This window comes from Trichosurus vulpecula, chromosome 8 (assembly GCF_011100635.1).
Source record: "Trichosurus vulpecula isolate mTriVul1 chromosome 8, mTriVul1.pri, whole genome shotgun sequence".
In the NCBI taxonomy this organism is placed as follows: Eukaryota; Metazoa; Chordata; class Mammalia; order Diprotodontia; family Phalangeridae; genus Trichosurus; species Trichosurus vulpecula.
The window spans coordinates 3,373,121-3,949,836 of record NC_050580.1 but is presented as its reverse complement, the minus strand read 5'-3'; the positions used below and the strand labels follow the sequence as shown (position 1 = coordinate 3,949,836).

Sequence of the window (576,716 nt, the reverse complement as noted above, 5' to 3'; positions counted from 1 at the left end):
CCTACTCCCTCCACCCCCACAAGGCATAGGATTCACAGATCCCTCCCCAGACAGTATTGCTTTGCCCATGACACAACAGGCCTCCTCCACTCTCTCCCCCATAATCTGGGTGTTGACAGAATGGATCCTTCTGATCTATCCAGGGCCATCCAGGAGAAGGGAAGTGATGATCTCCCCCTCACATCACTTCCGCCACTAGCCTAGGATATTCCCCTTCCACTCAGGCCACTGGGAGCCACAGAAGAGTAGAATTCAATATGAGACAAAATTAATTGAGCCAGGGCCTTCCGTATGGTGAGGCCAAGCTGGTGGGAAGTGAGTTGGCATGCTTCTCACCCCCAAAGAGATTGCTATCAAAGAGAGGCATAAAAAGGAGAAGCCCAGAAAACTTGGAGAAGCAACATTTCATTAAGACACCTGAGGTGGAGCCACATCCAATGGAAGTCTGAGGAAGAAGATCAGGTAGGGGAGGCTGAGAAAGTTGGAGGATGGTCACCCAGTGCTTCTACCCCACCTTTGTCTTGCTTGTGGCTCTGGCTGGGGGAGGGGTCTGATCCCATCATGGATCAGGGTCACCCTATGCTTCTCCATAACCAGCTTGTCTACCCAGGGCTAATCCTTTTTTTCAGTTGAGAGACTTCTCCCTCCAAAATCACTTCCATGTCTCCAAAGGACCTAAGGGCTGAAAGATCCCCTACCATGGGTTGTAATTCACTCTCATGAAATACTAGGGCAAATTATTCAAGTTGGGTACATTCAAAGGAAAGAGATAGCTTTTACTCATTACCCAATGAAAAGCAAGAAAAGTCTTGAACTGAACCAACTCAGAAGATGAAATTCTTTTCATTTCTGGTGAAGGTCCCTCTGGGGAGAAGCACAGTTCTGAAAGCTGGAGGGCCTGGATTCCAATCCTAATTCTGATACTTTTTGCCTGTATGACCTTATCACCTTAACTTCTCCAGGCTTCATTTTCCTACCCTGAAACTGGGAGAAGGCAATTCCTGAGGCCCCTTCTAGACATTTAGTTTTAAATATGTGGAACCCAAGCTGTTCATCTTGATGTCTCCTTTAAGTTTCTAGATCAGAGACTGCACAAGAAGCTGTGTCCCACGGGCTACGGGGAGGGAGTGGGGAAGGTTTAAGACAAGGCTGACCTGCTGATCCTGTGGCAGGGCTTGAGACTGGAGGAAAAACAGAAGGCTCAGTCATGTGTCCTGAGCACCTCTCCAATACTGGCCGACAGAATGAGCTCTGAATCTGCATCTGAGAGAATGGGGCGTGATCCCAGCTCTGCTGAGGCTTAACCACATGGCCTTGGCCAAGTGCCCTCTCCACCCACAGCCTCAGCTTCTTTCTCTGCACAATAAGCATCCAGACTCAAAGCTCCTTAAGGTCTACCTTCAGGCCAAATTCAGTGACCTGAATCAGGTGACTAAGATTCCTAAAGAAACTGACCAAAATCTCCCCAATTGTGATGATGTGTTGGGCAGGTCCGTTGCATTAACATGAGCAGGAGCTCCTCTGACGTCCATGGGAGTCTGTCCCCTAAGGGTCTATCTCCCCCCTTCCAGCTCCCTGACTGCTCCATCCCACCCAAACTCCCAGTTTTCCTTGAAAAGAAGCCTCCTCTTGCTCAAGGTCTTCTCTGAGTCTAACTGCCCAAACCTCCAACCCCTTCAAACTCTGTTCAGAATAGGGAAAGGTTCTTTCTGCTCCAACTGCAAGTTCCTTAAAGAGGCAGGCAAGGGCATCACTCCGCACACCCCCCACACACACTTTGGACGTGAATCTGGGAGTTCGAATGGAAAAGCTGTGTTCCTTCTAAACAAATGCCAAATACCTTCCCAGGCATGAGAGAAGTTCGCTTCCTAGGAAGGATGGAAATTGAATTAGGAGAGGGGGAGATGTCACTCCACCAGGTCATTTTGGGAACTGGATGAATTGAAACCATTGGGTACATGGGGGTTTGGAGTTGATCATTCCAGGCACATGCAATTGAACAGAAGACTCAGGGGCACAGGGAGGGTACACAGCAGAGCAGACTTTGAATCCTTTGATTGTTAGCCCAGAGCAAAAAGGCTGGGAGGATGCAGGAAGGGGAGAAATGAACATCTGTGATACAATAAAGGAAAAACCAGACTGAAGACCATCAAGTCTATAGATGCTCCAATCTATCCCCCACAGCACCTGCTCCAGGACTAGCGTGGAGCAGGGGCATGATTTACTCTGCTGCTACTAGCACCTGGCTCTGGCTGGCCAACCTTGAAATTGGAGGCTGTGGCCAAGCCCAGGCCACACATGGAATCTGGAGCTCAGTGTCTGGGGCTGAAGCAGCCCGGAGTAACTCTAAATCAGCATCACCACTTTATAGATGAGCTAAGTGAAGTCCAGAGAGGGAAGAATTACAAGTGGGTGGAGCAGGGACTCGGAAAAAGGGCCTCAAATGGAGGCCAGAAGCTCCCAACATGTTTGGCTTTGCACAGCCTGGTTGAGAGCAGCCAATAGATTCAGAACGTCATTTAATAAAATGTGATTCAATAACATCGAAGTGTTTGTGACATATTAGAAAGCAAATCAGCTTTACTTTAAATTACTTTACTTCTGGGAGAAAGTAAAGGGTTGTGTGTGTCCATTTGCCTTTCTGTGGCTGGTACCTGGTCATATTAGATTAGTTGTTAATAAGCATGGAAGTGGTCCCTATGTGCCAGATACCTAATAGAGATAACATACAACTGCGTGTGTGTGTATATGTATGTGTGTGTGTGTGTGTGTGTGTGTGTGTACACACACATATTTGTTCAGTTGAAAGAACTAAGGTAACATCACTGGGTGAATCCTTCAGAGTTCAAAACTTCCCCCAGGGAAGAGCAAAAAAAAGAAGCATTGCACAGGACAGTGCTGAAAGGGACTGGAGAAGACATGGCCTATCTTCTCTACAGCTAAAGCACCTCACGCACAGGAGGAGAAGGGATTCCCTGAGATCAGACAGGTCACACTGGAGCAGGGATTCTGGGTCTCTGGCTCCAACACAGGAAGACAGCAGCCCCCAGGGAGACTCATCTTTGAAATGAAAGGGAACCATGAACAGACATTGTCGAGAGCAAAGTATCATGGGAAGAGACCTCACTGAGGAACTCTGCCCCATCCATTATCAATGCCAGGTCACCGACTCTTCATTAGGCTCTCTGCCAGCCACTGCACCAAGCCCTGAGATTCCAGGCAAAGCAAAGCCATCACGCCCTCAACTGGCCACCATTCTAATGGATCTTTTAGCTTGCCCAAGCACAGCAGTGAGTGCAGTGAAACGCTCTACCATTGACACCTCTGCTTCATCTTGTATAAAAAGGGCACTTTTATGCCTTTTTAGAGTGTTGTTGTGAGGGCAGAAGAAGGCAATGGGCAGGGAAAAAGTTTGAACAGTATGAATTCTTGTGCAAGAAAGAAGCTTCCTGTCAGGGTCTTTAGCGGCAGTTCAGCCAGACACTGCTCTTCAGGACTGCGTATGTGAAACACTCATCTACAACAACAGCAAGCTCACCCCAAGCACCAGTGTCCCAGTGAAACAGAGACCCCTGGCCCCCACCTTGTGCCTAGAGGTCACTGCCTCTCCTCAGCTCCTCTACCCCACAGCCAGGATTGTGCTGTGTGAAGAACTGCCCCCAAACTATAAGTGTTCATGGAACCTGTGAAGGGCATTGGCAGGTGGCCCACAGCCCATCATGGCACAGAGCTGTCATGTTCATGGCACTGTGTTTGCTTAGACCTATGAACCACCCCCTTTCCAGAGTTGGAGAATCAAACATAGGAAATGGTTAACTGACAGAAAAATAATTCTTTCCTAATGTTAGAGAATTAATAAGGTGGTTATTTTTATTTAAACAAAAAAAAAAAAAACAAAAAACATTGGGGCAGCTAGGTGGATCACAGGTCCTGGAATCAGGAAGCCCTGAGTTCAAATCCTGTGTCAGACACTTATTAGCTATGTGACCCTGGCCAGTCACTTAACCACATTGCCTAGCCCCCCTAAAAATCATAGCAGGTCAGGGCACTTTTTTTCTGGGAGAGATATGCTTTAGAAGGAAATGAAATTGGGATAAACACCAAGAACATTTTTTGACTCTGTGAAATGGGTGATAGAAGGGACAAGGGAGCAATAGAAATCACACAGCTAGAAGTCTCTCCTCCCCCCAGCCCCAACACCAGCCACCCCAGAAGGGGAGAAAAGCACACCCATGAATCCTGTAGCACCAGAGCTATGATGTGGTAAAGACCATCCTCGATGACTCAGATGTAGGAGAGATCCCTTCCAGCTTGGGGTTGGGGTATGCCATGCATGCTCTGCACAGACTAGGGTGGTCAGGCCTATGGTGAGCAGGAAGCCAAGCTTGGTGTGTGCTGGAATCCAGCTCAAGCAGATGAGAGAGATTTCTCCTCTGCCGTCTAGCAAATGCTGACGGCATCAAGCAGCCCTAATTCTGCAGCCTCAGCACTGGGAACAGTGGGGTTTCTGCCCAAAAATATAAGTTAATTCAACAGTCAGATTCTGCAGGACCTGGCAAAGCACATTAAACCTCATATCATTGGAACAAATACAATTTATACTAGAGATGGAATCGAGGCAGTGTGGCCTGGAGTGTAGACAGAGCCCATAAACTGAAGCAGGATACAGTTAGCCCTGGTTCGCCTGTACATATGCTGTGACTCTGATGCCCCCACTGTTTGTGAGTGGCCTGGGCAGATCAATAGAGAGGACCAGATCCCCAACTACTACCCCCTGGAAGGAACAGCTGCATTATAGGTGTGCTAGGACAGCCCACATCCCCCCACCTTCCTTTGTCACTTCAAAAGGCGAGTGGTTAGAAGGGACCTGGGCTGCATCTTTCCAGTTAGCAAAGAGAAGGGAAGGAAGAGGTCCTGGGGAATGGGAACCACAGATAAGTTCAAGAACAACAGGCCAGACAACATGGTGCCTCGCTTTCCCTCATTCCCCTGGTTATAAAGGCAAAAGTCAAGGCTACAACCTAATGCTTCCTAAAAAGTAAAGCTCTCCAAGCACAGAAGGGGCTGTCTCCAAGGCAGTAGCCCTCCCCTCCTTGGGGTCCTCAGGCAAATGGTCTGTGATCCCTGGGCTGCTGCTATAAAGGTGATCCCTTCCATGTATCAGTCTGAACTGGATTAGTCAATCAACGCTCATTTATTAAAGGCTCATAATGTGCCAGTCCCTGGGCTAAGCATTGGGGATACAAAGGAAGGTTAATATCTTCCCTGCCTTCAAGAAGCTCACAGTCTAATGGGGGAGATGACATCTGAGATGTGCCAGTTGGCACATACAAGATACAAAGAGAGTAGGGGGAAGGTAACCTTAGAGTTTTGTTTTGTTTTTCCATGAAAAGATGAGCTCATAGGTTGACCTGCCTCACCTGGAAAAAAGGGGAGCAGCTAAATGGCTCAGTAGATATCGCTGTGAGCCTAAAGTCAGGAAGACTGGCTCAAATCCTGAGCTCAGATCCAGCCTGATACTTGGTAGCTGTGTGACCCTGGGCAAGTCACATAACTTCTGTTTGCATTAATCCTCTGTAAAAGAGAAAAACTTTGACAAGAAAACTCCATTGCTGGTATAGTGCACAAGGTCATGAAGAGGTAGACAGAACTGAACAGCTGAACGACCTGAGAGAGGAAGGTTCTAGTAGCTGAGGGCACCAAGGAAGATGGGAGGATGTGAAGTGAGTCTTGAAAGCAACCAAGGATCCAAGAGGAAGAGGGATGAGGGAGAGGATTTGGGTACCAGGGATGAGCCACGGCTGCCGAGGACACTTCCAGCTCACAAATTCTGTGATTATATGAGGCAAGACCTGGTTATCAGAGACATGGTTCTACATTCAAGAGACTGGAGCTGAAATCTAAGCTTGGAAAGCCATGCACCACTCTGGAACAGCTCATGTTCCTTAAAGGAAAGGTACAAAGTGATGTCTGAGGTCTCTCCTTGCTCTAAATCCCATCCTAAATTAATAATAATAATAATAATAATAATGATATGCACACACACATAGTACCTTGTATATACATGTGTATGTCAATAAATATATACACACACAAAGACACCCATGGGGTTTTCTTGGCAAATACACTCCAGTGATTTACCATTTTCTTCTCCAGTATATTAAGGCAAACAGAGGTTAAATGACTTGCCCAGGCTCACACAGCTGGTAAGTGTCTGAGGCTTAATTTGAACTGAGGTCTTACTGACTCCAGGCCCATACCCTATCTACTCAGGCTACCTAGTTACCTCCTATAATCTCTCTGTCTGTTTCTTTCCATCTCTGTCTCTCTTGCTCTCTCTCAAACACATGCACACGTGCGCGCGCGCGCACACACACACACACACGCACACACACATCTCAGCTCACCCTCCTAGGTCTTCCAGACTCCCACCAGTTCAGTCCATTTCCCATTACACCAAGGTGATCATACCTCATTTCAACTGGGATGACCTTTCTTTATCATAACAGGGTAAGTGGAAACAGGTCATGAGGACCAAACAGCGCCATAACAGTACCTGTCCATAAGTTCGAATGGACAGCTCTAGACCAGAGGCCCACCTACATGTCTGGATTGACCCTTATCTGCCCCTCTACTTGAAGACTCAATAAAATATAGGAACACTTCTGGAGAGCTATTTGGAATTATGTGACATGGTCATTAGACTGTTCATACCCTTAATTCCACCTACTAGGCCTATATGCAAAAGAGTTCGAAGACAGAAATTCTCCATATATTAACACATTCGTAGCCATATTTTTGAATTTTAAAATAATGAAATAAAATGGGTGATCATCTTTTGTATTTAAACATAATATATTGTTATTGTGTGATGAAAAATGACAATTCAAGGGAAGAAAAAACACAGGAAGACTTGTATAAATGGATGCTGAATATAGTAAGTAGAACAAGAGGAACGACAAGCACGATGACTACAATAAGCATTTTCAATAGGTCCAATAAAAGGCATTAGCTCTGAGGAGTCACAGTGACCACTCTTTGTCCCAGAGAAGAGATGATGGACCCTACCCCTGCTCATTCAGAAAAGGTGGAGAACTACACTTGTGGTTTGTTGAAAGTAGAGGGAATGCCTGGTTCCTGTGTCCATTGATTTTGCTTCACAGTTATTCTTTGTTATATGGGAGGTTTGTAGTTATCGCTGGTTGTAGGGTGTGAGGGGAGGATGGCTATAACCCAGAAGTCCTATAATGTAAAAACAAAGGGCACAGGAAAAAATTATTTAAAAGTAAAGCAAAACAAAACAAAACAAAAACCAATGGAAGCTAAAGGGCAGAGGAGGTGGGGCTCAAAATGGTATTCTTTTCTTCTTTGTTGATCTCTGACCCCAGCTGCTGCCAGTATTGCTCGATGGAGCATTCTTGGACTATCCACCCAAGTCGGATGCCCAAGATGACCAGGAATAGAGAATCATCTCTTCCTGCTAATGAAGGAATCATGCTTTGATAACATACAGATGTTTCTATCTATAGGTTCTAAATGATAAAAGGGGTTATACCAAGACAGAATTTAACATGTAGATTCATAGAATCATACTGAGCCTTAAGGTTTTTTTGACAGAGAAATGATCAAGGGAAAAATGAAATCTGTCTCTGTCTCTGTCTCTCTGTCTCTCTCTCTCTCTCTCTCTCTCTCTCTCTCTCTCTCTCTCTCTCTCTGCCAAGACAAAATTAGAAGAGTCCAAACACCTGCTCCAGAGAAGGCTATGAGCACCTGCGTATTTGGAAGGAATTAGACTAACCCATTTGCTGACTCAAACATGGACAGAGGCATTGAAACTAAGAAGCGTCACTGGAAGGTTGCCTTAAACAAACTAGAACATTGCCATAACATCTCTGCAGAAATGATCAAGTCTCTCCCAGGAAGCCAGGCCCACTGGGCACTACCATGTCATCAGCTGTGGGCAGGGGGGCGATCTTGTTGTTGGACTGCGTTGGCCTCATTAAAGTGCTTGTGACTCCACCAAAGAAAGTGTTGCGTATGATACAATAGCACAGAGAGAATTTCTTATTGGGTTTGTTTTTGGTCCAGGTTGATGATTTCATCCACAGTCTTAGAAAGGCATTTCCAGCCTTGAGAGGTTCCATGGCTTGAGTCAGGTCCAATGTAGGTAAAAGGAGGGGCATGAGCTCAGGGGCCGTGCTTCCCATGCTGGCTCTCTCTCCACATGGCCAAGCTACCCCTCAGCAGATCCTCTGGGTTTCTGGGCTTCACTGCCTTATGTTGACTGGGTGCTCACAAGGCATGATAGGAACAGTGTATTTTAAACAAACCATTGTGAATTATCTGGAGTTTGTCTTCTTGAGCTCAATGTCCCATTTCTTGCATATTGTCCAGATGGAAATCACCAGGATTTTACTTCAATTTAATTCAGCAAACAGTCAGGAAGAACCTGCTGTGTTTAACCTAGCATTCTGCTAGATTCTGGAATAATAATGTAACACCTGGGGCAATTCCACTCCAACTGACATCTCTGGAAGACTCATTCCTATTTCAAAGCTTTCTTTGCTTTCGTATCCACTTAAGGATCATAGCTTTCGAGCCCCCAGCAATGTACTGCTTTACTAGTCAGCCAGAGGATTCAGTTATGGTAGGGTTAAAATATAATAGCAACAGAATATTGGACCCCTAAACCTGAGGGAACTCTGACACATATGAGAACCTCATCACACAGGGATCAGGAGTGTTCTCTACTATCCAGCTTCTTCAAAAAGTCCTCTCAGGCCATAATAGCAAGGCCCTTCACCATCATGATTACCTTCCACTGTCTATTCTTCTCACTTCTAGCTAGTGTTCTTTCTAAAATAGTTTGGCCATAACTGAAACCAAAAAACAAACTGTGGTCTGACCCAAGCTTAGCACAGAAGGGACTCTCACTACCTATCCAAGAAGCCATGTTTCTCTTGATGCAACCTAAGATCACTTTTTGTTTAAAAAAATTACCTGTTGTACAATAATATTTGGCCATATTGAGTTTACAATCCTTCCCAATACAGATTTTTTTAAACCATGACAAACTGCCCTATATCCAGACTTTTTCCATCGCATTTTTATAAAGATTACATAAAGGGAAACAACCCCAGTGAGGAGTAATGGAGGGTATCATCTAAAGAGTCCATGTGGCTGTGTGAGGAGCTCACTGATTGACTTAGTGTAATGGCAACCACACTGACATAGCCAGGATGGCTGTCAGCACAGGTTCTTAGATCTGCTTTACTAGGAAAGATAGATGTTTCAAGGGTCAACAATCTTCTTTAATTACATAAAATACAAATATAGAAAATATAGAGAAGAGAAATAAAGACCAACAGACAGGACTCTGCTGCCTGAATCAAAACAGTGCTGCTCTATCTACTTTACATTCATCATTGAATCAAGAAAGCCTTTACCTCTGAGCAGTGGGGGAGCTCTGAACAGACAGTCGCTCAGAGTCTCGACCAGGGAATCACAAAATCTTTCTTGTAAGCAAGCCCCCAAAACAAAAGCTCACCTCCCAGAATATATACTCTTTCAGCTAATAGGATCAGAGATAGAAGGCATCAAACTCTTCACTCAGTGCCTAATTAGAAATCAGCAAAAGGTGTGTAAGCCTCCCTAAAAGCAAGCTAGCTTCCCTAAATGGACTACACATGAGGCCTATTGATGAGCAGGGAAGATCTTATTCCCCATTAACCTTACACTTAGATTTTGCAAATGCAAGAGTAAAATATGGAAACAAGGACTGGGAAGATGGCGGCTGGAAAGCAGGGACTTGCGTGAGCTCCCCACCACGTCCCTCTAAAAACCTATAAAAATGGCTTGGAAAAATTCTAGAACTGCAGAACCCACAAAATAGCATTGGGAACCAGGGATCCAGCCCAGGACAGCCTGGATGGTCAATGGATGAGGTCTATCACACACGGAGTGGAGGGGAGCAGAGCTCAGCGTGGGAGGCAGCAGGACCAACCAGACCAGGAGCCAGGCAGGATAGGCCCTAGCACCCTGAATCAGTGAGCTGTGGCAGTTACCAGACTTCTCAACCCACAAACACCAAAGACAACAGAGAAGGATAGTGGGAAAAGCTGCAGGGGACAGAGTTCGAGGTTCAGCCACTGCCCCAGGGGCAGCGGGGGAAGGTGCAGCTACAGAACTACAGCTGCAGTTACTTCCGGCCCCAGGCCCACATGGTGGGAAGAATTAAGTGGCAGATCAGACCAGGAGTGCAGAGCCTACTGAAGATTTGTGAAAGGTCTAGGTTGGTGGTTCTTGAGGAAGGAGGAGTGCTGGGGTGTCAGAGCTGGCTGTATAGAAATAGCTCTGAAATCAACAACGCATCCCCTCAAGCTTGGAACAAAGTACTCTTTGCTCTACAAGCAGTCATAACCCAACAAAAAACTCAAGGGTCAAGTAAGTTGGCTGGGAACATGGCCAGGCAGCGAAAACACACCCAGATTCAGTCTCAGACTTTGTAATCCTTCTTTGGTGAAAAAGAAGACCAAAACAAACAGCCTAAAGAAGTCAACAAAGTGCAAGAGCCTACACCAAAAGCCTCCAAGAAAAACATGAACTGGTCTCAGGCCATGGAAGAGCTCAAAAAGGAGTTGGAAAAGCAAGTTAGAGAAGTAGAGGAAAAATTGAGACGAGAAATGAGAATGATGCGAGAAAACCATGAAAAACAAGTCAATGACTTGCTAAAGGAGACCCAAAAAAATACTGAAAAAAATATTGAAGAAAACAACACTTTAAAAAATAGACTAACTCAAATGGCAAAAGAGCTCCAAAAAGCCAATGAGGAGAAGAATGCCTCGAAAGGCAGAATTAGCCAAATGGAAAAGGAGGTCCAAAAGACCACTGAAGAAAATACTACCTTAAAAATGAGACTGGAGCAAGTAGAAGCTAGTGACATTATGAGAAATCAAGATATTATAAAACAGAACCAAAGGAATGAAAAAATGGAAGACAATGTGAAATATCTCATTGAAAAAACCACTGACCTGGAAAACAGATCCAGGAGAGATAATTTAAAAATTATTGGACTACCTGAAAGCCATGATCAAAAAAAGAGCCTAGATATCATCTTTCAAGAAATTATCAAGGAGAATTGCCCTGATATTCTAGAGCCAGAGGGTAAAATCGAAATTGAAGGAATCCACAGATCGCCTCCTCAAATAGATCCCAAAAAGAAAACTCCAAGGAACATTATCGCCAAATTCCAGAGCTCCCAGGTCAAGGAGAAAATACTGCAAGCAGCCAGAAAGAAACAATTTGAATATTGTGGAAAAGCAATCAGGATAACACAGGATCTGGCAGCTTCCACATTAAGGGACTGAAGGGTTTGGAATATGATATTCCGGAGGTCAATGGAGCTAGGATTAAAGCCAAGAATCACCTACCCAGCAAAACTGAGTATCATGCTCCAAGGCAAAATATGGATTTTCAGTAAAATAGAGGACTTTCAAGCTTTCTCAGTGAAAAGACCAGAGCTGAATAGAAAATTTGACTTACAAACACAACAATCAAGAGAAGCATGAAAAGGTAAACAAGAAAGAGAAATCATAAGGGACTTACTAAAGTTGAACTGTTTTGTTTACATTCCTACATAGAAAAATGATGTGTATGATTCATGAGACCTCAATATCATAGTAGCTGAAAGGAATATGCATATATACATATATATGTATGTGTAAACATATATACACATATGTGTGTGTCTATGTGTGTATATATGTAGGTATATATACATATATGTATATATATATGTGTATATATATACATATATATATACACACACACACAAAGGGCACAGGGTGAGTTGAATATGAAGGGATGATATCTAAAAAAATAAAATCAATTTAAGGGATAAGAGAGGAAAATATTGAGAAAGGAAGAAAGGGAGAGATGGAATGGGGTAAATATCTCACATAAAAGTGGCAAGAAAAAGTGGTTCTGTAAGAAGGGAAGAGGGGGCAGGTGAGGGGGAATGAGTAAATCTTGCTCTCATCAGATTTGACCTGGGGAAGGAATACCATACATACTCAATTGGGTATCTTACCCCACAGGAAAGAAGGAGGAAGAAGATAAAAAGGGGGGGGGGCGATAGAAGGGAGGGCAGACAGGGGGAGGAGGTAATAAAAAAACAAACATTTTCAAAAAGGGACAGGGTCAAGGGAGAAAATTCAATAAAGGGGGATAGGTTAGGAAGGAGCAAAATGTAGTTAATCTTTCACAACATGATTATTGTGGAAGAGTTTTACAGAATGATACGCATGTGGCCTATGTTGAGTTGCTTGCCTTCTTAGGGAGGGTGGGTGGGGAGGGAAGAGGGGATAGAATTTGGAACTCAAAGTTTTAAAAACAGAAATTCAAAAACAACAACAACAAAAAATTTTTTTTTCATGCAACTAGGAAATAAGATACACAGGCAATGGGGCATAGAAATTTATCTTGCCCTACAAGAGAAGAAGGGAAAGGGGGATGGGAGGGGAGTGGGGTGACAGATGGGAGATCTGACTGGGGAAGGGGGCAACCAGAATGTACACCATCTTGGAGTGGGGGGAGGGTAGAAATGGGGAAAAAATTTGTAATTCAAACTTTTGTGAAAATCAATGCTGAAAACTAAATATATTAAATAAATTAAAAAATATCTGCAAAATAAAAAAAAAAAGAAACAAGGACTCGTAAACGAGAAAAGATATAAAAGAGTCATGGCCAAGGCTGATTACTGCCAGGAGTGCCAGCTGTCACTCACATTAAATGAGAAAGTTTCCAGAGAAAAGTTTAATCATGCCATGTGAGCATTAGTTGAAGCAACTAACTTGAGGAAATTGGAGAAGATTAGTTTGGAGAAAAGAAAAGTTAGGTGAGGGATATATTGTCTGATGCTATGGAGAACAAAGCACAAGCCATGAGCAAACCTGCAGAAGGACAGGTAGTTTTATGGCAAGCATAACACTCTACCAAAGTAATTAGTCAGTTTTAAGCCAAAAGGCCACATAAGAGCTGCCAACATCCATGAGTTTTCCTCACCTGCTCCTTTATAGAATTCGTATTATATGGGATGCACATAGCTCTGAGCTCCTATTTTGGAGAACTTCCAAACATTTGGGCAGAGGTTCAGCTCTCTGTCTTAATTTATATTCGTAACTAATCTAGTTATCTGCTTTTGTAGTTTGTACAAATCTGCTATTTGTAGTTGAGGCAAAATTAGATTTTAATAAACCTTTGTGTAAAGAGACCATAAAATTTTCCCTTTGATAGGCACTAGACAGAAAGGTTGGGAAAAGGAGAAGACTTCCACTCGGACCTTCCTTCATTCCTTGTAGGGGTGGTTACTACTGGTGCCATTACCCCTTAAATTAATTTTACTGGGCTAACAATGTGCCCTTTAAAATAATACTTTATTTTTCCTAGTTTCTTACTTTCTACTTTTCTCTAGTTTTTCACACTTGTGATAATCAGACAACTCACTGTATATTCTGTAAGAGATCATTCATATTTCTCACCATTATAATAACTTTGTATATTTTTCTAGTGTGAAAAACTAACTCTTTACATTTCTATCTTTGTGAGTTTATTTCTATGTTCTTCAAGCCATAAAATATGGTTGGATTGTTTTTTTTAAACATCCATGTATATTTAAGTAATCAATAAATGCCAAGATTTTAGAAATATAATTCTGGCCAAATATCTAAGAAATTCATGTTGTGTTTGTTTCTTTCTTGGGATTCTATGAGTTGGCATTTCTTTCTCATTTATATTTTCTTTTGCATATTTTTGGAGGGAGGGGAAGTCTATCACTATCCTATTTTCTCTATCTTTTTTTTCAATTATATATTTTTGTTTAAATATTTACTTTCAATGTATATAGGTTCATGTCAATCTAATATTGTTTTCCTTCCCTTGTCAATCTTTTCTTCAACCTCTCTCATCCTCAGTTTCTCACCTGTAAAATGGAGATAGTGTTAATACCTACCTCTCATGATTTTTGTGAGGACCCAATGAGATAACATACATAAAGTGTTTTGTAAATTTAAAAATATTACACAAATTCTAATTATTATTAATAGCTTAGTGCCCATTTTTATCTCTCCTAATATTTTCCCATTTAGATTTAGTTTTGTCTGGTATGATGTCTCTTGCTAATTATCTGGAATTAGCTGTATCATAGTACATTTTCTCCTTTCCTTCTCTCTCTTTTACTTCTTAGCAGCTGCTCATCGAAATGATTCATATTCAAGTGATTCCAAGCCCCTGTTCTTCGGTAAACAAACCCGTTCTCTATCACCCACTTCCCATTGCTCTGCCCTATGACCCTCAACCCAACTCACCCACTTCCTATTGCCTCTTTACAGGGAGATGGTATAATGAATAGAACGCTGGGCTTAGAGTCAAGAAGACTTGAGTTCAAATCCAATCTCAGACACCTAGTATCTATGTATACCTGGACAAGTCACTTAGCTTCTGCCTGCTGAGGGGTCCTCATCTCTACAAGGGGCATAATCGTGGTACCTACCTCACAAAGTTGTTTTGAGGATAAAATGAGATATTTTTATTTTGAAAATCTTAAATTACTGTATAAATGTTAGCTACTTCTGCTACTCCCACTATACTGCTGCTGCTACTACTACTACTACTACTACTACTACTACTACTACTACTACCCACCCTCCCACTATTCCCTCTGTAATAATGCTTCATAGGCAATAAACAAACAAGAGAGAAAGACTCTTGCTTTCTTACTTCTACCTTCCAGTTCTCAGTTAGATATGGCTACTTTGCGATGCCAGAGCCTCCCTAGACACCTTTTTCAGCATTGAGTGCACATTTTCTCAATTCCCTTAAATCACTGACTCAGTGAGAGGTGGGGGAGCTAGATTACATTTGATCCTCTCTGCCACTTTCAACATCACCCCCGACCACCATCTCTCAGTAACCTTTCCTGCATTAATGTTCACTCAATCCACATCTGCCAATCAATCACAATTTTGGTGCCAATTGTCTCCTGACCCCTGGGATATTACCTGTCTTTCCTCAATGAATTCAGTGCCTGACTCTCAGTCTTTCTCTCCTCCATGACTCTCAACCACATGCAAAAGCACTTCGAGAAACGTATTGATATTCATTCAAACATCAAAACCATTCTTTTCCTTGATTTACTAATTCCTCATCACTTACTCCTCCTGTCCTCCTCAGATACACACAGAGATGATTATACTATTTCTCTGATCTATCACCTGTGTTCATGAACTCAGGAATTACCCTATTGGATCACAATTGATTGCCTTTCCACCTCCCCCTGTTCTTCTTTCTTACTATGACGTCCCTTACCTTGACCAGTCAGTTGGTTCATCATCCTTGCATCAGCTACACTTCCCCATCTTTAGCCCATCATAGGGGGCAGCTAGGTGGCACTGAGGGTACAGCACCGGCCCTGATGTCAGGAGGACCTGAGTTCAAATCCAGCTTCAGACACTTGACACACGTACTAGCTGTGTGACCTTGGGCAAGTCACTTATCCCCAATTGCCCTGACCCCTCCCAAAACAAACATCTTTAGCCCATCATTAATCAGTTCAGCTCTATACTGCACTCTCCCCTTGACCTCTGCAACTATGTCTGATGTTGATTTTACTTCCACCATCCACTGCCTTTGCTCATCCTCATTACTGTTTACTAAAGTTGAAGGGGTCTGTGGGGTGCTCAGGGAGGACTTACACCTCCACTGAGAGGGCTGGCGAGTCCTTTTCAGAGCTGCTCACCCACCTTTGGTGCCAATCTCTCACCTAACTCTCACTTGTGGCTCCAAGAAGTTGTAGCATGTGCAGCAGCCACACATCTTGGCCAATGGGCTAACCCAGGTCAAGAGTAATCCACAGGCCTGAAATCCACCCTTGAGTTAGAGAGATGTCTAATCCAAGCATGTGAAGGCTTTCCTCAGCAGAACGAGTGAATGAGAACACTTTGTTCCAGTGGCAGCTGGAGCAGGCGCTTTGAAGTACTTAGAGCTTGGTCAGACAAGGAAGATGCCAAGGTCATCCAAAGCATCCAGTCCATTTCCTGTCACCTTGACTTTTGTCTTGCTACTGGACTTTAATAACCCTGGAAGGGAGAGTGAGGCTGACGACTTTGTGCAACTCTGCCTCACTTAAATCTATACATGATGTCCATCACCCCATGACGTCTTCGATCCTCTTTGAAAATGAAAGATGAACAACTGAAACTGAGGACAATCATGACATTTTGCTAACTCATTCTGCTACACATTTATGTTACAGAATCTCAATTGTATCCTCACTGCAGCAATCTAATCCTTTCATACTGCCCTCACTGACTCATTATCTCACTCTCCACACTAGCTCTTCGAAAGTTTTTCATCCCTCCTTGAACCTCTCATAGATCCTCCTTCCTGACAATGTCTCAGCTGAAAACCTGCCTTCATATCTCACTGAAAAATTGAAATCATTTGACAAGATATCTCTTTTCTCCTCTTCTTCAACTCATATCACTCAGGTACCTTCTGTAACTATGGACTTCTTTGTGCCTGACTCACTTACAGAGTTTATCCTTCTCCTGGGCAAACCCATCCAGCTGAACAAATGATCCCAGCCCAGCCCAGCCCATTTTCTCCAGTACATTGCCCAGTCTTCACTTTCACTCACCTTTAATTTCACTGGCTGCTGGCTGCTGAAGCGTGACCATACTTCTCCCATTCTCAGAAGAAATCTCTTGATAAATCCATCTGTGGTAGCTACCACCCTATAAGTCTATCATAGTACATGTGGCTAAAATTATTATTGTGGCTTTTTGTGGCTAAAGTTCTTGAGAAAACAGTCCACAACTGATGACTCCACTTCCTTTCTTATCACGCCTTACTCTTGCTTTTGACCTTATCATTTTACTGAAAATGCACTCTCCAAAGTCAGCAATGATCTCTAAATAACCAAGGGGAATGGCTCTTTTCAACACTCCTTCTTCTTGGCTGCTCTGCAACCTTCAGTCTTTTGATCACTCTCTTCTCGATACAGTCTTCCCTAGGTTTTCATGATAGTGCTGTATTCTGTTTCTCCTTATGGCAATCTCACCAGGCTTTCACAGCCTCCTTTGCTGAATGCCTGATTATGCCTTGATAACCTTGGGCATCTCCCAAAGTTATGTCCTGACCATCTTCTCTTCTCCCTTCATACTATTTTGCTTGCTGATCTCATTGGCTGCCATGGAATCAGTTATGAATTCTATGTAGATGATTCTCAGGTATATTTATCAAGCACTAACCTCATTCCTGAACTCTAGTTTCCCTTCTCCAAGTCCCTATTGGATGTATTGAACTAGATGCCCCTAAGACGTCTTAAACTGCACATATCTTGTAATGAACGTGATAAATTTCCCCTAAAATCCTTCTCTCCTTTGATTTTTTTTTCCTTTTACTGTTGGTGATACTTCCCTCCTCCCAGTAACCTGGGCTCTCAACACTGCTGTCATCCTCATCTCCTCACCTTGCTAATATCCCATATGCAATATGTTCCTAAACCCTATCAATTTTTACTTCAATGCATCTCTCAAGTCTGGCCACTTCTCTCCTCTGACAATGCTGCCATGCTGGTTCAAGTCCATCACCTTAACCTGGACTACGGCAGTAAGAGTATTGATTGATGTTTGTACACTTCATGATCATGAATGACCCTTCCTACCTTACCCCTCAGTTCAAGCACCCTTCAAACCATAGCTACCAGACTCTCTGTTGCTCCTTAAACAAGATACTCCACATTCTGATCCCAAAACTTTTCTCTAAATGCCCCCTATACTTGGACTTCTCTGGATCTTCATCTTCCCTTCCTGGCTTCCTTCAGGTCTCGGCGAGAATCACATCTTCTCTAAGCAGCTTGTCCCCACACCCTGTTAAATCTAATGGTTTCTTTTGCTTCAATTTCTCCTTCATATAGTTTTTTGCAATACATGTTTGGAGGTGTTATTTCTCCTGTTACACTGTGAGTTTCCTGAGAACAGGTGCCATATAGTCCCCACCTCGGCCTTATTTTTAGCTCCCTGTGGACCTATCACTTTGCAACATTCCTCTTTCTGCTGTTCTTTATATACATTTTTTGCATGGCATTAGCATTTCATTGAGGTCTAATACCCATTTTGATCTTATTTGGTTTGTGGTGGAAGGAAGCTGTTGGTGTCACTGTGATTTCTGGTTTTTATGCGGTCCTCAGATAGGGAGTTGCCTGCCCCTTCAGATTTCACGTTTTATCAGACACTTGTCCCTGGTTTCCATTGCTTCAGATTACTACCTAGCTAGCCTCTTGCAATGCTTTCTGCCCCTGCTGCTACTGCTGTGGGGGTGGCAGTGCTGGCGGTGGTCCCCAGCTCCAAGGCGTTCGGACAACCAGTGCTTAATCAGAGAGTTGGAAGTCTGGTGCTTCATTTATGTATTTGCCTCATATTCCTCACTTTTAAAATGAGCCAGAAACAGAAATGTTATGCCACTGGAGTCTGTTTGCCAAGAAAACCTCAAATAAGGTCACGAAGAGTCAAACACAACAGAACAACAGCAATATACACACATGCATATGCATACATACATATAATACACACACGTGTATCTACCACATACATATCAAAACTGTGCACACATATATAATTTTTATAGATGATATGTATATATTTATCAGTGTGGGGGTGGGTGTACATGTGTTTGAAGCTAATGTTTCTCATCCCATTTTTGTTAATACTGTTAGAAATCCTAATGATATTTTGGCGTCTCACAATATCTTTATTAAAGCAATGAATCTCCTCACTTTCTTTCTTAAACTGCTCTAACCATTTTTGATTGCTTCTCTGATCAATAATCATGTCCCCCAGCTTTCCATAGTCACAGCTTTACCGTTATCTCAAGTCTTGGGACCTGTCTGATTCATAGGCATCTAACTTTGAAGGGAATGGGGTCTCCCTTGTAACACCATTAAGAGGTTTATTGCCAAGGTCGATGCCTAAATCTGCTGCTGCTCTCAGGATTGTAAAGTCAGTGTGACCCTTCTCACTGGGGAAGGCAAAGAAAGAAGAAAGACATGAGAGGGAAAGGGGAGGTGCCAGGAACAAAGGCTCATGCCGGGCTCTTTAGCTGTTTTTGTTTCCAGAAGAATCTCTTTATCCTTCATTTGAGTAGCTCTCACTGTCTTTTGAAAACTTCAGTATTTGCTGAATTTCCTGATGTTTTTCTGGGTGTTCTGGGTGGGGAAGGCTGAGAGCTGTGCCCAGGGTCCACTCTGCCAGTGCCCTCTTCTCAGGATTCCTCCCTCAAGGATGATTATGAATTGTTCTTCAAGTCCATCCGTTCTCCCTGGACCTACCTCCTCACAGTTAGGACTCCTTTGTGCCAGAGGACTTGGACTCCTAAAGGGAACGTCAGCTGTGCTCTCATCGCCACTCAATTCATCTTATGCCACTTTTGTTCTGTCCTGTCCAATGCCAGAATCATTCTCCTTAGCCAGAAAACCAGAAGCAAAATAGAGGTGAAGTAGACTGGCTCTTGTTCATAGTTTGTTATATTATCAACCCATCTCCCACAAGCCATCTTTACCATCTGAGAGACTCATTGATTCTCTTGTCCCATCAAGACACAATACTTTTAAGATAGTTGTTGCTTTTCTTTTAGCTTTTGTGGAAGAGGGTACAAGCTATAAGTTGTAGTTATTCTGTAAGTCTCCTGGGTGAGCCTGTCATATACCCACTCTCCTTGGCACTGGATTTGTGTATCTAGGCATTCCAAGAAGCTTCCTAGCATGACCCCAGTTCAAACAATGTATGTATATATGTATATATATGTGTGTGGACACACATATGTGTATATACACAGTGGAAATGGATAGTTATGACAATTGCATCTACACATTTATACTTGACTTGGGGAGGAATAATGTAAACTGTCCTAAAGATCCCTGGATCTTCATCCCCAGCAGGTCACCAGTAGTATCCCCACCTTTGTGACTATGCCTAATGTCAGTCATTCCATGGGTGTCCAGTCAGTGTACACATCCTAAAACACTGAAGACCTCAGAAGCTTCCCATCCACCAGCCGCAGAGAGGCTACTTCAAGACCTATGAGTGTGATTGACTGGATTGCATAGATTTTATGGAATACATTATAGCTCTTGAAAATAAAATAGGTCTGCTTCACTTATTTATCTTCTTATCTGTTTATCTATGTACCAATCTATCCATCTATCTACCTACCAATCATCTAGCTATCTTCTATTTATTTTTTGCATTCCATAAGCATCTTGCCCTGTTTTTCTTGGTGACTCCATCTCTTCTTCCTAAGCTTTAACATTACTATCTTCCCAGGGCTCTTCTGCCTTTCTATAACCCTCTGTTACTGGGTATTTGTTTCCATTTTCTGTCCTTGTCTTTTTAAAATCAGTGTTGGCTGGTGAGCTCACTGTGCATCCACATTGATATCTTCAGATACATTCCTCTTTGTCTGCTCCTAGGAACTCTTTTTTCCTTAATATAATCAATTTCATTCTTCAAAGTTTTCCTTCCCTTTATGGATAGAGTTGTACACCATGAAACAATAGATATTTTTCTTTGAAAAAAATAATTGGATAAAGGCAGCATCTCTAAAGCTCTTGAAGAGTCTAACACATTTGTCCTTGCAAAAGGAGAATTACTCATTTGGATTCCAGAAATATAGTAATTTTTTGCTGCAAAGGAAAAGAAATCAGAGAGTTTCTTGCCTTATAAAATGCAAAATTTTACACCTGTGAATCAAATACATAGATAATAACTTAAGTTTTGTTAAATGCACCTGCAATCAATTTATTTTGTCTAGGATTTTTCTGATGCAAATTGAATGATTGAAAAGGGGAGAAAAGTATTTAAAATACTAATGTGTCAATTATCTTGATTACTCTTGAGTTTTATTTTAAATATAAGCCTTTTAGGCAGAATTCATTTTATGAATGATGAGTGATATTGCTTGAAAATATTTCCTCTCACTTTATATTAAAATTATTTTATTATAATTGGAACTCACTACCTATAATTTATGCAAAGAGTATTTAAATGGAAAGGGAAGGCAGGAAGATGTGTTGGACTACATATATATATATATATACATATATAAACACACACAACATACATACACACACACACACACACACACACACACACACACACACACACACACATATATATATATATATATATATATATATATATATATATATATATATATATATGTATGTATTATGCAGAGATGAGATTTCCAAAGTCAGGAGTGAACCTTTGTGAGCCAGTCTTTAGCAAAGATGTCCTTCCAACATAAACATCACTTGTTTGCAGCACTATAGAATTATACATAAAATCATCAATAACATATTCAGGCAAAGGAAGGCATAGATAATAGTGAGCTGTGTTCAAAATTGAATACTTTCTAATCATTTTTTAATTTGATTTTACAATAAAATATTTTCTTTTTCTTAATTTCTTTCTTTTTCATTTTATAACACTCAGTTCTACAAGTTTGGGGGATCCAAAGTTTCTCTCCCTCCTTTCCCCTCCAAGATGGCATGCAATCCAATGTAGTTTCTACATATACCTTCACACTGAACTTATTTACGTAATAGTCTATTCATAAAAAAGAATTATAAACAAAGGAACGGATCACGAGAAAGGAGAAACAAAACCAAAATAAAAACGAAAAAAAAGAAAAAGAAAAAAAAGAGAGAGAAAAGAAAAAGTGTGCCTCAATCTGCATTCAGACTCCTTATTTTTTTCCTCTGGACATGCACAGCTTTTCCCATCATGAGTCTTTTGGAGTTGTCTTTGAACTTTGCATTGATGAGAGGAGTCAAGTCTATCAAAGTTAGTCCTTACAGGTACCGTGTGTCTGTAATCATGTATAAGGATCTCCTGGTTCTGCTCCCCTCACTAAGCATCAGTTCCTATGAGTCGTTCCAGGTTGTAATGAAGTCCCTCTGCTCCTCATTTCTTTTAGCACAATAGTATTCCTTTACATTCATATACCACAATTTGTTTAGCCATTCCCCATTTGATGAGCATAAACAACATCAATGTAACAAAGATTAGGAGGGAAGCAGAAAATTGGGAGAAAATCTTTACCACCAGTGTCTCTGATAAAGGCCTCATATCTAAAACATACAGGGAACTGAGCCAAGTTTATAGGAATACAAGTCATTCCCCAATTGAGAAATCGTCAAATGATATGAACAGGCAGTTTTCAGAGGAAGAAATTAAAGGTATCTATAAACATATGAAAAAAATGCTCTTAATGACTCTTGATTAGATAAATGTAAATCAAAACCTTAGGTACCGCATCTCTCCTGTCAGGTTGTCCAACATGACAAAACAGGAAAATGATAAATCCTGGAGAGGATGTAGAAAAATTGGAAAATTGTTACATTGCTGGTGAAGTTGTGAACTGATACAGACATTCCGGAGAGCAATTTGGAACTATGCCCAAAGGGCTATAAAAATGTTCATACCCTTTGATCCAGCAATACACTTCTAGGGCTGTATCCCAAAGAGATTACACAAGTGGGAAAGGGACCCCTATGTACAAAAATATTTATAGCAGCTTTTTTGTGGTGACAATAAAATATTTTCAAAGTGCTATAGTTCTCAGAGAAGATGTCAGAGTAAAAGGCCACCAAACAGTCTGACTATTCAGTTTTCCTTATAATGATTAAGATAGAAGAACTCTCAAAATTAAGTTAATGAACAAATATGTACATGTATATGTGAGAATGGGGAAGAGTATATTAAATCAATCACACACACACACACACACACACACAAAGACACATACCACCACTACTTAGAGTAGCTAAGAAGATTCTCTAAGGATGCTACATTTAACAGGTAAAGACTCTTCCATTGGTGAGAGAGAGACAGAGCTAAAGAGAGAGAGAGAGAGAGAGAGAGAGAGAGAGAGAGAGAGAGAGAGAGAGATCATCCTGAACTGGGTGTCGAGTCTTCCATCAATTTGGAAAGTGGAAAAGGTGCTGAAAAAATCCATTGTGCCCTCCAGTTAGTATAGTGAGTTTGAGTGAGAACACCTAGTCACACCCTTTGAGGTCTGCAAAAGAGCAAGCTAGTTTGCAAGTGAGCGTTTGAGCAGTGGGCAGACAAGAGGAGAGGGCCCCACATCAAAGTCCCTGGGGGGGTCCCTCTAGGACTGGAGGCATTCTGTGTCCTTCTTCCTTCCTTTCTACTTTGATGAGAGGATGAGCTTGTGAAGTTTAGGGGTGATTGACTTTCTACCTTCCATGTCATCCCGATGGAGCCCCTGGACCACGATTGATAATGGCAACATCTGTGTGAGAAACCATGGGAAAATTGGACACAGCACAAAAGACACCTTCAGGAATTTTCAAAGATGATGGCTGAAATCAACCAACAAACTTTATTAAGCATGTAATACGTGCCAGGCACTGTACAATGATGGGGATAGAAAAAAGAGAAATAAAATGGAGATATAAAAATACAGACTATGCCCTCAGGGAGTTTACAATGGAATGGGGAAGATAAACATACCTCACATATTTTCAAAGCCAGCTTTGTGCAGGATAAACAGGAAGTAACGAACAGGGCAAAGGCACAAGAGTGAAGAGAGGTTAGGGAAGGCTTTCTATAAAAGGTGGCATTTTGATTGAGACTTAAGGAAGCCAAAGAAATTGGTATAAGGAGCAGAGGAAAGGGAATATTCTTGAGACTGGGGACAGCCAGAGACTAGAGATGAAGGGTGTTATTCATGGAACAGCAGAAAGTGTGTGTTACTGGACTGAAGAGTATGTGGGGGGAGTAAGGTATAAGAAAACTGGGAAGGAGAGGGCAGTGTTCTGAAGGACTTTCAGTGCCAAGAAAAACATTTTGTATTTGTTCCTAGAGGCAACAGGGAGACACTGGAGTTTATTGAGTATAACGGCTATATTGTTGGACCTACATTTAAGGCATATCACTTTGATGGCTGAATATAGAATGGCCTGACTTGGGGAGATACTTGAGGCAGGTAAATTCCAATCAGCTACTGCAGCAATCCACAGGTGAGATGATTAGGGCCTGTACCAGGGTGGGGGCAGGGTCAGAGGAAAGAAGGGGGTGTAGTTGAGTGATTTTGCAAAGGTGAAGTCTACAAGTCTTTATAACAGCTTGGATATGGTAAAGGAGAGGTGAGAGATGGTGAAAGTCTAGGTCAGATGACTCCTGGGTTTTGAGACTTAGGAATAGGAAGGATGGTTTTTCCTACAGTAATAAGAAAAGCAGGAGGTGGGAGGGCTTAGAGGGGAAATATAATGAGTTCAGTTTTGGACATGTTGAATTTAAGATGTCTACCGGGCATCTAGTTTGAGATGTCTAAAAGGCAGTTGGAGATGGGAGACTGGCGGTAAGCAGAGAGGTTGGGCAAGAAAAGTAGATTTGAGAATCATCAACATAGAGATGGCCATTAAATCCCTGGGTGCTGATGAGATCACTAAGAGAAATAGTATAGAGGGAGAAGCACAGAGGGCCCTTAGGGACACCTATGGTTAGAGGGCTGGATCTGTAGGAAGATCCAGCAAGGAGACAGAGAAGGAGTGGTCAGAGAAGGAGGAGGAGAATGAGAATGGGGAGGTGAAGGCTGAAAACCTAGAAAGTAAAGAGTATTAAGGGAGAGAGCATGATCAACAGTGTCCAAAGCTGCAGAGAGAGAAGTCAAGGAGAACGAGGACTGAGAAAAGGCCATTGGTCTTGGCAGCTAAGAGATCGTTGATAACTTTGGAGAGAACAGTTTCAGTGGAATAATGAGGTCAAAAGCCAGACTACGAGTAAGGGGTTAAGAAGAAAGTGAGTAGAGAAAGTGGAGGTACCAAGTGTAGACGGTCTTTTGGGTTTTGCTACAAAGAGCAGAAGAGACATAGAACCATAGTTACCTGGATGGAACAATAGAGTTCTCTTACTTTGGGAATCCTTAGGCAAACTCCATGAAGAATGACAGGACCTCCCTCTAACCAGGACCTCAGAGACCTTTTGGCTACATGTGTTCTCTGACGTTGAGCCCACCTTTCTCCAGACGCCATACATACTGATGAGACACTGGGTCTCAGAGGGATGTTTTGTACCAACTGTTCTTATTGAGCTACATTAGGTGCACCCGTTTCTATCATGAAGCTAATTAGGTATGTCTGGCTAATTGCTAATCGATGGGAGAAGCAAGCCAATGAGGGATTTCGAGCAATAACATTAAAGACATCCTCAAACACATGGGTTTTCCTCTCGAACCATTAAGGGAGAAGATCACCACTCTGCCAGGGTGACTGTGGATTTGGGATGATAGCCACAGAGCCTGAACTAGGCAAGAAGTGGAGAAAAGGAGTGAGAAGCATGTGCATAGGACTTCAAGGTTTCCACAAGGTTTTATGTTCACTGAATCTCAGAACAACTCCGGGAGGAAGGTGCCATGATTATCCCTGTTTTACAGTTGAGGAAACTGAGCCAGACAGACATGAAGGGACCTGCCCAGGGTCACACTTCTAAGTGTCTGGGGCCAGATGGTCTTCCTGAGTCCTGACCTAGCACTCTCTCTACTGCACCAACTAGCTTTATTACCATCAGGAGTAGAGAAACAAGAATGACTCAAAAGAGAATAACCTGTCAAGGAAATGAATAAACAAGCAAGAATAAGAAAAAATTAACCCAGTGAACAAATATTATAAATGACAATGTCTCCAGGAGTCATTAGAAGGATAAAAGGGATGGGGGGACAACACAGAACTGAAAACAAAGCTGTCCAGAGCCCAAGAGAGCGAGTCAGAATAAAACCCTTTAATGGGGAAAACAGCTAATCGGGCAGTCTAGGGACAGAGGGCTAGAGCCAGCTGATCTGGGCTCATGTTGCACCTGGCATCACTGACCCTGGACCATGGACAAGTCCTTTGAGTTTCTTTCCCCATTATTCTGAGGTTGTCCAAGATGGTCCCTTAAGGTCCAGATTGGAGGGTCCTGAAGTCTTTTCCCTGCCTTCATTCTCTCTTCTCCAAACTGTCCTCCACAGAGCCACCAGCCCACTATTACAAATATGTATCAGTACAAGTTGACGTTCTCCCCTCTTAATATTTAATGGCTCCCTAATGCCTCTAAGGTAAACTAGAAAATGGCATCCCTGAAACATAGACCCTGCTTGACTTGGCTCCCTTTTCCATTACAGTCATGCCCTGGTAGGCAGGTATGTACTCCCATTTCCAATGCCCAATTACCTGCACTGGAGGACCCACTCTACCTCCAACATTCATGCCTAGCTGCCAGGGGCTCCCTCTTCCCCACAATCTTTTCAAAGCCATAGGTTTCTGGAAAGCACAATCAAGGTACTACCTTGGCACTTATAAGAAAGTCAGAACTCTGCCAGGTCATAGTGTTCTCTCCCCTGGAAATGGCTTCATAAAGGGAGTGGGGCAGCGTTGCACTGGGTACAGAAAGGAAAGCCAGGAAGACCTGCATTCAAATCCTGCCTCTGACACAGGCCAGCAGGGTGACCCTGAAGAAGTCTCTTAATCTCTCAGGGATCCAGATGTTCTCTAAGATCATGCTGTAGAGAATGTGACAATCTGCACTGATGGAGGAACTTTCCTCACCAAGGTGTTTCTTTTGCCAATGAAATCAAAGGCACGTCCTATGCCCTTTGTGAACATTTGTTGGGATGAATGAAATTTATTCTGATGTCTATAGAAAGCTATTACAGATCAAGAATCAGAAAAAAAACAAAATGTGAAGGAAAATGATAAAACTTGGCCACATCCCCGGTTCTCATCCTCCCGTTCAATAAACTCCAGTGGCTTCCTATTCCACCCAGAGTCAAATATAAAGACCTCTGTTTGGCTTTTACAGCTGTTCACAGCCTGCTCTTTTTCCTCCCCTTCCAGGTTTCTTATATCTTAGGGCTGTGTATTATCCAGGGCTGTTAACCTTCTTGACATTCTTGGCACAAGACATTACATTTACCACTGCCAGGTGTTTCCACCTGCTGTGCCCCATGCTTGGAATGCTCTCCATCCTCATATTTGCCTCCTATGTTTTTTGACTTCTTTTAAGTCTCAGCTAAATTCTCATATTCTGCAAGAAGCTCTTCTCCATCTCCCTTAGTGCTTTTTCTCTGAATAATTTCTAAATAATATCTGAAAGGTTTATCAAGAATAGATCCCATTTCTATATTTGTTTATCATGAATAGATCCTATCTGTCTCTCTATATGAGATCATATATATATATATATATATATATATATGTGTGTGTGTGTGTGTGTGTGTGTGTGTGTGTGTGTGTATAGATACATACATATATAGATAGATAGATCCTATCTCTCTATGTAGTAGATTCTATCTATATTTAAGTATGTATGGCTATTTACACACAGTTAGATTGTAAACTCCATGAGGGCAGGAATTGTTTTTACCCTCCACTTTTTTGAATTCTTCAGTATTGAGCACAGTGCCAGGCATGTAGGAGCTTCTTAATAAACGTGTGGTGACTTAATCGATTTTTAACATATGAACAATGAGGACAAATGTCACCCTGGAAGGAGATTTGGAAGAAGTAAAAGAAGAACGCAATCAGAAGTTCAAAGGACAGCTGGATGAGCTGAAAGCAGGATAGTCTATGAGCAAAGGTGATTGAACTAGAGGATAGAGCTCAGAGATAATTCGAGTCACTGAACACTCAACACAAATAGATAAAGAAAAACCAAAGCCCACCCCCAACCAAGAAGCAAAGAGCCTCCCCATCTTTTGGAGTGGGGGCAGTGTGATGGAACGGACCTTTAAAGAAGGAGCATTGTGAAGGGCTAAACTAAAGCCAGATGAAGCTCTACAGAAAAAAAAAAACACATGAAATGAAGATCAAAATATGGAAGCCCTTAGTATGGACCTAGAGCCATGCAATCAATAGAGAAACATCTGTGGCTGCTGACCTAGACACATGGTGATAAAACTCAAAAACTCCAGGCTTTGAACTCAGATAAGAAGGGGGGAAATACCACCTATTAAGGAGCTCTGAACGGAATTAGAGCAGTATTCACCAAACTAGAGAAAATATGGAAATGGCTGGAATGTAACTTTCCATAGGCAAAGCAAACAATGCTTCATCACCGTCTGCAACCAGAAAACTAGGACTAATATTTTAAGATAGAACACACTTTAAAAAAATTCACAATATTTTCCTGAAGCATTAAAATTATCAATCAGCTAGCATTTATTAAGCATTTATTATAAGAACTGTGCTGAGGATGCAAAGAAAAAGCAAAATAAATAGACAGATGAATGAAGAAATTAAGAAACAAACAGATGATAATGGGGGCAAGGAGATAATTCCCAATTGACACAATTGAAGAAAGTGTGGCTGAAGGAGGAAAAAGATAGGAAAAGCCCACAGAGATAAAAGAGGTCATTTAAGGGCTGGGATTCATGTTTTGTTTTTGCTTTAGGACGAGAACCTATCTGGATTCCTAATGAGAGTGATTAGAATTATGTTTAAGGTTTTATTTCTCAGGGTCATTTTCTATTGAGTATTTAAAAACTGGGAATAAAATTGTGTCTAAGATATGGATCCCCATGTAAGAGATTGTGCCAGCAGAAGAGTGGCATTCTATTTCTGTATAGTGAGAACAAGAGCTAAGAACATGAACTATGGCATCACAGTTATTATAAACAGTAAGACAGCTCCCATGGGAAAACTGACATGTATCCACCATCTGATGGCCATCTCCTTGCACTAAACCTCCTTGGTTCTGTGTCTACATGTTATCTGGCCTGGCCTAAGTGTGGCAGGAGATCTGCCCCAGGCCGGCCACTGCCCAGGCCTGGCCTCATGAGTAAGCTCATCCAACAAAAGCTAATGACTTTCATGCTGTTGTGGATGGTGCCTCTTTCTTCAGAATCTCAGTATTGTCTAGGAGGTGGAATGGTCCCTCAGGAAAGTCTACCACTTTACAACTATCTAAAAGAAAGTGAGGTCACATATATTTAACTGAGAAAATGATATGACTGAGACAGAGGAAAAATTCCAACTTAACCATTATAGCTTGCGTGTTCACAGATTTCCATGAACAAAAGAGAATAGGTTATAGACATTTTTAAACATAAGAAAGAATTATGTTGAACCCAGGAAACACAGCCAAGACAGAAAGACTCTTAGAGCCTTAAAATAATAGCTGCAAATATTTCTGTATCAGTTTATTCTAGATGATCAGCAGTAACCCTCATGTCTTCAGATAAATATGAATTTAAGTTAGAAAGAATTTGGAGTGGTAAACATGATAAGTTTATTCTGATTTAAGGGAGTAACAAAGGTGTAACTATACATAAAATAACATGGAAGGTAGTATTAATATAATATACGACATGACATATTTAATGTGTGTGTATCTAAAAGCATAGCAGCTTTAACTTAAGAGAAAAAATAAAGTGTAAAAGGACATAGTTTAAAACATTGATAAAGATTTCAATAACATATTTTATAATGAGTTGGACAAAAAAGAAATAAGTAAGAAATTCTGAAATTGAATAGAATGCTGGCAAAATAGATTTGTTCACTATGTGAAGAAAACTGGCTGGATTTATTGGGAAGTGAACCTTTTATTCAAATGTTCAATAGGCATTTAAAACAGTAACCACAAGATTATGAAAGTTCCCCCAGTTGAAATAAACTTAAGTGACCAATTAGTTCAATCTATTTAATAGGACCACTGCTACTGCTACAGATAACTTCATCTGGCAAGTGGTCTTCTTGCCTTTGGTGAGGACCTCTAGGAGGAAGAGCCCATTGCCTTCCAAGACACCCTAGCCCTTAGTGTGGACCTAGAACTGTTCATTTAATAGAGAACCATCTATAGCTGATGACCTAGACATATGGTGATAAAACTCAAGAACTCCATGAATAGAGGGCTTTGAAATCAGATAAGAAGGGGGAAAGACCATCCATTAAGAAACTATTAACTATTTTTTATTTATTTTATTTTTTATCATTAATGTTCTTTTTTATTTAATATTTTTAGTTTTCAGAATTAATTTCCACAGGATTCTGAATTACAAATTTTCTCCCCATTTCTACCCTCTCCCTCACTCCAAGACAGCATATATTCTCATTGCCCCAATCCCCAGTCAGCGCTCCCTTCTGTCACCCCACTTCCCCCCATGCCCTTCTCCCTTACTTTCTTGTAGGGCAAGATAGATTTCTATGCCCCATTGCCTGTACATTTTATTTCACAGTTGCATATAAAAACAACTTTTTCGAACATCTGCTTTTAAAACTTTGAGTTCCAAATTCTGTCCCCTCTTCCCTCCCCACCCACCCTCCCTAAGAAGGCAAGCAATTCAACGTAGGCCACACATGTATCATTATGCAAAACTCATGTTGTGAAAGACTAACTATATTTTGCTCTGTCTTATCCTGCCCCCCTTTATTGACCCTGTCCCTTTTTGAAAGTGTTTGATTTTGATTACCTCCTCCCCTATCTGCCCTCCCTTCTATCGTCCCCCCTTTTCATCTCCTTCCTCTTTCTTTCCTGTGGGATAAGGTGCCCATTTGAGTGTGTATGTTGTTCCCTCCTCAAGTTGAATACGATGAGAGCAAGATTCACTCATTCTCCCTCACCTGCCCCCTCTTCCCTTCCAACGAACTGCTTTTTCTTGCCACTTTCATGCGAGATAATTTACTCCATTCTGTCTCTCCTTTTCTCCCTCTCTCAATATATTCCTCTCTCATCCCTTAATTTGATTTTATATTTTTAGATATCATCCCTGCATATTCAACTCACCCTGTGCCCTCTGTCTCTCTCTGTCTCTGTCTCTGTCTCTCTCCATATATATATGTATGTATGTATGTATGTGCATGTGTATGTGTGTATTCCCTTTAGCTACCCTAATACTGGGGTCTCATGGATTATATACATCATCTTTCCATGTAGGAATGTAAACAAAACAGTTCAACTTTAGTAAGTGCCTTATGATTTCTCTTTCTTGTTTACCTTTTCATGCTTCTCTTGATTCTTGTGTTTGAAAGTCAAATTTTCTATTCAGCTCTGGTCTTTTCACTGAAAAAGCTTGAAAGTTCTCTATTTTATTGAAAATCCACATTTTTCCTTGGAGCATTATACTCAGTTTTGCTGGGTAGGTGATTCTTGGTTTTAATCCTAGATCCATTGACCTCCAGAATATCGTATTCCAAGCCCTTCGATGCTTTAATGTAGAAGCTGCTAGATCTTGAGTTGTCCTGATTGTGTTTCCACAATGCTCAAACTGTTTCTTTCTGTGTGTTTGCAGTATTTTCTCTTTGATCTGGGAGCTCTGAAATTTGGCAACAATATTCCTAGGAGTTTTCTTTTGGGGATTTTTTTCAGGAGGAATCGATGGATTCTTTCAATTTCTATTTTACCCTCTGGCTCTAGAATATCAGGGCAGTTTTCTTTGATACCTTCTTGAAAGATGATATCTAGGCTTTTTTTTGATCATGACTTTCAGGTAGTCCAATAATTTTTAAATTATCTCTCCTGGATCTATTTTCCAGGTCAGGGGTTTTTCCAATGGAATATTTCACATTGTCTTCCATTTTTCATTCCTTTGATTCTGTTTGATAATATCTTGATTTCAAATAAAGTCACTAGCTTCCACTTGCTCCAATCTAATTTTTAAGGTAGTATTTTCTTCAGTGGTCTTTTGGACCTCCTTTTCCATTCGGGTAATTCTGCCTTTCAAGGCATTCTTCTCCTCATTGGCTTTTTGGAGCTCTTTTGCCATTTGAGTTAGTCTATTTTTAAGGTGTTATTTTCTTCAGTATTTTGGGGGGTTTCCTTTAGCAAGCCATTGAATTGTTTTTCATGGTTTTCTTGCAGCAATCTCTTTTCTCTTCCCAATTTCTCCTCTACTTCTCTTACTTACTTTTCCAAATTTTTTTGAGCTCCATGATCTTGGAGGCTTTTGATGTAGGCACTTTGACTTTGTTGACTTCTTCTTGCTGTATGTTTTGGTCTTTTTTGTCACCAAAGAAAGATTTCAAAGTCTGAGTCTGAATCTGAGACCATTTTCACTGCCTGTTCATGTTCCCAGCTAACTTACTTGACCCTTGAGTTTTTCAGCAGGGTATGACTGCTTGTAGGGTATAGAGTACTTTGTCCCAAGCTTGAGGGACTGCACTGTTGTTTTCAGAGCTATTTCTACACAGCAAGCTGTGCCACACCAGCACTACTCCTCCTCCAAGAACCACCAAGCCAGATTGCAGCTCAGATCCAAGCAAGTTTTGCACTCACGCTCTAATCTGCCACTCAATTTCTCCCACCAGGTGGGCCTGGGGCCAGAACCAACTGCCCTGTAGCCCTGGAAGCAGCCTCAGAGCTGCATCACCTCCGATGGCCAACCGTGAACTCCTTTCACTCTGTCCCAGCAGCTTTTCCCACTAACCTTCTCTGTTGTCTTTGGAGTTTATGGGTTAGAAATCTGGTAACTGCCACAACTCACTGATTCAGGGCTCTAATGCCTTTTTGGCCCAGTTCCTGGTCTGGTTGGTCTGGGCACAGCCCACACTGGGCTCTGCTCTGCTCCTCTCCCAGCTCTGTGTGATAGACCTTACCCAGGGACCATCCAGGCTGTCCTGGGATGGAACCCTGCTTCATTCTGCTATTTTGAGGGTTCTGCAGTTCTCGAACTTGTTCAGAGCCATTTTTTTAGTTGTTTGGAGGGACCTGGAGGAGAGCTTTAGGCAAGTCCCTGCTTTCCAGCCGCCATCTTGGCTCTGCCCCCAGAACTATTAACTATTAAGGTAGAAAGTAGTACTTAATACAGAGTTGAATTTATTATTTTTCGGCCACTCTTACCAGTTGCTCTTCATCCTTCCCTCAGTGGTCAAAAGAAACAAGTCTGATCCCTTTTAATAGAAGACAGACCTTCCAATGTACTCATAGACCTCTTGTCCCATCTAAGAAAAGCATGACCACGGTCCTTCAGGAATTGTTTTTACCATGATAACACCTTAAATTCCCAAGAGTGATTAAAGATAAAAACATTAATGAGACATAGGTAAAACATTTCCTAATGGTAAATTAATGTCCCTGATTGCTTATATCAAAAAGAGAAAAAACGGTGGAATTTACTATTAAAATTAGAAAATCAGTAAGTTTATCTGCCCCAGATAGGCTCCCAAATTAGAGGCCACTAAAATTGGGGGGAGTGGAGTAGAAGTTGAAACCTGAAAATAATGCAGTTTAATAGAAAAAAAAAACAATTTGAAGGTCAAAAAAATAGGGGAAATATTGTTGGCTCATTAGAAAAAAAAGAAAAACAAATTTTGTTCATTAAAATGAGTAGAATAAGGGAACACAGAATTAATGGTGAAAATAGTTATTAGAAAATGCTGCACACATTCCACAAAAATCCATTTATTTGAAAATTATAAATTGATGAAAAGCTACAAATATATGGAATGTTCAAATTAAACAAAATGAAATTAATAAATAAACCTATTTCAGAAAGAGAAACTAAACATGTCATCCATGAAGTACTGTGTTATAAAACCAGCTAGGTGGAGCTGTGGATAGCCTTGACTTACAAAACCTGAGTTCAGGTCTATCCTAACAATACGTACCAGCTTTCAGACACTCAGTAAGTCACTAAATCACTTTCTCCATCAACTTTCTCATCTGTAGAATGGGGATAATTGAAGGAGAAAGCTCCCAGGGTTGTTGTAAGTACATAAAAAAGAAATAAAATTTGTGAAGCCCTAAGCACAGTGCCTGGCATATGGCATGTAAATGGCAGAGCAGTTAAGCCTATGAACCTTTGCTTAGAATTCCTGTTGTTCAGTAGTTTCAGTGATGGCCAACTCTATTTGAGGTTTTCTTGGCAGAGATACTGGAGTGGTTTGCATTTCCTTCTCCAGCTCACTCTACAGGAGGAAATTGAGGTACACAAGGTTAATTGACTTACCCAGGTTCACACAGTCAGCAAGTATCTGAGGCCAGATTGGAACTCAGGTCTTCCTGATTCTAGGCCCAGCACTCTACTCACTTTGCCACCTCCCTGCCCCTGTCTTGGAATAGTGGTTTTGTTTGTTTGTTTGTTTTGCACAGGATTACAAAGGAAATCTAATGCTAACAAAGACAAACATGTATTTTTGTTTTAACCATCCAAGTTAAAGATTCTGAGTCTATCCACAACCCCCTTGGAGGTGCTGGGGAAGATGGGGAGAGGTCCACACAAATATCACCTTTAATATCCCTGGAGAAAATTCAAGCAAACTCTTAAAGAACAATCATCCATAAAAATGTATCCAAACTCTAGCTCGGACTCCACCCAACTCTTTTCAGAGACAAATGTGGTCACTGTCTCCAAGGCAGGGAAGGATAAAGAAAGTAAAGAAAATGAGGTTGGGCAAAAATGCCGAATACCAGCAGTAATACTGATGCCAAAGTAGTGAATATGATGCTGCAACCTGCACCTGCCTGAGTGTCCTTGGGCCATCACCAGGCACCGAGGGCACCCAGGCCTGATTGAGGAGCCAGGGAGAACAAGGGCTGAGTCTCATCTTGGGCCCTTAGAAACATGTCAGTGAACATCTCTGGGCCAGCACTTTTGTCTTCTCTAAAGTGAGGGGTTGGAATTCTGCAGCCTACAACTTCCAACGCAGAATCTTTGGGTGTCCACTAGGTTCATGTCTCTCTGAGTGCCGGTTTCTTCATGTTTAAAATGAGGGTGGAACTAGATGACCCAGCAGGACCAAGAGAAGGTCAGACTGAGAAACTAGCACCTGTCTTGAATGAATGCTACAACTTGGAAAATATAAGTGAATGAAGAAGGAAGGCTCACTAGATAGTCCATAGAGTTTGGGCCTACCCTCGAAGGAGACCATCTATATATTTATACATACCTAGGTATGTATGTGTGTTGGTAACCAAAAATGGGCTCCTTAGCACTTAGTTCAACAAGTGCCCTGGAAGAGTTTGGCCTTTGTTTCCTTTGATTAATTCAGTGTCTTTCATTGAGCCTTACTAGGTGCTAAGCCCCAGGCCCAAACCCCTATTAGGTGTAAAACCTTAGTGGGTGTGGATTGGCAACTAAGGTGGGGCCCAAGGTGGAGCTAACTCCAGGGAGGGCCTAGTTTATGTGTCTGGGAGAGCAGAGGCTCTTAGACCACCGTGGGTTTAATTCGCCTCTTTGTGAGGATTCTCAGTCACGTAAGCTAGTCGCATGTGTGACTCACCCCTGATGCTAAAAAAGATATGAAAACCAGGGGTTGGCTGTCTGTTCTTTGGAGCTCTTTGCACCAGCTGTGGCCCGCATGACTCTGGGCCAGCCCTTGTTCTGAGCTCCCGGGATGAATCTAGATGTTGGTAACTATGTATCTGCATTTGGTCTGTCTGTTGATGTTTGTAATTTGTTTGTAATTTGCTCTGAAGTTCAGGGTGCTGGTCTCTTCCCCTGAACTAAGTGAATGATATTTGTATGCTGAATTAAAGTAAGCTTGTCAACCCCTTCACCTTGCTTTCCTTAGTTAAGAACATCAAAAGAACCTGTGCTGTTGGCAGCTTTCTGGGTGCTGGCTGTGGGTGGATCTTACACCCCACAGAAGCTGCTAGCCGGATTGTTGAAACAGCATGTACGCACATGTTGTATATGTGTGTATGTCAGCCCACATATAAAGAATGTGAACATACCAAGGCAATCAAGGAAGACTTCATGTAAGAAGCAGGCCCTGAATAGGGCCCCAAAAGCACAAGGGATTCTTTAAGGTGGCACTGAAAAAGGGTGACTCTAGGCCAGAAAACAGCCAGGTTAAGGCACTCCCAGGAGCAGTGGATATCATCATCCACAGCAAAAAAAGGAGGTCCCTTTAATAGCAAGGTGAAGTGCAAGGTCTGACAGAGAAGGGTGAACATGAAATCATACTGGTAAGATCGTAAAAGTCCTTCAGTGTCAGATGGAAGAATTTATCTTTGATCCTAGAGAAAATGGGGAGCTGAATCCATTTGAGGAATGGGGATGGAGATTGACAGCATGAGGCACAGAGGCAAATTAGGAGGCCATAATTCAAGCTAGAGGTGATGAGGTTCAGTGCTAAGGTGATGGACATGGGTGTAGAGAGGAGAAAACAGGCTCAAGGGATGTAGGGAAGTATGGAGAGGATTTAGTACCTGATTGGACTGGGGGAAGGGCAGAGCAGAGCAGGGCAGGGCAGGGCAGGGCAGGGCAGGGAGGCTCCATAGTGATGAACCAGAGTGACTGTAGGATGACTGTGCCATTGACAGAAAGAGGGAAGGCCAGAAAAAAATTGTTAGGGGAAACCATAATTTGAATTGGTTTTGAACAAATTCACTCAGTGATGCCTGTAGAATAGACATATAGAGAAGTCCTACAGGCAGTAAAAAATGGGTCACTGGAGCTCAGGAGATGAATAAGAAGGATTGGATCTTTGGGTTTTGAATTTTTTAGCATGGAAAGAATAGTTAATCCCATGGGTGATAATGAAATCACTGAGATGAAGAGTATGGGAGGAAAAGAGAGAGACAGAGAAAGACAGAGAGAGAGAAAGGGAGGGAAGGAGAGAGAGAAGGAGAGAGCAGAAGAGACAGAGATGGAGAGAGGGAGAGAGAAAAAGAAATAAAGAGAGACACAGAGAGGGAGGAAATAAGGGAGAGAGAGAGAGAGAGAGAGAGAGAGAGAGAGAGAGAGACAGAGAGACAGAGAGACAGAGACAGAGAGACAGAGACAGAGACAGAGAAAGGGAGGGAAAGAGAGAGAGGAAGAGACAGAGATGGAGAGAGGGAGAGAGAAAAAGAAATAAAAAGAGACAGAGAGAGTGATGGAGGGACGGAGAGAGAGACAGAGAGAGAGAGACAGAGGCAGATAGACAGAGAGAGACAGAGACAGTGACAGAGAAAGAGAGAGAGACACAAAGAAACACAGAGAGAGAGATCCCAGGATCGGAGTCTTGGCTGACACTCACAAATAGGGGAACAAACATGGATACAGTTCATTCAAATGAGAATAAGAATAGTCAGATGGTGGTGGTGAGACAGGTTGGGACAGAGATTCTCAGAAATTTATGTGGGAATCAATGCTGAAAGATAGAAACAAATATTTGCATTGGATTTACATTACATAAAATACATAAAATTATGTTTCAAGGTACTGGATACCAATCTTTGAGATTATGGCTTATTATCACTACCAGTTTAATGATTAATACATTGGTGCTAGATTACTTTGGAGCCCTTTGAGTGTAATACCATGAGGCATGACATTATGTGATATCAGTTCATAAAGTAAAACAAAGTCAACAAAGAAACACCATTCTAGTCAAGCAATTGTTCTGTTTCTTAAAATAAGATTACATGAACTATTGTTTTCTATTTTTCTATTTTTTTTGGCTTTTAATGTAATACACATTGGGACTATTTAAAAATTAATCTTGGTCAGTGTTGAACAATGATAAATAATAATAAACTTGTTTTTAAAATAAAGATAGCTAATCTGATTATCAAATTGTTCTTATAAAAAACAAGAATTCACAATAATTGAAGGTGAAATAAAGGATATTATCAGACATATTTTGCTCAATGATTTGTTAATAAATGACGACTTAGAGGAAAGGGTTGAATACTTACACAAACATAAAATACCCAGATTAACAGAGGAGAAATATGATTAAAATAACTCAGAAATTGGAAAACAAAAACACTCTAAGACTACAGAGATTTTTTTTAATTCTATCAATATTCAGAAACTCAATTTCAGTATTGTATAAATCGTTTGCAAAAATAGGAAAAGAAAGGACTCTTGCCATCTATTTCTATAATAGAATTATGATCTTGATACCCAAATCAAGAGGAGATAAAGTAGAGAAAGAAACTAGAAAACATTATCTCTAAAGGAACATTCTTGAACACACACATAAAAACAGAAAAAACACAAAAATAAACAAGTAGATAAATAAATGAGATCTTGGAAAATAGGCTACAATAACATATTTGCCATATTACCTAATATAGACAGGATAAATTTATATAAGTATTAATAAGCTGGTTCACTAAAAGTCACATAGTCAATAAGCATAATGAACCATATTAATGACAATAATACAAACACAATTTCATTACTAGGTGATGAAAAGACTTTTGAAAAAAATACACCACTTTTTCTGTTAAAAACACTAAAGATCATAAGAATAAAGAAATTTAATGTCTAAAATCAAGAGCAAATTATATAGTAATGGAAAACACTTTGAAGCTTTGCTAACAAGATTAGATATAAAACAAAGCCATCGTCACCATGATTATAAAATGTCATTCTAGGAATGCTCACTACAGAAATAGAGGGAATAAGCACAAGCAAAGAGAAACCAAAATTCTCATTATTTTTCCTTTTTTAAGGTATAGGATGATTTCCTTAGTCATCTAAAACTAATTGAAACAATGAATAACAAGAATAGTTGCAATATATAACATAAACCCACCTAAATCACCAACATGCCTATATATACAAACACACCTCACCAGCGAGAGAAAGACAAATTCCATTCAAAATAAATAGATCGCATAAAATACTTTGAGTGTCTATCTACAAAGAAACAAATGTAATAAGTGAATCCAATCATCAAACACGACTTATAAAAATAACGACAGTCTTAAATAATTGGGGAGATATTAATTGTTCATAGGTAGGCTGAGCTAATATAATAAAAATGGCAACACGACTTAAATTAACTTACTTATTCAGTGCCATACCAATTAAGCCACCAAAGGATTATTTTATAGAGCTATAAAAAGTAATGCAATTCATAAGTAGGAACAAAAGGGCAAGAATTTCAAGAGAAGTAATGAGGAAAAGTGGGAAGTGATACGTAGGGGGATAGTGGTACCAGATCTTAAACCATACCATAAAGAAATGGCTACTGAAACCTTTGGTACTGATTAAAAGAGAGAGAGAGAGAGAGAGAGAGAGAGAGAGAGAGAGAGGGGGGGGGGAGGGAGGGGGGAGAGGAGACAGAGAGAGAGAGAGAGAGAGAGAGAGAGGGGAGGGAGATACAGAGAGAGAGAGAGAAAGAGAGAGACAGAGAGAGACAGAGAGAGACAGAGAGAGAGAGAGAGAGAGAGAGAGAGAGAGAGAGAGAGAGAAAGACAGAGAGAGAGAGAAGGAGACAGAGAGAGAGAGAGAGAGAGAGAGAGAGAGAGAGAGAGAGAGAGAAAGAGAAGGAGAGAGAGAGAGAGGGAGAGAGAGAGAGAGAATGTCAATCGATTAACAGATTTGCAACATAGCAAAGCAAAAAAAAAATAATCTGTTATCGGCTCTAGGTAATTCAAAGGGAAAACCTATTCCTTAAAAAGACTGTGAAAATGTGAGCCTGAGCCAGACTTTTCTGAGGGGAAGGTTGAGGATTTCTTAGGGGACTTTCAGTTCATTTCATAGACAAATGGGAAATTTCACGTTTTCTTCAGGTTGGCAGTGAAACTTGAGGTCACCTGGTGTAAGCCTCTAACCCAACCTCCATCCCCAACAAGTCAAAGGGTCTTTTCTCTAGCCTCTAGTCAAATGTTAACAAGTCACTGCATGGACACTTCAAGTGGTGAGAACTTCGTTGGTGAACGAAGCAGTCATCCCGCTATGGAGTGTCCAATCATTGTTAGACACGTTTAAGAAACGTAGCAGTAATGATAATTATTGTTTGAAAGACCGCGTAGAGCAGGGAAGAGACTGGGCCTTGGCACCCGGAGACTCGTTTCAAGCCATTTCTTTGACAGCAGCCCGCTGTGTGGCTCTCAGTTCATCACTTGGGCTCTCAGTGTGCTGGGGCATAGGAGCCTGGGACTGGGAAGAACTCATTGACGGAGGCTAGTTACTCTCTTCCTCCCTCACCTAACTGGGCTCACAATCAGCTCCTTCTAAATTCATGGAATCCCTGAGGTTTGGAACCAAAAGGAACCTTCGAGTACATCTGGGACTCACCTTTTGTTTTGCACCTGATGAAAGCAAGACCACTTCTCTCCACTTATTCCCTGCAAGATCTTCCTTGGCCTCGTGAATATATGAAAGAGGGATTTCCATGCAAGGTTTTGCTTCAGCTAATCACGCAACTCATTAGCATTCCTTAAACACTTAATACCTTTAGATTATCTTTGACTCCCCACTTAACGGGCTTGTATGAAGAGTTCCGATTCATGCCAGACTATTGCATTGTTCAATGCTGGTGCAATTACCATTATCTGCAGTTGTACAATTTTATGGGCAGTATAATTTTCCCCAGGACAAAAAGCAATTTTTAACATGAGTTTTAATTCCCCAAACTCCCTTTTGCCCAGAATGGATACAAAGTATGTTTTTTAATTGTCTTTTTAGAGAGTATACAAATCAACCAATCAGAGAAAGATCGATACGTTTACCACTTTTTCCTGTGTGGGTCCTTAAGCAATAAAGAGCAAGGGACTTCATTGCCTCCCCTGGGGATCTGCCAGCTCTGCCTCCCCCTGGATCCCCACAACCCGCTGAGCTGGATTTGCAGGCTCATCTGTTTCTTCCTGACTTCAGACTATTTCTTGCCAACTTTCCCAAAGCATTAGAGTGGCAGTGGGGGGAGAAAGGCGAAGCTCCAACTTTGGCACTAATAGGGGAACTGGTGAGGGTGCCGGGAAGGCAGCCATGAAAAAGCTTGGAACTTCCAAGAGAAGTTAGGAGGAAGTTCCAAAGGTGCTGTGTCAGAGGAATTAAAGATGGAAAACATGAGGGCAGCAAAAAAAAAAAAAGCTGCAGGGAATTCATTTCAGTCTAATAAGCTAAAGAGAATAAATAGCATTTTCTTCCCCAAGTTATCAAGGGGGAGAAAAGATCATGCAAATTAGGGAGTGGACTAATGAAGAAGAGGCATGTGAGGTTAACAAGGAAGCTGGACACTGGGCTGCTTTATTTCAAAAACTATCAATTTCAAAATGAAGAAAGACTCTGGAGCAATTAGGAAGTAGTGATTACTACCTAAAAATAGCCACTAGTGAACCAATGAAAACACTGAATATTTCTTAGAGGAGCAGCCCCAGACAAGTTGCATTATGGAATAAAAATGTGAGAGAAAACCAAGTCAAAGATCATGTACCATCTACTGTCTAGGTCCCAATCTGCATCTATGGATACACCCAGAAGCCTCGATCGCCCATTGGCTATGCCACTGAGGGTGATCTTGGCCAGTTCTGGGTTCTACGAGATGCCTCCAAGGTCTCTGCCAAGCTTTCATCCCATGATATTCTGCTTCTCTAACCTTGGTCCATTTATATGGTAAAAGTTGCGTTAATAATAACAGTGTTAGTAATATTAGTAATAGGCAGAGCTTTTATTTGACAAAGATGGACAGCAGTTAAGTAAATAAAACATGAAGCTTACAAGGGCGCAAGGATTGGCCACCAAAGGAGGTCATCTCGCCAGCTCCTTTCTCACTCTTCACCCCACCCCAGAGTGTGGCCAACCATTGCCAGTCATCATTAGTATCATCACTGCTGCCACTCATACAGTACTTTTATGAAACCAGGTCCTTTACATTTTCCCCCTTTTATCTCCAGAACAGCCCTAAGGAGCAGGCCACACAAAGTATGTGTAAGCTTATTCGCTTGGTGAGGAAAGGGAGGCTCAGATAGCTCTGCATCAATTCTATTTAACAAACATTTATTTATTAAGGACTTCCAGTGTTTCAGATATGAGAATACAAAAACAAACAAAAAAGATTATGTCCTCTAATATGAAAGACCTCATGGGGTGTTGATAAATTAATAGAAAATTAAATGTAAATAAACCACAAGTCTAACATGAAGGGGACTTTGCTAATAGAACATGGACTTGTTGTAGAAGGGTAGGGTAGAAGAAACAGCACACAGGAGAGATGGGATAGTGAGGGTGGGAAGGAGGATGCAGGAATATGGATGCCAGCCTAGGCAACCTGAGACTCAGAGTCACTGGGCTTCTGAAGATGGCTATGGGGTGGTAAACTGCCCCTGGCTTCACAGAACAATGAGGATATTGATTTGATTTCCAATGTCTGAGCAAGAGGATGAATCAGAAGGGTCTTTGTTTTGATGGCATGCAGGGAGCAACATGTGGAATGGGACCTGGCTGATTATAAAGTCATGTCAACCTGCATTGATTAAGCACCTACTATGAAGCAAGCACCTTGCTAAGCTCTAGGGTTACAAAGAAAGGTAAAACCTGGAAGGTTTTAGCATTAAGGTGATGAGGAAAAAGCTCCTTTTGGAAGGGTAGAACTTTAGCCAGAATTTGAAGGAAGCTAGAGAAGTCAAGCTGGAGAAAAGGAGAGAGAGAATTCCAGACATGGGAGACAAGTAGTGAAAATGCCCAGAGTCGGGAGATTTGGTCCTCTTTCTTGGAACAGCAGTAAGGCCAGCCTCACTCGGCAAGAGCCTCACGAGGTGAAAATCATCTGGAAAGGTAGGGAGAGTCCGGGCGTGAAGGGCTTCAAAGCCAGACAAAGGATTCCATGTAGGATTATGGAGGGAATAGGGAGCCACTGGAATGTATTGAATAAGAAAGAAGGAAGAAAAGACCATGTTTAAGCCCCTGTTATGCGCTGGGCCCTGAGCTAAGTGCTTTGCAAATATCAGCTCATTTCATAATATTCCTTGGAGGGAAGCGCTGTTATTGTCCGCACTTTACAGGTGAGGAAATCGAAGCAGGCAGAGATCAAGTGAGTTGCCCAAGGTCACACAGCTAGTCAGTATCTGAAGTTGGATTAGAACTCAGGCCTTCATAGATTTCCTTTCCCCATTGGAATGTAAAGTCCCTGAGACTCAGAACGATCTTTTTTTCATATCTCCCGCACAGTTTCTGGAATGTAGAGAGGGTTTAAATTATCTAGCTATCCATCCATCCATCCATCCATCCATCCATCTCACTATCTACCCATCTCTCTCTCTTGGTCTCTCTGTCTCTCTGTCTCTGTCTATCTCTGTCTCTCTCTCATATATATATATATGTATGTATATATATATATATATATATATATGTGTGTGTGTGTGTGTGTGTGTGTGTGTGTGTGTGTGTGTGTGTATGTATCCATATACATATATGTATATGTGTATATATATATATATATATATATATATGTATATCTGTATATCTATTTATCAGTCTGTCTCTAGGCCAAGGGAAAGGCTGCAGGGTGGAAAAGGAATCCCTGGTCCTTCTGTCTTCACAGCTATAATCTGCAGAGCTCTGAAAAGTGGTGTTCCAAGTCCCATAGTCCATCAATTGCAGAGGTAGAAGTCAAGGGAAGCTGCCATGGACGGGCCGAACCTCCCGGGGAATTCCCTCACTTACCGTATGGCCAAGGATCTTTGGTCAGTTACAGTGGAAGCAAGATTAGACACGAAAAGAAAAAGAAAGGAAAAACAAATGATTGTTTTCCTCCTATGAAAGTAGCCCTTGGTAAAATTTGGCAAGCGAGCTGCCAGGGATGGGCCGACCTCATCCATCCTCTTCTAGAAGGAAGGATGAACAGCAAACGTTGACTTCCATTGAAAGGAGTGGCTGAGAAAGGCTTGGGGCAGGCACCAGGAGCCTAACAGACCAATGGTGCAGGCTGTCAGTGTTGCGTTGGGTTTGGAGGTGGGCTGGTGCTAGAAGGTTGGCCTGTTTTTCCTGCCCTGTGTACAAAAGGTCCTGGCTCTAAGCAGAGGCCTCCAAAGAGTCTCCAGAGCCATGAGTGCCAAGAACAATGGGGAATAATCAGCTTACATTCATAATCTTGCCTTTATATCACCTGATTTCTTGAAATCCTTCCTTATTTCTCTTGGGCCTTTTCTGTGGAAGACAAAATAATGGTCACCATCCAGCCCTTCACACGCAACACCAGCAAAGTGCCAGCTAAAGAAACACTGACGGCGCCCTTTGGCCTCCGGATAAAACACACATTCTATGTAAAGCCCGTTGTGAAGACCCTTCCGTCTAACTTCGCAGGATCATTGCACATCGCTTCTCCCCAGGCACTGAAGAATTCAGTCTGTTTTTCTCCATACCCAGAATTCCATTTTCTGCCTCCATATATTTGCACAGGTTTCCCTTTTTACTTAGAATGTGCCCCACCCTCACCCTGCAATGTGTGTTCGGCCAAGGTTTAACAAAATTCTTTAAAAAAAGAAAAAGAACAGCAGACACATTTTGGAGTTTAATCTTCATTACTAACACTTTATCACTTTATTAAGTCAGAAATCAACAAAACAATAAATCAAGAAAGTGTTAATTTGTAGATTACTGGTTTCTCATGGTGTAAATGCCCACAATGAAAATTTAACTCTCAGGTCTCATGAGCAATAACAGCCAGAGCCCGCACTTGCCTCCAACTCCACTCTCCCTGACAGATTCCCTCCTTTCAGTTGAGGCCTAGGTGGTGCCTGGCCTCCTTCCAAGCTGTCTTCCTGTCCTCAGATGTTTACCAGGCCTTCAAAACTAATTGCATTTGCCTTTGTTGTGTATATTTTATGTTGAATTATCTGAGCATTTGTATGTTCCTAGTAAGGTATAAGGAACAACCTGTTGGTGCAGTGGATAGAGTGTCAGGCCTGGAGTCAGGAAGACTCCTCTTCCTGAGTTCAAATCCAGCCTTAAATACTCCCCAGCTGCATGACCTTGGGCAACTCACTTCACCCTGGTTGCCTCAGTTTCCTCATCTGTAAAATAAGCTGGAGGAGGAAATGTTAAAGTATTAGTATTAGCATTAGCAAAGCATTCCGGAATCTCTGCCAAGGAATCCCCAAATGTGGTCATGAAGAGTCAAACATGACTGATCAGGACTTTATACCCCCAATCCTCTCACACTACCTTGTATTTTTAATGAATGATTATTTAATGAACTAATGAAAACAATTGTCTATTCTTTGAAGGGCTAGTCTCTCAGGCTCAGGGAAAGCCTCAATGGCACACACTTGTACATGTTAGAACCAGGACTGCCTCACAATTCTCCTCTCTCCAAGACCAGTCATCTCTCAACTCCATCTTTGTGAAGAAGCCTCCTCCTCCCCTCTGCCTGTAAGAATCTGAGCCTCCTCCAGCCACGTGCCACCCCTCGCATGAGGACTTTCCTAAGCCCCCATCGGTTGTCGCTCTCTCCCTCTTCAAATGGTTGTTTGTAGCCCTAGCTTGGCATTGACTTTATTTCCTCCAGTTCAAGTTGCTTGCACAAGGGAATGCCTTGCTTTCTCTTTGTTCCCCTAAAGCCTGGACAATGCCTCATGCATAGTGGATGTGATCACCCCCACCATTGCCATCACTATCATCTTGCTGGTAGTTATAGCATTGCTTGGTTTTATATGAGCTTATGGAAGGTGCACTGAAGAGTGTCTCTGCATCATCCCAGCAGATGTAAGACAATCGTCAGCAGTGGCAGCTGTTACTCTGCTTGAATGCTATTTACAGTACCACCCCCTAGTCCTCCCCAGCATAGAAATTGCTGAGAAGGATCATCTATGGATTAGACACGGCTGATGGGCCCTCCATAGTTTGGATGAGAATGAGTTAGGTAGGTGAGACCACCTTACTCTGTCCTGTGGGAGACAGCTGAGACTAAGAAATTCTGCCAGCTGCACTGTGTGCTATTGGAGACACTGTTCTCTAGAACAGACTGACCCCATTCCTTGTGGTGATGGAGGACTTATGGGAGCTGGAGAAAAACTATATAACAGTCCATTATTTGGAAGTGATAACTCCACCTAGTTCTTGCTCTGCTCAATGAAATGGCCCTGAAATGGTGGAGGGGTCATTTTACAAAGATCAGCAGTTTGTCTTCATCTTACAAGCCTTAACGTGTCCTCACTGTGATCCTTCTAAGAGATCATTGCCAAAACAATGGGTTTAGGGTTTTGGAGAATATATTTCATTTCCACGTGAAGTGTTATTTGAGGAACTGTATCTTTCTAATGAGAGTCTTACATGTGCCCCCTTACAGAGAGGTAAGAAGTGGTATGTGCTGGGGAGTCAAACTACTACCACCAGCCCCCCTCAGAGCCCTTGAGGTGGGAGCCCAAGGCCGAGTGACCAAGAGCTACAGAAATGGCCCAACACTGGACTAGTGGGTTTTCATAAAGGGAAATGGCATGGCAAGCTGCTTTGCCACTGAACATGTAGGATTACTGATCCTTTCCCTATGGTTTTGAGCTTAAACTTCCCTTACATGTTATTCTCCCTACCTCTACTTCATTAGAGTGTGAGCTCGTTGAAGGCAGGGCCTATCTTGGCTTTTTGTTTTTATCCCCATGGTTGCACTTAGTCGTCTCTTAATGAATAATTTTCCATTAATTAATGCATTCATAGATGCCTTTGGTGAGCTCCCCAAACCACACATACACACACACACACACACACACACACACACACACACACACACCCATTACAGTAGAAAGAGGCCATGGACTCCATCCCAGGTTGTTCCTCATTTAAGACCTCTGTCACCTTGGGTAATTCACTCAGACTGTCCTAACCTTTAACAGCAGCCAGATAGACCAGACGAGCATTAAGGCCCCTTCCATCTCCAAAGCCTGGGTCACTCTGAACTTCAGGACCCATGAGCTGCTTGGAGAGAGGCATCGATGTCAGGGATGAGGAAGTGAGGCATCCCTTGTCCTCTAGCCTGGTCAGACAACAGCTGGGGGAGGGGTATCACATTTCTGTGAAAGGATCTGGTGTTCTGGGGAGCATCCAGAGAAGAACAAGTAGGATGCCGAAGGGACTTGAGATGATGCCACAAGAATGCCTAGCACAGGCAGGGCATGGTAAAAGCCACCCACCATTCCGTATAGTATGTGAAAGAGAGGTTTGCTTTACTTTGTTTGACCTCAGAGGGTTCAGTATAAGAGAGATTATAAAGAAAATGGAGAATATGAATAAAAACATGAACGATACAGATACATAGGGCATTTGTTTAGCACTTACTGTATACCTACTCTGCTAAGTGCTGGAGATACAAATGCAATCCAGTAAGCAAAAGAAGACAAAGAATGATAATAATATGACATTCCCAAAAACATTGACATGGTGCCCATTATGAACCAGGAATGATCTTTTTTTCATATCTCCTGTTCAGTTCCTAGAATGTAGTGAGGGTTTAAATTATCTATCTATCCATCCATCCATCTCTCTATCTACCCATCTCTCTCTCTCTCGGTCTCTCCAGGCCCAGCATTCTATCCACTAGGTTTCCCTCAGTTGAGGAATGTTTGAATAAATTATGATATATGAATGCAACTGAATATTAAGAACTGTTAAAAGAGATGGATTCAGAGAAACCTGGGGATCTCTGCAGAACTGAGGAAACGATTCATGTAATGACAATAGGATTGCAATATCTCTGCATCTGAGAAACTGTAACAGCTTCTTAGAATAATCATATTCTTCTAAACCCGGGGGGCTCCTAATGGCTCCTCAGCTCCCACAGTTCTCTCCTCTTGGGCTTTAGGGAATTGAATTTAGGTGGAAAGTGCTGAGTTCAATCTATATTACCCTACGCTCTCAATTCAGAAAATTCCTCACATTCAGGCAGAGGTTGGGATCTCTGCCTAACATTACATTTAAATTTATCTCTAGTCTTTTTTTGTCATTGAGCCAAATTCGATATGCTGGAAACATTTGCTTAACAAAATAGATTACATTACAGTACCTCTGGATAGATGGGTACCCCTACTAGGAAGGAAAGATGGGGCAAGAGCCAATCTTTCCTTGGGACTTCACTTCTTCTGAGCTTCCTGCTCTGTTATGTGCACAGAGCCAACAACTCCCTTCCACATCACTCTCTTCTGCCATGGTTCGGTCTTCCCTTTGCTTCTCAGAGGTATGCTGTAAATGTCAAGCTTGCCCCAACTTCTCAAATTTAGATCCTCAGAATAGCTCCCTCTATGTAGTTCTCCCATGTCATCTTAGTGCCTTCCTTTTGCTAATGAGTTCCTGTTTGTCCTGTATCAATCTTGTTCATACAGAGTTCTTTGCTTCTTCTCTTCCCCATTAGATTGTGAGCTCATAGGGAACAGGGATTGTCTTTTACATTTCTTTGTACCTCCAGCATTTGGCACAATGCTTGGCACACAGTAGGCATCTAATAAATGTTTGTTGACTGACTGAGATAGTCGTTTATATTTATATGAATTCCTTTGGGGATGACGTGGCCCCTCATACAATGGCTTTGATTCAAGGAGGTGTACAGGCCCTGTTCATATTAAGATATAATTGCTTACCTTAATGAAGAAAAAAGTATTCCCACCTAACAACACACATATTTTTAAGTGTATTAGATGATCAATGGATCCCCTACCTTATAATTAGCTGTCTCCAAAGCCCACAGCATACAAACCATCTGAGGCCTATCTGAAGTCTTTCATAGCCCTATAGCTACTTTTATCACTCCATCCTCACTGAAATGACCTTTATTGGTGTATATTTTGAATTTGATATTTTCTCAGATATACACTATGGTCTTCCTATTTATCTCCTTTGTGGCTTATAACTTTCAGAAAAGGCAATGAGTGGGAGGCAAGTCACTTTGCCTGTGACATGGGACTAGTCACATACCTGCCTTACATGGGAAAATAATTTGCTCCTTGTAGATATGAAAGTGTTACACAAATACGAGAGATCAGCAATCTATTTTCATCAGTCACCACTTGGTCATATCTCCACATTTCAAACCATGGCTTACAAGGATCATAAACTGGCACACAAATTGTTCCTCTGTCCATCACCTGGTTGTTTGTTTCACAAAAATGCATTTACACAGAATTTGCAATTCATTTCCTGATACTTCCTTCACAACGTTCTCCCCAGAGCAAATGCTTAGGGATGCTTTGAACAGAGCACAGGAAACATGCCAATGTGTGGGTAAGGAAATAGCAACGTCCACTGGAATAGAGGCATAATCAAGGCTGTTTAAGTCTTTCAGGTGTGAAGTGCCACAATGTTAATAGGAAAAGAAAGTTGTATGAGATGAATCCAATTTGTTTTTAATTGCATGGCTACAAAATTCCCCTGCATTACACAAGCACATTGCTCTCTCCTACCCTTTAGAAAGTTCTAGGGGAGAGTGGGAAGGGGGGGGTGGGGTTTAGGATATTCTTCATTTGCATTAGTGGGGAAAAGGGAGGAAAATCTCAATAATTACTACATTTAGTGGAATTCCCGTATCTGCACATATAGAATGGACTGGAGCCATTCTATACAATGAAATATTTGGGTACCTCTTCTCGGCAGGCAAGAGATGCTGGGTTCACAAATTCTATTGTTGTGGTGCACGACTCCTAACATCTAGAAAGACTTCAAATAGACATCAGCTTCCAAGGGCTAGTACTGGTTAAGTATGTTGAGGTGTGCCACCAAGGTGTGGGCTACTCACTCTGGAATTCTTCTGCCACAACAGGGCTTGAGGTAAAGAAAGCTACTAAATGCCCATCAATGTGGGGTATCCTTGCTCTGCTTCTCCCATGTCAGTGAAAGCCTTACAGAAAAGGCCAGGGTTGGGGTTGCTAAGAATCAGGTTTTAGACCATCTACAAACATAAACTTAGCTGCTGAGACCCTAAATATGGGACCCTTGTCCAGGAGTCCAGTTCACTCAACTTGTATTATCTTTATACTCAAGAGGTATAGAACAATGAATGGAAGGATAACTTTAAATCGTCCTTTGGAAGATAAATAAAGGAGTTGACAGAAAGCTTTTGAATCATGAGTCCAGAGGCAAGAGGAAATCACTTCAGGGGGCACTGGGCTGTTGTCTATTACCACCCTCACGATAAGAACTTTTCGTTCTTACTCTGTTGAGTAATCAGTTTTCAAAATCTCTGAAAGAAGGGTGGAACAATTCCAAAAGCTTGGGGAAAAATCATTATTACTTGGAAAAATGGCAACTGGAAAAACATCCCCCAACTATATACTTACTATCTTCTATGAGTCAGTGAATAAGCATTAATTAAGCATCTCCCAAGTGCCAAGCATGTTGCTTACTGCTGGGAATACAAAGAAAAACCACAGACAGTCTGTGCTCTCAAAGAGCTCATAGTCCAATGGGGAGGGGCAACTTAACAACAACTAAATATAAAATAAAAGATACATTCAAAATAAATTAGAGATAATCAGCAGAGGGAAATGGCTAAAATTAAGGGGAATCAGGAAGAGGCTCCTAGAAGAAGATGTAATTTTATCTGTGACTCAAAAGAAACCAAGGAGCCAGAAGGTGGAGATAAAGAGGGAGAGCACCCTAAGCATGAAGGACAGTCAATGAAAACCAGATCCAAGAGATAGAGCATTTGAACTATAAAAGAGAGGTGGGGCATCATTGCTATAAAATAATCTAAAACCTCGCCAAGGAAGAAGTAAGCAGGAAAAGTGGTACAAAGTAGAAGATAAATGTGTGAAATGAAATGCTGATTCAGCCATGTAGAGGCAAAGAAGACCAACTGATGTATGAACCACAGTCACCACTGGTTGCTATGAAATGTCCAAAGATCTAGGGAAACAGACCCAGCTTATTTTCTGTAATGTTTGTGAAGGATCAATGAGAGATACCTCGGACGAAAACACAAGAATGAGTCAGTATCTGCACCATCAAGGCATCACCTGCATGAATAAGAATACAGATGCGAGCATTGAAGTATTGTATCATTGAAGTATGGAGTTCTGCTAAGAGTCTAGGTAGGAGTACTTTCTCAAGGAATGTTGTTCAGATCTGAAGAAAGCTGATAATAGAAATAAGATGCTCATGGGAAACCATTTGATATGAACAGAGAAATTTCATTTACCAGAAGACATCATTGCCCCATTAGTGCTATCCCAGGATGCAAATGAGCTTCATCACTGAATTCCGTTCAGATAGATCAATATTGAAAAAAAAATCCTACCAGTTACCCTCATTGCTTTTGATCTTGTCTGGTCCCTTCCATCATGCCTTCCTTCAATAGGAAATTCACCATTTGTAAATCTCATTATCTTGCAAGGTTCAAACAGTGTGGTCCTCAGATCTTACTCATATTTTCTGCCCCTTTTATTGGACCCTCTGTCTGGAAGGCAAGGCCATGGAGATCAGGGTAGGCAAGGTAGAATTGAGAATCACTAGCAGAGAGATGATGATTCAATCTATGGGAGATCTCCAAGGGAGGTGGGAGAAGAGAAAAATATACAGAGTTGTTGTGAGAATAAAATGAGCTATTGTTAAGCACTTTGCAAACCTTAATGTACTATGTAAATATTGGCTATCATTGTTAATACCAGCATTCACTGCCACAGGAAATAAAAATGTCACACTAATGTAGTTGAGTCTCTGTAAAGACCATAGCCTCAAAGTGTCTCTAGAGGAATGTAGAGTCATGTTATATTTCTAAGAAAATGTCAATTTAATGAGAATAAAAAAAAATATGTAATGAAAACTGACACCTTAATGTCTCCTGAATTGCTTCCAGTTTTCTCAGAAGCTAGGTGGTGCAGTGGCTAGATCTTCAGTTTCATAATCTGTAAAATGGGTTTAAGAAGAGCACCTGTTTCAGAAGACCAAAGATCATATTTCTTAAGTGCTTATTACAGTGCCTGGTATACAGTAGGCGCTGTAAAATGTTAGCTATTAGCTAGTAGTTATTAACTTGTCATGACAGGAAGTGTGACCTGTCTTCTGCAACTGTCTCAGAGAATTCTTAACTAAACAAGAAATTAAGGGGAACACAGAAGACAAAATGGATACTTTCAATTACCAAAATTTGAAAAGAGTAAACAAAACTAATGCATATATACGTGTGTGTATGTGTATATATACATGTATGTACATGTACATATATGTATGTGTGTATATATATTTATAGGCAATAAGGTAGAGTTTTACTTCAATTATTTTTATTTCATTCATTAAGAGCTTGCTATGTGAAGTGAATTGTGTTGATAAAGCTTTGATATAAAATAAAAGAAATAGATAAAATATGACAAAGGCAGCCACTAATTAATAACTGACTAAACATATAAGCAGGAAGTTTTCAGAAAAAGAAATACATGTGATCGGCTGAATGAGCAAAGATTCCAAAGGATTCAGAAGAGAAAAGTGAATTAAAACAGCCCTTCAATGATGAGTACTTTTTACCTATCAAATTAGCAAAGATGAAAGAAGAGAAAAGGAAAATAAAACATTAAACACAAGTATCAGTAGCGTGCCCTTGGCAGAGATGTCAATTGTCCCAAACCAAAAGGAAAGCAATTTGGAAGCATACCACACAAGTTCCTCTGTCTTACCTGGCCTCTAACCTAGTGAAAATGCAATCAATAAGTGTCTACACTGAAGATGTGTATATACTCAGTACATGCTCATACATATGTGCGTGCATATAGCATTCATGCATGGATAAACATATGTGAAAATAAATTTGTTCACTTATTTGTACTTGCTGTACTCTCTCCTGTATGTATGTATGTATGTATGTATACACACAGATGATGTCCCAAAACCCTTAGTGAAGCGTTAAACTGCTCTAACGCTAACTCTCAGTATCCATCCATCCATCCATCATCTACCTACCTGCCTACCCATCTATCTACAGGGTGTCCCAAAAGTACATAAATATACAGATAGAGAATGGGATGAACATACAAAATAATGAATATGTATATATCTATACTCATATATGCACCTACACAAGTGTAAGCACAAACACAGTGTTTTCAGAGCAAAGAACTAGAAAAACAGGTGCTCATCTCTTGGGGAAAGGATGACCAGGTAATCTTCTCTTGTGTGTGTGTGTGTGTGTGTGTGTGTGTGTGTGTCTGTGTGTACACATATATATACACATATATATGTTATTTTATTTTTCGTTTACAACACTCGGTTTTACCTAATTTTGAGTTCCAGATTTTCTTCCCCCCTCCCCCCCCTACCTCCCCAAGACAACATTGAATCCGATATATCTTCTACCTATAACCTCGCTTTGAACTTATTGACACACTAGTCATGTTGTAAAGAAGAATTATGACCAATGGAATGAATCATGAGAAGGAAGAAATAGAAACAAAAAAAACCCCAAAAATAAAAACAAAAGAGAAGAAAAAACAAAGGGAAAAAAGGCAAGCATAAAGTGTGCCTCAATCTGCATTCAGACTCCATACATAGTTCTTTCTCAGGATGTAGATAGCATTCTCCATCGTGAGTCCTTTGGAGTTGTCTTGAACCTTGTATTGCTGAGAAGAGCCAAGTCTATCAGGGTTAGTCATCACAGAATCCACATATCTGTGGTTGTGTATTATGTTCTCCTGGTTCTGCTCCACTCACTCAGCATTATATCGTGTAGGTTTTTCCAGGTTGTTATGAAATCTGTATCATCCTAATTTTTTACATCACAATACTATCCCATTACCTGCATACACCACAACTTGCTCAGCCATTCCCCAGTTGATGGGCATCCCCTCGATTTCCAATTCTTTGCTCTACAAAAAGAACCGCTATAAATATTTTTGTACATATGGGTCTTTTTTCCCACTTGTGTGATCTCTTTGGGATACAACCCTAGCACTGGTATTGCTGGGTCAAAGGGTATGAACATTTTTAGCCCTTTGGGCATAGTTCCAAATTGCTCTCCAGAATGGCTGGATCAGTTCACAACTCCACCAGCAATGTAACAATGTTCCAATTCTCCCACATCCTCTCCAGCATTTCTCATTTTCCTGTTTTGTCATGTTAGCCAATCTGACAGGAGAGATGTGGTACCTAAGAGTTGTTTTGATTTGCATTTCTTTAATCAGTAGTAATTTTGAGCATTTTTTCATATGCCTATAGATATCTTTAATTTCTTCCTCTGAAAACTGTCTTCATATCCTGTGACCTTTTCCCAATTGGGGAATGACTTGTATTCCTATAAATTTGGCTTAGTTCCCCGTATATTTTAGAGATGAGCCCTTTATCAGAGAAACTGGTTGTAAAGATTTTCTCCCAGTTTTCTGCTTCCCTCCTAATTTTTGTTGCATTGGCTTTTTTATACAAAAGCATTTCAATTTAACATAATCAAAATTATCTATTTCGCATTTTGTAATGCTTTTTATCTCTTGTTGTGTCATGAATTCTTTGTTTTTCCATAAATCTGACAGGTAAACTATTCCTTGCTCTCCCAAATTGCTTATAGTATCAGCCTTTATTCCTAAATCATGAACCCATTTTGACTGTATTTTGGTATATGGTGTAAGATATTGGTCTATGCCCAGTTTCTGCCCTACCATTTTCCAATTTTCCCAGCAGTTTTTGTGAAATAGTGAATTCTTAGCCCAGAAGCTGAATTCTTTGGGTTTATCACAGAGTAGATTACTATAGTCATTGAATTCTCCATCTTGTGTACCTATCCTATTCCACTGATCCACAACTCTGTTTCCTAGCCAGTACCAGGTAGTTTTGATGACTGCTGCTTTATAGTACAGTTTAATATCTGGTATGGCTAGGCCACCTTCCCTAGCACTTCTTTTCATTAATACCCTAGATATTCTAGACCAAGTAATGTTCAAGGCACTATTGAAATATAACTTCACTTTACCAAAATTAATAAAAAATGAAAGATTCAGAGAAAGTTTATAAGCTGAACAAGAACAGATGCAAAGCAAAATTACCAAATAAAATCTGGAGACAAGTGTATTTCCTTGTTAATCATGACCCTAAAAATGTAAAAGCAAATGTTCTTGATCCATATAATGGACAGCCGTGCCTTCAAAGGAACCAAACAGACCTGTGGCCTCCTGGTTCTCAGTAGAAATTGAGCAGGCAGTGGGTGTAAAGGGAGGAGTGACTTTTTAGATGTGGCCAATAATTCTGTATGTCCTTAGCTCTGCTTCAGGAGTGTGGTTGTTGGCATTTAGATGGAGACATCACAAGCTAATTAACAAGTATTTATTGAGCACCTCCTCTGTTCTGGGCATGGTACAATATGTCAGGAATTAATGCAGAAAAAAATGAAAAAGTGTTAATGAAATATTTTAAGGGAAAAGAAAAGTAAGCCTACATTTCAGATGATTTCTCAACTTTCTTGGTGAATACCCATCAGAAGACAGAAGTCTGTACAGTAACATGGAAACATCTCCAAAGTTAATATCCCCCACATGCTGGGGAGGGCAAGTTTTTTTACATTAAAACTGAATTTACCAAAAATCAAATTTCAGGGCATCCTTTGTTGCCTCCTTTAACCACCCTCCTACATGTCATGTACCCTATGCAGATTTTAATCCCACTCATCCCTACGCCCAGCACTGGCAAAGGAAAAAAGTACCCCAGAGAGCATAGAATGCCTTCTAACATATGCAACAGCAGACAATAGGAAACTGCGGGTGGGCGTGGGGCAGGGGGAATACTGAAATCTCATTACCATTCCCGGTTTACTGAAGGGTAGTTACAAAGATTGTAGACACATTTGTGAAAAATGACCCCCTCAGTTAGCAAGTCTCAAGTGTAGCTTTTTGGTGGTTAAATTTAAAACTTTCCATGGACAAAATTGAAACGAAAATTTTCCCAACTGGTATTGCACGTTTTAAAAGATATAAAATGAGACTCAGTTTAAAATAAATTTGACTACATTTTAACAAAAGCCACTTTGGGGAAGCTATTCAAGCCTAGAGTAATAGAGAAGGCTTTTTACCTTTATAGAAAAAATAGATACTAAAAGAGAGGATCAGTTCCAAGTGAAATCTTAATTGAGCATGGTTGATTGGTAACTATGGGGTCTACCTTTCACATTGAACAGATGATCCGGTTGGCACAAGTTTGTACTTCAATTATATTTATTTAGTTGACAGGTCAGAAAAAATATGCAGGAACTCTTGGGAGCTATGATAATGCTGCCCTCCTACTCTCATTAATGTCTATAAATTGATCAGCTGAATCGGAATCTTCAATTCAACGTGCAATGACTGTTCTCTTGGCTACCTGATGAATATCTAAAAAAAATGCTATTCAATAAATTGAAAATTCAATTCACCAAATATTTAGCTTAAAATTTACTGCATATGATGCACTATCCTAGATATACAGATGAAACATTAAGTAATTCATAGCCTCAGTTATTAGACATCAGATTTCTCAGTGTCTGTGACCCCATTAAAATATATAAAATCTCCATTCTCACATCTATAAGGCAAGCCAGCTCAAGTAAGACACATTTTTGGGGGGCTCTCCTTTTATTTTTTGTTTCATAAATGGACTTGAGAAGCCTAATGATATTAGCCAGAGAATGTGAAGAAATTATTTACTACAGTGCTTCTTGAGCAAAAGGAGTTTTTGGCCCCTTAAGAAAGAGGATTTGTGTAAAATCCCTCTTACAAGTCAAAAAACTGTAAGAAATTTTTAAGTACTTAGAAAAGTACCCAATCACATAAAGATTTCATATCAAATTTACCAAGACAGCTTGGAAAAATATGCATAATATATGTTCATTGAATTGAGTCCAATATGAATTCTGTACTTCAAAGGACAAAGAAATGGTGGAGAAGCCAAGGAAGGGTGTCAGTACTCATTACACAATTATTATGACATGAGATATTTCTTTTCTTTTGGGAGGGAGGACTTTTCCTAGTGCATCTGTACACCTGAGTCTATGTGTTGGTGTGTTAGTAAGCGAAATGGGCTCTTAGCACTCAGTTCAACCAAGTGCCCTTGGAGAGTTTGGCTTTTGTTTCCTTTGATTAATTCAGTGTGTTTCATTGAGTCTTACTAGGTGCTAAGCCCCAGGCCCAAACCCTTATTTGGTGCTAAGCCTATTTGGGTGTGAAGCTCCCAGGGTACTAAGGGGAGGTGCTAACTCAAGAGTCAATCATAGGAGCCTAAGTTCTGGGCATTGAGATGACATTTGAAATCTGAAATGGTATAAGAAGAGAAGACAGAGCTATTTGTGCAGGGCTCTCACTCTTGATGGTATGGAGACTCTGGGCAGCTGTAGCTAAGAGCGCTCCAGCTCGTAACCCAGATGTTGGGACTTTGCTGAACTCTGGTAACTATGTATTGGGATTTGAATCAGAGAAGGTCTGTCTATGTTTGTAATTTGTTTGTATTTTGCCCCGAAGTTCAGGGTGCTGGCTTTTTCCCCTGAATTAAGTGAATGGTATTTGTATGGTGTATTAAAGTAAGCTTGTCAACCCCTTAACCTTGCTTTCCTTACTAAAGCAGATCAAAAGAAACTGGGCTTTCCCAGCATGCTGGCAATGCGCTTGTTGTTGGGCTTATGTTGGTCTTTCACTCCCACAACAGCTGCTAGCTGGATTGTTGCAATGGTTGGTTTGTGCCTTTCTCTGTCAGAGGTACTGCTGGTTGATTTTGTTTTTAAATAGTATCCCTTTTAGTTACTTATTTTATGTTGTATGTATACATAAACAACAAGTAAAAAAAATATAATCTGAGACTTACAAGCAGGAGTAATTTACCCAGAAAATCTGAATACGCTCCTAGTGGGGAAGGAGGTACACCCTGGGTGATAGGGAGATGAGCTTTGAATGGAAACATGACTTGGGATCATTTCTGATTAAAATACTAGAAATGTGTGTAGAAGATTGAAATGTGAGGACTGGAAACAAGAGAAAACTAGCAAGGTAAATATATTTGAGTACTTGGAAAGGTTTATAGGATGATGAAAGAAAAATTTATATTCTAATGGGGGGGGAGAGAAGTACCCTTTCAAAAATCTAATAACTTCATGGGTCACAAAGGAAGAAAAATAAAACAAATAGATGGCTACATTAGAGCTGGTTCATATATGATGCACTTAAGAAAAATAAAATTGAAGAAAATGGAACAAGACTAGGAGAAAAAGGTTGGAGGGGGGATAACAACTTCTTACGTTTCATAACTAGTGTGCACAGTTAAAAAAGCATATTCATTTGAATGAAAGGTTAGGAAGAATAGCACAACTTGTACATCACTTTCATCTGAACTAGAAAAAAAAGGATAATTACACACGCACATACATACATATATACACACAGAGAAAGAACTTCATGTATAAAGAGATTCCATTCAGGAGGAAAATAGTCACAAACAGGGAGAAGAGAAAAAAAAACGTGGTCAAGGAGTAAGGAAGTAAGGTTGAATAGTAAGAGAAAAGTCATAAGCAAAAACAAACTCTAATGGTGGAGGGTGAATCATAAGAAAAAGATGAAAAAGGGGGTGGAGCCAAGATGGCGGCTGGAAAGCAGGGACTAGTGTGAGCTCCTAGCCAAGTCCCTCCAAAAACCTGTAAAAAATGGCTCAGGACCAATTCTAGAACTGCAGAACCCACAAAATAGCAGAGGGAAGCAGGGCTGCAGCCCCGGACAGCCTGGATGGTCTCTGGGTGAAGTATATCCTGCGCGGAGCTGGGAGCAGAGAACAGCAGAACCCAGCATGGGCTCCGCAGACCAACCAAACCAGGAGCTGGGCAGAGTGTGCTCTAGTGCCCTGAATCAGTGAGCTGCAGAAGTTACCAGACTTCTCAACTCACAAACACCAAAGACAACAGAGAAGGTTAGTGGGAAAAGCTGCTGGGGACAGAATGATAGAGTTCATGGTTCAGCCACCACCCCAGGGTCAGCAGAGGTGGGGCAGCTACAGAACTACAGCTGTATTTGCTTCTGGCCCCAGGCCCACCTGGTGGGAGGAATTAAGTGGCAGATCAGAGCAGGATTGCAGAGCCTGCTGAAGATCTGAGTCCAGTCCGGGTTGAGGGTTCTTGGGGAAGGAGGGGTGCTGGTGTGGCAGAGTTGGTTGTAATAACTCTGAAATCAACAGCACGTCCCCTCAAGCTTGGAACAAAGTACTCTTTACTCTACAAGTAGTCATACCCCGCTGAAAATCTCAAGGGTCAAGTACGTTGGCTGGGAACATGGCCAGGCAGTGAAAACGCACCCAGATTCAGTCTCAGACTTCGGAATCTTTCTTTGGTGACAAAGAAAACCACAATATACAGCCAGAAGAAGTCAACAAAGTCAAAGAGCCTACAACAAAAGCCTCCAAGAAAAACATGAACTGGTCTCAGGCCATGGAAGAGCTCAAAAAGGATTTGGAAAAGCAAGTTAGAGAAGTAGAGGAAAAATTGGGAAGAGAAATGAAAAGGATGCGAAAAAACCATGAAAAAACAAGTCAATGACTTGCTAAACAAGACCCCCAAAAATACTGAAAAATGTACTGAAGAAAACAATACCTTAAAAATAGACTAACTCAAATGGCAAAAGAGTTCCAAAAAGCCAATGAGGAGAAGAATGCCTTGAAAGGCAGAATTACCCAAATGGAAAAGAAGGTCCAAAAGACCACTGAAGAAAATACTACCTTAAAAATGAGACTGGAGCAAGTGGAAGCTAGGGACTTTATGAGAAATCAAGATATTATAAAACAGAACCAAAGGAATGAAAAAGTGGAAGACAATGTCAAATATCTTATTAGAAAAACCACTGACCTGCAAAATAGATCCAGGAGAGAGAATTTAAAAATTATTGGACTACCTGAGAGCCACAATTGAAAAAAGATCCTAGATATCATCTTTCAAGAAATTATCAAGGAGAACTGCCCTGATATTCTAGAGCCACAGGGCAAAATAGAAATTGAAGGAATCCACAGATTGCCTCCTCAAATAGATCTCAAAAATAAATTTCCTAGGAATATTGTCATCAAATTCCAGAGCTCCCAGATCAAGGAGAAATTACTGCAAGCAGCCAGAAAGAAACATTTTGAGTATTGTGGAAACCCAATCAGAATAATCCAAGATCTAGCAGCTTCTACATTAAGAGATCGAAGGGTTTGGAATACGATATTCTGGAAATCAGTGGAGCTAGGATTAAAACCAAGAATCACCTACCCAGCAAAACTGAGTATCATGCTCCAAGGCAAAATATGGATTTTCAATTAAATAGAGGACTTTCAAGTTTTCTCAGTGAAAAGACCAGAGCTGAATAGAAAATTTGACTTTCAAACACAAGAATCAAGAGAAGCATGAAAAGGTAATCAAGAAAAAGAACAAGAAAAAGAAATAGCAAGGGACTTACTAAAGTTGAACTGTTTTGTTTACATTCCTACACGGAAAGATGATGCGTATGATTCATGAGACCTCAGTATTAGGGTAGCTGAAGGGAATATGCATATATACATACATACATACATACATACATATATATATATATATATATGTGTGTGTGTGTGTGTGTGTGTGTGTGTTTATGTATGTATATATAATGTATATATATATACATATATATATATATAGAAAGAGAGAGAGAGAGAGAGAGAGAGAGAGAGAGAGAGAGAGAGAGAGAGGGCACATAGGGAGTTGAAGATGAAGGGATGATATCTAAAAGAAATAAAATCAAATTAAAGGATGAAAGAAGAATATATTGAGAGAGGGAGAAAGGGAGAGATAGAATGGGGTAAATTATCTCGCATAAAAGTGGCAAGAAAAAGCAATTCGGTAGGAAGGGAAGAGGGGGCAGGTGAGGGGGAATGAGTGAATCTTGCTCTCATCAGATTTGACCTGAGGAGGGAATACCATAGGCACTCAATTGGGTATCTTACTCCACAGGAAGGAAGGAGGAAGGAGATAAAAAAGGGGGGATGACAGAAGGGAGGCCAGATGGGGGAAGAGGTAATCAAAAATAAACACTTTCGAAAAGGGACAGGGTCAAGGGAGAAAATTCAGTAAAGGGGGATAGGTTAGGAAGGAGGAAAATAAGTACTGTGGAAGGGTTTTACATAATGATACGCATGTGGTCTATGATGAATTGCTTGACTTCTTAGGGAGGGTGGGTGTGAAGGGAAGAAGGGAAAGAATTTGAAACTCAAAGTTTTAAAAACAGACGTTCAAAAACAACAGAAAAAAGTTTTTGCATGCAACTAGAAAATAAGATACACAGGCAATGGGGCATAGAAATTTATCTTGCCCTACAGGAAAGAAAGAGAAAAGGGGATGGGAGGGGAGTAGGGTGAGAGAAGGGAGGGCTGACTGGGGAACAAGGCAACCAGAATATATGCCATCTTGGAGTGGGAGGGAGGGTAAAAATGGGGAGAAAATTTGTAATTCAAACTCTTGTGAAAATCAATGCTGAAAACTAAATATATTAAATAAATTAAATGATTAAAAAAAAAGAAAAAGATGAAAAAGAAAGAATGAAAATGTAGTAAGTTATTGTTGTAGGCTGTATATGGGGAAGAGAAGAATAGAAACAGATAATTATAGTTCAAAATTATATTTAGGAAGAGTTATGAAGGCATAAGAGAATAGAGTAGAAAGAAATCTACAGCTATTGTAGCCACGAACATAAATGAAATTAATTCACTCAAAAGATGAAAGAGGGTAAGAACTCTATTAGAAAACAGAATCTAACAATAATATTGTTTAAAAGAAACTCATTTGAAGGAAAGATTACTATAGAGATACATACTATAAGAGTTCAGAGGTTAATCTATTATGTTTCAGATGAACTGAAAAAGCAGAAGCAGTAATCATGAACACAGACAAAACAAGAAGAAAAATACAGATGGATACAGTGGATTGAGTGCTACACTTGAAGTCAGAAAGACCTGAGTTCAGATATGGCATGAAACACTTATTAGCTCTGTGTTTCCCTGAGAAAATCATTTAATCTCTGTTGCCTTAGTCTCCTCAAAACTGTAAAATATAAATAATGATAGTACCCACCTCTCACTGTTGTTGTGAGGATCAAATGTGATCATTTTAAAGGACATGACATAGTGTCTGAAACATAGTAAGTGCTACATTATTGGAGATTAAAAGAAATAAACTGGGAAACTACATTATGACTCAAGGCACCATGTATATTGATTAAACATAAATAATTAATATGCAGGCATTGAATGGCTTGGCATCTAAATATTTAATGGGTAAAGAGCTAATCAAATTATAGGCAGAAAGCAAAATTATAATATTAGAAATGAGAAGATATATGCACACACAGACATTGAGACAGAGAACATAAAACTATTATGTTTGCATATGATAGGAGAACCCTAAGTCAACCAAAATTCATTGAAAAAAAATTCAAAAAGGTTGGAGGCTATAAAAGTTTCATATAAATCATCAGCATTTCTATATATTACAAACATACCCTAAGAATAACAGATTTTTAAAAAAGACATTCTATTTTTTAAAACTACATAATGTATAACAAATTAGTTTTTTTTTTTTTACATATGGAGTCTCACATCCAGGAACAACACAAATAAAACTAGAAAAATAATTTATGGAAATCTTTAAAAAAGATATAAATCATTGGGTAAACAGATGCTTATCTTAGTGAGAATCAGGAGAATAGTTTTATCTTCAAAAAATTGTAAAGAAACCAAAAAAAAATCTTCAGGAAAGTAAACAGCTGAGATCAATGTAATACTGACCACTATCTCAAAGGTCCCATGATAAACCATGCCTACCAAATTCCTCTTGGCCGAGGAAGAATGTATCTGAGGCGCTAAACAGAACGAGACACATTTGCAGACATGGAGGAATTGGTTTGGTTTGACTATTTATATTTCTTCTGAATATTTTATTTGTTTTTGAGTCAGAAGTTAGAAAGCAGGGGTCCAAATGATAGGAAAGAAAGAAAGAAGGAAAGAAAGAAAGAAGGGAGGGAGGGAGAAAGGAAGGGAGGGAGGGAGGGAGGGAAGGGAGGAAGGAAAGAAGAAGGAAAGAAAGAAAGAAAGAAAGAAAGAGAAAGAAAGAAAGAAAGAAAGAAAGAGAGAAGGGAGGGAGGGAGAAAGGAAGGGAGGGAGGGAGGGAGGGAAGGGAGGAAGGAAAGAAGAAGGAAGAAAGAAAGAAATCAAAAAAGCAACGAAAGAAGAAAGAGGAAAGAAAGAAAGAAAGAAAGAAAGAGAAAGAAAGAAAGAAAGAAGGGAGGGAGGGAGGGAGGGAAGGGAGGAAGGAAAGAAGAAGGAAGAAAGAAAGAAAGGAAGAAAGAAAGAGAAAGAAAGAAAGAAAGAAAGAAAGAAAGAAAGAAAGAAAGAAAGAAGGGAGGGAGGGAGGGAGGGAAGGGAGGAAGGAAAGAAGAAGGAAGAAAGAAAGAAAGGAAGAAAGAAAGAAAGAAAGAGAAAGAAAGAAAGAGAAAGAAAGAAAGAAAGAAAGAAAGAAAGAAAGAAAGAAAGAAAGAAAGAAAGAAAGAAAGAAAGAAAGAAAGAAAGAAAGAAAGGAAATAGGAAGGAAGGAAAAGAAAAGAAAAGAATCATCACAGAAAACAATGGAAAGTCAGAATGATGCTTCACTAAAAGATATGTAATGAAGTGCAGATGATATTTTATCTGGTTTATGCATTTATATAGCTCTACAGAAATCCACACACACGTATGTGGGTATAGGCATGCCCACACATCATCCCAAAAGTCTTAGTGCAGTTTAAAACTCTAACAACCTTACAAACTTGCAAAATGTCACTTGAAACTTCAGCTATTTTTCTTTTACACTTACTTAAGTTTTTGAATTTTGGTTGATACGTATTTAATACTGACAAGCCAGGGCACTCATTCATTATACATTGCATGTAAGCCAGCTCCTTTTGCTTGGCCACCTCAGTCACCTGCTCTAACCCTGATCTCTCTCCATTAGGCTTCTTTGTGGCCTCATATTAAAACTGTCCTGTATTCATCAAAACCTCATTCTTTGGATGATATCAAAGCTGGGATTATAAGTGCAACACTTTTGGCCTTTAATTAGCAACTGATAAAGTGTTTTTCTTTTACAACATCCAAAATTAACTATTGAGAAGTGTATATAAACAGTGGTCAAGCCATAATTTGATAGGAGATATAATAATATTTTAATAATGTAAGTAATTAATCTATTAATTGTTTTGTCTAAGTATATAGTGCGCATCTGTCTGAAGCTAAAACCTGCATTAAGACTTTTGGACAAACTATATATTAATGCGAACTTTATGCAATGGAGTTTTATGCTTAATCCACAGTTTCTGTCCTGCTTTATGTAAGGAAATGCTCCTATTATATTATCTGGTGATTAAAGGGCAGAATAAAAGAAAATAAAATTTAAAAGCCGTCAGTTCATCATATCAGGGAAAAGAGTTGGAAATAGCTAAAAGGTACATCCTTAAACAATTTACAAGTGAATGTTCCTTGTGACAAATGGAAGCTTCCCTTCCTCTGAGGCCATGAGCCTGGCTCATGGAATTCAAGTTCAAAGGCATACATCAGCCGTACCCAAATTATCTCTGACTTTCACCCAGGCTCTAATATACTTGAGTGAGTCTTATCCCCATGAACCTAAGAAAGATCAGGCTTTACCTTTCCCATCCCAGACCAACAGACATCACAGCAAGCCCCACCACCACCCCCTTATAGTAAAATCTGCTGACTGATGAGGGACAATAAATTCAATTCCTCTGCACACCCCTGAATGCCCAGTGATGAGAGGGAGAGAGACAAGCCTGGACTCATTTTCTTGCAAACACCCTAGAGGTAGTCTTGGCTGAGCTTGAAGAAACTTAAGCCCTGAGAAGGACTACTCACTGAAAGGTGCAGCATCCCCTCCTACACCACAGGACATGTTTTCATTTCCCCTTCCTCAGGGCCAAGGTACCTTTATCCTTAATTGTCCTTTATGATGAAGATCAGACTCTAGAAACTGAGGAAATACACACACACACACACACACACACACACACACACACACACACACACACACACATAAAACCCACAAAAAACTTTAGTGCCAGGTAAGGAACCATTGCTGCTCTAAACCTCTGTAGGGCACAGCTGTATCTCTACTGCATGACTTATGTGCATCAAAGCATGGCCACACATGATTAAGGGTGGGGTTTGTGTGTGATTAGAACACTTAGAAACATTGTTTTGCTCCAAATTTTCCCTTGTGACCTCAGAATACCAATTAAGTTGGCCTATTCATCAAGCCAATAACATAAGAAATACTGAAGACTGAAAAAAACGTGCCCTCCCATCACGGGGACCTTTTATAAATATTGAGGTAGCAGATGATACAGTGGATACAGCATCTGGCCTGCAGATAAGAAATCCTAAATAGTGGCCTCAGAACACTCTTCAAATGTGCAGTCGCCCATCCGTACATGAAAGCTGGGTTCTGCTATGATCCACAAAAGACAATTAGATAGATAGAGGCATCCCTCTATCTATCTACAGAGAGAGCTCTCCCAGACTAACTGTAACCAAACAAAAGATAGTGAGCATTACAGGATGTAAAGTGGATAATTTGGATCATATTAAATTTAAAAAAAAATTTGCACAAACAAAACCAACCAAAGTTATAAAGAGAGCCAGAAATGGGGAAAATAATTGCTACAGCAAATTTCCTTGATAAAGGCCTCATTTCTCAAACATATAGAGAATTGAGTCAAATTTATAAAAATACAAGTCATTCCCCAATCTAGAAATGGTCAAAGAATAAGAATAGACAGTTTTCAGAAGACATCAAAGCTATTTATAGTCATGAAAAGTGCTTTATGTCACTATCTGATTAGAAAAAAGCAAATTAAAACAATTCTGAGGTACTACCGCTACCATATTGGCTAATATGATAGAAAAAGAAAACAACAAATGTTGGTGGGGATGGGGAAAAATTGGGACACTACTGTGCTCTTGGTGGAGTTGTGAACTGATCCAACCATTTTGAAGAGCAATTTGGAACTACGCCCAAAGGGCTGTAAAACTGTGTCTGCCCTTTGATACAGCGATACCACCACGAGATCTGTATACCAAGGAAATCAAAGGACAACTGTATGCGTACAAAATATTGCACAAAAATATTTATAGCGACCATTATTATGGTGGCAATTAGAAATTGAGCAGATGCCCATCAACTGGGAAAGGGCTGAATGAGTTTTAGCATATGATTGTGATGAAATAGTGTTGTGCCACATGAAATACTATCGTTTTTACTTACTTTTTTTCTTGGTCTCTCTTCCCTTTCACAATATGGCTAATGTAGAAATATGTTTTGCATGACTGCCCATGTATAATCTATATCCAAGTGCTTGCCTTCTCAGTGAAAGGGGAGAGAGAATTTGGAACTTAAAAATTACAAAAAAAATATTAAAGTTGTTTAAATGTAATTGAGAAAAACAAAATTGAAAAAAAATCATTCTTTAAAAAAACAAAGACTAGCTGTAAACAATCTGCAAGAAAATGCTGGAGCAGGGACATTATCCTTGTGGCCATGACTCTGATGGTGCATTTCAGGCCCCGGCTGATAACCAAAAAGAATTTAAATAAGATAGCTAAGATCGGTGCTGAAACCGAGCTTGCATGGCTCATGGCTTTACTGATAATGTCTATCAGAAAAAAGAAAGCCTGATTTGTTCCACATCAAAGTAAAATGGTCCATCGGCTCCCTGACGTGCAAGGGGTTGGTCACACTTTCTTGACTTTATGTAAAGCCCTAAGGGAAGGTTTCAAAGAAGTGAGGTGGCCCAGTAGACCTCTGAGCCTAGAGTCCGGAAGATCCTATTTCACAACCGACCTCAGACCATTTCTAGTTATCTGTGTCACCCTGGGCGAGTACCATAACTTCAGCCTTCCTCAGTTTCCTCAGCTGTAAAGTGGGGATGATAATAGAATCTACCTCTCAGAGTTGTTGTTAGGATCAAGTGAGGTATTTGTAAAGCTTAGCACATAGTAGGAGCTTAATTAAGTACTTGTTCCTTCCTCCCTGCATAAAACTCTCTTTCATCTCTCCACTTCATCTGGCCCCGGTTTATTGTTTCCTCAATCCCCTCCTAAGATGATAAATCGATCAGCCCACTCCACCATGTGATTCACAACGATGCCCCTTCACAGTCTGGCACATGGCTTATTGACAGAATTAAGGCATAGTGCCAGTTACTAAAGCCATTCATTTGCCTCAGTCAAGGATACAAAGGTGTTTCTTTAGAACAAGTCTCACAATGCTAAACAGACGAAATAAAATGTGAAGCAACTGGAAAATTGACCCAGAAATCTCCCTGAAGACACTGACCTATAGCACCCTCGAATACAATGTGATTCACCTCGTTCTACAGAAGGGTGTTTCCAGGTGAGCCTTCGAAAGTGGTGGAGCTGCAGACAGACGGGTCAGACAGACAAAAGAGATAGTGGGATGGGCACAATTCATTTCATACCGACACACGGGTTAGTGACAAATGAACTCACAAAACAAATCAATTCTCATTTACTCTGAAACCCCTTGGACTGGCCTGGATGTTTTTCTCATGAGGACATTTTAGATAACGTTGAGCTTGAAACCATGGGTGCTTCAGATGGACGAAAAACCAGGAAACACTCCTTTGGACAAAGAACCATGTTGTTTATTACCTCTGTACTGCCAAAGGCACCAAGCTCAGTGACTTTAAACATCGTCAGTGTTTAATGAATTACTATTGAAGTGAGTTAATTAGGACAATTCAGCCAAAATAAAATTCAATCCATCGCAAGAATCCATTCTGTTCTGTCCCTGAGGAGGGAGAAGATGAACAGGTGGGAATGGGGATGGCTGCTCTTCTTCCCTTCACACACTTGAGGGCAAAGAGGAAGAGCTATGGCCTACAGAGAAGATGTCAGTCCAAAGAGTTGGCCAACTTGGGGGTGTCCAGTGAACTCTCGCATTTCCAGGACTGAAAGCAATTGATCTAGATAGCAAATTTAATTCTTATGCATGTGTGTATGTATGCATGCATGTGTGTATGCATATATACACGTACATATCTGTATAAAGGTATGTTGTATAAATATATGACACACATAGGTATATATGTATGTGTGTAGGTGCATATACACATGATACATTTACACGATTAAGTTTTCAGAATAGAATGTAAAGGGGCATAGACACTCCACCTGTTTGTGATACATACGCACATATGTGTGTATACACATATGTACATTTGTAAGTATATACAATTACATTTTTCTTAAATAGGAAATATATATGCATATGCATAATATTTCATGCATATATAATATCTCCTATTTAAGAAAAGAGTGATTTTTATTGGTTGAGTTCCTATTCATGAGAAAACAAATACTCATCTTCACAGAACCACGTTTCACTATGATCATTGACACTTTACTATGTTTCTGGGATATGTAATTGCATTAATGAGGAACCCTCCCTCCCTTCACTAATGCATAGTGCCGTTCACCTATTCTTTCTAATGCCGGGGGACTCTTATCTTGGCTTTTCCCCAAATCCCTTCTGCTGAGTCCATCCAATGTGTTGTGGGCCTTCTTTTGGTTTCCTGCCATTGTATTGTTTCTAGTGGAGCACACAGACTTCACCTCGCTCTCTCCCTCCTCTTCCTCCTCCTCTTCCTCTCTCTCTTGTAATATGTGTCTGTTCTTTGTACAAACTCTTATTGAATAGAAAGCCATTGATTAATGTCGAGAGAAAATAGGAAGGATTCCCAAACCAATGAGAGAGAGGAGGAAAGAGCAGACAGGCAGGGAGAGGGAGAGGGGAGGGAGAGGGAGAGAGGGAGGGAGGGAAAGAGAGAGAGAGAGAGGCAAGATAATGGGGAAGGCAAAGGGGAGAGAGAAGGGCATAGCAGATTATAAGGAGTGAATAAATCAGGTCTAAGTCCTTTTCTTGCTCACACCCCTGTTTAGGCTGGCAAACTGTGGTCATTCCCCTTAAGTGTCCTTATCTTCATTGAATGTGACCCCAATTGAAATACAATCAACAATCTGACCTTAGTCCACTTCTTGTGTTCTAAGAAAGAAACTCATCTCCACTTCTCGTCTGATGGAATCTGTAAATGGTCAGAAGCAATTCTCTTGCTCTGTTGCCATAAGAGGTCAGCTCCCTTGCTTCAGGCCAAATTGGATAGTTTCTGAACTAGTGTATCTTGCTTATGATAAAGAAAAATGAAAGCACAATTGATTCATTGGTTCCCTCATTCCTGAGCAGCTGAACTCTACCTTACAAAGTGTCCTTTGGTCAGGGTTCGCTTTTTTTTTTTTCTGGGGAGGGGGTTACATGATATAAGAAAGCAGTCTGGAAGTCATCGAGGGATAGAATGACCCTTGTGGTGAGTGAGGAATAGCAGGCAGCCACCCAGAGAGCTCCCCTGATAATCTCCAAGTGAGGAGGGCTGGCAGCATTTTGGATGGATTCTAATGGGAAAACAGACCAGAGGGATGCAAGAAAGGCAGATGATGATGTATCTGGATTTTCATCAATGGAAGATATTTCCAAACCAATGAGACCACAGATCTGTTTAAGCATTGAGTATTATGTCATTGGGAAATTAGGCATGACCTCTCTCTCCTTTGTGCAGAGATGGGGTCCTATGTATTTATCATCTCACCCCAGACTCATTTTTCCTTCTTCCATGTCCTCCCATGTCAGGGTCAGCTCACCCCACTTAGACACATACTACATGGACACACATAGAGGCTGGCAATAATAATACCAACATTGTAAATATCCAGTACCCAATTCTCTACCTATTCTTCAAAAAGCATTTGTTATGTGCCACATTGCTGTGCCACCCACCGCATTATTCCCCTGCTTTCATGTGCTAGATAGAGATGTCCCCCAAATGTTTGTGAGGGCAATCTACCCTTCTTTTGTAATGATAGACTTTATTGATGTCTTGTGATTTTATATTACTTTGATTTTTCCCTCTGTCACCTTCTGTGAAACCCTCAGAGTTCTGGTGTCCCAGGCATAGGTTTCTACCATGTATGTTTGCTCGGGTCAAAATACAAACCACCCCTCCACCTGCATAAATCCAGATGACTTGAGATATCTAGAATAAAAGAGGCCAAATTCTTTCTTAAATTCACATTCTCATTCCTCAATCAATAAGGAGGGAAGGTTGAGAGTGGGTGGGGAGGGAGGAAGGGAGAGAATGTGGAACTCAAGGTTTTAAAAATGAATGTTAAAAATTGTTTTTACACGCAACTTTGAAATAAGTTAGTATTTATTACATATTTATTATTATTATAAGTTATTATTATATGTAATACAAGCAATGGGGTATCTTGTCCTATTGGAAAATAGAAGAGAAGGGGATAAGAGAAGGGCGTGGGCGTAATAGAAGGGAGGACAGATTGGAGGAAGGAGTAATCAAAATGCACCCTGTCCTGGGGTGGGGTAAGGGGAGAGATGGGGAGAAAATTTGGGATTCAGAATCTTGTGGGAGTGAATGTTGAAAACCGAAAATAAATAAATTTATATTAAAAGAAGGAAGGAAAGAAAAGAAAAAAAAGGAAAAAACCAAGAAAAGAAAGAGAAAGAGAGAAGAAAGTGAAAGAAGGAAGGAAGGAAGGAAGGAAGGAAGGAAGAAAGAAAGAAAGAAAGAAAGAAAGAAAGAAAGAAAGAGAAAGAAAGAGAGAGAGATGGAGGGAGGAAGGAAGGAAAGAAGGAAGGAAGGAAGGAAGGAAGGAAGGAAGGAAGGAAGGAAGGAAGGAAGGAAGGAAGAAAAGAAGGAAGGAAGGAAGGAAGGAAGGAAGGAAGGAAGGAAGGAAGGAAGGAAGGAAGGAAGGAAGGAAGGAAGGAAGGAAGGGAGTTCTTCCCTTTTCTGGAACGCTACTTCTTTCTCATCAGTCTATCATCCCTTGGGAAAAAAATAGCCCTGACGGCTTTTCCTATTCCATACAACAGCTGTTCTCTGGTTCACTAGGAATTAAAGGCATTCTGCACACGAGCACACGTTCCACCTTCATTACTCCAAATTTGGGGGCTGGTCCGGATACAGGCAATAGGCAGTCTCTAGCCTCAAATAATACTGGGAATACTGGATACAGCAAACTCACTATCAGCTGACTTTTTCATTTGAGCCAAATCTTTGCCAATAGAGCAGAATTATCGCCTCTCCTGTCTTTTAAAACTGACGGGTGTATTTCACATTCAGAAGGCTTCGTGATCAGGCCTCCTGGGGGCCCTAAAATAGTGACTTGAGAAATAAAGTGTCCAGCTTGTCTTGGAGCTGACCTAGTTTGAACTCCACAAAGACAAAGAGAAGGCTGGGCCTGCAAATGAAGAAGTGTATGCCTGTATGTTGGGGAATCTCCCGGTGACTAGTGTTTGACTGACAGCTAGATCTCTTAGCTGGAGGCAGCCTGGTCTTTCAGGATACTTCTATCATCTCCTTCCCAGAAATATGAAGCTATTTTCTAGTTGCTGTTTTTAATAGACACTTTCGATTTCAGCTCCTGTCAGAAGGAAAGTAAAGAACATAGTGATTCCGGAGGAAGCAAAGTGTCATTGGGCCATGTCTGCTGCATTTCATTGAACCACCCTACTGGGCGTCTTCAGGCCTTCCAAGCTCTGGCCTTGTGGCACGTCCTAGTCATTAAGAGAGAATCCCTCAAAGCACTGGGGAGGGCCCAGGGCAGAGGCCACATAAGGAGGACATGAGCATTTACTCCTCAGCGCAGGGAGGGCTCCTAACTGGCCACTGCCGGGTTGTCTTTGTCCAGGAGCAACATGGTGTCCCGGAGTACGCTGCTCTTTTCTCTGAATTCTCTTTCATATCTGTAAAATGGGGATAATTTTTATAGCTACTGATCTGGTGAGGGAACACGGGCTACAAATGAAATAATGCATGCCAAGTGCTTTGCAAACTTTACAAAGCCGTAGAAAAACCAGTCAATGTGCCTCTGAAAAGCTCTGTCTGATTAAGCTGATTTTGCTATTGAGGAAAAAAGAAAATGCATCATCCAACTTTGGTATTTCATTAAAAAAGGTGCCAGCTGGAATTCACTATGTGGTTAATCGAGGCTAATCAGAACGAGGTGGACACATGCCAAGGTTCATGCAAATAGTGAGGCAGTGAGGGAACAGGCCCTGGGGGAATCCATCTCCCTGCCGAGCCTTCCAAAGATGATAGGCCTAGCAATTTCACAGGGCAATTTAGATTACTTTGCAGATTGAAGAGAAATACATTTTGAATATGAATGCTAATCGTGTCAAAGGCTGCTTTTTGGATCCTGTGTAGCTAATTGTAGGGCCAGGATGGTGGCTGTATTTAAGAAAAAATTAGGTATTTATTGAGTCCTGACATCGCTGGAGCTTGAGAACTCAGTTGCTAGGTAAAGTCGTGATTTTTCTTTGGGACAAGAAGTACCTGGTATCTTGTCCCAATGGGAGGACAAGACGAGTATCAGAGACCATGACTGACCTTCTCGGACATCCAAAGGTGCCACTGCAGCTTGGCTGCATCGTTCCCTCCCAGCTTTTCCCCTCTAGCCTCTTGAGGTGACTGAGGCATCGCTCTCTGGTGCATTTCTGCTCTCCGTTCTTCCAAAGGTCTCCTGCTCCTCCCATAGCACGTCACCTCTGCTGTTCCAAGCTTTGACTGACTAACCTCACCTTGATTTGATCCTTGGTGTGGAACATGCTCCTCGTTATATATTGGGATACATATAGCATGAGGTAAGGGCCTTTGTCTACCGTGTAAAATCATTTTCCTTTAAATTCCCCTCACAGCAGTTTGAGTGAGTGTCATGAACTCAGTAACCGGTGGCTAGGCTGATACCTTAGTACAATAATAAAATGAACAGAGTCTGTAAAGCACAGTATAATCCTGGGACTGGGGCCAAATTTCATTCATTCAACCACTAAGTACCTACTGCATACTGAGAGCATTGAGTATGCAGCTAGAACTGTGAGGAAAGATCAAGGTCCTCTCTTCCTAAAGCTCACCGTCAAAGTGGGAGACAGGATTCAATTGCAGAGAGGACATATATTGTGAGATTCCAACAATAACATAACATGACTTTGGGCATGCCACTTTCCATCTTAAAGTCTCTCTCTTCATCTGCAAAATTAGGGACTGGATGTTCTTGGGAAAATTGAATTACCCTACAACAATAGCTTCTCCAGTTGACTATTTTCATCTTTGAGTTGCTAATGTCAAGCATAGTGTATCTGGCAAATTAAATGCTTGGTCATGTCAATTTGGGTGTGTATTAGACAGCCTTACCTGCCTCCCTAAAACAAATAAGTAATGAACAATTGTATTCTTGAGGTTTGAAGGGGAAAGTCGTCACTGTCAGGGGAGCTTGAGGAGGGGCTTTGGAAGAATATGACATTGGTGTCGAAATTCAGTGGCTAGGTAGGATGTCAAAAGGCAAAGAGAAAACTAGAACTTCACCACCCCACCACCACCAGATCCAGACCCAGTCCCGGACCCAGTATACAGATTGGCACCAGCAAGAGAAAAGAGAAAGGAGGGACTAGGCCATTGATCTAGGAAGAAGGTGAAGACAGCTCCCATCACAGGGGAACACTGGTCCTCTTTCCCTCTCTCCCTTAAGAGCAGCCCAACATTGCACCATCCTATACTCTTAGACTCTTGAACAAGTTAACACTGTCAGCTTCTAAAGGCAGCTTTTCCTTTCTCAATCGTTTTTTTTTCTCTTCCAAAGGATGACCCTCAACTTGAAGAAAGGATAAAACCAGCTGTTGTATCCCAGAGTCTTTCATATACCCACCTGGGATTTCACAGTTTCCCCAAGAAAGTGCCTGCTTAGTAAATAGTCATTGACTGACTGACCAGGCGGTTTCCTGGGGGCAGGGGGGCAGGAAGGCAGACGCAGCTACTGAGAGCCCTAACCAATGCCCCCTCCTGCCTGCCTGCCTTTGGAAGGCTGCTTTTAGACAGTATATCACAAGAGCACATTCTGGATCCCCAGGGCTGATGCCAAGCCAGCTGTGTGTGCTGGAAGAGGGCAATATGAGGCAGGGGAGTGTTGTTCCAGAGGGCTTTCTATTTTTCCCAGGTGACTTTCTTTGGGTCTGAATTTCCTTGTGTTGAATGATTTCTTCTAGAAGTTCCTGCATCCCTTCAAGACTCCCTCAGATCCAGTTTTTGCAGGTGGCCTTTCCCAGTCCCCAGAGCTGCAATGTCCTCTCTGATAAAAGCTCATGTTTGCTTTGGGTCCATCTTGTGTGTACCTAGGTTTTATATGGTGTCCTTCCCATCACAGTGCGAGTTACTTAAGGAAGGGAAGAAACATTTTTTGCTTTTAATCCCTAGTCTTTAGCTCAGTGTACTGAATAGGGTAAGTACATAATCTCTTTTTGCTACTGAATGATTAGATTAGACTCTTCCACAAACTGTTTGATTTAGCAGAGAACGACTCCAACAACACAATAATAACAACAAAACACCAAGACATTAGTGGCTAGAGTTCTTGGTACAAGCACACATAGACACACACCACACTGGGTGGTATCTTTTGGAGGCCTCAGGATCTCAAGCAATGCAAATCAGACCAGCAGTGTGAGGCTTAGCTCATTAGAGGATGGCTGCTCATCTTTGGCTGTGGAGGAGGCCAGCCTCCCTCCTGCTCTCCCATTACTCCCTCCATTGTCCTTCAGATCAACCTTCTCTCCGAAATTCAATATTATTCAGCCCAAGATCACTGCCCCAGCTCCCCCATCAGTCACCTTATTGACAGAAGAAGACAGAGCGTGAAGTAATAACAGAAGTTGCAAAGAGGCTGATTCTGCCTGGTGCTAAGAAAAGCTCATAATTAGAGCTGTCCAAAGCCGATCGACTGTCTCGGTTCTAGTGTGCTTTCCTCCTTCAAAGTGTCTTTGAGCAAACCCTAGATGCCATTCTCTTAGGAATGTTACATTTGTGTATGGGATTGATAGATTGGAAGAGACACAGAGATATTGAAAGACAGACAGAGACACACAGAGAGAGGGAGAGAGACAGAAACAGAGACAGGCCATTTATGTTTATTAGACATTTATTATGTGACAGGAACTGAGCCAAGTGTGAAGGACACAAATAAAAGCAGTTCAATCCCTGCCCTCAGGGGTTTACATTCCAATGAATGAAAACAACAAACAAATGAACAGAAGCTAAAGAGATGGGGGACACAAACAGCAGCCTGGTGTCTAAATAGTTGGGAATGTGCCTGGTTGCTGGGCAGGGGATATGAAATCTCCCCGATAGAAACCTGTCTCCACGGTTCCCGGTGCAGTGGTGTTGGTGTTGGTAGGGTGATGCTATATAGAAGAAGATGGCCACATTCCATGTGTTGTTCCACATGCCCACCTTCTGTGGGGATGCCTCCAAGCAGAGCCCCTTACCTGTACACTGATCATAGGCAGCTAGCTAGTAAATAGAGCACTGGACTTGGAGTCAAGAAGACCTGAGCTCAGACACTTAGTAGCAGTCTGCCTGCCTCAGTTGCCTGATCTGTAAAATTGGATAAATAGCTTCTGCCTCCCAGAGCGGTACTGAGGATGAAATATTTTTAAATGTAGTTTTCAAACCTTAACACACTATATAACTAGTAGCTATTGTGCTTATCATGTTGGCTGGAAGAACTAATCAATAGATCAGGGATGCCGTGTAACCAGCTCCTAACAAAAGGAAAGAGAAGCTCATTGGAGGTGGAGAGAAACTTGGGAAAGGAAGGAGATTGAGGCAGGCTTCCCAAAGGACTCATCAACACAGGTGAGACATGAAGGAAGCTGGGGATGCTACATAATAGGAGCTGAGGGGCAGCACAGGCAGCTCGATATGTAAGGGGGATAACTCTGGCATCCAGACAAGGGATTGTTTCAAGAGGAGATTGGCAGATAAATAGCAAGAGTTCCTGCCTGTTACTGCTCCTCTCGCTTGTGTCCTCATAAGAACTGTCCTTTTGGGGGACGTGTCTCAGGTGAATGGAGGCAGGGAGTTTTGCATCAGAATCAACTTACTTCAATTCTGCAGTCATGGATTGGTTATTTAACAGGTGGATGTTGCTTGCGTCTCCGCATGGGTAGTTACAGCTGCTGTTGTTCCCTGATGCTCAGAATCCCAAGTCCACATTTAGCACCAGAGACATCAAAGAGGGCAGCAGTTCAATAGATCAATGGGCCTAACCAGGCTGGGAAACAGAACACCTCCTTCTGTCCTTGGAGTGAGCTGACATGGTCAGAGAAGGAGGACTCGATGCCATCCAGGTGCCATGCTTTTTGCTTTTCATTGGAGGTCTTGGACTTGAGCTGGGGTCTATTATCCCCTTTCTCTTTCTTAAATGATGAGAACAATGCATCCTCAGTCTTGAGAATGTCTTTGTTCTAAGGCTCCATCTCTACCCACATCCTTGGAATGCCCTCACTGTGCCCAGATCATTTGTTTCTGGCCAATTTCATCACATAGTAAGTGATGTTAACTAGCCTCAGGGTAAGATTCCAACCAACACCCCCCCTACATGGACAGTTTGAAGGTGTCCATGATTGTGGGGGAGCTAGTAAATGTCTCCTCATGGGAAACATTTTCTGGGTAATGAGGTTTCTGACCAAGTCTGGGGAGAGTCAGGGCACAGAGAGGGAGCAAAGTTTCCACTTGGAAGGGCCAAAAGCATGATTTTCAGTTTCCGTTAGCATCCTTCTTCAGTTCTATTACTTTGAAGAGACTTTACCCAGAGGCATATTGATGGCAGCTGGAGTTTCTTCTTCTGTGAGCTTTTGGTGCACAGCTGAGCTCATTTTCCTTCTATGTCCAGCCTTCCACAGAGAGACTTGGATATTTTTAAACATTAATATCTTAAAGAATCTGCTAATATGTGCAAGATTCTTGTCCTGTGGCAGACAAAGGAGGACCTGCCCCCCACCAAGAGGAGATGCTCAACTGCATTCTTTCTGCCAAGCCGGACATAGTGGGCAGAGAGTGTATCTGAGGCTCACCTGTACTCCTCACAAGAGCCCTGGAATTTCACAAATATGACATAAAGTCACAGCCAGAAATTTGGCAGCTGCTGAAAATGCAGGAAAACCATTCCTGTCCATGGCCTTCTTCTAGCACCAAATTAGAATTAACATTTTAATTAATTACAATTTTAAAATTACTCTGGCAATATTTTTTCCATCTCCTTCTGCTACCTATCCATCGTTTGCTGCGTGGTGATGGGATTTTTCTCTATACCAGTGGCCCCAGGAATGCGGCTGAGGTCCAATGTGGAGAGCTGAGTGTGGACACTTGCACCTTAAGTCATTTTCTACAGGCTTCATTAATTATGAATTGCTGAAATTATGTACGGCTAACTGGGAATATTGTGGGTGGGGGATGCTACGGAAGTAGGGGTTCCAACGAGGGAATACTTTTCAATTATGGAACCTCTAATTCTAAGGATGTTAAGCCTAGATTAATCTCATTTCACCTCCTACTTCTAGAGGCGAACAGTACAAATCAAATGCGTCTTTCATGGGACAATCCTTCACCAGAGCTATCAGAGCCCCTCACATGTTCTCTTCTCCAGGTGAAACATCTTCGCTGTCTTTATATGGCATGGACTCGAGATGCTTCACTGCAAGGGTTTCCCTCCTCCAAGACGTCCCCAGCTCTTTAGCCTTCTTATCATCTTGGACCATAACAGAGCACACTATGCCAGATGGAGTCTGGCCAAGGGTCTAGTACCTCCTTATCTCTGGAGACCGCACACTCTTCATGTAGTCCACAAGCACATTAGCCTTCTAAGCTGCTGTGTCCCAATGCTGTCTTGTACCGGGCTTACGGTCTGCTAAGATACCTCAGTCTCTTGCAGAACAATTGCTATCTTTGCCTTTTCTCTCTTGTAGCTGTGAAATTGATTGTTTAACCTAAGCATAAAACTTCTAATTTATTCCTGATTGCATTTCATCTTATTAGATGAAGCCTAGTAGCTTAGCCTAGAAAGATCTTTTTGCACCCTGACTCTTCCAGAGCATTAGCTCTTTTTCCCAACTTTGTGTCATATGAAATCAAGAAGCCTAACATCACGCCTTTGCCTGAGCTATGAACAAAAACGTTAAACTGTTTAACATTAACCAGCATTGACAAAGATGTTAAATGGGCTCAAGCAGCCAACTCTGAGGATCCTTCACTGGAGACCCCTGGCCTTGGTGCCATGGCATCTTTAATGACTGTGCTTGGAAAGTGGTCATTGGATCACTCGGCATGCTTCTGCTGTGCTATCGTCCAGTCTTCCTCAGCCTCCGAAGGAACAGGATGTGCAGAATGAAAGTAATCCCCTTGTTCTCAAAATCCTCTCTTCTTATTAACTGCCTTTTTACTGTCCAGGGCTCCACCAGCCTCCATGTCACACAGCCCTATAACCAGGGTACGAGCCTCATTTGCATGTCAGATTCCAATCTGTTGCCAAATCTGTTGATTTTTACCACTTTCACACACCTCCTATAGACCCCCTTCTCTCCTCTGACCCAGTTACCACCCCTCTGAAGGCTCTTATCACCTCACACCTGGACTGTGGCAATAGCTGCTGGGGGCTTCCTGCCTTCTCTCCTCCCACTTTACCCCACCTCCATTCAGCTGCCCAACTGCCCATGTCATCCCCACCTCCCTCCATCCTACCCTACTCCCACCTACTTAATAAAGGACCTTTCCCCATCCCCCTCTTGGCCTATGCCTTTTCTCTCTTGATTTTCTCCAATTCTTCCCGTATACATCTTCTCTTTACATAGTTTGCATACTGTCTTTTCCTCCTTGGGATCCAGGGTCGTTTTTAGCTGAGTTTTGTCCATAGTGTTTAACACAGTGCCTAATGTATCCCAGGCACTCAGTGAATGCTTGTTGATTAACTGAATCACACACATGCACACACACACACACACACACACACATACATACACATACACTCATTAGCATATCACTTTCCCCAGTCACTGGAGTCCAAAGAGCTAAGGAAGCCCCAAAGTGAGAACTTCGGAAAAGGGGGTGGGGCCTTTCTTCCTGCTCCTCTTGAAGGTGGTGGAGTGGTTGGCTGGCTCCTCCTGGCTGGAGGCCTGATCATCTTCATACAACTCTCCAGTTGTGGGAGCCAGACATCCGTGACAGTTTATGCATGAAGCGCTTCTTGTGGTGAGGGTGCAAAGACAGTCTCACTGAAAGGGCTCAGAGCTATGGCCCTTTTCCACTCCACCCTCAATCCAAGCACATGTTCATGAGGCACTGTGATATAAGGAAAGAAAGCTAGTCAAGGATGGAAAGAATTGGATTCAATTGCCACCTTCGACATTCTGGCTGTGTTCTCAGGGCTTAGTGCAGAGTCTGACACTTAGTAGGTATGTAACATATGGCTATTGACTATTATTGATTGTACGACTCTGTCTGAGTCACTTTGCTTCAGTGTTCTAGGTGGCTCCCTACAACACTGAGTCGCAAAGAAAGTACCAACCTGCCCTGGGAGAGAGGGAATTTCTTCACTCAGAATTCACAGGTACAATGCCTATCCCAATCTCCTCTATATGCAATTATGTATTTACTTACCTATCTGTCATCTACCTGTCTGTCTGTCTAGGCTACCACTGAGCCCTTTGTAGAAAAGCTGAGACAAAAATGTTTGTCAAAACATTTTCTTAAAATACCTTGAGAGAATATATCAGCACGACTTCATTCTATTTCCACAGATGACATAGAAGCTAACTTCCCAACAGGTTCATGGTCAAGCTCTGAGCAAATTGTCTCTGTCTGCCCAGGATGGTCCTCCCTGTTCCCACATCTGGCTCCCAGCTCCTGATTCTTGCTTTCCTATCTAAATTAAGCATTTGTGTAAAAGAAAGGGAAGGGAAAGGAAGGGAAGGGAAGGGGAGGGAAGAAAAAAGAAAAAAATACCAACCTCGAGATTGTATGTCTTTAAAATTATGTTTGTAATATTGCTCAATGCTAATGTACGTACTCATGTTTGTTTTTATACAAGAACTTTTTGACATTAGAGGTTTATATGCTCATTAAAGGAAATTTTATTCTAAATAATCTTAATGTTTCACAGAGAAATTATGCATTTAATAACATCCACGGCCTCTTTCATCTAAACAGTTATATTTCTCGGAAAGTAGCAGAGAAAAAGAGTTCATTATGTCATTGAAGGAACCAATCAAAAGTCTGGGATCATTCTTCCCACTGGAAGGTTATCACCATGGTTCTTTGTGATCCAGGAAGTGAACCAGTGGCCTCTCCTGAGAGGAGCTCCTGGCAGTTGCAAGGACATAGCTGTTCTCTGGCACCTCCCATGTCTGATTCCTTCTAGCATAGAGGCTTTTTCCCTCTCTCCTTCTTGGCACTGACTGTGATGTGGTAAAAAGAGGAAACATTTGGAGTCGGAAGATCTGGGTTAAGGGCAGATACCCCATTTATTAGCTGTGTTGGCTAGTTAGTTCACAAAAAACTATAAACGTTTTTCAAGCCTCAGTGTCCTCAGCTGTAGAAAGGGGATGTGGCAAGCACAGGTTAGGTGAGAGTCTGTCCTGGATGCCAGGGATGTAAACTTCCCTTCTGTGCCATCGAATTTTTCTACATACAGGGTCATCAAAACCCACCCCACACGCATTGTTAGTACGCTGACCTATTGTCTATGACTCTAGGATTATACTCTCATGGGCTAATCCCCATGATAATAAAAATGAAGACCATGAGAACATGAACCAGGATGGTGGCCATGTAAGTAGAGAAAAGGAGGGCAAATGGGGAAGGTCTTTTGAAGATAGCAGCAACAAGACTTGGCAAATGATTAGTAATGAATGGAGATAGGTGGCGGGGTGAGAGCCAGAGGGAGAAGTCAGAGAGCCTTGAGCTAGATTATATCAGAGAACAGAATCTTCAACAGACACAGAAATGTCATCGAGTTCAGGCTCAGGATGCAGACACTGTCATTTCAGACATGTTGAACATGCACTAGGGCATCTAGTTATTCCATGGTAGGTTGCTGGAGCTCCGGGGAGAGTTCAGGGCTGAAATCACTTAGGATTATACTGAATTGATGGGAACTCTAATGAAATAACAAGAGGAATTTAGAGGGGGGAGTTGGAAGAGGAGAGGATGCTGGGTGGAAAGAGGAGAGGAAGCAGTTAGAATAGCAGCGAGAGGCAAGGAGCAAGGTAACTCTTTTTCCCACCCCATGTGTCAGGGGCCAGAGAGCCATCGCAATGCCTGCACTCTCTGCCTTGCAGTGCTTTGGGAAGGGTCACATGTTGATAACAGACATAACATGCTCTGCTTGTATATTGGGTGGGTGATCTCCAAGGTCTCTCAACTCTTATATCCTGCAAACCAACATAAGTTACAGTTATATTACTGTGGAAAATGTTTCATCTAGATCTTCTGCTGGAGCAGAAGAAAGGAAGGAGCAAGGAGGAAGAGGGTGACAAAGATTTCTTGATGGGAATAATGGGCAGAGGATGGACTTGGTGGGAACAAGGCCCAGCCATCTCCCTTATATGCATCCACGAATGAATCAATGCTATTATCCTAGGCATGAAAATCTTTGAAACGGGACTCATGAGACATATCAGTAGAAAAATCACTCCTGTGGTAGAGCCAAGAAGATGGAGAAAAGACAGGGACTCTCCTGAGCCCTCCCCGAAACCCCTCCAACAACTTTAAATAATACCCCCCACAAACTCTGCAGTGGCACAATAAAAAGGACGGAGTGAAACATTCCCAAGGCCAAAACAACTTAGCAGTTCAGTGGGAAAGACCTGTTGTCCTCAATGGGGAGGGAGCACAACCCAACCGAGCAGCAGTGGGGCTTGGGGGCGGGTGAATCAGCAGAAGCAGCGGCGTTTGCAGACCTCTCAGACCACAGATAGGAGGGAGGTCAGACAGTGGTCAGAAGGAGACTAAGAGGTCCTTTGCTGGCCCGGCCCCGGGGGCAGGACACGTGCATTGCCCATACTTGGTTCTGGGTGACTGTCCTGGTTCTCAGCCTCAGAGTGAGGAAGAGCACGAGGAGACTAGAACTTGGGGCCCCAGAAGCTAAACACTTTTGAGAATGGACAGGGTGAAAGGAGAGCGTATGACAAACAGAGAGAAAATAGGATGGAAGAAAATACATAGTAATAACTGTGAAAAAATTGACAGCAAATTTCTCAGATAAATACCACAATTCTCAAATATATGGAGAACTGAATCAAATGTATACAAATAAGAGCCATTCCTCAATTGATAAGTGGTGAGAGGTAGTTTTCAGATGCAGTAATCAAAGCTATCTATAGTCATATAAAAAGGCTCTAAATCACTATTGATTGGAGAAATGCAAATTAAAACAACTCTGAGCTACCACCCTACACCTGTCAGATTGACTAATGTAACAGAAAAAAGAAAATTACAAATATTGGAGGGGATGTGGGAAAAAAATGAGATATAAAGGCATTGTTAGTGGAGTTGTGAACTGATTTATTCTATATAGCAATTAGGAACTATGCCTAAAGGTTAGAAAACCATGCACAGCCTTTGACCAAGCAATGTCACTACTGGGGCTATATCCAAAAAGAAGAGAAAAAAAGGACAGGAACCTATATGTAGAGAAAGATTTATAGCAAGTCTTTTTAATGGTGCCAAAGAATTAGAAATTGATGAGACGTTCATTAATCGGGGAATGGTTGCATAAGTTATTGCATACGATTGTGATGGAACAATACTATGGTGGTATAAGAAGTGATGAGCAGTGAGACTTCAGAAAAACCTGGAAAGACTTACATGAACTGATGCAGAGTGAAATGAGAAGAACTAGGAGAATGTTGTACACAGTAACAGCCACACTGTGCGGTGATCAACTGTGAATGACTTACTTTTCTTAGCAATACAATGATCCAAGACATTTATGAAGGACCTATGATGAAAAATGTTCTCCATCTCCAGAGAAAGGACTGATGGAGTCTTGATGCAGATTAAAGCATATTTTTTTTCTTTATTTTCTCTTTTTTGTCTGCGTTTTCTTTCACAACATGACTAACATGGAAATATGTTTTGCATGACCTGCACATGTAGAACGTATCAAATTGCTTGCCTTCTCAATGGCGGGGAGGGGATAGAGAATTTGAAATTCAATTCTTTAAATGGATGTTAAAAGTTGGCATGTAATTGGGAGAAAATAAAATATTAGATTTTAAAAAGAAAGCAAGAAAAATTGCTCCCACACCTCAGGATTCTGAGGAGTCCCCTTTTGGGAACCTGATCTGTCAGTGAAAATGGAAATGGGAGAGAAAGTTGAGAGCATATGCTAGGCATGACAACAGTGTGATGTGCTCCACCTCCAGCATCCTTTTCTCCAGCCAAGCTGGACCATTCATCTAAAATCTTACAATGCCATCTAGATTTGGACCTCACACCTCTTTTATGTGTCCTTGAGTATCTCTAAACTGGCAAAGCCACATCCATCTCAGATTTGTTTTCCCTTCTCATTCCTCTCTTCCAACACAAAAACAAAGAACTTTAACCCTAACTCATTTCATGGTTGGAATACCATGACAGCCTCCTACTGGGCTTTCTTGCTTCAAAACTCATCCTCCTTTAAGCCAGCTGGATTCTCCTGCTAGATTCATCTTCCTAAAATTCCACATCCTTAAGTTATTGGTTGTTTTTTTTTTAACTCAAGCAACTGAAAATGAGGCAGCTAGTTTTGAGAGCAGAATTCATTTGCCTTAATCCAAGCATTTTGTTTGTTAATGTTTTACTCAATTTCATTTATATTGTTGCCCTGTAGCAACTATGCATGATCAAACTTCCCCTGTCCCAAAGAGGTAGAGGTGCACAAACAAACTAACCCAGGGTCCACACCTGAGCGCATGCCTGACTTCACAACTGTAGTCTGCTGCCTACTCTCTGGGAGGAAGGAAAAACAGGCATTTCTGTCCTCGGATTCCAATGCTGTCAAGTGCATTGATCTGACTTTTGGGATCTTATTGTGTGGTCTTAGTAGGGGCCCCTTCTTGTTCAACACCATCCGCATGTGTGTTTCTAAGATTTTCTGAATTCTTCATTTATATTGTTTTCTTATGATGCACTGTCTTACTTTTATGAACCTAGCTTGTTCAGCCAGTCCCCAGTTAAAGAATGCCTGTTTGACTGCTTTTTGTCTACTACAAAAGGAACAGCTACAAATACCTCAGCATCTCTGGGACCTTTCAATAAATAAATCTGTATATATACATACGTACACACATATATACACAGATATACATGTTTATGCATACACATACAAATACAAAAACATGCATGTATATATATATGCATAAACTTTTTTTTCTACAAAATAATGCGTTTGTCTATACAGAGGACATGAAATTAATAGCCCAAGGCTGCCTTAAAATCAAAACAAGCAGCCCATAAGAAAACAGCCAAGCCAGAATTTGATGAAAATTAGAGAATATTTTTGTAGACTTTCCACTTTGCTGCTAACTAGGATGGGGGTGTGTAGACGAGCTGTTTAGTGTGATATGCCTTCTTCATTAAAAGAAATCATTCCAGATATTGAATTAAACTATTTTGCCAAAAACAGTGAAGGCAAATAAATTGGACATAGCCATGAGCAGGGACAGGCATATCCAGGGCTGCTGACTGCCCACTCCTCCTCCCTTCCCGCACCCTTTCTACGTTGGCATCCACAATATGCTCCTACATCCCCTCCCTCTACTCTAAGAAAACTACCAGGGATTGTGCAATACTGAGATATGATCAAGTGTTAAAATATTTAATGATTCTTAATTAGTTGAAATGTGTGCAAATTGGACCTGACAAAAATATTATCTGTGGACTATAAGTGTCAGCCTTAATTCTGCGCCCGCCAAAGCGCCGATCACCACTTCAGGGCTCTGCCACTCCTGCCTCCCCTAAATGTCAGATCTACATTAATGATCAGTTCAGCTTTTCTTAGCCCTTTTACTGCACATCAACAGGACTAATTTATTACCCAACCAATGAAGAGAAGGGCTTTTCTGAGGCAGAATTAACTTCTTATTTACACAACAGAACAGCCATCAGAGGAGGGAGGCTGGGGGTACACATACGTGGATGCAGGTTCCTTCAGAAGCTGAGGAGCCGGGGATCACATACTGGCCCCGAGGGCCACTCGCTGAAGACTCTGCTTAAGATCTAGCTGCGCATGGCACAGTGTAAGAAGCAGTTCGAGTGAATCAGTCTCGGCAGCCTAGGTCTGTCCAGCGCCCCCGGTGACGGACCTGCCCACCCTTTAGACATCTTTCCAGACTCAACAACCAGTACTTCAAGGTCTGCAAAACGCTTTAGAGATGCTGTTTCGCTGAGGTTTCCCAGCAGCCCCGTGAGTAGAGCTCACCCCTAATTTAGAAATGAGGACCCTGAGGCTCATCCACCTGGGCCTGGAAAGAGAACCAGGGAAGGAGGACAGGCCGCTCTGACTCCTACCCAACACCTGGCATCGTCGCTTCTCAATGTCATCTTTGTTGAGGCGGTAACCAACAATGGGCACCCTAGCATGCCTCTTTTGACATTGATCTGCCTTTTGGGGAGGTGTTGTCTGTGCCTGAACCCTGAGGATTGTCTCAAGGGGTGGAAGTTTAGTCATTGATTTAGACCCCTGGGAAGTGTGTTTTGGAAAAGGGAGACCTTGTTGTGACCTTCCAACAAGATAAGTGGCTCTGCCCATTCCCCAGACTGCCTCCTGACTGAAGGCAGAGAAGATGCCAGGACAAGCAAGAGTCTCCTTGAGGATGTTGTCCAATTAGCCCATTTTACAGAGCAGAAAACTGAGGTGCACAGGGAGGAGAGAAAAGGTGAAAATACAGACGTCCTGCTCTCATAGCCAGCGTTCACCAGACTGTCCAACATTGCTGCTCCTCTTTAGTTGTTAAAGCAGGCCGGTGACCATTAGTTTTCTTTATATTGGATAGCTGCGGCAGGCATAACACATACACACACACACACACGTACACATACATACATAAACACACACAAACACACACATACACACATGTACACACACATACATATACACATAAACATACACACATAAACACAAACATACACACACGTACACATACATACATAAACACACACGCACACACATGTACACATACATACATATACACATAAACATACACACACGTACACATAAACACACATACACATGTACACATACATAAATAAACACAAACACGCACATATACACACATACACATACATACATAAACATACACACAAACACATGCATACATACATACACATATATACATATACACATAAACATACACACACAAACACACACATACACGCACGTACACATACATGCATACACACATAAACATATACACACATACACATAAACACACACATACACACGTACACATACATACATAAACACACAAACACATGCATACACACACGTACACATACATATATAAACATACACACAAACACACACATACACACACGTACACATACATACATATGCACATAAACATACACACACACACACACACACCCCTGAATGGTTCTCTGGGGACAATGGCCCTGTAGTGAATGCAAAGGAATGGAAAACACCGATCTTCAATGTAGTGAATATGTGCTTAAGAAACTACGGGGGATTTTTCTGCAGAAAATAAGTATCTGATAAGAATTCAAAATAATTTAAAAGACTTCGGTACACACTTTGTACAAAGTGTTTACTTTTTAAGTGTATGGGCCCTGATGTAAGGCAGTGTGTAATAATATTAGGGGCAGCTAGGAGGCACAGTGGACAGATTATTGGGCCTGGAGTTAGCAAGACAAGTTCAAATCTAGTCTTAGACACTTGCTAGCTGTTTGACCCTGGTCAAGTCACTTAATCCTGTTTGCCTCAGTTTCCTCATCTGTAAAATGAGCTGGAGAAGGAAATGGCAGACCACTCCTGTATCTCTGCCAAGAAAACCCCAAATGGGGTCAGAAAAAGTTGGATACAATTGAAACAACTAAAAAAAGGTAAAAATGTATATTTCGGATAGATGATAGGAGATATAGAGGCAGATATATAGACAATATAGTGTATGTAGTTACCTAGATGGATATTGATATATTCCATCCACATTTCAAAATAAGAAGGATGGAATTGTTTTTAAAGGAAGACTGAAAGCTGAAAGATCAGAGATCATCTGATTTTGTGTTCGTAGGAAGAGGGAAACTAAGGCCCAGTGAAGTCATTGCTTTGCTCTAGGCCATTTGGGTAATCTGTGGAAGAGTCAGGAGTGAACTCAGTATCTCTGACTTCAGTCAGTACTCTTCCCCCAGAGCAAGGCTGTAAATTTATTCCAAACTAGGCAACAATTTGATGAAGTAACCTACCACGAGGGCCTTTCATGGAGTCCCACATTGGGGAGGGGTCATGCTTTGCAATAGGAAAAGACCCTGACTTAGAAGATGGAATTATTTGTTTTATTTTTTTATCAAGATTTTTTATTCCTAGTCCACAACATTCAGCTCCACACGATTTTGACTTCCAGATTTTCTTCCTCCCTCCCCCGCTCCCTCACCAAGACGGCATGGAATCTCATGTATCTTCTACATATAACTTCACATTGAAATTATTTACACGATAGTCCAGTTGTAAAGAAGATCCAGGGCCAATGGAATGAATCATGAGAAAGAAGAAACAAAATGAAAAAAAAGAGGAAAAAAAAAGTAAATATAAAGAAGAGCAAACAGTTTGCCTCAATCTGCAATCAGTCTGCACAGTTCTTTCTCTGGATGTTGATAGCTCTCTCCCTCATGAGTACCCTGGAGTTGTCCCCGAACCCTGTATTGCTGAGAAGGGCAAGGTCCGTCAAGGTTAGTCCTCACAGAATCCATATATCTGTGGTTGTGTACAGTGTTCTCCTGGCTCTGCTCCGCTCACTCAGCATTATGTCGTGTAGGTTTTTCCAGGTTGTTATGAAGTCTGTATTTTCCCCATTTCTCATAGCACAATAGTATTCCATCACCTTCATATACCACAGCTTGTTCAGCCATTCCCCAATTGATGGGCATCCCTTTGATTTCCAATTATTTGCCACCACAAAAAGAGTCACTATAAATACGGTTGTACATATGGGTCCTTTCCCCACTTGTGTGATCTCTTTGGGACACAACCCTAGTAGTGGTATTGCTGGGTCAAACGGCATGAACACTTTTATAGCCCCTTGGGCATAGTTCCAAATTGCTCTCCAGAATGGCTGGATCAGTCCACAACTCCACCAGCAGCATAACAGTGTTCCCATTTCCCCACATGCTCTCCGGCATTTATCGTTTTCCTGTTTTGTCATTTTAGCCAATCTGACAGGAGAGATGTGGCACCTAAGAGCTGCTTTGAGAAGCCAGAATTGTTGTGTTCTAACATACTGTCCATAGCTCATCATAAATAGAGCATATATTTATCAATTATATCCAATATTTCTTCCAATGTGCATGAGGTCTGCCTTCTGGAGTTAGCACCGCTTGCTTTCTTTGACTTATTTTCAGTAAATGGGAGCAAACAATAACCATTTTCCTTCCCTAAGACCTAGTGTGACGTGACCTAAAGGAGTCCAGACACATTCCCTGGAAAACAGTCCAAGGGCCGGGAAATTATGCCAAGCCTTGGTTTCACAGACTCTCATAAAGTGAGAGTAGAAGGCGACCTCAGTGGCTCTCTCATCCAAACCATATCAGAAAAGGAGTCACCGCATGGGTAACCCACCTGGCCCGCCATCATGCGGCCTCTGCCTGAAGACCCTCACAGAAGGAAGGTCACCGCGCTTCATCTCCTTCCAGACACCAAACCAAACCAGGACTTTCTGCCATATCCCCCCATTCCCACATGGCTCACAGTTCTGCCCTTTGGTATCGAAGGAACAAATCTAATTGTCCATCCCAGGGAAGCCCTTGAGATCCTTGAAGACAGTGAGTTTGTTCCCTCTGAATTTGATCTTTTCCAGGCCGATCATGCTGGCTCTTCCCCACATTCCCCCTGGGATATGCATTTGACCTCCTTGTCATGCTTGGAGCCCACTCCCCAGAGGATGTACTGTGCTCAGCTCTCACAGTGACCCGGAGCACATTGACACATTGAAGTCTGTGGGAGATTTCTACCTGGAGGAGGTCGAGATGGTGAAAGCACGTGAGGCTTGCTTGCCTCAGTGACTCTCTGCTCCAGAGGGGATCTGCAGGACTGTTCCTTTCTCTGAAATTGGATCTTTTCCAAAACTCATGGTTCATAATTTCTCCACAAATTTTCCCATAACCTGAGGTGGTCTAGTTCTCAAAAAGGCAGCTAAAAACGTTAAATTTCCTGTGCCTTGCAAAAGCCAAGAAAACGAGCAACCCTCTGGCCATATCCTGGAATGGATATCGTGAATGGTTCTGTGAGCTTGGTTGGGGGGGGGGGCGGGGATTGGGGAAAATAAATTGGGAGATTGTTTCCTCTACCACTCATCATGAAGTCTTCAGTGATTTGGGTGATGAGTTAACTTCGGAGCTGGCAAATAGACCTGGGCATTCGGGGATTGAAACGTGCTGTTCACCACCAATGGAAAGAACATTTTCCCTCGAATCACTTAATCAGTATTTTTTCTTCCTCCTCCTGGAGTAAACAGTGAGCAGGGGATTATGTAAATGCCCACAGAACTGAGGACGTGAAGAAGCAACAACCAGGCTTAAAGTGGGAACATTTTTCAGCTCATTATCTGTGACACAGCGTGCTGTATTTAATTCTGAAGTGAGGCTGATCTGGAAAAGAGCAGAGAGACTGCTACTGTCTCCCTGCAAAGCCAAACGCCTGCTTTCACAGAAGGGAAGGGGGAAGAAGGAAGGTGAGGAAAGATAACCTGCCTTAACTCATCCTAAGGACTTGGGAGAATAATTCCAGGGGAGTCCCTTGCATAATCCCCTCCTAGCCTCTGAGATCCCAGTGGCACGCCTATGGAAACTGTTTGGACTGGCTCAGCTCAGGCAAACATATGTGCCATGTACAGTTAACCCAAAGGAACATGGACAGAGTTGGTACTAAAAACCATCCCAGGAACAGGAAAAGGTCATAGGGGAGAAGTAGAGTGAAGGGTTTGAGAAGGCAATGCTAAGCAAGGGGACCCCGAAAAAGAAGGAGGCATGAGCAGAGGATAGTGGCACTGATGCCAGATGTGTTTCCCCCACCACCACTACCATCAGCAGTTCTTCCCAAAACAGACTGCACCATTCCTACCAAGGTTCAGCCAAAATGCATCATGAGAAAGTGCAAAGAGCCTCGTTTTGGAAGTCTATGCAAAGAGAGGGGGCCTTGGTGCTAGCTCGGCTCCTGAGCTGTGTGATCTTGGGAAAGGCACAGACAAACTGTGCTCAATGGTTTCAGGTGAAAACCAAACCAAAGCAAACCCCTTCAAAAGCACAAAGTGGGGTGGGCAAGTATGACATTGGTTCACCTAAAGACATGGAGGTTTTAGTGTACTGTGAACTAAATGTGCCAACAGTATGGTGTGGAAGCATGAACAAAAGAAACTGCAAATCCCAAACCAAGGATATTGTGGGCTGCCCAAAGAATGGCCAAGAATAAGCAGGTGAGAATCCCATGGCTTTCTCTGCCTGTCAGCAGCATCAGCCGGGTTGTGTTCAATTCTGTGTACCCCATTGTAGGAAGGGCAGAGAGAAGGTGGGCAGTTTCCAGAAGAGAACCACAGGAATTGAGAAAAGATTGGAAAGATGTGATGCAGGATCATTGGAAAAACCCAGGCATGTTTAGCCAGTAAAGAGAAGAGCTAGGAGGGAACCTGACAGTTGTCTTCTAGTATTTGAAAGGCTGTCATTGAGAAAAGAGGTGAGATTGTTCCTGCCTAACTCCAGAGTGCAGAGCAAAGAAAGATGAGTGGGAGCTGGCAAGAAGCAAATTCAGCTTATGGAAATTTAAAAAAAAAATTACTTTCCTTCTGTCCAAGAGTGGAGCTGGCTGACTTGGCACCTCATGGGCTCTCCTTTGGAAATATTAAGAAGGAGGATGGTCAGCTATTTGTTGTTCACCATTTCAGTGGTGCCACACAAGGCCCTTTCCTGGGCCCTCTCCTCTCCAGTTACTCACATCTGGAGACTTCCTCAGGTCCCATGGGTTTGACTGGCATCTCATGCGTACGACACCTACACCTGGGTATCTAATCTCATCTCAACAGCTGCATGTGGGACATTACAAACCAAATGTACTTGAGGAATCTCAAACTCAACATGCCCCAGCGGCCCCCAATATATTTCCTCTCAAACTCCTTTTTCATCACTCGATTTTTATATCGAGAGTACCATCATCCTTCCTGTCTCTCAGGCTCACAATACTGCTGTTATCCTTGACTCTTCAGTTATCTTCACCCAACAAAACTAATCAATTTGTAAGTACTGTCATTTTCTCACACCAGCATCTCCCATGTCTGACCTTCTTTCTCTACTTGCATGACCCTCATCATTCCATGAGTGGATTCTTTCCTTGCCTCAGGTCTCTCCACTCCAATCCATCCTTCCCAGATTGTCAAAGGGATTTCCTAAAGCTTCACAGCTGACCATGACCTTCCCTCACTCAGTAAGCTCCAGTGGCTCCCCGTTTCTTCTAAGAAAAAGACCAAACTCTGTTTACAATTCACAATCCCTTCACAAGCTGGCTCAAGGCTCTCTTTCCAGTCTGATTATAGATGACTCAGAGAGATTAAATTCTCATTCTACTGGAAATCTCCTCTGATCTCTTAGCTAATAAAAACCTCTCACACTCTGTGCTGCAGTTTGTGAATCAAGCTGACTTCCTTTACCTCCCCTCTACATTGTGTTAGGGATGGGGTGGGGAAAGGAGGGAAAGGAGGGAGGACAATTCTCTCCCTTTCCTGAAATGGGCAATGCACCATTTTGCTATGAAGGTTCAAAGGGACCCTGGAAATCATCTATTCCAACCCCCTCATTTTAAAGTTAAGGAAACTTGAGGCTCCTATGTATAAAATACTGAGTTTAAGTTCACACATATTATTAACTCATTCAAGACATGCTTCCCAGTCCTAGTGGAGAAAGACTGCAGAAGATCATGTAGAGGTTAAGTATATATATGTGTGTGTGTGTGTGTGTGTGTGTGTGTGTGTGTGTGTGTGTGTGTGTGTGTGTGTGTGTGCGTGCGTATACAGTTAGGTGGTGCTGAGCTTGTCATAAGGAAGACTCATCATCTTCCTTAGTTCAAATCTGGATTCAGACTTTTACTGGACCCTGGCCAAGTCACTTAACCCTATTTGCCTGTAAAAGGAGCTGGAGAAGGAAATGGCAAATTGCTCCAGTACCTTTGCCAAGGAAACCCCAAATGGGTTCACGAAGAGTTGGACATGACTGAAAAAAAAGAACAACAAAAACACACAAAATATCCTATTAAGTACATGTATGTTGTTGTTTGTCCATTTTTAAAGAGGATCAGTGACATCACAGTTGATGTCTTGCCTTGCATGTGAGTCAGAGTAATTCAAGTCCAATGGCGAGACAAAAGTCAGGACGACTGGCAATGGCCCGGGACACAGTAGGTGACTTTGGAGTCTTCAATGTGACCAAGTACTAAGCCCTCCATGGCAGCTGCTTCAGCTGCCTTCATGGCCATTGGGGGAAAAATAATTCTCACCAACCTATTCTACTGGGGAAATCTTCACATGCTTGGCGTAGACACTCCACTACTGCACTGCAGGCTAACCCTCAATCTTGTTTAACCTGTCTGCTGAGATGGCCTACTGGGGTGTGGCCACTGCACATGCTGTAACTTCTAGGTGAGAGTTAAATGCCAGGTAGACCCCAAAGATCAAAGAGTGGCTCTAAAAAAGGCTTGACGAGCCTCACACTAGAGGTGATAGTTTGCCATGCACACCAAGTATGTATATATACATAATTTGTATATGTGTGTATATGTCTATATGAAACAAGTATGTGTAATATGTATACATATATAATATATACACATATATGTATCTGTATATATCTATATTCATATTTATATGTGCACATATTGGCACTTAACTTGTGTGTATATTTGAAAAATTGAGAGAAAGATCCTCAGATAAGTAGTCTTGGTGAAAAATCTAATGGAGTTTCTCCCTCAGGGACTGCTGACCTTAGATTTAGGGGAAAGTTGATGCAGCCCAGGTCCCTACGTGATGAAGACGTGTTAGCCTAATGTAGGAGCCATATGAACGATGAAATGCATGGGCTGTAAATGCCACAAGATCCCCAGGAAGGAGTGGAGCACCGTAATTCTCCAGGTCCACAGGCATCTCGTGATCTTGATTCATTCACACTAAAATATCCAGGGTCTTTATGTGCTCGTTTCTACTTCTGAAATACGGGGAAAGGTTTAAAATGATCATGCATATGGTAAGGAATATTTATTGTGTGTGGAGCCATCATAAAGATTCCTTTTATATCCCAAATAAAACCTAAAATCCAATGTGGCTGCTGGAGATCTTTTTATATATCTCTGGATTATGGCCTGGGCTACATGACTTAGTGGAAATTTAGTGGCCATGAAAGTGAGCTACAGTGGCAGAAATCCCCCACTCATCATCAGGGCCTATTGCTATGTATCATTCCACATGATTTCACAAAGGTAAATATCCATTAGAATTGAAACAGCATAGTTGTCCAGAACCAAGCCTTGGAAAAAGATAGACAGCTGTGAGCTGGAGAAGAGCACATCAGCTTCCCAACATAAATCAGTTAATAAAACAGGCCAATAATTACATGGAAAAGCCAATGCTGAATGAGAATTCCTATCTCCAGAAGTCCATTTAAAGATTGGATGTAGCAGCTAAAACAGCAATCGTCTGTGTAGAAAGAGATCGTTTCAACTCTGTTCGGAAGGGGCTGCATTCTGAGCAACCAATATGAGATTGTGGATCCCTAAATTTGTTATTAAGTGTAAGTATTGGAGAAGCAGAAGAAGTTGGAATGGCACTAAACATGATTCATATCTGCACAAACTTGCCAGAAGGTTATTTATTGCCCAAAGCATATGGGGAGCCAACATTTCTTGGCTTCACAGGTAGTGCTAAAGGAGTAAAATGTATAGATCCATCTTAGATGGTTGCAAAGATGAATCAAGGTAAATTACCCACAGAAGAAAACCATGAGCATCTCCCTGCAAGGATAGAAAAATAATTTCTTCTCTCTTGGGAGCTGGCCCTTCATTTGTTTTCATTTCCCTGACTTCTTAGAACTTCATCTAGAGATATTACCTCTCCAAGTAATGTTCAAAGCAAGACCATGATCCCCAAGGAACTCTGCACAAACAGGAAATTTACAGAAAACAGCCATCAAAGTGAGACTCAAACTAAAAGTAGGGGATGCAAATTCTCTCCAAAATGATGCGGCTCCAACCATTGGGATGCATGCAACATCTCATCATTCTCAGGGGAAAACTGCCTACACTTCATGTCATGTGCACATCCCCATTTTTGACATAAATCTGAACCTTAGGTTGGGATGGGGTGGCCTTGAAAGCCTACAGAAATCAATGAGACAGCAGGATCCAATCAGAGTTAATACACAGTAGAGGCTAGATTTTGTCTTCTGAACAATTTGGGGAAAAGCTGCCCAGAAGGTTTGCTTATAGCCTAAAAAGTGTCTTACATCCTTACTTCCAATTCGCCTCTCAGACTTCTCTCCACATCCTCCATTTGTCCCTGGTTAGTAAGTCAGCATTCATGGGTCCAGGTGAGGATGCGACAGAGTTAGTTGTGGAGAAGGGAATATCAAATTTGGGAGGTCAACTTGAGGTTTCCTGCTGCCCCATACTAATATGCCTAGGAATAGTGTTTCCACAGTGAAACTCCCTGGTAGCAACCAGGGCTAAGAAAATTATTTTTAAAAGAAATGTACATCATTTTAAATTAACCATTGCAATGAATGAGAACATTCCAGCCTGGTCTCCTCAGAAAGCAGCAGAGGCAGGTAACTGTATGGTGTGACTGGGGGTCCAGAAGAATTTCCCTTATTATGAATCCCCAAGCTCCATCTGCTTGACCGAGTGAAGGGGTGGGGCACCTGTGGCCTTCTAGATCCTTGGGTACAGCCCCTTGACTGAGCCCAAGTTTTACAGAACCAATCCTCTAATGAAGCGGATTTGTTCTCTAAAGTTGGATTCAGCCAAAGGGCTGCACGTGAGCACCTAGAAGGCCACCTGTGGCCTTAAGGCTGCACGTTCCCCACCCCTGGTCTAATCCATGGATCCCTCTGACACAGTGCTTCATGGTGGGGAGGGAGATACTAACCAGCTGGGTAGACCCAGCCGGTGGCCACCCTTGTGCTGTGGCTTTTGGAGAAAGGCAGGCATGTGGCTGCCTCCTGGGCCCTCTCTAGGGCACCAAGGTAACACAGGGGATAGAGTGTTAAGTCTGAGTCACGAGCACCTGAGTTCAGATCTGAACTCAGGCACTTATTAGCTGGGTGACTCCAGGTAAATCACTTGACTCTAGCTTGCCTCAGTTTCCCCTGAGGCATTGTAAAAATCAGGTTGTGCTATAGAATGGAGATAGTAAGGGCACTTACCTTCCAAAGTTGTTGTGATGATCAAATGGATGATATTTGGGCAGTGCTTAGCGCAATGCCTGGCAGATAGCGGTTGATTAACAAATGGTCCTTTACTTGTTTCCTTCTCTTTTGGGGACTATTTGCAATGTCACTGGAGGAGGGGAGGATAGGAAGTATCCCTGGCTCCTGCCACCTTTCCTGGTAAACAGTAACCATTAGCATCAGGTGAGTCAGCACCTGGCTACAGGCTCAGGTTCTATTTGATTACAACTACCACAGCCAGGAGTGTCGGTGGGAGGAGGAAGGAGAAGGCACTGACTCTTCCAACTCATTTTTATATTTTTTTTCAAATATTTTGGGGGTTTCCTCCATATAAACCCCTGCATGTGCTCTATTCCTGAAGAATATTATTATTATTGATAAAGCACCATCATCCCCATCACCATCACCATCATTCAATAACTTAGCCAGGGACTTCCTTCCTTAACTACCACGTATCAAACGCTCTTACATTTATTCAGCATACGTTGCTAAATGCCCACAGTGCCAACCCCAACAGAATGCAAACTCCTAGAGACTAGGAGCTATTTCATGTTTCTCTTTCTATCCTTGGTGCCTAGCAGAGGGCATGGCATGGCGGCTTAATTAATGCTTCTTAGTTGATTATGTAAACAAGCATTTATTAAATACCCACTAAGTGCCCAAATCTGTGATAGCTACTGGAGAGATCAAGACACAAAGCAAATGAAAGAGTTCCGTACAATGGCTAACATTTAAATATTTCCTACGGTGCGCCAGGCATTGTGCTTGACAATACTGGACAATTATTAGCTAATCTCATGCTCACAGCAACCTTGGTGTTGTTGTTCGCTTGTTCTAGGTGTACTCTGCTATGACCCCATTTGGGGTTTTCTTGGCAGAGATACAGGAGTGGTTTGCCATTTCCTTCTCCAGCTCATTTTACAGATGAGGAAACTGAGGTAAACAGGGTTCAGTGAGTTGCCCAGGTTGACACAGCTAATAAGTGTCTGAGGCCTGATTTGAACTCGGGAAGATGTGTCTTCCTGACCCCAATACTAATGCTCCATCCACAGTAGCACCTAGCTGCCCTAGTAGATAGCTGCTATTATGATCCCAATTTTACAGGTAAGGAGACTGAGGCAACCCCCTCCCATAAGTATCTGAGGTTGGATTTGAACTCAGATAGTCCTAACTCCAGGGCTGAGACTCTTTCCACTATGAGCTGGGCTCAAGGAACTGAGAGTCTGTTGGAGGAAAGGACGCATACCGTGTGAGCATATTCAAAAGTAAATCAAAGATGATTCAAAGCAACTGAATCCAGGCAGATTTCCTAGCAGCTCCACCAAGGACTGCAAGCTTTAGCTCAGCTTCGAGATCCCAGCTCACTTTGTCAGAGGCTGCTCCTTACAGTGTCAAAGCTGGGTGTGCCAGAGTCTTGGCGGGGGCACATGCAGTCCTCATTTCAACTCCTGAGCTCTACCCCTATGTCTTGGGATGCCCACCGGCCCTTCTCAATTGGGTTTTCCCCCTAGTATCGCCAAATGGATATGTTCAAACAGATCTTGTTTAATCTTTCTCCTATACTCGTTTCTTCTAACTTCCTTATTTCCATCTAGAATGTTACCATTCCTCCAGCTGCCCAGGGTTCCAATGGAGGAGGCAAGTCAGAGACAGTTAAGTGGCAAAGTAGCTACATTACTGAGATTTATTTGGAATTTATAATATGCTGAGCTGAGTAAATGGTAGAAGTCTTTATCTCCATTACAACAGAAGTGCGCACGTTGAGGGCAGGGGCTGTCTCATTCATGTATGTGTCCCCCCAGTACCTAGGCTAGGGCCCGGCACATCGTAAATCCCTAATCAATACTTGTTCACTTGAATTGAATTGACCTGAATTAAATGGAGCACATCTTCTGTTGATGGAAGTGTGTGCACAGCTACTGTGGCAAGTTGTTATAAAATGTGTATCCAGCTGACTTACCTGGGACTGGGGTTCGGATCACCCCTTGGATGGTGAGTGGTTACTCCAATGTTTCTGAATTCAATCAAAGGAATGATAGCTGAAAAGGACCACAGAGAGGATCTTACACACCTCTCTCTTACTGATGGGGAAACTGAGGCTCTGAGAAGGAGAAAGCATACGTGCGATGTCATCTAGCCATTAAGCAGCAGAGTTGTAGTGTCCACTGCTTCCCATTACAGTTGTTTGAGTTGCAGTTATAGATTGTGGAACCAAGAGGCCTTGAACTCTCACTGCGCTGAAGAAGTGGTATCTGGCTTAGCTCCTACTGGAAGTGGAGCAGGACAGCCCATGGCACAGCCGCAGAATCCTCAGATCTCAGGGTTCTCAGCATCCTTCAAGGGCTCAAAAGCCAGATCATATCAGCCTGTGGTGTCTCAGTGTCAAACACTAACCAATATGGAAACAATCACAAGACCTGAGCAAGCAGGGTTTTGTTTTCCCTACAAAAAGATAGCATCCCGATCTTCCATTTTTTACATGTAAAAGTGTTTAGAACTCAATTAGAAAAGGCTCAGCATGAGCTAGTGCCCTGCTCTAATATTGAATAGCCAAAGAAAAGGCAGGAGTGGGGAGGAGGAGGAATGACCTGAATCTCACTGCTTTCTGTGGAGACGGCAATTGCCAGCTAGGTGGTGCAGTGGATACAGCACCAGGCCTGGAAGCAGGTTCAAATCTGGCCTCAGACTAGCTGTTTGACCCTGGGCAAGTCACTTCACCCTGTTTGCCTCAGGTTCTTTATCTGTAAAATGAGATGAAGAAATAAATGAGAGTGTCTTTGCCAAGAAAACCCCAAATAGGGTCAAGAAGAGTCAGACATGACTGAAATGACTGGCCAACAAGAGGTGACCAGGGCCCCTTGCTTGGAGCAAGCTGCTGTGACTCTGGTGGAGAAAGAAGATGAAGCTATTTCTGAGCTCCTTGTTTGAGGAAAGGATTGCATTTTGGCACCATTTTTTAAAAATTTTAGGCTGTGAATTCTTTCTCTCCTAGGAGAGAAGGTGATGCCCTGGGATCTAAAAAAATGCCTTCTGCAATGCCAGATACTGATTTCTGCTGATTACTTGTGAAAACAGGGGCCACTGGGGGCATGACAACGACTCTTGCCTAGATGGCTTCAGATGATGTCTGACCTCCCAGGAGTGAGGGTGACCCCGGCATTTACTTCCCATTCCCAGACACACAGATGACAGACAATTGTTTATGTTTGTGGTTTTAAGCAGGGCCCTATGTGGCCTGGCAGCTGCTGGGATGATGGGCATCTTGTTGGTTCTCCATTATCCACCCGACTGAGCCGCTCCTCTCTAGTTTAGTGAAGTAACACTCAAGAAGGTGTTCACCCTGGGGCTGCTCTTGCTCACAGTGGAAAATCTCAAACGTATCCATAGGTGCAGAGGTGCTCTTTGCACCAAAGGTCACCAGTCCAGCAATTACATCATGTGGGCAGAGCTCCCTAAACCACCTGCCTCTAGGAAGAGAGGACGAGGCAGAGCCAGGGGCTGAAAGGAAGTTGTGGGGCATATGTGCTGGACTTCACACGTGTCATTAGTTCAAAATAACTGAGCATAAACAGAAATCCTAGCAATGTCCCATCCATTCCTTGTCCTCTTGATCATGAGAGAAGCTTGACCCAGTGGGACACAGCACAGCAATACTGCTGGCACATTTTAACTCGATGATACTGGTCGAGTCAAATGCAATCTCTGAGCCTTGGGGTCCTCACTTGTAAAATGGTGATGCTAACATTTGTACAACCTGCTTACAGGTAAGACACGGACTATCTGTGTAACCTTGATTTGTTCCTTACTCCTCATGGGATTCTCTCAAAGTCGGTTTTCCATATATAAAATGGAGGTAAGAGTCATTCCCTCACTAGGTTGTTTTGGATAAAGCACATGATACACATGTGAGTTATTAAGAAAATGGAATATCATAACGGCCCAGTTCAGGCCTGGAGGAGAGATAAGAGAATCCTTCTCCCACCCTTTGTTTTCAGTTGAGGGAATATGGAGGCGGAGGTGCTCACATGCCATTGGATCATTGGACACACTGCCTGGTCTTACTTAACTTCTTTGTTTGCCTCTGTCTCTCTCTTATTCTTTGTTACAGGGGATGATTCTCTGGACAGTGCCACCCATTTGAGCAAGTCTTCATGAAAGTTGATTCATTTTTTTATCCCTGTTACCCAGCACAATGCCTGGCCTAGAGGAAGTATTCAATAAATATCTGTTGGCTGATTGAGGTGAGGGGAGCAGGTTAAATTTGGAAATGGAGAGAGTAAACACAAAAGTTATATGTACATATATATATATATACACATACCTATATGCATATATATGTACATATATGTGTATGTATAAAGTGTGTGTATATATGTATGTATGTATATATGTTCGTATGTATATTGATATATTTGTGCACAAGTGTGTATATAGACATGTACATTATACATGAATACATATGTGCTAAAGGGAGATCTACCTCAAGATCTCCGGTAGGGAACTGGAACCATAGGTTTGGGATTCTGGGAAGAAGATGATGATGGAGAAATGCATGTCACTTATCTACACAGAAGATGCTCCTTGAAGCCTTAAGAGTAAATGAGATTTCAAAGGAACAGAGGGTAGAAAGAGGTCTAAGAGGCAGCCACCCTCAGATAGCAAAATGTGGACAATGAATCAATTAAAAGAAAAGGCTGGGGAGCAGTATTCAGAGACATTATATGAAAAACAGAAAAGAAGGTTGAAAAGCCCAGGAAAAGGATCAAGAAAGAGGGGCTGGCCCATTCTTTCCAACACTGTAGAGAGGTAAAGGGAGGGCAGTCTAGCAGAGAGGCACGGACTTTGGCAAAGATGAGGTGACATGGAGAGAACAAAGGGGTTAGGTCAGTCTAGCAGTGGGATCACTGTCATTGTCCTCTGTTTCCCTAATGGAATGCTCTGAATAGTGCCAGGACATGTTACTCCCTGTTCAGAGGACGCTAGAGATGGGTCAGCACAAAGATATCCCACTGAAAAGCTGGCACTTCTATTGCTGTGGATTTTAACAGTCTCTTAATAGTCAGCTCTCTAATTCCATCAGTTCTTCCAAATAATTAGAGTCTTTTAAGTAGGTTCGAACTTCTGAGAGTTAGGACTCTCAACAAAAGAGAGCTTTAACAAGATCAACACAAAGGGATGGCTGCACCCGGGACCTCCTGTTGGGGCAGGTGTTTCCTGCCTGGGAGCTGAGGGAACAGCATAAACAAATCCACAATGCTAAGTGAATGGGAGCCCTCCCTACTCCCAACCAGCCCACGCTTATCCTGTGCCTAAGGACCACTGAAGACCCTGCAACTGCCCAAATGCCTTCTGGAGCCCGAGTCAGTCACCTCCACAGAAGAGAAGTCACCACTGCCAACTTGGGTATGTGTTTGTGAAGTGATCTCTGCTCAGAAACCGCCTCAGGTAGGGAGGTCTGGATCTAAATCTGGATGAGAAAGAGCTGACTTAAGACTTTTGTTACACAAAGACCACCAGACAGTGCACGATACCGAGCCAACCAAGTAGCCCTCATTTTGTGTCCAGATACTGACTGGAGTGTGAACAGTAGGGCAGTCCCACGCTTATCTAAAGAGGTCTAGACAGAAAATGGTTACTGACTTGTTTATGGTCAAATATACTGTATGTGTCTTAGGCCACACTTGAACCCAGACCTTCCTGCCTCCAAGGCTGTACCGCCCTGAGGATCCAGGACATATCTTCTGTATCTGCCCCATGCCTCCTACTGAATATCTCCCATCAAGCCCCGAATGACCTGTCAAACAGATTTTTGGGCATTCTATGGGTCCTCAGTCAGCAGTCATGGAATGGGATGAGATAAGGAGAATCCACATTCCACCCCACTGCCCAGCCAGTAAGGCCTCTGGCTCTACTGCAAATCCTATCTTCTTAGCAAGGCACCAATAGATCGCCACTGTACTTGTCTCCCTCTTCTCCACTCCCCCCTCCACGTAATCTTGCTCTGATCACATCACTCCTCAATTCAAAACTCTTCAGTTATTGCAGTGCATTTACTAAGACTCCTGCTCACAGTTTTTAAAGTCGTCCATAGGTGATGCTAATCTACCTCATCCTGCTCCCCACTGTGCAGTGTGCATTCTAACTGAGCACAACTGCTCCCTTCCCTCCCCTCTCCCTTCTCTTTCCATCAGATGTCCCCGGATCTCCCTGCCCCAAATACAGGACACGGAGCCCCTCTGCCCCCAATCCTGTCTCCATCTGCTGAAGTCCTTTTTTTCCTTTTCCCAGCTAAGTTGCCACCTGCTTCCTGGAGCAGTTCTGGGCCCTCCCAACTGAAAGAAGCCCCTCGCTCATCAAAGGCCTGCGTGGTATTGCCTGTGCTTCTCCTGGACTTGTTTGTTTCAGAGTCATCCCCTATTTCTCCTTAGCCCGCCTCTCTCACAAGCAGGACAGATCGATCCATCATTTCTCTCTAGGGCTGAATATAGAGTCCTACAGGCTGCAGGGGCTTAATATGTCTCCTTTGAATTAAATTATACTGATTGAGCAGACCTTTAGAAAGAATTATCTGTTGAAGGCAGGAAACAGAATTTCCTCATTTCTTCTAAAGCCTAGCATGGACTGGGGAAACCCGATATGTACATATCTTCTTCCACATGAGAATCCCCCCAAACTTTAAAGACAGTTAGAAGCCTCCCCACCTTGTGGTCTCCGCTAAGCAGCCCCGAGTCTCCCTGTAACACCCATATTGTATGTCCTGGTTGCCCTTCCCCGGACACTTCCCCACTCATCAGTGCCCTTAAATGGCAGCTTCCAGAGTTTCAAACAATTCCTCTGAAGCGGGAGGGTGGGGCACCAGAGGGGGTCTCCCTCCACTGAGCAGTACCTCCTGCCTCTCTTAATGAAGCCCAGGATCTCAACTGCTTTTCTGGGATGCCACAGGACACTGGAGTCACGTGGAAGTTCCTGTTTACCAAAACAAGCCCCTGTCTAACCACACTTCCCCTAGCTCTGGGATCTTGGAATCATCCATCTTTCTACTACTGCTGAGCTTTTCTGATTCTCAACTGGACTGATTTGTTTTGAAATGACAAGAAAATGTTAGAGAACTGGCAAAGTGAAATGTGTGTGTGTGTGTGTGTGTGTGTGTACTGAGCAATCCCCAGTTAGGCACAAGAAATACATGCGGGAACAAGACAGCTGAGACCCTCTTGGCCCGCACCTCTCTCCTCTCTCAGTTCAGGAGGAGTGGAAAGGAAAATTCCACTGCAGTTCTGGCACATCTTCATTTCATTTTATTTTTCTCAATCTTCCCAATTCTTGGGGCCTGGGAAAAATCTCACAGCATAATTTTATGAAGCAGAAGCTGAAATATAGAAATGAAACCTGCAATTGCTTAGTATTTAAAATCACAATTAAGTCAAATTCATATTTTGAAATTCAGTTTAAAGCTAAGTGAGGTTTCTTCTGTAATATGGATGATTATTCTATTCCTCTGTGCAAATAACATCATTTTCATTTAAATTTTGAGAAAAGGTGCCAGAGAATGCAGGGGGGACAACTCTGGTTTAAAATATTTATTAATTAAAAAAAAGTTAAAATATTTATTTATACAAAGATGATGAGAAAAATCTCATGCAAACTCTTGGCATACAATAAAAATAACTGAAATATTCACATGATGATTTTTTTTATTTTTTTTTTACAAAATAACCTATTTCATTAAAATTATTTTGAACAATAAATCCAAAAGATGGTTTTGTTTCCCTCTCTGGGCTTGAAAGCACCTTTTCAAATAATGGGACAGCCATCGTTCTCCAAGGTGCATGTGTCAAGACTGGCACGCTCATCACTGTGATTAACGACTAAGACGCTAAGACGACTACTCAGAAAATGAGACATCGACCTATGAACGCTGGAGTACCGGAGGCCCCGAGAGCACGGCCGCCCTTCCCAAGAACGCATGTGGATGCGAAGCACTCTGCCAACAAAGGTTAAGAGAGTCTGGAGAATGGCAGAGACGGCATCTGTTTCTGCTCAATTACAAATCTGCATTGGATTTATAATTTGTGTATATTACAAGATATTTGCATAATTAAAACAATTAAGGGATTGACATATCATGGCAATTAGAAATACATCAGACGCTGAATGTTGTACAAAAGAGAGCTTCAATATGAAACAGCGATCCTTTGAGATGGGAAGTCCCCATGGGCCTTGGAGAGAAGGTCCCTGGCAGGCTTGAGGCTCAAAGGTTTTCCTCCACAAGTCCTGGGCTCTGTTCCAGGCTGAAATCTCTACCCAGGAGCTCACTCTCCCTCAGCTCCCAGGAAGCCACAGGACTGACCTGGGGGCGAAGGCAGCTCCTTCCTGCAGACTCTTATCTCATTTTGCGGAGCCTGATTCTGTTTTCTTTGTCTCTCTTTTTAAGGAGCATTATAAACTGGTTGAAAAAATGTTCTTGGTCCTTCTTCTTCTGCACAAGTCTGAACCTCTGATCTCGACCATATTTTTCAGCAAACTCTTTGAATGTTGTTCTGAAAAATGTAAAAACAAGTCCCAAAGTAATTCAGATTTTTCAGTAGCTATCAGGAGAGTCAAGGGTTTCCTAGAGAGAAGGTTACACTGGAGGAAAATCCGAGCCTGAAGCTATGGAGCCCTGAATCTGAGTCCTGTGTTGGATATTGGCTCCCTCTGTAGCATGGGCAAATTACTTTGGTTCTCTGAGACTCTACTTTCCTGTCTTTCAAATGGGGCTAGTCATGCCTCTAGTGTTTGCCAGCATGGGTTAATGCAAGGAAAGCACCAGGAAACCTGATGTTCCTTAGCAGGAATTCTTATCTTGGGGTCTATTCATTTGCTTTTATTTTCCCTCTATTAATAGTTTAACTATATTTCACTATGCTTGGTTTCCTTTGTAATCTTTTGCATTTTTCTTCTGCATTTAAAACATGTGATTCTAGAGGGTTCTGTGGGCTTTCCCAGATTGATGACCAAGAAGGTCCCTGACTCCCCCAAAAAAAGGCGAGGCAGAAAACCAAGCCCTCTTCTAGAGCTTTCTTCTGATTTACTAACAGAACCATCCAAGTCATCCCCAGAGTCAGCCGGGGCCTCTTCTAGATGGTCAGACTTCATGTCCCCACAGAGAGGAGCTGAGGCAACTCAAACTGACGGGAAGATTTCATTTTAGTGGCTCAGAAACAGTTCTGGTCCATGGTAAAGAAAGAAAACAGCAATTACAAATGTCATCATTTAAATCCACCTTTTGGGACTCAGAATAGGTAGGTCTCCTACAGTCTCAGAGCTGGAGGACATGTAGGCCTCTAATCCAGTATGGATCTTACCACAAATCTGTAACATAGGATGCATGTTAACCTTTGTCCCAAACCTTTGGCCTCAAGGCCCTTTGACTGAATCCAAACTTCACAGAATTCGAGGACCTAGAGGGCGAAGGTTCCCCACCCCTGGCCTAGAGTAAAGGAGGACCCATTGCCTTCCATTCTGAGGACAGTTTTCTTAGTCCAAATGCTTTCCCCAATTTTGAGCTTTAGTCTTTCTCAACTTCTATCCACCATTTCTGATTTTGCTCTTGGGCAGGTAGAATAGATCTAATGCTTCTCAATCAAACAAGTGACAAGCACTTTTTTTTAAATACTCACTTTATGTCAGCCATGGACCTAAGCAATATGAATACAAAGACAAGAGTGATTTGCTTTTTGTTATCAAGAAACTTCTATCCTTTGAGGGAAGAAGGGGAGACATCAGCCATTAGTCAATGAACATTCATTAAATGTTTACTATGTGCCTGGAATTGTGCTATATTACGTGACACATACATATATAAGTTAATGCAAGTACGGCCTGAGGTCTGAGATGCATGATTTTGTTGATATAAGGAACTCCCTGTAACAATTCTGGAAGATTTACATTCCATATAGCATCAACTTCTCTCTCTCTCTCTCTCTCTCTCTCTCTCTGCCTCTCTATCTCTGTCTCTCTCTGTCTCTCTGTCTCTGTCTCTCTCTCTCTCTCTCTCTCTCTCTCTCTCTCTCTCTTTCTCCCTCTCCCTTTGTCTTCCTGTCTCTACCTGTCTCTGTCTCTCCCTTTCTCTGCCTCTCTATCTCTGTCTCTCTGTCTCTGTCTCTCTGTCCCTGTCTCTGTCTCTCTGTTTCTGTCTCTGTCTCTCTGGCTGTCTGTCTTTCTCTCTCCATTAACTTAGCTTCTAAGAGTTAAATTATAATGTTATAATATCTATGTCGATGACTCCCAAATCTCTCTATCTAGCTCCAGTCTCACCGATGAACTTCAATCTTGGATCATGGGCTGCCTATTGGACATTTCAGATTGGATGTTCTAGAAACCTCACGAAGTCAACATGTTCAAAACACAAACCTCATTCTCTTTCCCCTCCAATCCACCTATCTTCTGAACTTCCCTGTTTCTGCCCAGGCACCACTTTGTTTTAAGATCCCAGATTTATAATCTTATGTTTCAACAGTCCGGCTAGCAGCTGTTGTGGGGGTGAAAGACCAACACAAGCCCAACAAGAAGAACGCTGCCAGCATGCTGCAAAAGCCCAGATTCTTTTGATCTGCATTACTAAGGAAAGCAAGGTTAAGGGGTTAACAAGCTTATTTTAATCTAACATACAAATATCATTCACTTAGTTCAGGTGAAAAATCCAGCACCCTGAACTTCAGAGCAAAATGCAAACAAAGTACAAACATTGACAGACAGACCTTGTCTGATTCAAATCCCAATACGTAGTTACCAGAGTTTAACAAAGTCCCAACATCCGGGTTTACGATCTGGAGGGCTCTTAGCTACAGCTGCCCAGAGTCTCCACGCCTCCAAAAGTGACAGCCTAGCGCAAATGGCTCTGTCTTCTCTTCTTATACCATTTCAGACGTCATCAAACGTCATTTGAATGACGAGAACTTAGGCTCCTATGATTGGCTCTCGAGTTAGCACCTCCCCTTAATACCCTGGGAGCTTCACACCCACATAGGCTCAGCACCTAATAGGGGTTTGGGCCTGGGGCTTAGCACCTGGTAAGACTCAATGAAACACACTGAATTAATCAAAGGAAACAAAAGCCAGACTCTTCAAGGGCACTTGGTTGAACTGAGGGCTAAGAGCCCATTTTGCTTACCAACACACCTTAGCATTATCTCCAACTCCTTCCCTGTGCCACCCCTCCCCAACCACAGTGCAATCAAATATCCAATCTTGCACTTTCTACAACCCTACCTCTGACCCACTCTCTCCTCTCACACCTACTAACGTGAAGACTCTCATCAGCTCTCACCTGACTTACTGCAGAACCCCACCCAATCAGTGTCCCTTTCTCCAGTCTCTCCACACTCCAGTCCATTCTCTGCATAGCTACCAGGGACTGTGTTTAGGTGCAGAACTCTCCTAATCAATGAACTCCAATGGCTTCCCATTGCCACTGGTTCAGGTATAGACTCTCCTGGTTACCTGTACTCCCCTTCAGAAACTTCCACAGCTCATCCTCTTGCTGCCTTAGGCATTAATCCTCATCCCACAGTCTGTGATCCAGCCCAATAACCCTTGTTTGTCCCTCACAAGGGACGCTGCTGGGCTGCACCTCTGCAACGCCGTGTCCCTCATGCCTGGATCGTCCAGCTTCTGCACATCTGCCTTACGGCATCTTTCTCTTACCCCAGACACACCTTCCAGCACCACCTTCCCCATGAGTCCTCTCCTGAACCCTTTGCCTTCCAGTGTCCTCCCTCCTTTATTTCATGTTTTTCCTGCTTATGCTCTCTATTTCTAATATAGAGTCTGCTCTGCTAGGATCTAACTTCCTTGTAATTAGGGATAAATTCCTTCATTGTACTTGGATCCTGAGTGCCTAGCTTAGTGCCTGGACTGGACAAAGGGTTTCGTAAATGTTTACTGATTGAGGGAGTCTTGCCTCGGAGGCCAGCTTCCCATCTGCAACGTCAGGCCACAAATTAAATATAGAATAAGTCCGAAGTGGTGGGGAGGGAGTGGCTCTAGGGACTGGGTGGGGGGGCGGGCGGGGATCAGGAAAGGCCTCATGTCAGAGTGGACCTTTTAAGTGAGCAAGGAATCATGAAGCAGAGGTGAAGAGGGATTGCTTTCCAGGAGTTGAAGGTGACTTGTACGTAGGTGCAGAGATAGGAAATCAAAAGCCCAGCATGAGGAGCCATAAGGGGAGTCTGGCTACATTTTAGACACCATGGAGATGAGAAAGGATGTCTGAACCCCCAGTGTATCTTTCTGTCAATACCTGAAGAGAACCATCCTGTCTACCCTAAATCCTCTTTCCTAAGTGACACATTATGGTTCCTTTATTCAGTCCCCACAGGAGGCAATCTCAAGGTCCCCCACCATCATAAGCACCATCCATTGGACACTCTCCACTATTGCACAGGAGGGATGATGTGAGATTTCAGATAAAGACATGACCCTTAGGCCAAGGTCCCATCTACCTGGGTAGGCTTCAGTTCTTTTCTCCCCTTCTCTTTCACCAGGATTAGCCCTCTTCTCTCTTTCCAAGGCTGGGTGTGCCTCACTATAGGAAAACGCAACCTCTGAAAATCTGAGCCTCCAGAATCAATTATTGGGCAGGACCATCATTCATCCTATCACTATATTCCATCCCTCCCTGATAGATCTGCCATAGGGCTTCTCTAAGAAATGATCCCCCAAGGGATTAAGAATCATTTGCAGATAACTAATTCTCACCCAAGACAGAGGGGCTGGGCACAACCAGCAGACAGCTGGAAAGAATCCACTGGAAATGAGGAATAAACCATTCCTAAAATGGCCCTGTACATCATTTGCAAAAATTCAGTTTGTTCACTTTGCAGGTAGATGTCATCTATGCCTTGGGGTAAGAGCTATAGTTCTCTGGAGTCGGAAGAAATGATGGAACCCAAAGAGTCTGACTACCAGGGCACTTGAGAATGATAGAGGGATGGCAACGTCAGTGGAAACAGGCTGGAGAGGGCTCTGAAGAGTCACGTTCTTTTTGATGGGAGAGGCTAAGTACCTGGGGTTGGGAGGACTCTGTGATAAAAGAATCATTCTTTCCTGAATCTCACTACAATAGTAGATCACACTTACTTAAAGTCTGCAAAATGTGTGAAAATACATTATATTCTCTGGTTCCTCTAACCATCGTGGTGAAGTATGCTAGCCATGATCATCCCCGTTTTACAGATGAGGAAATGAAGACACAGAGAGGTTAGGTGATTTGCCCAAGGTCACCCCATGAGTGAAGCCCCCAGAAGGTGGCTATGCATCCAGATAATAATTCTAATCCTTTTTTTTTTTGCTTTTTGGCAGGGCAATCGGGGTTAAGTGACTTGCCCAAGGTCACACAGCTAGTACAAGTGTCAAGTGTCTGAGACCGCATTTGAACTCAGGTCCTCCTGACTCCAGGGCCAGTGCTCTACTCACTGCGCCACCTAGCTGCCACGATAATCCTAATTCTAAGTACAGTTTGCTCTCCAATGTACCATGCTGCCTCTTTCTCTGGCAAGATTAGGCCCTAGTACCTGGAGGAAAGGCTCCAGGTCATGGCGTTAGGGTCATTTACTCCACAAACTTATGTTTTTGTTTCTGTTGCTAACTTAGACCTCCTCTCACCCTTCTATTTCTCTCCCAGATGAATTTAATGTGTCACCTGCCAGACTTAGCTTAACTATCGCACTTATCCCTCCAAGGTGGCCCCAAATGACAAGCTGGGTCCTCCTACTACAAGGAGGCAAAGATGGCAGTTCATGGAATCCCGCCTTGTTTTGCAGCAAGGCTTGCTCTGAGTTTGTAGGGGATAGGCTCCTGCATCCTACCTGCTATCACCCAATCGATTTTACTCAAAGACAATTACTGTGGTTTGTTATAGTAAATCATTAAATTGCAAAGAGGAGAAATAGCCAGGAAAAAGTGGTTTTTGTAATAATAATAACAAAACCAGAGGGTCCCAGATTCATTAGAAAACTTTTCCTGATGCAGGATTTGAAGTTGGCCCAGAGAGCCAAGAAGTGCCCTCAGCAGTCCCCAGGAAGGCCTTCATCTCTTCAGACTGACTGCCTCTGGCTGTCCCCTGGAAGGTCCTGGCCTCCTCACTGACCCTGCCTGACCATACGCTCAGGGTCTCGTCTTTGGGCTTCCTCATTACTCATGGGGGGTGTGGTTTCCTACTGAAAAACTATACTCTCCCCGAAGCCAAGCACTGTTTCTATTTGCTTTTGCATCTCCAGACCAATTCCTGTCATATCACCTGTGCTTAATAAATTTTGGTTGAAATGAACTGAATCTGAAAAAGAAAATGGATGGCAGAAAAATAGAGACTCTGTTTCTGAACTCCAAACTAAGGGATATTATTTATTCAAAGCCATATTGAAGGTGTATTTTCTTTTCTTGAACCCAGAAATTTTCTGGAAAGTCTGGTTACTGTAGTTTTAGTGGGAAGAACAGGGGGTCAGAGGCTAGAAACTGGACCCAGTAAGGAATGGGTCACTCCTCAGAGCTCCTGGCCTTGACTCTCAGTTCTGGAATCCCTCACTTGGCCTCGGCGTGACCTATCGGACCTGTCGGGAATGTCCTTTCTTGTCTCTGGGACTTATCTTCTCTCTCTTATTTAAAACTAGGAAGTTCTAAATTTCTTAGTCTTCAAACAGGTGCCAGAGAGAAATCACACGGCTTGCTCGTGTGACCCCACATCTGCAGCCTCAGAGGGACTTCTTGAACATTCAGGAAGCGCTCCAGGGAGTAAGGCAGAGTTTGGAGTTTGTAAGATAGACGCTGCATCTCAGGGACAAAAGGAAGTGACCTCATTTTTCAAATGCATATTTAAGTAAGAATTTCTTTTAGGCTAGCCCTTCCCCCTCCCAACAAACGATCCTCCAGTGATTGCAGAAAATCATTAGGTGGGTGAGGCCCCTGACCCATGGAGGTAGCCCTTGCCCTTTGGGAGGGCTCTGATTGGGAGAAGGGCTTCCAGGTGTAGTGACTCTCTACTTCCCTTCAATGTCTGTCAGAGGCTCCTGCAGAATTTCTACCCTCTCAAGTCAAGCAACATAATTCACACATTATGAAATTCACTCTAGTAATGTTCAGCCAAGTTAACTCCTGAGCCATGCTCCCCATATGGGAAAGGGGTGGGGAACCATCCCTGGCCTTGACTCCCCTGGGCCAGTCTTGATTCCTCAGGCCCCTTGGTGACAAGGCAGGCAGACCAAGGCAAAGAGTATGAGTTAATAGGTTTTCCTGATGAGCAGTGTTCTAGGGCTTTCCCAATTAGCCACTGAAGCTGATGAGTGAGGAGGAGGGAAGGCCAAAGGTATTTCTCTAGAGGCTAGTAGCCTCTGCTCCACCACGTGGGCTCTTTCTTTTCTCCATCACCACGGGCACCTGGCAATAATGGATGAAACAGCCTATAGATACACTGACTTTGTGCTTATGGGGTGGGATTTGAACCCCCAAAAGGAAAAGGTGAACTCCAAGGACCTGGGCTACATGGGAAAGTCCAGGGGCTTTTCCTTTTGAGAGTCCAAATCCCAAAGATGTGGCCTTTTCCTTTTGGGGGTACAGATCCCATCCCCATCCATGCTCGAGGTGCTCTGAGGGAGGGTGGGATGGGAAGTAGATTTGGATGGACCTTCAGATCATTTGAACCTCTTTCCTTTCACCTGGATGTCTTTTAGGACTCCCAGGATATGCCATGGGACACATCCTACTCTCAGAACTCAAAGATGTTCTTTTTCCTTCACAACAGTCTTCTGAGGTGGACAGGCTGGGAGAATAACTGTTCCAAGTTTTACAATGTGTAAACAGAGGCACCCATAAGCAGAGTAGCTGGTCCAAGTTTGCCCTGACAGACCAGTAGAGGATGTGTCTGGATATCCAAGTCAGTGCTTTAATTGATTGCAAAGCCTCCTTAATAGGATAGCCTTTCTCAGAAATATAGCGGTATTTGTCTGCCTCAAACCTCACTGGGTGAGGAAGGCCATGGGCAGGCTACAAAGACTGAGGACCCAAGGCAATCATGTCATTCAACCAATGGATGATAATAATTGTATTTACCCTTTCACTTATTCCTCTTTTTTGTTTTTTGCACTCCCTTATCTAGAACATAACAGGCACATGATACAAGTTTGAATTTAAGTGAATCCTCACCCATACCTGTGAGGTCAACCTCACTGTCTCCATTATGAAATTGTTGGACATGAGACTCAGCATTGAAGTTACTTACACTTGCTATTTTAACTAATAAAGATTTGATTAGCAGAAGTTGTTAAGTGTCTCTTCCTTCCCTGGTGAGTTCAAGGAACACACTAACACAAGGAAGGAGAGAGCTAAGCAGTTTGTACATGGCAGCTGGGAAGGGAAGAAACATTCTTGTTAATCCATTAATGACCCTAAAAACTCAATCCATCCTTTAGTAATCACTTACTGTATGCAAGGAGCAGAACCAGACTGCAAGGATAAGACAAATGAGAAGAAACCCAGACTTTACATTCATGAAAGGGCCTGGCATGTCTGTGATATCCCAGAACAGCTACCTCTGCTTCCTCCCCCATGCCCACCCCAAGCTGAGGCAAGGAATGGCTCTCTGCACTTACTTGGGAGACAGCTTGGACTCCTCCAGGAGTTTTCTGAATTCCTCTTTGGCCAGTAGTAACTTACTTTTCTTTTCCTTATATTCTTCCTTTATTCTGGTTTTGACAAACTGTTCAAATATCTTTGGAAAACCACAAAAAATATGAAAAAAATTAGAAAAAAATTCCAGCTTTGAATTCAATCCTAAGTGCTTGGCAGAGCCCCCAAATAACACAAGCATGACCTGATTACACTCCTGTTTTTTGCCACTCTCATGGTCTTAAAGTTCATTTGTGTGGCAGGATCTGACTAGCTCTGACTCTGAAAATGACTTTCCAACACACACAGTGAGACAAGTTGAGAATTCTTCCATTATGTGGGATAATATCTAGTATCAAGAACCTGGGAGCTCAATGGATCTTTGGGATAATGGAGGCAGATAACCTCACCAAGTGGATGAGGCCTCCTAGGGACAGAGATAAGGAGTGTCCTTCCTGACATGGTCCAGGTAATGAAGACAGAGTCGTTATTTGAGTCTGGTTCTTCTGAAGAGGCATATAGTCCACCTTCTTTGAAAACTGACTTTCTTATAAACGAAAAGCTGTTGTTTCACTCAAAAAATGTATTTCCACATCCAAGCCTTTCTAAATTTGGGATTCAACAAATACTTCTAACATTTAGGAATCCATCATCTTGCCAAAGCATTCAGTTCTTTCTGAAGCAACACAACTCAATTATAGTATTTAACACCTCCCCCTCCTTCCCTGTGGAAGAAAAGGTCCTAATTGAACAGTTTCTCAAACAAAGCCAATCGGCACTTCTTTCTGCCAAGTGACAGTAACATGAAAAAAACATAATAGCAGGTCTAAGTGATTCCTCACATTTCAGATTCCAGAGGCCCATGGTCCCTCTGGACACTTGGTCTGGCTGTGCCCACTGAGGATGATGGGAGTTAGGCAGACATCTCTGGTCTCCTAAGCGCATACCTTTGGTTCCTCTAGCTCCCAGTTGGGAAAATGACAAGTCAACTAGTGGGCAGTATTACAAATAAGCTTAAACATCCAGAAATCTCAAAAATCCTATACAGTATGAGGGGAAGATCAAGATATCACTAATACTATTTGATTAATTAGTTCCCTACTCAATTAGATGAGATTGTGGGTTGTGAGGTTTTTTTCTTCTTTTAGGATATGGGCATTTGATACCCACAAGGCTGTGGGTCTGCCCCCGGCAAATGGAGAAGAGGACACAAGGAACTCTTGGTGCATGGCTGACTGGGAGCCAGAAGGATCATCTCCATTTGGAGGCACTTATACATTCTTGATGATTGCTTCTTGCCTATTGCTTCAGACTGGCATATTCTAATTTAAAAATCTAATTATTTGGAATTAAGAATCCAATCCATTTGCACGACCTGCTTCAAATTCCTACTATTATCTTCTTACTTTTGTTGTTTGGTGGTTGTTGTTGTTGTGTATCTAGACAGTTCTTCTTGTGGGAATAAAGTTTAGATTGTTCATAAGGAATCTCAGTCCGCTCAAGACATATGCCTTTTCACTTGCTCCCCCCCAACTCATCCTATATCTTAATCTGACCAGATTCTTTTCAATAAATGACAAATCTCTACACTCCATCTATGGGGAAGATGAAGAAACCAAGATTCTGTCCATTAATAACTGAATCCAATTACAAGCAAGATAGAATTCCCTTCCACCATCTTGAGTTGAGTCTCAAGTATGATGGATAATAAATACGTTAATGATGAACCAAGAGCATTACAGCTAATGTCCGTGAAGGGACAACCAATCAAACACTATAAATAAGAACAGAATTAGTCCATAGAACCATTTTGGCTATTGTCTCTAGAACTTGAAAGGACCCCAGAAGCTATCTAGTCTATTGCACAGAGGAAATGGAGGCAGGCTCGGAACAAGGAGTACCTTGTCCAAAGCCATATGGATCATAAAAATCAGATTGAAAGCTGGCCCTGTGGATCCACATATAAAGCTTCCTTGACTCTTTGGGGTGTGTCTTTCTATCCAATTGGAATCTGTTGGAGCATTAAAATGAGAGTCTGTTCTTGCTTCATTCTGAAGGATGCATTCTGTCATGTCTCTGTGTGTGAGTGTGCGTTGCTTTATTTTAAACACTACCAGCTTCCAATAAGGGACCTCCAAATCGAGACCTTGAGCAGGAGAAATGGCTGAGGGCTGATCTGACGATCACTGATGGACATTTTCCAGGTGACAAAGGCCAGTTCTTGCTTCGTGGTGGTTCCCATTTGCTGCCTGAGTAAAAGTAAACTGTAGGATCCTAATCTCTTCAGAATGTAACACAATTGATGCTTTTCAGACTTTTGCAGATTAGTCCCATTCACATGTGTAACCTTTCCAACAAAGCAGAATCACCCTCCTGATAGAGAACTTCCCACCTTCTCCTGCCTCCACAGCTATTCCCTGTTCCCAGGAGTTCCTTGCTCCTTTGCTTTGCCCATTAAATCCCTATCCTCTAAAGCTCCACTCAGTCTTCACCTCCCCCCCCAGGAAGAAAGCCTGATCTTCAACGTTCTTACTGACCTTTCACCTCAGAAGTCATTCTGTTTCACATTTGACTAGTGCAATTAATGCATAATACCACATATACAGCTTCTCTGTGAGGCTATTTGGCCCATGCTAGACTAAGCATGATGTGGGAAGGGATCATCACGTCTTCTCAAAACTGTGCATTTCTACCAGTCGTTAGCAGAGCGCTCAGCAAATGCTGGCTGAGATATATGTGTGTGCATGTGTGTGTGTATAGGTACATACACACAGATATACAAACATTCATATATGTATAGAGATATACATATACACACACAAACACATTTAATGAATGAATAAATAAGCGTGGCTTTTAATGTCCTACAAACTATACAGACTATAAAGAGCTCATATGTCCCAGGCTTTGGTTACATCTACACTATTCACTTTTATTATATTCCTGGAAAATTTCCATTTTCTGCCATTGTCCACCTATGCCCCCATCCCCTCAACCCACACCAATCTTGGCCTTGGAGGAAATTGAAATATTACAACATGGTTATCCTCCACAATGGCTCTCATTTGTAGCCATGGTGAGCATTTACAAAATCTGGGGTAGGGTAGGGGAAGTACAATTTGATGTGAACAACAAAGTAGGGATTGTGGTCTTCATGGGCCTAAAATATTCAATTTTCAAGAACTTAAAAAAATCATTCCAGCATTATCTAATTATACAACTGTCTGTTCTCTCTCTCTCTCTCTGTCGTCTCTGTCTTGTTTCTGTCTCTGTCTGTCTCTGTCTCTCTCTCTCTCTGTAACTCTCCCTGTCCCTCTCTCTTTCCTGTCTATGTCTACCTCTCTTTCTGACCATTTCCAAGCCATGTTCCCTGCTCTGTCATCCTGCTCCTAGAATTAAAGCTGAGGCTCTGCCCCCAGCAGCTGAACTTTCACTTGAACATACCACACCCCCTCCTACTCTATCTTTCCCCTTTTGAAAAAATAATTTTCCCTTATTAGAATAAAAGTCCCTTGAGGTCAAAGCCTGCCATGCTCTCTTGTATTTTTATCAACATTAGAACAGTAGCTAACATAGAGTAGGAGCAGAATACATGATTTTCATTCATTCACTCGTTCATTCATTCAACATGTAGGGTCCCCTCCATTACAGTTCCGGACATCACCGTGATAAACAGGAATAATGACATGTCGATTGTGGTGACAATGATACCTACATACACTTTGATGATGTTTCATGGCTTAGAAACCTTTTCCTCATCAAAATCATGTGAGGTGGTTTGAACAAACATCTCCATTTTCAGAATGAATACACTGAGATGAAATGATGTGGTCAGAACACAACTGCTCAGGATCCAAAGGTCTGTTGTCAAGCCCATTGCCTCTGAGTTAACTACTGTTATGAAGAGTAATGCTGACAGTTTGGTCCATGAAAGAATATGGACCAATGGAGTCAGGAGAAGGTGTGGGAAAGCTAAACAAAGTTATGCTTTCTAATAAGAATCCTAATAGAGACACATCTCACAGGGCTGTGGACCAGGAGGGAGACACTGAACAAACAGCTAGTTTCTAGGGCCCTACAAGTAGGTTAGACAACTTCTAAACCATCCATTTGGGCAAGCTGATTGCCTACATTCATTTCTTTTAAAGATAAACAGGAGAAGAAGACTTAATTCTTCTTACCTTTCCTCTCAAGACCTATTTCCTATGATCTATCCATGGCTTTCTGGACCCCACCCTGTTTTTCTACAGTCTTTTGAAAGTACTGGCCAAACCTGAATGCAAAAATTGCCAATTAGGTTACACGAGGTTATTTACTGTTTACCTCAGAGAAGCACAAGAGGAACTTCCATAGAAGTTTTAATTGAGTCTGGCCAATTGAGGAAGCCCTTCCACCCCACCCTCCTCCACACCTTCCCAAAGCTGCAAGAGCACAGGGGTTCAATGAGTTCATCCAGTGCCCTTTACCTCTTTACTTCCTGATAAGCACCATCAGCTGTGTCTACTTCCATAAGCTAGAGCAGGGATTCCCATTCACAAGGTTTCCAAGGGCTTGGTCAAAACTGGTTCCAGCCACAAGGAGACAGACACAGGCACCACCATGAAGGACTGATGAAGCTGCAGTATCCACACGTGCAGAGCTTCTGTGGCTCAGTTATCACCATCTGGCCACATAAAACCTCACCTGTTTGCGCTCATCAGAGTTGAGGAGCAGGTAGCGTGGGTCAAATACAATTTTGTGCAGTTCCTTTTCCCAAGTGGAGAATGCTGACACCTGATGAGAAATAGCAGAGACACTTGTGGTCAGGATGTACCAGGTGCAGACAAAGGGGGATTACTCAGCAGGGTCCAACAACACTAGAAGGAAACAGCTTCAGTAACATAGGACCACATACAAACAAGGGTCATAGATGACCAAAATTACTCAGAAAGTCAGTATCTGAAAACTAGAAACATTTAAATTGGGCCAGTCACCATAATGTTCTTCACCGTGACAAAAATCCCCACCCTCTGTGCTAGATACGGCTCACTGGCTTTGCTAGCTTGAGCTGTGTTGTATTTATTCACTCGTAATGATGAACTGAAAATCCAACATCTTGAAATAATGAAATCTTTTTTGGAAAACCTTTAACGCTCCATGTCCTGATTCTTCAGTAAGTCATCCAGAAGGCACTGGAGTTCCCAAGCCCTTCTAGAATTGGGTGAAGTGGGAATTACCAGACCCTCTGCCAGATACAGAGAAAATCCCAATGAGAACATCTTTATTGGGACATTAACCATCTGTTGCAACTGGATGAGAACTTAGAAGCATCTCTCATGCACCAGACACTGAGCTTGGCACCAGGGATACAGAAACAACATGGAGACCAGGCCCTTCCCTTTATTACAGGGGTGAGGAATCTGCAGCCTCAAGGCCAAATGTGGCCCCTCTAGGTCTTCAGGTGTGGCCTTTTGACTGAGCCCAAATTTTACAGAACAAATCCTTTCATTAAGGGGATTTGTTCTGTGAAGTTTGGATTCAGTCAAAGGGCCAAACCTGAGAATGAGGAGGGTCACATGTGACCTCAAAGCCACAGGTTCCCCACCACTGCTTTGGGAGTTTACATTCTTTGAGAGAGTTGCAGCACATAGAATAAGACATTCAAATTAGGTACAAAGTAATATAAGGCCATTTTAAGAGAGTGAGAGAGTCAATAACCGGAAGGAACATCTAGGGCCTGGTCTCCTGGGCTGGGTTTAGAAGGAAGGTAGGGGTTCTGTGAGGCGGGTGGTGAAGGGAGGAGGGAGGGCCCCCATCCCCTGCAGACATTCTCACTGCACCTGAACCCTGGGAGATCCTGGTTTCTGACAAGCAGGATCAAAAACTGACTGAAAAACTAATTCCTGGAAGGAGATCAGCTCCACAAGTATATTCAGAGTTGTGGACAGTCAGGCCACAAATGGTATCATAGCCGTACATGTAGGACTTTGGTCTTAAGGAATTCCCTTAAGGATTTCCCAGGAATCCTTGAATCCAGCCTAGTGCACCAAGCTCTAAGCAGCCTGCCAAGTATGTCCTGAGAGCCACATGCTGAGCACTGTGCTATGAGAATCCTCAGGAAGGGGAGAAAGGATATATGCACATCTCACACACATACACACGCATATTTATACACACACATACACAATCACACACATACCCACATTCATGAACACACACACACACACACACACACACACACCACAAAACAAACAAAAAAAACATTTGATTACCAGATACCCAGATGTAAAGTAATAATGTGTCAAAAATAAAAAAGCCCAGGACATTAGTCAAATCCAATTCCTCTAGCTCTGTGCCTCAGTTTCTCTAGATATTAAATGAGGGCCATCATCCCTGAACTACCCAGGTACCTATGACCTAGGGGTATTTTAAATGGGGTCCTTTTCCCTACCCCTAAAGTGCTGAGGGGTAATGTTTTGCAGTGGCCATTGGGTCGGATTCGGCTTACGAAGACTTACGTTTCAGCCCAGCCCCTGACACATTGGCAAGGACCCTCAGACAAGTCACTCAGCCTCTCTGTGTGTGCAGGCCACTCTATTACACCAGGTGCTGCAGATCCACTACTGATTTGCCTCAGTGAAAGTCATTTACACATCAATGAAATCACAGGTGTCAACATCCATACCCCACCGCCCAAAATGACATGAAAAGGCAAGCAACGTCAGTGCCCTTTAAGAAAGAACTTGGCTGGACTGAAAACTGACTGGACATAGGAGATGAAGGAAAGGTGAGACCTAGAAAGGTGTTCAGGGTCCTCACATGGAAAGCACAAAGTAGAGCAGGGGTCACACCTTGATCTCAGTAGATGTTCTGCACTTCTGCTCATGTCTGGGCCCATCTGGCTGGCTTCAAGACTCAGGGCGGCCAGGAAATACCCACCCAGGCAGGGTTTGTGCCCTGGCTCTCCTTCATCCCTACCTGGATGCCCAGGGAGCATTCTCTGACAGGCTGCTCCTCCCCCACCCAGGGCTGCCTCTGCAGCCAGACAGGTCTGCTCTTCAGTAAACAGGTGCATCTAGCACCTACTATGTGCCAGGCCCTGTGCCTTTACAAGTCTCTCTTTCCATCCTCCCAATAGCCCTGGGAGGCAGGTGCTGTTATCATCCCCACTGTTGGATTGAAGAAGAGCACAGTTTAAATATCCTCTCTGACATTTATGAGCTGTTTGACCCTGGATAAGTCAATGAACCACTTTTGGCATCAGTTTCTTCATCTATAAAACGGGGATAATATGAGAATTAAATGTGCAAACCTTAAAAGGCTTGATCAATGCACTTTATCATGTTGCTAGCTGTGACACAGAATTAAACATTAAGTGACACAACTGGAGAGAAGCCAAAACATGGAGAGAGCCTTGCAGAGGGCAGCATCATAGATAGTCAACTGATTGACCTTGGAGTCAGGAAGTCCAGAATTTGAATCCTGCCTCAGACAGTGACTAGCTCTGTAACTCCAGGCAGGTCACTAATGTCTGCCACCCTCAGCTTCCTTATATATAAAATGGGGATAATATCTTAATGAATACAACTTAAGGAGGTAAAATCAACAGTAATCCTCTGGGTGGGGAGAAGGAACCAGTATCAGAAGCCTACTGTTGCTCGTAGGGTAGGAAAAAGTCATGAACACATAGTTGTGCTGTTTTTGGAGATGGAGAGGACTAGACTGAAACCTTCTATGCTTTGAAAGATCCCAAAGCGGAGCCATCAGAGACCCAGGAGCTGGAGCCCACACCAGAGATTGTGTCCAGCTGAGCCCAGTCTATGAGCACAGTCCCAAGGAACATCCAAGCCCCAGCGCAGAAGTGGATCAGCCCCACAGCCAAGACTCTGGTTCCGATAAGCAAAGGAGTGACTGTCCATCAGCTAGGACACATCTGGAAGCGAACTTGATATGGAGAACGTTTGGTATTAATAGCTTTAAGCTTGAGCTCAGTCAAGTTGGTATAAGGGAGAATGTGGCTCTGGGTGTTGCTGGGAAATGTTGGACTTCTGTTCTTGTCATGTATTCTAAGCAAATAACCCCATATAATAGCTAATATGAATTAGCTGAATTAAACTAGTGCTAATCACCTAAGTGATTTATCAATGATTGGCAATGGATTGGGATGGCACCTCAAGGTAAGACCTGCAGAATCACACTCCCTTCCTCCACCCGCCACATACACATAAATTGGGGAATGGTTGAACCAAGTACGGCAGAGGAATTTAATGGAATGCTATGGTGACATAATAAATGATGAAATAGATGGTTTCTGAGAAGCCTGGGAAATTTTATATCAAATAATTTGGAGTGAATTGAGAACCAGATGACAATTTATAATGTGGCAACAACAACGTAAAAGCAATTAACTCTTAGAGTTTAAAAACAAAACAAAACTCTATCACTATAATGACTACCAATATTGTCGGGCGCTGCATTTCATCTTGGCATTCCAGCATGAAAATGGATAGAAATAACAACCACCAACCCCTTGATCTGCTAATATCTACCTGCTCAGAAGATGAATTGTTGGGTGGGGGGATGGAAGGGAACAGTGATCTGAATTTCCATGTCATTTGCATTCATTATCATGTTGGAATGCCAGAATGAAATGCAATGCCCAACTCAAATGAAACTGGAATGTACTGGGATCCTCATTAGCAAAAATCTCCCAACCAAAGAAAGAAAGAATCACAGACACATTCAAGAAATGGTAGAAATTTAGCCAGCTGGCTCTTTTCAACATGACAGATAGGCAGGACTTTCAAGCAGAGCTAACATCAAATTTACATTAATATAATACTCTTTTGGTATTTGGTGTTAGCTTCCAACATAAAGAGCTGGAGAGCTTAGGCATTAATAAAGTTAAATGAAATTTCACTTACATTCCTCAAATGTTAATAACACTATTATATCTTACAGGAGATGGGTCATGGCCTCAGGTGAATAAGGCAGTCAGAAGCAGGTTACTGGAATGTATTCTGAAATTTTGAATTCCGTTGCTCGGCAGTATCTGTTCCATCAGGAATGCACACTTGGTTAAAATTGATTGATAAACTCATGCATTCCAACCCAATCGTCAATAAAAGCGCCGTGATTTAAAGTGAGAGGCTATCTACACTGACTGATTTCCAAAGCAAGGGCGAAACTCTGTTCTCTGGAAACTGTAGGGGGAAAAATGCAATTGAATTCAATTGAATTGGATTATAAAACATGTTCCATTGTGTTGTTTACAGAGGGAAAACAATGGAAGAAAAAGACAAACAAACAATGGTCTTATTTCTCCAAACAGATGAATTCTCAGGAAAGAGCTGGGTTTTTCAGATTACAAGGAATTATGTCTTCACTATATCAGTGAATCATTACTTATTTAATTTGTACCATCTCGGTGTTTAAGAATGAGCTGGGAACAGAGATGCTTAATGAGGAAAAAGATGAACAAACATTAAACCACTGACTGAGTGTTATTAGAATTGAGGGAACTGGTAGGTGGGGTTACTAAGCTGCTTTCAGTGACCTTTGAGATAACATGGAAAACAAGAAAGATATGGTATGACTGGAGACGAGCATATGTCCTGAGTCTACAAAGAAGCAGCCAGCAAGTTTGATTTTAATTCCTGACAAATTCCATATTATTAGAGAGGTCATTCAACACCATCTGGAAAGGATGGGATGATCACTAAAACCTTACACATCTTCATCAAGAGTATATCACGGAAAATGAACATACTTTCTTCCATTATTTTTTCCCTTCCTTTCTTTGGTCAGGGTATGAATAAATAAATTAAATCCCAGACCAGAGGAATAGAGACTACTACAAACAAATCTGATAAAATGGCTCATACTATTCCTGTGGAAAACATGTGCATATAAGGTCTAGAGGATGGTCCAAGCAGACTTGTAACTTGCTGGATGGCCAACCATGCCTTCCAAAGAAAATCCTTGAGCTCCCTATCAACTCAGAAGGAGTTGTCACCTGCTTGGTGACAAGGGATCTGGGTTGGGTTCTGAGATATCTAACAGTTTAGGAATTCCTTGATTAATGGAAGATGATATCTTTAACAATTTTACAAATACTATATTGCTGGTGGGCACATCGAAATCAGTGCATGATGAATTCAGAAGTCATTGGAAAGAATTGTGGCTGTTCAGCCTTGAGAAGAGATGACTTTGAGGGTGCATGACAGCTGCTTTCAGATGTCTCAATGGCCATCATGGGAAAGAAAGATTAGACTTGTCTTGCTGGGTCTCAGAGGGAAGACTTGGATCAATGGGAAGGAATGCTTTTTTAAAGGAAAATGTAGATTCAAAAGAGGGAAAAAAGTTTCCAGGTGATTAACTCTCCATTTTCTATCAGTGACTCTCCTTGGTTTCAAGAACATGAACATCATGCCTCATTTGGGGGCAGCTGAGAAGCTGATTACCTGAAATCTCATCATCATGTGGATTGACTAAGGTTTTGATTGTCAACACCTTCACAACTCCTGCCCCTGATTGGAGGGCTGGAAGGCAGAGCATTAAGGGCCCCCCTACCTCCAAAGCCTTCCTTTATAGATGATGCAGAACTTTCCAAGTAACTCTCCATTTTCCATCAGTGGCACATGCTCCTGCACCAGGTCCCCCTGCTAGTCCTCCCACCCCATTCTGCTGCCTTTTCTGTATCTTTCCACATTAGATTGTAAGCTCCTCAAGGGCATGAACTTTCTTCCTTGTTCTTACTTGTATTCTCAGCGCTTAGTACAGTACCTGGCACAAAGTAGGTGCCTAATAAATCTTTATAAAAAATGAATTGATTAGAGATTTCAGTCATGAAACCAGTTACTTTAGAAAGGACTGGGTTCTTCCTCATTAAAAGTCCCAGTCAGCCTCAGAGCAACCAACTGTGAAGTATGGTATATGGAACCTAATGTTTCGTATGGTTTTAACTATATAATGTTTGATGATTTTATGATTCTATAAGGCCTTAAAGTCCCTCTCAATATGGCCCTACTATATTACCAACATACATGTCTTGTTACTGTCCTATAATTTGCAAGGCATTGTGGAGCAGAGGAAAGAGGGCTTGATTTGGAGTGAGTGGATATTATGTGGAACATTGGCTTGGGTACCAAGGACCCATGTGATGTTGGGCAAGGCAATGAATCACTCTAATCCTCCATTTCCTGATTTGTAAAAATAAAGGTTTGCTCAACTGCCCTCTAAGATCAGTTTGAGCTCAATATTTATGATCTTGTAATTGTGTTAAGGAAAAACATACAAATACACACACACACACACACACACACACACACACTATATATATATATATATATATATATATATATATATATATATATATATATATATATACATATGCATGTCTATGCACATGCCCATGCACACAAACTGCACACATATGTGTGTGTGTGTGTGTGTGTATGTATATATGTATATACGTACTGGGTGTGCCTGTACATGGACCCTTTCTTCCCTTTCTTCAGCCCCTTCCTCAGGCATCATTTGAAGGGCCACACCAACAAGGTGCACGTGCATCTGAAGGCGCTAGGTAACAGGAGCTATTTTGGGTGATCTGATTTTATTATTCTTTTCAGGTTTTATTAGATGATGACGATGATGATGATTCACTAATCAGAGAGTTATTAAGCAGAGCCCTGGGATCAGAATGAGACACAGGCCACAACTGTATTCCCTGGAAGCTGCCTGAGGAGAATGGCTTGTCCACAACCATGTCCATGTATTGCAATAGGGGAAAGAGGAGAAGGGTGAATATCGGTTGAATGAACTGAGGCTGTGAATTTTGAGAAAGCAAAGCCTTTGGAGGTCATCCTGTCTCATAGAGATGTGCTATAGAACAGGGACCAGACTCGGTTAGCTTGGGCTCAGTGTTGTGTGAGGCAGGAGATGGAATAGGAATCTGAAGAGAGAAAGATATAGGTAAAATGCAAAGGTATTTCCACCGTGGTAGGTCAAGGAAGCTTTTGTTGTGCAGGGAACACTCAAGTGGGGACATCAGCAGACACAAAATTGATGGAGTAGGGAAAGGAAGTCATTTGAAGAGGCAGGGGAGACTCTCTGAGCAAAAGCATGGAAAGACAAAGGATGCAGACAGAGCACAATCCATTTTGGCTCAAGTGAAGAGTATGGAGGGGGAGCAGAAGAGACTAAGTTTAGAAAATTAAGTCGGATCTTGCTTGTGTCAGGTTTCCAATGCTGGAAGCAGGAGCTGGGACTCCTTCTTCTTTCAGTATGCTTATTCAATGGATTTGATCCCCCTTGGGTATTTTTGACTCTCTTCCTTCTCTATAACACTTCATTACTTAATCAGTTGTTTCATCTGACCAGTTGAATCTGTCTCACAAAATATCCCTTCTTCTCCGCTTCTACTCAATTTCCCTTTTTGCAGACCCTCATCTATTTTCACATAAGTTACTAAAAAGTCTCTCTACATCTAACCGATTCCCTCTGCAATGCATCCTGCACACTGCTTCTGGAATCATATCCCAAGCACATCCCTCTCCCCTACTCAAAATCTTCTGGTTGCTCCTCATTGCCTGTGGAGAAAAAAGGATATACATATGCATCATACACACGCAAATACAGAAACTTACTCATTACAATCCATTTTGTGGCAAGAAATATCTCTGTGGATCTTTTACTCAGAGTGCTTTGAGAGGAGTCCCCTCCCCACTTTGCCTTCTGCATAGCCCTGGATTTCTATTGTGTGTCCAGATGAATGGAAACCCACCAAGCAGGAGTGACCTGGCTGCCCTCAACTATGCTCTTCTCTCCTCAACTGCCCATCCTTCCCAATCCCAGGAGGAAGGCAATGGGGAGAGTCAGTTCACAAGCCAGAGGGCATTGGTTGCTATATTTCTCTGAGCTATTTAAAGCATTCATTATAATTCATGCTGCATGCACGTTTCCATGATCACCTTCTGCGTCCCTTTTCATTTTGGTGAAGAAATCCAGCTGGGCAGAAAGAGTGTCTGGGCTGCTTTTGTGCCCAAAAGGCAACTTAGGAAATCAGAGGTATTGGAAAAACGTATGAGGAAAGGTGGCTTTTGTCTTCCCTCTCTAAACTGAAAATATAGCTCTGAATTTGCCAAAGCACAAAACACCACCTCATTTTGTTTAAATCAATGTCTTTATCTCTACAAATTCCCAGGAAAAATAAAAGATAAAATATAATTCACCATCCACTAGAAAGAGACTTAGTGTGAACGAAGCCCTGTGCTCAGGCTCAGGGCACTAGGGTGAAATCAATGATCAGAATGCACTCTTGGAGTATGACACATCTAAACTGACCTTCTGGTTCTTAATGAATGCTCATTCTCTGGAATTCTGGCCAAAATAATTTAGAGATCCTTGACATATCAGACCATTTGGCATCCCATAAGATGCATGCAAACATGTAACTATGCACACTTACAAACCTGAAGATAGATAAATGTTTGCATATATGCACATGTAAACATATATATATGCATATATGCACATTCAAACACATTTATGTGTGTATACCTGTGTGTATGCATGCAGACATGCATGTAGGTTCTTCCAGATTTATAGATTGGTAGAATTAGAAAGCTCCTCAGAAATTATACTGTCCATCCTCTTGATTTCAAAGGTGGGGAAACTGTAGCCCAGAGAGGAGACTTGCTCAAGGTCACAAAGCCAGCCATATCAGAATGTGGACACAACACTACATTTCTTGGCCACTGTGCTGTGCCCTTTGCACTCTGCCTCCCGGAACCCATGCGCCCTCTCTGCAGATTCAGAAGGAGAGCACTGTGGAATGAACCCTGTCCTCTGAATGGGAAGTTTTATTTTTTCCCATGGGGATATGGGGCCTACTTCCAAACTCAATTTGTGTTCTGGCCAACACCACCACAGCAGCATACAGATCATGTGTTAGAAGTGAGCACACTAGGTAGCCTAAACACAACATGACTCGAGGGCTTTTTGGGTCTCAGTCAGCTTCCCCAACCTATAACAAAGTGTTGAACTTCTCCAATCCCACAGAGATTCTAAAAGTTCCAGGTGCTCCCCCTCCTCTCCATGAGGATGATCACCCTCACCTGCACAGCCCATGGTGTTCTCCCCCTCTTTAGATTTCTTGTTGCACTCCCTCTGCACCCCTTCTTGGCCCCCTTCACTTCTTCATTGTCTCATTCATATTTGTGTATCTGCAGCATTTCTCTCATTCACACGACAAAGTCATTAACAGAAAGGTGTGCTTTGTTTTTCATCACTGTACATCCAGGACCGAGCCGGGCGATCCTGCCGGTGATCTTGGAACTATCATCACCATTTTCAACATGTGAAAACTGAGGCTCAAATAAGTATTATAGAAATACAGTTTTAGGGCTGAAGGGGCCCCAGAGACCATGGAGGTCAAGCTACATCTGACAAATGGACATCTGGTCTCACGTCAAGGTCCTCAGAGGGGGCAGGGCGTGAGGGCCCATCCCCATCAGGCAGCACACTTCACTTGAGGATCACTCTAAATGGTGGGAGCTTTCTCTGACCTAGAGCTTAAATCGGTCTCTTTGGAACTTCATTGCTCCAAGTTCTTATCCTGCAGTCCGGTAGAGCATGGCTAACCTCTTCTCCACAAATTGGCCATTCAAGTAAGGTAACTGAAGAGCACTGCATGAACACATCTTGTGTCACATAGCTATTGAGTGTCAGAGGCAGGATTTGAACCCAGGGCTCTCTCAACTGTGGTCTAGCCTACTCTTTAATATTACTTCTCTAAGGAACTTAATACATATTTGCTGAAAAATGAAAACAAATTCCAGGAATACCAGAGGAAGCATTTCATTAGAAACTTCCAGAAGAAAGATGCAACACCACTTACTAACACTCCACGGAGGGAGAGTTCACCTACCCCTCTTTCCAGAAGCATGTCTCGGAAGTGGGTGGCTCGCTCTTCCAATGGAAGTAGGATCTGATGTGGAGGAAGAGGTGGAGGAGTGTTCTGGGCTTGATCTTCCTTTTCAGTCTTCTCTAGCTCGATGCTCTGAGGACCTTCAAGTCTTTAAAGACACAAGAAATGCACAGCTTAATTGTCCAGATTCAAGACAGAAAGTCACTGAGTTTACAACGGGTGAAGGGCGTGACCTGTTATAATAGCCCTATAAAATGTATTTTTTAATTTTTGTATTTTGTACTTTTTAAAGCAAACACACAGCTGTCCAGTGGCTGGTTAGTTAAGTTAGATAATTCTTCCTCATAGAGGTGGCCACAATCTCAAGGGCATCAACACGCCCTCATCAAGTATCATGAAATTCCTATGTGTGTTCACAATCTCCGTAACTCCCTCTACCTCACTCCTCCCAGGCATGTTCTTCTTTATCCTCATCACAAGCTGCATTTTCTCCACCCCTTAACACTTTCTCAGACCATTACACTACCTCTGACTTCATTCTCCTCACTACCCAATCTCTCCAAATTCACCCCTTGGTGACTGGTTGTTGTCCATCATGTTGGAAGAGGACCTAAATGACACCTCTACATAGGGGTCAAGGTACAATATGTCAGACTGTGGCTGGTCGGATGAATACAAGCTCAGAAGGCTCTGCCACAGCTTGGGCACAAATACTCCATATGAACATTTGGAGTGGAGATGGCTCTAATTTTGAGCATTTCATCTTTCCTTTGGTCTACTGCAATTCTGCTTTGTTCATAGAGTGCAGCCCTTCTTTGATGCAACCACACCATTCTGGACAGTCCTGCCACGTCTCCCATCTTATAATTGATTCTAATATTCTTAAGAGAGACTTTGAGAATGTTCTTTTATCACTTCTTCTGACCTCTATGTGAGTGCTTGCCTTGTGTGAATTCACCATAAAAGTCTTTTCAGCAAATGTACATTTGACTTCCAAATAAGGTGGCCAGCCCATTGGAGTTTGCACTATCTGCAGGTGAAACAGCTTTCCACCCTCCCTATGCTCAAATACTTGGCTCTCTTTATCTCTCACATGCTCTTTCTTCACCATACCGCAATCCAGAAATACTCCAATGATTTGCCTCTTCTACTAATATTTTGATGGACAAAACTAAAAAAAAAAAATTCTACATCCTTGACAGGACGCATTGCAAATGTACATTCCATGACATCAACTGAGTCTTCAATGAGGCAATCTGACCTTTCACATGTCACTTAATGTTTTATTTAGCCCACTCTTCATAATGGCTGGCCCAACTTTTTTTTTCCTCTTCTCATTCCCTGAACAATACCCCTTGTCCATACCCTCTCATCTGAGTACATCTTTTCATACTTACTGGGAAAAAAATGAGCCTTTCCTCTCAGAACTCCCCTATCTTCTCATCTTCACCTTCCATTCTCTGGCATCAGCCCCCACCATCGTCTGCTTTTTCCCAAGCTCTAGTAAGAAGGAGGTACTCCTTATCCTTCTCAGAGCCAAACCTTCCACATGGTCATTTGGTCCTATTGCCTTCTACCTTTTTCTGGCACATTGCCCTCAGTCTAACTCTTCTCTGCCATGAGCTCTTTCTGCTGGTTCCTTCCTGGCTGCTGACAAATATATCCAAGTTTCTTTCATCCCTGAAAAGTCCTTCTTAGTTCCTAAAATCTTCCCACACCCTGACTCTATACCCCTCCTCCCTCCTCAGCCAAATTTCTTGACAAAGCCATCTGTTCTTCATACTTCACTTTCCTCTCCTGTCACTCTGTTCTTTGCCCCTTGCCATCTGGCTTTCAACCTCAATCGAAATGCCCCTAAGTTACCAACAAGATCCTCATCACCAAATCTTAGAGTCGTTTTCACAATCCCCATTCTTTTTTGCCTCTATCTAAAATTTGAAACTGTTGAGCACCTGTTCCTTCTGCATACTTTCTCCTCTCTGGTTTTCAAGACCTTGCTGGTCCTGGTTCTTTTCTCACTTAATCTCTCCTTTACTGATCCATCTTACATGACATGCCTACCCACCAAGTATCCCCCACCCTGACACTTCACCCCTCTTCTTTTCTATTTATGCTATTTTCCTTGATGATGGCATAAAGCGCCATAGATTCCCATACCCACTGTGTGCTGAGGAGTCAGATCTGCTGAGCCAAACCAGTCTCTGTCGAGCACCAGTTAGGCATCTCCGACTGACCCTGGACATTTCAAACTGTATATCCAAAGAAATCTCCAATTCAACATGTCTGAAATGGAACTCATTATCCTTTTTTTTTTATTCCAAACCTACCCCTCTTTGAAACTTTCCTACATCTTTAAGGATACCACTGTCCTGCTAATCTTGTTGTCCTACTTGACTCTACACTTAAACTCACAGTCAGTTGACACATCTTGTTAATTCTTTCTCATAATATGACTCAGCACTATTCCCTCCCCTCCTCTCTTTCTCTCTCCACACACACACACACACACACACACACACACACACACACACGCACGCGCACACACACACTCACACACACACACACACACTCACACACACACACACACACACACACACGCACAGCTATTTTCCTCCTTTAGGAACTGATTATTTCTCTTCTAAGCTAATGCAATAGCTTCATAATTGGATTCCCTGCCTCAAGTATCTCCCCACTTCAATTCACACCCTACTCAACTGCCATAGTGATTGTCTTAAAGTATAGATCTCACTGTCATGGTGGCACAACACTTTACAAACTCCAGGGGCTCTCGTTGCTACAAGGATCAAATACAAACTTTGGTTGGCATTTAAAGCTCTTTACAACCAGGTGCAATTTGACTTTGTAAGTCTTCTTACATGGTCCTCTCCTTCTTGTCCTTTATCATCCAATAATTCTGGCAGCACTGCACAGAGGATGCTCCATCTCCCACCTCCATGTGTTTGTACCACTTGTCCCCCCGGTCTGGAATGTTCTTTATCACCTCCACTCCTGGGAGTTTATGGCTTCCTTTAAGACTTGCCTCAGGTGCTCCCTTCTTCATTCATACTTTTCTGCCTCCCTCTTCTAGCTACATGTTCCCTCTCCCCCAAAACTTATCTTAATCCAAATGCATTTCATTGAAACCGATTATGCTTCATTTGTCTCACTTTTTAAACTTCTGGAGGAAATAAGATTATTTTTCTTTTGTTCTTGTATTCCCAACACTTAGCACAGGGCCTCTGACATAGGAGCTGCTAAACAACTGTTTTTGGATTAATTTACTGAAAGCATTGGACAGTTATAGTATCAGGGCCCAGGACCGACTGTAACATAAGATCCCCCAGGTCAGCCACATTTGACAAGAAGTAACAAGCTGATGTGGCAGGAGGACCCAAGATTTCCCCTCTCCTGCTTCCTTGTTTGGAATTGAAAGCTCAAAAGTCAACACTAAGTTTTTGTTCATGGACTCGAGTTTCCCCCTAAGTGTACTTCACGGAGAATACTATTTCCCTTTCTATTGAATGAACATCATTTTTCAGGGAAGACCAAGGCCTTCTTGATAGAAAGAACAAAGTCAAGGGTTCACAAGTGGCTGTTCTTTGTGGACCCTGTTGTGTTGCATGATTGAACGGGCAGAAAAGAGTTTTAAAACTAATGGCATCTGTCATGGACAACATTTACTCCCAAGAGAGACCTGAAAAAGCCCTTAACAACCAACAGCCATGAGGCCTCTCCTCCCCAGAGATGGCTGCGCCTCAGTGGATCCATAGGAGTCAGAGGACTACCGTATCTCAAGTGGCTTGTCTACAGGGGCGATAAATGAGCAGAAGAGGCATAAACAACGTCGTGTTATTGTGATACAGATCTAATTTTCCCAGAAGAGACTGAGACAGGCTGAGTCAGTCGGCAGCTTTCACCGAGCGTTCTCTGCGTGCTGAGGTCCTGCCAAGAGAGCAGAAGTCATTGGTCCCTGGGTCCCAGGGCCTCCAGGGAAGCTCCATTCCTTCGATGTCCCATTGCAATTGTCTGCATATGTCATACCATCAGCTATGAACTTCCCCTCCTGTTTTATTTTTAATGCTATCCGCTCTAAAAATAAAGATGTCTATTTTTAAACAAACTATTAAAAATGAATTCCACATTCCATTATTCAGCTATGATGACCACTAGAAGTGGAAGACAAAAAGCTATTTTAAATTTATTATTAGATTGTATTGATTCAAAAGAAGGAGCTGAACCTGTGACCGTGGGAAAATAAGGAGACCTTAATGCTGGGAAGGTTATTTCTGGTGAATTTTAGACATTCTTGAATTACTGGGACAAGGCGAGAACGTTAGGAATGAAGTCACCAGTCAAATAGAGTTCCCTTGGTTCAGTTTCTTTTTTGACTAAATGTTATTTATACGCTGATGATAAGGAATCTCAGAATGACAGGACCATGTAACCAAGGCTTGCAGACTGGGTGAGGGCTATGCCACTTCAGGATTGCCAACATGGCCGTGGGACATGAGCCATTGAACGGATTCACACAGAAGCGACAGTTTGCAACACAAACTATAGACAGAATCAATGAATTCCAGAGCCAGAACCAGAGGGGAGCTTAGGTCAGGTGATGCTTTATAAGCAATCAATGTGTCATCATCTCTGTCCAACCCGCTCATCATCTAGACCAGGCAATGGAGGCTCAGAAAGGCTGAGGGGCTTGGACTGGGTCATGAGCTCACATCAGGCAGGGGGAGGGATTGAGCCCTGCACTGTTCTGCTCTACCATGCAGCTAATGAGTGATCAGCTAGCCTTTCCTAAAAGGTCTAGGATGGCTGGGGGTGGGGCAGGGGGCAGGGTGCTTTATAAGCTGGCCCATTCCACCCCCACCCCAAAACTTTGCTTCATTCTCAGAGTCAATTTTATTCTTCTCATCTTTTCTCCATTGCTTTTGGGAACTTTGGGGCCATGCAGAATACACACACACATATGTGCATGCATGAACATGTATGTACATAATATATGTATGTGTACATACATATTGTATGCATTATATATGTGTGTGTATACATATATGTGTACGTTTGCACCATAAATTAAATATATTTTTTGCCCGCCCCAGAGGTTCATACCTAACTAGGACAAAAAAAGCCACAAAACATTAAACACATAAACAAGCACACACAAAGGCACACACATACACACACAAGTGGTTTCTCAGACAAATCCAACACTGCATCAATGAATCCTGACAGTCTACAAGGTGTTTCCATACTCAGTCCCCACTTCTACAAAGAAAGGAGGAAGCCAAAGTTTTTTTCAAACATCCCTTCATTTTAAAAATGAGAAAAGGAAGGCCCAAAGAAGGGAAACTGAGGCCCTGCAAGTGGAACATAGCCTGCTCCCATCATGCTGGCAGTCACTGGGCCTCAGGTCTCCTGGGATCTGCTCAATTACCCAGGCCACTGCTGATCATAGGTGACCCTGCCTAAGCAAAGGCCAACTCAACCACGTGCTCCCTCTCCAAGGACTTTGCACTCACTAGGATTGTCACATGGACCTATCTTGCCGTTTATAAAAGGTGCTAGATTAGAGGAAGAAGATGTTGGCTCGGACCAGAAGGACATCCTGGTCTGCTGTCAGCCCTTTCAGGAGACCAGCTGACATCTTCTGCCTCTCTCACACTCACATGGAATACTGAAAAGGAAAACTACAGGTACAATTCCATTTACGTCATGTTCCAAAGGGTGTAATTAAGACTTCCATTTTTAACTAATGAAAATTTATTGCAAAAAAGTGTGGAAACAAAGCCGCACATTGATGCGATGTGGAATGAAGACTAATAGGAACATTTTAAAAGTTCACCAATGGTGCCTTTTTATACTTACTCAACAAAACACTCCTTGCAAAGGACTGGGCAGCATCCAAATTGCAAATATTAGTTCAATTAGAACTAGGGAGAAGGAAAAGACACAGAGCAGAGCAGAGCTTGAGAGTCTCTCAGATGAAAGTTCCTGGGTCCTGGGAGAAAGGCCTCCACTTCCGCTTATGGCTCCTATACAGTCTCCTTGAAGGAGCAGGAGGCCACCTGGGAGCACCCTGCCGCTGCCGTCTGGCCTGGTTCTTTCACTGATTACCAGGGTTTGGGGGCTAATCTCTACCAGGTAATGCATAGAAGAGAATTTCAATGAAACTATGCTTTCTTTTCTTTTTTTCTCTTCCTTCCTTCCTCCCTCCCTCTCTCCCTCCCATTCTCTCTCCCTCCATCTCTTCCTTCCTTCCTCCTGCCCTCCTTCCCTCCCTCCCTTCCTTCTTTCCTTTCTTTCTTCCTCCTCCTGTTCCTCTCATCATTTTTTCTATCTCTGTCTCTCTCTGTATCTATCTGTCTCTCTGTGTGTCTCTATCTCTCTGTCTCTTTCTCTGTCATTCTTTGTCTTTCTCTCTCTATCTCTGTCTCTCTCTTTATGTCTCTGTGTTTCTTTCTCTTAATCCGTCTGTCTGTCTCTCTATTCTTTGGCAGATTTCAGCTCCCTAGAATTGGCTAGAGCACTCTTTCTAACAAAAGTACGATAGTTTATGGTCATAATTTCATATTTCAAGATATAGAGTAATTGATAAAGCCAAATGGTATCCTGCATCCAATTCTCAGTCACTAGAAAGAACTGGAGATAGGAACCTTGGGAAGAAGTGACCACTTTTAGGATCAGAGAGCCTGGATAGGGAATGGCCCATTGATGGGTTTTAGTATAGGGAGTTCCAATGTGAGGAACTTCCCTATCTCAAAGTAGTCTTAGAGTATTGTGACAGAAGACAGGAAATCTGGCCTCAGTCTCCAGATGCTGAGAAATATGGTTTCAAAGGATTCAGAGGAAAGATGGGCAGGATACAATGGACTAAACTACCAGGGAATGAGTCAGGAAGCAATGAGAGATACTCAAGGATGAAATGGGACAAAGGCAAACAATCACAATGAGGAAGAAAAACAGGTGTCATTGGAAGAGACTAACATTAATGGAGAGCAAACTGAACAAACAACTAACCTGAACAGGAGGATGTAGCAGCCTATGACGAGGAGGGCCAGGAAAGCTAAGGTGCAGAGGGAGCTGAAGGAAGCCTGGCTCAATTTGGAAAAAGAGCCATAGCAAGAGAAAATCCAAAACACAGAAGGGAGAGGAGCTTTGGCTTGGGGTAGATGGACCAATGGCAGCTGAGAAAAAGAGAACTTAGGTGGGGGCTCGTTTTATTTTGCTCTGATATTCTCTGATGAGGAAAGTGGACTTTGAATAGAAAATGACAGGACAACATCTTCCAAGAGACTTGATATGTATGACATGTGAGGAAAAAGAAAGGAAGCACCTTGCTGGCTCAGAGCTGAAGTCATACGGCTGAGATGAATGACTTGTGAGAAGAAGGGACAGGCCAAAAGAAGAAAGAATTGGCAGGATCCGTGGTTGCTAAAATAAAGTGAAGGGTTTTTTTTTTTTACATTAGTATTTTTTTCCAGCCTCACATAAAAACAATTTTTAACATTCTTTTTTTCCTAAATTTTGAATTCTAAATTTTCTCTCTCCCCTGCCCCCTCCCAGAGCCAGCAAGCACTTTTGTATGTGTTATAAATGTTCACTCATTTAAAACTTATTCCCATATTAGTCAAGTCTTGATGAGGGTGACAGAGGGAAGTGTAAAACCTGTTTTGGAGCTTAACATCAAACAAATAAGCAAAAAACAACCCAAGATCTTGGCGACTGGTCCCATGACTTCCTGACAAACAGAGGAAGAAGAAACGGAAGTAGTGTCAGATTTTATATTCTTGGGCTCAAAGATCACTGAGGATGGTAACTGCATCAGTGAAATAAAAAACAAAGACAAAAACAAAAACAGAAACCGTTGGCTCCCTGGAAGGAAAGCTGGACAGCATCCTAAAACGCAGAGACATTGCCTAGCTAACAGAGGTCCATATAGTCAAAGCTATGGGTTTTCCAGTAGCAACGTATGGCGGTGAAATTTGAATGGGAAGGAAAGCTGAGTACTCCGGTATCAATGCTTTTGAATTGTGAAGATGGAGAAGGCTTTTTTAAATTAATTATTATTTTTTAATTTTTAGTTTTTAACACTCAGTCCCACAAGTTTTGAGTTCAAAATTTGCTTGCCTCCCTCTCCTCCCCCCTCAACCCCCAAGATGTCATGTAATCTAATATAGGTTCTACATATACCTTCGCATTAAACTTATTTACTCAATAGTCAAGTTGTAAAAAAAGAATTATAACCAATGGAGAGAGAGAGAGAGAGAGAGAGAGAGAGAGAGAGAGAGAGAGAGAGAGAGAGAGAGAGAAAATAGTTTTCCTCAGTATGCATCCAGATTCCATAATTCTTTCTCTGGATCTAGATAGCTTTTTCCATCATGACTCTTTTGGAGCTGTCTTTGAAGCTTATATTTTTGAGAAGAGCCAAGTCTATCAAAGTTAGTCTTCACAAATACTGTATGTCTGTAACCATGTATAATGTTTTCCTGGTTCTGCTCCCTTCACTCAGCATCAGATCACATAGGTCTTTCCAGGTTATTATGAAGTGCATTTGCTCCTCATTTCTTATAGCACAATAGCATTTCATTACATTAATATATCACAACTTCTTTAGCCATTCCCCAATTTATGGGGAATGATTTGCCACCACAAAGAGAGCTGCTATAAATATTTTTGTATATATGGCTCCCTTTCCCACTTCTCTTTGGAATAGAATAGAGCCCTAGATTTTGGGATACAGCCCTATTGTTGGGTCCAAAGGTATGCACATTTTTATGGCCCTTTGTGCATAGTTCCAAATTACTCTCCAGAATGTCTGGATTAGTTTGCAACTCCACCAACAATGTAACGATGTTCCTATTTTCCTACAATTTCTCCAGCATGTATCATTTTCCTGCTTGTCATGTTGGTCAAACTGACAGGAGAGATGTGGTACCTAAGAGTTGTTTTGATTTGCATTTCTCTAATTAATAATGATTTAGAGCATTTTTTCATGACTATAGATATTTTTAATTTCTTCCTCTGAAAACTACCTGTTCAAATCCTTTGAACATTTATCATTTATCAGTTGGGGAATGACTTGCTTTTGTATAAATTTGACTCAGTTCCCTGTAAATTTTAGAGATGAGTCCTTTATCAGAGATACTGCTTGTAAAAATTCTTTCCCAGAGGGGCAAAGCCAAAATGGTCCCATGAAAACAGCTTTTTGACCAGAGCTCTTTCACAAATTCTGTCAGACACCTTTAAAAAAGTGAATCTGAGCTGATCTGAGAGGGTTAGAAGCCACTAGTAAGCTGAGTGGGGCAAATTTCCGAACCACTAGAGTCTGCAGGGTCAACAGGATGGATCTGTAGTCTGGGAGAGCACCAGGCTCATGGAACTGCAGGAGACCACACCAAAGCAGGAGAAACTGTGGAACCCAGCCAACAATACAGGCTGGGAGAGCAGTGGGCAGGTGAAACTGGTGTTGGTCCCCAGGCCTCTCAGCCCAGGACAGGAGTCTGTCGGAGCTATGGCAGGCAGTGCAGCACCTGTGGCTGCTAGAACAACTAGTCCTGAGGCTTGCAGCCCACAGTTTAAAGGTTTGAAACTTTCCTTCTTTTACTTCTGGGAACCATGATGACCAGGTAAAACAGCTCTCATCCCTCCCTTCCTCACCCAGATAATACTCCCTGGGAAGAAACTCTGAAATAGAGGAAGAAGTGGGGCTTCACTAGCAAACAGTGGGAGTTCCTGATCCCCAGGGGGATGAAGACAACAAGGGTCAACACCAGGAACCCAGAGGTGCCTTTGCACAGCCAAGGTAAGTGGCAGACACCAGTGCAGACAACTTCTGAGACCAACCATTCTGTAGCGCATTCCTAGGGGAAGAGGAGAAGTCCAGCAATCAGACCACCCCTCATACACACCTCACAAAACTAGAGGCCACAGCACGCAAAGCCAGTAAGTAGGCCCAGTGTTCCCAACACAAGAAGCTTGGGATAGAGCCCCCTGAGCCCCAGAAGCAGGGATCCATTTTAAAGCCAGGAAAAAGATAACCAAAACAAAGATACAGTCCAAAAACCTGAGGACTATTGATTCTTTTTATAGAGACAGGGAAGATTAAAAATACCAGTTCAGAAGAGGACAGCACTGACACTATACCCACATCTGAAACCTCAAAAGACAATGTTAACTGGTCTCAAGAACAAAAAGCATTCCCGGAAGAACTAAAGGAGGATTTTAAAAACCAAATTAGGGCGGTAAAAGAAAAAATGGAAGTAAAAATTTCACTGATGAGAACAAATCTTTAAAAAAGTAAAATTGGTGAAATGGCTAAGGAGATTTGAAATCTATTTAGAGAGAATGATGCCCTGAAAAGCAAAATTAACCTAATGGAAAAGGAGGCTCAGAAGCCAAATGAAGATAACAGTTCATTAAAAATTAGAACTGGGAAAGTAGATGCTAATGACTCTATGAGGTATCAAGAATCAGTTATACAAAATCTAAAGAAAGAAAAAAAATAGAAGAAAATGGGAAATATCTGACTGGAAAAACAACTGACCTGGAAAATACATGAAGGAGTGACAATCTAAAAGTTATTGTTCTACCAGAAAAAAAGCATGATGGAAAAAAAAAAAGCCTAGGCAGTGTCTTCCAAGAAATCATCAAGAATAACTTCTCCAAGTACTAGAACTAGAGGGTAAAATAGTCATTGAAAGAATCCACAGATCACCCCCTAAACGAGATCTAAAATTGAAAACTCCACGGAATACTCTAATCCAATTTCAGAACTGTCAGTTCAAGGAGAAAATACTGCAAGCAGCCTGAAAGAAACAATTCAAAATTGCAGAACTACAGTCAGGATCACATGGAATATGATATTGGGAAATGCAAAAGAGCTTGGATTACAAACAAGGATCAACTACCCAGAAAAACTAAACATAATTTTTCAGGCAAGGAGATGGACATTCAATGAAATAAGGGAATTCCAGACCTTCCTAATGGAAAGGCCAGAGCTCAATGGAAAATTTGATCTTCAAATACAAAACTAAAGAGAGAAATAAATAGGTAAACAGGGAAAAATAACTTTTTAATCAATAAGGGCAAATTGTTTACATCCTTATATAGGATTATATTGTGTGTGTGTGTGTGTGTGTGTGTGTATATATATATATATATATATATATATATATATATGTATATTATACATGTCAATCTTGACAATAATACAGTTTTTACTGCAATTGAAAGGGATATACATAGACTGAGGGTGTCAATATAAAATAACTGATATAATGATAAAAACATAATTAGAGGATGTAAAAGGATGGTTCTGAGAGAAGAGGTAAGGAGGTAGTAGAAAAGGGTAAATTATATCACATGAAGAGCCACAAAAACATATTATAGTAGAGGGAAAGAAGGGAGGGAGAAGATCAGAATTTGAGATTTACTCTCATCAGATTTGGTTCAAGAACAGAATATCTTACTCTGTTAAGTATAGAAATCAAACATCCTATAAGCAGTAGGAGGGGAAAGGGGAAAGACAAAAGAGGCATGGTAAGAGGGGAGGGAAGAAGTAGCAAGGGGAAAATGGTAAGAAAAGGGATGGGATTCAATACGCAGGGTAAACTGAGGAGGGAGGCAGATCCAAAGCAAAACTCGTTTGAGGAGTGGAAGGAAGGGAGAAATAAAAACATTAATGGGGGGAATAGGATGGGAAAAAAAGACACAGATACTAATCATAACTGTGAATGTGATGGGATGAACTCTCCCATAAAATGGAGGCTGATAGCAGAATGAATTGAAAACCATAATCCTACAAATTTTTGTTTAGAAGAAACACATTTGAAATGGGCAGGGGTGGGGTACACATAGGGTAAAGGTAAAAGGCTGGAGTGTAATATATTGTGTTCCAGCTAAAGTAAAAAAAAAAAAAGGAGGGTTAGCAATCCTAATCTCACACAAAGCTAAAGCAAAGATTGATCTAATTAAGGCAGATAAGGAAGGACATTATATCCTGCTAAAAGTCACCACTGACAATGAAGCAGTATCATTACTTAGCATATACGCAACACATGGTATAGCATGCAAATTCTTAGAGGAGAAGTTAAGGGAGTTACAGGAAGAAATAGACAGCAAAAGTATACTACTGGGGGACCTCAACATTCCCCTTTCTGACCTTGATCAATCTAACCTCAAAATAAACAAGAAAGAAGTTAAGGAGGTGAATAGAATTTTAGAAAAGGTAGGGATGATAGACCTCTATAGAAAACTGAATGGGGATAAAAAGGAATATACATTTTCTGAGTGGCACATGGGATATACTCAAAAATTTACCTCATAAAACCTCACAATACAGTTCAGAAAGGCAGAAATAGTCAGTGCATCCTTTTCAGAACATGATGCAATAAAAATTATTTGTAATAAAGGACCATGGAAAGATAAAGTAAAAATTAATTGGAAACTAAATAATCTAATCCTAAAGAATGAGTGGGTCAAAGAACAAATCATAGAAACAATGAATAACTTCATTCAAGAGAATGACAATAATGAGACAACATACCAAAACTTATGAGATGCAGCAAAAGCAGTTCTTAGGGGAAGTTTTATATCTCTAAATGCTTACATGAATAAATTAGATGAAAAGAAGATCAATGAATTGGGTATGCAACTGAAAAAGCTAGAAAAAGAACAAATTGAAAATCCTCAATTAAATACCAAATTAGAAATACTGAAAACCAAAGGAGGGATTAATAAAATTGAAATCAAGAAAACTATTGAACTAATAAATAAAACTAAGAGCTGGTTTTATGAAAAAAACAATAAAATTGATAAACATTTGGTCAATTTGATTAAAAATAAAAGAAAGAAGAAAACCAAATTACAAGGATCAAAAAGGAAAAGGGTGAATTCACCTCCAGTGAAAAGGAATTAAAAACAATAATTAGGAATTGTTTTCCCCAATTATATGCCCATAAATTTGACAACCTTATGCAAATGGATGAATATTTACAAAAATATAAATTGCTCAGGTTAACAGAGGAGGAAGTGAAATGCCTAAATAACTCCATCTTAGAACAAGAAATTGAGCAAGCCATCAGTGAACTCCCTACGAAAAAATTTCTAGGACTAGATGGTTTTACATGTGAATTCTATCAAACATTTAAAGAACAATTTATTCTCATACTTTATAAACTATTTGGGAAAATAGGCGGAGTACTCTTTTTATTGCTCAAATATGAGACTAATACACAAACCAGGAAGAGTCAAAACAGAGAAAGAAAATCATAGACCAACTTCCTTAATGAATATTGATGCAAAAATTTTAAATAAAATATTAGCTAAAAGATTGCAGCAACTTATCATTAGAATAATGCACTATGACCAGGTAGGATTTATTTGAGGAATGCAAGGCTGGTTCAATATTAGAAAAGCTGTCAGTATAATTGATCATATCAACAACAAAACTAGCAGAAATGATATGATTATCTCAATAGACACAGTAAAAACCTTTGACAAAATACAACATCCATTCCTATTAAAAACACTACGGAGCCTAGGAATGAATGGAACCTTCTTTAAAATTATAAATAGCATCTACCTAAAACCATCAGCAAGCATTATGTGTATTGAGGAAAAACTAGATGCATTCCCAATAAGATCGGGGTGAAAGAAGGATGTCCATTATCATGCCTATCATTCAATTTGGTACGATAAATGTTAGATTTAGCAATAAAAGAAGAAAAAGAAATTGAAGGAATTAGAATAGGCAAAGAAGAAACTAAATTTTCACTCTGTAGATGATATGATGATTTCCTTAGAGAATTCTAGAGAATCAAGTAAAAAAAAAAACTCCTTGAAATAATAATAAAAAAAAAACTTTAGAAAAGTTGAAGGATATAAAATAAATCAACATAAATCCTCAGCATTCCTATACATTGTTAACAAAGCCCAACAGCAAGAGAGTGAAAGAGAAATTCCATTTAAAGTTACTGTAGACACTATAAAATATTTGGGTGTCTACCTGCCAAGAAAAACCCAGGGCCTATATGAACATAATTAGGAAACACTTTTTACACAAATAAATTCAGATCTAAATAAATGGAAAATCATCAGTTGCTCATGGTTAGGTGGAGCTAATATAATAAAAATTACAATTTTACCTAAATTACTTTACTTATTCAGTGCCATATCAATCAAAGTACCAAAAATTATTTAATGGAGCTGAATAAAATATTAACAATATTCATCTGGAAGAACAAAAGGTCCAGAATTTCAAGGAAATTAATAAAAAAGAAATGCCAAGGAATGTGGCCCAGCCATACCAGATATTAAACTGCATTATAATTCAGGAGTCATCAAAACTACTTCGTACTGGCTAAGAAACAGAGTGGTGGATCAGTGGAATAAATTAGGTAGACAAGATGCAGGAGTCAATGACTATAGCAATCTACTCTTTGATAAACCCAAAGAATCCATCCTCTGGGTTAAGAATTCACAATTTCACAAAAACTGCTGGGAAAATTGGAAAATAGTATGGCAGAAACTGGGCATAGACCAATATCTTACACTGTATACAAAAATAAAATTAAAATTGGCTCATGATTTAGGAATAAAGGCTGATACTATGAGCAATTGGGGAGAGCAAGCAATAGTTTATCTATCTTATTTATGGGAAAGGGAAGAATTCATGACACAACAAGAGATAGAGAGCATTACAAAATGCAAAATGGATAATTTTGACTGTGTCAAGTTGAAGAGTTTTTTATAAAGAAAGCAAAACCAACAAAGATTATGAAAGAAGAAGAAAATTGGGAAAAAAATCTTTATAACCAGTGTCTCTGATAAAGGCCTCTTATCTAAAGTATACAGGGAGCTGAATGAAATGTATAGGAATACAAGTCATTCCCCAATTGAGAAATAGTCAAAGGATATGAACAGGCACTTTTCAGAGGAAGAAATTAAAGATATCTATAGGCATATGAAAAAAAATGCTCTAAATTACTGTCGATTAGAGAAATGCAAATCAAAACAACTCTTAGGTACCACATCTCTCCTGTCAGATTGGCCAACATGACAAAACAGAAAAATGATAAAGGCTGGAGAGGATGTAGGAAATTGGAACATTGTTACTTTGTTGGTGGAGTTGTGAATTGATCCAGCCATTCTGGAGAGCAATTTGGAACTATGCCCAAAGGCCTGTAAAAATGTGTATACCCTTTGACCCAGCAATACCACTTCTAGGGCTGCATCCCAAAGAGATCAGACAAATGGGAAAGAGACCCGTATGTACAACAATATTTATAGCAGCTCTTTTGTGGTGGCAAAGAATTGGTAATCAAGGGGATGCCCATCAATTGGGTAATGGCTAAACAAATTGTGGTATATGAAAGTAATGGGATACTTTTGTGCTACAATAAATGAGGAGCAGACAGACTTCATTATAAACTGGAATTACCTATATGAATTGATGCTGAGTGAGTGGATCAGAACCAGGAGATCAATATACATGATTATAGACACACAATATCTGTAAGTACTGACTTTGATAGACTTGAGTCCTCTCATCAAGGCAAGGTTCAAAGACAGCCCCCAAAGTCTCATGATGGAAAAAGCTATGCATATCCAGAGAAAGAATTATGGAATATGAATGCAGATGGAGGCAAACTATTTGCTCTTTTTTTCTTCTTTTTTGTTTCATTTCTCCTTCCTCATGATTCATTCCATTGGTTATAATTCTTCTTTACAACTGGACTATTATGTAGATAAGTCCAATGTGAAGGTAAATATAGAATGTACACTGGATTAGATGCCATCTTGGGGCAGAGGAGGGAGGAGAGGGAGGGAGACAAAATTTGGAGCACAAAAAGTTGTGGAACAGAATGTTGCATACTAAAGATAAGAAAACAAATTTACTAAAAATATTTTCAAAAATTTAAAAAATCTTTCCCTATTTTCTGCTTCCTTCCTAATCTTTGTTGCATTGGATTTGTTTATACAAAAACTTTTCAATTTAACATTATAAAAATTGTCCATTTTGCATTTTGTAATTCTCTCTATCTCTTGTTTGGTCATAAATTCTTCCCTTCTGGGAGAAGACTTTTGAGACTCCCTTGGACAGCAGGAAGATCAAATGAGTGAATACTTAAAGAAATTAATTCAGACTTTTCACTGGAAGGTGAAATACTGAAGCTGAAACTTAAAACCTTTGGCCAGATAATGAGAAGACAGGATGCATTGGGGGAAAAGACCCAGATGTTGGGAAAAAATCAAGGCAAGAGGAAAAGGGGACAGCAGAGGATGATATGGGTAGATAGGGTCATGTAAACAGTGAAATTCATCTTGGACAGACTTCTGGAGATAGTGGAAGACAATAGGGTCTGCTGTACTATGGCCCAAGGAGTCATGAAGAGTCAGACATAAATGAATGACTGAAGTCATTCCTATATAGTCAAGGATTTTTTAAAGATCATGTGCAGAGGGAGCAGTTCCACCAGGCCAGAGAAAGGCAAATGTCCTAATGAGAGAGAGAGAGAGAGAGAGAGAGAGAGAGAGAGAGAGAGAGAGAGAGAGAGAGAAGAAAGCAGAGTCTACAAATCATAGTCTAGGTGACTTAATTTCAGTTCTGGGCAGAATCTAGAATGGAAGTTTAAGGAACTTCTAGAACTTTGGTGACTGTCATGGAAAAGAAACAGAGATAACAGATGGCCAGTAGGGCATTATCAAAAACAGGCCATCACAGCCTAAGCTCATTTTATTTTTGGACAAGATTACTAAATTGTGGATAAGGAAAATGCTCATTGTCCCAGATTTTTAATGAAGTTTTTGCCAAAATATTTCATGCTCCCCCTGTGGAAATGATAGAGAGAGAAGGATTTGACATTAGTACAACCAGGTGGCTAGATGGTCAGATTCAAGCAGCTGGGGTTAATAGCTGAATATCAATGTGAGATGATGGCTTGAGAGGCATAAACCAGAATCTCTACTAGGCCTTGGATTGTTTTACATTTTCATCATTTCATTCCATAAGGTCATAGTTGGTGGCCCCAAGCTGAAAGGCAGGATCTGAAAGGCTCTCATCAGGCTAGAACTTTGGGCTCCATCTATTGCGATGGAACCAATGGGGAGAAATTTAAAGCATTAATTTTGAGTGTAACAAAATAACTTCAAAAGTATAAAATGTAGAAGAAGTGGTTAGACAGTGGTATTTCTGGAAAAAAAAAAAAGATCTAAGGAGTTTCAGTAGACTGCAAGATCAAGGTCAGTCAGCATTACAACCCAGAACCAAAACCAAAATGAAAAAACGAATGAAATTTAAGGCTCCTGCAAAAGAGGAAGAGCTTCTTGGAATGAGGCCACATTAACCCACTGTCCTCTGCCCTCATAGAGATCTTCTGGAGTATTGTGTTCATTTCTGGTGACCACCATTTCAGAAGGACATTGAAAGGTTGGAGACTGTCCCGAGGAGAGCAGTCAGGATGGTTAACAAGCTTCATTTGGTAACATAGGTTGTGAACAGGTTGAAGAAACTGGGTATGTTGCATGGATCAGAATAGACTCATTGGGGGGCATGGGAGCAGTGTTCAGTATGAGATGGGCCATTATAGAGAAAAAGGCTTGGACTGGCTATGCTCCTTCTGAGAGTCCAGAACTGGGGTTTCAGTGGGGTTGGCAGTGAGGGAGTAGCAAAGCAGCTGATTTAGGCTTTTGGTGCTGAAACAAATAGACAAACCCTTCTTCTACAATTAGAGATGTCCCAAAGTCCCATCTGTCTCAGCAAGTGGGAGGTTCTGGATGGTACATTCTCAAGAATGAAATTCTGAATACACAAAGGACACAACCACATTGAGGAAGAAAAATGGGTCTCATCTATTGAGACTTAAGTAGATGCAGGGAGATTCATCAAACAACCTATATTAAAAAATACAGAAGAGAAAAGCAAGACCAGAGGATGAATATAAAGATGGCCTCTGCTTGGGCAAGAACAACTCTCCTTGGAGATCTTCCAAAAGAGAGTGTTAGCTATGTTAAAGTGAGGATTCCATGTGAATATGAGGGGGATGAATTTTCCCTGCATTTCTGATCCTTTCATTCACCTGCAAACCTCTGTTACTAGATCCACCATCACAATAGTTTAGTGACCACTAAACACAAAAGATGGAACCAGGGCATCTTGTCCCACTGCTCCCAGCCCACCTCAGCATTTATCTCATAGCCTGCTTCTCAGCCTCTGCACCAATGGACATTTGACTCTGATTGGTGAGTCAGTTTCTGACTTTCCATTGAAGGATGAACCCAGAACAGACTCCATGCATTACTTCCTGACCTACTTTTCAATCTTCCTTTTCATTTCCATTCTCTGTCATTAGAATGCAAACTCCTTGAGGGCAAGAACTGTACAGTACCTAGTGCATAGTAAGCACTTAATAAATGCCCCATTCGCCTCATTATTTCTTTCTTGATTTTATCAACTTTAAAGATGAGAGGAGTGAACAACAACACCCCCACCACCTAGTCATATTTTTCAAGATTTGGAAACCATGCTCCTCACCACCCACCATCCCCTGCCCACTGGAGAGCATGCAGTACATACAGTATTAGGCTCATTTTAAAAATTAAGTCACTTATGATCTAAGAGGTGATGTGATTTCCCCAATGCTAAATGCAGCCTCTCCATGGCCATATGAGGGGCCTCAGTGGAATAAGGTTGACCCAGGTTGCCCATCCCAAGGCATCGGTAACCGGGGCGAAGTGCCTTGGTGGGACTCTCCACGTCTAGGGTGCTTTCTACAGCTGTACAAGGTCTGCTGTGTCTCTAGAGAGCAGTGTCATTACTTTTTTGTGTTGTGGTGAATGGGCCAATTCCAGGCCTCCTCCGGGAGATCACATCTTTTTACAGATTACTTTCTTTCATTGACTTTCAGAGTCACAGCACAGGTTTCACGTCTCAGTTTGTCATGTGAATTTATCAAATGGGGTCAACTGAGACATTATGTGTAAAGTACTTAGCATAGTGCCTGACACATAGGAGGTGCTTAATAAATGCTTCTGCCCTCCTCTTCTTCCTTTCAGAATTGTGACTGCTCATTTCCCTTTCAGTCCCTCCAAACTACTAGTGTGAACTTAACCAAGGAGCTCCCCATCTCTGGACCAGTTTCTGACTTTATGAAATAAGAGATATGGGCTAGATTTGAACTAGCAAATGCTAGTTCAAAATTCCATAAAATCTCAAGCAGCTCCTTTGTGCTGGTAGAGAGGTTAAATCCTGGGGTATTGGGGCAGGCACTTTTGTGTCCCTTCAGAAGGAAAGATGGCAGCTTCCTGCTGTCTATGCATTTATTTAATCTCTGAGAGTGGATCAGTTCACTGGAAATAGCGAATTCCCTCTTCAGCTCCTTTTCTGCTTTGTCAGGTTGGGCTGGGTTAGCATTTCCAGCCTTGCCTAGGCCTTCCCCACTCCCCTGTGGGGGCTTTTATTTGGTACCATCCATGGACTGAGCCCAGCTTCCCTTTCTGTAAACAGCTGAGTATTGATCAACACCACCCTGTGTAGTAGGACATCTGGTATGTGACATAACATTCAATTCTTCAGGAATTAAAAAAAAATCTGCTGATCTCCTACCCTGATGTCAACCCAGAGATGGATCTCGGGTCTGCCTTGGCAAACATGCTCCAGAGATTCAGTCTCTCGGGTGTCAGGCTTGACAGTGTTCAGGCAAAAGCAAAGTAATTTGTCTCCACTGCTGAGAGGGAAATGGGAGGGGACTGGCTGTTTGCTTTATTGGACAAGAGAATGATGCCCTTCCTATGCTGTGTGTGAACTGAGTGATTTGGGCAAACCACTGGCCTTCTCCACCTGTAAATTATCTGTAAATCTGAAGACCAGACAAAGCCTGAGGTCCTTTCCAGCTCAGAATCCTTTGTCTCTATAATACTTAAGTCATACTTATTCAATATTCCTTCTGGACTCCACTAGATGTGGGCTATGGTCCCAGGAAGGCTCTATTTCCCTTGACATCCAAACATAGAGCCCCAGAATATCCTGGGGGTATCTGTGAACATCTTGGAGCAGGTGCTTAGATGGACGTACCCAGCCAGGTGAACTATGCTCATAGATATCTGTGAGGCCTGTAAACACAGCACAGAGATTGCAAAGCCCTCACTTCTACATTGGTGGCAAAGCATCTGTCTCCTGAGTCACCTTATGGTTTGAAGTCACAAAGACATACAGGGAACAGCCAAATCACAATAGATAACATTGCCTTCCATTCCATGGAACAATACAGGAGAATTCAAGCCTGGATCTGGCCAGAAGCCTCACAGCACACATAATCACCTTTTGGGGGCTTCCTCACAGAGGACACTTCCTGTAAGATTGACTTTTGTGTCCCCAAGATCCTCACATTTCTCAGCACCAGGAAATAGAGGAACAATTCAATGACCAGAGCTATAACAGCTGGTTTCAGGGTGTCCCCTCAGGGTCCTTCCCCAAACCAAGTCTTGAATTCTAGAAACAGCTACCCAATGGTGCCTTGATTTGTATCTATTTTTCATTAATTGTTTATTTCTTTGGGCAGCACAAGTGACGTGGCCCTTCTGAAATGGTTGCTTTGGGGCCAGGGGACCTCAAAACCTTAGACCTTAGCCTTCAATCTAGCAGTGAAGTGTTTAAGAGAAAGAAATGGCGGCTGAGTAGTAATGGAAATGAACTCCATAAAAGAGAACTGAGCAAAGAACACAAAGCACCAGTAAGTTTGAAGAACATTTGGATACAAAGCTGCCTTTTCCCCTCACCATGCTTTGGCCTCCCTATATCAGTTTAATTTCAGTAAATAACCACTGAAAATCCCAGCAACTGTATAAAATACGAGCCTTCAGTGTTACTTAGTACTAGGAATTACTTCTAAATTCTAAAACTTAAGGTCACCTGGTCTCTCCTCTGTCTCACAAAGCAGCTGTCCCGTCCTTGGTGCCTCAGCCACATCCAGCCTTCAGGTTCTCATCTCTTTAACTGTGGAGCCTTCTCATCTTTCCTGGAACAACTGCCCTCTCCCCTGTCTGCTCTGCCTTTTCTAGCTGAGCTACTGATGGCATACTGCCTACTCTGGGCACCAGGCATTTCTAATGAACCGGACCTGGAAAGATTTGGACGAGACCAAGACCACAGCAAAGGAAAACTCAGAATGACACAGGAGCTGGCCTTGGGTAGGAGAGAGGCTTAAACAAATAACAGCACAACCTGTGTTAAAAAAAATAACACATAACATCACAAAGGGAATAATGTGTCTTTTTTTCCTTTTCCTTAAGTGGAATAAAGGGGTGGATGTTAACTTCTCCTTATTAAGTCCTTTGACGCTGTAATTTCTAAAATGCAGGTCAAGTCATTTCATTACCTTATGTAATATCCTCCAGTGATTGCTCACTGCCCATGTGACCAACTCTTAACCCCTCGGAGGCAGCAGGGCATCGTATGGGAAGCTGAGGTTGGAACTCAGAAGACCTGAGTTCGAGTTTGACCTCTGACACACAGACACACACACAATCTTGCCTAGGGTCAGGAGGCTCCAAATGATGCCCTCTTTTAGAACCTCTCTGTGTATGATCTTCCCTCATTAGTATGTCAACTCCTGGAGAAAAGAGGCAGTCCACTCTGTATTTGTATCTCCTGACTCCTAGGTTTAGCACAATTCTCCCTTTTTTATTTCTATTTTTCTTTCCCTTCCCCCCCTCCCCTTCCCTCCCCTCCCTTTCCTTCTCTTCCCTTTCTTTTCCTTTCTCTCCCCTCCCCTCCCTTCCCCTTCCCTTCCCTTCCCTTCCTTTAGTCTTACCTATACTCCTTCCCTCCTTTCTTTTTCTTTCTTTCTTTCTTTCTTTCTTTCTTTCTTTCTTTCTTTCTTTCTTTCTTAGAAGGAAATAAGTATTTAAACATTCACTGTGCTAAATGCTTTACAAATATCTCATTTGATGCTCACAATAACCCTGGGAGGTGTGTACTACGATTAACCCCATTTTACACTTGAGGAAGCTGAGGCAGGCAGACAGGCTAAGTGATTTGCACAGGGTCACACAGCTAGTAAGTGTCTGAGGCTGGATCTTCCTGATTCCAGGCTTAGTGCTGTACCTACTGTACCACTGAGATGCCTATGTGACCTTGGACCAGTTCCTTAACCTCTCAATGCTCTTGGAAACTCTAAGATATAGAGAGCCCTCCTTGAATTGGTAGAGGGGGTACCCTCTTCTGAAAGATCCCTATATCCATGAATCACAGGTCCAGCCCCTGTTCTGAGCCCTATGAATGCCTCTGTTAGACCTTTTCCTCCCCTCCCAATATGGCCCCAACCTGTCTTTCCACTTTTACTCTACCCTCTTCCCTTTCTTGTGCTCCCTGATCTAAACAACCCAGTCTTCATCCCAGCCCGCCACATCACCTTTCACCTATCCTTCCTGTGACTTTGCTGTCCTTGTCCCCCATAACCAGAAGTTACCCTCTCCTCCTCCCTCTGCCTCTTAGAATTTAGTATTTCCTCCTGGACTCGCCTCCACCCCCACATCTTTCATGAAATCTTCTGGGATCATCCCTCAGACTCTAGGAGTATTCTCCTTACCCCTACTACAAGACATTTAGGTAGCAGAGATACCGGATCTCCCCATGAATATCCATGGTGGCTTTGAGAGAGTCTAGGGCCTGTGGGAGCTGGGGCTGTTAGAGCTTTCTTTTGGAATCCTCCCTAGCACCAGCACAGAAGCAGAGCCGAAGGGATTCTTATTGCTCGAGTAACTGGTATTTGATCATTTTAGAGCTCATTAGAATTATGGAAATGGTTTTTCATTATGCCCATGCTTCTGCAGAAAAAAATAAATAAATAAACAAAACCAAGCTTATATCAAGTCTCTTGGAAAACTGACCCAATTTTCCAAGTTACAGCAGTGGTGTTATCTTTAGATTCAGAGCGATAAGGATACCGAGAGGCTTACTTTAAACACACACACACACACACACACACACACACACACACACACACACCCTGGCACAGAGATCTGGATCAGTTTAGGAAAGTATATTTTGATCCCAAGGGAAGCTGGAAGCTCCTGACATGATAATGGCAGCCACGATTCCTGGGCCTCAGCAGAGAGGGGAGAGAGGCAGGAGGCTTGCAGGGATCCTCAGCACTGCAGCTAGCAGCAAAGGTGGTTTTGGAAAGGGAATTGGAAGGGGTTCGGGCATTGCTGGCAGATGTACCAAGAGAAGGATGGATACTGCCAGTCCAAATCTCACTAAGAAAACGGAAATCTCAAAGCATGAAAAGAAGACTGGGGGGATGGGGAGGGGGAGACGTGAAATGGTCATCTAAACTTTGGGGGAAAGTCCCTTTTTAAAGGCCTCTTTAAACTGGAGGGAACACTAATAATGGCCAAGAGCATTTGTACAGTACCTTTAAGGTCTGCCTCCTATAACTACCACTAGATCCCCCAGAGCAGAACTTCGAATTTCTCCAAGTTGTATCCAGTACAAACAGAGAGAGAAGGAGAGAAAGGGAGGGTCAGGGACACAGGTGCCTGGCCAGGAAAGGGGAAGAGAAAAGGGGGGAGAGAAAGGGAGAAGGAGAGAAGACAGGGTGGGACCAGAGAGGGACAGAGGGAGAGGGAGGAAGTTTGGTAGAGCATGTAGGGAGGCTGCTTCGGATGGAGGAAGCTCGGAGGTGAATTACCATTTCCGAGACATCCTGACTGTGGCACTCAATGCCTCACACAATACTCTCAGATTAAAAAGCTGCTAAACAGCTGCTGGCCTGGGCTGACAGAGGGAGTTCCCTCCTCAGGAGATGGTTACAATGAAATTGCTGGGCCCGACCAAATCCAAATGCATGTTCAGTCATGCTTGGAGCCACTGTGAGCTGACAACTAGAAGCCAAGCCACAATCACTGTCCCCTAACACCAGCACACACACACACACACACACAGGGACTCAGAAAGAGAGACAGAGAGACAGAAACAGACACATACACACACACACACACATTCACATATACACCCACACACAGACACAATCACACACACAGACACACATACATGCACACACACTTACACTTACACACTCACGCACTCACACACACATACTCATACACTTACACACACACACACATACTCATACACTCATATATACACACAGACACATACAGACGCACACATACACACTCAGTCTCACACACAGTCACACACTTACATACACACAGACACACACATACATGCACATACACACTCACACACACTCATACTCTCATACATTCACACACACATACACACATATATGCACACACACTCAAATACATGTACACATACACACAGACACACATACTGTGATATAATTAATTTGGGTGTCTTTGATTGAGTCTTATTAGGTGCTAAACCCCAAGCCCAAAACCCTATCTACTAGGTGGTAAGCCTATGTGGGTGTGAAGCCCTCAGGGCCCTAAGGGGAGTTGCTAAGACCAGACCCAATAGTAGGATCCCGAGTTCTGGTTGCTCAGATGACGTTTGAGGAGGGCTAAAGAGTGCATAAAAAGAGAGAACAGAGCTATTTGTGAAGGGCTCTCACTCTTGGCTGTGTGCTGATGTGGAGACTCTGTGCAGCTGTAGTTAAGAGCCCTCCAGCTTGTAAACCCGGATGTTTGGACTTTGTTAAACCCTGGTAACTATGCATTGAGATTTGAATCAGACAAGGTCTGTCTGTTGATGTTTGTAATTTGTATTTGCTCTGAAGCTCAGGGTGCTGGCTTTCCCCCCTGAACTAAGAGAATCATATTTGTATGTTGTATTAAAGTAAGATTGTTAACCCCTTAACGTTGCTTTCCTTAGTAAAGCAGATCAAAAGAACCTGGGCTTGCAGCGTTACTGTTGTTGGCCTCGTGTTGGTTTTCCATCCCCACAGCAGCAGCTGCTAGCCGGATCATTGAAACACATACACGCGCGCGCGCACACACACACACACACACACACACTCAAACACAATCACAGACACACACACACACACACACACACACCTGGCGCCTCCAGACTACAGGACACTCCCCAAATGCAGCCGGCCATGGTGGAGGTGCCTTTGCTTTTCTTAACAAGATCTTGAGGCCGTCCTGCCTGCAGGAATTTAGGTCACAGCTTTTCCAAATGGGCGGAAGGGAGCTAGGTGTTTTGAGATCCCCTGGACCAAGCTCCTCATGGGAAAAAGGAGGACAGGGCAGCAAGAGCATTTTTGTAGGAACCAAATAGAAACCAAGAGGTTATCGTGGGGCAGAACTTTCCACATAGCCTTAGTCTCAGCTGACGTGCCGTTAATGTTGCTGAAGTTTCCTTTACCTCAATGTTTAAAAACAATCATTCTTTGACAAAAAGACATGGATTTCTAGGTAGAAGCAGAGGAGAGATGGATGGAAAAGTATGTGTGCGTGTGTGTGTATGTGTGTGTATGTGGATATGCATGTGTATATGTGTGTATGTGTGTTTATGTGTGTATGTGTGTATGCACGTATGCGTGTATGTGTGTGTATGTGTAAGTGTATGTGTGCATATGTGTGTATATGTGTGCGTATGTGTGTATGTATGTGTGTATGTGCGTGCATATGTGTGCATGTGTATGTGTGTATGTGTGTATTTGTGTATATGTGCGTGCATGTGTATGTGTGTTTATGTGTGTATGTGTATGTGCGTATATGTGAGTGCATGTGTATGTGTCTGTGCGTGTGTGTATGTGTATATGTGTGTGTGCGTGTATGTGTATATGTGTATGTGTGTGTATGTGCATATACTGGCACCCGCAGACACGTACATGTGCGCATACCTCCACGTGTGTCTGTGTATGGACATATACACATATACACACGTACACACACCATACATTTACATGTACCGGCATACAGAGAGGGAGAAAGAAAGCGAGGGAGAGACGTTGCTGCTGCGTTGGGTCCCACTCTCTGAGACCCTCTTTGGAGTTTTCCTGGCAAAGATACTGGGGGGCTTTGCCATGTCCTTCTCCAGCTCATTTGATAAATGAGTAAACGGAGGTAAACAGATTGAAGTGACTTGCCCAGGGTCATACCATCAGCCTGAGGCTGGATTTGAACTCAGGTCTTCTTGACTCTAGGCCCAGCACTCTACCACTTCATTACTCAGCTGCAATCTGTCCATCTCTCTGTCTGTCTCTCTCCCAGCAAAATTTACCCCCAAATCACAAAGAACCTGAAAGTCATCAAGAGGAAATGAGGTGGTCAGGGTCACAAAGTAGTTAAGTGACTGAGAGTCAGGCATAAAACCCAGGTTCTCTGACTCCAAGTGCAATGGGAACCTCTATTTTTATGGTAATATCTTGGCCTTATATGTCCTCGAAAGATGCCAGTGTTAGGGAATCCTTGATCCTTCGGAGTATGAGTTTTTCCTTACTCTCTTACTGACTGTTAGAGGGTAGAGTTTTGGCTCCAAAAGTAAAGATTTGTGTTCCAAGGTTACGGGGAATTCCCTTGTGAGGTTTTGGCTCTTCTCAGGACCAGAGACCTGAAGAAGTTCACCCAGAAGTTGCACGTTTAAAGCAGAAATGGGCCTTCTTAGGGATATCACATTTAATCTTCCTGGGGACTTAGCAGATGAATGTGCTATCAGGAATCCAAAGTCACCAGGAATGAGCTCCTAGAACGAACCAAGCAGCCAGGGCACTCTCGGAAGGTCACGTTAACTAAAGGTCGGACTTTTGTTACGAGAAGGTGATAGATGGCTGAACAAACCCAGAGGAATGAGTGCAAGGGGATAAAGTAGGGAAAAATCCCAGAGGGGTGTGGAAGGACAAATAGAGCCCTGCTCCCCAAAGAATAAGTAACACCAGCATACAGCTATTCTATACATCCCGATTTGAATGCAAACATCCCATTAGCAGGGGAGCTAATCATCCCATCTTGTGTAGACCCTTTGTAAGTACCTCCAACCGGGGGAGCTCATAGTTCTGAAAGAAAAATAGTGAAATATAGCTAGCCAGCTAGACACACACATGTGCATACGCGCGTCTGTATGTTTGTGTATTGCCCAAGAGTTAGCCGTGGCATGGCAAAGTGATGGAGATAGGAGAGCTGGCTTGTAGGCATGAGGAGCTGGGCCCACATTCCATCTCTGACACTGCTGGCAGTGGGATGCTGGCAGGTCATTTGACCCCCTAGCGATCAATAAGTATAAATTATGGAGTAGGAGTCGATTTGCATCCGTGGAGAGGATTTCCTCATTGGAGTTGCTTACAGACATGACAGAAAGGAAAGGAAAGAAAAGGAAAGGAAAAAAAAAGAAAGAAAACAAATAAAGAAAAGGAGAAAGGGAAGGGAGAGAGAAAAGAAACAAAATGAAAGGGAATGTGTATCCCCAAATTTCTATCTGTATCGAGGGCTGACTGAATTGGCGTTAGTTTCTCGTTTGCCCGCATACGTACATATTTATAAACATATATTCACATTCAGCATTACACTGGGTCATAGCAATACCATTCACATCCATTTATCTTTTTAAATGCCAAAGAAGTAGAAGAGAGTGAAGCCTGGGAATTCACTCAGAAGATTCACATCTGAGTACCGTGAATACATTTCAAGAACAGACTCGGAAGACCTCATATGTCGTGAGTATTAGACAATATCACAAACCATGAAACTGACTAGATCTTGCCGAGAAGGAAATTACTCAAGGGGGGAGGGGATGTGAGCCGCAGCAGGACCGGGGGTGGCTGCAGCTGCCCGATACTTATTAGTGGTGGGGAAATTCCCGTTAATTACAATACCTGAAATTGAGGCATCACTCTCAGGGATACAAAGTATGTCACGCGCATTTTCTGGATCAGTCAACACCCATTCCTTAGGTGCTCGCTACGTTCCAAGTGCCACGTTAAGCTGGGGCCACAAATACAAAAGTGAGCTAGGCCTTGCACTCAGAGAGCTTACGTTCCATCCCATTCCTTAGGTGCCCGCTAAGTTCCAAGTTCCACGTTAAGCTGGGGCCACAAATACAAAAGTGAGCTAGGCCTTGCCCTCAGATAGCTTACGTTCCATCCCATTCAAACAAGCCTCTAAACAAACTTCGCAACATTGTTTCTGCGGGTGTTACTTTGTCTCTTTTGCTGATGAGGATAATTGGCCCCACATGGCCTGGACAGGGTCGCACAGTACCTAAGTGTCGGAGGAAGGATGGAAAACCAGGTCCAGCCTGAGGCCAAGCCCAGCGCACCTTCTACTCTGCCATTTCTACTTCAGCATCTTGAATGACAAATCAGTCGTGGACCACTAATTTCTTGGTGCGTGGTGCGGCCGTATATGAAGATAACTCCTTGGCACAAAGCTCAAAGTATTAATGTCATCAGCCATAACCTTATATCTTGAAATAGTAATAACAGATAAAGTCTATGTTGAGAAATTAATTTGTTTGCCCCAGGAAACACTTTATGACCAACCTCCACAAAGTTCTCACTCTTACAGAGTGATCGTGCAGTTTAACTTCTTTCCCTCGACCCTGGTTTTTTATATTTGATGGATTGTAAGAATTGGGCAGTAGCCCTAGCTTCAGTGAGGTGCCAGCCATATGCTTCTTGGCCTTTGAATGTACTTTTGAAAACTTTTTCGTCTCATTTTGCATCTCAAACCCAGAACTGTAATAGAGGAATGAATGATCGCTTCAAATAGTGAATTGTATAGAAAGGATAAATTTGAGAGGAAGATAGAACAACTAAGATTATTTTTCATGACTATTAGGCCACAAAGAAGAATGTCATTCTGAAGCACTATGGGTAAGGTGGGCAAGGCACTATGGGTGGAAAGGGCCTTCTGATGCTCCGTCTTAGGGAGGACTCTCCACAAAGAGGAAGGTTTTGCATAGGGCTGGGGGCCTTCTGGTGGTTTTATGCATTTCATGAGTCACCTAGGCTCAAAAATACATCTCTGAATGGCTAGAGCTCCACTGAGGAGATTTTCCAACATTGTCTCATCCTCAGACGAATATGAACAGCTGCTTCCCAATCTTGCATCATGACCGGCTTGGTAGGGCCAGCCTGAGGAAAATGAATATTGGATTGCCCACTTTAATAATTGACATCTCTCTGTGAATCCCTCCATTTCCTCAGGCCCACCCACTCCCACACCCCCTTCTGAAGGGCAGGCAGTTTCTGAAAGGCATAACTGAGGAAGGTAATCGATCCAAGCCATCTGCTCCTTAATTAGCTTGGGCAGGGACATAAGCAGAAACCAGGTTGAGCCAAGGCCCTCCCCAAGGGATGACTCTCGTGTCTTTGCTTTTACTTTGCCAAAGTTTGGGGTGACCTCATCTACAAAGGGAAGACCAAGCCAATGAAATCTGACTGAAATAGCTTATGTTGATTTTTTTCTGGCCAAGATTGCTGGAGGCAGCTGGATCTTATGGGACAGCTAGCATTTCTTGAGTGTCAGAGAGGGGCATAATCAGCCACATCTGAAAGCCACTCCGCCTTCCTTAGCTTCAGATCACTCATTTCTCATGAGGATTAGTCCAGCCCCACCCTCCCCAACCCTCAACAGTGAAGGAATAGGGAGGACGTCCATCAATCAGGGTTGCCTTATGTTTGCGAAGGCAGGTTCAAATGATGTATTATTAGGCCAGTCAGAAGGAAGACAGCACATGTAGGCCGAAAAGGTACCGTGGGGCCTCATTCTGGCTTTTTTGGCAAAAATGGAAGCAGACCATAAGACCCTTTTTGTTACCAGGTTGAATGGCCTTCTAATAAATGACATCTCACTTGGAGGATTGCACTTTATCAAATTCTGCTTATGACATGGTAAAACTTGTGTACTGATGAAATCGCCATGAAGAGCCCAGGTTCATTTATATGTTAAACAGGACAAACTGAGAAAGAGGAGCCTGAGCAAACAGAAGAAGAAGCTCTTCATACTGTAGCTCACACTGTTGTAATGGGACTCAGGACACTTTTCTAGATATCTCTAAGGGGAAGCGATTCTAAATCAACAGAATAGAATCAGATTAAAATTACACTAGGAGTTCAAAAGGGGTGAGTGATAGAAATATCTTCTAAAAAATAAAAGAGTCATTGGGGGAAAATATGCATAGAAAATATAGTAAAAGTGAGAAATATACAGGAAAGGCAATTTTGAAAACAACATTGATTTTTAAACATTTTAAAATAAGATATATGTACTACAAATACTCAATTTCATATGCAGTCTTTTTGTTGATTTTCGTATAGGCAAAAATATTTGTACTTATTGGTTTTTCTCAAGTTGAAAGCAACAAAAAAAATTAAACTTTGAAAAAAAAACATTGATGGTACAGTTTAAAAAAAGAGAGAGAGAAGATATTGGCTTTGGAGCAATATGCCCTCCTCTCTCTGACCTCTTTAGGAGGAAGGTCTGTGTCTGCTACATCAAGGAGAAATCTGAAGAAAATATACGTGGGAATCAGACAGGCCTTCCCAGGTGGTTTTCTGGAGAGCATGACATTGTCATAGTTACAGAACTGAATGAACAGGGCAGAAAACAGTTGGCTCAATATCTTCTTTACACACACACACACACACACACACACACACACACACACACACACAAACACACAAATTGGACTCCATAGTACAAAATATGAACCAAAAGATATCTCGTATATATACACTGATACCATGTATAAATAACCTTAAAAATAGTATTACACAAAAATTTTCAAAAAATTCCACACTCACCAAACCATAAATATAGCAAGGACTGCAATGTTCACAAAAGTATTTCCCATGGTCATAGAGCACGTCCTGAAGAATCAGGGAGATGTTAGAGTAGAAACTGTGCTGGATTTGGATTTGAATACAAGAATGTAGAATGCTGCCTCGAATACTTGCTAGCCATGTGACTCTGGCTCTAACCTCTGAACCTCAGTGTCCCTATCTACCAAACAATAATAATAGTAATGATAGGACTGCCCCCACCACCAAGCTGCTGTGAGGGCCAAATGGAATAATATACATAAGTTTTCCCCCAAACCTTAAAGTTCTATACAACATTTACTATTATCATTATCGACAATAATAATATCCAAGTAGAAGAGAGGTGCCCTATCTACAAAGAAGACACCACATACCTCTGATTGCAGAGAAGAATATGCAAGCTAGCCTTGGAATACTGGAGACCTTTCTTAAAGACACCCATGCTCAAACAAAACAGACTAGCCAATCTATCCAAACTGGTATTCCACGTTCCTTAAAAAGACTATTCTTTAGTTCACAACATACATATGGGTGGCCAAACAGTAGTATTCTGTGCTATGTTCATCAGCATCTTCATCTTGGATAGGCATGGTAGAGAGGGAAAAAATGGTCCTGCAGATCAAGAAAAGGAAGAGAACGTGCTGGATCATGTTTGGGAAACTGATCAATAGTTTCACTGATCCTAAGCCACTTATCACTGCAAAAGCCCTTCCGTTTAACACTAAAGTCCTCCCGGAAATATGACATTATTATGGATCACGGAGCATCACAAAATATGAATAATCAAAATTTAAGATCATTGAAAAAGAAAGGTTGAGTTGTGAGGATGGTTGAGCTATAGCTTATTAATTATGATGCAAAAGGAAATATTATTTATAAGGTTTTAAAGGATATACAGCTAGAAAATGTTAGACTGTTCATTCATTAAGGAGAAGGGTAAAAGCAAGATGCATATAAGAGCTGAAGGAAGTTCAGAAGGGGCTACAGATAAATGGGGAAGTTTTTGCTACTCTCATGTTAAATGTGATATGCGTTTTAACAACTGTATATAATAGAAGTCTGTATTTCACATTAAATCATCTTTCTGTTCTCTGGATATTGAAATGTTCATGGGTGTTAGGTTTGTAATAAAAACAAGAAAATCATATTAAAAAGAAAACAGTCAAGGATAAGAGATGGACAGTTCAAGTCATCTGTTGGTATCCATGAAATATTAAAAGAACCACAGGCAAAGTTCCAGTGTGTTGCGCAGAAAAGACCTTTTTATAACATTCATGTAAATTCATGGTCAATAAATCATCTAGGATGAGAAGGTGAAAATAAAGTTCATTATATATCAGTAAATGAAAAGCCCATACCCAACAAGATTCTGGATCTGTCCAAAATTCTGAAGTATAATCACAGATGTTGAAATCACTACACACCAAAGAAAACATACAGTTATGGAAGTATCCATGGAAATGTTGTAAAAGATAGGCCTTGGTCTTTTTAGATTGCATGTTGCCCCTTCTTTCTGATGATACACTTAAGAATAAATGCTTTCTAATTATATCTCGGTTGAATAAGGGTCAAAGTTGGCCAGCTCTGAGCTCTAAAAGGATTCACTTTGATTGGAGTACTCAGGTTGTCCGCCTTCCTGGAATGCATTTGTAAATCTCACCTCAAGATAAGAGGCATGTCGCTCATGAAGGCCAAATATCAAGCTCCTTGTGTGTTTTGGTAAGCAAAAATGGGCTCCTTAGCACTTAGTTCAACAAGTGCCCTTGAATAGTTTGGATTTTGTTCCCTTTGAGTAATTCATTGAGCCTTACTAAGTGCTAAGCCCCAGGCCCAAACCCTATTAGGTGTAAAACCTTAGTGGGTGTGGATTGGCAACTAAGGTGGGGCCCAAGGTGGGGCTGACTCCAGGGAGGGTCTAATTTACATGTCTGGGAGAGCAGAGGCTTTCAGACCACCTGGTTTTAAGTCCGCCTCTTTGTGACTAGGTCACATGGGTGAATCGCATGTGTGACTCATCCCTGCCGCTGAAAAAGATATAAAAACCAGGTGTTGGCTGTCTGTTCTTTGGAACTCGTTCCCGCAGCAGTGGTGGCGCGTGACTCTGGGCCGGCCCTTGTTCTGAGCTCCCGGGCTGAACCTAGATGTTGGTAACTATGAATAGTATTGAGTCTGTCTGTTGATATTTGTAATTTGTTTGTATTTTGTTCTGAAGTTCAGGGTGCTGGATTTTTCCCCTGAACTAAGTGAATGCTGTCTGTATGCTGGCTTAAAGTAAGCTTGTCAACCCCTTCACCTTGCTTTCCCTAGTTAAGCAGATCAAAAGAACCTGTGCTGTTGGCAGCTTTCTGGGTGCTGGCTGTGGGTGGATCTTACACCCCCACAGAAGCTGCCAGACGGATTGTTGAAACATTGTGGATATTCCTCTGACCATTTTCTGAGCATCTCCTAGATTTGGCCTTCAACCATTCTGAAGGGTTTTCTAGTTCTGTTGGCCCATAAAGTGTATTTTAGGGCCTGTAGAGTAGCCTCTTTCCTGCTTTCCCTTCACCAGATCACCAATATCTGTCAATATAAATCCATCTCTTTCTTCTTTAAAGGCTTGAAGTAGATGCTGCCTTTGGATTTAAGCTTTCCTCATCTTCTAGGAATCTCTGACTTTCTGAACAAGGGGAGAAAGTGACACTCTGGGTCCTGATGACAAACCAGTGCTGGAATGTTGCTATGTGGGATCATGGGATTGTGTGCTTTCTATGACCCTAGATATCATCTGGTCATAGGATGCTAGGATCAGAGGTTTGCAGCTGGAAGGAAAACTTAAAATTCATCTAGTCACCTCCCACTCAAAAGAAAGTGAAACTGGTGATGAGTAAAAGAAAGTCATTTGTCCAAAGCTGAACAAAAGACAAGTGACCAAGTCCAGCTTTTCATGATATACTTTAGTTGACCACAGTCCACAGCGGCGCTGTCCAAGACTTGCATCCAATCATTTTCATGTTATCCAATCAAAGTTCCATCATTTGTCTTCCACTTCGTACTAGATCTGCTTCCAAAGTCGTTAATTACGTGAAGGCTCCCAAATTTCATATAAAAACATGCAGCTAAGATTCACATAGTTCATAATGTTGTAATAGTCAATGTGCCCAAAAGGCATTTTCAAAGGTTCCTCCCATTACAGTAAATCTTTATCAATTAACAGGAAGTCATTAACATGTGATTGTCTGTGTTGTCCAAGTCTTAGAAGTGATTAATATTGAGTATAGTTATTCATCCCCTTTGGTGCTAAAGGGTCTCAGAGTTTCTTTAAGAAAGCTGTAGGTGTCAACTGTCAAATCTGGTCTCTCAACTAAGAGGCCAGAAGTAAAAGATTTTTTTTTTGTGCAGTTTTGACTGTTTTGAACCAATAGGAGCAGAGTAACCAAGTCATAAAAAGCCAGCCTTAAAGTCAGGATTTGGGCACCAGGCTTGTCTCTGATCCATATTGCCGAGGAGACCTTGACCAAATAATTTAACCATAAGGTGCTCTGGGCAACACTAAGGCTATAAGCTCTAGCTGAGTTGTTTACCTGCAGCTGGAGGAAGGCATTTCCTTGCCAAGAGCTCCCTATTCCAAACCCACAGGTGGGCACCAAACCCTTTCACCAATAATCCATAAAATAATTAAGTGAAACTCTTGGCAATGTATTCCCAGTTCTTAACAGAGAGCTCATTTTTTAAACAATTCTGAACCATAACAAGGTACACACATTAGACCCTGGTGGGAAAGAACATGGCATTACGCAAAAAGCACAAAATAGAGCAATTCATCAACCTGCTGTTCAGAGGTAGGGCATGAGATCCAGCAGCACGAGGAAAATTCCACTGCCAGGAAATGGCAAAAAATGGCCACATGGCCCCAGCTGAGTTTTATTAAAGCATTTGAGTTATTTGAAGGCTTGTCATTGGGACATGTTTCTTCTCCAGAGGAAGCTCATGAGGGAAAGTGTCTTTGGCCCCAAATCAGGCTGATAATTAAACTAATCTCTATTTTATGTTGCTGATAGGACCATTCAGAATGTTGGGTCACAGAATCCAAGACCAAACGTTTCTCCTCATCTCAGCCGGGTGGCTTTTCAAGGCAATAAAAGGGATGCTTTGGAATCATAAATTTAAAAAGTGATTTGGGGAGTCGTATTTAGGAAAAAAATCTGAGCCAATGTGTACCTGCAAAGATAGAGGTTCCCTTGGAGGACAGAGGTGGACATGACTTGTGGCAGCCCATTCCCTGGCTATCTGCTGGCCTTCTGCAGTGTCCTCTCCTGAGGGGATCATCCAGTAGCTTATAGGATGGATGCAAGAAAGAACTTTCCAGAGAAAAACATGTTATCACCATTCCGACTTCTACAGAACAAGCACGAGCCACGGGCAAGCAAGGAATGAGACCCAGCTTGTACTTGTAAGCCCTTGGCAGTGAGTGTTAGGTCCTCCAGCTTCCCAAATCCCCCACAATGTCCCCATTTTTATTTACCCCAGAAAAATAATTTAAAGGATGTAAGATGCTAAAGTGGTCCTGAGTTTCCTGCCTGAATCTCCTCAGTGATTAAGAAACTTTGTGTAATACCTCCTCATAAAAACAGGGCGGAGGGCTGGCAGGGGGGAAGAGACAGAGACAGACACAGCCAGGCACACACACACACACACACACACACACACACACACACACACACGGACACAGAGAGACAGACTCGGACACAGCCAGACACATACATACACACACACACACACACACACACACACACACACACACACACACACACCCAGAAAGACAGACACACACAGACACACATGGACACAGAGAGACAGACTCGGACACAGCCAGACACATACATACACACACACACACACAGACCCAGAAAGAGAGACAGAGAGACAGACACAGATACTGCCAAAAGAGAGACAGAGAGATGTACGAGTACAACTACCAAGGGGTGTAGATCCTGACTTTAGTTATCTCTGGTTCTGGGGATCCATGCTGTGCTACCCACCTCCCTAGCGGGTCACATACCACTTCCCATCTCTCTGCATCTTTGTTTGAAGGTCTAGGGACTATTGCACCTCTTTCTAACTGCCCCCTACCCCCACCCCAGAAGCCTAAGGCCATGAGGCCCAGAGTACTCTGAAGGTGTACATGCAGACAAGTAGATATCCGGATAGTTGCTCGGAATTATTCGTCCTGTTGTGCAGGGGCTGAGGGAATCTCTTCGTTTACCACACCTGAGATGAATACAGGGCCTGACTCTGCCATCCAACAAAGGTCCAGAATCCAATCAAAGTCAAAAGGAAGCACCTCTTCCCTTTCCAGAACAGTAGGGCCTCGGTCAGGCTCTCCTCTTTATGGTGCCTGGCTAAAGCAGACTGACATCCTTCTCCCATACTTCGGAACAAAATCTGGGGAATTTGTCATTTGTCTTGACCCACATGGGCCCAAAGGGTCCAGTTTCTCTCTCCTTCCACAGAGTAGCCAGTAAGAGCAGCCCCTAGGCTTGTGTTGATAGTTACTTGCTTTTCAGGCTGCTCAGCATCAGGCTATCCCCATTCTGTCCCAAAGATGGCATCTGAAGGCCTCCCTACATTGCAATAAATATGATCCAAAGGTGTACAGCGCATTTTGCTAAGGACCGCCACAGCTATATTTAGAGAAAAACTATTTGCTCTCTTCAAAAATGTGCATCTGGTAGGAAAACAGGACGACATAGCAGATGGCTTTGGTATATCCCACTGCCCTACCCACAAATAAGGATCCATCATCATCCTGTGTCCTACCTAGAGCTGCTCTCTGACGCCGGCTTGGCCTGACAGAGGAGAGGGAACCCAGGTGCACAATGAGATGAGCATTTTCAGACATGACAAATGGGAGAGTCTATTTTCCTTGATTGTGAATATTCATTACAAGTTTTCCTTTTTCTTTTATCAAAAGATGGTATGGGAAGGAGACAAAATAATATATATTAGTAAAAATAAGTAAATGAAGAGTCATGCAGTGTATCACTCGGTTTCTACTCAAAGTACTTCTAGCTGGCAAATCCTGGCAGAACTTTTGCTCAGCTAGTAGAGATGGGAAGAGCCCAGGGTCACCTCCATATTAGCATGAGGCAGCAGGGCCCCCCAAAAGGCTTTCCATTTCTCCCCAAAATGAAACTCTACTTGAGAGAGTCTTCATTGGAATGGAGGCGGATACTTTCAAAACTTCAAAATGGCAGACAGAGGTGAATTATTATTACTGTTTTGTTGACGTCGCTGTTGTTTTCACTACTCACTTATTTCTCTTTGTTTTCATGTTCTGGTCGTCACTCTCATCTTCTGTCTCAGATCCATCACTTTTATCTGCTAAAAAAATATGAGGTGAAATATTCAGAATTCGCAACTACATTCTGAAAATATTGATAAACCATAATACAGTCATTTAAAAGTTAAAATACAAAGAGACAAGGAAATACTTTTTTTTCTTTTTAAATACAATTAATATTTTTTTATTTTTCCCCAATTACATACAAAAACAATTTTTAATGTTCGTTTTTTTTCACTCTTTGAGTTCTAAATTTTCTCCGTCCCTCCTCCCCACACCTCATTGAGAAGGCAAGCAATCTGTTTTAGGTCATACATGAGCAGTCATGCAAAACATAGGAAATATATTTTCTGAATGATCACTATCAATACCACTGTCTTTGTGTGTCTCTATTTCTGTCTGTCCCTCTTCATCTTTGTCTCTGTCTTTCTTTGTCTCTATCTCTCTCTGTATTTTTGTCTCTCTGTCTCTCTCTGCCTGTCTCTGTCTGTCTGTCTCTGTCTCTCACTCTCTGACTTTCTTTCTCTCTGTCTCTATCTCTGTCTCTCTCTCTCTCTCACCTGTACAACAGCAGCCTGATTGCCTGATCACACACTTCTGATTTCACCACCGGGCAGCTTGGACACCCAGAGCTCCTCCTAACTATCCACTTAAAGCCATTTGCAGAAGCTGGTAGGTAGGGCCATGAGCTTTGCTCCTTGCCCAGAGCTGGATCAAGTCTCTGGAGCTGTGCCTGGACCTATTTGGAGGCTAAGGTCCTGGAGAGCAAAGACCACCCGGTGCTTCGCTCAGGGACTGGAGGCAGGCTTGGATGGATGACCAGTGGGCTGGGTGTGGCTCTGCCGACGCTCCTGCTGAGAAGGGTGAGACTTTGCTCCTCTCTGGCTTCTTCTTCTCTGCCAGAGCCCCGAGGGGAAACATCCCATGGATTTTCAAGTCTGTTTTCTCTAGTCTATTTCCCCAGCTCTGGGAATGGAAAAATAGATTGTTTGCTGCTGCTGGTTAACTGTGCTTCTTACTCCAAAAAGTGTGTTTCCTTCAGAAAGTCAAACTGGTCAAGAAGAGAGAGCACCCTTCTTTTCATACAGAAGAGGTAAGGGCTGTAAATGTTTAATGAGCTTTAGGGAAAGAGGGAAATTTGTGCCCTCCACCTTTGAAATCTATCTCCCAGTATGAGAACAAAGGCCAAGTGGAGATGTTCAAGTAGTGCTGTTATCTCTTCCCTGACAGGCCGGATGATCCCGATGTGCTAGCTGACATAAGAAGCACTTTTCCATTTGCTTGCTCTCTCCTCCCTGAGCACAGATGGAAAGCTGCTTTCTCATTCAATGTATCACATGGGGGTGGGGGCAGAGGAAGAATGATACGGGCATTGTAGCACTCGCTAAATCGCCTTCCAACCCACAGCCCAAACATGGGTCATTGTGTCGCTCATTTGTCTCATCTGATCTCCCAGAGGAAGCTTGAACACGAGGCCTCTCTCCATAATGAATGTGGAGTTTATGGAAACAGCATTGATTTCTGCTATGGTGAGGCCCATCACACGTTTATCTTGGATAGAACTTGACAACTCCCCATACAGGGTTGCTCAGAATCTCAATGAATGGGGCTGCTCACTTCCAGGCCAGCTCCTCTCCTACCTACCTCGGCCTCCTGAGCATAGAGCCCTTCAGTATGAAAGGGAGACAGATGAGTGGCCATCATCATGTACACGCTTCACAGTATCAAGGAAGATAATCTGGGCAGAGCCAGAAACCTTTTTTCAGGATTGATGGCAGACAATGTCAAATGATACACACCTGGTGTATGGAGACACAATTACTCAACAATTCTTTAGACTAGCCTCAATTATTTAAGTCCTAACCAGGTTCCGACAATATTTCTACATGTTCTCTTTTTCCATAATCAGAGAAGTGCACATTTCAAGTGTGCTTCCTCTGGCACTGACTACAAATGGGCAGTCAACCAGACTGCCCTTCATTTCCTAACATAGTGTCTAACTGGGTTTTAGAAATAATCTTGATGTCTCAGACTAAAGCAACACAGGAGAAACTTTAACATCAATCTAGAAAGAGCTTGAATATAGATCCAGGGACATATTCCAGAACCATAGAATCGTAGAATAAGAAGGTCTGAAGAGACCTTTTTGGCTCTCTAGTAAAATTTATACCCTAAATGAATCTCAATGTTAATAGAGCCAACAGGCTGCCATCCACTCTAAAACTGTCCAGGATCAGAGCCCAGCACTATCAGAGGCGACCCATTTCCCTGTGCACAGTTCACATTGTGATGAAGACCTTCCTAAGATCAAGTTTATATTGGCCTCTTTGTCCCTTCCATATATTTCTCTTGGCCATGTCCTCTGGGGCCAGTCAGAACCACTCCTTCTTCCACTTGATAATATTTCAGATATTTTAAGGCCACTGTCTTTTTCATCCCTGAATTTTCTCTTCTCCAGGATGAGCATTCCTATTTCCTTCAACCGTTTCTTACAGGGTACGAATGTAAAACCCTATCGCATCTAAGTTGTGTACCTCTGGGCATTACCCAGCATGTCTGTGCCCTTAAATTGTGGTATCGAAACTGGCCAAAACACCCCTGTGAGGTTCTGACATGGGGAAAAGTCAGAGGGATTGTCATGTGTTAATTCCTGGAAGCTACAACCTTTCCAGTGTAGCCCAAACTTAATTTTTAATTTATTTAATATTCTATTTTTCCCAATTACATGTAAAAACAATTTTAACATTCTCTTCTTTTCAAATTTTGAGTTCTAAATTCTCTCTTTCCCTCCTCTCCCCCCTCATTGAGAAGGCCAGCAATTTGACATTGATTATACATATGTAGTTATGCGAAACACATTTCCACGTAAGTCATTCTGTGAAAGAAAACACAGACAAAAAAACCAAAGAAAATGAAAGTAAAGATTCTCTTTATTTGTTTATTCTCTACAAGTTCTCTCTCTGCCATTGGGCAGAACCTTTCATCGTAAGTCCTACAGCATTGTCTTGGATCATTGTATTGCTAAGAATAGCTAATTTATTCATAGTAGATCATCATACAATATTGTGGTTACTATGTGAAGTATTCTCCTGGTTCTGCTCACTTCACTTTGCACCAATTCATGTAAGTCCTTCCATGTTTTTTTTTTCCTAAGAGCATCCTGCTCACCGTTTCTTAAAGCACAATGATATTCCATCACAATCATATAACAACTTGTTCAGCCATTACCCAATTAATGGATATTCCTGCAATTTCCAATTCTTTACCACCACTAAAGGAGCTGTCACAAATCTTTTTTTCTTTTTAAATCTCTTTGGGATACAGATCTAGTAGTGGTATTGTTTGGTCAAAGGGTATGAATGGTTTTATATCCCTTTGGGCATAGTTCAAAATTGCTCTCCAGAGTGGTTGAATCAGTATACAACTTAACCAATAGGACATGGGTGTTTTTATTTTAGCACATCTCCTGCAACACTTGTAATTTTCCTTTTCAGTCATATTAGTCAATCTGACAGATAATAGCTCAGAGTTAGTTTAATTTGCATTTCTCTCAGCAATAGTGATTCAGAGTATTTTCTTTTCATACGACTATATGTAGCTTTGATTACTGTGAAAACTACCTGTTATCCTTTGACCATTTATCAAGTTAGGAATGGCTCTTATTTCTATAAATTTGATTCAGTTTTCTATATTTTGATGAACGAGGTCTTTATCAGAGAAACCAACTATAATTTTTTTCACAGTAATGATTACAATTATGTATTTCCCTCCATCCTTTTCCCCTCTATTCCCCTACACTCTCTCCTTTTATTCTCAAAAGTGTTTTGCTTTTGACTTTTACCTCCCCCAAAATGTCCTTGCTTCTATCAGCTTCCATTCCTTCTCTCATCCTCTTCCCTTCCTAGTTTCCTGTATAGAAAGATAGGTTTCTACACCCAAATGAGCATGTAGATTATTCCCTCTTTGAGCCAATTCTGATGAAAGTAAGGTTCACGTGCTCCCCTCCCCACTTCCCCCCTTTTCTCCTCCACTGTAAAACTTTTGTCAGGCCTTCTTTGTCAGATAATTAATCCCATTCTACCTCTCCATTTCCCTTTTCACATGGTATTATTTTTTTTCTCATCTCTTAATTTTATTTTATTTTTTAAATACTCATTTCATCACACTCAGCTCACATCTCTGCTTTCTCTCTCTCTATATATATACTCCTTCTAACTGCCCTAATAAGGGAAGTTTTTAGGATCATTTCCCCATGTAATAATATAAACTATCTAACCTTATCAAATCCCTTCTGGTTTCTCTTCACTGTTTATGTTTTTATGCTTGAGTCTTATATTTGAAAGTCAAATTCGCTATTCAGCTCTGGTCTCTTCATGAGTGCTGCTTGAAAGTCCTGGATTTCATTGAATTTCCATTTTCCCTGAAGGATTATGCTCAGTTTTGCTGGGTAGGGCATTCTTGGTTGTCATTCTAACTCTTCTGCCCTCTGGAATACCATCTTCTAAGGCCTCTGATCCTTTAATATGGAAGCTGCTAAATTTTGTGTTGTCATGACTGTGGCTCCATTACATTTGAAATGTTTCATTTTGGCTGCTTACAGTATTTTTTTTTTATCTGGGAGGTCTGGAATTTGGCTATAATGTTCCTGAGAGTTTTCATTTTGGGATGTCTTTTAGGAGATGATCAGTGGATTCTTTTGATTTCTATTTTACCCTCAGGTTCTAGGATACCAGGACAATTTTCTTTGATAGTTTTTCAAAAGATAGTGTCTAGACTTTTTTTTTAATCATGACTTTCAGGTAGTCCAGTAATTATTAAATTATCTCTCCCGGATCTATTTGCCAGTCAGTTGTTTTTCCAATGTGATATTTCATATTTTCTTCTATTTTAACTCTGTTGTTGTTTGATTGGTTCTTGAAGTTTCGTAAAGTTACTATCTTCCATCTGCTCAATTCTAATTTTTAAAGAATTATTTTCTTTACTGAGATTTTGTACCTCCTTTTCCATTGGCCAATTCTACATTTTGAGCAGTTCCTCTCTTCACAAGATTTTTGTATATCTTTTTTTTTTTCCATTTGGCCAATTCTGCTTTTCAAGGCCTTCTAATCTTCATTGGATTTTTGTGTCTCTTTTATCATTCAGCCTATTCTGTTTCTTACTGTGTTTTTTCTTCAGTATTTTTTGTGCCTCCTTTACCCAGCTGTGAGTCTTTTTTTCATGATTTTCTTGCATCAGTCTCATTTCTCTTACCATTTTTTCCTCTACCTCCCTTACTTGATTTTCAAAATCCTTTTTTGATCTCTTCCATGGCCTGAGAGCAATTCAAATTTTTCTTTGAGGTTCTGAATACAGGGATTCTGATTTTGTTGTCTTCTTCTGAGCGTGTCTTTTGATCTTCCTTGTCACCATAATAACTTTCTACAGTAACTTTTTTTCTGTTGTTAGCTTTCCAGCCTATTTCTTGACTTTTAACTCTATGCTAAAGTGAGGTTCTGCTTCACAAGGGGAGGCGGCACTGTCCCAAGCTCCAGGTTTTTTGAGCAGCTTTTTTTGATTTTTAATTGTTGATTTATTTTTAGTTTTCAACATTCATTTCCACAACTTTTATATTTTCTCCCTCTCTCTCCCCACTTCCTCCTCAAAACAGCCTGTAATCTGATATAGGCTTTACATACACATTCCTATTAAACATATTTTCACATTAGTCATGTTGTATAGAAGAATTATAATGAATGGGAGAAACCATGAGAAAGAAAACAAAACAAAACAGAACAAAAGGAAAATAGTCTGTTTTACTCTGCATTCAGATTCAGTAGTTGCTTCTCAGGATGTGGATGCCATTTTCCATCATGAGTCTTTTGGAACTGTTTTAGGTCCTTGCATTGCTGAGAAAGGCTAAGTCTATCAAAATCTGTAATTGCACACTGTGGCTATTACTGGTTCTGCTCACCTCACCCAGCATCAATTCATATCAGTCTTTCCAGGTTTTTCTGAAGTCTACCTGTTTACCATTTCTTATAGCACAATAGTATTCCATTGCATTCATATACTACATATTTCTCAGTCATTCCCCAGTTGGTGGGCATCCCTTCAATTTCCAGTTCTTGACCACCATAAAATGAGCTGCTATAAACATTTTTGTACATGTGGGACCTTTTCCCATTTTTATGATCCCTTTGGGATACAACCCTAGAAGTGGTATTGCTGAGTCAAAGGGTATGTACATTTTATAGCCCTCTAGGCATAGTTCCAAATTGCTCTCCAGAATGGTGGCATCAGCTCACATTTCCATCAACAATGAATTGGTATTCAATCTTTCCTACATTTGTCATTTTCCTATTTTGTCATGTTTGTCAATCTAATAGGTATGATGTAGTACCTCAGAACTGTTTTGATTTGCATCTCTCTGATCAATAGTGATTTAGAGCATATTTTCATATGACTATAGATATCTTTAATTTCTTCCTCTGAAAATTGTCTGTTCATAGCCTTTGATCATTTATCAATTGGGGAATGACTTGCATTCTTGCAAATTTAACTCAATTCTCTATATAGTTTGGAAATGAGGCTTTTATCAGAGACACTAGTTGTAAAAATTCTTTCCCATTTTTCTGCTTCCCTACTAATCTTGGTTGAATTGGCTTTGTGCAAAAAAAAAAAAAAACTTTTCAATTTAATATGATCAAAATTATCCATTTTGTGTTTCATAGTGTTCTCTATCTCTTGTTTGGTCATAAATTCCTCTATTCTCCATAAATTTGACAGATAAACTATTCCTTGCTCCCCTAATTTTTTTTTATAGTAACACTCGTTATATATAAATTGTGTACCCATTTGGACTTTATTTTGGTATAAGGTGTTAGACATTGGTCTATGCCCAGTTTCTACCATACTATTTTTCTAGTTTTCCCAGCATTTTTTTTTGTCAAATAGTGAGTTCTTATCCCAGAAGTTGGTGTCTTTGTGTTTATCAAACAGCAGACTGCTACAATCATTGACTGCTGTATCTTGTACACGTACACTATTTCACTGATCTACCTCTCTATTTCTTAGCTAGTACCAAGTTGTTTTGATGATTGCTGCTGTATAATACAATTTAAGATCTGGTATGGCTAGGCCGCCTTCCCTAACATTTCTTTTCATTAATTCCTTTGATATTCTGAACCTTTTGGTCTTCTACATGAATTTTGATATTTTTTCCTAGCTCTATATAATAATTTTGGTAGTTTGAGTGCATTCCTGGTACAAATCCTTCCTGATCAAAGTGTATTATTCTCGTGGTAAGTTGCTGTAATCTTTTTGCTAATCTTAGTTAAAAGTTTTGCATCTATATTCATTAGGGAAATTGGTCTATACTTTTCTTCTCTGTTTTGGCTCTTCTGGTTTAGATATCAGTACCATATTTGTATCATAAAAAAGAATTTGGTAAGACTCCCTCTTTGCCAATTTCCCCAAATACTCTACACAGTATTGGAATTAATTGGTTTTTTTAAATGTTCTTTAAACAGGATTCACTTGTAAATCCATCTGGCGCTGGAGAATTTTTTCCTAGGGAATTCATTGATGGCTTGTTCAATTTCTTTTTTCTGACATAGTGGTATTTAAGTAATTTACTTCCTCTTCTGTTAATCTGCACAATTGACATTGCTGCAAATATTCATCCATTTCACCAAGATTGTCAAATTTATGAGCATACAATCAGGCAAAATAATTCGTAATTATTGTTTTAATTTCCTCTAAAACAATAATTGGGAATTATTTTGCCCAACTGTATGCCCACAAATCCACAGTTGTTTTCAAACATAATTCTGGGGACCTGTAAGTCTTTGACTCTTTCAAGCTGGTATGATCTAGGAAGAGGTGTGTTTTCCTACTCTCCTATGCTGTGCACTCATTTGTGGCAGACCACAAGTACTTTTTCCAACCCCGGAACTGTGACCAAGGTCCTTGTTCTCCTATGGCCACAAGCTCTGTTGTACTAATGCTCTTCCTTGATGTGAGATTAAGACCCAGGAGTACAACCAAGATCCAAGTATAAGCGATGCAACAGAGTCCTCCTGCCTCTGGTGCCAGCAAAGGGACCTTTGCACATCTCCTTCTGACATGTTGTTCGAACCCCTTACCATCTATGGGCCGAGAGGTCTGGAAACCACCACTGCTGCCACTGATTCAGTAATCCCAAAGCATTTTCTTGGACCTGGCCTTTGATGCCCCATCCTGCACTGGACTGCACTCCAGTCTCACCCTAGAGTAATAAATCTTTCCCGCCACACTTCTAACTTGTCTGGGGATCAAAAACTGTTTCACTCCATCTTTTTTTCTGGATTCTTCTGCTTTAGAATGTGTTTATAGTCATTATTTAAATGTATTTTTGGGGTTTGGGGGAGAGCTCAGGTGAATCCCTGCTTTACTCCACCATCTTAGCTCCACCTCTGCAGCCCAATCTTGTATTAGTTTTGTTTTGTTTTGTTTTGTTTTGTTTTGGTAACCATATCACAAAACTCACTCATAGAGCTTGTAGTCCACTGAAACCCCAGGTCTTCGTTCAGAACAACTGTTGTTTAAATATGTATTTCCATCTTATAAGTTGAACAATCAACTTTTTTTGTTTTTTACAGAAATGTAAGATTTAACATATGTTCCTTCTGAATTTCATGATATTAGATTAATGTTCAGGCTTTAGCTTGTCAAAGTCCTTTGGGATTCTGACTGTCATTCAGTCTGGTAACCATTCCTTTCATCTCTGAAATATCTACAGATCTGGGGTCCAGATCATCTACGCCATTATACAAGTCACTGATTTTTTTTAAAAGATAGTTTGACATCAGAGAATCTAGGAGCATGGAGACTTGACATATCACCCCTGGAGACCTGGAGTTTTCCTACCACACTTAAATTCACTTACTATCAACTAACCTTCGAATCCAGCCATCCAAGCAGATTGGATTCCATCTAATTGTATTAATGTCTAATTCTTCTCTCTCCATCTTTTCCACAAAAATAGTATGAGATAGTATATACAAAGTTGTTAGAATTTTGGTAAGCATAATCTACAGTATTCCCCTTATCTATTATGTTAGTGATTATGTCCAAAATGAAATGAGATTGATAAACTTTATATATTTTAATATACATTTACATGCCTGTGTTGTGTCCTCCCCCATTGCCCACCTCGAATGTAGTATCACCAAAATTAAGGCTCAGTTTATTCTATGCACCTCTATCCCCAGAGCTTGGCACATAATGGGCATTTAATAAATCCTTGATGATTGAGCGACTGAACTGTTGCTTACAAAGATTTCATCAAGAACTGGTCAATCAGTTGATAGTTAGGTGGTTCCTGAAGTCAGAAGTCCTAAGTTCAAATCTGACTGCTGACATTTACTAGTTCTGTGTCCCTGAGTAAGCCACTTAACTTATCTGCCTCAATTTTCTCAACTGTGAATTGGGAATATGACAGCAGCTCCATCCCAAGATATTGGCGGGGGCGGGGGGGTGGAATTCAATACTTAGCACAGCGCCTGGCATGTAGTAAAGGCTTAATAATGGACTATGTCCTTCCCTTTCACCTTCTCTTAATAAATATTTCTTAAACACCTCCTACTATGTGTCAGGCATTGTGGGAAAAAAGGTAAAAATAACAAAACAATCTCTCCTCATAAAGGGTTTCCATTCTAATGGAAGGGGGGGTGCATGAGCAGATATAAGTATATATGGCATAAATAGAAAAAGAACAAAGAGAAATAAGATCCGAGTAGTTAAATTCAAAGTGGCATGAGTGGGGTGGCATTCACACATGTGGGGAAAATGAATGACTTCCTTCATTTTGCTTGAAGGAAGGGAGGGATACTGAGGTAGGAAGAGAAACTGTATCATAAGGAGGCAGGCTGAGGGGGAGGATGCCCAGACACACAGAGAGGAGACATGTGCTGTGTTTAGTCATTATGTGGCAGGGACAGATCAAAGCTCATTTTGGCTGGGTTGCTTCCTACTTGGATATTTACCAACCAGCATGTTAATTTTCCTTTTAGAATTTTCCCAGGAATTGAACTCAAGCTCCCTGGTTTAAAGTGTGCACAATTTTGGGGCCCCTCTCCAGGTTTGTGGCACCTCAGCAAACATATCTTCCAGTTTTCCCAAAACAAAGGGACAGTATATATTGGACCACATGAAGTATATTCGTCAAAGGCTGTATGTATTTTCTTACTCTCTCCTTACTTAGTATGGGAATCAACTTCCTGCATGATGGTGTTTCTCCTTTGAAGAAGAAAAGAGAAACAAATGGAAGATTGAGCAGAATTCTGTACCTAAAGCCTGAAGACTGACCTGACTGAGCTTGGTGAGACCAGCCACCAGAGGGTCGGGTAATAGAGATGGTTGTTTTGTTTGTGGGTTTGGGGGCCACAACAAGGTTTTAGAGCCGTATGCACATCATATGTCTCCCTACTTCTTGTGTCTAATTTTATTTTCATCTGTAGCATATTATTAAATTGACCTAGCCTCAAGGTCCTGCCTCAAGCCTCTCTGGTGCTCTGTGAGTCCTTGGACATGAAAACATACTCTCTACAAATCTACCCTTCTTAATATTTTGGGATAAGAGAACAAATCACATTTTTAAAGGAAGAGGAAAAAGGTAATCACATGGAAAGGGAAAAATGTACTTATAGGATTTGAGTACTTTAGGTGTGGGAGAGACGAGTCAGAGCCTTCACTGATGCATTTAGGACAAAGGGGCTTAGCGTGTGAGATATTGGAAAGTAAATTGTTGGATTAGAAGCACCTTGGAAATAGAACTACTGGGTCATGAGGTATAGCAGAAGTCATACAGGAAAGCACAGCAGGTCAGTGAGGGTAGGTCCCATGGATAAAGGAGCAATCCACCTGGAAGGAATCTATATCTAGGGCAGATTCACAGCTTCCGTGCATGGAGTGATGCATGGATGGAAAGTAGTAAGGATGGAACAAAGACCTTGTCTCCACTTCAGTCAAAATGATTCATTTCCTTTCTCCAGAATCTGCCTACTTCACAACAGTCTGGTATCACCTGGTCCCACCAAGATCTCTAGACTCATCATGCTTCACTTACATGCTCAATCTCCAAATGGGCTCTTTGGATTGTTTACACCACATGAATCTCATCTCCTGCTTCCAAGCCTCAGGCTACCTTTCCCCCAGTCCCCTGCGCTGATATCACGAGGGACTAGGATAACGTTACTGTTTGTTACAGCAATAGGAAGGTGAGGAGGGAGAGGTTGAGGAAGCAAAATTGTGAGTTCTTTTTTGGACATATTGAGTTTAAGTTGTTTGCTGGACATCTAGTTCAAGATATCTAAAAGGAACCTGGAAATGCAAGATTGGAGGTCAGCGAAAGGGTTTGGATAGGACAAATAGATTTGAGAGTCATCAGCATAGGATTAGTAATGAAAACCATGGGAGGTGATGAGATCACCAAGTGAAGTAGTATAGAGGGAGAAGGGAAGAGGGCCCAGAAGAAAACCATGTGTGAGATGTATGATTAGAGGGCATGCTCTGGATGAGGATCTAGCCAAGGAGATGGAAGGAGAGGTCAGAGAGGGAGAAGGAGAACCAGGAGAGAGTGTCACCCTATTAACTCAGAGAAATGAGAATGTCAAGGAGGAGAGTATGATCAAGAGTGTCAAAGGTTGCAGAGAAGGCAAAGAGATTGAAGGTTGAGGAAAGTCCATTGGATTTAGCAACTACGGGATTACTGGTAACTTTGGAGAGAACAGTTTTGGTGAAATGATAAGGTTGGAAACTGGATTGCAAAGAGTTAAGAAGAAATGGAAACACTACTTGTGAATGACTTTCTGAACAGGAGTTTATCCATAAAGGGCACAAAAGATACAAGACCATAGTTAGTGGGGAGGAAAGGGTCAAGTGATGTTCCCCCTGCCCCACCCTCTGGGACAAGGAGATATAGGCATGTTAAACAGAAGTTAAGCACCGTTAGAAACCTCAACTGCCATCTAGGACACAAGTCCCCAAGCAATTATGACTAAAACTTCCCTGAAGAATGACCATGAATCTCTGTATGAAGACACCCCATCCCCCCACAGGAGAACCTACCACCTGTTCAGAATCCCCTTTCCCTTTGAAACCACTCAGAAAATTCCCTCTCCCTCTAATATTAAGCCTCATTGAACTTCTTTAAAGCAGGTACCCATTGCATTCAGTACCCCCCAGGAATGAAGAGGTCAAGTCTAATTGTAACCTTGACAGCTTTTTGCTTTCAATTATCCAGATGTCGTACAAAATTTTGCCAGATCACAGACACAACATTCTCACTTTGCACATCTAAGGTAAGGCTCCCATTGGGCCGAGGCAAGGGGAGAAGTGAAGTAATTACACAAAAGTGCTCACTTCAGCTGAAATGCCAACTCCATGGAGTATCCAAGTTTCTTGCTGAGACTTCATTCTTCACATTGCACTGGTCTTAGGCCAATGATTTAAGTGAAATGAGTCAAGTCACACTACAATGCATTTATCAAAGCTCAAGCGTAGTATTGTCTATACCAATCATGATAGTTTCTGCTAACATAAAAGTCATCAGTCTCACCCCAGCTCATTCATCTGAACCTTATAGATAATTAACCTTGTCAATTGAATGTAAGGAAATGCTGAAGTCCTTGCCTGGCACCTTGCCAGCAAAACCATTTTGGACCAATTGTTCTTCAGTACGGATGTGATCGCAATGGGGAAAGACAGGACAACTGTAACATTTCCTCTTTATACAGTGGAATTGTTTTTCTCATCTCCAACATAAGAAATCTTGGGAGATGGAATGAGACCCGATTCAGGGAGAAAGCAAAGCAAAGCCCAAAATGTCAGTGAAGCAGAAGTCTTTTTCTTTTTTGCTTTTCTCCAAGCATGTGCACATTAATCCTTGCCAAGTTCTCCTGAAACTTTCTTGCTAAGTCACTTTGAGGCACAGGCTTACTATTTCCTCCATGGGTTATCTCCCTCATTTGAAATAGCAGACCTTTTCTGCTTTCTTTGTGCTCATTTCAAGTGGCTTCCATTTTTATTCTCTAGATCAAAGTGTCATGGATTCAGAACCGGAAAGTTCCAGGAAGATCATCTACTCCCAACCCCTTCATTTCACACAGAAGGGAATTGTGGCTCATTGGTGGCATATGACAGTTAGGAAGCAGTGATATGGAAAAAGAAGTCATTGTTCAGATTTCAAGCAGAGGCAGAGAAGAAGCAGTCAGAGGGGAAGAAGGAGAACTAATAGAAGAAGGAGGGGAAAAGGGAGAGGGAAGAGGAGAAAGAGATGAAATGTTTGTGATGATTTCACCTAAGATCAAATACCTTTTTAATGGATAATGTTTTATTAGCTGTGATCTTATGTTTACATCATAGATTGTAGAAACAAAAAGTGTGCAAATAAAATTTCATTTCATTGGTTTTTAATGTTGAGGGGTTGGGATCCCATTTGCTATGTCCTGTCTTCGACTCCAATAAGAGGAGCTATGTTTTGGGCTGAGTGCCAATGTCCTGCAGTATCTTCTTTGTAGACAGAGTTATAATGGACACTTTCATGCCCTTAGCAAGGATTTCCCACCACAGAGTAAATGAAAAATTCATTAGAGTTGATTCAAAATGAACTCCTTTCATAGTGTGGCTTTCAAGGCTATGCACACTACAGATCCTATCTCTTCCAAACTCATCTGCACACTTTACCCATTCCTAGACCACAGAGACCAAAGAACAGTGGCTGCATCTATGCCCGCGGGCATCTTAATGTAATTAACCAGATGATTAAACACAAAGACACAATGGCAAGGGCAATGACTACAACAAGTCTTCATTATAATTAAGCAGATTTAACTGAATGAGAAGCAGTACGGAACAATGGAGAGGGAGTTGCCCAGGAGTCCAAGGCATGGGTTCATCCCTGTGGTGCCTTTTTTATATGACCTCAGTACCATCACTTAACCTCAGGGATCAACAGACAACTTTTTGGGACAATAAATTATTAATCAGTTAGTGATTTGATAAAGGGAGTTTCCTCACAGGGAATTTTCCCTCCCTACACCAACCATCACCACCCATTCTCCCCCAGACTCCCCCCAAAATCAAATTCAAACAAAAGAGAAGGCATGGGTTTAGACAAGAACAAACCACCCCCATTGTGCACACTGATTTGTTGTAGTCACTAAGAAGTTCTCTGCTAAAAAAATAAAACAATAAATCATGATAATGTCTAGAAATACTCTGAGTGGAAAAAAAGGAATCCTCAGTGAGAAAAACTTGATGAGCTTTCCTCTGCTACGTGGATGAAACAAAAATTCATTCTGCCTGACAAACCAACCATTTATTAGTTCAGTTCTAAAAACTAAAAGAGTATCCTATGTAAAAGGACTTGAGTGCAGATATTTCTGCACAGAATACTGTAATTACCACATTAGTAAAATAGTAAAAAAATCTTCCTCTATAATGACTCAAATTCCAATATTGCCTGGAAAACATATTTTGGTTTCCAGGTTCAATGGCGATATTTAATCAACAAAAGCATTCTTATAAAAAGAGATGAAAATAATCACAGCTATTAGTTACTTGCTGAAGCGTCCAGCTTGCGCTTATGTGGTGGGTCCTCGATGATTCTGTTGAGATCTCCTCGGTTCTTCAAGTCCATTGGTTTTTCCCATACAGAGAGGTGCATTGTTGGGTTGAAGAAGAAAACTCGGTCATCACCAGTCCAGACTACACACCTGGTTTAATTAACAAACTAGTCTTAGTTCAACTCCAATATGTCTAGAAACAAAACCATTAGCACATTTTCTAACTCGCAGACATCAACAACTTTCAAATACAATTAAAATCTAGATAGTTGGCAAAACTCTCCTTGTCACTCTCATACTGCTAAGCCATATTAGACATGATATATTTGTGTCAGGGATATACCAGGAGCTAATCCAAGTACTTGCATATTCTCAACAATTTGAAGGGACTGTCAACATTAAAACTGTCCATTAGATTATGGCTCATGATCATGTCACTTCATGACATCATCCCATAGTTAAGGCACAGATCCCTTTAAAGAGCCATCTCTCAATATCTTGAGAAGAATGAAGAGTCTGCTTTCCACATTTTTTCTTTCCTAGTGAGACCACAAGAATTCTTTATAGTGAAGATATTATATAAGTAACTGCATCAAAAACAGGACAGTTCACATATGTAAAATTAAAATAAAAAATCATACAAATAAAAGTCAAATTCAGACATCTAGATATCTCTATCCCCAGCTCAGTCTTTTCAAAGCCTCCAGAACTGGATCACTTTAAACAATTCCTATACTTTGTATGATAAAGACATATATGTACAGTAGATAATTAACAAGCACTGCAGAAGAATACTAAAATCTAAATGTCATATTTTGGCAACAAAAAATTATCCTTGTTCTTTTACTAAGAGATTTTAGAATTGATAATTCTTTCCCATTTTAGAAAAAAAATGAGCTAATTAAAAGAAAATACTCCTGAACATGGAATTTTAAAAACTAGAAACTGATTAAAATTATAAAAAAAAAATTTAAAAATCTTTTTTTTTCCCTTTTGGAAACTGATCTGTGAAGACAGAAAACAAAGCAGAAAGAACTATAAAATAACAGACTCAGGAGCCTGGTATTCTAGTGCTTTCCCTCTCACTAACTACCTGTGGGACTTCAGGGAAATCACCTCTCCTCTTAGGTTTCCATTTCCTCACCATTAAATGAAGTAATTGGACTAAGTGACCTCCAAAACCACTTTCAATGATCCCAGTCGCAGATCTTCATCTGCTTTTACTCATACTTGGGCAATGGCTGCATTTGGCAGTATCTGCATAGCTAAGGTCAGTGTAGATAAAACGGATCAGAATGGTAAATTCATGCCAGATGAATTGGATCCTACTCTGCACTATACACTGATATGCAAAGCTCTAATTGATTTCAATGCATCACTGTCCTAATGACACAGAATTTGGGGGAGATGGCAACTCAAAGACATTCCTACAGATTAAAACAAAACTAGCCTAATTTGAAGCCAATTTTCATTCACTGCCATAGTGTCTCTTCACTTCTCCAATTCAGACCAGGTCCCTGACTCCTGCTCAAGAAACTCGTCCAGACATCCAAGGAGTTCATTCTACTTGGATAAGATAGACTTCTTGAATCATTTTTGTTAGCAAAACCAAGTTATGCTGGCCCATCAGGAGATGAACAATGTCATCCCCAAAGGGTCCACTTTAAAAGGAATCTTGGGTGCTGTAGTGGCAGAACTCTTGTGGGTCCAACCTTCCCTATGATTTACATAGCTAAAGAAATCACACATGTGTCACTTGAAAACAATATTGCTAGCATCTTAGGCAAAGGAGAGTGAGAAAAAGTGGATGAGGCTGATGAACCCACCAACTTCAGCTCAAGCATCATGTAGTTGCAATTGACAATGACTTTTTGCACTGTGTGTACTGGATAGATATTGTGGCTAATGGCCACAGGGACTTCTATGACTCATGGGCGCTATGAATCTATGCACTGAATCTAGAGCCTCAACCCACTAGGGCTCAAGGAAATTCTTCAGTTCCTGACTAGAAGGTCTCCATGGCAGTTTCTAATCCCTGGGCATGGCATCTGCCTTCTTCTCCTTCACTAGCCCTTCCATTGTCCCCAGAGATATCTGCTGCAAAGCTGGTCATACCTGCTGCCTGTGATCAGATATTTATTGGGATGCTCTGTGCACAAGCAGAGTTACTGATGGTCCCCAAAGATTTTGGACCTCTAAAGTGTGCATATGGGTGAGGAGTCCATCTCTAGCTTAGCTAGACAATGGAGCAAATGGATCCAAAGATAGGAGTTTATTTCTCTTGAGGCCACTTAGCTTCATTCAGAGAAAGCTCTTTCTGACATCCAAAGCTCCTTCCCTAACAACCGACCCAAGTCAAATAACTAAGGTCTAGTTTAGTCATATGGGGGAAAAGTGAAACATAGCTTAGTCCAGCCCAGCCTTTCTCAGTCCAGTCCCCTCCACTTTGGAGGGGAAAGCTGTAAGATCACTGATCCTGCTGGAAACCAGCAACTTCAACTGTGTACACAAAACAGGTAGTGCACGTGACCAATATGTCCAGGGATCCAGGCTTTCGGACCTTCATCAAGAAAAACATGACTTCCCAAGAAATAAAAAACAAACAACACTGAGACAGTATGACTAGGCTTCCTCACTCTGAATGAGTGACCTGTCTATGGTCATGGCAGATCAGGGCACACTCAAGTTTGGGCACCTTTAGAAAACCTTCCCAGCTGCCAACAATTCTCTGCAACCCCCACTCCTCCACCCCTTACTCAAGCTTCACAAGATCAGAAACTCTGAGCTGGCAAATTTCCCAGGTCAGAGGCTAAGCTCTCAATATAAATTCTGTACACTTGGCATCACTCCTGAGCCCAGAGACAACTGAAAAGCCAGGGGAAAGACCAATGTGCTGGAGAAGGAGTTAGTTCCCAAGTGATATGTTTTAATGTACTGTCAGGGAAAGTGGCCTACATTCACACCAGCATAGAATGCAAGAAATATTTAACCTCTCTGGATTCCCAATGGAGCACTACAGTATTCCTTGGACATGGATGCTGAAAATGGCAGGAGACACTTTTTGGGAGTATAACACAGCTAAAGGTAATTATACTAGGCTGTAAATTATGCACAATTCAGTCACTGTGTGAACTGCCTTGGTGGAAGCCAGGGCTAGAAAGGAACATAAAATGTACAATAAGAGCTTAGTTATTTCCCTTTCAGATTCAGGCATTGGGGAAGGAATGTTTCCCAAAATTAGCATCTGAGTTCTCTAGGAACAAAGTGAAGATATTTCATTTTACTCTAATGACCTACTATCATAAAGAAATCCTGTTGGGAACATGTGTCCTGGCCCTCTCAACGGGGGCTCTGGAAGCTAGAGTCCAGTCTATGAGACTTGAATTTTGTTCCACAATGAAGTCCGACAGGGACTATTGCCCCCTATCCATTCCTCAGTGGTCAAGTGGCCTGGAATCTGGATCAGAAGAAAATGTTGCCCAGAAACAAAGGATTTTTTTCTCCCCTTGACTCAGCATCTAATTCTGCTCGCCAAGTAGGTAACGAAGCTGTGCCTCACTGTTGGAGATTGACATTCCTCAGCAGCCCTCCATGGGATTTAGCTGGGCTTGCAGAAAGCCATGACAAAAGCAGGAGGCCTCTTTCAGTCAGAATGATACATTTTTAATGTTTTTGCGGTTATTTTCATACTGGTACATCTTCACTTTGTCTTGGCATGCCGAGTATCTGAGTAGCCCTCATGGTACTCTAGGATTCCCAGGACAGGGGCTGGGGGCATGTCTTAGAAGTATGCATAAGTCAAAGGTGGGTCGTGTCACATCAAGTATAAGCATGACAAGTCACACAGACTTGTTGGGGTGAAAAATGATCACATGGGATTTCGAGCCCAAAGCAGTTACCTTGTTTGAACAGCTCAAACTCCGACCTGGTCAAGTGATTATCCCGTGTTTGCAAAGATGATAAGTAGATGAGCCAAAACTAAACCCCATGGGCTTTCACTCCAGACCAAATGTGCTGGCCACTGCCTTTGATTTATATTCTGTCAGATGAAAGGAATTGGAGATATTTCTCATTTATAAGGATACATACACACATTCTCATGTCCAACCCACCATTACCACATAGGGTTCCTCTCTGTTGCAACCCCAAAAATTTGCAATAAATTAAAGAATTTGTGTAAATATCTATTACTGAATCCACATCACTCATCCAAACTGGTGATCTCTGGCGTAGCAGGAGTTTTAGGAGATAAGCCCTCTTTGGCCAGAGACCCTTGCCTGATTGATAATCTCCAGTGATGTAGGCTTTCCCATATCTCTCTATATCTGAGGGCAAAGAGTTTTGAATGACAGATCCAGACACATGGGATCTGATCCTCTGTCATTGTCTAACCTCAAAACATTGGAAAAAGTCTCTGCTCATGTCTGGGCTTTGACTTTGGAGCAACCCTTCTAACCCTTTCCAGACCAATGACTCTATGTTTTATAGGTTCTCTCTATTTCCCTCTCTTCCTTTTTTATCCCACTCCCCACCCTGTCTCTGTCTCTGTCTCTGTCTCTTTCTCACTTCCCAACAACTTAAAGTCAAAGATTTTGGATGCAAACAGATCTTCGGGCATTATTAGTATTTATTTTTAAGCCCCAGTAGCACCAAAGCTCAACTGTACAATTAGTATCTTTGTGTTTTGAACTACTCAGTGAGGAGACATCAGCACTAACAGTATCTTCAAAACGAACTCGGGGTGCCTAGCCTTTGTTTCAGCAGCACAGGAGAAAATTCAAACGGAAAGTCTTGAAGACAACATCAGTACAACCGAAAAACTATCATTGACTGGGAAAGCTTGCTATAATTCTGAGTACATGTAGAAAATATATACTGGCAGCTCTTAATGAGGCTTGAGAAGGAAGGCGTGTTGATAAAGCCAGCCCAAGGCGTGGGCTAATCCCTGAATCCCTCCCACTGGGCTTTGGAATACATTACATGGTTTGGGGAAGCTGAACTACCTCCCAATTAGCCTTTTGACAATGTTGCTGCTGAAATGAATATACATTTCCTTTAAAAAAAATACACAGTCTAGGTGAGATCTGCTTTTAATTTGTTCAATGCGCATTATTTTTTTTAACCTCTCTGATGGGATCTATGCAAGATAGATCTATGTAAGGGAATGACAGACTCTAAAGTTCACCAGTTCTGTGAAGAAAAGAGGTGTCCAAGCCTTCATGTATTTCAGAGACAAATGAGGATGTCATCCTCCAGGGAACATGGTCTGGCTGCTGGGCTGGGACTCAGGAAGTACATGACACATCAAACATCCTGGAACTCGTGCAGAGAAAATGAATGTGCACCAGTGGGGAATCCAAAGGTCGGCTGTCCATGGCTTTGGTTCAGAAAAACTAATTCTCGATCCTGTTTTTTTTTAACTTCACTGCCCAGATCTTCTCTCAAAGTCCCGGCTGCCAAACTGGGGCAGCCGGTCTTAGAAGGAGACACTCAAGCGAAGGTGAGGCAGGACAACGAAGAGATGTTGCTAGGTCCTTTCAGACATATCCACCTCTCTGTGATCCCATCTGGGGGTTTCATAGCAAAGACACTGCAGTGGTTCGCCATTTCCTACTCCAGCTCATTTTACAGATGAGGAAGCTGAGGCAAACAAGGTTAAGTGACTTGCCCAGGGTCTGAGGCCAGATTTGAACTCGGGTCTTCCTGACCCCAGGCCTGCCATTCTATCCACCGTGCCATTTAACAGCCCAATGAGGAGGTAGGAGCTTGTAATAAGTAAAGGGGGTAAGATTATAGGAAACTGACTGGGAGGGGCTGAAGAGCCTGCTGGGGAGTTTGTAATGGAAGAGGGCAAGAAGGGGAGTCTATGGGAAACTGCTGAGCACTATCAACAGTCGTGACCTGCTGCCATCTTCTTAGTACCAATGTTCTTGTGGAGATTCTGCATGACTGCAGGCTCAGATTGATGGCTTACTTTGAGGAAGTATGGGGTGGGGTACGTCAGCTGCAGCAGACTTTCTACGATGACATACATGCAAAAACAAGAAAAAATAGATGTGTATTATCCAATAAATTTATCCCTGCAATAGGAGAAGGGCTGTTCATACTTGGGGAGTGAGAGACATCAAATCAACAGCTGAAGAGCTGCCCTGACAGCCCTGGGGTAGTAAAAGGCCAAGAAGAAAGAGTCAGGCCTGTTGGGGAGATTGAATAAGTAAGATCTGGAGGGAAACATGGGTTGTTCTGCATAAGTGTGAGGCCTGGCTGAATGGAAGTCTGCAGCACTGGAGAAGTACCCACATCGGGGGAAATCCCAGCTCTATTGATACGGGGTCATAGGGTCATAGATCTAGATTTGGAAAGGACGTCAGAGACCATATAGTCCAACCCTTCACTTTATAGACCACCACACTGAGGCTGAGAGAGGGAAAGTGAGGCTTATAATTCCAGAAATAGTGCTGTTTATATATGTGTGTATATATGCATGTATGTGTGTGTGTGTGAGTGTGTGTGTATATGTATATGCATATGATATGAATGTATAGGAGTAGAATGATTACACACAATTTTAACCCACTAAGGCAGATCCTGCTTGCTGGGACCTCAGGTAAATCTAGCAGCAATCTAAGTGCTCTGGACATCAAATTTCATTCTCAAGTCATCATGGTCTTGATGTCAACGGCATCCAGGAACTGGGAAAGGTTACGACAAGCTAACTTGAAAGCATTAAAGTGATTCCAAAATATTGCAAATTGATCGCCAGGTTTGGGCATCTCAAGCATGGGGAACAAGGATACTAATGAGGGATGTAAGGGGAGATGATTACGAGAGAGACTGGAATGACAACAGTTAACATGGGGCACATTTGAACAAGGAAACAAAGAACCACCACATCACTGTGCCCGAGGGAAGCCCGTGGAACTAAACTTCAGACCAGACGCTGGCTGCAGACATGAGTAGTGAGCCTCCAGAGAGGGCTGGGATCTTCTTCATATGGTTGGTATCCACTAGAAACAGCCAGCTGTATAATGGGAAGTTAATTGTATATATTCTTTTTATACACATTGAAAATAACATGTTTATGTTTGCTTTCTTTATAACTATAGACAGCTATAATTTCTGTTCCCAGGCTCTTGTTTCTCTGTTTCTTCTCCCTCAATTCAGCAGATTCACAAAATGCATGAGTGACTACAAGGGAAATACCCAGCTGCAGCTGTGCCCCATCTGATAGGCAGGAATCTGGACTGCTGCAAATGGCATCCTCAGGGCTGATGAGCTAAAGCACAGAAATCTTCCTAGGCATGAAGAAAGGCACCCAGCAATTGATTCGGGGATCCCCAGAGCCCCTTTGATGGTTCCTTGTGACTGGCCCATGTCCCAAGTTTCCCAAGGCTAGACTCAAACTATACCAGTACCAAGCATGAATGTCACCCAACCTAGCTGAGATGTCTTAGGTAGCAGCCCTACAACAGACTCTCACCGTTCCAATGTCTAACCACCTTAGTTCAGAATGGCCAAGCTCCAGAAGACTTTGGAATGAGGTAAGAGAAACTGTGGGGACAAGAAGGATTCATTTGTGTGCGTAGGTAAGAGACTGGGGATGAGAGAAGCACCACCATCAGAAGACACCCCAGAAAGGGGGGAAAGGCCATTTGAATGATCAAAATACAAGTCCATTTTGTTTGTTGATTCACACTCCTCGGGGCTGCATTTACTATGCAAAGTGAGAGAGACCAACAAAGAGCCTCACACTTGACTTTACAATGACCTCCCAATTGGTGTCCCATTGCTGGTGATACATGACAACGGCCTCCTGACCCATCAGGAGCTCCAATGCCTCCACATATTGTCTCTGCAGCAAGAATGTAAACTGAGGCAGAGGCTTGCTGTGTCCTCTCCTCTGGCCCTGGGGTCAGCTGAGAACTGTTCAGGAAGAACTGAGACTGAGGAACCCACTGCTAATTCCTGTGGACTTGTGCTAAGGGATGCTCTTTTGGCCAGAACAACGGCTCATTTAGTCCTCTGGTCATGGGTAGGAGACTAGGAGTGCAGACCGTGGACTAGCACTGTGGCACCCCCTGGTGGAGCACTACCACTGGCCTTTTTCTTTCTCCTCCGTCCAAAGGCAACATCCCCCAGAGTATGCCAAGAGTGCCTAGCACTTCTATATACCCACAGATGGGGAAGAAGGCTCACGAGGCCTTCTTAATGCAACATCTGCCTCACCAATGTAATTCAATGAATTTTCTAAGAAAAAGAGATGAACAATCATCTCCATAACATAAATTATTATGAGCAATTATGGATACCTTCATATGTAGTAGACACTTGCTACAGCCTTGTTGAATTCATGAATGGATGAATGAAGTGATATTATAAAAATGTAGTATTAAAATATTTAACTATATTTGTAATTATATAAATATTTTAAAATGATCTACTAAAAGGATTAGCAAGTTGTATGGATTTGCAGTTTCATGTACAATCGTCTTTTTAAAAAAATCATTATTATACTATATTATGAAAATGCTTATTTTGTTCCATAAATTGAAATAAGTTAATACATCTTAAAATTTATATAATAAATACATTTTATTTAAAATGAAATAAAATATTAAAAAAACATTTACATATACATATATATATATATACATACATATATATACATATACATATATATGTGTGTGTGTGTATATATATATATATATATATATACATACATATATATATATATATATATATATATATATATATATATATATATGTATTGGGAGGAGAGACCACAATGGTGAAGGGCTTCTAATCTCTGCTATAGGAGGATCACTTGAAGAAGCTAAGGAAAAATGACATGGAGAAGAGAATGCCCAGGAGAGGAGGATATGATAGCTGTCAAGTTCCTGGATGGCTGCACTAGACCAGACTTCTGGAAAACAGAATTAGGACCAAAGGGTATAAGTTGTGAAAAAGCCTGTGTTGTCTTGCTGTCTAATGATTACTGTTCTGCACCAAAATGGACAACTCTTTCTTGGGAGGGAGTAAGTTTCCCCTCACTAGAAGTATTCAAGGAAAGGCTATACGACCAACTGTCGTTTGTACTTTAGAGGAATCATTGCAGGGAGGGGATGTTTCCGTCTGTTCTGCATATACTTTGTACGTATCCAGTGTTTTCATGTTGCCTTGCCTAGTAGAATGGGAGGACTTTAAGGGCAGATACACACATTTTCCTTTCTTTGTATGTCAGTGCTTAGCACAGGCCCAGCACTGTTGGTGCTTAATATTTCCCTGTGGACTGAAGGACTCCAAGGAGTCTAATAGGCCTTGCCTAGTCTAGAAGTTGGGTCATGATGTCATTCAGCCACAGCCAATACTAAGACTTGTTTACTTAGAAATCATAGTTTGTTGTATGAATAAATACAAAAGTGTATAAATGGAAAAAGATAACTACTTTATCGATTCAGGCTTATCTTCATATAGAAATTGAGTATATAAAAATAAGTAGAAGGGTGTTCTCTAAGATATTCCAGACTTCCTTACAAAATAAAAAGGCTTTGGAGGATGGAATCCTTCAGATGGATCTCTTGGGTGTCTGTAAATTCCACAGAATATGAAACCTTTAGCCCAATGGTGATTGATGAGTAAAGTCGATGGGATTTCAGGATTCCCTAGTAACTTCTAGGTGCTCAAGCACACATTGTATTGTACGTGTTGGGACATAAATTTTTATTTCAAGTTCAAGTCATCAAAAGTGAATCCTATTACCTACATTCCTTCTACATTGTTTCTGGTCTCTCTGGTTTTTACTAGGATGGGGCTTGGGCCAAAGCTGGAGACCTAAAACATGTAACTACCTCAAGGGGTCCACGAGGCTATCTTAAACCTAGGTGTTTAGCATACAAAAATGAATAGCTGATCAAAACATGTATGGTCCCATTTCATCCATGAGTTATAGCCTGAACTAGTGCCTCCAGAGGGTTATCACCCATGAATCTGGCTGACAGGGACCTGATGAAGCCTCGGGAAACTGGAGATTTAACTTCAATTTGCTGCCCCCATATTACATGTCATACATTCTTCACTAGTACTGTGCATGTTTCAATTACCCAATGGGGAGAATGCGGCATTTTGTTCCCTCTGATGGTATAAAATCCAAGCCAAACCAAACCTAACCAGGAGCTCGTTGGCAAATTCTTCACAATCAAGAGTACTCCCCAACACCTAAACTAACCAAACAACTCAGTCTTAGATCTTCAGGTTGGAATGAATCTGAATCTTTGCATTGATAACTATACTACCCTCTGATCTTTTATTTTAAGTTACATTGCTTACCATGTACACGTAAAACAAAGGCAACAGTACTTCCTTTCATCCCTTCAAAGTTCTACCTGCTTCATTCCCAGAACACATGCTGGGCACGGTAGCTCTTTCTTTAACGTCATTCCTATTTATCATCAATGTTTAGAACTATGTGAAATTATCAGCATTGGAAATGTTGCATGTAACAGGATGAAAGGAGATAGAATTTGTAAAACTTAGCGCAGTGCCTGGCATACAGTAGGCACTTATAAATGCTTGTGCAGTAACCCTAAATGTGCTCCCGAATGAATGTAACGCACATAGTAATGAGAAGTAAGGTCTTCTGTTGAAGTAAAAGAATTAAGGACTCTACTGTCAAATATGTTCAGAAGAAGGAAAAATCAAGAGGAAAGTACCCATCCCCACTGGCATTCAGAGTGTTTTTAAAAGTCCAACAGTTTTGGCCAGGAAAGTCCAAGACTTCTGCTGCTTTGCAGGACAATATAATCTCAGAGTCTGCGCAGACTTCCATCTCCCCAACATTGCAGTAAGTGCTTGGACTCCGGACCAAAATCTCTTGGCTAAGCTCCATGACAAGGGAGTAAGGCTGGGCTTTGGCAGCCCCTCTCATTTCGTTTTGACCCCACAACTCACTATATGATGGAAGAAGAAAAGCCCACCCTGTAAGGGAACCAGCAAAGGCAAATCCTCCTCCTGCTATCTGGATGAAGCTCAGGACATGGACTCCCAGAATGATGATGCCATCTCGTCAGTATCGTCAGTAAACAAAGACTCCAAAAGGATATCATTTGGATGGAAAGTTCACGTCTCAATTTTCGTTTTTGTGGCAGAATTTTGCACTTTCTTTAATTCATTATTTTTATATCTTTGTGATAACGGTCATGTGGACACTGCCTGCTGGAATGCAATTTTCAATCTATCCCCACATGTTTCATGATTCCTGGCTAGCGCCTTCTATTCATTGTCTGTATGGGCACCAGAAGGGGTCCTAAGTTTCTTCTTCTTCTCCTGACCTTAGGTAAATAGCAATGGAGGATAGAAAAAAGTTATCGATTATCCCGACCCTCATTCTTCTTGTGTGCCTCCTTTTTGTGGTCATTTCTCTTGCTGATAGTGACCTTTACACAACTTCCCTTTTGTAATTTGCAACAGCCTTTTGGTGCCCCAACTTTCCTATTAATAGATGATTTGAACATTTATTTTATTAGCACATCATTGAGAGAGAACATGAGAAATATCCAGAAAGAAAGGATCTATAAAAATATCAGGATGTGTTTGAACATTCATTAAAGCAAAAACATTCAAGTGCTTCATCTCTAGTGCATTCTTCAATAATTTGTAAGTGATCATTGCTTGATATTTTTATTGATTTAGACCAAAAGCTTTTTGATTTTAATTTGGATAAAGAGTTGTGCTATTTACCTTCCTGTCTCATCAATTACCATACAGAAAATAGGACCCAAAGACAGGCTTTCTTTTCACTTGTCATTCACATCAAATGGCTTAATGATGGGTCCTTCTGCTCCTCTAAAGAAGTATCTTCTAGGCCAAAACACAGTTTAAAATGTAATAATAGTAATTAGAAAGAAAATGTTTTTCAATCTGTTAACGCCCCTGAACAAGTCCCTACTGTGAAAGTTGACCTAGCCAACATTGTAGAGAGAGATACACAGAATCCGTGGATTTGAGAGTTTCTAAGCCCCCCCAGTATCTTTCTAGTCTGACCTGAACAGAAACCCAGACCTACACTATCATACTGTTAACAAGTGGTGATCCACAGTCTGCTTGGAAATCTACAACCATGGGGAGGCCACTATCTCCCGAAGCAGAGCATTACATTTCTGAACAACTCTAATTACCAGGATGTTTTTACTGAAATCAAGCCTACCTTTTTTTTCTCCTGGTTCTTCTCACAAGAGAGTCCTTCAAGTATTTGAAACAATTTATGATTTTTCTCTCAATCTCTAGACACCCCCCCCCACAATTTTCACTTTTCCAAGCTACACCCAGGTCCTCTCAGCTTGACCGCTCAGTTTTAATATGTATTATAACTTTTTTCCTGGGAAGCATCCAAGATTAACTATTTACTACTAGCTTTGTGACTTCAGTATAGTCATTTAACCTCTTTGGGCCTCAGTTTCCACATTTGAAAAATCAGAGAATTAGATGACATATACTACATCTCTTTAATTGTATGATACTGTGAATTTCATCCTCTACTCTTAAGTTATTAGACCTGAATCATGATGTAAAGAGGAAGGGGAAGGGGAAGAAGAAGGGGAAGGGAAGAGAGTGAACATTTATAAAGCCCCTAGTATTATTCACCAAGTATCACATAAAATATTTTCTATAAATATTATCTCATTTTATATTCACCTCTGCCCTATGAGATAGTCACTGTTTTAATTCTCATTTTTCAATTAGGAAACTGACGCCAAAAGTGGTTAGTGCCTTGTCCAGGGTCACAGAGCTAGCAAATGTCAGAGGCCAGATTGAAACTTGTCTTTCTGACTCCAGGGCCAGTGCTGTATCGCCAACTGTCTATTTGTTCAATAATACTCAAAAGTAATAGCATGTGAAAATTAAGCAAAAATATGATTGCAATTGAACTGGTTGGACTAGGTGACCCTTCAAGTCTTGTCCAAAGCTAAGTCACATAATATGAGATAAAAATAAAACACACAAATAAAATTGACTTGGCTGAACAATTTCTAGTCACACCAGAAGGAAATGAAACATTAGACCTTTCTATGTTTAACCAGTGTTTGTTGTTTTGTTCCCTCTGTTGAGTATAGATGTCTTGAATATTTGGTATAACATTAATGGAGCTTAAAAGAGTGTAAAACCTGGCTAATCTCCCCAAGTAATTAACAGTTAGAATACTCATATACAGTAAGATACGATTGAATATAGTAGAAGAATTTGCTTTCACTTTATCACAGAGCTACATGCCAACTAAGGACAAGGAGCAGCAATACAGTTATTTTGTCACGGATAACTTGCAAACCTAGCTGTCCAACCTGTTGTAAATCCTCTCTTTACTCAATGCTGGAAGATTTCTGCTTCAAAACATATTACCCCAGCAGGTTAGAGGGTTACTAAGCTAAATCTCAACCTGATTTCTCTAAAGTCTGATGCTAATCAACTAACCAGGGGATTCTCAACATCTACAACATGGAGCTTGAGTGGGCTGGTTTTTATTCTTTGTAATGGAAGAGGGCCAAAGTGATAACACTATGTTGAGGTCATCCTATAGTGTGTCTGACTGTAGCTAATCAGACCAAAATGAGCTCAGAAGGCTCTACCACAGGTTGGGCACAAGTAGTTCATATGAACATTTGCAATGGAGTTGGCTCTAAATTTGAGCATCTCACAATTCTTTTGAGCTACTGAAATTCTGCTTCAATCATAAAGCGTAGTACCTTCTGTGACGCCATATGCCATGCTGGGCAGTCCTGTGCTAGTAATTCCTATGACTCACAATTGATTCAAAGTTCTTCAAAGAGACCTTGAGAGTGCGCTGTGAGCACTTGCCTTATGTGAGTTCTTTGTAATATAATCATTTAGGCAACAGTATGTTTGGGACTCAAGCAGCGCTTTGTAGTTGTGCTCTTTGCGGTAGAGCTTGAATGCTTGGCAGTTTAACTTGAGAAACGACCTCAGTGTGAGGTACCTTATCTTACAAAATGATCTTCAGAATCTTCCTAAGACCATTCAAATTGAAGCGATTTAGTTTCTTGGCATAAAACTGTTATATTGTTCAAGTTTCGGAAGCGTACAACAATGAGGTCAGCACACCAGCTCTGCAGACCTTCAGTTTGGTAGGCAGTCTAATACCTTTTCCCTCCCTGACATTCTTCCTGAACCTCTCACTCACTGAGCTAGCCTGGCAATGCATGCATCAATCTCATCATCTATGTGGACACCCCTGGAAAGTATACTGCCAAGGCAAATACACTTACCCACAACATCCAAAATTTCCCCATTTGGTGCAACTGATGGTTCCACATATGGATGGCATGGTGCTGGCTGGTATAGAGCCTCTGTTTTCTTGGTTTTATTTTTCAGGCCAAAATTAACACAAGCAGTAGAGACTCAATCCATAATCTGTTGCATCTCAGACACCCGGGATATACTGAATGCACAATCATCTGTGAACCAAAAGTTGTACACCAGCACTCCCTCCACTTCAGTCTTGGCTCATGGCCTTTTCAAGTTAAATAATTTATCATCAGTGAGGCAGTTGATCTGGATGCCATTTTCATCATCAGTGAAGGCTTCCAACAACATTGCTGAAAATATCATGCTAAAAAGCACAGGAGCCAGCACACAACCCTGCTTCACTCCACTGGTGACTGGGAAAGCACAAGACCATTGTTCATTATCCAAACCCCAGCAAGCATGCTCAGATAAAACTTAGGTAAGACTGTGTCAGAAGGAGTTTACATTCTACTGGGTACAGAGGGATAAAATGTGTACATATCATTAAATGTAAAACAACGATAAAACTGATAATGTTGAAATGGATGTTCTGTAGGCATCTTAATATTAGCATATCTAAAATTGAATTTCCTATTTTCCCCTAAACCCTTCCCTCTTCCTCTCTTCCTTATAAGTGCCAAGGGAACCACTAGTGTCCTAGTGACGCCGGCTCACAACCCAAGTGTCATCCTGGACTGCTAACTCTCCTCCATTCCTCACATCAAATCTCATGTCAAGTCCTGCCGTTGGTCCTTTCCTCACATCTCTCCTTTATGTCTTTTGTCTCCTTTGCTAAGGCCACAACCATGGTTTAGGACTTCATCATTTCATGCTTGTACTATTGAAATAGGTTTTTACTTGTTTTCCCAATCTCCTGTCTCTCCCCACCCTAGACCATCCCTCATTCAGCTATCAAATTCATCTTCCTTAAGCACAGATATGGCCGTGTTACCCTCCACCATAAAATAAACTGCAATGCCACTCTATTACCTCCAGGAACAAAAATAAAATCATGTTTAGTTTTTAAAATCCTTTATAATCTTTCTTCTTTGGGAGTAATCTTCTCACATCTCTCCCCTCTTCCCTCTCCCCTCTTTCCTCTCCCCTGTCCTCTCTCTCTGTCTCTCTCTTCTCTCTCCTCCCTCCCTCTCCCTCCCTTCCTCCCCCACCCCTCTCTCTCTGTCTCTTTCTCTCTGTCTCTCTCTCTCTCTCTTTGTCGCTCTCTGTCTCTCTCATCTCTCCCTCCCTCCCTTCTCCCCCTCCCTCCTTCTCCCTCCCTTCCACCCCCCCTCTCTTTTCAGATGCCCGTATCCTCAGGAAGAAGCCTTTCCAGATCTCCCTTAATACTAATGGCTTCCCTTTGTTAATCACCTCCAATTTATTCCGTATATAACTTGAGGGTACATCATCTTCCCCTGTTATCTATATGAATACTGGAATTTCTGAGGGACTCTGGATTTTAATATCTATCTGGTCTTCTCAGAATTGTTAAAATGACTTCCCAAAGGTATTCCCAACAACTGGTCAGCCCTGCCCTTACTTGGCCATCTCCACTCAGTGGGATCCATGAATTTCTAAGGCTGTCCATTCCACTTATTGATAGCTCTATTTTTAAAACCATGTTTACCTTATATAAAAATGAAATTTGTCATAGTCAAAATTTGCTAAAGGGAAACTTTTGGAGTAGGAATAATTTGCACAGTATGCAGGAGTAGTATGCTTTATATCCAGCAGATAGGTGGTGCCATAGTGAATAGAGCGCTGGCCTTGGAATCAGGAACACTTATCATGAGTTCAAATCCAGCCTCAGACATTTGCTAGCTGTGTGACCCTGGACAAGTCATTTCATCCTGTTTGCCTTAGTTCCTCATCTATAAAATGAGCTGGAGAAGCAAACAGCAAAGCATTCCAGAATCTTTGTCAAGAAAACTTCCAAATGGGGTCACAGAGTCAGACATGACTGAAACAACTGAACAATAACAAAAATATTTCATATCCAATCTGCATAAAGGCCACGTTTCACAATAATGCATTCTACGGCAAAATGGCCAAGTTTGCTAGTTATGCATCTCCCAAGCCTACACTTCAGTCCAGCGGCCCTGGTCCCCTGAATGTTCCACAAACAAGACACAGTGCTTATATAAATGCAGTACTTAATCAGTGTTTACGTATTGATTGATTAACTGATTAACAGTCAAATTGGTTAAATGGTGACCAGTATAGGAATCTGAAGGTGTTCCGACCATCTTTCAATCCCACCTTATTTTAGGAGTCTTGGTTGGCAAAATACCAAGTCAATTGATAGCCTGATGTCTGATTGACAATATGCCATCTATTACTGAGCTGTGAGATAAAAAATGAGACTCTCATACAACTGCAAATGCCTGAGAGATCCTACATGCTATCAGCAATGAAAAATAAAAAGTCAGATCTCAACTAAAAAAAAAACAGGACTATTCATTCATGTTAACATTGCCTTAAAGACAATATCTCATCAGAATTCTGATGGGATATTTCTAGATGAGTATTTCCAAGAAATTAGATAGTTCTTGAGTCCAGAGGTTTAGGGCACCTAAATTATATCTGTAAACCCTAACGCATAACACTCAACCTGCTGATTGAAGTTTCACATTCATTTATTCCTTCGGAAAGCTTTTTTTTTTCTTTTTCCTAACAGAGAAAACTGTCCCTTGGCATGAAAGTATGTTGATCAACTAAATATTCTCCTCTATTATGTAAATTTTCTCCAACCTCTTCCCAAAGGGGAAATAAAAAACAAGCAAAGAAAAAAAACTTTTAATGTCTTTTAAGGTATGAGGAACTGGAGGAGAAGAGAAGAGAGGAGAGGAGAGGAAAGGAGAGGAGAGGAGAGGAGAGGAGAGGAGAGGAGAGGAGAGGAGAGGAGAGGAGAGGAGAGGGAGGAGAGGAGAGGAGAGGAGAGGAGAGGAGAGGAGAGGAGAGGAGAGGAGAGGAGAGGAGAGGAGAGGAGAGGAGAGGAGAGGAAAGAGCTGCCAAATGGTGTGAATGGTGTGAGTGAATTACGATTTCCAGTTTGTGATCTGGGTTTAGGTTGCCGTTGACTAACTCTCCTAAGCCTAACCAGGCATTCACCTCTCTGGTCCTCAGTTGTGTCCTTTGTAAAATGAAGGAGGTGGTCATAGTTGCCACAGACTAGGCTCATCCTTTACTTTGGTCATCTGGTCTGCTTTCTACTGGATGGGAAAGCATCTGGCCCGAAACGTGGCTTTAGAGCTTAGAATTATCAGCTTACATGAAATGTCAGCTAAGATCATCCCGTGAATTTGAGAATAAATTGGTCACATTGATCATAAATGGTCGAGGAAATGTCACTACTCCTCTGCTCCAAAGCCACCAACATCTCCTCTTTGCTCCTCAGCCCTCTTTGTGCACAGTTGACTCTGAGTGAAGGCTGAATAATAATCATTGCACACTCAAATGGAGAACTGCGGCATGATTTAAGTTAATTGAGTGAAAAATTCATAGCTCCCCATGGCAGCAGTTTGGTTTTTTTTTTCATGGTAGCAGATTGTAATGTCAGTGAAGTGAGTTATTACTAAGGTTTCCATATGTATGATGCCAAGACTAATGAAAATGTCGTTTCACACAGCATGTCATGTTGCTTTCCAAGAGGACAGTACGACAACAAGGGAAGCGATAGCCAGAATGATGGTATATCAGGTTAAGGGTTCTGAGGGCTCTGCCACCTTGCCACAGGATCTAAAGACCTAGAACCCAGGGACCACTTTCCAACCACTTCCAGGGTAAGGGCAGGCTTTGGAAGTTTGGAGGTTTGAGATGAAGTACAGGAACCCAAGACTGGAGTTCCCAGACAGGGTCATTGAAGTAGGGGGGTACCCCTCAAGGACCAGAGTACTGGAGAGGGTTGAAGCCATCTAGAAAGAATTCACAGACTCAAGAATTCTTTAAGTCAAAATGGCAAAGATTTATTGTTATGCTTTTCAGGGGCCAAGAGTTCTTAGGGAACCTGCAACCTCAGAAGGCCACAGGTGAAGTTTTATATAGTTTATTCTACAGTAAAACATGTGCCAAATATGCTAATTAAGTGATTCAGGGTGGGATTAGGGAGTGGTTGTGGGGTGGTCAGCTCTTAAAGGAACATGCCCTTTTTGTATCTTCTGCATAGGTATCTTACCCAAAATTCACTGGGAAATAGCCCAAAGGGGGCAGGGGCGGGGTACCTGGGAGTGTGGTTCTAGGCCTGAAGCATCACTAAGTCAACCAACAGTCAGGGATGACTGGGAAATACCCAGGCTCTCCCATCAATGTCTTATTAGATAAGATAAATGTAAGGGAGTATACGTACATCTAGGTCTAACATAAATATGGTAGGTCAGTGAGTAGTAAACATCTCTATGACTAGGTACACAGTCAGTTCATTCAGTACACAGCTGGTTCAAACTAATAAATTCTATAAGTGCAGCTGGCTACTGTATCAGGAAGAGAGATAACTGTTTTGTTAGGGCATGCTGTCCTATATTGCTAGACAGAAACTGCTAGGGACAATGTTTTTAGGCTAGAAAGAGATGTAATTTTGGAATTAGATGTGATTTTGGAACTGGAGTCTAAGCACCCCATCAGTACCTGCCTTATATAAGTACCTTATACCCATGGAAGTGCAAAGAAAAGACTCTGGGTTACAACAGGCCCTTTGCGTGGGCTGCTTCCACCTCTCATCTTCTCTTTTCCCAGGTAATGCCAGTCTGGAACCTCACTTCCCTACGGGACCATCTCTATACTCTAAAACTGGGAGTAATTTATTATGTGTGGGTTTTCTTTTTAGAATATAATTCTCACTTAACCACCTGTGGCCTTATATTACAATATAATTGTTTTCTCTGTATATGTACTTTTCTGCAGGGCTACTACCCACCTCTGGTGATTCAGGGGGCAGTAGGGATGGTGAGTCACAGAGTCATACTTTAAAAGTAAGCTAGCAATTTTGTTAATAACTACAATATGATTAAATTCATCAGGCAGTTAATGAATGACTCCTCTAAACCAGGCAATGTGCTAGGTGCTAATCATGCAGGCAAAAGAGAAAACAGAGATGATAACAATGGCTGACACTACCTGCCTCAAGGAGCTTTCCGTATTCAAGGATTTCATAGAAACATGAGGAATTTTGGAGAATGTGAAACAGAATGAAAGAACTGAGAGCTCTGAGGACGGCATGTGAGATGGCCATGGTGAAGGAGTAAAATCAATGGGGAAACCCAACCTAACACAGGTGAAGTACGAATGTCAAAGTAAGTGCCACATTGTTAACATAAGAGAACTTATCCCTCCTTTCTGCTACCATGGGTCAGCTAACTGGGGGCAGGGAGAATATCCTCAGCGATTAGGTTTATCTGGACATTTGTTTGGAAAAGTCTTTTGTGTTAAAACAACAAAAGAATAAATGTTCTGAATCATAAAAAAGGAGAAACCAACAAGGGAAAATTCTCTCCATAGTGTGGCCACTACCTACAAGGAAAATCTTGTTGCTGGTATGGAAATTATTGGAACTCTGGGAGGAAAGTGTACTTCCCTCTGGAGGGTTATGTGATATGGAGGAGAGTTAAGCAGAACAGAGCATTAAATGACCTCTTGATTTTTAGCAAGTAGATTTGAAAATTCAGAGAAAGCATGGAGCACCATTGCATGCCTGACAGCAATCCAGGGCTAGTCATCCCATCTCAGGAGAGATGGGAAACTCTCAAAAATGAAATTATGAAGGCATTGAGAGAAAGCATTCTGAGCAAGATGAAAAGGGTAGGGTGATCTTAAAAAAAACAAGTTGAATACAAAGGAAATTCATTGTCCAGCTTAGATTCTATGAAGACAAGAAGAAAAGATAGAAAAAGGGGAAAGTAAAAACATTCTGCTTCTGTAAAGGTGCTATTGCCCCCAACACAACAACACAGCATAGGTGGATTATGAAAAAGAAGATGAAGAAGACTCCCTCCTTTCCTTCCTTCCTTCCTTCCTTCCTTCCTTCCTTCCTTCCTTCCTTCCTTCTTTCCTTCTTTCTTTCTTTCCACTATATTTTGGAAACAGGAATGCCAAGAAAGGATGACCCCACTGCCCAGAGATCTTATACTACCTGTAATAAAGAGAGGGAAAAGATGCTTGATTCGGGTTTTTTTTGTTTGTTTTGTTTTGTTTTGTTTTTTGACAAGAAGGATGACTTTTGGACTAAGAGGGCAGAGAACAAAAGGCTGAAAGTGAGACAGATGATATCCATGATGAACAAGTGATGAATAGTGAGAGGACTTCTATATGCCCTTGAGTTCAAAAGCTGCTTGGCCCAATCAGTTAATCCTTTTGTGCTAAAAGCAATGGCAGGTAAAATCTCTGAGACACTGTAAATGAATTCTGAAAGGCTATGGAGAATTGGGAAATTATTACAGAAATGGATCTAGGCCAACACTGACCTACTTTTCAAAAAAAGAGGAAGAGAATTAAACCTGTAAATATGTACGGAACTAGAATTTAATTCTTGAGAAAAAAAGAATATATTTAAAAATATTTTGGGGGCATTTAGAAAGGAAAGTCACAATCACTAACAGCCATCATGGTCTTATCAGTAGCATTTTATGCCACCACCTTTTTTCATATTTCAACAAGGCATGCCAAGAGGTAGATCAGGGAAATGACATAGGTGGAGCTTATTTAGGTTAGAATCAATACTTGACAATATCCTGTTGGAAGGCTGTGAGCTAGATAATGGTAGCATTAAATAGACTTAAAAATGATAAAATTTCAGAACCAAGGAATGATCATTAATGTTTCCAGATTGATTTCATTCTACAAGGACTTCAGCGGAGTGAGTTCCTTGAGGATCAGTGTTGACAATTGTGCTGTTTTACCATTTTTATCATTTACTTGGATAAAGGGATAGCTGTCATAATTCCCTAAGTTATAGATGACTTATGCTAGGAACTATATCTAGCACAATATCTATCAGAGTAGGGATCTAAAATGGTGTCAGCAGGTTAGATGATTTCATTCAACTGAATAAGATGAAATTTAATGAGGCAAATGTCAATTTTAACATTTGATACAAGAAATCAAGTTTACCACTACAAGATGGGAAGTCACAGTGAGATAACAGTTTATTTAAAATCTAGCTGGGGATTTTAGTGGACTGCAAGCCTGATGTACGTCATATCATGCCCCATATGACGTGGAGGTCAAAATAGTTGATGTGATCTGTATGAAGTCAGGTGGAGGGGCCAGAACCAGAGAGATAATGGCACACCAACCCTAGCCAGGCCTCATCTAAATAACCGTGTTCATTTGGGGGTACCACCTTTTAGGTAAGACATTGAAAAATCAGGGAGGAGTACAACCAGATTGCTGAAGATCTCTGTAAGCCTTGGCTGAAGATGTTTAACCTGAAGAAGGTGTGACTTAGTGGGGATTCGATGTCTTCCTCTAAGGATCTGAAAGTTAGTCATGTTACAGAAGGACTATCCTTGTTCTTTTTGGTTGCCAAAAGCAGAATGAGGGGCAATGGTTGGGAGTACAGAAAGAGAGATTTGGGTTCAATGTCACGGATCCAAGAAACAACTTTCTAACAATTAGGACTAACCTCATATATGCTTCCTTGGGAATAATCCTCTCTCCTCCCCTTTCTCTCCTCCCTTTCCCTTCCCTCTCCCCTCTTTTTTCTCCCCTTTCCCTTCTGTCTCCTCTCTCTCCCTCCTTCCCTCCCTCCCCCTCCATCTACCCCTCCCAAGGTCTGTAAATAAAAGCTGAATGTGAACTTATCTGATGTGTTGTATGTAGAATCTAGTTAATGTATGTGTTAGGATAAATAGATGGCAAATAGACAGATAGATAGATAGATAGATAGATAGATGATAGAAAGATTTGATAGACAATCATAGAAACAGCCATACAGACAGCCAGATATAACAATTTAAATAACCAAGACAGTTCCTGTCATCAAAAAAACTTTCTTTGCAATTGGGAAAGAGAGAGAATAAAGGGGAGCAGAGGGGGCAGGAGGGAGAGGTGTGGTGTATGTGGTGAGATGGCATGGTGGTGCCCAAGAAGTAAAGAAGAGGTCTGAATTCAAGCAATTGGAGGTGAAAAGTCCTTTCTAAGGGCCCTGACACTTTCAGGCAGACTGTGACTTTCTGAGGAGGTGGGATGCAGAAACTGGCTGGAAGGCTGGCAGATTGTAACAGAGCACATGGTCCCTGAGAGCAGACACTATGTGCATGCATGCGTACTCTTGGTAAGCTGGCCAGGACCAAGATCCTACTAAGAATTCGGGAGAGTTACTAAGTGTTAGTCCTTTTCTTGTTTTCCCTACAATCTGGCCATCAGAATAATGTTTGCTTCAGGCCCTATTGCTAGTCAAGTACCTCTATGGCCCACATATGGAAGGCATGCTTGGAAGGGGGCTGTGTTATCTTTTCCTGCAATGAGTTAGAATATCTGTCTTTGGAATACAAAAGATGAGAGGGAAAATGGCTACCCATTCCGATCAACAGAGAAAACATTACAAAAAACCCACATTTTCTGGCCCATTTTATTACCCCTCACTTCTGCTTCCCCATATGACAAAATCTCTGTTTATGATGGTTAGAAAGCATGCCATACAAAGACTCAGAATCTCCCCATACTCTGTACCTATAAATGTGACCAGTTATAATATATATATTGACTTGAGATAACAAAAACACCTTTGGAAAATGACTCACCTCTTTCCTTAGACAACATATTAACCTGATGCTAGTGATTACTGTCTTTGCTTTCTAAACTTGACACCCTTCCAGGTGTGTCCTGGGCTCCAATCTTGAGGCTTTCAAGCTATGTTTTCTATAATAATGCTTTTTTTTTCTTACTCTGATTCAGAACTGCACCATTACAAAAGCCATCATTAAAACACAGAGAATGTGTCTCCCCAAAGGAAGGCGCTCATAGCATGCCATACCTAACACTCTGAAATTCCCATAGGATGATATGAAATATCTAATTGACTATCCTTTAATTAAAATCCACCCAGTAAATCTTCCCCATTCTCCATGGAATTACGAACCATTTCCTTTTAAAGCCTGATGAACCCTCTCTTTTTCTCAGACACAGCCTTCCATTGCATGTTTTGGGCAAATTATAGATCGGCAAAAGAATCCTCAACTATGTGGGGCCAGAATAGGATTACAACAAATTTGTTTTCCTTTTCCAATAAGTATCACAAAACTGTGGAATTCTGTCCTCGGTAGGTTTTATAAAACATGTCTAAAGACACTCCATGGGACAGTCTTGCAATCCAATTCGACTTCCCTTCTCGGGGAGACAAAGAACATCAATGGAAAAAGAGACAATTGATGTGTCTGTGAATTGTAAAATGTGCTTACCAAGGTGATCCTGGGACAGGTGTGGATGCCACCGGTTTATTGCCTCTGGGTGAGCTCTCATCTCCATGTATTAGCAGAGAAGAGTCCTTTATACAGAAACAGAATGATATTGGTAAAGAGGAGAAATCAACAGAGATACAGCTCGTGCTATGCCTTAAGCATAATGTCATGCTCCCATAAAACAGGCTAAAGCATCCTCTGTGAAATCATGGTTCTCAGCATAGTCACAGCGAATTGGAAAGTGTAATTCATCAGGGATGCCCCAACCATCCATGGAACATTCCAGGCAAAGGTATTTAACTCATTACTGTGAATAATCTGGATTGGCAGTGCAACATTGATGATGTCTCTGTGGAAATGGAGAAAGCCATAGCAAGCCTGGGACTCTCTGGGGATGACTTCAGGCTTTCAGAACAGAAAGTAACTTGTAATTCAGCCTCAGAAGGACATGGGTTTTAGTGGCCTGGGGAAATGAGGCTTGCTGAAAGGCTGAGACTATACACTCAGCCTTAAGGCAGCCAGGATTCCACAAGTGTGGAAAGAATGGTGAGGTGGGTGGCCTCGAAGTTATCTCAATGACAGAAACAAAGAGAAGCTGCCACTCTGAAAGCAAATGGACCAAAGGCGTAGAGGAAACCGAACAGAAAAACAACCAAGCCAAAAACCTCATTAGCGATGTACTACTCTATCACAGCAACTACATTGCCAGCATCCACCTCCCTCTTGTCAGCCCTTCAGGAGAATCCTAAGAAGGAGGCTGATTTCTCAGAAACCTCTAAAACATAACAAGCATAACAAATGGGAGACACCCAATGAAGGGCATCCAAATGGATTGCATCCCACACAATCTTGTCTCTGGTAAGAACCATAAACATTGAAATAAGTTGTCCCTTATAGGTCTCTACCTTTTTGGTCAAGACCGCGGTAAAAGACTGGGTTACTACCAAAGGGCAGGCAGTAGAAGATGAAGGCCTTGGAGGAAAGGTAAAGGAGTCTTTGACAAGGAATATGTGTAAGTGGTAAAGAATCTGGTATTACCATCAGCCTAGAAGGTCCCCTTGCCCATAGAGATGATTTTTCATTTAAATGTTTTATAAATAATTCTCTAGCCCAGGGAACATAGAAGGTCCATAGAGTAAAGCTTTCCCATTTTGTTGAAATAAAAGGAATGCCCTTCTATCCTGGTGGTAATTCAAGGTTTTAAATTTAAAGGAAATAATTGTTTAAATTTTCCTGTTAAACTGAAAATAGTCAAGAACATAAAACAGAAATAAAATGAAAAACGACAAATAAAGGAGGAAAGATATGGTCATGTTTTAGTCTAATCTTTAAAAGGGAAGAACCTACAATAATCTGTGGAAAAAGCTTATTTTTAAAAAAAGCAAATGACAATGAAGGTGTAACAGAGAAAAAGCTGGTGTCTCAGTGGATAGAGCACCAGGTCTGAAGTCAGGAAGGCCTGAGTTGAAAACCGGCTTTAAACCCTAGCTCTGTGACCCTGGGCAAGTCACTTAACTTCTCTCTGCCTCAGTTTCCTTAACCATAAAATGGAGATTTTCATAGCACCTATTTCCCAGGGTTGTTGAGAGGATCTAAAAAGATGATGGGATAATATTTGTGGTAGCATTTAGCCCAGGGCCTGGCATATATTAAAGGTGCCATTTTAAAAAAAATGCTTATTTCCTCCCTCCTTTTATCCTACATATCTTAGGAGGGTACAAATGATGCAAATGGTGAAGAGAGGATTAGATCATTTCTTAGTTAGGTATAGGGTAGAAGGCACTGCTTGGCAGGATGTCTGGCTGCCTGTGATTAAATGTTGTTTCAACATATTGGTAATAAAAGTGGTTAAACTCACTATCAAAATACTGCTTCATTATGAAGTAATAAAAGTCTTCCAGAATACAATGAACAAGAAATTATTTATTAAAAGCAAGAGAAAGGTTATTTGCTTTAATTAACATGGGATGCGGGTATAGATGTTCATTCATTGCTTCTAGAGAAATCACCCATTAGAGAGAGAGAGAAAAAAAGGGGGGTAATTTGCCTTAATGTTTGTGATCAATGTCTGTCCTTTAACATCAACATTAATGATCTGGAAGAGATAAAGTATGCAGTAATTATGGGCCCAAATGATGCTAAATGGGGGATGTGTATGAATACCAGTGAGACTAGACATATTGGGGAAGTAGATTGGAAAGAGAAAACATGTACACAAAATTCTGTGAATTTGGGAAGGAAAAAAATGATGCCGATTAGAAACAAGGAGGTAGAGAAGGGACAGAAAACCTGATGCAATGTCTTCTGTGTTCCATATGTGATGATGAGAACACCTCCTTTGGCCTACACAGAGTGGGTGGGGCTTCTTTTTTTCTTCAAGAGAGGGGAGGAGATTCTAATCCCTTGTAAAAGATTTGTAAATAAAATGTAAATTCAATTCCAAGGACCCCCACTGGCAAAAGCGTAAATCAGAAGAGCAATCACAAAGAAATCTCTTCCTCCTCTTTTTTCTCGTCTCCCCCCTCATCCTCCCACCCCCTGGGCCAACCTTGGGCCATTTTCCTTCTTGGCATGCAGGCCAAAAGGGGAGACTGGTTGCCCACATACGTGCTTAGTTTGGCTGGCCTTTTAAGAAGAGGCCCAGTCTCTGAGCATATGCAAAGCCTTCCCAAGGGGTTAGGCCAGGAGTGGGGAGCCTGTGGAAGGATTGAGGAAGGATTTGTTCTGTGAAATTTGGATTCGGTCGAAAGGCTGCACTTGAGGACCTAGACGACTACATGGGACCTCCAGGTCGCAGGTTCCCCACCCGTCTCCGGCACGCCCAGAGTTTGCATGACTCCCCTGGTTTCCAAGAAGCCAGCTTCTCCCCTAGGAAGAAGGAGTCATGGGCAACACATTCAGAAAAGACTATTGAGAACACATAAGTATATCTGTAGGGGAACATCCGAATAATGAAGGCTGCCTCAAAGTGGAATGGCTTCCCTCAAGGGGAAAGGCAGGCCTGCAGGTGAAGGTAGGAGGCAGCGAAGTGATGCTGTGGATAGAGCCCTGTGCCTGAAGTCAGGAAAACCCGAGGGCAAATCCAGGCTCAGACTTGACTAGCTGTGTGACCCTGAAAAAAGCCACTTAACCTGTTTGGCCCAGGTTCCTCATCTGTGAAGTGGAAGTAATAATAGAACCTACCTCCCAGGGTCATTTGAGAGACCAACTGTGATAATAACTGTAAAGTGTTTGGCACAGGACCTGGATGCTATGCAAAGGAGAGCTATAATTAGCCATCAGAAGGGGACCTTGTCTAGGTATTGATCGGAAGAGACAGACACTAAGGTCTCTGATCTCTGTGATTCTAAAATCCTCTGCCTGTGAGGGAAGAATGAATGGAGGAAGGCCTGTATTTGAATTCTGCCCCTAATCCAATTGGCTCTGTCCATGTAACGTTAACCTAGGCCTCGGTCGGGTGGGGCGGGGGTGCCATGTGACTGCCTTCCCCAGATTCTATTGTACAGGGCCCGAGCCAAGTTTGTGAGTTTCTTTGGTTGTCCACCTTACCTGTGTCCCATTCTCAATATTTTGGGGGAGGTAAAACTTTACTCTCTTTTCTGAAACGACCTTCCTCACATTCCTGACTCATCTCGGCCTCCTATCCAGGTTTGTCTTTCTTTATTTTGTTTAACACCAGAATTCTTGCTCTGGAAAGGAGAGAACTTGAGCAAATGTTTTGGGGGTTTTGCTCTTCTTGTTGATTCATTTATTTTATCTATTACTTTATTTGTGTGTGTGTTTATTCATTTATTTTGCCAAAATCAGAGAAGGAAACTTTTTACCTAGATGCTATTTGCTGGCTCTACATCCCAGGAAGTCAATATTCCCAAATAAATGAAGAAGTTCAAACTCATGAATTTCTAACAAACCTTGTCCTCGTGGTCTTGGGCTTGAAGCTGTCTCTCTGTGTGTAATATCAGCGTTGGGGTACAAGAGGATCTTCCAGGCTCTTTGCCTTTATCTGTAAAAGGACCACAGTACAATTACAAAGGGCTGAGAGGTGTTTGAATGAACCGGGGAATTCCATTTGTATCAACTGCCTAGCTGCAGATGATGCCGCTAGACATGAACCATGCTGCCTTCGTGCCAGCCATTATTTCCACCTCCTCCCTGGCCCTGGAGGAACCCCAGGATCTGATAGATGACCCTTCCCTTACGTTATCCTGGCCAGCGGCTCCAAACCCAGACCTTCCCTCCTTCCTAGCTCCCGAGGGCTTCGTTAGGTCATTTTTTTTTTTCCTAATTAGAATGCACACTTGTCTTAGCTCCATTCTGGAGCCCATTAGTGCCTAATAAATGATACGTCTACTTGCTTAATGTAGATGTGATAGAAAAACTACTTCAAAATATGAATTTTTTGATGAGTGTTGAGTATCACCATCTGAGAGGAAGCGGCTTCATATTTCCAGGCCAGTACCGGTTTTGTTTCCTTTGATGAGAAGGAGCATGGTCTGATACAAAGAGCAAGGGCTTTATATCACTTAACTTTGGGAAGCTTCAGTTTCCTCATTTCAAACATGAAGTGGTTCTTTATGACTTTGTTATGTTATATGCTTATTACATCCACGTTTTACAGGCAAAATCACTGTTGTGTGCTAGAAAAAAAAAACACTTTTTACATTAAAAGAGAAAATGTCCAGCATCTAAAATTTGCTGGTGAAGTCAGATTCATATTGATAGCAAAAGCTTTAGATGGAGGATCCATGAAAACACCACTTGTTCATTTCTAGGGACCCCACCTGTGTGGTGCTAGTGAAGCTCCATACAGCATTAACTCACCAAAGAGGAATTGGCTTGTTGTACTTAAATTTCAGGCCCTGGGCCAAGCACCAATGAGACAGGGTTTTATTGAAAGTGCCAAATCGTTGTCATGTTGTCTACTCACTCAAAATAAGGCTAGAAGCCAAAAAGAAGCTGTAGTAAATGGAAAGAAAGCCCCCAGGTTACCTTGGGAGAAGTAAGACTTTGTAGAATGAGCTTTATTCTATTTCTGAAGGCAACAAGAAAGAAGACTTCTTCAAAAACTTGGTCATCTTCAATTTCATGTTCATCTTAAACATTGTCAAAAGGTCATCAGGCAATGCATATACTGACACCAATAACAAAAGATGAGAAAGAAAAGAAATTCTATGAGGTATAAGATATACCAAATGAAATCAAAATAAAATGAAACATTTGGTGTGTTCAATGAAAAGGTGGGTTTAGAAGAGAAGAACAGGAACTCTTGTAGAAATTGTGGCTTGGGAGGGTAAAAGGCTGTGCACAAGACAGAAACAAATGCTTCTATAGAACATGGCCATTTGCTTTACAAAGGGAGTCAGGAGGAGGGGCTAGTTATAGCTGAGATGTAGGTATGAACCAATGAGTACATGCGAATTCACCAGGACCAGAATATCTGGCAGGCCCTACACCAAACCATGCTTCACTTCCAAACCACTGTCCCCTTGTAAAATCTTCCTCTATTCCATGTACCCCACCCCATCCCACCTATTCATCTCCTGCTCTGGCCGTAATGATAAAGTCAACACACCACAGCTCCTGGAAGAGTCATAGGAATTGACTGCCCTAAGGGTCCACTCACCAAAGTCATGATCTCACAGATAGAAACACCTTTCCCTAGACACCATGCCTTCCACATGTCTTACCCTTGAGGGTAGAGGCTATCACACTTTTGCGCATGCACTCCTAGTACTTATTATAGGGTTTAAAACATTGTCAGTGCTAAATCATGTATTTGTTTTCATTCATTCATTTAATTCATTCACCTATTCATTCATTCACCCATACACAAGAAATAAAGTGATTATATTTAAAGACAAGACATTTTTGCTATGGTTATAGGAGGACACATTTCAATCAGTTGCCTCTGAATAGTAAGGACTATGACTAGTCAAAGCAAGAGCCAAAACTAATACATATCCAAATGGACTCCCCTCCCCACCAAAGACAAGAATTTATCAGCACAAGTGAGACAAGTCCTGACATATTAAAAGAAATGTTGACACTGAAAAATGAAAAAGGGATGAAAGAACAGACATCAACCTTGATTATATCCATTCTCTAGGACAGGTTAACTGATATCATTCAATCACCATGAGTCCAAAAATGCCTTAAAACTATCGAAGCCACGAAGCACTTCATTCTGCATGCTCATCAAAGAGGTCTCACAAAGACAGTATTAGTTCATAGATTGGTTTGAAGATCCTGGAGGAGGATATTAAGACAAAACAAATGACCTGTGCCACTTCACAAATCAATGAGAAACCACAGAATAAAAAACAAGATTATAGAAAGCCAGACAAATGATTCAACTTAGGGAAAGTATCCTAAGGACATTTTAATATCTGACAGTCTAGAGCATTAGACCAATTAAGTGGTTTCATAGGAATCAACATAGCATTTTATACAAGTTCCAAAATTAAACTTCACAAGTAAAAGATTGGGGAGACCAGATTAACCAGAAATTTAACTGATAAAAATGTTGGGGTTTTAGGATGACAACCTTAATATGTGTCAATTGTGGCATACAGTAACCAAGAATTCTAGTAAAATTTTAGGCTACATTTTAGGCTCTTGAGAGAATTATAACTTCCAGAAATGAAGCAATAAGTGCATTATCCTCAGCCCTGCTCAGGTGACATCTAGAATATGACTTACAACTCTAAGCACGTAATTTTAGCTAAGACACTAGTCCCAAAGTCCACACACTAGGAGGATCATTGGAAGGACCTGGGCAGGTTTAGCCGAGAGAAGATTTGGAAGGATTACAAAGGGCATCTTCAAGTGTTTGAAGAGCTGTCACATGGAAGGAATGTCAGGCATTCAAACTGGCCCTCAATTGCGCTGTGAGAAAAGATCATGGACATTACAAATGGAAATCAGGATTGGAGTAAGGAAAAATAAAAACAAAAAGCTTCCAAATTCTGAGAGGTTTCTAAAAGTGTAAGGGGCCATTTTGGAAGAGATTGGGTTTCACATCCTTGGAGGAGGTCTCTGAGAAGGGGCCAATGTATACTGTTTTTAGGTATAATAGGAATTATTTTGAACTCTCAGATAGACATGATGGACACTGAACTCTTGCCCAACTGGAATCCTGTGACTCCGTAAAGGAATGGAACCACAAGATGGACAACAAAGACCGCAAAAGCAAAGTAAAGATTTAGGCAACAAACCTTTCTGTTTGTTTGTGGTCAATAACAGTAGGGCTATTTTATTTATTCTGGAATATCAGGGGCTAGATGAGAAAGAAGTGACAAGACAGAAAACTAACAAGAAGAACAGTGGGACCCAGCCAGGCACAAATTTTGCTGTCTCTGGCCGCCAGTGACACACACTGTTCAGTGAAGACAGGCATCAATTTCTTAGGTGGCTGAAATATTGGAGAACACCAAACAATGAGAAAAAATTCACAGTAATTAGAAATTCCCTCCAAATCAAGCAATAGAAGAAAGCACTCATAAGTACCCACCTCAATGCCTGCCTCTCTGTAGCTCCAAAATCTGTTTTTTTTAATTATTTAAGATTAATTTATCTATTTTTAGTTTTTAACATTCATTTCCACAATTTTGAGGTACAAATTTTCTCCCCACCTCTGTGCTCCCCCCACCCCAAGATGGCACATAGTCTGATTGACCCTTTCCCAAGTCTGCCCTCCCTTCTACCACTCCACACCCCCATCCCCTTCCCCCTTACTTTCTTGTATGTCTAGATAGATTTCTATACCCCATTGCCTTTATATCTTATTTACCAATTGCATGTAAAAATAATTTCTAACATTTGTTTTTAGAACTTTGAGTTCTAAATTCTCTCCCTTTTTCCCTCTCCACCTCCCTCCTTGAGAAGGCAAGCAATTCAATATAGGTTATACATGTATCGGTATGCAAAACACTTCCATAATAGTCAGGCTGTGAAAGACTAACTATATTTCTCTGCATCCTATCCCATCCCCCATATCTAAAATAGAATTCTAAATGATGATATCTAAAAAATAGAATTAAGGTGTGAGAGAGAAATATATTGAAAGAAGGATAAAGGGAGAGATAGAATGGGGTAAATTATCTCACATAAAAGAGGAAGAAAAAGCTGTTATAATGGAAGGGAAGAGGGCGTAGTTGAAAGAGAATGAGTGTACCTTACTCTCATCAGATTTGACTTAAGGAAGGAATAACATCCACATTCAATTGGGCATCTTAACCTACAGGAAAGTAGGGGGGAAGGGGTTAAGAGGGGGAGATGATAAAAACAAGGACAGATTGGGGGAGGGAGTAGTCAAAAGCAAACACTTTTGAAAAAGGACAAGGTCAAAGGAGAAAATGGGGTCAAGAAGAATCAGACACTGTTGAAAAATGACTGACCAGCAAAATTATACGGCAGGTATTGTGCTTTACAAATTCAATTTCGCTTGATCCTCACAACAACCCTGTAAGGCGGGTACTCGTATTATGTCCATTTTGAATATCTGAGGTCCCATTTGAACTCAGGTCTTCCTAACTCAAGGCCCAACACTCTATCCACTAAGTCACCTAGCTGCCTTCATTATCCTCACATATCTGGGCTCCCAGATGTTGATCTGAATTTAAATTTGATTTAAATACCCACACTTACACTCCCCCCTCATCCACACACACACACACAAATGCATGCCCCCCCAACCCCTGTGAATTCCTTTTCGGAATGGCAAACATCCGTGGCACCCCTTCAATTATTTTGTTAATAGACACTATTTATTATAACTCATTGATAGCACAGCCATTGTTGAGGTGTGTAGAGGAGTCAAAAGAGACTGAGTCTTCTCTGCCCACAACTGGCTCTGCTCCCACATGTGTTCAAGGTGGGCATCACTGCTTCACAGCTCTTGAGGACTGCTGCCACCACCCCTATACCTTGTTGTGCTTATAATCTCTTTGATCTGAACCCACCTACAAACTCAGATAATGTTGTCATAAAAGAATCCCTGGTGTAGAAACTGGAAATATTTTATAAAAGTGAAAAATCAATAACTTGGGAAGTGCAAAAGTCAAAGAACCAAGCCAAGCAAGCCCAGTACCTAAAATGCCCCTTGCTAAAGGCTGACATGACACTAATATGCTCTCTGTGAGATGTATTGATTGATCAGTCCCAATGACCTGATCTGAAGGCCCTCCAGACAGGCCCTTCCTATCTGCCTCATGATCACACTCAGAGAACTAGAGAATGGTGGAAAGGTCACCCGGAAACACGAGAGCAGAGCTGGAAGCTTGGTCAAGAAAACAGACTCGTCAGTTAGTCAACAAGTAATTATTTCATGTCCACAAGAAACACTGCCATCAGGTAAATGACTCAGAGGGAAGTGGTGAAGGAAAGCTAGTGTCAGAGGAAGGTCAGAGGTTCAGGCTGGTAAGGTCATCTCCTTTGATATGGGGGGCAGGGAAGGGGATGGTCGCTTCAAGATCAGGCACTTAACTCATATTTAAAAGAATGTAAGTATATGAAGGGGCAGCTAGGCGGCATAGTAGAGAGTGCTGGGCCTAGAGTCAGGAAAAGTCATCTTCCTGAGTTCAAATCCAGCCAGAGACACAGTCGCTGTTTGACCCTGGGCAAGTCACTTACCCTGTCTGCCTCAGTTTCCTTATCTGTAAAATGTGCTGGAGAAGGAAATGGTGAACAACTCCAATAACTTTGCCAAGAAAACCCCAAATGGGGTCGGGAAGAGTCTGACATGACTAAAAATGACTGAGAACACCAACAAAAATGTAAGGAACAAAGCTGAAGGAACCGGAACAACAAGACGAAGCAACAACAACAAAAAGGTGATCTGCCAGTATCATTCAGATATAAAATGCCCACGTCTAACTTTTCCAGCCAAGAGACAATTCCTTGGAAAGGGACTTTTCCTTTGATCGGTGCACAGGAGTGACAGGAACACTTGGGTCTCATTCATTTCCGTGCTTCCCTTGCCACATTCTCTTTAATAAATGGATTGATTCTCTTAGTTATTCAGAGTAAAGTCAGTGGAATATCAGGTTGCAGGATAGACCTGGAGGGGCTGTGGAGACCCTCTAATGGAACAGCACATAGTTGGAGGATACTCGAAGGTTTCCAAAGCCTGGAGATCATCGATCACTTTTGAGCCCCACAACAACCCTCTAAGATCAGTCTTCCAGCTTCTAGTTCACTCATTGTATGTGTTCAGGAACTGAGGCATGGAGAGGTCAAATCAAAGACATTCCCAGATCACACAGTTCTTACGGGACAGAAATGGGATTTGCACCTACGTCTCTCTGGATGCAGGGTCTGACTTTCTTTTCATTTCACTGCTTCCTGACATCCAAACCCTTCATTTGCCTAAGACGTAACTGAGGGATGAATTGGTTTCTAGAGAACCTCCCCGAATGCCAAAATAGTCTGAAATTTAGGAGTGGATACCTGGATTAAAGATCAAAGGCTCATTTTGCCTTCTCTGTTTCCATGTTTCCTGGGAGTCATCATTCTGATAAAGACCAATAACATCAAAACTATGCATGGTTCCTATGAGCTTGAGTTAAACTAGATTTCTTGCTAGTAAGCAAAGAGACAAAGGCCAGCTTCTTGAGCCCACCATGCTGGAGCCTCAGCATCTGACAGACACTACGCAAAGTTTAAATAGACCGTACTCCACGATGCCACCCTCATTCTGCTACTCAGGCTGCAGAGTGGCTTGACTGATTCTCCTTGGCTGTGAGCAGGCTAGCCATTTCAGTCAGATGGGCCATTCAGAGAAAAGCCTTCGCCCATGTTACTTCTCCCTCCCCAACCTCTGTTCTGAATGTATTCCCCGACTTAACTTCACAGAGAAGTGCACATCAAGGCATGCGGTACTGATAGGTAGACCCTTCTTGAGTCAACACTAGCAGCAAAGAGCACTTTGAACACTCACTGGAGAGTGCAATCAGAGTTGATCACTGTCCACCACCGGGCCAAACCTTAGCTGAGATATCCGTATGTGAGAGATAAAGGCTGAGGCATAGGCAGACTGTCTTTTCTTCTTCCTCACTCAGTTCTTTGCCCATATTAAGCTGGATCATCAGGAAGCTATGAAAGTAGACTGGCTTCTCTCTGCTCCCTACAGAAATGCCTTCATGGACCTAGGATTTATTATTATACTTCAAGCACAATTTAATGTTACACCTCTAGCAATTATAGAGGGTCGATAGAAGAAACATCTAGTGGAGGAGAATTCCCACAGGTTTGTAAAGTAGTACTTTAAAGCATTGCCCATTATGTTCACCCACGTCCTTTAGAGAAGGAGCCCTATAATAAATCCCTCTGAGAATTCTGAGTCAGGAAAATGATTCTCCTTATACTAGATTATGACAATTGGGTAACCCACCCTACCCAATCCAGTTCAATCCAGGAAACAAGTCTTAAGCTCCAATAATTGTTGTACACCTAGAATACAAAGATAAATTGCACAACAAGCTCTAACTTCAAGGCACTTACTCTCTGCTGGGCAGAGGAGCAGCATGCCATGCTTCTCTCCTCATCCTTGTCCATTGGCAATCTGAGAGCCAAGATGTGACTTCATGTTTCCCATGTTCATTTCCTACAAGCTTGTATATCTCGGAATAGACTCCAACATGCCCCACTACTGGGTACCTTCTTCCCCAGCCCCCCCTCCACCCTCCCACTTTTCAGTGTATTGCCTTCCCCCATTGGATCACATGGTCCTTGAGGACAGGAACTTTCTTTTTCATATTTCTATCCCCAGTGCTTAGCACAGTACCTGGAACATGGTAGCACTTAATAAATCTTTATTGGCTGACTGAAGGACATGAAAAAATTAATCCCAAATTCCTTGGCCAAACATCGCCCAGCTCCTTTTGACTGGGTTCTCTTCTGCCCCTTTTTGTGACATTTTTAATCTGATTTAAGTTTCTAGCTTCTTTATATCCTTTCTTTGAAATCCAGCCAAATGGAAAAGGAAACAAATAAATATACTTAGCACCCGTTGCATTCCAAACTTGTCAAAATGACTCATCGTTTCAAATAGACATAGGGAAGCCTATGTTTACTTTTATCAGAAGATTCATACTCAATTTAAATTCAATAAACAAGTAACTAGTACTCACTGACTGCCTAACACTCCAAGCAGCTCACAAAGGAGTAGTCAAGTCCTTGGCCTGCCTCTGCCCTCAAGGAGCAGACATTCTCCTCCATCAGCCAGACAGAACCAGCCTCTACCCCGTGGATAGCTGCAGCTGAACAAAGCAGGCCAGAGTCCGGAGACTCAGGAATTAAACACAAGTTTAGTTTCAAAACGAGGGAAATGACTTGCAAGCAAGGAGGGAGATTAGGCAAATGGGCTGCACCCCCTCCATCCAGTGGGGGGAGATCTCAATACTTGTACCTATGGCGGCAGCTCTGACAGGGAGGGCTAACAGCAACAATGAGGCAAGTTTGACCCTAGCCAGGCTTCATGACCAGAACACGGATAGAGCAGGTGCTTGTCCGAGCTCACGGAACACCTGGCTGTGGTCAGAGTAATACCATAATTATGAGAGTTTGCCAGAGGGTGAGATCATCCACAGGGGGAGTGCAAAGGGTTGTTGTTATGCCAAGTTCAGGGCACAGCCTGCCTGCTGGGCCTTAGCTCTGGAAAACAGCGGATCTCCTAATCTATTGTCACTTCCTTGGTGATTTTGAAGGAGAACGTGGACGAGAGACACATTGTGCACCAGCAAGTGCTAGAGATGTGCCAGCTTTGAGCGCTAGCGTTATCGTCACCATCATCATCCCCATCCCCATCCCCATCCCCATCATCACCATCATCCTCCTCCTTCTCCTCCTCCTCATCATATTATCATGATTACTATCCCATCTTGTGTCGGTAAGCAAAACGGGCTCCTTAGCACTTGGTTCAACAAGTGCCCTGGAAGAGTTTGGCTTTTGTTTCCTTTGAGTAATTCGTGTATTTCATTGAACCTAACTAGGTGCTAAGCCCCAGGCCCAAACCCCTGTTAGGTGTAAAACCTTAGTGGGTGTGGATTGGCAACTAAGGTAGGGCCCAAGGTGGGGCTAACTCCAGGGAGGGCCTAGTTTACATGTCTGGGAGAGCAGAGGCTCTTAGACCACAGTGGTTTTAAGTCGCCTCTTTGTGATGATTCTAGGTCTCGTGGGTGAGTCGCATGTGTGCCTCACCCCTGACCCTGAAAAAGATATGAAAACCCGGGGTTGGCTGTCTGCTCTTTGGAGTTCTTTCCCACAGCAGTGGTGGCACGCGTGACTCTGGGCCAGCCCTTGTTCTGAGCTCCCGGGCTGAACCTAGATGTCAGTAACTATGAATTGTATTGGGTCTGCCTGTTGATGTTTGTATTTTGTTTGTCATTTGCTCTGAAGTTCAGGGTGCTGGATTTTTCCCCTGAACTAAGTGAATGATATTTGTATGCTGAATTAAAGTAAGCTTGTCAACCCCTTCACCTTGCTTTCCTTAGTTAAGCAGATCAAAAGAACCTGTGCTGTTGGCAGCTTTCTGGGTGCTGGCTGTGGGTGGATCTTACACCCCCGCAGAAGCTGCTAGCCGGATTGTGGAAACACATCTGCTTCCAGACTCTGACGACCATTTTTATTTGGAGAGCTTCCAAACGTCGCCCTCCATCTCAGACCTGCCCTCCAATCTCCGGTCCCACATTTCCACGTACTTTGCAGACACTTTTACCAGGAAGCTGGAGGCAGCAAGAAATCGACATAGAAAATGGCCCGAACCTCATTTGAGGCCAAGAATAGTAAACTGTGATGGCTTGTTTGTCCACATCACTGTCCATTGTTCCTCATGCCCCACACTTTCTCTGTTTGTATGTGGTCAGGGTCCCACTCAGTATGAGCAAAGTGCTGTCCCAAGAAAGCTAGAACAAAGTGCAGCATGGAATCTTGTCCCATGGGGATTACAGTCCAGCACAGCGGGAGCGGGGGGGAGGAGACGAGCATACACATAATGCCATGATGCATATTATTTACAAGTGTCCTAAAGTGGTTAAAATTGGATGCTGTTGGTGTGGATAGGAAGAAGAGGACTCTGCTGGAAGAGAAGATCAGGTCTGGCTTCCTAGAGAGTGGGGGCAGCAGTTGGTCCTTGAAGGACTGGCAGAACTGAGTCCGACAGAGAGGACAAAAGGTAACATTCCAAGAAAAGGAACCATATGAGCAAAGGTCCAGAAAGCCTTACATCACTGTGGGAAAAAAAAAAAAAAAAAAAAAAAAAAAAAAAAAAACTTCCTGGTAAGGTATGGGAAGGAGAGTATTGTGGCAAACATCCGGAAAGCCAGGCTAGAGCCCATTCTGTTCAGGGGTTCACATTTATTCCTTTCTCTCCTGTTCTTCTCCTTCTAAAGAGTCACCAAATCCAGCGGACTCTACCTGCCACCATGCTTCTCCCTTCTATTCCTTCCTTTCCATTTCTCCACCCATAACCACATTTCAGGCTCTCGCTCACTACAGCCTGTGGTGGCCCCATCCCCAAGAAGAGAAGAGTAGGGCAATGAAAACTTTGAGTAGAGGAGCGGCATGATTAGATGAGGCAGCAAGGGCAATTTTCAGCCTCGCATAGTCATTTAGTCAATAAATATTCATTAAATATTTACATTTATACTAAATGTCTGGCACGGTGCCAAGCCCTGAGTTACCAACACAAAGAAACAATCCTTGCTCTCAAAGTGCTTACTACTGAATGGCAAAGAAAGGGACCACAGAGAAGAAATGGGGGACCACAGATTGAGGGAAGGCACTAGCACCAAGGGGGAAGAGCAAAGGCTTCTTGTAGAAGGTGGGATTGAGAAATGAGGAGGAGGCTGACGGCCATGCGAGAAAACCACTAACAATGTCCTAGGTCTGGAGATAAAATGTCTTGTATAAGGAACAGCCCAGAGCACACTGAAGTGGAGAAACCACTCGATGGGAGATGGCTGATGATGCTGATCTTAGAGTGGCCCCAAGGTAACAAAAGATTAGACATTTAGAGGAAGACAGGGTTGGAAGAGGCATGGAGCAGGTGGAACCCATAGGGTTTAGTGATGAGAGAAAGAAATAAGAGAGAAACATGATTGACATTTTGGTAATGGGTACCAGAGTATGAGGTTTTCCATGGCCATGACCATGTCAAGAAAAAAGACAACTTGGTTCAGAAGGGTAATCGTGGATTTAGCTGAAAGTCTGTTGCTGTTGAGAAAGGTCACTTAGGCAGTGAGATGTATGTGTATGTATGTATGTATGCATGTTTATATCTGAAATAATACATATATGTGTATATATATACATAATTTACCTAGTGCTTTAAAATATATGACACGTTTATAAATATTAGCTAATTTGATCCTCACAATGTCCTCAGGGTCTAGGTTCCATTATTATCACCAATTATAGGTGAGGAAACTAAGGAAGAAGGAGGTAGTAGCAGGCCGAGTTCAGATTTGATCGCCTGTCTTTCTGACATCAAGTCCAGTCTGTGCATGTGTAAAACACATGTGAATGCACACTCATGCACATATGTGCACATACATGTGTGTATATATATATATATACATACACATGTGTGTATATAAATAAATTTAGCTGTTGGTGCTGAGCACAAGATATTTCTGCAATGACTAACACGATCTTTCTGTATATTATAAGAGGCAATGAGCCATGTCCGTATTGATATTCTCACTGCACAGAAAACCAGACACATAAAGCAGGCATATAGAACTATAAGGGAGACTCAGAAATTCTCCTTGAAGAGGAAGATTAAGGAGTTTAGACAATTGGTTTCATTATATCCTTCAGAACTTCAACATTAAATAAAAAGCTGTTGTACCTATAGGTGGTACACTAATGGCCTCAGGGAAACCTGAGCTCAAATCTGCGTCAGATCCTCCCTAGCTGTTTGACCTTGCCCAGATCGGCTGCTGCTGCGCACTCAAATCAAAGTTCAGATTTTACATTAAATACAAAGAAAGGAGAAACATTAAAATCTATCACACGCAATTATAAAAGGTCTGACCTCAGGAAGCAAAATGGGAAATTGTTTGAAAAAAATAGCAACCCTTCTTTCAGATTTTCTTAGAAAAGTTTAACAAGTTTCTTAGAGAAGCTTAACTGTATAAAAGAGTCCCCACCACGGGAAGGGCCAAGGAGCTCAGAAACAGTTAGAGCAATAAAACCTGGAGGCCTTTGTCAGGTGGACGATAACAGAGTTTGTGTGTTGGAAGGGAGCTTAGCAGCTGTCTGCTCCAAACCAAACAAGAACCTAGGGAGTCAGGGGCTATTACTGTTCCTGTCTACTGATGGAGCCAGAGGTTAGGTGACTTGCCCAGGGTCACACAGTAAGAACATGAGGATGGATTTGTATTCAGGTGATCCTGAATCCAGGTCCTACTCTATATCCACTGTGGATATGGTGCTTGTGGAGTCATTTTGCAGCCCTGTCTGACCCCATTCAGGGTTTTCTTTGCAGAGATACTGGAATGGTTTGACATTTTCCTTCCTCAGCTCATTTTACAGATGAAGAAACTGAGGCAAACAGGGTGAAGTGATTTGCTCAGAGTCACACAGCTAGTAAGTGTTTGAGATCACATTTGACCTCAGGTCTTCCTAACTCCTGGCCTAGCACTCTCTTCATTGCTTAGAAAGCACCTAATCCAAGCCCTTCTTTTTGAAAGAGCAACGAGCAGGTTCAGAGAGAAGTGATTTGACCATGGCCACCCCGGTAATTAAGTAACAGAACTGGCTTTGGAATTAGGCCTCTGAAACAGAATCTACCATGTTCTTCCTAAAGATTCCTTCTAATTCTGCAACACAGGGGGTGGAGTCAGAAACTCCAGCATTCCCAACTCTCTTCCTCAGAACCCTCAGGAAGTTGCCAGATGCTCCATTCTCTTCCCCTCTAGTAGGCCAGTCTGCTGATCCTGGATCCAAGTCCAGTTAAAAACATTTCCTTTGGAAACATGGCCCTTCCTTGATGACTCGGCCCTGGGTCCAGTCCCGGTTGGCAATCCGAGATGTAGTGGTAAGAGCAAGATGCCTCAGTTTCTTTAAATGTTCTTTGTATGACCTCTAGTGAAATTAGGGGCACCAAGGTACATAGAGCATTGGGCCTGGTGTCAGCAAGCCCTGAGTTCAAATCCATCCTCAAATACTTAACGTGTGACTATGTCCCTTTAACTGGGGCCTGCCTCAGTTTCCTCAAACTGTTGCGAGGCCAAATGAGGTAATAGTTGTTAAGCACTTAACATGATGCCTGGCACATAGCAGATGCCACATAAAAGCTTATCACCATTCCTGTTCCTTTTTCCTTATTTATGAAACAATCTTGGGGGGGGCTGCGGTTAGAGTCCACATGAATGTCAACATGCCAGAGTTCCCTAAGAGGCAACGTAGTGGCATATTCAAACCTCAGCTGGGCCAAGGACCCTATAAATCTAGCTGACTCACATCACATTTTTGAGCCTCAGTTTCCTCATCTGGAAAGTGGAGATAATAACATTTGCACCCTCAGAACTCTTGTGAGAAAGTTTCTTCAAGCCTGAGTAGAAACAGTGAAGTTATTATCCTAGGAAGAAGAGCTGTAATGATGATCATGATGCCTGTGACTCCTTCCATAACCCCACTGAAAGAGCTCCTGAGGGGAATGAAGCAGAACACAGGGAAGGGGAATGAGTCAGAAACAAAGAATGTCAGTGTTCCAAAGAAGCCACGTTCCCTCATCGCCCCACTTCTGCCTTCTCTCTGAGAACTAAACGGAGCCGAGGGACGAGAGGCAGAATGGAACCTCCCTGGTCAGGAAGCTGGGAGTTACTCACCTCGTTACAGATAATGACTCTCCAGCAGATAGGCAGACATTCAGACCCCCCGAGAATTTGTTCTTGTAAAAATGTTACCCTGACATTTGTCAGATAGCATAGCAAGACTGTCCGCAATACCCCAGACTCCCAGCCTGATGGAAACTGGCCTACTACTTTCAATATCAGTATATCTAACACTAAGAGGCTGGTTGGGAGCCCGTGTGGAGCTTTCTCTTGGGTTGGTTTTCATCAAGAAGGAAAAGAAGAGGGGGCCGAACCAAGATGGTGGCTGGAAAGCAAGGACTTGCATGAGCTCCCCTCTCCCTCCCCCAGGTCCCTCCAAAAACCTGTAAAAATGGCTCTGAACAAATTCTAGAGCTGCAGAACCCACGGAATAGCAGAAAGAAGCAGGGCTTCAGCCCAGGACAGTCTGGAAGGTCACTGGGTAAGGTCTATCGCACCCTCTGGGAGCGGAGTGGAGCAGAGCTCAGCCTGGACTGCACCTGGACCAATCAGACCAGGAGCCAGGAGCAACAGGCCCTAGCGCCTTGAATCAGTGAGATCTGGAAGTTACCAGATTTCTCAACCCACAAACACCAAAGACAACAGAGAAGGTTAGTGGGAAAAGCTGCAGGGACGGAGTGAAAGGAGTCCCTGGTTCGGCCACCACCCCAGGGGCAGCGGAGGTGGTACAGCTCTGAGAACAGAACTACAGCTGCAGTGGCTTCTGGCCCCAGGTCCACCTACTAGGAGGAATTAAGTGGTGTATCAGAGAGGGAGTGCAGAACCTGCTTAAGATCTGAGTCGTGGTGGGGGTTGGCAGTTCTTGGGGGAGGAGAAGCACTGGTGTGGCAGAGCTTCCTGGGTAGAAAGAGCTCTGAAAACAACAGCACAACACCTCAAGCTTGGGACAAAGTACACTCTATTCTATAAGCAGTCATATCCTGAAGAAAAACTCAAGAGTCAAGAAGTTGGCTGGGAACATGGCCAGGCAGCGAAAATGGACTCAGATTCAGTCTCAGACTTTGGAATCTTTCTTTGGTGACAAAGAAGACCAAAATGTACAGCCAGAAGAAGTCAACAAAGTCAAAGAGCCTACATCAAAAGTCAAAGACTTGCTAAAGGAGACCCCCCAAAAATACTGAAGAAAATAACACCTTAAAAAATAGACTAACTCAAATGGCAAAAGAGCTCCAAAAAGGGAATGAGGAGAAGAATGCCTTGAATGGCAGAATTAGCCAAATGGAAAAGGAGGTCCAAAAGACCACTGAAGAAAATAATACCTTAAAAATTAGACTGGAGCAAGTGGAAGCTAGTAACTTTATGAGAAATCAAGATATTATAAAACAGAACCAAAGGAATGAAAAAATGGAAGACAATGTGAAATATCTCATTGGAAAAACCACTGACTGGGAAAATAAATCCAGGAGAGATAATTTTAAAATTAATCAACTAGGCCTCCTCCCTTATGGAGGTGTGCCCAAGTCTTGCAAGGTTTGTACAATAAATTTACTTTGTTTCTCTTAAAGATCTCTCTCCTATTATTTAAAATTTCTGTCCCATACAGATTTGGAGGTCCCACCGAGATTTGCACTCTCCATGTGGGCAGGCACCTGGCTCAGGGCTTAGCCAGCATGCGCACCGGAGATTTCTCCAACTAGCTGAGCACCTGAGGGCAGGCCCGGTCTCACTGGGAAGTCACAAACTCGCCGGAGAGGAACTCGGAGAAGCAAAGTAAAAGGGGGAAAATCTGAGTGCGCTATGAGCTGAGTGGAAATCGGCCGGCCGTGAAATTCAGTCGTGAACAGTCATACACCGTGTGACCGAGGGTAAGTCCTCAGTATGTCCTCTGTCTTTGCGACCCAAGAGTGTCGACTGACAGATTTAAGGACTCTGAGAAGACACTCGGGGACTGAGCTAAGATTGCCAGGTCTTAGGAAAAACCAACCCATCTGGCCTTGGAGTGCCAGGGGATTGGAATTCGTGGGGTTTCTAACCCAGAGACTAGGGTGACCTGTCTCATGTAAACTGGTTGCAAATCTCAGCGCTTGGACAGCTCTAATGTGCTGTACCAAAGTAGAAAGGAATGGCCATAGAAAGAACTTTAATTTGACTGAGGTGGGGAAAATGGGTTCCCTTGGTAATGTTGGAAGTGGGTCTGAATTCGAATTCGAAATTGTTCATGTGAAATGTCTGTCTGACTAAGGTTTTGTCTGTGTTTTTCTGTTCTATGTTCAGGCAAAAATGTTTAACTCTAGGAGACTGAAATGAACTCCTTTGGTATGAAAATTGTTAGCTAAGGAATCAGAGCTGAAGCTGCCAGCCAGGAGGGCTGGGGGCTCTAAATTAAGGGTTAGTTAGATTCTAAAGGAAAAATCTGTGTATTTTGTATCGAGTTAGCCTATCTAACATCAGGCAAGTGTTTAAACTGTAGAGGAGAGTAAAGGGGTCTGTGTGAAAAATTGGATGACCACTTTAAAGAGGCTCAGTGGTCTGCTTAGGATGTGATTAAAAACTGTTGATCATTTTAACCTTTAAGTTTTAAGGTGAAAAGAAAGCAGCTGGGAAAAGGAAAGCTGGGTGAGTATGTAATTTATTATTTACTTGAAATTTTTGAGGCAAGATTAGGAAAGAAAGATTGAAATTGGAGATACAGAGGGTAAAAAAAAGGGAAAAAAAAGTTAAGGTAAAAATTTGGGAAAGAGAGAGAAACTTGTTGGGGGGGAGTTTAGGTGGGGGGTTGTTGCTCTTGGCTGCCATGTGCTTGCTCCTGGCCACACCCTTCCCCCACCCTCCACATTGAAAGACTGTGGGGAGCTAGAGCTAAAAGAAACTTGTAGCTTAATTGGGAAATAGGGAGTGATGAGAGGTTTTATTGAGTCTCTGGGTATTTACTATAAGAAATTTTCTGATTTGTATAATCATTAAGCTTTGGCCACATAAGGTATTACTGAATTTTGTTTTCACAAAGATTATATAAAATTATGGTTTGAAGCCATCTGCTAGTGGCTAGGAATAGGTAAATTAGCATGTCTAAAAGGCTGGCTCCTTTGTTCTCAAAGGGATGCCTGGCCCAAAGTAATTTACCTGTGGCTGAGATCTTCCACTCACCTTTGTCAATCCTCCTCAGCAAGTGAAAGGGATTTTCCCCCTCTCTTGCTGAGGCAGACAAAGAGAGGGGAAACAGAAAATATTTTAGCTTGGTAGAAAGAATGAGTGGGGGAGTTGCAAGAGGACCACTCTCTTTCTCCAAAAGTTTTTTTTTTTTTTGGTAGAGAAGTGCCTGCATCCCTCCCCATCCCCCAAATCCTTTTAGGCATTTTGTTGATTGCCAGTATGCATAAGATGAAGCTTAGAGAAAGCAGGGTACCAAAGTCAAACCTGGATGGTTCATGAAAGCAGATAATGATATGAAATAAAGTTTTTCTTTTCCTTTATAACTTCATTCATGGCCAGGCAAATATTCCTCATGCTTGGGTCAGAGGTAGTGGGTATTAAAGAATATGCAGCTAAATAAGTAAAGTGTATTTAAGATATTAATGTACTAATATATGTTATGCATATATTTATATATTAATATATTAGTATAGAAATACCAGAAGTAATAGGATCAATAATTCCTATATGTGATCTGGAAATGCAATTGATATCATCTGAAATTTATTGTTTCTGTATTTCTGAAATTATATTTCTAAAATTCTTAGATTTTGTAATTTGAAAAGACTTATTCAATTTTAATCTGAGTTTGATACATGTGAATTGGGTGCTTTTAAAGGATGTGATGAAAATTTGATAATTCTAAACCATCATATTTGGTTTAGAAATGTATTTACCTAGACTGAAATGAGTAGTTCAAATTTTTCATACATAATAATGTTTAGGGCATTACATTTCTATAGTATAACTTCTGTTAAGAGTTGTATTAGTTTAAGAAGTTGGACTATTGCTGTAACCTAAGAAATTATAACTTTCAAGTTTTGTCTGGAAGTTCAATTGAAATTGTCTTTGCTATAAATCAAGTATTTGTACAGAGGTCTTATTGAGTCCTCTTGTAATCTCTCTCAATTCAGGGTACATTGTGAAATGTTAAAATGTGGTTTTATAAACAGTTAATCTTTTCTTTTACAATGCTAAGAGTATTGGGCCTTAGAAATTATGTTAATGTTACCACTAGTGATTAAAGTTAAATGTTACCACTAGTGATTAAAATAATTGTTCTTATAATCTAGATGTTGTTAGATTAAGAATTGTAGTTAATTAAGAAATTGAGGTTATTAACTGAAACAAGAACTTTTGAAACCATCTAGTCATGAATTCTTATCAATCTTTTGTGGTTTTCTGTGTAGAGGAATTCTTATGGAAAAAGTTTTTAAAGTCCTGGTAAACCTTATTATTGTGATAAGGTAAATTTAATTGGGTATGTAATTTATAGAAACTAAGTGTCCTCCCATTATAACACTTTTTGACTAAGGAACTTTGTAATATCTAGGAATTCTGAGCAATATTTGAGAATGAGGACATTTGGCACCAACTTAGTTAATGAATTCCGGTGTTTAAGGGTTAATTTGCTGTAAGGAAAAAGAAGGAGATGTCTATCATTTTAAAACCTTCTAAATAGTTGTCTTCAGGAAAGGTTAGGGAGCGTGCCTTTTAACATCAAAGGGAAGTAATTCTAGAAATTCTGTAATAACAAAGAATTGAGTTGTTATAATACCTTGAAAAATATAGGGGTATGATTTTCAAGCCTGTATCACCTAGGGATGTATTTATGTATGTTAATCTGGAGGTTTATGGATAATTGGTGATGGCACTTTGGGAATATGAATGAATCCAAATGTTTAAAGAAGGAGAGAGACACACCTCAATTTAGAGCTGTCCAAATAATTTTTCTTCATGAAAGTTTAGTGAAAATGCTTTTGAAAAATGCTCTGTAAAATCTTTTTGTATAATTTTCAGAAGGCCTGCTGAATTTCCACCTGTAAGCTAATTGGTTGCAGTTCAAACTACTGTGAGGTTTCCAAGTTCTGGGTGAGAACCTTATCTGTAGAAGTCTTGGGAGGGTGGTTAAATCATGTGTTTTATGTACCCCAGGAAGGCCTATTCAAGGTCTTATTCCACATTTTTGATTAAGGGGGGCAGTCTGCATTCCTTACTCCTTCTCCCCCTTAGTTTAAATAAGAAGAAAGAGTAATAGTTCTGCCCACCTGTCAGAAGGGAAGGAAGGGGGAGGGGCAACAATTACTGGGATTTGAGTTTTTACTGAAAGAACAGTAGGGGTCAGAAGGCTCCAAACCTGGCTTTTTTTTTTTAAAGTCAGCCAAAGTGATGGGTTTTTAGAATAAGATTAGGTTTTGAGGATGCGGGTCTTAAGGATACAGTTTTTATTAGTGAAGCTTGACATCTGATGGGAAAGAACCCACCCTCAGGGGGAGATGAGATGGCAGATCTCTTTAATCAGAAACAAGCAGGTAGTGACAAAAGGGAAGTTATCTGCCAGAATCTGTTACCATTGTGAAAGAAGTTGGTTTTATGGGGAATTATGGGAAAATTGGTTAAATGCAAATATGTGATATCTTGTTGTTTTTAATCAAATAATTGGTTACATTGGTACTCTTGTATAGCCAAATGAAAGATAATATGGTTTCTAAAGTGTTAATGAGAATAATTAGGGAAAAAGGGAAAAGAAGTTTTATGAGATAATATTGGTTTACAAATGTAAGGTTGAATCATTATCCCATAGACTAAGGCTGGGATTTTAAAGTTATATTGTATCTATGTGAGAAAGAGTTCTTAGATGTTTTAAAGTGATAAAAGAGCAATTAGGTATTAATACAAATAGTGTAATTAATCACTTGAACTAAATCAGAGACATCTTCAGTTTAGGGAAAAGAATTTCCATGTAAGTCTCTTTAGGAGAGAAGTTGTAGAATATTTCTGTATTGATGGGAAAAGTTAAATGTAGATTTGAATTCATTCCATCGTCTAAAACGTAAAGATAAAGTTATATGGTTTAATTCTTTCAGATCAGGCATAATTAGAGAAGAATAGGAAAATAGAAGAGAAACTGATGCAAATGTGTTACAGCAATAACTTATTATCTTAATAGGAAGACTTTATGAACAAGGGAGGAAATGCATACAAACTATTTAGAGCTAGTTTTAAGGATGTTCCTGAGGCAATGTGAAATTATATTCATTCAATCTTGCCACTCAAAGACTTTATGGGACTATTAACTGACTGTTTTTCTGAGTCTAACTCCAGGTGTGAGTATCAAGGAAGGCTGACCCAAGATGCCAGCATCCCTGTGAGAGGGCAAGCATAAGCTGCAGGTATGATTTCTTGGCAAAGTTGAGAGGGCAACTGTTCAGCATGTACTGAGGTGGGACCCTTTTGACTTGATTTTCTTAACTGAAGCCTGGCAGACTAGGCCTGGCTCAATGCAGCTTGTAGTTTGACATAACCTCTGCCTGGAGTTGATAGGAATCTGGGGAAAATGTGGTCCCCTTACTCTGAGTCCCTACTCTCTTGGTGGCAAATTTCTATAATCAGAAGGTTTTGTAAGTACAGTTAAAAAAAATCTATTAAAATATTGATTATGGAACATCTTAGATTACTATAGGACTGGGAGTAGCATTTTTATATAGGTCCGTATATGAGTTAGATTTTCTCTCAGTAATGGTACAGAGGTAATTAGGTCAAGGGCTTGTGAGAATATTATTTTGCTATTTGGTTAATATTAAGCTTGTCTAAAGCTTTGTTACAATTAGTAATGTTAAAAGAACAATGGCTTGTGGCTTATTCTATAAATGCCATCAAAGAAACATGGCATGACAAAAGTTTATGATATTGTATGTGCTGTGATAAAAATTGGTTATTTAATGTGTTTATGTGTGTGCTGGAGTCCATTGTTAACTCCTTAAGTGAGGTATCATCCTCCTGGTGAGGAAATTAATAATGAGTGAATGTAAAATATAAGAAACTGGGTTCTGATGTGAATTTCTTAAACAGAACAATTGGTCAAGGTTCCAATTTTGAATTTGTAAAATGATCAGGGTCATAAGGATTAGAAATGGTAACTTAAAATTGTGCTAAGGTGACTTTTGTAGGAAAATGGACAGAAAGCTGGTTCCTATAAGAAGACAAGAGGAAGGTGCTGGGATGCTGTGCTGAGAACAAATGCCAAGGACCAGAAGACTTGATGCTCCCTGCTGGACAGCTATACTGGAAAAGACTTTTTGAATCTTAAAGGGATAATTGCATCATCATTTTCCTTTTGGGTCTCTGTATCTGTATTTACAAAGGGGACTGCCCCCTTTGATTTATCAATGCGTTGGAGCTTTTGAGGAATGGAAACCTTAGAAAAGGGTAATGGGGATGCAACTTATATCAGCAATGATGTGTGAAGTCTTCAGATTAGTATAAAGAAGAGGGGGGACTGTGTGGGTTGGATAATTGTGAAGACTTCACAGGGTATGTCTAATGGAGAGGTTTTGGGATTTGGCCTTGTAATTTTGGGAAGGCATGCCCCTCCCCCCCCTCTCTCTTAGATGTTAGAGGATAATGAACTTCCTGTGAGCTATTTGTTCTCTGCTCTGGGAAGGGTCTCTCCTTCCCCCATCCCATTTCTCCTCCTAGACTTTCAGACGCCACCCTGGCAGTTGAGTTCTGATAGGGAAAAACCTGGATGAACCGGATCAATCTTGGTCCTCTGTGTAGTTCTCGAGCCTAGATTGTAAGCCCACCCACCCCAGCCAATGGTGACAAGGGATAGAGGTGGGTGGGAATCTTCTTCATTAAGATTATAAATTAAGGCAGGTTCTCTTTTACCTTGCCTCCTCCCTTATGGAGGTGTGCCCAAGTGTCTTGCAAGGTTTGTATAATAAATTTACTTTGTTTCTCTTAAAAAAAAAAAATTAATCGACTACCTGAAAGTCATGATCAAAAAAAGAGCCTAGATATCACCTGTCAAGAAATTATCAAGGAGAAGTGCCCTGATATTCTAGAGCCACAGGGCAAAACAGAAATTGAAAGAATCCACTGATCACCTCCTGAAAACGATGCCAAAAAGAAATTTGCTAGGAATATTGTCATCAAATTCCCAAGCTCCCAGATCAAGTAGAAAATACTGCAAGCAGCCAGAAAGAAAAAAAAAAATTCGTATTGTGGAAATACAAACAGAATAACACAATATCTAGCAGCTTCTACCTTAAGGGATCAAAGGGCTTGGAATATGATATTCCAGAGGTTAATGGTGCTAGGATTAAAATCATGAATCACCTACCCAGCAAAACTGAGCATCATGCTCCAAGGCAAAATATGTACTTTCAATAAAATAGAGGACTTTCAAGCTTTCTCAGTGAAAAGACCAGAGCTGAATAGAAAATTTGACTTTCAAACACAAGAATCAAGAGAAGTATGAAAAGGTAAACAAGAAAGAGAAATCATAAGGGACTTACTAAAGTTGAACTGCTTTGTTTACATTCCTGCATGGAAAGATGATGTGTATGATTCACGCGACCTCAGTATTAGGGTAGCTGAAGGGAATATGTGTATATATATATATATATATATATACACCTCTATGTGTGTGTGTGTGTGTATAGACAGAAGGCACAGGGTGAGTTGAATATGAAGGGATAATATCTAAAAAAAATAAAATCAAATTAAGAGATGAGAGAGGAGTATATTGATAGAGGGAGAAATGGAGAGATAGAATGGAGTATATTATTTCACATAAAAGTGGCAAGAAAAGCAGTTCTGTTAGGAGGGGAGAGGGCAGGTGAGGGGGAATGAGTGGATCTCGCTCTCATTGTATTTGACCTGAGGAGGGAATAACATACACACTCAATTGGGTATCTTACCCCACAGGAAAGAAAGAAGAAGGAGATAAAAAAGGGGGGATGATAGAAAGCAGGGCAGATGGGGGAGGAGGTAATCAAAAGCAAACACTTTTGAAAAGGGACAGGGTCAAGGGAGAAAAATTCAATAAAGGGGGATAGGTTAGGAAGGAGCAAAAATATAGTTAGTCTTTCACAACATGAGTACTGTGGAGGGGTTTTGCATAATGATACACATGTGGCCTATCTTGAATTGCTTGCCTTCTTAGAGAGGGTGGGTGGGGAGGGAAGAGGGGACAGTATTTGGAACTCAAAGTTTTAAAAGCAGATGTTCAAAAAAAAGTGTTTTCATGTAACTAGGAAGTAAGATATACAGGCAATGGGGCATGAAAATCTATCTTGCCCTACAAGAAAGTAAGGGAAAAGGGGATGTGGGGGAGTGGGGTCACAGAAAGGAGGGTTGCCTGGGGAACGGGGCAATCAGAATATATGCCGTCTTGTAGTGGGGGGGAGGGTAGAAATGGGGAGAAAATTTGTAATTCAAACTCTTCTGAAAATCAATTTTGAAAACTAAATATGTTAAATAAATAAAGAATGATTTAAAAAAAAAAGAAGGAAAAGAAAAATCTCAAAAGCCAAATAAATAATATGCATTCTCCATGTCAAGGATCAGATGGAAGTGAACACACATCTGACTCAACTAAGTACACTTGATCAAAGGATAGGTGGTGATTGGAGAGGAAGGAGATGCTGGGTTTAAAAAGGAGGGTTCCTAGAACACCGATTTGGAGACAGAAGGGACAAAACGAGGAAGTTAAAGCCTGGGGGGATAAGAAAAGTATCAAGCCCCAGAATTGGAGGATGGTTCCTCTGAACCTCATTCCAGCAAACCATGCTTCCTTCTGTGCTTTGCTTAATGTCCCAGTTAATGTAAGAGTATATAGCAAGGGTCCCTTGCATGACTAAAGAAATACTGCAGTGCTGAGTGTGCCCAATTCCTTCTTGGCCAGCAGATTGATGTAACATTCAAACACTGTGTACCAAGCACTCCCACTTTGCAACATTATCATATCCAAGGGGCTGGGATGCAGCGTGCTCTCAGAGAACAAGCATCAGAAATTTACTGAAATTATGTTTTAATCGTCCTCTCCCTCTCCAAGGCTCCTTCCCACTTCTAATCCCATGATCCCATCCTCTCTCTCCTATGATCCCGAAGCACCTTCTTAAAGAAGAAAGCCAGGGACACACAGAAGAAACAGTCAAATTGTTTTTCTTATATGCAAATGAGGACACTAAACAGTGTGAGTCACCCCCTGAAGTGACAAATTAAACAAGTGGAGTGGGCATGGCTTGCCAACTTCAGCTTTATGAAGATAATAACAATTACCACAATACTTGTAGATGGAAAGCAATTATCATAATACAATGGTAAAAATAAATCTGGTTTTATAGGCCCATGACTGAGCATCAATCCGTTTGTGAGGGCCACTTCTCCAGTTCATCCTGGCAGGTGAATGGAAGACATCCTCTGCCAGTTGATTCATTAGCCTTTGTCCAAGAGGATTGGGAACTGATATTTTCTGGGTGAAACTGACGTAATGACCAGGGATAGAAGTATTCCTTCCCTCACACTGTTGCAAACTTCCAACTAGATATGTTGCCATCAGCTTATTTGTATATCCATGTGATGATTCCTTAGAATGTTATGGCGAACAGCTAAGGATCCAACCGATATTTTGCTTGGGCATCAGCAGGTCCTTTATTCATGGGCATACAATGAAACTGTGGCTTGTGAGGAGAGATTCCTGCCAGCAAGCCCCAGGATGTTGGTCATTGCCTCCATTTAATTAAAGGATTCCAGCAAACTCTTCTATAAATCAAAATGTACCATGGACCCAAAAGCCAGCTTGGCCTCCATTAGAGCTACAAAATACGGTTTTCAGATAACTAGCACATCAGCTAGATGTGAAAGCCAGTCATTTCTAAATGCTCATTCTTTCCATGGATCAATCATTAATTAGCCACTCACTGAATAAAAGTAATACTCCATATGCACCTAAGTATTTTCTAGCATCATTTAGGGTGGTAGCAAGATGTGGAAATGAAGGGGATGCTCAGTGGTTGGGGAATAGGTAAACACATTATGGTGCATACAGGTAATAGATTATTATATTATTATGCTATTAAAAAGGAATAAAGGGAAGAATGTGAGAACATAGTGAACCAATGCTGCATCTAGTGAACAACACAAAAAGCAAAAACTATGAAACAATACAAGATGAAGGTTGGAAAGTGATAAAGAACCAGCTTGACCCTAAAGAAGAGATAGGAGATGTTTCCTTCCCTGTCCTTTTCTTCCTCCTCTTCTACTCTCCTCCCCGCCTCCTCTTCTTCCTCCCCCTACTTTCCCTCTTCCTCTTCCCTCTTCCTCCTCCTCCTCCTCTACTGTTGCTGCTACTGCTGCTGCTGACCTTCCTCCTCCTCCTTTCCTGGAAAGCTGGGCTCCAAAGGTATGGAACATCCTTTCTCAATCAAGCTTCCAACCTTAAGGGTATTCTTCAACATTTCTCATTTCTCTCTCTGTCTCTCTCTCTCTGTCTCTGTCTCTCTCTCCATCTCTGTCTCTCTCTCCATCTCTGTCTCTCTCTGTCTCTCTCTCTGTCTCTCTCTAATTTATTTTATAAAGGATGGTTCTCTGGATGAGGGGATCATGATACAAGGGAAAATCTAGGCAGTATAGAAACAATAGATACCAATAAAATCTATTAGACAACAGTGTGTTAGTCACTCAGCAAGCGTTGATGATATGCTTGCTATGGTCTAGGCACTGGGCTCAGTATTGTTTATACAAAGATAACAGAGAGACAATGCATGCCTTTGAAGTGCTTTCATTCTACTAGAAGTGGCAGAAACGGTATCTGCTCCTCTGCCTCCATCTCCTCCCTACCTCTGCCAAGCTCTTTGCTCCCCAAACCAGAGAGAGGCCAGGTCCTGGAAGAACCTTTCCTTTGGTCCTCTCCTGTCCTGCCTGGACACTGACTCTCCCCTACCACTATTCCAGGAGAGCACCAGCCATGCTTCACGGGGGAGGAGCTGTGTCTCAGGAGCCGTGTCTTAAGCACCGCTCCACACCAATACACTCACACGCACATGCCATCACTGCACTTGCATGCGTGCATTTGGACACATAGAGACATTATAAAGGTTAGTTGGGCTAGGCTAATCGACAAAAAATCTTGAAGCCGTTGTTAAGATTTAATTAGCTCAGGCCACTGACATGATTTCCTGTTTTCGTGGGCAGGGAAAAGAAAGGATTCAGAACTTGATAGTGACTACTGTGTGCCAGACATTATGCTGGGTGCTTTTTTTAAACAAATATCTCACAACAAGCCTGTGAGATACATACTATTTATATTCTCATTTTACAGTTGAGGAAATTGAGGCAAAGAGCGTTTAATTGACTCCCCAAATCTTTGTGAACACACATCCAATGCTCTATCCACTGTCCACCCAGGTGATTCAGAGGGTAAGGACATACGGGCCTGGAGCACCTTCCTCAAGCTTCAGACTACAAACCAGCATGGTGAACCACACCGAGAAGCTATGACCAGCTAAATGGTGCTTTAACTTGGACGGATATCAAATGCCTGCTCTTAATTCCTCTCCGCCACTATGGCCAAATAAACATGTTGTTAACTGTTAAATGGATGCGAAGTGTCTCATGTCATCCCAATTTCAAAAGTAAACTACTCGGGCCCTGTCTCAAGTCCCTTCCCTTCCCTTCTTCCTCTCTCAGAATCTGCCCCAGAGCCTCACCATTCAGCACCTCCCACCAGATACAACAAAAGACTCAAGGGAATTCTTCTCTGGGTGCTCTGTCCTGTCCAGGGATGGCCTGTCCTGCACTGCAATCTTAAGAAAGGTCCAGCCAAGTTTTGATTCCCTCCATATCCTGTGGCCATGTGTAACTTTATGCCTTGCAAATACAAGGATCCCTTTCCTTACCCAGTCTGTTTCCCCCTCTCACAGCCCCCTCCCTTGCAGAACTATGAACAAATCAGCTTTGCCAAATGTGCCTGGATAGGGCATATCAACAGTTTCAAAACTAGAAGATGAAGAGATGTGGCTAGCTGTGGTAGGTCACATGATCAGAGAACTGGGGATCTTGGTGGCCTGTTGTGTGGTTGGTAGTAATCCAAAGTCTGATGTCACAGGAAACATTTTTAAAAAGGTCATGTGAGGGAAGGCTACCTTAGAAGAGGCCTGATATTAGGGACCAGGAACGTGCACCGATTAGACCACATCTGGAGGGTTATATTCATGCTAACTCCCTGCATTTTAGGATGAACACTGATAAGTTGGAGAGCATCCAGGGGAGAGTGACGAGGAGAGCAAAGACCCTGTAGATCAAGTCATGTGTATATGATCTGGAGGTTCTTAGGGTTTTTAACCTGGAGAAGAGAAGACATTGGAAGTGATGGTTGTATTTTAAGTATATAAAGATATGTCATCAGGAAGAAGAATCAGGATTTTTTTCTTTGACCTCAGAGGACAAAACAAGGAAGAAGGGGAAGACTTGAAGAGAGACATTAGATTTGATATCAGGGGAAAAACACTACTGATGAAAGCTGTCCCAAAGAGGTTTGGGATGCCTCAGGGGGTGGCAGTTTCCTCATCTTTGCATGGCTGTCTAGATGACCATCAGCTGGCTATTTCATACAGAGGGTGCGCTTATATTGACTTGTATTAACTTTTCTCTGAAGTCTCTACTGTTTCTTAGATTCTAGGATTTAATTACTTAATCCTAGAAATTATACATTTATACAGCTGGGTGGCACAGTGGGTAGAACACTAGACCTAGAGTAATGACATCACCCCAACATTAGTTCAAATACAGCCTCAGACATTTCTTAGCCACGTAATCTTGGGCTGAAGAAATATATATTTTAAAAGAACAAAAAAAGGTTTAAAAATTTAAATAAGAGTGGTGAAAGAAAAATTGGGAAATGAGAGATATTAAATAAAATTATGAAAAGAAAATTAGCAGCCTTGTAAAAGAGGTACAATACTAAAAGAAATAATTTCTTACAAAAGCAGAGTTGGCCAACTGGTAAAAGAGGTACAAAACCTCACTGAATAAAATAATTTTTAAAAATTAGAATGGGTCAAGAAAAAGCTAGTGACTGTATGAGAGATCAAGAAACATTAAAACAAAGGCAAAAGACTGAATGCATAGAAGAAAATATGATATATCTCAGAGGAAAAACAACTAACCTGGAAAATAGATGGAGGAGGGAGAAAATTTAGTAATTATTGGACTACCTGAAAGTCATGATATATTTGAAAATAGACTCTAGACATCAAATAAAGAAATTTAAGACATGTCAAGGAAGGAAAACGGCTCACATATCTTAGAATGGCATGACAAGGTAGAAATTGAAAGAACCCATCAATCATGTTCTGAAAGAAACCTCCAAAATGAAAGTTCAAAGGAATATTATAGCCAAAATCCAGAATTCCTAGGTCAAGGAAATAATACTGCAAACAGTAAGAATGAAAGAATTCAAAGAAGGATTGTACAAGATCTAGCAGCTACCGCAATAAAGAATCAGGGGACTTGGAATATGATTTTTCAGAAGACAAAGATGGTAGGATTAAAACCAAGAGTAACCTACCCAAGAAAAATGAGTATAATACTGCAGGGGGTGGAGGGGATGGATATTTGATGAAATAGATGAGTTTTTATGCATTTCTGATGAGAAGATGAGAGCAGTATAGAAACTATGACATTCAAACACAATGCTGAAGAGAAGCACAAAAAAGGGAAACATGAGTGAGAAATTGTTAGACATTATAAGGTTAAAATATTTACATTTCCATATGGAAATATAATACACGAAACCTCTAAGAACCTTATCAACATTAGGGCAGTTAAAAGGAGTTTACCGATACAGAGGAAGTGCCTATGTTTCTATTATGTTAGGATGATCTCAAAAGAGGAATGACAAAATGAGAAAGAGGAATCTACTAAAAGAAAAGGTAAGGGAGAGAAAGGAAGAAAATTCTCACTTAAAAGAGGTGTACAAGGAAAAAAAGGCAATGGAGTAGAAAATTGAGGGAGGGAGGGACCAGGCAATGCTTCATCTTCACTGTCATCTGAGCTGGTTCAAGCAGAGAAGAATAAACATGCACATATGTTTGGCTATAGAAATTCATCCTACCCAATAAGGAAGGAGGGAAAGAGCCAAGAAAAATGAGGGTGATAAGAGGAGGGCAAATTAGGGGGAGCAGTGGTCAGGAGCAAAACAGACAATTGAGGAAGGTACAGGATAAAAAGAGAAAGATAAATAGTAGAGAATAGGGTGGAGAGAAAACACAGTTAGCAGTAATAAATGTGAATGGGGAGATCTCATCTATAAAATGAAAGAGAATGACAGAATGGATCAGAAATCAAAATCCAAAAATTTACCGTTGTTGTTGTCTATATAAGAGACACAAAAAAGAAAGACACACAGAATTAAAATAAGGAGCTAGAGCAGAATCTTTTATGCTTCTGCTGAAGTTAAAAAAGCAGGAGGAGAAAACATAATCACAAAGCCAAAACAAAAAAAAAATAGACTTAATTAAAATATATAATTAGAAAATAATATTTTGCTACAAAGATATCTTAGATAATGAATTAATATCAGTACTGAACACATATGCATAAAGTAGCATAGGATCCGTATTTTTGAAGGAAAATTTAAATAAGTTATAGGAGGAAATTGTAAAACTGTATTAGTGGGAACCTTCAATTTATGCCTCTCAGATATAGATAAATATAACTCGAAAATAAAAAAAAAAGAAAGATGTTCAGGAAATGAATAGAATTTTAGGAACATTAGATATGAGAGACACCTGGAGGATACTGAATTGAAATAGAAAGGAGCATTTTCAGCAGTGTATGACACCTTCATAAAAATATGCTATGTATTAAGGATATAAAAATCTCACAAAAATACAGGAAAGAAAAAAAAATCAAATTCATACTCTTTAAACCGTAATGCAATAAAAATACATTCAAAAAAGTCCTTTGAAGCATAGATTAAAATTAATGGAAAACTAAATAATCTAATACAAAAGGATGAATAAGTCAAATAAATCATAGAAATAATAATTTCATTAAACAGGTAATGAAAATGATGAGACAACATATCAAAATATGTGAGATTCAACCAAAGCAATACTTAGCAGAAAATTAGTATCTCTAAATTCTTACATCAAGAAATCAAAGAGGAGTGCAATGAATGAAGTATGGGAATTTAAAAAAAAAAGAAGAAAAAGAAAAATAACAAATTTAATATTCCCAATTAAACACCAAAATAAGAATACTGAAAATCAAAGAAAGAATTAATAAAATTGAAAGTGAAAATAAAAATGAACTAAGAAATAAAATTGGGAGATGATTTTATGAAAAAAGAAACAATAAAAATCAATAGACCACTGACTGATTTGATTTTTTTTAAAAGGAAAGCAATAAATCAAATTTCCAGTTTCAAAAATGAAGAGGACAAATGGACAACCAATCAACATGAAATCAAAGTGGTTATTAGTATCTATTTTTCCCAAGTATATGACAATAAAAGTGACAATCCAAATGAAATAGATGGATATTTTCAAACTTACTCCTTGGCCACATAAACTAATAGTGACATTTACAACAATGATGATTATGATGACAACTATGATGATGATGATGTGTATTTATAAAATGCTTAAGGTAACTCCTGAAGCTCTGTTTAAAGTGTGTGGAATTTCAGTAGTGAATCCTTAAGACGTAACTTATGCTTCCTAACTTTGGGTATTCAATGACAACGGAGAGAAAGCATCATTGCTTCAGTGGGGGAAAGAAAAGAAGAGGAAAAAAACATGCCTGTGCCATGGGGAAGAATAAGATGCTTCTGTGATCACATTTATCTGGGTCCTGCCAACAATACTGATAATACCCATGCCTGCCTTCTTATTTTATAAAACTCTAACATGTAACCTTCTCCGGTCACTTGGCCTAACTTTCACAGAACCACTTGATCTTTCATGGATATCTGCAGAAAATGAATGAGAGAGCCTTTGCGCCATGTTCCTGTATTTCTGGGGAAAGCCTTTTCCACTTGATTTCCATGATGAACATTGTCCTTGACCATGGCAGTTGTTTTGTCAGTATACTTCCTCATTTTATGCTCATAAGACATATATAATCAGAAAGCCATTAAAATCTAGTTTTATTGTTAAATTATTGTAAGAAATGTAATTTTGTGTTTTCTTGATTACCTCTTAGATGTAACAATATTTGCTTTAAAAAAACATGTTTTTCTAGCCACTTGGATTGTCCCCTTTGGCAAACATTTTAAGAATTGCTTCTTCAAATTTTTAAAAACTTCTATAGACATAATTTATCTAGATTTTAGTAAACCATTTATTGATTCCTCTCATGTTATTCTTATGGATGATATGGAGGCATGTTGTTTAGTTACATGAACAATTAGTTTCAGAATCATTTGAATGACTGTTCTGAATTGCACCCAGTAATTTTTATGCTGAATGTGCAAAGAGGTCTCCAGTGTAGTTTTCCAGAGATCAGAGACTGATACTGTGCTGTATAATATTTTTATCAATCATTTGGATAAGTAGAATGCCTAACCATTTTATTATCATTAGTAGTATCATTATCATTATTATTATTATTGTTATTATGACATAAATGTAGGAGGGACAATTCACCTAAAGCATGCTAAAGTCAAGATTCAACCACACCCTTACAGGCAAGATAGATGAGGATGCCTCCAAAAACTGGGTGTGTAATTGCTTTCAATCAAGTCTAGCAGTTTAGAGTGGGGTATCCACAGTCAGACAGCAGGTTTCTTGATGGTAATGTGGGGCTTTAAGGGCATGCCAGGATCATATGGATAGACAGTATAATATGGTAGCACACAAAGTGAAACTGATCTTAGGCTGCGTTAAGTTAGGCCTTGTGGGCAGGGTGAGGAAGGTGATAGTTCTACTGGTATCTCCCTGGAACTCCTTTGGAGCCTTCTGTTCAGTTTTGGGCCATCATAGAAAAGATTCTGAGAAGGTAGAAAAACTAGGACAGTTTCATGAATTTCTTAATTAGAAGCTAAATAGAAGCTTCAGAGGAACATAAAAAAGAGTATCAAAGGAGGGATGAGTATATTGCAAAAAAATGAAGATAAATGTCAGTAAGAGAGACAGAGAGAGAGAGGGAGAGAGAGAAAGAGAGAGAGAGAGAGAGAGAGTGAAGAACTTTTCCAAAGTGTAATGTCCTGGCTTTTAAGTTTTGGCCCCCCACCTAAATAAAGATGGGAGATATTCAAGTAGAGACTGGATGGCCATTTGAGAGATGTGTTGTAGTAAGAATTCCCCCCTACCACCCCCCCGCACATACACACACATAGGAATCATACTAGATGCCTCTGTGTTGATGCCCACTGTGATTCTGTAATGTTACAATGAAGCAATTTAGGCTGGTTATAAAGAACATCCTTCTAACAGTTAAAAAGGATCCGAAATTACAGTCTTCCTGAGGAGGTAATGAATTGTCCTCCCTTGAAGATTTCTAGAAAAGCAGCAATCACTCCTCACATATATTATACTAGGGTGGTTATTCAAGGACTTGGGGAGCTAGATGGTACATAGAACTCATTCTATCATGCCTTTAGGCTCAGAAGGGCCCTCAGGGGTCAATTGTTCTAAACCTCTCATTGTACACATGAGGAAACCTTGGCTCAGGAAGAGGAAGTAACTTGCCCCATCTCACATAGGAAATGTTTTCATGGAGATGCTCACTCATCGCTCTGATTCCAGAGTCAGTGCTGTTTTGTATTTTTTTTTCATTGTGCCAAGATACAATGGAGGTCATTTCAAAATCTGACTCCATCATCTTGTGATTATGTCACTTCTAAAATAGCCGTCCTCTGTCTACGTGTGATTTGGTTCCAGCTGCCATTACGGTTGCTTATTCATCTTGTTTTTTCTAAGTTTTTTTCATCTCATTTATTTCCAATTCTTCCTGCAAGAGTTTCTGGAATATGGTGTTGGAAGCCAAATGTAGTGATGACACTAGTATCAATGGGAGACAATAATTGGTTATACTTGGGACTCTAACAGAGCTTTGACAGCTTCTCTTTATTTAAGCTCCTTCAAGCTACTTGCTTGAACACTCACAAGTGAGCCACTTATTGTGTGCGTCACTTATCCAGGGTTTCCAATAATCTCATTCTCTGCCTTTTTCACTGCTGTAGAGGACATTCCAAGGATATTTCCATTCTAGACTAGACTAGTGTCGCTTTTGACTTCTCAAACTCTCTACGTGGAATCAAGATCAAGATTTCGATGGCTGACACTTTTAGCTTTCTTTTGTCTCCTTATTTTCTTGATTTACATGACTTAAATTTTCATAGGAAATTGAGGAAAGTTTTGTTAATGTCTGTTATTTTACTCCTCCTCCTATTTATTTTTTTCCCCAAAGTTAGTAGCTTCTTTAACTAAGTCAAATGAAAATTATTTCACTTATGTACCCAGCCTCCTCATTTCATCCTTTCTCCGACCTTAGAATTAATTTTTATCTTTATTTATTAAACGACATTATGGTCCTCAAATGAACCTCTGGGAAGCAGCATAAAAACAATTGGTGGCTTTATGTATAGGGGGCAGGTAGGTGAGTGACTCAATGGGAAGAGTGCCAGGCCTAGAGTAAAGAAGACCCATCTTCTTGAATTCAAATCTGGCTTCAGACACTAACTAGTTGTGTGACCCTGGGCAAGTCACTTAACTCTGTTTGCTTAGTTTTTACCTAAAAATGAGCTAGAGAAGAAAAGAGCAAAGAAAACCCCAAATGGCGTCACAAAGAACTGGAACAGCCACTACAACTTAGTTATGACACAGTCCAGGGAGGCCACATAAAGAAGATAGAAAGTAGAACAAAGAAAACATTGACGGGGGCAGGGAGGTGGCACAGTGACTGGAGCACAGACATTGGAGTCAGTATGGGCCTCAGACACTTGACACACTTACTAACTGTGTGACCTTGGGTAACTCACTTAACCCCTATCACTCTGCCTTTCCCCCTCCAAAAATAAACAAACAAATGAATGAATGAATGAATGAATGAGTGTCAGGACTAAAATCCAGGACTTCTGACACCTACTCCAGTATTTTGAAAAAATAAAGAAAACAATGATTATTTTTGTCTAGGGCTGATGCAAGGGGATCATATCATAGGATTCCTTAAAGGGGAGTGGATCTTAAAGAGACCTTAGAAATCATTTAAGATCAAACTACCAAATAACTATTTTATAGAGCTAGAAAACATAGCTGCCAAATTCATCCGGAATAAAAAAAGAAAAGGTCAAGAATATCAAGGGGATCAGAAAAGTCTAGCAGTTCCAGATTTCAAACTGTTATTACAAAGTGGTAATCATCAACACAATCTGGTACTGCTTTAAAAAAATAGAGTGGTAGATCGGTGGAATAGAATAGATACACAATACACAGTAGTAAATGACCCTAGTGATACAGTGTTTGATAAACCCAAAGATTCAAGCTTTTGGGGTCAGGACTCAACATTTGACAAAAAGTGCTAGAAAACTGGAAAGCAATTTGGCAAAAAACTAGACATAGACCAACATTTCATACCATATCACAAGAGAAGGTCAAAATGGGTAAATGATTTGGACAAAAAGAATGCTATCATAGGTGAATTAGGGGAACATGGGAAGTTGACCCATCCGATCTCTGGATAATAGAAGAGTTGAGAGAGAGAGAGAGAGAGAGAGAGAGAGAGAGAGAGAGAGAGAGAGAGAGATAAGGAGGGAGAAGGGAGGAGGGAGGAGGGAGGAGGGAAGAGGGAGGAGGGAAGAGGGAGAAAGAGATGGAGAGCACAATACAGGATGTAAAGTGGATGATTTTAATTACATGAAATTAAAAAGGTTTTGCACAAATAAAACTAATGTATCCAAGATTAGATGGAAAGCAGAAACCTAGAAAAAATAGGGCAAGTTTCTCTTATAAAGGCTTCATTTTTCAAATATACAGTGAACTGAGAGGCAGAGCCAAGATGGCACTGTGAAAGGAAGGAACTACCAGAGCTCTCTCACAAATTCTGTCAGATACATCTAAAAAAGTGAATCTGAGCAGATTTGAGAGAGTTTGAAGCCACTAGCAGGCTGAGGGGGTAGGAGTGCCGGGCACGTGGATTAGCACCAGACCAAATCAACCAAGAACAGCAGAGGAATCCAGCCAGCCTGCGGCTCTAGGAGGTGGCTGGTTGAGCAAAACACCAGAGCAGGAACAGGCCTAGGGAGGAAGTACCGGATACAGCCGCAATCGAGCCCCAGGCCTCTTAGCCCAGTGTGGGAGTCCGTGGGAGCACAGAGTTTGCAAGTGCAGGAGTAGCTAGCCAGGAGGCCTCCAAACCACAATCTAAAGGTTTGAAAATCGCCTCCTTGAACTTCCGGGAAGCATGATGGCCAGGTAAAACGGCTCATATCCCTCCCTTCAATATACCCAGAGAGTAAAACCTCAGAAGAATCAGAGGAGCCAGAAGGGGGGCTTCAGTAGCAAGAGAAGCGGGGAAAGGGGCCTTTCTGTGGTAGTGGAAGGAGACTAGTGCAGGAAGAGAGTTGTCCCAGCAACCCTCACCTTAGCAGAACAAGGAGAGTAACTGTGCTCCAGGAGGTGGAGCTAACTAACGTCAATGCCAGGATCCCAGACTTCACTTTGCACAGCCAGGGGAAGTGGCAGACACCAACACAGACATGAGCTGAGACCACCCATTCTGTAGAACAGTCTGGGGAAGACGAGACCCCCTCCAGCAGTCAGACCACCCCTCCCCCACACCTAACAAAACCAGAGGCCATAGCACATAAAGCTAGATCCCAACAGAAGAAACTTGGGACAGAGCCCCCTGAGTCCCAGAAGCAGAGATCCACTTCAGAAACCAGGAGGGGGAAAAATGATAAAGAATAGCAAGAAGCTTTCAAAGACAATAGATTCATATTATGGAGACAGGGATGATCAAAATACCAATTCAGAAGAGGACAGCATGGACACTAAACTCACATCTGAAACCTCAAAGGGGAAAGTGAACTGGTCTCCAGACCTAAAAGCATTACTAGAAGAATGCAAGGAGGACTTTAAAAACCAAATTAGGGAGCAAAAAGAAAAAATGGAAAAAAATCAATGAAGAAAACAAATCTTTAAAAGGTAAAATTGGGGAATTTGTTAAGGAAAATCAGAATATAATTGGAGAAAAGGTTTCATTGAAAAGTAAAATCAAACAAATAGAAAAGGAGATAGAGAAGACAAAGGAAGAAAACAAAACATTAAAAATTCGAATTGGGCAAATAGAAGCTAATGACTCTATGAGACATCAAGAACCAGTCAAACAAAATCTAAAAAATGAAAAAATAGAAGAAAACGTGAAATATATGATTGGAAAAACAACTGACCTGGAAAATAGATCCAGGAGAGACAATCTAAGAATTTTTGGTCTACCTGAAAGCTATGATGAAAAAAAAAAAAGAGCCTGGGCAGTATCTTCCATGATATCTTTAAGGAAAATTGCCCAAAGGTCCTAGAAACAGAGGGTAAAATTGTCATTGAAAGAATGAATCGATCACTCCCTGAAAAAGATCCCAAATGGAAAATTCCAAGAAATATTATAGCCAAATTCTGGAACTGCCAGGTCAAGGAGAAAATCCTGCAAGCAGCTAGAAAGAAGCAAGTCAAATATCATGGAACTACAGTCAGGATCATGCAAGATCTTTCAGCTTCTACTTTAAAAGACAGGAGAAATTGGAATACAATATTCTGAAAGACAAAAGATCTGGGACTACAACCAAGGATCAACAACCCAGCAAAACTGAACATAAATTTCCAGGCCAAGAGATGGACATTCAATAAAATAAGGGAATTCCAGACCTTCCTGATGAAAAGGCCAGAGCTGAACAGAAAATTTGATCTCCAAATAAAAACTCAAGAGAGACATAAAAAGGTAAATGGTGGGGGGGGAACTCCTAGTTAATCAATAAGGTTAATTAATTACATCCAGTTACTGTAGACACTATAAAATATTTGGGAGTCTATCTGCCAAGAGAAACCCAGGGCCTATATGAACATAATTATGAAACAGTCTTCATGCGAATAAAGCCAGAATTAAATAAATGGAAAAATATCAGTTGCTTGTGGTTAGGCCAAGCCAATATAATAAAAATGACAATTTTACCTAAATTAATTTATTTATTCAGTGCCATACCAATCGAACTCCCAAAAAATTATTTTAAAGAGATGGATAAAATAATAACAAAATTCATCGTGAAGAACAAGAGGTATAGAATATCTAGGGCATTAATGAAAAGAAGTGCTAGAGAAGGTGGCCTAGCCATACCAGATACTAAACTGTACTATAAAGCAGAAGTCATCAAAACTACCTGGTACTGGCTAAGAAATGGAGCCGTGGATCAGTGGAATGAGATAGGTACACAAGACGCAGTAGTCAATGACTATAGCAATCTACTCTTAGATTAAACCCAAAGAGGCCAGCTTCTGGGCTAAGAATTTACTATTTCACAAAAACTTCCAGGAAAATTGGAAAATGGTAGGGCAGAAACTGGGCACAGATCAATATCTTATACCAAAATAAAGTCAAAATGGGTTCATGATTTAGGAATAAAGTCTGATACTATAAGCAATTTGGGAAAGTGAGGAATAGTTTACCTATCAGATTTATGGAAAAGAAAAGAATTCATGACACAACAAGAGATGGAGAGCATTACAAAATACAAAATGGATAATTTTGATTATGTTAAATTGAAATGTTTTTGTATTCAAAAAAGCCAATGCAACAAAGATTTGGAGGGAAGCAGAAAATTGGGAGAAAATCTTTACAACCAATGTCTCTGAGAAAGGCCTCCTATTTAAAAAATACAGGGAACTGGATCAAATTTATAGGAATACAAGTCATTCCCCAATTGAGAAATGGTCAAGGGATATGAACAGGCAGTTTTCAGAGGAAGAAATTAAAGGTATCTACAGGCATATGAAAAAATGCTCTAAATCATTACTGGTTAGAGGAATGCAAATCAAAACAACTCTTAGATACCACATCTCTCCTGTCAGATTGGCTAAAATGACAAAACAGGAAAATGATAAATGCTGGAGAGGATGTGGGAAAATTGGAACATTGTTACATTGCTGGTGGAGTGGTGAACTGATCCAGCCATTCTGGAGAGTAGTTTGGAATTAGGCCCAAAGGGCTATGAAAATGTTCATACCCTTTGACCCAGCAATACCAGTGCTAGGGTTGTATCTCAAAGAGATCACACAAGTCGGAAAATGACCCATACGTACAAAAATATTTAGAGCAGCTCTTTTTGTAGTAGCAAAGAATTGGAAGTCAAGGGGATGCTCATCAATTAGGGAATGGCTGAACAAGTTGTGGTATATGAAGGCAATGGAGTACTGTTGTGCTATAAGAAATGGGGAAGATAAGGATTTCATAGTAACCTGGAAAAACCTACACGACATTATGCTAAGTGAGTGGAGCAGAACCAGGAGAATATTCTATACAGCCCCAGATATATGGATTCTGTGATGACTAACGATGATAGACTTTGCTCTTCTCAGCAACACAAGGTGCAAAGACAACTCCAAAGGACTCATGATGGAGAATGCTATCTACATCCAGAGAAAGAACTATGGAGTCTGAATGCAGACTGAGGCATACTGTATGCTCTCCATTTTTCCCCCTTGGTTTTTCTTTATATTTTTTCTTTTTTTTTGGTTGTTTTTTTTTCATCTTTCTCATGATTCATTCCATTGTTCATAATTCTTTACAACTTGACTGTTGTGTAAATAAGTTCAATGTGAAGTTTTATGTAGAAGATATACCAGATTCCATGAAGTCTTGGGGAAAGAGGGGGGGAGGGGGGAAAATCTGGAACTCAAAATTATGTGAAACTGAGTGTTGTAAGCTAAAAATAAAAAAAATTCTTAGTTATTAAAAAAGCATACACACACACACACACACACACACACATATATACACACACACACACACACACACACACACACACACACACATTCAGTGAACTGAGCCTACTTTATAAAAAATAAAAGCCATTCTTCAGTTGATAAATGGTCAAAGGATATGAACAAGCAGTTTTCAGGAGAAGAAATTAAAGCTATCAATAGTCACATAAAAATGCTCTAAATAACTACTTATGAGAGATATGCAAATTTAAACAACTTCATATTGAAAAAACCTATCAAATTGGTTAAGATGAAAGAAAAAGAAAATGAGAAATGAAGAGCATGTGGAAAAGTAGAGTTCTGAACTATTCCAACCATTCCAGAAAACAATTTGGAACCACGTCCAAAAGGCTATAAAACTGTACACACCCTTTGATACAGCAATACCACACCTAGGTCTGTATCCCAAAGAGATAAAAGAAAAAGCAAAAGAACCCATTTGAACAAAAATATTTAGAGCAGCTCTTTTTGTGTTGGCAAAGAATTAGAAATCTAAGAGAAGCCCATTAATTGGGAATAGCTAAACAAGTAGTGGTTTATGAATGCCGTGGAATACTATTGGGCTACGAGAAATGACAAGCACGATAGTTTCAGAAAAACCTCAAAAGACTTATAAACCCATGTAAAGGGAAGTGAGCAGAACAGCAAGGTTGTAATGACGATCAACTGTGAAAGACTTGGCTGCTGTGATCAAGCCAGTGGCGCAAGGGAAAAGACCATGATAAAAAATACCTTCCATTTTCAAAGAGAGAACTGAATGTAGATTAAAGCAAACTCTTTTTTTTTACTCTTTTATTTTGTTTGTTTTGTTTCTCAACACAGCTAATAAGGAAATATATTCTGTATGACTTCTCATATATAATTGATACCGAATTATTAGCCTTCTCAAGGAGCGCAGAGGGCAGCAAGGAAGGAAAGATTTTGAAACTCAGATTTTAAAAAAAAAGATTTTAAAAATATTTATATGTAATTTGGAAATATTTAATGAAATAAAAAATTTAAATCATTTAGGCCTGCTTCATCATTTTACAGATGAGAAAAGCAAATCCCAAATTCACATACACGTTGTAGTGAGGAAGTGATTGGAATTGAAAAACTGAGAAATTGGGAATTGCAGCTGAAGTCCCCTGACCCCAACTATGAGCTCTCCCAACTACACCAGATCCAGATCCTACATCCCTCTGACCCTCCAACCACAGTCATGTGCACAAATACTCTGGTTATCATATACATATACATACACATGATATATAAATACACACACACAGATATATATATACACACACATATATATACATATACATACACATGATATATAAATACACACACACATATATACACACACACACACACACACACACACATATATATATATATATATATATATATATATATATATATATTCCTAGAAAGGCACAATCTATGGCCAAGTAGCCTTGGAAGTGCCTGAATCACTACTAGAAAGCATCTTCTTCACTCCTGGTGTGTGTGATGAAGTCAGTTATGGTGATGGGCTAGAGGGAAATTCCAATGGAAAATTCTTCAGCTAGGCTTTCAAGGTTATGCTAATATTCCCAGAAAGCAGAATCGATGATTTACTCTCTGTCTCGAGGCAGACATCTTGAAAGATATTCATTAAAAGAGATCATTATAGAGCCATGTGACATCAGATTCCCCCCAAAAAGAAATCAATCTGTGGAATGGCACAGACACAGGTGTGGCAAGAGTTATAATGCACCTGTGATATCTACTAGCACAGGAACTGGGGAGGGGAGAATACCCATAAGCTCGTAAAAAGGCTTCCAGCCCACTCCCTGCTGGGTTAGCTGACAGCATTTGCAGGAAGGTGTAGGATACATTGCACTTTTACAAGCAGAAGTGGATTGTGTTCCTTCGGACAGAAGGGCTGAAGCAGAACTCTGCACTGGGTTGGGCTGGGGTGGGGTCCAAATCATCATGAGAATAAAGGCAGCCAAACATCCCATGCTCCCAACATGGCCTACCTGGCGATGCCTGTTCCATTAGATTGGCAGTCATAAATGTCATTGCAGGTGTAGACACAGCAGTGACTCTTGTGACCTGAGCAGGTAGAAGAGGCATGAGGCAGCTCTCCAGCTGAGATGTAGATCCTGTACACAAACACAATGATAAAGGTTTTCAGCACTCAGAATAGCTAGACCTCCTGCATGTGCTTGAAGATTGTCTTTACTCCAGGGCAGCGCAAGGTCATTAAAAGACGCCTGGGCAGGACACAAGGCCTAGGCCTCACCTTCATCTCTGGATTTTTCTGGACTCCCTCAGTTACAGCTCAGATCCAGCCTCCTACAGGTGGCCCTTACTGCCCTCCCCCCAACTAGTGCCACCTCTCTGAGGTTCTCTCTCATTTAATCAGCAATCAGAATATCAATTCAGCATCCTCCCCACCCCAAGGAACCTGCAGAAGGGTGATGCTCTCAATTTTTCCACACAAGAGGCCCAGTGGATTTCTCACAGAATCCCCCGCCCTGGCTCCCCCAAACAACAATCCATTTTTGCTTTTGTTGCCTTTACATTCCAACATTCCATCCCAGCAGGGCTAAAATCCTTTATGTCACACTTTAAACCCTCCTTCTTGCTCAATTGTCTGGGAGAAGGGCATTTTTATCTAATAAGCTTCCATGTGCTTGAATAAAGCTATTAACTCTCTCTCTCTCTCTCTCTCTCTCTCTCTCTCTCTCTCTCTCTCTCTCTCTCTCTGTCTCTCTCTCTGTCACTCTATCTTTCTGTCTCTCTGTCTCTCTCTCTCCCACATATCTCTCTCTGTCTCTCTATCTCTGTCTCTCGGTCTCTGTCTCTCTGTCTCTTTCTCTCTCTCTCTCTCTCTCTCTCTCTCTGTTTCTCAGTCTCTCTCTCTTTCTCCCTCCCTCCCCACCTCCGTCCTTCCCTTTCTTTCCTCTCCCTCTTCCGCCCAAAGATTCCCCTTTACTTCTGTTCAATTTTCCCAAATGCCCATTATCTACATTGCTCCACTGTGGGCCCTCTGAGGGTTCCCTCTCTTCCGCTGGCTAACATTACAGTTAGGAAGGACAAGTAAGCAGCAATCAGTGGCCTGAATGACTCCCATCTCTGTCTGGTCAGGTGGGGCCAACAGGATGAAGAACCCCAGGTGCTTGGAAACTATCCTTGGAACTCATGCTACTCCTCCACAGGGTCTCAGCCATCGAGTTCTAGGAGGTATCACCCAAGAAAGGGCTTCAAGCAGCCATGAAGAACATGCCTACTGACTGCCTATTTTATTGTAATGGGATTCTTCATTTAAAACAAGATGATTAACCTAATTGTATTAGCAAGAGATTAAGGGGGATTTTCTCCTGCTGATGTAATGCAGGGAGGATGGCAGGACACCAGGGCTACAAGCAGCTTCCAAAATCTTGATTAGCTTCTTTCAAAGTGAAGAAAGTAAATCTCCAAATGTGTTAATGAGTTTCTTAGGACCCCCACTGGGGCTAACCAGGCTGGGAAAGGAATGGCCAGAAGATGCAGGAGAAGTAAGTCCTGTGGCCACAGCCTCAGAGAAGGGCTTCAGTGAGAATGCCGGGCTCTCCAGCACTTCTTGCTGCTATTTGCCTATAGATGACACACACATGCCAAGTGGCCCCCTACGTTCCCATGTGTACTCATTTGGCTTTATTGTTTTAACATCTTCAAACTAGACAGTCCTTCATAGATGTTCCCCTCCTCTGCCTCTCCCTTGGGTCATGCAGGTGGCCCTGGGCTCTGAGGATGTCCACTCATTCAACACCAACGCTGACTGTGGTCCTATGCTGCACCCATGAACATAAAAACGGGTAGCTTTTATAGAGCACTGTAAGATTTGCAAAGCATTTTACATGCTATCTTATTCAAGGCTCAAAACAAGGTAGGTGAAATAATTATTCCCATTTTACAAATGAGGAAACTGAAGCTTAGAGAGGTTAAGTGACTTGGCTAAGGTCACACAGGTAGCAAGTATCTGAGGCAGGATCTGAATTCAGGTTTTTTGACTCTAAATTCCAAACTCTATCTACTGTGCTGCCTGGGACTATGAACTGGCTGTTATCCCAGGACCAATCTAGCAAGGTCCAGTGAGGCTTCTTGCCAAGATGGATACCCAGTGATCAGCATGCCATTTGGTGGCTGCCACCACTTGGATGACTGTCTACTAGGCTCTAGAAGGGCTGCCATCTGCATAGGGGAACGCAACTTGCCATCACTCACATGGGAGATCTTTGAGTAACTGAAGCAGAAACTTTTCAAACGGCTAGTATTTGTTGATTTAAACCTTTAATCAATAAGCATTTGTTAATCCAATACTGTATGGCTGGCTCTTTGCCAGACAATGGAGCTGCAGAGCTGGCAAGAAAAGCAGCCCAGCCCTCAAGGAGCTTATGTTCTCCTGAGGGAGCCAACATGGAAACATACAGATAAATCCTACACAACATACATACAACATATTTACAAAATACTTTTGTGGGGAGGGAAATAGGCCCTCAAGAACTTTAATTTTTGGAATAATGATGACAGCAGAGATAAAAAAGGCTTATTTCTTCAGAGGAGAGTTTCATTATTTCCTTCCCCCAATGTTCCCAAGCACCTGGACTTCATCAGTATAGATGTCTCTTCCACTAAGGCCAATGCAAATATGCTAAAACCCACTATCCTGCCTTCTACTTACCCCATCCTCCTCCTCCCCACCCCAGTCAGTCTGGGGCTGAGCCCCTGGATAGATTTCTTCATTCATCTTCTGAGAGCTTAAGTCAATAAATATTTATTAGTAAATCAATTGACAATTAACCACCTACTGTGTTCCAGGTACTCTGCAGGGCTAATGATTCAAAGAAGGAAAAGATTGTCCCTGCCTTCCAGGAGCTCACAATCTAATAGGGGAGACAACAAGCAAAGAAATATGCATAAATAATCTCTAATATAGGATGGAGAGGAAATCATTGTTATTTGCCCTTCCTTTTCAAAAAGGACCGATGACCTCACAGGGTAATGTCTTAACTCATGCATGAACTGGATTTAAGTGAGGCAGAGTTGCAGAAAGTCATTTGCCTCACTATCTCTCCCAGTCATCAAAGTCCAGTGGCAAGAAAAAAAATCAAGAAAACTGATGATGGTCTAGGATGCAGCGCACAACCATGAGGTCTCCGATGTCTGATCCAGTTCTAAATGCCCCACAGTGCCAGCTTCATCTGCATTCAAGGATGTTGTTGGTATTGGCTCATTCCACCAGGGGAAGTCTTCTCATGCTTTGAGTATATAATCCCCTAACCCACTGATGGGTTTAGGGTCATGGGTTACCTTCAATTTGGTTTAGCCCTTCTGCCAAGGTGGTTCACTAGAGTGTGGCTGATGTGCATGCTACATCTTCTTGGAGTCACAGATGAGAATTCAGTGTCAAGTAGACACCAAAGGTGGGTGAGCAGCTCTGAAAAAGTCTTGGCAAGCCCTAACATTACAGGTGCTAGTCCTTTCTGATCACCCTATACGGGCCCAATAATTAGAGGGAAGGCACTAGAATTACAGGTTTCTATGTGGCACAGTGGATAGAGCAACAGACCTGGAGTCAGGAAGACTCATCTGCATTAGTCAAAATAGGGCTTCAGACAGTTACTAGCCATGTGACTTTGGGCAAATGTTTTAACAATCCAGCTAGCAGCTGTTGTGGGGGGTGAAAAGACCAACAACAAGAACACTACCAGCACACTGCAAAAGCACAGGTTCTTTTGATCTACTTTAGTAAGGAAAGCAACCTTAAGGGGTTGACAAGTTTACTTTAATCCAGCATACAGACAGCATTCACTTAGTTCAGGGGAAAAAACCAGCATGCTGAACTTCAGAGCAAAATACAAAGAAATTACAAACATCAACAGGCAGACCTTCTCTGATTCAAATCCCAATACATAGTTACCAGAGTTTAACAAAGTCCCAACATCCAGGTTACAAGCTGGAGGGCTCTTAGTTACAGCTGCCCAGAGTCTCCGAATTACCTTGAGCCACCACGAGTGAGAGCCCTAAACAAATTACAAACATTGACAGACAGACCAAATACAGATTCACAGTTACCAACATCTAGGTTCAGACCAGGAGCTCATAATGCGGGCTGGCCCAGAGTCATTCGAGCTGCTGTGGGTAAGAGCTCCAAAGAATAGAAAGCCAACTCTGGTTTTATATCTTTTTCAGGGTTAGGGGTGAGTCACACATGTGACTCACCCACGTGACCTAGAATTGTCACAAAGAGGGGACTTAAACCCACGTGGTCTAAAAGCCTCTGCTGTTTCAGACATGTCACTCAAATTCATGTGTAAACTAGACCCTCCCTTGAGGCAAGGAGGCACCAAAGACACCCAAATCTAATTAAGGAAACAAAGGCCAAACTCTTCAAGGGTACTTGGTTGAACTAAATGCTAAGAGCCCATTTTGCTTACCAACACAGCAAGTCACTTAACCCTGTTAGCCTCAGTTTCTTCATCTGTGAAATAAGCTGGAGAAGGAAATGACAAACGATTCCAGTATCTTTGCCAGGAAAAACCCAGATGGGGTCATCAAGTGTTGGACACAACTTAACAGCAATAATTACATGGCACTGAAATTAAGAGGAGTTGGGAAAGCCTTCCTGTAGAAGATGGGATTTCAGTTGGAACTCAAAGGAAGCCAGGGAAGTCAATAGTTTGAGTGGAGGAGAGGGAGCATTCTGTCCTTTTTTGACAGCTGAAGAAAATCCTGAGAGTTGAGAGATGGAGGGTCATGTTTGTGGAACAGTCAGGAGGCCAGTGTCACTGGATCAAAGTGTATGTGCAGGGGCAGAAGGTCTATGAAAACCGGAAAGATAGGACATGGCTAGGCTTTAAGGGACTTTGAGTGCCAATGATTCTGAAGGAGACAAGGAACCACTGAAGTTTATTTACCAGGGGAGTAAAGTGGAGAGAGCTGTACTCCAGGAAAATCACTTGAATGGCTGAAGGGTGAATGGACTACGAGGTAAAGAGACTAATAAGCAGGCTTCTAATTTTCCAGGTGAAGGGTAACAATGGAATGGAACATCCTGGGAGCTGCGTGAGTGAGGAAAAGGACTGCCTATGAGAAATGTGAGGGAGACAGAATGACAAGATTTGTGACTTGTGGTGAATGACCCATTAGAGATATTCCTGGACTCCACCCGAAAGGCCGCATTTCAAATCCCGCCTCGGCCACTGACTAGCCCCTTAATCTCCCTTGGCCTTTATTTCCCTATCCATTACGTGAGAATAATAATAGCATTTACCTCCCAGGGTTGCTTTGAAAATGAAATGAGATCCTTGGACAAAGTGATTTGTACATGTTAAAGAAATACATGAATGCTCCTTATCACCATTACTGATGCTTTGTGTGAGGCAGGGGGACTGAGGGAGAGGGAGTCCTGGGAAAAGACACCCAGGCTGTAAACTTGTGATGACTAGAAGGAAGTTAGCCCCACAAGATCAATGGGGGAGTTAGGCATGAGTATAGGGGGTAAACCCGTTTTTGAGTTTTGTTTTGGACATGCCAAAGGTGAGACATCTGTGGGACTTCCAGTTATAAATGTTAAGCTTAGAAGAGAGATGAGGACTAGGTATGTAGATCTGGGAAGCATCAGCAGAGGTATGAGAGTTGAAGCAGAGGGAGCTTATTAGGTGGGAGAGACAGACAAAGAAATGGATAGGTGATGGGACAAAGACCCAGAACACTTCTGCTAAGCCTCTCCCAAATACCATCTTATTGATCCTCACAACAATCCTGCAAGCTCAGTGCTGGTAGAATCCTCATAAGTGGGATGGTGAAGCCCACTCATGGAATTGACATAGCTCAGGGCTTCTGACTGACATCTAGGTCTGAGTCTCCAGGGAGTGACTAAGGAATCACATGACCTATAAGAATCTGGAACTTAGAGAAGCCAGACCCACTTCCTCCCCACTACCACCTCAGCACCCTCGCCAAATACTGTGACTGTGATTTTAAATAAAAGGTCTCTGACCTGGGAGAGGGAGGCAATGACCTTTCAGTTAAATTTATAGCCTGTGATAGGATAAGATCATGGGTTAGAAACAGTCTGAAATAGCTAACACAAAAAGAAATCATTTGATATTTTGGGGAGTAGGCTTTGCTTAGAACAGGAAAAGAGCTCTTAAAAATATTTGACCTGGGTGGGAGGGGTCGACAGATTTGCATTTCAAAGCCTCTCACTGCTTCATGGAAGGGGGTTTCTAGACCCATGGGGAGATGTGAAGCATGTGTTATGTTTTTTTTTTTTTTATTTAATGCTTGGGATGGGTCTGAATTTAAATTCTAAATTGTTCATGTGCAATTTTTTTTCTGTTTACTGTCTTGTCTCTGTGTTTGAGAAAAGTTTTACATTCAATGTTCATGGGGGAATTTTTAAACTCTAGGAACTGAGTTTAAAAGAAATTAGCAAAAAAAAAAAAAGATCGCTGGAGGGCTGAGGGAGAAAAGGTTGGGAGACTGAAATGGGCTCTTTTAGTATGCAAGTTGTTAGATAAGGAATCAGAGCCAAAGCCCAGCCCAGAGGAAGAGAGTTTAAAAAAAAAAGTTTAAAAAAAGAAATCTGTGTGTCGGTGGGATGATCACTTTAAAAGGTTCAGTTGTCTGTTTAGAATGTGATTAAATTGTTTTAAGATAAAAGCAGCTGGGAAAAGAGAAGTTTGGTACGTGTAATACTCTCTTTTCATTTATTTGAAATGTTTTACGTAGTTTGGGTCAAGATTAGGAAAGAGATTGAAGTTGGAATGCAGAGGGACTTTAGCAAAGTTGCAGGATAAAAAATAAACCCACATAAATCCTCAGCATTCCTATACATTACTGACAAACCCAACAGCAAGAGATAGAAAGAGAAATTCCATTCAAAGTTATTGTAGACACTATAAAATATTTGGGAGTCTATTTGCCAAGACAAACCCAGGACCTATATGAACATAAGTATGAAACACTTTTCACGTGAATAAAGTCAGATCTGAATAAATGGAAAAATATCACTTGCTCATGTTTAGGCCGAGCTAATATAATAAAAATGACAATTTTACCTAAATTAATCTATCTATTCAGTGCCATACCAATCGAACTACCAAAAAATTATTTTACTGAGCTGGACAAAATTATAACAAAATTCATCTGGAAAAACTAGAGGTCTAAAATATCTAGGCTATTAATGAAAAGACATGCTAGAGAAGGTGGCCTAGCCATACCAGATATTAAATGGTACTACAGAGCAGCAGTCATCAAAACTACCTGGTACTGGCTAAGAAACAGAGTTGTGGATCAGTGGAATACGATAGAAATACAAGATGGAGAAGTCAACAACTATAGAAATCTACACTTTGATAAACCCAAAGAGGCCAGCTTCTGGGCTAAGAATTCACTATTTCACAAAAACTGCTGGGAAAATTGGAAAATGGAAGGGCAGAAACTGGGCATAGACCAATATCTCACACCATATACCAAAATAAAGTCAAAATGGGTTCATGATTTAGGAGTAAAGGCTGGTACTATAAGTAAATTGGGACAGCAAGGAATAGTTTACTTATCAGATTTATGGAAAAGAAAAGAATTCACGACCCAACAAGAGATGGAGAGCATTACAAAATGCAAAATGGATAATTTGGATTATGTTAAATTGAAATGTTTTTGTACATAAAAAGCCAATGCAACAAAAATTAGGAGGGAAGCAGAAAATTGGGAGAAAATCTTTACAACCACTATCTCTGATAAAGGCTTCATTTCTAAAATATTCAGGGAACTGAGCCAAATATATAGGAATACAAGCCATTCCCCAATTGAGAAATGGTCAAAGGATATGAACAGGTAGTTTTCAGAGGAAGAAATTAAAGATATCTATAGGCATATGAAAAAATGCTCTGGATCACTACTGATTAGAGAAATGCAAATCAAAACAACTCTTAGATACCACATCTCTCCTGTCAGATTGGCTAAAATAACAAAACAGGAAAATGATAAATGCTGGAGAGGATGTGGGAAAATTGGAACATTGTTACATTGCTGGTGGAGTTGTGAGGTGATCCAGCCATTTTGGAGATCAATTTGGAACTATGCCCAAAGGGCTATAAAAATGTTCATACCCTTTGACCCAGCAATACCACTTCTAGGGTTGTATCCCAAAGAAATCACACAAGCGGGAAAAGGACCCATATGTACAAGGATATTTATAGCAGCTCTTTTTGTGGTGGCCAAGAATTGGAAATCAAAGGGATGCCCATCAATTGAGGAATGGCTGAACAAGCTGTGGTGTATGAAAGTAATGGAATACTATTGTGCCATAAAAAATGGGGATGATACGGACTTCATAACAACCTGGAAAAACCTACACGACATAATGCTGAGTGAGCGGAGCAGAGCCAGGAGAACACTGTACACAACCACAGATATATGGATTCCATGAGGACCAACCCTGACTTCGCTTCTCTCAGTAACACAAGGTGCAGGCACAACTCCAAAGGACTCACGATGGAGAATGCTATCTACATCCAGAGAAAGAACTATGAAGTCTGAATGCAGATTGAGGCACACTTCATGCTCGCCTTTTTCTCTTCTCTTTGTTTTTGGTTTTTGGGTTGTTTTGTTTTTTTTTTTTGGTTCTGTTTCTTCTTTCTCATTATTCATTCCATTGGTCGTAATTCTTCTCCACAACTTGACTAGTGTATAAATTAATTCAATGCGAAGTCATTCGTGGTAGTTGTATGAGATTCCATGCCATCTTGGGGAGGGAGGGGGGAGGGAGGGGAGAAAATCTGGAACTCAAAATTATGTAGAGCCGTCTGTTGTAAACTAAAAATAAAAATTAATTTAAAAAAATAAAAAAATATAAATCAAAAAAAATTGGGAAAGAAAGAGAGACAGAAGCTAGAAATAGGGGATTTGGGTGGGGGTAGAATGGTGGCTAGGACCACATGTCTCTTAGCTGCCATGTCCTCTTGGCCCTCCCCTCCCTCACCTTCCATATTGGAAGACTGTGGGTGGGTCAATCAGGGACTGAATTACATAATTCTTAGACACTTTTGCAATTGAGAAAAATCCTTTCTCAAATTATCTGGGGCAGAAAGTACTTCAGAGGATTTTCTTTTAAGAGTCCAAAGGGTTTTGTTTTTTTTTTTTTTTTCACCTGGAAGAGAAGTGACTACACCCCCCACCCCCAAGCCTTAAGCATTTTGTTAATTGCCAATATGTATAAAATGAGTATTGGAGAAAGCAGGGGGCCAAATTCAAATGGCAAATTTTCCTAATACTTGGGCCAGCAGTAGTGGGTAGCTCAGAAGAAGAGATGTTGAGTGCTAAATAAAATGTATTTAAGGGAATTCATAAATACCAGAAGTAATAGGATCAATAATTTCTATATGTGATAATCTGAAAATGTAAATGAAGTCATCTTATTTCTAAGTCGTATTTTGTTGTATATAATATATAATCTATTATATATAATAATAAATACATATATAATATAATATAACATAATTATACATTATAATATAATATATAATATAATTATATATTATATATAATTATATATTATATATGTATATATGAATTAATCTTTTAAGAAAAAAAGTGTGGTAAAAATTTGATAGTTTGAAACTATTGCGTTTGGTTATGAAAAAGTAATATTACTTTTAATATTCATTCACATAATTTGATGGGTAATTTCAATCTCTTTTTAAATACATAAAAATGTTTAAGGCATTAAATTTGTATGGTTTTTTATCAGAGAAAAATGATGAATGGGTTAAAAAGTTGTTATTGTTCAGTTAAATTTGCTTTGCTATCACTTGATAGCATTTGTAAGATTATTAATTAATACTGTGTGAGAATCTGATGTAATTTTTATGTGCGAGAGGTTTTGTGAGTAGAGAATTTGGAAACTTTGTGATATCTAGAAATTATGTAATAACAAAGAATTGAGTTGTTATATGTTTTAACAACCCAGCTAGCAGCTTCTGTGGGGGCGTAAGATCACCCCCCCCCCCACAGCCAGCACCCAGGAAGCTCCCGGCACCCAGTAGGCTGCCGGGACGCCGGGAAAGCAGAGGTTCTTTTTATCTGCTTAAACAAGGAAAGCACGGTGAAGGGGTTGACCAGCTTACTTTAATCCAGCTATCAGTTAGCATACAGACAACATTCATTTAGTTCAGGGGAAAAACACCAGCATTCAGTTAGCATTCAGTAGGTTCAGGGGAGCATACACACAAGCATCAAGAGACAGACCAAATATAGATTCATTGACTTACTTCATGGGAAAAAAAACAGCACCCTGACCTTCAGAACATTCATTTAGTTCAGGGGAAAAGAACCAGCACCCCGAACCTCAAAACCAAAATACAAACAAATTACAAATATCAACAGACAGACCCAATACAATTCATAGTTACCAACATCTGGGCTCGGCCTGAGAGCAAGGGCTGGCCCAGAGTCACGCTCCCCGTTGCTCCCACACCAACCAGAAAAGGAAAGAGAGCTCTTCAAACTGTCCTCTCCCCTCTTATAGAGTTTTTGACAACATTAAGCGCTGCCTGAACGACCAGGGCCGATTGGTTCTTGAGTTGGCCCCTTCTCCTAGCGTAGACTAGGTTAACACCCAATAGGGCGTGGCTCTGGAGTCAACACCTCCCCTCAGCCAGCCCCATGACTCATCACTCATCAGGAAGTTCTCTGCTTCCAGGCATGGGTTTCTGGGCTTCCTGCCCCAGAAGAGGTCACACAGGAAGTTCTCTGCTCCCAGGCATGGCCCAGCAATGCTCAATGAGATAAACTGAGTCACTCAAAGAAATCAAAGGCCACTCTGGCTACATTATAATACTTTGAAAAATATAGGGGTGTGATTTTCAAGCCTGTATTATCTAAAGATATATTTATGTATGTTAATCTGAAAGTTTATGGACTAATTTGTGATGCCATTTTGGGAATTTGTGAATAAATCCCAATGCTTAGAGGTTATTTTTGCTTTAAGAAGGAGAGAAACACATATCATTTTAGAGCTGTCCAAATGATTTTCTTCATGAAAGTTTAGTGACAATCCCTTTTTACATCAGAATCAATTTCAAACTGTTTTTAAAGAACGGAAAATACTTTTGAAAAACAAAATGCTTTGTAAAATCTTTTGTATAATTTTCAGAAGGCCTGCTGAATTTCCATTTGTAAGATAATTTGTTGTAGTTCAAACCAACTATGAATTTCCAAGTTTCTGGGTGAGGACCTTATATTTGGGGAATTAATGCTTATATAGCAGCTTCTATAGAGGCCTGGGAGGGAAGGGTGATTAAAGATGAATGACAAAACAGGGGAGATCAGGAGTTATGGGGAAGTTCAAGATAAAGGGAAGAGACTCTGTGCCACCTTCAGGTTAGAGAATAAACTAGGAAAGGCAGTTATTCTTAACCCTTAGGGCATTGTTTGCTCCTGTGTTTTAAGTACCCTAAGAAAGGCCCATTCTATCTCTTACTCTAAATTTTTGAGTCAGGAATTTTGAAATCGCAGTCTTCAAATTCCCTACTCCTCCCTCCCCCTTAGTCTAGACAGGAAAAGAAAAAGAGCTTTACCTTTCCCTACCTGGCAAAACGGAAAGAAAGAGAAGGGGCTACAGAGAAGGCCTCAGAGGCTTTCTGGGCCTATAAGGATGGAAAAGCCTGGAAACAGCACAAAGCTAAAAAGCAGCAGGAGCGTAGAAAGCAGCATGCCTCAGACATGGATAAACTTTGTTAAAGTTGTAGTCTCTATGTAAAGTGTATCCAACAAAATTGAAGTGCATCAAATCGGTAAATTTTTGTATATGGAGTTACTAAGGGAGAAACCTGATTAGCTGAGAATTTGCAAATGATCTCTAGTGACTGGCTTTAAAAAAAAATTAAACTTAAGATGTGAGTCCTGGTAGTTTCCATTAAAGATTCCATGCAATCTGATATAGAAGAACCCACCCTCTGAGGGACATCCCATTAGTTACTCAGGAGAAAACAGGTGGATGTGATGCTGTGTGTGGAAGGCTGAGATGTTTTCTTTTCTTTTTGGTGGCAGCCTCTAATCAAAACAAGTAGTCAGTGATAAAGGAAAAGTTTCTGTCCATATTTGTTACTTTTGTGAAGGGAAGTTGTGGTGCCTAAAGACCTAAAAGGTTTTATGGGAGAAATGGAAAATTGGATTGGATTAATGCAGATATGTGAAATCTTGTTGTTTTTAGTCAAACGACTGGGTACATTGGTGCTCTTAAGATAACATTCTTTCTTAATATTAATGGGGATAATTTGGACAAAGGGAAAAGAAGTTTGTGAGAAAAGAATACAAATGTAAGGTTGAATCATTATCCCATAGACTAAGGCTGGGATTTAAAGTTACATAGTATCTATGTGGAAGAAGGTCCTTAAATGTTTCAAAGTGATATAGGAACAATTAGGTATTAATACAAATGGTGTAATTAATTACTGGAACTGAATCAGAGACATCTTCAGTTTTGGGAAAAGAATTTCAATGTAAGTTTCTTAAAGAGAGGTAAGTTGTAGAATACTTTTGCATTAATGCAAAGTGTTAAATGTTTCTGCTCATTAAGCTTGGGAGACAGATGCAAATGTCTTAGAGCAATAACTTATGACATCAATGGGAAAATTTTGTGAATAAGGGAGGAAACATATGCCAGCTATTTAGAGCTAGCTTTAAGGATGTTCCTGAAGCAACATGAGATTATAGTCATATCTTAAACTGATTACTGGAACTTGCTATTCAAAGATTTACTGGGACTGTTAACTGGTTGTTTTCCTTAGTCTAACTCCAGGTGTGAATGTCAAGGAAGGCTGTTCAAGCCACTGATCCATGAGGACAGCAGCCCTGTGAAGAGCAGGTATGACTTCTTGGCAGAGTTGAGAGAGCAACTTCCGCATGGGCTGAGGTGGGACTCTCTTGACTTCCTTAGCTGAAACCTGGCAGACCTTGGGCCTGATTCCATGCAACTTGTAGTTTGACATAACCTCTGCCTGGGGTTGACAGGAAGCTGTGGAACATATGGTCCCCTTACTCTAAGTCCCTAATCTCTTGATGGCAAATTTCTATAATGAGAAGTTTTGTAAGTACAGTAACAATTTGTTAAAATAATTGATTATGGAACATCTTAGATTGCTGTAGGACTGGGACTAGTGTTCCTGTGTGTGGTCTTGTATACGTTAGGGTCCTTTACTTCTTGGTAATGGTATGGAGACAATTAGGTCAAGGGCTTGTGAGGATATTATTTGGTTAATATCAAGCTTGTCTAAAGTTTTGTTACAATTAATAATGTTAAAAGAAGAATGGCTTGTGGTTTATGTTGTAAATGCCATCAAAGAAACATGGCATGACTAAAAGTTTATGATGTTATCTGTACTGTATTAAATGCTATCTTCATCCAGAGAAAGAACTGTGAAGTTTGAATGCAGACTGAGGCACACTACATGCTCGCCTTTTTTCTTCTCTTTTGTTTTTGTTTTCGGGTTTTTTTTTTTTGGTTCTGTCTCTTCTTTCTCATGATTCATTCCATTGGTCATAATTCTTCTCCACAACTTGACTAGTGTATAAATTAATTCAATACGAAGTTATGCATGGTAGTTATATGAGATTCCATGCCGTCTTGGGGAGGGAGGGGGGAGGGAGGGGAGAAAATCTGGAACTTAAAATTATGTAGAACCGTGTGTGGTAAACTAAAAATAAAAAAAATATTTAAAAAATCGATTATTTCGTGTATTTATGTATGTAGTGGAGCCTGTTGTTAATTTCTTAGTGAAATCTCACCCTGCTGGTGAGGAAATTAATAATGAGTTAATGTAAAATATAAGAAACTAGGTTCTGATGTGAATTTCTTAAACAGAAAAATTGGTCAAAGTTCCAATTTTGAAAATGTAAAATGATTAGGGTATAAGGATTAGAAATGGTAGTTTAAAATTGTGCTAAGGTGACTTTTGTAGGAGGATGGACAGAAAGCTGGTTCCTACAAGAAGATGAGAGGAAGAAGATGCTGACAATGGCTGGAACAGATTCCAAGGACCAGAGGACTTCACTGACAATTGCACTGTTGTTTTCCCTTTGGGTCTCTGTATCTGTATTTTCAAAGGTTTCTGCCCCCTTCGATCTGTCAATACATCAATCAATCCTTCCCATATTTACTAAAAAGGGGTTATAGTTTCAGCTGTATCAAGACTGATGTGAGAGGCCTTCAATGAACAAATGAGGGGAGGGACTGAGTGGGATGGTGAAGCCCTCTCATGGAATCCGCGTGGCTCAGGGCTTCTGATGGACATCTAGGCCTAAGTCTTGGGGGAGTTACTAAGGAATCAACGGACCCACTTCCTCCCCACTACCACCTCAGCACCCTTGACGAATAAGGATAAAGGTGTTCTTAAAAACTGTCATGGGCTGAATTAGCGCTTCCTTGTTCCTGGTACCTGGGTTAAAGTTCTCTCAAGGTTGTGAGCCTCCACCCACGACAGGAAGGCCAGTGGTGATGTGGGGGGTTGTTTGCCTTGTTGTGCCCACTGTAGCCCTCCTCTCCCTGCTGATTTCCCATTGGCTCAGAGACTACCCTTTCCCTGCGGGATCGTAACAAAATTTCTTTCTACTTGAGTAGCTTCTGAGTTTAATTTTTTTTGGGGGGGGGTTAGTTTTTGTCTCATATCCCCATTTTATGAATGAGGAAACTGACAGACTCAGAGGTTAAGTGAGTGGCACAGGGTTGCACAGTTATGAAGTATCTGCAGCTGGATTTGAACTCTGGTCTTCTCAACTCCAGGTCCAGCCCTTTGTCCATTGTATATGTAGCTGCCCCCACCTAGCTGGCTAATGTCCAGGAGCTGGGGACTTCTGGGTAAGTTACTGGACCCCTCAGAATACCAGTTTCCCCATTTGGGGAGAACAACCCCATCCAGTGGCTCTATCAGGGAGCAATTATGAGGGGAGCATTTTATAAAGAGAAAAGGGCTTTTTAATTGGGAAACCAAGCTGTCTGACTGAGGGATTGGAGGGGGGGAGATCTTGAGAAAGCCAGTCTACTTGGGGGGATGTCGAAATAGCCCATGTGCCGAGGACCTGGACAAAGGCCACAGCCATTGGAATAGAGAGAAGTGGGCACTCAGGGAGGCAGTTACATTTCCTTTAACTAGATGTAGCTTTGTAAGGAAAAGGAAGGATTGATTTAGGGGGAGAAAAAGACAAAAAACAAGCTATGCCCCTGGGTATCTCTACCTATTAATTGACAGCTAACATCATGACTCATGCACACCCACAGTTTTATCTTTTCCCTTAGCAAAGGAACCCTCCACAGGGAAACACAGTTCTTACTTAATGGATTCATTTTCCTGTTTAAATCTAATGAAATGAATAGAGACATTCTCTTCCTGGAGGGTGGAATTAATGGACAGTTTTGTTTTTTAAATCTACCAATCTTTTGGGCCTTGTCTTTATTTTCAGGAGGCAAGCTGTTCTAGTCACATGATACGAATAGATATATATGATACAAATTCATTTAAAGCAGATATAATCCCTAAGAAATAGATCTTTAAATTAGAGGGGTTACCCTTGATAAAAAAAAAAAAAAAAAAAAAAAAAACAGCCTTTTCTAGTGGGGATGAGTGATGGGAGTGGGGGAGCCAGTTCACTTTACCACCCTCCAAGCAATCTACAATCAACAATCCTGGCCTTTCTGCTCTCTTTGCCCACAACATTCAACCTTCCAAGTCTGGCCTTAGGGCTGGCTGTCTCTCTTGGACAGATACTCTCCTTACTGGATTCACTCTCTTAGGTTCCCTGGCTTCCTTCAAGCCTTAGCTCAAATACCATCTTCTTCAGGACTCCTTTCCCGGTCCCTCCCCAAAATGTGACTATCTCCCACTCTGAAATTACCTTCCATTGACTCTATAAATATCTTGCAAATATCTAGGAATTTGCACTTGTCTTCCCCAATAGACTGTAAACTCCTTGAGGGCAGGGAATCTTTTGACTTTTCTTTTTATCTCTCGAACTTAGTACAATTCTTGGCACTTAGTAAATACTTTATAAATGTTTGTTGGCTAACTAGTTGAGGGATAATTAGGAGGCAGGAGATATGCCACATCCAGCTCCCACACACAGGAAAAGGAATGGCTATTTCAGGACTAAGGGTAACATATTCTCCTGAATCATGAGGAGGAGGAGGAGGAGGAGGAGGAAGAGGAGGAGAAGGGACTGAAAGTTTGGTTACTCTTCTGCTCTTTGGTTTTATCAAAGTCAGATGGTTCATTTGCAAGTCACATGAAAGATGTCTCTTCCATCTTTGAGTGTAGTTTAATGTATATTTCTCTTTCAAGAAATCAGAAATTAAAAGAAAATCCTCTGAGGACCCAGAAACATCAGCTTTCAGGGAAAGGGGGGGGGGAGAGGCCCTTTATCTAAGAGCCTAATAAGGAAGATTTTCTTGTTGGTGTATTTCTATTTCTGCTGTGCCAAGTGGGTCACCAATAAGTTGAGGCAGTAAAATAAACTAAAAAGAGTGTCACATCTGTCATCAAGGACCTGGGCTCGAAATTCAGCCCAGGAATCATCTGGAGGGCTCTGGGCTGATCATGAAGGTTCTCTTGCCTCAGTTTCTCTAAATGCAAAATGAGTGGGTGGGGCTAGATTATTCCTAAGTCCCTTCCTGCTGTTCTTCCTAGTATTTTGACAATGACTTAGCATGAAGAGCCGGACTGCAGCCTAAGCCCTTTCTTTTATTTGTTCTTTCTTCTATAAATTTCTAGTCCCTCATGTCCACTTGTCCTGTCATCTCTCCCCTCTTTGTAAAAATTTATTCCCATCTCAAACATGTCTCCTCTCTCCCAGTGACACTGGGTATCATGACCATACAATGTGTCTGTAATTGTGTATAATGTTCTCCTGGTTCTGCTCTCCTTACTCAGCATCAGTTCATGTAATTCTTCATAGGAACCAGATGATTCCTGACCTCTGCTCCATCTCTAGATGTATGGAGGTATTAATTAGCCAATCAGTAGTCTAAAAGGTACCATTTCCCTATTTTTTTTTTCAATTCAATCTAAGGAACATTCAGTAAGCACGTAATATGTACCAAGCACTGTGCTGAAATTTAGTGATATGGAGACAAAAATCGAAATAGTCTTCAACCTCCCTGGGCTTACTCCCAGCAGGCAGAGTGGAGTGAGACCAAAAATCTTGGCAGGCTCAGAATGGTACCCATAAGGATCATGTACTATGTACCATCTACCCCCAAAACAGATAATTTTCCCACAGTCTCCCAGGAACCAAATTCCTCCTGCAACAATGTTGAACACAGGAAACATGTGGCAGTAATTATCACTACAAAGAACCACAGAAAGAATTTACTCACTCCAAAAGAAGCCCCAACATGGCCCAGTTTGGTTATTTTCCCTCTGACACAGAGCTCCTCCCACTGAAGTGGCTCATAGCCCACTCATGCCTCTACTGAGTGGACCTCAATCAACCCTGATGAAGCACTCACTTTGTAGGAGGCACTGACAGGTACTAAAGTTGGAAAGATAAAGATGAAGTAGCTTGGCTTCCAGGAGCTTACATTGTACCAGGGAGAGACACTACCTCTCAGGCAGTAGGGGTCAGGGAATAGAAGTTTGGTCTAGGCAATCCCAGAGATGTTGAGAAGAAGAAGAGAGAGACTGACTGCCATACCCGTCCTAGGAGCAATGTTAGTAATGTTTTGGTCAATAGTTCTAGAGCAAGTTTTCAAAAGGAGTAGGAAATGCAGTGAGGGTGGGAAGAATGCAGGTTGCAAGAGGCAGCTCACTGTAGCAGGGGCAAAAGCCAGATGCTCAGTACAAATAGGCTCTGGAGGCCTGGCTGGATTAGGTCACATTGAGTTGGCTGATGTGAGGACAGGCACAGTCTCCCTCCAATCTTTGCGACTTTCCACTGGGGCAAATTTCAGAGCTGTGTGGACTGGCTTCCACTAGGTATGGTCAGAAACTCTGGAGGGTCTGTTCCTTGGGGAACAGCTTATGGTAAGAACCCTGCATTGTCTGAGCCCTGAAGTCCTGCCTGGATGGCTTCAGTTGTTTTGCCTCAAAATTCCATCCCCCCATGACCAATCCAATGAAAATCATCTATCCCATGAGCTGGACGTGTTTTTGGAAAATAACCAGGCTACTTTTCATTAGGCCTATGTGGCAAGCTAAATCTGCTAAAGCTGGTTCTCCATGCAAAAAACAGTCTTAAAGAAATCCAGGTGACCTAGGCACCCTGGGACCAAGTTGGAGAAGAATATCACTAGCGGAAGGAAACAGAAATAATGGTCTACTCCCTGTGAGAAGACACGTCACAATTTAAGGATGTTTGTGCCACTGACATCTTAACTAACCTTCACAAGCAAGGCAGGCCAGCTTTCACTGCCCACTTTAAAGACAAAGAGGTTAAATACCATCAATAAGTGGAACACTTTGCAGCCTGACAAATCTTCAAGACCCCGTCATCTCCTATTTGACAAAATGGGGAGCTGAGAGGGAAGGTGAAAGAACCAAGATGTCATGACCAGTGCAGAGAAGGGCACAGAAGGGCTGAGACTCAGATCCACCCATTCTTGACTTAGTCTCATTTGTTTACATGATACTCACCCCACTTCCATTAACACATATCTTCTCTATTCTTAAACTTGATCCCTGAGCTATTTTCCTTGAAAGTTTATGGCACATCACATGTATTAATTTATTTTCATATGAGAGGTTCAAACATCCATACATATTGCCTTGTATTTTCATGATTCAAATGAAATAAAGTTCTTGTTGGCAGACAGAGATTCTGGAAACTAGAATTAATTGCGGTCTAATGGCTACCATTGACCATTACTCAGTTCTAGGTGACAGATCCAGGGAAGACTGAGAACAGCACCTGTGCATGATGGTAGAGAGGCCATAAGCCAGGTACTAAAAAGAAGGAAGTACAGAAGTCTACAGAAGAAGCAGTGTGGCTCAGACCCCAAAAGCAGAGTGGCTCTAGCATCTCTGTGCAAAGGAACAGCCAGGGCAGAAGTTCCAGTCCAAAGCACAGACTGCAGTTCTGTGGCTCTGTCAACTGACCTATCCAGCTGACACATAGGCTCTGAATTGAGCGGTGCTCGACTCTTCCTCAGACCTCCATGTCTAGAACTTTCAGAGCTCAGGCCAAGGGGATAGCAATCTGACTTTGTCCTGCATGGGACCGCTCTGGGAGCACTGAAAGTCTGTTCCACAGAGCCGGAAATAATAAAACACTCTAAAAAGGCGGCAAAAGGACCAGCCCAGACATTGCTTCCAGAAATTCACAGAGCTTAGCCCTAACCACAAGTCCTAAGTTAGAAAATAGGCTAGCAGAATGAGCAAACAAACAAACAAATAAAAATGCATTCTACCAGAGAAGCCTTGTAGTGATAGGGATGCTTAAGACCTAAACCAAGAAAAAGAGAATGACTCTAAAACATCCATAAGCAGATGATCAGAGGAAAACACAGCTTAGGCACAAAGTCAACTAGAATTTGTAGAAGAAAAGAAGTTATGTGTGTGTGTGTGTGTGTGTGTGTGTGTGTGTGTGTGTGTATACACACATATATACATATATACACACATACGCACACATATATACACACATATACATACATATACACATATATACATATACACATGCACATACATAAACACATGCATATACATATACTGAGAGAACTGAAATGAGCTTTGTGGAATTTAAAAAAAAATAGAAAAGGAATAAACAGCTTGGCACAAGAGATACAAAACTTTCTGCAGGCAAGAGACTCCCTGAAAGTTTGAATGGATAAAAAAGAAGCTAATGTCTCCATGAAATAACAGAAAATACTTCAAACCAAATAAAACGACTGAACATGGAGAAGAAAATACAAGATATGTTCTGGAACAAAATAACTGACATGGGAAACAGACTGAGGAGAAATAAATTAAGAACTGTTGGACTATCTGAACATGAAGACTACTACTGTTTCAAGAAATCTTAAAATAAAACTATCCACCTCTCTTAGAACCAGAGGGCAAAGTGAAATTGGAAAGAATCCACTGGTCACCTCCAGTAAACATCCTCAAAATGAAAACTCCTAGGAATATTATAGGCAAAAGTCCAGAATTTCCAAGTCAAGAAAAATACTGAAAGCAGCCAGAATGAAAGAATACAAATACTGAAAAGCCACAGTTGGTTTCACATGACATTTAGCTGTTAACATTAGAAAGGAGCAAACAACACAGAATGTGATCTCAGCTTTTCTGGGTAAATTATTTTTGGCTGTTACCTGGGGAAAAAAAAGTGAGTATATGCCATGGGGAAATACTGGACATTTAATGAAATAAAAGGCTTCTATACATTTCTGAGGAAGAGAGCTGAGCTGTGGAGAAACTTTGAAGTTCCAACACAAAAGTAAACAGAAACATAAAAAGGTAAATGTGAGTGAATAATGATAAAGGTCTAAACAAGGATAAACTACTTCCATTCTAATATGGAGAGAAGTTACACATAGCCCCTTTGAACCACATCATTATCAAGGGTCATAGAGGGAGGACAACTAGACAAAGCCTGGGAGATTTCTGTTGTGTCTTGATAAGCATAAGAGAAGAATGCAAACAGAGGGGAAGAGAAATATGTTCCAGAGGAAAGTAGGTTAGCAAAAAATATTGCCTGTATTTAGGGTGCCAAAGTAGACATCTATACAGTAAAAGAAGGGGTGTGGGGAGTGGGTGACATGGTCAAAAGAAGGAAGAATACATGCACAGAGTTATTTCAATACTGTATTTCATTCCATAAAGCAACAGTAAGGGAAAAGGAGAAGGTTGGAGGGGGAATTAGAAGAAAGGATCTATGGCCATACCACCCTGAATGATCCTGATCTCTTCTAATCTTGGAAGCTAAGGGTTGGCCCTGGTTAGTACTTGGATGGGAGACTGTCTAGGAATACCAGGTGTAATTAACATAAAATTTGGGGGCAGCTGGGTGGTGCAGTAGATAGAACGCCAGCTCTGGAGTCAGGAAGACTTATCTTTCTGAAATAAAATCTGGCTCAGACACTTCCTTATCTGTATGACCCTGGGCAAGTTACTTCACTGTTTGCCTCACTTTCTTCATCTGCAATATGAGCTTGAGAAGGAAATGGGAAATCACTCCAGTATCTCCACCAAGAAAACCCCAAATTGGGTCACAAAGAGTCAGACTGAGATGACTAAACGACAACAAGATTCAGGGAGCATTTAAACCTAAACAAAACAAAGCAAAAATGTACACAAATATTTCTCATTCTATTTGAGGTGGAGAAGAATGAGAATTTAAGGAGTCCATGAACTGGGGAATGGATAAACTATAGTATATAAATGTAATGGAATATTATTGTGCTGTGAGAAATAATAAAGGAGTTGGTTTCAGAGGAATCTGGTAAGACTTGTATGAACTGATGCAGAGTGCAGTCAACAGAATCAGGTGAACAATTTATATAGTAATGATAATAATAATAATAATGTAAAGAAAAATAACTTTGGAAGAATTAGGAACTCTAGTCAGTGTAATGACCAATCGGGATTTCAGGGGACTAAGGATGAAACTCGCTACCCACCTCCCATCAAAAAGGTGAAGAAATCAGAGAGTAAAATGAGACAAGGCATTTTTGGACATGGCCAATGTGGATATTTGGAAACTCGGTTTAACTAATTATACACGTCTGTAATGGGGGAAAAAGGAACAGTGAGAAATTGAGAATGGTAGAGGGGACCATCTGTGGGGGAATACAGGATTGGACATAATCACTTTGGAATGTAGAAGGACTTCCCTTGGTAAGGAGAAGGGTCACCACCTCTTGTAACATAAAGATGAAGGAGGAAATAGAAGAGGAAGGCATCTGAGTGATTTGCAAAGTGGAGGAACTCTTGGGTAAATGAGACAAGGTCCTGAGTTTAGGGATAGAGATAGCTATCAGGGATTTTAGGAGGGAAAGAAAGATTTAGAAAAGTTGCAGAGTAAGTCAATTGGAGAGTTGGAAAATGATTTCTTTACTGCAGTGTTACCCAGTTGATATTATGAAGCATAAATATCTCTTGACTCTATACAGTTTCATGAGTTTCTGCAGCTGTATTCAGCATCATGAGAATGGGAGCAAATGTGGGAGCGACCCAAGGTGGGGTTCAGGGAGGCATGATTGCTGATAGGTCAAGATGAAATGGAGTTGAGAAGATAGTGTAGGATTATACTAATTCAGCAGGGGTCTAGCAAGGGAAGGGAAATGTCTGTACAGGAGTGATGGCTTGGGAAAGAGGTGAGGGGTTGAGGCAACAGAGGTTGTGGTAAGCGTGACAAACAAGGTTAGGGATCATAAGGGAGAAGGAAAAATGGGATGCTAGAAAGTGACGGTGAGATAAAGGAATTTTAGAGTTCATGAACATGAAAACAAACCCTTGTGAGTGATGACACGACATAAATTTCATGCAGATTGACTCAGGTTTTGAATATTCAACACCTTCTTAACTCACCCACAATTGATGCACCACCCCCCTGCCCTCTGATTGGAGGACTGCAGGATGGAACACCAAACTCTTCCCAAAGAGGACTTTACAGAGGACTTACAACCTTCTAAGCAATTCCATTTTCCACCACAAGTTCTGCTTTCTTCAACTCCATTGAACACCTTTCCCCCTGTCTGGGTCCCCAGTGGTTGTCCTCCCTCCCTTTTCAGCTTTCTTTTGTATACTGTAGTCTTCTTGAGGGCAGAGACTCTCTTTTTCTCTTGTTTGTATCCCCAGAACTCTGCACATCGTTGCCTGGTACATACTTTTGCTGAAGAGTAGCATTGTGTAGTAAGGAGAAGGGGAGTTGGCCTCAGAACCAAGCCAGAAGTCGGAGCTTCATGAATTGTCCCTAACACATCTTGCCGTTGTGACCTTGGGTAAGGGTTTCCTCTTCTTACAAAGGCCCTTGGAGAAATACCACAGGAGGGTGACATCCCAGTTCCTTAGAAATCATTATCCACTTTTTATTATTGATTTAGTGTTAAGTTCTTTATCTTCTCACAGTAGGAGAGAAGTATTGGACCTGAAGTGAAGTCGTAGGTTCAAATATTGCTCTGTTATGGACAAGGTTATTTTGGATAAGTCACTTAAATTCTCTGAGATTTCCAAAACTCTCAAATACTTGCCTACTGAGTTAGAGATAATTAGTCTGAGTGCATAACTTAAAACAAAACAAACAAAAAAACCTTTGCTGTTTGTCTCCAGTCTGCGACATCCATTGGCCTAACCTGTGAAGTAACAGAAAGGACTATTGGGCAGCAGCCTGGCTCTCCTGTTTGGATGGCCAGTCTGACATGGAATGACTGCCCTATCACTCAATTCTTCCACAGAAGCATCATTTTCTATCTTGAGCCTCCTTTTCATGGCTGCCATGTGACCGAGGTGGTCTTGCTGGTCCTAAGTTTTGGCTCAATTAGCCCCCTCTCCCTCTCCTAGAGTTTTTGACAGGAAGACAGAAGAGGCTGCAGTGTCAGGAGCTAATCTGGGCAGCTATTTCTATACGGTGCATGCTGATGGAGTTTTAGGGCCCTTGCTGATATACTTCTTTTCCTCAAAGTTAAGGTTTATGGGTGAAAACAGCAGGTTACAAAAGCAGAGCCAACAGAACACATTTGGACTGGGAGACTCTCCCTCCTGGGGTGTTGCAGGTGGTAAATTTCAAAGGTTTCTTATTTATTTTTTCAAACAAACAAAACAATTCTTCTTTGCCCATGTCACCACTTTATCTAAATTGAAAAGAGAAGAGCCATACCCTGGACTTAATTAATTTTAGAAGGAAAAAGGCTTAATATGAATAAATTTAGGGAACAAGTTAATTTGTTCAAGATTTTAAAAAGCTAACAAATCAATAATACATTTGAAAAAGCAGCTGCAGATGATTTCAAATGTTCCATCTAAACCACAGTAACTAGTCATTCTTAAAAAAAAGATTTTATTCATATATTTTCTTATATCACCTTCAGCAATTTGGACAATTATTAGAACATGTTAATTAAAGTATGCACATGCTGACCCTGCTTGTGGGTGATTTTAGTGATCGTGGCTAAAAATTGTTCTTGATTAAGGTGAAAAGTTATGTCCTCTAGAAGAATGGCATGGCTGTGCTGAAAGGCTTTAGTCTCTAATCGAAATTTTAATTCAGTCCAATTTACTAAAACAATGCAGGAACCTCCCCAAACATATAAAAGCCTTCTGCGGGAGGCACTTCCTGCTCTGCCCAGCACCCAGGGCCATCTACTAGGAGGAGCTCCCCTTCCATCTTCTCTCCTAGCATGGATCTAGCTGACTATTTACATCGTGTCTCCTCCTTAGAATGGGAACTCCTTACCAGCCATCCCTGCACTAGTCTTGCCTCCTTTGGTCTCCTTTCTCTTTGTCATGTCTACATTTGGCCAACACTTGGCCTCCACCCAGGGACCTGTCATCTACTGCATCTCTGCTTGTTATCTACCCATGCAAATGCCATTCTCTCCTAAGAAGAATGGAAGGATCTCAAGTCCAGGGAGTCACCTTTGCATAGAGGAACGCTCTCCTTGGCTCAGGCACAAAGGAGGGGCTTTATTGGTGCTTCTTAACTGGTTCTCTCCTTCCATCTGTTCCATCCATGCAAGTTCTTTGCTTCCTTCCAGGATTTTCCTGGATGGCACTTTATCTGTTACGCTCCCCCTCCCCCATTTCACATGCACTCTTATCTGGAACTTCTCCTTCCTTCTTCTTCCCACCCCGGCCCTTTGTCTGGGGATCCACTTTGCCCCTCTGGGCTCTATTTTCTACCATAATAATTCAGACACTGAATCTCTGACTCCTCACTAAACTACAAAGTCCTCCAGGGCTGTGAATGGCTCCCTTTGCATGTTTAAAACTTCAGGACCAAGAAACTCTCTTGATAAGCATTTGTTTGATAAATAGTGGGAAGTGGTGAGGGGAAAAAAAAGCATTGGATTGAGAGCCAGAGGCTCTGGGTTCAAATCTGAACTTAGCACTCATTGCAAGTGTGACCTTGGGAAGGCACTTCACTTCCCTGGGCCTCAGTTTCCTCACTGGTGAAGGTGCTACGATCCCTTCCAGCTCTAGTGCTGTGATTCTCTGAGTTCTGGACTTTTAGAGAACCTGAGTCAAGAAGAAGCACCAAGAGCATTTAGGCATAGGGAGAGAGTGACAGTATCAGTCAGTGCACCAGGCTGGGATGTCCAATCAGGAAGGCCCATCAGGTGGGAGGATAAGAGCTGAGGTGAGCAAAGCATTCAACCAGAGAGGGGGGCACACTCTGGGCTTTGACATTGCTCCTTGACAAATTGCATGCCCCCTGCTCTGGTTGGCCAGCTCTGCTCTGATGGACTCCCATCTCCACAGTTGTGGGTGCTTGCCTCCAATGAGCCTTGGGCCCTTTTCCCCTAACCTGGAGTCCTCTTGGTTCATCACTCTGCTCTCCAAATACTAGAATAGTTTCCAGGCACTAACTATAGAAATCCCCACGTGTCCTGGAACAATTCGGGAGAATTGGGGTGGGGTGGGAGTGGGGACTGACCTCAGGTTTTCCACGCTTAACATTTTCTACTCGGGCCTGCTCCATCCCTGAATTATCCAAGACCTTGCCATCCTGGGGCAGTCTGTCAAGTCTCAGGCATTCATGAATAACAAAGAACAAGAGAAAAGGAATTCCTTGTCATGGACCAGAATGACATCAGCTCTAGGCAGCCAGGCAGTGGCAAGCAAGGGAAAGGTTCAGGTCTCTTTTTTTAAGACAACCTTTCTTAACCAAGTCCAGTCCTCTCCAGGGAATGGCCTCCAGGCCAGTTCCATCCTTCTGGTCTCCTTCTCAGATCCACAGAGGCCTGATAGCTTAGCTCGGTTTAAAGCCTGTTTCCCCAGCAACACCTAGGATGCTGATGCTTTCATTTCATATCAGGAAACAGGAGAAACTTGCTGCTGGGAAGCTGATGGTGAGACTTTTTGTCCCAAGACAAAAAGGGGAAACATTTGGCAGTTTTGCCAATTACCAAACTGAATAATTGAGGCCAGAAAGCTCCCCTATGGCCCTTCATGGGGCTTAAACAAATCTTGGTTGGTTCAGGTGTCAGTTACCAAGGGAAACCTTGACTCCTTCTGAACCACAAACTTCCCTCCTATAGGAAGCCTGTGGTGACTTTGTGGAGTCATTGGATGTCAGGGTCCAGAGGGTCATGAAAGGTCATCTGTCTTGTCCAACCCAATGCTTACCTGAAAAAAATAACCCTCTGCAATATGCTTTACAAACTTCTCATCCAGATTATGCCTGAATAGCCCCAAAGAGGAGGGTCATCCACCATGTCCTGAGATTGCCCAAGCCACAGGAGGCAGCTCCAATTTTGAGGAAGTTCAGTGACACTAAGGCTGGATCTGTCTCTCCATGCCTTCTCCCAATTGCTCCAAGTTCTACAGCTAAAACCCAGGCTGAACAAGTTTCTCATTGCTCTTTCACATGAAAATACTCAGACATTTGACCTCAGCTATTCAAGACTAGTTTACTGGCCAGACCAACAGAGCTTTGACCTTGAGCCAGAGCGTATGAGTTCAAATCTTGGTTGTGCCACTTAGGATCTGTGTGACATTGAGAAAGTCTCTCCATCTCTTTGGACTTCAGTCTTCTCAGTTTAGGAAAGAGGAGGTTGGCTTAGGTGGCCTCCAATGTCCCCTCCACTTCTGAATCTCAGAGTCTATGATTCAGTATGACAGCAGTCATTAATTGTTAAATGTCAACCTGGAAGGAGTCACCAATAGAGGACCACAGGATATAAAATCCACAGACAAAGCAGAGATGGATAGTTATCATACTGAAAGAGCCTCATCTCTGTTCATCTTTACCCAAGCAGTTTCCACTACCCCCTCCCCAGGCTCCCTGGATTTACTTCCATCAGTGCATCCTAATAGACCTGATTCGCATGCCAGTTTGAATGTGCTTATTCAGATTCCACCCACCCCACCCCCAAACCCAGAGATCAACCCCATGGCGAAGATTTTGATACCGAATTGATGGGAGAATGTATTAAACTATATTCTATCCTGGCCTCCTGACCACCACCCCTTTCTAGTCTGTAAAGGGAGTTTATAAGCAGCCAGTTTAAAGTAGCAATCACAGGAAGATTTCAAAGGGAAGTCTAGAAGTCATGGACCAACCATCCCAAAGATCAAAGGAGCATCATTTACAATTTGAATCATATATTCACCAAAACGCAAATCCTGGTGATGTGCTGAGTAAGAAGAAGCCATCTAGACTTTGTTGTCAAAGTCTTTGGACCTGGGATATGCTGTTCTTCAGTTGTTTCAGTCCTGTCTGATTCTGTGCAACTCTATTTGGGGTTTTCTTAGCAAAGGTACTGGAATGATTTGCCATTTCCTCCTCCACCTCATTTTTACAGATAAGGAACCAAAGTAAATTGGGTGAAGTGACTTGCCCAGGGTCACACAGCTATGAAGTGTCTGAAGACACATTTGAAGTCAGGAAGATGAGTCTTCCCAACTCTAGACCCAGTACTTTACCTGCTGTGCCCCCTAGCTACCCCAATGTAAAAATCTCAAATAAGCTCCAGACGTGCACAATGAGCCCAGGAGAACAGAAAATGGTATTGATAACACTGAGATGATATAAATACATTAATTTTAAAGTTAAGTTTTACCAAGCACTTTGAGATGATTCAGATATGTTAATGAACTAACTCTAAGATGACACAGATTAAGAGTTAGCCTGTCTCCCCTGCCCCCCAAAAATCTATAAAATAAGACATCAAACTCCTGCCCCTTGAGCTGTCTTCTACCTGGTTCTGGGTCCATGCTGTTGAGTATTCACAGCTCTAATCCATGGTTACATAAGTGATTCTCTATTCCTCTTCCCTCCAACCCCCTTCCCACACTCCCTGCCTTCCTTCACCACCCTATCCTCTATCCCCATGTTATCTACCACCGCACACAGCTGCCATTTCACCACTTATCCCCATATCCATTCACCCTTACACCCTCTATAGCTTTTAAAATTGTAGTCTTACTCTCCACTGCCATCATGGTTTCTCAGCAAGTACCCAGAACACTTGCTATGCATCCCCCATCTCATGGTTTCACAAATTAATGATCAAGTCAAGGAGCGTTGCAAGTTTCAGAGCTATATCTTGAGAAGTAAACATTTGGGGCTAGGCAAGCCCTATCCTAAGGTAGAGAGTGACTGGTGAGATCTTGGCAATCTAGGTATACAGGGTAGAAAGGAATGGGAGAAAATGGCAAGATCCAGCCATGGCTCTTGTAACAGCAAGTGAAGTGCGGCTTCTGTTGTCTTTTGTTTTGGAGTTCTTCTCAGCACTAAGGTAGTGAAGTTCCTTTGAGTCTTGCCTTTGTTTCAGTCAAATCTGATTGAATCAAGAGTCTTTGATGACCTGCTTAAGTTATGGGAAGACCTAGGTCACGTGGGTTTGAATTGCATGGTTGTGATGCCCTCTGACCTTAAAGAAGCATACACACACACACACACACACACACACACACACACTCAGAGGTTAGCATTTTGCCTTGGGGCTCACTCATTGGAAGAGTGTTCCTGTCATTTTGCCAGACAAGACTCTGGGTATCGGTTAAGGAGCTCCCTGGCTTTGAAAAACCAGGATGTTGCTGTTTCTCTCTCTGGTAATTATGTATGTAATGTCTTGGTCAGAGAGCTAGATTCCCTGTCTACTGATTTGTGTTTATTTGCTCTGTTAATAAGGTTTCTGCTTGTAGTTTCTGTTTGTGTTTTCTCTGAAGTTCAAGTTGCTGACTTTTTCCCCTGAACAAGTGAAATATATATGTATGTTTGATTAAAGTGAGATTGTAAACCCCTTAAAGTTGCTTTCCTCAGGAAAACACATCAAAGATCCTGTGCTAGCAGCCTGCCTGTGTGCTGGTGTTACTGGCCTTACACAACCATGGTAGCTACAAGCAACATTGTTGTAACAGTTCTATGGCAGAGCATGCTCTGGATTCCCATTAACCAATTCAGGAACATAATCAGAGAAAACAGATAGAGGCTAGGCTGAAGGGGCTTCCTTCCTTCCAGTTTTATGAGAATGTTAACATTTGGCTAAATCAGAAAGAGGCTAGGCTGAAGGGGCTTCCTTCCTTCCAGTTTTATGAGAATGATAACATTTGGCTAAATCAGAAACCCTTTCTTCTTTGTAGGCAGCACTTTTTGAGCATGTGGAATGAATTCCACTGCTCCCTGGCATCCACAGCAACAGACAAAAATGAGTTTGATGCAACGTCATCATTCCCAGTGGCTACAGCTTAGATTTTTTTCTTTAACATTTATGCTCCCCCAATTACACGTAAAATAATTTTCATCATTTTTTTAACATGGAGCTCCATATTCTATCCCCCCTCCCCACCTTCCTCATTGAAAAGATGATAGAGGTTATACATGTGTCATCATGCAAAACATGTTTCCATATTAGTCATGTTGTAAAATAAAGGCCTCAAGACCACATATGACCCTCTAGGTCCTTGGGTGTGGTCTTTTGACTGAGTCCAGGATTTACAGAACATTTTTTTTTTATTAAGGGGATTTGTTCTGTGAAATTTGGATTCAGTCAAAGGGCCACACTTGAGGACCTAGAGAGCCACATGTGGCCTTGAGGCCAAAGGTTCCCCACCCTTGAGGCACAGAGCAAAATAAAAACCCAAGAAAAATAAAGAAAATTTTGAAAAAAAAGTGTGCTTCAATCTGTATTCAGACCCCATCAGTACTTTCTCTAGGGAGAGACGTACAGCTTAGATTTTTAAGAAGTTTGTAAAAAAAAATAGTATTTGTTCTCTCTGTCCCCATTATTCTCTCCTTTCTCCATTCTGTCTTTCTATCTCTGCCTCTCCTCTCTCTCTCCATCCTCTCCTGATTATCTCTCTTTCCATCCTTTCTTCCTTTTCACTTCTTAAAAATTTACTTAAAAATCTAAGCTTGGCTGCATATTAACTTTCCATAATAATTCTACACAAGTCATAAACTGTGCCCACCTAATAGTGTGCAATAAAATTATTGAGAAAAATGTAAGTAAATGGAAAAAGCTTCAAGGACCCAGAATTTCATATCTCTGGGTCTCTTACAAAACCAGATCTCATGCAGTCCATGCTGTAGTTCATGATGTCTTCAGAGGCTATATCAGTACCTGTGAGTGTCGACAACCTTAAGCTCAGCCACCCCTCAGACCACAGATGTTTGGCCTGTTTAGAGGTTTACAGTCAAAGTCATCCTGGTGCTTACAATTCTGACAAAGTATTCAAAGGAGTTATCGTCACCTCTGTGTGGTGTTGAAGATGTGACATCTAAAGTCCCCTAAGCCTATTGGGATACGGAGGTGGATCAAATGAAATAATTATTATCATTCACTCAGTGCCTGACACAGAATAAATGCTGTATTAAAGTTAGATATTATCATTGTTAAATATATATACACATATATATATACAGACCTATACAGACATTGCTTATCTATATACATCTTACAGAGTACACATATATAATTCATAACATGCCTCATTCTTTATGAAAGTTCATGGCCCTAAAAGGTACATTTTCAATATTCATTTAGGCAAACTCTTTTCAGATGAAAAACGGCACCATTAAAAGATAGTGAGATGAAGCAGAAAGGACCTGCTTTTGGGATACAGACCCTTGAAAAAGGTCAAGGAGGGTATTGTTAGTGGCCAATGCTGCTGCTGGTTTGGATGTGTGTGTGTGTGTGTGTGTGTGTGTGTGTGTGTGTGTGTGTGTGTTGGATAAGGGGGAACTGAATGGTTTTGACTCAGAAACACAATAGTTAAGGAGACAAAGTTGAGGCCTATTGAAGACAGCCTGTGTCCAGGACAAGACCAGCAACCAACAACAGCATGTCCTTGCAAGGTGTGTCTTCCTGAGCCCTCCCTTTGGGGACACTTGGCCCTGTGCTCATGGTCATTCATCCCCCTCAGTGTTTAGTCACCTAATTCTAAGAGGGCCAGTGTGGCATAAGTGATATCCAAGCCTCAGGACAGACAGCATCCACAGAGAAAGGAGAGATTGCAACAGAGAGAAGCGTCTTTATCATGCCTTGTCTATTTCTCATTCACATAAAGACTCGGAAACCTACGACAGGTGGAAATTCAGGAAGAGACAAACTGACAGGATCAGCTCATTAATGAAGGTCATTGTGCCTGGCAATAACCACCACCATGCAGGTGCATTCATCACGTTCCTTCAGGAGGCTTTCGAGCCCAGAGGCTGACACTGGCAGCTAGATGTCCCTCTGGCCTCAGATATTTACCAGCCATGTAACCCCGGGCAAGTTCCTTAACTGCTGCCTGCCTCGGTTCCTTCGTATGTTAACGGATATAATCATATGACCTTTCCCCTAGAATTGTGCAAATAAAACGAGATATTGTGAGGCATGTTAAATAAAGCATTATATAAGCGTGATTTATTATCATTACTGTTACTACATTGCAGTGTTTACAGATTCACTTAAAAGGGTTTCCATTTTGAGCACCAGGTGAACGTGAGGCTACGAATATGAAAATCCAGTGGTCTACACAGCAGTCTGGTAGATGTGCTGATAAATACGAGAACCATGAAGAAAAACACAAATACACACATTCAGGCATCTTCTCTTCACCGCTTTCTCTTTGCCTGGCTATCACATTTTTGGTTTGCATTTAGACTCCTTGGAAACTCTTTAGGCTGTCAATTAGAAACACAAAGACCGGGTGTAGGGGAGGGTGACCATCACCAACATGTCCCTGCCTCACTGGGTGTTGGTTGCTGATTGTACAGCAGAGGACACACCGCTCACTCTCTGATGTCGAATATCAAATATTCCATGAGCTTAACGGCCAAGAAGAGGCCAAGGAGACTTCTTTGTTGGGAGAACGGGGATGTGCGGAGCATGGCATAAATGGTTCCTGACACAACAGTCTACTAGAGCTGCGTATCTACGCATGTATCTCAAACGTCTTATTTCAGTTAATTATCTTTGGAGCTACATTAGTCAAATATAGTCTATATGAACTTTCCAAATCCATCACAGGAAATGATCAGATTGCATTTGGCACGACGTTCCCTTACCTATTACTGGCAGACTTTGGTCTCACGGCTTGGAGGGCCATATGTGTGTGTGTGGGGTGGGGGTTCTATCAAAAATTAATCCATTGCATCATCACCATCATCATCACATGATCATCCTCAGTTCTTGCCTTTGGTCCCTTTTAAAGCTTTCGGTGCCTGTATATTTGCCGCAGAATAGAATCCCAGGACACGGGCCTTGGTGTGTGCCCAGTCTGGTCCCAGTACTTCTTTTCTGCGTTATTTGCTACCATTTTCAAGGGCCGTCTCCAGACCAGGTTACAACTCTAGAGGACTTGGCATCCCATAGGTCTAACTAATAATGGTTAAATTGAGTCTAATCTGAGCTGCTTTGAATTAAAAAGGTCTTAGAGAGCATCATCTCCAATCCCCTTTTTATATCAATAAGCAAAGCAAAACCTAGAGAGGACATGTGACTTGTCCAAGATCACACAGCTGAGTAATTAGTAACTGAAAACAATAATCCAGCTTTCCTTATATTTTGCCAAGAGAACATCATCGCAATCTCCTAATTATCTTCATTTTAGTTTTCTTATTAGGCCTAAGGGCAGACTAACAGAAGGAGCTGTTTCCAGTAAATCACATAAATAAATAAACCCTTTGATGCTTTTTGCTTTTGGCATTTATAAAAGACATTTTATCTTGACTCTATCTCTCTATTAATTGTATTCATCTTGTGACTTAAAAAATAATGAAACAATTTATTTTGAAAAAGCCAATTACTAAACTGTTGACAGAGGTTGAAAAAGTCTCTAGAACTATAGCAATAAAGACTGTACGTATCTGCAAAACGCCCCAAGCCTTCCCACATGTGCTCATGTTTGACAGAGGCCTGGATCAGGGTAAACAGGAGTCAGGATCAAAAGCCAGCAAGCAGAGATCTTACTAGGAGAGGGGAGGGGGAATTCACGTTTGAATTTTAAAAGAAAAAACAAATCCTGCTTCCCTGTTGTCTGAAGGCTCCCACATTCATGATGGATCCCTCTGGGAAACCTGCCCTTGATCATGGCCGTCTTGGCATGTTTCTCTCTCCCAGCACTCATCACATAGTGCCGTACACAGCAGAAATCTACTCAACTTTTGCCAAATATTAAACTGCAGGTGAAAATTTTGTTAAATATAGCTATTTCGCAGTAACACCTGAATGACCTCTTGCAAAGTTCCCCATGGAACTCAAAAGCCTTCGGAGGAGCATAATTATATTTCAATCAAAGCAGCAGAAAATCCTAGCATTCCTCACAGTTTGCAGAGCACTTCACAGGTCACACCTCCTTTCATAGTCACCATGACAACTTTGCCAGGGAGAGGTTCCCATTGCCTTCACAGTCCAGGGCAGGAGCTGAGACCTGGTGGTGTGTGCTGGCCGGGGTCAAACAGCCGATCATTTTCTAGAGTCAAATGACGTCGACAGCAACCAAACAATAAACATCTTCGTTTTATAGATGAGGAAACTGAGTCTCAGAGCATTGTTTGTCCTCTAGGGTCAAATGGCTACTCAGTATCTGACCACAAAACAACAACAATAAAAACAAATTGACATTTATCTCTGTGATCTTTGAGAAGATATGGAGCTCCAGAGGGCTCAGCCATGGTCAGAGGAAGAGTCTGAACCCCGATCTTCCCGACCTCAGATCAGGTCTGACCTTCTACACCATCTAGAAGTTTGGCCGCTAGATCATAGGCCTCTATCCCTTGGAAAAGGACTTTAAGGCGGCGGATGAGCTCGCCACCGCGGTCAGTCACAGATATCCTTCATGGCCCTTTACTGGTATGTCTATCAAAGTAAGGTGCTGAATCCCAGTTTCTGTAAGCAGCCCTCCCATTGAAAGCTAACATGTGAAATCACGGCTCCACTGACTAAAGACCCTGATGCCTACGCTCAACTGAAGTTTATTGTTCTCAAAAAGTGTCTGATAGAATTCCACTTCCTCTACTGAGGGAATGCCCATTAATTGAGGACTGGCTGAACTAGCTGTGGTACGTGAGTATAACGGAACACTACGGAGGTATAAGAAATGATGAGCAGGTGGATTTCAGAAAAAAAACCTGGAAAGACTTCCATGAACTGAGGGTGAGTGAAGTGAACAGAACCAGGGGAACACTGTACATAGTAACAGTCCCATCGTGAAATGATCAACTATGTTAGACTCAACTGTCCTTCAGCAATACAACGATCCAAGACAGTTCTAAAAGATTCATGACAGAAAATGCTATCCACATCCAGAGAACAAACTACGAAGTCTGAACGCCAATAGAAGCATAATATTTTCACTTTGTGGTTGTTTTCTTTCTCGTGTTTTTTTCCCTTTTCTTTTGATTTCTCTTTCACAACATGAGTAATGTGGAAATATGTTTAACATGATTGAACATGTATGACCTATATCTGATTGCTTGCTGTGTTGGGGTGGAGGGAGGGAGTAAAATTAGCAACTCAAAATTTTATTTTAAAAATGAATGTTGGTTAACTATTTGTACATTTAATTGGGAAATAAAAATACCATTCATGAATAAATAAATAAAATATCACTTCCTCTTTCTTCCCACTCATTACCAGATCTGAGAAAATCACAAGTTGTCAGAGAGAGAAGCACCCTCCAGTTTCATGAAACCCAATATCTTTATTTTACATATGGGGGAAATGAAGGCCCAGAGCACTAGCGCAACTTTCGTATTTCAGATATCTGGTATGTGGCTGATAAGGGATGAGAAACAGCTCTTCTCCCAGCCTAGGATGCCTTCTCTTGCCCCTAAATGACTTGCAGCTAAATATCCCCTCTCTTTCTTTAAGCAATCCTTTTTCTTCATCGCACCCTATCAAATCTGGTTCTGTTTGCCTTCCCATTTGAAAATGAGTTACCTTAAACCAATAGAAGCCAATTTTAATTTGAGCCGGCTGATCTCATCTCTCAAGAACCTCTCTCAGGAAGCATATCCAATGAAGAAGTAAAGTGACTGTCTCCTCTTGAAGCATGATTTACAAGCACCAGGTCCATCGCCAGCATCGCTTATTACAAAAATGTGGAATTGCCGAAGCTAAACAGGTATTCAATTTCTCCTAATGTCAAGAAATGGCCATAAAACTAAAAAGTGTTGGAGAGAGAGAAAGTTACATTCTGGAAACACGCATGGCCTCACCCATGAAGCAGCTGAAAAGCTTGACTTATTCTCACAGACTTCATCCCATGAAATGGCCTCACTTGGTAGTATACCAAATACTGTAAAGATATTTAACATACCCAATTTTCATTTAAAAGAAATAAAGCAAAGGCGGCACACCAAGACCTCTGAATGGCTGGAGGGGTGGTACCTTTCCTGACTGAGCCTTAGCCTTAGCCATGCTTTCTCACTCCCTGATGAATCCCAGGCTCATGTGGCCAGCCCTTTTCCATCGTATTGTATTCTGAGACAGAAGACCCCTTGAAGGCTGCTTAACTCCATGTTCTTTTCCCACTGACAAGAATCGTCTAAATTGTCCTTTTCTGAATAAGGCCAGCCCAGGCTTCCACAAAGGTCACAGGCAAATAGACACAAGGGACCCAAATAATTCAGACAATCAAACAGGATCAATGAACTTCAGGCAAAGAAGCTCAGAGAACATCCAATCCAACCCTTACCTGAAAATGAACCCCACCACCCCTAGTGACAATTGACACACTTGTAACCCTATGAGACATTTTACATATATTTTATCAGAGCCTCACGATGACCCTGTGAGATAGGTGCCCTAGGCATTATTATCCTCACTTTACACAAAAGGAAGTAGAGATTCAGTGCAGTTTTAGAATTTGCCCCTGTTCACACCCTTCCTAAAGGTCTTATCTGCAGTGTAAGGTGAACACAGAGCATCCTCTGACAAGGCCATCTGACTCTGCCATATTGGAAAAAGACTCATGTAGCCTTTACTTGAAGACTTTCAGAATCAAACTACCCCCATCTTGGGACACTTCCAACTGTTAAGATGCCTCTTCTTCTAGTTAATCTGAAATATCTCCATTGTAACTTTCATTATTTCTAGTTCTCTGTATCAAAGCAGGTCAAGTCTAAACAGGCTTGTGCATTCCAACCATTTAAATACTTGAACACAGCTGTCACACCCCTTCACTTCCTTCAATCAATCTTGATATGTATTGTTTATTTAAGTGAGGGAAGGGACAGTATCTGATTTGCTTAAGGTCGCCACTTAAACAAATTGGACCCAGACAATCCATCAACCAACCAGCATTTAGTATGTGCTTAATGTGTGTCTTGCAGTGAGTACTGGGACAGTGTATCAATCCATCTTTCAACCACTATCCATAAAGCTCCTACTGTGTGTCAAACAGTATGCTAGGTTATGGGGGATGTAAAGGCCAAAATGTAATATTCCTACTCTTAGGAAGCTTACAATCTACTGGTGGTGGGAGTTATTTTTATATGGGTTTCAGTCTCTTTTTAGAGTCTAGTACAATGAGTGCCATCTAGTAAATGCTTAATAAATGCTTGTTGACTTAACGTAACTAGAGGACTTTTAAAATCCAGAGTAGGGCTACAATTGCAAAGGACATGTTCCTGCCTTATCAGTCTTCAGAATAGTTTTTACTTTTCTTTTTTCATTCCAACATGTTATTTCCAAACAATTTTGGAGGAAAAGCAGGGCAGGATCACATACATAAAAAGCAGAGACAAGGAAAGTTGACTGTAGACATGGCAGGAATAGAAATGAAGACACTAATCTTTTTGTTTTGTGGCAAAGAAATTGAAATTAAGAAATTCCCCTCAATTGGGGAATGAGTGAATAAATTAAGATTATAAGACTGTAACAGAATATTATTGTGTTGTAAGAAATGATATGTAGCTTTAACAGAAAAAAAAACCCAAACTGAGAAGACATGTATTAATTGGTGCAGAGTGAAATGAGCAGGATCAGAACAAATGATGTACCAACAACACCGTAGACAAAAACAGCCATGAAATAGTTGAAAATTCTGACCTCTGCAAAGACCAACTGTGATTCCAGAGGGCTGAAGGTGAAGTATGCTACCCACCACTTGACAGAGAGGTGACACATTCCAGATGCAGAAGGAGACATAGATATATATTTTGAATATAGTGATCCCCTCTCCCTTTCCTTTTCCTTTCTCTCCCTCTCTCTCTCTCTCTCTCTCTCTCTCTCTCTCTCTCTCTCTCTCTCTCTCTCTCTCTCTCTCTCCCTTTCTGTGTGTGTGTATCCCCACCCCCTTCTTTCTCTCAATTGGGAGAGGTGCTGGAAGAGAGAGAAAATAAATGTTTGCTAGTAAAAAAAAACTTTAAGTAAATTAAAAATGCAAGTCACACATATGAGAAGGTATAGAGACTGTGATCTTCCCCAATGATGACATTGTCCATGTTAATTGTCTTCTTATCCATAGAAATCAGTTCTTTAAATACAAAGTCATACATTCCCTCTTCCTAACTTTTCAGGACAGGAGAGGTGAGCTCCATCATTCTAACTGCCCAGGTTTGTGACTTGTTCGTCATCATCTATTGTATAGTCCTTCTTACTGAGGAACACTTCATGCTTGAGTGCGGATTGGGACCAGGGAAATTGTACAGATTGAATATTGTAGGCTAAACACTGGGATCAAAGTTTAAAGAGCAACAACGGATAAAATACAGGAAAATAAACGTGAGCGCTTCAAGAGTAAGCAGGTACTTTGGGATATTGAAATTTAGTAAGACTTTTCCAACTTCAGCTAGTTATTGATACAGCAAGTGTTAGGACTTGGATGTCTGGATCCAATGCCTAGAACTTCAACCAGACTGAAAAGTCCTTAATCCCAAACATGGACAAGATTTAGCTTTTATAAGATATTTCTTCCAACAAGGGAAATCAAGGTGCCAAAGAGCTCCTCTGTCAGCATGCCAGCTAAAGAACATTTGTAGGTGTGAGAAACATGGTTTTGGGGATCACTGGACTTCCTAGGCAGGGCCAAAGTCCTGAAGAAAAACCCTGTGATAATCCCTAGGGAAGGCTGTACAGACCACAGGACTCCCAGAGGAAGACCAAGTGGTAGCCATCCCTTAATCCGTGGGGATCACAGGGCCTCCTAGGGGTCAGACCCTAAGGAAGACCCAAGTGATGGCCCCTTAGGATGGCGGTAAGATCACAAGGCTCCCAAGACAGGGCCAGAAGTCCTAAGTGATGTCCTCTTAAGAAGGCCGTGCAGACCACAAGGTTCCCCAAGGGAATCCAGAGTGATAGCCCTCTTAACACCGCAGTGGGGATCACAGGACACCCCAAGACAAGATCCAGGAGTAAGCCTGGCGAGCTTCCACTGCCTGTTGCTTCCCTTCACTTGACCTTAGGAAAATCCATGTGATCCATTCACACCCAAAGAACTCAAGACCAGAGTGGGCAGAGGAAGGCATTTTATTACACTCCCTGAGAGAGCAGGTGTAGTGCTCACGGGAACACTCACACTGATACAGCTGCAGGAGCAGGGGTAACCATTCCCTCCACTCCTGCTAGAGTCATGATTAGTTTACAATCTTTATTTTTTACATAGTTTTCCTAGGTTATACAGTTTATATAAATAGGATAATAAGATACAGAAGCAAAAGTGAAGTTAATTAGATTTTCCTTGTCCTAGTTTAGGATTAAACTATATTCTTTTACTTCCCCTATTTTCCCTCTTTAACATATGCAAATGATGCAAATCAGTAGGCCTGGATTCTTGACCAAGACCAGACCTTAGATAAGCTTGAACAGGTTCAAGTGGGTTTGGCCTCTCTAATTCCCCAGACTGCCTTCTCAAAAAGCATGTGCATGCGTACAAGCCTCTGACCTCTCACCTGACCGACCTTGAGGCCTGGTCTCTGCTAAAGCTGAGGTGGGGGAGGGCAGGGAAGCACACCTTTAGTTCTGTGGAAACAAAACTCCTCCTCCCATTTCTAACAGTAGGGAGTGCAGAAAATCCGGAAGTGGAACAGTGAGTCTGGCCTGAGCAGGGGATGCAGCACATATGAATGTGCTATTCATTAGGTGTAATGAGGACAGCAGTGTACAGTAAAAGGGGCCAGAGTTTGTGAAAAAAGAACCCAGGCTCAAGCTCCAGCCCTGCTGGGTACCTCCTATGTCCATGAATCTCTCAAAGACTTATTTTACTCATTAGTGAAATGAGAAAAAAAATGTTTGTATTTTTTCCTTCCCACAGTTGATGTGAAGATCAAGTAGGGATGGATCTTCCTTTTGAAATTCATAGGAATTGTGCAATGCCCGTAAACGAAATAAACTTGTGTGTGTATATGCATACATATATGTACATGCATATGTATATGTGCACACATGCATGTATATGTATGTGTGTATGTGTATATATGTATGTATATATGTGTATACATATGTGTATATGTATAATGCAGACATAGACATAGACATAGACATAGATATAGACATAGACACAGACATGGACATATCCTCGGAGTCAGAAATACCGCTGCTAGGTCTATACCCCAGAGAGCAAAGAGGGAAAAAACAGACAGCTAGAAATAGAGACAAAGATCGAGATGCTATATGGATATATCTGTGGAAGCTTGTTTAGTAGTCGCAGAGAACTATAAACTCAAGGAGCGCCCCCTCATTGGGGAAATAGAAAAATAAAATCTGATGTGTAAATTTAAGAGAATACTATTGTACTGTGAGAAATAATGAAAAGGTCAGAATCAGAGAGTCCTTGGAAGACTTGTATGAACTGATGAATTGTGAAGTTAGTGGAACCAGGAGAGAAATTCATAAGCAACATTGTAAAAAGAAATAACTTTGAAAGATGTAATAACTGGTCAATTCAATGACCATCCATGACTCCAGAGGACTGAGGATGTAGAGAGATGATGAATTCGAGGTGCAGGACACATATGCTCCTTCATACATTCTGCATTCTTACTATACTGGATTACCTAGTATTCAATTTCTCGCTTCCAAGCTCTTTTTTGTAAAGGGTCTTCTCCAGTTACAAAATCTACTCCTTTCTTAGCTCCACTTTTTATAACCCCCTATTTTCTTTAAGCTTCAGTGCAAGTGGCAGCTTTTACATAAAGCTTTCCCTGATTCCCTTGGCTGCTAGTACCTCCAACTCCAAATAAGTTTGATATAAATTCGACATTTTCTATATGAAATTATTCATGAATGTGTAGTTTCCTCTGATAGCATATAAACCCCTTGATGGTATGGACTGTTTTATTTCTGTCTTTTCATGTACTCAATATCTAGTAACAGTGCTTGAAACATAGAAGGTATTTAATAAATGCAATAAACATTTGTTTATTGATCAATTGATTAGCATAGATAAGGTAGAGAATGTCCAGAAGAGGATAACAAATATAGTGCAAACTTCATAGTTATGATCATTTTCAACTTGAAGAAAACAACTTGTCGCAAGGGAGACATAACCATTTGAGGGGAGGTCATTTGGAGGAGGGTTGGAAGCTGTACTGCTTGGCCACAGGGCAGAGAAACAGGAGCAATGGGGAGTGGGATAAAGGTGTAAGGACACACATGGAGGTTGGATGTCAAAATCAACTTTCTAAAAGTGATAAATGTTGCCAAGTGGTCAGGGTTGTTTCCAGAGAGGGCGGCTTCCCCTCCTTCAAGGTCTTTAAGCAAAGGTTACCACATATGAGTGGTACCAAATGGGAACTGAGATACTTTCCAACTTCCTGTGATTCTGAATATGAGAATTACAGAAGCATCATGTGGACCTCAGCAAAGAGAAGTGGGTGGGGAGGGGGGAATGAGCTATCTTGAAGTACTTCCAGGACTATCACAGAGCAGAAGAATTGACTTTATTCAGTTTGTTTCCAGAGAAGAGCCAGAGGAGCAGTGGGTAGAAGGAGCAGAGGGACAGATTTAGACTTGATGACCAGACCACCTTCCTCACAACCACAATTTTCCAAAAGGACCAGAGACTGCCTCTTTGGCTGCTCTCCCCTCTCCCCAGGGGGGTTGAAATGAAGGCTGGATGACTATGATGTGATTTGCGGGTGGTTATGGGTTCAGCTGGATAGTCTGCTTATTTCCTTCCGGCTCTGAGATGCTGAGGTTGTATAAAGTGTCATGGGACTAGACTCATATTTGGCCCAAATAAGTTTTTTGTCCCCATTATTTCACAGCCCAGGATAATTAAGTCAGGCCTATCCAAGCATTCCACTAACAAGAGGCATTGCCATGCCTGCTAGCCATCAGACTTTATTTCTTTGAAAGGATTATATGAGCAACCATAAAACAGAAGACCACAGAAATAAATAAAAATCTTACAGGATTTTATTATTTCCTATGTAAATATTTTTTTTCTCTGTTGCTGGGGAAGAAAAAGACTACTTATACATCATTTCCTTCCTCAAAGTTTACACACACAAGACTGAAGGGTCAGAGAATCTCAACACAGACTCAACAAGGAGATAAGCTGAATTTTTTTTTAATTCACTCACTCTCTCAGTCCTTCATCCTGTCATCTCCTTGACTTTTTCACTCACCCAATTAGCAGCTGAGCTGGGTCATCAGTTGATTCATTAATATTATCCATGTCTCTAGCATCATATGAGCATTTCTTAAAGATCCTGAAGGGAATCCCAACCACTTTGGAGATGATTCTTTTGAGATGGACCAGAGAGCCCCTGAGATCACTTCCAACTCTCTAATTTGGTGGTTCTGGGATTCTGAATGGCAGATGGCATTGAGAAACCTCATATTTCCCCAAAGCTCCTGAAGAACGCAGACTCTTCTGACTGGGCCTGAGGCTTCCCTATTTCCACTGGTATTTTCATCAGCCCTATCCTTGCAGCTCTGCAAGATCAGGAGTCCCTAGTGTGGCTCACTTGGGTTAATGACATTATCTCATTTTTAGAGATTAGGCACGAAGATAAGTTCAGTTAATGGTCATAAAGTTTATCAGATTACTCTGCTGGACATCTTTCTCTCTGTATCTGTGTCTCTCTGTCTCTGTTTCTGTCTCCATCTCTGTCTCCCATCTCTCTCCACTTTCTCTCTCTCTCTCTCTGTCTCTCTCTCTCTGTCTCTCTCCACACACACACATGCACACACACACATACACACACACACACACACACACAAATAGCATTTTTTTCAGTCTCCAATTTAAAGATTATACAATGGAACATTCATTTTCTTGGACATGTAATAGGAGAAAACAAAGACATGAAGACTAGTCTCTTGGATAGATACTAATAATAACAATCACCACCAAGGATAACAAACACACAGGAGAAGCCACATGTAATGTCACAAATGCACATAGCTAAAGTGTGAATGTATGGGTTTAGAGCCTCTGACTGTTGTCTGACTTTATGGTCTCCATTTTTGCATGCATAAATGCACAAGTTTTAGAATGGTTAATTATACCTCAAACTCCCAGAGCAGGACCCTCTTGGGGGTGGATAGTCAAATAACTCATTAATTTATAAGGGCCTTTGAGTAACCATAGAGACAAATGACTGTTTTAATGAGAGGTGTGAAGGCTGAAGGTGGAAGTCATTATGAATTGGACTCGCGGTCACCTGTGCTCTAAGCTTCTTCTATAAATCATAATTAACAGAAACCGAATATGGAAAGTGCTGCCCATCCCTCTTCTAAAAATTGTTGTGGAACAGTTCTGACCGACACAATGCAGAGTGAAGTGCTTTGTCTTGTTGCTGTATGTTGGCTCTGAAGATTACAGTTTTGAATCAGTCTTTAGAATCACTCAGTCAAGGGAGGGAAATGTTTAAAAGGAAACAAAAATCCATCAATAGAAGCCTGGGAAGATCTGATGAGTGATTCAGGGTCATGAGGGAGGGCTCTCTCACGGGCTAGAGAGCATGTATGGATAGTTTTTCAGTCTTCACTCCCAGGTGGTTCTGGGAACTTGAAGGAAATGAAATGTCCTGCCCTCCTGTCCCTAGAGGGTAAGTGAGAAGAAACAATCGGAAGACTACGGTTGATGCAAGACTCAAGGGCTTAGGAACTGCAGGGATTCTCTCCCCTTACTAAATGAAATATATAAAAGGAGATAAACATACAGACACATCTGTATAGATATAGACATAGATATATATATATATATAGATAGATAGATAGATACATGGGTATACATATGGGACCCTATTACCTATATCAAAGAAGAATTTGTTTTTTTAGAGAAAACATAATTGAACAAGTGGCTCTATTTAATATCATCGAAACTTTCTACATTGTACTTAGGTGCAACTCTATTCATTTAAAAATATACTTAAATCACGCAGCTATGCTGACTTGTTTCATTACAAAATTATGTGACATAATCTTAACTGGTCCCTCAGTGCAGCTAGGAGGCAATCTTTTCTAACTGACTGATGATCTCATTCATCACAGCAGCTCCTCCAAACATTCTATACATTCTCAAATCTTCCATGGCTCCCACTCCCCTTCCACTTATTTCTTCAGCTCAGAAACTTACTTCATAATTCATTGAAAAAAATAACACCATTCACCTAGGGTTCTCTCTTCTCTCCAAGTTACATTACTAAGATACCTTTGCCCACTATTCCCTCCATCACTCCTGTCTGAGATAAAGAGGTGGCCTTTCTCCTCGCCAAGTCAAAATTTTCAGCATGTACAAGTGATTCTATTTCATCTCATCTCCCAAAATAGATTGCCCCTTCTGTCCTCCGAAGTCACTCATCTTTGATCTCTCCTTGTCTACTACCCGTTTCCGTGATGCCTACAAACAAGGCCATATTTTCATCATCTTCAAAACAGTCCCTTCACTTTTCCCACTCATCCTTACTAGCAGGCTGGTATTTTTCTTCTAGTCCTGGTTATCGCACAAACAATCCTCTGACTCTGAGCTCTGAGCATTTTCTCTGGCTGTCCCCCCTGCCTGGAATGTCCTCCCTTCTTGGCTGGGACTACAAAACTAACTGGTTTCCTTTAAGTCCCAACTAAAATCCCATCATCTACAAGAAGCCTTCCCTAATCCCTCTTCAATCGAATGACTTCCTGTGGTCAGTTGTATCATATTTATCTTGTATATAGTTTGCTTTGTAAATATTTTTTAGATGTCGTCTTTGGCATTATATTGTAAGTTTCTTGAGGGTGACTGGCTTTTGTCTTTTTTTCGTCCCAGGCCTCTTAACTCTTGTTTGTCTTCAGTATTTTATCTGTAAAATCAAAATAATAAAAGCGCCCAATTCTTTTTTGTGAGGATCCAATGAAATAATCACTATAAGGCATTGTCTGAATATTATCGCGCTAAGTGATAAAAAATTGGTAATGGGGCAGCTAGGTGGTGCAGTGAGTAGAGCACGTGCCCTGGAGTCAGGAGGACCTGAGTTCAAACCTGGCCTCAGACACCTGACACACTTACTAGCTGTGTGACCTTGGGCAAGTCACTTAACCCCAATTGCCCTGTCTTCCCCCTCAAATAAAAAAGATTCAAAAAAATAGATTGACAAAAATTAGCAAATGGGTTAAACCAGTTTAAAGGTAATGGATGGGCCGCAATGGCATTGGTGAATGGGGGTGGGGGTAAATCCACCACAAGCATGTGAAGAGATCCCAATGGAATAGGCAGGTGTGAATAATTTGTTCCAGTGGGCCATGAAGGTGGTAGAAGTAGGCAATGTGAAGCACTTAGAGCTTGGCTAGACATGGAGGATTCCAAGGCCATGCACCACGTCCTGAGCCATCACCACTCATCTTGACTTTTGTCTTGCCACTGTACTTTGATGCTGGAAGAGAGAGTGAGGCTGACAACTTTGCACAACTCGACTTAATTTAAATCCAATTTATATATGAGTCAAAAACACATCGCCCATACCATTGTGACGTTTTTAACTACCTCAAAGTTCCGTGACAACGGGCAAGTAACAAAGCAGTAAGCGTGGATACGCTATAAACTGCAGTCACAATCCTGCACACAGGTGGCCCAAGCCATAGGGTCATCTTCTCACTGAAATGAAGCAGCAGTGTGACTTGGCAGCCCCCTGGGTGTCTGGGCAGCCTTTTTGAAAGATTGCACTGCTCACCTCCTGGTGTGAGAACAGGGCTAGAAAAGGTACCCTAAAAATTGTCTGCTTCACCTAACCTAATCTTGGCTTGCTTACTGCAGCAGGTAAGGATTCTAACTTATTGTTGAAAAACACACACACACATACACACACACACACAGACACGTGCACACGTACAAAAAAAAAAAAAACCTTTGTTGTCAAAGGATATAAACAGACAGTTTTCAGAGGAAGAAATTAAAGCTATCTATACTGATATGAAAAAAATGCCCTAAATCATTATTGATTAGAGAAATGCAAATCAAAACCACTCTAAGGTACCACATCACACCTGTCAGATTGGGTAACACGACAAAACAGGAAAATGATAAATGTGGGTGGAGAGGTGGGAAAGTTGGAACACTCATTCATTGTTGGTGGAACTGTGAGCCGATCCAACCATTCTGGAGGGTAATTTGGAGAGCAACAGTGCCCAAAGGGCTATAAAATGTGCATAACCTCTGACCCAGCAGTAACACTTCTAGGGCTGTATCCCAAAGAGATCACACAAGGGGGAAAGGACCCTCAGGCACAAAAATATTCATAGCCGTTCTCTTTGTGGTGGCAAAGAACTGGAGACTGAGGGGATTCCCATCACTGTGGTATAGGAATGTAATGAACACTATTGTGCTGTAAGAAATGAAGAGCAGGTGAACTCCAGACAAACCTGGAGAGATTTATATGAACTGATGCTGATTGAGGCGAGCAGAGCCAGGAGAACACTGCACGCAGGAACAGACACAATGTGCACTGACTGGATTTGATACATGCAAGGACTTAAGGCAGTTCCAAGGGACTCATGATGGAAAATGCTGTCCACATCCAGAGACAGAACTATGGAGTCTGAATGCAGAGCGAAGGAGATTATTTTCTTTTCTTATTTTGTTTTGTTTTATCATTCTCATGGTTTCTCTCATTCTTTATTATTCTTCTACACAACATGACTAATGTGAAAATATATTTAATAGGAATGAATATGTAGAGCCTATATCAGATTGCAGGCCATCTTGGGAAGGGAGGGGGAAACATTTAAAACTTACGGAAGTAAATGTTTAAAACCAAAAATTAATAAATTAACATTAAAAATATTTTTAAAAAAACTTTTTGCAGGGCGGAGCCAAGATGGCGGCTGGAAAGCAGGGACCAGGGTGAGCTCCCAGACAAGTCCCTCCAAAAACCTATAAAAATGGCTCTGAACCAATTCTAGAACTGCAGAACCTACAAAACAGCAGAGGGAAGCAGGGCTCCAGCCCAGGACAGCCTGGATGGTATCTGGGTGAGGTCTATCCCACACGGAGCTGGGAGCTGGAAGTTTGGAGCTGGGAGCAGAGCGTAGCAGAGTCCAGCAGTGAGCGGCGCAGACCAACCAGACCAGGAGCTGGGTGGAGTGGGCCCTAGTGCCCTGAATCAGTGAGCTGTGGCAGTTACCAGACTTCTCAACCGACAAACACCAAAAACAGCGGAGAAGGTTAGTGTGAAAAGCTGTGGGAGTGGAAGGAGTTCGAGGTTCAGCCACTGCCCCCGGGGCATCGGAGGTGGGGCAGCTACAGCTGCAGTTGCTTCCAGCCCCAGGCCCACCTGGTGGGAGGAATTAAGTGGCAGATCAGAGCAGGAGTGCACAGCCGGCTGAAGATCTAACCCCAGTCCGGGTTGGGGGTTCTTGGGGAAGGAGGAGGGTTGGTGTGGCAGAGCTGGCCAATCCCACCCAAACGTGGAACACAGAACTCTTTAGTCTACAAGCAGTCATACCCCACTGAAAAACTCAAGGGTCAAGTTAGTTTCTTGGGAATATGGCCAGGCAGTGAAAATGCACCCAGATTCAGTCTCAGACTTTGGATTCTTTCTTTGGTGACAAAGAAGACCAAAACATACAGCCTAAAGAAATCAACAAAGTGGAAGAGCCCACACCAAAAGCCTCCAAGAAAAATGTGAACTAGTCCCAGGCCATGGAAGAGCTCAAAAAGGATTTGGAAAAGCAAGTTAGAGAAGTAGAGGAAAAATTGGGAAGAGAAATGAGAAGGATGCAAGAAAACCATGAAAAACAAGTCAATGACTTGCTAAAGGAGACCCAAAAAATACTGAAAAAAACATTAAAGAAAACAGCACCTTAAAAAATAGACTAACTCAAACGGCAAAAGAGCTCCAAAAAGCAACTGAGAAGAATGCCTTCAATAGCAGAATTAGCCAAATGGAAAAGGAGGTCCAATGGACCACTGAAGAAAATACTACCTTAAAAATTAGATTGGAGCAAGTGGAAGTTAGTGACTTTATGAGAAATCAAGATATTATACAACAGAACCAAAGGGATGAAAAAATGGAAGACAATGTGAAATATCTCATTGGAAAAACCACTGACCAGGAAAATAGATCCAGGAGAGATAATTTAAAAATTATTGAACTACCTGAAAGCCATGATCAAAAAAAGAGCCTAGATATCATCTTTCAAGAAATTATCAAGGAGAACTGCCCTGATATTCAAGAGCCACAGGGCAAAATAGAAATTGAAAGAATCTATCGATCACCTTCTCAAATAGATCCCAAAAAGAAATCTCCTAGGAATATTGTCACCACATTCCAGAGCTCCCAGATCAAGGAGAAAATACTGCAAGCAACCAGAAAGAAACAATTTGAGTATTATGGAAACACAATCAGAATACCCCCAGATCTGGCAGCTTCTATTAAGAGATCGAAGGGCTTGGAATATGATATTCCGGAGGTCAATGGAGCTAGGATTAAAACCTAGAATCACCTACCCAGCAAAACTGAGTATCATGCTCCAAGGCAAAATATGGACTTTCAATAAAATAGAGGACTTTCAAGCTTGCTCAGTGAAAAGACCAGAGCTGAACAGAAAATTTGACTTTTAAACACAAGAATCAAGAGAAGCATGAAAAGGTAATCAAGAAACGGAAATTGCAAGGGACTTACTAAAGGTGAACTGTTTTGTTTACATTCCTACATGGAAAGATGATGGGTATGATTCATGAGACCTCAGTATTAGGGTAGCTGAAGGGAATATGCATATATATGTGAGTGTGTATGTATGTATATATGTATGTGTACATATATATATATATATATATATATATATATATATATATATATACAGAGAGATAGAGAGAGAGAGAGAGAGAGAGAGAGAGAGAGCGGGCACAGGGTGAGTCGAAGATGAAGGGAAGATATCTAAAAGAAATAAAATCAAGGGATGAGAGGGGAATATATTGAGAGAGGGAGAGATAGAATGGGGTGGATTATCTCTCATAAAGGTGGCAAGAGGAAGCAGTTCTGTGGGAGGAGGGGAGAGGGCAGGTGAGGGGGGAATGAGTGAATCTTGATCTCATCAAATTTGGCCTGAGGAGGGAATATCATACATACTCAATTGGGTATCTTACCCCATAGGAAAGAAGAGGGAAGAAGATAAAAAAGGGGGGGATGATAGAGGGGAGGGCAGATGGGGGTGGAGGTAATCAAAAACAAACACCTTGGAAAGGGGACAGGGTGAAGGGAGAAAACTCAATAAAGGGGAATGGGTTGGGAAGGAGCAAAATATAGTTAGTCTTTCACAACATGAATATTGTGGAAGGGTTATACATAATGATACGCATGTGGCCTATGTTGAATGGCTTGACTTCTTAGGGAGGGTGGGTGGGAAGAGAAGAGGGGAGAGAATTTGGAACTCAAAGTTTTAGAAACAGATGTTCAAAAACAAACAAAAAAAAGTTTTTGCATGCAACTAGAAAATAAGATACACAGGCAATGGGGCGTAGAAATTTATCTTGCCCTACAAGAAAGGAAGGGAAAAGGGGATGGGAGGGGAGTGGGGTGACAGAGGGGAGGACTGACTGGGGAACAGCGCAACCAGAATATACGCCATCTTGGAGTGTGGGGGAGAGTAGAAATGGGGAAAAAATATGTAATTCAAACTCTTGTGAAAATCAATTCTGAAAACTAAATATGTTAAATAAATAAATTTATAGAAAAAAAAGAATAATAAAAAAAAAAAAAACCTTTTGCAAAGATGAGTCCACTCACCATTGGTTCATGGAGTGTGCACATGCTTATGGAAAACATAAAATCCAGTAGACCTGAAAAAATGAACAGTTCTTGTTGTGAGAGAATTCAGCAGGTGTTACATCCAAATAGTAACCCTGAGTGTCACAAAGCTGGCAAACGAAGGTGAGCTTACTGAAGTTGTAGCTGGATAACTGGGAGGTTGCATGATGGGGTGCACTATGAAACTGGTGAGCTTGTATGCCTCACAAAAGGAGTAGATGACAGTCTCATGACAATGGGATTGCTCCTTATAGGAAAGTGCCACACCATCATCATCAGTGCCTTTGTTCCTGCCGTGATGAACCCCGATGAGGTGAAAGAAAAATTTTATGTAGTCCTGGACACCCACATCATCATTATGCTGAAAGAGGACAAGCTTGCAGTTCTGGCTTACTTGAATGTCAGAGTAGGCACAGATTATACGATATGGCAGGGAGGTTTTGGGAGGGATGGAGTCAGAAAGAGCAATACCAATGGTTGCTTACTACTGGAGACTTGTGCATCTCATGACCTTCCTGTCACCAACACTGTCTTCCATTTACCTAAACACAATAAACTTTGTGGGTGCGCCCTTGCAGCAAGCATTGGCATTTAGCAGGCTATGTCATTGTAAGAAGAGACAGACAGTACAGGCATGGGACATGTGGTTCAGACTGCTGGGCTGATAATAGACTTAGCCTCTCCAAGGCAAACATTCTCTTCCAACAAAGCAGCAGCGTCAAGGCAAGATGACTACTAGAAGGCTCCAAGTCACCAGATTAGAGGGCTTCTCTATGTGTGAAAAACTTGTTGCTAACTTGGAGGGAAAGCTGAGCCAACATACACTTGACAACAGTGGAGCAGAGGAGGAACAGAGAGCAGAGCTGCTTTCTGAAAGAGCAGCTTTCAGAGATTTGGTATATATCACTACATTTACTGGTTTGATTAAAATGATGGGGAAATTCAGAAGTTACTAAATGAAAAATGAGAACTCCACAGGGTTTACCAGCAGCACTTTTATGATACCCTAAAGGTTATGGATGGGCAACTACTCAGTGTGAATGGAGCTATATTCATTAGTAATAATGACATGGTCCTGGAGAGATGGACAAACACTTCCATAATGTTCTCAACAGACCGTCATAAACCATTGCTGAAACTATTCACCATATACCCCAGGCTGAAGTCCATCCCTCTCTTGCTGAAATTCTGAGTGAAGAAAAGGTTTTAGATGTCCTTAGGCTCCTCTCATGTACTGGGTGCTGATTCTATTCCAGCTGAGATTTAAAAGGAAGCTCATACAAAAGCTGACTGAAATCTTTTGGTTATATGACAACAGAAGTTTATCCTCCAAGAGTTCAAGGATGCCTCCATTGTCCATATTTATAAATAAAAAGGAAATTGGTTGTCCTGTAAAAATCATAGGGTGGGAGGGGTCTCTCTTTTAGTCATTGCTGGTAAGATTCTTGCCAGGGTCCTCCCTGATAGGCTGATCTTTTACCTGGAAGATGATCACCTACCTGAGAGCCACAGTGGCTAGAAAAAAAGGGCCAAGCAATTGTCAATATGCTGTTTGCTGACCAATAATTCTAGGAGCAGAATAGAGGTCTGTGCACAATATTCATCCATCTGCCCAAGGCCTTTGATATTTCCAGTCAACAGGGCTCGTGAAAGATCATGGCAAAATTTTGCCTGGAGAAGTCCATCAGCAACGTGCACCATTCCCGTGATGGCGTGTTTCCATGGATTCTAGATGATGGGCACTTGGACTTTCTCAGTCATCAATGAAATAAAGGAGGGCTGCATGCTTGCTCTCATGCTTTTGAGCAGGATGTTTTCAGCAATGTTTTGGAGGCCGTCAATGAGGACGAAAACAGCATCACGGTCAACTACCATACTAACAGCAAATTGTTTAACTTTAAAAGGCTACAAACTAAGAATAAAATGAAGGAAGAATTGGTACATACCTTGTTTGCAGATGATTATACACTCAATGCATCCCTGAGGTTGAGATGCAACAAAGTATGGATCAATTCTCTTGTAATGTGATAATTTTGGCCTGACAATTAACACCTAGAAAATATAGGTTCTCTACCAGTCAGCACCACAACATACACAGGTGCAACCAGCAGTTACAGCAAAAGGAGAAATTGTGAATACTATGGATAAGTTAATTTGCTTTGGCAGTATACTTTCCAAGGATATACACGGAGATGATGAGGTTGACACACATATTGCCAGAGTTAGCTCAGTGCTTGGGAGGCTCCAAAAGAAAGTGTGGGAGAGATGGGGTATCAGGTTACCTACCAAACTGAAGGTCTACAGAGACATTGTACGGACCTCTTCATTGTATACCTGTGATACCTGGGCAGTACGGCAGTATACAAGCATACCACCAGGAGGCCGATTTGCTTTCATCTGAATTTTTTTAGGAAGATTCTGAAGATCTCCTAGCAAGATAAGGTACTGGACACAGAGGTCCTTTCTCAAGCTGAACTGCCAAGCATTCAAATTCTCCAACAGAGAGCACTGCTCCAATGGGTTGGCTATATTGTTTGAGTGCCAAGAACTTTGGAATCAATTGCGAGACATGGGAGATACTGGCACAGGACCACCTAGCATGTCTCACGTCAAAAATGTGCTGTGCTCTATGAGCAAAGAATCCCAATAATTTAACAGATACATGAGATGTGGAAATTAAAGCCATCTTCAAATTTTCACGCGGTTTATTTGTGCCTAGCCTGTAGTAGCACCTTCCTAACTCATATAGTTCTGATCAGCCATAGTTGGACACACTGTACCTTGACCTTGATGCAGTGATATCATTTGGGCCTCTTAGAGAACAGAGGATGAACAACCAATGAATTACATAAATTCTGCATTCCATCTCTCCTTTGTCGTTTCTCTGTGCTTATCACAATAGCCAGCCCACAGAAAGTTCTTAATAAATTGCTTGCCTGACTTAAGAGAAAAGAAGAGAAAAAAAAAACACACATTTATTAAAGCACTTACTGTGTGCTGGGCATTGTGGTAAATGCTTTAAAAATCTTATCTCTTTTGATTTGATTTTCATAACAAACTTGTGAGATAGTTGCTATTAATATATCTGTTTCACAGTGGAGAAAGTGAGTCTGATGAACCCGAGGTTCCAGGTTTTGGGAGTGAAAAATCAATATTTGACAAAAATTGCTAGGAAAACTGGAAAGAATTCTTGAAGAAACTAGGCATAGAGAAATATCTCACACTGTACACAAAAAAAATTACCTGTCATCTCTCTGGGAAAAAAGAGAGTTTATGATCAAACAAAAGGTATAGAGATCATGGGAAATAAAATGGATAATTTTGATGACATGATTTTTTTTTGGACAAACAAAACCAATACAGCCAAAATTAGAAGGGAAAAAGGAAACAGGGAAGAAAATTTAGAGTAGGTTTGACTGATAAAGGATTCATTTTTCAAATAAAAAGGGAATTCACCCAAATTTCTAAAGTAAGAGCCACTCCCCAATTAATGAATCATTAAATGATACGAACAGGCACTTTTCAGAAGAAGAAATCAAATACATCAATAATCACATGAAAAATGCTTTAAGTTAAAAGTACTCTGCAGTACCACCTAACATCTTTCAGATTCTCCAATATGACAGAAAAGGAAAATGACAAATTCTGGTGGCGATGTGGAAAACAGGGACACTGATGCAGGTGGAGTTATGAACTGGGAGCCACTCTGGGAAATAATCTGGAACTAGGTTCACAGGGCTACAAAATTGTACCCATCCTTTGACCCAGCAATACCACTCCTAGCCCTCTATCCCAAAGAGATCAAAGAAAAAGGGAAAAAAAGACCTATCTGTAGAAAAAAATATTTGTAGCAGTTCTTTTTGTGGTGGCAAAGAATGGAAATGGAGGTGATGATCATCAATTTCAGAATGACTGAATGGGTTGTGGCATATGAGTGTGCGATAAGAAACAGCAAGGGAGGGTGGCTTCAGAAAAAAAAAAACACAAGGAAGACATATGAATGGATGAAAAGTGAAGTGAGCAGAACAACAAGAACATTGCACACAGTAAAGGCAATATTGTTAAGGATAAGCAACTCTGGAAAATTTAGCTACTCTGATCAATACAATTATCTACCACAATTCCAAAAGACTCCTGATGGAAATAAATGCCATCTATCTCCAGAGAGAGAACTGATGAAACTTGAGTGCAGATTGAAGCATATTTTTTCACTTTATTTTTCATGCATTTTTGGCAACATAACTAACATAGAAATAGGTTTCGCATGACTTCACATATATAATGAGTACAGGCATACCTCAGAGATATTGTGCGTTTGGTTCCAGACCACCACAGTAAAGCAAATATTGCAAGCAAGTCACAGGAAGTTTTTGATTTCTCAGTGCACATAAAAGTTATATTTACACTGTGTTTTAGTCTACTAAGTGTGTTATGTCTACAAATCCACATACTTTAGTTAAAAAATACTTTATTGCCAAAACAAAACAAAATGAAACTAACCATCGTCTCAGCCTTCAGTGAATTATAATTTTTTGCTGGTGGAGGGTCTTGCCTTAATGCTGCTGGCTGCTGACTGATCAGGAGGGTGGTTATTGAAAGTCAGGGTGGCTGTGACAGCTTCTTAATGAAGTTTGCCACATGGACTGACTCTTCCCTTCATGAAAGATTTCTGTGTAGCATGTGATGCTCTTTGATAGCGTTTAACCCACAGGACTATTTTCAATATTGGAGTCAATACTCACAAACCCTGCGGCTATTTTAGGAACTAAGTTTATGTAATATTCTTCAATATTCTTCTGTTTCATGGAATAGGGAGCACTGAGGAGCGGGAGATGGGGAACACACACTTTTATCAGTTAAGGTCATCATCCTCTATGAGCACAGGTTCTAACACCCCAAAAGAGTGAAAATCCCAACATCAAAGATCACTGACCACAGATCACCAAAACAAGTCTAATAATAATGAAAATGCCTGAAACATTGGAGAATTGCCAAAATGTAACACAGAAGCACAGCGTAAGCATATGCTGCTGTAAAAATGGCATCAACAGACTTGCTTGACACCCAATTGCCAGAAACCTTCAATTGGTAAAATAAAATAAAATGCAATAAAATAAAATTCTATGAAGCAAAATGAAGTGCAATGAATGAGGTATGCCTGAGTCATATTGCTTGCTTTCTCAATGGGTGGGAGGAGGCTAAAGAGAGGAAGAGAATTGGGAACTCAAAATAAGAGTGTAAAAATAATATTAGTAATAATAATAATTAATAATCTTCACACTACGAAGTCAAAAATGCAAGGTGATGTTTGTTTTGTTGTCTTTTTATTGTGGTTAATTAGACGTTTTGGTATCTCTATTCCTACAACACAATATACTCATCCTATTCCTGGAAGGCAGTAAGCTCCAGAGAATTCCGGTCATCGAACATTGGCTTAAGGATTATTAAAAAATAAGAAATAAAGCAACTGAGTCAGACAGAGGTCAAGCGACTTGCCCAGGATCAAATAAGTCCTAAATGTCCAAGGCCTTCAGATTTGAACTCAGGGCCAGTGTTGTATCCACTACACCACCTAGTTGCCTCAGATGTAAATCAAATACAACTTTAAATCTACCCAAGTCCTCCTTGGGATGCCTCAGTCTTGGTATAGACTTTACTTTTGAATAAAAGGTGTCAAACTCAAGGGCAGTTGGCCACAGGAACCAGATTAAAATGTAAAACTGAGAACTGTTTTACAGAATAATTTAAAATAAAATACATTAGTAATGTTGTCTTGGTTTTCTGAGTAAATATTGAACCATAGAGATCTATTTCTATTTGAGTTGCTGCTTTAGATTACTACTTTAGATTCTTGAAGTCAACACTGGTAGAGGAAAATTTCTGCAAGATTCTTTCTGCCATGAAAACTAAGGGTCTGAGTTTGGTAAAAGACAAAGTCTGCTGTCTGGAAGCCAACTTATATAAATAATATACAAATACTCTGAGACCCAGGACACTGGGCACTGGCTGATATGTGTGTTTCTCTGAAAGTGTCCCACGAAACAGATAAAATATTCAATGGTCTTGAGTCCCTTGAGACTCCCTAGTATTTTCAGAGTAAAGTAAAAGGAATGAACACAGTAGGGGCCAAGAATTCCACCTTGGCTGCCATTGTGCTTGGTTGTTTTTTTGACTCTTGGTGTTCTAAAGCTCATGAAGGAACTCCATATGGCTGACCTAGCAAAAAGAAGACTGGGGGAGTTTGGGTTGGTAGGTGGGCCAGGGAGCGGGGAGTTGATATTTATCTTCAAGTATTTGAAAGGCCATCATGGAAAAGAGGAAAAAGGGTTGCATTCACTCTCTTTGACCCCAGAGGTAAGTGCTGGGATGGGATCACAAAATAACAAATTTAAATTTGATGCCCCCAAAACTTGTTAACAATGAGAGCTGGCCAAGTAGGTAAGTGTCTGAAGTCAGATTTAAATTCAGGAAGATGAGTACACCAGACTCTAGGTCCCGGTGTACTATCCACTGGGCCACTTAGCTCTGTGTGTGTGTGTGTGCATATATGCATATTTATATATGTATATCATATATGCGTGTGTAATCAGTTCATACAAATCTCCCTTTTAATTCTGCATTTTACTTTCTTGAATCATTGTAGAGCTCACCTGGCCGTTGCTATAAATATACGCACAATCCTATATGCACAAGACCATGAGGTACTTTCAAGAAGGGCCTGATTTCTGATGATAACTCCCATCAGATGAAATCATAGCGTTGCACGTACAGCAAGATTATTATATTCTCCCAGGGTCCAGCAAAGGCATGGAAGGGATGATAATCTGATATTTCCCCACTTCTCTAGGAAGTGTCTGTATACCACTATAAGTTCTCAGGACAAAGTTTGGTGAGTCAAGAATGAAGCAGCTGTTCCCAAACACCAAAATATGGACACAGATCAGTGTCTCCCCTCTGACGCCATCTATAAACAGCATCGAAATGCATAGAGACTCCATACTTCTGGGGTTGTCACAGACTGGCCCATTATAGGCAGTGTAAAAACAATCCGGCTCGCAGCAGCCGTTGAGGTGTAAGACCCACCAAGACCAGGACAGAGCTGCCAGCACAGGTTCTATGATCTGCTTTACTAAGGAAAGTAACTTTAAGGGGTTAACAATCTTACATTAATCTAACATACATATATAACTCACTTATTTCAGGAGGAAAAGCCAGCACCCTGAACTTCAGAGCAAATACAAATGGAAATTACAAACATCACCAGACAGACCTTGTCTGATTCGAATCACAATTCATAGTTACCAGGGAAGCAGCTGCATCTGAGTTTACAAACCAGGGGACTTCAGTGGCCGACCCAGAGTCTCCATATCAACACTCTTCTAGTGAGTGAGAGCCCCAAGGGGAAAAACACCAACCTCTGAGTTTATATGCACTGTTCAGGGTCAAAGGGTGTCACAACATGCCACTCAAACTCATGTGGCCTAAAAGAGTCACAAACATGCAACTCAAACCCACGTGGCTTAAAAGCTTCTGGCATCACAAACATGTGACTCAAACCCATGTAAACTAGGCTTTCCCTTGAGGCCAGCTAGTCATCAAAGACTCCCGATTTAATCAAAGAAACAAGGACCAGACTCATCAAGGGCACTTGACTACCTAAGTGCTCCAAAAAAGAAAATAGTAAAAAAAAAAGTGCCACCTTAATTACTGATACAGGCAGGTATTTTGGGAAGGATGAGATTCAGAAACCCAGGTGGCAGCTGCATCTTGGAAAATACCCCAGTGGACTTCCTATTTTCTCTTAGGAGAGGGGTTATTATATTGAAGTTTGTGGATGTCTGAGTGGCCCATGGATAGATTTCAAGTATGTGAATTTGGATGGAAATGTGTGTGTGTGTGTGTGTGTGTGTGTGTGTGTGTGTGTATACATATACATATACATATATATATATATATATATATATATATATATATATATATCTTTATTTTAAACAATCAACACTTATGACAGTGGTTGGTATTAAGAAAGAAAGATGGATGGAAAGAAGGAAGGAAGGAAGGAAGGAAGGAAGGAAGGAAGGAAGGAAGGAAGGAAGGAAGGAAGGAAGGACTTAAGAGTCTAGCATGTGTCAGGCACTGTGCTAAATGCTTTAGAAATATTAATTCACTTGCTATCCACAAGAAACCTGGGATGAAGGTCATATTATTATCCCTGTTTTACAGATGAGGAAAGGAGGCAGGCAGAAGTTAAACGCCTTTCTCAGAGTTCCACTTCTAGTTAAGTGACTGAGACAGAACTGGAACTCAGGAATTCTTGAGTCCATGCCCAACACTCTACCCACTATCTCAGCCAGCCACCACATAGGAGATGCTTAATAAATGTTTGTTGACTACCTGCCTAACCTCTAATTGAAATTTAGTATTTTCTTCATTTATGAATCTAAGCAAACAATATTTTGAGAATTGGCCCATAGGTCTCACCAAAGAGCCAAAGGTCTTCAACACACACACACACACACACACACACACACCTACACACACACATACACACCATGTACACACAAAGGTTAAGAAAGCCTCTTTAAAGTCTTCTCACGCCTGAGGGCTTGATACAAAATCAGTCAGTGGTCCCGAGCCCACACACTTATATAACGTGTTATTGGGAATGCCAATATTCTGAGAGGGGTCCTACCTCATGATCATGGCTCCAAGTAAGGCTCATACCTTATGCCATTTTGGGGGTAGCCAACATTGTTATTCTTTGAATGACATGGTACAATTTTTTTCATGTAAACTCATATTCATTACTTTCTGTGGTTTGAATGTCCCAGAGAGTGAAGGAAATCAAAGATTTACTTCTTAGTGGTCAGGTCCTCCCCCATGACTAAATTTGTTTAATGGCAAGCTGAATAGTAATAAGTATGCCTGTATTTCAGATTCAAAAAGGCACGTTAGTGGCTACTTTCTAGGTGACACTGTCTATGCTGACGAGGTAAATTCATTTTCTTATGTTCATTAAGAAATATGGAAGTAAAAGAAACAAGGTGAAAGGTGATGCTCCATCTGCATTCATCAGAATACTAAGCCATCAGGACACACATCCATTTAACTTGAAAAACTCATACGTGACTAAAAGAAACGGGGAAAAAGCATTTAGTAAAATTGAATTGTGTTAAAGTAGTAAGTAACATTTCAACAGTGGGAATGTCATCCTTCAAAGAATAAACCAATGACTAGAAAATGAACTGTTTCAACACACTGAAGCTTCAGAAGGGCAGGTATTTCATCAGGCTCTGCAGTATTCCAATTAAGGTCAATTAAGACCGTTCTCAACCTAAATGGAATCCCCTGATCTTCTAATGGGCAAGGATTTCAAAGGTCTCTTATGTTCTAGACCTGAAGAGAAATCTCTCTACTATGTCCCTGACAACTAATTAGACAAACTATGTGGAATAGTGAATAAAGTGCTGGGCGTGGAGTCAGGAAGAACTGAGTTCAGACGTGGTCTCAGAAATAACTGCTGGTAACTACTACTTGTTGTGTCCTTGGGCAAGTTATTTAACCTCTGTTTGCCTCAATTTGATCTGTAAAGTGGTGATAATAATAGTACCCACCTCCCAGGGTTGTTGTGAGAATTAAATGAGATAATTATTGTAAAGAACTTAGCACAGTGTCTGGCACATGTTAGGCATTAGGTTAGGCATTATTAAACATTAACCATTGTTGATGTTAACTGGAAACCTTCAGTGACAGGCGACTCATAACCTCCTTGGTTAGCACATTTCTTTTCACACATGTATCATCGATAGGAATTGTTTACTTCCATTAAGCCAATTGCATACTGCCACTCCTACCTACTCCTTGTAATCATGTGTTCTGGCGGTCCTGAGCCCAGAAAGTTTCATAATCCTCCTGACCTTTAAATCGCTTAAAGAAACCTCGTGATGGATTGTTACTCCCTCTGCCTCACCCAGGTTTCTCTAAGTAGCCAAAGCCCTTTCTGTTCTGCTAACTCTCTTCTTGACACTACCCGGTTCATCAGCGTTTTTCCAACTATTTCATTCCCAGCTGCTGTAGTCAAAACCATCACCATCACCATCATCATCATCACTGGCTGGCAGACATTTTGGTAAGGATTGTTTCCACAGAAAATAAACATATGATTTCACACTATTCTCACAGATTGTTTTTGTTTTTACCTTGGTTACACCAACCAGAGATGGAGGGTCCATTAGGATCAGCTTTCACTTGACATTAAAGCCTTAGAGGAGGATGCCGTGGGTGCCGTGCCAGACATGGCGTTAGGAGGACTGACTTTAAATCCTGCCTCAGACACGATATTTATGTGACACTGGACAGGTCATTTAGCCTCTTTCCTGCCTCAGTTTTCTCCACTGTAAAGGGATGATAACCCTGCCTCACAAAGATGATCATACCTATTGAGAAGCTTCTTATGAGGATTCAAACAGAAAATATTGCAAAATGCCTAGCACACTACCTGGCATGTGATACGTGCTGAATGGCTGTGCCCATGTAGGTTCCCTTTAGTGGAGCCAGAACAAAATTAAAATTTCAATGCAAATGTAAAACATCTGAAGTCCAATTTATGTTGACTTAAATTTAATGTACATCGTCAGAAAGCATGCTGGAACCTAGATCTTCCTGACAAAACGCTATGGTGTAGGCAAGCTGTTCTTGCTGGTGGCATATCGTAGGTTCGCAAAGTGGGCAATACTATCCCCTGGGGGGGGGTGCTGGAAAAATCCAGGGGGTGGTAGTAGCTTGAAATTATGCAATTTTTTTTAAAAAAGCATTAAAAGGCTAAAGAAAGTAGATTTCCAGGGAGGTGTTAATTATTTTTTGAAAATGGTGCAGTAGGCCAACTAAGTTTGGGGTGTATATGGAGGTGAATAGAGCAGGCTAAGAGGAACTTTCTGAAGTCTAATGTGAGCTGTCCTGTGAATCCAAGCCTCAATGGGCTTTAAAGTGCAGGTTTCCTGAAAGTAGCTTCAAAAGCCCACGTAAAACAGAGAGTGTTCCTAAAGTCTGGACACACAAGCAAAAATGCATATTTTCAAGGTCTGAAATGAATGAAACTTTCAACAACATTTTATTTAATTGGAATTTTAAGAAATAACATCTTCAATGTGATTTCCATCATTTGTGATGCAAAGGTTGATGCGCTTTGCAAGATTCATGTGAACTCTATGCAGTAACTCCACATTGCCGTCAATGTTAGTACATTCACTCTTTATGAATTCAATTAAGTGTGTTGCATCTGCGATTTTCATTGAGTACACCTTCTCCTTTAGCATATCCCAGAAAAAGAAGTCAAGGGGGCTAAAGTCTGTTAATATTCCAAATATTTCAAAATACGTATTTTTGCCTATGCATCCAGACTTTAGGGACACCCTGTAGAAGCAGAAATAAGCAAAGAGAATCAATGATTTTGAGGGACAGTGACTCCTGGTAAGGAGATAAGAACATGGGAAGTAGAATATCCTAAAGTCAATGTGCTCAGAGCAAAACCAACAGAAAAAAAATGCTTTAGGGGAACGAGGAGACTGGGGAGAAATTGGCCATGTCTAGCTGCTAGAGAAAGACATTAGTGTTGAATAAAGACAATTTTAAAGGGCCAGGCTTTTAGCCCGATTTTGGATGGGCTGGAGACATGGAAGACTGTTGGCAGTGAAAGGCCAAATACAGTGTTTTGGGGGATCAAACAAACAAACAATTGAATGAATAAACAAATAAATATATGAATGAATTAATACATAAATATGTATATATATAATATATATAATATATATATATACATATATATTTTCTGTCATGTAATTTTATGCTCAGGTTAAAAATACTAACGTGTCAACCCTGGAGCCACAAGTATAGCAACATTGCTCTGAAGGAAGTCACTACCTTCTGAAATGAGACACCCTGAATGTGGGCAGGGCTGATTGTCTGTACTGGTTAACAATGAGTTTGGTGCTAAATGGAAAGATAACATCAGTACGATTTCTGTGAAGGGGAATCACATTTGCTTCCCTTTCTTCTCACCAAGAACAGTGGAAGTAGCTGAGAAGTCAGCAGGGAAGCTGGGGAAGAAATGTGTAGAGCATAAACTGAAAGCATTTTAGATGCTACAAACACCATCTTGGGGGTGCAATTACTCCTGCAAATCAAATTATAGATTAAGGTTTGCTATTAAAAAATTCGTTCTGTGATTGGATAATACTCTCCTATTCTCGAGGAAACCCAGTCCTATCCATGCAGGACATCCCTCCAGTGCAGATGGTCCCCTAATAACATATTCTTATCCTGGGCCATTTTTGGTCATGCCTTCCAATATTCCTTCTGATGAAGTGTTCCCAAATATCTGCGGCTCTCCCATACGATAGGGCAGCTAGTTGGTGCAGTGGATAGAGCACTAGGCCTGGATTCAGAAAGACTCATCTTCCTTAGTCCAAATCCAGCTTCAGACACTAACGAGCTGTGTGACCCTGAGCAAGTCGATGCACTCTGTTTGCTTCAGTGTCCGCATCTGCACAATGAGCTGGAGGTAGAAATGGCAAACCAGCCCAGTATCTTTGTCAAGAGAACCCCAAATGGGCTCACCAAGAGACGGACGCGACTGACCAATGATTAAACATTAAGTCCGATACCTAAGCCAAGGTCGATTCTCTTTTTACAGTCGCAGGCAAGGCCTCAGATTACAACTCCTTTATCACCCATTGCCACGCGATGGTCCGCTCTCCTGCGCGGCCATCCTTGTACTGCTGTTTTATTCAGGTAATTGATAAGAAAAAGCTCCGACCTCCACACACCAAACACGCCACTTGTACAACATAAAAAATGATAATGCACATAAACAGAAGAACACACAAAGAGCATTAACAACTACGAGTCTGCCTCCACCTCCAGAGAGGGAACAGATAGAGTCTCAATGCAGATTGAAACAGGGATTTTTTTTCAAAAATCTTCAATAAAACACTAGCTAAAAGATTGCAACAAATATTACATATATTATGCATTATGACCAAGTGGGAAGTAGGCCAGGAATTTGGGGATGGTTTGACAAAAAGAAAACTATTACTATAATTGATTATATCATTAATAAAGGTAAAAAAACCAACATAATTATGTTAATAGATGCAGAAAACATTTTGATGAGATACAACACTCTTCCACTAAAAACATTTGAAAGTATAAACATAGATGGATTTTTTCTTAAATTGATAAAAAATTTATCTTAAACCATCAGCAAGCAGTATTCATAATATGGCTAAACTAGAATCCTTCCCAGTAAGATCAGGTGTGACACAGAAATGCCCAGCGTCAACAGTGATATTCATTATTGTTTGGAAATCTTAGCAATAATGAGAAGAGAAGAAAAAAATGGAATGCGATTAGGGCATGAAGTAATAAAACTATCACTTTTGCACACTGTACGAAGATGTCCTTGGAAAATCCTAAAGACTCAACTAAAAGTTAGTTGAAACAATTAATAATTTTAGCAAAGCAGCAGGATATACAGTAAATCCACATAAATCATCAGCATTCCTGTATATCACAAACAAAGCCCTGCAAGCAAAGGTAGTAAGAGATATTCCATTTAAAATGACTTTACACCCCATAAAATCAAGGGGATACAATTGTGAAAATAAATATGAGAACTATACAAACAAAGTCATAAAAAAACTTTTTTATAAGAAAAAAATCAGATTTAAATAATTGGAGAAATATCTAATTGTTCACAGGTCGACTTGGCCAATACAATAAAAATGACAAATTCACCTAAACTAATTTGTATATTTAGTGCCATCTAAATTACCAAAAATATTTCAACAAATTAGGAAAAAAATAACAATGCATTTGGATGAACAAAAAGTCAAGAATATCAAAGGAACTAATGAAAACAAAATATAAAGCTGGGAGGTTTAGCCACAAAAGATCTTAAACTATATTATATGACAGTAATTATCAAAACTATCTGGTGCTGGCTAAGAAATAGAAAGGCACATTAATGGAACCGAGTAGACAGCCACCTTGCATTAACAAATGTAAAGACTTCAGATTTTGAAATAAGAATTCATTTTTTAGTAAGGTTCTCTACATCATTATTGACTAGAGAAATGCAAATTAAAACAACCTTGCGATATCATTTTACACCTATCAGATTGGCTAAAACGACTGAAGGGGAAAGAGACAAATGTTGGAGGGGAATGTGAAAAAATTGAGGCACTAATTCATTGTTGGTGGAAGTGTGAACTGATCCAAACATTTTGGAGTACAATCTGGAATTATGCCCAGAGAATTATTAAACTACCTATACCCTTTGACTCAGCAGCACCACTACTAGGTCTTTACTCAAAGATGATTAGAGAAAAAGGAAAAGAACTTATATATTCTAAAATATATATAGCAGCTCTTTCTGTGGTGGAAAAGCCCTGGAAATTGTATGGACATCTTGTCAATTGGGGAATGGCTGAACAAGATATGATATATAATTGTGATGGAATACCACTGTGCTTTAAGAAATGATGAGCTCGATGATCTTAGGAAAACATGGATTGAATGATAAAATAATGCAGACTGAAATGAGCAGAACCAAGAGAACATTGTTTACAGCAACAACATTGTTTTAATGATAAGTTTGATTATTATAAATACCCAAATTAACTACAAAGGACATTACGAAGGAAGATGTTCTTTGCATCCAGAGAAAGAACTGATAAATAGAAGTATATATAGAATGATTTTACACACACAAACATACACACACACATACACACACACACACCACTATATATTTTAGCCATCTGTAGCGTGGGGGGAAAGAAAATAGTTACATGATAATCTTATCATAAATAAAAGGAATAGCAAGTAATACATAATAGATTTGCAGTTTTGTGCAATCATCTATTGTTATTATATTATGTTATGAAAATTCTTGTTTTATTCCACTAATTTAAAATAAACTAAATAAAAATTACCAAAAAAGAAACATACTATTTTTACTTTTTTTGTCTGTGCTTTCTTTCACAACATGACTAATATAGAACTACATTTTGCATGCTTACACATGAATAAGCTATATCAAATTGATCACTATGTTGGGGAGGGAGAGAATTTGAAACTCAAAATAAAAAAAGAATGTTAAAATTATTTTTATATGGAATTGGTAAAATGAAATATTTTTTAAAAACAAATATGAATCTGTTTGGTTCAAGATATAGTATGCATGTCATCTAATTTCCATAGGAAAGAAGGAGGCCTCAGAAATGTAACTTAGTTCAAGAGAATTAGACATTTTATTACGTTTTTATTTATTATGCTATTATTTAGATATTCAAATACTGGAATTTATGAAAAGTGTGTTACCTCAGTTCACTATGACTTTATATTAAATAATCTCAATTGGACCCTCGCTGCAACAAAGGAATCTTTCTCTGTCTCCCTAATTGATCTGAGATTTCAGTCATTAACCTGGCTTTTTAAACCTTTCCATTCTCTCCCAAGCCTCCCATGTCATCTCCCATCCTATTTCGCCAGCTGAGGACTTTGCCTAATATTCACACACACAAAAAGATCAAGGCTATTCACTGTCAACTCCATCTTTTCCCAGCCTCTTCTTCTAATATCACTCAGATGTATACCACCCAAATATTCTCCTTCAATCCTGTCTTTCATGATCTTCTCTGTGCCCACACAAACTGCTTCAATGTGCTTTTGTTTCCATCCCATTCGATCTTCTCCAGCAAACTGATACAAACACCATCTTCGCTCTTTTGCCAATCATGAAACGTTTCTCTATTTCCTGTTTCCTTGCTGCATATAAACACGCTAATGTCTCCCCATCCTCGAAAAAGTGCTCACTTGATCTGACCATTCCCTTTGGCTATAATCATACATCTCTCCTTCCTATCTCAGCTGAACTTCATGAGAAAGCCATCTACACTTTCAGTCTCCACTTCCTCTCCAGTCACTTGATTCTAGCTCCTCTTTAATCTTGCTTTTAGCCTCACAATTTAAAGTTAGTAATGATATCTTAATTACTGAATAGAATGGACTTTTCTCAAACCTCATCTTATTTTTTTAACCTCACTGTATAAGTTGACACTGTCAATCAATCTCCTGGATTCTCTCCTTTTTTGGTTTTTGTTTTGGTGACATTGTTATCTCCTGGCTCTTCTTCTACTAGACTGACCACTCCTAGGCATCCTTTGTTCCAACTGTATCTAAGTCACAACCAATAACCATAGGCATCCTCCAACGCCTTATCCTAAGCCCTTTTGTCTTCTCCTTCTCTACTATCTCACTTAGGGAGCTAGCGTCAGCATTTTAAGATGATCATTGAGTAACTGATCATCTCCATTGAAATATTCAATTATTAACTCTATGAAGATGATTCCCACATCTTTGTATCTAGACTTATTGTCTCTGCCGTCATCCAGTCACACATCGCCAACTTTCTTTTGGACAGTTCCAACAGAATCCTACAGATATCTCAAACTTGGCACGTTCAACCAAAACTTATTATCTTCCCCCTAGGTCTGTAGATTTAACAATCCCATAGTCTTCCAAGAGGTTCGGTTGACTAATCTGTGCCTCTGATTACTATTTATTTATGCTCAGGTTCTATCCACTTTTAATAAATGAAAGTTCTCTACTGGTCTATTTAAATTAATAAATTGCTAACAAACAAGTGAGGAAACACCCTATATGACTTAACAAGGGAATTTAAGCCTTTATATGTATGTCATAACTCATTTTCTGTCCCTCTGCTTTGCACTTAAATGCCTCATAGCCTGTGTGTAAAATGTTTCTTCACACATAGATTTTAGCAATTTTTATTAATCTGAAGGGTTTTTTTTTTCCCCATGTCCTGTTAAGGCACAGGAAGCTCTTTTATGATTTAATTATTTTCCTTACGTAAAAGTAATTTTACTCACCCCTTTACTACCACACTATTGCCTATGAAAGGGCAATAACCAAAAGGGATGTTTTTTACGTTTATATTTCAAGTGCTTATCAGTGTCTTGCATGTAGTAAGCACTTAATCCATATTAATACACAGGAGCTTTATTTAAAGGAACTAGGGATGTTTAGGCCTGAGAAGATGTAGGAAGACATGATACAGCCTTTAAGGATTTGAAATGATGTCACATGAAAATTGGATTAACCTTTTCTTCTTGTCCCCAAGGCAGAACAAAGAATAATGAATGCAAGTTGCATAGAGGCTTCACTCAATTGTACATCCCAACCTTTAGGGCTGACCATGAGGGGAATGGGCTGCTTGGGGAATCTGGGTGGTGCTCTTCCCTAGAAGCTTGGAAGGCCACTTGTCAAACATTTTGTAGATACATATCTACAAAATCCTTAGTTAACTACAGGTTTGGTAAGATAGACTCTTAGAAGATGGAATGGGATGGAAACAAAAGCACATTGAAGCAGTTTGTGTCGGCACAGAGAAGATCATGTAAGACAGGATTGAAGGAGAATATTTGGGTGGTGTACATCTGAGTGGTATTAGAAGAAGAGGCTGGGAAAAGATGGAGTGGACAGTGAATAGCCTTGATCTTTTTTTGTGCGTGTGAATATTAGGCAAGGATGCTCAACAACACTCAGATTGTGTGATTCTAACTTTGACTTTCAATTGGCCTGACAAGTTGTAACTTACTGAAAAGTCAAACCAAATGGCAAATTTTGATGAGTGTGCCAATCATCCTGCCAAACAGGCCATTATTCTGTTATATTCCTGAACTATTAACACAGTTAGAGCCTTCACCAGGCTGGTGTGCCTGGGAGTGTTTGCCTCAGACAAAGAATTCACTTAAACTCATGTAAATTTGCAGATTTAAAGGAATACGGCTTTAGTAATAATGGTGTCCTTTCATAAAGTCTTTTATAAGCTTGTGATGCTGAGAAAAACCTGGGCAAGTTAAACACTTTCCAAGAAAAGGATTGATTGTGAGAATTCCAATCAGATTTTACTCACAGAAAAGTGACTGTATTTTTTTTCCTATTTGATGAGCTTAGAATATTTTAAACTTATTGATAAACATTTTTTTTACATTTTTTTCCTAAATGTTGATACATTTCCCCAGTTTTCTAAGAAAACAGTTATCTTTTCATTATCATGTAGAGCACTGTGCCATTTTCTCCTTTTAACAATCTTACAAAGGTGTTAGTGTTATTAAAGCTAGCTATATGATAAGTCATGCATTCAAAGAAGGAGCAAAATGAACCATCCCAATCATCCCGTAACAGCCCTCACTCCACACTCCTCCTAAAGGGAAAGAACCCCTGTCCCTTAACCAGCCCTGTACTCTATCTACTTGCTCAGATGATGCCTATGATTGGAATGCCACTCTTTTCTATTTCCTATTGAATTTCTTCCCATCCTCTGTATCTCACATCAAACTGGCATGGTCTTCACAAGGGACAGCTGGCACAAAGGCACACATGTGGGAGGTGGGGTGTTAAGTGTTGGGAACAGCAGAGGGTTCTAGTATGATTAGACCTGAGAGTGCCAGGAGGGGAGGAGGGATGACTAGGAGTCTGGGATGATAGGATGGTGATTTGGGGAGAGCTTTAAAGACCCAATATAGGAGTCTGTATTTGATCCCAGAGGTATCAGGGAGCCAATGGAGGCTACTGAGCAGACAATGTCTTGGGTCTGTACTTTAGACAGATCAGGAAAATACACAGAGGCTGAGTCAATCCTGGAAAGGAACTGGACAGCTCCCATGTGGAGAAGAGCTGACTTAGAAGTCACATGTCTGTGCAGAGTGGTGAACAGCAGAAAAGAGATTCCATAATCCGTCAGACCAAAGGGGCATCCTTCAGGCCAGTCCAAGCTTCCTGTGCCTTCTTCAATGAATGGCTTAGGGCATGTTCTCTGGCATCCAGAGTGATTGAAGCTGCCATCTATAGTTTCACGAACACTACCCCAAACTCCCTGGTATTCATTTTACATAGGGACATACATACATTCTGGAGCCAATAGAATGGGAGCTCTTTGGGAGTGAGAATTGCTTCATCTTTGTTTGGCAGATAATTAGTTCCTAATAATTGCTTGTTGATTGAGTAAACAATGTGAGCTCCCTGAGGTATGCACTATTTGACTTTCTTTGTTTACCTTGCACCTAGGACAGTAGGGAGCATAGTAGGCCTTTAATAAACGCTTCTTAACTTGTTGACCTGATTGGCATATTGAAAACTTGTCCTGAGGCCTCAGTCTGTCGTTGATAGAGTTCTCTGAAGTAAGAAGGGAGTATATTAGTTCTCATAGTCACAGAATTGCTCTGACTGAGGTGAAGGAGGACCTAGCCTACCCACAAAGCTGTTAGCTTTTCACCACAGAAATCATTTCTCCTTCTCCTGATTAAGGTGACCACACATCTCCCTGCACATGGCCCCTCACTGGGAGTCAAGAGCTACACTGAAAGTCACCTTCCGTCTTCCAGGCCCCACAAGGGTTATTTGGCATCCCATCTTAAACGAGACCCTTACATCTTACACAATTTTCAAAGTTGCCTAATTTACTAAAAGGGAAAATAATAAAGCCTCCTCCTGCATTATAAATAGGGATGGATGGTTTTTCACTTGGTTCATGGGGACCTAGGACTGTTTTCTTTCCTGTGCACTCGTTGGGCAAACAGACAGTTGCCCGTGACTGCTAACTTGGTTACAGCGCCCTGGTCGCCAGCAGAAGAGCCTTTTCCAAGGTCACCAGCACAATATGCAATGGAGCCAGCATTCGGACCAGGGCTTCTTTTCTCCAAATCCACTACTTTCCAGAGATACGAAGCCTCCACACACAAATCACAAAACTGCAAAATGAGACAAAGCCAATGGCAAAATAACCAAAGGGAATGAGTTCCTGAAACACAAAGGTTTGAGCTGGCCTAAAGTCAGAGATGTGGGAAACCCGTGACCTCTTACCACTTCTGAAGGCATACAATAGTGAAAGGATGATCTTATGGGAGGGGAGAACATCAATTAAATATCAGGGAATCAGAATTAGTAAGTCCCAGGCAGGGTCTGGCCAGCATGGGCTAAGTCAAAATTGGATCTAGGACAAGAGAGTTAAAATCCCAAACATCTGAGTCTCTCATGGCATGGTACTGGAGGAGTATCCTTGAGGGCTAGGGGATATAGCCAGTTTAGAATGGCCTAAAAACTTTGCTGTTTACATGGAGTACAAATGTTGATGTCAATAACTTAATCAACAAGCATTTATTAAGTGCCTACTGTGTGCTGATATGATAAGCACTGGAAACGCCAAGACAGAAATTAAATGTGCCGTCAAGGGGCTGACTGACATTCGATGGGAGGAGGGAATGTGTAGGCAGACCCTTTGCAGCTACCTTGTATGCATGGGGATGGCAAGCTATGATGTCTTTCCTAAATGAGACAGATGGGAAGAACTGTCCTGTACCCAACCAGATTTGTTGTGGCTTTTATATCATGGTTAATTTTAGAGAGAAGCTAAATGACTTGCCCATGGTTACATGGCCAGAGTGTGTCCAAGGTGGGACTGGAAGCTGAGTGCTTCCACCTTTAGAGTCATTTCTCTCTCTCCACTAAAGCATTCTTCCTCTCCTATGAACTCAATGCCATAAAGATAATGTACACAACTGAAATATGAAACCATTAAATGGCCGGAAAGGCCTCATGGGAGAGGTGCTAAACCTTGGAGGAAGCTAGGGAAGCCAAGCTATGTAAGAGCATTACAGGTATGGAGAGCTTTGCAAAAGCACAGCCATGGAAAATGGGATCTCCTGTAAAGACCTCAACTTGCCTCGACGGTAAGTGCATGAGTAATGCAAAGTGGGCTGGGAGGTGGCAAAGCAGATAGAGCATTCACCCTGGAATCAGGGAGATTTGAGTTCAAATCCAGCCTCAGACACTTACTAGCTGTGTGACCCTGGGAAAGTCACTTAACCCTTTCTGCTTCAGTTATTGATCTGTAAAATGAGCTGCAGAAGGAAACGGCAAAACATTCCAGTATCTCTGCCCAGAAAAGCGCTGACGAAGTCACAGCAGAAGTGGAAGGGCAATAATGGAAGATGACAGCTAGTATTTGGGTCAATTTAAAGCTTAGCTCATGTGATCTTTACAGCCCGACGAAGGAGGTACTCTTGTTATCCGTATTTGAGTCAAACGATTTGCCAGGATTCACAGGGTCTGAGGAAGGCTCTGAACCCAGGTGTTTCTGACTCTAAATTTCATCATCTTAGTAATCACTCAGCATTTATTAAAGGCCCACTATGTGTTAGGCACTGCGCTAAGCAATGGGGATATAAAAGGAGGCAAAAGATAGTCCTTGGCCTCAAGGAGCTCCCAGTGTATCGGAGGAGGAAAGAACCTATCAGCTCTGGCGCCCAGCTTCCTCAGTCACATACGATAATTCTGGAGCTAATTTGGAAAGGGCCTTAAATGACACCTGACTTTGTCCTTGATTCTAGAGACAACATGAATACGTTGGAGTTTAATGAATGGTGAAGGGCTGTGTATTATACGGTCAAACCTGCGCTTTAGGTAATTCAAAGTGATATGAGCAAATACTCATGAGTTTTCAAAGGCTGATAGGTTAGTTCTTAAGAATGCTTTCATGGGCATGATAAGAGTGAAATCAGAATTGTGATTCCCCCATTGGTTCCTCCTTTATGAACTACCAAAAGCATGCATTCTGTTCTGTCTTTGACCCTGAATCAGGAGGATTAGTGTGGTGTTGGTGTGTTGTGGTGTGGTGTGGCATGGTGTGGTGTTGTGAGGTACGATGTAGTGTGGCATGGTGTGGTGTTGGTGTGGTGTAGTGTGGGGGTTGGCTCCACCTTCCTTCTAAGGTGCTGAGAGTAAACAAATTTCAGACCCTATATGTTCCCTTTAGAAGTTTCAAGATTGAAAGTGCAAAATGATTCAAAGGCTAGGATACTCACATTATCTTTCTTCAAAGCTACCCCAACTACTTGTGCAAGAGATATAGAACATCTGATCTGGAAAGGTTCTCAAAGCGCTACCTAGTCTACCACCATCATGTGGCTAATAGACCATGGCGTGTAGACTGTGGAGGGGCCTTAAAGACCTATCTAGTCCAAAGTTTCATTGGAACATAAGATCTAGAGCAGGAAGGGACCTGTGTTCTGTTGAGTCACTTTTCAGTCATGTCAAACTCTGCAGTCCCATTTGGGTTATCGGAGTGGTTTGTCATTTCCTTCTCCAGCTCATTTTGCAGATGAGGATACTGAGGCAAACAGGATTAAGTGCCGTGCCTAAGATCACACTGCTAGTATCTCAGGTCAGATTTGAACCCAGGGCGATGAGTTTTCTTGATTTAAGGTGTGGAGCTCTATCCATCATGGCACCACCTAGCAGAAGAGACCTTAGAGATGATCTAGTCCAACACCTCTCACTTTACAGAGAAAAAAAAAATAGAGACCAACAGAAGTTAAGAGACTCTTTCCAAGTAATGCAGCTAATAAGTGGCAGAGCTGGGCTTGATCCCAGGTCTTCTAACTCCAAATCTACTGCTCTTACTGTCAGACTGACAGGCTAGCCAGGTAGTTCAGGCCCCTCCCACTCCCCCTTTGTTCTGACCCCTAAGCCCAAGGGCTTTTGCATGTGGACATATTTACAGCATTTCAATTTGGCCACAGAGTGGGCAGAATGGGAGGAGATGACTTTTGCCCCCAAAAGCTCTGAAAAGCCTCTCCTGTGTCCTGGAAGGGTTGGGATCTGGGTCAGTGTGGATAGAGCCTGCCCTGATGAAAGCACAAAGCATATGAGTATTTATGGAACAGAACCCCCTTTCATGTATGGCAAATAACTCAGGTTGCATACACACAAGGGTATACCTCAGGGTTCGGAGAGAACCCATGCCTCATATTTGCAAGAACTGAGAAAGGAGGAAATAGTTAGGAAGCCAGGAGCAAGTGTGTGTTTTCTTCTTTCTTTGTACATTTGCTCATGAATAATAAAGGACTAAACCAAATCCATTACTGCCCTGTTGGAATTCTATTCATGCATTATTTGTTTGCATTCTAGGGAAAACAATTCAGCAGGCCCTGGTATTCTGGGCACATCACTTCCTAGCATGGATGGGGGATGTGCAAAGAAAGAGAAAGTGAAGAGGCATGAAGGGAGAAGGGGAATCACTAAAAGCCCCCAGACCTGAATCTCAGAGCTATCCTCTGGTGTAGGATTGGAAAGCCAATCCTACACAAATTCCCATTTCTAAATTATAGTGATAAAGAACTCACCCCTGCTCCTAGGTGAGGAAGGAGGGAAGGGATTCTCCATTCTAAGAGCTACTCCGGGCCAGTCACTAATATGTCTCTCAGCTTTGCAACCCACCTTATGTGGACTGGATGCGAGCACCCTTACAGATGAGCAAGCACCTAGCCCTGTGGAAACTGCTGCCTCTGTCCCAGGCCCCTTACAGTCTGGCAGCCCCAATCTCCAAGGGATGTCTGTAGAGTTCTATGCTCATTGGCCAACCTTTTCAAAATCCTATCTTTGGGTACACTGTCACTGTGCTCACTGGAACTCTTCCCAGGTACACAGAGTGGGTGGCCACTCAGGCTGCCAGGACCATCGACAGAAGGAGGGCACCAGAATTTTGCTCTCATGTAGAAGGGAACATGGCTATGATGCCACCATTGAGACCACTACACCAGAATCTGTACAATTTCATTCTGGTTTAGCCACCTGACAAGGAGAGGACATGAAGTAGGTGATTTCACAATGAGAAGTCCAGGTTAATAATCAAAATACAAATCACCGACCTGTTCCTTTAGTGTTCAATGACTATTAGAAATATTAGAAGTACACGAATCTCCTGAGAAACTAATGCATGTAAATCTTAACTGAATGTAGGGATAAAGGAAGAAAAATGGGAGAAGGGGAGCTTTCCAGGAAAGCAGATCTATCTACATTCATTAGATTTTGGGTGATCCTGGTGCGCCAGAAGAAAGCCTTATGCTGGGTCAGATTGACTGGTTGTATCTCTACTTTCTCAGGTGTCTTCGTCTTCACTCTCCCCCTGCCTCTCCTTTCCTGAATTTCTTTCTCCCTGGTAAGCTAGCTCTCATGAGTAGTAATGCCTCACTTCAGATTCTGCATTGGACACTGCTAGCTATGTGACCTCAGTAAGTCATTTAAACTGTCAGGCTTAGTGTCCTTATCTCTAAAATGGGGTTGATAGATAGTATCACCTACATCAGAGGGTTCCTGAGGGGATTGTGTGTGTGTGTGTGTGTGTATCTGTATAGCACTTTGCCAACAGTAAAACAGAGTATACATGTTAGTATTATATCATCATTATCATCATCACTATCTTCATCATTATTCTTATTTTAAAGCTGATGGAAGTGATAAAATTTCTATGATTAGACAAATAGATCCCCACTCCTCCCTCCCCTTCACCGCGCACACACACACACACACACACACACACACACACACAGTCTGTTGTCATTCATTCCACATCGTCACACACCACAGGGACCATCCAAATAGAGTGGAGAGAAGGAAACATCTTTGGATGAGGTGTGTAAAATGAAAAACAGCAAATAAAACAAGTGGTAACATCTGTTTTCTCCTTCTACATGGGGATGTGAGCAGGAAAAAATTAGCAAACATAAGTGGCCCCTGTCCAGTTCTTCATAAGCGCTCATTTCAAGATAGTTGAGAGAACAGCAGTGGTGTGTACACAGAAGGACAAAGGAGCTCTAGACTGTGAGTGGGAATTTTAGAGTGAGACCCTATCATCAAAGAGCAGTGATAGCCAAAACAAGCATGTCTTAAGCACCTAGTATGTGCCAGATACCATACTAAGTTATACTGCATGCACTGTGAAGTGAATTTAGGTCATTCATTTATTCTTCCTTTCATTCAGTCAAGCCTTTGAGAGATTGCAGTAGGAAAGAACCAGATTTCTTTAGTCACATGATCTGAGTTTAAATCCATCTGGGTCATTTCTTTCCTACATGATCCTGAACAAGTCACTCAACATTTTTGGGCCTCAGTTTCTTCCTAGGTAAAATAAGGTAGTTAAGGGAAAGTGCCTCTCTATTCCTCTCCAGCTTGAAATCTGTATTGTCATTTTATTAGGCAATAGAGCTCATTTCAGGTGACTGACCTTGGGATCTTACACTATCTTCATATAGACATTGGTAACGTCTTGGGAGGAGAAGAATCTTTAAAGTTGTAGTTCACTTTCCCAGCTCCAATGTTTCTTTACAATGGGCAAGCAATAAACTCAAGGCACGCTTCTATGAGTATTGCCCTGTGGTGTGACTGTAACTATGAGACCGACTTTCCATCACATCCTCCAAAGAGCTGCCTGTTCTCCCCTCACATTCCTGAGCTATGCTATCCCTCATAGATGTGAATATTCTAAGAGTCCTGGAGATGTGAAGAAGGCCGGCTGGGGCTTAGCTGCTGTTGAGATCTTCTCAGGTGCCTATTAGATAATGACACCATTCCTAATTCTCTTCCCAGTGGAACATTTTCTTGCCCCAGTGTTTTCTAGGATCTTTTGGCCTCCTCATTATACCTACTGTTTCACAACAATCATACTGCTGTAAGCAGTTACGGTAATTGTCATAAATTTCTTTGTCCTTATCCATTTATCAATTTCAGAGTTAATAGCTTGCTAAAACAGGTCAGATTGGAGTCACTAAACATGATTGCTGTGCCCATCCTTCTAATTTGGTGCTGATTTTTACCTTTTCTCTAAGTAGATAACAGACTGAATGCCCTGAGAAAGCTATTTTGTAAATTACTTAATTTATCCATTTATACTACAAACATTTATTCAATTCCTACCATATGGAAGGTACTGTACTCTGCTTTGGGAACACGACAGACAAAATCAAAATGAGTCCCTGACCTCCAAATATGTAGTATTGGGAGAATAAAACATATATATATATATATATATATATATATATATATATATATATATACACACACACACACATATATATATGTGTGTATATATATATACATATATATACACACACATATATATGTGTATATATATATACATATATATGTGTATATATATATATATAAATTAAATAGAAGATAATTTGAATGGCGTATGTGTCTATGACAAAGACAAAGAGAGAGAATGAAAGAGAGAGTGGCACAGAGAGAGTCAGAGATAAAAACAGAGAAATAGAGAGAAAAAGAGAGACAGAGAAAGAGAGAGAAAAAAAGAGAGAGGAAAGATAGAGGGAGAAAGAGAAAGAGAGGGACAGTTTTCATCAATGAAATAGCATGGATCAATCCTTGAAGAAAGCTAAAAAATCTAGAAGTGGAGAACCAGGAGAACATTGTACACAGTTACAGTCACATTGTGTGATGACTAACTTTGATAGACTTGGCTCTTCTCAGCAACGCAAGAACCTAAGACAACTACAAAAGTCTCATGATCTAAAATGCTGTCCATATCCATAGAAAGAATTATAGTCTGAATGCAGATAGAAACATGCTATTAGCCCTCTTTTCATTTTGTTTTGTTTGTTTTTTTCCTTCTACCTCATTTCATTGTTTTTTCTTATTCCACTGCTTATAATAATTCTTTGCTACATGACTAATGTGAAAAAAATGTTTAATGTGAATGTATATGTACAGCCTATATCAGATTGCATGCCACGTTGGAGAGGGGGGAGAGGAAGAAGGGTGAGAAAACGTGGAACTCAAAAGTTTGTGGACCTGAATGTTGTAAACTAAACATAAATAAATATTTTTTAAAAAGAAAAAAAAATCCAGGAGAAGTGTTGAGAATCAGGGTCTTCTGGTCACAGGGGTCAATGAATGGTCACCATGATGAGAGATGGAATGATAATGATACAAGCCAAAACAAGTGTGCAGGGTGAACGGCTAATAGAGTGTGTAGAGAGGAGGAAAAAATAACCACACTGCCAGGTGAGTAAGAAGCCAAGTTACAGAAGGCTTTAAATAAATGTATGTATGTATGTATGCATGTATGTATATATGTATGTTTGTATATATATATGAGTGTGTGTATTATGTATTGTGTGTATATATATGTGTGTGTATGTTTATGTATATGTGTGTATACATATGCACACATATAAAAATCATGAAATAATAGGGAACTTCCTGTACTTAACAAGTTCAAGAAAGTAATTTTGGCAGAATTAAGATTTAGGAAGATCCCTTGTTTTGTTGAAGATAAATTGGAATGGGGAGAGACTTAAGAGAAGGAAAATAATGATGAAACTCTTGCACTAGATCAAACATGAGGTAATGAGTGTGTATACTAATGTTTGTGTGAGTGAGGAGAAGGGGGTGTGTGCAAGACATATTTTGAATGTGGAAATCACAATATTTGTCCACTGACTGGAATTGTGAGAAACACTGAGGAACTGAGGACAGTGCCAGAACTACAGTCTTGAATGGCTGGAAATCTAAGAATGCCCTTGGCAGTAATGGGGGCATTTTGGTGAAAGGAAGCTTTTCAGAGAAAGATGAGGTTTCCTGCTTTAGACATGTGGAAGTTGAGATGGTTTTGCACATCCAGTTTAAAATGTCCAGTAGCTAGCTAAGGATGTGAGATGGGGACTTGAGGAAACCCTACCTCAATGAGCTCCAGTGGCTCCCTATAACTTCGAGGATCAGATATACAACCACCTCTTTAGATGCAAATTCATTTAGAATTTCCCCCCCCCATACATTTTAGTCTTCTTACTCATTTTTACTCCCCTCTCTGGACTCCAGTAACCCTGGCTTTCTGGCTATTCCTCACCCATTACACTCTATCTTCCCAATCACCCTTTTCACTTCCACCATTTGGCTTCCTCGGCTTCCTTCAATACGCTGTCCCAATATCAAATTCTTCCTGAACTTTTCCTGCTTCTAGTCCCTCCCTCCATCTTCATGCCTTCCCTCTGAGATGGCGGATAGGCTACTTCTTTTCCTTAAATGCATTGAGAGCATCATTGAGATGTAACTGGTGTAGAAGAATCAAGACTCAGGCCATCGGTGTAGTTTCCTCGTCACCTAAGGAGCTCTAACTCTTTCCAGAGGTACCTGAGTGGAACTCTAATAGTATGACCAGCCAGGGCACAGCAGTACAGTGCTGAACTGAATCAACACCGGATCCTCACCGAATGTCCTTTCCTTATTAAGGCTATGTATGTCTCCTTTTTTGTAACTGTTAGAAAAAATGAAAGTGTCTCTTGCTATTCTAGTCTTGAAACTGAAGTTGAGTGATTAAATCTGCCTCAGGCAGGTCTGGCCTACTTCAGCATATGTATCAATTTGCAAACTGCCCAAGGCTAGGAAAGGGCTTTAACATATTGTACAACATATCTAGGGTCAAACAAGATTTCAACATGTTAGAAGCTTGTGCCAAGTTTCATACAATAACATTTAATAGGGATAGAGCTGATATCTTCCACTTGAGTTCAGAAGGTGAATTTCAAATACATCTTTTGTGATAAGCCCAATAAGAAAGTTAATTCAACCTCATGGCAAATTATCCAGGATTCAAGAGGAGATACTCCTGACATAATTTCAAGGGGTGAGGTGTGTAGCCCTGCAGTGATCTGGGGACAGGGTGGTAGGTATGCTCTGGGGGAAGGGATATATTATCCAAATCAATGTGTGCAGGTGCTGCCCTTGGTGCCTGGGCAGTTTGCTTGGGGACAAGTCTCCCAGCATAGAAGAGAAGAGATGGGCAACTTGTACAGTGACGGGGGGTAGCAGAGTATCAGTGTTGCGGGATTAGGTGTGGTTGTAGTGGATACAACACAGACTTCATTATTAGCTATTAGAAGAATTATGAGATGTGACCCATCTTCCAGCTCTTGATGGGTTGATTGCATATCCATTGGAGACAGAATATAAGGGAGGCTAGTCCCAGTTTTAGAGACTCCTGCTCTCAGGTATATTTTGATGTTTATATGCTATGATGTAATTTTATATATAATCAGCTATGACTGAGCCATGTAGGCACAGACAATCATAAAGAGAGGTTCTTAGGTTGAAAGATGGAGGGAACCTCAGAAGGCATCTAGTACAACCTGTTAACATTAGAGGTGAAGAAATCAAGACTCAGAGAGGATAAGTTACTTCCCCAGAGAGTGAAAATCAATAACAAGATTTGAACAGGGATGCTCTGATTCAGAAGTTAGGGCTCTCACCCAACCCCTCCTACCTTGTATTGCTTCTTATAATACCAGTTTCTAACACAGTATCCAGCTCACAGTAATCACTTAAGAAATTATTTCAGTCAGTCACTCAATCAATAAGCATTTTAGGCACTTTGAAATCAATTAAGTAAATGACCAAGTTTCAAAGTCCTATGCAGTGAGGTATGGCATAGATAATGGTTAATGTGACATCTAAAGATCTGGGTTCCATTTCTGCTTGATTTACTTATGGCTATTAGACCTTGCATAAATACCTTAGCTTCTGTGAGCTTCTCAGAAGAGGACACGTGTCTAAAATTAGTATTCATATCAGTGACAAAAGGTAATCCACTGGAGAAGGAAATAGCAAACCATTCCTATTTTTTGCCAAGAAAACCTCATGGACAGTATTACAAGGATAAAAGATAGAACACGGGAAGATGAGCCCCTCGGGTCAGAAGGTGTCCAACATATTAGTGGGGAAGAGCATGTAACAAACTACAAGCGGCTCCCGAAATAATGAAGCGGCTGGGGCAAAGCTAAAAGAAAGCTCAGTCGAGGATGCATCTCATGACCAAAGGAAAGTCCAATGCTGAAAAGATCAAAATTGCACAGGAAGTTGGAAGCTAAGATCTACGAAGCAAGGTAAGCTGGAGGTGGTCAAACAAGAGATGGAAAAATTAAACATCAACATGTTGAGCGTCAGTGAACTTAAGTGGATGGGAAAGGGTGAGTATAATTAAAGTGATCATTATACCTATACTGTGGACAAGAATCCATTAGAAGAAATGGAGTAGCCCTCATAGTCAGTAAAAGGGTGAGAAAAGCAGTGCATGATCTCAAAAACAACAGGATGGTATCTGTTCAAATCCAAAGCAAATTATTCAACATCACCATAACACGAGTCTATGCTCCAACCACCAGTACCAAAGGGGCAAAGTTACTCAGTTCTATGAAGACCTACAACATCTTCCAATGTTAACATAAAAAATCTCATTCATCAAAGGGGATTGGAAAGTTAAATCAAAAGAGAATTGGCATAACAGACAAGTTTGGCCTTGGAGTACAAAATGAAGCAGGGTAAAGGCAGAGTTTTGTAATGATAACTCACCAGTCACAGCACACACTCTTTTCCAAAAGGCAACTTTACACACGGGCATCACCTAAGGGTACATATGAAAACTAGATTGGTCATATACTTTGTAGCAAAAGATAGAAAAGCTCCATACAGTCAGTTAAAATAAAACCCAGAGCTGACAGCGGCTCCCACCCAAATAACATCCCTTATGAATACAGAGTGGAAATGATGAACAGACTTAAGGGATTAGATCTGCTTGACGGACATAGGCTCACCATAGTACACAGGAGATAGCGACAACAACACATCCAAAAGAAAAAGAGCAGAAAAGCCAGACAGTTACCTGGAACAGCAAACGCCCGAGCACACCCAGGATCGCTTGCTGGCACAGGTTCCTAGATACGCTTTTCTAGGAAAGACTGTTCAAAAAGGGGTTAACAGTCCTACTTTGGAAGGGTCGTTACTCTGAATGTCAGAGAAAATAGAGAAAATACAAGCAGAGAAATTAGCGTAAAGACCAGGAGACAGGGCTCTAACTGCCTGAGTCAGATTAATAAGGCCACAGCCTTTACATCCGAGAAGCTGGGGAGTCTCGCCCAGGGAATCACAGGGTCCTTCTCCTAAGTGAGCCCCCAACTGAGAGTATGTATACACTTCTCAGAGCCAGAAGGCATCACAACCCTCCTGACTCAGTGCCTAATTAGGAATTAGCAAAAGGTGTGAAAGCCTTCCTACAGGCATGCTTCCCCTAAGCAAGTCCCCCTTAGACAAGTTCCTACCCAAATGGGTTCTATGTGACTCAGGATGTATTCCAGCTGTGAGCTGGGCCAGAGCTCAAAGCAGGTCACATAGGCCTATTAATAGCTGTATTGGGAATCAAGACGGGCTCTTAGCTCTTATTCAACCAAGTACTCTTGAAGAGTTTGGCCTTGGTTTCCTTGATTAAATTAGGAGTCCTCGATGACCTCCTTGCCTCAAGGGAAAGTCTAGTTTTACATGGGTTTGAGTGACATGTTTGCGATATCAGAGGCTTTTAGACCACATGGGTTAAGTTGCATTTTTGTGACAATTTAGGTCACATGGGTGAGTCGTACGTGTGACTCACCTTTGACCCTGAACAAGATATATAAACCCAGAGGTTGGCTTTCTCTTTTTGGGCTCTTAGCCACAGCAGGAGTGGCGCATGACTCTGGGCCAGCCGTTGTTATGAGCTCCCCGGCTTTGAAGAAAACCCAGATGTTGATGCTTCTCTGGCAACTGTATATTGTGATTTTGTCAGACAGAAATCTGTCTGTTGATTCATGTTTATTTGCTCAGAATTTGCTATGAAGCTCAGGGTGCTGGCTTTCCCCCTGAGCCGAGTGAATGATATTTGTATGTTGGATTAAAGTAAGATTGTTAACCCCTTAACGTTGCCTTCCTTAGTAAAGCAGATAAAAGAACCTGCTGGCAGCATTCTGTGTGCTGATTGTTGGTGGGTATTACATTCCTTCAGCAGCTGCTAGCAGATTGTTGCAACAAAGGACTGGAAAGATCTTCCTAATCCACTAACAATAAATTGCCTGATGAGGTTTTAAAAATAGCTGAGGAATGAAGGAAAGTGAAAGGGAAAGATAAACGTAATGGAATGCAGAATTAAAGAGAATATCAAGGAGAGATTAAAAAAAGTTTTCTGAAATGAGTAATGCAAAGAAATAGAAGAAAACAAGAGAATGGGAAAGACAGATCGCTTCAAGAAAATTAAACATATCAAGGGAACATTTCACACACAAAAATTGGGCACAATCAAAAACAAAAATGGTAGGAACTTGACTTAACAGAAATAGAAGAGATTAAGAAGACATGGCAAGAATATATCAAAGAATTATGTCAGAAAGATCTCAACATTACCAAAAACCATGATGATGTGGTCACTGATGTAGAGCCAGAGATGCTGGAGAATAAAGTCAAGTGGGTCTTATGAAGTATTGCAAACAACAAGTCTAGTGGAGGGGACAGAATTACCCTGAGATATTTAAAACTTTAGATGATGCTGTTAAAGTGTTGCACTCAATATGCCAGCAAATTTGGATAATTCAGCAGTTGGCTGCTGGATTGGAAAAGGTCAGTTTACTTCCCAGTCCTAAAGAGCAATGCAAAAAAATGTTCAAATTACTGAACAACTGAACTCATTTCACATGCAGCGAGTTTATGCTTCAGATTTTGAAAGACAGGCTTCAGCAGTATGTGAATCAAGAATTATCAGAAAAGCAGGCTAATTGTCAAAGAGGCAGAAGACCTGGAGACCAAATTGCCCACTTCTGCTGGATTAGGGAGAAAGCAAGGGTGCTCCAGATCAACATCTACTTCTGCTTCATTGACCACACTAAAGCCTTTGACTGTGTGGATGGATCACCACAAAACGTGGAAAGTCCTCAAAGAGATGAGAATACAAGATTGTATTTCTTGTCTCCTGATGAGTCTGTATGTGGGTCAAGAAGCAGCAGTTAAAACCAAGCATGGAACAACTGATAGCTTTAAAATTGGGAAAGGAATTTATTTAACTTAAAGGCAGAGTACATCATGTGAAATGTCATGCTGGAGCATTCAAAAGTTGGAATTAAAGTTGCTGGGAGAAATATCAATAATCTCAGACATGCAGAAAGTGAAGAGGAATTAAACGTCTTGATAAGGGGGAAAGAGGAGAGTTTAAAAGCTGGTGTGAAAATTCAAATTAATAAAACTAAGATCATGGCAAATAGAGAAGAGATGGAAGCAGTGTCTTCTTTTATATTCTTGGGATCAAAGATAAGGTAACAAGTGCAACCATGAAATTAAAAGATGCTTGCTCTCTGGAATGAAAGCTATGGCAAATCTGGACATATATTAAAAATCAGAAACATCACCTTGCCAACAAAGGCCTGCATAGTTAAAGCTATGGTTTTTCAAGTTGTAATGTATGGCTATACATTAAAGTTGGGCTATAACAAAAGGTGAGTGGTGCAGAATTGATGCATTCAAATTGTGGTGCTAGAGAATGTCTCGGATGGCAAGGAGATCAAATCAGTAAATATTTAAAGAAATTAATTCAGACTACACATTGGAGGGACAAATACTGAAGCAGAAGCTTAAACACTTTGGCCATAAAATGAGGAGAGAGGACTCACTGGAAAAGGCCCTGATATTGAGAAAGATTGAAGGAAAAAGGAGAAGGGGATGGCAGAGGATGAGCTGGGTAGTGTCAAGGAAGCAATGAACATGAGCTTGGGCAGACTCCTGGAGACAGTGTAGGATAGATGGGTCTGTTGCACTGACATGTCTGAACAAATGAACAACTACAACAATGCAGACCATTTATGCCATCATCACATTATAGCAGGGGTAATGAGTTTATTTATCTAGGAACAAAATGTAAATGTGAATTAACTGCTTGTCTCCAAACACTAGTGATCTTGAAGTTATTTCAAGATTTGTTTTCTGAATGGGGAGGGGGAATGAATAGGGGAAGGAAGTGCTGGCTATTGATCTGGAAGGGATTTTAATAACTATATTGTCCAAAGCAACCCCCCCCTCCCTTTATAAAATAAAGCAAAAAGAGAAGCCAATTGCCAGCCCAGGGGCATAAGTAGTAAAACCTAGATCCAAACCCAGACCTTTGGATTCCAAATGTTTCACTGTTTCTAGGAAACACCACTGACATCTATTATTTAAAAACTATTACTTTTAAAGAAACCTTCCCAATAAAGTGGCCTTAGAATCTCCTGAAGGAAGTCATTTTCTTTCCTAGTGAAAGCTCTACCAATAATTTCTCCTTTACCTTCTCAATGGCAGTATTCTGTGGAGACCCTCTATCCTCTTCTTCTTCTCACATTTTTACAATGGCAGGATTTCTAGGTTTCTTTCTTTCCTTAAACATTTAAGTCTGGGCATATGCAGCCATTTTGATTTTATCTAGAAACGAATGGATGCGTGTCTTTCTATGACCACGAGGCAAAAGAAACAGATGACTCAGTGTAGGAAAATGGAACCAATCTAATACAGAAGCAGTCTTTCTGAATGTACCAACCAACCTATCTAGGGGCTTCATAGGCATAAGTGAACGAAAGCCCTGTCATTTTGATCAGGGAAAAGATGGCATTCATAATCCTCTTTGGAATGAACCAATGCAAAATCTCTACAAACAACCTCTGTCCACATACATACACACCAATACATATATATGAACCAGTTCACATGGGTACATAATATATGTGTGTGTGCGTGTGTAGGTATACATGTATGTGTAGGTAGGTATATACACACACATGTATGTATGTATGTATGTATACATGACTCCAAGTTTCACATGTACATATATGCATATAGAAGTGTAGCTCTGTGTGCTAGACCTTTGATTTCACTACTATAGGGAAGTCCTTGGTAAAGAAATTCCCTCTATAGATGCAGTTTGGCGCTTTCTCTGCAATGTATAGTGTTAGGGAATACTGAGAGGCTCAGTAACTTACCCAGGATCACAAACCCAGTGTCATGGGTAAAATTTGAACCCAGGTCATCCTGGCTCTGAGGCTGCTCTTTCTATCCATTACGCCATGATACCTTTCCAGTTATCTGCATATATGTAAGTATATACATACATGTGTATGTGCATGTGTGTGCATACGCATGCATGTGTATTGTCTATGTATGGGCATATATGTGTTTACATATGTATATATTTGCATGTATGAATATATGTACGACATATAATGTATATGAATGATTTGCCACATTTTAAATTATAATACATTTTAAAAATATGCTGAACATATGTTTGAAATTATCCTCATGATTACAGTTCATTAAAAACAGATGACAGTTCTGAACGAAATGAACTTCCTTGGCATCATTTCTCACAACTGGCAGAGTCTCTGTTCAATGACTCTGGGACTTAGTGAGCACAGAAATGAGAACTGAATGAGGAGGCTGCGCTATGTCTCCTTTTTTCATGGATGGAACTATTACAGCATTCAAATTCCTCTGGAAAGAAACGGAGACTCATTTGTATCTGGCCAACACTCTGTCATTCCGACATTCAATAGCTCAATGCTCAGTGACATTCATAGGACACTTTTGTTGGGCAGCCAGAACCAACATTATTTCAGCCTCTAACTGATGGTAAATGCCAAGTGGAATGCTTGTCATTTCTCCTGCATGTTTCTGTGCTCTAATTCCCTTTCCATGACTTAGTATCATAGCAGACCAGCATCTCTTGCACACAGAGCCGAAACACACACAGCTATCAATTAGCATTGGTCAAACCCATGTAGAACATACAATGTCCTGCTTAGTAATACATGTATAACATGCGGGGTTACTGCCTTAAAGGCCTAGAACACAAGGATAGCAAGATTACAGGGCACGATGCACAGAGAGCAAATAGAAACACCCCTATATGTGTACGTATGTATTTCTGACTCAGGGTTGTCTTGTCCAACACCTACTTGGCTTCTCTTGTAAGACTCTGAATGTGTCGATGCTACAGAGAAACAGCTCCCATTACAAAAATCCACTTGACTCTTTCATAGGTTAAGAATTTCCAGGGTGTGTGTATAGACGAGTCTCTGAAAGTTTCTAGAAATGCGAATGCAGGCCCAGGGACCAAGAGTAACCTTCTTGCTTGTGGCTGCACTTGTCTTTGTTTTTTCTTTTTTATCCATGATAACATCCGCTGCAATCTTTTCCATTTTTGTGAATTCAAATCAACAAACATTTCCTATGCTGCCTCTTAATTCCCCTTCCTCAAGTGAGTAACAATGCACAAGTGGGCCTTGCCCACAGCGCTGAAACGTCTAGCCATTGCTTAGCGTTGGCCACACCTCTATGTGATGCGCAATGTCCTGCTCAGTAACACAGGCACAATATTCTGACCAATGTCTATTAACTAACCTTAAAAGCCCTTTCTTCTTTGGGGCAGACCTTGGTCATTCCCATTTCACAGCTTTAAGTCGCAATAACTCGGTTGTGGTTCTTTCATTTATGTTGGTTTGACCTATTTTCTAACAGTTTTCTTCATCCTCCCCTGCACTCACCACTTCATAGAAGTCATCCAATGTACGTTAGTGAAATTTTCCAAGGGTTTCCTCAAATCACTTCCTTTCTTCATGCACTGAAAAAAACTGTGGGCCTAGACACCATATTGTTCTCCCTTGGAGTCTGATTGTTCATGGTCACTGTGATCATTGGCAGGGCAGGGGGCCATGTAGCCCATGGAAGATTCAGGCTGTGACCTTTGGAAGTCATGAAGGTTAGGAGCAGCAAGGAGACAACTTTCTGTTTTGCATCAGAATCCAATTTAGCAGCAGTTTCCTGATGTCTACTGGTTTTGTACGAAGTGAAAATTTTAATACCGCTAGAATTTATTTCTTCCAGTGGGGAATGGACCCATTTGGTCACTGAAGGTAGAATACACACTCACAGCATTCTCAGTTACACTGTACAATTCTTGAAACCCTTTGCCCCCTTTGGACACTCATTGCAACCCACATTAGAGAAAGGAAGGTGGGAACCCAGAAGTCACTGGTCATTTTCCACTTCATGAGTCACTGAGGATACGGTTTTTATATATAATGAACAATAAACAAGCAAGAAAACCATGTCAACTTGGTGTCCCGATTGTGCTGAAGAATCTTTCCATGCAAAGCTGTTGCACAGACTTTCTGCAATGAAGACTCTTCACAGCTTGGGTTCCATGACTTTCCACTCAGACAGAGTCATCTTTGAATTATCTCTGGCTCTGCTCCCAACTCTCTTGACAATCCTGCCTCCTTGCCAGCAGCCCTCTCACCCTGGACATGCCTTCCACCTGGGGCCTGGTCTCCTGATTAGTGAGTTCCTGACCCAGAGCATGAGTTCAGGAGGTGGCCTGGCTCCTGCTCACTTAAGCACTGGCTCTGTTCCTTAGTCTATGAGCTTTCCTACCTCCTCACCACAAGCTTTGCTGCTCCTCTCATCCTTCTAGCAGTCTTTCATGTGTCATCTTATCTGATTTGAGTGTAAACTCTGTGAAGGCAGGGACTGTCTTGTTGTTATCATAGCACAGTGCTTGGCACATAGTAAGCATTTACAAATGCTTATCTATCGATATGGAAGCTTCAGAATAAGAACGGTCATGATAAATAATATTAAACTTCTATAGTGAAGTGGTCAACTAGAAGTCCTAGAATGCTAGATGTGGAAGGGCTGAGTTCAAACAGCAACCCAGACACTCATGCGCTGTGTGACCCCTCAGGGTGTAACATACAGAACATTTCTCATTAGAATGTCCTAATCTGTTGAATGTAGTCTTTATCACTTCGCAGGGTTGTTATGAGCATCAGATTACACATACACACATACACACATACACATTACAGATGATCTGCACATATATGTGTACCTGTACATATGACATATACACATTAACCAAATATGCATACACATCTGGGCACATACATGTATACATAATCATTACTGAGCTATTAGATAAAGACTAGATTCATATAGCTAACAAATTATTTGAAACGACATGGCTAGTCCTCAATGGGTGGGGATATTTTTTAGGACTTATTTTTTTCCAAGAATTTTGGGCCCTGAGTTCCCCAGGATAATTCTGCTCAAGTGATGATAACCTCTCCTGTGACAGCCTGGGTGGCCCCCAGGCCTCTCAGACAGCCCTGGAACATCCCCTATCCAGCCCTAAAGGTCACCAGTTAGGGAAAATAAAGCATTTCAGTAAAGCTAATCATTAATGAGTACCTTAGTAAATGAGTGGAGGAGATAATTATATATCATTTACATAAGCAAGTTATTGTGGCCACACAAGGAATAGGGTTAAATTATGTTTTCTAAACGCTTACATCTAATGGAGTACCTTAGAAAAGCTCTGATTTAAGTGGGATTCCTCTGCCTCCCTGACCTTCATGGCTGTTTTCATCTCTGGCCAAATGAAATGCACTCAGATTGATCCCAAGTTCTGACATTCATTGGAATCAACTGTAATGGTAATATGTTTTCTCCTTTACAATGCCAAGGGAATCCTTGCCTTTCAAATGTAACTGCAAGCAAAGTGGACTTTTGTTATCTTGTGTTTCTTTGATTGAATCAAGTCTTTGATCTGCTTAAGAAAGAAGAAAGCCTAGTTCCCATAGGTTTGAGTCACAGGGCTGTGACGCCCTTTGACCCTCATTAAGTGTATAAACTCAGAGATTAGCACTTTGCCTTTGGTGGCACACTCATTGAAAGAGTGTTGGTAATAAGACTCTGGGTAAGCTGTTGAAGCAGCACCCCCCACCCCACTCTGAAAATCCAGACGTTGGCGCTTCTCCGGTAACTATGTATCGTTATTTGGTTAGGCAGAAATGGTGACTTGTTCATAGGTCTCTGTTTGTCATGTTTGCTTGTATTTTCTCCGACGTTGAGGGGTGCTGAAATAAGTGAATGATAGAAGTGTGGCAAGCAGCATTGTGGTTACATCAACACCCGAAGTGAGGTCTCTTCTATGAGGTTAACCTTAAGCACAAATCATTTCTGAGATTCTTTCCCCCGCCCCCACCCCAAGAATGTCCAAGGGGTGAACTTGGAACCAGGCCATAAGAAAAATCCACGCCAGTCAGTGGCACCCCAACGTGAGAAATACTTTGATAAATGCATACCCATGATAGTCTCCCAACCAATGGAGACTCCAGGGCCAACGGAACACTATTTTATATCATCTAATTCAGTGAAAATCCAGGTGGGATGACTTGTGAATAAAAAACCCCAGCAACTTAATTGGACTGAAAAAAATTTCCTGTTTGGGACAATGCTTCTTCACAATTAGACTTCCAAGTTTAGCTCGGAACTAAACAATTTACCATGTCTTCAAAGTCATTAAGGGTCTAGAAAAAACGGATTGGATTTGTCAGTATCCAATAGCATCCCCAAACTTGTCAATTGTTGATATAAAAAGTATTACAGAAGGAACATTGTTTTACTCTGAAGATGAAGCATCAAAAGTGAGTGTTATGAAAGACATAATGTAAGAAAGTGAGAATGCATAAGGGAAACAGAGGATGTGAAGGAGAGGGAAAATGTATCCACCCAATTCATTTTCAAAACACTTAGTTATATATTAAAGGAGTGTATTCCGACAGCCAAGCTTCAAAATCCAGAGAAGAAATAATCCAGGGGTCCTGTTCTTACAAATGAAGCAAAAACTATCAAAGGCAACCCCCCCAAATTAATACGTACATACAAAGTCCTAGTACAGTAGAGCTGAAAAGAGGCCAGCATTGTCCACAAAACTTAAAAAGTCTTTTCATAATTTCTTCTCTTTTCTTATCTCATGGCAGCCATTCAGTTATCAGAGCACAGGAATCAGGCTTATTTAGGCTCCCCAAAGGCCTTAATTTTCTGCAGTTTCTCAGGCCAATGCTTCAAAGCAGCACAATTTCATGGCATTTCTGGACCAATCCAGGTGGTATTCTGACTAGCATGGGCCTACGGCCAGCTGGGAAATTTCACAAAGTTCCCTTCTGTTATCAGTGTGGACTGATATGATGTGACCAATGTCCAATCAGGCTACCCACCACAGTCTTCTAAACCAGGGTGAATAAAATGGTGACTCCCACTTCTCAGTCTTTACCCTTCTCAAACTCTGTACCACACTTGAAAATATGAACCTTTGTCTCCTCCTGGATATCCTCTTCTCTAGGTTCAGCTAATGCTGTTTTATTTTGGTTCTCCTATACCTGTTTGGTTGCTCCTTGTCTACATCATTTTTTGAATCTTCATCCATGTCCCCACTCCTTAACTGTGGAAGTAGGCAAAGAATAAAATGGAGTATTTTGTCAAATACCTTGCTAAAATTTACGGACTCTAGATGCTTAGCCTATCAAGATGAGGGCAAGGGGAGCAGATAGAGAGACAAAGACAGAGACAGGAGATAAGGAGGAGACAGAGGAGATAAATGGAAGGAAAATTAAAAGAAAGAGAAGGAAGGAAAGGAGGAAGGAAGGAAGGAAGGAAGGAAGGAAAGAAGGAAGGAAGTCAGGAGGGAGGGAGGAGGGAGGGAGGAAAAAAAAGAAGGGAGGAAGGAAGGAAGGAAGGAAGGAAGGAAGGAAGGAAGGAAGGAAGGAAGGGAGGGAGGGAGGGAGGAAGGAGAGAGGGAAGGGAAGGAGGGAGGGAGGGAAGAGGGAGGGAGGGAGGAAGGGAGAAAGGAACATGACAAATAGGTCTTATGATGAGCCATGTTTGTGATAAACCTTTGCTGCCTCTCTATGGCCATTTCTTCATTTTTTTCAATATTTACTAATTGTTCCTTTAATAATTCACTTAATTCTATCTCTGCCTCCCTTGAGGTTGATGCAAATGTTCTTTTACCATGCTTCCATATGCTAATTCCTGAGTTTACTCACAAAACAACAGTTTTTTTTATAAAATCTGCTCCCCACCCTACATTACCCCCATCTTCTTTTGAAGATATGACCTTATGGAATTATATCCTGATCATGACTGAGCCTGTGTATAAGTCATACCTGGGAGATGAAATTTGACACGTTGCACAAGTATCTGTATTTGTTCTTTCTTGTTATAAATTAATTAACAGGCATTGATTAAGCCATTATTAACAACCAATCGCTATGTGCAATAGGAAATACAAACTAAAAAATCAACATAGCCCCTGAAATCAGAAAGCTTACATTCTAACAGGGAGAGACAACCTATAAAGGTCAGTGATGTCCATGGAAGGTGAAGTCATGAGGAACATTGAGAGATTCCTAGCAGAGAGCATTCAACATGCAAGATTAAAAAAAGTTTCTGGGTAATTTAATCATTTTGTTAATAATGCCAGCATTTTAATAAAAATATGTTTTTTTGGGCTGTCTCTCTTAGATTAACAACCATAATGATGGCTGGCTTATCGTCTGTGTGCCCTTTTGGAAGAGGTGTGCTCCTTAGGGTGGCCATCAATTCTGGATTTCCTACTGACTCCTTCTATAGACAGTGTCACCTCTAAAGGAGTCTCAATTCTTCCTCTCCTGGCTTAGTTGCTCTCTAGGCTACACAGATTGGTGAAGACACATCTGGACTTTTTCTCTGTCTTCACTTTCAGTGCAAGAGGGAAATGTTTACTAATGTGAAATGTTCATTCATTTTGAATGAGGCAAATGTCAACTCAGATCCAGCCCTGAAATTTCTGTTCCATTTCCATGGGAATACAGCCCACAGCAGGTGGGAAAGGGTGAGCATGCGGCCCCTTACAGTCTGCTTAGTCATCTTAATCAAACTCATTCTCAATGCCTTTAAGCAGACAGTGAATTTAAAAAGAAACACAACAGAACCAGAGGAAGGAGCCCTCTAGCTGACTTGAATCTAGTTTGTTGTTTGTTTATTTTTCTTTGATCTGATCAACAATTTGCCTTTAGGTTGGTGAACCGATTGTGAAAAGTGACAGACAAAATGTCTAAGACAAAAAAAGGCGGATTATGACAGAGAGGATTCCTGCTCATCCCAGAGAACTTCAGACGATTTAATCTTTTATTTTCATAATTGTTCATTCACATTGGTGCCTCACATTGGAACTTGGGTCCATATTTTAAATAAAGTCATTAGTTAATTGGTTGGTCAGTTATGGTAAGTGGCATATGTGGATTTACATTCTGTCCCCATGCACGCCCCCATATGATCCCCTATATCTATGAGGTTCCAGATTAGGCCAAGAATGGAAGTGCTCGGAGGTGGCCAAAGTGAGTCCTCCAAATGTACATTTCACTCTTCAGTGAACATGTTGCCCACCCTTCTCCAGCTGACTCTTTGCTTTGATCAGGCCCTTATCCTCAGCCCTCATGCTTCCATCATACTGACCTCTCCTGATCTAAGGCTTCATAACAGAATTTTACTTAATTTGTTCTCCATCTATAAAAAATTCAGAGAGTTTAAGTCACTTGCCTATAGTCACACAGACAGTAAGTATCTGATTTAAGGATTCAAGACTGGGTCTTTTCTAATTCCTAGTGGGAAGGGAAGGGAGGGGAGTAGAAGGGAAGGAAGTATCCCCCCCCTATACAGAGTTGGGTTAGAACAATGAACAATCTCATATTAACTACTCCCAAATGATAATAACTAACAGACCTCAAACCTATTGGTGAGTTAGAAGGGCGTCTAACCCAAGCATGTGGCAGAATTGTTGGAGGAGAGCAACTTGTTCCCATGGACACAAAGGTGCTCTAGAGTCCTTAGAACTTGGCCAAATGTCAAAGACTCCAAGGTCATCTACTGCATCCTGGGCCATTGCCAGTTGGTTTGTCCTTTGCCTTGCCACTGGACTTTGACAACTCAGGAAGAGAGAGTGAAGCTGATGATTTCATGCAAATCTGCCTCACTTAAACCCAATTTATGCACAAATCAAGACATCACCCCTGACGTCATTGGGACTCTTTGAAAACGAAGAACAAAACAAAGACAGAAAATAGCAACAATAAAATGAGAAAGTTACCCAGAGTACTGAGAGTTTATGTGACTTTCTCAGGGTCCCATAGTCAATATGTATCTGAAATTGGATTAAAAACAAATTACAGAAGTAAAATAACATTTTAAAAATAAGTAGAACGCTAAGTCTTTAATTGCTATCTATAATTAATGTCTGGGCAAAACACTCTGGAAAATCCTCTAATCCCAGCACAAAGAACAGGCAGCCTAGATGCACAGAAAGAGAGAAGGTCCCTTTTGTTCCAACCTACCGTGTATTGTCCCAGCTACCGTATGTGAACACCTTCCCTTATACACGTCAGGAATACAGTTACTATGCATTTCTTCTTATGACTGTAAAGCAAATGAGCAGGAAAGGCCAAGACAAAACACAGCCTGTGTAAACGCTTATTGTCAATTATCAGCTGCCAATTTCGGATTCTCTCTTATATTGGAGCAAACCGCAAACCAAAGGAAATCACAAAATATAACTTGTAAATTACATTGAAACCTAATCCCTATACTGCCAGGGGCACGGTGGGCAGCGCCTCGGTTGGTATCCCTGGTGCATAATCCAGTGCCTGGCTAATTATTACAGCAGTAATGAAAAGGGAAGGGAAGGGAGAGAGAAGGGAAAGAGAAAGATAGAGAGAGGGGGAGAAGACAGGAGAACAACTCTCCTCATCCTCACTTTCTCTATCTCTAAAATGGGCCTCAAAATGGCACCCCACTGTCAAGATTGTTGTGGAAGTCCAAAGAAGATAATATCCAGAAAATGCTTTACCAACCTTAAAAGTGCTAGATGGAGAATAGCTCATCTTATTACTGTTCTCCAGCCTGCCACAGGGAGAAATGCTCAGTAACCATTAGTGGTGAGAATAAGATCTCCAAACAATTACATTTTCTGAGGCAGCGAAAGCATCAGGACTAGAAAGGAAACAGTTAACCCTGAAACACCACCCTAAGATTTTAGCTATGGTAAATTACAGCCAAGCAACTGCCGTATAAGCAATTACGCCAAAGATCCCACTGACAAGGCCGGATCATTTCACTGAGCAAAAGCCTTTGCATTGGAGAGCAGCAGAGGTAGGGTCCTGCCCCTCAGTCCTAAGCCCTACTGGTGCCAAAGAACTCTGCCCGCTCCCTCACCCACCCCACTACAGCGCCTTCCACTCTCCTTCCACACAGGAGTCTTTATTCTGTCACTTGACTACCTTCCCTCTGGGTCCCGAGAGCTCGTCTCTGGCCATTCTACTCGCTCAGATTCTGAGCTAATTGAAAGGCCTAGCCAATAACGCCGTTGTTTTAAAAGTTACTGAGGTCTTCACTGCCACTGACACTGTCGATGCAAACAACTGAATCAAATCAACCGTTTGATGATCAGTCATAAAAGGCAAATCAACTCCCAAATCATCAATTCAATATTACTGAGTAAACATCGGCTGTGTCTATAACTCATCTCGTTGCACTGCCAGGAGCGCTGTCACACGAGGAAAGGTACTTAATAAATCATCTGCTCTATTCATAGACTTAACACCCTAAAACATTTGATTTTGCCAGCAATAAACACAGATTTATTAATCACCTACTCTACGCCAGGCCCTGTGCTAGGCACTGGGATTTCAAAGACAAACCTAAGTCCTTGCCCTCAGGAAGCTTATATTCTAATGACAACAGCATGGTCATACAGCAGGAAGTACACAGTAAATACAAAATAATTTGCAGGCGAGGCACCAACAGCTGGGAGCAGGTGTCAGCAAAAAGCTTCCACTTGGAGGTGGCTGAGCTGTGAAGGGATTTTGGGATTCCCAGAGGAAAAGTAAGAGGAGGAGAACATTCTAGGCATGGGGGACAGCCTTGAAGATACAGAGATCGGAATTGGAGTATCCTTTTTCAGAATCAGCAAGAAGACAGTTTGATCAGACGTTAGAATGTGAGAAGGGAAGCAGGGCTGGAAATGTAATAAGAGACAGGTTTGGAAAGGCATTAAGTCATGGATAGAGAAAGCTGATTTTGATTGTAGAGGTGATAGGGAGCTATTGGTGCTTATGGAATAAGAAAGAGATGTGATCAGACTTGTTATTTAGGATTATCACTTTAGTGACTGTGTGGACGGATTAGATATGGGAAAGACCTGAAAAGAGGGAATTAATTAGGAAGCTGTTTTAATAGTACAAGTAAGCAGTGAAGAAGGCCTGAGCTAGGATCATGGAGCTTGGGAGAAGAGAAAAAGTGATGAATCTGAGAGATTCAGCGCGAGGGGATACAGACAGTATTTGACAGCAGTAAGGATGCATGGGGTGAAGGAGAAGAAAGGGCGGAGGTTGGCTCCGATGATGGAAGCTTGGGTTACTGCAAAGATTTTTGTGCCCTTGATAAATGGAGGGATAGCTTTTGTCAAATACTTTACTTCCCCTATAATTTCCATTTTAAAGACCAGGTGAGTTATCAACGTGCTGATAGGCTCAGAGGAGGTTTGCTTTCAGGAGGTTTTAATGCTATAACCTGAATAATAAAACTGTCAAATAGAATGGAATAACCACTGACAGATCTTGCATTTGAATCCAAAGGACCTGAGTCCAAGCCCTGCCGATGATGCATCCTCACTGTGCGGCACCCTCATAGGCGTCTCAGTTTTCTGTACAAGTCTTGAAGACTGGACGTCGCAGCAAAGTTAATTATCTACATTGGTAGAGTTTCTTCACCCAGAGTTCGCTGCAAGCTTGAAATGAGGTGAGCATTGCCTCACTGAGCCCCTTTCCCTCCCAAATAAAATAAAAACTGATGAAATAACTCTTGACATAATCCAAGAATCTCAAATTAGGATAGAATATGAATGGCCAAGACATGATAGGAAGACAAAGACTATGCCTGACAAGATCCAAACCACTTGTCACCCAGCCTTGGCTGAAAGACCTCCAGGGAGGGAGGAACCTGACTACCCCAAAGGCAACAGGCCACCCCCGGCTTCACCACTGAGTTGCTGTTACTGCCTCTGGGGTAGTTACAGAAATTTACAGAGGAAGCGTTAGCACCTTCTACAAACTCACAATCTAGGAGAAAGATGAGTGAGACCCACAGGACACTTGACAACTGATGACTCTTCCTAGAGCACTTTTTTTCCAAATGAAACGAAAATGATTAATGTTAGTAAACTGAGAATGTGGTACATCCATAACCTCCTTTGAAAAATTAATAGAATCAGACAAACTGTGAGCTGGGAGGGATGTGATTAGACAACTAATAATGTATCAGACTAAGAACCCTGCTCTAACAGATCTAACGAGAAGTCATCTTCATTTCCTGAATTCCTTCATGATTCAACTCAAATATTTCCTTCTAGAGGAATTTTTCCTGCTCCTCTCAAATGCTTGTGCCTTCCTTCTGAAATTATATAAACATCTGTGTGTGTGTACACATGCATATATATACAGATAAACACAACATATATATTTACATCCATACACACATATTCCACATTGTAATTACATATTACATAAATATCATGCCTGCACATGTATACACATATACACGCATGCACATTATTTGTACCTATTTGTTTGCATAATGTTTCTCTCATTAGAACGTGAGCTCCTCGAGGGAAGGGATTCTCCCATTTCTCTGGCGCATAGTAGGTACTTACTAAATACTTGAGAACTGACTGAGTGATGGACAAATTGACTGCCTGCTTGATTGATTAACTGGAGGAAGAGCTATGAAGCAGAACCCACCGAATCTCTCGGTAGACCATTCTTTGTTGGGCTCATTCTGTTACATAGCACTTTGTTAGACAAAGCATAAGCCTGTGAAACTCTCCCTGAGGTGCTTAGGCCTCCTGAGGCCTTCAGAGACCAGACAGAAAGGGTGTATTCCTTTGCCATGTGCCACACTTGGAGAACGCTGGAATCTAGCTTCCCTCCAGTCTCTATCACGAGGCAGATGAATATCTGCTATGGCCCCTTCAAGGATATCCCACCTTGGTTCAAGCCAAATATGAGGAAAGCATCGCCTCCCAAGGCAGCTCAGTCTCCTTATCTAGGCAGCTCTAATTATCATGCAGCAACTAAGGTAAAATAGTTTATGTCATGCATCTTGACAGTTCAAGTGATTGGGCCTTAAGTTCTCTTCAGTAAGCAATCAACGAAGGCCCCCAATGGATCGAACACCGTGAATTGGTGATGCCAAAGGCAAACACGAAGCAGTTCTTGCCCTCAAAGATTACATACTGTAGAAACTCAAGAGAGACTGTGGGAAAACGGAAGCCACATTTCCAAATTCCTCCTTTCTTGGCATTCCTTATTAACAAATGATCCCTTAACAATACTACTAATAATACTTCTCTGCTCCACAGGCACGGATGGAGACCATTTGCCAAACTGGATTGTTGGATGATTTTAAGTTTTTCTTGCTACAATGTGGGCACTTTCTCAGCTGCAGAGAGGATGGAAGCCTGTGACAGGAGGGAGGGATACAGGGCTTGTAACAATGACTAAGCTTCCACAAGTAAATGTCCTATCTGGATCTCCAATTAAGTTCTTGAGCTGTTCCTGAAGTCAAGGGAGGCTCAAAAGACCATGAATTCATTGAGGACTTCCTTCAGAAGAATCACATCAGCCACTTAGTGTCAGCCTGGAAAAGAACAGAGGGTCAAGAACCCCAGGGGTGAGCACTACCACTCTGTCACCAAGTCCCTGGCAGGGGAGGGGCAACCAGAAGGCTCTTGAAAGACACTATCGGCCCGGCTCTGGGGGTCATCTTGGCACTGAAGATGATCTTCCCAAGTGAGGTCACAAGAGAGATTTCTTTTCCAACCTACTTTTCTAATTCTAGTTGTGCCCATGTTAGGGTTTTTTTTTTAATTTAAAGTTCCATCAGGCATTTTCAGAGGATTAACACGTTAACTTTCTTCTTTTTAGGTATGTATTTCCAAAAATATGAGTGCGTCCCTTGAGAAATAAAAGGCATTAAAGTGGGACAAGAACTTCACAGAATAACAGGCTCTACACACTGATGGGATTTCTAGAAATCTTCCAGTCTGAGACCCCACCCTACCCCTTGTTATTTAACAGCTGGCAAAACTAGGGTGGCAGCAAATGGAAAGAACTTAACATTAACCATAGAAAGATGGGGCTTCCAAGGACTCTAAAGATCACCAATTTAAGATGTCTTCATTCACAGCTGGGGAAGTTTTTTAGTTGTCACTTTTTAGGCCTGTCTTCATGACCCCTTTTGGGGACTGCTCTGGCAAAGATGCCAGAGTGACTCAGCATTACCTTCCCCAGCTCATTTTACAGATGAAGAAACAAGAGGTAAGCAGAGGTAAGCGACTTGCCCATCATCACAAAGACAGTAAGTATCTGAGGCCGGATTTCAACTCTGGAAGATGAGTCTTCCTGACTCCAAGGTCAGCACTCTATCCACAGCACCACCCAGCTGCCCACAGGAGAGGAGTCACCAAAGAGGGAAAGGAACTTGCCATTCGTTATGGAGGTGGGTGAGCCAAGACTAGCATCCAAATATCAAAAATATAACTCACTACCCTTAATGTATCTGAAAGATGAAACTACAGATATGGGAAGCTTTGTAATTAGTTATCTTAAAAAGCCATTATCATTCAATATCATTTTGTGCTTGTATTAAGTGCATTTTCCAAAAGCATCTGGGAACCTCTTCCTGCCAGCCATCTGTTCTGCTTTCTTTAAGGTGGTGGTTGCAGAGGAAAATTTGAAAGCTTTTGTTTTAAAAATTGCAACAGCCCCTCTTCAGGTGCTCGACTATCTGTTAACCTCAATTATTTAACACATAGCTGAGAATCAGAAGCAAACACTCACAAACACCTACGTACACACACTCCCCCACACACACCCCAAACACAATCTGAGCAACCCAGAATGAGTCCAAAACATGACTCAAAGAGGCACTGGAGATATAAAGATGCAAGATGACAATACCTTCTAATAAGGCAATGATGAGCCAGGCACCCAGATATGTAGGACGTGGTGAAGAATGTGCCAGGGCCAGAGTGATTAATGTAAATTTCTATAAGAAAATTTGAGTAAAGAAATATTACCTTCAAATTTGAAAGGATGGAAGGCTTTCTGGCGGTTGTGTCTCCAATTCAACACAACTCACCAAACATGTAGGAAGCACCTACAATGAAGGAAGAGAAGTCTCAAGGGTGTGGAGATGTGGAAGGAGAGTATTATAGGCCTGGGGCCCAGCTGGCCTTTGGGATGGATGGAGGTGAAAAGAGAGGTGCAGTCTGGTTTGCTTGGGATGTAGTGCATTGAGCGGGTCAGAGTGAAAGACTCTGGAGTATTCCACGCTTTTGGTTGCATGCTTACAGGTCAGCCTGCTTAAAGACAACGAAACTAGAGATAAAACACCAAAGGCAAGGAACCGGTAGGAAGCCAGACTGACCTGAAAGTAAAGGGGGTAAATGGGAGTGATAGGAAGAAAAGCAGCAAAGCTAAGTCAGAGGCAAACTGTGAAGGGATGAGACACCTACAGCTAATCCCAGAAGAAATAAAGATGAAAGTAATATTTAACTATTAGGCTTAATGGATAAGTTGATGATGAGGAGAGAGGAAAGACAAGAGTTCAAGTGATAAAGGTCTGGTTGTCCTAGTAGACTGCAGCCTCACTGTGATTAAACCCTGTTATTGGCAGGCAAAAGAGGGCAGCTGGTGGTTTTCCAGACTTCACAGATATATAGTACTTCTGGGCTTAAGGAGGTGATCTTTTCACTGTATTTGGCCCTGGTTAAATCCTGCCCATGGAATATTGTACTGACTTTTGGGCACTACATTTTGGGAAAGACAGGGATGAAATGGAAGTTGGCAAGAGCAGAGAAACGAGAATGTAAGTTGCTGAGATCCCACAGTACTAGAGGGTCAAGAACTAGAACTGAGGATGCATGAGCTGAGGAGAAAGGACCTGCCATTAATGGATAGAAAGAAAGATAGTTCTTCTCAAGGATTTGAAAGGAGGGCTGGCCATTGTAGGGTCTGTTCTCCTCCATCCTCCTAGGATGCTTCCAAGAGAAAGTTTCAGGCTTGCCATAGAGAAGGCTTTCCTAGACAGCCAAAAGGGATGGATGGCTCTCTGAGGTAGCAGATTCTTCTTCACTAAAGTTCTTCGATCTGAGGTGACATGAGTCACAGTCCCAGATGGAATGTCCTGCCAGCTACAGGTTAAACAAGGTGGTCTCTGAGGTCCCTTCCAATGAGAGGTTCAATGAGGTGCTAAGATATTCTAGATATTAATGTAGGACCCATAAAATTCCTGTGCAGAACTTGTCCAGGAATGTGACGCTCAAATCAAACCATGCAAACCAATGTGGCCTGACCACAAATCAGATCATCCCTCCTGCCAGCTTAGGGGAGACAGGAAAGGTTGAAACATTTATTAAATGCCTGCCATGCACGCACCAGGCATGGAAAGTGCTTTACAAATATAGCATTTGGAAATGTAGATTCCACACTGATTTCCTTCTGACCAACAAGAGAAAAAATATAACTATCACTTATGATTTCAAAAGTGGAGATTTTCAGACACACCATCATGTTTCCTCTGCTTTGCTGTGATGACCTTTGTATAAGCATTCATTACCTCTGATAAGCATTCAATTGTATCAAAAACTATATTCGGCTAGAAAAATCACCCTTTATTTCAACACTGTCAGAAGCAAAATAGAAATGAGATGAAGCCCATTTGATTACAAAAAGTATATTTTGTAGAATGTGGGGAAGGAGATTCAATAAAGTGAAGAGAGTCCAGAGGCCAGAAAGCTGCCCTTGGCCCTGTTCCCACGTGTTGGCTTGCCTTTCCCCAACAAAAGAAGCCAACCATTTAAGTGGGACAGGCCTTAGGGTTCAGGTAGTTCCATTCTCCATTTTATAGATGAGGAAGTGGAGATCCAAGGAAGAACAGTGACTTCCTCTCAGTCCCACAAGCTAGAATTCCAGCAGAGCTGTGATATGAAGCCACGGCCTTAGGCTCCAAACCCAGGGCTGCTATGTTAGCTTGTAGTTACAATTGGCAATTATTGTCGGAGCTGAAGGAGGATGTCATCACACCAAACAATCACAGATGTATGTAGTATCAACACTGCTAAACAATGTGGGCATTGGCTCCCCTCTTCTGCCTCCCAGCATACTCTCCCAGGGGACCAGGCTAGCAAAGCCTGCCCAGTTCCAAGCTTATGCATCACAACAATCCCTTGTTTTCTGAGGGCACAGTCCAACGGCTTTGCCATGATGTTGACGATGAAACCTTGGTGGGAGTTGCCAGTTTGAAATGTAATTTGGAGTCTTCACATTGGCAGCCCCTTTATCTCTTGCTACACATACAACTAAACAACAAAGCATAAGCAATTTGTTGACACAGAAGCTAAAGATATGCATGTAGAAAAGGGTCAGCTCTGAATGACATTTATACTAACGTCCCAAATAAAAATTAGACTGAAATGTCAATGTTCATGTTATCTCACCAAAATAAATATGGGAAGAAACCTTTACTTTCATAGTTATCTGTTTACTTATGATGTTGAAAAGAAAGAAGCTTTCTGCACAAGGCTCCCAAAAAGCGGGCTAAGAATTGGGTAATCTTCATATTATCTTTCCAAACCAAACTTTGGAGGCTCAAGCTTTACATTTTCAGGGATCAAAAATTGCTCCAAAGTTTCATGGACAGAAATACGAAAGATTAAAAAAATTAACAAAAGGGCAAAGACCAGAGCAAGTGAAAGTCTTTTGGTGAAACAAACATGAGGAGCACTGGCCAGCCTTTAGGAGGTGAGGGCTAGGGATGGGGTGTGGCCACCTGACTTTCTGGGCTGGAAGCTGAGAGGGCGACATGCCTACTGAAGGGGGAATAGATCACTGTCCTGAAGCATTTAAGAGCAGGGTGAGTCCATGGTGCACATACAGCTGAGGCTCTCCCCTGCATCAGGGAGGACTTCCTGTACAAAAGCAACAGAAGGAACAAGTCCTGAGGGGAGAGCAGGTCCCTGAAATACTTCTTGTTATAGTCCTGATTTCATAGAGTTCCAGAGCACTCTGAATCTCCTCAGGAAAATGAGCGGCAATGTGAAATACATACATCCACCTAACAATCCAGGAGGGAAAATCAAAGTGGGTCGTGTCTCTGTGTGTGTGTGCATGCGCATATACATATATACAAACATATACATAAATACATAGGCATGCATAGATATATCGATTTATCTTTCTATTTAGATAGATACTGATATATTTCAATCAATATCTTGCTCAGATGGGAGCCTACAGTTGAATGGCCAATCCATCAAGACCTGTAACAGGGGAATGAATTTCTGGTGGGGATTAGCTGGATCAGGAAGGTACCAGGAGGAGGAAGGGAGGCTGGGCCTCATTTGAGAAACTAAAAACTTTTCATGGACACTGAATTGCAGATACCACAGAAGCCCATCCCTCACCCCAGCATTTTTCCGATCGTGCCATAGAGCTGCAACTCAGAGATTACTAAGAACTGAAATCAGAAATGATCCAAAGGACAATTGAAAGAGTAGCGAATGATAGGCATGAGTCAGCTTCACCACTGGACCTGTGTTCCTCCGCCTGTGGGAAGTTCTGTTAAAGACAATATCAAAGATAGAATTAGTCAGGAAAAGACTGTTCACATACAAAGAATGGACAGAGGGGAAGATGCACTGTATCCTAAAGATTTCTGAAAGAGGACCAGAAGAAGGGCCATTAAAAGAGATAGGGGAAGGCCCTCCAAATGTTCAGTTCATCTTCTTTGGAAAGATCATTAAGAACATAAAAAAGACTTCCTCAAGAGAAGAAGGTGGGGACAGGCTGTGATGTGTTTCTGTAGACAGAGTACCCATATTAATGAAAACAAAAGGTCAGAGGAATTGGAAATAAAAGCTTAGAGGTCATTTCATTCCAAACCTTTCTTTCATACAAGAAGAAACAGTGACATAGAGAGAAAAAGGGCTTGACCAAGGTCACAAATGCTGGAACACTAATAACTCATATTTCTATAACACTTTTAGCTGAGTGATGCTTGTTTGCTCTCAACACGTCTACAAGGTAAGTGGGGAAAGAATTGTCATGTGTTTTAAAGATGAGGAAATTGGGTTAAGGGAAGGAGTATGCAACCCCAGGAATATATCACTGGGATGTAATGGAGCTGAGATTAGAACAGAGGTCCTCTGACTTTGGACTTCCCATTTCTCATCAGTTTTCGTTTGCATATTGTCTTCATCCATTAGATTGCAAGTTCCTTAAGAAAATTGACTCCTTTTTTTTTACTTTTATTTGCATTCCCAGCACTTGTCACATCACCAGGCATGTGGCAGGTGCTTAATAAAATTTTGTTGACTGACTAACAGACTGACATAGCACTCAGTCCTTTCACTCCGCAGTATGCCGTATTGCCTACCAAATTGCAAGGTTAGAGTGATTTGAGACCATTCTCTTACGATACTTGGTCGTAACCAGGTTTATAATAACGTGACAATTTGGGGGCATTTGTGCTTTTCAGAATATCATCCTCATCGCCATCATCATCGTCATCCTAATCCACTTCAACCTTGCTATGGTTGCAGTCATCATTTATGCTCCCCCCAACCCCCCCAAAATCCGTAATATTTACAGGAATCAAAAGATGCCATGAACTTGTTTCAAGGTATTCTCAAGATGACAAAAGGAATTTTCTCTGAGAATCACAGGCTCCTTAATTGACTCCCTCTCACTCTTGTCTCGCCTGGCATTGGACCTTTGGGCAGGTAGCTGTCCACCTGACTAGGGAAGCGGGATGAGGCACCAGTAACAGAATCATCTGAACCCAAGCCAACATCTGGGGTATGTGCCTCTAATCTGTTTCCTTTGCCAATCCCACCCTGCCATCTGCTAATATGCAAATGCAGGAAAGGGGAACACATCATGCTAAGATTTTTGTTTATTTGTTAGTTTGGCAGGAGGAAAAGGTGAGGTTCAGTCCTCGGCCTGAGAACAAAAACGCGCACATTCAAATGCTGTGACTTGAATCATATAACTTGTTTCATGTAATGTGAATTATGAATCTGGCTTCACAATGTCTCATTGCCATAAGCTGAGAACAGCAAATATTCCAACCCAATGAATTTCATCCTTCTGAAGACACAGTTAGAAGTCTGAAGCCTCCTTCACAAGAGACTCACCAATATCAGTGTAATTAATGCAGGAAGCATAGAAATGTAGACCCGTCATAGCCTGGAAAAGAGTGCCAGGTAAGACTTAATTAAATGTGAGAGTGAAATGCAAGTGATTCTATAAGAGATATTAATTATCACATTTAATTCATTAGGTAGCATTATCAGACTTAGCCTCATTGGAATTCCTTATGCTTGTCTATAATTAATTATTTTCAGAAATAACAGTCTATATCACAGCTTGTTAATAACTTTATAATAACAAATTAAAAATAAATAGTGAGAACTTTGAACCAGCTGAAGTTCATCTAAATGTTTCACGGATTCCACGGGGCATGATTAGGCAACTGAGAAATCATTCCACATGTGAATGACTTGTTCCCATCTTTCTTCGCATAAGCCCCATTGCAAGTGCCAACCCCAGTACAGCAGCCCCTTGTCGAACGAAGACAAATGACACTATGTCCAAAAATAATGTCATCAGAACTTCTCTCCATGATGGGAAAGGAAGAAGTCTATAAATACTCATATTCTCCTCCGAACTAAAAAATGGTGCAAAGCAACAAGTCATTTGATTCAAGCCAAAAATATTTATTAAATTTCTACTACATGAAAGGGACCGTCCCGAGAACTGGGGATACTGAAACGAAGAACAAGCCTGCTCCCAAGGACGTTGCATTGCGCTGGGGGCTGGTATCAGTGACATTTCTGCTCAACTCCCAACACAGAAGCCTGAGCAGCGACCAGGTAGTCAATATAACTACAGCTCTGGGTTTCAAGTCACTCAAACAAGTACATGCATCCAAGAAAGGAAGGGATTTAGCTGAAGTGTACAGAGAGAGGTCAGAGAAACGGAAGGAAGGAAGAGGATTCATAGAAGGCACAGAGTGACATAGGTAAACCTTCCTTCCTCATCACAGCAGTAGCTCAGCATTACATGTCATGGCAGAGGGACAACAAAGGTCCAAGGTAAGAACTGAAGGAGAAGTCTGAGCTCCAAAACAAACCGATCAGCTGAGCAGAGAGAGTTTCATGGCATGAGAACGAGAAATTTCACATTCCCTGTGTGACATTAGGCAAAGCCCTTAATTGCTCTGGACCTCACCTTCCTCTTCCATATAAAATGAGGACATTATACTAGGTAGCCTTTGAGGTCTTTTCCCTCTTTGAATCCATGAATTGATAAGGTACGATCTTTGCTATGATATTATTAATGAGGACTAATTTTCCTGGTACAAATCACAGCAGTGCACAGATCTGATGTGCCCACCCTTCAAAGCTTTTGGGTATTCTTGCAAGCGCCTTTCTATATATTTCCCTTAGGCACTGTTTTTTCCAACATACTGGAGTCAATTCACCATTTTGCAAATACCAGGGAAACTCTCAGCGTGTTCATCTCTTATCCTTGCCCTTCTATAAATGACTGGTCAATCCCCCTTTGCCTCCATGTTCACATTCCTTCTTCAGTTCAGCCTTGTAGACTTCCCAGTTTTGATCAAAGCACAGTTCTGGTGCCAGCTCCTACACGAGGCCATTCCAGCCAGGGAAGCAGTAGTATACTCTGGAGTTTGAGCACCACTCCATCACTCTGCAGGTTGTGTTTATGTATCTGTCAAGATGCTGCAGCTTCCATAAGTCGCTGGAGGGCAGGTACTCTTGTGTTCATATCTCTAGCACTTAGAGGTACCCAACATACACTTAATACACGGGTGTTGAGTGGAATTGATTGCAACAGTAGCTGATGTTTTGCTCTATTTTTTATTAAAAAAAACTCAGCACTTGTCATTTTTGCTTCCCACTTACACCGACCCTGTCCTTTTCCATTGTCCACTGGATTGCCTGTACTGGGAGTTTCCCAAAGGAAGAGTATTGGATAATTTGGAGTCATCAAGATCTGCTACTGGGAAGCTGCTCGGGATCATTTTTTAAACAATGTGTAGTATTTACTACATGGGCTTTCACGAAATGGAAATTTATTGGGTTTATCCCCCATTTAGTTGCATTTTATTTTTTCAAATTATATGTAAAGATAATTTTCATTATTTATTTTATAAGATTTTGAATTCCAAATTTTCCTTCCCCCTCCCCCCAAGACAGCAAGCAATCTGATATAAGTTAAATGTATACAATCATGTTAAACATATTTCCACATTAGTCATATTGAGAAAGAAGAATCAGAACAAAAGGGAAAAAGGATGAGAAAGCAAAAAGAAAAAACCTCAAAACAAAAGAAAATAGTATGCTTCAATCTCCATTCAGATTCCATATTCCTCTGGATGCAGGCAGCATTTTCCATCATGAGTCTGTTGGAATTGTCTCGGATCACTGTGTTGTTGAGAAGAGCTAAGTCTACCATGGTCGATCATCCTAATGTTGCTGTGACTGTGTGCGATGTTCTGCTGGTTCTGTTCTCTTCACCAAACATCAGTTCATGTAAGTCTTTCCAGGGTTTTTTTTTCTTTTCTGAAATTCACCTGCTCATCACTTCTCATAGCACAACAGTATTTCCTTACATCCACGTACCACAGCTTGTTAAGCCATTCTCCATTTACAATTCTTTACCACCCTAAAAGAGCTGCTATAAATATTTTTGCACTCATGTTCCTTATCCGCTTTCTATGATCTTTGTGGAACACAGACCTAGTAGTCATATTGCTGGATCAGTTTATGGCCCTTTGAGGATAGCTCCAAATCGCTCTCCAGAATGGTTGGATGAGTTCACAACTCCACCAACCACACAATTAGTGTTCCAATTTTTCCACATCTTCTCCAACAGTTACCATTTTCTGATTTTGTCATATTAGCCAATATGGTAAGTGTGAAGTAATACCTCAGAGTTATTTTAGCTTGCATTTCTCTAATCAATAGTGATATAGAGAATTTTTTCATACAAGTATAGATAGATTTGATTTCTTCATCTGAAAACTGCCTGTTCATATCCTTTGGCCACTTTTCAATTAGGAAATGACTTGTAATCTTATAAATTTGACTCAGTTTCTACATATTTGAGAAACGAGGCCTTTATCAGAGACACTGGCTATAAAATTGTCATATTTCTGCTTTCCTTCTAATCTTGGTTGCAATCATTTTGTTTATGTAAAAGCTTTTTAAATCTAATGTAATCAAAATTATCCATTTTTATTTCATAATGTTCTCTATCTTTTTTGGTCATAAACTATTCCTTGATCTGCTAATTTGCTTATGGTATCACCCTTTACGTCTTTTTTTTTTTCTCAGCAATGCAATGATCTAAGACAGCACCCTTTATGTCTAAATCATGTACCCATTTTGACCTTATCTTGGTAGCTGCTGGAGATCTTTAAAAATCATAATTTTTCTGAAATGTGACCCAAGTCATGGCTCTCTTTACTCATTAAAGGTCCAGTTCATTGTCCATGGAACCTAACAACCACAGAAGATAATTTGCCTGGGCAGAAAGATCATAGAGCTTGGGCATGGAGTTTTGAGATGGAGGGACCGAGCTGAATTCATAGCAATCACCACCTCAGGAAAAGGCTCCAGAAAAGGCACTTTTAAGCTGAAGGTTCTTATTGCCACACTGTATGGTTTTAACTTAGTTATGATTATTTCACTTGTTCCTTGAGATAGAATCTTACAACTTTATGGGTCAGTTTAGGATTCACTGGTCTCTCAGACTTTGCTCAGATCCATAGTACATGATTCTGTGACCATGAGGTATAGAGGAGAACGGCTAATATGGGAAGCCTTGTGGAGAGATGTGAAATGGAAAACCTATAGCCTTAGAACAACACTCTAAATGCAGCAAATGCCTGGTCCTCTCATTAGGACAGCAGCCAGTTATCAGCAACAAATACCAAAGAGTCTTCCTTCCAGGGTGCCCTGACCTGTTTCACCACAAGCGATGAGACAAACCGGAGCAGTCCGATGAGCACTGGCTTTCATTGATGTTGGGTACTAGGATTTCAAGTGAGGCATTACACCCTCAGAATGTTCCTGTTCCAAGTATTCAAAGCTTCCAGAATATCAGGTGCACCAATTTAAAATTAAAGCACCTGAACAGTGATTCCATCCCTTGTCAGTTTAAGTAAACAATTTCTCCCAAATAATGCTGATATTTTAAAAATGCACAGGCACAATTACATATATATCTATATATATATATATAGATAGATATATATGTAGATGTTAATGATATGCACATGTCAATCAACTGTGGTAAACAGCTGTGTGAACTCAAACTGTCTATACCTTATCACCCTATATAACTGCGGCCCAACTCATTCAGCAAGACCTTTGCAGAAAATGTATCCAGTTAGCCCTTCTTAGCTAACTACGTGTTAAAAGTCACCAGGTCCAAGGAAAAGGAAAAAAAATGAAAAAAAAAAATCAAAAAATAAAATTAAAAAAAAAAATCACCAGGTCCAACCGAGACCTTGACCTACCTATCTGGAGCTAGCCCTCACACAAATTTGATTCCTGGACCACCATCTTTCCTACTTATATTTATCTCGCTGACCCATTTCACAAACCACTTCTTACACATGAAGTGATATCAGTGGTGTGCTAAACACTGCTCAGATCCAGCAGGTGATGTTCTGCTTTTTTTAACTTAAAAGTCTGAACATGTTATTTATTGATTTTTTAACATTCCTTCCTTTTTAAATTTTGAGTTGCAAATTCTCAACCCCCCTCCCACCCCTCCCCACCCTCCCAACCCACTGAGAAAACAAGCAATAGGACATTCATTACAATTGTGAAATCATGCAAAATGCATTTCCATACTAGTCAGACTACAAAAAGGGAATAAAAAGAAAGAGAGAAAATTATAATTCAATTTTTACTCAGAATTCCTCAGCTCTGTCTCCCTGGAGGAGGACAGCACATTTCATTATGACTCTTTGGAATTATCTTGGATGGTGGTATTGATGATCAGAGCAGCCAAGTCTTTCACAGTTGGTCATCATTGCAACACTGCTGTTACTGTGCACAGTCATCTCCCAGTTCTTCTCACTTCACTTTGCATCACTTCATACAGGTCTTGCCATGGTTGTCTGAAACAATTCCCCTCGTAATTTCTTATAGCACAATAGTACCTCATCCCATCATAATCAACAACTTGTTCAGTCATTCATCAATTGATGAGAAACCCATCAATTTCCAATTGTTTTGAATGTCAAAAAACCCACTATAAAAATTTCGTACATACAAGTTCTTTTTTTTTTTATTTTATCTCTTTGTTTTCACAGACCTAGGACTGATATTGTTGGGTGTGCACAGTTTTATAGCCTTTTGGGCTTAACTTCCAATTGTTCTCCAGGATGGTTGGACCAGTTCATAACTGTACCAATAGTACATTAATGTGCTATTTTCCCCCATCACCCTCTAATACTTGTCATTTCTGCAAGGGGTGAAACGATATCTCAGAGTTGTTTTAATGCGCATTCTCTAATCAATAATGATTTAAAGCATTCTTTCATATGACTATAGATCGTTATCTATTTTTTTAATTTAGTGACTCCAGGAGAGAGAAGGGAGGAAAGGGAGAAGGAAAAGCAGAGACAGAGAGACACTGACAGTAGAGAGAGCTGCCTTCAAGTGAGGCAGTCCTGGGTACAAGTTCTGCCTCTGACACATGCTCACTGAACAATTACTTATTGCCTTTGGCAAGAAGAGTTTTCTTAGTGAAGAATCCCCATACAAGAAAACCTTATGTCTAGACCAACACACACATGCATGCACACACACATGCACATGCATGTACATGTGTACACAAGGACACATGTGCATGTGTGCATGTGTATGCACACACACATGATTTTTTTACTTTTCTTTCTATCCCAGTGTGTACTCCAGGCCATTCGCAGAGTAAACGCTTAATAAGTCCTTATTTACAGACAGAGTCACACACACAGAAGGAGTATCACTTTGTGTAGAAATGATTGAGTTCTTGGGAGGAAACAGTTATTCCACTTTAGAATTTTTTATGGAGAAAAGGAGGAGAGACAGGTAATCTATCACACATCCTACACTTTAGGAGAACTTATTGCAAAAGGTGAAGAGAAAGAATAGCAAGGATTTCATGACCTAAAGTTCCACAGGGGAAGTTTTTCTGTGTGTGGTAGAAACCTTTTAGAAATGAAATATTGAGGCTACAAAGAGAAACAATCCTGATTAAGAAGAAAAGAGAAAATGGGCAAGTGTAATGAAGAGCCACAAGAAACTTACTAACAGGCTTAGATTAAAAAAAAAAACTGCAGAGGATGAAAACTGGTGATGGAGGAGGAAGAAAAACATGGCATTGCCCTATAGGAATGGTTTTGAGCAATCCATGGCTGGCGAGGTTACTGAAGAAGGAAGAAATTAGATAGATACATACATAGATAGATAGATAGATAGATAGATAGATAGATAGAAAGATAGACAGATAGATAGATAGACAGATAGATCATATATATATGTTTGTGTGTACACACATGCATGCATGTATCTATGTGTATATGTGTATATTTTATCTATGGCAAGTGTATATACATAACTTATTTTATATACACACATACAGATAAATATATACATGCATGTGTGTCAGAATAAAGAAAAGAATCAAAGAAGGGACAGTGACTGATCCTTACGGGAGGACTCCAAAATCATATCATACAAGAAGGTTCAACGCTACATGCTTCTATTTGTTTTCTGCTAAGGAAAAGAATCTTTAAATCAGACCTTTGAACAGAACAAAATAACTATGAGAGAGTTGAAGATAAGTTAAGCAGGGAGATAATGGGTGCTTTCTAGCTGACCTTGGTATTTCTAAGTCAATAACCTGAAATGAATTCAATCCAAGGATACCAAAGGAACTTCTTGATTTGATTGCTGAGCCATTAAAGACCATGTCTTTATTGAAGAGACGCAGCAAGACTGTACAAGGAAACTATTGTCATGATCGTCCAAAGGTGGGGAGAGGGAGGGAGGGAGGGAGGGAGAGAGAGAGAGAGAGAGAGAGAGAGAGAGAGAGAGAGAGAGAGAGAGAGAGAGAGAAAATAGATTACACAGCCTCCTGTCCTGGCCATGGCATTCTGATTGTCAATGCAGGCATTGCTGCTTTCAGAATCCCTATTCTCCTTGTTAGGTCTCTGGGTGACAAGCAAACCTTCCAGCTTGTTCACTGGAGGCTCACAAGTGCAGAATAAAGAGGCAAACTTGTGTAGCGCATAAAGTACTGACCTTGCTGACCTTGGATTCAGAAAGACCTAAATGCAAGTCTTTCATGGGTCACGTGTCATCTACATGGGGAAGGGCCATTTAGTTAATCTATTAGGGTTCTCTCAGTTCTCAATATTCTCTCTACAGGAAAGCCTGAAATACAAGCAATTCCAAAGACTTGACTGCCTGCTATATATTAGTGAAAAGCGTCTCTGCTCCTGCCAGGAAATCACTGGAATCATTGCTAAGGTTTAGATGGCATGGCAAGGTTTATAAAGCACTTTCCATATATCAGCTCATATCTAGAAATTATAGTTCTAGAAAAATTAGGATCTATCAGGCACATAAGCAAAGATACATATTTGATCATCAGTCAATAATTAACCTTAATATTCAAAGTAAATAAAGTCCAGTTTATCCCAAACTACTACACCAAGGAGAGAATTAGATTTGATAACAAATCTTGACAAGGACAACAATCAAGTACAAAGACATCTGCTGGGTTAAGAGCAGATATATCAACAAAAGTACAACCAACCCCCAGTCTTATAGATAAACCAGTAAATAGCCAGGGCTCCTTTCTACTCTAGCATTTTCAAATTTACAAAGCCTTATATCCTCCTGATAGTGCTGGTACTTATCACTGAGTGACGTGGGACTGCACACAAAGCATGGGTCTCCAGCCAGATGTGCCTACATGTGTTTATGCATACCCCTTCCCTGGCTTGAAGGGTTGAGTTATTAGGGCACCTGTGGGGGTATGCAGCCTTTGGTCTCCAATTTTTAAGACTTGAGGAAGGGAGGGAGAATGGTCATGTTCTTGTCCATCTATGCCATTAGTGATTTAGTGATGAACAATTTAATGAGTATCTCCAAGTCACTGGTTCCACTGTTTCTCCTACTCAAAGAAAATTCTTACAAATATTTCAAAGTCCAATTGTTTCTGACATTTCACAAGTAGACAAATATTTTTTTTTCTAAGAAGTCTCTTGGGTGATTTACATCCTGGTCAATTTTATTAGACTCCATTTCACACATAACCATTTAGGAAAACAGTGGGATGCAGCCATGGGACTCAGGGTGTGGCAGCAGAATTATGCATAGGAACAATACCTGGAGGAGGACAGACTTTTTCCTAGAAAGTGCCTGACCTAGTGATTGCTTGCCTCAAACTCAGCATCCAATTGCATAGCCCTTTGAAGCACTGAGCATCACCCATAACTGCACTAACTAGATGCAAGACTGAAAAAGGAGGAATCATCACCTCTGTGGACTGGTTTGCTCTGTCTCTTTCTTGTAGCTGTCTTTTCCAATAACTGAGCTGCAGGCTAAAAAAATAAACAAAACCTAACAAAAAACAAAATATCAAAGCCTACAAGTACACTAACCAAAACACAAACCCTGCCTTTTATTGTTGTGTAGGACAGATATTGAGAATTCACGGGTATTTATTCTGTGAGAGAATCTAAATAAGCACGTAGAAATAACAATAGCCAGTGGGCATTTGTTCTAGAAAAACAGGTCAACATCTGGCAAAAAATTACTGAGAACTGATGGGCATAAAGAGAGCATGAGAATGTCTTCTGAAAAGGCGAAAGCAAACACTGGGGAAAATCTAATGAAGTACAGCAATCCTCTAAAGACACACTATGATCAATGTTAGATTTGCTTTCTACTCTTCTTTCAGGCACTACCTAGAAAAAGGAACCTAATAACACGGGAATCTGGCCTTATATTGCCAGGGATTTTAGACTGAAATTCTTCATTTACAGAACTGAGCATTGCAGTGGACACAACCAAAGCTGCTGTTGAATTTTTTCACAATGAGAAATTGATGGCAGAAGGTAAAGTCTTGGAGAGCAGGAATTAGTCATTTCAGTCTTTGTAGCCTCCAGATCAAGCACAGGGCTGAGTACGTAGGAATTTTTCACTAAATACTTGTTGGGTTGCATTGACAACCATCACAAAAAATGACAAAAATTTCAAAATCAAAGTCGGTTGAAATCCAGCCAAAATGTCCAATCTATAAGTGATTTTGATTCCATGTAAAAATCATTATGATCCCATTTAAAAAAGCTGTGACTTCTATTGGGAGTAGTTTCATTTAATATAACTCTTAACAGTCTAACTTTAGTAGAGACCAATATTTCTGCTTTAACTTCATTTCTCCTTTAGTTTTCCTTCCCATCCAGCCACCAAGTTAGGTCCCCTGCATCGTCTTCCTGTTCCCATGTACCTGTTCCTCTCCACCCTGGACCAGTCATCCCAACACTGCCCTGAGATCTGGACCTTCACAGCCAGGTGTCCCAAAATGCAAGCCCTAAGTTCTGAGGAAGGAAGGAATTGTCACCCTAGGACCCAACCTAGCTGATTGACAACTGTTTCAAAACTTAGCTGTTTAACCCACCATATATCTTGGCTGACCCAAGACCATACTTTATCTTCATGTGTCATCCAGCAGCTCATTGATGCCATTGGCCTGGACTGGTGACTTATTCTTTCCAACCTAGACTAGCACCCCGCACACAAGACTCAACAACAGCCATTCCTTCCACCTCTCAAGAGCCAAACTCCCTTCTATATGCATCTCTCCCCTGTATGTGTTGTTTCCCCCATTAGAATGTAAGCTCTTAGGGCAGAAATTTTCTCTTTTATGATTTTTGTGTCTGTATCACTTAGCACAGTGCCTGACACAGGGGCTTTTCTTGAGTGTACTGTTGCCAGAGTCTGAAGCTTTGGGGTCAAAACTTGACTCTGAGCTTCACTGTCTACTCTTGGGTAAGTCTCTTAACCCCTTTGGTTGGTTCTCATTCTCCTCATGTGCCAAATGAAGGGTTATGTCAGATGGCGTTTAAGCAGGGCCATGACACTGTACATAAGGATCATGGCCGGCCAAATGTTGACTTAGAAAACCATGTATTATTATTCACTATATTCTTTTTTGTTTTTAATTTATCTTGTTACATATGTCCCAATTCTATTTTAATCTGTTCCCTCTAGCACCATGGAATGTTGCAGTCCTTAGATTTGACACCTCTGGGTTGAATGATAATATATTTAAATGGACTTGAAATTGGGGATTGATGGATTAAAGTCAATCTGGACGGGTTTCTAATGGATTCCCATAGGCACTATGTCTCTAAGTCTATCCTGGTCTTAATCGTTACTGGAATGCTTCTTCATCTCTGGGAAGTTATGGAGCTCTGAGGGGAGAGCTAATATATTGGGTGTCCAAACCTTATACACACACACGTGTGTATGTATGTGTATATATACATGTACGTATACATGTGCATGAAAAGATTTTAATAGGCCAGACATCCGAACTTGAAAACCCAAAATTTACTACGGACAAAGGCCTTGTCTAGCTTAAAGGTTCTAAACCTCATTTGCAAATGTATAGAACGGTACGGCAAAAGAGAGACCTGGGATTTTAATGAGCAGTAGGTTTAATATGAGAAGACAATATATCATGGGAGGCAGAAAAGATGATTGAATCCTAGGTAAGAAAGGGAAGGTAGTGTCCCGAGTGAGGGACACAGTAACCTGCTGGACTTTCTTTAGCACACCATTGAGTTGTCAGGTTCTGTTTTGAATATCACATGGACAACTGCCACCATATGAAAGCTGGGGATATTTAAGGTCCTTGATTACTGCCCTACAGCGCTAATGGCCATATCTGAGGTCTCTGATTATCTCATGACCTGCTTAGCTTCTGAGGGAAGGGCTAGGAACAAAGTATGGAAGTGGTAACCAAAAGACTTAGACATATTTGGAACAAAATTCTCATATATTCAAACTGTCCCAAGATAGAATTAGTTATCCCTACAGAAAATTTGACCAGTCCCACAGGACTTCTTTCAGAAGCATCATGACCTTTTGATAATGATGCAGTCTTTGTTGTGGAGAGTTGTACAGGGGGATTCTGTTCATCAGGACCTGATGAGATGAGATTCCTTTCTATTCAGAGCTTCAGAAGCCATTCTCTTTAACGATTTCAATGTCTGGCACAAGGGAGCTACACAATATATTCCTGCAGAAGAATTGTTTGTCTGAGATCCTGTGGTTGTAATGTCAATTCCTGGCCACAAGAATAATGGGCAATAGCTAGCATTGCCTATACTGAGCACTTTAAAGTTTGCCAAGGATTCACATACAGCAGCTCATTAAATTCACACAAAACCCATGGGAGGTAGGAGCTATGTAATTATTCTAATGTATAGCGAGTATATTGAGTCTTATAGGGCTCCTGAAATTTGTCAAGGATTTCTAGCTAGTAATTCCTGGAAATAGAATTGGGTTATCTGGTTTGTTTTTGTATATTTTTGTTTTTGTTTTGCCTGATTCTAGGTCTCAACCTGTCTCTACAGTACCATGCAGCCAAAGGAAAGTTTCATTAACACTCATAATACATGTGCAACCTGGGTTTCTACCTTGTTCATGGGTGGAATCTAGCTGTGAGGAGCTCCCTGCATTTATGTGTTAACTGAATTTCATGAGGAGTATAAGAGATTGAATTAATCTTAAAATTGTCTTTCAAGATCACAATTTTAAAGCCAAAAATACAAATGCCTTGTTTAGAAGGAAGGGAAACAGAGCAACATGGGGCATTCAAAAGTCCTCAGGTGCTGGATGCCAGTTGGCCATCCCGTAGTCACCTATGGTGACTATACGGTTCCTTTATATGCTATATGATCCCTTTAGTACAAAATGCAATAAGCTCATAAGAAGGTTCTAGAGTTGGAAAGTTCCATCATGTCCAAGCCCCCCTTAGTAGACAAATGAGGAATCTGAAGCTCAGAGTAGAAAAGTGACTTGACAAACATCACACAGGTAATGGAGATCTGAGGAAATATTAGAATTTCATAGAATTTCATAACTCCAAGTCTAGCACTTTCTCCATGCTTACCCAGGCAGGCACATCCATTATTACTTAAAATTGTCGTGAAAAAGAGTTTATGGAAGATTTCTTTTATAAAACATCTTATTCTTACTTCTAAAATCCATCTTTCACTCAGCTCCTCAAATCAACTTCCTAATGCATAGATATGACCACACTATCTTTCAACTCAAAGACATTCAATGGCTCCCTATTACTGTAAGGTTAATGGGGAACGAGATCTTCCCCACCCATCACTAGGGCTCATGTGGAGCCCACTAAGGGAATCTTGCTTGCTTGCTGGAAGGCTTACGCACTTTTTGTTAAATTCTAATTAGGCACTGAGTCAGGAGGATTCTGGCTTTGAGCCTATTAGCTGAGAGAATATATATTCTGGGAGATGAGATTTTGCTTTGGGGGCTTGCTTGTGAGAAGGACCTTGTGATTCCCTGGTTGACACACTGAGTAGCCTTATGTTCAGACTTCCTGACTGATCATAAGTAAAAGCTCTCTCAATCCAGTAGTGAATGTAAACTATATATAGCAGTTTTGCTTTGATTCAGGCAGTAGAGCCCTATTTGTTGGTCTTTATTTCTCTGCTCTGTATTTTCTCTGTTTATATTTTATTTAATTAAACAAGATTGTTGACCCCTGAAATAGCTGTCTTCCCTAGTAAAGCAAATAAGAGAACCTACCCTCGCAGCCATCCTGGGTATGCCAGTTGTCATTACAATTGCCAATAGAGAAAATCATAAATGTCCTGTCCCCATATTCTGGTTCCAATCAACCTTTATAACCTAATAGAAATCTAATCCCTTTCATGTATCCTACCTTGGCTCCCAACTGGAATGTTTGGCTAACATATACTCTGCATCTGCCTGCCTGCTCTCCATGTCCCCATCTGTTAAAATCTTTCTCTTCCTTCAATGTACAAATCAGATGTCATTTCCTCCAGGGAGTCATTGATGTACACAAAAGATGGCAGTACCTCAACTCCCCCAGCCCCATCCCCATCCCCATCCTTTCCTGTTAGTCTCTCCTAAGAACTTATCACAACCAAACTCTTAACGTGCAGTTTTGTGCACATCGTATTCACCTAATGAGGTTGTCAGATCCTTGAGTCCAGGAATTCTCCAATTTCCTCCCATATATCTTCATGGCCTAGCAGAGTATCTTATACTTAGTAGGCAGGTGTCAAAAGATTTCTTCCTTTTGCATATCAATTTTCAGGAAGAAGGCCCAATGATCAACATGTGGACCCCAGTGATAGAGATATACCTGAGTACTCCAAAGAATCCTTACTTCACCAACATGGACACTCCCTATTTCCAAAGGAATCTCTGCCCTTCTGTGACTGAAGGAATGGTATTAAAGAGTTACAACGGCCAAGACCGTCCTCAATTTTTGTCAGTCTGGAACAGACACTCCCAAATTACAGGCAGGGAATTCCCTGGACACCAGAACTATGGTCCTTCATAGGGGCCATGATAGAAGCCTTTCCCATTTGGTGTGACCATCTGAACTTGTACTTCCTAGATGTAGAACATGAGAATGCAAGTCATTGGCAAAGCACAATAAGGCTTAAGCTGAGCTCCCTTTTGGAAGGAGAAATGCTGAAGTCTGGCCATGAGGAACCTTGCCTTGAAAAGAATGTTTGTTGTATGAGATTTGTATGACTTGTAAAGCTTGGCTGGCTCCTCTCAGAATTTCCATTTTAGAAAAAGTGTCCAGGCCAGCTATGTCTTCATTTTTGGACTCTTCAGACTTTCTCTAACACAGCCTGGTGAGTACCTTCTGCCTCTCCCTTCCAATTTTAATATTCCTTAAGTGTTATCTTCCCCCACTAGAATGTAAGGTCTTTGAGGGGAAGGTCTGTTTTTATTTCTATTTGCATTTTTAGTTTCAACATTAGCATACTGCCTGGCATACAGTAAGTACTTAAATGTTTGTTGGCCTGACTGCACACAACCTTCAAATGAAGTTCAGGCATAGTTCAGGAACAAGGCCTAGCCTTGCTCTCACTTTACTGACTCAGTAGCGTACAAAGCCAGCGCTGATTGATCCCCTAATGCAATCAATCCAGCTGTAGCCTTAATTACACACTATACAATATGGGAGGGACCTAGGCAGCCATAGTGTCCACACTGTGCTCGAACATGAATTGTCTGCCCTCTTCTTGAATGTCACCAATAAGGGAGGAGAAGAGTAATGACTAATAAAGGAGGCCACTCTGAGATAATCGTAATGATTAGAAGGTTTTTCCTGACATCAAGCCTTAATGGGCCTCATTAGAACTTCCAAGCATTTTTCTTAGTTCTTACCTGAACTAAATGAGGCAATACCATTCCCAGAAATAGATGAACACAGGTATCCTGTCCCACAAACTTTCTCTTTTCTATCATAAACATCTCCAGTCTTTCAATCTATTCCCTTCTGGCATGAAATCTAGATGCTCCCCTATCCTGCATGCTACCGTCTGAAAACAACCTACTTATCAATATCCCTCCTGAAATATGGCATCCTAAAATGAAACCAATGGTGTCTGCTCAGAGCCAGTTACAGTAAGCATGTCTCCTTCTTACTTCCGGACATGAGAGCCCTCAATGCAGCTCAAGATCACAGTAGTTTTTTTTGTTTTGTTTTGTTTTTTTTATTTTTAGGCTGCCAAATAACACTTCATGTTCATATTGAACTTGAGGGCTGTTAGAACCTCAAACTGACAAGTCACCATTCCCCTATCCTGTAGCTATGAAGTTGCTTTTGAACCTAAGATTATGGAATCATATTTATTAATATCTAATATTCTTTCATCAGTTTCAGTCCAAGGTTCTGGTTCCTTAAGATCATTTTCAGATCTTGACTCTCCCATCAGACAAGAGAATGAAGCGTTAGAAAGATTTTATATAAAATATTACAAAGATATAAATCACAAGACTTAACTATGGATATGAGAGTAAAAAAAGCCTGAGAAGTTGAAGATAAAACTTAGGTTGTGGCTGGGAGGAAGGTAATGTTCTAGAAAATTATAGATAAGTTTGGAAGAAAGGAAGGTTTGGAGGGAAAGACAGTGACTTCAGTTTTGAACATGTTATGTTTATTTATGAAATATCTAATTCTATATGTCCAATAGATAGCTGAAGATATGAATGTGAAGCTTGGGAAAGAGGTTAGAGCTGAGTAAATAGATCTGAGAATCATTGATAACTGAATACATTCAAGGAGATTCTTCTTGGATGGATTGCCATAAGAAGAGTAAAAAATCTAAACTGGGTCCAGTTGTGTTGAGGAGTGAGCTATTTTCTTGTGCAAGGTCTAAAGAGTGTCATTGAAGAGAACACTGGGAGAACAGATTGGCAAGAGAGCATAAAGAGAATTGTATGGCATAATAAAGCGTTTGCCTTTTATTTGGTAGTCAGTATAGAGCTAACAAAGTTCTTACATATGGCAGAATCAAAACCAAAACAGTGTTTGAGGAACAGTAATTTGCTGGTAATATGCAGTATAAAAGGCAGGCAAGAGAGACTAAAGGTGACATCATAATTTAGGAGGCTTCAGGTTTGAACTCCAGGAGGAGAAAAGGGCTGGAACTTGGACAGAGATAGTAAGAATCATAACAAAAGAATCTACATGAAAGAGATTGCAAGAAAACATTGTCAGGACTTGAGGATGCAGGGAAGTTGCTGGGTCAGGGAGCAAAGAAGAATGGAAGATTCAACTGAAACTCTGAGACTGGCTGCTTGACAGAGTAGCAGAGGAATAAAGAGCAAGGAAAAGATGCAGGATGGAAGGAGGGATTGGTCTTTAGGGCATATGGAGAAGGAAACAGGGTGAGTCTAGCTGGTTTTCTCAACTGGGCTCCCTACAGAATGCATTGAAGGAGTGCACCAGCAGGCAGCACACTTAAAATCCATTCATCCACAGAAAGGAGAACAGAGCTTTTAATCTTGCATCTGTCAGAGATGAACAACAAAACAGTGATGACTCTATGTTATTTATGGAATTTCCCTACAACAGTGGGAACAAATTCCCTCTTGACATTCTATAAATTTAATGCCTTCAAATCTAGTAGTTTGCTACCAATTTAATCTAAAGGTTAACAAAAGAGTACAGAATTATAAATTAATCACTTAGACTTTATGTTTCCAAACTAAATGCTGACAAGGTATTCGTGTCATCCTCAAACCTTCCACCCAACAAAGAAAAAGGCCCTCACAATCTCATAGCCCCAGTAGCTTTAAAATCAGGTATATTAGCTTGCCATCTGCTCAGCACTTTTCCGAGTGATCATCCCTCGGAGGAAACAATGGTGGGTTTCGTTATCAATCTTACATAATTGATGACTCCAATAGTTGATTCCAGCATTCTCCAGAGACTTACTGACACACACATGGAAGTCAACTTGTACATAGGTAGTCATCAGTTCCTGATATGGCATCTACCCTTCTTCTCCCCTGATGCTGGTTAAAGAAGGAAAGGCAGCTGCCAATGGCATGTTGGAGTGGGGGCATCATTGAGGCGTCACAATGTTTGACCTGCTTGGGAATTGCTTGAGCATTGGTTTTTCCATCACCTCATTCATTTCTGGTCCCACAGTGCTTGGCTAAGGGGAGGTGGAGGCAGATTCAATGATTCTGCAGGTGGTTTTCTTGCCAGATGAATGAAAAAAAATGCCCAAACTGAGAGATTGTAAACTCTCCAGGAGAGAGAGAAGCAGCAGCAGCAATGATGTTAGCTACTTTTTTTTAGAAAAATTCCTATTTAATCTGCCTCCTAACAAAAGGTTCTATCCACTTCCCCATGTAGAAGCAATTCACATGAATAAAGAGGTGGTATCATTACTTTGGTGGTATCGTTAAGTGGCATTTTGTTGTGTTCATGAGCTACTATGGGAACAGCACATGACGTTACATCTGAGACTTGTGTTCTGTCCTGAGAGTCATGTTTCAGGAAGCATCTTGATAAGATATAAAATGTACCCTGAGGAAACAGTCTGGATTTCCAAGGACCTAGTGTCCATGACCTGGGAGAATCATGTGAAGTCACCAGACATGAGAAGAGAAGACTTGGGATACAACATGATGTCTGCCTTCAAATATTGGAAGGGAGGAGAAAGGGCTATGATAGTAAGTGTGGTACAGTGTATCAAGTGCTACTACTGGAGTATAGAAGATCTGGCTTAAAATTTTGCCTTTGACACTTCCTAGCTAGGTGACACCTTGGACAAGTCACTCAACCTTCTGTGCCTCAGTTTCTTCACATGTAAAACGAGTAGCTTTAACTTGTTGGCCCCAAATGGCCCTTTCGACTTCAATGTGTAATCTAATCCTAGCATGATGCTTGTCTGACTTGGCCTCGGAGGGCATAATTTAGATAAATAAGTCAGGGAAAAAAGATGAGTGAAGATTTATCATAAGGAAAAATTACAAATCAAGCTATTCTAAATAGAATGGGAAACCTTTGGCAGTAGTCTCTCACTCCAAGGAGGTCTTCAAGCACAGCCAGATGGTTATAAGCCATCTGTGGAGTAGATAGGATTTTTGTGGAGAGGAGAGAGCGCAGATTGAACAAAATGGTCATTGACGTCCTAGGTAACAGTATGATTCTGGGAACTCAGTGATCCTAGAGTTTGTCATACAGCGGTGTACGTGTTGGTGCCATCCCACTGTTCAGCTATGAGCTCCATGAAGGCTTGGCCATATTTTATGCATACTCTATACTCCCTCTTGGAGCAGGACATGGCTCAGCAATAGTTGATGCTGAGTTAACATACTGGTGTTTTTAGTTTGTTTTTCTTCAAGGTAATCATTTTTAGGGCAACGGAGGCAACACAAGATTGTGTGGCCTGGGGAAAGTTCTTATTACTTTATGAGAGAGATAACTGCAGCCCTTCAGAGCTAGAGGGAAGCTTATCTGCCATTGGGCCACAAGAATCTGAACCAGGTTCTCCTGCACAATATCCCTGAAGAAAATCAGCTTTCAGCAGTATAACATCAAGGCAGGTATGCGTGTGTGCGTGCGTGTGTGTGTGTGTGTGTGTGTGTGTGTGTGTATACACACACATATACATATATATTTGTACATACACATGAGCGTATGTATACATACATAAACATATATAATAAAGTATTTGTATATATATGCATGTATATGCACATAGATACATACTACTTGTGTGTTGTAACTGGTAAAACAGTGTGTGTGTGTGTGTGTGTGTGTGTGTGTATTTTATTTTTTTCATTCAACAAATATTGATTTCTCTCTTGCACACTCCTAAAATAACTACTGCCACTACTAAGACTGCACGGTGTTGGCCAACTCATGCATGCTCCGGTACAACTCAGGCCCAGACTCAGCAACCTTAGCATATGTTCCAGCGCGCTAAACAAGGGGTAATACAGGTGTGTGTGCTGGTGTGGGCCAGGGCAACAAGAACCCTCAGGCAGTCACCTGCTAAAACCTGGAGAGGAAGCACAGGATGAGGAGAAGAGACATGCCAATCTCCATTGGTGCAGAGAATACTAACTCTCCCACCATCACCCCAACCCACAGAGTATCAAATGTGCATCTAACCTGAGCAAAAAGGGGAGCATCCCCCACTGGCCACTTCCTATCTCAGGGTGTTGCCACCTTCTATCTTCCCTTCTTGCTATACTCGCCCTCAACAATGAATAAGCAAAGCATCCTCTGCTTTACCTATTTTAAACCCTAAGACAAAGGCATGTTATCAAAATGCTGTGAATGTTTGATAAACCAGGAAGACTTTAGACAAGTTACTGCCTTAAGGTCTGACCATGAGGCCTGTTTGGCTGCACAGCCTGGACGCACCAAGGCTGAGAGACTTCCAAATGAGGTGGAGAATGCTGGCACCAGGCTGAGGGTGGTCAGATCCAATCTATTCCTCAGCTGAAAGCCAGGAAGGACATTTGGCAACTTCCTTTAGGCAGAGAAAGGGACATCCCCTGGTGTTCTACTTCTTGCTCTCATCCCAGGCAGCAGAATGCTACCTACAAATATCCTGGAAGGTCTGAAAAGCACATGATGGACTTGATTTCATGGGAGCTGCACAACAACCCTGTAAGGTATGTCTTAACAGTATTAATAACCCATTGAAAATGTGGCCATTGAGCCTCGGAGACTTTGAGTGACTTGCTAATGGTTGCACAGCCGATAAATATAAATGAATGATTTGAATCCAGATCCCTCCTGATTTCAAGTTCAGTGCAGGTACCACTATCCTAAGCTGTCTTTCTAGTACATTGTTAGCTACAAGGAAAGGGAAGGTGCTCCCTGCTTCACTCCCAGCACCCAGATCTTCACCTCCTAAATCCTTAAGGAATGCTGTTGAATCACCACTTTCATGGCATCTTCCTTTGTGGGCTGGTTGCTCTTTCCTTAGCTAGCTGAACTCCATCTGCAGTGTCCTGGAGTCTTTGGAATGCCCTCTGTTACACTTGCAAGAGTTAAGTATCCCTTGGCCAAATGGCAGCATCTCTACCTTTAGGGAGCCTCTAGGGCTCAATAATCAGTTATATCCCTATTTTTGTTTAGTACAGTTGATTAATAGGCACACACATATACCAACTATAAGCCAAAGAAGTTGCTTAATGTTTCTGAGATGTCATTCTTATATTTGTGAGAGGAGGGATTTCATTGTTCTCAAACCTGCTTCCAGTTGTGTGTTCGTTTTTCAGACCTAGGCCACTCAGGCTGCCCCAAACACTGTTTTTGGCAAGTAGCTCTCTCCAGGCTGCTTTCTATCATAGTGATGTGATGCATTGTGGCCCTTTAGGAACCCTGTCACCAAAGGAAATCTGGATGTGCCCTGGTTTTCTCATTATCATCCCACCCCCTGGTGCCCAATAGGCTCAAAGGTCCATCTGAATGGACAATCTTTGTCCAGGTCTGCAGTCTTGGCATCAACCTCATAACATAGTTTGGGCTTCTGGGTCCAACTCAATGGGAGACAAGCCATTTTCGCTGATCCTTACAACCTCTATAACCTCGCCAAACCAAAAATTATGACAAGAAGTAAAGCATTGTTAGCTGTCTAGGACATTATAAACCCTAATACAAAAGACTTTTGGTGAAGGAAAAGCAAAGGATAATATCTAACACCTTCCCCTGCCACCATAGTATGGAAGGGCTGAAACAAACTGACCAACAAGCCTATACATAACTCACATACATAACTCTCCTCTAAAACTGACCACCAGTACCCCATAAAAAGGGGAAAAGCTTACTATAAGAAAAAAAAGAATGAAGTTGCCAGATATCTGGGGAGGAAGAAAACCCAACTAAATACTTTGCATAATCAGATAAAATATCAGAGATGGTATTAATAACAGAAGGGAATATAGCCTCCAGATCAGCTAAATAAATTCAGATATCTATGAATAAATATTGCAAGACAAAGGAGGATGAATCAATACCTGCTGAAGCAAAGACTCTGTGGCTTCCCAAGAGAGGATGCAACCACAGTAGTGCATTTTTGAATGGTTTAAAAGAGAAGTAAGAATTTTGAAAGCCAAACACATGACTTGCATGGAGGAAATAACTGGCAGAATAGAAAAACTTGAATCCATGGAAGCAATTTTAGCAAGAAAAGAAGATCAAGAACTGATGGGGAATGAAATGAACAGAAATGAAGGACAATCTGGAAGAAAAACAGAAAACAAGAACGTTAAAAGAAAACATTATTTCCATGCAAGAAAATATGGTGCTCAGGAAGATAGGATGTATAAAGACAATTCAAGGATTTTAAGTCTCCAAAAAAACACAAGTCATCATAATGCAAGATAAAAGAAACAGCCCAGAAGTTCTGAACAGATTGAAAAAAAAAGTGGGAGTCAATTAAAAGAATCTACTGCTTGCCTACAAGAGCAGAGAGGGGGAGAAATCTACGATGCAAAGTCAAAGATATATAAAGATTAATTTGGTTGATTCTAATGACAAACAGAAAATTAAGCAAATAAGCAGGAGAAAGTTCTTCAAAAACAAATGAAGGTTAAAAATGACTGTAAAAATCAAATGGCAGAGGTGGAGGAAAAACTAGAAAAAAAAGAATAATTCAAGAGAAACAAGAAGGTTATGAAAGGAAAGGTAACCAACTGGGAAAGGAGATCCAGAATCTTAAGGAGGAAAATGACACCTTGAAAATTAGAATTGGGCAAAATGAAGTCAGCGAAATTATAAGAGATCAAGAAATTATTAGACAAAACATAAATAATGAAAAAATAGAAGAGAAAGTGAAACATCTATAAGTCAAAAACAACAGATTTGCATAATAGATCAAGAAGAGAAAATATGAAAATAATTGGACTAACTGAAAGTTATGATAAAAACGAATCTTGATACAATAATACAAGAAATAATTAAAGAAAATTGTCCTGAAACATTAGAACAAGGTGGGGGCAGGGAAGTAGAAATAGGGAAAACCCATTGATCACCACTTAAAAGAGACCCTATGAGGAAAACTCCTACGAATATTATAGTCATATTCTGAAACCCCCAGCTCAAGGATAATATATTAAAAGCATCAAAACAATTTAAATATGATGGCGCCACCATCAGAATTGTACAAGACGTAGCAGCAGAGATGTTAAAGGACCACAGGTCTTGGAGCACAATGTGCTCTGGGGCTCCAGCCAAAAATATCATGCCCTGCAAAGTTAAGTATTATTTTGAATGAAAAAAACATGGACATTTGATAAACACTCAGACTTTCAAGACTTTGTAAAAAAAATCCTGAACTTAATAGCAGATTCATCATACATGATCCAAGAAAAATGTAAAGTATATACCAAAGACTAATTATAAGGGATTCATGAGGACAGACTGTTTACCTTTTATATAATGTAAAATGTATGTCTAAGATTCTTATTAATAAGAAAGATTGGGGTAAAGTGACTACAATAAGAATTTTAAAAAGTAAAACAATTTAGGAACAGCTAAAAAGAGTAACTATTTTACACAAATGAGGTGCAAGAGGAAGAAAGATGCAGAGGAATTAGATGGGGGAGGAGGGCTGGTAGTTCTGGTAACCTACTTTCATCGGGAATGGGTTTAAAAAGGAACAATACATATATATTTAGAAGATTATAATAGTCTTAAATTTAGAAGAAATAAAATGGTAGGGTAATAGAGAGGGGGGAGAGGACAAGGGAGGGATCTTTAGAGGGGAGAATGAGCGAATAAGTAAAAGTGGGTATAAAAGGTTGTTTAGATAAATGGGAATGGGAGGATAGGGGAGGGATCCTTGGAGGGGGGAAGGCAAGTAATAGGAAGACGATGTAGCGGGTGGAAGTAAAATAGAGGAGGCAGGAGGGATAGGAAACAAGACATATGTGCAAACATAAAAACAAAATCAGGAGTAGCGGATGTTTGGGAAAGTCTATGTCTATACATACATGTGTATATGTATATATCTGTATGTGTATGTATATATCAAGAAACATATCTAAACTATATCATAGCCTTCTGGGGGTAGGGGAGGGGAAAAGAACAAAGTTAAAAAGTGCATGGCAGAAAACAAAAGAAAACACAAGGAAGCAAAGAAAAGATAGACAAGTCTCAACACAAAGTGTATTATTTATCATACAGGCTTTCTTGAAATGAAAATTTATTGCTACATATTTTGAATTCTCTCTTATGTTCTGCTATGCACATGACACACTATTTTTTTTCTTTCTTACTTTGTATTTAAGTTTCAATATTTAAGTTTATGATATGTTTTTGTTTCTTTTCTCTATTCTGTATTTGTGTTTTTGGTAAAAACAAATAAAAACAAATGAAAGGAAATTTTAATAATACAAGACTATTTGGCACCCACCAGAAACCACAGAAGACAAGGGATAATATTTTCCAGGGGCAAAAGAGCTCAACATGCAACAAGGTGCCATACCCTGCTAGCCTAACCCTAACAATTAATGAAAAAGGACATTCAGTAAAAAGGCAATCTGGATGCTTTCCAAGAAAGAAAAAAAAAATGACCAAAACAAATTATTTACTTTTTAATCATCTAACCCAACAGAAATACAAGATAGGTAAAAAATACAGCAACCATAGGAAGCAACAATATTTTTAAAAAAACAGCACAGAGGTAATTAGATTTTTTATTAAAAGTAGACAAGGATTTGAGATTTAAAAGGGAAAATAAATGGAATTGACAGCAAAGGAAAAAGGCTTGAATAATGGTGGGCTACAGCTCATATCACCTTCCTTCAGGGAAAGACAAAATATGAGGTCACATAAAAGCAAGAGGAGAGGAAGAAGGTAGAAGAGAATGTCACGTGTTCAAATTAAGTCTACGGTTAAAAATAAAGGGAAAAGGACTCCAGGAGTCTCTCAGGAACGGGCAGCTAGGTGGCACAGCAGATAGAGCGCCAGGCTTGAAGTCTTCCTGAATTTGAATCTGTACTCAGACACTTACTAGTTGTGTGACCCTAGACAAGTCACTTAACTCTGCCTCAGTTTCCTCACTTATAAAATAAGCTAGAAAAGGAAGTGGCAAACCATTTGCCAAGAAAACCCCAAATGGGTTCACAAAGAGTTGGACGTGACTGAAATAATTGAGCAAGTCTCTTAGGAAAAAGTGGACATAGAACAGAATGGGGTTTGAGGCAGAGAAGGGATTGAAGCAGAGGATGGAAGGGGAGACTGTGTTCCATTGGTGGGGGAGGGGATCACTAATGAATGCTCCCACACAGAAAGAGAGAGATTCTCTAAGGAGAGATGGGATGCTTATAATGAGTATAATTAGAAGGGATTTGGGTCCTAGAGAGAACATTGATCCCACCTCAGGAGAAGGGGAATCAGAGCTCCTGGGGAGAACTGGTTCCCAAACAAGTGGGAGGCTATGGACCCAGAGAGGGAATAGCATCACAAAGCGGGGAGAATGACCACGGGGAGAGCAAAGGTTCAGAGTGAACTACAAAATCTAGAATGGAGGAAATGCCCTACCATGGAGCAGGAAAATATCCTCTATCTCACCTGAAGGAGATGCTCTGTCTAAGAGATCTACAAGGTTATAAAATAGAAGCTGTTAGAAAAAAACACAAAGAATTACCTAGAAACTTTAATGCCATGAGGAAGAGGAAATGAAAATAAAAAAGTATGAAGTCCATGAACAAAATAATAAAATTCTAAAAGAGATGAAAAAAATAAAGAAGACTGTAGGGGAAAAATTATTTTCAAAAAAAAAGTACAGAAAATTTAATTTTAAAAAACCATAATATAAGTTAAAGAGGGAGGAAAGCGTGGACAATTTTACTTGACTGAGAGGGAAAATGAGTGAAAACTTAGGAAAGTAAATTAAACGAAGAAAGAAAAAAGAAATTGAGTGAGCTTTCCCAGTTGGGAAGTGGAACCAACTGGGTGGGTGTGGATAAGTGGAGAGGAAGACTCTCTTCCAGCAGATTAACCTAAATAGCTCAAGAGAGAAAATCCTGGGCTAGTATCTTTGTCTTGTACATGCTACTTGTTGTACCGGATTGGGAAAGGGAGGGGATTATTGGGCAAAATGAAAAACTTACTTTTTCAAAGCTTAGTCTATGCATCTGAACCTGAAAAATGCATAAGAAAGACTACAGATGCAGCCAGCATCCATATATCCTTGGGAAGCCCTCTCTGCTGCAGCCCCCAGCTCCTCTCTCAGCACCCTGCAGCCAAATCTCATCTAGGAGTTAGATTTGTTAGGTGAAATAGTGAAGGAAGCCTGTGAAGAAGATGAGGAAGTCAGGCATTGACATAGGAAAGGCCCTGGCCACTTTTACTCATACCAGAGTGCTAGCAGCCGACATGCTCAAATGAGTGGAAGCTGTCCTGGACTTGCTCTTCCATCCAGCCCCTCTACAACACAGAGGAGGTCAGTGTGCTTGTCACTGAGGAAGAGTTCTTGCATTCTTCTGGGACTCTACTTCCCCGGGGGAGAAAACCAGTTTGTTGTGTGCTGTCTTTGTCCCTGGGGTGCACATGGGGTGTAGCCTCACATGTATAAACCCAATAGGAAGCTGAAAAAGGCAAAAGAAGGGAGGCCCTTGGGCCTCACCTTCATCCACTGTCTGAGAGAGCATTCCTGAGACCATATTATCGTGATCTGGGGACAGAGCTCAGAAGATCTTGAAATGGAGGTTATACAGTCAATAGTCTAGTCAGAAGAGTAAAACTTTAGGTTTTTATTGAAAGAACAGACAATATATTTTGATTTGCCATTTTAGCGAGATCTCTGTAGTAGCTCGGCTTCCTTTACTGAAACATTTATGTAAATTTCTGTGCTTGTGGGAGGCTGCATACATCGCACCTGGGGAGGTCTGCAGGCCACATTTTGGACAGCCCTGGAGCTTCACTGTTGCTTTGAGGACTCTCCACTCCCTTAGATGGTAAAGATTCCCATCACCCTCACCTTGCCCCACTAAGGCCCTAGCCACAATCTAAGTGGGTTTTGACCCAACTGGAAATCTGGAAGAAGCTCTAGCTGGGCTGCTCTATGGTTTCAGCAAAACCAATGTTCTAATAAAACACGCAGGCAGCCGGGGCATTTTCAAAGCTAACCCCAGAGCTGCAGTGAGCCCTAAAAGCAGACTTTCTGAAACAGCTCTTTCATGCCAGTCATGATTCGAAAATCAGCAATTTAGAGACAATCTGTCATGGCCTCGAGGAGCTTTGCCCCTAAGTTGTTTGGACACTCAGCCAGACCCAAGCAGAGCCACTGTTTACAGCAGGTGGCTCCTGATTCTGGGGTCCTTTACCATAAAATAGACTTGCTCTTATCTCGGGTTCTTATTTCATCCCTGCTCCTTCAAGAAAGAGGTAGAAGAAATCTTTGCTTCCATAACCATAAATTATATAATGCTACATAACCACAGAAATATGTTGAATTAATTTATTCGTACAATCACCCTTCCCATTATGTGAGAGGGGGACTAGAAAGGCCTGTTAGCAGCAAAATTGCACGTGAAATCTAAAATGCTACATTATTCTAAAGGGAGCCGCAAACAGAGGGTTATCTCCATGCTTTGGAAATGATTACAGATACCACAAGCCCAGCAGCCTGGCAAAGTGGCTTGAGCAAGAAAACAATATGCTAATTCACAGAATAATTCAAGCCCTAGTATTTTTCCAATAACATAAGCTTTGTTTACAGTCAACATACACACCTGCAAAAGATAACAAAAAGAACAACTCCACATTCAAACCATATAGGATGGCAAGAAAAAATACCACTTCCAGAGAAGGAAAGCAAGCCCATTCTTCTGGAGAGCTAACAACAGAACCAAGCATCCCAAGAGCACTGCTTAAGAGGGAGGAGTGGGGAGGGGATGGTTCAGCCAAGTGGACGCATCCACAGAGCAATGCTGCTAACAGTGTTAACATATACCCAATTTGGAAGGGATAGATTCATGAAACTGGCTTTCAAAATGAATGTTTGTCTTAAAAAATCAAATACAGGAGAAAAAAGTCCAAGAAAATCAGTAAAGTTACCAGTTAGATAGGAGGTATGTTTAGCAATCTTTTCTATTCTTCAGTTCAAAAATAAGAAAAGCTTCTCAAGGCTGGTGAGCCTAGTGGAGGTTGTGGTCTCTATGGTAGTATGAGAGGGTCCCTTGTGGAACCAGAAAGGGATGCAACAGGAAGCAGATGAACACCAACTACAGCAGGAACAGCAATGAGGCGTCATTGGAGATGAGGCAGGGTGCTGAGTGGGAGGCAAATGGAGGTCATCAACTCACATTCCCTTCAACTAAGTGAGTTCAGGAGGGAGGAAGGCACAGCTGGGATAAAGGGTGCATGGGCACTAAGGTTTGAATTAGCTCTAAGCCCCACCCCACCCCCTTCCTCCTCCTCCTCTTCCTGCTCCTCTTCCTCCTCCTTCTCCTTCTTCTTCTTATCACAAAAACAAAATCTCCCCCATACAGCTGTTAATAAAGAGAAACCCAAGGATCTGAGAGATGACAAGGGACCATCATATGTGGTTTATCCTGGAGATATGTATTTATGTATATGTATACACATATGCACATAAACACATAACACATACATAGTTATTCTTTTTATTTAATTTGCAATTAATTTCTATTTCATGATGAAGAATTAGTTGCTTTTACCTTTCTTCTTTGCACTCATCCACTCAAAAAAAAAAGGAAAAATATGCATGTCAAACAAAATTAATTCCCATATTATCCATGGTTAAAAATGCCCATCTTATTTTGCATATTTTATCTATCACTTCTCTGTCATGTGATGGGTAGTATTCTTAATTACTGGTCTCCTGAAAACAAGGTTGATCACTGCATTAATATGAGTTCTTAAATCTTTCATAATCATTACTTATAGTGCTGTTGTCATAAATTATTCTCCTTCTTCTTCTTTCTCCACTCTGCCTCAGTTACTACAAGTTTCCTGGATCTCTCTGACACTAGCTCTTCCATTTTTTTTTCTTTCAGCACAACAGGATTCCAATACATTTTTATGTCATAATATGCTTAACCATGCCCCATTTGATCCTAGTTTCTAGTTCTCTGCCACCACACAAGTCACTAGAAATACTGGTGTAAATAAATGTAAGACCTTCTATTTACCTCTTTGGATTACAGATTTAGCAGAGGTACTGCTGAGCCACAGAGCACATGCAGTCTAGTAAATCCAGGGGCAGCAGTCCAGACTCCTTTCCCAATGGTGTGATTCAGTTGGTGGCTCCAACAATAGAGCATCGATGTGACCATTTTGTTTAATTTGTTTTGGTGAGATGTGTTCTAATCTATTCTATTGCTCAACTTTTCTATTTTGGTTAACCAGTAAGAAAATCATTTTGGTGATTGATACTTCATACCATAGTTTGAGATCTGTTACTGTTAGTCCCTCCTTCCTTTCCATGTTTTTTTTTAATTTTCCTTAAAAATTCTTTTCTTTTTATGACTCCAGATGCATTCTGTTATTATTTGTTTTCTAGTTTTAAAAGGTAATTTAATTGGTTTGATCCTGGGCCAGTAAATTTATTTAAGGCTTCATCTGCCTTTTGTAGAAACTTTAATTTCCTCAGAAACAATTGCCCAGATGCCACCTCCTATCCAAAGTTTTATATTGACATTGTGTGTTGGTAAGCAAAAGGGCTCTTAGCACTTAGTTCAACAAGTGCCCTTGAAGAGTTTGGCTTTCGTTTCCTTTGAGTAATTCAGTGTATTTCGTTGAGTCTTACTAAGTGCTAAGCCCCAGGCTCTAACCCCTGTTAGGTGTTAATCTAATCTATGTGGATGTAAACTTTCCAGGGTCCTAAGGGGAGGGACTAACTCAAGAGCCAATCATAGAAGCCTAAGTTCTGGTCATTCAGATGACGTTTGATGACGTCTGAAGCCCTATAAGAAGAGAAGACAGAACCATTTGTGGAGGGCTCTCACTTGTGCTGGTGTGCTGATGCAGAGACTCCGGGCAGCTGTAGTTAAGGAGCCCTCCAGCTTGTAAGCCAGATGCTGGGGCTTTGTTAGACTGGTAACTATGTATTGGGATTTGAATCAGACAAGGTCTGTCTGTTGATGTTTGTAATTTGTTTGCATTTGTTCTGAAGTTCAGGGTACTTTTTCCCCTGAACTAATATTTGTATGCTGAATTAAAGTAAACTTCTCAACCCCTTAATGTAGCTTTCCTTAGTTAAGCAGATCAAAAGAACCTGTGCTTTTGCAGTGTGTTGGTAGCGTGCTTGTTGTCAGGGTTGTGTTGGTCTTACACCCCCACAACAGCTGCTAGCCAGATTGTTGAGACACATTGCCAGTCACTAGAACCTTATCCTTCTTGAAATCACTTTATAAATACTTTGTCTTTATTTCTCATTGTACATGTTATATCCTCCTAGAAGGGTATAAGCCTCTTGATAAGTATTGCTTCAACTTTTTGATTTCTTTGTTATCCCCAAAGGCCAGCCCAGTGCTTTCAAATAATAAGTCCAAGTTATCGAATTTAATTGGATTTATCTGAGCACTGTTTTGTATATTTAACTATTTCCTATGTAGCTGTGGTCGAAAGATTTATGACTTTTTACCTGGAGGCCAACTGACTGGTAGTTAGCTAGCTGATATCACACACCTGGTCAATTAATTGTTCTCTAGTTATTTCACATGTATTAACGAATATTATTATCTTTACTGATAGTAAAATATTATTATCTTTACTGAGAGTTGAAAACAAGTTCAAGTACTCATCTAGGCAGGGCCATACCTATGAATGCTTTATTGCCTTTGCTATAGTCTGCATGGCTTTGAGGAAATCTTCAAGAATCCAGAATGGCTGAACAAGCTGTGGTATATGATTGTCATGGAATACTACTATGCTGTAAGCTATGATGAGCTCAATCGTTTTAGAAAAACAATCTGGAAAGACTTGCACGAAATGATGAAGAGTGAAATGAGCAGACCCGAGCGAACACTTTATACAGGGACAGCAGTATTATTTCAAGAATTACTTTGAGGGGCAACTAGGTGTAACCAGAATGGCCTTTGTTTTCTTTGAATGACTCAGCTTACCTCATTGAGCCTCTGGACACTGTGGCTTGCTCTTCCGGGGCAGGAAGCCCAAAGAGCATTCCAGGCAGCAGACAACTTCCTGTGTGATGAGTCATGGGGCTGGCTGAGGGGAGGTGTTAACGGCTATGCTAGGGGGAGGGGCCAAGTCAAGAACCAATCGGCCCTGGTCGTTCAGGCGGTGCTTGATGATGTCAAAAACTCTATAAGAGGGGAGAGGACAGCTTGAAGATTTTCTTCTTTTCCTTTTCCGGTTGGAGCCAGCGACAGTTACGACAGTTACGTCAGTTACAGCGACCGTTACATCGTCAGTTACAGTTGCAGCTTCAGTTACAGACACAGACACAGCTGAGGCAGGAGCTGCCAGTAGCAGAGCTGATCTACGGGAGGAAGCTGAACAAAGACTTCAGTCCAGTGGGTAATCTTATTACCATAAAAGGGGGAAACATGATTTTGCTTTACGCAATCATGTTTCTCTGTAGCCTCCTGGTTACTCTTTCAAGGCGTACTTGTTGGGCCTGGAAGATTATGATCAACATATCAAAGTGGGGCTTCTGGTTCATGGGTTGGTTACTGTGGAGCCTAAATAAATGTTTTGATTCTTCTGCCTTCTACTTTGAGAGTTTCTTATATCCGGCGGCTCCGAACCTTTCAGACATGTTTATGATCCTCTTTGAGATTATAAACTCGGCCCTCCTGATACACTAGGTGGTACACTGTGTAGAGCACCGGTCCTAGAGTCAGATGGATATGAGTTCAAATTTGGCCTCAGACACTTGACACACAACACACTTACTAACTGTGTAACCTTGGGCAAGTCACTTAACACCAATTGCCCTGCCTTCCCCCCTCAAAAAAAGAATGACTTTGAATGAATAAATTATTTTGACTATTATAAATACCCAAATTAACTATATAGGAAGTGTGAAGAAATACACCATCTGTATCCAGAGAAAGACCTAATAAATAGAAATATGCATAAAATAATATATATTTTATATATATATACATATATATATATATATATATATATATATATATATATATACACATACATACATATATTTCTACCTAATGGTAATCATCTCTATGATGAGGGAAGGAAGGGAAAAAAAAGAAATATACGTGATAATTTTGTCCATTTGAAAAGAATAAAAATTTGTATATAGAAGATTTGCAATCCCATGTGCAATTATCTTTTTTATTGCACTATGTTGTGGAAAGGTTTGTTTTATTCCATAAATTAAAAAAAATTAAATTTAATAATAAAAAGGAACCTGGGGCTTCTTCTAAGCTACAAGGAGGAATCGCAGAAGAATCTTAGTAGGTGTCACATCTGAACCTTGCCTACAATGTGTGCCTTCATTTGAATGTAGTTTGTTTTTATCCTATTTATCTATAAAGAATGCACCTGCTATCCTAAGCTGCTATGCAGCCAATCTTTATACAATTGTATTAAGAGTCTTCACAGTGTAAGACGAGGATCTCAGCACATCATCTTTGCCCACAATGCCACTTCCACCATCATCAGCTCGATTGTATTCACTTGAACAGTCCTGAATGTTGCAGCACCAATGGCACTTTTCTGCTTATATATTTTTAACTCTCTTTTATGTTGAGCAGCATAAGAACATTACCATTTTACTCCCCAATAAAAAGCAAATGAGATGTAACTGATCATACTAACAGCCCCAGCGATGGCCACTGAGACTCACCATTTCTCTAGCTGAATGCCGCCGTCTGTGCATCCATACGCAGGGACACGGAGCTATGGTTTCAGTAAATCTAATGGAAGCACAGTTTAAGAACATTAAGTAGCACCTTTATGAGGAAAATGTATTCCATAATAACTTTAGCTTTTTTTCTTAAGTCTACAATTTATTCTGTTAATAACATGAGGCGAACACACTCTCTGTACCTTATCTAAACAATGAAGTCCTAACGAGGATTATAAGGCAACAGACATGTTAACAGTCTAGCCTGATTTCATTATTACGGGATCACAGCGAGGTAAACCTACAATGGGCCTTAGAGATCTCGACTAAACACTTCGCTTTTAAATATAAGGAAACTGAGACCCAAAAAAGGGGAAATATTCTGTTACAAATTGTACACTTCGTAAAAGAGCCATACCAGAGCTTGGGTTGGAATCTAGGTCCTCCAACTGTAAAACTTGATGTTTTTACTTTCCCAAGTAATATGTTCCAAATTCAGAATCAGGTTTGTTAAACCAATAATTGAGTGAAGATATGATGAGCAACCCTAGGCATGTGTTGTGTGTAGGCTGAGTCCCCAAGGATCCTGGCATTCCCAACCCCCACTCCCTGGATGCCTAGGTGTGTTCTCACTGCATGCGTATCATCATAGTGTACTCAGGACAATGGAGCAAACCAAGAACTGGAACTCCAAATTACATTTTATAGCTTTAATTCTTGTTTTTGAAAAGAATATGCCAGTGAGATTGAGATGATCCATTTATGGGAAAATTGTAAAACATATTCCAAATGTGGGTATTTAATGTCAGTCATTCAACCAAGTGTCTGCTACAGCCCACGAACTGTTGTAATCACTGGATGTACGAAAAAGGCAAAAACTGTCCCTACCCTTAGGGATCTCCCATTTTAACAGGAAAGATAGCTTATGAATAACTATATATATTCATAGTTGATAAGATAAATGAAAAAAGATGGAATGGAAATAAAGATAAATGAAAAAGATGGAAAATAACCTCAGAAGGGAAGGCAATGATAAGCTAGAAGCAGTGATAACAAGAAATGCTAGGGTTGGGGCTTCATCTACAACAGGCCATACCGGGCGAAATCCATCTCTTTTCCTGACAGGGTTAGTAGACTGATAAATACGGAAAACTGTGCAGGTATTGTTTTCCAAAAATTCAGCAAAATATTTTCTAAAGATTTTCATGACACCCTCGTGGCCAAGGTAGAGAGATGTGGGCTAAATGAGAGTGCAATGATGTACATTTAGAATTGTTTGATATTTTGCCCATGTAAGAATCATTAATGTGCTGATGTCAAGTTCCAGGGAGTTTTCAATTGGCTCCTCTAGTTCAGTGCCCAGAAAGGTAAACAGTGTTTTCAGTCACTTGAGTGGAGGCACATTGGATACTTTTAACACATTTGCAAATGTCTTAAAACTAGCAAGGCTGGCTACTATGCTAGCTGGGAGGGTCAATATCCAAAAAGGTCTCAATAGATAACATTCTGAAAATCTAATGTCATAAACTTAGTGGAGATCAAAATAATATCCAGCACATGAATTCAAAACTTGATTTCATTTTAAAAATTTTGGAACTCTATATGGAAAGGAACTTATATAACTGGAACGGGGTTTGGCAGAAAGTTTGTTTAGACTAGCATCTTATACTACATAGCATAATAAACTTGAAATAGATGGGAAATCTACATGTAAGGTATCATTTAATAAGCATTATAGAAGAACTAAAGTAGAACAGGAGTGGACCCTTTTCAACCTCAGGCCAGAGAGAGAATTCATTATTTAACACAGCGCAGAGGGCATGGAAATGAGGGAAAATTAGCAAATTCAAACAGATACGCATGTAAGTGTTCGCATTAACAAGAATTATAAGAAGAAACAATGCTGAATGGGGGAAATATTTGCTTTCTTGCATTTCTTATGAAAGTTGGATTATAAACACACACACATGTATGTATGTATGTATGTATGTGTGTATATACTGTCTCTCTATATGTGTATGAGTGTGTATAATAGAAATAAAAAGATTAACAGTCATACATTAATACATATAGAGTAAAAGAAAATGCACAAATTTAAAAAAATAAGATAGAAAGTTTTAGTAGCCATATAAAAATGTTCCAAATTACTTATAATAAGAGAAACATAAAATGAGACAGCTGTAGGTTATAGTGAATATAGGAGACATCTTGGAGCAGAGAAGCGTGAGTTCAAATCTAAACCAAATACTTCCTAGAAGCGTGACCCTTGGTAAATCATTTAACATCTGCCTCAGGTCCCTTATTTTGGAAATGTGGATAAAAATAGAACCTATGTCCTTCATAAGGTTTTTTTTTGAGGAATACACACATACAAGCAAGTAAATATGTGTGTATATATATATATATATATATATATATATATATATATGTGTGTGTGTGTGTGTGTGTGTGTTTGTGTGTGTGTATGTGTGTGCGTACATGTATGTATATGTATATGCATACGTATATGTATATGTATATGTGTGTATAGCTATAAAATTTGGCTATTTCCAAGGAATGATCTCATGCTCATGAACGTGGCAAACATTATTAAATACTAAAACAATGAGTGTTGCTGTATTTATAGAAAGACAGACACACTAACACAATGCTGGTAGAAATGGAGGTTAGTTCAACTATTCAGGAAAACAACTGAGGATTAAGGAAGAAAAGGAAGAAAAGTCTTTGCATACTTGGACCCTGTGATCTCACTACCTTACATAGAGGACAAAGAGAGCAAAGACAAAAAGTAAATTAATTTCTATTGATATTTATATTGAGAGATGATAGATAGACAGTCAATAGCCTTGCTGTGCTTGTGTGTGTATACATGGTGTGAGAGTTATCCATACGTAGATACATATATAGATATGCACATAATCCAGTATTAAAATTACAGGAAATAATGAAATTTCCTATTAATTGAAGAATAACTGTGCAAATGGTAGCATGTGAATACTATAGACTATATTTCTTTTTTCACAAGGAACTTGGAATGCAAAGAATTCAGAGTGACATTTCCTTCTTGGATTTGTTAGTTGATATGCAGTGATGACCATGGAGAATGGAGAATGGTCCAGGCTAGGGCTTCTCCACAGTTGTATACATGTCATGGACCCCTTGGATAATCTTTCTGGTTGTTCCTTCTTAGGTCACATTTTTTTAAAATAATTGAAGGAACTGCTAAATTTCTCTTAGAGGTTATTGAAAATGTGGGGTTTTTTTGTATTATCCAAGTTCACTCCCCTTCATCTATTCACATGAACCCCAAGTTTAGTTTCCTTGCTCTAGGTAGTGACTATAAAATGTAAAACTAAACATCAAAAGAAAACAGAATTCAAATCAAATATAACATAACCAAAGCTGGAATTTACTAACTCTTCTCAGTAGAAAGGCTATGGCCTAAAGGTGTGATATAGACCCTGCCCTATTAGCAATAGAAAAAAAAAACAACTAATTTTACTTTTTTTGGTGAGGAGACAGTATAAGGAAGCATAACATTTTAAGGTGGCAGAAGGATGAGTTTATTGGGACTCAACCCTTGTGTTAAATACACTACTAACCCCTAAACATGCAGGTTGCAATGGGTGGCAATTGAGTATATAAACAATATTAGGTTGACAGTCAACAAATGCAAGGATTTCTAGGCTTCATGAAGAGGATTTCTGCCTCCAGAACATGTGCCAGGAAATGCTGGTTGTGTGCTACACTAAATTCTACTAATGCTGCCTCTCTTCTGTCTTTATGCTCTTTATGATCTCTCGGTCATTTCATCAACACTTACGGGTTCCATCGGAATTTCTACCTGGATGATTCCAATGTCTTCATCCACAACCCTAATCCATCTCTTTAGCTCTCCAATCATGCATTGCCTTTCATGTATCTTTGATCCTCAAGCCTTTTAGATGCATCAAACAAGGACCAGTAGACTTCTCAAACTTAATGTGTCTCCAAAAATATTCATTATCTTCCCCCAAAACCTTTTTTTCTTCCAAGCTGCCATATCACAGTTGAGGGTACCATTGTCTTAACATAAATCTGGCTTGCAGATGTGTGATCATCCTCAAATCTCTATTTGCATCATCCTACATAAGCCATTAATTGGACCAGTTTCTAAAGATTTGTAGGCCCTGACCACACTTGTCTGACACTGAATACTAAGGCAGAAGCAGGCTACACATATATATTGGGATTACATTGGGAACCAAAGGGACAGAGGCAGTCTGAAATGATCAAATGCATGATTTAAGGACATGCCATTGAAAACTATTTTCAGAAACAAAAATCAAAGCAATTAAGATCAGAAGAGTAGATTGAGGCAACTTTGAGGTCCAGACTCTAGGTAAATCACTATTAAAGTAAAAAGAAAAAGGTCAGAAAGTGAGCCAGAGGACAAAAATAAAAGCCAATGCTAAATTTCTCAGATATCTCAGAACTAAGAAAAGTTTGTCAAAAACTGTGAACACTATAAAGAACCTCCAATAAAAAGGAAAGAAATTTGAACATTGTCAGACTATTCTGTACCCACCGGAAAGCTTGGGGGGGAAAGAATACTAGAGCTCAAGATGAAATATGTGGCGATCTAACCGCAAACCTACCCACTCATAACTACTAAGGAGCGAAAGGTAGGGATTCCATTAACAGGATATTCCAAGCATTCCTACATGGGAAACCAGGCCTGATCAAGTGCTCTGCTTTTCCAACTTCCACGTAACACAAGAAAGATTTAGGAAAATACAGCAACCAAAGGAAACCTCAAGAAATGAACAGGGGACGCCATAAGGAGATTCCTTTCTAAAAGTGTCCAAGGAGACCAGGGTGATATCAACGAAGTCAAATAAGAGGGGAAAAGTGGTAGAGAAACAGGCTTGGGGCATCATCGCGTACAACCCACGACGTCGCTCCTACAGGTGAATAAACATTTGGTTTGTGTGGTTCCAGGTGTGATTGCTGTGGTTACCGTCATCGTTGTGTGGGATTAAATGGCAGAATTGGAAAATAATAAAAAGGGAAGAGAAAAGAAAGAAATATAGGGGAAGATGCAGTGTACACGAATGAAGTCAAAGGCTAACAATATGAGGATAACAATTCCTACATTCTCCGGAAGAAAAGTGTTTGGAGGAAAATGGGTAAGCAGGCATGTGAGGGATTGAAATGGGGGATGCGAATTTTGTTTCAGTGGTGGAAAGGGATACTACTGATGATAAAACTTTGAAAAAATAAAAATAAGAAAATGACATCAACATGTAATAACATTTTCATCTCTTCCAGAGGGAAAAGATATTTTATAAAAGAATATAGAAACCTCAAAATGAATATCACTCACGGCAATTTGGGACCTCATTAAAACAACTTCTTTTGCCTCAGGAAAAGGAGAATTGGAAACCCAGGGGATCCTGAATGGTGGGGGGCCACAAACTTAGCTATGGCACTCATCACAACTGGGAAAAATGATCATGCAGAGGGCAAAGTATAATAATGAATTGCACAATCAGAGACACGCAATTCCTACCACAGGACAATTCCCTATCCTCTCTGCCCCTGGAATAAAAGAAATAGGAGAATGTGGCAGAAGAGGGGAAGATCTACCGGGCAACAACACTGAAACCCCTTAGAAAAGGGAACTCCAAATATTTGCTTTAAAACTTCTAATTTCATGGAGAATCTAGAGACTAAAGTAGAAGAAAAATTATCATAAGGGCTATAAATGAAAGAAAAAAGAAGTCTAAAACAGATGAAGGGAAGGGAAATGATGGCAAGAACTAAGGAAAGAAATGCAGTTTTAGAAAAAGGCAAAGCAATTAAACAGCAGCAGCAATAGCTAAACAAATTGGAAGGGAGGAGAAAAAGGGGGATTTCACTTGAATAATCAACTGAAAGGGGAAAGGAGGGGAAAATTGGATTGATACATTAAAGCTAGAAGGAAAAAAACAAAGGACCTAATTAGCCAAGCAAATTCTCTAAAATGAAGGAAAGGGGTCACCTGGGATGGAGGGGAGTAATATATGTAAAGAGAAGAGAGCCAAAGGAAATAGTTAGTAAGGAATAGATAAGGCAGATTTAGCAAAAATAGCTGAAGAGATAAAGTACTATCATTATGGAGGAAAACGAAATCTGAATTAAAAACAAAATACACCAATGGAGAAAATTATAAAGCTAACTAACACTTCAATGTGAATGGACTAAACAATACAACAAAAAACAAACATTGTCACTGGATAACCCCACAATCTATTGCTTATAAGAAACACACCTAAAAACCCAAAACATATATAAATAAAAATGAGGGGCTGGAATAAAATTTACTATGTGTCTGGCAAGTCTGAAAAAGAATTTCAGTCATGCTATCAGACAAAGCAAAAAGAAAAAAAAATTCAATCTAAAAAGTGATAAATAGGGAAATTAAATTATGTTCAAAGGAACTATGGAAAACAGACCAATAGAAATATTAAACTTAAAGGCTTTATCATCTAAATTCTAAAAGGAAAAGTCAACTTATTTACAAAGACATAGATAAGAACACATTAGTGGCAAGAAATACCAATGTCCCTTTCTCATTTTTTAACATATCTAACAAAAAGGAAAATGAAATGAAAATTGTATAAATGAACAAATTGTGGAGGAACTAGAACAGATATGGATGATAGATAGATAACAGGTACATACATAGATAGATATCATACATATACAGATGTTATTCTAGATGGGCTGAAAAAATAATGTATGTATTTCTGAGGACCTCATAGAACTGTTATTTTAAAAATGACCTTGCATAAGGGCATAAAGATATTACAAAGAAATATAAAAAGGAAGAAATCACAAATGCATTTTTACAGATTATAATTCAATAAAATTGTAATCAATTCAGGGCACACAAACACAGGACATAGGCCCAAATGGATAATTTATAATGAACACCTAAGTAATTCATGGGTTAAATAACAAATCATGGAAACCATTCAACAAATTTATCGAAGAAAATAATACTGAAGGAACATATCAAAATTTATAGAGTGAAGTGAAGTATTCCTGAAGGGAACATTACGTGTCTATAAACGTATATTAATAAACTAGAAAAAGGAGAAAATTAAAAAGTAGAATAGGCATTTTTTAAATTACTAATGTATATATGTTTATATATGATATAAACAAACATAAAATAAATACAAAAGAGAAGATATGAAAATTAAAGAAGAAATAATTAAACTAGAAACAAACAAAAATCTATACAACATGACTGAGTGAAGATTCCAAAAAGATCTTGAAAGGATGAAGCATTAGGCAATGTAATAAGATGTAATATATTAGGAAAAATGGAAAGCATTAAATTCAGATTTTTTTATACATGAACTTCATAAGTCTTAGATGGGAAGGAATGTCCAGTTCCTCCCAGTCCAATAATTGTTCTGGGGAGAAAAAGCAACAAGATGTAAGGATGGCAAACGCGTGAGTCTACAGTGGGATATGGTGCCCAAGGAAACCAACAGAATCTTGACATTTATGAAAATAGAGTGTAGCAGACAAAGGAGGCAATTGCTACTCAGGACACTGGCTTCATCAGATCTCTGCAAGAATACATTTTCGGTGCTTTGTGTTTCCTTTCTGATGGAATAATAAAGAATTCTAAGATGCAGAGGATCTGGAGGAGGGGAAAAAGCATGGTGACGAGCCTGCTGTCCAGGTCAGATGGGGCTCTCTCAAAGGAACCGAGGATATTTATCTGGAGAAGAGAAGTCTTGGAGAGGAGGGGATGATGGGTCTTTACTATGATTTGAACATGGAGAACATGTACATGGGCAGAAAGAAACTGTCCTTTGACTTGAAACTGTCCTAATGAAAACAGGAGTTAATATTTATCTATTTTCAGAGCAATATATGTTGATTTGGGGGGTGGAATTTTATGAAGCAAAGAAACAGCACATGGTAGTAGAAAAAAAGCACGGCACTGGTAGGAAGGGACCCTGGGAGAAAGTCCTGGATTTGCCACTTAGTAGCACTGGACCCTCAGCCACTTCACTACCCTCTTCAGTGCCCAATTTCTCACCTAGAAATTGTACAGACTCAGATTGCATGATCTCTGAGATCCCTTTCACTTTTAAAGTTGTATGAATCTATGTCTTGGATTCAAGACCTGTTCTGGTTCTTGAAAGCCATATGACCAGGTCTGAGAAAGTCAGTTCTCCTCTAGTTTTCCTTGTATGTTTAACAATGGGGCATCTTCTGCTCATGCTATAGAGGTGTTGGGAAGATCGTGGGAAGTAAGGAATGGGACAGATCTTCTTAAGCTATGTATCTCTCTGTGAATGCTAAAATTATGATGATTTTTAAAGGGTTATCTCCTCTTACTAAAGCTCCAACCCCATGTCCTTGTCTCATAGATCATCCACAGCTTCTATTTATTTTGTGTGGTCTCAAAATGAACACCTCCTCTACGATAGAGTTGCATTGGACAGCCCATTTCTGCAAGCCAGTTTCTTAATGACAAAGCTAAGCACTTCATCTAGATTTTTCTTTCCTGTGACCATCTCATGGTCCTCCTACTCATCCTGCCATTGGTTATTCTCACACATCACAACATGAGGTAGATTTGTAGTAACTCTGTTGTCGATTATCCTGCAGAGACCTGCCCATCAGTAATGGGCACAGAAATTAATGCTCATTTAGCAGCTACATCCCCAGTGGCTAGATTTATGAAGCATGGAAGAACCTGCCCCCACAAAATTCCTTCATCCTATATAAAACCTATGGAAATGGTCACAAGAAGGTAAAATATTGGATACAACCACTAATGTGACTGAATATGATAGTAGCAGTAGGTTCAATGGCAAAATGTCAAGGAATGGGGTGTTCGTGACCTTCGGAAGACATAAAGCTCTATACAGTATGGAAACCTACTGCCCTGTTCATCTGCATAGAAGACAATAAGTTGCCACTTAATAAGCAGAATGAAGGGCAGATCATTGCTACAAATTAAAACTTCTAGTACTGTACAGGGTTTCTGTACTGCTAGATTGTTCTACCAGAGGATGACTCAGACCTAAGATCTGTGCCTGACATATCAAAAGGGTCATGTTACTCTTGCGAATGTTCTGGCTTGAAGATCCTGGTAATCAGCACCCAGGGATGCTCCAGGATGAAGATGTTGAGGGTGACTGTGGATGTCATGAGCGTGTACTAATGAGAGGGCCTCAATGAGCTAATTGTGGTCTGCATAAGGCACATTAATTAGCCACACACTTTGCAACTGCTCTAGGTCTTGACAAAGATGTTAGCTTAAAGAGCCTCTGTTACTCACTGCCTCATTTTGTGGATTTCTTTTAATGGTTTTATTTGTGGCCATTTGTTTTTTAAATGCATTGAATATCAGACAAAGTTTTTAAAATCTCAACAATTGCATAAAGCTAGCTCGACTCCTCTGTTAGGAATCCACATCTATCTTTTGCACAGAAGCCAGATGATTTTCTGGCATTTTTGGTTGTTGATAATTATTTTGTTATAATTTTTCCTTTGAGAGTTGGTTGAAATTTTAATATGTATTATGACAATTTTGATTACAGTGGAGGAGGGAACCAAGAAAGAGAAGACTTTCTCCCCACATGGCTAGATTATTGTTGTTATAAAACTCATTTTACCATCAGCAGCCTTTGCTAATGAGGCAGGCTGACAGACACTGGGAAGGCTGGCTTGCAGAATCCTGGCACTGAGATGCAGTTTTCATATGCCATGTTGCTTGGCTCTTACTTTACAGATAGGAGAAAGCCTTAGTCACTTCCCAGCTGTTCTGTGGCAGGAAAAAATGTTAAATTTAAACCATTAAATAATTCTGAAAGCAAAGGAACAGGTGGCAAATGGTTTATATGGCAGATGGTGCCTTTTTAATATTTGTATTTGATAGTAATTCACACTATGAGGGTCCAGAATGGCTCACACCGATTTTACCTTTTTCACTCGAATGCTTATGGAATTGTGGGAGAAGAAATAAAAATGAATTTGGTATTTTTTAAAGCTTCACCTCATCTGCTTTATTGAGAGTAGAAAAGCATTAAATAACTTAGTTTCGTCCTTAGCTGAATTAATTTTGCTTTCTTCTTCATTCCATCATGGCTTCTGAAAAATGTAAGCAATTCAAAATATTGACTGGTAAAGTTTTGACTACAAACCATTCTATCTTCATTTAAAAAAAATGTTATTTTTAATAGAGTTTCCATTTCTCCTACCATATTTTCTCTCCCAATAGCCCTCTTTTCTCCTTAAATGTAGGGGTGTAATGGTATTTAAATTTGAAGATCTTTCCCACCCATTAATAAGCCATGTGGCCTGCTTATGTCACAAGAAGCTTAAGTTACATATGGTGGGAGGAGCTTGCTGAGAGGAAAAGGAAACTGAGGGAGTGAGCAGATGTAGGCAAGCTGGCTGTGCTATGAGTGTGTTTGTGGGAAGGCCCCAGCAGGGGTGGTTGATGGCTCTGGGATGGAGTGGTTCTCTGCTGTGATAACGTGTATTGGATTCTTTGCTGCTTCTGCTGCAATGGATTGGGCTTATTGGTTTGGGGATCTGGTTCTCTGGTGTTTGCATAAATTGTTTACTTCTGCCTTCTACATGAAGAGTCTCTTATATTTTGCGATACAGAACTACATAGGCATCTTGACAATTGCCATCTATATTGCTAATACAAGGGGTGAGCATGCTGCATGCTGTTTACTGTTTGAGCTACCTTTATCAACATTTACATTCAGTCCTACAATTTGGACAGCTTCCCAAAGAGGAGTTGGAGATATATGAATTAATTAATTCACAGTTGTCTAAAGAAAAGAGGAAAGAAGCAGGATCATATTCTTTTCATATCGCGTTTCTTGTTCTTGACAAAGGCTCCGAGGTTCTAATCTTAAGGGAAGTGTGCCTGCTGGTAACCTTGGGAGAATATACTTTAGGGTAGGTGTTTGTGGGTGCACATGCATGGCACACACAAAAATAAACACATATATGATTTGAACATGTGCTGTTCCTCCATATTGATGCCCTGTAAAGTCTCAGTGTGACATTAAGATGAATCAAGGTTCTTAAAGCCTATATTCATGGAAATGAAAATCTGGGTTCTCCTCCCCAGAGGATAAATGATAAATAGGGGTGCAAACTTGAGTTTCCTATGCAGAATCTAAGTGACAACCGAAAAAAGGTTTAAAAAAGGCACAATGTCTGATTCTTTCTTGGGAGATGAATGGCTTAGTAACCAATGTCACGAACACTGTCTCGTCACATGAAGATATGGGCTTGTGATCCGTGTAGGTGGAGGGCATGACCACACTGAGGACATTTCAGTATGCTGCAATACTGAATTATAGACACATACGTAAATGCACACATATAACCACTCACCTACCCAGAGAGAGTGACTGGAGTATAGACTTGCAGTCCAAAAGGCCTGCCTTTGACATAGGCAGGACAGGCAGCAGGGGTGCCACAGTTGGAGTAGGGAAGACCTAGGTTGGAATGCTACCTCTGACCTTTACTAGTTATGTGACTCAGGTAAGGCAGTCATCATCTCTGAGCTTCACTTTCTTCCTCTGCAAAGTGAAAGTTCAAATAGAACTCACCTCATGGGTGACAATCAAACTGCTAGCCCATGTAAAGTGCTTCGAAGACATTAAAGCAGCACATAAATACTACTACCATTACTAGTGTCATTGTCACGATTTTATTGTATTCTTATTTTGTGGCCGAGCTGTGTGATGAGGGGTGAATCACACCAACTTTCTGGGCTTCCGTTTTCTTGCCCCCAAGATGGAGATCCAGACACAACACTTACTCGCTCTGTGACCCTGGTCAAGTCACTTAACACAGTTGCCTCAAAGATAGAGATGATCATGCTTTCAGCTCCCACATCACCAGATCGCTATGAAGATTTAAGGAATGCATGTATCCAAAACTTTGCTTGATACTAAAGTACTAAATCAGCATCATTATTATAGAGACATTCTTTTTTACCATATCATATGCAGGCATTGGCTGTGATGTCCATGTGGCAGGTTTTCCAATTTAATGTTCGCTGACTGAATAGTTATTTGATGGTGCAATATTTGGAAACCAAAATCATTTTAAAGCTATAAGACTAACATAAAAATTGATTGACAATTCAAGGTCATCCAATGTGGAAGAAAATCATCCTGTGGAATCAGTTAAGCTCAGACACTTCTGTCTAGAAGCTGCTGTGGTTTGCTTAGCTTGTTGTTCAGTCATTGTTTTCAGTTTTGTCTGACTCGGTGTGATCCCATTTGGAGTGTTCTTGGAAGATACGGAATGGTTTGTCATATCCTTTTCCAACTCATTTTACAGATAAGGAAAGTGAGGTAAGCAGGGTTAAGTGACTTGTCTAGGGTGACAGAGAGCTAGGAAGTATCTGAGGCCAAATTTGAACTCAAGAAGAAAAGCCTGCCTGGCTTCAGGCCCAACACTCTATCCACTGTGCCACCTACCTGCCAAAGGTGCCGTTCCATTCCTTGAAGACCTGATAGATAAAGGGAAAATGGCTTAAAATTGCTACCAGGAATCCCTGGTTTCCTTTCTAGCACTCCACTTACTTGACAAGCAAAGGGTCTAGTTCAGTAACCTAGTGAATATACCTGGTGTCAAAGCCAGAAAAAACATTGCTTTAAATCCCAACCTCTGATACATCATAGCTATGTGTCTTTGGCTCAGTACTTCAAACTCTCAGTTCCCTGGACAAATCTTTAAGAACATAAGTGATGAGAAGGTTCTGATGTGTATTGTGAAGGGGAGTTTCCTCACTCAGGATTTTCTTATACCAATGTTCCAATCAAAATTCCTATCCCTAAGTTTAGAACAGAAAGGCTTCAGGGTACAGTGGAAATAAGGATGACCTGGGAGTGCAGAAGAGTAGGATCCGTGTCCTCTCTCTAAGTCGTTCTGGCTCTATGGCCCTGGACAAGGCCTTTGAACTCTCAAAGTCCCAAGCAACTCTCTGAGAATCTTAAGTTTCAGATAATCTGCTGATCCCTCCACTGATGCACAAGTCCTCCTAAGATGTGAAATCACAGCCACAGACCAAACTAGCCCCTGCCCTCACTCCTACACCAAAGTAAGAGCATTCAGCCAAAAAAGAGTCACCTCATTTCTGGGCAAATGACCTCTTCCCCTCTCCTCTTTCTCTCTCCCTTTCTCATGCATTTTCAGTGAAGCAATTCCTTCAATGACTGACTTGAGTCTTTAATGAGATTTCTGACTGAAAGCAGCTCAATCATTGTTGGTCTGGTATTTCCTACTGATGTGCTGCTACAGAAATGTTAGCTTTTGTACCTATAGATGCATTTTTCTGCCATCACATCCATGTAAGCATTGGTTGAGGGCTATATATACCCTGCTTTCAATCTTGGTGCTCAAATAATTATGAATATGGTTTCTCTTTTAGACACCAAAATCCTTTACAGGCATCATAAACCTAAGAACAAACATATGCAGGTGTAAGGATCTCTTCTCTCTATATCTTTCTTTTCTGTCTCACTGTCTCTTTCTCTCTCTGTCTCTGTGTCTGTCTGTTTGTCTGTCTGTCTCTCTCTCCCTCTCTCCCTCTCTCTATCTCTCTGTCTCTGTCTCTGTCTCTCTCTCTCTCTCTCTCTCTCTCTCTCTCTCTCTCTCTCTCTCTCCAAACTAGAGGAAAGAGAGATAACCAACAGTTTTCTTTGGGAAGCAGATGAACTTTCCAAAAGAAGGACCTATAAGGCATGGAAAGTATCCAGTTTGTCTTCAGTTCTTCGATCCATACCAGACAGCAGTTACGGCACTGAGTAGGTCAAAAGGATTACAGCTTTTTCCCAGTTTCCCAATTTATTGCCTCCTCTTCCCCTGAAAGTTTCAAATGCGCTCTCTGTGGTGGAGCCGCCCTTCCAAATTGAATCAAGCTTATTAACACAAATGATCGCACCAGTAAAGCTGGGAGATCCTGTTTTAATATTACCCTTTACGTCTTGTTGACAGTGCATCCTGACAGTTATCGCTAAGATGGATAACATTGGTGCTCATCTTTCTAACTGAATGCACATTATGGCAAATTGGATTATGGAAACCTTATAAAATTCAAACATGGAAAGTTGCCCAATTAGTATGTGACTTTATAAATCATAAAAGAGGCACAGGAACTGAGATTTCCCCACCCCTATTGCCAGGGTACAGAGTTGTTGCTCATTCAAAGATTTATTTCCTTGAGAAATCATATGTCATCTTTAATAAGTATAGATGGACAGATGTTTTTAACCAAAAGCCTGACATGGTCGTGAATGATGTTCCCCACAAGGGATTATCTGGGTATTTTATTATAGTTCTTGTCTCTCCAGATCATTCATTTCCCTGGGGAAATATAACCATCAGGCTATACTTGACTGCCCAAAGCTAGGTTCTCACGTTAATCAACTGACCAATTAATCTTCCCCATAGAAAAATATGAAAGGAACAGAAAATAACTAGAATATCAAACAATTTCATTTTCTCCTCCCCCACTTAATTTTGTTAAGTATTAACAAATCAAATTAAAAACTGTTAATGTGATACAAATTTACATCCTCCAGAAAAGAGAGGGAGGAAATCAAGATTTCTCTCACAAAGCTATACTGGCACCATGCAATATAATCTTAGTTTCAATAACCCCTTGTTTTAGTCCAATTTCCATCTGATTTATTTCTTTAGTAACTATTTTTATTTCATCCCATATTTCTCTTGGTATTTTTTTGCCTAAAATTAAAAACAGAATGAAAGAGAAATATAGAAATATCTGTATCTATCTATCTATCTACAGATGTATGCATATATGTGTATATATATATATATATATATATAATGTGTATATATATATATGTAGAGAGAGAGAGGGAGAGGGAGAGGGGGAGAGAGAGAGAGAGAGAGAGAGAGAGAGAGAGAGAGAGAGAGAGAGAGAGAGAATGACATCTACATTAGAAAAATGATTCTTGGGCGTAAAAATGAAGAATCCGGGTTTTTTGTCTTGTTTTGCTCCCCCCCCCCACCCAAAACACTATTCTTTTTGGAAGATGTGCACACTGAATCTTGAAGAATCCAGCTTGTGGAACACACCACAATAGGCTTTGTCTCTTTCCCTTCCTTCACACACTGATGCCCAGAGTCCATCCATCTGCCATCCTCCTCTCTCTGACAACAGATCCCAGCACATCACTTATGAACAGAATAAGCTCTTGGGTCAACTTTGCTCACATTGAGCTGCACTGTCTGCCCACTGCCACATGGCTCATGCATGCATGTGCCAGTAGATTTACAAACAGTGGGGGAGATAAGTGACCGTATGTCTGGAATGACTTTAACTGGCAAATGTTCATGCAGTATGAAAAGGGCGGCTTTTCTAGTTTAGTCCCAAATATTCTTTTTTGCATTTTTTACTTTGTGCTTTGATGTTTTTTGCAGATGTTGGCCTCACTTCTCATCATTTTCTCTGATTATCACTGAAAACCTCTGTTACTGTGCCCTCCTCAGACATTACTGTTAGATTCATTCAATCTTACAGCCTTGACTAGTAGGGGCCATCTTTAACTTCCACAAAACCTACTATCAAAACAGGGAACAACAGCCTTCCCAGAGAGAGCGTTTATCCTTGGATGTGGGAAGCGGTGGGGGAGGCTTATACATAATAAGGATTCATCTCAATGCCACAGCCAGATCTGGCACTTACCTGAGAAGGGGGCTGTCAGCAGGGGGATTTTGATGGGTGCCAGTGTCAGCAAATGGCATGGCTGCACAGCGGAAGCTGAAGGTCCCCGAAGCCCTTCGGGCTCTACAGAGACCATGGCTGTTGATGTGATGGCAATGGCTGGATGACTGCCAACTTGCTTAAGGCCATTTGGACATCCCACTGCAGAAAGTGGACAAAGAGAAAAGGCTTAGTTTCAAATTGTGATGGAAAGAAAAAAAGAAAACAAAATGTCTCTAAAAATACGAAGAAGGCAACCCTTAAGCTAGAGAAGTTACGTGGCACATACTTGGTGTTATACACATGTTTAGTGATTTAGACCTGAGAGAAAACTTTTAAAGGCCATCTGGGCCAACACTCTGAGTTCATAGATGAGGAATGACTTGTTCATGGTCAGAAAGGCAAATACTGACAGAAACAGAAGTTGAATCCTGCTCTTCTAACAGGTAGGCCAGTCCTCTAGTCAACGTACTATGCTTTTTCTGCAGGACAGTATTTACTCAGTCAATAGAAATTGGTTTAGCTGAATCAGAATGTAAAGAATTGCAAAAATAACATTGCTTACCTCAAGGCACACACATGAATTGGGGACAAAGAACAGTTATGTTTGTGATGACAATAAAAACAAAGATAACACATTTCTATGATAAGGTTTTATTCTGTATCATATCCTTGTCATGTCCTCTTCTCCCCACAACCCATATATAGGGCATTCAAGTAATATTACCCCCAGGTCAAGCGATTTCCCAAGCCTTCACAGCAAGTGTATCAGCAAGCCAATGGTCACAACATTGATGGTAATTGTGAATATGCCTGTGTAGTTCTGTATTGCAAAATATAAGGGACTCTCCATACAGAAGGCAGAAGAAGTAAAACATTTATTCAGACACCAGAGGACCAAATCCCAAAACCAGTAAGCCTACTTCATCATAGCAGCAAAGAACTTAAGACACAGTATCACAGCATGGAGCATCACCATCTCATTAGCCTTCCCCTCTGCTGGGGGCTTCCCACAATCACTCACAAATCCTAGCTCACTCCTCGCCTGTGCCCTTCTCCTCCCATGGTTCTAACTCTCTCTGAGTATCTCCTGCTCCACCCTTCCAGTTCCACTCATTCAGCAAGCCCCTCCCTCCATGTGTGACTAACTCTTCCTGTGACATAAGCAGGTCACATGGGCCTTTTAATGAGTGGGAAAGATATTCAAATTCACATTACCATTACAGCAAGCAAGTATCCAAGTTAGGGTTCTGACACAACTGTACTGATTCTGAGGCCTGTACTTTTGCCTTTAACCAAGACTTTGTGAAGTAAATCCAAAGAACACTACAAGAAACACAAGGATAAAGAGATCACAGTAGCTGAGGGTGCAGAAAAAGCATCTAGCAAGATGAAACTTGAGCAAAGTCCAGAAAGCTCAGGAGAATGATGGGAATGAAAGTCTAAAGAAAGAATTCTACAATGAGCAGAAGATGGACAGGTGATCGAGGGAACCTAATACCCTCTCTCATATTAAGTGGCAACAAGCTACGTCCTCACTCCTTTGTCAGATGATAACTATCAATGGGCCAACCAGTCAGATGCTGGAAGTGTGAACAAAGCCTAAGCAGCTTTATTGAAACAATCAATTAATTAATTAATTTAATTAATCTTTCATCTGGGTTAAAAAGAAAATCCTGATTCCTGTATAAATCCTTAAAAGTCTTTGGATATAATGGAGTGATCTCATACAGGAATTATGTTCAACTGGACACAGATAATAAGTACCTCTCATATGCAAGACATGTGTGGGAGACAGAGCTGTATAAGATCACTGTCTTCAAAGGTTCAAATTGATAAGGATGAACGAATTCACATGTAAACAATGTGAGGCAGCGATTGATGAGAAAAGCAGGAGAGAAGTACCAAGCGAGAAGGAAGTACAGAAGCTCACTGAATAACATAACGCCTTAAAATTACAACTGAGCTAGCGGAAGCTAATGAAGCTCTGAAACATTAAGACACAATAAAACCAAATTGAAAAAAAAATAAAAATAGAAGAAAAAATGAAACTTCTCCTTGGGAAAAAAGTGTCACCTAGAAAACAGATCCAGGAGAGATAATATAAGAATTATTGGTCTACCTGAAAGCCATGATTTATAACCACAACAACAACAAAAACTACCCTAATACATTGGAACCAGAAGACAAAATAGAAATTGAAAGGTTACACTGACGACCACCTGAAAGAAATCCCAAAATGAAAACCCCCAGGAACATCATAGCAAAATGCAAGAGCTCACAGATCAAGGAAAAAGTGCTGCAAGCAGCCACAAGGAAACAATTGAAATATCATGGAGTTACAGTCAGTATTACAAAAAATTTAGCAGCTTCCACATTAAAGAACCAGAGGGTTTGGAATATATCAGAAGACAAAGAAAATAGAATTACAATCATGAATCACCTACCCAGCAAAATTGGATATAATCTTTCAGGAGGAAAATGGATCTATAATGAAAGAGAAGACTTTCAAGCATTCTTGACTAAAAGACCAGAGCTGAATAAAGTACTTTACCTCCAAATACAAGCCTCAAGGGAAACATAAGAAAGAAAAAGTTTAAAAAAACAGGAAAGAGAAAACATAAGAAATCCAACAAGACTAAATTGTTTACATTTCTATATGGCAAGATAATATCTGTAACTCTTAAGAACTTTATTACTATAAGAGCAATGAGGAGTATATATAGACAGTGTGTGGCTATAAAATGAGTTTGATAGTAAGATACTCCCCCCTTTCCACCCCAAAAAAATAAAGGAGTGAGAAACAAAATTGCACTGGAAGAAGGAGGGTGGAATGGGGTAAACTATCCCACATAAAAGAGTCATGAAAGAGCTATTATAATTAAGAGGCAGATGAGAGGTAAAGCTTAAACCTTACTGTCATCAAAATTGTCTCAAAAAGAAAATAACACACACATTCAGTTGCATATGAAACTATATCATATCCTATAAGGAAGCAAAAAGAGACAGGGAAAATAGAACGGAGAGGGAGGACTGATAAACGGGAGGGTACATGGGGGAAGGCAATGATCAAAATTAAAGCACTTGTGAGGAAGGGAAGGGTGGAGGTAAGAGAAAGAGTGATACACAAGGGGAAAATAATATGGATGGAAATACAGTTATCATAACTATAAATGTGAATAGGATGAACTCACTCATAAAACAGAAGTGGATAGCAGAATGGATTAAAAATCAGAATTCTACAAAATGTTGTTTACATGAGAAAACATTTGATATACACAGAGGAAAGGTAAGGGACTAAAACAGAGTCTATTATGCTTCAGCTGAAGTAAAGAAAGCAGGGGTAGCAATCCTGATCTCAGTCAAAACACAACCAAAAACAGATTTAATTAAAAGAGCTAAGAAAGGAAATTTTATTTTGCTGACAGGTACCATAGACAATGAAGTCATATCAACACTAACCAATTATGCACCAAATGTTACAGCATCTAAATTTTTGAAGAAATTGAATGAGTTTTAGGAGGCAATAGATAATAAAACTATACTGGTGGGGGACCCCAACTTTCCCCTCTCAGAACTAGATAAATCTATCCAAAAAATAAAAAAAAAAGAAAGTAGTTTAGTAGGTGAATAAAATTGTGGAAAAGTTAGATATGATAGATCTCTGGAGATTAACAGAAAAGAAATAAAATATTTAAATAACTCAATCTTAGAAAAAGAAATTGAACAAGCCATCAATGAACTTCTTAAGAAAAAAAAGTCAGGGCCAGATGGATTCACAAGTGAATTCTACCAAACATTTAAAGAACAATTAGTCGTCAACATTTCTATATATTACCAACAAAGTCCGGAGGCAAGAGATGGAAAGAGAAATTCTATTTAAAATATCTGTAGATGATATAAAATACTTGGGAATCTACCTGCCAAGACAAACCCAGGAACTATAGGAACACAACCATAAAACACTTTTCACACAAATAAAGTCAGATCTATACAACTGCAAAACTATCAATTGCTCATGGGTAGGTCAAGATAATATAATAAAAATTGACAATTCTACCTAAATTAATCTATTTGTTCAGTGCCATGCCAATCAAGCTATCAAAAATGATTGTATTGAGCTAGAAAAAAATGGTAACAAAATTCATCTGGAAGAATAAAAGCTCAAGAACATCAAGGGAATTGATGAAAAAATGCAAAAGAAAGTGTCCCACCTCTACTAAATCTCAGACAGTATTATAAAGCAGTAAATGTCAAAACAATCTGGTACTGGCTAAGAAAGAGAGAAGTGGATCAATGGAATAGATTAGGTATAAATTATTTTAGAGTAAATGACCATAGTAATCTAGTATAAGATAAATCCAAAGATACAAACTTTTAGAATAAAATCACATTATTGAAAAAACAACTGCTGTGAAAACTGGAAAACGGTATGTCAGAAACTAGGTATAGACCAACATCTTATGCCATACGCCAACTGCTGTTAAAACTGAAAAATGGTATGTCAGAAACTAGGTATATACCAACATCTTACACCATATGCCAAGATAAGGTCAAAATGGCTACATGATTTACACACAAAGAGTGTCATAAACAAATTAAGAGAGCATAGATTAGTTTATTCATCAAATTTTTCAATGAGGGAAGAATTTAAGACCAAAGAAGATATAGATAGCATTTCAAAATGTATGTTTGATTGTACAAAATTAAGAAAATATGCACAGACAAAACAAATGCAACCAAAATTATAATAAAAACAGAAAAATGTGGAAAGTTTTCTAACACACATCTCTGATAAAGGCCTCATTTCTCAAGTATATAGACAACTGAGTCAAATTTATAAAAATACAAGTTATTGCCCAATAGGTAAATGGCCAAAGGATACAAACAGGTAGTTTTCAGACAAAGAAATCAAAGCTATCTATAGTCATATAAAAAAGCTCTAAATCACAATTAATTAGAGAAACACAAATTAAACAACTCTGAACTACCACTACACAATTATCAGATTGGCTAATATGTCAGAAAATGAAAATAACAAGTGTTGGAGAAGATGTGGGGAAATTAAAACACTAATGCACTATTAGCAAAGTTGTATTCTTATTCAAACATTCTGGAGAGCAATTTGGAACTATATCCAAAGGGCTACAACAACATGTATATGCTTTGGCCAAGCAATGCCACTACTAGGTCTGTGTCACAAAGAGAAGAAAAACGAAAAAGAAAAAGAACAAAAATATTTTGAGTAGCTCTTTTAGTGGTGGCAAAGAATTGAAAATTGAGGAGATAGCCATCAATTGGAGAATAGCTGAACAAGTTGTTGTATATGATTGTGACAGAATATTATTATGCTTTCAGAAATGATGAGTAGGATGCTTTCAGAAAAGTGCATGGAAAGACTTCCATGACTGATGCATAATGAAGTGAACAGAACTAGGAGAATGTTGTACATAATAAGAAGAATATCGTTTGAAGAACTGTGAATGACTTAGCTATTCTCAGCAATGTAATGACCCAAGAGAATCCAAAAGGACAAATGACGAAGAATACTATCCACCTCCAGAGAAAGAACTGATATTGTTTAAATACAGACTGAAGTATGCAATTTTTCACTTTTTCTTTCCTTTTATTTTCTTTTATTCAAATCTTATAGAAAATGACTAATATGAAACTGTTTTTTTTGTTGTTTTCTTTGGATTTTTTACTTGATATTTTTTAGTTTTCAGCATTGATTTCCACAAGATTTTGAGTTACAAATTTTCTCCCCATTGCTACCCTCTCCCCACTCCAAGATGGCATATATTCTGATTGCTCCATTCCCCAGTCAGCCCTTCCTTCTATCACCCCCTTCCCCTCCTCCCCCATCCCTTTTCCCCATACTTTCTTGTAGGACAAGATAGATTTCTATGCCCCATTGCCTGTATATCTTATTTTCCTGTTGCATACAACAACAAACTTTTTTGCGGGAGTATCTGCTTTTAAAACTGTGAGTTCCAAATTCTTTCCCCTCCTCCCTCCCCACCCATTCTCCCTTAGAAGGCAAGCAATTCAACACAAGCCACACATGTGTCATTATGCAAAACACTCTCATAAACAGTCATGTTGTGAAAAACTAACTATATTCCCCCCCCATCCTGTCTCCCTTTATTCAATTTTCTCCCTTGACCTTGTCCTTTTCAAAAGTGTTTGCTTTTGATTACTTCTTCCCCCTATCTGCCCTCCCTTCTATTGTCCCCCATTTTTTATCCCCTTCCCCCTACTTTCATGTGGGGTAGGATACCCAATTGAGTGTGTATGTTATTACCTCCTCAAGTCAAATACAATGACAGCAAGATTCACTGATTCCCCCTTGCCTTCCCCCCTCTTCCCTTCCAACACAACCGCTTTTTCTTGCCACTTTTATGTGAGATAATTTACCCCATTCGATCTCTACCTTTCTTTCTCCCTCTCTCAATTTATTCCTCTCTCATCCCTTAATTTGATTTTATTTTGTTAGATATTACCCCTTCATATTCAACTCACCCTGTGCCCTCTGTCTACACATACATACAAACATACATATACATACATATATATATATATATACATATACATATATATATGTATATGTGTGTGTATATATATATATATGTGTATATATATATATATATATATATATATATATATATATATATATATATATATTCCCTTCAGCTACACTAATACTAAGGTCTCAGGAATTATACACATCATCTTTCCACGTAGGAATGTAAACAAAACAGTTCAACTTTAGTAAGTCCCTTATGATTTCTCTTTCTTGTTTACCTTTTCATGCTTCTCTTGATTCTTGTGTTTGAAAGTCAAATTTTCTATTCAGCTCTGGTCTTTTCACTGAGAAAGCTTGAAAGTCCTCCATTTTATTGAAAATCCATATTTTGCCTTGGAGCATTCTGGGTAGGTGATTCTTGGTTTTAATCCTAGCTCCATTGACCTCCAGAATATCCTGTTCCAAGCTCTTCAGTCTCTCAATGTGGAAGCTGCTAGATCCTGTGGTATCCTGATTGTTTTTCCACAATACTCAAATTGTTTCTTTCTGGCTGCTCGCAGTATTTTCTCTTTGACATGGGAGCTCTGGAATTTGGCAACAATATTCCTAGGAGTTTTCTTTTGGGGATATTTTTGAGGAGGCGATGTGGATTCTTTCAATTTCTATTTTACCCTCTGGCTCTAGAATATCAGGGCAGTTCTCCTTGATAATTTCTTGAAAGATGATATCTAGGCTCTTTTTTTGATCGTGGCTTTCAGGTACTCCAATAATTTTCAAATTATCTCTCCTGGATCTATTTTCCAGGTTAGTGGTTTTTCCAATGAGATATTTCACCTTGTCAACTCAGATCCAAGCAGGCCCTGCACTCCCACTCTGATCTGCTGCTTAATCCCTCCCACCTGGTGGGCCTAGGGCTGGAAGCAACTGCAGCTGGAAGCAGCCCCAGAGCTATAGCACTTCCATGTCCCTGGGCCTGGGGTGACTAGGCACTCCTTTCACTCCCTTCTAGCAGTTCTATCCACTAACCTTCTGTGTTGTCTTTGTTTGAGAAGTCTGGTTACTGCCACAGCTCAATGATGCAGGGGCCTGTGGCTGGTTCTGTCTGGCTCCCTGTCTGGTTGGTCCTGGTGTGGCCCACGCTGGGCTCTGCTTTGCTCTGCTCCCAGGATGGTGCAGTAGACCCTTCCCAGCGACCATCAAAGCTTTCCTGGGATGGAGCCCTGCTTCCCTCTGTTATTTTGTGGGTTCTGCAGCTGTAGAATTTGTTCAGAGCCATTTTTATAGGTTTTTGGAGGGACCTTGGGGAGAGCTCACACAAGTCCCTGCTTTCCAGCTGCCATCTTGCATTTGAAAATGTTTTACGTAATTGCAAAATGTAAAACCTACATTTGATTGTTTTCAATCTCAGGGAGGGTGCAGGGTAGTTAAAGAAGGAGGGAACACAAAACTTTAAATAAAAATGCTAAACAAAATTTAAAACCATAAAAAATTTAAAAGAAGAATATAGATTACAAAAAAAAATCCATCCTCTGGTTTCAGCAAAACCTAAGAAGACTTATATGAAACGATGCAGACTGACGTGAGTGGAATCAGGAAAACATTGTGTATGGTAACAGCTACATTTTACAACTATGAAAGTCTTAGCTACTCTGATCAGGACAATGATCCAAGACAATTCAGAAGGACCCATGATGAAAAATGTATCTGCCTTCATAGAGCGATGTGATTAATTCTGAGTACAGATTTAAGCAGAATGTTTTTCACTTTTTAACGTTTCTTTATTTTTTTATTTTGGCAATATGGCTAATACAGAAATATGTTGCACATTACTTCACATGTAGAATCATTCTCATGTTGCTTGCCTTCTCAATGGCTGGGGGAAGAGCACAAGATAAAGAGACAATTAGGACATCAAAATATTTGTAAATGAATGTTAAAATAGACTTGAGACTGTAGCAAAAAAAAGAAGACTGCAAAATGTCATTTTAAATGTAAGCATGTAAAAGACTTAACCCTTATGGAGGAGGTACCATTGGAGTGCAGTCCTGAAGGTAATCAGGGATTATAACAGATGGACATGAGGAGGGAGATGATGCCTCTCTTGCGAAACAAGTACAAAGACATAGAGATAGGAGATTGATGGTCATATGTGAGAAGCAGTAATCAGATAAATATTACAGAGTATGGGAAGAAGAAGAATATATGGCTAGAAATAAAGATTGTGGATAAATTGTGAAGGACTTGAAATGATAACGGAAGAGTTTATATTTGATCCTAGAGAAAACAGGAGCCACTGGAGTTACCTGATTAGGTGAATGACCTGGCCAGATGTGCACTATAGCTTTTCCCTTCTCTAGATTTAAAAACTTCCAGCCCTTTTAAGACTCCCTGATGGAACCTGATTTCCTGACATAGTCGTTCCACTTTGTATCTGTTCTAATTAATTAAGCCGAGCATCAAATACATGTATAAAACCCAATATCTGTCTGGTACATATATCCTGGATCATGCTCAGTGATAGGCATACAAAGACAAAAATTAAATAGCACCAGTATACCAAGAGGTTTCTTTATTAGGACACATCATGTTCATATGTACACATGGGCACAATACACACAAAGTAAATAAGACAGTTTTTGGAACAGAGCTACTGCCGACCAATCACGAGTGTCCACGCAGAAAGCTGAAACTACGTCATTGTCACTTCTAACCATTTTTCTTCTAGTTTTCTAACTGCTTCTAGTGGTTAAATGTGGTTAAAGTACATGAAGACTGAAGTCATATGATTCTGCTCTCAAAACTCCTCCTGGTTGCATATCCTAATTTCCTTCCATCTGTCCTCATGGGGATAGTAGGATTAGAGACTTTTAGATGGAAAGGGACTTAGACGTCACGTTGACCAGCCCCCTCATTTCTCAGATGAGGGAAATGAAGCCCAGAGAAGAAATGTCTTGATCAAGATCACAGGAGTAGTGAGCTCACAGATCATTTCAGTAAATCCTAGAGCAGGAATATGAACCTACTAATTCTGACTCCAAATCCAGCGCTTTCTCTTTAATAACTTAATTTCCTCCTGATGTTTCCAGTTCCTTTTCTTTTAATCAACCTGGTCGCCTTCTTCTGGACATTCCTTAAAAGTTGATATTAAATATTCTCTCTTATGATCTTTAGCTGGTGTGAACTTTAATCTCACAGTCCCTTCTGAAGGTTGCTGTTGGGTTGGCAGTACCCTGAGCTATCTTGCCATTGGCCCGCCAAATATGTTAAGACTTTGGGGTTTTATTGTCATGTGAAAAATGAAGATCGCTTTATGCCGTGTGATATAAAATTCTATCACAATTCCTCTGCTTCCTCCTGATAGACTTTTAATGGCATATTCCCTCACAGAGGTTTTTTTTTTTTCCCTTTTCCTTTTCAGGTTCTTCTTTTGCTTTAATAAATGAGCAGCATAAGCCTGAGGAGGGGTTAATGGGTCTGAGCTGATTTTCAAACATTGTGGAACACTGAGTTTTCTGTTTATTTTTTATCCTAATGGCAAGAGTTCTATGTTCCTGTGTAAAAGATATTATAAGATGTTAACAATAGCACGGATCAATATACATTACAACATTGATACTCAACAAAAAGTTGATATCAAAGTGTAAACACAACATTCAAAAAAAAAACAATCACACAAAGGCCAAATGTAAGGAAATTATCACTTCTTTTGTTTTGTATACAATATTTCCTTTATGGCAACCTAGCCAGGATTGGCCATTGTTCGAGTTGTGATGTCACACTATTCACTTAAATTGAGCTTCTTATATTCTATGAAAAAGCCAGAACATTTTACTCCAGATCTGTTGTCTCACCTTTTTTTCTCTTCTTTCTGAGGTTATTTGTTTTTAGAATACAAATACAGAACTTCATATTTAGCCCTACTGAACTTACTACTCCACTTAGTCCAATCCTGGGCAAACTAAATTTAGTCTTCAACCAAAGAAAGGGGAGTTTTTGTACATTTAAAAATAAAGCTTTAATATGTTTTAAAATGTTAAAACAAACAAACAAACAACATCCAAGTTCTTAGTTCCTGGGCTGATAACCCAGAGCTCCCCTTGTCTAGACTCTAAAAATCTATTTACATCCAGACCCTGTCATCCAAAGTATTACCTCCATTTATTTGCATTATCTACAAATCTAACAAGCATGCACCACAAGAGAGTAGAAATAGAAAAAAAAAGCGGAAATAGAAAAAAAAAAACCCTGATCACCACATAAAACAGATTTTTGGAGGAAAACCTACAGGAATATCATAGCCAAATTCCAAAACCCCCAGGTTAAGGAGAAAATACTATGAGAAACAAAAAAAAAACAATTTAAATATGGTGTGGTCACAATTAAAATTACACAAGATCTAGAAGCAGGTACACTATAAGATGAGAGGTCTTGGAACACTACACATTAAATAGCAAAAGAAATGGGGTTATTACCAAAAATATCATACCTAGTAAAGTTAAATATAATCCCAAATAGAAAAAGAAAAGGACATTTAATGAATTGAAAGACTTTCAGGATTTCATTTCAAAGAGATGGGAAATTAAGAGAAATCTGACATACAAGATCCAAGAGAAATATAAGGTAAACATAAAAAACAAATTATAATGGACTCAATAAGGACAAATTGTTTACTTTTATTCATGGAAAAGTCAACTGAATGTATAAGATTGTCATTGGTAGTTGGGTAGTAACGAACAGAGTAGAGATGACTATAATATGATTCTAAAAAGCAAAATAATGTAGGAAAAGGTAAAAGGGGTAATTATCTCATATAAATGGGGTGTAAGAGGAAGAATTGATACTGAGGAACTAGATGGGGGAGAAGGGCAGGTAGTTCTAGAACCCTACTCTTATCGGGAATGGATTAAAATGATTAAGTGGATATGTACATACACACACATATATGTGTAAAAGTTTTCTAAATTCAGAAAGAAATAAAATGGTAAGGGAGTAGGGAGGGGGGAGAGGATAAGGGAGGGATAGGGAATATAATAAGGGGGACGTAGAAGGGTATATAGATTCATGGGAATATGGGAATGGGACAAAAGGAACAACAGGTGTATTTATTATATATAATTATATACATGTATATAAGGGTAAAAATATTCTAAATTCAGAAAGAAATAAGGGGTTAAGGGGACAGGGTGGAGGGAGAAGATAAGGGGGGGAGCTTCTTGAAAGGGGATTAGGTTAAGGAACAGGAGGGCAAGGTAGCAGGTAGAAGTTAAAGTAGGGGAGTGAGGAGGGGTAGGAAGAGTTGATAAGAAGCATATTGAGGAAAATAGGAAGGAGAAAAATACACAGCAAGTAATTATAGCTTAGAATGTGAATGAGAAGAATTTACTTATGAAATGAAAACTGATATCACATTAAAAATTGAATTCAAAATGTGTTGCTTTCAGGAAATGCTATAAAAATGAGAGATACATAAAACATAAAATAAAGAATTTATTATGTAAAAAAGCAAGGAGAGTAATCATGATCTCAGACAAAGTTAAAGCTAAAATCAGACATAATCAAAAGAGAAAAATAGGGAAACTACACTTTGGGTCAACCACAGTAATCAATAGTTTTAAATGATATAAAACAAGTAGACAGTATAAAAATATGGGAGTATACTTGCCAAAATAGACACAGGAAATGTACAAATATAAATCCAAATAACCTTTTACACAAAGTCAGAGTTAAATAACTGAAGCAGTATTGATTGTGAAGAGGTAGGTAAAGATAATATATTTTTAAATGACAATTTTAGCTAAATAATCTATTTATTTATAAGCATAATATGGTCTTATGTGTATGCATTTGAGTGTATATGTCTATATATGTGTATGCTTACAGATAGCAATGCATATGTATGTATTCATGTATAGGGGGGTCTATCTCCATGCTCAATTGTAGCCTTCTTGGTACGGGGGTGGGCAGGGGAGGATGGGAAAAATAAAGCTAAAAGTGCACAGCATAGGACAAAAGGAAACAAACAAGGAAGCAAAGATGGATAGCTTTGAAAATAATGTGTAGTATTCATTATGTAGCTTTTCTTGAAATGGAAATTTTTTGCTTAATATTGAATCCTCTCATGTTCTGCTGGTACATGATAATGTTTTCTTTTTCTTTTCTTATTTTGTATTTAAGTTTAAAAAAATTTTAAAACTTAAAAATATATAAACATAAGTAAAAATGAACAGTACTGATTTCTTGGGCATTCTACTAAAGATGTCTTTGCAAAGTATTATTATTATTATTATTATTATTATTATTATTATTATTATACTAATGAACACCACCATATTTCACCAACTTACACAGAATCATAGCATGGAAGACTCTGTCAAAGTTCAGGAAATTCTAGATATATTATAGCTTTTCTGGGCTGGGTCCAACTCAGGTCAATACCTTGGTAACTTATACTCAATAATGAAACAAATTAGATGCCCGTAAGTCAGCCTACCAGTAACAAAATTAGATTTATTGGTTATAGGGAACGAGTATGATGAATGCAGAGAAGCACGGGAAGATATACATGAATTTTGATGCAATGTTTAATAAATAGAGCCAAGAAATTAATATATACAACTGCTGTAATAAAGTAAATGGAAAGAGAATACAAAAATACAAAATAAAAAGTTGATTCTTTCACGATTCTGATGAACAAGCATAGCTCAACGGGAAAAATATGAGAAGACTCCCCCACACAATCCCTTTGCAGATGTGGTAAGTCAATGCATTTTTAGATGTTATCAATGTTTTGAATGGTGTTTTCCCTTTTATTTTTAAGAAAATATTGATTACATGAGATGGATCTTTAGGAGAGGAATGAGGAGGGATACTAAGGAAAATTATAGTGATGTCAAGAAGACATAAATAAAACAAATATTTTAAAATAGATTGATTTATCCATCATAGGAAAGGATATTTACCAAAGAAAGGCACTGAGAAAAACTCAAATTGAATCAGCTGAGCAAAGCTCTTTTCTCTTATTATTCACTGTGATTGTCTAAGCATCAAAGAGCTGCTAGGGCTCCCCGTGCGTGTTTCAGACTCAGGTCACTGGAAAGTGATAACAGTCTTTCGTCCCCGAAGCTAACCAAGACTCTAGGATTGGCTCAATACCATTTATGGGGGAAAAATCACCTAACTTGCACGCAAAAATGGACTGGCATATTGTTCCTACCATGTGCCACCTCTTGGGGGTGATGTCTCTAAGGCCTTCTAAAGCACCTTCCACCCTTTCAATGACTTTAAGGCTGATTGGTCAGTTATGTCCACAGACATTCAAAATGTATAATATAGGCAACACCAAAGGATAAAGTGAAAAAAAGAAAAAGAAATCATAGGGAAAAAAGACAAAATAAAGTGAAAGAAAGAATAAAACAGTTCCCTAACAAAGAGTGATTGAATCTGGAGGAGTCTTAGGAAGGACTAAGCCCAGGTCTAAATGAATGGGTCTGTGTGTTGAGTGATTCCCAATCATTGCAATTCACAGTGGGTCTCTCAATTCAAAAGGGTAAATGTAAGCAAGAGTAACACCGGGAGTACAGAACCACAGCAAAGGTGAACACGTTTGCCACTAATTAACAATCCCCATCCCAGGTCGGGGAAAACTGTCTCCTGCCTTCACCCATATTGTGTTGCCTGCTCCACTAGTCAGGAGCGCCTCCACCCAGAGAACTTCATGAAGAAGAGACGCAAAGCCTTTGGCCCTTGAAAGGCCACCCACAGAGTGTCCTCCTTCTTCTCTGGGGACTTGTTAGATGCTCTCATGTTCCCCCTTCTTGCCAGAACGCAAACTCCTTCCAACAATGCCACCTATCAGCTCTCCAAATCCTCGTGGGGGGGCGGGGGGGTGGAGTTACACAACGATCGATCACTGGTTATTATACTGATAATAATCAGAGAGGACCGATCAGTTTACATCTCAGTAAGTTAAGTGACAATGGGATTCTTTTTCCCCCACTCTTGTCATTGAGCTATCACTGGAAGTTTCTCTGAGGTCTGCAGCCACAGTGGGGCCCACCTGATCCTCCTGCCCACTGTCTCTGAGGTTTATGTTTCCTCCTCCTTCCTACTCTGCCAGGTTCAACTGTCACCCCCTATGCTGGGACAAGGAAATTGTCACTACTAAGGCCTGAGCTGATAAAGAATGCCACGCATGGCAAAACTGCACTTGAATTCTCAAATTCCAAGTGGTGAGGGGAGTTCCTGTAGCATGTATCTATAAGGCAAAAATTCTAGGCATTTAACTTTTTTGCATTTTCTTTCTTTTGAGGTCCTTTATGACATCCTCAATGGCTTATTCTGCACAGATAGGTGTATAGGACTACAGACTGCTGGTTCACCTGGATTATCATGTCTTAAAAAGCATTCAAAATGAGGCAATTCTTTCCTCATTCACATATACATATGACTCTTTTAAAGTTGGGAGGGTATGTTTTTCTTTTTTTTAAATTTCATTAAGCTCCCCAGGACATGAAGACACTAATGATCATACAAAGCTTTTCTTCAAGAGACGCTGGATACTCATTCTTTGGGGTTTTATAGACGGAACCGATGCTTTAGATAAGAGTGAGGAAGGACATCTTCCTTTGACCCTCCTGTGTTCCAATTCCGTTTAGTCAAGGGTAGAATCCTATTTCATAAACTAGACTGCTACCCAGAACGACCGGTGCCTCAGTGAGGAGGCAGAGATGCTGTTTGCTGCAAGTAAGAGAGTGACGCCAGCCATCAGTTTGACTACATTACATTCAGAATTGAACTGGGTGCAGTGGTATTCTTCTTATTAGCCACATTAAGTCTGAGCTCCCTCTCAAGGAGAATGTACCTCTTGCTGGAGAGCATGGATTGGTATTTCAGTTTTTGCTCTCTCTTATTAGTAAAGATGCAGTTGAAAAAGCTATTTGATTAATCGATACTGGAGTGTTAATCACTCCTTTGCTTGGTCAATCAGTGATAGCGAAGAGATATTAATTTGGTGATCTACAGTGGGGAGAACAATGGAATGAAGGCCAGATAGCATTAGCTAAAACTCCATAGCTCCTTAGTTACCCTAGAAACTTGAAAGGAAGTTCATGTTCATCTGAAGAGCCCAACTTTCACGATGAATGAGAGTCGGGATCACAGTCCCAGAGCTCATGGCAGGTTATAGGAGGAACATAGATTCAAATATGTAAGGATCCACAATCCATCTCCTCCATTTTCTAGATAAGTTATGTAGCTGGCCCAAGGTCTCACAGATAGTGAGTGGCAGATCTGGAATTTAAAGCCAGGGTCTCTCACTCCAAATCCAGGCTTCTTTCCACTGTTGTTATGTCCCTTCTAACTATAAATTTGTGATCTTAGGATACTGCATACAAAGGATCAAACAATTAAATTGTGGAAACAGATTTTTTTTTTTACCTAAAATGACTTGACTTCTAAGAAAGTGGAATGTCTGAAAAGAAGCCAGGAACAATGTTCATTTAACATGAACTAGGAGAGCAGTGGCAAAACTGGAGAAAGCAATGCTGAGCAGGTGTGATTGGAAAAAATGTGGAAAATAATAAATATCTAATTGTAATAAGTAAATCAACCCAAAGATGATGTTTACACTAGAGTGAAGGAATGTCGGAGCATAGCCACCAATTCTGTACATCCTGGCCCTATGACTGCCGATAGTCATTCCACCTAAAATAGGAACAAAGTTATTGGTCTATTTCTGCCATCTTCATAGAGCTGGTCTAATAGTGGAACTCTGACCATCTAAACCTATATAGAAAACTGAATTGTTTTACTGTTAGCAATTTCAAACAGTGACAATGATGATGATAAGCATAGGGAAGATGACAATTTTGATAACAATCAGTATGATGGTGGTAGTTGTTGTGCTGGTGATGATAAAAGCAAAAATAACAATATATCATTTATAAAGCCACCTTCCCCAATTCAAGAATTTGCACCAAAGAGGATACTCTCAGCCTTGGCTCTGTGATTCTTTCATGGCTCATGTGTAGAGTGTCTTTGAGAGGATGATCACATTGACAGATGGCAGCCATCAGCGGGCCATATGTAAAAATGAGCTAAAGTTCCCAACATCTTAGGGCATTTATTCTAAAGGCTCTTAGCCACTGTTTGAGGAAACTGAGTTTGTAAGGGGTAATAAAAGGTAAAGGTTACAACATCTCTTTCTTTTTTTTTCCTTGTTTTTTTATTTATTTAATATATTTAGTTTTCAGCATTGATTTTCACAAGAGTTTGAATTACAAATTTTCTCCCCATTTCTACCCTCACCCCCATTCCAAGATGATGTACATTCTGGTTGCCCTGTTCCCCAGTCAGCCCTCCCTTCTGTCACCCCACTCCCCTCCCATCCCCTTTTCCCTTCCTTTCTTGTAGGGCAAGATAAATTTCTATGCCCCATTGCCTGTGTATCTTATTTTCTAGTTGCATGCAAAAACTTTTTTTTTTGTTTTTGAGCATCTGTTTTTAAAACTTTGAGTTCCAAATTCTCTCCCCTCTCCCCTTCCCACCCACCCTCCCTAAGAAGTCAAGCAATTCAACAGAGGCCACATGTGTATCATTATGTATAACCCTTCCACAATACTCATGTTGTGAAAGGCTAACTATATTTTGCTCCTTCCCAACCCATTCCCCTTTATTGAATTTTCTCCCTTGACCCTGTCCCCTTTTGACAGTGTTTGTTTTTGATTACCTCCACCCGCATCTGCCCTCACTTCTATCATCCCCCCCTTTTTTATCTTCTTCCTTCTTCTTTCCTGGGGGGTAAGATACCCAGTTGAGTATGTATGGTATTCCCTTCTCAAGTCAGATCTGATGAGAGCAAGATTCACTCATTCCCCCCTCACCTGCCTTCTCTTCTCATCCTATAGAACTGCTTTTTCTTGCCATTTTTATGTGAGATAATTTACCCCATTCTATCTCTCCCTATCTCCCTCTCTCAATATATTCCTCTCTCATCCCTTAATTTGATTTTATTTCTTTTAGATATCTTCCCTTCATCTTCAACTCACCCTGTGCCTGCTCTCTCTCTCTCTCTCTCTTTCTCTCTCTCTCTCTTTCTCTCTCTCTCTCTCTCTCTCTCTCTCTCTCTCTCTCTCTATATATATATATATATATATATATGTATATGTATATGTATATATGTATATGTATGTATATATACACACATACATATATACATACATACACATTCACTTATACATATATACATAAACTATATATATATACATAAACTATATATATATATATATATATATATATATATATATATATATATATATATATATATGCATCTTCCCTTCAGCTACCCTAATACTGAGGTCTCATGAATCATACACATCACCTTTCCACGTAGGAATGTAAACAAAGCAGTTCAACTTTAGTAAGTCCTTTGCAATTTCTTTTTCTTGTTCTTTTTCTTGATTACCTTTTCATGCTTCTCTTGATTCTTGTGTTTGAAAGTCAAATTTTCTATTCAGCTCTGGTCTTTTCACTGAGAAAGCTTGAAAGTCCTCTATTTTATTGAAAATCCATATTTTGCCTTGGAGCATGATACTCAGTTTTGCTGGGTAGGGGATTCTTGGTTTTAATCGTAGCTCCATTGACCTCCAGAATATTGTATTCCAAGCTCTTCGATCTCTTAATGTAGAAGCTGCCAGATCTTGGATTATTCTGACTGTGGTTCCACAATACTCAAATTGTTTCTTTGTGGCTGCTTGCAGTATTTTCTCCTCGATCTGGGAGCTCTGGAATTTGGTGACAATATTCCTAGGAGATTTCTTTTTGGGATCTATTTGAGGAGCTGATTGATGGATTCGTTCAATTTCTATTTTGCCCTGTGGCTCTAGAATATCAGTACAATTCTCCTTGATAACCTCTTGAAAGATGATATCTAGGCTCTTTTTTTGATCATGTCTTTCAGGTAGTCCAATAATTTTTAAATTATCTCTCCTGGATCTATTTTCCAGGTCAGTGGTTTTTCCAATGAGATATTTCACATTGTCTTCCACTTTTTCATTCCTTTGGTTCTGTTTTATAATATCTTGGTTTCTCGTAAAGTCACTAGCTTCCACTTGCTCCAGTCTAATTTTTAAGGTTGTATTTTCTTCAGTGGTCTTTTGGACCTCCTTTTCCATTTGGCTAATTCTGCCTTTCAAGGCATTCTTCTCCTCATTGCCTTTTTGGAGCTCTTTTGCCATTTGAGTCAGTCTATTTTTAAGGTGTTGTTTCCTTCAGTGTATTTTTCAGTATTTTTTTGGGCCTCCTTTAGCAAGTCATTGACATGTTTTTCATGGTTTTCTTGCATCCTTCTCATTTCTCTTCCCAATTTTTCCTCTACTTCTCTAACTTGCTTTTCGAAATCCTTTTTGAGCTCTTCCATGGCCTGGGACCAGTTCACGTTTTTCTTGGAGGCTTTTGTTGTAGGCTCTTTGACTTTGTTAACTTCTTCTGTCTGTATGTTTTGGTCTTCTTTGTCCCCAAAGAAAGAATCCAAAATCTGAGACTGAATCTGCGTGCATTTTCTCTGCCTGGCCATATTCCCAGCCAACTAAGTTGACCATTGAGTTTTTCAGTGGGGTATGACTGCTTGTAGAGTTTAGAGTTCTATGTTCCACACTTAGGGGGATGCACCAGCTCTGCCACACCAGCGCTCCTCCTTCCCCAAGAACCCTCAACCCAGACTGGACTTAGATCTTCAGCAGGCTTTGCATTCCTGCTCTGATCCACCACTTAATTCCTCCCACCAGGTGGGGCTGGGGCGGGAAGCAACTGCAGCTGTACTTCTGTAGCTGCTCCACCTCCGCTGCCCCCGGGGCGGTAGCCAAACCGTGAACTCCTTCCGCTCCACTCCCGCAGCTTTTCCCACTAACCTTCTCTATTGTCTTTGGTGCTTGTGGGTTGAGAAGTCTGGTAATTGCTGCAGCTCACTGATTCAGGGCACTAGGGAACGCTCCACCCGGCTCCTGGTCTGGTTGGTCCATGCTGCTCATGGTAGCCTCTGCTCCGCTCCACTCTGCTCCCAGCTCCATGCAGGATAGACCTCACCCAGAGACCATCCAGGCTGTCCTGGGCTGGAGCCCTGCTTCCTTCTGCTTTTTTGTGGGTTCTGCAGTTCTAGAATTGGTTCAGAGCCATTTTTTTACAGGTTTTTGGAGGGATTCGCTGGGGAGCTCACGCTAGGCGCTGCTTTCCAGCCGCCATCTTGGCTCTGCCCCTTACAATCTCTCTTTTCAAAAAGGGGGCAGGAGGGGAAGCAACTACTGCAAAAGGGAATATTTATGGAGAATTTATTGCCCATAGATTCTGAGAACATTTGGCTTTGTTGGCTAAATGGTCCCCATCTTCATTCAGAGGAAGAGAAGGGAGAAGGAGAATGGAAAATAAGGCTAAAGAGGGGCACATTATTATCTTAAGTCAGACTTAGGTTAAACAAATTCCAATTCTTGACTTAATTCTTGATTCTTGATTCTGACTCAAAAAACATAATGATTATGCTGTCTCTCTTAACTTATTTTCAATAAACCTGGCCTTAAATTCTGGATTTCTCATTTTCAACAGAGAGTCCATTTTGAGAGTATCTAATTTATGTCTCTTTACTTTACAGGATGAGAAATTGAACCCTGTAGATCTGAAATAACCCACTTGAAAGGGCAATGGCCTTAGCAAATGCAGAATTCAGAGTAGCCTGCAGGGCTCCTGAGCCTCAGTGCCTTGTTATTTTTCATTACATCACACACAAAAGTGTCATTCTCCTTTGCAGTAAGCTCAGAGGCCCCTGTTATGAATGTTTTCATTAAAAATTAAAATAGGATTTAAATCATCCATACTCTTTTTTTTTTCAAAGTAAAGTACATTATTAGCACTGAGCTTTTGCCCTTAGCCTAAAGGGCAAGATCAAAGCTTTAGTCTGCTGTATATGACTTTAAGAATAAATCTTTAATGGAGGGAATTTTAGAGTTCAAAGATGGCATAGTATGTTAAATAAACAAGAGAATGACTGGTGAGAATCTTTCTGTTCGAAAGAAAACCTAATTTGACAATCACCAGCTGTTGCTCTCTCTGTGCTGAGCTATGTATTCAAAAATATAAACAATCATTAGTTTATTATGTCTGTTTAGCAAATGCTTTCAACTCATGTGGCATCCTTCAGGCAACACGCACCAACTGGCGACTCTTGCTGAAAAGACGCCTGTTTGATCACCAGAGCCCTGGTGTTTGTACAACAGAGTTTCACATAGCATGGGGTTATTGACTTAGAGGAACCTCTTGCCTGCAAAAAGCACTTGTAACTTTTACATGCAAAGGAACTGGGGAGAGGAGGATTTCCAGTATGGGAGGGATGAGCAGAAACTCAGGACATTCCTTCATGGACCCTATGTTCCTGTCTCCTTGAGCTTGCCAGTGAATTTATGGGTATTATTTCCCTGAATATTAGGAGGTAAGAGACTGTATGCTGCATTAAACTCTTATTTAGAGGGAACTGGTATTTTAAATATATGTACATATATACACACATATATACACATATATACACATATGCATATACATTTACATATAGATAGATAATATGTGTATGTGAGTTTGAGCTAATTTGTTTGAGCTAAGTCTGACTTAAGGTAATATACATACATATATATATACACATATATGTATATATATATTTATATATGTAGTATGTGCATGCATATGCACAAATACACATATACATACACACAGTTTCAATATAAGCACACATATGCATACATAAATACATAGAGTCTCGAATTCTAGGTTATGCTGAAATTATCATAAACCCACTTTTTTTAATAAAAGAAAACTAAAGTTCTCCTTCAGTTTAAAGCATTTAAAGAATTTTATCTAGAAGACATAATGGTAAATTGTAAGATCTTTAGTAGATGAGAAAGTCTAGGCTCTCCCCTCATTTTAAACATAAGGAAAATAACACCAAGAGGGGACTTGACTTGTCCAAAGCAGCCAAGGTAGTCTTTAGACCCAGGTTTTCTGGCTCTGAATCCAGGGCTCTTCCAACTATGCCACACTGACTCTGTCCTACCCATGTCTCCAGCGTAAACTTGCACTCAGCACAAAGCTCCTCTGTAATACCCCCAACCACTGGTAACCCAACCTTTTCTTAACCTTCCTTCAATGAGTTGATCAGTAACGTATGAAGCAGCCCATGTCATTTTCATACAAGCCAAATTGAAAGGCATGATTCCTTGCAGCTGGAATGAAACCTGACTCCCTTTAGTTTCTTCACTGGCCCTGGCTTCTTTCTTGAAGCAACCCAGAATCAATGTATTAGAACTCTTTTAAATAACATCCCTTCACATTTTTAAAAACCATCTTTCAGTCACAGTCATTTGTTCAAAAGTAATTTCTGAATTGACTACTATTCAATGAAGACTAAAGAGATATTTAAAACACCTTCCTGCCTTCCTGCATCTTGTAATCTATCAGAATATGTCTTTTCCTCTCTTTTTGATATTATCTACTGTCTTAACTTCAAATGTCTTTTGGTTGATAGATTCTTCAGGCTAAGCATTCCAATAGAAGGAAGGGGAAAAAGGAAGTAAAGAACAAAGGAAGAAAAGAAGGAAGGAAGGGAAGAAAAAAGGAAGGAAGGAAGGAAGGAAGGAAGGAAGGAAGGAAGGAAGGAAGGAAGGAAGGAAGGAAAGACAAGTAGGATGTGGTCCATAAAACATACTTCTCTCTGAGAAATAAAATCTTTGCCCTTATCTCCCTGGTCTATCACATTTTACTTCATGGAGGAAAAAGAAGAGCTCTCTGGCCTCCACAAATTGAGTCAATGCAGTTGAAGTTTTCAGTATTTTTCACTTCTGCTATTTCCCAGTGAAGGATGCTTTCCTGTAAAATGAATATATCGGCAAACTTTGCTGCTAGTCACACAAATTTGCAAGACAAGAAAAAAATGGGCTGAAAATAAATCTCATACTGGTGGTATAATAATTCAAATCAAAGTAAATGAAAGAAAAAAATCTCCCCATGCCAAAGGGAAAGCAGAAAATCTTTTCAACTGCTGCCTTTAGATAAACAATCACGTATAGGAGCAGATGGTGGAGTTATCTGAGTGCCACGAACTCTTCACCCTTCCCAAGTCATATCTAATGTCTTTGGGCTCCAATTTGTGTGAGACAATAGTACAGAAAGGAGAACACTCAGCCTGTTTTGTTGGAGTGTCAGCCTAGGAACCGCACAAGGTTTGGAGCTAAAAGGGGCTGAAGTGATCAACTTGTCCAAGCCCCTCATCTTATAGACAAGCAAAGTGGGCTTCAGGGAGGTGGAGTGATTGACATCAGGTCACTCAGCTAGTAAGTGGGAAAGCCGGCTCTTGCACACCAAGTGCTCCAGCTGCCAATCCAGAGCCGTGCTGGATGGACTCCATGCCACTGCTTCAATGGCATTCCATTCCACTTAACTCCCATTGACTGAGTATCTGCTTCACATGGAGCATTGTGCTGGGTACTACATAGGATAGAAGGATGTGACCTGATCAATCTCTGCTCTTAAGAAGCTCCCATCTTCTTGGAGAAAGAAGAGAGTTGCAAGCAGATGGCTAACCCACAGTGTGATAAATTGATTATTGTCTCAGAAAGCATTTCTCCTTCATTTCTTTGTTTGTTTGTTTTGGAGGCGGGGGGGGGGGGGGGCAGGGCAATTGGGGTTAAATGACTTGCTCAAGTTCACACAGCTAGTAAGTGTGTCAAGTGCCTGTGGCTGGATTTGAACTCAAGTCCTCCTGATTCCAGGGCTGGTGCTCTACTCACTGCGCCACCTAGCTGCCACCTCTCCTTTATTTCTTTACCACATACTTGCCATCTTTTGCCACTCATGGCTCCCTCCTAAAGACATTGCAACTCAAACCAATCTCTTCAGTATCTAGTAGTCCTTTTATCAATATCTCCCAGCCCTGAACCAACCCCCCAATACAATGGGTCCTGGGAAACACGGTAAGACCCTGTTCATTGCTTGCCTCAGGGTTACCCCTCTGATATTACAATTCAATGACCTCTTCTCCCATGAGGGCCACTTGAACCATACTTATCACCTGGATCTAGCCCTTGCCTCTGCCGCACTCTGGCCTCCATGTTATCCTTCTTCCTTTCTCAGCTTGTTCCATACCTGACTCCCAGTCTCCATCTCTGCCCAAGCTTTTCCCGCCCACTTGGGGATTTTAATGTGCATGCCATTGTCACCTGAAGTAAGGCGATTTCACCTCTCAGCTCATCAATCTCCTGAACTGCCAGGCTTTACATTTTCCACACAAATCCAGCCCATTCAGGCAATGTTCCCTTAGATCTCACCATGTTTGGGCCACCTCTACAATCTTGAACTCTAATTTCTCTCTCTTATTCTCTTCTCCTACCACACTCTGCCTCACTATGTTGAAATCGAGTCTTCGTCATCATTGTGGACACCAGGCCTTTCTCCTCTCCCTCTTCTCCGGATCCATCACATTCTCTGGAGCGATATTGGTCCTTTCAATATTGGTTCAATAAAGTCTGCCAGTTTTATTGAGGTCGAGAATTGTAGATTGGCAATAGACCTCAGTGACTATACAAGTGCCCAAAATGCCTCTGATGATATGCCCAGGAGGAGGACATCTAGCCTCTACTTGAGGCCATCCAGGGAGAGGAAAACCACAAAAGTCTTGAGGTCAGTCACAGCCCTTTGGACAGCTTTCCCACACAGGAAGCTTTCTAAGCACTAACCTCTCTGACCCTCCCATCACTGCCTCCATTTTTGTCCTCCCCGGACAAACAGACTAAATCACATTATGCTTCCGTGAGACCGACTTTCAAGTACCAGATACCACCTATCATGATCAGCACCTAAACTTCTTTTGCCCGTATTGATCACTCTTAATTCCTTGGACTCAATGACATGGACTTAAGGGCCTCCACCAGCCTGATTGCCCTCCTCCGCACATTAGCTAGTTTATCAATGCTTTCTTCAACTTCAGCACTTGGAACTGAACAGTTATCCTAATAAAGTCTGACCAGGAGATAGGGCAACCAGACTCTCAGCCCCTTAGTTCTAGAAGCTATCTTTCTCTTAATATAACCCAAGACATCTTTAGCTGTTTTAGAGTCTTCAGGATTTTTTGAATTATTCTTCCTCATCTGTCCCTCCTGACTTCCTTTGAGTTCTAGCTAAAATCTCATTTCCACTGGAATTATTCCTGATCTCTCTTAGTGCTAGGGCTTTTCCTCTGGTGTTATCTCCAGTGTGTGTGTGTGTGTGTGTGTGTGTGTGTGTGTGTGTGTGTGTGTGTGTATGAACGTGCTTGTGGGTGTTTGCACGTGTGTATGCGTGTGGGTATGCATACACACACATATATGGTGGTAGGTAAATGGCAAGATGTGAGGGGCAGTAAGACAAGGGTGCAGATATATCAGACCCTATCTCCTTAATCATACATTTGCTTCTTCTAAATGTGCACTGCTTATAAATATACCCAGCTCTCCTCAGGATTTAAAAAATCCTGCAAGCTCTAGTTATTTTATATCTCTTCTCCCATTCAAGTTCAAATGTCTAGCACAGGGCTCCTAAATCACTGCATGCATTTTAGTACTTTCCTTTCATTTCTTAACAACTTTCAACCTGGCTTGTGATACCATGACTTTATTGAAGCATTTCTCCTCAATGTTCAGAATGTTCTAACTGCTAAATTTGATTACCTGCTCTCTGTCCCCATTCTTCTGACATCTTTGTACAGCCCTCCCTCCTGCGTGTTTTCCCCTCCATTGGATTCTGTGACATCACTTACCTGGCTTGCTTCTCCTCTTAACTGCCTGACTCTTCACAATGTTCTTAAACTGTATAAATGACTGTTTCTTTCTCCAAAGTGCAGGTATCTTTCAAGGCTTTGTTCTGGGCCATGTTCTCTATTCTCTCTATTTATTATTCCTGTGATTTCATCAGTAACCACGTGCTTAAGCATCATCTGGATGCATGTGACTACCAGACCTAGATGTTCCTCCCAAACTTCTTCCCTGGATTCCAGGCACACACTGCCAACTCTCCCTGGACATCACTTGCAGCATGTGACAACCACAGCATTATTTTTTTAGGCAAAATTATTCCCTTCTACAGAATCACCGTTTTCTGTTGATAACACTACCATCCTTATGGTATCCTATGATTACATTTGTAAAATACCCTAAGTTGATAGAGGACTTGGCAATGATAACGTCTGAAACACATTACCATCTTATTAAAATATCACTTTAAATAGGGTGGTTTGCTTTAACTAATTCAATCAAGCTTTAACATTATGAATCAAAATGAGCACTTCAAAACCACTATACTGACAGAAAAAAAAAAAACAGAAATCATTCATCATTGAATAAACAGACAGATAGATAGATGCACACATATGCATACATACAAATTATATAAACAAACATACAAATTACATATGTCTGGATGTATATATAAAAGAAAAAAAGCAGGAAAAAAGAGGGTAAGAAGACAGAGACAAATGTGGCAATACATCAGCAACTCCACACAGTAAGAGAAGTGGGACTAGAATCGCAACCTTCTCATTCTCATCCGTGCATTGCTTCTATAACACCACTGCTGTGGCATGGTCAGAGAACTGTAGTTGGCCAAACTATGGTAGCCACGCATAGGAAGGTTAAACGTCTACTTCACCTCTGCTCTATGCTTCTGGGGAAGCATATGCCATGCATGAGGACCAACACCCTCCAACTCCTGTCATAAATAGGAATACCATGTTCCAAAAGCAAAATAAAGTGAGTTATTTTATAACTTCCCTATCCTGGAAGCACACATTTCTAATTTATTCATGGCATGTCAACCTTTGTAAATATTATTTCATGATGTGTAACAAACAACTTCTACCACTTCAGCTGACTGTTTCTCCTGATTTGCCATAGTCTTTAGGTTTGACTCATAATCAAAATGCCAGGATTAATTTGGTTCTGATATCCCTGAAACCTGATGCCCAATGATTCTTATGAAGTATGGTCTGATGGAAAGAGCCCCAGACCAGGCTCTACCATTAGCTTAACATGTAACCTTGAGACTTGCATGTCACTTTTTAAGACCTCAGTTTCCTAACCTGCAAAATGCTGAAGTGGGATGAATGAGATAGTCACCAATGTTCCTTCCCATTCTATATTACAGATAATTTTAAATTTTGTCAGGAATATTACCCCAACTAAATTCTTCATTTTGCAGATGAAAAACCTGAGATCCCAAGTGGGGAAGGAAAGAATCAGGGAGACAGTGACCATGGAGTAGAGCCAGGATTTAAACTCAGGTTCCCTGACTCCAAAGCTAGTACTGCTCTTTCCATTACTCCCTACTGATATAGCTATGGACAAAAGCCATAGAAGGAGTTTTAATAGGATCTGGGTGGGGGTGGGTCCTAAATAAACATTGTGAAATGCAATATATAGCTTTTGTTTCTGTTTGTTTCATATTAAGGGAAGATGGACCTTACTTTCAGCCATGGTCTATCATCCATGGATAATCAAGTTATTGAGGCATCTTGACTGAATGATTATGCATTGGTCTTACGGCCCCATTGTCTGAAAGAACCACAATCACATAACTCTTAATGATCCAAAAGTCATTAGTCAGTTAGATGTATAAACAAATGGCATTGGCCAACAGCCTAAAAATACTTTGACTTTAACAAGTGTTGGTCTTACAAGGTCCAAATTCAGATTATCACCATTTGCAAAAGCCAGGAGCTGTCCACTGATGCCTCCACTTTGAATATGTTCATTCTCATCCCATATAGCGTTACTGGCCTTCCTGGAATTTGAGATTTTCTCTTCAACGTTTGTTTTGACTTAAAATATCCAGAGAGAGAAAGCACATGCATTTTCAGCAATACAGTATTACCCTTCAGTTCCGGGTGCTCTTATGTCCTGGTTGTCAGCTCTTCTTGCCCGGAGATTATTGAAAATACATCATTGTCACACCACAAGTTTGAAAGTCAAGCCTCACAGTTTTTATTTCCAAATGCTAAACAACAATTATTTGATCCTCCAACATCCGCTTCACCTTAAAATGAAGTGAAATATCTAATTTCCATAATCTTTTGTGTTTCCCTTCTCTCCTTCACCTGCCATAGAAAGATCCAGACTCAGTATTAAGATATTGGGTCTGAACAATTCTTTGATTCCCCAAGTTCCAAGAAAAGTGTTTGACACACAGTCGGTGATTAATAAAGGTTTGTTGAATAAATGAATCAATGACGTTTTTGATAGAGGAAAGGAGAGCAAAACATTGTGTGACCTCTGTGATAGATTCAGGAATAGACTTCAAAGATTTCTGGGAAAAGACGTGTCATAAAGGAAGCCATTAACACTTCAGGGAAAGTCAGAGGAAAAGAGATAAAGAGCTGCTAATAGCAACTCTTTGACAAGACAAACAACTGATTTTAATAAGGAATAAAGAAGGAAAAATGACTTAGGAGACCAAATCGGCTGCCCTGCAGAGTGAGCTACCAACACAATTCAAAAATAGACACCTTGGTGACAGAAGAGTGGATAAGTAACTGAAAGCCTAAAGAAAGAATATTATGTGAAAATATTGTATGCAAAGTTAAGACTCCAGGATATCTGAGGCTGGCAAATAATACCAAAGACAGAGTAATGCCCTCTGTGGCCATGTTGGGGTAAGGTGGAGATCAAAAAGAAATGGAGCCCTGATTCAGGTGCCAAGGTCAAGAGATATTTATATATATATATATATATATATATATATATATATATATATATATATATATACACACACATATATTTGTGTGTGTGTGTGTGTGTGTGTGTGTGTGTGTGTGTAGAGGATATAACTATTCAGTTTTTATTTTGTTTCTAGGTGGCATGGTGGCTAGAGCTCTGGGTTCAAATTCAGCCTTAGACATTTACTAAATGTGTTACTCTGAGAAAGTCACTTAACCTCTGTTTCCTTTAGTTTTCTCCACTTGAAAATGGGCATAATGCAGTTACTTCCCAGGGCTATTGTGAGGATTAAATGAGGTAATATTTGTAAAATAGTCAGCATAGTGCCTGGAACCCATTACACATTTAATGGATGCATGTTTCCTTCCTTCCTTCCTTCTTTTCTGCTTGCTATTCCATGACTAGATGCACTGATATGGATGGAACACCAAAGGGAGTTGAATCTCAGGTCTGAAGTCTTTCCCTAAAGATAACCCTCTGGCAATCAAGCAATCACTCAGCCTTGAACTACACCTCATGATCCTGAAATAACTGTTGGCACTTGTTGCTGAAATGTCATGAATTAGTCTTGAAAAAGCAGGGAGAACTGGCAAGGTCTCACAGTAGTAAAGAAAGGCAAGTGTTGGCCAAGTTTTCAAGAGAAAGAAGAGGAAGAAGACTTCAAACTATTTGCCCAAAATTACAATTTTTATTTCTGACCAACTTCTAGAATGTAAGACTGATAAGATAAGAAGCCATGATTATGATGAGTCAAACAGTGCTCATCTTGGACATGTTACATATGAGAAAATAAGCCCCTTTCCTTTGTCCACAGGTAGTTGAGATGTATAGGTAATGTATATGCATAAGATGATGATGGTGAAGAACACACTGTACTCAGTCTCTCAACCTATCTTGTTGGATAACATGAAACACAAGAAGTAAATGAAAATACAATTAAGTGGCACTGTAACTGCTTGAAAAGGAGACCTCTAAAGTATTCCAATGGGCTATCATCAAATTGAAGAAAATAATATTATTCAACTTGAGGAAAATCTTTCGGTTAATGGGCACTAGGGATTCATTGAACCTTTTGATCAACTACTGGAGCCAGAAGCCTAGAAGGCACTGTCATCAGATGTGTTACTGTCTCAAAATGCAAATGAAGAACTTAACATTCTGGATGAAGGAATCAGGAGACAAAAAGATCAGAACAGGCTACATTAGAATGATGGATGCAGTGAATTTTATATGATGAAATTTAACAAAAATTAGTCACAAATAAAAAATCACATGCACAGCATGTGGGAGGTATGACTAAAAAAGGTATGGAAAAAATTGTTTTTGGTTTTTAATCGTTGTGCGTGTGCACATGTGAGGAAGCACATGCGCACTGCACACTCAGTGTAAATCAAGAGAGTGATGGAGCAATCAAAAGGACAAGCCGTATCCAGAGAGGAATGATACCAGGGCTGGTGAAGCGATGACAGGGCCAGAAGTGGATAGTGAAGAAGACACTTAAGTTGGAGTTTGGAATAATTGGTCTTACATCCCACCTCAGACATTTGCTAAATGCATGGCCCTGGCCAAGTCACTTAAATTCTTTAAATGTTAATTTCCTCATATATATGTTGAGAGGGTTATACTTGATCTTCTCTAAGGTGTCTTCCAATAGAGCTCTAAATCTAGGATCCCAAGAGAATCAAGACTTAATATGGAGTCTGTGTTCACTTTGGGGTGCCACCCATTTCCAAGCTTTTTTGTTAAACTATAGAGTGTCCAAGGGATGATATAAAGATTCTAAGGGGACATAAATCCATTAAACAGGAGGATTGGCAAAAATAAATTAGGATTTATAGACTGAAAGGAAAAACAAAAGGTTTGAGGTCAGAGGAGGGAAAGGCAGATTAGAGACACTTTCAAATATTTGAAGACTTGTTATAGGAAAACAAAAACAGACTTTTGTATCTTGCCTCCAGAAGTCAGAGCTAGGGTGGCCAAAAGACACATTAATGTTTGATATCAGGGGAAAAAACCCTGTGTAATAATTTTATTTTTTTTCCAAAATAGACTTTTCTGCCTTGGGTGGTGGAGGGTCCCACCCAATTGGAGCTCTTTAATCAGGCTTTTAGTGGGGATGATGTGAAGGGATCATGGGTACAAAAAGGGGTGGGATTTGTGCCTCAAAGATCCCTTCTGACTCCAAGATTCTGTAAAGGAATGAATGCAGAGTATGTAGCCTGATGTGATCACAACTTCTCTCAGATTCTGTGAAGCTCCAAAATCATCCAGTGGACTGAGGATATGCATATAGAAGGTTGAGGAAAAAGGAAGAAGCCTGCCCTGACCTTCATCTGCTTGCATGTGGTCTAGTCCTGATCCTAGCCTTGCTGCTCACTGCACCCTCATGCAAGCCACAAAATGTCTCTTTCCTTCAATTTATTTCCATGAAAAAAAGGAAAAGAGTTTTTTTTTTCCCATTTTCAAACATCTGCTACTTGTTCTGAAATTATCAAGTTAACTTAAAAATAAAGGAAGCTCAGAGATAAACATAGGGTTCAAAATTCCAGTTTTCCACTGACCAGCACCAGTGGTATTTTCTACCACTGACATTCATTGTCCTCATCAGCAAAGGTCATTGTCCGAAAGGCATTGAAACCGAGGGCTCATTAACACAGCTCCCAAGACCTCCCACCCACAATCAAGAGATTCTGATCTGACCTGGTCCTGTGCCATGCTTTTGACCTGCAAATTGCAACCAGAACCTACTGCTCCCTCTTTGCGTGCTAGTAAAAAGCAAATGTGTGTGGGGAAGGGGGAAGGAGAGATTTGAAATTATTTTCACAAATAAAGGAATCCGGAGGGATTGAATATTCTCCCAATAAAAAGATCCACATTGAAAGAGAAGTACGAGTCAGTGAGATTTGTGGAAATGGAATAGTTAAACTCCCAAATTCTCAGCCATTTGGTTGAGAGAATCAAATTAAGTGATAGGAAAGTCAGGAATGACTCAAAATTTATTCATAATCATGAATATTAAAAAATTGCCATCACTTTCCATGTTCCCCTATAATTTCAGAGAGATACTGTCCTTGTATGAAGCCAGAAATTGAAAGGAAAAATAGCACAATTCTGAGGATATCCTGCATTTCAGAAAGGACCCAAGTTTTCATGTTCCTAAAAGAGCATTTCATTTCCCAGAAATGAAATTTAGAACTAAAAATTCAGACTCAGAGAAATTATACACCCAACACAAAGCAAAACTTTCAAAAGACTTTTTGGTCAAAGTAAAAACATTCTGATGCAATGCCAAGTTGTATGTATGCACACGAAACGACAGGCAGTCTAATACAATCAGTTCTGTTGTTCTGTGAGCTTTCAAGGTCCAGGCTTTTGCCTACCCTCCATTTAATATAGAAGAAAAGTGATTTCCAATGGATACTAATTTTCATTTTTCTACATAGAATGGCTCTTTGCTTTTTTCCTATTAAAATACCTAACCAATTTAAATTTCTAGCTAAGTTTATATGCAAAAGCTGCTTTTGAAAGAAATACTTTGTTAAGAAATGTTATTTCTCATTGGTTGAAATTCAATCAACTGATTAGCTTTTCCCTTGCTCCTTCCCCAGATAGGTATCTTCTACTCGTTGCAGTCTCCTCCAAGCCTTAGCACTATTTTCACCACCACGCTCCTTTGTCAAACATTTGGGCTTTTAACGTTTTATCCGTATGCAATGGTCCAGCTCAAACACCATTCATTCCATGAAAACTGCCTGGAACATGCCCAGGATACTAAGAGGGGGATTTGCCCCATATTTCATGTCCTAATTGACTTTGATATTTATCTGTTAAAAAAACTCATACGGATACTAAGAAATGTATTCTCTGAGAAGGCTGGTCAGCAGAAGGCACTGGACGTTTTTCAGATACATAAAGCAGCAAGACTTAGCTAAACCAAAGGAGAAGGAGCTGTACTTTAAAAAGAACTGGATGAAACAGGTGCATACTTTTGTTCTCATGTTTGCAAGGGAGGGTGACATTTAAAATCCATCTTTCTATTGTTCTATTTTCCCTAGGCTGAATATCTTTGGGATGTTGACTTATTTTGCAGCTAAGGAAAGATCAGATTCTCATGACAGAAGCCAGAGTCCTGGATTTCTGATGGAGTTGCATCTGTCCCCTGGCTTTGTTCTCACAGCACTCACTGGAGTGTCACCTGCCAATGGTATGGGCCAATCTGTCAATGCTCTCAGGCATGGAACATGGTATCAGCTGGAATTAATTAAACTAGATATCTCTTTGACCAAAAAGATCCTCACCAGGATGTCAGGCTGCATCCTGGATATTTGTGTGATGAGTGATGCTAAACGCATCAGGTTTGGCATTTGCGTGGTCATCTGACTGACCCCTCTGTAATTCTAACCGCGCCAAACAGTCTTTTAGCTAGGCATTTGAATCCACAACACCTCTGCATGCATACAGTGCCTTTTCCTTTAAAGCTCAACTTGCAAACATTGATATGCACACTCAGTTCTCTTTGAATGGTCCACAGCTATATATAAATTCTTACCTCTTGCTTGTTTTGAGTCTACCATTTCATATAACTCCTGGACTGGAAGAGAAGCAAATGTTATTTTGGCTCATAAGATGCAGAGTTCCTGTATTGTTGCACATCACTTTGGAGTTGTTCATTTGAGTCAGACACTTTTAATCTCATATCACTTAAAATGCAATAAAATGAAAATTGATTTTATTAAAAATTAGCAATCAATTGCATTGTCCCAGTGAACAAATTGCTCACAATACTCAGTAGTCTACATTTCATGATTACTATAATGAACTGAATTATGGAAAGAGAGAAAAAAGAAATGGCACAGAAGCAATGGGCTGCATGAAGAAGAGGAAGAAGAAGAAGAAAAAGAAGAAGAGGAGGAGGAGGAGGAGAAAAAGAAGAAGCAGAAGAAGAGAAGACAAGAAGAAGAGAAGAAAAAGAAGGGAAGAAGACAGAAGACAACAAGAAGATGAGAAGATAAGAAGAAGAAGAGAAGGAGAAGAAAAAGAAGAGAAGAAGAAAAAAATAAGAGGAGAAGAAAAGAAGGGAAGAGGAAGAGGAGGAGGAGAAGAAGAGGAAGAAGAAGGAGACAAAGAGGAGTAGAAAGGAGGAGGAGAAGGAAGAGGAGGAGGAGGAAGAGAAGAGGAAGAAGAAGAAGAGGGAGACCAAGAGGAGGAGAAAAAGAGGAGGAGGAGGAGGAGGAGGAGTCAGCCTTCAGAGAAGTTCCAATTAAGACTGTCAGGCCAGACTCCACTATTGGCCACATCTGGTTGTTCCACATTTGCCTGGAGGTTTTCAAAGAGAGAATCTCTCATCCACAAGAAGGAAAGGAACTAATAGTGTTGCATTCCCACTTTCCAGAGACTGTGATCTGAATTTGGGGTGTTGCTGAGCTTTCCTAATGGTCAGTTGTCCTTTGTTCTCAAGGAGGACCAAAATGATATCACTATGCTAGAATCAAGTTACATTGTGTCCAAGTGTATCTGATCAGACCAATATGAGCTCAGAGTGCTCTACTCAGAGAGCTCGAGCGCAAGTGGTCCATGTGAAGATTTGGGGTGAATTCTATAAAGTTGCACATTTTACCTTCGTTTTGAGCTATTTTAATTCTGCTTTGCTCATAGAGCACAGCATCTTCTCTGATGAGGGGACACACATGCTGAGCCGTCCCATGCCAGTATCTCCCATGTCACACAATCAATTCCAAAGTTCTTAAGAGAGACCTCCAGAGTGTCCTTGTATCACTTTTTGATGATTGCTCATAACGGTCTCACTGCCAGAATACTTGGGGCAAGACGAGAGGATTCAAATTACATACAGCTGTGATCACATGGTGATGAAATATCTGAGAAAAACACCCTACCCCATCCAAGAGGATTCACAAAGGATCTCTCCAGATGAAGATACTTCCTCCTTGCTGGAAGCCCCCTCATGCCATCTATCCCTGGACCTTCTCATCTCATTTCTATACTAAGCTCAGACACTGCCCACATCAGATTTATTTGTGTGACTACCCTCTCCACATGGAAATCAGGAGATCCACAAGGACAGAATGTGAGTGCCAGTTTCGTTTGTGTTCGCAGCGTCTGGCGAAATTCCTTACCTACAGTAGGTACTCATTTTTTAATGAACTTGTGTGTTAACTGAGGGCAGGGGCTGTCTCAGACTCTTTTTTGTTTCCCATGATATTTAACATTGTACCAAGCATACTATAGGTGCATAATTAATATTTCATGAAAACATTCTAAAGTGCATGAAATCTTTGCCTACATGATGGATATCCTACAGACCACAAGCTCTACGAGGGCAGAGGCCCTCAGCGTATCCATCCTGACTCTCCTTTACTGCCAGGTGCAGTGATACATGTGGCAAATGGTGGTAAATGAATGAAGTGAACAAAAACGGAATTGCTGAGAAATTGTGTGTGGAATTTAAGTATTTTCTCTGTGTACACAACTGAGTACATAATTTCAGCGCAGTCCAAAGCAGAAGTGAGACAATGAGAAGGCTGATTCTCTTCAGCCATGACCTACCCCTAGTGAGACAATGAGGTCTTCAGGTCCCCTCTTTGGGCTTCAGCTGCTTTCTCTGTAAAATGAGGCTCTTGTATGAGACATGCCAGAAGCTCCCTTCCAGCTCTGTTGTTTCTATAATACAGCCAGATGACCCAGAAGTTGGATTGTTCTATTTGGAGTCAGAAAGAGCTGAGTTCCAATACATACTCAGACACTTTTAAACTGTGAGGCCCTGGGAAAGTCATTTGACTTCTGTCTGCCTTACTTTTCTCATCTATAAAATGAAAATAATAAAAGTATCTACCTGCCTGGGTAGTTGTGAGGGGAAAATGGGACATATTTGTAAATAGTTTTGTAAAATGTAAAGTGCTACATAAAAGTTGGCTATTAACTAACATTTCCTCTTTGTAGTGTATCTGTCTTTGTCTTGGTTTTTGTCTCTCTCTCTCTCTCTCTCTCTCTCTCTCTCTCTCTCTCTGTCTCTCTCTCTGTCTCTCTGTCTCTCTCTCTCTCTCTCTCTCTCTCTGTCTCTCTCTCTCTCTGCCCTCTCCTCTCCCCCCTTCTCAATCTCTCTTTCTCTCTCTCAATCTCTTTCTCTCTCTCTCAATCTCTTTTTCTCTCTCTCTTTCTCTCTTTCTCTCTCTCTCCCTCTCTCTCTCTCTCTCTCTCTGTCTCTCTCTCTCTCCCCCCCTCCCCACCCCCATCTCACTCTCTCTTTTTTTCTTTTGACCATTTACTCCTCCCAACACTGGTTAAGAAGAGAATGTATCGGTGGTTCCCTAGGGGACTCAGCTTATCCCTTTAAAGTAGTTTCACTGCTGAGAGAATCTGGCTGAATTTGTGAAGCTGTCAAAACCAGCAAAGCCATCACTCAAAGAAACACTTTCTCCAGTCCAAAATATGTATTGTTGTGTACACAGAAGAATAACCCAAATACTCAAAATCAACTTCATTACTCAGTAGGAGCTGCCATAGGCCAGTTCTCTTCCAAACAGGTCACCCAAGGTTTCACTGACCTTGAAAGTCTTCTGGGATGCTGATGGTTTAAGTAAGTGCCAAAGTTTCAGGAACGCTTTCTCAAATGCATGAAGCTAAACTCTGCTATTTATCATCAAACAGCTGTTTGGAAAGCATTTCATTATATTTGATGCACATACAATTCATGTACGCCTCATACCTGTCTCATCATATCACTCGGCAGTAATGAGGAACAGAAGCTCGCTCTGAAGCCCAGGCTTTTTCTTAGGAGACATTGAGAACCTAAATGCATAGCTGATACTTTTTAGAAATTCCCTTGTTTCTTTATTCCTCTTTTGTTACAAAATTAAGATAATTGAACTTCTTGTAATCACGAGACAAAATATGCTTTAGCATTATGACCTGCAAAACTACTTATCCATCCCGTATGGCCCACAAGATCACTTCAGAGATGGCACTGTAGTGGATGTCCAGTCAGGGTTACAGAGACAGGGACCTCCCGGTTCTGCTCCAGAAAAACAAAAAGGCAACTATGTCTGGCTACACAAAGTCCATGGCCATCTGCTAGTGTGGGACCAAGACCACAAACTCCCAGGAATTTATATACCTTTCTTAGATATCAAACTGGATTCATGTTTGTGTTCGGTAAGAACTGGGGTTTCTCAGTCTCTCTCTTTTGTTGGTGAGTCATTTTTTTCAGTTGTGTCCAACCCTTTATTATCCCACATGGAGTTTTCTTAGCAAAGATAACAGAATCGCTGGCCATTTTCTTTTATGGCTTGTTTTACAGATGAGGAAACTGAGGTGAATAGGGTTAAATGACTTGCCCATGGTCACACGGCTAGTAAGTGTATGATGCCAGATTTGAACTTGGGAAGATGAGTCTTCCTGACACCAGTGCTGGCGTTCTATTCACTGCACCCCCTAGCTGTCCCGGAGCCTCTCTCAGGAAAACTGGTATTCCCCTTCCTGAGGACCTTGATCATGAATGACTTAAATTCAGGGAATAGGTTATAAACGCATGTTTTTCATAACTGTTGGTTGTTCATTGTTGCCAGTAGCTAAGTGTCATGGACAGAGTACTAGAACGGTCAGTGAGTCGGTGAGCCCCGCTGAAAGGTGGAGAATATTCAATAGCTTTGTGACCCTGAGCAAGTCTGCCTGAGACTCCTAATGTGTAAAATGGGGATTATCATAGCACCTGCTTCCAAGGACCTTTGTGAGATAAAATGTAATAATATTCCTGAAGTGCTTTGCAAACCTTAAAGCAATATCTAAATGCTACTTTGCTATAATTGGTTTTTGTGGTAGTGTTTGTGCAGCATGGCACGATGTTTCGAGATCTGGTTCCAGAGCCAGGAAGACCTGGCCTCAAGGCCATTTTCTGACATATATTGGCTGTGGGACAAAAGCCAAGACATTTCACTTCTCAATGCCCCTAGGCTAAGCCTGGAGTTTGGAGAGAAGTCCACCTGTGTTAGTTGGGGGAGTTTCCTCCCCTGATAATGACCTATGCCAATGAAGCACATATCCAGTCTTATCCTTATTAATGATAACAATAATAAATCACACTTATATGTCATTTTGAGGTTTATAGGGCATTTCCCACCACTTTTTTAGGGAGGAAGAGAGTATAGATAGTATTTGCACTTTATGTATAAAGAAATTGAGGTAGAAAGAAATGCATTTTTCCTTTGCCCTCACAACGCTTAGAAGGCAAAGTTCATAGTGGCCAAGAAGGCTGATGTCCACGGCATTTCATAACCTTATAACACACGTGGGCTGAGACCACATCTGAGGAAGCCTACAGCGGTGCTGCCGTACGACATTGCTCATACCAGAGGGATCCGAGAGTCCATACGCCAGGAGCTATGTCAGCTCCAAGTGGCCAGTTGTCACCACATGCTACTCCTCATAATTCTTCATGGATATTTTTGGAACAAACCTGCCCTCACTGTTATGTAGGCTTCAAGCGAGTTACAGACATCACCCTCTAGACTACGTTCCTTGAGAGCGGGGGGGGGGGGGGGGGGGGGGGGGGGGGTTGTGCGCGCGCGCGCTGACTACTGACTCCTTCCTTGCTGCCAATTAACAAAGCCAAGGCTTCCACATGGTGAAAGACTCTCACTACGCTGCCCCCCCCCATTCTCACTAGCTATCTTCGTATATTTCTTCTCTGTTTCAAAGTCAAAGAAATCAAAATATTTTCTATGTTTAGCCTTTCCACTTCCCTCCTCCTCCTCCTCCTCCTCCTTCTTCTTCTTCTCTCTCTCTCCCTCTCTTTCTCTCTCCCTCTCCCTCCCTCCCTCCCTCCCTCTCTCTCCCTCCCTCCCTCCCTCCCTCTCTCTCTCTCTCTCTCTCTCTCTCTCTCTCTCTCTCTCTCTCTCTCTCTCTCTCCAATTTCTCTTCCAGTCTCATCACTTAGCTGAAAACACTCTCTTCAATATTTTCAATGATCTCTTTATTCCCCAAACTGGTGTCCTTCTCACAGCGCGCAGACTGCTCGCCTCTTCAGCCTCTGACAGTGTCGCCAGCACCCTCTCCTCTGGGACATGCTCTTGTCCATTTCCCCGCTGCCTCTTGCTCTCCCTCTACCACCTAACTGGTCTTTCTCAGCTGCCTCTGTTGGCTCATTCAGACCGCAGCCCATGCTTGCTTCATCCTGGTCCTTCCCGCATCTCTGTGTACTCTGCCTCTCGATGCCCGCATGTGTCAGTAAGGCACTAGTGACACTGTAGATGAGAAATACCGAAACGCCTCTGGTTCCGTAGGGCAGAGTATAGGAGACGCTCCACACGGAAGGTAGAAGAGGTGAACCACTTATTCGGACACCAGAGAACCCCGCACGCCATTTATCCAATCTATCCGAGCAGTAAAGCATTCCATGCCCAGTATCACAACGCGGAGCCTCGACGTCCCAAAACCTCCCCGCCCCCCTCCCCTCCCCCCCAGCGTCTTCCCCAAACAAACTCACAGTAGGGCTGAGTCAGCCTGCTCAGCTCTATCAGGACAGCGGCCCTCAGCAGCCATCAGCAGCCCTAAGGGCTCTCTCTCTCCATTTCCTGTGGCATAACTTCTTTTTCCTGTCAGGAAGCTCCTCCCACCACATGTGACTTAGGCTTCCTGTGATGTAAGCAGGTCACATGGCCCATCATTGGGTGGGAACGATCTTCAAATCTAAATTGCTGCTAAATTGATGCTGCTACATCCGCTGCATGGATTTAATTATACTCTCTAGGCATTTGCTTTCCATATCTATACATCAAGCCCAAGTCTGTCTCCCGAGCTCCTGTCACAATCGGATAGTTCAAACAAGATGTCGCTTGAGCATCTGATACTCACTGTGCATAAAATAGGCTAATTATCTTTTCTTCTAAAATGCACCTTTCTTATGAATATCCTTATTTATCTTGAGGGAACTACCAATATCCCAATCTCCAGGTTCACAGCCTAAGTTCCTCACTCTTCCTCACTCCAAATATCTAATCAATCAGTCAACAGTCATTTTAAAAATGTTTACAATGTACCAGCTCTGTGCTAAATGCTGGAGATAACAAGAGGGGCAAAATACATTTCCTCTTCTCAAAGAATTCACAATCTAGTGGAGGGGAAAATAAGAAAATAGATACTCAGATATTTAAGTAAACAAGAAGTATAAACGATAAGTAGAGACTGATTAAGACAGAGAAGGCATTAAAATAAAGAAGGTTTATGAAATGCTTCCTGCAAAAGACAGAATTTTAGTTGGAACTTAAAGGAAACCAGGGAAGCCAATAGGTGGGGATGAGGAGGGAGTACATTTCAGTCATGGAAGACGGACAGAGAAATTCCCCAGAGTCAAGAAATAAAGTTTCTTACGTGTAAAACGGAAAAGACGCCAGGGGTATTGGATTGAAGAGTATGTGGCAGAGAGTAAGTTGTAAAATGCCTGAAAAGTAGGAAAGGGTATACTATGAAGGGCTTTGAATTTAATCCATCGGCTCTCAACTTGTTTTGTGTTATGGATCTTTTTGGCAGGCTAACGAAGCCTAGTGACTCTTTCTCAGAAGGATGATTGTTTAATGAATAAAATGAGCCACATATTTAAGGAAAACTGATGCTATTGAGATAAAGATGCATTTTTCCCATTGAATTTCATGGAGGAAGAAGGAAAGGGAGGAGGAGATGGAGGAAAAGGAAGAAGAGGAAGGAAAAGGAGGAGGCGGAGGAGGAGAAGTAGAAGTAGGAGAAGAAGGAGGAGGAGGAGGAGGAGGAGAAGAAGAAGAAGAAGAAGATGACAATGATGATGATGATGATGATGATGATGAAAAAGAAGAAGAAACAACTTCTCCTGTCCTATCCCCATCTGCAGTTATATGGCTAAGTGAAAATAAATCCTCAGTTGGTGACTTCTCACACAAGAACTTACCAAATACCAACTTTCTCCCTTTTCATACAAATCCCTACTCTAACACTTCCCTTCAAATTCTTGTTTTGGTTTTCTAACCAAATTGGAACAGGCCTTCCCTCACTCAAAGTGAGAACCTGAAAAGGCCATAGCTTAAGAGAGCCAGGGTCTCCCATTGCATACTAGGCCATTTCCAGTCATCCTAATGAATATCAGTCTACTGGACCCAGATAGCTCCAGAAAAGAAAGTGAGGCTTGCGACCTGGCCCAGCCCTGCCTCATTCAGATCAAAGTCAACGTTTCACTGATGCCACGGCCCTTTCTGAAAATGAAATACAAACATAAAACACACAACAACAACAGATAATAATAACGGCGTTGGTGTTGGTGGTGGTGGTGGTGGTGGTGACAGTAAAACCATTTATAGAGCACTTCAAGGCTTTCAAAACACTTTACCTGTATTAAGTCATTTGATCTTCAAAACCCTGGCATGTAGGTGCTATGGTTACTCTTATTTTACAAATGAGGAAAATGAGGCTAACAATAATTTGTCCATTATCACCCAACTATGGAGTGTTGGAAGAAGGATATGAATTCAGGTCTTCTTGAATCCAGTTCCAAGGATCCAACTCTATTAGCATTGCCCAATTTCTAACATATTTGATCAATTATAAAGAAATAGATTGTAATCTCTCTCTCTCTCTCTCTCTCTCTCTCTCTCTCTCTCTCTCTCTCTCTCTCTCTCTCCCCCCCCCCCCTCTCTCATTTCTTTTTTAGTCCCATCACTTAACTGAAAATACTATCTTGAATATTTTCAATGATCTCTTAATTACCAAAATTGGTGTTCTTTTTCTACCATCTTTTCTCAGCTATTTGCCATCTTTTCCTACAAAATCATCAAGTCAGCATGCATTCATTAAACACCTCTAATATATCAAGGATCATAGAAAGTGCTGATTACAAACACAAGACCATCATGCACATCTGTTTGGGTAAAATGTGGGACCCATATCATCTACCTCCTGATTTTTCTAGGCTTCAATGAAGCATTCTGATTCCCCTCTTTCTCATAAAAATAAATTACCAAGCATCAAATAATGTCTCCTGGAAGGATGCATGTTATTTTGGAAGGTAGAGGTTCATCTTTTCCTGTTCTCCTTCCTGTAGAATTTATCCAAATCTTACTCATAAAGGCAATTTCCATTTTTGTAGTACCTTCTTTAACTCTATTATGCCCTACCATTTTTCACAACTTCTCAGTAGTCTACCAATAGTGTACAATGTGGAAGAGAACCCATTAATTCAACTGTCAATGCAACTGATATCAGATTCCATGAATAAGTCAGTATCTAGGAAAAAGTGCCCCTTTTGTTCAAAGCATACCTACTTGGATAAACCTAAGGTTATGTCACCAGATATTTCTATGGAATTGATCAGTTGATGTAGTCAAAATATTAGAATCAGCTATGCATATAAAGAGAGTCTCAAGAGATGTGTAAGACTACATGTTTATATTTTTAGTGTCTATTTGCACTAACTTTGATGATTGACTATTGACACAGTGGCACCTGGGTACCAAAAGTCACAGAACGTTGGACTTGGATTCAAGAAGTTATAAGAGATATTATTTCAAATCCTGCCTTAGATATTAGTAGCTGCATGAACAAAGGTACATGACATAATCTCTCCATCTCTGTTTCCCCCTCTGCCAAATGGGGACAAAAGTAACATCTACCTAACAAGGTTATAATAAAGACAAAATATAATAACATTTGAAAAGAGCTTTGCAAATATTCAAATGTGACTATGTGAATACATAGTAGTAGTAGTAGTAGTAGTAGTAGTAGTAGTAGTAGTAGTAGCACTAGCAGTAGTAGTTGTCGTAATTGTCGTTGTAGTAGTAGTAGTGGGGTTGTAGAGGGTGAGGTTACCTCCAAATAATTTTACTCAATAATCAATTAAACAGAACAGTCATTTCATCACCCATCTCCATTGTCCATGGAATATTAAACCTAAAAGAACACCAGTAGTCTAATGACTTTCCTAGGACCATTTCTATCTAAACGTCCTTAAATCAGATAAGAAAAAGGAAATACTGTTAATATAATAACAGCAGCAGCACTCATTCAAATTTCTTTATTGATTTCTAATTTTAAAAAAAATTCATTCTTTAGGAAAACCTCAAGGAAATGGAATACCATTTTAATTCAAACAGATTACTCCATGCCTTCACTTTGTGACAGAGAGCATTTGGACCCTTGTTCTGCCTGGAATCACTTGTAATTCAAGAAAATGAACTCTTTTTCAGAAAAAAAAATTCAACCATCCAATATTCATATCCATCATGGCTTCAGATTCTAAAATCAAACTCCTTTAATACTATTCCATTTTTCTACAGGTACGGTCACTGAAAAGTTGATTGCCAAATACAATTATGCCTCAAAAATAGTATGACTTTTGGCAGTTACTTCAGATACTTAGTATGATTTCGTCCATTATTTTCAGAAAGCATTGGCCCATGCTGTTAAAGATGTTTCTGGAAATAATCTAAATCATAGGATACAACCAATCACTTTCCTTTTCTCTTATCTGCTGTGATTCTGTCCACCATGTTTACAAATGTCTGTGCCATCTAATGCTGGATTTGATGGCAAGGGTGAGATAACTGCTAAGTGCCAGCCTCTCCGCTAAGTGTTTTATAAACATTATTTCATTTGGTCCTCACAGTAGCCCTGTGAGGAAGGTGCTATTAGTAAAGCCATTTTATAGCTGAGGAAACAGAGACAGAGAGACACTAAGTAACTTGCCCAGGGTCACATGGCTAGCAAGAATTGGAAGCCAATTTGAATTCAGACCCGCTTGACTTTCTCACTAAGATAATTCTATTTCACATAAATGCAACTGTGATAAGACACTTGAGGATTCGCAGTGTGCTACACATACATGATTTTATTTGAATCTCACCACAATGCTAGATCTTGTTATCCATATTTTACAGAAAAGGAATGCCTTAGGCTGAATTTACCTGATTCGGTCATTTTCAGAGCTGTTAGACTTCTGAAGGAGAATTCAAATCTATCACTTTACAATCAGTCCTTCTAGACCTCTGCAGCTTTTGACCCTGTTGATCAGCCTGTTCTCTTTGATACTTTCTTCTCTCTAGGGCTACAGGACATCACTCTCCCCTGGTTCTCCTACCTATTTGACTACTCCTTCTCTCTATACTTTGCTGAATCTTCATCCAGAGCTAAAAACTGGAAGGGTAAGATCGGTGATAGGATAAAAGGGCAAAGGACTCCAGAGGGGAAAAAAAACAGTTGAGGTGGTTCACCAAAGTGTTAAGATGGGGAAGGGAGGAGAGTGTAGTCAGTGCAGAGGTGAAGGCCTGAGAAGATCTGAGGAGGAGATGGATTGTATATCAAAACGAAACTCATTAGAGGTTCAAAGAAAATAAAATAGTCCATTAGAGGCTGTAAAGGAGTGGGAAAATTGAAATGCCAATATATTAAGATCAGATAAGGAAATTCCAAGTAATATTCAGCACTGTTCACTATACCAGGGAGCTATCTCTCTGAGTTTTCTTTAGATACACAATACAGGTCTGTGACAAAGTCCTTGGATTTGTCATTCCTTATACCTCTTACTTTTCACTATCTTGGGCTAATTATTATCTCCTGGGGTCAAATGGATCCTCTCTGGAGTATTTCATGGATGTTGTCCACACATGGGACTTGGTGAAAATAACATGGTTCTTATTTTACAGGAAATCTGAGAAATATTTCTGTACTCCAAGAAACAAACCAGCATTAGTTTTAAAATATTTAAGATTTAAAATTTGTCTATGGACTTTGGATGTTAGAAAATATTCTCTAAATAGCTTTACAAATCAGTAAAGTTTTAAAGTATAGGCCTTGTAGTAGTGTCCAAGCATGCGTGTGTGTGCACACATGCGCGCGCGCGCACACACACACACACACAAACACACAGCCCAGGAGGTGTTTTGGGTCACTACAAATAGCTCAAGAACATAATCAGTTCAGGTGTGGAGGGGTGTTAACTATACTGGTGGAAGGACTGTACCTGACTTCAGAGATCTTATGAAGTATTTTCATTTTGACCTACACGTATCTTCTTATTTGCTCATTGTATACTTCTCTGTCATTGAGCTGAAAGACTAAAGCTCTTTTGACACCTTCAAATAGCTAATTCTTTTCATAGTATAAATCATCACATTAAATTTCTAAAGAAGAGTAGTCCCAAATTGAATAATTTAGTCCAGTGAGTCTGTTTGCTTGCTTATTTTTGTAACTGTGTCTTTAACTGTAGGCTTACCTTCCAAACTATGCTAATGGAGGCATAATTCTCTAATAACTAACCTAAACACTTTTCTTTTCATTTTATAATTATTCATAGCAAGATGCTTTGTAATGAAAAAACATCATATCTCCCCAAAATTGAGATATATTCCAGGGGGAACCAATCCTTCCCAATCCTTTGCTCAGTTATCCTGTTTTTGCTGAATATATGGGTAAATGACCTTTTTTTCCATCCTCAGAGTGTTTTGTCACCAAATACAGCCGATCACCATAGGCAGTGGCCTTCCATTTACAACAGTTAGGAGAGTAAAGGGATGGGAATGAAACATTCTGGTCCTTTTATGAATGAGTCAGTAACCACTAATTACATCCAACAGTTTACTTAGCTAGAAAGGATCACATTTTCCTGAAGGCATGACCGAGACACAACCACATGACTGGCTCAAACAAGAGGGCTGGTCACAGGCATAAGAGACAACAGAATAACCAGCCCTATATTTTCTTTGCTGCTTCACATGTGACTACACAAATGATGAAAAAACAGATTACCAATAATTTAGCCAACCTTGAGTATTGAATTGCATATTATGAAAAAAATGGATATCACATTAGTTTTGAAACTAAGAAAACTTCTGGATCAAATACAGGAATATGAGCCATCTGATTCAAATTCCCCGAAGAGTGTTCAGGGCTTTCTGATTCCATTGCTATATATAGCATAGAATACATCATTCAGATCATTGAGAATAATGAAAGGGTAGGGCCTGGAGAGCCCAACAGATCTTCAAGTCTCTTAATCAATTCCAAACACCATCTTCACCAGCCTTGGCCATGGGCCATGAACTTATACTCTATCTACAACTTCTGTATTACCTACTGTTGAAGCAGTGCAAAGTTTTTTCTCCTCAAATGTAAAACTATATATTGGATACATTATGTGACATACACGAAAGTATTTTGACTACATCTATCATCTAATTGTTAAGGGAAAGTGCATAATTGTTTCATTTAAACCAACTTCATCCAAATGGTAAAGGGGCTCCCTAAGGAGGTAGTGAACTTCCCCTAACTCAAGGTCTTTGAGTTATGAGTGAGATAGGGTGTGTTTAGATACAACAGGATGCACTGTAGAGGTGATATTTTTGTTTATGCATTGAGTTATGTGCTCTGAAGTCTCTTTCAGCTCTGATATTTGTAGGTAGCACTACAACATGGATGTTAGCCAACTTTAAAACCAAGGAAATCTGGATTCACATCTAGCCTGTTATACATACTGCCGGTGTGACCCAAAAAAAGGTGCTTACCATTTTAGCCCTCTAGGCAAAACTCTAAGATGATAAGTTATAGGGAAAATGCCAACCTTCATTTATAAAGGGAATTCCCGCAAGTTCTATACTCAAATGCAACCATGAGTCTAATCCCTATACTATTATGTGAATTAGCCTTTACCTATTTCTGAATGCTCAGTAGCTCTAAAACTCATTGTTTTAATTTCTTCTACAATCATAATGGACTTTCTGCAACAAAAATATTCTGGAAAAGTTGCATTTAAGCATGAGGGGAAAACAATCTTAGGGACTCTGTCATATCTATAAGCTCAAAGGCCTTTTATTGTCACTACCTGATCTGCAGTTAGGCCTACCCTTATGATCATTGAAAGATAATTCCAATTTCTATGGCCAACTTGGATTCCTCATGTTTAAGATGGCAATGCTGGTCTTCTAGATGACCATCACAACCAAGAGCTCTTTCAATTTTACAATTCCACGATCTCCACTTTGATATTTTCTTCTGTGTTCCCTATGAGTAGTTAATTGGTACACAAACAGACAGTTCCATGCATTTGAGATTCCTGGATGCTAAAAGAAACATTTTCAATATAATTATTAATAATAGCTATTATTTCAATTGTGTTTTACAGTTGGAAAAGCGCTTTACAAACATCTAACTTTATCCTCACAACAATTTGGAGGGGAAAGTGTTATTATTCTCCCCATTTTATAAATGAGGAAACTGAGGGAGACTAGTGGCTAAGTTACTGGCCCAGGGTCAAACAGAGTGTCAATATGTGAAGTCAGATTTGAAATCAGATCTTCCCAACTCTAGACTCAGCCTTCTATCTACTGTGTGACAGAGCTGCTGCTAAGGGTCTCCTAGTGACCTGTGGGACATTAGGGGATTGTACTCCACTCAGCTGCAGATAACATACAACATTATCTGAGACCAAATTGGTCCTGACATAATTACTTTTAATTCTACACTATTTACTGAGTCAAAATGGGTGCACTGTCATTGAAATTTCTCCTGGAGAAAGTACATTTCCCTTAAAAACAAAACATGTAAATCTGGCAAAGCCATATTCCCTTGTGGTTTTCAGATTAGGGAAAAGACAGGGGAGTGGAAGGGGGATAAAGAAAGAAATTTTCCCAAATTATAGACCAAAGCAAGAACAAAGGGTAATTTTTTTTTCCCTTTTCAATATGTTAAATATGTATACACACACACACACACACACACACACACACACACACACACAAACTTTTAACAAGAAAGTTAAAACTATAAGAGCATTCTTTAAATAGCTATCATAAAATATTTATCATAGAACATTGCTGAGAAAGTCACATTTGTCATTAAAGTTTTGCAATAAACATTTGACTATACAAAAGTACAAGAGCAGATTTCATCAAAAGCCATTGAACTAAGATTATCCCTAATATACCCTTGGCAACCAACCCACCAGATGAAGTCTGGAAAATGTAGTCAAAAAGGTTGGTTGTGGAGTTGACAGAACAAAGAAGAACCAAGTTGACTAAATATTTTTCATTGAACAAATTGGTTGTATTCATTCATTCACCCATTCTGTCAACAACTATCATTAAGCACGTACTTATGCAAAGGCAGTGTGCTAAGAATTAGGACATTGATCCTACCCTCATTGTGTCAAATTACCACACTCACAATTGTAGTAGTATCCAAGGAGTCCATGAATTAGGGAAAATAATTCTTATTTACTCATATGCTTGGACAACAACTTTAAAAACAAACAAATAATATAAACCAAGGAGCGATAAGCAAATGCGTTTTCGCTGAGTGAAAATCAAATAGGAAGCATTATTGTTTTGTTGTAAACATATTTACCAACGTATAACTATGTGATGTTGATCTACTTTACACTTAATCAATAATTTAAGAAAGGCAAGAACAGAAGGCAGTTCACAGGCAAGTATCATTATAACCTCTGAAAAATAGAAAACATTTGAATTGTTTTCTAGGACTCAGAGCTAAATAAGATTCATTGCTCATTAGCATAAGGGATGTTTGGAAACAATAAGAAAATAATTTCTTTTTCCTTAAAAGAACTCTCTATGATCCAAAGGAAATTGTCCTTGTTAATTCAAAATACATATATACGTATATATGTGTGTATATATATATATATATATATACATATATATATATATATATATATATACATCTACATACACACACATATGCACATATATATGAAATGGCAAAAAACTTTATATAACTGTGAAATATTAAAACCAATTCCATAATAGGAGAGGGCTTGGGAGAATGTTGATGGGGCCAGTATTTACTTGTATGATATAACTATGAGTCCAGGATATATATAAATTAATTTTTAAATATAAAGGATTTCATTATTTCTCCATCATTGCATAGTTAATACAATATCTTCTATCAAAGAATGGAGTCATTTTTTTTTCCTAGGGCAAGTGATCTTTTAGGTCACTGAAACTTAAAATCTGAACAAATTAATCTTTCTAAATCCTTAATTTCTCATTTATGAAACCTTCATACTGCTTGTAAAGAATGGCAAAGTGGGAGGAATTTTAAGACATTTAAAATTTAGTTACCCATTCAGCTTAGTGCTTTTTTTAGGCTCATTGTCCCTTATAAGTATTTTTTTTAACTGGGTTGACTTAATAGTTAGCATCATATATTGCTAGCTGCCAACAGACAGTAAGATAAAATTCTAAAAATAGAGCACTGATGAAAATAAACCACTATGTTATCTTATCCATTTTTTTCACCTTGCTAACACACCCTATCTCCTAAACAATGGTCAAAAATAAAGAAAATATATAACTCCCTTATATCAGATTATCTCCCGCCCACTCAAATAGATTTTTTTTTACCAAAATGATGTTTCCACGAACATGAGCTATATACTATTTACAATTAATGTCATATGACAATCAATTGGAGAGAGCAAAAGATGATGAAGAGAAGTAATCACCATCATTTTTTACTAACCTGGTATAGGCTGAGGTGATAACACCACTGTGGGGAGATGCCTGGAGGCAGGGGTTGGCCTAGATACAGCCACGGCCACCTGGTTTGTCATTAAATGTGGCTTTTCATGTACATGAAACAATCTTGTTTCCTCAGGATGTATCCAAGTAGAGTCCAGAGCAAATGTGTTATTTAAATATATCTGTCCAAGATAAAGTAAAATGAATTTTTTTAAGTAAGTTTTCAAAATAAACAAAATAAACACTATCAGGAACATGTATTCGGTCCCGTCTTACATTGGTTCAAAATAATGGGCATTTCCAAATTATTACAAATTATGTGACTTTTATACAGATAGCCTTTCTGAATGTAGTTACAAGAAATAATTGTCACTTGATTAATTTAAATAAACTATCTTCTACTCGGGATCTGTTAGGCCATGTCTATAGAAAATTTCAGTCAAATTTTGAAAATTAAAGAACAGTACTCAAGCCTAGTCCTTATAGCTGGGTAATAGAAAGAAATATGATGAATTATCCTCATAGGTAATAGATTGGTACCTTTTTTTGTAGTAAGATTGACTCTAGAAATCAAGGCCAATGAATATACAATAGAAAGTCAAAGATACCTAAAAGTGATAAGTATTATCCCCATTCAATAAATGGAGCCCACTGTAGCCAATTCATTGTTTTTAGTGATGTTGTGAGTTAAGCACCATGAGACCACAACATGGGGATCCAGCCTGGCCATGACTTGGAATGAATTGTTGAGATGTATTTGGCTGTACTGTCAGGCTTTTGGTTGTAGAAACCAAAACTTTGGTTGTGCTACACAATCAAATGGAAGTTAAAACATTAGGAATAGACTGATATCTTTGGTTAAAGTAGGTTGCCAAAATCCAGATTTCAGTTCCAAATACCTTTTTCACATTTGGGTGCTTTATACATTGATCAAAATAATAATCAGATTGTGGCTTTAACTGGTATGGTCTAAGCATAAACAGCAATTCAAACTTGTTTAGGGTAGCGGAGAGGAAAGGCAAGGATTTTATTAATTACATGTAAATATTGAGAGGCTCAAAAAGCTAATGAATACAGTGCTAAATGAAGATGTCAGAACACTTGCCTGGATTCAAAATTTGCATTTGGTTCTTATGTTTCTGAGCATGGACCAATCACTTAGCCTCTCACAGATTCCAATAGCATCTAAATGCATCTACTAAGCTACAATTGACTTCTGCTTTGGTGGAAAGAGTCCCTTGCTTTAATATGTACATACATACATATATACATATATGCATGCATATGTGCATTATACATATATAATGACCCCTGACACTGACCAAGTAACTTTAAGGACGCTACAACATAAACCATTCAAATTCATGTGTTCCCAAAAAAGCAAAGAAGAAAAAGCTTAAAACAGCAAATTCAAAATCTAGTAAAATGAAATACTAATGGAAAATATTGCAGCCATTGCATTGATTAAAACAACAACAACAACAACAAGACCTTGGGTTTTAATCCGCACAACATATTGGTATTTTTGATAAAGCCTTCTTACTATGCAAGTGTTTAGGTAGATGGTTAATAAGTTGCGATAATACATATAATTTTGAAAATCCTAATGCTTTCTCTTATGGTCACATGAATACAATTTCACAATTAAAATCTATTGATCCAACTAAATTATTGGCATTTTACCTTACAGTTGGGCATCCTCTTGTCTAGCCAACTTTTCCCTACAGGAGGTGGAAGAGCAGAAGTGTATACATGGGGGAAAATAGGGATCAAGTCCACATTAGAAGAGGGAGAGAATCCTATCACAGGTGACTGAGCTCCAAACATCCACTAAAAAACAAAATGACAGAAAAGGGAAATTCAAGTTTTGTTTATTCTAAAATAAATCCACAATGTTTGGTCTAAATAACTGCTGATTTATATGAGGGTCTTTGAGTCCAACAACTATTTTTAAACCAAAAAAAAGCACATTTTTTTTATTTCTAAAGGTGATTGAAATATCAAATACATGTTCCCATTCTGCAGTGCTAAATGAGTACCACAATCCATGGACAGTGAAGATGATGATAAATATATTGTTTTAGTAACATTAAAAATCAACGTTGAGTACTGCATTCTTGAATACTGACAGAAAACTAACTTCCAAGCATAAAGGCACCATCACATAAATGATGAGGTGATGAACTAACCTGCCCCCCTCCCAATTTTTTCAGAATATTGTAAAATATAAGAAAAATAGATGGTAAAATGCATTTTTTTCACCCTTGGACTGCTTTGATAAAAATGAAAATACTTTATTTCATGACATTTCAAGACTAATGACCCCTTTCTCCTAATTTAAGCAATAAAAGATCATCTTCCCCCAAATGAACACTTCCCTTAACGATCCTTTTTCTCTCATTAAAAATAAGCTTAAGCGTTAAGGCTTAAAGTTTCTAAAGAAAGAGGTTTGCAAATAAAATATAACCACATTATTGAGTGTAGAAGGACTAACAAGACCTAATGCATATAACACAATGGTAAAAACTAACATCGAGTACGAACAGCACAAGATTTAAAAAAAATAAAAGATTCTTATACACAAATAATGGAATCCTCATTAGTAAGTAATTAACAAAAGGTGGGGCTTGATAGTAGAGAAAATCTCATAACATCTGAGTTTTAAGATCATGCCTACATACATACATATAACATTATATACATTATACATATATTAGCTGCTCTTCAGTGATAACAATGTTCTTTTGATTCTAAAACTTAATATTTCATAGTAAATCGAAATGCTAAAAGGAAAAGTAAACATTCTAGGGTTTTCCTCTTTTCCTTCTTCCATTTACACACACACACACACACACACACACACACACACACACACACACAAATGCAGCTTTCTAAACAGAAAATGTTAGTTCCTTGGCATTATATACCTCTAGTGGTAGCATTCAGACATGGCAACCTCCAAAATGTTGCAATGGCTAGAGGTTTATTTAACAAATCCAAAAAGAAACTGAATAAATATGAAAATATCGCAGAGAACTAAATACATTATGTAGTTTAAATTCTCATAGTCTAGTTTTAAAAGGATAAGGGGGAGGGGCTGTATCAATTTCATAGGATACAACTAGAATGAGATACATAGCAGTCTCCCATTTCTTGCACAGCATTTATTCAAATATGCTAATGAAGTTAATGATCAGAGTAAGGGGCAAGCTGCCTAAAATGTAATATCTGCATAGAAACACAGAAGACAATTTAACGAGCTTTTATTGAAAGGAGACTTCTATTCTGCCGCCTAATTGAAATCAAGCATGATTTAAACCATTCTCTGTCTTTCTGTCTCCTTTTCTGTCTGTCTGTCTCCTCTCTTCTTTCTCTCTCCTCTCTTTCTCTCTTCTCTCTCTCCCCCTCCTTCCCTCCCTCCCTCCCTCTCCCCTCTCCTTTTCTCTCTCTGCCTGCCTCCCTCATTGATCCTTGTTCCTTCGTTTCTTGCTGCCTCTTCTTTCTGCTCTCGCTTTTTTCATTTCCTCATTTGAGACAAACTCTCCTGAAGTGCAGTATATCATGAAACAATTTTATGGCATCAGTAGGACAAGGAAAGCGGATTCAGAAAACATTAAATGTTACCAGTTTATTGTCCTAAATACCATCTTTCCCCAATCCACTTCCGTGGAATAAGATTTCCTTTGGTGAGTGTCCGGCCTTATTTTAAGGGGGAAGGAGAGAATACCCGCTCAGATAAGAATGAGAAATATCTATCGATTCGCAGACTCCCTGGTTTGCTTTTGAAGTCTGTCAGAGACTGTGAAAGTATTAACTTCTGCGTGTGTAACTCCGCCATGGTAGGTACATGGCTGCAACCCACGGCTTTTAGCAGGCTGGAACTTCAGCACCACTGCCTCCTGGACAGCGAAACCAGGGTTGGAGAAGAAAGTTAACGCCAGGGTCGGTTCTCTGACCTAAGAGGGTCATCCACCTCTAATGTGAGTTCTTCAATAGCCCCTGAGATCCGGAAAGGGGGATGCAAACCCGAACTTTTGGGGGTGGGGACAGAGGGATAGCTGCCAGGCTGCATATGTATCATTCTGAAAGTCCGAGAACCCTGGAGGATAAAAGCTAGGAAAAAGGGGAGAGCGAAATGAACGGGAGGCGTGTGCCCCGCAGGGCAGCCCTAAGAGAGCAAAGGCAGACCCCAATGCGACCTGGCAGCTGAGGGAGGACAGACCCAAGGGAGGACGAGGAGGAAGGAGAGCGGGAATAGGGGTGCCGATCCTTACCTGCTCGTTCAGCAAGGGGTACTGAGGCGCTGGGGGATCGGCCGCCGCTGAGGGCACAGGTACCAGCGGTAGAAAGGAGGGCTCACAGGGCACCTGCCAACTGGGGACCCCAGGAAGCAGTGGTGGCGGCGGCTGCGGGGGTGAGGGCAGCAGTAGCGGCGGGGGCACAACCCCAGCTGCCAGCCGCAGAAGCCCCCCGGAGCTTGGCACCATCCAGAGGCAAGGCGGCGACGGCTGCGGGGAGACCTCGGCGTTCATCTGCCAGAGCAGTTGAGGAGGAGGTTGCGGGGGCCGGCGGGGCCGCCGCCGCGGGAGGCTCGGACCCGGGAGCATCCTACATGCCCCAGCCAGCCAGCCCGCCGCCCATCCACCTGCCCGGCCGGCCAGGGGACGCGCGGGACGGAGTGCCGCTCAGCCGGACGGGCGACCCTGGGCAGGGGCGGCGGCGGCTGCGCCGGGGAAGGGGCGAGGACGCTGCCCGATGCCCATCGGTGCCCGGCTCTGGCCGCCTCCTGCCGCCGTCCCGCTGGCTGCGGGCTGCCGGCACTGTGGGCGGCTGCAGGGGCAAGGGCAGGCCTGGCGGCGGCACCTGCGAAGGCGGGGGCGGCGGTGGGAGCCCAGTAGACCCAGCCCGGGGCAGCCCGGAGCAGCTGAGCTGAGCCGGGCACCAGAAGCCGCGGTGGCAGAGGCGGCGGAGTGGGAGCCCCACTTCATTCAGTAGCGACGCGCGACGTCGCCCCGCCCCTGGCCCTGCCTCTCCGGCCTGACCCCGCCCCTCCCACATAGCTCCGCCCCCTCCCTCCGACCCTTCCCCCTTCGCGTCACGATGGTAAGGCGGGGTGGAGGGGGTGGGGGCATCCACTGCAGCCCCCGCCTCCAGTCTGGCTCTCACCTTGCCGGCAGACCCAGGCATTGGAGTGGGAGATGTGACAGGGTCGGGAGGGATGTGGGACGCTGGCCAGCTTAGTCCCTCTGTCTGGGCACTGCCCCTGGAATCTGCCTGTTTCCTCAGGTCAGCCCAGTGGGTCCGCGCATGGGACCTCAACTGGCAACGGAGGTAGAGGGCACCAAGATGGACACTGCCTAGAGTCTTCAGTGCAAGGGGCAGTTCTCCATGCTCGGAAAGTGCCTGGCACGGACAAGGTTGGGAGGTATAGGGCCCAGGGGTGAGTGAGGCTCCAGGCTGACCCTACGTAGAATCTTAGACTGGGGGAGTCTGTGGGTGATGAGCTTCTAAGTCATTTTCATTAGGCATGATCCAGTCCAGCCGCGTCCCCTCCCTAGTTACGGGGGAGGGAGAGGACATGCCCAAAGGCATACTAGCGACTGGACTTGTTTCTGCTGCAGCATCCTGCTTCCTTCCTCAGCCTCAGGGAAGGTTAGACTGCAGGGGAACAGAACCTGGTTCAAGGCCCAATGGACCTTGCCCCAGTCCCTCTCTATTCTAGTGCTTTCCCTGTGTTAATTATTTCCTATTTGTGCTGTACATAGCTTGCCTTGTGTGTATTTGTTTGCATGTTGCCATCACCATTAGATTGTAAACTCCTTGAGGGCAGAGATTGTCTTTTGCCTCTTTCTGTATCCCAAGGGCTTAAAACAGTGTCTGTAAGATTGTTTTGTTTTCTGTTTTTCAGTCCTGACTGACTTCTTGACTCTGTTCTTATTTTCTGTTTGTTTGTTTGTTTGGTTGGTTGGTTTTTTTTGTGGGGGGGGGGTTCTTGGCAAAGATGTTGGAGTGTTTTTGCCATTTTCTCCTCCCGTGGATTAAGGCAAAACAAGTGACTTGCCCAACGTCAAATAGCTAGTGAGTGTCTGGGGCTAGATTTGAACTCACATCTTCCTGACTCCAGGCCCAGTGCTGTATTCACGGAGCCCTCTAGCTGCCTCTCCCGGCACATAGTAGGTGATTAATATTGGCACATAGTAGGTGCTTAATTGATCAATGGTGTTGATTCATTGATTGTATGACCCTGGAAAAGTCATCTGTCTATTTGAGCTTCAAACCAATTTGACAAATGATTCAACATGAATTGCATGTCTTCAATCTTCAAGGCAGAATGGCTTAGTGAATACCAACTTTGCATCAGAATCAGGAGGGCACCACTACTAGCCAAGTGACCGAGACCACGAACCTCTGGAAAGGCACAGCTACAAGCCTAAGCTGCAGAAGCTGATGTAAACACTGATAAGGGCATTTCTTCCCTGGGATATCCCTATAACCTGCCAATCACTGGCATAGGCTTTTTGTTTGTTTCTTTGTTTATTTTCTAAGTGAAACACACTCTACCAGTCAGTGGGTTTGCAAACCCCATTATGAAACAAACAGCTTCTAATCACAAGGACCTCTTATTCTGGGGTGTTCGGCTGGTGAGGGATACAAAAAGTATAGAAACGAATGTGAAGTGTGTGTAAACAGTTTCTATGCTTATAACTGAGGGCGTAAGGAATAGTCTCAGAGAGGAGGGAGTATCAAGACTGGGTTCTGAAGTCAGCCTGAGGTTTCTCAATTGCCAATATGTAGAGGGATTGAGTGTATCTCCCCCTCCCCCCATGAGGGGATTTTTTTTTTTTTTTGCAAAGGTCAACTGGTGGGAGATGGCATTCCATGCACAGGGAATGGGTTGTAGGCCAGTTTAATAAGAACTGAGGCCATAAAAATTGTGCAACGTTTTCAACAGTACCAGCCTAAGAATTTGAGTCTTTATCCTAAAGCCATTAGGGAGCCATGGAACTGTTTTTATGTGTATATTTTTTGTTTGTTTGTTTTGAAGTAGTAGGAGAGGGAGGCCTGGGATGACCAAATCTAAGTCTTAAGGAATATATCATTCTGAATCACACCTGTGTGAAGGATGGATTATAGAAGAGTGGGATAAACCATTCAGGAGCCTGTGGCTTTCCATCCCAGAGCCACTGAGGCCCTGGGACAAGTGGAAAAAGTGTGTGAGAGGAGAAGGGAATAGATGCAAGCAGCATCAAGGTAGAATAGACTAGAACTGGCAATGAATTGGATATAGGGGTCTAGGAAGAGAGAGGTCAGGAATGATGCAGACGGTGCACTCCTGAGTGAGCACATTGACAGGGACCCAGCTAGCAAGTCGCAGTAGGTCGACTTAGCTTTTCCTCTCCTTTCCTCTCCTCTCCTCCCTTCCCCTCCTATTCCATCCGCTCCCCTCCCCTCTCCTCTTCCCTCTCCTCCCCTCCTCTCCCTCCTGTCCCGTGAGGGTGTTCTGCCCAAAGGAAGGTAAATTTTGATGGCTGAAAGTCACCTAGTTAACTTGGGTTTTATTGGTTAGATTTCTTGTTCAAACATCAAGCCTTAAGCCCAATTCATCTCATGGATTGGTCAATAGGTCCCTGCCCAAGGACCACTTAATGGTTATCTTTTAGGCCTTCCTGACTCATAGTGAATGTGAATAGTAACTGTTTCTCTTTTGGCCAGTGACTCTGAGGGTCTTCCCCTCCAGTTTGATTTTTTTTTATTAAAAGTGCCATCCCTTGACTCACTCCTTAAGGAGACCTATTCACTGAATGGATGTTACCTCACTCAAAGTGAGAACCTGAGAAGACCTTAGCCTGAAAGGCCCAGGGTCTTGCATTACATCCTGGGCCACCTCCACTTCTCCTGATAGATATTGAGCCACTGGACCCAGATGGCTCTGGGGGAGAAAGTGAGGCTGGTGACCGTGAACAGCTCTCACTCACTCAAATCAAAGCCAACTGCAAGTCATGTCATCATCTCCCTGATTGTCATGGTTCTCTTCGAGAATGAAGGACAAATCATACACTTAATTGTTGGTGGTGCCATCAACAGGAAATGATTAATATGGAAACTGTCTGCTTTAAACATTCCAAATGACTTCCAGACATCCCAAAGGAGATATCCAGCCAGAAGTTGGAAATAGGGGACTGGAATTCTGATGAAATATTAGAATTGATTATAAAGGTTTGGAAATCATCTTCATAGAGATTATCCCTGAATACATAGGATCTGATAAAATCATAGAATGAGTAAAGTGAATAAACGGAGTCCCAGGGCACCTAAACAAGGGGATATGGAAGAAAAGGTAATCACCCAGAAAGGAGGAGAAAGAACAGCCATGTTGTCAAACAGAAGGAGAGGGAAGAAAAGTTTTGAATAAGTTTAGGGAGTGAAGTGTCCAATAATTGACAGTGGATGACAGTGTCCAAACCTGAAGAAATAAAGAATGAAAAGAGAAGATCACTGGATTTAGTCACTGGCAAATTGTGAATAACCTTCTATCCCTTAATGTAGAAGCTGCTAGATCTTGTATTATTCTGATTGTGTTTCCATAATACTCAAATTGTTTCTTTCTGGCTGCTTGCAGTATTTTCTCCTTGACCTGGGAATTCTGGAATTTATGCGTTTTCTTTTTGGGATCTTTGTCCAGATTGTGTGGAAACACAATCAGAATAACACAAGGGATTGAAGGGCTTGGAATATGATATTCCGGAGGTCAAAGGAGTTAGGATTAAAACCAAGAATCACCTACACAGCAAAATTGAGTATAATGCTCCAAGGCAAAATATGAATTTTCAATAAAATAGAGGACTTTCAAGCTTTCTTGGTGAAAATACCAGAGAAGAACAGAAAATTTGACTTTCAAATACAAGAATCAAGAGAAGCATGAAAAGGTAAACAAGAAAGAGAAATCATAAGGGACTTACTAAAGTTGAACTGTTTTGCTTACATTCCTACATGAAAAAATGATGTGTGTAATTCATGAGACCTTTCTCAGTATCAGGGTAGTTGAAGGGAATATACATATACATATATATATATATATATATATATATATATATATATATATATATATATATATATAGACAGAGGGCACAGGGCGAGTTCAATATGAAGGGGTGATATCTAAGAAAATAAAATAAAATTAAGGGATTAGAGGCATATTTTGAGAGAGGGAAAAAGGGAGAGACAGAATGGGGTAAATTGTCTCACATAAAAGTGGCAAGAAAAAGCAGTCCATTGGAAGGGAAGAAGGGTCAGGTGAGGGGGAATGAGTGAATCTTGCTCTCATGGGATTTGACTTGAGGAGAATAACATACACACCCAATTGGGTATCTTGATCCACATGAAAGTAGGCAGAAGAGGATAAGAAAGGGGGGATGTTAGAAGGGAGGGCAGATAGGTGGAAGAAGTAATCAAAAGCAAACACTTTTGAAAAGGGACAGGGTAATAGGAGAAAATTGAATAAAGGGGGACAGAATAGGATGGAGGGAAATATAGTTAGTATTTCACAACATGACTATTTATGGGAATGTTTTGCATAATGATACATATGTGGCCTATGTTGAATTGCTTGCCTTCTTAGGGAGACTGAGTGGGGAAGGAAGAGGGGAGAGAACTTGGAACTCAACATTTTAAAAGCAGATGCTCAAAAAAAGTTGTTTTTGCATGCAACTGGGAAATAAGATATGCAGGCAATGAGGCATAGAAATCTATCTTGCTGTACAAGAAATTAAGGGGAAAAGGGATGGGGTGGGAGGGTGAGGGGGTGATGGAATGGAAGGCTGACTGGGGAACAAGGGAATCAAAAATATGCCATCTTGGAGTGGGGGAGGGTAGAAATGGGGAGAAAATTTGTAACTCAAAATCTTGTGGAAATCGATGCTGAAAACTAAAAAATATTAAATAATATAGTATGGAATTCGAAAAAAAGAAGGAAAAGGTCATTGAACGAAGTTATCTGTTATATCTTTTGACAAATCATGCAGGATTTCCCCTCATACATGAGGGACACCTAACTAGAAAGGGGCTTTGTAGTCTGGCTTTTCCTCTGCCAAATCAAATGTTTTTGTATTCTTTTCAACCAATTGTAATCACTGCAGGATTTTTTTAATTTTTTTTTTTACAAAAAAAAATACTTTTTGAGCATGTCTTACGGTGAGCCACAGGATACCAAGAATTCTTCTCATTTGGCAAGTAGAAGATACCACGGTTGGTTTGCTTACATGCATATTATTTGAGGACACACAGAAATAGAGTAAAATGCTCCAGGAAAAGATGGCCTCAGGAAGGCCCAGCACATCTGCCAGGCCCTGAAGAAGTTTGTACTGGCTGAAAGAAAGATGGATTCCATGATATTTGGTATGAATGTTGGAGCAGGAGAACCCGCTTATTTTGAAAGGCAGTGAGGCACAGCTTCAATTGAGATTTTAGTCAAAGGAACTCATGAGCAGACTTGTCCCTACCTCAGACCAAGTCAGGTTACCCCATCAGAAGTTTTCTCCACCATAGCTTCAAGGGGTGTACCTGTTTCTGGGCAGTAATGATGAGTGGGGAACAGGGGAAGCTGTCAGCTGTCTTGCTTCCTAACCTGCCCATATTTCTATAGCAGAAAGTCAGCCCAGTAAATCATATTTTCTTTACATCCAGTCTTTTTCTTTCTTTTAATATCCCAGTGAACTGGTTAGCACGTGAAATAATAGAACATCTTGCAAGCTTTAGGTACTTTTCGACCCTAACAAAGAGGGTGTTCTTTCTTCGCCCTCTCTATACTCTGTTTGCCCTTTTATCTTCACACCTTCACTTGGCACAAACGTCTAGTATGATATTGGGATATTGGGATCCATAATCTTATCAGAATATGATTTTGCTGACCAAAAACCTGGTCAGATCCAAAGACTGCCGCAAGGAGTCATCTCACAATTTTACATCTCAAGAAACCCTTATGTCTCATCTGAAAGGCGGCCCTGTACTGATCAATGAGTTACTGTTTCCATGTTCCTTTTATTGTTTATAGACACTTGGGGAGAATGGGATAGCTCTGTTTCTGATATTAGGGAACTGCACCTATTCAACTTCCTCCTCCTGACTTGGAAAGTCCCTAATCTTTCCTCTAACCAGAAACAATATTACCCAATGGATTGTTCCTTTAATTAGCCCTTTTTGTTTAATAGTTTTTAATATATAACAATCTGTCTTCCCTATATTCAGGGCCCAGACCGAAACTGAGGAAGTTTGGTCCCAGTTTCTTGAGCAACTGGAACGCATTGCCAAATAAATCAATATGCTCAGAAGATTGAACCTTCATTTCCTCACTCATTTCATCTTTTACCCATCACATAAGTTAAAAAGAAACATTTATGTCGTATCTAACCTTAGTTGTCAGAATAGGGATAAAAGATTCGCCTTTACCCATCCTTGTGTTCATGCTTATTGGGATCCTCATGTCCCATGTAGTTTTGACCTGAGTGGCAACATATCTCTTTGGAAAAGCCATATGTAGTGGAAAGAACCTCAGACTTAGATCCAAGAAGATTTAGATTAAAATCCTTCCTCAGAAATGAATTATGTTCTGAAACTAGGTAAGTCACTAAATCTCTCTATGATTCAGTTTTCTTTTCTTTAAAATGGGGAGATTAGACTCATTTATCTTTGATGTCCCTAAAAATGAAATCTATGATCCTATGACATTACTGACCAAAGAGAAATCAGTAGAACCAACAAATTGTGGGTATATTTGAGGAATCTCACTGATGCCTCAGGGAGAATCCAGAGGCAGCTAGCTAGGATGATGAAAGGACATTAATTCATGATATCTGGGGATTTCAGAAAGAACGTGGACGGTTTACCCTGGAAAAGAAACTTTTGGAGGAGTGTGAGTTGGTGGGAAGGTAGGGATTGGTGGGAAGTGAAAGTTATGCTATTGTATGCATGAGAGCAGCTTTCCAGTGTTTGAAGGGCTATTAGACAGAAGAAGGTTAGGATAAATCAATTTGGTCCAAGGAGGAAGAAAAAGGAGCGATGATGGGCAGGTTGTAAAGAGGCTGACAGTTGAGCTAAGGGACTGATCCTGTCACAAAGAACATGTTGCTGATATTTCTGATGGAACCTGAGTACACTACCATAATGATAAAATTGAAAACTTCTTTACAAACTAAATACAATGCACAAATCTGGGAACTTGGTCAACATTTTCTTTAAATTCACAAGCATCAAACCTCAAAGCATGAGCCTGGAGAAGCCACTTCAAGGTCTTCAAAAGGCAGTGTTCTTTGCCTTCAGATTTGCCCATCTCCTTTCTATGGAGCTACTCTTCATGGAGCCCAAATATCATAATTTATTAGATCACTGGGTAAGAAATGAGGAAACCTGGTTCCTCAGTTCTGATTTCAGTTCTGGCAGGAATCTGCCCTCTCTAGGACAAAGAGTTAGGGGTCAACCCAATCCCTTGGCAAACACAGGAGCACATCTAGCAGGAAGTGGCATAGAGAAGAAAGCCATCGGATCTGGATTCAAGCCCAGTTCAGCCACTTCTCAGTATGAAGCCATTTCATCAGGGACTGCATGTTGGATTTGGGCCCCAATATCTTCTGTCACTCTCTGTGTGACCTTAGAGAACAAATGAAAACTTCTAGATCTCTAGTCAGAGGATATGGATTTGAATTTTGACTGCCATTTTATATCTGTGTGACCATGGCCAAGTCACTTAGGTCTTTGAGCCTCAGTTTCCTCAAATATTATATGAGGAATTTGTGGCTGCTCTTATCCCTAAATGGATTAGCCAATGATTTCCAAGCACCTTTCCACCTCTGATATTCTGGTTTACATCCTATTTTCTACTAACAATGATGGGACAAAGCAATGGGTTTGCTGTTTGCTGAAAAGGGCCAGTGCACTTTCAAATTGACCAAAACAGCCACCAGAATAGAGTTGTAGTGAATGGATACCATGGAGGGCCTAGAGTCAGGAAGACCTTGTGTTGGTAAGCAAAATGGTCTCCTTAGCACTTAGTGCCCTTGAAGAGTTTGGCTTTTGTTTCCTTTGAGTAGTTCAGTGTATTTCATTGAGCCTTACTAGGTGCTAAGCCCCAGGCCCAAACCCCTATTAGGTGTGGAACCTATGTGGGTGTGGATTGGTGACTGGGGTGGGGCCCAAGGTGGGGCTGGCTAAGGGAGGTGCTAACTCCAGAGCCATGCCCTATTAGGTGTTAACCTAATCTATGTGGATGTGAACCTCCCAGGGTCCTAAGCGGAGGGGCCAACTCAAGAACCAATCGCCAGAGCCTGAGCTCTGGTGATTCAGATGATGTTTGATGATGTCTGAAGCCCTGTGAGAAGGGAGGACAGAGCCATTTGCTTGGGGCTCTGCAGATGGTGTTGATAAGGAGACTCCGGGCAGCTGTAGCCAAGGAGCCCTCCAGCTTGTAAACCCGGATGCTGAGACTTTGTTGAACTCTGGTAACTATCTGTTGGGACTTGAATCAGACAAAGTCTGTTGATGTTTGTAATTTGTTTGCATTTTGTTTTGAAGTTCAGGGTGCTGGTTTTTTTCCCCTGAACTAACTGAATGATATTTGAATTAAAAGTAAGCTTGTCAACCCCTTCACCTTGCTTTCCTTAATTAAGCAGATCGAAAGAACATGTGCTGTTGGCAGTTTTCTGGGTGCTGGCTGTGGGTGGATCTTACACCCCACAGAAGCTGCTACCTGGATTGTGGAAACAGACCTGAATTCAAATTTGACCTCAGACACTTACTAGCTAGGCGTCACTGGACAAGTCAATTTACCCTGTTTGTCTCAGTTTCCTCATCTATACAATGAGCTGGAGAAGGAAATGGCAAGCCACCAGTCTTTGCCTAGAAAACTCCAAAAGGGGTCACAAACAAGTCAGACACGACTGAAGGGACCAAACAACCAATAGTGAAAATATTAGAGAAAGCCTGCAATCTTACCATAATCCACAGCACTAGATTTTTAAAGAGGAAATCTTCAATAGACTCAGCAAAAGCCACTGTCAACTCCCTTGAGACCTGACCAAAATTTCCCTGCTCTGCTTAAGACTTCAATCTCCAGAAATGTGTCTTTGAGATTCGTGTATCTAATCTAATGAAATCCTGAGACTAAGCACGGGTTCAGTGTTGATAGTTCAGAAGCAGCCGAGTGATTCCCTTCCAACCCCATCCCCCCTCCTCTAATTTGAACCACTACAACTATGCTTAATCACCAGAAATAGAGATTCCTGTCTGGAGATGCATTTTTCGGCTTGCCTGAAAATCAGCCTTTCTCAATGACTTCTCAAGCTAATTATATGGACTCATTTGACACGCCCATTGCTGCTCATTTCCAGGGCTGATCATATATCCTTTTATTGAGGCAACAAGGCTGCAACTAAGTGGGCTTTAGTTTAAGTCGCCATAAGGAGGCTTTGTGTGATAAGGATCTTCTTTATTTATCTTCAGCAGCAGAGGCCCAGCAACCAGCCAGAACCCGCTGCAAAAGATTTTGAACAGAGGTCTCTTCTTTTCGCTAAGGGGTTTGCTAGACATGATTCCAGAATGAGAGTCAGGAAATGGAAGCTTCAGAAGAGCAAATTTTGACCCAACATACAGAAGAATTTATTAACAATTTGAGATGAAATTTGAAAATTGTGCATCCTGCTCTTGAAATAGTGGGTTTTCTGTTACTGGAGGTATTCAAGAAAACATTTATAAGGAATACTGTATCAAGTATTCAGATTAGATAACCTTCATGTTCTCTTCCAATCACATGATCCAAGTAAGTAAACTGGACGGACAAACAAAAGGGGACAAGGAAGCACTCCCCTGTCCCCCACGCCACACAAATGTTAGTAACTTCCATCTACTTTGTATAAGTCCAGTCTGCACTTCCTTCTTTACATGTTGTCCCCCTTGAGGGCAGGGAATGTGTTCCACTCTCCTGTTATAGCCAGTACTCAGTACAGCACCTGACACAGACTGAAGGATGCATTTTCAGTAAATGTTTGTTGACTGACACGACAAAATGTCCAACTGGAAGAGAGTTTTGAAAGCTAATTTTCTGTGGCTTTTAGAATAAGGTGTTGGGAGGCTCCACTGAGATAATGGATGGAATGCACCTTGCAAACCTTAAGGCCGGATGAATGCCAGGGTTGTTGGTGTTCGTGTTGCAGTCACTCAGCCTCCATGGGTGTGTCTTTGCTCCCTAAGCCCTCAATTTCCCTTCCCTCCTACTGAGCTGAGACAATGTTGCTAGAGAATAGTGGTTCTTGACAGTCATTTTCTAAACACCAGGCTCTTTCACTTGAAGGAGGAAATGGCAAATCACTACATCTTTACAAGGAAAACCCCAAATGAGTTCCAACTGAGAAAACAGAGCAACAACAGCAAATCTTTATTGTGTGTGTGTGTGTATAAAAGTATACACACATATACATATACACACATGCTGTCACAACACTTTGAAATTTAATCTGAATTATTAACCCCTTCTTAATGTCGACAACCAACAAAGCAATAAATCACGACCTGACTCGTAGCAATAAATGCTCACACAGAAACTTTGACAATGGGTTCTCACAAGTAGGTTAGAGCTGGCCCCAGTATCCTGCGCCTTCCCCCTTCTAAATATTGTCCTCTATCTCTTTTAATTTTCATAGTCAGGCTCCAAAAAATAGTAATTTCATTCCCTTGCCTTCATTCCCCACTCACTTCCTAGTTCTGTGGCATCAGCCGTCATCTTTCAACTCTCCCAGTTTAAAAGAAAATCGTCTTGATTTTTCATTCATTCTTATCCCAATATCCAATCAGCCCCAAAGACTTTTCTCTTTGGCTCCCCAAAGCCTCTAACATCAACCACCTTCTGTCCATTCACAACAGCACCCCAGGTCAGCAACACCCTTTACCTGCATTCTTGGACCAGGGTCTAAAAGGCCACCCAAGTGCCCGGATTTCCTTCTCTAATACGTGCTTCATAAAATCAACAAATCAATTTTTGTAAAGTAAAAGTCTGTCCATGTCACCCTCCTCACACAGCTTCAGGGGTATTTCTCCTCCTGGCTCTGCCTCTGATCTCCCAACCTTCATATGTGCTCCGTCTTCAGTCTTGTTTTGGAATCTCTCTCAGCACGTGGGGCCTCCTCAGCCTGGAACATTGGTCCTTCCTCGTCACTTTCTCACGCTGGAATATCCTTGCTATGCTAGGCCACTTCTTCCTTCTCCCATTAGTGAGTTGCTTTGCTTTGGAGTGCACACCAGTATGATTTATTTGAATAGTTTATCTAGATATTCATTTCATTTTGTTCCTGTGGCCATTTAAACTGTTTTCTAGATTTGAACCCCATCCCCCACACAAAGAGGGCAAGAACATTTTTTTTCTTATGTTTGTATCCCCAGCACTTAGCATAGTGCTTGACAAATAGTTAGTACTCAATGATTCATGGTTGCCTTGCCTTGTGTCTTTCCTGGGGGGTAAAATGCATTCTCCTCTTTCAGCCTATAACGACCTGGTGGATCCAGCTGACATAGTCATGCTTACCACACATTCTTCTCCTTCAGGAACTCAGCATAACATCAAACTGTACTATGCACCATTCCCTCCATTCGATTAGACAGGCTGTCCCTCTTCCCAGTAATACACCACCTTCTACCCTCTGTTGCTCATAACGCTGAGCTTCCTGCAAGGCTCAATGCCTGAAACATTTTAGAGAGAATCCTTTCAGCATCTCCTCAGGCGTCAGAATTCTCTCCCTTTCCCTCAGATTATTCTATATAAACTGATTTTTATATGAATCTTCTCTGCCCAACCACAGGAGAATGTAAGCTCCTTCAAGACTGAGAATATTTGCCATTGGGTCTCTTACTTTCAGCAATATGTTTACTGATCATCTTGGTGGATGCTGACATTGTTAAGAGATGGTGTGAGTTGTGAGTTGTATGTGAGGTGGATTTTAGCATGAGTAAGGTGGTTTTTTTGTTATTATTTCTTAGACTTTAGTTTCCTAGGCTCCATGGCCATAACAAACAGGCTCATAACTTGTAAAGATCTCTACCATGCTTGCTCAGCATCATATAATGATAAATAATATAAACACTTGTGCTTAAAATTGTAAATAGCTATTGCGACTGCACAGTGAGATATAATGGTGAGACAATGCAAACTTGTGGCGCAATTGCTGGCAAATTGCCTTCTTTGTCTGTTGCCCTATAAAGCAAGTGGGCACTAGTCAATAAGTGGGGAACCCATTTGGGATTTGGGTCATGTATAAAGAAAGGCATATACCTGCCTCAACCAGCCCCCCATTGAGGCTTTGGGGGACTTAGTGGTGTGCACTGGAATGCTGTACCTGTCTCAACTGGCCCATCAAGACATAAGGGTCATTGCCCCCCTTCTCCCCGGCCCCGATGAGAAGAGGGATTAGAAAAGCAACATGAGTTGGTGCTCCCATTACCAGCAACCCTCTTGTGAGAATTATTGACTAGAATAAAGTAAGCTAGCTTATTTAACCCCTTATCATGATTCCGTTTCTTTCTTCCTATTTGCCCAGATCAAGAGTGAACCTGTGCCAATGCTAGAGCACTTGGTAGCAGCCCTTGTGTTTATCTGTCAACAATTGGCATGGATGGTGTTATTTGTAAAACAGAGATCTTGACCCTTTTGGTGGTTTTGCTCACTAAGGTCTCTGATTATCTTCTTTCATCAGATGTTTATTGCATAACTACTATGGGACAAGCCCAGAGTTGGTCATGGAGAGTACAAAGACAAAGAGGGAAAGAGATTCTGCCCCTGAAGATGGAAAGAATGAATGAGTGAATGAATGAATGAGAAATCATTAGGGTTGGTGGAGCCAAGATAGTGGAGTATAAGCAGGGACCTGACTGAGCCCTCCCCCCAAACCCCTCAAAATAAGTGTAAAAAATGACTCTAAACAAATTCTAGAACAACAGAAGCCGCAAAATGACAGAAAGAAGCAGATTTCCAGTGCCCACAGGAAGGGTCTATCACACTGTGCTTGGAGCACAGCACAGCCCCCCTGGGCCATGTCAGCACACATGGGACTGGAGCTGGCCTCAGGACACTGCATCACTGGCAGCTGGGGTACCTTCCAGACTTACCAACCCACAAATGCCAAAGACAGCTTCAAAAGTCAGTAGGAAAGCTCTATCACCTGGGTGAGAGAAGAGTGTGGTCCAGTCACAGCCCCAGCCCCAGGGCAGAGGCAGCCACTGCCATAGTGGTGGCTGCTTCTGGAGCTCTCACCCTACACACAGTGGGAGAAGTGAACAGCTGATCTGGGTCATAGTCCGGGTGGTGGTCCTGAGGAGGATCACTGGAGCGGCACAACTGTTGGCTGTGGAGACGGAACCCTCCTCACAGTTCCAGGGCAAAAAAGAGTGCTTGTGATTGCTCATGGACCAGTGCACAGGTGAAGAGAGGAGTAAACACCTCTATTTTGATCATACCACTGTAGGGGAACCGAGAATTTACAGATCCCTAGAGATATCTCTGAAAACAGCTACACAAAATGCCCGTAACTTGGATCAGTACACCTTCCACTTAACAAAGAGCACAGTAGTCAAATAATTGGCTGGGGAAATGAGCAAACAGGGGAAAAGGAAGAAAGCTGTAGATGGTTACTTTTTTGGTGAAAAGATGTTTTCTTACGCACTTACTGACCAGGAAGATCAGGGCATGCAGCCAGAGGAAGACAACAAAGAGAAGGTTCCTACATCCAAAAGCCTCTAAGAAAAGCATGAAATGGTCTCAAGCCACGGAAGAGCTCAAAAAGAATTTTGAAAATGAAGTAATAGAAGTGGAGGAAAAATCTGGAAGAGACATAAAAGTGACGCAAGAAAATAATGAAAAACGAGTCCACAGCTTGCTAAAGGAGAACAAAAAAATTGCTGCAGAAAATAACACCTTTAAAAATAGACTAAGCTAAATGGCAAAAGAGCTCAAAAAAGCCAGTGAGGAGAAGAATACCTTGAAAAGCAGAATTGGCTAAATAGAAAAAGAGGTCCAAAAGCTCATTGATGAAAATAATTCCTTTAAAATTAGAATGGAGCAAATGGAAACTAATGAGTTTATGAGAAATCAAGAAATTAGAAAACAAAACCAAAATAAATTAAAAATAGGAGACAATGTAAAATGTCTCATTGGAAAAACAAGTGACCTGGAATACAGATCAAGGAGAGATAATTTAAAAATTATTGGACTACCTGAAAACCATGATCAAAAAACAAGTCTAAACATCATCTTTCAAGAAATTACCAGGGAAAAGTGCCCTGATATTCTAGAACCAGAGGATAAAAAAGAAGTGGAAATAATCCACAGATCACCTTCTGAAAGATATCTCAAAAGGAAAACTCCTAGGAATACTCTAGCCAAATTCCAAAGTTCCCAGGTCAAGGAGAAAATATTACAAGTGTCCAGAAAGAAACAATTCAAGTATTATGGAAACACAATAGGATAACAGAAGATTCAGCAGCTGCTACAGTAAGGGATCAGAGGGCTTAGAATATGGTATTCCAGAGGTCAAAGGAGATAGACAGGATTAAAAGCAAGACTCACCTACCCGGCGAAATTAAGCATAATATTTCAGGGGAAAATGAAATGTCAATGAAATAGCGGACTTTCAAACGTGCGTGTGTGTGTGTGTAGACAGAAGGAACAATGTGAATTGAATATGAAGGCATGGTACCTAAAAAATAAAATTAAGTGTTGAGAGGAATGTACTGGGAAAAATAGAAAGGGAGAGGTAGAATGTAGTAAATCATCTCACATAAAAGAGGCAAGAAAGAGCTTTTAAAATCAAGAGAAAGAGGGGAGAGGTGAGATGGAATAAATGAGCCTTACTTGGATTGGGCATAAGGAGGCAGTAACATACATGGTCAATTGGGTATGGAAATCTATCTTACCATACAGGAAAGCAGGAAGAAGGGGATAACAGAGGGGAGATAATAGAAAGGACAGCAGATTGGGGGAAGGGGCAATCAGAAGCAAAACTTTTGTGGAGCGACAAGTCAAAGGAGAGAATACAATAAATGGAGGGGAGGACAAGATAGAGGGCAATATAGTTAGTCTTGTACACCATGACTGTTACGGAAGTGTTTTGCATGACTACACATGTCTAACTTATATTGAATTGCTTGCTTTCTCAATGAGGGTGGGTGCAGAGGGAGGAAGGAAGAGAATGTGGAAAACAAGGCTTTAAAAATGAATATTAAAATTTGTTTTTACATGCTACTGGGAAATAAGATATACAGGCAATGGGGTATAGAAATCTATCTTGCCCTACAAGAAAATAGGAGGGAAGGGGAAAGGGGTGGGGGTAATAGAAGGAACGGCAGATTGGAGGAAGGGGTAATCAAAATGCATGCTATTATGGGGTAAGGGAGGGGAGAGATGGGAGAAAATTTGGAATTCAGAAACTTGTGGAAGTGAATGTTGAAAACCAAAAATAAATAAATTTATATAGAAAAAGAGAAATCATTAGGCACGTAATATGTGTAAAATATTCTGCAATGACATAAAGATAAACAGATACTGCCATCAATGAGCTTACATTCTAATAACAAGAGAAGAGTTTTGGTACTCAAAGTAACAACAAGGTGTAAGTAGATTCCAGAAACCCTAATCCCAGAATCAATAATCATGGATTGAATCTTGGTGCCATAACTGGAGGGTGATGTTGGTAGTTGTGGTGGTGGGAAGGTTGCATAGTCATATAGCAGCATGGTTGTCGTCAAAGGTGTTGAGCAGATGTCTAGTAGGGAGTGAAGAGAAGTATCACTGGAATTGCCTAAAATTAGTGAACCAGGAGAAGTAGGCATTAATAGCAGATGGGGGGAGGGTTGGAGAGCAGAAGTTTAGGTAAAGAAAGGCTTAAAAGCTCAGAACAGGATCTCTGGATCTGGTGGTAGAGAGGTTACAGCAACTGTGGCTGAAGATGTCCACAAGATGGTTGGAGCTGGGTGGGAACGTCCTCCATGTGTATTCCACATAGGATGATATATGTTTTCCACTGCGTGGATGAGAGTGTCCAAGGGATCTGACATGGACTAATGAAAACACTAATCAGAAAAAGGCTCCAGGAATGACTGAGGAAGGGGAGGACACTTTCAGCTGATCAGGGAAGGCTGCACATGCAGGCAACTGAGCAGCCTGGCTTGTGGATCTCTAATTCCTGTTGAATTGAATTAAACCTCATCGTGAACCCAAAGGCTGAATACCAGGAAGTATTTTGTTTTTCCCTGAGAGATGACAATGAAATCTAAAAGTGTAGTTAGTATATTTCTATCCTTTGTGCCATATAATCATGCATTCAATTGATTAGTTGATTGTAACAGCAATAAATTATAATACGTCAATGATAATTTATTAAGCACCTACTATAGATCAGGCACACTGGGGATTAAAAGAAAGGTCTACCTCTAAGGAGCTCACAGCCTAACGGAGAGACAACATGGAAACAAACATACACAAGCAAACTATGAACAGGATAGATAGGAGCTAATCTCAGGGGCAAGACACTAGAAGGAAGGGCATTGGGAAAGGCTCCTTGCAAAAAGGGGGCTTTCACCTGAGACCAGAAGGAAGCCATTTAAGTCCAAGTGTGTGAATAACACCAGGTATTCAAAGAAAAAATCAGCAAGCCCTGCCCTAGAGAAGGGTACATTCCACACAATGCACACATGTGTGTAAGGGTCTACAGACAAAACAAACATGAGGAAATTTAGGGAGGGAGACGGAGTGCTAGCAATCAGTGGGGTCTGGAAAGGCTTCACTTAACAGATGGTGCTTGAATGGAGCAGTTTGAAGGCAGTCAAGGATTCTGTGAATGAAGCAGAGAGGAAGAAGCAGAGCATTGCTGGAATGGCATTAGCCAGCACAAAGGCAAAGGGGCAGGAGATTGAGCAGTAGTAGGAAGGCCAGTGTGGCTCACCCCCAGCATTTGGGAACATCCACACCGACACGTGGAGATCTCTAGCCAGGGGTACCTCAACGTTTTCATGAAGGTAAAGCCTAAGAAATTTGCTTTTAATGAATATGGAGTTTTTCAACCATTTTTCTTTCCATATTTAGTCTAAATTATTTATGTTGTCAGAAAATGATGTTACTTAATCTTCCAAGCCATTAATAAATATATTGAAATATTCTTATCTTGGCACTCTTCCTGGGCCATCCAAGCTCTGACCTTTCACTAGGCTCAGAATCTGCCATGATAAAAATAGTTTTTTCTTAATTTTCAGCCAAATACTTGTTGGGCGGTCTGCCGTATTTTTGGTTGTTATTTTTAGTTTGCTCGAGGACCAGGGTGCAAGTATTCTAACTCAGAGGCCTGTTTCCTCATCAGGCTGCACTCCCCAGAAGGTTAGGGTTCTTAGTTTGGCCAGGCTTTCACTTTATCAGTTATAAGGCACCCTCATTTCCCCCCTAGGCTAAAACATCCAAACTTGTCAGAATCAATCATTTCTTGGTTCCACTGGGTGGAACAGTAACAGAACAGATACCCAGTCAGACAGGCAGTGGGATCTAAGAGACTGGAAATCAGAGGTCCTGAGTTTGATTTTTTGCCAATGGTCCCTAATACCACTGTGATCTTGAGTGAGCCCCTCCCCTTCTCTGGGCTTAGGTTTCTTTATCTTTAAAAAAAGATGAGGTTTAAATATATGTTTTCTAAGAGCCCTTAAGGTTCAAAGTCCATGATTCTCTCTAGTGAATTAAAAAGTGAGGCGTTCCCAATCTAGAAGATGCTAGGCATAAACTCCCTACTCCTGTTATGTCCCTAGCTCTCTACATGGAGGATGATTAGGAGGCTCCAGTCATTCTTAGGGGACATGAGGTTTGATTTGGAAGGAAGCAGAATGCGTGGAAGGAGGAAAAAAAAGTCCCCTCCGGCTCCAATACCATCTGCCCCCAACATGGTATTTGCATTTTTTTGTTTGTTTGGACAAACAATGGTTGAAAGACTGCTGTGTAAAAGCAAGTTAGAAGCAGCACAGCAGTATGATCTATTTAAACAGTGCATGTGGATTTTCATTTCACTTAGTTCCTGTGGCCATTTAAGTTGCTTTCATATTTAAAACTGAGATGCCTCAGTCACACGGAGTTAGAGAAAGCACTCCGCTGGTCTTGTTTCCCTTGTAAAATGGTTTTAAACAAATGAAAAAAAAATTGTTTCTCTGGGACATCTATGGGAATGTGGGGATGAATCTGTGATCCAGAGCTGTGCTTTGTAAGGTCAATAAATCAACCAATTAATCAAACTTCAAGTATATCTTAAGTGCCTACCGGGAGCCGAGAATTCTTCCAAGTAAGATTTCCCATTGGATTGAATGTTTTCTGGTTGGGAACTTTGAAGCCTCTGACTCTTTACGATCATGGATTGACATGTGTGATGATAAAATAAAGGATGATGTCATCCACCTCCATTTTCAAGGGGAAAAACAGCACCAGTCCCTGAAATACGATATGATTATTTCTCCCATTTATTTGAGAAATGGAAGCTAAATGTATCTCTGCCTGGCTATCGAGTAAACACGTGACTTTCCCAAAAAGGAGAAATCAAGTGAAGAGAATGATCATGGAGGTACCTTGCGGGGCATTTTTAAAACTCCCAGGGCTCAAACTAATCAAATTGAATGGAAAAGTGGAGGTATTATTTGCTTCAAGAATGCTTCCTTGATTAAGCATGTATTCCTAAACAAGGAATGACTGTTTGTATATCAGAAATATCCTTCAGTTTTAAATATCAAAGTAGTTTTAAAAGGCCATAGGACTAAGGTTAGAGAAATGATCATTATAACCTAAAATAAAACACATCTGTGTGCTAATAAGCTGCTTGTACAGGGCACACTCACACTATATCTTTGGCAGTATCTCTCTATATCTACACCTATCTATATCTATGTCCACTTCTATGTCTTTGTCTATATCTATAATCTACATCAGGACTGTCCAAAATGCGGCCCATGGGCCATGTGAGGCCCCCAGTGCAATTTATGTTCCTGGCCTACAAACACAGAAATTTACAAAATGCTTTAGTAAATGAAGCCAAGCTACGGCAGAGCTCTCACTAAAATGGCAAATCAAAATATATTGTCTATTGTTTCAATAAAAACCTAAGGTTGGACAGCCCTGATCTACATCAATCCTAAATCATCTATAGATAAAAATAGAACTCTGTGTATATGAATGTGTGTCTGCCTTTAGACATTTTATCATTCGTAGAAACATACACACGTATATGTAGAGATACATGTATGTATGCATATGCCTACATCCATCCATGTATCTCGTTTTCTCCACACTGACTTGTTTGGATGCTAAGGGCTAAATGACCACTATCTCCATAGAAGCATGCAGGACTTAGAGCTTCAAAAATGCTTTATGATCGAGAGGGACAATGTAGAAATTTTTCTATGAACAACAAAATGTCGAAAGGCAGAAATGTACAGAAAACATAGAGATGACAAGAAGACTCCAGATTAGACATCAGGTATACTAGCCCCAAAAGACTGTAGATCCTTTAGTGAGTGGAATGACTGAGGGGACTGAGGAATATTCGTCTTTGAACCCCTTAAAGCAGCCAAGTTGGCTCATTTCCTCTCCATCTGGGGTGCTTTTGTTTTCTGCTGCCTTGACCCTAGTGACATCAAGAAACCCCAAAGGACTCCTGCCTCCAGAGATGATTCCTCATCCTGGCACCATGAAGAGATCAAATAAGGTAATGTATGTAAATTACTTTGCAAATCTGTAAGAATTGTGCCCAAGCAACTCATATTATTTTTTTCCAAAGAAGGGGGGTGCCATTGGATTGGGGTTAGTGCTTGTCATTTTATCAATGTAGGAAAATCGAAAGGTGGAACCTTCCTCTAATCGTGCAGATGAGCAGCTCTCTAATATTTTGTCTTTGACAGTTGCCTGGAACATTTAGAAGTTAAGATCCTTTCCCACTGAGGATGTGTCAGAGGCAAGCTTTGAGTTTGGGTCTTCTAAGACCAACTTAATAGATTGATTGGCCTTATCACCACACAAAAGTAGCAGGATCATGAAAATCACCATGGTGACAGGGTTTGCCTAAAGAGTCACATGGAATGTTTGAGTTTCAACAGACCTCAGAGGTGATATATTCCAACTCTGAGACAAATTAAAAAAAAAAAGAATTCCTACCTCAAAACACAAAACAAATAGCAATCAGGCTCTATATTGGAAAATGAAGGCTTATCTAGTAGCAAAATCTCATGAAGTTTTTTATTAAGTACCTATCACGTACCATGAACCATGCTAGATGCTGAAGATACAAGCAAAGTATCTGCTTATTCTTCTAGCCTACTTCTGCTTTCTATATTATTGTCAGGGCCAGAATAAGTCCTGGTAATGTCTCAGTTAGTTGTTGCTGCTTTAATGTCAGGTCAGCTCAATCTCAGGACCTAAAATCTTTTAGTTTTCTCAAAATGGTCTGATCCAAGAAAAATCATGTTTCCCCTCCTAATGAGTTCTGCAAGTTCCTGAACTGGGTTTGGGTCTGGCATCATGCATGTGGATTTACCTCAATGGTAATTCCAGTAGACTACTTCTGAATTCAGCCACTATCAACAAGATGGAAAGCCCTGCTGTTTCAGAAAGACACAACGTCAGATTTCCCTTTTGTCTGGGATTCCTAGTTATTGACTGTGGGCTTCAGACTGGGCTAGAGATGGGAAAGGAGATTCTTCTCCACTCCAATCACACAGCTGCTGCTAGTTTCTAATTTGCTCTTTCCTAGGAAAATAATCTAGGATTGAAGACCACTCCTCAGTTGGGAAGGATGCCTCTATGTAGAGGCTCCATCCTCAGTCATCCCAGAATCTGTAACCCAAAAATGGGTTATGAGCCATAGACATGTCTGTTATCATCTTTTCCTGTACCCTGAACAAGGTCAGGCCCCTCTTTGCTAGATTTAGGATCTTTTGTGACCTGATTCAGCCTCTCCTCACACCAGAAAACTCCTCAAGGCTGTTCCTGGCTGGAATCCCATCCTGAATGTTCATAGACTGCTCTATATGTGTTTCTATGCCAACTTAAGATGGAAATTGACTTAGATTTTCCAATGAATATTTGGTCCTGGTGCATTTTCTACACCTGTTTAGAGGAGCTAAGGGGAATATGCTGTAGTTCTTCCTGCTGTTCTGCAATATTGGCTGTCCTTGATTCAACAAAAGTGAACCAGTATTTGCCCTCAAGGAGTCTGTCTTTTTTGGGAGTGGGAAGATCGTACTATAAAAAATTAAATGTAAAAACTACTGAGGTTCTTAGAGGGAGGCAATGGGTAAGGGCAGTATCAAGGGAAAAATCAGAGGAAAAATAGTTTTGGGGTTGAATTTTGAAGAGAACTTGGAATTCAGAGAGATAATGGTGAGGAAAAATTTCATTCCAAGCATAAAGACACACTAGGCAAAGGCACAGAGGTGGGAGATGCTATACACTACGTTTGAGTGTACTGAAGGATGATCTGAACTGTCAGTCAGTAAAGCCCTAAACAAAAATTTATTATATGCTAGGTGAGAGAAAGAGAGACACAGAGAGATGAAGAGAGATTAATAAGGGCTTTCTTATGATGGTGATAACGATGACAGCGATGATGAGGACATAGGTAAAATGCAAAGAATGAAAGAGACTCCATTCACTAGGAGTTTCCAATTTAATGAGGGCTGGGGGTGGGGACTATAAACTGAATAAATATAAAGACAATAACCACATTGTGAATAATCACAAGGATGTTTGTGATAGAGAGTCACAAATGTTGGCAGAGCAGTCCAAAATTCATGTAGAAAGTGTTGATTAGCAAAGATGAGGAGGGGATATATTATAAGCACAAAGTCATTGAGATTGGGGATTGGTTGCTCTCCTACAGCACAGAAGGAATGACAGTTTGTCTATGTAAGAGACCACAGGATGGAAAGTAATATCCAATGAGGTTGGAAAGATGAGTTGGGGCCAAGTTGTGACGGTCTTTCAAAGACAGATGGCATGTGCAAATTGTATGAATGGGAGTAATGTGAAGTTAACCAGGAAAGATAATCATGAGGCTTCTTATGAAGGGCTTTAAATGTAAAATGGAAACTTACTAAATTTTAAAAATAGCACTCTAGCAGCAGTGTGGAAAATGGGTTTAAAAGTAAGGGAAAGAGGTAAGGAGGCTAATTGGAAGACTATTGCAATAGTTCTTCAGAAATATGATGAATTCCTGAACTAGTTTGGTGGCCCTGTGAGCCAAAAGGATGAGACAGATGCAACAGAGGTTTAGGAAATAGAAATACCAAAATCTGGCAACTTATTGGATATATGTGGAGCAACGATAGGCTGCTGGGTAGGGAGTCAGGAAGATCTGAGTTCAAATAGGGCCTTAGAAACTTACTAGCTGTGTCACCCTGGGCAAGTCACTTAAACACTCAGGCTCTTCATCTGTAAAAAAGGGACCATAATAACATACACCACCCAGGTTTGTTCTGAGGATCAAATGAGATAATAATTGTAAAGTACCTGTCCCATAGCCAGCACCATGAAAGTGTTGTTGTTGGATGGTGGTGATGATGACGATGACGATGATAAAGGGAAAGGCAAGGGTAATTCTGACGCTCTGAGCCTGGGGGAATGGAAGGCTGGCTGTACCACTCTTGTCAGAAAGGATGAAGTTCATAGGATGATAGGTTCTGTTTAGATTGAGATGGCTCCAGAGGAGAGAGTGAGGCTGCTGACTTTGCATCGTCCTCCCTCACATAAAGCCAATTCACTTGCAAGTCATGGCATCATCTTCCTGACATCACGGTCCTCTTCTTGAATGAAGGACAAACAACAGCAACAACATTAGATGGAGATGTCTCTGGGGCATCCAGTATGAAAGTTCAACAAGGTACTTGATGATCAGGAAAGAATCCATGAAAGCTGGAGATGGAGAGAGAGAGAGACAGAGAGAGACAGAGAGAGAGAGAGAGAGAGAGAGAGAGAGAGAGAGAGAGAGAGAGAGAGAGAGAGAGGGGGAGAGAGAGAGAGAGAGAAAGAGAGAGACAGAGAGAGAGAAAGAGACAGAGAGAGAAAGAGAGACATAGACAGAGAGACAGAGAGACAGAGACAGAGAGAGAGAAGGAGAGAGACAGAGAGAGAGAAGGAGAGAGACAGAAAGAGAGAGAGACAGAGAGACAAAGACAGAGAGAGAGAGACAGAGAAAGAGAGAGAGAGACAGAGAGAGACAGAGAGACATAGACAGAGAGAGACAGAGAGACATAGACAGAGAGAAAGAGAGATGGAGAGAGGGAGGGAGGGAGGGAGAGAGAGAGAGAGAGACAGAGAGACAGAGACAGAGACAGAGAGACAGAGAGACAGAGAGAGAGAGAGAGAGAGAGAGAGAGAGAGAGAGACATAGACAGAGAGACAGACAGAGAAAGAGAAGGAGAGAGAGACAGAGAGAGAGAGAGACAGAGAGAGACAGAGAGACATAGACAGAGACAGAGAGAGACATAGACAGAGAGACAGAGAGACAGAGAGAGAAAGAGAGACATAGACAGAGAGAGACAGAGACATAGACAGAGACAGAGAGAGAAAGAGAGACAAAGACAGAGAGACAGAGAGACAGAAGGAGAGACAGAGACAGAGAGAGAGAGAGAGACAGAGAGAGACAGAGAGACAGAGACAGCGAGACAGAGAGAGAAAGAGAGACAAAGACAGAGAGACAGAGAGAGAGAGAGAGAGAGAGAGAGAAATAGGAATTATTTGCATATAGGTGGTAATTAAACTGATGAACTGATGTAAACTAACAAGGTTTCTGAGTGAGTACCAAGGAGCAATAGAAGGCTCAAGACAAAGCTTTGGTGGACACCCACGGCTAGCAATATGACCAGCATGATGACCCAGCAAAGGAAACTGAGGCTGGATAGAGAGGAGGAGAATGAAGTGAGAACAGTGTCAAAAAATCCAAAAAGAAGATAGTATTTAGAAGAGGCTGGTAAGCAGCTCTAAATTCTACAGACAGGCAAAAATCTATGAGGCCTAGGAAAGTCCATCTGATTAGTAATTAAATCATGAACAACTTCAAAAAGAACAGTTTGCAATTATGAGGTCAAAAGCCAATTTGCAAGGGGCTGAAAAAGTGGCTGAGTAGAGAAGTAGAAGAAATGAGTGCGGATACCTCTTTCTATGTTTCCTCTGGAAAAGGAGAGATCTAAGAAGACAGCATGAGGGTATGGTTTTATTCCATAGCTAGCAATGAGGATTACAAATTCAAAGCTCTCCTTGAAGAGGTAACACTGATAAATTCCACTGAAATATCCTCACCTTGGTAGCTTGTGTTTCTTTTTGCCTATAACTTATTCTAAGGTGTATTCCTTCAGCTGCCACAGGTGACAACCACTCAAAAATTTTTAAAAGTAAGTTGATTCTACAGCAGTCAAAAGACTTTCGTCCCTAAGCCAATCAATGAGCCTCTCCTGTCTTGTCTAAGCAGACCCCCCAGAGAGCAGAAACTCACCATCTTGGGCCATTTGGACACTGGGACAACACATCAAAGCAGAACAATGGTGGTGGATGTTTTAGTGTCTTTGCTTATTTGTGCAAACTTTCTATCTTCAGCTGAGATGCTGTGCAAGTGAGAGAACAGGAATCACAGCAAATGTGAACTTAGACCCAGGCTATACTGACATAACCTCCCCAGGGTATGAGGATATTTATTTTCTGGGACAAATCAAGTGGACCTAGAAGGAGAAAAGGAGGAGGCTTTGTGCTGCCTCAAGCCAAGTTCTAAATAATTGTAATTATTTTTTAAGAGAGAGCAGTCTTTATGTGAAAGTGAACTACTGAAGTAGTTCACCAAGTATAATTGGCCTTTATGAGGCATAGAGGATTTTGATAGAAATTCAAATAATGATTAAGTATGTACTACAGTTAAGGCCTGCTTTACAGATGTGAAAGAAGTTTAGTGACTTTTCCAAGGACACACTGAGTTAGGATTACAGCTTCATTCATCCTGACTCCAAGTACAATATTCTATCCACTGAACTACCTAGCCTTCAGAATCTATTTTCAATTTCAATCTAGCTTGGTGATATCTTAGCATCTTGTTTCATTAAATCAGTGGTTTCCATACTATATAGCATATACATAAATAAAAACAATAACCCTAGCTCTTATCTTGCAGCTATGATGTGAAGAGAGGAACAAAGACTCCAGTGTGATGCCCATAAATCCAAACTAAAGGAAGTCTCATACTTATCACCATATCAAGGTCATGTTATATGTCACACTGAATTACTAGTGTACAATCTCTATCTCCAAAGGGAGAAGTGAGGATGGTGATCTTTGATCATAAGACTACCTGCAATGGTCAGTGTAGGTATTTGCAAACTAGCCTCACATCTGGTAGCCCATAATAACCTGATGAAACTACTGAAAGTTTGCATGGGCAGACTGAGGAACTGGAAAATCCAATTGAAAGAGAACTTGAGATCCCAGCTCTCCTGCCCTAAGTTGAATCTACTCAGGTTTTCCATCTACACAAGATAAGAACATAGACTTGGTGATGGTATATTATGTGGATAAGAACCCCTTGAGTGGCCAAAGTCACAGAGTGATGGATCATTATGGAGATGGAGGGAATTCTCATGCATAGCACTGTGCTTTGTCCAGTGCTGTCAGAATATAGATGAGTGAATCAATGACAAGTTTATATGGATTGTAGGTGAAATAAAACTGAGCGCAGCCAACATGGTGGATGAGAGAGTTGGAATAAAAAAGATATGAGTAACCATATTGGTCCAATCCAATAAGATGAAATCCAATAGGAGAAAATCTAAAATTCTATACTTCAGTAAAAAGAAAAAAAACTTTAAAAGAGCAAGAGGAAGAGTCACAGTTAGACAACTTTCGTGAAGGAAAAAGAGATGATCTGACTAGACCAAAATTGCCATACGGAGGATTGTTCTGAGGGCCACATTTTAGGATGGTGTGTCAACAACCTGGCTAGCAGCTTCTGTGGGGGTATGATTCACCCACAGCCAGCACCCAGAAAGCTGCCAACAGCACAGGTTCTTTCAATCTGCTTAATTAAGGAAAGCAAGGTGAAGGGGTTGACAAGCTTACTTTTAATTCAAATATCATTCAGTTAGTTCAGGGGGAAAAAAACCAGCACCCTGAACTTCAAAACAAAATGCAAACAAATTACAGACATCAACAGACTTTGTCTGATTCAAGTCCCAACAGATAGTTACCACAGTTCAACAAAGTTTCAACATCCGGGTTTACAAGCTGGAGGGCTCCTTAGCTACAGCTTCCCGGAGTCTCCTCATCAACACCATCTCCAGAGCCCCACACTGATAGCTCTGTCCTCCCTTCTTATAGGGCTTTAGACATCATCAGACATCATCTGAATCACCAGAGCTCAGGCTCTGGTGATTGGTTCTTGAGTTGGCCCCTCCCCTTAGGACCCTGGGATGTTCACATCCACATGGATTACATTAACACCTAATGGGGTTTGGGCCTGGGGCTTAGTACCTAGTAAAGCTCACTGAGATAAATTGAGTCACTCAAAGAGAACAAAGACAATTCTGGTTACAGATGGAAACTAAGCTGAAGAATATACAGATGAAGACAGGTGGGGAGGCATAAATGCTTAAGTTGATGCCCCATAAGGAAGATTCACAGGGAATGTGGAAACTGTTTTCAAGTACATAAAGGGCTGCTCATTAAAGAGGGATTAGATTCATTCTGCAGATACAGGAATAATGGATATCCTTTGTTTTTACATCATCTGCAGTTCCACTGGTATTACTCCCATTCCTGTCGCAGAAAGCAAGTATCTATTAAAGAATATTATTCCTTCCCCATCAAAAAAAAAGAGAAAGAAGAGAAAAAAAATCAAGCAAAGCACATCAAAAAGCTTGTTACTTGTCTAGATCTTGTTTATCAGAACATTGTAAGAAACATAGGATAAAAAGAGTTATTTTTCTCATTTTACTCCCTTCCTATTATTTTGTGCAAAACTTTTCAACTTAATTTGATTGAGATTATGTATTTTTAATTGCTTGTATTCATTGTATGATTAAAAATTCATCACCCGCCCATAGTAATGAAAGCTATGTGGTTTCTCTTTTATTTCAATATTCATGTCATATCTGCATTTGAATTCATTGTAAATATGGTGTAAGATGTTGGTCTGAGCCTAATTTCTGCCAAACTGCTTTTCATTTCCTCCAGGTTGTTATAAAATAGAGAGTCCTTTCCTAGATAATTTACTTTTTCAGTTTCATCAAATACAGGATTATTCAATTATTCCTATTGTTCCTTATCTAATCTATTTCATTGATCTACCTTTCCAGCTTTTAAAGATGATTTCCCATAATATTTTGGATAATTTATTCCCTTGAATGAATTTTGTTATCATTTTATTGAGTTGTGTAAAGGATTCCTTTGGCAGTTCGATTGGTACAGCATTAGAAATGCAAATTAACTTGGGCAATATTGTCATTTTGAAAATATTGGCACAGTGCAGCCATGAGTGTGAAATATCCCTCTAGCTATTTAAGTTGTTCTTTATTTCTTTAAGGAAAGTTTCATAAATGACTCTAACTGGGTATTGACTATAATTTGGAATATGACTCCTAAATATTTTATTCCTTTTGAAATGATTTTTATGGGATTACCTGCCTGTTATTGAGTGAGTCTTACTTTAGATCTGAGGAGAAAACAAAAAGAAACAAACAAGCAAGCAAAGACAAAGACAAAAAAAAACAAAAATAAAAACTTTCTAACAATTAACATAGGGGTTAGGATTAAACTAGTGATTTTATTGGCACAAGGCACTTGTGTGCAATGAAAGTCCCTGTGCAAACACAAGTAACTATTTTCTCTACAACGTAGTGTTCCAGAGTTGCCTAAAACAGTGCAAGACTGTGGATTGTCCTGAGCCCCAAATTAGTTCACTTTAGAAATCAAAGCAGAACCAAAATCATTCTGGGTTTATTCACTACACAACACTTCCAGTCCAAACCAACAGAACTACTGAGTGAGATCACCTGCCTTGGGAGGTTTGGGGCACTCCCACCTTGGAGATGGTGAGACAGAGTCTAAGGGCCCACTTGGCAGGGAAGAAGTAGTGGTGTTCTTGTTAAGACTGTCATTGAACTATGTGGACTGTTTAGTACCTTCCTATTTCGACTCTGATTCTGACCTAACCCCAGGGATCCTGGGGCAGAAGTATTTCATGCCTTTGACTGTGGATGGGATAAAGAGTATTAAGATTTAAGCCCTCCAAGGCTAGGAGAGAAAACTGCCCCTGTTTGTAATCTATGAGATGGAGAGAGAGAGAGAGAGAGAGAGAGAGAGAGAGAGAGAGAGAGAGAGACAGAGAGACAGAGAGACAGAGAGAAGAGAGACAGAGACAGACAGAGACAGAGACAGACAGAGACAGACAGAGATAGACAGAGATAGACAGACAAAGACAGAGACAGAGATAGAGAGACAGAGACAGACAGACAGAGACAGAGACAGACAGACAGAGAGACAAAGAGAGAGACAGAGAGAGAGAGAGACTCTCTGAAGTTTGGTTGGCTTTTTGACCGGAGTGGTATGCACAGGGGCATGTCTCAGATTGAAATTCAATCAAAACCCAACAGGAAATCAATTGAACAGAAAGCCAACATGGCCCTCATGTCCAACTGCTAGAAATACCAATTTGGTTTGGTCTCAAGGCCTTTGTCATTGTTATGAAAGCCAGACCCCAATGACTCCAACCTAGGAGATCTTAGTCAATTAAGCTTGGGAAGCAAAGAGCTAGATGTCTCTTTGTTGTCAGGATATGATACCCTCAGTTCCATCCAGTGGTCTTTCCCTCTCATCCTAGGCTCTTGTTGCTCTCCTTCTTTCTCAGGAAGGTGATGCCATGACTTGCAAGTGAATTGGATTTAAGTGAGGGAGGGCAGTGCAAAGTCAGTAGCCTCACTTTTTCCTCCAGGGCCGTTTGGGTCCGGTGGCAAGATATAGATCAGGATGACTAGAGATGGCTCCAAAGGCAGGGGGCCATCCTGGGCTATGTAGGATTAGAAGGAGGGAGCAAAGGAAACCTTTTCATTTCTCTAGAGTATTATCCCCTTGAGGGTTGGACTCAGGAATGAGAATCGAGGATTTTAGTCATAGTATGGCATAAAAAACTTTCATGTTATAAAGAGCATCTTTCAGTGGGAGAAAAAAAATTGGTAGAGAAGACAGCACTAAAGCGGTTCTGGGCAATGGGGAAGATGTTGCCTCCCTCACGGCATGTGGGGCAAACAGACCCTGCCTCACACGAACTGATTCTGGAAACGTGATGTGCATCCTTGAAAAATGAGTCTTGATGTGCCCGTACTGTAAGGAGACTATTCTGGAGGAGAGGCTACTTGCCAGTATATCTAAAATGATTTTCAAATATTATATTTTCAAGTAGATAGAGGATTCCAAAGACCATTCAATACTCATTTATTATTTATACAAAGGTAAGAGTGAATTTAAGTTACAAATACTGGGCTTCAGAAGGAGAGCTGGCAAGCAAAGTCCTTGTAGCTAAGGCTAGAGAAAGGCACACAGGCCCAGGCCTAGTGAGATCTCAATGAGTAAGCATTGATTTGTCACCTACTGTGGGTCCTGGGCACTGTGCTAGGAGTTGGGGATACAAAGTATTCCCATTTCTGCCATCATGGAGCCTGTATTCACCTAACCCTTTCTGTTTCTCTTTGTCTCCTTTACCAGTTCATTCTTTATGCCATCTTCATCCCCTAAAGTGTTCATGAATTCCAAATCTCTGCTCCAAGCCATCCTCTAGTCTCTCTCTCTAAACTCTCTCATTTGAAAACCTCACAAGTTCCCTTGGGTTTAATTGTCATCTCTTGGCAGATGATTCCTAGGTCTCTATGCAGGCCAAAGTTCCCTCCCATGGTCTAGCCCTATATCTCCAAATACCATTATTTCAAATATCCTCGTGGCTTCTCAAACACAGTGGATTTGGCTCTCAAAGGCTTCTACAACCCGGGCCTCATATAACCCGTACCCACCCCATTATGCATTATTTTCCCTACTAGACTCTATAATGCAAGTATACTGGCCCTCTTACTGGACCTCCCATAGGATACCCTATCTCCTATTTCTGTGAGTATGCCTCTGTGTGTGTGTGTGTGTGTGTGTGTGTGTATGTTTATTCTTGCAAAACTCTATTCAGTGAATACCTTCTACATGGAGTTTTCCCCAATCCCCCTCCCCCAATGCAAGTTCCTTCCCTCTCACTAAAACCAAACTTAGAATTGCTTATCAATTGATGAATGTCTGTCCTTCCAGTCCAACTTGAACACGTCCGTTGTTCTTATCTACTTATAATGTGACTTTTATGGAGTCACTTGATCCAATAAATAAACACAAATAATTTCAATGACTCTGACTACCTTCATGAGAATTGCCCATAATCTTTACTTTGGAATTCAAAGCACTCTAACAGCCTAAGTCCAAGGTACACTCTGTATGACCTTGAGAAAGTTGCTTGCCTGCTCTGACCTTCCAAGTACCTCTCTGTAGGAAGGAGTTGATCTAAATGATTTCCAATGTATTTTCCTGGTGTATATTCTATTGTCTAAAGAGCTTGTATTTGTATAACAAGATAAGGTCAAAACGGGTACATGATTTCGACATAAAGAGTGATACCATAAGCAAATCAGGAAAACAAGGAATAGTTTACTTGTCAGATCTATGGAGAAAGGAAGAATTTATGACCAAACAAGAGATAGAGAGCATTACAGGATGCAAAATGGATAAATTTGATTATATCAAATTAAAAACAGTTTTGCACAAACAAAATCAATGCAAGAAAGATTAGAAGGAAAGCAGAAAGCTGGGAAACAATTTTTATATCAAGTGTCTCTGATAAAGACTTAATTTCTCAAATATATAGAGAACTGAGTCAAATTTTTTAGGAATATAAACCATTCCCCAATTGAAAATGGTCAAAGCATATTAACAGGCAGTTTTCAGATGAAGAAATTAAAGTTATCTATAGTTATAAAAAAGTCTTCTAAACCACTATTGATTAGAAAAATGCTAATTAAAAGAACTCTGAGGTACCGCTTCACACCTATCAGATTGGCTAATACGACAGCAAAAGGACAATGATAAATGCTGGTGAGGATGTGGGGAAATTGGGACATTAATTCACTGTCAGTGAAGTTGTGAACTGATCCAACCATTCTCGAGAGCAATTTAGAACTATGCCCAATCAAACTGTACATACCCATTGAAGGAGAAATATCATCACTAGGTCTGTATCCCAAAGAGATCATAAAAAGGGGAAAAAAGCCCTACATGTGCAAAAATAATTGTGGCAGCTCTTTTTGTGGTGGCACAGAATTGGAAATTGAGGGGATGCCCATCAATTGGGGAATGGCTAAACAAGTTGGGACATGTGATTGTAATGGAATATTATTGTGCTGTAAGAAATGATGAGCAGAAGTGAAGTGAGCAGAACCAGGAGATCATCGTACACAGTAAGAGCAACATTGTGTGATGATAAACTATGATTGACTTAGCTCTGCTCAACAATGCAATGATTCAAGACACTTCCAAAAGACTCATGATAGAAAATGCTATCCACATCCAGGGAAAGAACTGATGGAGTCAGAGTACAGACTAAAGCATACTATATTCCATTTATTTTTTTAGGTTTTTTTCCCATTTTGCACACTGTATTTTTTTTTGCAAACTTATTTTTTCACAACATGACTAATATGTAAATATGCTTTACATGATTGCACACATATAGCCTATATGAAATTACTTACCATCTCGGTGTGGGGGGCGGTGATGAAAGGAGGGAAAAAATTTGGAACTCAAGATTTTATTTAAAAAATGAATGTTAAAATTTGTCTTTATATAACAAATATATTAATATACAAAATATAAATAAATTATGTACATAATATATATAACATATATTTCCCCATGTATACACACACACTATATATATATATATATATATGTATATATATATATATATACAACATAATAAATAAACAAAATTAAAAAACCTATTTTTTTAAACTATTGTTTCTATAGTCCCTTAAGACAAGGATTCTAATTATGTGATAGGCACCTGGGTGGGAAAAATCCATCTTTATTTCACTAACTCCAAAGGAAATTTTATTGTTGTTGTTCAGTTCTTTCATTTGTGTTTGACTCTTTGTGACCCCACCTGGGGTTTTATTGGCAAAGATACAGGAGGGATTTGCCACTTCATTCTCCAGCTCTTTTTACAGACGAGGAACTGAGAAAAACAGGGTTAAGTGACTTGCCCAGGGTTGCACAGCTAATAAGTGTCTGAGGCCACATTTGAACTCAGGAAGACTTCAGGCCAACCACTCTATCCACTATGCCACCTGGCTGCCATGACAAATAAAATTTGATAATTTCTTCAGTTATTGGGGAAAAAGATTCTAAGAAGAGCTCGAAAGACTTCCCCAGGCTGTCAAAGGAGTCTGTGACATGCAAATGACAATTAATAATAACTAGCTTCTACATACATACCACACTAATGTTTCCCAAACTCTTTCCATAAGTTATCTCATTTCATCTTAGGAGTCCTGCTTTCTGCTTTGCAGCACATTACATACACAGGGTCCATTTTCACACTTCTATCAGCCTTGGGAGATGAGGACCTTGGGGAGCAGGGCAGTTCAGTGACTTGCTCAAATCCTCTGAGACAAAGAGGGCTGAAAGTGGGATGTGAGTCCCAGCTTCCCTTGATGCATCCCTGGCCTCCTTCCAATTTTACCACATACTCACTCAGCAGCTCTATCCAGACTCTAGCGATCCCATCCCCATGCTTACCTCAGGGCTTTGGTACATTCTATCTCCCACCAGAAATTCCCTCCGCCTTGTCAAATTCTCAGCACCCATCAGACACCAGCATCAGAGACCCTCAACCAGAGGATGTCCTTCGATCCCCCTCCCCTCCCCACTCCAGGGAGGACTCCATTTTTCTCAGCCTTGTAAACAGTGAACATCTGAATGGTACTTCAGGCACTTAAGAGCTAGGAGTCATCAATTTGGGGCTGGGAGAGATTAAAGAACTCATTCAGTCTAGCTCCATTTTACAGATGAAGCAGCTGAGGTCTAAAAGGTTGTGACCTGACACAGATAATAATAAGATGTCTTCAGGTTCTTTACATCCATAACAGTGCCTGACCCAGTAGCATCCACATAATCATTTTTTTAATAAAGGAGTTAGTGCCCCTTCCCCACCGTATTACCTTGACCTTGTCCTACATTAATGTTGTGTTGTAATGTCTATTTAGACTCCACCCCTCATCTGGTACTCCTGGTCTGCTCTCCAGAGGGTGGCTGCCGGTTGCCAGGAGCAAACATTTGGGTGGCTGCTCACTGTGACTCAAATGCCCACAGAAGCATATTTACAATCAGCAATCACTGTGGTTCCCCCCCACAGTCATTTGATACAATTTCTTCACAGTCATATATAAGCCTGTAGAGTGGCTCCCCTAGCATTGGCTGGGAAGGCATAGGTGGCTTGGGCTCCCTTCTGGCTCTGCCATCCTGGCATCCTAGGATTCGGTCTCCAGGGTTGCTTCATTTTTTGTTCCCATGGCCCCTGTCTTGGTGCAGAGACATAGCTAGAGGCAGAACTCTACTATTGGGCCATCATGCCTTCTCTTCAGTTTGACAAGAGAAGAATCAAAAATTGGTGAATTTTCAACATCTTGTTTGGGGATGACGCTCATCTGATAAAATGCAAATTACATCTTTCCACAAAAAATGATAGTTCCAGTTGAAGACACAACACTCCATAATTGAATGATTTGGACTCTTGTGCTGCAGCTTAGTCTGCTAAATTCTAGTATGGAAAGAAGGAGGTTGGGAGTGTTCTTACTGTTATTACTGTGTTGGCCCAATGTGGGGCGGGGGGAGTGCAATTTACTTGCAATGTTGAGAACTTAGCATTCTAACTTGTTTGAATGTCTCTATTTGGAAAAAAAGATAACAAGCAAATGCAAGTATAGGGAGAGACTGGTTCAGTTTTTTCATATCATCATGCAAATGTTCTAATGGTCTACAAATGTATTTTAAAGGGTGTCATTTGGGCTGTGATTTACCACCTGCTAAGAAAAGTGAATATAGAAGAGTGTGCCGAAGATTGAACTTTCTCCTTCAAGAGGACTCCTGTTTTCGTTTCTCTTATTAAAAATGTGTAAGTCATGAGATTCTCAAAGTCGCAAAGGTTACTGGGACCAAGACTTGTTTGGCAATGAAACTGACCATTTAATGGCCAAAAGGCTTCATTAATTCTGTTCTTTCCACTTGCTAATAGATTGCCTCAGTTGCTGTGAAGATACAGTAATCTGTGTCTCTCACCAAGATTCGGAGTGACTAGTCTGGACCATTTATACACGTTTCCATGCCCAGAACAGACATCTGCCCTGTTAGGCATATTTAGAGGCCTCACTAATGCAGGAATTAACAGTAAATTAGAGCAGTCCAATTGTGCCTTGTCCGTAAGTCAACAGAAATTGGCCACTCCCTGAACATAGGATTAGGACAGGGAGTATAGCCACTCAGAGGGCCACGCCTGCCTGACTTTTAGGAAAATCAGGTATGAAGAAACCCTTTCAGTGTTTCCAAATGTTTGGTAATTAGCAACAACATTGGGAAGGCCATCTAAACTTAGGACAATATATTACACTAAATATATACATTCCTTCCCTCGTTTGTGTGTAACAAATCATAATAAATTCTACTTCAGTATTTGGATAATATGAGTTTAGCAATCAGACTACAGCTGTCATAAGCCCCTATTGTGAACACATTGTGGTTCCATCATTATGTAATTACTAAGTAAAATTTTGCATCTTTGCCTACATTCAGATAAAAGTTCTACACTTGCTAAGCACTGTGCAAATGTGTATGAAAGGAAAATTGAGGACAAATGTATTTACTAAAATGCCTCTCACAACAAGAGCTCGTGCTAAGTTGAGTCTTCAACAGTCAGTTTTTCATAGGTTGCAAGGTGACCATTCTCAATATTACAAGACATTTCAGGTTGCTTTTTAAGAAATTTGAATAATCTTTCCAAATTGGTAAAAATAAAAATTTAATTTGGAGTATTTAAAAAAAAAGATTGTGTAGTAAGAACAGTTGCTCTAAGACATTTCTGCCATAAACATGTTATGTGATCTCCAACAAATCAATTGTCTGTGAGGCAAGGAGGATAAATGTAAGCGTTCAATTGTAGATAAGCGTGTGTGGGAAACCCTTGTGGGAAATGCACCTCACAGGTGCTGGTGTGTCAGGGACAGGAAGACTCCTTTTTTCATAGTGTCCTCCTTCTGACTTTCCAGTCTACTTCCTACCTCAGTTTGCCTTTCAGTCATCAGGGTTCATATTCCCTGTACTTACTCTCTCCTTGTATTTATGACTATATTTGGTGACTTTAAAAATCTTGTGATCATGTCTCTGGCAGCTTAGGGAGGCCAGGGAATTATCTTGTAGGGTATCTTTTACTGAATGGTCTTATAAAAGTCCCCATAGTTCACAAATAATTCAGGAATTAATATTTTGGACAAGAATCTGACAAATATAGCTGGGGGTAGGCGTATGAGTAGGGTATCTGAATATTTTACTAACTTCTAAAGTTATGCTTACACAAATTAACAAATAGAAAAAAATAGACCATGGGTGACTAAAATTTGTCTCAGTGCTTGTATTTTCCAAAGACAATAACAGAAAGAAAAATGAAAAGAAAATCTAGTCTCTTCCTTCAAGGGGAAATCCTGGTCCCTACTAAGCTCCCAGAAGGCATGGATCTCTCCCCATAAGGCATAGGGACTTGAGATTACCTGGAAGTCACCCAATCAACATCCAGGTATGAATAAAAAGTAACAACATATACCAATTGGTGCAGGGGCTCTAGCCCTCCAGTTCTCTCTGTTCACAATTGGGGAGAGATGGTTCTAGGTCCTGGGGGCTTGATGCACTTTTAAGCACCTCCCTTTCCCCACTAAACTGAACCTTTTCTCTGCACTCATGTGCAAAATCTGAAGTTAATCCTTGGAAGAAGGAAGAAAGAAGGGATCAACTTCACCATCAAACCACCCAATATATAGGGAATTCAAACGGGATTCGAACCCATTACTTACTGGGACAATCAGAGGCACTTTAAAAAGGGGGAAATTCAGAAGATCACCCAAAAGATGCGCATATCCGCCAAAGGGCTGAACCCCTTCGGATTTATTACTGAGGAGCTTCTAGACCATCAGGCCAACCTTATTCTACAGACCTGCAGGCCACCAAGGTCTCATACAAGTTGTTTGGCCTCTTGTCAGTACAAGACAAACAGCCTCCTGCTTAGATGCTAAATATTAAACAAAACCAATGAAGATGAATGGAATCTCGTAGTGAGTTCAAGGCAAGTTACTGGGTGCTAGCATTCCAGGGATGCAAAATCCATTCTGTTCATGGTAATGTGTATATTTATAATAGTCACAGACATACAACAGACATGTCATAAATGATTCAACTATGAAAAAGTTATCTCAAAGGCATCAGTCTGACATGTAAAGGAAATAGGCCAGAAAACTGTCTAGCAATTAGAATCTAAAACAAAAGGACAAAAATATAAAAATATATAGACACTTTTTCTTTAGTGGATCCATGTAGAACTAGACTGGGGGAAAGAGGCTCAGCTAGTGAATCTCCCCAGAAGCGGATGCCTCTGAAGGCCCTAAATATTCCCTGGATCCCAGCTCCCTCATCATGACTGCCTTCTGGGCTCATCCCTGACTTGCACCCCCACTCATGGATGGTCAGTAGCCCCGATGTGCACATGCAAGTGCTGAGCATCAGTTTGGAGGTGGGGACAGATCCTCCCGGGAAGTGATGGACTGCATGCTTCTTGCCTGTTAGAATGGAAGCCCCTTGAAGGCAAGAAGTACTTCACTTCTGTCTGCCCATACCAAGCACCCTTCACGGAGTCTGGCACACAATAAGTGCTAAATCAATGTTTGTTTAAGCACCGACTGACTAAGGCATGAGAGGCATATTACCTAGTCTATGAATGACTCATTCTAATAGGCAGTAGGAGCCCAGGACTCACAGCTGGGATCGAAAGTGTGAAGCAATATTGGAGATCCTAATGTCTCAACTTGTTCTGGGAGCAAGGTGGCTGTAAATGGCTTGTCTGGGGAATTGTTCTTACCAAAGATCCAAGGGGCGCCAAAGTATGCAAAAGAAGGATAGGCATGAGGAACTCCCGGTCATGTTTATCAGTGGGCTCCACGGACTTACAGAATGTCAGTTCTGGCTGCTTGTAGCTCTGGAATGACTTGACACTCCCTGTTTCTAATCCAGGACTGATGAATACAAAGGTGGTGGAGGACAGAATTATTAGCTCCTTTCTAGTGCTGCTAACAGAGGTCAGTTCTGAGTTAGTTTAATTAATCAGAAAACCACCATTTTCTTTGCCAGTTTGGATAATCTTCTGCCTCAAATGCCTTTTTTTTCCTCTAGTGGATTATCTGGGGGGTGGGGGAGGGAGATACTCAGAGTTCTCACCTGTATTCCACAATCCATTTCCCAGGTGACTCAATCTCTGTTGTCTTTATTCTCCAGGGCAAGGAACTCTTAGTTTGAGCAAAGTGTCTTATTTTTACTGCGAGTTCCTGGGTCTGCTACTCTGACATTTCCTCAGTATTCACAGAGCAACTTCAATTGGCTTTGGAGGATTTTCAACTCTTCAAGGACCACGAAACCATACTTGCCTTACATAATGAAAACCCATAGTGTACTTAACAGCAAAGAACATATTTTGCCTAATCTGATCTCCAGCTAAATATCAAACATTATAAAACCCATCAACAACAGAAGCTGCTTCCTCTCTCTTCACATTGACCTTCAGGTGGAGCAAACCCTTCATTGCTTTGAAAAGTATAATTCTCAACATGTTAATTCTCCTACAAAGGAATCTGACTGCCACCCAGACAGCAACCTTCATTTCAGTACTACATTTTTCATTGCTAATGTCCGTTAAGAGACTGGCTTGTCAATTGATGAGTAAATTAAGCTGTTGAGTCTGGAATGGAGTTAAGTCATCTCAGGTTGAGTGAGCAGGAGATACAGAGGATATTGTTAGTGCCTGAGTGTCAGGTTCACATCCTGTTGGTGGCATTCCATCTCCCAGCTACAACTAGGGTGGATGCGGAAGTATATTCTTCCAGATATAGGCACTAGTCATGGAATGGCTTCTAAGAGTGAGAGAACCACCCTGACGAAACTGGTAGGGAACCTCTCCCAATGAACCACGTGCCAATCCATGGACTATCTTGCACCAGGCCTCTTGGCTAGCTATGGGGAGGACCCTTCTTCAGAGAACTAATATCAACAAAAAGAGGAAGGAGTTAAAAACCAAAACATCCTCCTGAAAAGAAGAACATTTCCTATCCCTAAGCTGGAGGCTTCAGAATGTTTAGCCTTGTCAGCTGGTTGATGGAGGAGCACAGTAATGTTAATTTCCAATCTTGACAGATTAGCCTTGGAAGCCATCCAGAAGGAAAACTCTAATTTGGAACCTGTAAGAGGTACCAGACAGGCATCTCCAAGCAAAGGTCTGCTTTATTCCCCAACATTTTTATTCCATTGAGTAAGGATTGGTCACTGCTAGGGTGAAACTCTGGGAGGCATGATGTATGAAACTCAACAAAATAAAGAACAGAAGAATGGACTCATTAAATAGTTTTGAACTGCCAGCTAGGCTCATTCGTTGTAGAAAACAACCCTGCCAACTAACACAAAACACCCCCAAAGCAGAAGCTTCATCAGATCTCTACAAAGAAAAACAATTATCTTTTTTTCTGGTATTTGTTTGGTGAAAAATCTGTGTTTCAATCCATCAAGCCCTGCAGAATTATCTCTAGCAGCCATGCATACGCTTATCTGTGACTATAATGCAGAAAGGCTGCTGTCCACAGAGGATGTGTGAATAATCTCTTAAGACAGGAGCAATGGCAGCCTGGGAGACTTCCTGAAGGCAAGCTGGAAAGGTGTGATGCCACCCACCCACCCACCCCACGCCTGGGCCTGTAGAACAAATCGTTCACCAAATCCACTGATAAGGAGGCAGCTATATTTCATGCCAAGGACAGACTTTTTCCAAAGGCACTTAATTACCATCAGCCCACACAGTATTTCTTTATTTTTTCACAAAAATGCTGAGGAGGGGCTACAGTGTAGATTCAGTGGATCAGAGACAGTTGGTGTACTGATTTCTGGAAGTTATTTAGAATATTGTCCGGGGGTGGCTAGTGGGATACAAAGAGAGGAGGGAGAAAAAAAAAATTCCTGTTGCCTCCTTTCTATAACTTTGGAAAAGCTCTTCCCTCCAAGGAGAGAGAGTGGCAAGTGGCTCTTTGCAACTCCTGAATAGAAAATTGGATACATGGAAAGAGACCACTCCCCCTCATCCATTAAGCAATTACTTTATGAATATTTCTCCCTCCCCCACATGCCATTTACCCTTTTCCAATACAGAAATTGCTTCCATCCAGCATTGGAATATTCACACTTTTCAAAGGCTCTCTCTTCCTCCCCCTGGCTCTGCTCTTTTTTCTTCCTGTCCACTCAGGACAGCCTTGGCTTTCCTCTCATCTTCTTAGCCTGTGGATTGACTAAGCCACAGACCTGACACCACTCACCTCAGCCTTCCTCTAGCTGGCCATCAGCTTTGACACGACCTAATGAAATTACACAACTAGTACCACTGTAGTGATTGAGCTGAGTCCCAAAGAAGAGATGGAAAGTGTAGGTCACTCCCTTTCTTGAGGGAGTGGGGGGCTATGGGTGCGTAACATTTCATATGCTGCCAAAGTTGGCTGATGTGTTTGATTCAGTTTTGTTGAATTAATTTCTTTATCTGTTGTTGCTGCTGTTTTTTTTTCTCCTCTCTTGTACTCTTTGTATCAAAGGGTATCTCTCTGCACAGAGGAGAGGGAGAGGATATGTGTGGAAATGAAGGGGATATAAAAATAAAAGATATCCATAAAAATGAAGAAAGATCATAGCTACTATCTATCTGGGAAGTCAAAATGGGCAAGCTGTACTGTGATGGGAGTTCTTGCTATTTCATAAAATCACCATTTATGATGTACACTGGTAGTGGTTATAGGGGGAAAAAGAAAAGCCTTAAGGGATATCCCTATATCCTTCACATAAACCAAGTCATAAAAGCTACCAAATCTTGATTTTACAAGTGCATTGAGACATGGGTCTGCTCACATGAGCTGGGGTCATATAAAGCAAAGTCAAGCAGATGAGTCGGGATTAGGCCTAGTCCACAGAACAACCATATTGGTAGCGAATTAGGTATGTGGGAGAATGAGATCTGAAAGTGAGAGCAAATGCCAGTCAGAAGGAATTACGAAACTTTCCTATCAGGTCTTGCTATGGAGAAGACCTTATGGCTGCTTAGGCCTGAACCCAGCTCACCTTTTTACCACCTGTCCCTGGCACTCTCCATTCAGAAACTAAGCTCCGGTCAGACCTCTTCAGAGTCAGTCAGTGAACATTCATTAAGTGCCTGCTATCTGCCAGGCACTGTGCTAAATGCTGAGGGTACAAAGAAAGGCATAAGCTAGTTTCTGCCCTCAAGGAGCTCACAATCTAAGGAAGGAGTCAAGTCATAAGAATAAGCTGAAAATGTGACAGGAGAGGGGAAGGAAGGTTACCAGGTAGAACGTAGTGCAGGCTAGGGCAGCCAGCAGGGGCAGGAAATGATGAGAGGAAGTGAGAGTTTCAGAGGGGATTTCATCCTGCAGAATGATAAGTTTCTGGAGATCAGGAAATCTAGGAGGTCAGCCAGGTGGGAGAGCACAGCAGCTATGGTGCTGATCTCTCTTATTCACTCTGAGATGTCTAATTTTATCCTGGAAGAGATGAAGAAAAGACTATCCTGGGTCTGTTCCCAAGGGCCTCCTTTGGTCAACATGCCAAGATATTGAACTACAAGATATTAAATATTGAGTTGGCTGGCTGGATGACCAAGGTAGTGTGGAAGACATTGTGAGAATACCTGTGGTTGGAGGCCAGCAGGGGCTCTGATTCCCACCCCCTCCCTGTTTTGATCTCACAGTTCAAGACAGCCTTCCTCTGCACAAACTCTTTGGGAGGCTCCATCCCTACCGTAAGAAAATGGGGGAGGCTTTTGAAGACAGGAATGGAGGGAGTTCCTAAGGAGCTATGTTGACTGAAGTGATTACAGCATTTAAGCTTCCAATTTCTTGTCAATAAGTTGATGTTAGTTTAAAATGTTGAGGAAACACGTGGCCCCATGGATAGGGCCTGAATCTGGAATCAGAAACAGCTGATTTCAAATCCTACCTCAGGACTTGTTAGCAGTGGGAACATGGGCAAGCCATCTAGCCTGTCTTGCTCAGTTTCCCTTTCTGAAATAAAAGCACCTTCCCGCCAAGAGTGTTGTAAGAACTAGGTGAGATTGTGAAGTCCTTTGCAAATCTTCCAGTATTATCTAATGTTACATTGTTACTGTTGCTGCTGCTGCTGCTGTTGTGATCAAGTGAGATTTGAATTCTCTGGGCCGATGCTATTTGAAGTTATGATTGTTGGGGGGGCGTGAAATGAGGGGGGTAATTCATAATCCTAGCTAAAGCTTTTGATCCATGGCGCAGAGAAATACACAAAGGATAAAATCATGGGACCACCTGCGCACATGCTCAGTTGGTACCAAACTTGTTTGATCTTTGTTTTTGAAGGGGACCAATGACACCATGGAGTGATAGTCTGGCCAGCATATGAATTGGATTAAAGGGAGACAGAATTGCACAAAGTTGTCAGCCTCACTCTTCCTGAATCGTCAAAGGCCAGTGGCAGGATAAAAGTCAAGACGACTGCTGATGGCCTAAGGTGCAGGGAATAACCTTGGCATCTGATACTTGACCAAGCCCCGAGCACTCCACAGCATCTGCTTCAGCCATCTTCTCAGTGGTTGGAACCAATTATTCTCATCCACTTGTTCTGCTGGGGAAAGTCTTCACATGTTTGGGGCAGACACCTTCCTGACTCGCCAACAGCTCTGAGTCTTGTCAGTTACCCTGAACCTGGGTTAGCCCACCTGTTGACACGGTTTTATTGGGGTGTGGTCACTGCACATGCTACAGCTTCATGTAGCCACAGATAAGAGTTGGATGCATCAGGCAGACGTGAAAAGTGGACGAGCAGCTCTGAACGGGGCTCAGCAAGCCCTCACAGAGGTGCCCCTACGCCCTTGGTGTAGGCAAGCTTCAAGTGCCATCTGGTGGCTTCTACAAGCATGGAACCCTGAGGCAATTCTGCCTCGATCCCAGCCCAGTAGAGAAGTACTTTGCTCCCGGGACTCCAGGACTACTTCAGATGTACCAAGCGTTACGCATTGGAGCTTTGTCTTTGGGAATTTAAGGTACAGAGGCAAGGCGAGCGAGCTCCTTCCTACATTGTCCCTCTTTTAACATGAGTAACTGCATCGTAATTCCTGGCCTCAGTTCCACTCAGAGTGAGGGCAAGCATGAAGAAGCAGTCAAGAGAGTCTGTTTTTTTCAATAAATTATAAGGAACAATTGATCATTCCCAAATTCCTGGTGAGAAAAAAAAGATAAGGTGAATACTTGGAAAGCAACTGCTAAATCTCCCTTTGAAGATGAGGACTTGCTTAGACACTTTGTAACCACAATGGGCAGAGGTTTAATCTGAGATATAACCACCTAATTGGTGAAAAATTACCAATTGAAAAGGCACTGATGGTCCAGACATTCCTTCACGAATGGACAGAGGTGTCCTAAACTAAGAGGCATTTCTGTAACAGAGCCCAGGCCTCCTAGAGAATTGACCACAGCTTAGAGTGGCCATGAAAATGGAAGGAATGCTTAATGGGCAAGAAATGGAAGCAGAAAGAAAGAGAGAGGGAACAAGAATTTATTAAGCACCAACCGTGTGCCAGGCACTGTGCTAAGCTAGCCTTCGCTGATCACAACAACGCCGCGGGCCTCCCTGATTATAAACCTGGTGCTCTATCCACCACGCCACCTAACGGCTAACTGCTAAATTTACAGCTAAATTTACCCCAACTGAGTGAATTTCTGGGAAGTCTTCGATGCCGTTGGGCTTGGGTACTGTCTGAAATGTCTGAGTCTCAGAATTGCTCAACCAGAATTTTTGCAAAGTTTAGAGATTCAGTTGGGTTATGCCAAGAAAAAGGAGGTAATAATTCCAGTGCATCCTGCCCTTGTCTGACAGCATATAGAACATTGTTCTCTGTCTGGACACCACAGTGTCAGAAGGATGTCGACGGTGTATGCAGTATCCACAGAAGGGCGTCAGGCTGGTGAAGGGTCTGGAGGTCAGGTCTTGCGAGGATTCCTCGAGGGAAGGCACGTATTTAGCTTGAGAAAAAGAAGGAGCAGGGGCCATACCAGCTGGCTTCAAGTATCTGAAGGGCTATCATGGGGAAGAGAGAATGAATGTGCTCTTTGCATCCTGAGATCAAACCAGGGACGAAGCAGGGTGGGGAGGAATGGGGAAGTTGCAAATAAGCTAATTTCTGCTTGATGTCCAGAAAAACTTTGCACCCATTAGAACTGTCCAGCAGAGGAGCAAGGTTCCTTGAGAGCTGCTGTTTTCTTGATTCTGCGGCTAGCTCTCTATCTGCTGCAATATTCTGCCTCTTCCTCTCCCTCTTCTTCCGTTTTTAGACAATGACATCAATCAACACCAGCATTGAATGATGCTGCACATACCACCCAAATCTCACCTCTCTACCAAATGGATGGAGTGGTTTACTGTCTCAGGAGGCCGTCTGTGGGAACAGCAAAGATCTCCACCAGATACAACTTCATTTCTACTCTCTCAGTTGCAAACATACCATGAAAACAAAATAAACAAAAGAAAGTGAGCAAAGGGTGAGAGTTCTAAGCCCTAGGCCAGGGGTGGGGAACAGCAACCTTGATGCCACACATGGCCCTCTAGGTCCTCAAGAGCAGCCCTTTCACTGAATCCAAACTTCGTGAAAGGATTTGTTCTGTAAAACTTGGACTCAATCTAAAGGCAGAACCCAAGGATCTAAAAGGCCACATGTGGCCTCGAGGCTGCTGCTTCCCCACCCCTGTCCTAAACTGACCCTCTGTAAAGTCCTTCCAGGGCATAATTTCTGACAGTGGTCCTGGATGGGAAGCACTCTTTCATTCTCGTTGAATGCCCTAAATCCCAAATTTACATGGGAACGCAGAAAAGTCTTAAGCAGCTGGAGGGAGTTCATGAGTAAAATATACAAACGGACAGTATTGTGGAATAACCTAATGAAAAAAAGGATCTCAGAGTCAATCTGAGAGTGTGTCTGGACAAGAATCCATATCCCAACATCCTCTCAAGTGAGCAGTCTTTAAGGAATATTTCCGGGGAAGAGAATCTACTACCTCCCAAGGCGACACATTCTACTCTGGGATAGCTCCAATTGCTAGGAAAGTTTCTCTTCTATTGAACTGAAATCTGTTGTTTCAACAATCCAGCTAGCCGCTTCTGTGGGGGTGTAAGATCCACCCACAGCCAGCGCCCAGAAAGCTTCCAATAGCACAGGTTCTTTTGATCTGCTTAACTAAGGAAAGCAAGATGAAGGGGTTGGCACGCTTTAATTTGGCACACAAATATCATTCACTTAGTTCAGGGGAAAAAGTCAGCACCCTGAACTTCAGAGCAAAGTACAAACAAATTACAAACATCAACAGATAGGCCAAATACAGATTCATAGTTACCAGCATCTAGGTTCAGCCCAGGAGCTCGTAACAAGGGCTGGTCCAGAGTCACGCACATCACCACTGCTGTAAGTAAGAGAGCTCCAAGGAATAGGAGGCCAACCCCTGATTTTATATGTTTTTCAGCATCAGGGGTGAGTCACACATGCGACTCACCCACGTGACCTAGAATCGTCACAAAGAGGCGGATTTAAACCCACGTGGTCTAAAAGCCTCTGCTGCCCCAGACATGTAAACTAGGCCCTCCCTTAGTTAGCCCCACCTTGGGCCCCACCTTAGTTGCCAATCCACACCCACTAAGGTTTTACACCTAATAGGGGTTTGGGCCTGGGGCTTAGCACCTAGTAAGGGTCAATGAAATACACTGAATTACTCAAAGGGAATAAAAGCCAAACTCTTCAAGGGCACTTGTTGAACTAAGTGCTAAGGAGCTCATTTTGCTTACCAACACATCTGTCTCTCTAGGCTCCTGCCTGTTGCTCCTGCTCATCAGTATCTGAATATCGAGGTAAGGTGGTATACCGGAAGCAGTGTTGAGTCTACAGCAGGAGGATGGACAGTTGAATATTGGCTTGACTTTGAATAGCTGTATGACTTTGGGAAAGTATTTTCTACCTCTGATCCTCCATTTCCTCCTCTGTAAAACAAAAGTGGGCAACCTACAAGATCAAAAGCAGAAGAAAAACTGAGGAATATTTGATCCATGAATAGTGTAGAGAGGTTGTAGGAGTTTAAAGAAGGACGTTGCTATGCGCTAAGGAGAGGATATTGCCTGTTGGAAGAAGAGGGTCATTAGCTGAGCCTTGCATGAGGGGTAGAATTTGGCTAGTTGGAGAGAAGTTAACATGCTCAGAGCACAGGGAAAGTTTAATCCGGAGCTCTGGCTCCAAAGCATAGAGTAAGTTTGGCCTTGTTATCCCAAGTACAAAAAATTGGGCTAGATTAGAATCAATTTATATATGATACTAGTGGGTGGCACCACTCCTCAACAATATGCTGAGTCCAGTGTGTATTCCAGAGCAGAGAGTTTAACTTTCTTTGTATGGGGAAGCAAAGATAATTTTAGAACAGGGAGACTGCACAATTAGCCATGGTATTTCAGGATAATTACTCTGGCTGTGGACTGGAGGCAATGTGAAGTTTAGAATCTTCTTCAGCAGGCTAAGAGGGAGAAGAAGGGCTAGAATCTATCAATGAAATATGCCAGGGTAGGGAAAAAGAGAAATGAACCAATTCAAGGAACTTTATTAGAAAAAACAGACCCATCTGGGATGCGGACTGAACATGAGCAGTGAGGGAGGTGTCAAGTATGACCTTGAAATTGTGAATCTTTAGTGACTAGGAGAATGGTACCATGACTGAGAGAAAAGAGCAATCAGAAAGCCGCCTTTTCTCTGGATATTTGTACGTACATATGCATGCACGTGTGCTTTGGGGAAGAGGAAAATGATTCAAATGTGGGAGATGGCTGTATGTTACAGTAAAAGTAAAACTGGACTCAAAGTAAGAAGCTCCTTTGGGAGTCCTCCCTTGATGTCTAACAGGCTTTGGGATCATGGGGAAATCCATTTCCCTTTCTAGGCTTCAGTTTTCCCCTCTGTAAATAATCCTACAAATACTTAAATATTTGATATTTATTTATTTTTAATATTTAATATATTTAAGATAGTAAAATGTCTCTAATATTTGTGCTAAATGATATCTGAAGTTTCTTCTAACATAATCATTAGGAACCAGAGGAAGCAAGAGGGTGTATTTCCAGCAGAAGCATAGAATAAACCCTGGGATGGGACCTTCTCCACTTCCCAAGATCTCAAAGTTGCATCATAGTTAGAAGATCCTTGTGATCCATTGTACCTAGCATAGCCAATGCAAACACAGAAAACAAAAAGGCTTCTAAGTCCATCTTCCTGCCAATGAGCTTATCCAGGCATGGCTTTAGATGTCTAGCCCCTAGTCTGTGCCTTTGAGTGCCTTTGAGAAGCCAGGGTTATTTTCCAACCTGGTGAACCATCAGAAGAAGACTGGAGAAAATAGAAAGCAGGGAATCCCAGGAGACAAAGACAATATGAAGTGAGACGTGTGAACCACTGGCCTCAAAGAACTGTGGTGTAAAAGGTGGTAACTACATTTCTAAGAATAGATAAGATCTGTGAGGGAGACTACAACATAACTCTAGCTCTGAGTATTGCCTGAGTCACCCAGAAGGAGATTCAATTTCTTAGAAAGAAATGGCAAATATAAAAATCATAGAATCAAAGAGACCTCAGAGACTCTCTAGCTTAAATATATATACATGTATGTATGTATGTATCCGTGTGTGTATATACATGTATACATACATGTGTGTATATACATATATGTATGTGCACATATATAATGTGTGTGCTCATACATACATACATACATATTATATATCTATATCTATATCTATACGCATATATATTATCAGAGGAAGAACCTAAGGCACATGAAAATGAAGCGAGGTGTCCAAAGGAGTTAGTGTTTCTATAGGATTTCAAGGTTAGCACAGTCCTTTATCAGCTTGTTTGATCCTCACAACAACAATGTGCAGCTAAATTCTCTTATTATCCTCATTTTATTGATGAGGAAATTGAGACTAAGAGAGGTTACATTGCTTGCCCAGGGTCACACAGTAAGCAGGCATCCGCTCTCCATCTAGTGCTCTGTTTTTTTTGTTTGTTTTTTTTTTTCCAAACTCGTGGGAACAAGATACCCCTCCCAGGTAGACCCATCCCATTTAATCTCATCACTACCCACAGACTCCTTTCTCTTCTGGTTTGAATGCTGGAGGTGAAGTACCCAACTCCTCCCAATGCCTTTCTTTATAGAGGGCTGCATTTTTTTACTCACTACATTCTGCATCTGCCGGCTCCTGTTGGCCTTTCCCCAAATTCAGGGAACAAGAAACCCCCTGCTGTTCCACCCTGTTTATTTTCCTGCCTCCTTTTGTGTGCTAATACCAAAATATTGTAAACCCCTTGAGGGCAGGGAATGTTTTTCTTTTGATTAATTGTACTCCCAGCACTTATCACAGTGCCTGGCACAGAATCTGCACTTAATAAATGTTTATTGGATTGGATTGAATTAGAATTCAGATCTTCCTGCCTCTAAAACCAACATGTTTTTCTGTGGGCCACCTAGGTGCCCAGATCATGCACACAGTAACCCCCTTAGGTCAGATTTGGACCTATGTCTTCTAATTGTAGAATCTAAAGTTGTTCCAGTCTATCAGAGAAATATTGGGAAACGTCACTGACACATGAAGATGTGAGTAGAAGTAGGAGAACAACATAAATGATTAATACAACAAAGTAAAAATGAAGCAAATGCAGTTCAACTGTAATGAATTATCTTAGATCTTAAAGAGAGATAAGGGAAAAAATTCCCATTTTCTTTGGAAAAGCTGGGTCCTATGCATGCAGAATACAGCATACCCTATCAGATACTCTTTCTGTGATATATAGCTTTCTTGAGTGTTCTTTATTTTAAGGAAATCCTGACAAGGTAATGAGGCAATGGAGGGGGGTGGTGTTAAAAAGGATTTCACCCAGATATGATGGGATTATAAAAAATATTCCCTTCTGAGTCTAGATTATGATCTTGTTGAGTTCTTTGCTAAAAACAATCAATGAAGGAGGCAACGAATGAAATAGAAAATGAAAAAGACAGAGAGAGGCAATGGAAGGAAGAAGGAAAGAAGGAATGAAGAAAGGAAGGAAGGAAGGAAGGAACGAAGGAAGGAAGGGAGGGAGGGAGGGAGGAGGAAAGGAAGAGAGATGAAAAAAGGGGAGAGGGAGAGAGGGAGCCAGAGATAGAGAGAACAATCGAGCAGATTAAAAGCCTTCATGGAAACATGGCTCATGATAACTGGTACCACTGAGCCCTGTATTGTGAATGCTGGAAAGTTTTCCTATGGTTTTTTGCTCATCCTTCCGGGAAACTTCATGAGCTCTAGTTCTGTGCCAGCCTTTGCCAACTCCAAAGGGACATCAATGTTTTTCTTATTATGCCAAAATTATGGGGAAGGGAGAATAACTTGTTCTTTCTTGCTGCAGAAGCAGTTTGAAATGCCTACTGTGTGAAGGGTGAGATGCAAATGTGGATTTCTGGCGTAGGCTATGGTGTGTTTTGTACAATACAAGGTTTTATGCAAGGTCAATAGTATATGTAAATTTCAGCCATTCACCAAGGTTCATTTTTCATGTTTTCCTTTGGCACTAAATAGCTATGAGCAAGCAGTTTTAAATCACCAACTCGTCTTATTTTCATAAGTAATCAGGATCCTGAAATAATTGGCCAGAATCTTAAAAAATGTATATACAAAAATGAAATTTTTATAATGGAAATAATGGGGCATCATCTTCAGCCTGCTTGTGCCGCAGACCCTGCTTAATTTAATTCCATCAGTCTCATTCTTCTTTGGTTCATCACTGTCAAAACACATCATTTTGTCTTTTTAGCACTTATTATAGTAACGATGGCCTGCCAAGTCCACGTCAAAGCACTCCCCTCCACTTGGGCTGAAGCTGCATCCTCTAGTACAAAGAGGAAATCAGGGTGGCTCTTTCTCTGTTTAGTTCTTTTCTGACTGTGACTCGTTCTTTCTGTGAATCCTGGGGGCCAGCCCTCCTGCCAAGACCACGTGCTGGTTTGTAGGAAGGAGGCCACCCCTCTACTACCTTCTCCTTTTCTAACAGCTACTGAGCTACTGAAGGCATTTCACATCTAGCCCCGAGGACAGAGGAGCAGGAAGTAGCTCTCCAGGCTACTCTGGCTCACCTTTCCAGGTTGTTTCCTAATCAGCACCCCACCTTCTCTGCTGGAGAAGGGTCTGGATTACTGGCTTAACTACATCCCAGGAGCAAAGGCAGCTGTCCCTCCTGCCCCACTCCAGGAATTCCTAGTCCTAGGTTGCATTGGGCCTGGATTATGAAAAGCTTATGACCTCAGGTAAACACCAGGTCAAATGGGAAGATTCAAGGAGAGTTCAAGGGGGTTCCCAGAGCCCATACCCCATCACATCCAGCTTCAGTTCTGCCTTGGAGAAGTCCTTGGACAAACATATCACCCTCATTGGCATTCAGTCGATGATAGTTTATTATTTATTATTGACAATGACCTGACAAGGTATGTGAAATCACTGTCATCACTGTGTTGGCATCATTCTCAAAAGAAAGAATAGCTAGGTGGTACCACAGGGGATCGAGCACTGGGGTTAGAGCCAGGAAAATCTTGAGTTCAAACCCACCTTCAGATACTTACTAGCTGTGTGACTTTGGGCAAGTCACTTAATGTAAGCTTCCCTCATTGTCTTCAGCTGTAAAATGGGGCTCCCTCCCAGAGCTCCATTGAGATGATACTTTATAGCACTGGGTCCTCCTCCTCTTCTTCCTTATCAAATTAATCTATTATCACTCGGTGTCAAAAATTCAAAAGTAAGGCCCTAAGAGAATAGGGCACATTCAAGATGGTCCCAAGAGTGGAGAAAGTCATGAGTGAAGGCCACTGATATAACTTGCAGATCAATGGCAATTCAGGTCTAACGTTGGGAAAGAACTTCCCTGGGGTAGGGCTGGAGCATCTCTGTACTGGGCTGTCCACTGGCACATTAGGGAACCAAAGCACTCATGTGATACCTGACAAGTCCCGGGGTAAGAGTGGTGGTGGTGGTGGGGATGGTGACACAGAGAAGATACAAGAGCAGAACCGCAAAGGCACCAGAACTCTAGAGAAGTTTCAAGGTCAATCAGCCCCATGTCTTCATTGCATAGGGGAACAAACTGGAGCCCTTAGCAGGAGAAGTGATGTGCCAAACGTGATGTGAGCAGTGAGAAACCGAGGCAGAAAAGAAGCTGGGTGCTGCAGGGAGGGCTCTTCCCAGTCCCTGGTGAAAAATGAAAAGTAAAGGGAAGGGGCTGTAGTGGGGTGTTACTAGGCGCCTGACTACTGCCTAACAGAAAACCCAGAGGCCCATGAGTGGGGAGTAAGAAAGAGTCCAACAGTCCTTGCAGAGGCAAAGCTTGAGATGGGGGCAGGTGCTGGGAACTTGAGCAGCGTAGCCCCCAAGGCACAGTTGTGAAGGCAGAAAACAGGGCCCAGGGGTGAGCAGTCAGTGGCTGGACTTCTCTAAGATCAAGGAGCTAACCAAAGCAATCAGAGAAATGGGGCGCAAAGTTCCTGGGCAGTATAACTGAGACAGGGAGGAATGGCAGAAAGAATTCTGGATCTGAAACCAAAGATGTACTGGGGCCTTATCCTGCCTTCACACTAACTTGTCATTGGCCTTGGGAAAGTCCCTTGATCTCTCTAAGGCTGACTGAATCTAAGCATGGATTATAGAACTCTGGGATGTCTCTCACAGGATTATGTGAGCAGCCAGGGAGGTGAAGCTTGTAAAGGTAGGATATGTAGGTGGGGATATTGCTTCTGCACATCACTCATCAGGATGTGGACGCCGACCTATCAAGACACATGAGAATGATAATCATTTAAGAACAGACATGCTCTTTGTTCTCTGAGTAAACCCAGAGAATGCCACTTCCTGTGTCCACAACTGCAAGGCCAGATGAAGCTCCATGAAGGATGAGGCGCATTAACCCAAGACAGTCTTGCATAATGGGATTTTTTTATATTAATGATAAAGGAAACACAGATATCTGGGTTGTATTTTCAATTGCTAAAAAGTATCTAAGGCTTGTCATTTTTGCCAAATAAGGAGGAATGGGGTGCCGAAATGTGGGGAATGGGAGATGTAAGCAGGGGAAGAGACTTAGGTAGGTGGTTTAGGCATTCTGGATAGGCTGTAAACCCTGCAATACACAGCCACTGGGGAATAGGAGAGGGAAGTTTGAATGGGGATAAGAATAAAAAGCTGTGTATTTGTCTTAAATCGGTGTGCTTACTAGTAGGTCACCCGTTCTTGCAAAAGAACGTTAAATAAAAGTCTGTCCTGAAGTCACAGATAGTTGCACACTTGTTTCTTACCTAAAATAACCTTCAAAGGATTGACAAAAGCCTGAATGCCAGCTGTTTCTTTAACTGTCCCATCTATGAGTGATGCAAAGTTGGGAAGGGCAGCCTCCCCACACACACTAGATGACAAAAGGAGTCTCCTAATAGGCCAGGAGGTTGGGCTGAAGCTCAGAAGAAGAAACATCAAATTATTTATTTTGCTAAAATGTGTTAGCAGTGGAGCTAAATGGAAGGTCCTACCAGTCCAGCCAAAAGTAAAAAATTCAACAGCAAAGTTACAGCTTGAAAGAGGCATCCCTGGATGAGATTTTGTGGGGAAAATCTCTGAGGAGTTGCATTAATCACATAGTCAATACGAGTCACCAGAACTTCATGACAGCCCCCGAATGGCTCCATTTAGGCTCCCCAAATCCAATTGCAGCTTTCAGAAAGAGACAAAGCTGGGGCTTCCTGGACCCTTCCCTGGTCACCAATCTCTGGAACCCTGGGAACAGCTGGAACCGTTGTATTTTAGGAAGGATATTGACAAGCAGGCATTTATTCAGGGAGACCAATGAGAATGGTTGGTTCAACGTGGACCATGATATATGAGAATTGATCAAAGACATTGGGGATGCTTAGCCTGGAGAAGATTTTTTTTGGGGGGAGGGAATGATAGAGGTCTTCAAGTAACTGAAGAACTGCCAAGTGGAAGAGGGCTTATGCTTGCCAAGCTTGACCCTTGAGGGCAGAAGCAGGAGTGGGTGGGGTGGGAAGTGGAAGAGAGGCAGGCTTCTGGTAAAAAAAGAAAAGAAACTTCTAACCACACAAGCAGTCTCAAGGCAGAATGAGCTGGCTCAGGAGGTCATAAACTCCCTATCAATTGGTCACCATGCCTCAGTCTGCCTGTTGGTGCTTCTATCCCAGCCCAGTCCATATTGTATATGTAACAGTCTACCGAGCCCCTCTGTACCCTTCTCACATCTCTCTCTTACCTATTGCTCCGGCCTCAGCCACCAAAAATTACCTTACTCCTGTGATTTCTGGCATGATGAAGAGGCAATGTCAGCTGACCATGCTCTGGACCACCTTACGAGTCTAGTGACTTCCCCAGACACTCCCTTCCCAGGTCACTTTGGGCCCCATGTTATCTCCAGTCCTTAGAACATAAACAAGGTCTATCTTGCTATTGTGTTTTTATCCTTATCCCTTAGCATAGCTACCCAACAACAAATACTTAACACTTCATCCATCCATCTAGTTTTGCCCTCTGGGCAGATCCCTCTTCAGTGTGTGAGTCTTTCAAACATCTGCCACATTTTCTACTCTTCTAGATCTCTGACCTAACTTTCCTACTCCAGCTTCATGGCCCACCTAGCCATCTGCCGAGGCCATCTCACCATCTTCTTGCTGCCCACTGTCCTGCTTCTCTATACCTAGACCAGCACCCAACTCTTTAGGCCTGAGACCTGCACCTCCACATTCAGTTCTTCCAGAATCAAGGCCCTAGTCCCTGGGGAAGTGAATCTACTCAGCGAAATCTCCCATCCTAGCATGCAAGTCAAATGACTGATGGTATAATGTGGAAAGTAGAATGTGGTAAGGCCAATATGCAAGGGAAAGATCTTTCCCACCCATCGAATAGGCCTCAAGTGGGGCCTACAAAGGGAGGCCTGATTAGAGGCAGACCCACGGCCTTTCATTAACTAGGTATGAAGCCCCAGGACCCACACCTTTTTGCTAGGCAGGATCTGAGGCCTCAGGGCCCTGAACAGGGTATAAGAGCTCTGAGGTTGGCATTTTGCCTTTGGGGGTACACTCATTGAAAGAGTATTGGTAAAAAGCCACTGAAGCAGCACCCCCTCCCCCTTTGAAAACCCAGCTGTTGGTGCTTCTCTGACAACTATGTATTGTGATTTGATTAGACAGAAATGTTGGTCTGTTTATATTGTCTCTGTTTCCAATTTCTGTTTGTATTTGCTCTGAAATTCAGGGTGCTGACTTTTCCCCTTGAACTAAGTGAATGATAAATGTATGTTTAATTAAAGTAAGATTGTTAACCCCTTAAAGTTGCTTTCCTTAGAAAAGCAGATAAAAGGACCTGTGCTAGCAGCCCATCTGTGTGCTGGTATTATCGGGCTTTCACCCCCACAACAGCTGCAAGCAACATTGTTGTTACACATGTCTAGCCCACTGTATCTATTGGCTGGCCCCAGACACCATACCATGCCTCAGCTTCACCTCCCATATCACTTCCACCCAAACTGCTTTCTATTTCTTCAGAACAAAAACTTGTCCAGATCACAATTCCTTATACGTGCCATACTATATAAGAACGCAAGCTTCTTAAAGACAGGGGATATTTCTTTCCTTTCTTTCTTCTTTCCCTCCCTCCCTCTTTTTTCCTTTTTTTTCCCTCTCTCCCTCCTTTCTTCCTTCCTTCTTTCCCTCCTTTCCTCTCCTCCTTTCTTTCCTTCCTTCCTTCCTACTTCTCTCCCTCCCTCCTGCCCTACCTTTCTTTCTATCATAAGTGCTTAAACAGAGTATGGTACATATTAAGTGCTTAACAAGTATTTTGTTTTGTTTTGTTTCTTTCCTGCAATGATCCATTCATCATGGCACAGTCTTGTGGCCCTACATCATACTGGGTACCCTCCTCTTTACCATTTTCTGATTATCTCTCTCGTCCCTAAGTTGCGGTGTTCAGAATTGGACATGACACTCATGACACTCTCTGACTATGCAGAACACTGCATGTCTCTTAACATGGCCTGAAAGTATTTGAGTTTCCATGGCTGCTCTGTCAGGTGGCTGACTGCTACGGAATTTCCAACTCCTCAGCTTTTGTTTTCTTTCCTTACACACTGTTGTCTACTCACATCTCTCCTATCTTTTGGCCGTGAAGATGAGGGTAGAACCCAAGGGTAGAATATTACATTAACCCTATTCATTGTATCTTACTTGGCTTTGAATGTCATGCTAATCTGTTGGAATCCTTTCATGTTCTAACTTTGTTATCAAGTATACGAGCTATCATTCCCTCCCAGATTTTTTGCCATCTGAACGTTTGACAAATATATCTTCTGTGGGTTCATCCAAGTCATTGCTAAAAGCGATGGCTGGATGAGTACTTGTCAACCCCTATATTAGTTGGCTTTAATGACCTCTATGGTCCCTTCTCCATCTAGCATTCTGGCCTTGTTCAAAGAACTCAGAATGAATCAGTCCATACTTAAGGTAATTTGATCACAAAAGTATACCTGAAAATATCCCTGATCGAAGCTACAAGCTAAGCACAGAGTAACTTAGAATGGTGATAAATGGTGATGGCCCATAGAGTGAGAAGAACTGAGCCAGAAGCTGTTTGGATGGGGCCAAGTAAATACTCGAAGAGAGAAGCCTAAGAGACCAAGACCGAGACCTCCAGGCAGCACAGGTAATCTGAGAAGTTTCATAAATGCTCAATAAAAAGTTCACATGCCCTGACATTTGGTATGAGGAAAACTGAACAAGATATTCTCCCAAGTGGGTAGGGCTCAGGAAAGCTGGGTAGCAGAGTGCAAAGAAACATTCTGAAAAAGAGTCTTCCAGGATCAAGGAGGTTTGGGGGCATGAAACCTGGATTCAGGTTAAGGACAAACAGGATCCTAATGTCTAGGACTGGGATTGTCATCACTGTTGTTCATTCTTTGTTTTCCACCAGGACCAGTGACATCATGGGGGGATATCTTGACCTGCATGTGAATTAGATTTAAGTAAGGCAGAGTAGTGCTAAGTCATCAGCCTCACTTTCCTACATGAGTCATCAAAGGCCAGTGGCAGTACAAAAGTCAAGATGCTGGCAACGGTCCAGGATTAGTGGGCGACCTTGATGTGTTTGATGCCTGACCAATCTCTAAGTGCTCCACAATGCCTGCTTCAGCCAACTTCATGGCCATCGGAACGAATCGTTGTCATCTGTCCATTCTGCCGGGAAAAGTCTTCCCATGCTTGCGACAGCCATCCCCTTAACTCACTGACAGGTTGGAGGCCTGTCAGTTACCATAAACCTGGTTTAGCTTACCGGCTAATGCGGTTTACTGGGGTATGGCTGCTGTACACACTACAGCTTCTTGGAACCACAGGGAAAGTTTGGTGACCAATGGACACGAAACGTGGATGAGTTGCTCATAGGACTGGGGTGCAATTGGGGGCTGAGAACAAGGTAAGAGTCAGTTTAATAGAACAAGATACAAGGTCTGAGCAAAGCCAGAAATAGTTCACTTCTCTGAGAAGCCAATTCGATCAAACAAACTTGCTTAGGCCAGTCCTGTATGCCTGGCATTGTCCTAATAAGATCATGTTTCCAATCAGGCCTGGGATATTATGCATGAAACCGAACATACAGAAGGAGAGGTAACTCCAGGTTTGTGCAGAAAATGCTAAGACAATGCTGTATATCTGCATAAGGGATGGAGCTGAGGACAGAGCTTCTTGAGAAAGAGACAGGTGCTTCCAGAGACTTCTCAGGGGAATGTGAATGGACAGAGGGTCCTACAGGGAGCACAGAGATGGGAAGAAAATTTTGGTAGCTGTAGTCTTCTGGGGGAAGCTGGCTCTTCATAATTCTCCATCATGCCTCCTTTGAGATTCTGGAAAAAGAACTCCTCCCTGGGTGAAATCAGCCTCCCTCTTGGTTTAAGATAAGATTTCTTTTCACTCTCAGTTAAGAATTCATATACTCTTCTATATTATGTGCCATATAAGTGTATAATTTCTCCAATTTCTGTTTGCTGCTTGCTTGAGTAAAAGAGGCTAAGCTTTTCACTAATGTGATGATATTTTCTGTAGCGGGTATTTAGTGAGACAGGGCCAAGATGGCAAGTACAACATAAGCACTGCCCCATTCCTGAAGAGCCTTCTCTTCTGAACCCCTAAAATCACAAACACACACACACAGTGTGAGTGTGTGTGTGTGAAAGAAATATAAATATAATTCTAGTCTGATATCCCTCTCAGAGAATGGAGAAAAGACTGCCCAGCTTTGCATTGACTTCGACTGCCTTCTGCCCCTGCCCCAAATTCTTCCCAACTTCTTTCCCCATACCCCTGGCCGCCTTGCTGTCAGGACAGTCATGACCCCTTGCTCTCCTCTTTCATGTAGCAGTGGGTCAGATATCAATCTGTTCTGACAATGAGCTTCATTTATACATTCTTATAGCCCATACAGACCTACTTATCTTACACGGGCACGTGTATATCCTCAGCTAGGTAGAGAGTGAGGCCATTTAATTAAGATACAGTCTATTACCTCTTGGAGCCTGTAGGTTCATATGGTGCTAAGGTACCTAGGGAGAGAACATATGGACACTATATAGTGCTTCATGAAAAAGGCACAAGGGCTGAGTAAAGCCAAGTTCTGTGTGAAGTCTAAGGGGAAAGGTCATCATGGATTACGGGAGGCTTCATGGAAATGGGGTTATGCTCCCTGGGCTTCAAAGGTAGGCAGTATAGGGAAGGGAAGCCATGTCATACACAGGGGATGATGTAAACTGAGACAGAGAGGGAAGAGAATGCATGGGCGTTGAGGGATCAAGCAGAGAGGAGCAGCGAGTTCAAATTTGGGTGGGATCCAAGAGGCCTGGAAGAAAATGCTAGTGGATAAAGCATTATGTGTGAGCACAAGCACATTTGTGCCATCACAAGCTGTGATAATGGGGGCATTATGAATGGTTTCTCCATACCAGAACAAGAAAGTTCATGCCCTAAGTGATTCAAAGGTGCTGTCTAGCCTCTCTTCCTTTCTTATGTATAGATATCATAGGTGAATTGAATTGGGGGAATGGTAAAAGGAGTCAGAATTTTCCACATGCATAGCAAACATTTCCAAAAATGGGCCCTGAGCATCGTGGAGCACGGTCTGAGTGAGCACCACATGGATTTCTATAGTGGCATGCAGATGAGCTGGAGCTAGAGACATTACACTTATGCATCTGCTCATCTGTGGCATTTTCGATAATCTAAACATCTGGGCGTGGAATGATGAGGCAGTTGCCCATTTCATCCACGCCTGTGCTGGGCTATGTGGATGCTGTTCAGCCTGGCATTAATCTCTTGATCTCACACAAAGTGCGAGGGACTATGATACCGGGAGTTTTGGAGCTCTATTCCTTCCTCTGACAGCCTTTCTAATAGTAAAGTTGCTTGTTTTCTGCCCATAGTTAACTGCCTTACTAATTACATCTCAAAACCAGAGGTTCAGGGCATCTCCTGGTGAGGCTTCCTAACAAAAAGAAAACATAGGAAGTATGGTAGAAGGCTCTGACTCCTGCTCCACCAGGGTCACAGAAGCCTTCCTTGCCTTCACCATTGTGAGTGCACATGGATGGGTCATTAGTGCTCCTAGGGAGCTCTACTCACATGTACTTGACTCAGTGTTCTTTCACTCTCTGAAAGGGTAATGTCCAATCATGTTGGAATCCCGTGTGCAGAACATGGAAAATCTGCTTCTGGGAATACGTAGTCAGTCCTGATCCTGGGCAAGAAAGAGTAGAAGCTGCTTAGCATACACTGAATGCATGGCAGACTTGTGAATAAGACCTCAATCCAGACAAGACAGTCAGACTCCTCAGCACTGAAAGTAGAAATTATAAAGAAAAAAACCTCTTCACCTGTCCTGAACATTATGAAAGCCTCACCTGTCTCCAAGGTATTAGACTGTAGTCAATGACTCATTCACTAACCCCCAGATTTCAGAGACAGGAGATTTAAATGAAAAAACCGTATGGCATATTGCTTTAAAAAGCATTTAGATCTATATAATCTATGTGTGTGCCTGTGTCTGCATGCATGTATAAGCATTTGTGCATGAATAAATGTGTCTGCAGGCATCTGCATTTGGCTTTTGTGTGCAGAAAAGACAATGCCTCCCTTAGGGTTAGTTTATCAGTCAAGCACCCCCACTTAGCCAAGGACTGCTTGACTATGACCACAGAGATTTGAGGTTTATGCCATTCCCTATCCTTATTAATACTTAAAGCTTGTCCTTGGTTCATCGCTCTGGGGTGGCCTATGTCCTCAACTGGCCATTCCGGTTACTCTCCTCTGATCTCAACTACTCTGATCTCCAATTCTGACTTTTCAAATTTCGGAGGAACAATTTTATTTTGGGCTCTAGTGTAGGGGGGCCTCTCGTGAGTGCAGAGGTGGGGGGGAGGAATAAAAGGTAACCAGAGTACAAATGTAAACCAGTGTAATGGGAGAAATAGCTCCTCTTTGAGTTCATGTGAGGTAAATGCTGCTGAAATAAATCTGCCATAATGCAGAAATTATAGAGATTAAGAAAAACCTAGGTTCTATTATGATGCTTAAGCATAAGATCTCAGACAAAAAAAATAAACCTGAACAAAGATTAGGATCCTAACAAAGCCATTTAGAGACAAAATTATGTTAGAGTGACAAATAGTTATTTTACATGTTGCAATCTTGTACATTCCTCTTAGGCCATAAAAGCTAAAGAAAGGACAAATCCATAACCCGTGCCTGCCTCAACGTCATAAAAGTTGGACAAACTTACTTAAGCAAAGTCATATTCTCATAAATCCCCTAAAAAACAAACCCAGTTAAACAGACTCTATAGACAAACTAAATAGGCTTACAAATTAAATGACAGTTAGAGGGTTCACAATAGGCTGATCACCAAGATACCCGAGAAAACTGGCATTAGTGAAATCCTTCCTTACACTCTTAGCTGGGAAAGTAAATAAATAACTAAATCACTTTGGGGAGCTTAAATTTCCCTTGGTTTTTACGGAGGAATGGCAGTCTTCTCTTAATACTATCGTTCCATAAATCAGGTTTTGGTGAGGTGAAGTTAATATTAAGAGAAGACAGGCTTTTAGTTAACCAAATTTGCAGGAGGAATGACCCTAAGCCCCAAATTTAAAAAAAAAAATGAATAAAAGGAAATAAAAAATTCCCAAGACCCCAGGCATTGATGGGCAATTTCATTACAATACAACAAAAAGGAAACACTAGACACCCCAGGATTATACACTGATGACAACTCTTTGCAGCACAAAGTGCCCCACTCCACCTCCACGCCCACCGCTCTGTATAGGACTCTTTCCCTCTCACACGGCTTAGCACTGCTATTTCTTTTTCCCCCTGCTACAGCCCTTCTGGTAGCTGATACCTAAATGCACTAGTTAAGGGGGAAGATGCCAGTTGCATTTGGAGATCATACAAGGGCCTGGAACAAAAGAAAGATGATAGAAGTAAGAGGCAGTCACATCACAGATATGGGCTTCTCTGGGAGGCCCTACACTCAAAGTTTGTGGGCTCGTCCTGTTTAGGGATCCTATCCGCCTTGGGCACTCAGCATTTAGAGATTTCTCACCCTCCCTTGCCCTGCTTCTCCCTTAAAGTCTCTTCCTCTCCCCTCCCTTTCCCTCCCCTCTCCTCTCCTATCCTCTTCCCTTACCTGAGGGTGTTCTGCCCAAAAGCAGTTAAATTTTGATGGCTGGAAGCTCCTAGTTAACTTGAGGTTTACTGGCTACATTTCCTTCTCAAAGACCAAACATTAAACCCTTTGCACCCTGGAGCTCATAGATTGGACAATAGGTTCCCACCCAAGCACCACTTAATGGTTATTTTTTGGGCCCTCCGGGCTCAGAGGGAATAAAAATAAATAGTAACTGTTTCACTTTTAGCCAGCAACCCTGAAGGTCTACCCCTCCTACTTTGATATTTTTTTTTTTTAATTTAAGGGGCCATCCCTTGACTCACTTCTTAAAGAGGCCTATTCACTGAATGGGTGTTACGTCAAAATAAGAGCCTGAAAAGGCCTGAGCCTAAAAGGGCCACAGTCTCCCATTGTGTCCTGAGCTATGTCTAGTCGTCCTGATGAATATCAGGCCACTGGACCCAGAGGGCTCTGAAGGAGAAAGTGAGGCCGGTGACCTTGCCCAGCCCTCCCTCACTGATCATGGCGAGTCATGTCATCCTTTGCCTGAGGTCATGGTCCTCTTCGAGAATGAAGGACAAACAAACTGTGAGAGTTTTCTTTACATCTAGAAGCCTATCAGAAGGAGGAAGTACTGAAAGGGGGGTATTTCCCTTTTAATACGTTCCTCGTCCAGGCTTAGCAGCCAATTAATTAAAAGAATCCTCCCAGGTGACAGGAAATAGGAGAAGACTATCTGCATCTCCTCTGTAAGGGAGGACAGTGCCCCTCCATCCTTTATCTCCAAGGAGATTCTAGGCAGGCTTCAAACAGGGGCAGACGTGTTGTAGACAAACTTCAGGTTCAGTCGGCGAGAACCTCCCTGCACCCTCCTCGCAAGTCTGTCATCAATGGAGCGGGAGCAGGGAGGTGTGTTTGCTATATTCGTGACCGTGCTCCCTGTTACTGGTCTGCAGAGCATTTTTTTCCTGAATTTGTACTGAGGGCCCTTCTCCTACTTAGTGATATCTAAGCCATATGCGAATTTATGTTCCAAATCATCAATTTGAAAGTAATGAATAAGTATCTGCTTCAGACCTGCCAGTCCTTGGCCTGGGTAGAGAGTATACTGACTTTCTTTAATTCATATACTCAAGGATCCCAACTTCATTGGGGTGGGAGGTGGTGGGGGGTGAAATACAAGATAAACCAGGAAATCCTAATGCAAGCTAGGCAGCCCAGAGACCGCAGGAGAGCTAAGAGGCAGCCGAACTCTTAGCCTCAGACCATCATTGGCCCAGGATGGATTCTAGACATCTTCCAGCAGAAGCCTGGCCTAGCAGAAATTCTTTCTTGCTTATTCTGTGCTGCCTGGAATGCACCCGCTGACCTTTCTTTCATCAGTGCTGCTGCATCTGTTATTTCTATATTAACTGATGGTGTTCCCTAGACGCAAACACTCCCACTCACCACCCACTCCCAGCCCCTGGATCCTTCCAAAAACCTCCAGCTCCCTTATCAAGCTGCCTGGCTCTTCACTATTTCTTACATTGTATTGGGGAAAGACAACATGCACAGAGAAGAGTAAGTCATTTTCAAATAAATAAACAGGATTTTCAAGGGGAGGGGGAGAGGGAAGGCACTAACTCCCCTCAGAATTAAACGGGTACCAGCAAAGCTTCCAGGTCATGAAAGCTTGTTCCCCACTTGGTCAGGTTTCAGGCATTCTTCCTAAAGCAATTAAAGCTCACTATCCTCCCCCTCCAATGACTTGCTTTGGCTTGGTTTATTTCCCATCTCTTCTGACACACGGCCAGACACTTGAGGAGTCCTAGCTCTTGAAGCTTCAACAACAAAATGTAATAAGGTTGGTTGTCTCCAGTCTGTTGGTGACATTTCTCAGGATTCTTAATGAGTCATTGCTAGCTCAGAAACACACCATGCAAGTTCTTAATTCATCTTCCAAGATTAGAAACGTCCAAGACTTCCTTCCTGATAAAAGATGATTTCCCTGAGATGAAGGCAGAGGGAATAGTGCTAAGGATCTCTTATTTCACTGGTTCTCAGCGTCAGATGTTCAGACACACCCAGCTGGCATCATCTCCTGTTGGGTAGGCGACCTCCTGGTACTTTCTCATTTCTGAAGTCTTTCTTAATAGTCAAAACTGGGGCCAAATCCCAAATCCCCAAAGCAGTCCTTATGTTGCCGGAGATATTGAAACGCTGTCTGCATATAACATCCAGGCAGAAGCAGAGAGCTTATTCTTGGAAACACAAAACAGAAGAGGGGTGGTACGGACTGACCTATGTCAAACCTGGGCCACTTCTCGCCATATTCAAAGTCAATGCTGCCCATCTGTGTGATGATGGATGAAATATGAAAACAAGATGAGCTCTGTTTCTACTATGAGGACTAGGGGCATCTCCTAGCTCATGGCAGCTGCTGTTAATTATAGATTTAGCACCGTGTAGGACTCATACTTGTGATGAACGAATGACTTGAGGAAGTGTGGCATAGTGGCAAAAGTTCTGGATTTTTGAGCCAGGGTATCTGGGCTCAAATGCTGCCTCAGGTACTTACTGCCTAAAGCTATAGGACAAGTCTTTTAACACTAAGAAGCTCAGTTCCTTTGTCTCTAAATTAGGGATAATGATGCTTGTGACACTGTCCTCACAAGGATGCTACCATGAAAATACTTGGTGAAAGTTAAAATGCTTTATAAATATGATTTCCTATGATATCCCACTATAGCGCAATACAGTAGAACAAGGGAGGGATTTGAAATCGGAGGTTGTGGGTTCAGATCCTGGCTTTACTAATGATGATTTGTGTGACAAATGTGGGCAAAGCACTGACATTCTTCAATTTTCAGTTCCCTCACACATAAAATGGAAAATTTGAATCCAATGATCCCGAGATCCCTAGTTGTAACAGATTGTCTTTGACCAGGAACCTGCCTGAGCTATAAAATCCCATCCCACTCAGTGTCACTCTGGAAAATCATGGGCTGGGTGCCTGGCTTTCCCAATGTATCTTGACCACCACAATTGTCAACAACCAGTGTCAGGGAGCAGGAGATTATACTGGGCACTGTGAGGAAATGAGGAGGGAAATACTTGGCACACAGGCTTCACAGGGGCTTGCAGTATCACCTGGGATAAAACACAAAACAAAACAAACAAACAAAAAATAAACTAAGGTCTGTTTCCAAAGGAATATGGGCCAAGTGCCCAACGAGTGTGGAGACCATTAAACCACCAAGCACTTTGAAGATGGGGGAGGGTAACTGAAGGCATCAGGTAGGCAGATTTCATAGATGAGGTGGAACTGAATGAGACATTATAAACCCAGTCAGAGAGAAGGAGAGCAGGACCTTCAAGATTCAGCTGAATGGGAACTGACTTTATCTGGTGTGATAGAGTTACATAAACAAACAAACAAAAACTCTTCAAAAATCATTTCCTTTCCCCCTCCATCTAAATCTATGTGTGAAGCAGGTAACAGGAGGATGATTTGTCTTATCCTCATTTTACAGACAAAACCAAAACCAAAATGGAGGCTTCAGGAGGCCCTGTGACTGGCTTACAAGGAGACAGCCTCTAAATGGGAGAGTGGGAGCCCAGATGCAAACCCAAGCTGGCTGACTCCAAGGCCAATAATTATTCTACATTGTTCCACTTCCTTGCTCTGCCTCTCCAGAGTATCTGCTAACCCAAAGACATTATCTCTTTCATGACTTTCTGAGAATTTATAGCCACATTCAGAGCGTAATAATCAGGACACAGCAATTTCTGCCTGGCTCCTGAATGTATCCTCTTAAGTTGAAAATCTTTCCCAGAGATCCAGAGGAATTGACCCTGTGTGTTCAGTCTGGAGGGTTACATGAAGGAAAGTAGTCCCCGAAAATAGTGACTACTCTCACCCCATAGCCCCATCACTTCTATGGAATCAAGCTGTCAAGAGGTCCCTTGAACTCTACTGGCTACATTAATTGGTCCCTGATCTCCAAAAAGGAGAAATTTGGCCTTCAACCACAGGGATCACAACCAAGCAATCGTATATCACAGAGGATCCCAGAGCTGAAAGGGATTTTGGCTATGTTTCCAGGTTCAGCCTGTCCCTCCATAAGGTACCTCCATCTTTACAACACCCCCAAGAGGGATCAACCCACCTTGGCTAGAAGACCTCCAGCAAAGGCATGATGGATTACGGAGGAAGAGAGAGGAGGAGGTACTCCAGTCTAAGGCAGCAGCTCATTTTACCTTGGAATAGATGTCTTTCACTTGAAGGAAGGTTTTCCTTTAACGGAGCCGAAATTTAACTCATGTCATCTTCCCAGCGTCTTGAAGTGACAGGTGAAATAACCTTGTCCCTCTTCCATGGGACAACCTTTCAGACATTTGAATAGAGCTACCATGACTCCACAGACCCCAAAGTCTTCTTTCATTCAGGTTATATATTTCCTGTTCCTTCCATTGAGCCTTACATGATACGAACTTACCATCTTGAGGCTCCTTCTCCAGCCCATTCGCCCTCCTCCAGATGTTCTCTAGCTTAGCATTGTCCTTCCTCAGCTGTGGCACCCAGTGCTAAACATCACAATGCTCCAACTGAGACCTGGCCAAGGTGAGGGCAGTGAGACTCTCCCCTTCTAAGTCCAGGACAGGGTGCCTCCCTTGCCCCATTCATGTTTTCTCAATTCTTCCATCCTCTCCAATGAAGGAAATACCCAACACATTGACAATAGCCTATAGCTTCTAACAGTATGTGGCTGCCAGTGTAGTAGGGGACTTGTAGCCTTGAGTCCTCAGAGAGATTTTCAAGGTCCTCACAATGGGTGAGGAGGTAGGAGAGATCAGATGTATGTTCATGCAGTGCCTGAGGCATCATCTGTAGCTCAACTGGACACACATCTTCCAAGCCTTGAAAGGCAGCCAAGAAGAATTTCACTGAGGCTCTTTGTGATTCAAAATCACATTTCAGCCCTGGAGTCTTATGGCTGAGAATTTGAAAGGGAGTCCCCTTCATCTGACAGAGTTGCATTTTTTATTTTATTGACAAGAACATCCAAAGAATATTTTGCTTTAAAGAAAGATTCACTTACTTCTTGTGAGGAGTTGAAGTCAGTTCCAGTGTTTTCTTATGATGGGATAGACCCCTATTGAGTAGCATAGCCATTGGCTGTTTCTTAGGGATAATCACCTTCTGGGCCAGGGTTGTCTCCACATATCATCATGCCATGTTTTAATCCCCTTTCCTCCACATCAGTGTGTCTCAGCCCTGAGGGCTCAGGGTATCAATGCCAGGCAGAAAAATCCCTATCAGAGAAGAGTTGGACTCCAGCAGCTGACAAAGAGAAAGGAACCTTGTCAGAAGAATGGCTTTATAGACAGAGATGTAGCAGCTTTCCCAAGGGCAGCAGGGGATGGGCTCTACATGCCTGAGGGCTGGACCTTGGAGGGGGCTGTAGAGGACAGGAATTCAGTTTGCAAGCAATTTCCAAAGCAGATTTTTAACTAACAGTTAACATCAAAATTTTAGCATTTTTCTCCACCTTCCCCATCCCCCACCAGGTGGCTACAAAGGGAGAGAGATTGTTCCAGTTGCCAGAGAATAGAACTAGGTTCAGTAGGTTGAAATTCTGGAGTCAGATTTTTGCTCAGTATAATGGGAAAAGCAGAGTGGGGAGGGGATTCAAACACCAAACTGCTTCCCTAAGCTCTTGTGAGAAACATGGTTTTGGGGATCACTGGACTTCCTCAAATTGTGAGAACACTCAGCTTTGGGGATCATTGGACTTCCTAGGCAGGGCCAAAGTCCTGAGGAAGAACCCTGTGATAATCCCTAGGGAAGGCTGTACAGACCACAGGACTCCCAGAGGAAGACCAAGTAGTAGCCCCCCTTAATCTGTGAGGATCACAGGGCCTCCTAGGGGGTCAGACCCTAAGGAGGACCCACATGATGGCCCCTTTAGAATGGCAGTAAGATCACAAGGCTCCGAAACAGGGCCAGAAGTCCCAAGTGATGTCCTCTTAAGAAGGCTGTGCAGACCACAGGGTTCCCTAAGGGAATCCGGAGTGGTAGCCCTCTCAACACCGCAGTGGGGATCACAGGACACCCCAAGACAAGATCCGGGAGTAAGCCTGGCGAGCTTCCGCTGCCTATTGCTTCCCTTCACTTGACCTTAGGAAAATCCATGTGATTTACCCATTCTTACCCAAAGAACTCAAGACCAGAGTGGGCAGAGGAAGGCATTTTATTATGCTCCTCGACAGAGCAGGTGTAGTGCTCCCGGGAATACTCACACCAATACAGCTGCAGGAGCAGGGGTAACCATTCCCTCCACTCCTGCTAGAGTCATGGTTAGTTTACAATCCTTATTTTTTTACATAGTTTTCCTAGGTTATACAGTTTATACAGGTAGGATAATAAGGATACAGAAGCAAAAGTAAAGTTAATTAGATTTTCCTTGTCTTAGTTTAGGATTAAACTATATTCTTTTACTTCCCCTACTTTCCCTCTTTAACATATGCAAATTATGCAAATCAGTAGGCCTGGATTCTTGACCAAGACCAGACCCTAGATAAGCTTGAACTGGTTCAAGTGGGTTTGGCCTCTCTAATTCCCCTGACTGCCTTCTCAAAAAGCATGCACATGCCTACAAGCCTCTGACCTCTCACAGGACCAACCTTGAGGCCTGGTTTCTGCTAAAGCTGGGGTTGGGGAGGGGAGGGAAGTACACCTTTAGTTCTGTGGAAACAAAACTCCTCCTCCCATTTCTTACACTCTCCTTAGAGCTTCCCCAACATGGAATGAGCTGCTTTGGAGGCGATGGGCACCCCTACTCTCACATCTGCAAGGAGCAGGCCGGATTGCCATGTATTGGGGATTCACTGTCAGCTCCAGCTGAGAGGCAGTGATTAACAGCACCCTTTCCATCTTGGAGATTCTTGAGCCTTGATTTAATTTCACTTCCTTCCAGTCTCTACCTCGTTCAGCCACCTTGAGATGCTGATAAATAGAGCAATGAATGGCTAAAGGTCACTGAAGAACAGCCCAGAGGGAGATGCTGCTCCAGAATAATCAGGCACTGAAAAAGGGAGGATCGACTCCAGACCCTCTTTTGTGATGGCTAGTTTTCTGGCCTGCCGACAATCAGGACATGCTGTCTGTGCCGTTCACATCAGGAGCTGCTCAAAATCTAGAGCTGGGAAGAGAGTCCTCATGGCTGCATTTGAACCCCAAGGATCTCCACCAAACAAAGCAGGCGCAGGAGCCATTGGGGAAGCTGGGCCAGTTGGGTTGTCGTCAGGTGCCACCTATATCCAAGGCCTCTCAAGGCTGGTTGCTACCAGTGGAACCAGTTAATTTCCCCTCTCAGACATGGTTAAGCACATCAGAAAAGGGGAACAAGACTCCCAAGCCCAGTTCTTCACTGATAGATGAGGAAGCTGAGACCCAGAGAAGAGACAGGCCATGTAGATGGTTCAAAGGAAATTGGGACTTGGAACCAGGACTCTGAAATCCTGTTTCAGGGCTTTTTCTGTGGTAGCCTGAGACCTCCTTCCCCTGGCAGTCTGATTCTGGCCTCCTGAGCCAGAAAGCTCTATGAAAAAGGACATTCTGGTCATGTTTCTTAATTGTATTCGGAAAGGTGACCTAGACAATGGGCCTTTCCATGTTAAACTGAGAAAAAGGCCTTTGTAAAACCCTGAGCTACATGTACACAGCTCTGCCTGGTAAGAATCACCTTAAAATAGTAATGGGAGCAGAGATTTCATTCATATAGGAACTCTCACACTAAGACCATCATTTGAGCAGTGCAGGCAACAGCTTTTCTGCAACTGGTTGCTCTATCCACTGAGCCACCTAGCTGCCTCCTGCAGTCAGGAAAGCCAGAGTTCAAATCCAGCCCCAGGTCCTAGCTGTGTGACCCTGGGCAAGGCGCTTAACCACTCTTTGCCTTAACCCACTGGAGAAGTAAATGGCAAACCACTGCAGTATCTTTGCCAAGAAATTTCCATGGACAGTATGGTCCACAGGATCATGAAGAGCCAGACCCGACTAAGTGACTGAACCACAAGACCCTGCCAATAAGTGCTTCTGGCAGTGTCTCTCCTCTGAATGCATTGACAGAGGCTTAGTGTTGGGGATGAAAACTGATTAGGAGAAATCACTCTGGAGAAGCCGGACCAAAATTCTCACCTTGTTTCTAATGACCATGCAGAAGCAGAAGGGGAACCTTTACCATCCAGAGCAGAAATATACCATGCGAGCCTGGATTTTAACAACAGAGAAAAGAAGGAGAAAGATGATCTTTTCTAAGGTTGTTTAAAAGAAATCAATTACAGCTCGCTTCACTGGGGAAATGTGTCTACTCAGCATACCCATCTTCATCCTCTACATTAATGGTGATATTCTGCTGATTCAGATGCTCTGCTAAAGCTGTCGGCAAACCCCACTGCTGCTCTCACAGACTTGTCAGTCGCACAAATAAGCAGAGGGCCCGTGGGTGGTCTCCTTCCCCCTTTTCATGCTTTCTCCCACCCAGGCCCCCATTATGCCTAATGAGACACCCATAGGTGACTGCAACGGCATCCGTTTATTTAATAGCACACCTCCATGTCCCTGTGGATCAAAGAAACAATCTAATGTGAGAGACAACATACACATAACAATGTACAAATGTGATATACACAGGATATGTTGGGGGTGGTCTCAGACAATGGTGCCTATGGCTACACGTTATCCTGAGGATGGCCTTGCCATGTACGAGAGCCAGGTAAGCAGTGCATGCTGCTCATCCAGGGACAAGGATATTACAAAGAAAGAGCTAAAGCCTACCTCCTTCACCCCCCCACCGTACAGGGTTAGAAAAAGGCCCATATTACCGGTCCAGGGTGCCATGACAAGGATTCCCCAATGATTACCTTCTCTCTCTAGGACACGAGTGGTCAGATCGTTGGGTACAAGGGAAGTAACTGGATTTATTTAGCTAGGAAAAGAGAAGACTTTGAGCAACTGCCTCTAAGCACTTGAAAGGCTCATATATGGAAGACAGCAGAATTGTTCTTCTTGGCCCAGAGGACAAATTTAGGATTGATGAAAGAATAGATTTCTCTTCTTCCTGACAATTAGAGCTTTCCCAGAGTGAAATGGGCTGCTTCAGGAGATGGTGGTGCCTCTCCTCCTTCCTCTCCTCCTTCCTCTCTGCCCCCCCCCACCCATTTCAGATGGTCAGAGGATGGATGTTTACTTTGAGGAATGTTTTGTAAGGAATTGCTGCTCAGGGATGGCATCGGTTGGATTGCAAGGCCACTGGGATTCCTCCCCACACTCCAATTCTGGGATCCTAAGAGGATACAGATAACTGATCTTGCTTCTGTAAGAAAGTCAAGTGAGTTGAGGAAACAGTGACAAAAGCTTCTCAAATCAGACTTTTAAAGCATCCTGTAAGGGCCCCACTTCATTCTTAATTATCTATGAGTAAGCCAAATGAACAGTTTTATGGTCAGAATGACCAAGATCAGCTCAACTTAACATCCCGTCCAAGCCAAGTTCAGCTCTTTGCTGCCTTGCTGTCTCAGCCATTCAGTGTGTGTGTGTGTGTGTGTGTGTGTGTGTGCATGCATGTGTGTGTGCACACGTGTGTGTGTATGTGTGTGTGCATGTGTGTATGTGTGTTTTGAGCATGTTTGGAGTGAAGGGGAATAGAGTGGGGGGGAGGTTACCAAGACAGGTCTAAGGGGAGAGAGAAAAAGGATAAGGAGACTAACTTGCGATCTAAAAAATAATAGGGGCAGGATGACCAACCAATCAATCAATGACACATATTAAGTGCCTTTGCTCTTGCTTGTGGTTCACTTGTTTCAGTCACATCTAACTCTTTGTGACCAATTTAGGGATTTCTTGGCAAAAATACTGGAGTGGTTTTGCCATTTTCTTCTCCAGATCATTTTACAGGTGAGGAAAGAAGGCAAAGAGGGTTAAGTGACCTGCCCAAGGTCACACAGCTAGTAAGTGTCTCAAGTCTTCCTGACTCCAGTGCAGCACTCTATCATCTGTGCCAACTGGCTGCCTAAATGCCTACTATGTGCTAAACTATTTGTTGTCCTTTGTTCTCAAAGAGGACCAAAACGACATCACTATGCTTGAGTCAAGATTCAGTGTGTCTGACTGTGGCTGATCTGGCCAATATGAGCTCAGAATGCTCTACCACAGGTCAGGCACAAACAATCAGTGTGAACATTTGGGGTAGATACTCCAAACTTGCCCATCCTGAGTTTCCTTTGAGCTATTTCAATTCTGCTTTGCTCATAGAGCATCTTCTTTGATGTGAGCACTCCATGCTGAGCAGTCCTGTGCCAACGTCTCCCACATCATGCACTCAATTCCAAAGTTCTTGAGAGAGACCTTGAGAGTGTCCTTGTATTGCTTCTTCTGACCACCATGTGAGCACTTGCCCTGTGTGAATTCTCCATAAAATAGTCTTTTTGCCAAGCATACATTTTGCATTCAAACAATGTGGCTAGCCCATCAGAGTTGCGATCTCTGAAGCAGGTTTGAATGGTTGGCAGTTTAGTTCAAGTAAGGACCTCAGTGTCTGGTACCTTATCCTCCCAGATGATCTTCAGAATCTTCCAGAGACAATTCAAATGGAAGCGATTCAGTTTCCTGGCATGACGCTGGTAGACTGTCCAGGTTTCACAGGCACACAACAATGAGGTCAACACAACGGCTCTGTAGACCTTCAGTTTGGTGATCAGTCTAATACCTCTTCTCTCTCATGCTTTCTTTCAGAGCCTCCCAAACACTGAGCTAGCTCCGGCAATAAGTGTGTCAACCTCACCAGCTATGTGTACATCCCTGGAAAGTATACTACCAAGGTAAGTGAACTTAGCCACAGCATTTAAAACTTCTCCATTTGCTGTAACCAATGGTTCCACATATGGTGTGGTGACGATGTGGCTGATGGAGCACCTGCATTTTCTTGGTGTTAATTGTTAGGCCAAAATAAGCACAAACACCAGAGAATTGATCCAGACTTTGTTGCATCTCAGCTTCAGAGACTGCATTGAGTGCACGATCATCAGCAAACAGAAGATCATGCACCAACACTCCCTCTACTTTGGTCTTGCTTTGTGGTCTTTTCAAGTTGAAGAATTTACCATCAGTGCAGAAGCTGACCTTGATGCCGTGTTCATCCTCACTGAAAGCATTTGACAACATGACTGAAAGCATCATGCTAAAAAGCATGGGAGCAAGGACACAGCCTTGTTTCACACAACTGGTGACTGCGAAGGCACAAGAGCATTGTCCATTATCTAGAACCTAGGCAAGCATGTCATTATGAAGGTGCCTACTATGTGTTAAATTAGGTGTTAGCCAAAGACAAAAAGGAAGCAATTCCTCCTTTCAAGGAAAGTATTAGTTTGTCTTCTCCTACCTTAAAGGCAAGGACTATCTTGCTTCCTTGTATTTATAACACTAGTGATTAGCACCGTGAGCATACACTAAGCACTTCATAATCATTTTCCCATTCCTTTATTTATTATATGAATATATGAGAATATGCAGACTAAATTTAAGACTGATAAAAGCAGGCTCTTTGGAGGGTAGAGCAGCAGCAGCTGAGATTGGTGCCAGATTCACATTGAAGGTGGTACTTGAGCTGAGTTCTGAAGGGCAGAGATGAAGCTGTGAACCTCAGACATGAGGGGCAGTGAGAGGAAAAACCCAAAGATGGGAGATGGTGCACAGTGTGGGAGGAGCAGAGAAGACAGTTCACTTGAACCAGAGATTTCTGGGAGAGGTGTAATATGCAATGAGCCGGGAAATGAGCGAAGTGATAACCGCCATGCCCTTTGCCAATTACGTTCTATGAAGATTGGGCATCACGGTGAGTATTCTCTCTGCTGGCAGGGGACGAGGTTTAAAACCTGAGTCAGCCATTGACCTTGGACAAGTTCGTTTTCCTCCCTGGGACCTGAACTAGTGAGCCTCCAAAGGTCCTTTCCAGCTCTAGATCTATGATTCTATGAGCTCATAATTTTGTTCAACAGTCCCCTATGGGTAACTAGGACAAAGATTAGTACTCTCTTATATTTGAGGAAACTATAGTAACTTTACTACAATGTCAGAACTAGTAAAGTGGCAGAGGATTCCTTATCCCCCACTCTTCCCTCTATAAAAACAGAAATGGAAACCTATTGCAAAAAAACAAAAAACTAGGAGGGGTGGGCTCTAGTTCTACCCAGAACCCCTGCTACCTGCTAGCTGATTACATCCTCTTTCTAAGGTTCTATTTACTGCCTTCAAATGGAACTTTAGCATTGCTCTCTCACATACGCCAGCCTCTGAGCCCCAAGGAGCAGGGCAAGAAGACATCTGATCTTTCTAAAGTTGATTTTCATGTCAAGTTCTCATTCCATTTGCAAACAGAGAAAGGTTTGATTATCCTTCCTTGGGATAAAGGAGCAGCAGTTCATGACCTCAGGCAACAACAAAGTGACCTCTAACTCTGAACTTTGAATCTCCAAGATCTAGCTGAGACGAAAGTCCACACAACGATTTCTGAAGGGGTTTCTCACGAGACTTTGTAGCTCTGATATTGGCTTTGGCCGCAGGAGCAGAACCATGAGACTCATACTACTCCGTGGCTCTCCCTAATCAGTGTGTTCCATGGAGCTCAATCAGTGAGGTAGGTCACAGATTAGTCTAAGGATCAAAGGAATGGAATTTGGCACTTACACTGAAAATAGAAGGTTGAAGAAACCAAGATAACCATTCTGTTATAAAGAGATAAATCTCTCTCTCCCTCTCTGTCATCTGTAATATTGTGTGTCTACATATATGTGTATGTCCACATACGCACATATATCTGTCAGTGTGTGCGTGTATGCCTATGTGCATTTGTGTGTGTTTCCATCAAACATTTGAGCAGAGTCAGTCATGAAGTCAAGACCACTGGTCATTCTAAAGAGACAGGTTAGAAAACCTGCTGATGATGTCATTGTTAAGTAATAAACTCACAGGATTAATTTAAATTTTTAGAAATCCATGTCAGCTGCTAATATCTCCATTTCACGTTAACAAGGATTCCAGTTGCGGGACACCTTTCAAGTCAAAATTCAGACCTTTACACTGTAGCAGCTGACTTTCACTACTGCGGTCCTTAGGTTCTTCTGTGACCTACCTCCCTGACTGGGCTACAATGGCCACCTGGTATCTCCTCTTCCCCCAAGTGATAATTGTTCCCATATTTCCATGAGGAGGATTTGCTGCTAATGGATGAATCTGTGGGGCACGACCAACACACACGTACAGCAATCAGCTCTCCTATTGACCTTACAAGACAATTTGCCTACAACTGGATGATGAGCAAATTTTGAAGATGATGTCTCTTGCACTGCAGTGGATGCTCTGCTTGTCTCCTAAAGTCCTTTATAATCTTGTTCCCAGTGATTATTGCATCTTTATTTCATGCTTCTCCCTTTAATGGTTGTTGCTCTTCAGCTGTTCAGTCATGTTCAACTCTTCCCGACCCCATGGACCACAGCACATCAGGCCCTTCTGTCCTCCACGGTCTCCCAAAATCTGTACACATTCTTGTTCATCGTTTCCATGACATTGTCTATCCGTCTCATCCTCTGGCATCCTTTTCCTTTGCTTTCAATATTTTCCAACATCAGGGTCTTTTCCAGTGAATCCCATCTTTTCATTATATGGCCAAATAGCTAAACTTCAGCTTCAGTATTTGACCTTTCAATGAATAGCTCGAATAAATTTTCTGTAAGTATTGACTGATTTGATTTCCTTGCAGTTCAAGGGACTCTCAAAAGTCTCCCCCAGCTCTACAATTCAAAAGCATTTATTCTATGGTGCTCAGGTTTCTGTATAATCCAACTCTCACAGCCATACGTTGCTACTGTAAAAAGCATAGCTTTGACCATGCAGACCTTTGTTGGCTTTTTAGTATGCTGTCCTGATTTTTTTTTTGCCAAGGAGGAGTGACTTTTAACTTTATGGCTGCAGTTACCATCTGTTGTGATCTTTGAGCCCAAGAATATAGAAATCTGAAACTGCTTCCATTTCTTCTCCCTCTGTTTGTCAGGAAGTGATGGGACCAGTTGCCAAGATTGTAGTTTTGATTTTTTTTAATGTTAAGCTTTAAGTTAGCTTTTATACTCTCCTCTTACATTCTCATCGAGAGGCTTCTTAATTCCTTTTCACTTTCTGCCATCAGCACGGTATCATCTGAATATCTAAGATTGTTAACATTTCTCCCAGCCCCCTTAATTCTATCTTCTGGTTTGTCTAGCCTGACATTTCATATGATGTACTCTGCATATAAGTTAAATAAGTAAAGTGACAAAATACAGCCTTGTGGTACACCTTTTTCCATTTTTAAACCAATCAGTTATTCCATGTCAAGTTCTAACTGTTCCTTCTTGGCTGATTGACAGGTTCCTCAGGAGACAAGTAAGATCGTCCGGTCCTCCCATCTCTTTGAGGACTTGCCACATTTTGTTGTGATCCATACAGTCAAAGGCTTTTGAAACAGAAGTAGATTTTTTTTTCTTTTCTAGAACACCTTTGCTTTCTCCATACTCCAGTGAATGTTGCCAATTTGGTCTTTAGTTCCTCTGCCTCTTTGAAAAGCAGACTGCTTTTCTAGTAATTCTCTGTTCATATATTGCTGAAGTCTAGTTTGCAGAATCTTAAGCATAACCTTGCTGACATGTAAAATGAGTGCAATTGTTCAGTAATTTGAACATCCCTTGGCAATGTCCTTCTTTCAGATTGGGCCCTAAAATGATCTTATCCAATCCAGTGGTCACTAGTGAGATTTCCAAGTTTTCTGGCATAGTCAGTGCAGGATTTTAACAGCATCATCTTCTAGGATTTTAAGTATCTCAGCTGGTGTTCCATCACCTCCACTAGCCTTACTGTCAGCAGTTCTTCCTAAGGCCAACCTAACTTGATTCTGCAGGGCGTCTGGCTCTAGATAAGTAACTACACCATCGTGATTATCAGTGATGTTAAGCCCTTTCTTGAATCTTTCTTTCGTGTATTCTTTCACCTTTTCTTAATCTCTTCTGTTTCTGTTAAGTCTGCTATTTTTTTTATCATGCCTACTTTTGCATGAAAGTTTCTCTAATTTTCTTAAAGAGATCACTGTCTCTCCCATTCAATTAAGGTAACCTTTTCATCTCTCCTTTCTATTCTCTGGCATTCTGCATTCAATTGGGGATATCTTTCCTTTTCTCCTTTCCCTTTCCCTTTCCTACTTTCCTCAGTTTTTTGTCCTTTTCTTGAAGAGGATCATGATATCAGGGAGGTTATGCCATGACATGCAAGTGAATTGGATTTAAGTGAGGGAGGACTGTGAAAAGTCACCATCCTCACTTTCTCCTCCAGAGCCATCTGGGTCCAGTGGCCAGGTATAGACCAGAATGACTGGAGATGTCCCTGGATGCAGTGGGAGACCTTGGCCTCTTTAAGCTATGGTATTTCCTAGGTCTCAGTTTGACTGATGTGATGCCCATTCAGTGATTAAGGCTAGTAAGAAATGAGGCAGAGAATGGTCTGTTTTACTTAGTCAGAAAAAAAATCAGTGGAGGGAGACCAGAGTTTCCTGGCAAAACAGAGACAATTGCTATTTACTTTTACTCTGAGCTAATCGGGGCCTAAACAATGACCAAGTGGGATTTGGCCTGGGACCTATTGTTGGCCAATCAATCAGAGCCAGAGGGATTTGGGTTTAAGGCTGGTCCTTAAGAAAAAAATCTCGCTCTTAAATCCCAAGGTATCTTGTGAGGGTTCAGCTATTCGAATTGAGAGCTATCCGTTAAGCCTCATCAGACAGCCAGTTTGCGTTCTTGCTCTGCTTTTCCTTTGGAATGGTTTTTTATTGCTCCCTTCAATACAATATTGTGAAAATCTGTGCAAAGGTCTTCAGGTTCCCTCCCTTTCACACCTTCCCTTTGTGAGTCAAAATGACCTACCTAAATGAGGATCTATCAACAGGAACCAAATAATCTATTTTTAGAATTGTTTAATGAGATTGTTTTCCCATTCTGGAGAGCAATTTGGAACAATGCTCAAAAGTCTATAAAGATGTGCATACCCTTTGATCCAGCAATACCGTTACTAGGCCTGCATCCCAAAGAGATTTTTTTAAAAATGTGGGAGGAGGAAGGCCCATCTGTACAAAAAAAATATTTATAGCAGCTCGTTTTGTGATGGCAAAGAATTTAAAATTAAGGCCATGCCCAGTAATTGAGGAATGGTTGAACAAGCTGTGATGCGTGATTATAATGGGATACTATTGTGCTGTAAGAAATCATGAGTAGCAATTGGGAATCTTACCATACAGGAAAGTAGGGAGGAGGTGGACAAGAGGGGGGAGGATGATAGAAGGGAGGGCAGACTGGGGAAGGGGTAGTCAAAAGCAAACGCTTGAAAAGGGACAGGGTCAAAGGAGAAAACTGAATAAAGGGGACTGTATGTGATGGAGGGAAATATAGCTAGTCTTTCACAACATGACTATTAGGAAAGTGTTTTGCATAATAATACCTGTATAACCTATATTGAACTGCTTGCCTTCTCAAGGAGGGTAGGTGGGGAGGGAAGAAGGGAGAGAATTTGGAACTTAGAGTTTGAAAAACAAATGTTTAAAAATGGTTTTTACATGCAACTGGGAAGTAAGATACACAGGCAACGGGGTGTAGAAATCTATCTGGCTTTACAAGAAAGGCCAAAGGGGATGGGGGGGAGTGGGGTGGTAGAGGTGGAAAAGGGGCTATCAGAATACATGCCATCTTATAGTGGGCGGGAGGAGGGTAGAGATGGGGAGAAAATTTGTAACTCAAAATCTTATGGAAATGAATGTTGAAAACTAAAATTAAAAAAAAGAAATCATGAATAGGATGGCTTCAGAAAAACCTGGGAAGACTTACATGAACTATGCAAAGTGAAGCGAGAAGAACCAGAACACTGTTCATGTAACAGCAATATTGCACAATGATCAACAGTGAATGACTTAGCTATTCTCATCAATGCAATGGTCTAAGACAATGCCAAAGTACTCTCATGAAAAATGTTATCTACCTCTAGAGAAAGAACTGAAAGAGTCTGGATGCAGATTGAATCGTATATTAAAAAAAAAAAAAACCTTTATTTTTCCTGTGTTTTTTATCTTTGTTTCCTTTCACAGAATGGCTAATATGGAAATATGTTTTGCATGACTGCACATGTATAACCTATAACAAATTGCTTACCTTTGCAATGAGAGGGGAGGGAAGGAAGAGAGAGAGGGGGGGGGGGAAGAGAGAGAGAGAGAGAGAGAGAATTTGGAACTCAAAATTTGAAAAAGAATGTTAAAATTCGTCTTTACATGTAATTGGAAAAAATAAAGGGCTTTTTTAAAAAATAAGATTGTTTTCTATCACAGTGGTGTTCCTTGGATCCCTACTGCCCAGATTTTAGTGTGATCCAGATTAGTGATAATTGTCATATGTATATGTACACCCAAAGTGAAAAAAAATAACATTCCTTCTTAATAAGAGATTGCACACACTAGATTTCTAGCTTTTCAGAATCTCAGAGTTGGCACAATCCTATCTACCTTGTTTGCACTTCACACCTCACACACAGGGGGTGAGGTGGATTTTCAGATGCTAAACAGTCTTCCAAGCCATTAATTTTCAAGAAACAGGCTATTTCCTGTAGGGAAAGTTATGTGCTTGATTAAACTCCTGATTCTCTTCTACGTTTGAATGGAATTTTCCTTTACATACGCACCACTTCCCACAACCATAAAACCAAAGTGCTGAGACTATGTTTTAAAAGGGCCAATGAAGTAAGAAAAAGTCAAGCCAAGTGACTTAAATGGGGCTGGTCTTGAGCTTCCACCAAAAAAAATGATGCTTTTTGGGTGAAGTATTTTGTCATTATTAAAATAATATTTTAAATGCCGGCAACTAACATTAACACCACCACCATCATCACCACCGCCACCACCACCACCACCACCACCACCAACAGCACCACCATCATCATTACAATTGTTGCTTTCTCATTTTCAATTTTTTTCTATAGGGTTTGCAGTGATTATAGGGATTCTCATCCAGTGATCTGTGAACTCATTTCTTTTAAAATATTTTGATAACCATTTTAAAAATCATTGTTTTCCTTTGCAATCCCATTTGTTTCTCATTTTGTGCATTTAAATACATTAATCTGAGAAGGAATCCACAGGTTTTCCCAGGTTGGTAAAGGTGTCCAGGAGACATACACACACTCACACACAGTTTAAGGGAAAGTCATGAGAAAGAACAATGTTTTGGGACTTATCTCTACCCTGCTATTCTTCTATACAGCAAAGTTTTAGTGGAGTTTCAAGGCTTAGCCACTTTTGCAGCAGTTCATGTTTAACGTTTCATGGACCAAAGCACTGCGCAGAGGATAGAATAGCTTCTTTTTGCATGAATGTAAGTACTAGGCTATCAGCTCATACTCAGTAGGCTCACCATAAGCATCTTCAGTGCCACTCCAGCAGCAGACAGGAAGACACCAGAGAAGGCATGCAGCTCATCTTCGGAAAAGGTTCATAGAGTTAAAGTTGGAGGCCACTTCAGAGACCGTTCAGACCAAGTGCCTCATTTGACCAGTGAAGAAGGTTAAGTGATTTGCCTGAGGTCCAACAGAAAATAAGAGATAGGATTTGAATCTAGCCCCTCTGATTACAGGGGCAATGATCTTTTCCAGGCACCTTGCTCCTCAAATTCTCATGTGATTTTGATCTCCTTGGCCATACATTGAATACATCACATTCCAGTTTTAATGAATCAACGTGATATGAGGGTAATTGTGGCCACCACTTTGTTCTGTGACAATGATCTGTTTCTCGTACAGTTTCTTGGTTGATTTCTCTAAGGTATTTTGACCCATGCATTTTAGGATGTAGATTTGTCATTTGCACAGAAACAAAAGATATTGAGTTTCTGGTGCATGATCCTAGCCACAGGTCATGTCTTGCCTTATACGTGGAAGGTGCCACGGTGCAGCAGCCTCCATTAACGGATTGGGCTATCTCTACTCTTTCCTTGCAGAACTCACAATTATCACTCAGTCCATACTTGTTAATAAGGACATTTATTCTGCAGCTTCTGGTGGTAGTGACTCGATCCTATGTGCAAATTGTGGTTACCAAGATCCAGTCAGCCTAATGGCCCATTTTTGACACATTTGTTGACATGATGTTGCCTGAGGTCTTACAGATATTCCTTGTGGAGGAACTCCCAACTCCATTCTTGAGCCTTAATCATTAAAAAGAGAATTTGGAGGTTAACTGCCTTTGGTTGTATTTGACGAGTCTAAAGGCATGCACCCTTTATCAGATTTTGCTTTCACTTTGTGAAGTGAGTGAGCATCCCTCTGTCTGTTGCTGAGGAGGTCAGTGCATCAGGCATTAACAAGTCTTGGTACCCCTGGTGGGTGAGGGTGTAGCTGTATTAAAAATGAAAACAGTAGAAGTGAGTGCTCAAGCTGGGCAAGAAACAGAGCGCTCATTCTGCTAGTTAAAGAAAGGGCCTAGGGAAATTCTGGGTCATCAGATCATGAAATTCTAGAATTTAGGCCTAGCAAGAATGAATGAATGAATGAATTAAACATATTTAAATGCATCCTATGTGCCAAGTGCTAGGGAAACAACTACAGATGTGGAAGCCTCATCTTGTCCTGAGGATCTTGTATGCTAATAGGGGAGAATAACACTTAGAATTGGAAGGAGTGGGGGATGATAGTCTGGAGTGAAAATGGAGAGGAAATATGGTAGCCCTGATTTCAGGCAAGAGAAGGCAAAGGCTCACCCAGCAGAAATTTAGTCCAACATAAGAATCCAAGTTCTGGTGGGAGGAGGAGGAGTATACTTAGAGAACATCTAGTCATCCTCATCATTTTTCAATGAGAGGAAACTGAGGATCATAGAAAGGAAGCAACATTTCCAAACAACAGATAGTAGGCCAGTCATAGTTGAAGGATCCTAGCTGTGGATGGGCAGAATGGGTGCCAGCTTACCAGGACCCCAAATGGGAAGGAAACAGGTAGAGGCAGGGGTGGGCCAGCAGTGGACCAGAGAGCCAGATGGAGTAGATGCTTCCCTGAAAGGCTGTGCCTCTTCTGCTTGCTGGGTGATCTTGGGCAAGCTGCTTCATTCTCTAGCTCTGTTTTCTCCTCAGTAAAATGAGAGCAGTGGACTAGCCAAAATCCTCCAGGATTCCTTCCAGCTCTATGTATAAGATCTCTATAAATCTTAAAGGGCATCTATTTCACAATGTTTTACAATTTTCAAAATACCAGCACACACAATGACCTTATTCATGCCTCAGATTAAGCCCACAAGAGAAGTGTGGTCAATATTCTTAGAGGCATTTTTAAGATGAGGAAAATGAGACCCCAAGGAAGGTCGTGACTTATACCAGTTCCCCCAGCCATGGTGTGACAGAGCCCAGACTGGACCCCAGACCATCTCGTTCCTAATTTTTTCTTCCATGCTACTTCTTGAGACAAGAACAAAAAGATAGCAGAGCTTCTTTCTTCATGGCTACATTACAAGATGGCATATATCTCTGCCATTGGTTCTCCTCTACCACAATGGGAGGTGCTCAATGTCTCTGAGCTCCTAAAGGTCAGGGACCCTGGTTTTTCATCTCCATCCCCAGAGCCTAGAATAGTCAGGATATGTATATAGTAGGGGCTTAATACAAAGTTTAAATAATCAATGTGCTCATTACATCTATGATATAGCTTTCCTCATTCTCCTTCCATGAAGCAGAAACTGAATTTCTGACCCATTGACCATGGGATAACTAAGTTGTGAAATGTTGGCTTCCACTCAATCTTGACCAGAAGCATAACTCAGTGTCTCTTTTCTTCATTTCCAAAACATGCTATTGTTCCTGCTCATGCCAATTCCCACTTCTTTTCATCTCCCTAAACTATTTTCTTTCTTAATTAGAATGTAGAGTCCTTGAAGGGCAAAGATTATATTATTCACTTGTGCCTGTATCCCCAGGGCTTAATACAGTACCTTGCAAGTAGTAACCACTTAATAAATGTTTTAACATTCATTCATTTACTGATGCATTCATACCATATTAAATAACAACATACAAAGTTATTAATGTTGGACAGATAAGGAGTTTGAATTTCAACCCTAGGAAGTCGTTCTGGAAGTAGGCTAGGACCAGACATAGCCTTAGGTATAGGCTGAGTAGGTAGATGCCTATGCCCTAAATTTTCAAAAAATAACTGAAACATTCCCCTGCTACCAAAGTATTTTGTTACATTAATTGGAATGATTAGACAATAGACTTAAAATGCAATCTTCTCCCCCACTTCACCCTTGCTCCCATACCAAAACATGAACTCGTACTCTATCGGAATGACTGGTATAATTGGCATTCCAGGAAGCAAGCAGCAGAGCAGAGATTCAACAAGTATTGGACTTTGTGGGAGGCAGTGTGGTGAAAGGGACCCCAGACTTGAGGTATAAGACAAGGATGGGAAAAGTTGGCTGTGCTAGCACCACCCCATCTTTGGAGAATTCACAGCATCCTGGGACCTTCATACCTTCTAAGACACACCTAGCATAAAGCCTTAAGCATGTTAACTGCTCAATAAATGCTTCTGAATTGAATTAATTTGGTTAATTGCATTTTTAACATCTTAAGTATGAAGAATTAACCAGCTCTTAAAATTGAAAGACAGGTTGGTTAATAGATTTAATTGTTTTTTTAAAAACTTAATAACATTTAATCATCTATTGTCACACATGGGTTACCATGCCTGACAGTAGGTGATTAAATATTAATAAATTTAAAACAATTAAAATCTATAAACCAAAATGGGCAGCCCATGAACTTCACTGGTATCTATACAATGTCAAGAGAACGTGAGGAAGGCTCCCACCCAGCAAGGTGAGTGCACCCCTTCTGAGAGGCTGCTCTGATGGCAGGGATCAAAGTGACGTGGAGTGGGCAGCCCTGCAGGTTTGTGACCTGCATCATTGAGGGGCAAGTTGACGTTACTGCCATCACAGGAACTGAAGTTTCAAAATATTGTCAAATATCCACAGCCATATCAAATGAGCTAATATTTGTGGTCTTTTTCAGTACTTAGCACAGGGCCTGGCATATAGTGAGCACTTCATACACGCTTATTCCCTTCCCGTCTCCCCTTTTCCATATTCTCTTCCTTTCTGCCTTTTATCCTGGTAGAGTATGTTATGCCCAGCAGATTCAGCTTCACTTTTTATCTTGAAAAGTGAGTCGAATCATCAGGTCACTGATGGTGAACCAGAGGCCAAAGAAGGCAGCTTCCATATTAATAGACTGCTTCCCCTAAGTTTGCACTGCTTTGCAAAATCAAGATAGATAGGTTCTCCTACGTAGAAAACAAATACTGTTTTCATCTCTTGCAACGAGAACTTTTCCCCCAAAGGATAATAAATGTAGAAACATACGTTTCATTGCAATTAACTCCTTTAAAAAAATTCCTTACCCAATTGCTAAACCATGATTTTTTTAATTACCGGAATATTCTTATTTTTGTATTATTAAAATAGGAAAGGTTAAATGAGATTTTTTTCCTTTTCCCTTAAGCAGTCCCCAAATAGACTTAATTTTACTTCTAATAATTAAATTTCTCTAAGTTTTGATTAAACTTTTACCCAAAATGTAAATGTATTAAGTAAAAAAAAATTAAATGGGAGCTCAATACCATTGCTTTAGAGTAGCCAGCACACTTGAAGGCACAATTTCTACTCTTGAAAAGGCCAGTTTGGTGAAAATTGCATGAAGAAAACCATTGGTCCAGGACCTGCCAGCAGCTGAGCACATCTCTGTGGTGTATCTCATTCTGGCCTGCTGAGCAAGATGCTTAACTTCCTAAAGAGCCAGTCTCAGGAACAATTAGTTAATACAGCCAGAATATTAAGATGTGTGTTTTGAACCTTGGAAATGTAGCCTTTAATATTTAATGTTTCCTGTACAACAGCAAAATCTATTGGTTCTGTAATGCTCTCTTTCTCTTCGACTCTGTTGGTTCTGAAAATAGTTCTGTGAAATTTTAATTGAATTTATTTATTTATTTTGGATGGAACTTGCAGGTCTTTCACTGGTTGGAAAGGTTTTCTCAGTGTTTGGAATGATTTTATTTCAGGAGCTTTTGAAATGGAAAGTCTTATCTTTGGCTATAAAAAGACCTCCCTTAAGAAAAGCTATTCTCTCTGGCTTTTTCTTAAGAGAATTGCTTAAAGAGTCCTTTGTCAGCTCTTCCTCTGCACATTATCTTCCCCCAAAGAAATTTCACCCCCTTCCTTCTAAATCAAGTCAACCAAATTCGAGTTGTCCTGGGAAGGAGTATCAGGACCAAGGTAGGATCCCTCAGTCATGAAATCAGCACCACAAGTTTGGACAGCCCTGCAGGAAAAGGCTGTTTGGGCTTCCCTATCTGAAAGTGCCAGAGTCAGGAGAGCCCTAGTGATGTTCCATGCACCAGGGAGGTCTATTGGAGTTTTACTGACAAGCCATTGATTTCTCCCAGTGTCTCCAGCTCCGTGTGTCCTCTGAATAGTAAACAGGAGATTATGTGGTTAAACCTCCTATTAACAGCTGCCTTCTGTGATCTGCTCTGTGGGGCTGCCTGATCCTCTGGGCTGATTGTGGAGTGAAGTGAAAAACAAGCTTCCCCAAGCACTGTTTTGTTGGGTCAGAGTAAATGGAGATACATTGTGTGTGATCTTTTCATTCCCTACCTCCTTTTCTTTGGGGATGATAGAATTCAGTTCAGCTGCCTCAGAAACCTCTAGGGTGGGGGGAGGGGAGCTCCCTTTAGAATTCCAGAAGCCACTAAGATGCAAAGTAGGGTGATGCTCAGGCTTAGAGTAAGCTTGCCTTGCTGGGATGGAATATTTTTCTAGGGCAGCTTGTAGTCCTTGCTTGTCCCCAGCTCACACTTAGCCATGTGCAGATCAGGTCCTTGACAGACTGAGCTTATTTGAAAAGGTCCAATCAGAGTTTTTAGGGAATATATGAAACGTCCTTCAGTCCCCAGTTGCCGGGACTCCAGGATCTAGCCAAGGCTAAAGTTGGGAAACTTTACTGGTTGATAGCTTCACTAAGTGTAAATACATGTTACCTCATGACTCAGAATTCCTCTGGCTCAGGGGCCTGGGCAAGCTCTAGGCACTTTCCACTTCATTCTCTGAGTTATCTATTCCAATGCAGTTGGAACCTGGGAATTTCACTTCTAGTTTACTTTACCTTGGTGGCACCTGAGAATGCCTGCCTTTGGTTCTCTCCTGTATAATGGCATTTGGCTTCCCTTAGAAGTATGTGGAGTCTATAGGACCTAGCACAGTGCCAGTCATAGTACTAGGTGCTTAATGAGTGTATGAGGCCAAGTAAGTGGTTGAGTGGACAGTGTGCCAGGTCGGAAGTCAGGAAGACTCATCTGGCCTCAGACACTTACTAGCTGTGTGCTCCTAGGCAAATCACTTAACCCTGTTTGCCTCAGTTTCTTCATCTGTAAAATGAGCTGTAGAAGGAAATGCCAAACCACTCTAATATCTTTGCCAAGAAAACCCAAATGGGGTCATGGAGAATTGATTGAACAATAATAACAAATAAATATATAAGTTGATAAATCTCAGCTATCCACTCAGTTTTATTTTACATACGTAATAGCCTCTGGTAAGGAGTTGGCTGCCAATGACAACCCTGGGAATTGTATTTTACCCAGCTGGGAAGAGAAGCACTTAATACGAGGTCACCCCTCAGAAGAGACTAGAGGTTTTTCTGCATACAAATTATGTAAGGGGTTTTCGGTAAGAGAGATGTGGTTATTGTCTCCTGGTAGCCACTCTCCCCTCATAGCAGGTATCTGGAAAGTCTGCAGGTACCTTTTTCAAGACCATCAGATATGACCTCAAAATAAGCAATTGGAGAGGAGAGTGTTTTGTGAGAGACATTTGCTCCACTAGAAGGACTGCTGAGATAGAACGAGAAACAAGGCCTGGGTAGCATTGAGATCTCCTTGCCTTACTTCCACTTAATTATGTATTTTTAATTCTGTTAAAAATATATTGGCTATTAAATTTTACTTTTCAGTTTTTGATACTCAATAGCTTCTCAGATCCCTCAGTTTCCTCTCACCTCCAGTGGAGGACTGGAGGGAAGAGAATTAAGTTCTTCCCCAAACCTTTATAGACAGCTCAAAACTTTCCAAATTCCTCTCCATTGGCCAGCAATGCAGCTTCTTGGTTTCTGCTTCACAGAACATCATGCTTTTATTCAGGGAACCCCACTGTGCTTCTTCCCCCTTTTTGCAATTTCCTTTTGTGTATTCTCTTCTCCCATTAGATTGTAAGCTACTTCAAGTAAGGCAGCGTCACTATTCTGATTATTTTATCCCTGTGTTTACCACAGTACCTGGTGCATAGTGTGACAACTACAAAGGTTTGAAAGACATAGTTTCTGCACGATTTGATCATTTTATTAAGCCCAGTATATTATTGATAAACAGATGGTCATTTGGTCATCTGTCTTAGAGCAAAGACAATCACGGCAATGGGCTTACAGTTTATATCCTTCAAAAAGTATGTGTTCAATGTGGGGCTGAGACAGAGAAAGTATCTTCATACTCAGACCACTTCCATCCAACCTTGGGCTATCTAGACAAAGGATCTGTCTCCACCCAAGCTAGAGCAGAACACAATGAACAGCCACATCTTAGACTGAACTCCTTGTAGGGTTTGGTGGTATCTAACTAAGGTCTAGGAGAGTTAATTCAATTTTGTTATCAGTAATGCCCTTCAAGAGACTGAACTGAAAATCAGGACTTTGGAAGAAGGGGAGAACTCTGAATGTCCTCAAGATATTGGTTATCATCAATCATTTCTCTGAAAGCACTTGATAAATGTTGATTTAATTAAATTTCTTAAATAAACCTGTGGTTGTGTTGCCTATTGCCCCTTGGTTTACAGAGTGAGACACATACAGGAGAGACTGACCTTTCCTAGTGCAGGACTGGGAGCTTCCTCCATCATCTTGCCCATCTGCCCATAGTTAGAGTCTTCTTTCTAACTTGGGGCTTAAGCAGGAGCCCATTCATAAAGAAATAATATGTATAAAGCTTAATAAATGTCTGTTGCCTCCTCTTCCTCACTTCATCACTACGCTTGTAAGTTCATATGAAATACAAATACAGGCCATTTAAAAAAATAAATCTGCCTCATAGACAAGAACCTCAGCATAACAGGATGTTGTCTACAGAATGGACTCTCATATGAACACATAAAGAGTAAATCTGTCAGGGCAGCTAGGTGGCGCAGTGAGTAGAGCACAGGCCCTGGAGTCAGGAGGGCCTGAGTTCAAATCCAGCCTCGGACACTTGACACACTTACTATCTGTGTGACCTTGGGCAAGTCACTTAACTCCAATTGTCCTGCCTTCCTCCCTCCAAAAAAAAAAGAATAAATCTGTCCCATTATTCTTGTGGGTGGACTTCTCCTGCCTCTAGGGAACCAATCTGACCAATTTATACTAAGATGTGGCCTCCTGAAGCAGACAAATACTCTAGTGACTCAGAGCATTAAACAACATTCCTAACTTCCAGATGCACAGCTGTCTCCTCAAGGAGTAATCTTGACCTATAGAGTATAGTAACACTCTATGGGTACCCACCCCCCCGCCCAGAAAAGAGAACGTTCAGGGTTTACTAAGAAGTGAAACCACGACTGCCCAATGAAACCTGCACAATTCATTTGATTTACAATGCAGTTCAGAAAGGTGGTTACCACAAACAGAAGGGAATTCATTCTTCCACATCTGGACCCTGTGGAGAATGATCATTTCCCACCTCTGCTCCATTTTGACTTCCTGTCTCTTTGCTCATTTCCCCATTTCCCATCACTCCAATTCACAGTATGAATGTGCTCTGGAAAGCAGTCCGTGACTCCCTTGAGAAAGCACAGGAAACAAAGAGAAAAAAGGGTCCTCCATGGTGGCCTCTCTCAACCAAATCAGCCATGATCCATAGGGGAAGGAGGCTGCAACTCTAAGGCCATTGAAATGACATATGTCTGTGCTGCATGTGGTGCTGAGTTCTTTCCAGAGAAGGTTTACCTTCTAAAGTAAAGCATTTTGGAGATATTTGGAAATGTCCCTCTAGCAGTGATTCTTTGCCCCATATTTAAGTGTTAGAGACTCCATGAAAGTCCTTTTCCTTCGTTATCTTGCCATTTGCCCACCTTTCCCCCAATTACACTGTTGCGGATTTAATCCTGAGGAGCAAGAATTGCTTACAAAATAACCTCATGGGATTCCATACATGATTGTTCAGAATATCAGAATAATGATAGCTAAATATAAATGAGGGTGATTACCTAAATTAAAACATCCCCGAAATCCCCAAAGCAGGCAGGAACAAGGTTGATATTTTATGGAAAATCTTTTTTTCATAAGCAGTGCAATTAAAGTGGCTAATGACTGCTTCCTCTGGCAGGTATTAAATTGGATGAATGACCCCTTGAAATTTAGCAGAAAGATCAAAGGGCAAGATTACTTTCACATACAATAACAATAATAAGTCATATATCCACAGCACACTAATGTCTCTGAATCCTGTCAGGGCTCAAGACAAATGACCCATTAAACAGTCCCCTTTCCTAACTTTAAGTGATGAGATCTGAGACCAGGCAGAGCTCAAACAACTTGTTGAGCCATTTTCTTTTTTTTTTCCTAATTAATTAATTAATTTTTAGTTTACGACATTCAGTTCCACAAGGTTTTGAGTTTTAAATTTTCTTCCCCTCCCTCCCCACTCCCCTCCCAAAGATGGCATGCAATCTGATATAATCTCTCTATATAAATTCATATTAAACATATTTTCACATTAGTTATGTTGTAAAGAAGAATCATAACCAATGGAATGAACCACGAGAAAGAAGAAATGACACAAAACAAAAAAGAGAGAGAGAGCAAATGGTATGCCTTGCTCAGACTCTATATTTCTTTTTCTAGATGTGGATGGTATTTTCCATCATGAGCCTTTTGGAGTTATCTTAGAACCTTGCATTTCTGAGAAGAGCCAAGTCTATCAAAGTTAGTCATCCCACAATGTGGCGGTAACTGTATACAGTGTTTTCCCGGTTCTGCTCACTTCACTCAGCATCATTTTATATATGTCTTTCCAGGTTTTTCTGAAGTCTGCCCGCTCCTCATTTCTTATAACACAATAGTACTTCATTACATTCATGTGTCACACCTTTCTCAGCCATCCCCCAATTGATGGGCACCCCCTCAATTTCCAGTTCCTTGCCACCATAAAAAGAACTGCTATAAATACTTTTTTGTACATGTGGGTCCTTTTCCCACATTTGGATGATTTGGATCATTTGGATATTTGGATGATCTCTTTGGGATACAGCCCTAGAAGTAGTATTGCTGGGTAAAAGGGTATGCACATTTTTATAGCCCTTTGGGCACAGTTCCAAAGTGCTCTCCAAAGTAGTTGGATCAGTTCACAATTCCACCAACAATGTATTAGTGTTCCAATTTTCCCACATCTTCTCCAGCAATTTACCTGTTTTGTCATGTTAGCCAATCTAACAGGAGAGATGTGGTACCTAATAGTTGTTTTGATTTGCATTTCTCTAATCAATAGTGATTTAGATCATTTTTTCATGTGATATCTTTAATTTCTTCCTCTGAAAATTGACAGTTCATAGTCTTTGACCATTTATCATTGAGCTATTTTCAATTGAGGAACACTGACTTTCTTTCCAGTTATTTGTTACCTGGAGGTGGTTGTTTGGTTGTTATCCTTCATTGTTGGAAAAAGACCAAAATGATACTAATTGGACCAATATGAGTCAGAAAGCTCTAGCACAGGTTGGGTGCAAACAGCCTATATGAACATTTAGAATGGAGAAGGACCTAAATTTGCACATCTCATGTTTCTTTTGAATTATTCCAATACGGCTTTGCCCATAGAGCACAATACCTTTCTGCTGTGGGCATGCCTTGCTGAGCAGTCCTTTGCCAGTACCTCCCAAATCTCACAGTTGATTCCATAGTTCTTCAAAGAGACGTTGGGAGTGTCTTTGTGTTACTTCTTTTGACCTCCAAGTGAGCACTTGCCTTATATGTGTTCTCCATACAATAGTCTTTAAGGAAAATGTACATTTGGCATTCCAGCAACATGACAAGCCCGTCATAACTGCCTGCTCTGCAGTAGAGTTTGAATGTTTGTCAGTTCGGCTCAAGAAAAGACCTCTGTGTCTGGTACCATATCTTGCCAGGTCATCTTCAGAATCTTCCTAAGACAATTAAAATGGAAGTTATTCAGTTTCCTGGCATGGCACTGTTAGACTGTCTAAGTTTTACAGGCATACAACAATGAGGTCAACACAATGGCTCTGTGTTGGCAAAATGCGATGCCTCTTCTCTTCCACACTTTCTTTTAGAGCCTTCCAACCACTAAGCTAGCTCTGGCAATGTGTGTGTAAACTTCATCAACTATGTGTACATCTCTAGAAAATTTACTGCTAATGTAAGTGAACTTATAGACAGCATTCAAAATTTCTCCATTGGCTAGAACTAATGGTTCCACATATAGATGGTGTGATTCTGGCTAGTGGCTGTTTACTTAGTGTCAGTTGAAAGGCCAAGATTAGCACAAGTGGCAGAGAATTGGTCCATACTTTATTACATCAGCCTCAGAGGCTGCATTGAGTGTACAATCATCTAAGAATAAAAAGTCATGCAACAATTCTCCCTCCGCTTCAGTCTTGGCTTGTAACCTTTTCAAGTTAAATAATTTATCATCAGTGTGGTAGCTGACCTTGATGCCATTTTCATGAGTATGAATATTTTGGTGCATATGGGACTTTTCTAGCTGTCTTAGAACTCCCAGGGGCACACATAACTCAATTTTTGATTTCTTACATACAAGTTACTATCACCATGTTGTTTGGTCATTTGCAGTTGTATCCGACTCTTTGTGACCCCATATGGGGTTTCCTTGGAAAATATATTGGATGGGTTTGCCATTTCCTTCTCCAGTTCATTTCCCAGATGAGGAAAGTGAGGCAAAGAGGGCTGAGTAACCTGCCCAGGGTCACATATCCAGTGAGCGTCTAAGACCGGATTTGAATGCAGGTCTTCCTGACTCCAGGCCAGGTACTTTATCCACTGCACCATCTAGCCATCCCCTCCTCTCACCAAGCATCTCTTCAATACTGCTCAAGCAATTTACAATATTCATTCCACAAAGAAAGTGTTGTATTCCAAGTTATATATCAATGATGCATCACTGAGAGACTGGGAGACTTAAAAAGATGTGTTTTCATATCGTGGAGAAGATTAGGATCATTAGAAATGAAGCACCAATTTTCGAAAGCATTATAGCTGGCTCCCCTACTACTATCAGTCCCTCCTCGTTGAGGTCCTTGCCTTTTCTCTTCCCCAACACAAACCATGCTCTGCTCAGTTGTCAAAGTGATTTGTCTTAAGGGCAGACCAGAGCAGACTACCCCACACCCTTCACACACCCACACACATATTCAAGGAGCACCATTGCTCCCTCTAACTTCTAAGATAAAGCGTAAATTCCCCTCTATTGTTTTTAAAATCCTCACAACCTGGCCCCAACCTGACTTTCTAGACTTATTATTCAGCCTCCCCCTTCCTGCACTCTAACACCCAGACAAGCTAGCCTTCTGTCTCTCTTCTTCACACACAGAATTCCATCTCATGTCCTTGAATCTTTTCATTGGCCATCCTACATGCCCAGAATGATGTCTCTCCTTACCCCGCTTCCCTCAGGATGGCTCAATCATCACCTTCTACACAACGGTTTTCCTCAACTTCCCAGTTACTATCCACCTGCTCCTTAGCTACATCATATTTACTTTGTATCTACATATTCACACATACAGACATCTACACACATGTTGGAAAGAGACAGAGACAAAGAGATGGAAGAGGATACAGGGAGAGTAAGGAAGAGCAAGAAAGAGACAGCGGCAGAGAGACAGACGGAGACGCAGAGAGAGAAAGTAGCTGATATGGGAGTGTATCACACCCTCTGTCTCTCTATAGGCTGAATCATTCACTCCAACTCGAACTCTTGCTCACAGATCTTTGGTAACCCAGAATAAGTGTGGGCTATAGTCAGTTACACTCGTACAATCTACTCTCAAAGTCCAAAGGATAACACTGTTTTGAAGAAATTCTCTCTCTCTCTTTCTGCCCCAACCCCCTCTCTCTCTCCCTTGCCCTCATCTCCCTCCATCTCTCCCCACACCTACCAATTCTATGTTGACTATTTAGGGCAAATTTATCTTCTTTCCACATCATGCTGTCCATTGGTTATTGTGTCTTTATCATAGCCGTAGGGGAATTCACATATTCTGGTCTCCTGAAGGGTCCAGCATAAGCAGATGCTTAGAAATATACAGAAAGATCTCTAGCACATTGAATGACCTCTCTGTGGAATTCCTAGGCATGAATCACACAGGATAATGAATAGAAAGGTTGAGGTCAGCATCTGTAGTATGCTTTCCCTCTTCAGGGAAATTGCAGATCCATCAAGATATCAGAGCATTGTCTTAATAATCAATCCACACATGAAAAGATCATTGGCCATTCACCTGTCCAATGGGCCTATGGGAGGGGGGATGATGCTGCTTTTCAGTGATGGAGTCAGTAACCAAAGTAAGAAAAAGAGCCTTCCTGAATGCTCCTCTTATCTGAACAGAGTCTGTCTCATCCTCTCAGGCATTGCCCCTTGAGAGATAAATCCATTCCCCGTCACCACGTTTCTCCACACAGGAATAAAAGCATATTTTTGTGTCGACGTGTAGATTGACGTGACCCCTAAACATTTCTCCCACTTCAAAGCTGCAGCAGACCAGTGTCGCTGGATTTCAGAGTTTGCTTTAAGAATAAAATAAAAAAGATCCCTTCCCCAGATTTAGCTGTGCTGCCTCAGGGAGCCAGAGGTCATGGAAGTCACAACAGCATGAAGAGAGATGGGCTATGAGAGAAGGAGTGCGCAGGGCCCCACTAGTTCGCTCAGGGAGTCTCCAGCATCAGCCAAACAAGACAAACTTGTGAGTCCCTCTCCATGGGGCTTTTGGGGCCGTGCTTTTCCTTTCTTCTTTCCTTACTTTTAAGGAAAGTCTTTGTTTCCCCCGAGACACCAGCAGCCTCAGAACAACATTGTCTCTCTGCCATAGACAGAGCACAGCCACCCTCCTGTTCCACTTCAAACATACCCTCCCCCCACAATCCCCACAGCACAGGCTGATCAGCTTCCAGCTGAGGGAGTGAAGCCAAGGTGTCCTCTCAGTTGTCAGAACCCACAACATCCGCAGGAAATACCAGTATAGGCGTGGCTCAGTCTCAGCCCTCTTCATCCTTCTAACCTACTAGGAAGGTTGCATATGAGAATACAGAATGCAGACACTGAGCATAGATTACCAGCCATGCGTGTACTTGGTTTTGCATGTGATCTCCCTCCCAGACTCTAAGCAAATGAGAACCATTTCTTATTTATACCATGGGTCTCCCCCAGGCAGAGCCCTACAAAGGCAGGTGTAATCTACTCTCCTCATAAATTTCTGGTCACTTTAACTCAAGTATTGGAGTTAGCACACACACTGGAGAGGTGCAGAGACCAGGGATCTCTAAGACCTGAGCTCCTGGGTGGCTGGAGGTCATGGGCTCATGGTGATCACAGACAGTTGCCTGTAGAAAGCACCATTTGAATTGGCTTCAAATATCTGGTAAGAATTCAATAGTCCAGAGGAAGAAAGAAGGAGATTTCAAGCATTGGAACCAGCTTGATGGTGAGCTTGGGGGCTATACAGTAGGGGGAGGAGGAGTGTGCCAGGCCTCCTTCAAGATTCAACTCAAGCTGAACCTTCTGCATGAAGCTTCACAACACTTGGCACATAATAAGTTTTTGTAAGTGCTTGCTAGGTGACTGAATGACAAATCAGGTGTGAATGGAAAATTAAGTGGTACCAGTCTGTGCAGAACTGTGAGTGCCAGGCAGAAAGTTTGACTTTTACTTGGTATGCAATAGGGATCCATGGGAGATTTTTGAGCAGAGGAGTGACTTGAATACTTAGCCATATATGATATCTTACATCTTTCAAATTACATGATCTTAGAGATCATCTACCAGATTGTGAATTCATAACATTAAAGAAGGAGTGTGTGGTGTGGTGCGGTATGGTGCGGTGTGGTGTGATGTGGCATGGTGTGGTGTGGTGTAATGTGGCATGGTGTGGTAGGCTGTGTCCTGAATGTGGAGTCAGAACGATAGATTTGAATCCCACCTCTGACCCTTCCTAGTTCTCCACTCGTAGATGATTTTTTTTCTTTCTCTGTGCATCAGTTCCTTCATCTCTGAAAGAGGCAGAATCTTAGTTCCAGAGCCCTCACAGGGCTCTTGTGGGAAGGCACAGAGAATGTTGGCAATGTGTTTTGTAAACCTTTAGGCCCTATGTACCGGACGGCTCCCAGTATTGGCTTCAGGGCTTGCAAGACCTGATGTCCCTGCTAGTGGCTTGATCACAGAGTCTCAGATTAGTAAAGGACTCTAGAGGTCATCAGCTTCAATCTGCTCTGCATCATCCAAGATTACTGTCACCCAGCCTCTGCATGAAACTGCCCAGTGACAGGGAGCCAACTGGTCCTCCAAAGGGGGTCCAGGACACATCGGGAAGAACACATTTCTAGGAAGCTTGTCCTGACATCCAAACTAAAATTGCTTCTTTACAATCTGCCAAGCATTTATTAAACACCTACTGTATGTGAGAGTCTGCACTGGGTGGGAGATACAAATATAAGATGTACATACAAATACTAGAATGACATAATAACTACTCTCAAGGAGCTGACATTTTTTTTTCAATTAACAAGCTTCCTTTTGGAAAAGAAAGAAAAGAAAAAGCAATACTCTTTTTAACAAACATGAATCTTCAAGCTAATCAACTTTCCCCACTGGCGATGTCCAAAACCGTGGACTCTTTGGGCACAAGCGTCCATCACCACTTGAGGGGAGGGGGCAGCCTGCATCATCCTGTCTTCTGGAAACAGATCTGTTCACTGAATTGGCCAAGATTCTGGAGACTTTCTGAGCTGGTCTCTGCACAGGTCCCATAAGCCTCAGACTTCTCAGAAGCCGTCCTTTTCATGCTTTCTTACGGCACAGTAGGATCCCATGATGGTCATTTACTATAAATGCACTAAACCCCCACATTTTACTCGAAATGCTTCCTAGCCCCAACATCCTGCCTCATCCTCAGCCTCACTTTTGAGGTCAATTTTAAAGCTCCAATGACAGAAAGCTCCATTGAATTACTGTTTGATAGGTCTGGGCCTGAGGGCTACCTCATTAAGTTCCATTTTTGAATCTAGACTCTGCCATGCACCATTTAGTGCTGCTCCCAGCTTTAGGTTCTTTGTAGATTTGATCAGTCTGCTGTCTACGCCTTTGGCCAGGTTATTGCTCAAAAAGGATAAATAATACTTAACCAAACTTAGGTCTCAGGAGGAGACTTCACAAGTCAAATCAACAAGCATTTATTAAAACAGACATGAGCGAATGAGATAGCACTGTTTTATTTTTTCATTTTCTTTCGTATGATTGGCTAATGTTCTGCCATCCTCAAGTCTCTCCCACCCCAGCCCATCCTCCGCTAGTATGTCAAAGTGATCTTCCATGTCTAACCATGTTGCCCTCCCACCCTTGCAAATCAATAAACTCTAGTGGTTCCCTCTCACCTACAAAACCAAAGATACAAACCTGAAGCATTTAAAGCCCTTTGTAAACGAGCCTCCTCCTTTATTTCAAGTATTCTTACACCCTCCTCTTCTCTGCAAACCTATCATACTGGGTTTTTTAAATCTTTTTTTCCTTTGGCATTTTCTTCTTTTTTTCTGTTTCTTAGCCAAGGAAACTCCATCTCTCACCTCAGTGTGATTTCACTGGCTATCCCTTAAGCCTGGAATGCACTGTCTCCTCACCACTGCCTCTGGACTTCCCTGGCTTCCTTCATGATTCATCTCCTATCACAGCTTTTCCAAGAAGCCTTTCCTAGTCTCTCTCCTACCCCAAATAGTTGGTGCCTGTCCAATGAGATTAACTCCAATTTATCTCATAAAACTATCATGTAGATATATGGATAACACACACACAGATGTGGCAGATGGGCAAAACCAGGTTGAGGGTAGCCAACAGGCCTCACATCCATCAGAGAGTTAGGGGAGTGTCTACCCCAAGCATGCCAAGACTTCCCTCAGTGGAATGGGCAGATGACAATAATTTGCTCCAATGGCCATGAAGGGCACTGAAGCAGGAGCTGTGGAGTGTTTAGAGCTTGGTCAATCACTGCATCCCAAGCCATCACCAGCCACCTTGACATTTGTCCTGTCACTGGACTCTGACGACACAGAGAGTGAGGCTGACAACTTTGCACAACTGTGCTTCACTTAAAGCCAATTCACACACAGGTCAAGACATCACCCCACGATGTCAATGGTCTTTGAAAACTAAGAACAAAGAACAACAGCATTTAGTGCAGATCCTCCCACACAATAAGGACTTAATAAACGTTTGTTGTCTGACTGACCGACTGGCTTTGAGCAAACAGGTAGTAAATGATAGAGTCTGGATTGGATCCCTAGTCCTCAAGCTCCAAAGCCAGTGAATGGGCACCTGGACTCTGCTGCCGAGTAGATGGAGTACTAGACCTGGAGTTATTAAGACCTTAGCTCACTTCTGGCCTAGAGCACTAGCCCTGTGACCCCAGCCACTTATCCTCTGTCTGCCTCAGTTTCCTCTACTGTAGTATTACATAACAGCTCCTACATCCAGGGTTTGAGTGAAGATCAAAGGGGATGACGTTTTTAAAGGACTTGGCCAACCCTAAAAGACCATGTAAATGAGACCACCCATTATCATTATTATTACAGCGGCAATGGTGATCCTGAGACTACCTATTCGTTGTTCTTCATGTCACATCCACTAAGGCCAGCATGGGACAGTCTTACGCTCTGTCACTGGGCCTTGGATGGCTTAGAAAGCTGCTCTGTAAACTCTGCCCAACCTCTTCCCCAGCCCATCTCCTAAGACAACTCACTAATCTCCTCTCCACTCCTAGCCGCGTTTGTGTGTGTGCTGAAGTTATCAAGTGCGAATATGCCTTGTTAATAACCAAAAAGAGAGAAGGAAAGGAGGACAAAGATTTGGCAGGGTCTCAAATGCAGAAGAACAAGCATGAAAAGTAAACAAGCATGTTTTAAAAATAGGAAGCCATGTAAGAAAAAGCAACAAATAAGCAAAGGTGAATGAAGTAAGACTAAGGATCCCCCCTCTTATTTTGTGACCCAACTGAACAAGAGTTTGGTTTCCAAAGACACTGTGAGCTTTCCCCTCTGCCATATGGTCAGAAAAGGTCTTTAGTCCCCAGGGAAAATTTATAGGGAGATGTTTGGAGAAGAAGGGAAGTGGCTCCTGGGGCTTTTCTCTATGGAAGGTGGAAAGATGGTATCAGGCGGCATGGCTATAGATGCCAAACCAACAAAACTATACATGGCATCCACCGCTTGAGTGTACTCACTGTCCCCATGATGCTGGTTCTCAGCTCTGCCCGAGCCAGGAGTCAGAATGCCATCCTGGGGAAGAAGTGGGCATTGTCGATATGGCACCCATTGTACCTAAGCCCAAGAGAAGGAGATAAACTAGTAATTTCAGTGGAACTAGAAGCATTTTAAAATTAAATTACCCACTGAAAAGATGTCGATCTGTGTACCTACTTGATGTTCGGTAGGATTTGCTGACCAGAGTCTTGGGCAGACAGTAGAGGAAACCAGCAACCTCTTAGGGGCTGGCCTGTAGATGTTGGAGAAAGGTGCGCACCCCCAGGGTTCCAAAGCATGTTGCCCTGTGTAGCCTTCCTGCATGTAGAGGCATAGATGTAAGGACAGAATCAGCTGGCATTCTATCCTGACTTAAGGAGAAGCCCTCTGACTCCAAGTCGTGATCCACTTTAGACTCCTGGTCCTCTCTTTCTCCCTCCCCTTGGACTGGCACTTGACACACTTGACACTCTTAAAAATTATGGAGGACCCCCCCAAAAAACCAAAAAACTTCATTTACATGTGTCATATCTATAGATGTTTACTGCCTTAGCAATTAAGATATTTAAGTGGTATTCTGAAAATTGGTTTTATGCTTCAGATCCCTTGAGAGTATCTTGCACATCCCTGGGGTCCCTAGGTCACACTCAGAGAAGGGCTGTTCTAGATAAAGATCACAGATTTAGAGCTTGAAGAGACATCCAAAGTGAGTCGTAGAGATGGGAAGTTACCTGCCAATGAGCACATGGGTAGTAAGTGACTGAGTTGGGTCTTGAACCCAGATCCTCTGAACTAGAATCCAGCATCCTTACCACCCTCCTTCCACTTATACCCATGAGGAGAGGGTGGGTGGGAACAACAAGTGCATCTAAGGCATTCTAGAAAAGCTAGGTCACAATCTGCTTGTGTATTCATTGTGAACTCATTTGAACAAGAGCTGAAAAGTGTCTTGACTCTGATCCTAACTATGACATTGGGCCACCACTTCCTCTTTAGGCCTCAGTTTCCTTACTTGTAAAGTGAGGGTGGGAGCTTGATGATCTTTAATGGCCCTTCCAGATCTGAAATTCTAAGTCCATGCACTTTGGAAGGAAACGGGTCCAGAGGCTGCCTTCCCTGTCCTCTGCCCATTGCCAGTGGCTGAGCAGTCCTCCTGTGCACTGCCCTCCTGCTCTGAGCAGCTGCTTTTGGGGCCATGTTTGTGATTCAAAGCTGGGCTGGAAGTTCCATAATGCACACACAGCTTCTAAGTGCACTTACATGTGTGTCATGGGAACCCACTCTGTTTCCTGTACACTCTGGAAAGTGATGTCATTGTCTCTGAGATTCCTTCCCAGATGAGTTAATGTCATGACCTGGAAGACTGACAATTAAAATACTGAAAGCCCAAGTTGGCAGGCATCATCTTTGCACCCCATCCTTCCCCCAAGCCCAGTGAGCAGGGAAGGATCTCATCAGAGGATGGGGAGAGGCCTGTTGAGAGCTTCCCCATCTCCCATCCCCAAGAAGGTCATGAGCAGGAAATCATTCCAAGTCGAAGAAAAGAAGGACAAGTACCAGGGATTCTCCATTTCTGTATAAGGGCACTTTTATCAGACAAGCTTTCTTCAGCCTCAGGCTAGAGACAAGGAGAAAAACTGGGCTGGAAAGGACATAGGGGTTTCTCTCCATGCTGAGTGGCTTCCGTGATGAGGAAAACACAGAGGGAGTAGAGGAGGGACCATTCACATAATTGTTTATATTTGCAAACTAGTGTATCCATGCAGGAAAATCTGATCCCTGACACACAGATGAGAGCTGAGCATGTCAAAGGTTCACAAGGAAAATCAGCTCTTCCATGTATCTAGCTGGTACAAACCAAGCTCAATGGTTCACTCATTCGTGAAGTCAAGCTCAGCCAGTATCAGAGCTCTGCAATGAGATGTCCGTGGCATGCAAGGAGGAAGGATTAACCCACTCTGACCCAGCACTGAATGAGTGTGGTCACGCCGGGAAGTCCCCAAGGCCTCGGAGCTGCTTCTCTATGCAGCACTCCCTCCTGCTTCTTCCAGCTCCACCCAGGTGGTCGTGGTCAGCCTCAGACTCATAGACCTGGCCTGGCCACTCTGGGGAGTCGTCCTTGCTGGAGGACGAAGACAGCAATGATCGTGCTGACAACAGCAGCAGGAGCAGCAGAGTTGACATGACGTTCCCAGGTTTGCAAGGAGCTTTCCAGATGTCATTTCATTTAATCCTCACAACAACCTCGGCAGCTAAGTGTTGTCTTCTGTCCATTTCATGGTAGAGGGCAATGGGGCAGGCAAAGGTTAAGTGACTTGCCCAGGGTGATGCTCCTAGTAAGTGTATGAGGCAGGATTGGAACGTAAGTGTTCCAGACTCGCTCCAGTGCATTTTCTGAAAGGATTTTATTTAGACACTCATTTTACTATAGACTATATGGATATGGGGGCTGCTAGGTGATTCAGTGGATAGAGCACCAAGCCTGGAGTCACCAAGGCCTGAGTTCAAATCTGGCCTTATACACTTATTAGCTGTGCGACCCTGGGAAAGTCACTTAACAGTTTGCCTAAGTTTCTTCATCTGTAAAATGAGCTGGAGAAGGAAATGGCAAAGTATCTTTGCCGAGAAAATCCCATATGGGATCATGAAGAGGTGGGACAATGATTGAACTCCAACATGAATGTGGGGAGGCCAAGGTGTCCCAAGTCGCAACCTTCCCTAGTGTCTGGTCGTGCAGGGTCTGGAAGCCCATCATGGCTCAGTCTAGAGCTGGAAGGCACCTTAGAGATCATCTGTCAAGTCACTTCAATGTACACATTGAAGACACATCAAAGTGGAAGGACTTGGCTAAGTCGTCAGAGTGAGGGACTGAGGCAAGACCAAAGCCAGAGCCAAAGCCCATTCCCATCAAGGCCCACTCCCGTTCCTGCACAGGCCTCTCATGAACACAGATGTCTGGTCCTCCTGTTTTTTTTTTTTCTTTATTTATTTTTAGTTTACCACACACGGTTCTACATAGTTTTGAGTTCCAGTTTTTCTCCCCTCCCTCCCCCCCCCTCCCCAAGACGGCATGAAGTCTCATATAACTGTCATGTATAACTTCGCATTGAATTAATTTATGCTCTAGTCAAGTCGTGGAGAAGAATTTTGACCAATGGAATGAATCATGAGAAAGAAGAAACAGAACCAAAAAAAAAAAAAAACAAAAAAAAACCCCCAAAAAACCCCAAAAACAAAAACAGAAGAGAAGCAGAAAAGGCGAGCATGTAGTGTGCCTCAGTCTGTATTCAAACTTCGCAGTTCTTTCTCTGAATGAAGATAGCATTCTCCATTGTGAGTCCCCTGGAGTTGTCCTTGCCCCTTTAGGTTGCTGAGAGAAGCGCAGTGTGTCAGGGTTGGTCCTCACGGAATCCACATATCTGTGGCTGTGCACAACGTTCTCCTGGCTCTGCTCCGTTCACTCAGCATTATGTCGTGTAGGTTTTTCCAGGTTGTTATGAAGTCTGCATCATCCCCATTTCTTATGGCACAATAGTATTCCATCACCTTCATATACCACAGCTTGTTCAGCCATTCCCCAATTGATGGGCATCCCTTTGCTTTCCAATTCTTGGCTACCACAAAAAGAGCCGCTATAAATATCCTTGTACATATGGGTCCTTTTCCCGCTTGCGTGATTTCTTTGGGATACAACCCTAGAAGTGGTATTACTGGGTCAAAGGGTATGAACATTTCTATAGCCCTTTGGGCATAGTTCCACACCGCCCTCCAAAATGGCTGGATCAGCTCGCAACTCCACCAGCAATGCAACAATGTTCCAATTTCCCCACATCCTTTCCAGCATTTATCATTCTCCTGATTTGTCATTTTAGCCAATCTGACAGGAGAGATGTGGTATCTAAGAGTTGTTTTGATTTGCATTTCTCTAATCAGCAGCGATCCAGAGCATTTTTCCATATGCCTGTAGATAGCTTTAATTTCTTCCTCTGAAAACTGCCTGTTCATATCCTTTGACCATTTCTCAACTGGGGAATGGCTTGTATTCCTATATATTTGGCTTAGCTCCCTGTATATTTTAGAGATGAGGCCTTTATCAGAGATACTAATTGCAAAGATTTTCTCCCAATTTTCTGCTTCCCTCCTAATTCTTGTTGCATTGGCTTTTTTTGTACAAAAACATTTCAATTTGACATAATCAAAATTATCCATTTTGCATTTTGTAATGCTCTCTATCTCTTGTTGGGTCATGAATTCTTTACTTCTCCACAAATCTGATAAGTAAACTATTCCTTGCTTTCCCAAATTACTTAGAGTATCAACTTTTACTCCTAAATCATGAACCCATTTTGACTTTATTTTGGTATATGGTGTAAGATATTGGTCTATGCCCAGTTTTTGCCCTACCATTTTCCAATTTTCCCAACAGTTTTTGTGAAATAGTGAATTATTAGCCCAGAAACTGGCTTCTTTGGGTTTATCAAAGAGTAGATTGCTAAACTTGTTGATTTCACCTACTTGTGTACCTATCCTATTCCACTGATCCACACCCCTGTTTCTTAACCAGTACCAGGCAGTTTTGATGACTGCTGCTGTGTAGTACAGTTTAATATCTGGTGTGGCTAAACCACCATCTCTAGCATGTCTTTTCATTAATATCCTAGATACTCTAGACCTCTTGTTTTTCCAAATGAATTTTGTTATTATTTTGTCCAGCTCAGGTAAAAAAATTTTTTGGTAGTTCGATTGGTATGGCACTGAGTAGATAGATTAATTTAGGTAGAATTGTCATTTTTATTATATTAGCTCGGCCTAACCATGAGCAACTGATATTTCTCCATTTATTTAGATCTGATTTTATTCTCGTGAAAAGTGTTTCATAGTTATGTTCATATAGGCCCTGGGTTTGTCTTGGCAAATAGACTCCCAAATATTTTATAGTGCCTTCAGTAACTTTGAATGGAATTTCTCTTTCTATCTCTTGCTGTTGGGCTTTGTCAGTAATGTATAGGAATGCTGAGGATTTATGTGGGTTTATTTTATATCCTGCAACTTTGCTAAAGTTGTTTATTATTTCAAGTAGTTTTTTACTTGATTCTCTAGGATTCTCTAGATAAATCATCATATCATCTGCAAAAAGTGATAATTTGGTTTCTTCTTTTCCTATTCTAATTCCTTCAATTTCTTTTTCTTCTCTTATTGCTACAGCTAATGTTTCTAGAACCAAATTGAATAATAGGGGTGATAATGGACATCCTTGTTTCACCCCTGATCTTATTGGGAATGCATCTAGTTTATCCCCATTACAAATAATGCTTGTTGATGGTTTTAGGTAGATGCTATTTATAATTTTGAGGAAGGTTCCCCTTATTCCTATGCTTTCTAGTGTTTTTAATAGGAATGGGTGTTGTACTTTGTCAAAGGCTTTTTCTGCGTCTATTGAGATGATCATATGGTTTCTGCTAGTTTTGTTGTTGATATGGTCAATTATGCTAATAGTTTTCCTAATATTGAACCAGCCTTGCATTCCTGGAATAAATCCTACCTGGTCATGGTGTATTATTCTCGTAATGAGTTGCTGCAATCTTTTTGCTAATATTTTATTTAAAATTTTTGCATCAATATTCATTAGAGAAATTGGTCTATAATTTTCTTTCTCTGTTTTAACTCTACCTGGTTTGGGTATTAGTACCATATTTGTGTCATAAAAAGAATTTGGTAGGACTCCTTCTTCACCTATTTTCCCAAATAGTCTACAAAGTATTGGAATTAGTTGTTCTTTAAATGTTTGATAGAATTCACATGTAAAACCATCTGGCCCTGGAGATTTTTTCCTAGGGAGTTCGTTGATGGCCTGCTCAATTTCTTTTTCTGATATGGGGTCATTAAGAAATTTCACTTCCTTCTCTGTTAGTCTGGGCAGTTTATGTTTTTGTAGATATTCATCCATATCTCTAAGGTTGTCAAATTTATGGGCATACAATTGGGCAAAATAATTCCTAATTATTGTTTTGATTTCCTCTTCATTAGAGGTGACCTCACCCTTTTCATTTTTGATACTGGTAATTTGATTTTCTTCTTTCTTTTTTTTAATCAAATTGGCCAAAGGTTTGTCAATTTTATTGGTTTTTTCATAAAACCAGCTCTTTGTTTTATTTATTAATTCAATAGTTTTCTTGGTTTCAATTTTATTAATCTCTCCTTTGATTTTCAGTATTTCTAATTTGGTATTTAATTGGGGGTTTTCAATTTGCTCTTTTTCTAGCTTTTTCAGCTGTATGCCCAGATCATTGATCTCCTCTTTCCCTATTTTATTCATGTAGGCATTTAGAGATATAAAACTTCCCCTAAGAACTGCTTTTGCTGCATCCCATAAATTTTGGTATGTTGTTTCATTATTGTCATTCTCTTGAATGAAATTGTTAATTGTTTCTCTGATTTGATCTTTGGCCCACTCACTCTTTAGAATTAAATTATTTAGTTTCCAATTAGTTTTTAGCTTATTTTTCCATGGTACTTTATTAAAAATTATTCTTATTGCATCATGATCTGAGAAGGATGCATTGACTACTTCTGCTTTTCTGCACTGGATTGTGAGGTTTTTATGCCTTAGTACATGGTCAATTTTTGAGTATGTGCCATGTACTTTTGAGAAGAAAGTATATTCCTTTTTATCCCCATTCAGTTTTCTCCAGAGGTCTATCATATGTGCCTTTTCTAAAATTCTGTTTACCTCCTTAACTTTTTTCTTATTTATTTTGAGGTTAGATTTATCAAGTTCAGAAAGGGGGAGGTTGAGGTCTCCCAATATTATAGTTTTGCTGTCTATTTCTTCCTGTAACTCCCTTAACCTCTCCTCTAAGAATTTGTATGCCTTACCACTTGGTGCATATACGTTAAGCAATGATATTGCTTCATTGTTTATGGTGCCTTTTAGCAGGATATAATGTCCTTCCTTATCTCTTTTAATTAGATCTATCTTTACTTTTGCTTTGTCTGAGATTAGGATTGCTACACCTGCTTTTTTTACTTTAGCTGAGGCACAATATATTTTACTCCAGCCTTTTACCTTAACCCTATGTGTATCCCCCTGTTTCAGATGAGTTTCTTGTAAACAGCATATTGTAGGATTATGGTTTTTAATCCATTCTGCTATCTGCTTCTGTTTTGTGAGAATGTTCATCCCCTGCACGTTCAGGGTTATGATTTCTATCTGTGTCTTTTTCTCCATCCTAATTCCCCCTGTTTATGCTTTTATTTCTCCCTTTCCCCTTCTCCTCCCCAACAAAGTTTTGCTTTTGACCGCCGCTTTCCTCAGTTAACCCTCCCTCTTTATTCCCCTCCCTTATCTTACCGTTACCCACTTGCTACTTCTCCTCTTCCTTCTGCCCTCCCCCCTCCCTTTTTCCCCCCTTTCCCTCCCACTTCCCGTAGGACAAGTTAGATTTCTAAACTTATCAGAGTATGTTATTCCCTTCTTGAACTAGATCAGATGACAGTAAAGCTCAAATACTGCTCTTCTCCCTCCCTTCTTTCCCTCTACTATAATATGTTTTTTTTCCACTTCCTTTGGTGTAATTTACCCTTTTCTACAACCTCCTTACCACTTCCCTCATAGCCCTCCCTTTATATCTCTTATTTATATTTTATATCTTTACATCAGTTAATTTATACAGGCATTCACAACCTATGTATATCCCTTTCATTTGTCACAATAGTTATACCATTCACAAGAATGACTTATATATGTATATGTATATATATATATATACATAAAAAACATACATAAGATGATATAATCCCACATAAAAATGTAAACAACCTAAGCTTATTGGTTAATGAAGTTTGTGGGGTTTTTCCCCCTGGTTACCTTTTTATGTCTCTCTTGAGGTTTGTATTTGGAGATCAAATTTTCCATTGAGTTCTGGCCTTTTCATCAGGAAGGTCTGGAATTCCCTTATTTCATTGAATGTCCATCGCCTTGCCTGGAAAATTATGCTTAGTTTTGCTGGGTAGTTGATCCTTGGTTGTAGTCCCAGCTCCTTTGCCCTTCGGAATATCATATTCCAATTTCTCCTGTCTTTTAATGTGGAAGCTGAGAGATCCTGCGTGATCCTGACTGTAGTTCCACGATATTTGAATTGCTTCTTTTTGGCTGCTTGCCGTATTTTCTCCTTGAGTTTATAGCTCTGAAATTTGGCTATAATATTTCTTGGTGTTTTCAGTTTGGGATCTCTTTCAGGGGGTGATCGGTGAATTCTTTCAATGACTATTTTGCCCTCTGTTTCTAGGACCTCTGGGCAGTTGTCTTTGATAATTTCTTCGAAGATACTGTCAAGGCTCCTTTTTTCATCGTGGATTTCCGGTAGACCAATAACTCTCAAATTGTCTCTCCTGGATCTATTTTCCAGGTCAGATGTTTTGCCAATCAGATATTTCACATTTTTTTCTATTTTTTCATTCTTTACATTTTGTTTTATTACTTCTTGATGCCTCATAGATTCATTAGCTTCCACTTGCTCAAGTCTAATTTTAAATGAGTTAGTGTTTACATTTTGCTTTTGAGCCTCCATTTTCAATTGGTTGATTTCACCTCTCAGGGTGTCCTTTTCTCTCTCTAGATTCTGAATCTCCATAGCCATTTCGCCAATCTTATTCTTTAGGGACTTGATTTCGTCAGTGGATTTTTTCTCCCTTTTTTCCATTTTTTCCATATTTTCTTTTAGCTCCCTAATTTGGTTTTTAAAATCCTCTTTTAGCTCTTCCAGCAGTGCTTTTTGGGCTGGAGACCAGATCATATTAGCTTTTGAGGTATCTGATGTATCTATCGTGTCATTGCTATCTTCTTCTATGTCGATATTTTGATCCTGCCTGTCTCCATAAAAAGAATCTATTGTCCTCGGTTTTTTTGTGTTCTTCTTCATGTTGGTTTGCCTTTTGCTGTCTTTACAACGAATTTCTATTTGTGAGTCTCAGGGCTTTCTGTCCCAGCTTTCTTATTCTGGGGGTTGTGAGTCTAGAATTATAACCTTCAGTTTCCTGAGGTGTGGGGGAGGGGTCTGGCTCCCTGGCATCTCACTCCCTATGGGTGCTCTCCAGCACTTGCTTTTCAGCAATGGTCTCAGCTGTTTGTTGTTTGAGCTGATGACTGGTGCTTCCCCTGGGGGAGCAAGGTTATGTCTGGGCTCCTGGCTTGGCCCCCTGCCGACTCTTCCCCTCTGGGACTAATGAGCTTCTAGTATTTGTCCTGTGAAGCCCCGCTACTCTCTCCTCTGTTTCAGTTCTCTCTTTTTTTTTTTTTTCCCCGAGGAATTCTCTGGGTGAGGGGGGGGGAGGGGTTAGAGCCGTTTACCTGGCCATTGAGTCTTCCGGAAGTTCAAGAAGCCGAGTTCCTGGGTTTTGCAAGTGTCCGGTCTGGGTGTTTTCGCGACTGGTGGCGTTGCGCTGCCTCTCGTCGCTCCCACAGACTGCCGTCCTGTGTTGGGAGGCCTGGGGATCTCTGCCGGTTTCGGGCGCCCAGCTTTCTCCCAGCCCCTCTGCCACGTGGATTTCCGGGCCGGCCGCTTCCGCCTTGGTCTGGAGCAGCTCCGCACCGAGCACTCTCCGAGCCTGCAGGTTCGTTCCTCCAGCCTTTCAGACTCTCCTGGCTCGGAAATTTGCCCCACCAGACTGCTCGCGGTTTCTGACTCTCTCAAATCTGCTCAAATTCACTTTTTTGTGGGAATCTGACAGACCTTGTGAGAGAGCTCCGGTAAGACCCTGCCTTCATGCGGCCATCTTCTCCTCCTGGTTTTTAATGTCTGTCAGCCCCCAGCCCAGGGTTCTGCATGCAGCAGGTACTTCTGAATGTTTCCTGAATGAATGGTGATTTTTTAACATCAAAGTATCTCTTAGGTATTAGTCTTCTTTCTTCCATTTCTTTTCCTGCTTTGCTTGGGGGTTGAGAGAGCACCATTCTGATCTTTTTGGCTGCATTTCCCACAGTTCTTAAGACCTGGAATGAGCCTGCAGTGTGGTCATACCAAAGACTAGGATTCATGCAGAGTCTTCTTCTAAGAGTGAGTTTTATGATCAGAGAAATGGTGTGTGGGGATGGGATGTGTAAAGGGGTAGGGGCAGAAGACCTAAGGAACAAGGCGGAGCAGGGGTGGTGGATAGTGAGAAAATCCATGTCTCCCTAAGGACGAGTGTTCATGGTTACTTGGTTCTCACCATCGCAATGAAGCCACAGCGGGTGACTGGAGAGCAGAGACCAAGCCTCTTGGTACCACCTTCCCCCTTCCCTGGGGGATTCTTTGGGAAGACTCCAAGAAGCTGACTGTCTCTTCCATCCCCAATGTTAACTAACCACCAGCCTAGAGAGCTTGAGGGAACAGGGACTGAACCCTCCTTTGGAGCTAGATTTAAAGTCAGAGAGATTGAAGACCAGCCCAGTTCTGCCTGTCTGAGAGATGAAGGTACTCTGACCCCTTTGTGGATGAGTATATAGTTCTGGTCTCATTACCTTGTTAGTTATACGGCTTCAGGCTCTAGCTAAGTGCTTGTCATGTCTCTGCTAGATGGGGTAAAATGCATGGCATCGGGACTCAGCCGCAGCCTGTAGGATTGTCATCCCCAGCAGCCACACTGGTGCTGGGAGGAGCTAAGGGTAGGGATTAAATGAATGTGGAAAGGCATGGCCATGCCATTCTTAATGAGTGAAATGATTATTAAATAACCAGCTCTTGGTATTGGGGAGGTCCAGGTTTTTTCCCTTCTTCATTTGGAGATTAAGTGAAAGGTTAATTCTCTGAAGGGCGGGGTGGATGATGAGACGAAATCTTAGAATTGTTATCTATCCAACTAGAGAACTTCACAAAGAATTTAATCGAAGGCAATCAGGCCCATCGTGTTCCACCGTGGCAGGCTTGGGCAGGGGTAGATCCTTTCTCTAGATTGCCTTAGACTGGGTTATCTGGGAGTAAAAGTGATCATAGTCAGGTCCCTCAGCCCCTCATTAGAATGGGCCTACCTTTCATTATAATATTCATTTTTCTTATTAATTTGTAACCAATCAGAGTTAATGGCCACCCTCAGGAACACCCAGTCTGCCATATAAAAGTCAAGAGGGTTCTGCGAGGGGTCGTTGCCATTTGAGAATGCCACTGACCCCTTTTATTAATTATCTGCTAGCATGATTAATAAAATGATTAATTCCCCAGAAATTATGTGTCTCAAATTTTTTATGTCATATAAATCAGTCTCTTCAGATACAAGAAAAGGTAAAAGCAGGGCCCATGCCCTCAAAAAGCTCACAGTCTAATAGGGGAGCAACAACGCGTGTCAATGGAAGGTAACCTCGGGGAAGGAGGTCAGAAATGATGCCTGCCTACGGTGAATTTTGAACCTGGGAGATAGGCATTTATTATCTATTATTATCTGTTGTGAGACTCAGCGTATAATTAGACCCCCACTCATTTCAAGGAAAGGATTCTAAAGCTTGATTTGGCCCCAGGTACAAAACTTAGCTTGTTTATTCAGCCATGGTGAGTAAGACTGGGCCACCCAGTGCTTAGCACAGTGTCTGGAACATAGCAGGCCTTAATAAATGTTTATTGATGAATTGAACTCCCCAGGTAAGATAGGAAGTCTGTACTGGCTAAGGGACTTGGCAACATCACCTGAGACCTATTTAAGAACATTGAGCTAAGTAAAACCAGGAGACGTTTTCAGGGTCTGGCAGTGAAGAGGAAGGACTGGGGACATCAGAGGCTGAAACATTAAACCACAGGAAGTGCAGAGGCACCTGGGAAAGTGAGAAAGACCCCGGAAGGCTGAGCAATGGCAGAGCAGAGTGTGCTAATGCTGACCTCTTGGAGCAGGACAGTCAGGCTTATGATACTCTCATACTCATGCTCTCAACTATAGAGAGAAGGTCTGGAAGGGTGGGCTCTCTGGCTCAGTGCCCCTGCAAGCATACAGGAAGGTGCCCTACTGCTTAGTCATCCAAAAGTTTGCCTCCACCAGGAAAAAGTCTGGGCATCCCACCAACAACTATAAATGTAAATCAAGGCGGAGACCTTCATGCCTTACTGCACACTACACACCTTCCTTACTGTGGACTCAGAGTGACTAGCCAGGGCTTCCTAACATTTCGTTTAAGAGAAAATCCCTGAGGCAAAGGAGGAGGGAAGATGGACCTGAGTGGCCACCATTGTATTGCCCCCCTCAACTAGACTCGAATTATATTAATATGTTCAAATTATAACTAAATCAAATTATTGTAACAGGAGTTTACAGAAATGAGCTGCATTTCTTTTAAAGCATTGATAGATAGTCACTTTATTGTTGCTTATTTAATTATAGGGAGAGATGGATTTTTAAAGCTACAATTCTTAACACATACTTTTAAAAATTACAGCCTGCAAATTTCCAAGTAGAAATGAGCCTATCAGAATGAGCATAAAATTAAATACCTTGTATCTGACAACAAGAGGCAGCTTGGTGGCACAGTGGATAGAACGCTGGGCCTCAGTCAGGAAGATGAATTTTCCTGAGTTCATATCTGGCCCCGGACACTTATCAGCTGCATGACCCTCTTGGACTCGGTTTCCTCATCTGTAAAATGAGTTGGAAAAGGAAATGCAAGCCACTCTGCTATCTTTTCCAAGACAGCCCCAAATGGGGTTACGGAGTATCAGACATGGACAAAAAGGCTGAATAACAACCAATCTGACAATAAAACGGAGAAGCCAAGTTCTTTGTCCATCAAAACCCTGCTTCAGAGAGGCAGCAAGGGCCTTTTCCTTTTGACCACTGGCTGTTCAGACCTTCCCCACCTTCGGCCAGCCTGGAACAGGAGGCCACACAAACCCATGTTCTGAGGTGCTGAGGCTGGTATCGCAGCAACAAATCCTTCTTTCACAGCCAGATTTTCACAAGATGCAAAACAAAGCGATGATAGAGGACTTTTGGAGGGAGCGACTCTGTTTGGTCAAAACAATTTTCCATCATCTCAAATCTGATTTTGTGAAGTAGGAATCCAACAGGACCTAGAAGAGAGTGAAGGACACAGTTCTAACTTCAAGGTCTCAGAACACGCCCAGAATCTCTTCTTGCAAGATTCCAAGGAAGTCTTTCCTTCCTTGAGTCAGTGAGCTGGCACCACTGGGCCCTGAGTACTTGGGCCTGGGGACAGGAAGCCTTGATTTCCTTTCCAGCCTTAGCCATTTAGTAGCTTTGAGATCCAAGACAAGTCACTTATATCTTTGGGCCTCAGCTTCCAGGTCTGTAAAGTGGTGCTAATAATAGAAGCTAACTCCCAGGATTGATGTGAGGAGAAAATGAGATAATATTTGAAGTGTTATGCAAATGTTAGGTACTGCTTGTTTTGATTTAATCTCTTCCTTCCTCAGTATCCTTAAGTATTTTCACCTGGGCAACAAGTAGTGTTTTTTTTTTTTAATTCAATTTCAAACAGCTGTTAAAAAATTCATAGGCAAAAGAGAAGGGCCTTCTTTACAGTACCACAGTCCCTGCCCTGGAGGAGCTGAAAAATGCCAAGGTGAGCTCTAGAAAGCAGGCATGGTGGAGGCCAATTGTTTAGAGGAAGAGATCACTTTTAGCTTAATGAGCCAGAATTCAGGTGATATGAAGAAGGTGGTGCCCCCATAGGGCCTTAAAGGGAAGAGAGGATTTCTGTGGACTTGTCTGTATGCATATGTGGGGAAGCTGGAGGAAGTTGTACAAATATTCAGGTGTGGCTGTGAGGGTCAGGATGGCAGGAGGGAAAAGGGAGGCCCTCAGTATATGCCTGGAATGTAGGGTACACAAGTGTGAGACGAGGCCAGAAATGTCCAGTGCAGCCAGACTTGTTCCATCAGTCCTGTCCAACTCTTCATGGGCCCATTGGGGGTTTTCTTGGCAAAGATACTTGGGTGGTTGGCCATTCCTTTCTCCAGCTCATTTGATAGATGAGGACCAGAGGCCAACAGAGTTAAGTGACTTGGCCAAAGTCACACTATAAGTGTGTGAGGTCGCATTTGAACTCAGGTCTCCCTGAGCAGATTGCAGAGGGTTTGGAATACCAGGCTGAGGAGTTTGGGACAATTGGGAGGGCAGGAAGGTGTCTGGGCAGAAAAGTTATTCTTTGCTTGTATGTGGCCTCTCCTTAGAGAAGTGGGAAGAGCCTATGGTAAAAACTCATTAGAGACTTAACTTGTGCCAGGGACTGCCCTAAATGCTGGGAATGCAAATACATTTTTTATAAAAAAGACAGCCTTTGCCCTCAAGTTACTTACCTTCTCTTGGGGTAGGAACAACACATAAAAAAGTTACTGAAGGCAGTATTTTGGTCTGGGACTCAGAGAACCTGAGTTTACACCCTGCCTTTCCCACTTCTACTGCACCATCTTGGGCAATTAAGTCACTCCAGAAGCCTAGGTCTCAGTTCCTCATATCTTTTTCTGGGTCCACTCCCAGCTCTAGATGAAAGGTTCTAGAAACTCTGGACAGGGGGCAGAAGTGACAGGAGAGAGAGGCTCATATTCCCAATCATCAGAGATATCCTACAATGGAAAGGGTTGCTCCACTTTTTAAAATATTTATTTATTTATTTTTGAATTCCACACTTTATTATTTAATTTTTTTTTATTTTCAGCATTGATTTCCACAAGATTTTGACTTACAAATTTCCTCCCCATTTCTACGCTCCTGCTCACTCCAAGATGGCATACATTCTGATTCCCCCATTGCCCAGTCAGCCATCCCTTCTGTCACCCCATTCCCCCTCCTCCAATCCCTTTTCCCCTTATTTTCTTGTAGAGCAAGATAGATTTCTATGCCCCATTGCCTGGATATCTTATTTCCCAGTTGCATGCAAAACTAACTTTTTTTCAGTATCTCCTTTTAAAACTTTGAGCTCCAAATTATCTCCCTTCTTCCCTCCCCACTCACTCTCCCTAAGAAGGCAAGCAATTCAACATAGGCCACACATGTATCATTATGCAAAACGCTCCCACAAAAAGTCATATTGGGAAAGACTAACTATATTTCCCTCTATCCTAACCTGTCCTCCTTTATTCAATTTTCTCCCTTGACCCTGTCCCTTTTCAAAAGAGTTTACTCTTGATTCCTTCTTCTCCCTATCTGCCCTGCCTTCTATCATCCCCCCTCGTTTATCCCCTCCCTCCTACTTTCATGTGGGGTAAGATACCCAATTGAGTGTGTATGTAATTCCATCCTCAAGTCAAATCCGATGAGAGCAAGATTCACTCATTCACCCTCACCTTCCCCCTCTTCCCTTCCAAGAGAACTGCTTTTCCTTGCCACTTTTAAGTGAGATAATTTAACCCATTCTATCTCTCCCTTTCTCCCTCTCTCAATATATTCCTCTCTCACCCCTTAAATTTATTTTATTTTTTAGATATCATCCCTTCATATTCAACTAACCCTGTGCCCTCTGCCTATCTATCTATCTGTCTGTCTATCTATCTATCTATCTATCTATCTCCGTGTGTGTGTGTGTGTGTGTGTGTGTGTGTGTGCACGTGTGCGTATTCCCTTCAACTACCCTAATACTGAGAAAGGTCTCATGAATTACACACATCATCTTTCCATGTAGGAATGTAAACAAAACAGTTCAACTTTAGTAAGTCCCTTATGATTTCTCTTTCTTGTTTACCTTTTCATGCTTCTCTTGATTCTTGTGTTTGAAAGTCAAATTTTCTCTTCACCTCTGGTCTTTTCACTGAGGAAGCTTGAAAGTCCTCTATTTTAATGAAAATCCATAGTTTGCCTTGGAGTATTATTCCTTTGACCTCCAGAATATCATATTCCAAGCCCTTCGATCACTTAATATGGAAGCTGCTAGATCTTCTGTTATCCTGATTGTGTTTCCATAACACTCAAATTGTTTGTTTCTGGCTGCTTGCGGTATTTTCTCCTTGACCTGGGAATTCTGGAATTTGGCAACAATATTCCTAGGAGTTTTCTTCTTGGGATCTTTTTGAGGAGGCAATTGGTGGATTCTTTCAATTTCTATTCTATCCACTGGCTCTAGAATGTCAGGGCAATTTTCCTTGATAATTACTTAAAAGATGATATCGAGGCTCCTTTTTTGATCATGGTTTTCAGGTAGTCCAATAATTTTTAAATTATCTCTCCTGGATCTATTTTCCAGATCAGTCATTTTTCCAATGAGATAGTTCACAGTGTCTTCCATTTTTTCAATTCCTTTGGTTTTGTTTTATAATATCTTGATTTCTCATAAAGCCATTAGCTTCCACTTGCTCTAATCTAATTTTTAAGGTAGTATTTTCTTCAGTGGTCTTTTGGACCTCCTTTTCCATTTGGGTAATTCTGCCTTTCAAGGCATTCTTCTCCTCATTGGCTTTTTGGAGCTCTTTTGCCATTTGAGGTAGTCTATTTTTTAAGGTGTTATTTTGTTCAGTATTTTTTTAGTTCTCCTTTAGCAAGTCATTGACTTGTTTTTTGTGTGTCTGATTTTCCTGCATTACTCTCATTTCTCTTCCCAATTTTCCTCTACTTCTCTAACTTGCTTTTCCAAATTGTATTTGAGCTCTTCCATGGCCTGAGACCAGTTCATATTTTTCTTGGAGGCTTTTGATGTAGGCTCTTTGACTTTGTTGACTTCTTCTGGATGTATGTTTTGCTCATCCTTGTCATCAAAGAAAGATTCCAAAGTCTGAGTCTCAATCTGAGTCCGTTTTCGCTGCCTGTTCATGTTCCTAGCCAACAACTTGACCCTTGAGCTTTTTGTCAGCATATGACTGTTTGTAGAGTAGAGAGTACTTTGTCCCAAGCTTTAGGGGCTGTGCTGCTGTTTTCAGAGCTACTTCTATACGGCAATTTCTGCCACACCAGTGCTCCTCCTCTCCCAAGAACAGCCAACCTGGAGCACAACCCAGATCCCTGCAGGCTTGCACTCCCGCTGTGCTCCACTGTTAAATCCTCCCACAAGGTGGGCCTGAGGCTGGAGGCAACTGTAGCTGGAGCTCTGGAAGCAGCCCCAGAGCTGCACCACTTCCATGACCCTGGGGCTAGGGCTGACCACGCACTCCTTTCACTCCCATTTAGCAGTTTTTCCACTAACCTTCTCTATTATCTTTGGCATTTGTGGGTTGAGAAGTCTGGTAACTGCCACAGCTCAATGATTCAGGGCCCTACTACCTATTCTGCCCAGCTCCCAGTCTGGTTGGCCCTGGCATGGCTTCATGCTGGGCTGTGCTCCACTCCAGCTCCATGTGATAGACCCTTCCCAGCTGCCATCCAGGCTTTCCTGGGCTGGAGCCCTGCTTCCCTCTGCTATCTCACGGGTTCTGCTGCTCTAGAATTTGTTCAGAGCCATTTTTAACAGGTGTTTGGAGGGACCTGGGGGGGAGCTTAAGCAAGTCCCTTCTTTCCAGCTGCCATCTTGGCTCCCCCCACCCAAAAGGGTTGCTTCTACCAGCGAAGGATTACCCTTCATTGTAGGTCTTCAAACAAAAGCCAAATGACTTCCAATGATTTTCATTCATTGAAGGGACCTTGTGCCATACTAACTCCCTCATTCTTAAGAGAAAGAAACTGAGGCAGACAGATTTGATTACTCACCCAGAGTCACACAGTTAGTAATTGTTTGAGGCAGGATTTAGTCTTGGGAGTACCACCCCCATCTGCTGTGCCCCCTGTGGCTTCTCTCTCTGTACTCCCCTTAGATAAAAGGCTATTTTCCTCTCTCAACAAGAAAGGAAGAAATAAGCTAGAGTATAACATTGAGTCTTTCTTTTTCTGGTTTTGTGTGTTAATTTCCTGAGAACAATCACAGAACTGAAATGAAAAGATTCATTTCAACTCTTCCTGGATCAATTTGGTGACTTCTTAGTTTTACCCTTTACTGGTTAAAAATCCCATTTAAGTTGAGCAAATGATCTTCCCTCTGGAGCTAAGCAGTATCAGTGGATGAGGTCTATGTTTACTTTGAAGTGTGAAGGATGTTTAAAGCAGTCATAAAAACTTAATGAGAAATGACCCATTTTAATTCCTGGTATTAAGTTGGTTAATGAAGTAGACAGACTAGGTTCCTGGTCAAGGGCTCTGCTATGATGCCCACATGTTTCCTGTTCCCTACAGAGAGTTAGCTCATTAAGGCTGAAATAAGCTGTCCCTCAGTGCCCAGGCAGGGGAAAGGAAAGGGTGAGTGTAAAGGAAAAATGGAAAGGAAAACCTTGGACCACTACTGGTAAATCTGTGGGATACATGGCTCTCTAAGAGACTTTTGAGAGATGCTGGGGCAGGCTCTGAAAAAGAGGATCCCTTTGGAGAGCCTGGGTTGACTCCTGCATCTGCCCTTGGAATCTTGGACAATTTCTGGGACTCTGTCAAATCAAAGACATGGACAAGATGGCACTGTCTTGAAATACTATGCTCCAGGTTTGTGAAGTAAGAAAATGAGATGGTGGGGTGGAGCCAAGATGGCAGCTGGAAAGCAGGGACTGGCCTAAAGCTCTACCCCAGGACCCTCAAAACACCTATAAAAATGGCTCTGAACAAATTCTAGAACAGCAGAACCCATGAAATAGGAGAAGGAAATAGGGCTACACCCCGGGACAGCCTGGATGGTCATGGGGTAAGGTCTCTCACAGAGCTGGGAGCTGAGCGGAGCAGAGTCCATCCTGCACTGCACTCAGACCAACCAAACCAAGAGCTGGGTGGAACAGGCAGTAGGGCCTTGAATCATTGAGCTGTGGCAGTTACCAGACTTCTCAGCCTGCAAACACCAAAGACAACAGAGAAGGTTAGTGGGGAAAAACTGCGGGGACAGAGTGAAAAGAGTTCACAGTTTGGCCACCACCCCAGGGGCAGCAAAGGTGGTGCAGCTACAGAACTACAGCTGCAGTTGTTTCCAGGCACAGGCCCACCTGGTGGGAAGAAATCAGTGGCAGATCTGAGCAGGAGTGCAGAGCCTGCTCAGATCTGAGTCACGGTCTGGGTTAGTGGTTGTTAGGGAAGAAGTAGAGCTGTTGTGGCAGAGTTTGGTGTGGAGAAAAAGCTCTGAAAACAACAGCGCAGTCCCTCAATCTTGGGATAAAGTACTCGTTACTGTACAAGCAGTCATACCCTGGTGAAAATCTCAAGGGTCAAGTAGTTGGCTGGGAACATGGACAGGCAGTGAAAACGCACTCAGATTGAGACTCAGACTTTGGAATCTTTCTTTGGTGTCAAAGAAGACCAAAACATACAGCCAGAAGAGGTCAACCAAGTCAAAGAGCCTACATCAAAAGCCTCCAAGAAAAACATGAACTGGTCTCAGACCATGGAAGAGCTCAAATACAATTTGGAAAAGCAAGTTAGAGAAGTAGAGAAAAATTGGGAAGAGAAATGAGAGTGATGCCGGAAAATCACCAAAAAAAGTCAATGACTTGCTAAAGGAGACCCAAAAATACTGAAGAAAATAACACCTTAAAAAAATAGACTACCTCAAATGGCAAAAGAGCTGCAAAAAGCCAATGAGGAGAAGAATGTCTTGAAAAGCAAAATTAGCCAAATGGAAAAGGAGTTCCAAAAGACCACTGAAGAAAATACTACCTTAAAAATTAGATTGGAGCAAGTGGAAGCTAGTGAATTTATGAGAAATCAAGATGTTATAAAACAGAACCAACTGAATTGAAAAAATGAATGACAATGTGAAATATTTTATGGGACAAAACCACTGACCTGGAAAATAGATCCAGGAGTGAGAATTTAAAAATTATTGGACTACCTGAAAGCCATGATCAAAAAAAGAGCCTAGATATCATCATTCCAGAAATTATCAAGGAGAACTACCCTGATATTCTAGAGCCACAGGGCAAAATAGAAATTAAAAGAATCCACCAATTGCCTCTTGAAAAAGAGTCCCAAAAGAAAACTCCTAGGAATATTGTCACCACATTCCAGAGCTCCTAGATCAAGGAGAAACTACTGTAAGCAGCCAGGAAGAAACAATTTGAGTATTGTGGAAACACAATTAGGATAATACAAGATCTAGCAGCTTCTACATTAAGGGATCAAAGGGCTTGGAATATGATATTCCGTAGGTCCATGGAGCTAGGATTAAAACCAAGAATCACCTACCCAGCAAAACTGAGTGTAATGCTCCAAGGCAAACTATGGATTTTCAATAAAATAGAGAACTTTCGAGCTTTCTCAGTGAAAAGACCAGAGCTGAATAGAAAATTTGACTTTCAAACACAAGAATCAAGAGAAGCATGAAAAGGTGAACAAGAAAGAGAAATCATAAGGGACTTACTAAAGTTGAACTGTTTTTTTTACATTCTTACATGGAAAGATGATGTGTATGATTCATGAGACCTCAGTATAAGAGCAGCTGAAGGGAATACACACACATATATACATACATACATACATACATAGGTATATATATATATATATATATATATATATATATATACACATGTATAGATAGATAGATAGATAGATAGATAGATAGATAGAGGGCACAGGGTGAGTTGAATATGAAAGGATGATATCTAAAAAAATAAAATCAAATTACAGGATGAGAGAGGAATACATTGAGAGTGGAAGAAAGGGAGAGATAGAATAGGGTAAATTATCTCACACAAAAGTGGCAAGAAAAAGCAGTTCTGTAGGAAGGGGAGGGGGGCAGGTGAGGGGGAATGAGTGAATTTCACTCTCATCCAATTTGACCTGAGGAGGGAATAATATGCACACTCAGTTGGGTATCTCACCCCACAGGAAAGATGGAGGAAGGAGATAAAAAGGTGAGACAATAGAAGGGAGGGCAGATAGGGGGAGGAGGTAATCAAAAGGAAGCACTTGAAAAGGGACAGGGTCAAGGGAGAAAATTGAATAAAGGGGGATAGGATAGGAAGGAGCAAAGTATAGGTAGTCTTTCACAACATGAGTATTGTGGAAGGGTTTTGCCTAATGATACACATGTGGCCTATGTTGAATTACTTGCTTTTTTAGGGAGTGGGTGGGGAGGGAAGAGGGAAGAGAATTTGGAACTCAAAGTTTTAAAAGCAGATGTTCAAAAAATGCTTTTGCATGCAACTAGGAAATAAGATATACAGGCAATGGGGCATAGAAATCTATCTTGCCCTACAAGAAAGTAAGGGAAAAAGGCATGGGGTGAGTGGGGTGACAGAAAGGAGGGATGTCTGGTGAATGGGGCAATCAGAATATATGCCATCTTATAGTGGGGGGAGGATAGAAATGGGGAGAAAATTTGTAATTCAAACTCTTGTGAAAATCAATACTGAAAACTCAAAATAGTAAATAAATTTAAAAAAAAAGAAAGTGAGATGGAGCACAATGTTGTATCTTGCCCAGAGCCAGGATTGAAACCCAGCTGTACTGCCTCCAATCCTGATCTCTTTTCAATGATACCTCAAGCCTTCTCTGGAAACTGATCCACTGAAGGGTAATGTGTTGCCTTGAGTTTTGCACTGATTCAACTCTATTTTTCTTAAAATTTTCAGGATTGCTCCATCCCTCCTAAGGTGGCTGTAGACATGATACTGAACAGAAGACCATAACCACCTTCACCCAAAAATCCCATGGCCAGATCTGCTTCTAAATATCATATGTTTTTAATTCTTTCCTCACTCCAAGTTGAAATCTGAGGTTAAACTGCCCTGAGGGAGGAGAATGGGAAAAAGAGGGAAGGTTGGGAAGGAAACAGAGGGAGAGACAGAGAAACACAGCTTAGCACAGTGACTGGCACATAGTGGGCATTTAATGGATTTTTATTGATTGAGAGATGGAGAGAAACAGAGAGGGGGAGACAGATGGAGAGCAATAGAGAAAAAGATAGAGAGAGAGAAAAACACAGGCAGAGAGGGAAGAGAGTCAGAGGAATAGGGAGAGACAGAGACAGAGACAGACAGAGATAAGACACAGAGAGAGGGAGAGGGAGAGGGAGAGGGAGAGGGAGAGAGAGAGAGAGAGAGAGAGAGAGAGAGAGAGAGAGAGAGAGAGAGAGAGGGAAAAAGAGACAGAGACAGAGAGAGAGAGACAAAGACACAGAGAGAGACAGACAGAAGACAGAGACGGATGGAGCAGAGAGAGAGACAGAAAGAGATTTAAAACATTGAAGTAGGTGTCCATTTTATCTGATTTTACTAAGAATATGTAACACTCCCTTGGCTGATGTCCAATGTCTGTGGCTCCAAGAGAATTCTATTGAAAAGTACGCAGCTTAAGTGAAAGGCTTATATAGGATTTTCAAGCAAAAGGATTGAGACAAATAATGAGGGCCAGGAAAAATGAAGCAGAAATGGAAATGTTCGGCCCATTTATTTCTAAAATCACAATTAACAGTGTCTTGAAATGCCACATTATCTATTTTTAAAACTTTGTGGTAAAAGCAGAAGAGGATAAGAGTCTCAGATTGGAATTATAGGGTAATGTTCTTCATGAGCCAGGCTGATGATTGCTTGCATCCAGACTTTCTGTATTCATATCAAACTCAAATCTTTACCAGTTCCAACTTCTGAAGCAAGAGGATTCATGTCTTACCTCATGGACTTCCTGGAGAAGGTTCATATTCTTTGTGTGGCAGAATCCTTAATTAGTCTAACTTTCCTGAAGTCTTTATCACTTGCGAATGCCAATATGACATATATATAGAGGTGAAAAAGTGTAAAAACAAAGATAAATCAAATCTTGTAGCATTAGAATGCTCTGGCTGTACTATTCTCAAAGTCAAATATCATGCTAGATTCTCCCTACCCCCACCCCCACCTAGATGCTGCATAAAGAGATGAACATGGAGGTGTTCTCACATAGAGGCCCACCTTACAATTGTTTTAAAGCACTGACTGAAAACATAGACAAACTCACCAACTCAGTTCCAGGAATTATACTTGTTCATTTGTCTTTCATTTTGACCTTGTGTTTTAAAAATTACTTATGTTACAAAATTCATGTAGTGTGTCCCCACTTGGTTCACACACTCAATCTGCCAAACTATCTCCTCGATGTTGCTCACTTGGAGATGCTTGAGCGTGCTTGCTTTTCCTATCTATATTTTTTGTTAGTCAATTAATGTACATAAACATGCATGCATTCACCGTAGTTCAGATGAGTCTTACAAAGAAGAAGACACTTGACTGGGAGTCAGGCCCATTCCAGTGGTTTTCCCAACGAGTATCCCAGGGCTCCTCCTTTTGTGATGTTAGGATCATAGAGCTAAATGGACATCAGGGTGCATTCAGGCCAAGACCCTCCTTTTACAGATGAGGTAACTGAGGGAAGCTAGGTGATTTATCCATAGAAAAGAAGTCCCAGAGACAGAATCCCAACCCAATAGAAAGGAACAACCTTTAGCCCAAAGAGCTGTGGTCACATAGGACAGCAATAGTAGCAAGATTAAAAGCGAGACTCCTGACCCGAGGATCAGTGTTCTTTCCTTTCCACCGTGAAGAGGTTGCTTGGGTTCCTACATACACTTAAGTGTCCTCTCATCAACAACTCCTGGCACAGTGACTTTTGGGCTTACTTTTTCATTTTTTACCTTCCCCAAAGTCCTCCTTACAACAAATCCTCCCACCCCTGGCCATCCACCAGTACTGTGAAAAATGTGCTCACTTTCTACCTCTGGTCCTTTCTTCTAGTTTGACCTTGTGTCAGTGCCCCAGCTTACCCACCTATAGAGTTGGGGCTTGGGGTGAGAGGACATCCAAGGAGACTTTAACCTCAAAAATCAATGACTGTATGACACTGAGGACTGAGGGGGATTGTGTAGACAGCTATACATTAGGGAAATTGTCTTCAAAGTGTTTTGAAACTTCTTTTGTCTGGTTCTTCCACCAAGGCTTCAATTTCCTCTTGGATCAAGATGTTGCTAAATGAATCAATTAGACTTTATATTAAAGTAAAACTTCTTACATAAAATAACAAATTTTATAACTTCAGGAAAGTCCTTCACCAGCCACTGTCCCTAGCTTCCATGCCCTCCAAGGTAATAGCTTAATCACCTCTCAGTCCCAAAAGGGCAGAAGATTTTCAGTCAGGTTCAGTCCAGTGGTGCCATTCTTATGTTTAATTCCAGAAAGGAGGTTTGGTTAGTTTGCATGAGTATGGAGCAGAGCCAGATGGCTAAGGAATGCACAGCTGGTAGCTTTTGCCCTGTGGTAGTAGTTGTTGTTGTCTGTCCTTCATTCATGAAGAGGACCATAACATCAGGAGGTGATGCCATGACATGCAAGTGAATTGGATTTAAGTGAGGGAGGACAGTGAAAAGTCATCAGCCTCACTTTCTTCTCCCAAGTCATCTGGGTCCAGTGGCAAGATACAGATCAAAATGTCTGGAGCTGACCTTGGATGCAGTAGGTGATAGCCTTGTTAAGCTAAAGTTCTTAACAAGTCTCATTTTGGCTAAGGCAAAACCCATTCAATGATTAAGGGTAGGTAAGAAATGAGCCAGAGAACAGCCTCTTTACCTAATCAAAAAAAAATCTGGGAGGGGAAGACTCTCAGGGTTCCTGGCCAAAACAAACAATTGCTATATACATTCACTCTGAGCCAGTCAGGGTGGGAACAATGACCAAGACAGGTTTGGTCTGGGACCTATTGTTGACCAACCGAGGAGAGGCAGAGTGATTTGGGTTTAAGGTTGGTCCTTAAGAAAAAAAAAAAGTTTAAGAGATAAAAATTTGTGTTCCTTTGGGCAGAACACCTGCAGGGCATGATACTCTATGTGGATGAAGAGAAGGGAAGGGAAGGGAAGGGAAGGGAAGGGAAGGGAAGGGAAGGGAAGCTATGTTGTCCAATTGTCCAGTTCCAGGTGGGTCCCCAGTGAGACAGCTCTTCTTTCCACTCACAGAGATTGTTGTTTGTCCTTTGTTCTGGAAGACGACTATGACATCAGGGAGGTGATGCCATGACTTGCAAGGGAATTGGATTTAAGTGAGAGAGTTCTGTGCAAAGTCAGCAGCCTCACTTTCTCCTCACGAGCCATCTGGGCCCAGTGGCAAGATATAGATCTGGACAACAGGAGATGGCCCTGCCTGTGGTAGTATTTTGTGGTTCAACGACCATGAGAGCAAGTCACATGAATAAATTCCCATGTCCTGGGTCATGTCTGGTTGCTCTCTTCCCATATATCTACCTGTACGTCTGCTCCACTGTATCCGCCTAGCACCATCCTCCTCATTCCATCATGTTCTGTATCTATCCTACTCATGATCACCAAGTCTAACATCTGATTTTTCATCGACATCTTCCTGCTGTCAGGATACATGTCCACAATATGGGATTCAGGTTAATAAGTGGCAGTGGCTATGGACCAGCATGGCTTTGTGGAGGCCAGTGGAAAATAACACCTTACACTGTCCATCAGGATGATCACTTTGGTTTCTCAGATCCGAAGCAACATTTCCATTTATGGTTTCTTTTCCAAGGTAGCTATGTCAGATCACCATGGCTGGCAATTAAATGAGGCCCATCTGTGCAAATGGGCAAGGGAATTAGGGTAGCTTTGTCAGACATCTGTATGGCCACAGATGGTCTGGGGTTCACAGACAACACATAATACTTCTCTGTTACAACAGAGCATTTCATAAGCAGAGTTAGAGACTAGCTAGCGGCTCAGATCTCAGATCCTAGAGAGCCTTTGCTCTAAAATTTCTCTGTTCCAACAGAGACAGTGATTTCCAGAGCTTTCTGGCTGGGCCTTTTAAGTGACCCCCTATCCCCTGGAGCTGTCATCTTCTAACTCTCCTCCCTGTTGTTGCCAAGCTCAGTCATCCAAAGACGGCATTTCCACTGACTTCTGCCTCTCACTTCTCAGCTACAGTCTTCTAAGCCCTCCCCCACTTTGAAACTTCTCTCTTCAAGTTCCCATTGATCCTTAATTTATCCCCAGTGGTTCATTAAAAACTGAAATTCAACATAAACACAATTAAATGTGTATCACATCTACTGATACTGAGCTAAATACGTTTAACCATGTAGAAATCACAACTTTTCAGCTCCTTTTGCTAAGAATCCCCTAGGATCCTCCTTTGTCTATCGACTCTTACTCATTGCCTTCTCAAAGGCCAAACTGAGTAAGTTACATTGTTCTTTCTCTGGTATTGTTGGGTTTCCCCTGCTTAGCTTTATTTCCTCAAGGCATTTTCCAGATCTCATTTTACTCCTCATACTCATCAATCTAATTTTATTACTGGAATCCATTTCTTTGATGTGTCATAATCTATCTTCTTTCACTGTAGTACATCCAGTTTGTTTCTGAATTTCTGTAACTGGCAACAACATGCATATGAAAACCTTTGAAATGATCTCTCTCCTTCTCTCTCTCCTCTTTCTCTGTCTGCACTCTCTCTCTCTCTCTCTCTCATTTCTATCTCTCTCTCTTCCCTCTGTCTCCTCCTCTGTGCATCCCTGCTTTTGTCTCTGTTTTGTGTGTGTATGTCTTCCTCTATCTCTTTCTGTCTCTGACTCTTTCTGTCTCTCCCCATGTATCTCTTTCTTTATTTATCTTTGACTTTCTCATTGCCTGTCTGTCCAAGTCAGGAAATGATGAGACATGACTGATAGAATTTCATCTAGAAGAGAAGAGAACTGGCAAGGCAGTTGAGAGGGATGAATAGTTCCCCAGCTCAAAGAATAAGCTGGGTGAGGTGACAATTAAAAGAGTCAGCATGATATTAGACTGATTGCCATAAGCCAGATATTGAAGAGTCACAATAGCATGAGTTTAGCATCAGCTGTTCACCTAGAGCATTGTGGGAAACACAGTTTTCAGCATCTCCAGTGTTGAAGCATATGAGAAGGATGGCTCAGTTGCTTTGACAATGAACATTGGGTCTGAAAAAAAAAAAAAACCTCTCTTCTGAAACACCAATGTGGAAGATGTCCTGAATGCTGAAAAATTGGAGAAAGATTCACTGCGGGATGAGTCTCAGAAAAAGAAGGAACAGGACAAACTACAAAGGGAGAAAGAGAAGCTGGCCAAGCAGGACCAAAGGAAAAGGAAAAGAAAAGAACACAGAAAAGGAGTGCAAATGGTAACATCTGGATCCTCTCTTACTCCCCAAGCACTTGATCAAAAGAAGACCTGGGCCTTGAGTATAGTGTGTATTTTGGAGAAACAAGAGAAGTCCTGGTGGTTTCCCTAATGCATTTCCTTTCTTGTTTACATGACCAAAAAAAAAAACCCAAATGTTTAATTACAAAGTACTCCATGTAATCTGTGGTGTGGGTAGCATTGGATTGATGTAGCAATGTCTATACCAAAGATTTGAGAAGGCATGACTTATTTTCAGCAAATACTTTTTGGTGATTCTCTTATTAGTCACTTAAAAATTTGGTCTTCTTCTTGGCCAGAAAACTAGCTTTGTAACTTTTAAACCTAGAGTATATTGGATTGGAATGCATGCTACTCTCCCTGATAGAATGTAGAGTGCACGTTTGCTTTGAAACAGCAGTTAGTTCTAAAATGTGGGTGTTCTTTATTTCTGTCAGATAAGACAGAAAGCTAAATCCAGATTTTTTTTTGTTAAAATTATATATATATATGTATATATGTATATACGTATGTATGTATGTATGTATGTATGTATGTATGTATGTATAATTTTGAGTTTACAACACTAAGTTGCACAAGTTTTTAGGTTCCAAATTTTCTCTCCCTCTCTCTCCTCCCCGCTCCCCCCCAAGACGGCATGTAATCCAATATAGGTTCTACACATACCTTCGCGTTGAACTCATTTACATAATAGTCCAGTTGTAAAGAACAATTATAGTCAATGGAATGAATCATGAGAAAGTAGAAACGAAACCAACAAAGAAGGAAAAAAAAAGAGAGCAAATAGATTGCCTCAGTCTTCATTCAGACTCCAAAATTAATTCTCTGGATGTGCATAGCTTTCTCCATCATGAGTCTTTTAGAGCTGTCTTTGAACCTTGCATTGATGAGAGGAGCCAAGTCTATCAAAGGTAGTCCTTACAGATACCATGTATCTGTAATCATGTATAATGATCTCCTGGTTCTGCTCCCCTCACTCAGCATCAGTCCATATAAGTCTTTCCAGGTTATAATGAAGTCTGTCTGCTCCTCATTTCTTATAACACAATAATATTCCTTTACATTCATATACCACAATTTGTTTAGCCATTCCCCAATTGATGAGCATCCCCTTGACTTTCAATTCTTTGCCACCACAAAAAGAGTTACTATAAATATTTTTGTACATAAGGGTCCCTTTTCCACTTGTATGATCTCTTCGGGGTACAGCCCTAGCAGTGGTATCTCTGGGTCAAAGTATATGCACATTTTTATAGCCCTTAGGGCATAGTTTCAAATTATTCTCCAGAATGACTGGATCAGTTCACAACTCCACCAACAATGTAACAATCTTCCAATTTCCCACATTTTATCCAGCATTTATTATTTTCCTGTTTTGTCACGTTAGCCAATCTGACAGGAGAGATGTGGTACCTAAGAGTTGTTTTGATTTGCATTTCTCTAATCAATGGTGATTTAAAGCTTTTTTTTTTCATGTGCCTATAGATATCATTAATTTCTTCCTCTGAAAACTGCCTGTTTATATCCTTTGACCATTTCTCAATTGGGGAATGACTTGAGTTCCTATAAATTTGGCTCACGGTACACCTGCTTATTTTAGATATGAGTCCTTTATCAGAGACACTGGTTATAAAGATTTTTTCCCAATTTCCTGCTTCCCTCCTAATCTTTCTTGCATTGGCTTTGTTTGTACAGAAACTTTTCAATTTAACATCATCAAAATTATCCATTTTGCATTTTGTAATGCTCTCTATCTCTTGTAGGGTCATGAATTCTTCCTTTTCCCATAAATCTGGGAGGTACACTATTCCTTGTT

General features: G+C 41.2%; 1 protein-coding gene across 1 annotated transcript; it reads right to left on the bottom strand.

Moving 5' to 3' along the window:
- Positions 1–103,647: 103,647 nt before the first annotated feature.
- TCERG1L (transcription elongation regulator 1 like) lies at positions 103,648–450,490 on the bottom strand. Its single transcript, XM_036736337.1, has 13 exons — positions 450,158–450,490; positions 447,567–447,713; positions 445,885–446,065; positions 397,060–397,239; positions 246,884–247,009; positions 206,059–206,150; positions 202,148–202,233; positions 178,456–178,610; positions 163,847–163,916; positions 126,814–126,961; positions 116,589–116,678; positions 111,890–112,008; positions 103,648–103,804 (listed from the first exon to the last, which is right to left on the bottom strand). The coding sequence occupies exons 1-13, from the start codon at positions 450,488–450,490 to the stop codon at positions 103,648–103,650; spliced, it is 1,884 nt and encodes a 627-aa protein (XP_036592232.1).
- Between the last annotated feature and the right edge of the window lie 126,226 nt (positions 450,491–576,716).

What these genes read in the sequence shown, in the direction of transcription:
- TCERG1L (XM_036736337.1), bottom strand. Translation starts at nt 450,490, where the DNA reads ATGCTCCCGGGTCCGAGCCTCCCGCGGCGGCGGCCCCGCCGGCCCCCG. An exon ending in ACCCCTTGCTGAACGAGCAG is followed by an intron (nt 447,714 to 450,157) that starts GTAAGGATCGGC and finishes TTTGTTTTTTAG; the next exon opens with TGGATGTTTGGAGCTCAGTC. An exon ending in ACATGCTTCTGGAAAGAGGG is followed by an intron (nt 116,679 to 126,813) that starts GTAGGTGAACTC and finishes ATTTCTCATCAG; the next exon opens with GTGTCAGCATTCTCCACTTG.